Below are 575,128 nucleotides of genomic sequence, written 5' to 3'. Positions count from 1 at the left end.
TTTTGTCATTTGATGTAGTCCAGGCTGGCCTGGGATTTGGGGTCACCCTGTCTCACGGATCCCTAGGTGGGGAAGCAGAAGGGGCATAATTATAGGCATGCACTATTGCAGTAGGCTTGTCATTAAATGAATAGTCTACAAGCTGATTTCCACATCCCTGGTACCACTCCACTTCCAACAGCCATTGTCTCTGTTCATTCTAACTTAGCAGGAAAACTCCATCCATTCTCCATCATCCTAACTTGGCAGGAAAACTGCATCCAGTCTCAATCCATGGGCAGCCAGCAGTTACATGGCTCAGCAAAACAAGGTCAGACTTCACTGTCCAGAGCCCTTCGAAGTTCAGTGTTCTTGGAAAAGTTCTCTTTTTTCTCCTTGTTGAATCGAATTCAGTCTCCTCTCTGTTGACTCATACCTGATGCTTTCCTTTCACAGGGATATTTTCCCACCTCTCAAGGCTTCTGAATCTGACTCAGACTTACAGCATCTCCACGATGATTGTCCCTTTTCTCAATTTCCACTGCTCTCAAAGTATTCTGTATGTTGATAGTTGATTTTATGATCACATTCAGTTTGTTTATTACTACATGCTGCTCTCTTGCTTTTTGTGTCTTGTTACTCCAACAATAAACACAAGACTCATTCTCCCTTTCATAGTGCTAAGCACTTTGAACGCAGCAATTATCCAAACTTTCTAGGAGGACAAGATGCAGAGGTAATTGCTATAATGTTTTGTATTTCTTACAAGTTTAGATTTACACCTTGGCCCATCAGACTTGGGAGTTAAGGCTTACACCTCCTCAATAATAAAGTTGGAAGTCATTCCTGTGGATGTATCACTTCAGAAAACAGGAGTGGTCTTTGTGCAGGGCATATGTCACTAGAGAGGAAATGGAGACAGGAAAAGGAGCAAAGGGTTGAGCTCATGAATGAAGGACAGTGGGACTATAGCAGTGGCCAGCCAGACCAGAAAGGACAAGAGGGTCCATGGAGGGAGGATGTGATCCCTGACCCTGCGCTGAAAGGGCCTAGGTCCAACGCTGTGCTGCTCTTCTTCCAGTCCCCCCCTATTTTTGGTCCTGTACCTGAGGATCTCCCTTTGAAATAAATCTATCCTCACCACTACTAATTTGAAAAAAAATGATGTGTCTTAGGCACTTGAATTAAAGTGAGCCATTGACATGTTTCATGGCCTTCACTTCAGGATATGGTTTTGAGATCTGAGTGAATGAAAGCTGCTCTGTGCAAGTATCAAATCTACCACCCAATCCAAAATGGACGGGGCTGGCTGCTAGGGGTGGGGCAGGCCAGGGAAAAGTCCTCAAAAACACAGGCAGGCAGGGTTAGGGCTGACCACTGTGTCCCCCCAGTGCACATGCGGAAGCCTTGACCTCCGAGAAGATGGCATAAAAAGATAAGCCCGTCATTAGGACAGAGGCGCCAGGATTAGCCTGTTGAGTAAGGATGCAGACTAAAGACAGCTTTCTGCAAACCGGAAAGAGGCCCTCACCTGATGTGCCAGCAACTTATTCTTAGATGTCCAGTCCCCACAACTTCAGGGATGACACTGCTGTGGTTCATCACGTCTATAGAAATGCGTGGTTACCTCCCAAATCAGACTCTGGATTGCTCACTGAAGACACCTGATTTCCCACCAAAGTCCCCATTCTTCTCAGGCTTTGTATCTCTGCCATTATTTACCTAGCTGTTAGTATCTTGTGTTACAGAGGCACAGCCACCACTATGGTCACCCCCCTGGAAATTGTAAGAATGTGGACTGTTTATCTGTCCTCAATGGAGAGACCAATATCTTGAAACTAACCTTTAGGAGTCAATAAGCATGACTGTAAAGTCCCTGACAGTGAAGTGCTCCACTACATGATGAAGATGATTCTCCAGAAAGCTGATGAAAGCCCCATCACTTGTAAAGGCTGCAGGAAGCAGGCCATAGTTCATGTAGATATTAAAATTTACATGCTCATAAAGGACATAGCCCAGTATAAATGATAATTATACTTCCTGAAACAATCATATAATTAGAGCAAGCATTTTTATAACGATAGCAGCCATCAAAGCTCAGTTGACCTGACATAGTTTGCTGCCTACAATATAAGATAAGGTAGGTGGCTCATAAGGTGTAATTTTCTATTTTAAAAAGTATTGTTTGTAGGAGACTTTTAGGCATTTCTTAAGCAAAGTTACCTCCTATGTAGTACATATATGGTATCTTTGTGGGTGTCTCTTTGTGTATGTGTCATTTGTGTTATTTCTGATTTTTATGTGTGTGCTTATTGTGTTGTGATTTTTCCCTCAGGGTGGGCTTATTAATGTGTATTTGTGTTATATTATTTTTTCTAAGGGTGTGCATATATGTGTATGTGTATTTGTGTGAACATTGTGTTCTAATAGTATAATTGAGAATAATTATTGTTACTCAGAGCCTTAAATCCACAAAAAGATGCATTCTTGGGTTATACATATATGAATATGGCTGGAAGAAGAGAGAGCCTGAAAACTACTCTCCCTGATTATTTGTTCCTGAGAAGGTAATGTCACCAATGTGTGCTCTTATCTCCTAACAAGAAATGGATAAAGAAATACCAGGAAGGATGTACACTGGTACGTGGGAAAAGCCACATCCGATTACTGTGTGGCTCATAAAAGCATCTGCCTTTTGATCTCCATGGGATCTGCACACCCATATATCCTATGAAATCACCTTCCTGCTTGGAACCCTGGCTTCCACCTCTCTGCCTCCCAGGGGTCATTTGCGTCTCTTCCTCTCCTCAGTTCCTCGTTCTCCTCGCTATCTTTTCTTTTTTAAATCACGACTTTAGATGAGAATTTGACATACAGTATGTTAGTCAGCTTGCCATTGCTATGACAATGCACCCCAAAAGAGACTGATTCAAAAGGAGAGTTAATCTGGGATTCAGTGGTTTCACTTCACAGCAGCTCCATTGCTTTGGGGCTGAGGCAGAGTAGCGTGTCATGGCAGAGAGGGGGACCTGGCACACAGCCGCCCACTTCAGGGTGTGTGGGGAGCAGAGGGAGAGCAAGAAGGGTCTGGGGGACACAGCATCCCCTTCAAATGCATTCCAACCTTGACCTTCCTCCTCCTATCTGCTAAACAGCGCCACCAGCTGGGGACGATACCTTGAAAACCTCTCAGGGCCACACTTCCTATCCCAGCCATTACTACATAGCAAAAAGAAGTTTTTCAGAATCCTTTTGCAAATAAGTTCCCAGAGGAATCCACCATTACCTCTGAGTTTTTCGGCATATATTTACTAAAAGCCCACAATGCAGCATTAAAATGCAGACATGAATAGAGCATGATTAACACCGAGTTCTCAGATCACTTTCAGATCTAGCCTTCTATCCCAATCATGTCTTTTACAGCCAAAGGAAATGGATTCAAACCATATGATGCATTTAGTTTCCAGATGAACCATCGGTCTGAAGACAGGCTCCTGTCCTTGGCAGCTGCATGCGAGCCTTCGGGAAAGAGGATCCTTGCAGACAGGACTACATGGAGGATCTTGGCATACGCAGATTACCCGGGGCTCACTGGCTGTAATCTAATCTAAGTGTTCCAAGACAGGCAGTGGGAGATTTGAAATACACAAGCAATACACACACATGCATATGTGATTCTTGTGACAATACAGTTCTGTGAAGGCAGGAATTCATTCTCATCATTAAGGTAATAGTTCTAATTTGGGGAGGGGAAGGGAAATTAACAAAATGCTGAAACAAGGATACTGGTTTACCTATTGTAACAATGAGATGTACACGACACTATGTTGAAAATGAACTTTACAACCTGGGGGGGGGTGAAGAGGGGGGAACATGAGGAGGTGGGGAGGAGAGGGATAATAGGGGGAAAACAAAGGAGGTGTAACCGCTCAATAGGAAATGTACTCATTACCGTACTCATGTAACTGTAACCCCTCTGTACAATATCTTTACAAAAAAATATAGTAGTTCCTCTTTCCATAGCACCCCTCAAAAAGACTCCACCCTTTTCACTACCAATCCATTAGAGATCCAGCCATAAGGTGAGTTTTGGTGGGAATAAAACCTGTTAACACTCTCTGGTGTATGACTGTCTCCTGTGAGCAGCTTGAGCTCACCCAGGGGGGTCCAAAAATGAAACAGGCTCTATTGTCAGAGGTGGGGAGAGGCTTACAAACTCACCAGTCAGTGATACTAAAGAAAAAGTGGAGAGTAGCATCAAAAGGTGATTAATTTGGAAAATTTCATGTTCATTTTTCCACAACTTTTATAAAAATAAAAAATGTCTATGATACAAGATTTAAGATTAGTATTTGACTACTTGAAGGATTTTAGCAAATCTAAGATACAAGAAATTCTTGGTTTCTTTGACATCTTATCCTTGGCTAATTATTGCTAGTACTGGTGAATGTTACCCAAGAGTGAGAATTTCATGAGTTTTGCACTGCATCCAAAATGCTCTGTTCTTGGTTTTTATTTGAGAGTTGATAGGTTTAAAAAACTATATATGAGATACAATTAAATTTCACTGAGCAGTGTTCATGGGAAATTCAACATACTGCAGATTCATGTCAACAAACCAGAAAGGAAAACCAATAATTCCATGATCAACTAAAGAAATCACAATACCACAGAAACAAACATCAGAAGCTCAGAGTTAAATAATTAATATTTGTAAAAAACCATTTGCTGATTTTTAATAGAGTAATAACAAAACATATTTGAGCACTTTTGAAAAATAGACGTCATACCTAGATTTTTAATACCATTAATCACAGACAAAGGAAATAAAAAGGGATGAAATTGGGGCTGGGAAGGTGGCTTGGTGGTATTGTTTGTCTTGCATGCATGAGGCCCTGGGTTCTATTTCTCAGCACCACACAAGCAGAAAAAGCCGGATGTGGTGCTGTGGCTTAAGTGGTAGAGTGCTAGCCTTGAGTTGAAGAGCTGAGGGACAGCACGTAGGCCCAGAGTTCAGGCTCAACTACCAACCAAAAAATAAAAAGGGATGAAATTTTTGCATAGATCAAATAAAATTTTAAAATACTTAAAATACCTTTACAAAGTAGCATTTAAGCTCCCTGAGACAGATTACAAATTTTCCTTTCACTATCTTTTTTATTAACTTCCTTTTTCCTTTTTACACCCTAGTCTTCACTCCATTTCTGGAGTGAATGCTCAAATGTCTTGCTTCTGGAAATTTCTTCCCTTGCTTATTAGATTTGAGATAAAAATGTTTACCAATATAGTGCCTTTTCTTTTTATTGATAAATTTGTTTCTAAATCCTTCACATTATCTTTTTAGTATCTGTAATTGATGCAACAACCAATTACTTTTATTTGCTATTGAAAACTTTTATTCTTTTTATCTTCCTATAAAGGATCAACTCTGTGTCTTTTAAAAATTATATTCTATCATGTATTGTATCATTGCTATCTCTTGTTTTAATTACTTTCTTCTATTCGACTCTTGAGCATATATCTAAAACAATGTAAGTCTGGATACATTAGAAGAACTTGCATATCCATGTTTATTATATCTATTCACAGCAGCCAAGATGTAGAATTAGCTAATGTCTTATAACTGACGAAAGGATCAAGAACATGTGAAATTAACAGGGAGCACATGCCTTTAATCCTAGCTATTTAGGAGACTGAGTAATCTCAATGTAATCTGAAGGATTACACTTCAAGGTCAATGCAGGTAATTAAATTTGCTAGACTCCATTTCTAACCAGAAAACAACTAAAGCTGGTGGCATGGCTCCAATGATAGAGTACCAGCCTAGCCAGCAAAAGGACTTGAATTCAAAACCCAGTACCTTCAGGAGAAGGAGAGAGAGAGGAAGAGAGAAAGGACCAAAATACAAAAAAAAAAAATGCAGGAAGAAAGAAAATATAGTATTCCATTTGCAGGAAAATAGATGGGTCTGGAGATAATTATGTTCAGTAAATCAGTCAGATTTAGAAAGACAAAAGTCATGTTTTCTCTCAAATGTGGATACTAGACTTAAAAGAATAACACAAGCAAGATAATACATAGGATCACACACATAGGCTAGACACATCTATAAGCATAGTTATAGGACACTCTGAGGGAACAATACTAAATACCAAAATAGATTATATCTGTAAATAAAATTAACCAAACAAAACTCAATAAAAGTTCTTGCATAATAGAGATAGTAAAGAATGAGGAAGTGAGATTGCTCTCACAAGTAAGGGGCTCAATGAATTTAAACACTGTCTATTGATTTGTGAGATATCACCATGCAACCCCTTGGGACAGTTAGCACACACTAGAAAATAAATAGCTAGGATACAAGACAGGTCCTATCGGGCTGGGTGAACAGTGAGAGGGAGCTCAGGATGGGTGAAGGAGAGTGCACATGGTCAAAATGCTTTATGTGTTTGAAAAGCAGGGAACTTTGTGCAGATTGGCTTGGGAACGAGAACACGGGGAACAAGGGAGGGGGATTTGAGGAGTTTGATCAAGGTACATTGCACATACATGAACATGCCAAAATGAAACCCCTTGTACAGATAATTGGTGCTAATACAAGGTTAAACAAAATAGGAAACACACACTTGTGCCATAAACTTCACCAGCATTACCTCTAGAAGCAGTTAGATGTTCCATGAATATGTTAGAAAAGGTTCACTTATTTGACCACCACTGACTAAAAGGTAGAACGAATAAGTGCAGGCACATTCCTTCTTTTTACTTTATTATTTTTTTTTGTGGTAGTGGGGCCTGAACTCTGGGCCTGGGCGCTGTCCCTCAGCTCTTCAGCTCAAGGCTAGCGCTCTACCACTTGAGCCACAGCGCCACTTCCAGCTTTTTTCTTTTTGCTTATGTGGTGCTGAGGAATCGAACCCAGGGCCTCAGGCATGCAAGGCAAGCGCTCTACCACTGAGCCACCTTCCCAGCCCCATTCCTTCTTTTTATAACTCCATCCACCTGCACGATCCTTTCGTACACAAGACATCACAGCAGTCCATCTCGTCATTACTTTGTGGTTAAACTAACTGAGAGAATAACATTTGACCTTCTAAATAATATTCACATATCAAACATACATCATATGCATCTATATAAATATATATTTACTAGAAAGATGATACAAGTTTTTGTTCTGAATTAGAGCACTCATTTGTATCAACTCATTTTCTCTGTCTAGAGTCCTGCAGGCTGCTACCTCTACTGAGTTTTATAATTTAGGCACTGTTTCATATGCAGAAGTGCTGTTGTTCTTGTGTTAACCTGGCCCAAACTCTCAGACAAGACACCTCTTTCCTCAGTACAAAAGGGCTACAGGACAGAGCCCGGAGCCTGCTAATGCTCCCTAGTTTAATGAAGTGGGCTGTGTGTGTGAATGTTTTTGGAGTTGTCATTGTGAGAAGCAAGTAGTCAAAACCTGTCTTGTCCTGTCTCGTGCTGTGCCTTGGATAAGCTCATTTCCCATATTGTGTACAATCCTCTCTGCACAGGTCCCATCTCAATTTGATTATTGCATATGAAGCATTACCTACATTAGAGAAGAAAAAAACACAGATGTGTAAACCAATGCCAAATACTGATGGTGGGCGCTGGGGTACATCTGCAGTTTAGATATGCAGCCCCGCTGCTATCCACCTCACATGGTTTGTTAGTCAATGAATAGAAATGAGTTCTTAATAGAATTCCAGTTAGACAGTCAAGACATTTCCTCCAAAGAAAGCAGATACTTCATTTATGTTGTCATCATTTCTTTTGTCATCTAATAACAAAGTCAAGAGCTAAGAACACCACTAAGATAGCTACCTGTCTTTACAGACAAGGTTAAATTATGTGATTTCTGGGGGACACAGTCAGACACTGGTGCTGGTTCATTCCTCCTCTGACTGGAGGGAAGTTGCCAGCCCCCTTTCCCGAAGCAGTACCCCCCCTGCAGTATGTGGTCTTAGAGCAGTTAGCCATGATGTCCTCCATCCAGGAGAGCAAGGAAATGAAGGCGTTCTCTAAAGCCGCAAGGTCAACTCCCTGAGCAGCTTTCACCAGGGCATGTGGAGACAGTTGCCAGGCAGAAGACCAGAGTGTTGGCTCTTGGCACTTTGTTGGCACTGTGTCTAAGAGTCCCAAATGGAAGAATCTGGTTATTGCAAAGCCTCAGCTCCTTGAATGACATAATTACAATACTTTAATGCACAATTGTATTATTTAAGCCACTGGTTTAAGTAGTATTAGTGCACAAACATGTACAATATTTTTTGGCAGTACTGCAGTTTGACCTTAGAATCTCATACTGGGTTAGGCAGACCCTCTACAACTTGAGCCTTTGTTTCTACTCCTTGAATTTCTTCTCCTTCTCTTTCTTCTTCTTTGAGACAGCGTCTCTGGATGTATCCCAGACTGGTCTCAAATATCTGATCTTCTTAGCTCAGCCTCCACAGTGTTGGGATTATAGGCATGCACCCCATGCCTGGCTCCCAAGTGTATCTCAATTGCTGCTGGCATCGAGGAATCAATTCTATTCCCAAAGAATTGGATTTGCCATTGCAAAGTTATCTAGGCCGCCTCACCCTGAGCGGTGGACACCAGAACAGAATTTAGTGGTGTCTCGTTCAAATGAGCTCACATCTGTACTTGTGAGAGCAGATTTCCCTGAAAGGCTGAGGAGCAGTTTGGGTTTAGTGAGGATGTTAATTACATCTCTTTTAAAGGTCTTGAAAACCTGCAGAAGTGAAGGGAAAATACACAATCCCAGTGGATGAAAGTGACTAAATCTGATGCCATTACTTGTAGATGAGGAAGGCGATGACTCGTGGTGACATCTAGGGAAAGTGCTTACTTTGAGAGTGTTTGTTGCAAAGCCTGCAGGTGTGACCGCACCTGTGCCAGTGTCCCTGCAGTCCTGTCTGTAAGTTGACACTCTTTCACTTGTCCCTCATTCACGTGCAGTGGATGACAGAAAATGACAGGGTGGATGTGTTCTAAGGCGTGTTCTACCTTCCCATACGCTATTACCGCGCCACTTACAGAGGAGACCACGTCACCAAGGTCCCAAGGTGCCGCCGTCCCCTGAAGGGGAAGGAGTGGAAGGATTCCCCCTGCAGAAGCCTGAGTCTGCGTGGAATGATGTAGCCGTCTGTGCATCAGGGGCACAGTGTCCACTCAAGGGCGGATGCCCACTCAGGGTTGGATGTCCACTCAGGGCAGAGTGTCCACTCAGGGGCGGATGTCCACTCAGGGGCGAAGTGTCCATTCAGGAGCATGTGCCTGCTCAGGGGCGGGTGCCCACTCAGGGGTGGATGCCCACTCGGGGGCCGGCGTCCACTCAGGGGAGCACCCTGTAACCTCCGTTGGAGATGTAGGTGCCGGTCAGGGAGCCAGCCCTCCAGACCAGACGTGACTGGCTGCAGTGAGCGACGGGCTCTGTCCCTCACCACGTCCATCCTCTGGTGACAGGGGGAGTCTCCCTGGGTGGACCCTGGAGGCTCTGTGTGGTGGACCCTACGGGACAGGGATCCTGGGGTGTCGTGACGGCGCAGGGGCGGCCGGGATAGGCTGGACTCGGGACCGGGACCCCCAGGGGGCGTGGGATTCTCCTCCGTGCTCCCAGCAACTGCTGGACGCCCGAGCGGATGCCCATGCGCCTTCGGCTCCAGCGTGGCGAGCACAGCGCGGGTGCCCACCCGCGCTTCCCTTCCTGGTCCCAGCCCGCGGGGAAATCGATGGACCGCTAGGTGTGATTCCACGCCGAGGCTCGAGGCTCATGGCCTCTCTGCCCTTCGCGGCGGAGACCGGCTCTCCCCGCCCCCCTCCCCCGCTCGCCCCCTCTCGCCCTCCTCGACATCCCCATCCCAGCGGTCCTCCCTGGCCCGACGCGCGGCGTGGACGTCTGGCACGCCGTGGAAAAGCCTTCCCAAAAACTGAAAGTGAAATGAGGAAGGCGGATTGAGCAATCCGCGGATGGCGAACGCCCCGAACCCCCTGCGCCCCGCGAGCGCGCGCGCGGCCATGCCCCGGGGCAGCGAGACCACAATCCGGGGAGCGCTCGTGCGCAGGGGACCTGCACGGCCACCGAGGAAATGACCTGACCCCCGGGCTCCCCGCTCCTCCGAGCGCAGGCCGGCCTCGGGGCAGCGGCCACGCCTTTCCTGCGGCCCTGAGAAGGCGGGAGCCATGAGCGCGCCGCGGGCCCGCAGCCTCCCGCCGCCGCCGCCGCCGCCACCACGCGCCGCGCGGCTCTCCCGCGACCAGAAGCTGCTGGCGGCAGCGGCGCTGCTGGCGCTGCTGGCGGGCGCGCTGGCGCTGCTGGCGGTGCACCGCGTGGCCGCCCTGCACGGGGAGCTGCGTCGCCTCCGCGCGGACCTGCGGCGCGCGGCCGCCGCCGCCCGGCCTGTCGCGGCGCCTCCCCGACTCCAGGTGAGCGGGGCGCGTGGGCTCGGGGCGCAGCCTCGGGTCCCCCACCTCCCCCCCCGCCCCGCCCCGCCCCGCCCCGGGCCAACGCCGACGCCGGTCCGTCACCCCGGGCTCTCTCTGTTCCAGGCGATCGTGCCCCTGGCGGCAGCGGGACAGAGCAATGCCAGCCGGAGCGCCCGGCACAAGCGCGCCCTGGAGGGGGCGGAGGAGACCGGTGAGCCCAGGGTGAAGGGGTCCTGCTCAGAGCTCAGACTGGCGGGTGGGCGGGCGGGGGTGGCCCCGGGGACCCAAGCCACAGGTGGCTTCGCAGCCCTGAGAGGCTGCGCGAAGGGAGAGATCCTAGCGGGAAAGGGGCCCGGCGAGGAGGGGAGGCGGGAAACAGCCACGGACAGGAGTGAGTGTGCCAACCGACACGGGCAAGTGTGCCCAAGACACCGCTGAGCGTGCCCACCGACGCTGCTGAGCGTGCCCACTGACCCCGGTGAGCGTGCCCACGGACACGGGTGAGCGTGGCCACCAACACCGGTGAGCGTGCCCACGGCGCGGGGCGCATGTTCACAGGATGGCATTGCGTGAGACCGGGGGAAGACCCCGCTGAGCAGCGCGCGCGCGCCCATGCTCTCTCACACACACGCTTCCCCCCTCTCCCCCCCCCCCCGTGCACACGCACCCATAGCAAGTCCCTCCCCACCTGCACACCACCCCTCATCCTTCCTGGGCCCCTGGCCCTGCGGGGTAGCGTTCCCTCTCCAGAGGGCTCCACGGTTGGGAACTCCTCCCCACCGGATCCCTTCCCACGAGGGGATGTGTGTGTGCTGTGCCTTCACCATGGGTCAGGCATGTGCCACCGCGCCTGTTCCACGCAGAGGTGGTTTTCCTGGGCATCTAGAAAGCGCCAGGGTGTGTGTGGGGGGGGGTGCTCACCCCTGCGGTGCGCCCATCTCTACCAGGGAACGGGGATCCCAGGGCGCGGACTCACTTCACTGGGATTTTCGAAGGGGAGGGCAAAGCTCTCTCTCCCTCACCACAGGCCCGCTGGCCCCAGCTCCCCTTCCCACGCGTGCCTCACTGATCTTGGCATCGATGACCAAACCTGTGCGCGCCTCTGGCTACAGGAAATTGGCTCTGTGCATTTAAAACCGGAAACCAACCGCACTTAAAAATCACTTCCACGCACGAATTGTTTTTTGTATGTTTTATTTCACCTTTCCGTCAAGAGCACAGGCGGTTTGCTGTGTGTGGGTTTTTTTGTTTCTGTCTCATAGTCTGTAGTCCACTGACTTGTAATTCTCATTTGTATTTATGAAATCATTTTTGACATGACGATTTTCATTTCTTCTGTGCTATTTAGAACATACACGTGTGTGTGTGTGTATCTTTAGTTTCTGGAGAATTTACATTTGGTATGATTTATAATTTCTATATTGTGAATTATGAGGTAAAGAGAATGACTGGGCTAATTATTGCTATGCTTTTCGAGTGTTATCAGTGTAATTCACAATACAAAATTTAGTGAACCTTTTTGTCTACATTCTTGCTGCAGTAATTCTTTCTTTAAGTTTTGATTCTGACCAGTTTTCCAGTTACAAAAAAGTATCTCAACTTTATTTTACTGTCTTGCCTGTTGTACTGAACATGCAGTGAACACCTTTTTCTCTGTGCGCACATGTGTGTGTACATGTGTGCCAGCGCTGGGAATTGAATTCTGGGCCCTGGCACTGTCCCTCTGCTCAAGGTTAGTGCTATACTACTGGAGCCACAGCTCTACTTTGCACTTTTCACCCCTTTTCTTTCCTTTTCTCTCTTCTCTCTTTCTTTCTCCCTTTCTCCCTTCCTCCCTCCCTTCCTTCCTTTCTTTATCTTTCTTTCTTTCTTTCTTTCTTTCTCTCCCTTTCTTTCTCTCTTTCTCCCTCTCTTTCTTTCTCTTTCTTTCTTTCTTTCTTTCTTTCTTTCTTTCTTTCTTTCTTTCTTTCTTTCTTTCTTTCTTTCTTTCTTTCTCTTTTCTTTCCCTTTCTTCCTTCTTTCTTTTCCCTCCCTCCCTCCCTTCCTTTCCTCCTTCCTTCCTTCGTCTTTCTTTCTTTCTTTCTCTCCCTTTCTCTCTTTCTTTCTCTCTCTCCTTCTCTCTCTTTCTTTCTTTCTCTTTCTTTCTTTCTTTCTTTCTTTCTTTCTTTCTTTCTTTCTTTCTTTCTTTCTTTCTTTCTTTCTTTCTTTCTCTTTTCCCTTTCTTCCTTCTTTCTTTTCCCTCCCTTCCCTCCCTTTCCTCCTTCCTTCCTTCCTTCCTTCCTCAAAATAATTCATTGGTAACCCAAATCTCAGATTTATGCCTAGTCTGACCTCAAACCAGAATCCTCAGATCTCAGACTCCTGAATAGCTAGGATTACAGGTGTGAGCCACCAAAGTCCAACATTTCCTGCATATTTTAATTACTTCTAGTTTTGGCCGTGCTGATTTTTATGTTTAACTTTTCATTGTCTTCTTTTTCACATTTTTAATAACTTCCTAATTAGTCATGTTTATAATTTTTTTGCAGAATTTTGTTCTTTTATCTAAGAAAATCCCTGTGATGGATTTTTTCCATGCTTTTCTTTTGACTTTCTCTAATACAGCCCAGTTAAAAATATTTGTGCTCATGATCTTTTAGTTTGCTCTATTTCCGGCTACTTTGACTGTTTTATGACTGTTTTGTTTGATTTTTATCAGGAATCTTTCTGGTGTTTGTGTGAGTCATTTTATACTGGTATTAACTTCCTCTTTTTTTCTTTCCTTTTTTTTCCCTTCCAGATTGCTACCTAAAGCAAATTGTATCAAATGATTCTTATTAACTTCTTCATTTGGAAAAATGAAGTTTTTCATATGTAATTTGAGTCTGTTTGAGACTATTTTAGCATTGATTTATTGTTTTATTTATCAACTTTAAATAAACAACATTCAGTAAATTTTTCTTATAAAGGACTTCAATATCTAGTATGGTATGGATTCCTCAAGTACCTTTAATTTTCTAGGGTATTATTACCTTCCTTCTAGATAGTGATTTAAATTAACCTTAATTTTACCATTTGAATGAGTATATTTCAGCAGATATTAAAGAAAAATAAAAATAGAGTTAAAAAATGAATATTTTCCTAGGTCACAATTTGCCAAAATACTCCATACTGATACTTTGAAATTTTCCTCCTGTTTGTCTATGTTATATTCAAGTGTTGTTACAGCATGCAAAAATTATAGAGTAATGAAAATTTCCTTACAATATTAATTTGTAATTTGTAGACAGTTTGGTAACAGAATCCTCACAGAGCAAACAAAAATTACTCAGATTCTACAGCTGATTTGTAATCACCATCAGAAGTAGAGTTTTTTAACCAACTTTTAATATAAAAATAATGACTATATAGCACACATTATATATGTGTATTACTACATGAATATATCTGTTATGTATATGTGCATATATTACATTTATAACATTACACATATAATATGTGTATATATGCAAGACACATAGTATATGTATATTCATGCATAATACTTAGTAAATATCATAACATCCACAGATCCAAGATGGATGCTTGAAGATAAGAATTTCAGGGACAGGTAGGTTTACCATGCCTTGACATTGAACTTGACATTGAACTATTATCCTTTCATTGAGGGGAATTTTTTAAATCTAGCTATTCTACAATGAATATCTATGAACCCAAGAAAGCTGTGTGAGATGTAAAAGTCTTTCCCTTTTTCTGGTCAGTGCATTCTATCTTTGGAATTGGGAAAAGTCTACCCAGCTCATCTAGGCAGAGTTTTAATTTTCTTTCCATTCTTGTTGTTCTGATTTAATGGAAGACCCAGGAGCCTTAGCTTGCTCTTTTCCTTTAAAAGTGTCTACTTACACCCTTATTCATTAGCTGACTATATCCATTTCAGAGACATTAGTGTTTAATTGGAATAAGTACTTTTTTTTGGCAATAGTGAGCAAAGAGATGGACCTGGCTATCTTTCAATCTTTCCAAAAGCAAACTCTGCTTTTATTTAATTGTAAAAGTTAGTAATTTGGCTCTACTTTGTTTTTTCTTAATTTATTTTCTGTCTCAAATTAAAATTTTATAAACCTTAATGTATTTCAGAAGGTCAGGTTTGATTACAGTGTAATAAACAGAAATGTGGGGAAATCCATGATTTAGAAAATTGCCAAATAGCTCATCATGGCCAAAAATTCCTTTTGAAGTCCAACAGTAAGTTAATTTGGAGATATTCTCAACTGAAAAAAATAACAAGTCATGTTTCTTTGAAAATATTACATAATACCATTTATTTCCAAATGAATCATGATGACCTTGATTTGAACGTTCACCTAAGTATCATTTTATTCATTTCCTTTTTTTGCTGGTTGTGGAGATTGAACTCTGGGCCTGGGCACTGTTCTGAGCTCTTCAGCTCAAGGCTAGCACTCTACCACTTGAGCCATAGCACCCACTTCCAGCTTTTTCTGTGTATGTGGTTCTGAGGAATCGAACCCAGGGCCCCATGCATGCAAGGCAAGCACTCTACCACTGAACCACCTTCCCAACCCCCATTTTATTCATTTCTGTGAATTTAACTATAAGCATCTTCAGAACCTCTCTGATAAGTGAATTATTTCAGAATGTTTGCTACCAGACTTAATCAGCTTATTGATAAAATCAGGGAACCTTTCCATTTTTTCCTTTGTTAGTCAATTGGAATTTAAAAGCCATTAAGAAATACAGTTGTTTTAGATTACAGAAAGGTAAAATTACTTATAATTTCATTGATTATTTTTACTAATAATGCTTATTGTACTTGTCTCAGTCATTAATAGTTTTGCTTTTGGTTTGTTTTGTGCCCATCCTGGGGTTATAACTCAGATCCTCTTCATGTCACTTGACTTTTGCCCAAGACTGGTGCTCTACCAGTTGAGCCATACCTCCAGTTCCATCTTTTTGCTGGTTAATTGGAGATAAGAGTCTCAAGTATTTGTCTGCCCAGGCTGGCTTCAAACCCAGATCCTTAGGTCTCAGCTTCTTGAGTCAGTAGAATGTCAGGTGTGAACAACCAGCCCCCAGCTCCCTCTCTCAATTGTAACAGGAAAACACTGCTGAACTGATCAATCCTATTTTTATCTGTGGCTCAGGTGTGATATTTGTTTCACATTAAAAGGAAGAGGACCCACAGGGTAAAACAAAACGTGTTGCAGGAAAAAAAAGTGTCCTTTATGTTCTTATTTGTTAACTACCTACTCAAGTTTCATTGGTATTTCTGTTGCAATTGAAAGGATCAAATTAGCAATTTATAAAGAAAGTTTTTTTTCTTATTTTCAGCATTGTATTTCTAACTTAAAATTCCAGGGGAAATTTCTCAGCAGACTTTCTTATGCCATTGTCTCTCACAGGTTTAGAACTGTAAATATTACTCCGTAATTCCGGACTGCACATTTTAGAAATTTTCAATTAAACACTGAGTTGTGAATCATCCCATCATCCTTTTAAAAACACATTGAGAAGTGGGTCTATAAAGCGCTCTTTCAACTCTAAATAAAATGCTTGTTGGACACTACGAAAACCTATATTTGCACATCAGTTAAAATAAGCAAGCTAGATTTAGGCTGTGCAAACAAAGTGTTTTGTTTTATTTTTCCCTCCCTGCATATACAATAGAAAATGTACTTAGTTGGCTCTAGGGAATTTTCTTTAATTCTGTCTTTCCTTTCTCCCTTGGGCATCTTCTGAAGTCCTCTACCTGTGGCATATGTTATGAATTGATGTTTCCAGGAAGTTTTAGCAACTGCAGCCTGACAGAAAGCTCATGTTTCATTTTTAGTAAGATCTCACTCGCATTCAGATATCTTGCCAAAAAGCTTCTTGTCTCTGGCTTTCAATGAAACGGATGAGATTTAAATTCTGGTTCACTCTCAACTCCTGAGTGTTTGTACTTCCTATGCTTTATGCTGCTTGAAAGGTAAAGGCAGATAGACAATGGATACTTAAGTGTTAAGTTGCTTACAGTTTACATATTTAATAAGTGCTAAACATTGTTTATGTTTTAAGTGGTTGCAGAAGTTGTATATTCAATACCATTAATTCAGGAGTACTACTGATGTATTCAGTCATTATTTAATATTAGATTTTAACAAAATAGCCACAATACCGTTTGGAGTGATCGGATAAGGTTTATCATGTATTTGGTAGACTTGAAAAACAAAATGACTAACCCTGCTTTCTACAGAGCCATAGCAGACAATGTGAATTTGATTCAGTTGTGCTGATGGTGTTTTGCACAACTCAGTGGCAGATAAAACTTTTCTAATTTGTACTGGGTTTCAAATGTATATATTAAATAGGCCCATTTCATAACTCAAATAATAGCATGAAAGCAAGGTAAAAAGTATGCTTGTTTGAGCATTTGTGAGAAAATGAGTCACACACTCCCTTGTGTCTTATCACTTAGTTCCCACAGCTGCTGTTCAAGTAACGAAATTGTGTGTTTTGCTTTTCAGTCTCTCAAGATTGCCTGCAGCTGATCGCAGACAGTGACATGCCAACTATCCGCAAAGGTAATGAACGGCCACACTCTCCTTCCCCAGGACCTCTGTCCCCCAGCACCCTCTGTCCCCCAGGATTCTGTCCAGTACCACTTGCTCTCATGTCAAGTCTAACATTACAACTATATCTTAGCATTCTGCCTCAAAACTTCTCGCAGTCACATGTCACACAGCAACATTTAAGTGACTCAAAATGACTGGGGAATAAGTATTTCCACTCCTGATAATCTGATAAACAGAATTAGCAGAAAGATACTAGATTTAGAAATTTTAAATAATTATATTCAAAACAAGTTTTTTTATAACTTCTTTTTGTTGTTGTTGTTGTTGGTCATGGGGCTTGAACTCTGGACCTGGGCACTGTCCCTCAGCTCTTCAGCTCAAGGCTAGTGCTCTACTACTTGATCCACAATGCCACTTCCCATTTTCAGGTGGTTAATTGGAGATAAAAGTCTCATGGACTTTCCTGCTTGGGCTGGCTTTGAACCTCAATCCTCAGATCTTAGCCTCCTGAGTAGCTAGGATTACAGGTGTGAGCCACCCATCCCCAGCCTATAACTTCTATTAAAAGTAATTTTGGCTTCTATGGGGATACAGTAGGACCTGTGTAAGCATTACTACTATTGATTTGGTTATAAAAACTTTAATATGGTTAGAGCAAGACGGAACAAACAATATTATTTTCTTTTTCATGTTTTAAAAAATTATTTTATAAAGGTGATGTACAGAAGGGTCACAGTTACATAAGTCAGGTAATGAGTGCATTTCTTTTTGGACAATGTCACTCCTTCCCTAGCTTTCTCCCAGTATTTCCTTCCTGTTCCCACCCACAAGTTGTATAGTTCATTTTCAACATAGTGTCTAATGAGTACCACTGCTGCATTTGTTCACCCTTGGTCCCTCCATTTCTGTGCCTCTCTCTTATACTCCCAAAGATAGATAAACAAATAAATAGGACAAAAAAGAAAACAAAAACAGCAGCAACAAAAACTATTGTTTCCATTTGCTGGTGTTCATTTGGATAAATACTATTTTATATGATTACATGCCCATAGGTCGTGCACTTTTGTGTTTCTCTCCTAAGAATATCCTCATTTGGTTTCATTGTGTGTGAATGTCTAGAGACCTGTATAATTCCTCATGTCCCAGTGTATTTTTTAAACTATCCAGTATGTTTATTTGTGGATTTATAGGTACATTCTAGCTACTACAAGTGAGTGAAACCATGCAACCTATGTTTCTTGGGGTTACTTCACTTAATATGATTTTTCCAACGTCTTTCCATTTCTTTATGAATGGTACAATATCATTCTTTCTGATGGATGAGTAGAATTCCTTTTGTCCACTGCGAGGCATCTGGGCTGATTCTATATCTTGCTATGGTAAATGCTGCAATGAACATGGCTGTGCTGGTAGCTTTAGTATGGACTTGTTTTTGTTCTGTTGGATAAAAGGCCAGGAGTGGAATTTCTGGGGTTTTTGAGGAAGCTTGAGACTGTATACCAGCATCTGGTATTGCCAGTGTTCTTGATATTAGCCATTCTAACTGGGGTGAAGTAGAATCTCAGTTGTTTTGATTTGCATTTCCTTTGTGACCAGAGATGTTGAGCATTTCTTCATGTGTCTATTGGCCATTCTTACTTCATCTTCTGAGAAGTCTTTCTTTAAGTATTAGCCCATTTATTAATTGAGTTGTTTCTTTGAGGGTTTATTGGGGGGGGTAATTTTTTGAATGCTAAGTACATTTCAGATATTAAGCCCTTGTTTGATGTATGGGTAGTAAAAAAATCTTTGTTCTGTGGGCTTTCTATTTGGTTTATCAGCTATGTCCTTTGCCATTTAGAAACCTTTAAGTTTGATGCAATCCCATTTGACAAGGGATCCAAAACACAGGTTGGAAGAAAGACAGCCTCTTTAACAAGTGGTGGTGGTAAAACTGGCTCATCCATATGCAGAAAACTGAAGCTAGATCCTATGTATCACCTGTACCAGAATAAATTCAAAATAGATCAAAGACCTCAGTGTAAGGCCAGAAACCATAAAACTGTTATAGGAAGGGCTCCTAGTGTTCCTGGGCACAGAATGGAGCTTCCTAAATAAAGATCTATCCAATCAAAGAAAAATTGGATAAATGGGATTGCAGCAATTTTATTTATTTTTTAGTTTTGGTCGTTTGTGGGGCTTGAACTTTGGGCCTGGGCATTGACCCTCGGCTCTTCAGCTCAAGGCCAACACTCTATTTGAGCCACAGCACCACTTCTGGTTTCCTGGTGGTTTTATTGCGATAAGAGTCTCACAGACTTCCCTGCCCAGGCTGGCTTTGAACTACAATCCTCAGATCTCAGCCTCTTGAGTAGCTAGGATTCCAGGCGTGAGCCACCAGCACCTGGCATAAACAATATTTTTTATAATTCTCTAACATCAAATTGTTACTTGATAATTGATTATTTTCTCAGAGGATTAGAATATTCCTAAGTTAATTTTCAGTTTCTTGAAGCTTTCTGTAGCATTAATTCTAGACCACTAAATATTTTCCAGAGCAAGGTTTTGTGGAGAATACATTTTCAAATAAAATTTCAAAACTATTTTCCAAACAAAGCACCACCTCTAAAATTAATCCAAAGAAATGACTCTAGAAATAAGAAGTTTTGAGTCAAATAAGTTTGTGAAAGTCCAAGTTGGGAATTGACGATATTCAACAGCTTCAGACAATACAAAGTAATTAATAAGAGTGTACTGGAGAGTAATATGGGATGTTTTGTGCGTTTTACGTGTTTTGCGAGACAACACATGATGGTTCCATGTCTATGGAGTACCAATGGGTATATGGAATGACATATGTTTAATTTTTATATTGCTGGAGTTCACTCTCAGATTGGAGTAAACAGATAAAGAAAAGAGGCCACACACAAGTGAAATGTAGAGCATAAAGTAAAATGGCCCGTGGTAACTTTATCATGGAAGGAGCAGGGAATGTCTGAGCTGTGACTCCCGGAGTGGGAGTCTGAGATTACCGGCAGATGAAAGCAGGGCCAGAGGAACGAGGCAAAGCATCCAGTGCAGATAAGGATTGTGGGTTGGCCTCCTAACAGTTCCTTGGAACACTACTTGGCATCTGTGATTTCCTATGTAACTTTAATTATCATAAATGTCAAACAAGTACTCAAGCAAACCATTAGAAAAATCTGTGATTGTTTATGCTCTTCTTTCTCCTAAATCATGCTCGCAACTTTTAAAAGGAAGCAAACTATTTCCTAGGAATGAAAGCAAAGCCAGAAGAATGCCATAAGGACCAAATCTGAACTTAAAATAGTAATGGGAAAAGATTTTACACATCTAGATATAGGAAAAAAAATAGTCGGAATGCTTCAGTGGTAGAAAATGATATGTCCAGTACACCCCAGTGTGCATGCAATGTACAGTGTGTGGAGTGCAGCCTGCATCTGCCCCGTAGCTCCAGGGGTGTGACCTGGACTGTGGGGGCCCCAGTTCCTGGACCTTTCAGAGACACAGGTTAGTTTATGAACCTTTGGATCATATTTACCTGTTACCATGCAAGGGCATTTTACCAGTAAGACAGGTAGATCTCGGTGAAGAGAGGTTGTACTCATTGAAATAGTGTCTCTTGCCAGTCATTCCCATAATTTTCCTGTTTATTCATCTGCCTTACTGTCTTCTGTGAAAAATCAGATAGTTTGGAATCACAATGTGGTAATTCTGGCAGCCATTCTCTCTGTCTCTGTCCCTGTCTCTGTCTCTGTCTCTGTCTCTCTCTCTCTCTCTTTCTCTCTCTCTCCTCTTCTGCATACTCTTGTTGCTTATTGTTGTAGGCTGTGGCTGATCATTTGTTCAGTGACATTTCCAAAGACAGCATTTTGTGAAGTCTCTACTATCCCATGTGGCCATCAAAGACTTTGGTCTACTATTCTGCAGATGGGTGGATAGGACACTCCTCTTTACTCTGAATTTTGATGAAGATTTTCTTCACGCCAAAAAGAATACAGAATGCAGAATACAGACTGGCTCCATGCTGTGGCATTCCTTCAAAGCTAGCCAGGTCGCCTACAGTTCTGCCTAAGTCCTCACCTCCTCCGTGAACAAAGCCCATCACAAAGCCAGAGCCCTAAGGCTCTTCACTGAGCATGTCCCAGGATCTGGGCCTGCTCATTGCAATCAGATGCTCCCAGTATTTGGTGCCCTTTCAGAGCCTGTGTTTCCCCAATGCTTCCCCACTGTGCCTTCTCTTCGCTGTTTTTCTTTGCGGGGGGGGGGGGGGGGAAAGGGGGCAGGAAATACTGGGCTTGCCCATCCTGGAGGTCACCACCCAGAACTCAGGTGGCATCTCCATCACTGCCACCAATTTGGAGAATTCCTCACTGAACTTTTGCTGCTGTCCTCTCTGCGTTAAGCATTCTCTTGGTTACTCTAAATTTTAATTAACTTGCACACATTAAATAAGTTGATTTTATGTGGTTTTACCAGCTTGTTTGATTTAGTGAAGGAACAGAGCCTTTGAGTTTTCTACCTTGTATTTTTCCCAGTATTTTCATACTGGCATCTAGAAATCTTCAGACAATATCAATTGATTCTTTCTCTAATCTAATAGAATATTAACATTCTTTTAAACATTTTTGTTTTCTGTCTCTTGACAACAGTATGGCATTTCTATTTATGTATACACAATCAAATATTTCTATTATGTGTTTTATCAACTCATGCTACAAATGACATAAATGATGAATTATCAACATATCTTCCCTTTCCCAATATTTGCTAGTTGTATAAATCCCACATTATACTGGCATGTGTTTTGGTGGTACTTTTATAGATGGATGTATTTGATAATCATGACAAGTCCTGTGGCTCTGATTACCTTCTTCATATGTTTCTTTTAAAAACAATTTTTTTATTGTAAAAATACTGTACAGAAGGGTTACAATTACATGAGCAAGATAATGAGTACATTTCTTTCTTTTTTGGGAGGTGGGGTCCAGTCGTGGGGCCTGAACTCTGGGCCTGGGTGCTGTCCCTCAGCTCTTCAGCTCAAGGCTAGTGCTCTACCACTTGAGCCACAGCGCCACTTCCGGCTTTTTTCTTTTTGCTTATGTGGTGCTGAGGAATCAAACCCAGGGCCTCAAGTCATGCAAGGCACGCTCTCTACCGCTGAGCCACCTTCCCAGCCCCAATGAGTACATTTCTTATCAAGCATTGTAGCCTCCTCCTTTGTTTCCCCTTCCCATCCCATCCTCCCCTCACCACCCCCCCACCCAACCCCTTCATATGTTTCTTGTCTGAATCATTTTATGTTGCTTTCTTCAAAATGAATTAATGAGAACAATGTTCATTACGTGCTCAAATATAAAATTTGTTTACTTGAATATTTTATAGGAAAACTGAGACAAGAACAAACTTTCTTCCCAGAATGGCTTGGCTCTCTGGCCTGACATAAAAGGATTCTTTCCTTTCTGTTACTGTTTTTTGTTTCATGTTGGTAATGAGGTTTGAACTCATTTCGTGTTGGTTAATGAGGTTTGAACTCAGGGCTCTACACTTTTGCTTGGCTTTTTCTGCTCAGGACTAGTGCTCAACCATCTTCATCACACTAATACTTCTGTATTGTGTGCTAATTAATTACAGACAGGAGTTTCTTGGGATTTGTCTACCTGGGCTAGAATTGTGAGGCTCAGATCTCAGCCTCTTAGTAAACTGATTTTCTGTACTTTTGTGGGAGGTCCTGATTTCAGTTCAGCACACACACACACACACACACACACACACACACACACACACACACACATTTTGCTGCACATCCCCTGTGAGTGAGTCATCTCTTTAAATCCCAGGGAAATTGCAGTGAACCCAAAGTAGATAATCCTTGATCTCCAAGAAGTGAAGAGTGTGAGTTACATGTTGTTTTGAGGGACAAAAGGTTGGAGCACAAAAATCAGGGTTCTCTTTTCCCCACTTTTTTTTTTATTAGCATCGATTTGTTGTGCATTTTGTCATGTTCGGAGGCACACACAATAACCTTGATCATACTCTTCATCACTCCCACTCAGCCCCTCCTCCCCTTCCCAACCAGTCTGAACCAGCTTCAGTGTTCCAACTGTCGTGCATATACATCGTATATCTTTTGTGTGCACATGTGGGATTGGGGCTTGAACCCAGGGACTCATTCTCATTAGGCATCTTCACTTATGGTGGGTGCTTTGTCATTGAGCCACACCTCCAGTTCCAGCTTTCTGCTGGTTAACCGGAGATGTGAATCTCTTGGGTTTGTCAGCCTAGACTGGCTCAGAATGAGGCTTAGGAATCCAGGTGTGAGCTACCAGTGCCCTACTCTGTAATGTAGTTTGATTATATTCATCCTCCTTTACCTTCTCTGTCTCTTCCCTACCTACTAGAGCCTAGCCTTCAAACGGGACCTGTTTTCCATTCCTATCATTCACTTTTAAAGTGGGTGGTAATTGTTCAGAGGGGTTTCATATTGGTATTTCCCACATGCATATGCAGTATATTAATCAGTTAAGTCCCTAATACACTCTCACATTTTCATCTCCATACCTCTTATTATTCAATAGCTTCCAGTTTTGCTAACTGCATTCATAGCAGCAACGGATTTTGGTACATTCATGCCAATATCCCAAGCTTATATTTACAACAATCCCCATTACAATAATTCTTCTTCACTGGTTTTAGCAGTCAGTATTTAAAAGTGCCTTGGGCATTTAATATCATTTAAAGCAAATTAAATGCTATGTTTTACCATTATTGGGATTACATTGTATGCAAACAGGTAGACATGTTCTTGGATTTCCTATTTGTAATAGTGATGATTTCTGGTGTGTTGATGATTTTATCTAGTAACACCCTGGGAGAATTTCACTTTGGGGACAATTTTTCCTAGGGAAAACCTTCCTGGAGCCCTTCTTTGAGAAAAGAACATGAGGAAAATCCCCACCTAAGGGATGCACCAATCATTTTTTGTTGCTGGTGGTCGTGGGGCTTGAACTCTGGGCCTGGGTGCTATCCCTCAGCTCTTGAGCTCAAGGCCAGCACTCTACCACGCGAGCCACAGCACCACTTCCTGTTTTCTGGTGGTTTACAGAGATAAGAGTTTCACGGACTTCCCTACCCAGACTTGCTTTGAACTGCAATCCTCAGATCTCAGCCTCCTGACTAGCTATTACACCAGCACCCGACTGGGATGCACCATTCTTGGGGAGATAAGATGAGTGGCTCTTGGAGTGCAGACAAGAGCATTTGCTAGGAAGACCAGGCCTGTCTCTATGCTCTTTCACCCTCCTGCAACCCCATCTCCCTGCCTCCTGCTCCTTCCCATTTTCTAAGGAACTGTGACTTGGAAGTCCTCTTAATCAATTTGTCCATTGTAGCTTGAACTTACAGTGCAGTGTGCTTTGTTACCACCTACCATTCTTTAACACTTTAGAAACTTCAAGAAAGTGCATGGCTCTTATTTTGTATTACTATTACAAAGCTCATATTTGTAATGGGTACAGGCATTACAGAAAACAGTATGAAAGTCCTTCAAGAAATTAAAACTAGAACTACCTATAATTCAGCAATTCACCTTCGGGGTATATAGACAGAAAGGAGAAGCAAACAAAAGAGTCATTGCCACATATGTGCTAATCCAACCTCTGGTCACAATAGCCAAGTAAAATAGCCAAGTAAATCGGCAAAGTAAAATTTCAAGACACATATGGGTAATAGCCATTCATTAACTGGGAACATTGTACGCAATTATTTAGACAGTGAAAATTTTGCTATTTGATTCCACTCTTCCATTTCCACATCTCTAAATTTCTATTTATGTATTTACACCATTTTTAATATCTCCCCATCTCTCAGTCTTTAGCTTGAGCGTCATCATCACACCATTAGTTATATAATATAACCATGGGAAAGCCAGTTTATAAAAGGAATGTTTACATTGTCTTAGCAGGGTTTATGTCGAAGAATACTCAGACTTGATTCTGGCTCCGTGATTTTATTCTCCTGCTCACCCTGCGTGATTTTGGCCTGTGATGGTGCACCCCTTGTCTTTTTACTCTGTGGCTGTTTTCTAACTATACCTTCATCCAATACTGAGCAAGCTCTGAGAATTTGTATAATGAATAGAGTACACTTGAACTTGAACATGATTGATTATTGTTGACAAGTTCTCAGTGGGTTTCCCTGAGACAAAATTTATGTCTCAGTGACTTTCCTGGTGAGTTTCGTTCTGTTGCAAGATTTAAGGGGAGGTTTTGTTTTTTTTTTAAAATTCTCTTGATGTTTTTCTCTAAGCTTCACACAATCACCCCTTCTCAAGTAACCAGAGAAAATTCTCTTCTCATGTGTTAGAGAACTTTTGTCCATTCTTTACTTGAAGTTCTCCCACAGCGACCAGTCTTTTTCATAAAATAGCTGATGTACCGGACCATAAAACAAACTGTATATATTCACCCAGAATCCTGCACCTGCCCAGGAGAATAACAAGCAATGGAAGAGAACAGAAGACTGTAATTTGTTTGATTTTCCCCCCTTTTCTGATATGATTCTCTTCCAAGTTTCTAATTTCATTTAGCAATTAAGTAGAGGTGGAAATTACTTTTCTCAGTTTGTTTTCTCATGAATAATTCTCTTCGTTTGTAGGCTCTTACACATTCGTTCCGTGGCTGCTTAGCTTTAAAAGAGGCAGAGCCCTAGAAGAAAAGGAGAATAAAATAGTAGTGAAGGAAACCGGTTACTTCTTTATTTATGGTCAGGTAAGTCTGCTCCTGAGTTCTACCTCCACATTCCAGCACCTTCCATTCTGGGCCCACTCCTGACAATGTTCCTTGGTTTGTTCCTCAGGTTTTGTACACTGATAACACTTTTGCCATGGGACACCTAATACAGAGGAAAAAAGTCCATGTGTTTGGGGATGAGTTGAGCCTGGTGACTTTGTTTCGCTGTATTCAGAACATGCCGGAAACACTACCCAATAATTCCTGTTATTCAGCTGGTAAATAGGAGTTCTTTCATCTGCTTTGGGGAATGAAGATGGAGATTATGGAAGTATCTGGGCTGAACAATGCAGACAAGGGGCCTTCAAATATAAATAGGCGAAACATTGTTCCTCCCTACCTGGTGTACTTTTTACTCACAATCAGTGAGCAAACCTGTTTCAACTGCAAGAATTTGAAAGATTACTAATAGGTATACCTTTTTATGTAAATTAGGAAAGGTAGTAAGTTTTAGACAATTTTACCTTGGCAGTAATTTGAGAATGTATTTTCTTCCATTATTTATAACAACAGTTAGAGAGTACTCACTCAGCACATACCCTTGCCCTGAATTCAATATCTGACACTGTAGAATAAAACAAATAAAGAAACAAACAAAAAATATCAGCCAGTTGACAAAGTAATAGCTTAGAACTGGAAGCATGGTTCAAGGGGTAGTGGGCCAAGCTAGCCAGCACCAAGTCCTGGTTTCAAACCCCATTAGTTCAAAAAAAAATTATGGAAGTATCTATAACAAAAGAAGAAACAAGGACTGGGAAGGTGGCTCAAAGGTAGAGTGTTTGCCTTGCATGCATGAGGCCCTGAGTTTGATTTCTCAGCATCACAAAAGCAGAAAAAGCAGAAATGGTATTGTGGCTCAAGTGGAGAGCGTTAGCCTTGAGCTGAAGAACTGAGGGACAGCGCCCAGGCCCAGAGTTCAGGCCCCATGACCCACAAACCAAAAACAACAAAAAAGCAACTAAAAGAAGAAGTAATAATCTCTAACAATCACAGATAATCACCATCTGCTAGGCTCCCTTCCTGTGACTCATTTAATCTGCTATGTCAGGGAGAATCTGAGACAGAAGGAGATTACCTAACTTCTAGATTGCCCGGCTACAGTGTATCCTAGTAACTGGGTACCAGGGTTTGGTTTATGGTTTGATTTATGCTGGTCAACTCTACATGTAGTGGAAGAAGGGACCTCACTGGGGCGCAGGGTCAAGGATCCGGAAACTTTGCAGTGGCTTCCTCTCACATTCAGACAGGTGACATCCAGTGGACAAGGGCACTTTACAAATGACACTGGAACCCACAAGTCAAGGGAAAACCCTGACTTTAAGCTCAGGGGCAAAGAGGCTCCAGAGAAGGGCAGACTGTATTAATTCCAGAACCATTAGGGCTCCAATCACTAATGTTTTGCTCATTTTATTTCACAGGATAGCTTCAGATTAACCAGGGATAGTTTTTCAAAATCGCATTCACATTGAGTGTGTTTATTTCTCTCTAGAGGTCTTGTCAAATCCATCTGAACCTGGAGGAAAGAGTTCAGTGGAAGACGGTTACACAACAGATGCAGTGTGGAGCCAGTATTAGGAAGTCCTTCTCAAGTATTTCAAAGAAGTTCCCAAACAGGCGTCTCTCCCCCTACCCACCAAATCAGTTAGAAACAAAGGGAAATAGTTCACAATAACTCAGTTGACATCTTCACAGACCTGCAGCTCCAGACGGCTCTAGTGACTTGGGGACAGGAGGAGTCAAATCAGAAGTCCCTAATTTCCTTAAGAGACCTTCTCTGTGTCCAGCACAGATCATAATTTATATTGCAAACTAGTTATAAACAGTAAGGATGCTCCAGATCCTTATGGATTCTCATTGGTCAGTACTTAGTGTTTCACAACTAACCCTTAAAAACTCTTCTGCCCCCTGCTTACCTTGACATCCTGTAGGCATGCTCTGACTAGTTTTCTGGGTACCTTCATTATTTAAGAAATTACCTCAGTTTCTTTTCTTTTTTTTTTGTTTTGTTTTGTTTTGTCGATCGTGGATCCTGAACTCTGGGTCTCGACGCTGTCCCTCAGCTCTTCAGCTCAAGGCTATCGCTCTACTACTTGAACCACAGCGCCATTTTCAGCTTTTTCTGCTTATGTGATACTGAGGAATCGAACCCACAGCCTCATGCATGCAAGGCACTTCCCAGCCTGTTACCCTAGTTTTAAAGATATTTCTCAATATGAATACCTCAGTGTAGATAGATGACAAGAGTCATTCTCTTGGAAATCTGTGTGAAGAAAAAATTGTTTAAAAATCAATAAAACCTACCTGGTTGTCCACAAGTAGATCAAATGAACTAAAAAAAAATCAAAAACAAGTATATATGACTAAGGAAACACTGTACACCAAAAAGTGAATTTTACTTATTATTTTAATAAAAATTAAATGTGCTTATTGTAGGGAAAGTTTCAATTGACTATGATACTTTGGAAGAATTGAAATGACCGGTAACTTAATACTGGAATTTAAAATAAAACATGCACACTAACTTACTTTTTTCTTATTTTTATGTCTGTTGGCATTGGGGTTGAACTCAAGGCATCATGTTCACTTGTTTGACTGGTGCTCTGCCACTTGAGCCATACCTCCAGTCCAGCTTTGGAGATAATTTCTCATAGACTTTTCCTCCTGAGCTTCCTTTGAGCCCTAATTTTCTGTAGTTCAGTATTTGACTAATAAGATTTCAGGTGTGAGATACTGGCACTTGGCCACACATACTTACAGAAGTTAATATTGCTTAATAGTCTGTGATCCATAGTTGGTAATTTCAAATTGGTATGGTAAAGACAAATCAATAAGTAAATCCTAATTAAGAGATCTTTATTGATACCTAAGCTGCCAATACTGAAATGCTTTGCTGATTTCAGAAAGCATAACATATTGAACAATACCTAAAAACAAATAGTTTGTTGTCCACTTAGCACAGTCTAATACCAAAAACACTATCATCCTAGCTCCCTGTTCTCTGCCTGCCCCAAAGGGTGACTGATACCTGTGGAGTGTTCTGTCAATCAGTACTGTGATGTTGAAGTTAGCCTAAGTGTGCCCAGCTTAGAATAGGTCAGGCACTAACATCACTGTGTTCATGAACATAAATTGATACTGACTCTTAATAGGACAGTACTACACCCTTCTAAATTGTTAGTTGTAAGTCCTGGTCAGTCAAATACTAATTATTTTGTTTCTTCATTTCTTTATTCCTTCTCTTTCCTTTTCTCCCTCCCCCCCTTTTTTTAAAGTGTGGCCACTGATTACCTAATTCACCAAATATAGTTTCTGAACTGTATTTTGTACTCCTCATTCACAGAATATTTCACTGTCAGTGAGGTACCCACAGATAAAGACTTTTTTTTAAGGAGCTTGTTTTTGTGGTACTTTAGACAATAAAAACAAACATGGCAATATAAGGAAGCCTAAATTATCAAAGCCTCTACAAGGAAGCCCAAATGATAGCTAAGCAGGTGATCTGGACACCACAGAAAAGCTATGGTAATACATAATTTGATATTTTTAATATTTATAACAAATTCATTGTAAAGTATACCTAGGAATATCCAGTGAGACTGTATGTGCATTTACAATTGTCAGTATTGTTGTTTGTTCGATAAAATTAAACAAAACTCACCTCCAATTATATAAGAATCTCTTAAGAAGCAGAGCATGATATACTTAGTTAACTTTGCTATTTGAATCCTTTTGAGTCTTTTTATAAGCAGAAGATGGTAAATCTATTTTATCTGTTCCATCTTCTCCTGCTATTTACTTTCTTTTTCAGAATGCTAACTAGGTTAGACATCGTCTCTTTATCCTTTTCAGCTGCCTTGTGAATCCCTCTTTTCCAGGCATCGCAAAGCTGGAAGAGGGAGATGAACTTCAACTTGCAATACCCCGAGAAAATGCACAAATATCACTGGATGGGGATGGAACCTTCTTTGGAGCTCTGAAACTGATATGATCTGTTCGCTCTGTGTCTGTGGCTCCTTCCGCACTCTCTGTACCTCTGAGGGAAATCGTTTGAATGGCAATACCAAAAGGGGAAAAATGTAGTTACCATGGCCTTCTCTGAGTTCTGTTTGTTTTGGTTTGCTAAAACTGAGCCAAAACAGGAAATTTAACAGACAAACTCAGCCAAAGAGTGTCATGTGAATTACAAGAAACACTGCTCCTATTCCGCAAGACAGAATTAAGTTGACACTTCTCTGTGAATCTGTGCATAGTGCTGCAATGCTAGCTGATTTTTTTTTTTGGAAGAAGAAAACAGTTCAAAGAACAATCAGAATGTCTTCAAAAGTAGAGATCAAAATGTGGAAACTTGCACTATATGAGTGCGATTATCACTACTTTTCAATGAGAACTTCATGAACAGAAATTGTAACAATCCTACATTAAGAGGTTCTGAACACATACCCAAATAGATGTAACATTAGGATTCATCTTCTCATTTCATGATAGATAATCTCCCTCCTTTTCACTTAATAGTATGGGAAGATATCAAAATTTTGCATCAGGTACATAAAAATAATTAAAAGTTTGTTTTGATGTACTGTCTAAGTTTATTCTAAACATGTTAAAACTTCAATATTAAATAAGCAAATTGAAAATAAGATCCATGTAATATTTAATTTTAATCTCTAAATCTATCTGTTATCCAGGCATCTTTTATGGGATGAAAGAATTTCTTAAGCTGTATACACAGATATGTATTTTTACAGTTAATTTCAGTTACTGCAGAAACTTCCAGTGAAGGACACATCTCATTTATGTATATAAAAGCATAATTGAAAAGTGGCTATAATGGCACTTAGAAATTAAACTGTCTAGAAGTTAGTGAGTACATTTAGGATACAATAATATAATTTTCCTTTATTTCTAGTTCCTCTGTTTCAAGTTACTGCCAGCTTTTAAAAGACTTTCACATAATTTGCTTAACAAATTTGAGTGTTAACCAAACTTCTCAGAATCCTGCAGTAAGAAAAAGGCTCTTGTAGTGATGTCTCAGAGGAACTTACCATCTTCATTTTATAAAGACTTGTACTTCGGAAGGCTCTGACATGAATCAGTCTTCACATGTTTCTGTTTTCTTTTTTTTTTAATTTTATTTTACTGTAAAAATGCTGTCTAGAGGATTTACAGTTACATGAATAAGGTAATGAGTACATTTCTTGTCGAATATTGTTACCCCCTCCACTGCTCTATTTCTACTATCCCTTCCCTCCCCTGCGTACTCTGTCTTCTCATGTCATGACCTCACAGCTGTTTCCAATAGGCAGCTTACTTCATTAGTTTAGACAGTAGATGGAAGGAGACATCCAGTTGGCCTTTATTTTCTCATCTGCACTAAAATATTTTACAAGGCACTTGTCAAAACAAAATAATTTAAATTTTGTTTGTAAAACTAAATTGTTTAAATCCCTAGGTTCAGTAGTTTTTGATTTTTGGTGCAATAAAACAGATGAGAAATTTACTTTTTTTTTTTTTTTTTTAAACAGCATCCTAGTTAAAAAAGAGGAAGCAATAGGTAGGGAGGAGTTTTGACTTTGGAGGAGTGGTTGGTAATTTTCCTAGTGTTGCTGCTAACTTAGATTGCCAAATAAAAACATGTTCTGCCTCATTGTCTGACTGAGTTTGTCAATTCCCATCTTTTGACTTGTCTTATATAATTTTAAAAATCACATGAGAAACATCATGAAACATTATAAAGTAATACGTTAATATATTACAATAAAGTATTGGAATTGGAATTGGAATATTGGAATTGGAATTGGAATATTTCCCATATCTGCAAAAAGATCTGTTCCTATACTACATTACAGTTGTTATTTCTTTTTTTTTTCCTCTTTTTTTGGGGGGGGAGGGGCCTGGACGCTGTCCCTCAGCTCTTCACCTGAGGACAAGTGTTCTACCACTTACGCCATAGTGTCACTTCTGGTTTTCTGGTGGTTTATTGGAGATAGTCTCACAGACTTTCCTGCCCGGGCTGGCTTTGAATTGTGATCCTCAGAACTCAGCCTCCTGAGTAGCTAGGATTACAGGCGTGAGCCTCCAGCACCTGGCTGTTGCTATTTCTTAGAGCATAAAATTTAACATGAATTGTAACAGGCTCACATGATCTTCATTGTAAACTATAGTTTGTAGCCATATTCTTTGCAAAGAACTATTTTAATTTTTAATTTTAATTTTTAATTAGCACACATTAATAGCCTGAAGGGGGTTTCACTGTGATAACCCCATAGACTTTGGACAAATTCACTCCCCAGTGCAATCCCATCCCCCACTCTCCCATCAGTGTTGGGTAATTTTCATTATGTTCTCTCTGCCCATAGTATATATACATACGCATGCATGCATGCATACATACATACACACATATTCTTTTCTTTCCTCTCCTTTACATTCCCCAGGTCCACACCACAATGGACCCTTTTTACACTGATGCTCCATTATCACCATTGCCGTCATCATCATTTTGGGATCTAGATTTTCAAATGCATCCAAACATCTTTAGTTCCACTTGAGAGTTTCGATAATAATAAGCATTGGCAGTCATGCAAGCGGTCATGGACACATGGGGTGTCCAAGGTTACCTAAAGTAAAATAATTAGAAGCTGAGCAACAACACAGCAAGTAGTCTTTGGAGAGAAGGGTCTTTGGGTCATTGTGCAAGATGGAAGTCTCAGCATGAGGCGTTATTGATGTACTGATGGTTGCTTGAAGTAAGCATCCTTCTGCAGGCTCAGTTAAATCAAGTGTGTGAGGGTGCAAAGTAGATGCCTGTAACCAGTTTGCAGATGCGACTGACCACCCAGGCCTCTCAAAGTCTGCACCTCCCTCCACCACGTCATCTGTCTCTCTCTCCATCACCCGTCTTCCACCACCTGTGACCTCCCCCATCCTCTGTCCTCGCCCATCATCTGTCCTTCCCCATCATCCGTCCTCCCCCATCATCTGTCCTCCCACCTCTGCCCCCTCCCCATTTGTCCTCCCCCTGTCTTCCCCTAGCTGTCCTCCCCCATCTGTCCCCTCCCATCTTCCCTTCCCATCTGTCCTCCCCCACCTGTTCCCTCCCATCTGTCCGCCTGATCTGTCCTCCCCCTCTGTCCTCCCCCAGCTGTCCCCTCCCATCTTCCCTTCCCATCTGTCCCCTCCCATCTGTCTTCCCCCTCTGTCCTCCCCTAGCTGTCCTCCCCCATCTGTCCCCTCCCATCTTCCCTTCCCATCTGTCCTCCCCCACCTGTTCCCTCCCATCTGTCCCCTCCCACCTGTCCTCCTCCATCTGTCCCCATCTGTCCCCTCCCATCTGTCCTCTTCCATCTGTCCCCCATCTGTCCCTCCCATCTGTGCTCCCCCATCTGTCCTCCCCATCTGTCCTCCCATCTGTCCCCTCCCATCTGTCCCCTCCCATCTGTCCTCCCCCTCTGTTCTCCCCATCTGTCCCCTCCCATCTGTCCTCCTCCATCTGTCCTCCCATCTGTCCTCTCCCTCTGTTCTCCCCATCTGTCCCCTCCCATCTGTCCTCCTCCATCTGTCCTCCCATCTGTCCCCTCCCATCTGTCCCCTCCCATCTGTCCTCCCCGTCTGTTCTCCCCATCTGTCCCCTCCCATCTGTCCCCTCCCATCTGTCCTCCTCCATCTGTCCCCCATCTATCCCTCCCATCTGTCCTCCCCATCTGTCCTCCCATCTGTCCCCTCCCATCTGTCCCCTCCCATCTGTCCTCCTCCATCTGTCCCCATCTATCCCTCCCATCTGTCCTCCCCATCTGTCCTCCCATCTGTCCTCCTCCATCTGTCCCCCATCTGTCCCTCCCATCTGTCCTCCCCCATCTGTCCTCCCCATCTGTCCTCCCATCTGTCCCCTCCCATCTGTCCCCTCCCATCTGTCCTCCCCCTCTGTTCTCCCCATCTGTCCCCTCCCATCTGTCCCCTCCCATCTGTCCTCCCCCTCTGTTCTCCCCATCGTCCCCTCCCCTCTGTCCCCTCCCATCTGTCCTCCTCCATCTGTCCCTCCCATCTGTCCTCCCATCTGTCCCCTCCCATCTGTCCTCCTCCATCTGTCCCCCATCTGTCCCTCCCATTTGTCCTCCCCATCTGTCCTCCCATCTGTCCCCTCCCATCTGTCCCCTCCCATCTGTCCTCCCCCCTGTTCTCCCCCAGCTGTTCCCTCCCTTCTGTCCTCCCCCTCCTGGCCCCCTCACCTAGCCCCAATTCCATCATCAGCCTCCTACCATCCCTCACCTCGCACCACGTGTCATCTCCCATCATCTATGGTTCCCTCCGTCCGTCCGTCTGTCCGCTCGCTGTCTGTAACCTCCACCTCCCGCACCTTCTCCAGCTCAAAGTAACCCCAGCCCGACCTTGCGTGGCAAGTGTGTCCATGCGCACTCACTACCTGCAAGAAAACGCCCAGGACGACTGGCTTGGTGAGGAGATACTGACAGCCACTTCTGAGGGCCTGGGGTGGGCAGGACGCCACGGAGGGAGCGTAGAGCACTTGGGGGAGAAGTCGCTCGGCTCAGGTATCAAGAGGAAGAAGGAGGAGAAGGGGAGAAAGAGAGACGGAAAGGGGGTGCTGATACCCGCTTTCTCCAATGACCTATCTTTGTACCACGAGGCTCCACCTCCTGCCACGAGGCCCCGCCCCTTACCACGCGGCTCTGCCTCCTACAGGCTCCACCTCCTACAGGCTATACCCCCTGCCATGAGGCTCCACCCCCTGCCACAAGGCTCCACCTCCTACCACAAGGCTCCACCCCTCAGGTTGCTGACCCAGCCTCAACGCGCTTTGCGGGGTCCGCCTCCCTGCACTGTCTGCCTTTGCTCACTCACCCTCTCTGCAGCCTCTGCCTTGAACTCGTTGACAATATTGAAGAGAGGGCGCCGCCCCCCACTTTGTGGGTGAGAGTGCAGATACTGGAGCAGAATAAGGTTGGGTTCATGGATGTTTGTCTGGAATAAGGTTGGGGTTCGTGGATGTTTGTCTGGAATAAGGTTGGGGTTCGTGGGTGTTAGGAACAAGGCTGGGGTTCATGAGATGTGTGTCTGGAATAAAGTTGGGTTTCATGGGTGTTTTTCTGGGGCCAGCATGTTCCTACTCAAATCCTAGGTGCCCTTAATTAGTTTTATATTTATAAATAAAGAGGTGGCAGGCCGGAGGGAAGGAAGGAAGGGATGGAGGGAGGGAGGGAGGGAGAAATGGAGGGAAGGGAAGGGAGGGAGGGAGAGAGGGAAGGAGGGAGGGAGGGAAGGAAGAGAAGGAAGGGAGGGCGGGAGGGAAGGGAAAGGAAGGAGGGAGGGAGGGAAGAAGGGAGGAAGGGTGAGAGTGAAAAGGGAGAGAAGAGAAGGATGAAGATAAAATGGAGGTGTGGAGGAAAGCTATTCTCTGGAATTCAGAAACTATGCTTTAGGCTCCTCCATCCATCTAGGGAAGATACCTTCTTTTACCCAGCAGTGCAAATACCAAAGAGGGAACATGTAAGCTTGGATGACTTAGCCAGGAGCAGGGCGTTCAGTGGGGGAACAAAAGTTGGCATGCCTTTGCCTCTGGCAGCAGAGAAAGGAAACCAGGACAGAAACACCAGGTAAAATGACAAGGACCGAGAAAGGGGAGTTGGGTGAGGAAGGATTTGTCCTGAGCCAGTCCACAAGGGACTGACCACCTGCTGGTTGTGGGTCAGAGACAAGCAAGATGGACAGGGACATTCTCCTGAACACTTGATGCTCTTCCCAAAGCTCCCAGGGAGGGAATGTCTGATGCCCAGGGGGAGCCAGGATCAGGACATGTGAACAGCAGGGCAGGGCAGGAAGGTTTAGGGGTTTGGATGGGAATGTAATTTGATTAGTCAAATTTAATTTGCATTTCTGATAAGATTATTGCATAATCTATGCAATTTGGCTCTGGGATATTAAGACAAAGAATATTTTCCAAGTGTAAGCACCAGAACTAAAATGCCTTCCAGATCAAGGGCAAATGTTACAGGAAAAAATGAACCCAGCATGTCTAAACATCCTAGCAAGCAATGGATCCCCTGGGCCGTTGGGGGGGGGGGCTCAGCTCTCCGTTTCAGAGTGGAGGCCGGGCAGGCCTCCACCTGGTCTTTGAAATCCATGGGATGTGGATCACCACCAGAGCCCCATCACAGTGCGTGTAGCTGTCTGTGAGCACTCCTCCTTGGTTGAGTAGTGTGTGTGTTGTGTGTACGCATCTACAGTAGGTGGCAGATGTATGATGGGATGAGTTTCATGAAGAAGGTTAAAATTGAGCAATTTACTTCATATATCTGGCCCCTGCTAGAGAAGGGGGAGATTCTAGTCCCACAATACAATTCCCAAGATGACAGAAGCCAATGCTGGGGCAAAACAGGAGAAACAAGACAGAAAGAGGTGTGGCATCAAACCCAGGGCCTCCCACCTACGAATAGCATAGCCTTTACCACTGAGCTAGCCCAGCCCAAGATGAAAGATATTTTGAATGTAAATTTGATTCAGATGCTTTATGTTTGCAAATCATATAGCGAGTGCAAGTTGTGATATCAATTCCAAAGGTCAGAGCAACCTTCTCTTATCTTTCTCCTCCAATTCCCCCCATTGTGTTGTCAACAGTTGACAACTGTTTTCTCTCATATTACTAATTGTTCTGAGAATGGAAGACAAGACTTTGGCTTTAGAAATGACTGAATAATCCACAGAGGGTTTCATGCTTATGCATCTCCAGACTTTGGGACATGACTAGGGAACAACAACCAGATAGTGAAACTGTTGAATAATGGTTGAAAAGGATCTAGAAATTTCTATACAGAGAGATACTTTCCCATAAATAAAGATGTCAGAAATAGAGGAAGAGAAGAAAGAAGGAAGAATAGAAGAAAAGGAGGGAGGAGGGAAGGAAAGAAGGAAGGAAGGAAGGAAGGAAGGAAGGAAGGAAGGAAGGAAGGAAGAAGGCAGGAAAAGATGGGGAATAAGCAAGGGAGGGAAGAAAGGAGAAAAGGACAAAAGAAGTAAGGGAGCATTTTCAGTGTTTAAGAGTTAAACTTGATTAAAAGCAAAATTACAATCCGTGTACAGAAGATACAGGTTATCTATTACAATTTTTCTTGAGTTATAATCTATAAAATTTATCTATTTTATGTGTAAAATCCAAACTTTTAACATGTTGCTAGTGTTCTGAAGGAAGCCTCATGATTTAGAGGGTAAAATCTTAAGAACTTAGGAGAGAGCAGAGGAAGAGACTTCAAAGAATTCATAAAAAGAAGGAAAACAATTTTTTTTTTTGGATCCGGTTGTGGGACCTGAACTCTGGGCTTGGGCGCTGTCCCTCAGCTCTTCAGCTCAAGGCTAGCACTTAAGCCACAGTGCCACTTCCGGCTTTTTTCATTTTGCTTATGTGATGCTGAGGAATCGAACCCAGGGCCTCAGGCATGCAAGGCAAGCGCTCTACCACTGAGCCATCTTCCCAGCCCAGGAAAACAATTTTAGAGAAAAATTCTGAAGCTTGTCCAGAGAAAATATTTTTATTTTCCTTTTTGCCTTTGGACAGAGTTAGATTTGACAGACAGAACCATTTGCTCTACATCTGTCACTGCCGAAATCCAGTTTGGCGGCTTTGCTGTTAGGTGCACTTCAGCTGGGTTTTACCAGTTTGTTGTTGTTTGTTCTACCTCTGAAGATTTGTGTTTCCAAATCCACTCCTTCATACTCAGTCCCTGCCTTTCAACAGGGTCTCTCGGAGTCCTCTGCTAGGGCACTTCCTGTCTCTCCTGTTTCACCAGCTTGGTAGTCACCTTGGGGAAGACGGCTTGGGTTATCGTGTGTCCTTCAGCTGGGTTTGTGAGATACTTTTCTCATGGTGATGATAGCGCTCTGCCATTTGGCTGCGTTATTTACCAAATACAGTCAGAGACACAATCACCTGGCCAGGTAGAGTTTGCCATATCCCCCAAAGATGACCTTGATAAAGAAGCTTATACTTTATTCCCCTTAAGTCATGAAATAATTGTACATGCTACATTCAGTGGAGACCAGCCTGCCAAGTTAGCAATGTAGCATGTCCTGTTATAGACTTTTATCCCCTCCAGAGGGAGACACTTGAACAACAAAAGGCGGCCATATACTTTATAATTAATTGAAAAAATAGAGAAAGAGTAAAAGGATAAAAATTTAATCAGGAATCCGAAGAACAGTTAAAGACCAAGAAGTCTTAGTATTTTTTTAAAAAAATCTATGTTCCATACCTAATGAAAGTTTGAGATACTATCCTGATTTTTCCTTTTTTTCTTATTTTCTGGAAATTTTGGTCCCAATTCATATGTTTCAAGCCAGTTATATAAACAGTCCATAAGCCATAGAGCAAAGGGCAGGGAAGATGCTTGTCATGTGGGTGGGAAGGGAGAAGGGGAGGATAAAGTCTGGAATCACAGGAATCTCATCTTATCTCTGACTTTATAAGCAGCTCCTCAACAATCCTAGATCTACCTAAGAATTTTTCATAGGATTTTCCCCTATTTTGTAGTTATTCAATATCTTGTCTTCCTTCTACTTTTCTAGATTCCTAATCCTTTCTTATCTTCAGTTCAAAACATGAAATCCTTGATCAATCTCAATTGAAATAGATACTGTAGTAGATGTAGTATATATAGATTATATATCTTAAGAATGCATTCTGACCTCTAGGTAGTGTATATTTGCTTAGTTTTAATATCTAAAGTACATATACATCAGTAACTATGCCACACCAGTTTCATCTTATCTAATATTGTATACTTGGCAGGTTATTTTTAAGAGCTTGTTTGGAGGTACAGGAAATTGAACAGAAAGCATCAAGATCTATGTACCCCCTCCTTTCCATTCCACCATCTTGCACTAATGTGCATCCAATGCAATTACAGACCACGTGTGTATACATGAAGATTTATACATTTTTCTTAAGATGGGTGTTTATTCCATGTCACATAGTTCTATGGATTTGTGGAAGAAAAAGCAGTTTCATGCATTCATGATTCCAGGATGATTATAACATTTTCACTGCTCTAAATATGCCCTGAATTTCATCAATTCACGTAGCCCACAGCAAGCGTGGAAACCTCTCCTGACACTGCAACTTTGCCTTTCTCAGGGTGCCGGTAGTTGCAGTCATATGGTGTGGTGCACTTAGCATCGAATCTTCCCCTACTTCTCCTTCTTGTTTAACATCTCATTTCTTTTATTGCAGGCAAACAGTCCAGTGTAAAAATGGCTAACAGTTTGCTCATCAGTTCACCTACCAAACGACATCTAGGTTGCATCTGATTTTAAGCAATTATGAAGAAGGCTGCTGTAGGCCTTCATGAGTAGCTTTTTGTGTGACTCAGATTTTCAACTCACTTGGATAAACACTTCCTCCATGATACTGGATCATATTGTTCTATACACCTAGTAGAAACGAGGCATCTTTGTAAGCAACTGCATAGCTGTCTTCCAAAACTCTTCGCATCCCCTGCCCGCTCTGCCCCTCTCCCACCCCAGTGAGAACTCGAAGCCCTCCATATTCTCAGGGGATGCTTTCTTCAGGGACCACACAGAAATATTCTGCAACTTTCAATACTAGGGATTTTAGCCTTTCCTTTCTGTGGGATGAGAATGAGTCTTCAGCAATAAAATCAGAGGATGAACTAGCCTTGTTTTTAGTCAGAATTGCCTGGGCATGTTCCAAGGAGAGCCACTTGTTTCCTCAGTCTCCAGAGGAAAAGATGGTGGAGTAGTGTTGTGAGTTCAATGTCAATGGATTCCTGATCTTACCTACATCTTGTAACTAGCAAACCCAGTGACTTCTTTCGGATCTTCTCTAGTATTGTAACAGCTAACATCTTATTACTATTTTTTAGGATGCATTAATTTTTCTTATACCTGGGTCTAACACATTGATGACCTGTATGTTTTTATCTGTTTGCTTATCATCATCTTCCTTTCAAATCATATCTTTCTTCCTGTCCATCAGACTCTCCAAGGGTGGGCCACTAGGAGCCTCTCTGACTTTTGTCAATAGTCTAGTTTTTTCTCACCTTCCTTCCTATTGGCTGAAATAGGCCATCATGTTCTGACATTGCCCGCCCTCCTCGCTTCCCCATATCTCTCCATCATGACACTCTGTGTCCCCCAGGACGCAGGGATTCATCCTTTTGGCTAGAATCTGGTTCAAACCCACTCCTATTAAGCATTTTGTTTATGCAGAGGATTTGGAAGTTCACAGGATTTTTGATGTGGCTGATTGATGGGAATCTGCATCATTCTTATAACTCATGGTTTCCTCATGACCCATGACCCCCAGCCCCCTGGGGCCAGAACCTGGAGGAAATTTCCCTCACTCCTTTCTAAAAACACACATTGCTCTGGTGAGACTGTCTATGGTAGCTGCCGCCTGATTTTTATCACTAATAGCTTCCCTTTTACTACACTTAGACACTTAGACCCAACCCCTCCCTCGGGACTCCCTGCATCTCTGACTCTGCCCGATGTTATTGGTGACCTTCGGCGGCAATGATGGAAGTCTGTCTGATCTGCACTGCGGCAGGCTCTGTGTCCTTCTCTCCTTTCATCCCCCTGATGTTTCCTAATGCTGATGACAGTCAGATCTACGGAGATGTGAACATTTGGAGGGCTGCCTTTGTGAAATAACTTTAATTTTGTGTGTGTGAAACAAAAGAACAATTCCAATTTTTCCCCCAGATCATCATTACTGGATTACAAGACCACATAAGGACATAACAATAAAAGGAAAAGAAAACTGTAGACCCACATGGCTAATGAAAATAGATCCAAAAATTCTTAAAATAGAAGCAAGCCAAAACCAGTCAATAAAGAATACGATACTCCATAGGTAAGCAGATTCCAACCCAGGGAGGAAAGGGTGTTATAACATATGTGAATCAATAAATTTAATATGCCTCATGAATAGAGCGAATGACAAAAATACAATTTTCTCAATACATGAGAAAATCATTCAGTAAGTTTGAATCTCTCTTTGGGATACAAACTCTTGACAAATGAGGCATACAAGTGATCTATCTAACACAGTAAGGGCTATGGCTATATGTCTCTGGCCGACATCACATGGAAGGTGATTTCCTGAAGGGTACTATGTGCATGAACGCAAACACCAGAATGAACTGTCTTCATATTACAGGTGTGTGTCGATTTAAAAATGAAAGAGTAATCAAACTATACTGAGTGGAGAAAGGCTAAGTTATCCCTTATAAGACCCAGAAAGAGACGAACATGTCCACCCATACCCCTTTCACTCCTGAGCTCACGTGGCCACCTTGCTCTCCAGAGCATGTTCACATGTGTGCTCTGGGACTCTGTCCCTGGCAGTGAATCCCTGTTCTCCTACTCTCCCTACTTCCTCTCCGGCAGTGTCTGGCAGCCATCTGCCCTGACCCGACTGTCATCCTTCCTCAACCTCCTCCAGCACCAGGGTGCATCTCAAGAACTCTGGGCCAACCAGTCAGTCTGCTATTAGACCAGCTCTCGGCGGCTCAGTGGAGTCTAGCTCACTCTCCTATCGCTGGGGTCTGCTATGTACCAGGCTCTCGTCTGCCTACCAGATTCGACTGTGAAGAAAATGCAGCGACTCTTCCTTTTCTTCCTCACAATAGGAGGACTTTGGGTAAAGTAGTATTTGCTGGTTGAGGGCAGGATCCGTGTTCTTTTACTCTGTGAATCCTCTTCTCTCATGAAATCAGTCTGCGCCTTTAAAGTCTCAGTATCTTCTATGGTTGAAACCACTGTGCTTCTCATTTGCAGGCAACACAATAAAAGCCCTAAAAGAAAAAGAACACTTTTAGTGAATGATTTGTATAAGTCAGTTTGGATCCTACAACCGTGAGCTGTGGTGAGGAGGGAGGAGTCTGATCACAAAAGGTGATCAGCTGTGGATGTTAGAAATGTTCTTTCCAAGGGTATAATCAACACACACAGCATACGTGTAGCACAGACCAGGTATGATCCTTGCATGTTAATGTAAAAATTAAGGGGAGTTCTATAATGGAACAATGGCAGGTTGGCTCTCCCCCTACCACCTCCAGCCCTACCACCCTCATTCTGCCCTGGAGATGTGGTTCTGTGTGGAGGCCATGGTCTCACATTGTTATCCTCGAAATGGTGGCATTCCATCACACTGACTGAGTGTTCAGCCAGTCTCGTGGAAGTTCTTGGGTAGGAAATGCCATTCAAGCTTAAATGATCACAACCTTTACCTTACTCCTCAATCACATTACTTTCATTCACGCTGCACGCTGCACCATGTCTCGTTCCTTTCACTTCTAATTAGCCTTTCAGTTTAATAATGAATTGAGTTTAATAAGTCTGAGCCCTAGAGCAACCTCATTGAATTTTCATTTGTGTGTGTTAGAGCTGGGCTAGTCAAATCTTACTTGGAGTCAAAGGATTCACCTGCCTTGTGACTTGTATCCAGAAGATAGTAGCAAAGCCATGATTTAGTTGCTAATGGCTAGAAATATTATAACCTCTAATTAACCTTTAGCCTGGAATTCCAAATCAATAATTTTCTTTGGAACTAATGCTCCAGACCAAAACAACATGATCATCCAGGATGCGTTCATTATTTAGAGGTGCCTACACAGTTCAGGTGTTAGCTAGAGAGATCGCCTGTGCATTTCCACTCACACACCACGCTTTCCAAGGTGTATAAAAACCTCTTGGCAGGAGGAGGTGTGAGGGATCATTTCTGTTTTGTTTGGGTAGATCACAAATGGACACTACTATTGCTGCTTGTACAGGAATTTGTTTTCTTTACCAGGGAGGTCCGTAGTTCTCCCATTTTGGAGCCTCTTTAAGCCATGTTCTGAAGCAGCACTTAACAAGTAGACTGTGTCTTATTACATAATGTCTTCAAGAAAGTGCCCAGTGCCATGACACAAGCCTGGGACCTGGAATCCCAGGAAACTGGTTTGAATTCCAGCTGCTTATTTCAGATATGCATCTTAAGCAAGAACTTAATTCCCCATAGTCTCCGTTTCCCTGAAGTGTGATGCAAGGATATTAACCTGTGACAGGTTGATGTGAGAAGCAGTGATAAGTTTGGGTGATAGAGATTAGCTCGTGCCCAGGGCTGTGTGGCCATTATCTGCATCACTGCTCCTATTCCCACCGAGCCACTGAGCTCCGTAGGTCTTGTTGCCAGCACCGGGACTCACTTTAGCAAAGTTGTAATTTAGATCACCAAGATGAGCCGCCAAGATGATTGTCCCCCATAGGTAAACAGTCTTAGTGAGAGATTACGATTGCTATTTTGAAATATCATACTTATTTTGTACTATGATACCAGCATAAATTTCACAGCAATTTCCCCACGCTTGCTCTTGGATTCAGTCTCAGCACAAGGCTGTGTGGTGAAATGAAATGGCGGACTCCTGTCTAACAGGAAGCGGGACAGGGGTGTGTGCACCTGCCTTCCTACTATCTGATGTGCATGTCTGCCCCAGAAATGCACAATCAGGATGGGAATGGCATGTTGGGACACAGAGTGAACTTGTGCTTCCAGAAGTGTCTACTGCAATGTGTGTTCAAATCTCCATCTGATAGTCCTCCAGGAGAAAACATTTATAAAACCTGGGCAGGCAGAAAGGAATCACAAGAAGCCTGTGAGGGAGAGGAGATGCAAACAAATCCCTGGTGGAAAGGGAGATAGAAACTCTATATGAGCACTTCTATTTGGGGATAGCCACAACAGAAAAGTCTAGTTTTCCTGCTCTAGAAAACTGGAAAGGAGCTGGTAAGGGAGACGAGCAGGAAATCCTAAAAAGATAAAAACAAAACAAAATGACCCAACCAGATCTACTCTGCTGAGGCAGGCAGATCTCCAGCTGAGCTCTGAGATCAACTGCAAAGAGCAACCTCAAAGCAGAGACAAGTAACTGAGTGAGATCGGAGCTGCTACCCCAGAAACCGAGTTTACTGTCCACACCCAGCAAACCCAAGTTCATATAATTACAGAGTCTGCCAATCTCTCTGTACTCAAAATTGTACATGCCATTACCCGAATAAGAAGAATCAATAGGTGTAAGGGTCAGACAAAACTTATTGTAAGTATAATTGATCATTCTGTCTGTTTTGTAGATTCACCTGTTTTCAACTAATTTTTCTTTTTAAAACAAGCAGCTTCTTTTTCTGCTTTAGATTTTCATTTTTTTAGATTTCATGTTCATTTTGTAATTATGAAACTGTAATATTCCTCTATTTAAAATTTTTTTGTTGGCACTGCGGTGTGAAGTCCGGCCCTCACACCTGCTAGGAAGCCACTTCACAACTTGCCTGTCCTCCCAGCCCTTTTTTTGTTGTTGTTCTACATACTTATGAGAAATGCTCTCACTTTGTGCCCTGATTGACTTGGACTGTGGTCCTCCTATTTGTACTTCCTGCGTAGGTGGGATGAGAGATGTGCACCAACTTTTTATTGTTTGAAGATGTAGTCTCTTGAACTTTTGACCAGAGCTGACTTTGAACTTTGATCCTCCCAGTCTCAGCCTCTCCAGTAGCTAGTAGTGCAACCATGAGCCATGGGCTCTGACTTACATATCCATTTTCTATCTATATATGATTAACCCAGTCTCCTGGAAGACATTTACACTTTGCTCCTTATCTTACACTTTGGTTCTGTTACTTTCATTATCTTCATTGTTTCATGGACTAGGTTCCTCCTGAGAAAGACACACACCTATTGGAAACTACTAGAAATCATTTTGGAGATGGGCGATGCCACATTCTTAGTGGGGCACAGCAGTGGCTCCTAGACATTAGAAGTAAGTTCTGTCCCTGCCCCAGCATCTGCAACCCAAAGGTGTGCTCCATGGCATTCAGGCACCACATTCTCCATCCTTCCACATGCTGGGCAGGCAGTTTGCACAGAGGGTTTGGCGGTGGAGATGCAGACAGTGAAAGCAGATCAGCTGCCGGATCAGCAAGAGACCTGGAACTCCGCATTTCCTCAACTTGCCAGGCATCTATCTTTGCTATGCAAGAGTCGAGATGCACAACACGTTTGTCAGCCATATGTCTTACGTCTCATTCATTTCTCCAGTGACAGTCTTCCAATGTAGACTTGGGAGCAAGCTATTCAGTTTGCTATAGCCCTCTGAGGTATGGAACCCAGTCTGGGTCTTCCAACAGTTTACCCAGGATGGCGTTCACAGCCCAGTTGCCCTCCATTGTCATGAACTCAAGGTTAATTGCATATGCATGGGTATTACTCATCAACACTGTGATACACAAAGGAAATTGTAGATACATTACAACAGTCCTACCAACTGAAATGATTTGAGGATTACAGTCTGGAAACATTTCTTACTGTGTGGAGGGCTGACTGGCAGCAGTTATAGAGCAGAGGAAAGGGGGAGGGGGAGGGATGGAGGGTATCTAATGGAATCCAAGGAGGAAGCAGTGGTCCTGCCCTGGAGAGAGCAAACTCCAAGTGTGAGAGTAAAAGCTAAATGGAGAAGGCTTTGTTCTCTCTGCTAAAAGTAAGAAGAGACAGCACTGGCACAGGTGTTTTCTTAAAGAATTTTACCCACAAATCTTGTGAGTCACTTCTCCATCTCACTGAAATGTACACAGGTATTTTCAAAGCCACACTTGCTAGCATGACATCCCAGGGATGGCTTTCAGGATCTTCAAAGTCATCGCTTTGAATCATAATAATCACAGAAATTAGAGATCCCATTGCTCAGAAACTGTGGGCTGAAAGGAGCCCAGCGGAGGCAGGTGTCTTGCTCCAAGCATCTGAACTGCTTCCTGTCATAAAGATATGCGATGTTTGCTTTCATAGAAAGACAAGTAACTCACAGTGTGGTTAGCCAAGTCTCCAAATGGATTCAGTGTGAATTATGGGTAATAAATGCCACCCTCATGTCAGAGCACTTGAGGACCGGTTATCACAATCCCGAGAACATCTACATATTAGTCTGTATTCCCTTGGGTGTTTGAAAGGGGAGGTCTCATCTTATTTTATGGTCTTTTAGTAAATTACTGCTTACGAACATCAAATTCTTAGTTATTCAGTAATAAAACACAATAATTTCTGGGACAGATAAAAATTATGCTTAATTTCTAATTCCACAGCAAAATCTAACACTGGTCAAGGGATGTTCTTTATAATTTCTTCTTTTTTTAACCATAGAATGACTATGAGAAGATTCACTGTTAAAGTGTTTTCTGTCTATTTAGGAACACTGTTTTCTAATGGGTGAGCCAATTAACCCTGTCATCACCAAAGGAACATTGTATTGACATTGCCTCTTCGGGCAAATGCTGGATGGGATCCATCTCATTCATTGTTCTCTCCACTCCTCCCCTTGTGCTGCACTTCATTGGATCAATATTGCTTAGCCAATTGCACACAGGGTTCAGGACAACTTAGTCTAAACAATAGCATGTATTCTCTGAATAGTGATTATTTTGGTAGCTCACCGGAGTTTGTAATTCTTCCTGTCTTTGAATATTTTCCTCTCAACCTCACATCTTCATCAATATCTTCAATTGTTTTTTTTAATTGTTTTTGTCATTGACTCATCTCTATTTTTATTAGACTGAAGTAAAAAACTGAAAGTCATCTCTCTCAAAAGAATTACCCACAAAGCTACCAAACCTTCACATTTACCAGTGTTTGGGCATATGAGTTTGTCCATATGTTTGATATTAAGAAAAAAGAACGGAGTAGTAATGAATGAATGAATATAAAAATTTTAAAAGAAACTAAGAAGAAATGAGGTAGAAATTTCTGCCCCAAATTTTTAATAACGCCTAGATATTCTGGAAATTAACTTTAAGAAGTAATGTGTTATAAAAAATCATTTGAAGGATATTCATTTTTAATTAGGCTTTTATGTTGAACATCTTACTTTCAATTGTAGTAATCCAAATTACTTTGAATCAATTGCTTTCAGCCTCCTTATACGCTCTTTGGTAACACAGCGCCTGGTGCCTGTACTACCAATTAATTGAAGCAATCTTAAAGTGTTCTTTTTCATCAGAGAGATTGTCTTAAAGGATCAATCAATCATATTCTTGCAGTTTGAAAGGTGAATGGAAAGCCAGGGCTAGAAAATCTTTTCAACTAGCAGGACATCCTCCACAGCCTGCCTGCCGCTTGTTTAAAGAATTGCTAAGCCATTATTGGCACCTAAGTCCACTATATGCCAGTGAATACAAATAGTAATGATAAGAAGTGACTAGACAGCAAGAAATCTAACTTCCAGCACTGAGAAATTATATCAGAGACATGCTTCTCTGAGAAGAGGAAAGAGGGGAACATGTAATCATAAGGAAGTCATTATTTATTTAACGTAATTGTGAGCTCTAATGACCTTCGAAATTGATTGTTCATCTAATCTTAACATTAGAAGAAATGTTCTTCTTTATTAGTCATGAGTTTAAAATTTCACGGATCATGTTATCATTCCCTTAAAAAAAATTAGTGTTATTTTCCAGGTGGCTTAATTTATAACAGGGAACTGTTGAAGGCCCCGAGAGGAATTGACTTTCATCTTGTCATGAGTCTAGTTCTGAGCACAAACGTTGCTCTCCTTCCTCACAGTGGTTGCCACTAGATGGGTAGCAATGTCCTCCCCTGCCTCTGCCCTCAGTGGCTACTTATCCAAAGCTATTCTCCTCCAGAACAGCAAACACTGTAGTCTCAGACACTCATAGAATTGTAAACTGTCTCCTTAGAATGAGAATTGATCCTGCAATGCTCTTGCTTGCTCAGTGTGTTTGTATAGCCGTGGCCTGGTCTTCGGTCCTTCCTTCCTCAGCAGCACTCATCTCTCGTAAGGGAGAGGGAGGACAAGTGCAGTCCTGCAGTGGTAAAGGATGGTGATGGGAAACAGGATGCAAGGACTTAGCGAGCTTGCTGGCAGTCTTGGAAACCAAGAAGAAGAAGGACAGTGTGCTAATATTATAATGTATTATGTTAAAGACCCAAAGAAGGGAGAACTAAAGCAGTGACTAGTCTAGATACCTTGTTCGTGATGCCAAAGACAGAAAATTTAAAGTGGAAGCCTGTAAGAAGAAACTCATGTTTTTGGTCGACACAGTGAAAGCACCAACTGCTGCCTCACATTGGACAAGATGCAGGACCCCAAGAGCCATGACAGTCAGAAAGAAAAATGCTGGGTAGCTTGAGATAAGCCAGAAAGAACCTGTCACCTTTACCAGTTCTGGTGTTCAGAATACTACAATCCTGACTACATTTCAAAAACATGGAATTCTAAACAACGTGTTAATTCTCTACCTTTTCTTATGAACACCATAACTGAGAATTTTTTTCACCAACATTAGATCAGACAACAATAAAGTTAGTAGGCTTGATCATGGTCAAAAATATTGACGTGTTTGGGGTTTGGTACGTAGTCATTCTGAAGTCTGACTCTCCAAGAATCCCTTGTGTGTCAGCCTTCCTTCATGCTTTCTGTCTGATGCTGGCTCTGAAGATTCCCTTCACAGCATTATCAGAGCATATCCTACATGCATATATGTTGGATAGTGATAAATCTCACATTCAAACATTTTGTGTGATCCACAAGCAGGGTGTTTTTGCACACTGTCCTGCTTAGGTCTGAGAGTTTTCATAATTACTTCCAATCAGCAGGTAGGAACCAAGAGTTCCAGGGCAAAAGGGAAGACTGCATGTTTCTTCTGGGTATTTACAAGTGAGAAGAGTGGGGTTGTAAAAGAGAAAGTGTATTTCAATGAGGGCCAGGGATAAAGAGCATGGAGAGTCAGAAATGAGATGATGGGACAGCTGAAGAGCAATGCAGCAATAGGAAAGAAGAAAATGGTCTGAAATTTGACTTGGATGGTAGAGGGGAAAGAGGAAGAGCAAAGCCAAGCAAACCAGGTAGAATGGGTGACCCTACCGATGGCAGACTGGCAACCCTGGGCACAGATAAACCAAAAGTGTTCAAAATCCTCAGATCCAGTGGCTGCAGGAGGAGCTCTCCTGGCTTGGCAGGTGAGTTCGGGGGAGGGGGAGGCGGGGGGATGGGGGAGAAATGCATCGCCTTTCTCCCTGCATCTGAATGCATTAGCCAGGTGCTGTCTATGGCTCCCCATACCTCCCAGTGCTTTACTCGGGTGCCATCTTTAAATGAAGTCTGTTGTTGAAAGTAAGCTTCCCTGGGGGACCCAAACACAAGGAACAATCACAATGAGGGAGGCCCCAGTGTCTGCATGGGAGGTGGCCACAGAGGCAGCCAAGGAGGATGGGAGCTGCTCCTGGGTGAGCCAGTGGGGAGCTCAGCTGTGGAAGTCCACCAACTGCTGCGAGAGGGGTGACCCCATCTGCCACCTGTAGATTGCTGCGGAGACTGGGAGTCCTGAGACAAGCCCTGGGGAACTGAAGCCCTTTCCCTCCCATGGGAGGCATAATGACCTGGAGATCTGACAAAGCCCAGCCAGTAGGCCAAGTGCCCTGCTCCCTCTCATCTCCCTTGTGGTGCTATCACCGATCTCCTCCTCTAAACTGGCATGCCAACTTGCAACTCATTTGCACAACTATGGAAAGATAATAAAAAAATGTAATTAAAAATAAATCGGGAATGTTTCCCTGTTACTGACTACATAGCTTTGACCGGGGCATGGCTAAGCGTCCAGGAACAACCATCTGCAATGACAGACAACAAAGAGGAACTGCAACAGGTCCTGGAGTGACCCGCAGCACCACCCAGAAAGGCAGACGCCAATAGGAGAGGAACTAGAGAAAAGCTTCTGCACAGACTTGTCTTGTAAATTATATTCTCTGTTATGATTTTTAGTACGTTTGCCTTGTTGACCTTGTTTTTATATTTTGAGGGATAAGCTGCTAAGAAAAGGCTACTGCATCCCAGCAGACATACCACAAAATAAAGGTGTAAGAAATATCAGAAAGATTGCACTATGACTCCTCCCGAAGCTGATAGCTTTTCAGTAGGGGAGTTAAAAGATACCAAGGTGGTTGAAATGCCAGGCCAAGAATTCAAAAGTCTTAAAAGAATCAGTCACATCAAAGAGGGTTCCAAGAAGCAGATGAATAAAATGAAGAAACAAATCCAGTTCTTGGACAAGAAATTCAACAATGTGCAGCAACGCATAACTATCAAGTCCACTTCAGAAGTTTGATGCAGGGCCTTCTGCTCAAATCGCAGGCTTTGTAATCCTCCCAATTTAAAATATGTCCTCCATATTCTACCAGAATATGACACCATATGTGTATGACTTGGGGAATTGGCTCAGGCACTATAAATTGGCTAATCACATCAATGAAATGAGTGATAACAATACATACCCTTCATGTTAGTAAGAATTAACTGAAATGGAGTATCTAAAATGACTTTCAGCTTTGTCCCTCTTCACTGCTCAGTAACTATCTGGTATTTGCATTATTGCTGATACTTTACCACTTTGATATAACATTATTTACCTCTCTCTCTAGTGAGAGAGAGCTCTTAAGGTCAGGAATTCTAATGATTTGTTTTTATCTTGGCCCAGTAAACATCACAAAGCACAGAACACATAGTTGGAACTTGGGAAATATTGCTGAATTTGTTCTTATCAAGTAGCTTCTGCAGTTCTAAAGGTTTCTAGGAGGTCTTGACTTAATTCAAGGGCAGTCATTCTTTCCATAATTTCGAGGTTAAAACTGCTATCATCTACTTGAAACCCTAAATTGTGGTATTTGTATATTCTTGTGTATAAAGAGATTCACAGTACAATGTGGTAAGAATGGATTAAGGGTTGTGATGGGAGGAGGGAAGTTTCTAGTGAAAGAAGGGTTTAACTCTGCCAGGAAGAGATAAGAACACAGTACCTCTCGTCGTTCTAGGACTCATTGCGCTTAAAATTTATCTTGGAGCAATCAGAATTAAATGAGTGATTTATTTTGAAGAAGAGCGTGATGCTATTAGTTTGGCTTGTAGGATTACATTGGCATGGCTGCACTGGTGGTTTGTCAAGGTAAGAAAGGAAATAGGAAATGTAGTGAAGAGCCTGAACTGGAGCAGGTATGGGGAAAAGGCGGAATCCACCATGGAAGAGGCACAGTGGGCTCAGAAGCAGCCAAGGGAGGCATATGAGTCTCAGAGGGACAAATCTGTGCTTCAGGACCTAGACAGAAAACAAGACGGGCTTAGAAAGGTATGGCTGGTGCCTCCGGCCCTGACACCGTGCCTGGGCCCTGCACTGTGAGGACCTGCAGACCCAGGGCCTGGGACACCTGACACTTCGTCTCCCAAACCCTTCTTTACTAGTTCCACAACAAGGGGAAGTGGAAGTAACCTTAACACACACTGTGGTCGCCACTGCTTCCTGTGGGATCCTGGAGAGGTGAACTGGTCGGATGACAAGTGCCAGCTAGCTATCATGTGGCCTAAAGACTAGCAAATAAGAAGCAGTATTTCCCAACCAGCCACCAGATGTCACAGTGCTTTGATGATACACTTTGGTCCTTCAGGAGGCTGAGGCTGAGTGCATCAGCTAAGTACTGTATAAGGAAGTAAGGTAGGAAGTGAGCTAAGGACAGAAGGCACGAAAGTGACCTGGGGAAGCAATTTCCCTTCATTCAGTGAGTCTGTCTATCTATCTGTCTATCCATCCATCTGTCAGTCTATATATCATCTATCTCTCTACCATCTCCCTATCATCTCTATCTATCTATCCATCTCTCTCTCTCTCCCTCTCTCTCTCTCTCTCCCTCTCTCTCTCTCTCTCTCTCTCTCTCTCTCTCTCTCTCTCTCTCTCTCTCTCTCTCTCTCTCTCCCCCCCCCTTTTCTCTTGTGTGAGTCATCTATGAAAGTGTCAGGCAAAGAGGAATCTGTCTATAATTACACTTGAAGTCATTAATAGCCTTACTTGTCTTTTGTGTGTTAGATCATCCCTGATTGAGAAGCATTGCTGTTTGTCTTGTATCTCCCACAATTCCTGCCTGATGTTTTACATGGTGCATAAGTATTCACACTTCCTGCACCACAATATGCAATACTTTAAGGGATTAAACGATGCCAAATCCATCTCATGTCATGTATGAGACTCAAATTCTATTTTGTCAGCTCAACATTTGCATTGTTTCTACTTTCCCTGTGTATTTTGTAGGCCTTTTAGCTTTGTGGAATTTCTGGACATGCCTCTTGTGTGCAATATGTGCTGGATTTGACTTATACAGTGAGTCTCAGCTCCACCATGTTACTTTTGTTCAATTTGTTGTGTTTTCTGTTATGCGGCTTTGTCAAAGGCATAATGTGTGTTGTTTAATTTGCTTGGGCTGTGGTCCACAGCATTTTAGAGATGTGTAAGTGATTTAGACATGAGTGATATGCACCTCCTGACCTGCTTCACCACTGCTTCGGTGTAACACTTACTTTTCTTTCCTTGCTCTCAAAAATGCTAAAATAGCTGTGCTATGTCCCAAATTGCTGCTATGATTTATTATACCTTTATTGGAAAATAATCAATAAGCCACTAATAAGAAAATTCAAACGCATCTGGCATTTCAAAAAGCCAATCGCAATGAAAATCACTATATGGAGATATAACAGTTGACTCCATAGATATTAACATGTAAATTGAGTGAATACAATTTAAAGTCCAGCACAATTTTTCCACTTTGGGATTGGACAAAGTAAGTTTAACCTTCAGGTGAAATATAAGCCTTTGGAATTAGCCAAGCAAACTGCTTTAATCCCTAGCTAGCCAAAGAGAGAAAAACACACAAAAGCAAACACGGTAAACCCACTACAGTCAACTCAATATGATACTGGCACAAAGATATGGATTATTGTAGCCAAATAGTAAGCGAAGTGGAATCCAGATACAGAATTTTGTTCCCAGGAAATGAAATATTAAACAAAACACTATTTATTTGGGTGGGAAGGAATCAGCTCATTTACCTAGTGCTGCTAGTCAGTCCCATTTCCCTGAGACATCTCCCTGGGGTCTCAGCAGGAGCCACGCCCATCTCTGACCCCAGGCAGAGGCGGGAGAGCAGAATGGCTTTAGACTCTGTAAGTCACGGGTGTATCATCTCAACCCGGGAAGACAAATGGGAATAATTTGTTTCTTATTCAGTAAACAAAAAAGTAATTATGTTTTAAGAAAAAAGCTTATGACAAATCCGTTGGTGAGGAGAAAGCTAAAAGAGTTGAGGACAGGTTGGGAAGATGTCTGTAGGTTATATTGTAAAGCAAGCTTTTGGAGGAGAGTGGTTGTTAATGTAAGGGGCATGCAAGGGAAAACAAAGGCAAGTGATGGCTGGGTTGTTAATTCCAGGTGAACTCGCACAGCTCAGGATATCGGTATTTGCCTTAACAGAATGTGGAGGTATCCAAGCTTTGGCTGGTCTTCACAGATCAAATTAGAAGCTAAAGAAGAAAGAGGTCCTTGCAAGGGGAGGAATAAGCCATGAGCAGGAAGGTCAAAGTGATTCAGATTTTAGAATAAATCTATGCCAAAAGAGAATTGAACCCAGAGGTAAACCATGCCAACAGAGTTTGTTCAGGGTACATTGTATGCATGGATGAAACCCCCTAGTATAACTATCATATGTTAATGGAAATGAGTAAGCTATAAAAAAGGAGAACTTCCAAGACTTGTTAAGATTGCGATGCTGTTCTCATAGTGCTGGTTAACCCCTGAGGATCCATCTCAACACAGCACTCACAATGGGACCAGTGGGGCTGGAGAAGGAGGGCTGCCTGGAGACAAAGCCCCACCTCCCAGAAGCATCACAGAAGCTCCTCGCTCAGACCTCTCCCTGAGAATGACAGGTGGGTTGCGCGCTGGCGATTGGACTGATTGGGAATGGTTGCTAAGGGACACATAGATTTGGGTAGATCTCAGCCAGAAAGTACTGTATTTCCCACTGCCTTTCTCCTGCTGTTTGGGACAGAATTCTCTCAAGATACCAAGTTAAATCTCAGAGGACTCAGGAATTCTATGACTACCACGAAAACAGAATTGTCATTGTGCTTCTGGAATTGACTTGGTTGAAAATACAACTCAAGTCTTTGTCAGCAGCATCTCTTTCTTAAACAATCTTCTGAGAGCTATTTCATGTTAAAGTCAAAATAGAGTCCAGGAAATGTTTAACCGCTCTCTGGTGACTGAAAGGTCTCTCGGTTGAGCAAAATGCTTTTATCCAAAGTGATTCACAAATGGTCTAACACTACATCGTGTCAAACAAGACACGCTGTGGGAGGTAGCTGTTCTATTCTGGCACTCAATGTATGGGAACTCGGTAGTGAAAATGCTCTGTCATTTGACAAGGTAATTGAAGAATTGCCCAGTGGATGCCTGTGTGGAAACAGAGATGGGAAGATAAATTTTGTGTCTGCTTCATCAGTATGATATGGCAGGGCAGCTCACCATAGACCACTTGGATGGAAAATTGTAAGCCAGGCCAGCACTTCTACTGGTTGAAGTCCCCTGCTAGTTTTCTTTCAGAAGATTTATTCCGATTACATGTCAGCTCTTATTTAAAGCATTGCATAGAAAATCAAGGTGCAGCTTTTCATTTTAAATTAAAAGCACTTGCCGGCCCAGTACACTCATGATCATCTTTGAGTGTCTGTGCAATGGGTGGAAGGGGACCTCCTTCTATGAGGGAAAAGACCCAGCCCTGGGGAACTTGTCCCAGAGGCTGCTGGATTCCTCTCCATTGTGGGCTTTTTGAGGCTTCATTGGACGTTAGTGGAGCTGTTGATTGTGAGCAATCAGAGACTAGGGAACGCTTCCCACAGGACTATTGCATTTGGTGTGTTTACATTGTGTTCTTCTGACTCAGATACGCTTCAGAGTTAGATAAGAGACTCCTCATCCAAGAAGATGAGATGCCCCATCTCCCTGCCATAGCTCCTTGGTGACAAATGGTGAGATACATACAGGGAGGTCTTCACCTGCTACCCTCAGCCATTGTGAGTGGGCATAGCTCAGCCCTCCTAGACATGAGGTCTGCTGTGCTTTTATGTTTTAATAGGATGCCGTGTCTGTTATCAGAGCTGTCTTATGTCCAGTCTCCATGTGGTAGAAAGAAGGGTTTTTGCTTCTCAGACCAACACACAATATCTAAAGGGATTCTTCTAGGAAGATGCTTCTACATGTACACAAGACAAAGACAAATGAATTTTGGTCCAGATGATTTGACCCATGAACAGACCCTGATTCTGGTGGGAGGAGGGTCTGTGTCAGACTTCACTTGATGAACAAATCCTCGGTGTCGATTGGGCATAGGGTCTGTTTTGCTCTTGTCTTCATTCATTTAGCTGAGTTTGCCTCCTTGACTTACTGGGTAGGGCTGCTCATGCAGCACTGCAAATCTGTCCCTTGCTGTCTGGAGCACGAATCTACACGTGTGTGGTTTTACTTCTAACTCCTGTTTTTCTTATTTGCTCAGAATTGAACAATTTTGCTTTGTTGCGAATTGCTTTATTTGTATAGCTTAGATTACCAGCTAGAGGGCAGAGTTACTTTTTTTTTTATCAGAAGGAAATGACCTCTTTCTTACAGACTTGCTCAATGTAAAAGAATGATTGACACTTGACAAGCACTTAATATGAATTTTCTTGTTTTACAACAGTCATTTTATAATCCTACTTTCTTCTCTTTCCAGTCCTAGGTCTAATTCCAGGCTGCTATTCAATTTGAGGTGAGATGAGACCATAGAAGTTACTGTCATGAGTTTAATTTTCCAACATTTATATTTTAACTATACTCCAATGATTGCCTCCTGTGTTTAGAGTCTGTGCTGTTAAAAATAGTGCCTGGGACAGCTGGCCACAGCTGTTCTGGGATGAAGTTTTGATCAGTGTCATCTGTGTGACAGTTGTTGATTATTACCACAGCAAAAGGCTTATTAAAAATTCAGAACTAAATCCATGCCAATAACCCCTTTGGGTAGCATAGGGCACCTTTAAAAGTTCCCCTGGTTTAATAACAGCATTTTGTCAATGATGCATGGACCAGCTCTGACAGGGGGAAGCCGAGTGCTCTTAGGCTAACTGCAAATGCTGGCCGAAGCAGACACAACAATCAGTAAAACAGCACAAAATCCGAAGAGATTTAAAGTTTTTTTTTGTGTGTGTTACCTAAATTGTAAAACTCACATGGACACAAGTGCTACCCTTCTTCTCAGCCGCCCGGTACCAATCTGGGTTCAAGTCCAGGTGCTGTGTTGTTGACTCCATAGTCACCATTTCATCCAAATCTGTGCCACCCAGAGTCTTTGGGGTATATAAATTTCCAACATTTCATAGGCGTGTGGACTGATGCTCACTCAGGAAAGCGGTCTTGCTCCAAATTTCCCATCAGTTCTAGCTCCCCCACAATGCAAAAGTTACAGTTGCACTTAAAAATTAAATGACACAGAGGGAAAACTAACAAAAGAGAAGTGAAGGGCATTTCCATGTCGTGGTCTCAAGTCCATTTGCAGACAAAGAAAATGCCCAGGCCCAAACCTTTCCAATGGAGAGCAGAAAATGACCTTCCCTCCCAAAAGACAGCCCATGCACATGGATTTTTGAACCACCATGGACTGTAATTATGAGTTTCAATCTCTAAATGGAAGTGACAATGACATCTAGTATTGCATATTTTCAGATAGCAGTTATTATGCCTTTAGAATTGTACACTAAGAGAGCATGTATACAAAAGCAAAATATAATTTGGGCAGTAACCCTTTTGTGGATTGTCTGTATTTTTTTTTCTGGTAATGCTGCTTTTCTGAATCCCTTGTATATGCTTTCAGCCAAGGTGGAAGTGTGATGTCAAAAAGTATGGCGACAAGGACTTCAGGAGAGCTCTCTCTTTCTCTGGCATTGTCCTCCACTTCAGAGACTTCACGTTCATGACGAAAAATATAATAATAATAATAATAAATATAAAAATGAGGTATGGGTGAGAATGTTGAAAGGGTGGCATTGAGGATGAAGACTCATTGTACTCATAAACTGCTTTGCTGAATGGCAGCCCCTTTGTACAACTCCTTGAAGATCATTTTTAAGAATGAAAGAATAAGTCTCCTAGGGAAGAGCAAAGCTACTCCTCCGTGGTAGAGCTGACTCCCTTCCTATCAACACCTCCACACAAGCACAAGGCACCACCCTTGAATTCCAAGACCCATCCCCAGCCCTGAGTATGTAAGCTGGAGTTTCCCACTTGTTAAAAAGGGGATAATCTTGCTCGTTCTGACTCTTCTCAAGGACACTGTGAAAATCAAAGGCTCAAACGGGGAAGGGAGGGGCGGCCTGTGAGGACTGTGTGGACCAGGTGCTGCTCAGAGTTCTCCACACAGCTGTGAATACCCTGGGAGACTGTACTCCACCCCACCCAGGTATGTGTGAGCAAGCGTGTGTGTGTGTGTGTGGGGGTAAATCCCTGGGGGGACTATACTACACCTAGCTGGGCACAGGAATACCCTGGAGGATTATATTCCACACAGCGATGCGAGGAATACCTTGGGGAACTGTACAATTCCTGAGGCTTAGACCACCATCTGAAGAACAATTTGATCAGACACCTTGAACTGCAGGGCTTAGGCCTTCATGCATGGATACTGTAACTAGCAGCCTAGGGGATTCTACGGGGAAACTGTGGTCCACATCAAGGCCAGCAAGGTGATAGGGACACTCTACTTGTGCCATCACACATGTAAGATGCTGCCTACCATAGCTTGAAGTGCCCACTGCTGCTGCTGCTGGATGGGCAGGAGAGACCTGTCCCCACAGCCCCACCAACATCATACATCTCTGTCCAAAACTATAGCACCACAGGTCAGGTCAGAACATACTACAGACTGACAAACAGATTGAGACTGAAGGCAAGGGAGATATGGAGCTTACACCATGATGCCTAGAACAAGAACCCATACATGACATATATTTTCCCCAAGACTCAGTTCAAAATACAAATTATTTAAATAATGAAATGCCAAGTCCCTCAGTGGAAACACACACACACACACACACACACACACACACACACACACACACACACACACACATGACATAGAGCACACATATGTATGTATGCACATCTCGGATTTCTTTTTATTATGTATTATTTATTTATGTTGTTCAGTAGTTGTACAAAGTCTGTGGGGTTGTGCTCTCAGACAAGTCTGTTTATCGTGACCAATGTCATCTCTACCATCTTTCTACCTCGTCTCTCCCAACTCTACAAGTTGTCTGGTTCCATTTTCACATATGTACATGACACCCATTTCTTTTCATACAGAAAGGATTTGTAAGCACTATTCCCAAGTGTAGAGAGGAGGTAGTTACCAAAAATTGAAATGCACAATTTAGAATCAGCTGTGAGCTCACTTATTCTAGCTGCTCTCACTCACAGGCCCATCCTCATAATCCACGAACTGCTTTCAAGCGAGTGTGAATGAGGCCATTTTCCATTTGTGGAGTCCACTCCCGGCTGTTTACCAGTAGAATGATGAAGAGATGGAGCCCCAGCTCTGGTCACTGACTTCACGGTGCTGGTCTCTATGGCTCAGGACTTTCAGGAGCAGAGCTTCCCTGTGAACTGCCCTTTGCTCTGCCAGGCTTCTTCCATTTCCTTACCGTGCTCATGGAAGGTAAAATGCAGAGTAAACGGGTCCATGGTAGGTTGTTGATGTTAGAATACAAACCAGGCAAATTGATCATTAATCTCTGAGTTTATTTTTTTAAAAAGCAAAACACAACATAATTATACTTGTAAAGATTGTGAGCCAGAGACTTCTTGGATCACCCATATTCTATAAAGAAGCTTATGTGTGACATGAGCTCTGCTAGGCCCATTGTAACTTGTACATAGCACTCTGCCACACATCCTGGAAATGCTCCTTCACTCTGGAATAACCAGATGAAAACATATTTCAATATGGTTTAGCAAATCTGAAACTGAACACAGTACACTCACGTCTTGGTAAGGAAGCATTACACAGCCAGGCAATGTAACAATTGGGAAAGATTAATTACCTGCAGCAGATAGAAAGAACATGGAGTTAGTTTCCAAAGCAAAGCCCTCTCTGGACAAAGAAAGCAGGAGGGGATTTTAATTAGGGAACATATATTCATAGAAGCGCTCTAGGGGCCTGCACATTTGTGAGCATAGACAGCTAAGAAGTACATTTCTGAGTATGCTCAGCTGAAGGTCAAAGTTCAAGAAGGACAGAGGGTGGACACACTTTGGGGGGTGCTTAGATTAAGGTCATGGAACACAGGTTTGAGAGGTTAGAACAGTGGACAAGAGCACTTTGGGGCATGTTCAGTTTGCATCACAAAGATGGGTAACAAGGGTGCCACTGGACATGTTACATTTTCTCCAAAAAGTTTTAGATGAAAGAAAGGGAAAGACTGTTTTGAAAGTGTGCTGGTATCAGTTTCTCCCTGAAGGTGGCTGCCTTGCATAGCGGCTAACAAATCCAGATTCCAGGGCTGGTAGTAGGCTTTGTTTCCAAGTCCTGAGTTTTTGTTATAATTGAGATAGATTTCATTCACATACTCCTCCTTCTGCCTCCTAAGTACTTGGGATACAGGAGAACACCACCATGATGACTCTCAATTATTTTTTCTGTGTGTATGTGTGTGTGTATGTGTGTGTGTGTGAGAGAGAGAGAGAGAGAGAGAGAGAGAGAGAGACAGACAGACAGACAGACAGAGACAGAGAGGAATAGAAAGAAACAGAGAAAGAGACAGAGGGATAGAGGGACAAAGAGAGTGAGTATATGTCTTAACTTATCATTATACTTGGCTGAGTTGCTCCTGTCTTCCTCAGGACTAATTTAATAACTCTTGGAGAAGCAGAAAATCACCAGAAAGTGAATACGTTGGAACTCTTCACCTTTCTATATCTTTGTTCTATTCTAGAGAGAAAAGGACACTACTGAGATCTTCTCTACAGGTGAGTTTGTACATAGAAGCAGGTAATAGAATTTTGTCCAATAACAAAATCATGAGCCATCTTCTTGGGCAGAGAAAAAGTCCCCGGAAATCTGAAATAGAGTGGCACAGGTTTCAATCCTGTCAAAGCCAGAGGCCAGGTGGAGAAGTGGACAGATGAGATGTCTCCTGAGAGCACTATTCAGCCTCCAGATGTGTGAGAGTGACCAGGGAAGGCTCCCAGCAGAGTGGCCCTTCTATCTACCTTGTGTGGAAAAGAGCCTGCTGAAGAGAGGAGCCAGGGACAGTGTGGCTCAGGAGGAGGCCTTGGCAAGCATGCTCTTGTTTGAATTGCCAGGAGTCTTCTTAGGTATTGCTTCCAGAGTAAAATGCAGAGCACAGCAAGACAGCAGAATTGTTTTTATTCTATTGGCATTACTCCTGTGTCCTTCATGCTGACATGTTTACAGAGAATGGGTAAGATGTTTATGTGCCAGTGAATATGCTCAGCTTTGTGTAAATACAGTATTATCATGCCATGGAAAGATTCAGCAAGTGTTTAACTACAGTCTCCTCACTGTGACTTGCAGGTCTGAGTTCAAACCCTGAAAGTCACCTTTCAGACATTTGACGATGCCTGTTCTTTTCATGAGTTAATTGTGCTGTCCACATCATTGCTGCATGCGGCTGTTGCAAGGATTCAAGGTAGTCATTCTGCCAGCACAACCCAAAAACACAAAACCAGAGCATCTGTTTTGTTCTCAAAAGCCTGACCAACAAAAAACTTTTAATACTCCACCTCAACAGAAAAGGCTGCACATAGTGGTACGCACCTGCCATCCCTGCTGCTGTGGAAAGCATAAGTAGGAGGATCACAGTGTAACCTGGCCTGAGGAGTTTTTTGAGAGTTCCTCTCAAAAAATAACCACAACAAAAATGGCTAGAGGCCTTGCTAGTGCAGGTGAGCACCAGCTTAGCAAGCCTGAACCTCTTAGTTCAAACCCAAGTAGTGCCACAATAAATAAATAAATCTAAGTACAGGTCAAGGCATTGCATTAAAAAATTGGGTCTGAATTGAGACGATATGTATGTGCAAAATATAAAACTATATATATATATATGTAACTATAAAACTATATATATATATATAACTATACAAACAAGTAAAAGATACATGAGGTATCAAAATGCACTTTATATTGATTTCAGACTGGGTTTAAAATGTATGAGAATAATTTTTCTGCTTTTCTTTATCTTTTCAAACGTGGCTACTAACATTTTTTAAAATTTTATTGCCAAGGTGATGTACAGAGGGGTTACAGTTACATAAGTAAGGTAGTGAGTACCATTCTTATCCAACTTGTTACCCCTTCCCTCATTTTTCTCCCTCTTTCCCTTCTCCCATCCCCCCACAAGTTGTAAAGATCATTTCCAACACAGTGTCTTGTGAATATCTATGTTTCCCCTTTGTCCTTTGTCTCACCATTTTTTGTTCCCCTTCTCTTCCCTAATTCAGATAAACGTATATACAATACCAGGGTACCAAAACCAAATACAATGACAACAGGGGATTAAACCATAGGAGGAAAAAACACAAAAGAAAAAAGAAATCACATTGAGTACATTAAAAACAACAACAGAGGAAAACTTCTTGTGTCCATGTCTTGGAGTTCATTTCGCTTAGCATCGTCTCATATGGTCATATGTATATAGCTATTGTATGCTGCTCACCTGCTAAGATGATATACTAATTGTTGCAAATAAGGGAAACCATGGGACCTATGTTTCTTTGAGTCTGGCTTACTTCACTTAATATAATTTTTTTCCAAGTCCTTTCAGTTCTTCACGGATGGGGCAGCATCATTCTTAACTCACATAGAGTTCACATCCCATCATTTTGGGGGAGAACACTGTCAGTACCCCTGGGGCCTCTCACGTTCGCACCAGGCCGAGGCAGTAACAGCCCTCCGCCCCTCTCAACTCCCCACAGTGTGAGAACATCCCCTCAGCCTACTGTGAGTGGACCTTTGGCTGTTTCCTCATTGCCTTTCTTCCTTCATCTTCTCCCTTTTTGTTTTGAGACACTAATCTCTAAGCTTTGAAATCCATAATTTTCTGGCATTTATTTCTCCAGTGTTAGTGTATTCCTTCTTCCCTTCCTTCCTTCCTTTTCTTTTCTTCTCTTCTTTCCTTCCTTCCTTTTCTTTTCTTCTCTTCTTTCCTTCCTTCTCTTTTCTTCTCTTCTTTCCTTTCTTCCTTCCTATCTTCTTTCCTTCTTCTTTTCCTTCCTTCTTTCCTTTTCTTCTCCTTCTTCCTTCTTTCCTTTTTCTCTTCCTTCGTTCCTTCCTTCTTCCCTTCCTTCCTTCCTTCCTTCCTTCCTTCCTTCTTTCCTTCCTTCCTTCCTTCACTTTTCCCTTCTTCTCTTCCTTCCTTTCTTTCTTCCTCCTTTCCCTTTCACTCTCCCTTCCTTTCCTTTTTCATTTCATTTGAGTATTAGAGAAACATGCTTTTATGATTAATTTAAAAATGAATCCAATGTACAAAAACCATACATATGTATGGGATGTACAGCCTGAGATATTTCAGTCCACATATACAATGTGTGGATCACATCAGGGTAAGTAGCATTTCTCATAACCTTCAGATGTATCATTAATTTATGTTGAGCACATTCCAAGTTCTTCTAGCTAATTACTAACCATCATCACCCTATGTGATAGAGAATTCTGAAGCTTAATTCTTTTGTCCATGATGTTTTTACCCATTCTATCCCAGTCTCCTCTCCCAACCTTTCCCAGCCTCTGCTAACCACAATTTTTCTCTCGATTTCTATGAGAACAACTCAGTTTTATCCCACATAGAAATGAAAACATATGTATTGAGAGAGAGAGAGAGAGAGAGAGAGAGAGAGAGAGAGAGAGAGAGAGAGAGAGAGAGATTTGTGCCTAGCTTCGTTCACTTAACACATATATGTCCTCCAGACTTGTTCATGTTGCCTCCCATTCCTGTAATGCATGGGTAAATGCAGTGTATACTGCACCATCCACTTTCCTACCATTATCCAACCTTTTATGGTGTCCATACTATACCATCCACAAAAATCCATTTGAACTGTCCATTTGTTCCAGCCCAGATGCCTAGTTTGCTGGATACCATGTTTGCCCGTGAAGAGAAAAGCCAGTGTGGGCTTCACCTACCTCTTGATTCCCTCTGAAGCTGAGCTCACTGGGGCTCGAGGACACAGCACCTGGGCCGGGTTGCTAACGCTGTGAACAGAAGTGTCCTTTTATTCTGCTCAGTTGAATTGCTTCCACAGCAATTATTTTAATGGGAGGACAAATTCCCTTCCTGTGAACTATAGTGCTTAGCAGTATGAGTCAGAAAATTGGATGCAGAATGTGTGCAATTTTAAATCCCCAACGACCACATTCTCCTCTAAAATGTTCTCACGTGAATCCTCGAGCATCTAATTTGCTAAGTGTATTAGTAGCATCTGTGAAGATGTCACAGCCTCTTAACCAACTAGAAAAATAGTAGAATTCAGATTTGTAGTTCAATTAGATTAGGTTTTGTTGGCCATGGCACGGATGACAGCTTGAACTGGATAATTCTCTATTGTGATCTGTGCTGTGACTGGTAAGGTATTAAACAATGTTCCAGACAGATGTCACTGTCCTTCACCATACTCCCAGGCCTGAGCATTGAAGATGTCTGCAGGCATTTCTAGCTGACCTTGGGGTTTGATCATTGAAGGTGTGTGCAGGGATTACTAGTTGACCTTGGGGTTTGAGCATCGAAGATGTCCACAGGCATTACTAGCTGACCTTAGGACCTACATTGCTAAGTAGAATCTCTGTTGAGAACCTCTGGGTTAGAAAGCTGTAGCAGTAAGTGGTAACTTATGTTGATGAAGGATCTGTGCTTTCAGTTTAGAAATAGTATTCATTGAACAGTTCAAAAAGTTGTATGTACTAGAGTTAGTATAACACAGGTGGACCTTGAATTGCACTGATATTAAACAATGTATTGAGATATCATAATACTGTTGAATTTCCCAAATTTCCACAACCACTTGCAAACATGGATTATTTTAAAATATTGTATTGCTCAGGTATATAAAAATTTATTTATTTCTGTGATTTATTTTTTGCTATGACATATTTACTTGTTTCTTCCTAAGAAAGTTTACTTCTTTGGCTGTTGATATTTCTGTTTCATGCTGACATCAATGGACTGTTCTAGAGCTCCTATTTGTGAAGTGGTAAAAGTACTCAAGTCATTCATCACACTTTTCCTATTGAGCAATACACTTTCATATAATTCACTTGTGAAACAAATCCACTCTCCATATTTTTAGAAACTTGATTACCTTCCTCCTACTTTCCTCAGCAGGAGTCTTTAGATACCATGTATGTTGTTTTTCTGCTCTACCCTTTTTGTTTTCTTAGAGAAAACTAGTGGCTTATAATCTACTCCAATTCCTCTCCTCTGTCATGCAGTACTTGAAGTTCCACCGAGTTTCGCTACATTTTAAATAGAGGATAGAATTATTCAATTAGGAGAGTGTAGCTCATAAAATCTTTCATGTATGTTAAGAGATTTGTTTGAACATTATTTTTAATATGGAAGCAAAATGTTCAAAACAACGTCATTTATGTCATATATTTTAATATTTCCATTCTGACATAAGCCTCAGATAAGTCACTAGTAATAATAAAATATGTTTTCATAATTTCAAAAAGAATTTGGCATTGCAGTGAAATACAATTATATTAAAAATAGAAAATATTGTTAGGGTTTTTAAAATCACTTATTAAAATGCCATGGAAGATCTGGCAGTAAAACTTTATGAAAACCCAGCTGAGATAATGGCCACTTCTTCCTTTTAAAAATCATTGCTAATGCAATTGTGAACGGTATGTTGACTATCTAAAGCAGTGGCTGCTATCTATGCCAGTGGCCTCTTGCTCCATCCTTCCCCACTTCTTTGTAAAGGTGGTTCTGGCCAACATTTAAACTCACTGACTTTTCCATTCATTGAAAATGATTGCACCTAAGAGCCCCAGATTTTGTGCCCCAGTGAAAACAAAGTCAAATCTATACCTTGTGAATTTAAGACAGTAGCACCTATGTCATGCTTCCTTTAAGCCTACAAAGCTCAGCAGCCACATCTATGTGAGTTCAGAGGAGGGGGAGTCCCAAGGTGAGGGGCTGTGGGGCGGGCCCCCTTACCACACAGGCCTCAGGAAGATGGCTCAGGGATACGTAGTGTACCAGGAGGACGTCCACACACCTGTGCAAGTACGAGGGACCAGACCAGCGCATCCAAGGTTTTCTATGATTTGCTGTTGGTGGTGTCAAGTCAGTGGGGGCTGTTTTTTGAGAGAAAGTTCTTACTATGTAGCCTAGTTTGGATTCTGATTTGCAGTCTTCCTTTCTCCACTTCCCCAGGGCTGGGGTTATGGGCAAGTGCATTTCTTTCTTTCTTTCTTTCTTTCTTTCTTTCTTTCTTTCTTTCTTTCTTTCTTTCTTTCTTTCTTTCTTTCTTTTTCTTTCTTTCTTTTCCTTCCTTCCTTCCTTTCTTTTTTCTTTCTTTTCTTCCTTTCTTTCTTTCTCTTTCGGTCTTTCTTTCTTTTCTTCCCTCCCTCCTTCCTTCCTTCCTTCCTTCCTACCTTCCTTCCTTCCTCCCTCCCTCCCTCCCTCCTTCCTTTCTTTGTTTTGTTTTTGCCTTTAGTCACAATTTTTGATGAAATATCAAAGGAATTAACAGATTAAAAAATAGCTAACCCTAGGTAAGACAAGGTCCTATGGGAGGCATCACAAAGAGACGGTTTTCTTATCTGCCTTTTTGCCTCGTTGGCAGGGATGGTAGAGCTGTTGCTCTACACCACATTCTGTCATGTAAGCTCACGACATAATTGATACATGTTTCCAATACTGTCAGCCTTGCCCCTTTCGTGGCATTTCCTGATTCTTTCCATCTCCTGAGCTCAGAGTCTACTGTATCTGCTCCCCCTGTGTCTCCCGCTTTACTGCTGAACTGTTCCGGCTGTTCTGTTATCAGCAAAAAGAAGAACAAAATTTAGATCTCAACTTGATTGAGCAGCAGACTGACATCCAGGAAATGAAATTCTTTGAAGCTAAAGCCAGTGGGTTACCAGCCCTTTATCTCTCAGTGAGCATGGCTGGTGTGTGGGTCTACCTTCTCTCCGGTGCATGGAGACACTGCCAGTCCATCACTGTAGCGGGTCAAGAAAGAACTGGGACTAGGGACTCTTACTAGGCAGTCTCTGGTAGCCATTGCTTATTTGTTGAGACCAGAGTTGACACTTCACTATATTCTCAGTCTCTCTCTCCTACTGGAATGTGGTGGGGCTTTCATTCAATTGGTTGGATTATTGGTCTTCACTTTGTTGTCTGTGGAAAAAACAGGGGCTTCCATTTTCATGTCTACTCTCATTAGTCTGGCTGGCAAATTATATAAAATATGATATTTGTTCTGATTCCTAATTCTTCCATAAGATGTGTGCTATTAGCTTGCTAGGAGAAGGATTTATTTGTGAACAGACTACATGAATACAGACCAGTTTAACTTCTGAGCTTCCTTTATTGTAATCCTACTAATAAAGCAAATCCACATTCTTACCCAGAAGCCAAGTCAAAGGTCTTTGAAAAAGAGAGAACACATTTTGTTTTAGCATTTGTTTCTAAAATTTTTCAAGTCTTAGTAATTAACTGTAGCTTCCAGTTACACTGTGTTTAGCTCTCAATGTTCACCTGAGAACAATACACCCTGAATTCACTGAACATATTGACCTAAAGCTGTTCCAGGAAACTGAGCCCAAGAAAGAGCTACTGTCCTTCGACAGCCCAGGTATAGTGATGGAACCACCAAGGTAGAGATTGCAGTCAGCTTCCACTTACGTCATACTTCATCTTCAGCAACATATCTACTGCTTCACAGGAAACCAGTCCGCTGTGAGTCTCGAGAGTGTCCAGGGTGAGCACAGCATCATCTGGGGCACTGGTTCTCAGCCATGCGCTTTAGCCAACGACATCTGTGATTGCTTGCTATGCTTCATTCACCCTATCCGTCTTCATGCTTCATTTCCTCTTGAACAGCGTGAGTCCCCCTTTTCTCATGTGGAGAATCACATCTTTAAAGATATCAAACTAGAAGTCTCTTTTCATTCTGTAATCCTAACATCCAGTCGATCGCCCAACTCTGGAGGCTTTTTATTAGAATTGTTTCTTGAACACCCTCTCCACCTACAGCAACACCAGCTCTGAAATATCCTCTCTGCTTGCCTCGCAACACAGATCAGCCTCCCCAGAGGCCTCAGGGTGCATCATGCCTCTCACCAATCCATCTCTACACGGTCGCTGCTGGAGCTTCCTAAGGTGAAAACTGCCACACTGTCACCGTGGGGAAACCTGGAGCAGAGCACGCAAGGCTTCCTCAGATAACGTCTTACCACGGGATCTGAGTATGAAATTGGAGTTTTAGGCCCCAGACTCAAACTCACCCCTCTCACCCCAACATGCTAGAGGGAGGGAGAGAGAGTGAGAGAGAATGTAATGTGAAAGGCAGAGTAAGATTTATTACATGGCATGGGCAGCTACGGGAAGAGGCAGAGTAAGCCTGTCAGCCTGTCTTCATCCATCTTTAGAGTTGAAGATTAGATTCAAGATGTATGCATTGCTGTTTCTAAATGAGATTGAAATATTTATGATATTTCTTAGGCTCCTTGTCCATTCTGAAAAATAAATACAAGTCTGTGGAAAATAAACAATATTGTGCACTTAAAGAATTATTGAAGATAAAAAGGTTGAACAAAATACTATTGTATTCTGCTCCATGCTGTATTCTAAACACTTGAGCCAACTAACTCTAAAAGCATCTAATCAAACCACTTTGAATGAGTATTTTGTTGGAGAAAAGGAAAACCATGGTCTTCCTCAGAGTTTCCATAGAACAACGCTGTATCATCGGACACATTTGCGTAAAAGTCAATGATAAGGGTATTGTGAATTATATACAAAGATAAACAATACTTTAACAGTAGCTGAGAAAGTATCACATTGCTCATTTTTAAGGTGACTAATTTCATCACGGTGTTTAACTATTTAAAATTTCTCGTTAGGAAAGCCTGTTGAGATGGAAGTCTTGTTTTCCATTTACCCGGTAAGAATATTTTTATATACATTTGAATTCCAGCACTGTCTCCCCACTGTAAGATGGTGGCCTCTGAGGACATACTGATCTATTTTCAGAGCCTATGCAAATGACCACTGGAGCTAACAATAGGTGCGCACTCCAAATACCACCACCCTACGGGTTCTTCCCTTCTAGGTGATCAACCAGCCTGGACTTCTTCCCAGGAAACCTTTAAAAACAAAACCAACAGCTGATAAGAAGAAAACTACTGCGAACTTTCATTGGAAGTGAAATTGCACAACGTAAATTAGACCAGAATTTGCACAGCACCGTGGCACATTAGCATATTGTCCCCATCTTAGTCTAGTTTTAGATCACCATTGATTTCTTCTTCTGTCTTAAGTATTTAGTGCGAATTATATCAGGCAGTAAAGAAGAATTTTACAAAGGAGAAACTTTAGGCTTTCATGAATAAAATTTAGTTCAAAGTAGTTAGATAATGACTTTATCTTAGTACAAAAAATCCTTAGCTATGTTCTAATCTAATTTATGACAAGCCAAATGTGCTAAGCTACTATCATCAGCGATTTAAAATGAACTCAAATTTAACATTTACTTTATGTATTGTTAGCCCAGGTTTATATATTCAAGTAGGTCAAGACAGGGAGGAAAAGAAAGAAGAGATGAACAACCCCAAATATGTGGGGCTTGGAAGGGTTAAAATGGCAGAGATACAGTGGTCATAGACTCAGTATGATGGACACACAGAAGTTCAGAGGTATAAAATGGGGTCCTCTCCAGATATATTTCTGTCTTCTGAAATGATTAACTCCATCTTAAACCCATACATAGGCAAATGATCATATCACCTAGAAAATAACAATCACTTTGCTAAGTTTCCAAGAACAGAAATTGGACATAGTTGCGGGATTTAGGGTATGCCTATTCTTACTCAAAAGCACAGAGACCGAAGGCCTCTGGTGAGCTTGTTATTACTCAAGCCAGGGAGGGAACAGTTGCAACATTTTGGGCATTCTGCTGTGGGGAATCTTCACTACTCAAGTTCTTATTCTTTATAGTCCTGTCTACCTACCAATTCAAGAACTTGGAAAGTTATTTAACATCTAACAAAAGATATAGAGAAGAAATGCTTACTCTTCATAATTTTTCAACTTCATTGTAACAGGTACACTTAAGAAGTCATTATAACTAATTTATGATATGAATTATCTGAATAAAAATGACTACATTTTCTTATTTATTTGCAAATAATTTCATATACATTAATAAAATTGTTGTTGAAATTTGTTTACAAAAATAAACTTCTCTTAAACAACAATGACATAGCTTTCTTTAACAAAGCTCTGTGAAATTCAGCATAGAGAAGTAATAATTAAGTGCAATATTGTATGCATGACACATATACTCTCACACAAACACACAAACATCCCTTTTTTATTACACCCAATGAAGGATGGAGAGTGGATGTTGCTTAGTTTGTAATAATTAGAATAGCTGGTGATCTGAGAAATTAGAATAAGATGCTGGTGGAAAAGAAAACTAGCCAAATTGTTCTAATAGGAAGGATTTGTGTTTGATCGTGGCATTCTAAAATAGATTAAGGGCTTATTAAGATTTTGAAGAGTTAAAATCACAATCCAAAATAGCAAAAATGTTAAAATGTGACTCTTGGATAATTGTAGAATGGGCGTAAGTCTTGTTGTCTCAGATCTGCGGATCTTACTAAGCTCTTCAATGCCCCTGAGCTTTAAAATAGGGTAACTGAACTCTAACACGTCACATAGACATTGCATGGACAGAAAAAACCCCATCCTAGGTTCTTTATCTTTCAGATTTCAATTACTGCACTTAATAACAACATACAAAAGGATATTACCTGGTCTTCATACCCATATGAAAGAGGTAGAGAGAGAATTAGAGAGGAAAGAATAAAAGAATGAAAGACAGAGATGTTGAGAGAGGAGAGAATAGAGAGAATGAGAGACAGATTTCCAAGAAAAGGCAGTGCCCTGTTCTATTTCCTACATTAAATAAGGGAATTTGGTGTGCCCTTTGTATTATTTGGACCACATGGAAAATGGTTTCCTCAGAGAAGTTATCTTGAGAAATGAAGGCTTTCCCTGTGTTCCTTCAATAACGGGGCACAATTCAGTGCTTTATAAGATTTAGTGTTTCTGCGTTAGTGTGCAAATGACTCAAAGTAACCAGATTCTATCTCCTCCATATTTCAGTCCATACAAATTCCTCCGCATCAGGCTAGGATAGAGCTGTCGCAGGAGGGAAAGGCGTGGCACTGTGTGGACACACAGAGGCTGCTCCTCCTCCCAAGAAGGATCCTGGGTCAGGGCGAGCGTGCTGTGGCCCTAAGGTCACTGCCTTCGTGGTGGTTGCTCTGTGGCCCCCAGCGACTCCTCAGTGGACATCTACAGAAGATGTGGGGGACAGAGGGTGTGCACAATCACAAGTGCAGAGTTGCAAGCTCAGGGCACGATCTGGGAAGAGTTTGTGGTTCTTACCATATGTCAAGACAGACCTACTCCTCTTAGAGAGGTTTTCTTCAGGAGACCAGACAATATCTGAAGAAAGCAGGAAGACATTTTCTATAATTTGCTACATATTAGGTATGATTCCGAGACCCAACAAGTCAGTTATCGAGAATCAAATTCTCCTCTCCTCCTGGGACAGAGAGAGAGGAAGAGAGACAGAGAGAGACAGAGGCAGAGACAGAGAGAGACAGACAGAAAGACAGAGAGACAGAAAGAGACAGAGACAGAGACACAGAGAGGGAGAGAAAGAGTCAGACAGGGACAGACAGAGACAGACAGAGACAGAGGGATAGAGGACCAGAGTCAGAGACAGAGAGAGGGAGAAAGGGAGAAAGAGACACAAACAGAGAGAGACAGATGAGAGACAGAAACACACAGAGAGAGGGGGAGAAAGGGAGAGAGAGACAGAGACAGAGAGAGACAGAGGGAGAGAGAAACAGACAGAGAGAGAGAGAGAGAAAGGGAGAAAGGGAGAGACAGACACAGAGAGGGACAGAGAGAGAGGACTACAACATGCCTTAGAACATTAAGTTTGCTGTGGGGCAGTAACATACAAAGGAACAAAAAAAAATCACATAGTACATTATAAATACGTTAGAAACAATAGCAAGAAAGAAAAATAATTTGTGTCCCTATCTTGGGGTTCATTTTGCTTAACATCATCTTATCTGGCCATATGTACGTAGCTTTTGACATTTTCTGCATGTCCTAGACATGTACTAATTATTGCAAATAAGGGAAACCATGGGACCTATGTTTCTTTGGGCCTGGCTTACTTCACTTAATATAATTTTTTCCAAGTCTTTCCATTTCCTAACAAATGTGGCGATGCCATTCTTTCTGATGGAAGCATAGAATTCCATTGTGTATATATACCACATTTTCTTGGTCCATTCATCTACTGAGGGGCATCTGGGTTGGTTCCATATCTTGGCTATGGTAAATAATGCTGTGACAAACATAGTTGTGCTGGTAGCCTTAGTAGGGCCTTGTTTGTGATCATTTGGGTAAATGCCCAAAAGTGGGATTACTGGGTCATAGGGGAGCTCTATGTGGAGTTTTTTGAGGAACCTCCATACTGCTCTAACTGTATTTGATTCCGGTGCCCTGCATCTTATATATATACTTCTGATGGGTAAAAGCAAAATGCTTACATAGGAATACAGGTTGACCCATTGTAACAATGAGATGTACAAGACACTGTGTGGAAAATGAACTTTACAACTTGTGGGAGGGAAGGAGGAGCTGGGGAAGTGGAGAGGGAAGGGATGGTAGGGGAAAAAACAAAGGAGGAGGCAACAATGCTCGATAGGAAATGTACTCATTTCCTTACTCATGTAACTGTACTCCCTCTGTACAGCATTTTTACAATAAAAAACGTACAAAGAAAAAGAACAATAAGTTTGCAGTGGGGATCTATCCAGGCACAGGAAGGCCACACAGGTGTCCATGGCAGCCATGTTCTGGAGTCCAAGCCCTTACTGTGAGGGCCTCACTCCCATCAGGTCTTCAAACATAGCTGACACCAGGGGGACTTCCAGGTGTTTTACAAACAGTGCTCGCTTCCAGTGCAGAGGGAAGTGGGAGCTGTTGGCCCAGGAAGCTTTCCCAGGGACGCTGCACCTGTGCCCACCTGCTTCACTCTGCTGGCTGTGACCCTAGCTAGAGCCCACCTCTCCACTAGGTCTCCTTTCCTGACCTTGCCAGCAGCGCCTCTCCTCTTTTTGCTTGAGTAGTTTTCCTCTTTTATAATCCATGCCATTACTGGAAAAGTGCTCTCTGTTCTCCTAATCTGGACAATAACTACTACTACTACTACTACTACTACTACTACTACTACTACTATAATAGTAATATAATGATTCTCATTTGCTTTTTCCCCAATTCCAGCTATAGCCCCAGTTTTCTGTTGTTCCTCAAAGCAAAACTCCCGGAGACAGTTCTGCTCCTTATCTCAAAAGAAAAACAAAAACAAAAAAATTGCAGTTATGAGTTCTGTTTGTGTACTTGGGCTTTGCAATCAGATTGGTGAAATGTCAGAGAGTCATCTGACATATTCCAGTTGACATTTCCTAATGTGGGGGAAATACATGAATAAACATGATCACTCTTGTTGAAAATTAATTTGACTTTGCGGAAGATGACGGCACCCACCTGCTCTCTGCACCCGGAAGTCTGAAGGGAGCCAGGCCTTTGGACAAATGAGCTCAGAGTCAGCTGCACAATGAGATCTGGGGGGTGGTAACACCCAGGCAAAAAGATCTTAAACTTGATGCATCTCTGACATATCTTTACTTTTACCATTTTTCACCTCAGTTTAAACTTGGGGAGCATAAATCCTTCTTTACGTAGCCAAGATACATTACTGGCACAGTGCATTGTTTCTTTTCCTTCTCATTCCCAGAAAGTAACTGCAAGGTGAACATCTTCCATGAATTCTTGCCCTTTTCCCCGGAGAATTGGCTCCTCACCCTTGCATTTAAGAAATTTTGGAAATACTAGCTAGTATTGTTTAGCTTTTCTGACTGGCTATGTTCTGGATAAGGAAATCTAACTTCTCGTGTGTGTGTGTGTGTGTGTGTGTGTGTGTGTGTGTGTGTGTGTGTGTGTGTGTGTGTGTGTGTGTGTGTGTGTGTGTGTGTGTTACTGGTGTTTGAACTCAGGCTTTTGTGATCTAACCTTTTTTGCTCACAGCTGGCATTCTATTACTTGAGCCCTACCTCTAGTTCTGGCTTTTGGCAGGTTCATTGGAGATAAAAGCTTCCTAGAGCTGCCTGTCCTGATCCTTGGATCTCAGCCTCCTCCTGATAGCTAGGATTACAGGTGTGAGGCACTGGTGCTCAGCAAGTTTAAGTTTTTAATGCAATCACATTCTCAATGTTTCACATTTTAATTTTTAAAAGTTTCATTGTTAAGAAGTTGTATGAAGCGGTTATAATTTCATGTTCCAGCTTATGAACACAATGCATCTTGATCAATGATAACCCTTCCACCGTTTTCCGCATTACTCCTCTTTCTATCCCTACCCGTAAGTCAGGTAGTTTAAGTTTTATACACTGTAACATTGAATATAGTGACTGCATTTTTTCCTCCTTCAGTTGCAAACTTGCACCCAGGGCTTGAGGAAGATAGTTGTGTATTATCATTCCCCTCAGTGGCCAAAAGGACTTTTTCAAGGTTGATTCGGATCACGATGCCTTCCTTTATCAATTATTCCTGATGTATGCGTTCACTTTGTAAATAAGCTACCACCCTTTTATTAGCATGGAACAACACTTTAATGAACTACACCTGGCCTACCCAGACAGCAAGCTACTACTGTATCTCTGCCTTTGACATCTTCTGTCGGTGACCATGAAAGTCACTCATTCCTGCCATAGAAGATGCCCTGGCTTTCTTATCTCCTGGCAAAATGTTAACTGACTCTTGAAGAAATAGCCCTGGATCCAATATTCTTATGGATTAAATTTCCCTCATAATATTTTGAAAAAAATCTGCTTTAGATTTTAAACTGTCTGAGGAAAAGTCTTGCCACTCCTGCTATCGTTTCTTTAAAGTCAATGAGTTTGTCTTAATCATCCGTGAATTCCTAGAGCAAAATATTTCTGGAGCTTGGAATAATAAATAATAAATAATGAATCGTCTTCATCTCCATACCACTATTCTTGGAGGTACTTTTTTCACTAACCCTCCAGGATGGCCCACTGACACTAAGCAAAATCTCTTTTGGGAGGCTCATTTGTCGCTTACAGATTCTGTACTAATGTAATAGTCATAATGATAATGTAACGATTAAAAGTTGGTGCTTGATGGAATTTGACTTCAACCAACCAGGCCCAACTTGGCTTGGGTGATGGAAGACGGGGGGGGGGGGGGGGGGAGGGAGGATTTGAAGCAATGGTGATGATGCAATGTTTCTCTCATTCATGTGCTTATTCTTATTTTTTTAAGTTTTCTCTAGAGACAAAGCTTCTCATTTTTCTCTGCTCCTATAAGTAGGCTCTTGGTTGAAGAGCTGGAACTTTCTCTGAGGGGATGAGCAGCCTTGCCTATTGTTTTCCTTGGAATCAGTGGAGTAAATCTCCCATGTGCCCTGGATAGTTGGACCACATCATGTCCTCTCCTTGCTCCAGGAGTTTCATGGCCATCAGCATAACTTATACATGGTTAGCACATATCAACACAACAGGTAGGAGAATTTGAATTCTTCTAATCATCTAAAGATATGCTTTAAATAGAATATATTGTGACCTGACATTTGTTAGAAATTTGTTTTGACTTATTTTGATTACCTAGGCATACTCTAAAGAAGTTGGATAACTGAATGAATTGGATTTGTAAAATGAATTAGCCAGGTGCTGGGAAGTTGTTTTAGGGGTAGAGTGCTTGCCTTGCATGCATGAGGCCCTGGATTTGATTCCTCAATACCACATACACAGAAAAAGAAAAAAGCCGGAAGTGGCACTGTGGCTCAAGTAATAGAGTGCTAGCCTTGAGCTGAAGAGCTGAGGGACAGTGCCCAGGCCCAGAGTTCAGGCCCCACAACCGGACCCCCCCCCCAAAAAAAAAAGAATTAGCCTAAATTCTCGCTTTTAGTGCACTAACATCAGAACTGAGTGCTTTAGGACTCTTGGTTTTAAAATAAAGGAATGTGATAGTAAGATTAAACACCAACCAAATACCTTTTATCCTCATGGGAAATTCAAATGATAGCACTTTCAGAAAGTTTGTTGAGTGGAAGGACATACAAATCTCTCATGAATTCATGAACTAACTTATCATACAACTTAAAAAATAGGAAAGGAGAATATGAATTTAATATGAGTTTGCTAGCATTTGTGTGGATCAACAATCAGTAGTGGCTGTTAGTGGGTAGGGTGTTTATTCTGGTTAAGGAGAATGCCCTTGGATTAGACTCCAAGAATGAGTTCATGAATGTACTGAGACCACTGAGTCTTGCACTTTAAGGGGGTGAACTCTATGGCAAGTGAATTATATATCCCTAAAAATTAGATGTCTGCAGTGTACTTCAACATGCCTCTGTGCTGCTAATGACACTATTTTCTGATGCTTCCCATTGTTTGTATATTTTTAATTGGCATGACATTGTGTATTTATCATGTAAGACATGATGGTTTGCAGTATGGATACAGGTAGATGCCTAACGCTAGTTTGTTAGTTTGTGACATAATGACACTGTTATTTTCTAATAAAACAGTCAATATCCATGCTTGCTAATGAATATAGTAATATTTCATTTTCTATAGTGACCATGTGTGCAATAGACCTTTGCAGCTCCTTCTTTTTTTGTCTAACTAGAAAAGAGACAGAAATCTTGATATTTGGGACCATATGGGTGTGTGAGAGGACATTGTGCTAAGGGAGATATGTTGCAATAGAAAAACAAATGCTACATGATCTCACTCATGTGGAATCTAAAAGTGGCCTGACCTTGTGCACCTAGCAACTGGTGTGGAGTGGTGATCATCAGAGACAGGGCAGCTGAGGGTTTGTGGGCTGGAGAGAAACTAATACACACACACATACACACACACACACACACACACACAATCTTAAATTCATGGAATACCAGCTATAACAGTTTTTTAAAATATTTTATTGAAAAGGTGATGAGCAGGGGTGTTACAGTTATATACGTATAGTAATGAATATATTTGTTTTTAATCATCCCTCATTATTTCCCACTTACTCCCTTCTCTTTCCTCCTCCCCCCACAAGTTGTAATGTTCATATCCAACATCGAGTCAAGTGCATATCAATGTTGCTTTGGTTCATTCATTGTCCTGCTGTTTCTGTGGTTCCCTTTCCTTTCCACATATTACATAATCTTATATGCAAAACATGAGATACAAAAAAGTAAAAGAAATGAAGAAAAATAAAACAATAGATAAAAAGAACAAACTACATATGGGGCCTAATAAGAACCTCTTGTTTCCATATATTGGAGTTCATGTTGATACGCTTAATATATAAGATCCTATGCACTAAGCAATTGTGCTATTGTGATCTCCTGTTAAGAATATCATAACCATATTCTAGTTCTTACAAATGAGGGAGATCATGCATCCTACCTTTGGGTCTGGCTTACTTCACTTAATATAATTCTTTCCAAGTCTTTCTATTTCCTTACAAATGGAATGATGTCATTCTTTCTGATGGAGGCATAGAATTCCATTGTGTATATGTACCACATCTTCTTGATCCATTCATCTACTGAAGGGCATCTGGGCTGGTTCCATAGCTTAGCTATGCTAAATAATGCTGCAATAAACATGGCTGTGCTGCTAGCTTTAGTGTGCCCTTGTTTGTGGTCATTTGGGTAAACTCCCAAAAGTGGGATTGTAGGATCAAAAAGGAAAGCTACTACACTGTTGGTGGGAGTGCAAACCTGTTCAACCACTCTGGAAAGCAGTGTGGAGGTTTCTCAGAAGATTAAACATAGAGCTCCCCTGTAACAGTTCTTTATATTAAAGCTTTGGGAGTTTTAGGATTTAGATTCCATAAAAACATTTGTCTTGGAATAAATTTATTAAGCTATTAACAACTAATTTTCTGTCCTCCCTCAGCTTCCTGTGTCCTTTCCCTCACCACCCCAGTTCAATTCAGAGCCGGTCTCTGAATCTGTTCCACACCTGGGGGGCCTGTGGGAGGTAGGACCATGGCTCTGGTGGCCCATACTTTGCTAGCACTGTCGTTCTGAGGATTAAATAAGTATATATCATTGCTTTATGGAGAAGATTGATTCATCGTCAGCCTTAATACGTAGTTAAGAAACAAGGAAATGATGGCGGTGTCTCAATAAAATATAGCTGGTACATTTAACTCAGAGACTATCAAACAGATTGAAAATGTAAAACCACATAAAACAGAAGAGAATTCACTTGCTATGAGCCTCACTTGAAATTAACTCTGGAAAAGTCTTAACCAATTATTTATTAAAGAAATAAGTTGTGTTTTTTATTTTTATTAATTAAAAAGATTTTGCCAGTGACTTTTCTTTCTTGAAAATTTAGCTAAAATTAGCTTCCTTTTTCTCCGGTACTTGAATACCTTATAAAAATAAATTAATACTTGTCTTTCATACAATAAGTCACATTTATACTTCTTTTGAGTTTTCTTCTTTTTGAAAATTTTTATCAGACAATGAAATATAAGTTTTGTACGTAGGGTTGCAAAAGTGAATTACTATAGGCACTATAGATTATGATTTTTAAAAAAGAGAACCCATTTTTCCAAAATTTTCTAAAGAGTGCTGAACTGAAATTCAATTCACACAGGGCAGCAGATGCAGCTGATACACACACAAAAACCCCCACCGTTTACATATAAAAATGTGCCGTTTTATTTCAGTAGCTAGCTCTTGACATGGGAATGTTTATATATAATTTAGAATCTTGATTTAAACATAAGTGCTCAGGAACATAGGAATATTTTAGGTAGTAGTTAGGAACACAGTAATATTTAACCTGACTTTTTAAAACTGAAAATATTTTGGGACTAATATTTCAAATGCCTAATGGGTTACAGTTGCTTAATATAGGAAGCGTATAATTTTGGCACAAAGCACTCTAAAGAATTCACAATTCACACATATTTGTATGAACTATAGTCAAAACAAACTCATTAAATCTTTTATGTTTTCATCTCGATCCTTGAGGACGTCAAGGTGCAGGAGCATGAGCTATTCTTGGATTGCTTACTTCCATCCACCAACACCAGCCTGCAGTTAACCAGCTGCTACCTGACTGCTCTCCACACCTTCTAATAAACTAGCTCCAAAAATATGCTACAATTACACATAATTACACATGATTCTTTTTAACGAATTCCTCAAGGAATGTGCCCACATGACATTTCAGTCAAAGCTTGTGGATCTGAGCAATGCTAAAAATGATTGAGTTGTGTAATTTAGGTTTAAAAGTCTCTTCAGTGTATAAAAATAATCCTTGTTAGGAGCGTACAAGCATTTTAAGAAGGCTTCATTTGGACTAGAATTATCTACACTCGTTTTGTAAGTAGGATATGGTGCACAGATAGCATGCTAACGCATATTCAAGGGATATTTGTTGGTTTATAAGTCGGTCTGTGTAAGACTGGGGAAAGTCACTGAATGACTGAGGTGGAGGCCGAAGTTCCTCCTCTGGTAGCCAGCTCTGCAGCAGCAGTGGGCGACACAACAGGGCACATGCCACTTGGAGAAAGCACAGGCAATGGACAGATCATAGGTTCAGAATCCCTGGGAAGGCATGGTAAGAGTTGAGAGGTTTCATGCCACTCTGGAAAGCAGTATGGAGGTTTCTCAAAACAAAACAAAACATAAAACTACATGGTGACCCAGCAAATTCACTCCTGGGCATTTATCTAACAGAGCACAAAGAAAGTTATAGTAAAGCCACCAGTACAACCATGTTCACCACAGCATTACTTACCATAGTCAAGACAGGGAATCAGCCCAGTGGAAGAATGGACCAAGAAAATAGAATTGTGCTCATCATCAGAAAGAATGATATCGTACCATCCATAAGGAAATGGAAAGACTTGAAAAAATTATTTTAAGTAAAGTGAGTGAGACCCAGAGAGAAACACAAATAGTATAATTTGTGAGGCCAAGGGGAGAGGAGGAGAAGAGGGAAAGGGAGAAGAGGGCCAAATCTAGGCAAGAATGAATGGAAGATATCACAGAGTTGAGAAATATAAGGGAAGGGGTGGGTTGAAGGGGGGTGAAAATGTTCCAGGGGTGTCAGATCAAGATGTGTTGCATACATAAACTGCTTTGTTAAGTGGCAAAAAACAATCCATACGGATATGAAAAATTAAGAAAAATGTGGGAAGGGGTGGGAAGGGAAGGGTGGGTGGGAATGTTGAAAGGGATGACATTGATTAGGATGCACTATATTGGTACACTGCCTCAGTGAGTGGCATCTCCCTTGTACACCTACTTAAAGATAATAAAAATATTTTTAAAACTTCTACTAATAAAAAAGAGCTGAGAGGAATCGATGTGCAATCTCATTCATCACTGTATTCTCCATGCCTTGGCAGGTGTTTAGGGAATGTTAGATGCTAAATATTTGCGGAATTCATAACATTTGTTTGGGATAAGTTTGTATTATCTTTAAGTCATTATACAAAAGGTTTCAATTCAGCATATCAGTTTATGAATACAATGCATCTTGATGAATGTCTCTCCCTCCATCTTGCTCCCTCTTTCCCAATCCCCTCATCCCAAGGTGACTGGCTTTAATTTTCAAATATCCACATTGAGTATTATGACTCACAGCCATTCTTCTATTTGTCTCCCTCCTCTTAAGCCTCACCACTCTTAGACAAAATATGTGTCAGCTTTCTGATATTGACTTGCCTAAACTTTCAGTTAATTGTTCAAAGGTTAGGCAGGTTGCTCACTACCAACTTTTCCTAGTGTAAACACTGCAGTGAGGAACATAATTACATGTGTTGTTTCTAATTGTGATTATGTTTGAAGATAAATTACTGCATGTTGGATGGAAATGTGTATTTTAATTTTTTAAATGATTGCTTGTTCCTCTTAAATAATTTGCAAAAATTTTTTTTACTCTCACAACTGGCACCAAAGTGTTTCTCTCACCCAAATTTGTTCTTGCCATGATCAAACTGTATTTTATAGGTGAAGACTATTATAACACTAGTTTTAATTTGCACTCAATTATTTCTAAAAGTTGTTGTGAATATTTGCAAATATTTTAAGCCTTCAGATTCGGAACTATGTATTTTCTTGCCCTATAAAAGGTGTTTCTTTTTTCTTCTTTTTTTCATGTACTATGCCAGTTTATAATGGCTTGTTAGTCCTTTGCTATCTAAGACAGCAAAGGTAGCTAGTAAATCAAATCAATCCTTGGTACAAGGTTGCAGATGTTTTTGGAAGCTAAGCTATGTTGTTTGACTTCAATCTTTGCTTGTACTATTGAGATGTTTATAGTTCCTTTTCATTTGCGGCATACATTTAGAATACAATGCTCTCTTGATCCCGTAGCATACACTCCACATGGCTATAATTTATTATTTGTTCAAATGCATAGCCTTGTGTAGTTTTCTGCCTGGAATGATGATCCTTCCAGCTCAGCCTTCACAAAGCCTCGCACAAGTTTGTGGCACTATGCTCTGCTTGTAAAGAATGTTTCAAATGTATTACAAATCTTCAAGTATTTTCTGACTTGCTTTAATAATTCATTCTATGAAGATCTGCTCCTTGACTGAGTGTGTCAAATTTAAAATCAGTGTGTACAAATTGTTTCTATTTACTGGTCTTCTCAAGAGAAAGGTTTGTGTTTTCATAGTCAAATTTATTATAAGTGTACTTTGTTTTGCTTTTGCCATCACTTGAATATTTCTTTGTAGGTTTATGTTTCATCTTTTGCTTGCTTCTGAATTCAGCATTAGCTCCTTTTTCAAAAAGCTCTTCATCTCCTGAGTGAACTTCCTTTTGTGTGTTTCCCTCCTGTAGATTTCCCTGAGTCTGTCTCTGCCTCACAGGTGTGGACACTTGTCACTTATAGTTGATTCTTGATTGCTGTGTCCCCTGGCTGTCACTCCAGAAGCTTGAAGCCCCAACTCTCTGCCATTTCCTCAGGTTTCCTCTTTGGAGTGTCACATGCCACTGTGTGCCAGTGTCAAGTTCTCTACCTGGTAAGGGAACAGAGGCAAACAGTGAAATAATGAGCTAAAGCCAACAGAAAACATCAAAGAAGTCAAATTTCCAGAGACATCGCTAAACAGAGCCTTTTCATTGTGTGCTACACAGGGACCAGGAGCAGCTGGCTCTCTGGTCCTTGTGTCATTGCTGCCCTCTCTCTTTTTGATTTGGATATCAATGTCAAACTCAGAGAGTTTCTCCCAAAGGCCCACCTCCTAGTGCTATCACCTTGGGGATGAAGGGTTCAGAGTATGCATAGGGGTGCACAGATGTTTAGAGTTATGTATAGGGCACACAAATGTTTAGAGTCTTAACTGGACCACAGCACATTTCCAACTTCCAAGGCCTGATGTTGTAAGAAGCTTGTTCATTCTTCATTTATGGAATGAACGGCCATCAGGTACAAATTTAATGGCAATAAATGTCAGTAGTCACAGTAGTCACAGTGAGGTAGGCAGTGCTATTTCTAATGCAAATTCTGCCATGTCGTGTCCATACTAGGGTTCACCTTCAGTCAAAAGTGGAGCAGCCACGTGCAGCCAGGTGATTCCCAGGTGCATTAGCATTTCCATCGCCAGGGTTGAAACCAGGACTTACCTCCCACATCATGACAAGACTATAGTTCTCGTAAAATCACTCAGCTTTTTTAGCTTAGAATATTGGACCCACTGAGCAATGTTCAACAAGAAATGTGCTCATTACCTTACTCCTGTAACTGTATGTGACTGTAACCCCTCTGTGTAGCATCTTTACAATAAAATTAAATTAAAAAATAAATACATCTCAGCAATACACTCTTATGTGGAAGCAATTACATTTTGTTTATCTTATGTAACATTCTGTAAATTTATATAAGTAATTGTCAAAATGCCCATGTAGTCATATATGAAAGCCATCTTTTATTAGAGGAAGAAAAAATAACAATAATTTGGGAGGTTTTAGCTTAAAAAAAAAAGAAGAATAAAAACAAAAGAATATTGTACCCTCTGAACCAAGTTCCCTAGCAACATCTTTCTTTCTTTCTTTCTTTCTTTCTTTCTTTCTTTCTTTCTTTCTTTCTTTCTTTCTTTCTTTCTTTCTTTCTTTTTCTTTCTTTCTTTCTTTCTCTCTTTCTTTCTTTCTTTCTTTCTTTCTTTCTTTCTTTCTTTCTTTCTTTCTTTCTTTCTTTCTTTCTTTCTTTCTTTCTTTTTTTTTTGGGGGTCCGGTCGTGGGGCCTGAACTCTGGGCCTGGGCGCTGTCCCTCAGCTCTTCAGCTCAAGGCTAGCGCCCTACCACTTGAGTAACAGCACCACTTCCAACTTTTTTCTTTTTGCTTATATGGTTGAGGAATCAAACCCATGCATGCAAGGCAAGCGCTCTACCACTGAGCCACCTTCCCAGCCCAGCAACTTGTTTCTTGTCAACTCTCCTCTTCCTCCCAGAGACACCATGACTCTCATCTGAACTATATGGTCTCCACAAAATATATTTTGTCCCATGATGCTGAAGCATAATGCATTCTACTGACTGTATGCAAATGAACTCACTTCCTCAAACTGCACCTTATCTCAGAGAATTCAGTGTAAGCAACATAAAACCTTTCGTGGTACTACATACTGATTTGTGTCATTTGACCCAGTCCTCTGATCACAACTTGCAGCTTTCTGTGTGATACCTCTCCTCAGACTCTGCCAGGAGAAACAACTGACTTATGCCCTCTCCTTCCCTACATTTACTATTTGTGCTGGAATGTGAAAGGCTGAAATCCAGCATGATGCCTGACATGAATTATGCATGTGAATTTTCTTTTGAGTGAAGGAAATAATGGATTTATGGACTAACAATGGATTAACATGATATGTTGTTATCATTATTTATAGCAACATGTTCAATAATGCTGTATTAGCTTGACAATTGCTCACATGGACTCTTATTTTACTCTCTTCAATTTGCATCTTTATAACTATCACAATTTTACGAAAACAGTTGGACTTACAGTTGAAAGTTTTTCTTATTCTAAAATTGCTTGAGAATCTGGCCAACTCACTACCTCATTAACTCTGAATACTTTAGTTTCTAACAAAAGCTCAGCCATCAAAGTCAATAGCAAATACTGACATGTTCCTGTCCAATATTCATCTTCCCATACAAATCAAAAGATCAGAGGCAAACATTACAATCAGTTGTCCTGTCTTTTCAGCTTGGAAGCCATCCCAGTCACCAGAGATATCAAGACCTTCATGTCTTTATATCAAAAGAATGGTTCGGTAGGATGTTTTTCCATTTGGTTTGAGTAACAGACATGATTTGTTTTCATGTTCTAGGTCTTTGTCAGGAGTACCATGCTGAAGTACACACTACTGAAGTGGCAGACATTGTTACAATGTCCCTTCTGAAGAGGTTCATTTTATTAACTTATATTTTTCTTATCTTTAAGTAGTACAACTCAGTTACCATTCAATATGTTAGGTTATAAATGACCATGCATTTTGATCACTTACCTTTCTCATCATTCTCCCCCATCCCTCCTAACACTACCTCTCCCTTCAATTTTCCTAATTTTGTAGGATATGAATTGAATTTTATGACTGAATTGATCCCCAGCTTCCTCTCTTCCTCCCCTTGATCCCAACCCTTACCTTCCTGGTATGTGTTTTGTTGGATAGTGAGATGGCCTTTCTAAGGAATTACACCATTTGAATACTCCCCAATACCATATTTTTTGTGCATACTTGCATACAACTCCCAAGTATTTATTGATACATTTGTCAGTTAGTTCTAGTTTTCACATGAGAGAAAACAGACATCAAAGAACCTGGGTTAATATATTGCATTTAGATATTTTCCTCTGCTAATCTAGTATTTTTTTCTCTCCTGTGTAACTAATACTATTTTGTGGAGCTGAACCTTGAAAATATGAATAAACCATGTATCCTCATGATTCATCTGAATGCAAGGCTTTTTCTATTCCATGGGTCCTAATCTGCTACTCATGTTATTGACTTTGGGACTTAGTTGTCCACAGATTGGCTGTGGAATCCCCTTCAAATTGGCTTCTGAGTCTTTTCAACATGTTTGTTGTTCTTGTTTGTCTTCTGTTAAACAGAATTCTCCAAGTTCATCTTGTAAAATAGTTGTAGCCCTAAAGCTTCCTCTTTATAGAGCTCATTTTTGCATAGGAGAAAATGGATGTTGTGTCTGTTCATTCCCACTGGGGTGGGGTACTCGGCCTCTCTCATCAGACAGGGCAAGAGAAGCACACATTTGCACTAGTACTGATTTATTTCTATCTACTATTTCTACCTCTACTTGACATATTTTTCAAACTTGGCTAATACCAAGGTATCCAACTTCAAACCAGCATGCCAGGCAAATTCTTCTAGTCTTCTCCTTTTCTATTTTCATAACTCCATTCTCTGGCAAACACCCCCAGTTTGAATCAATCTTAAGTTATTTACTTTTCTGATCACTCCCCTGGATAGGACCAACTTCCTGTCTCTACAGCCACCAACTTCCTGTCTCTACAGCCACCAACTTCCTATCTCTACAGCCACAAACTTCCTGTCTCTACAGTCACCAAGTTATCCAGGAATGACCTCCTCAACATGCTGAGACATCATCCCCTGGCCATCAACCCTGGGGTGGGGAAGGCAGGACACCCTGAGGTGGAGATGATTTTTCCCACTGCTGGGACTCTGATAACCCTACGGTGGACAGCAGCCTCCCACCAGGCTCCACCCCACCTTCAGCTCTGCTTCCCTCTTGGATACCAGGACTGCTTGTTCTCTACCACAGGGATGGAGCTCTGACTCTAGCCATATTAAGCTGTATTTTTCCAGTATGTTAAGGAAGAGGGGGCAGAGAAAGAAACTACCTTTAAGAAGTTGTGAGTAGAATAACAATTAAGAGACAAGACTAGTTATTCTTCAGACAATGTCTTGTGTTTTTAGAATTGTAGATCTCGAGGGTCTCAGTTGACTTAACGTGGTGAAGCATGAAATAGCCCTTCTCGTTAATGGGCATACGAGTGAATCCCATGAGCAACAAAATACTACTCAAGGTTTTTTTAAAGGAGCAGTCAGACTGAAAAGCTCAAAGCATTAGTTATTTCCAATTACTTATTCATAGGTATTATATTGCTTTTTTATTTATTATTTTAACTTTAATTTGTTTCTCCTTCAATTTTTCCTTGATGAACATTCTTGTAAGAAAATTAATAATAATTTTTCCAGGCTAGGTTGCTAAAATCAAGGTAAGTTCATAATCCAAAGAGTAAATATTTTTAAAGGTTGATGTGTTGGTTAATACTGAAACTTTCCCACTCTCTGTTCTTAAACCCCATACTTCTTGCTGTTCAAAGTGAATCATGTAAAATGTCTGTGAGTGGACTATGCTGAGGTTTTGGGCCATCTTCAAACTCAATACTGGATGTGGTCAAAAGAGTTTGATTTGCAAAAACAAAAAGGAGAGCATGTGATTGAAATCTCGAATACTCCAGGCTTCTCCATCAGCATCTCTCAGGATCTCTCCTTGGAAGGAAGACAGCCTGCTGCTACCAGCATCCCATTTACCTTCGGGTCGATGCAACTACCCTAATTGCTGCATTGTGTAGATTCTCTAAACAGAGAATAGCCATGTTTGCCTTATTCATAAAACTCATGCATTCCAATTACTTCAATTGAAAGTAGGACAAATACATAATAAAAAGCATATAATAGGAAGTCGGCTAACAGATAACAGCACCAACAGATACTGGGAAGAACATAGAAAAGTTAAGACTGAAGGCATCCTGGAACAAAAGTAATAAGAATCTAGTTGGAGCAGGCTGCTTTGTGAATGGAATGGATATTGAGCTCAACTTGAACTCCTGCCGCTGAGAGAGAAGACTGGAATAGTATGAGACAGAGTTACCTTGGTTGAGCTCTAAATGCGCAGTGAATAAATTGCCTGTGAATAGATTTGGTTCCCTCTTCTTGCTGGGCTTGTGATGGATGACATGATTTATCAGCCTAAGAGTGACTTGTTCAACATGACTCCAAGAGCCTTGTGCTTTTCCATGTGACTCCCTGCTGTCTAATTTTTGCCAAGGTTCCACATTTTTAAAACCAACATGTATTATTTTTAAAGCATAAACAATGTATTATCTTAGATGTAGTTATTCATTCTGTATGTGACATTTGAATCATGGATGGCAGAAGAAGCCACTGCTCCAAGCAAAGATACCTTTCAGCGGGCACCAGGTCCTGAAATTTCTATTAAAATGGAATGAGATTAAGCCTGCATTGAATTTGTGCTTAGATAACCTTGTCGGTTTTCATTACCTACTTCTAAACAGTTATGAATAAGCGAAAGCCCCAATTGTCCGGCTGCAGCTATTGCCAACGTGTGGGAAATAAACACAATGTTGGCACAGAATTGTCTCATTGTCTTGTTGCTTTCAGCAGTTCAGGCTCTATTTACACAAGATTGATAAGTTATTTCTCAGATTTTCTGCGGGATCAAAATCTAAATGTTACTACTGAGAATTCTTTGTTATTGGGTAGGTTGGAGTCATTCTTTATAATTCATCTGAACCTCACGAAATTGGAAATTTCTATCCTTCCAAATGAAACATTATGTTGCTTGACATAACAACTAAATAATAGAAATGTTGGTTGGAAATGAAGGATCATAGTTTATTGCCATAGCTCTAACCAGTGAACAAAAATTACAAGGACTTATAATCATCTTCAACAACTTCAATACATGCTCTGGAAAAAGAGTCCCCTTCCTTAAAAACAAAGACTTGAATGGGGATGGTGAGATCAAGGTGAAGTGGATAGATGAATAAATAGCAAAAATGAGAGAGAATGCAGTCATACAATCTAGTATATATCCACCTATGAAATCAAGAAAATTAGGGGCTGGGTTGAATTGAGAGGAATGGGGGAGAATGAAGAAAGGGGTGACATCAGTCCAGATTCATTTCATTCAAAAACTGCTTTGTTGAATGGTAACTCCTTTGTACAACGATGTAACGATAGTAAACAAGTATCACCTTCCCACGTATCTACAAGTATTTACTAGCTCTCAAGACTGAAAATGGCCATATCACATACAAATCTATTTTTAAGTAGAGGACTAATTTCTGAACATGTAAGATCAGGGTGGAGCCAACTCCAGCCCACAAACCTAGTCCTAATGCCTGTTTTGTGTAGCTAACAATGAACTTTCCATATTAAGCACTTTTTAATAGTTAGAATAAAATGAAAAGATGGTATGTCACTCGAATCTTAGTATGTAATGAATACTTTATTAGCATGCCCATGAACAGTATGCATGTTCTCCGTGACTTTCACACCACAGAGGCAGAGAGTTCCTAGCAGGTGACACAGAAGGTGGGAATCTTGCACTGCTCTGAGCTTGTCTCTGTCCAACTTTCCTGAAAAGCAGGCCAGATACTGCTCCTGCATGGAACAGCACAGACCTGCCCCCCCCACGCCCATTCTAGCTGAGTGCCAGTTAACTCGAGGCCTCTGAAACTCAGAAAACATGACTGGGTGAGTCACCCTGGCTGTCTACGTTTGCTTAGACTGGGTGAATAATACTCCAGTTCAAGCGAGTCTTCCCATGTTTGTTGTCAAAGTGTTTGCGTGTGATTCAGGACTCTGCCCTGGGACTTGCAGTGTGCTCTTGGTGAGCACGCACCTGCATGGTGGTTTGTGGGCCTCACTCATCCCGACCCAGCGGTCATCCAATGATGCATTGGGCAGCTCTTCCCAGCCCCTTCTCCTCAGGCCAGCTTTAGGGAAGACACTGAGCTGCATGAAGCACAGACCCAGGGTCTCAGCACACTAGATGGAAGCTGCATTTGCGGCCTCTAAGTTTAAAGTATGGAGTCCTGAGCACACAGCACAGCATATCATGAACAAGCTACTAACTCCATTCCCTCTGCTGTTCTCTGTCTTCTAAACTCGAAATCTGAGACAAAGCACAGGGAGCCACCCGGACGATAACAAGACTCCTGTGTCTCATGGGGCCAGTGCATAGAAGACCGAAGTAGCACCCAGGTGGCCCTCCTTGACCACTGGTGGTCTGTAGATAGGGGTCTGATGTGGAAGTCCATCTAGTTGTGTGTTGTTGTTGTTTTTGCCAGTTGTGGGGGCTTGAACTCTGGGCCTGCGCACTGTCCCTGAGCTTCTTTTTGCTCAAGGCTAGCACTCGAGCAACAGCGCCATTTCCAGCCTTTTTCTCTGTATGTGGTACTGAGGAATTGAACCCAGGGCTTCATGCATGGTAGGCAAGCACTCTACCACAAAGCCACAATCCCAGCCCTAGTTAGGTTATTGTAAATTGTCAGTTGCTTCTTGTATTGTTCTGTGATGTGACCTGAAAAGTTTCCTCTTCCAATTGAGAGCCAGTCCTGTCTCACAAAGGCATGGAAAGCTGTTGTTGAGGTATGTCCTACAGTTCCATTGCCCAACCCCATGTTCTAGCACTCCAGCTCTTCATGAGCAACCTTCATTAGCCACCTGCAGCCTGTCGATGCAGCATGGCTCCCTCAGATCACAAGCCCTGGGACCAGGATTGTGTGAACAAGTGCCATAGAGTATTTGCTTCCAAAATTTTCCTTCATATTTTTGTAGCACCTGTTTTCTTGGAAGAACACTGAAAATGAGCACAAAGATCAAGAAAGCTACTGTTTTTTTTTTTAAGAAAAGGGTTTCTTGCAGAATCCCTTTCTTAATTGACCCAGGAATCTATAAAGACTTTGAATGCATTCTTTGATGGTTTCACAAAAACACAGTGTAAAGTACCATTCAAGGTAAAAATAGAATTCTTTTCAAAACACCTCATCAACATGTGGCCCACTTTATATAGGAAGAGAGATTTCAAAAACTGAAATAGTTCACCATTACTTAGCACTGAAGGGACAAAGTATCAAATTTAGCAGAACTGTGATGTGCTGCTTCAGAATAACTTACCCTCAAAGGCCCACCAGAATTACACTAAGGCTGAATTTCCTTTGCATTTTTATTTTGGGCTTGGAAAATGAGAACACAGCAATTCCTCTTGTTATTTCTGAACAGATCTCAATTTGGGAAATGTAATCACACCAAAGGAAAAAAATCTAATATTTAAAACAGAACAATAGGAATTTAAAATACACTTGGGAAATAACAGGATAATGTTTAGCCTGGGTGATTAGAGTTAATAGATCTAGACAATCAATCCCATTCAGAGCCACTCAGTGGGAAAACTACTACAAAGCAGAGGCAGTTTGCAATCAGAAGTAAGTAAATCCAGAGTGACTTCAGCAATAAGTAAGGAAGCATCATACCCTGAGGTGTAATCCTTCTGTCATGCCAATGAAGCTGGAGAACGCAAAGCAGGTAGATCAAGGCTCAGAGATACCCAGTGCACCTGGGTGACATAAATGGTGGTTCAATGAGGTGTATAGCAGAGAAAGAAATAACTTAGTGAGAAGTCTGCAAAAATATCCTAACCTCATGCTTTACATGTGAGGGGGAAAATAAAGACATATTTTAGGGGATGTATTTCCAAGAGCATAATATTACATGAATCATTTAATTGCACGCAAATGTTGCAGACATGAGAGCATAAGTGATTTTAATTTCTCTCTGGATGTGAGACTTCCACTTGGAAAATACTGGAAAGATGCAAAGGGAAACAGGAAAAGGAGTTCATTCAAAATGTATGGCAGAGTCAAAGTCAGAAACTCAGAAATGGCAACATATTTCGAATGTATGCTTCAATACCAATGTTGTAAGCATTCTGCCTTATTTCAAATGCTTATCTGTGTGTTTCTGTTCCTTTTAATATCAATAGAGGCATAATGTGAGACAGATGGCATTAATGGCCCTCAATACCAATATTGGAAATTCCCTGTCCTGCTGTAACAATGGTGTTCTTTCAAATTTTAATAACACCTGTTCCCCAGGGGACTCATGACCCTCCCTGAATTTCATCATGGGCAACATTTCCTTTAGGTTGGTTGTCTGTTTTGTTACGTTCTGCCAGTGAAGAACTGTATTAGGGGAGGGTAAATGGCTAGTATGATGATCTCATTGGCTAATGTATTTTAGGAGAGTCTGGCATAATAGTGGGACTCACAATTCCCTATACATTGGCTTATAGACTATGTAATTAGTGTATTAATTTTTACTCGTCTGCACCTTGACAACGAATGTGTTAACAGGAGGTGATTTCAAATGTTCTTTGTCCTTGAGATAGACAAAAAAACCTGGAGTCTCCTGAGGAGCTTTTCCGCCTGGCAAGAGAGAGAGCCAGAGGAGATGGGGCTGGCCAGCTGACTGGATGGGGGTTGGGGAAAGGGAAGAATTGATGGGTAGTGTTCCATGAATTCATAATTCATCACACAAAAACCTCATTGAAAGAAGCAATGCAGACATATCTATCTATCTATCTATCTATCTATCTATCTATCTATCTATCTATCTATCTATCTATCTATCTATCTATCTATCTACCTATCTATCTATCTATCATCTATCTAATCTATCTATCTATCTATCTATCTATCTACCTATCTATCTATCTATCATCTATCTAATCTATCTATCTATCTATCTATCTATCTATCTATCTATCTATCTATCTATCTATCTATCTATCTACCTATCTATCTATCTATCATCTATCTAATCTATCTATCTATCTATCTATCTATCTATCTATCTACCTATCTATCTATCTATCATCTATCTAATCTATCTATCAGTCTGTCTGTCTACCTATCTACCTATTTATCTATTGATCTCTATCTTTCTTCCACTGATAAACACAAATTTTAAATTCTCGATGCCTTAAATACTAATGGGATGTCTCCAATTTATCCAGGAGGTATTTTGCCAGCAGAACCAATCCGTCACCACAAAGTGACTTCTGACTGATTTTTGTCTCTTTCCATATTCAGCGTGGAGAGTTGGACATATTGGTGACGGTTGCCGTCAGCCTGACCGGCTCTGCTTCCCTAACAATTCAACAGAGGCATCAGCATCCACGATGGTCACAACAGCAAATGTGGACACGGTGTTGACCAGTGTGGCCTGTGCCACAGATGCTCTTCATGCCCAAGGGAGTCCCCATTGTAGAGGCGAATAGACAGAGCTGCAGAACCTTCCTCAAGGTCTTGGAGCTCCAATGCCAGGCAACTGGGAGAAGAACAGTAACCCAGAATGGCCTTTATTTGTCACTGTGTGGTTTGGAACCCTATATAGAGAATTCACTGCATAATGAGCCAGGCCAATTATGAAATGAAATGAGGGGCCCTTATTCGAATCCTTGAAAGAATTTCCCAACAGTTATAGTAGGGCATTGAACTAGGCACAGAATCTTCCTAAAGGCCCACCCTGTGCATCTGCATCTACCTCCCACCCATAATATAAGCTTCCATTTCCACAGCTGGAAGCTGAAAAGTACTGAGCTCCAATCAGGAATCCTCACCTTCAGTGGTCTGTGAGGGCAAACATGTCCTCACTGGCCTATGTCTGTCATGAACCAAGGAAAAAGTAGTATTTGTGTTTCCCAAATCACAATACACTTGACTGCTTTTATTCATTGGACATTATTTAGCTTCGTTGGTATATTATATCCCATCCCCTCCTGGAACCCCAAATGGGGTATTTGTCACTTGTTTGCTCTATGTGTGTCACTATTATCTGAACGACTGGGATGCCTCTTTCCTAAGGTATGAAGATTTGCACCATTTAAAGAAGGACGATATTAGCAAAGTTATTGATAGATCACAATACCATTCATTTCACAAATATTTATACCCAAAATTTCCACCAGTCCATCTTTTCCAGGAAGGCTAGTGAGTGTAAATCTAGAAACTGCAGATGTATTCTGTCCTTATTTGCTATATTTGGAGAAATGCACTTTCTAATTTTTCTGGTGGGAAATGTTCAGTTTATTTATACTGTACAGAAGTGTTTGTGCCTAGTGTGTCCCATTTGGACCTCATGCATAAGATGTTAAAAGTGAGACTTGTCCCAGATTTTTCCACTTCCCTTGTTGTTTCACAGAATCTCTATTCTCCCATCTGTCTCCTTCCTGAGCTGTGGCAAAACACCTCCCACCAGTTTATCAGCAAACCCTGTCATCCCGTTTACTGCCCCCACACTAAAAATAGTAAACGTCACCTGCATCACAGTGTTCTTTTATGTGTAGAGTTTCTTGACATCTTAATTAATACACTGACTGTCCTTTAAACAACGTTTTATTCTGTTAAAGAAACAGCTGGGATTTTACAGATCTTTGGGTGCCTTGCTATACCACCCCAGAATGCTAGAACACAATCCTTTCCATGAGCACCTTGTATCTTCACACTTACAGGGACCTGCTCTTAATTTTCATGGTCAATACAGACGTGCTTATCGAATTGATAAGAGCAGCAAATACTGGTCGATGAGCTTTTAGGTGGTTCAAACGTTCAACTAAAAAGTAACTCCACAAAAGAAGACATCTCAACATAAGGAGGCTGAGCTTCTGGGGAAATTTGTTATACCGCAATATGGAATTAATATACTGTCCTAATAGGATTATAAAAAGAAATTAGAGAGAATACGATCATATCCAGATAGTAAGCCAATTTCTTTCATGGTTGTTAGGACAGCCTTTTTATTTTAGGAAATAAAGAATGAACAAATGAATACAGAAATAATATTTACAGATATAAATAATTTCTTTTGTTGCATAAAAATTCATCTGTCAAGTGGTTACTGTCTTTTTTAATCTGTCATACTATCATATTTTAGCAGGAGGTAGGGACTACCTGAACTTCACCCTACATCAGGACAACAATATGTGCCTCACAGTGTCACTTTGTCATTCCAACAATAAAAATCCTGATCTCCTTCAAGGCAGTACTCCCAGGCCTCCCGAAAGGCATTTGTGAGGATGATTTGTTAAGACCCAATCACTAAATTCTTCCACATTGCTAATTTGGCCATTATATATATATATATATATATATATATATATATATATATATATATATCACTTACTTAATAAGTATGAATTTTGTTTTCTTCTAAAGGTGATGAACTCTTAAACTACAAGCATTCAGTGCTAACTCGGAAGTGAATCCATTTGAATCACAGAATTCAATCCTAGTGCCTTGGAGATGCATTGTGACCACATGACAGGTGAGAATGGTCGATGGCGCTGTAGTTTACCAACAACTCATGCCATAATTATTCAACTTTTCAAAATCCACCAGTGTTTGGGTGCAGGCTCTTTGAAGAGGCAGTGAAGGTAAAATGAGGTTATAGGACTGGACCTCAGTCCAACAAGACCTAACCTTGTATGGGGAGATCCGGACCCAGACATACTTGGAGGAAAGTCTGTGTACAGCATGGCAGGAAGGTGGTCATGTGGCAATAAGAAAGGGTCCCATGGGGGCAAAGCCTTGGTCCCCAGTATTGTGAAGAAAAACAGTTGTGGTTGTTCAAGCCACTGAAGCTGAACTTTTTTTGCCATAGTAAAAAGGAAGGAGAGTGGGTAGCTTATTGAGGCTAAAAATAGGAGCAGCACTGAATTGTGGACTCTTGCTCTACACACAGCCTCGGGTGAATTCAGCACTTCCTTCCCATGGAAGATGATTGGGTCTAAGTTCCTTCAGTTGATGGTCTTGATTTTATGTTAAATAGCTTCATCTTAGAAATCTTTAAAATAAATAATGCTCATCTGGTCAGTTAGGGCCAAACACCAAACCTTATGAACTTCTCTGTCCATAATGAAATGAGCAGGACTGAAAATGATTCAGTTATCTTTCAGGACAGTAGGGTGAAAACATCTTCTGTCCTTTAGTATGGAGAGAAAATGTATGCGACATTATTGACCTCATCTCTGCCACGTAATGGTATTTGTGACTCTTGTACATATTAACAGAGGTTTCATTTGGAACATTAAAAATATGGAATGGTTACCAGAGATTATATTATATGACACCTGACATTTGCTTTCAGAATAAGGAAGTAGATAAGAGAAAATTCTAAGAATGTTGTATGTGATTGTTTTTTTGGTTTTTTTTTTTTTTTTTTGGTAATGAAAAACCCCAACAAGTGATCTGGAAGTTGTTGTCTTTAATGCTTTGTGAGCCTGGTTAAAAACTTCCAGTTGAACACAGTAGAGAGGAATGGAATCGTCCCGCTGTATTTCTGGCACAAGAGAGGAAACAGAGCCATTGTCTGTGGCCAGATTAGGGTTTGTCTACTAGTTTCCCGTCTCACAAGTTTTCTTTTCAACAACTGAGCAATTTTATTAGAAGGACCGTTTCAGAGAACTAAGCTTTTAATGACAACTTTGCTTCTAACCATGAAATAGAATGAATTGAGTAGGAATGAGATAAGGCCTACAAGAAAATAACCGCATGGCAAAGCCATGAAGACCAGTGCCCTGGAGATGACAAAGAATCTGGCCCCAGGAGAAGGGTGCTGCAGCGCCTAGCTGCAGGACCTGGGCAAGGACAGTGACCTCTGAGTCGTCCTGTGAAGTCTTCCCTGAAGGCAGATGCCCAGAGGAAACCCATTCTGCAGTGGCTGCATGGCCATACAGAGCAGAGGGTGGATAGGAAGAAAGAAGCCCAGATGGCAGATGGCAAAAGGAAGTGTCCAGCTTCACTAAGCAAAGTGGACCGGAGGCAGAGGATGGAGAAGCCCCAGGGAATCATGGACAGAGCTCCTTGAGGACACTGCGGGAGATTCTGGGAAGGGAGTCAAACCCTTTAGAACTAAAGATGGAGTGAGACTGGCAAGTGCTCACCCAGCTCCGACAGCTCTGACGAAGGTAAGCAGAGCTCACAGCCAGGCTCAGCCCCAGGACCCACAGGTTGGATCAGAGATGCTCTAGCACATGATCCCTGTGGATGGATAGTTTTGTGGAGTGATTTTTCAATCGTTGATATGATGTTGCTTCCAAGTGGAGCAATGCCCTGATGGCAGGTGCAGGTGTGTGACCCTCAGATCTCAGCCAAGCTAGGATTATAGGTGTGAGCCACCGGTGCCTGGCATCTTTTATATTTTTGTCCCCAAGACATAGACATAAAAACACAACAGCGTTTGCTTTGATTTTTCAATGCACAGATTGCTTCACAGTTTCTGGTTGGTTTCACAACACCCATTTCTGTAGGTAATATGAAGAAATTTAGTATGGACCACACAAATTTGCTTTTCAGTATTATTGAAAACAAATAGCTTTGACTCTAAATATGGTGTGTTTTTTGTTTTTTGTTTTGCTTCCTATGTCATTCACCACTATGAATCTGAGTCTCACCACTGCTCATTCTGCAAGCAGCTGCCACTGGTTAAACTGTATTCTCCACAAGGATATTTTGAAGTCTTAGCCAACAGTACTTACCAATATGACTTTATTTGACACAAAAGATGTTCAAGGCTACAAATGAGTTGGGACACAAGGATACACAAGGATTCCTTGTCACTGAAGTAATGACAAGGAATTCGTTTACAGAACGCAAAGCCAAGCTGGACACTACCGAGGGGGCTCATTGACTGCAAGCCGGCAACAGCAGCTGATTATTGGATCTGAGCCCCTCCTGACTTCCTGTCTAATCTGAGATTCCTGCTTCGCACCAGAAACACCAAGAATGCAAGCACATGCAGGCCTCCATTGGCCTATCTGTGAAAGGTGAAAGATAATCCACTGTCCATTCTACAGGGTAGAATGGGAGGCATAGAATAACCCCTGGGATACGCCCAGTCACTGCTGTTCTGTTTGGCCAGGTATAAAGGCTTCTCAGTCTGCAGGTGACCAGCTTTGTGATGGCCTCTTCCATTGGGCTCTCCAAAGAGTTAAACATGCCATTATCCCAAGGCGAATCCATGACTTATTTACAGAACACTCCTTTTAAAGTTCCCTACCAACTGGGGAATAACATCGGAGCTGAAGAGTTGAGCCACCTTAGTCCAAAGCCAGGTCACTGCTCCCTTGCCCAAGGCAGATCCATACATTATAGGTAAGTCACTGCACAGTCTCTGCCTTCTATTCAACCTCAGGTAATTTATCAAAGCTGCCAGCCCCACTCCTACTCCTCTCACTTCTCTCCAGCATTACCTGACAAATATACTCCTATACCCTTCCTCCCCTTCCTTCCTTCCTTCCTTTCTTCCTGCCTGCCTTCCTGCCTGCCTGCCTGCCTTCCACCTTCTTTCCTTTCTCTGTTCATTCTTTCTTTCTTTCCTTCTTCCTTGCCTTCCTCTATTGCTCTGTCTCTATCTCTGTCTGTGTCTGTCTCTCTGTGTCTATTCCTTTCCTACACTAAGGATGGCATTACATAAAAGCAAGTTCTCTAGTCCATAGGACTTCATTAATTGTTCATTCTGTGAACAATTTCATGAAAGAATAATATATAGTCAGGGATATTCAAATATGCTCAGATAATTCTATGTATAACTGGATTATTTTATTATATTCAAAAGGCAATACTTTCCAAAAGGAAAGGAAAACCAGTTACAATTACATGGCTTGAATAGCATCAACTTTACTCTATTTTGTTCCTGCAAAATATCAAGCACTCTGAGGCAAAAGAACATTTCTCTGGTAAGTGGAATTTTACTTGAGGTATTAGAGGCATCTTTGTGTTCTAAAAATGATTGGCTTTTCTTATACTGCTGAGGGCAGGGACTGTTTTTATACATTTTAAGGGTGTTTGATGAAGAATGCAGAAACATGAAGTTATGGGGTCTAGTGCTACCTTGTTTAATCTCCCAAAGGAAGTTGGGATAATATCAATAGCCAAGTTTGATTATGGATTCTCTCCGTTCCCCAAACTGACCCCAGATTATGTTTGGATTTTGCTTAGGCTCCAAGGACTGATTACCACAATTAGTTAAGTAGAGAAGTGTTCGGAGTTAAAAAAAAAAATAAATTGAACCTGTAACACAGATTACCAATAATCTCTTTAGAATGCTCATCTTTGTTTTCTTTGTCTAGTAAAAAATGAACAGTCCTCAAGTCAGACTCACATAAAAATGCAAAAGTCCGGAGGACCATTATTACGAAACTACTATCACAGCACCTCCGATCACCACAGAGCTTTATCATTGTTTCACACTGAAAATTCCAGGCATTGTGGCCAGGGAAATAAAGGGACTTTGTAAATTAACTTGAGAAGTCACATTTTAACATAAAAAGAATGGGTAGGCCCAAATACTTAAGTGTGTTAGGTCTTGTACTAGATATGCTTTTGTGACGAAAGTCAAAATTAAAAGTGACCTTTCCATACCAAGTCAAAAATGTTTGAATTGGTGGATTGAACACTAAATCCAATTTCAGGGCAGTTTACCCAGCAATATCCATACCAGTGGGGGTACATTGAAACACCGTTCTTTTCAATACCTGTTTCCTTCTTCGTGTCATTGGCCTGAGTTTAGTGAGGAAGTAGAAGTCTCTACGTCCCCTAATTTTTGAAAAATCCCAAGTGCTCCCAGTGATACAGAGCAGGGATGGAGTGGCAAGGGCAAGAACATCCACCTTGCCCAGCTCCACCCCTGCAGCCTGCTTGCTGAGGTGCCTCTCAGGTATTCTCAGCTATTACTGACAGTACTGTTGACATTGTTGAATGTTCTGGTCCTTTCACCTTAGCTCCATTGCGTGTCCTGGGCCTAGCAAGGTTTGTTATCAGCCTGTTGCAAACACAAAGAGCCAGAGATTTCTACCAAGTGAGGATCTGATAATTTTATCTATAGAGAAAAAAGTCGGAGGAGACACTGTTAAACACCCTATAGAACCAATGCTTTGCTAAAACGAGGATGGGTTTGTCTTGCCCTATAAACTGATGTTGACAGAGACAGGGGTGGATGATCACAAGGGCACACTGGCTTCAGGCAATATGCTCCTGTTCCGCCCCCCTCTCAAGGCATCTCCTCCTGCAGCACAAGCGGTTTCTCATCCACACACCGAAATAGATTCAACTTCTCACCATAGGTATCCAGGCCTTCTGCATTTGTGCTAGTCTTTTCTTCTTCTCTTGTATTTATAGTCCTTGATGGGGGGGGAGAGAGTAATTAATAATAGCTAATGTACACAGTTTTATGAAAATCTCAAGGGAGTATTTAGAGGGCCCTGGGGAATGTCATATAATAACTAAACCTCAACAGAGCAGTTTTTGGATGACTGGGGTGGGGAAGAAGTCTGCTGAGGCCATGGTGCCCTGTGGGTAAAAAGCTGCTGGAGAGCGTTCCCGTTGGCGTTGGAGCTGGAAACCCTGGGATTCTGTTGGAAATATTAGCTCCAAGGAATAGAGAATGCAACACAAAACAAAAAGCTAAGCTCTGAAAATGAGTATTAAACACTTTTGTAGATCTGCCAAGATTCTCCATACCACTGCCAAAGTTCTGATATTCAGAGGAGCCCAGCGGAATTGCTAAGCGCACACGCCGTGTGAGTGACTATTCACTGAATGAATGCGGCAGCGTACATGTGACTGCTTCCCCGGGCTGGCTAATATATCAAGCACGGTACTTGTTTTGTACTCTGAAAAAAACTTGCTCCGTTACCATAGTAACGTCTCGCATGTTGGCGGAAGCTGATGTCATTGGAGATATTATTCATTCTTAGTGAATTGATACTCAGAGTGCTAATAAGTCTCAAGGAGACAAAAGGAACTAAGTATAGCCACTGGTTAAACACGGCTTAACCCTCTCAGGGTCCACCGAGTGCCTTCCCGAGGACTGCTTCAATGCCATCTGCATCAGGAAGACCACACAACACGGAGGGAGCGCGGCTAAATTATGGCTTTGCTCAGTCAACAACACAGATTGTGCAACTTAAACAACCAAAGGTTATTTTGTTACAATTATGGCAGCTGGGAGCCCATGATCAACTACGTAGAATATTTGGTTCTTAATGAGCCTTTGCTTCTTGCTTGAAAACATTCACCTGTTCACCGTCTTTAAATCAAAGTTTAGAAAGAGGTTGGTTACCAAGCAAGAGTGGAGGGAGAGGGAGGGGGAGGGAGAGAGGTGCGGAGGGAGGGAAGGCAGGAAGGAGGGAGGGAGGAAATAAAGGCAGGAGGGAGGGAGAGAGATTTCAAAGAGGAAGAGTGTAGACTGGTCTGGGGCAAAGGAAACAGAGGATCAGAAAAGTTACAAAGCATTTTGGGGAGTTTGGAAACAGGGAACTTATTGCTGATTTTTGAAAGTGGTTTTGACAAAGTAGCGGAGATGAAAAGCACACCTAATGGCTTGATGAATGGCCAGGAAACAAAGCAGGAGATGTTGGTAACTCAGGGGAGATGGCCTCAATTCAAAGACAACTCCAGGGGACATGACAGCGGGGAGCAGAGACAAAGAGGTAGGAGACAGAAGAGACAGGCAAATGAGTAATTAGGTCCTAATTTTCAGAGAGTTCATTTTATGATAGAGCAGTGAACGGGAGGGAAAGGCCACGTGGCATCGCCCCATCAATCAAAAGATACTATGCTAGACGCAAGAACATGAAGATGAACACATTCCTCCTTCCATACAGCAGTATTAGGAAGTGTGTATTTGTATTTGAGGTGACAGAAATGCACCAAGTTTTCATACAGCAAGCAAAATAAGACTGTTTACCTTGAGCAACTCAAGGAGGGAAGAGGGTATGGTCTGTTATGTTAATAGGCCAGGTAGGAAAGTAGCCTGGTATAGGGATATTTAGAAGGAACCCAATGAAACAAGATAAACCTTCTGCAGAAGGCGTGGGGCACAGAGTGCCCGAAGAGAAACAGCAGGAAGCATGAAGGACATCTGGGGCGTGGGAAAGGAGGTGCACCAATGCCCTTCATTTGTTAAAGACTCTGAAGTAGTTACTTCCATCGCCATAAGATTGACAGTATCGTAGATGCCACTGTCCTGTTTATTACAATAAGGAACACATGAAGGCAGACTGGCTTGGTGACTTTTCCAGCTGTGTATCCAAGACAGCTTGTATACTTAGGTAACAGAGATATTAGTTAACCATAGCATGTGAGTTTTACTTGACTAGTTAAAAGGGGACCATCTGAAGAACCTTGACACACAAGACCCTTCGATGAACTTTCCATTTGTTACTACTTATTTTACACCTGTGTATTAATTTCAACCTTAGGAGAAAACTCTCAGATTGGTTTAGATAGATTGCCAATTTTACTATTTTATAAGCTCTTCCTCTTAAGACTCAAGACATACTCACACCAGCTGCTACTCATTCACACCAGCTGCTCCTCACTTGAATATTCTGTGGTTTGTCTTAATTAATAAACATGTGAGATAATTCTTGATTCTTAAATCCTCTCTTATCCAAAGGAAACAATTTTTCTGTTTTATCAGTTCCCTTTCCAAAGCCTTTATTTATACAAGTTTATAAGCTCTACCTTTTAAAACTCAAAACACACTCACACCAGCTGCTACTTGCTCACATCATCTGCTACTCACTTGAGCATTCTGTGGTTTGCCTTAATTTCTCCCTTTTTCCATTTTGGAACAAACATTTAAGACAATTCTTCCCCAATCCTCTCTTATCCAAAGGAAACCACTGTTCCTGGCCAAGGACTTTCTTTATAAACTTTCCCTTTCCTTTAAATTTCCTTAATCTCCTTATTGACTTTTCCCTTAATTTGTACGTTGAAATAACTCACAGAGAACCTTTGAACCTGAGTAACATGGTTTTGAAACATGCTCTATAACACCTTAGACACATTTGCTAACCCCCAAATCTGAAGACCTCCTTTGTGATGGGACTTTAAAACTCCCTTCTCCTCCCTTTATTTTTTAATCTGCTGAGCCAGCTTACACGTGATTACAACGACAATGCTTTTTATATGGAATTTTACTGGCAAATGATGTATTTTTGCCCAATGTCCTCAGACGCACTGTGAAGAAGCACAAAAGAACCCAGGCCTCCTCATTCTGGTAGTTGAGGGAGGAGAAACTCCAGGTCTGGCTATAGCGGAGGGCCAGGTCTTCCCTTGTGGGAGCAGTCCATTTTCCAGTGTCCCTATGCCCCACAAAGTGAACCAGGCATGGAGAGAGGCCAGCTCTTGCCAGTGTCTATCTTCACCACACAGAAGCAGGCACCTGCAGGATCACATGGCCCGAGGTCCGTGTTGGGGTTGGTTCCCCCCAACAGCCATATTTAAGACCTGTCCTTGCTGCCACCCTGCTGAATCTTCTCCATTCCCCTTGCCCTAAACAAAGACACCCCATGGTCTTGGAAGGGATCTTGAGACCATGGCCATGTCTGGTGGACACAGATGCTGTTGAAACCTCAGAACCTTCTTCTGGAGGTAAGACTGAGCTGGAGGCTCACCCCTTCCTCCATCTTCCCTGTCTGATCTCACACTTTCCACCTGTTAAAAGGAGACCCAGTTGTAAAGAAGCGGCACCGTTTCCTCTTGAGCCAGGCTGAAGGAGACTTGGTTGCCCTTCCCAGGTGGTATTACTGAATAAAACCTGTTGGACGGTTGAGTTTGCCTTTCTGCTCTTTTTCTTTTCTTACAGTGGGTGCCTTGGAGGGATCTAGTGGGGGAGAAACAAGACCTAACTCAGATTTTCAAAGGATCCTTTGAGCTCCCTCCCATGTAAGAAAGCACCATCAAGAAGGAGAAAGTTCTTGGCTAATCCCACAACCGTGTCATGGTGCCGATGGCTGGAGCTGGGAAGAAAGGGAAGAGCCGACTGGAATCAGTCTGTAATTTGAAGTCATTTCCGACAGAATTTCTCATGGAGTATTACTTGGGCAAAACAGAGAAGGCTCACAGTTGAGTGTGACCAAGCAGGTGAGAAGACTGAGTTGCCTTACACTTTGGTGGGTAAAGACTAAAAGACAGTGGGACATTGCTTGGACAAATGGGGTACTAAGAAGCAGTTCGCAATCTGTTTCACTGGAGTCTGCCTGAAGATACATAAATACATGCACAACCTTACTAAGAGTTGTGTGTCATATGGCTTCAGAAAAAACAACAGCAGAGATGAACAAAGAAAGTAAAAAAACCACTATTCGTCCTACCAAAATATAATTAGCCTACTGCAGCAAGCCTATGTCTCCACAGTATTCAAATACCACAAGGACAGATGTAAGCTCCTTGATTAAACATGTGTCAGAGCAGACAGGAGGCTGCTTCCAGTGTGGGACAGAGGCATGGTACAACCTCACTTAGTCTTTTTGTTTTTGTTGGTCATGGGGCCTGAACTCTGGGCCTGGGCACTGTCCCTCAGCTCTTCAGCTCAAGGCCAGCACTCTACCATTTGAGCCACAGTGCCACTTCTGGTTTTTCTGCTTATGTGGTGCTGAGGAATCGAACCCAGGGCCTCATGCATGCAAGGCAAGCGCTCTACCACTGAGCCACCTTCCCAGCGCCCCCTCACTTAGTCTTGAAGAGCACCTAACAAGTAAACTGATGTTTGGGTCTGAGGCTTTACATTACTATTGACACCAAGTATGAGTGTACTTAATCTATACAACAAATCTCCAATTCTGGATGGTAGCAATGACTTTTCCCCTCAACAATTCTCATTTCTAAAATTATTATATCATTTTTATATTTATTACTATTTTTCAATAGTGGTACAAAAGGGTTATAATTTTCCATGACCACCAACGTGTATAATGCATGCCCATAATGTGTATGATTTATGTGTACAATGTGTAGAGTCTTTTTATGTTTTTGTTTTGGTCAGTCTTGGGCCTTGAACTCTGGACTTGGGTACTGTCCCTCAGATCTTCAGCTCAAGGCGAGCGCTCTACTGCTTGAGCCACAGCGCCACTTCCGGTTTTCTAGTGGTTTATTGGAGATAAGAGTCTCACGGACTTTCCTGCCTGGGCTGGCTTTGAACTGTGATCCTCAGATCTCAGCCTCCTAAATAGCTAGAATTACAGGCATGAGCCACCGGTGCCCGGTGGTGTGTTCAGTCTTGATCAGAGTCAGCATCCTTCTGCCCTTCCCTCCCCCAATCCATCCCTTCCCCTTCTCCCTTCCCCTTCCTGCTTCAGCAAGTTTCCTAGTTCCATTTTCATGGATCCACATGGAGGCTTAGGGCTGATCATCCACCTATCCTCATTCCATAGATCTATTCTCCTCCCATCAGCCTCCATGCCTTAAGTCAAGGCATGTTTCAGCTTGCTGACATTCTTTCTGTGAATTTGTCTTCAAATTGTTCAATGGGATCATGCCAGAGAATCTTAATCCTGAGCATACAATATTTTAGTCATGTTGATTATTTAAGAATTAGTTTTAAAGGACACATGAATACTGCCACATGCCTGTGGTACCTGAACCTTTGGGCTGAGATTTTCCTGCCTGATCTTTCTCCTCCTCTTTCTCTTCCTCTTCTCCTCCTCTTTCTCTTCCTCTTCTCCTCCTCCTCCTCTTCCTCTTCCTCCTCCTCTTCCTCCTCCTCCTCCTCCCCTTCCTCTTCCTTCACCTCTCTTCTTCCTCCTTCCCTCCTCTTCTCCTCTTCCTCCTCCTTCAACAGGATCCCTAGCTCACATTCTGTTTCATTGGGGTGTGCCTTAAGATACATAAACACTCTCACAGACAACCTTACCAATAGTTATATGTAATACGGCTTCAGAAAAAACCCACTGCTTCTTATTTCATCAAAGAGAGATGAACAAAGAAAGTAAAAACCACTATTAATTTTGCCTCCCACATGGAGCCACTATTAGCAGTTTTTATGTTCGTAAGTCTTCTTGCCTCAGTCTAAAAACACCAAGATGATAAAATTACAATACTAGCTATACAACTGCACACTTGCTTATTCACTAAATAATATAAACGTGGACAATCTTATCTGCCATTACGTGTTCCTCTGAAACTTATTTGTAAGGGTGAATAGAATTGAATCGTATGATTTGGACAATTGCAATAGTAATTGGGGTCACCGTATTTCCTAAGCTGTAGGTAAGACTGGCTCAAAATCCACCTATAATGGATTGTAGAAAGTTCAGTGTCCTCGACAGGATTTCTGTGAATTACCAGCAGTCTTATTTCCTCTCCATCAATCCCAAATCTGTGTTCGAGCTCCCACTGAAATTAGTTCTCTTAGACTCTCCTGAGATTATGTCACGCATAAAATTTCCTTGTCTGTGCCACACTGACCCAGATGTGAATTTCAGTCATTTTCCTCAATAAGAAAAATATCATTGGAGACGTTCGCTTGTGTGGCTGGATGAAGGCGTGCAGAAGTTGATGGGTTTAGTGGCTGTGATGGAACTACTTAGCCACTGGCATGAGACCTCTCGACCCCTTTTAGAATGAAGGACTTTAAAAGGTGTGAGATTAGTGTTGTGTTTCTCAGCATTGATTTCCCTCCTCCCTTTCTTCTTGCTGTTATCTGTCCCTTTTCTCTCCAGAGCAAAATCAAATTCTCTCCTTTCAGGTTTGAGAAGGAGTCCACCGTTCAACAAAGTCTATCCTGGATCTGAGCCTGGTCTCTTGGATGGTACTACTTAAAGATTTTCTAAAAAGGAATGATAAAATAAATATGTGACCGTTTTCTAGCAGCACAGGGATAATGTGAAGCACACGAACACAGAATGGAGAAAACATACCACTTTGCCCTCTGTAGGTTTATCTGAAACGAGGACTCATTTTTTCTCTAGCAAATGTATTTGGGTACCCAGAAGTTTCTAATATGCCCAGAGGTGATAGTGTTTAGGGAAGAACTTACTTGAAATAAAGCAAGGAGATTGATGAGTGATATCACAACATTCAAACAAACAGGATCATGCACAGAGCGGCATTTTAATGTCAGGTTTTAGCACAGAGGGAGGCCTGGCCCTGGCTGAGAAGCCAGCTGACCTAAGGCACCATGCTCCTCAGCCAGGAGGACAGTCTCTTCTCCAGGACACATGGGGAGTGGACCATGCTCCCCAGGACCATCTATCTGTCAGCCCCGATACCCTATAGCTCTTCACTGAGTGGGAACAAGGAAATGCAGCATCCGAGTAACTTTGCTCAGCACCTTCTGTCCTTTTGTCCTCTCTCTCCTTCGTTTGTCCTTTAAGCATATCTCATGGGTTCCTGGTAGTAAAGACACTCCTTCATCATTTGTTCCAGTTAGGGAAGTTTTCCCATCACACATGCCTTAAATCTCCAACATTTTTCTTTCTTCCTTTTAAATTCATAATAAATATATGAATGAATAAATAATTTTTGTGGTGCTAGAGATGCAGCTAGGCAATTGCTCTACCATTTGATCTACCTCCCCCCTCCCCCCATTTGTATTTTGGGTTTTTGCTGACTCCACAAGAGTTAGGCTGGAACTTGAGATAATCTACCTGCCTGTCTCACAAAGACCTGGGATTATATCTTAGCTTTATTCTTTTTCTATATTTTTGCTTCAGTAAGGAAAAAGGAATTGTTAAGATATTTTTGCCCAGTGGCTTACTCAATGTTAAAATAAGGCTGTTTGCAGAGTTAAAGGATGCCACTCTTTTTGTTGTTGTTGTTGTTGGTCATGGGGCTTGAACTCTGGGCCTGAGCACTGTTCCTTAGTTCTTCAGCTCAAGGCTAACACTCTATCACTTGAGCCACAGTGCCACTTCTGGTTTTCTGGTGGTTTATTGGAGATTCTAAGAGTTTCATGTCTTTTCCTGCCCAGGCTGGCTTGGAACCATGATCCTCAGATCTCCGCCTCCTGAGTAGCTAGGATTACAGGCGTGAGGCACTGGTGCCCGGCAGGATGCCACTCAATATGGAACTACACTTCAGCCCAGGACCAATGCTGAACCAGCTTCTTTATTTTCCTGGCTTTAGCAGAAGTGGCGCCGCAGAACTTTAATGTGGAGTGAATGGCAGGGATGGGCCCAGGGCTTTTCCTTACCTTTGCTGCTCCTTCAGCATTGAAAACTCCCCAGCAGCCTGGTCCTTTAAGCCTGGGTCCTTGGCCTCAAGGGACTTCTCTGTACCTGGAGTTTTTCTGCCCGTGATGCTTGGGAAGATGTGCTGCCCTTCCTGTGCTCTCTCCTCTGCTTCACCTCCAGTGGTCTGGACAACTCACCTCATGGCATGCACAGACAGCAGGCCTGGGACCTGGCACCAAACAAGACTGGCTGGATTCTGACACACAAGGCTCCAAAATTACAGTAGACAGGATGGGCCAAGCTATTGAAGAGTAAGTATCAAAGTCTTTTGTCTTTTACCATCTAGAAGGCATTACTGTAAACATGAAATGGCACCTATCATCAGCCATGTGTCCCCTGAGCCCGTTTGGTAGTGCTGATGTTTAAACAGTGCAAGAGCAAAACTGAAAACTTTCTGTTCTTGGAAAAGAAGGTTAGCTGTAAGAGTCTGAAAGAAATGCTTAGCTTCCTTGTCTAATAGTAATTAGGTAAAATAGCCAAATATATGACATTCTGGTATTGAGTATATCACAGTAATAAAGTTGACAAGCCTATGCCAATCTCTCCGGGGTGATAGCAATCATAACAGAGTTGTAGATTAACACCAATAAAAAAATGGGACAGTCGTACTTCCTTGTCTAGCCTGACCACGTAATGAGTCAAGGGTGAGAGTAAGACTACATGCAAGTTCCAGAGATCTTAAGCCACGTGAATCCAGTCCACCAGAAACCAGTCCACATGAAGCCTGGCTTACCTCTGACAAGGGAATATTACTACACATGAAGACAGCTAGAGACCTAGGTTTGGGAAACTATCTCACAGTGTTATGTCACAGTGTTAAGAAGTCTACTTATGTGAAAAGATGGAGGTAATTGAGGACGTAATTAAACTGGAATTAGCCATGTAGCCACAAAGCCCAGACAGACAGAATCTAAGATAATTAGAGCCTGGAGATCAGAGTACTGGGCGAAGCGGATCTCATAGGAGAAAATGAGCCAGAGCTGGGTGTGAGGCCATATTCTGTCCGAGTGGCAAAGTAAACACACCACTGCAGCAACTTGACATTTGTTTAATGAAGTGAGAATTACTTGGTCTTAGACCCTTTGGGGCAGTTTCGTGTGAATCTATATCATATTTTAAAGCACTGTTAAAGTTCATTTTTCTGATAAAACACATTCAGCAAGCAATACATTGATTGTCATTTTCTTGCATTTATAAAGTTGTTTACATGAACAACTCATATTTACCAATGTCTTTCATGCTGAGCACGAGATGCTCAATAATCTCCACACTCTTTTTCCTAAGCCATATCTTAACTGTCAATAAATTTGTCACAGGCAAGTGACATTAATGTATCCATGGCAACAAATGCACACTGATAGGTAAAATAAAGAATCAAATAGCTTCAAATCAAAATGAAATTGCAGAAATAAAAGTGTGTGACAGGTTATAAAGCCTGTACAGTAGACCCCAGTATTTTATTGGAGACACTAAAGAAAATGCTTATAAAAATTTAGAGGAAAATGAAAAGTTTATAAATCAAACAAATATAGCTGGCCTAGTAACCAGAGAAATGAGGAGTCTATACATCTTATTAATTTGTTAGTCTCATCATTGAAATGACTCATCAAAAACTTCAAATTGTGTAAACCTTTGGAGGTATGTGATACTAAGCCAAAAATGTCACAAGCCAACATCCAGAATGCCTTTCTTGGGTGTATTTCCAAGATAATTTCTGTAAATTTTACAAGTACTATTTATGAGGGACACTTCAAGTGATTTATTTTTAAACTGACTCACTTGTAAAATTCCATATTTGAATCAATTTCCCTTACTTCCCTAAATATAATATTTTTTCAAGAAATTTCTTAGCCAGGTGCCAATGGCTCACTCCTGTTTTTCTAGCTACTCAGGAGGCTGATGCCTGGAGGATCAGAGTTTGAAGTCAGTTCAAGAAGAAAAGTCTGCAGGATTCCTTCTTTAATTGATCAGTAAAATGCAGGTGTGGAGGTATGGCTCAAGTGGTAGAGCATTAGCCATGAGCAAGAAAGCTGAACAAATTCAAAAAGCTCTAAATTCAAGCCCTGGTACCCCCCCCCTCTCTCACACACACACACACACACGCATACACACACACATGCATACACACACACACACATACACATAACCTTTAATCTACAGTAGCATTTAAAAAAACACATAAGCATATAGTTTCCCATCTGGCCCCATTGTTATCATAGGAAAATGTGTCTGCTTTGGGGGGAAAGGTTTTGCAGTTGATCCTGGACATGGTTACTAAGTCAAATCATTACATTCTCAGGAGCCCCAGATATGAACGATTTCTGAAGGATCAGTTGGGAGAAGACCATGGTAGCACCATTCCCAACAGTATGTACAATTCTCTGTCCATATGGCTTAAAATTCTTCAGCATAGTGAACAGAGAAACACTGCACTTGTGGCTGTGACAAGATTTTTCACAGTGACGCACAGAGTCTCAATCACAGGAGAATGCTAGTGTGAAGGAATGCTTCTAGTCACCGCAGTAATGCCCTGGGTAGGTGGAGGAAAAGTGCAAGTCCTCGCATTTTACCAAATGTGGATGAGCTGAAAGGGTCTCAGTGGATTGAGGGGTGCCTGCCTCAGGACTGTAACCCCAGGAAGTGGTTGTTGAGTGCCGTTCTCCCCCACGGGGCAAGGGCTTGCAATGTCCTGTGTTCCTCTGGCATTATTGCATGGGCACGTTGGACTCTGACAACTGTCGGTTATTGGTTAATACTTGTTCTTCTAATTTAATTGGTCACTTAAATTTGCTCTAGTCCCTTCTAAAATTGTATTTACTACAGAGCTTAAGAAAATTTGTAGAAGAAATAATGTGAGAAAACTTTGTGGTTTTATGATTTTCCAAGTATTCTAGTCAGATACAAAATGAGGAACACCTACTATTCCTCTAAAGGAGCATGTTCTCGGGAATCGAGTCACTGAACTTAGGTACTCTTGATTTCTTCATTAATGAAATAGTTCCTGTAATCCTTTTCAGAGCTAGAATTCTGCTTTTGAGCAAGATGAAAGTTGATGTGAGATAGGAGTTTGAAATTCTCCCGATTTACAATTAAAATATGTATCTTCCCATTGCAGATAAATAACCACAAGTTTTGAAATAGTAGCCTCAATACTTGTAAGACTTTTGCAAATGATCTAAAGGTTTAATTTTCACAAACTGGCATGAAGCGTTCTACTCCTGAAACCTAAAGATGGCAGCCGGGAAAAATGCGAAAATACATCAGAAGCCTTGTGCTGTGGGTCTGGGCCTGTGGCTTCTTCAGATCTCTGCTGCATATGTGGAGCTGTGGTAACAGGGAAGACAACAAACATGTCCATCCCTGGGCCTTGAGGACCCCTGGAGCACACAGCCCCGTGGGTTTTTATCACATGTATATTTTGCCATTTGAGTTTGACCAAAATCATGTTACCACACATCACTTACAAAAGCCAAACAAAGGAAGATTTGTTCATCCAGGATTGAAATACATAGGTGCTCTAGTTGCTCATTTAGAGTTCTTTACAGTTTGTAAAGAAAGAATTCCTCCTACATTATTTGTAACTCGTGCCACGTTGTTTCTTCTAGGTAAAACACTCAAACTATTAGGCGTGTGACCAAGGCTTTCTGAACTCAACACTTAAAGTAATTGCTTCTGAAGATTGGATCGAATGCTTTTTCATCGCTGCCGAGATGGTTGAGCGTTGGACAGGAGCTTTACAAATGATGAAAAGCAGAAGCGGGCCTGAGCTCTTTTTCACCATGTCCCTTGCTTTTCTCACTACTTAAAATTTAATATACCTCGGGATTATGCTGTAAACAATCATTTAAGCACATTAACTTTTATGTATCTGAGATACATCAAGCAAGTATTTAACCAGAGTTCAAGATAAAATAAATGGCAGTCAGTTTTGACCATATTAAGTTCCAGTACGTGTCAAGTGCATGTGAGTGTGATTTCAAATATGAAGGAAAATATATAGTAAACGTGTATTAAGAGCAATTTTTAATGAGCCATTTTCTGTATGAGAGAAAGACCAAATATGTTAATGTCTTATTTTCAATAGTCATTAGCAATTTGTTTCTGGAAACAGTTCCTTTAACAAGGCATTATCTGATTTTTTTTGTACTTTTTTTTATTGTAAGAGTACTGTACATGGAGGGGATGTGGACAGAAAGGAACCTTACTTCATTGTTGGTGGGAATGTAAACTTGTTCAACCACTTTGGAAAGCAGTATGGAGGTTCCTCAAAAGACTTCACATAGAACTCCCCTATGACCCAGCAATCCCACTTTTGGTCATTTACCCAAATGTTTACAAACAAGACCACGCTAAAGCTACCAGCACAACAATGTTTATTGCAGCATTATTTACCATAGCTAAGATATGGAACCAACCCGATGCCCCTCAGTAGATGAATGGATCAAGAAAATGTGGTATATATACACAATGGAATTCTATGCCTCCATCAGAAAGAATGACATTGCCCCATTTGTTAGGAAATGGAAAAACTTGGAAAAAATTATATTAAGTGAAGTAAGCCAGGCCCAAAGAAACATAGGTCCTTATTTGCAATATCTAGTATATGCATGAGTCAAGAGGAAAAGGTCAGATAATGTGATGTCAGGAAAATGAACCCTTAGATATGAATTTTAATGTTTTTTTTTCTTTCATGCATGTGTTTCTAACGCATTTATAAGATTATCTCTTTGTTGCTTTGTAAAAAAAATAATAATCTTTTTCCTTTCAAAAAAAAAAAGAGTACTGTACAGAGGGGTTACAGTTACATGAGTAAGGTAATGAGCACATTGCTATCAAGCATTGTTGCCTCCTCCTTTGTTTTTCCCCTACCATCCCTTCCTTCCCAACTCCACAAATTACCACCTGCCCCCCGAGGTTGTAAAGTTCGTTTTCAACATAGTGTTTTGTGCTTATTTAAGCATTTTGTTTTTTGCATTATTTTATTTTTAAGCCAAGCAGAGAATATTTGCTTGAAGCTCAGATCTATACCCATTTGATAGTTTAAGTGTAGTTGTAATAGCTGTTCTGCAGCTGCTGAGCAGTCCAGAAACATGAAATTGTGGTTCTATAAGTGTCCCAACTTTCCAGAGGGGGTGGCATTTCAATGTTAAGGGACTTGCTAAACTAAATAAACATAAGCCTTCACTTTTGAAATTAGCCAGCTCCTGCTATTATTTTCTGGCCTTTACTCACCGATCCCCATTTACCCTTATCTCTTCGTGTAAGGTCAGTGATTTAAAGAGATTGTCAAGACACTGCTGTAGCCTTGACATTGTTAGACAGATGTTCTGGGACAAGTAAATGGAGAAGACCAACTCACCTCTTACAGTTAAAGATACTTTTGTGTACCAGTGGGGTATATTATACAGATAGAATCTTCCATAGGAGGGTTTAAAGTGAGTTATATTACTTTGTTATAATCTTCATTGGATGAGCAAACCCAATGTGGAAAGACTTTATTTCATAACCTTCGTCTTGGACCTTGTGCCTTTGTTCCCATGTAGAATATATGAAAGTATTCTGCTTCTATACTCTTAAAATTAGGTGTCTGCAAAATTATTGTAAATGCTCAAAACTCAGTGATTAAAAGGAATGAATCCCATGAATGGGTAAAAATGCAAGACCTACTATATATGTCTGGGACAAGTAGAAAAGGTCAAAAGCTATCTACATATGACCAGATAAGATGAAGTTAAGCGAAATGAACCCCAAGATAGGGACACAAGTGGTTTTTTTTTTTCTTTCTTGCCATTGTTTCTAATATATTTATAATGTACCATGTGATTTTTTTTGTTGCTTTGTATGTCCCTCCCCCACAGTATAACCCCTGTTTTCATTGTATTTGATGTCTGTATAATTTGGGGAGGGGAAGGGAAAACACAAAATGTTTAAATAGGGATACAGGACCCATTGTAACAATGAGATGTACAAGACACTGTTGAACAACGAATTTTACAATTTAGGTGGGGGGGGGCGGGAGGGGGGAAGTGTAGTTGTGGAACGGGGAGAGATGGGATGGTAGGGGATAAACAAAAAAGGAGGCAACAATGCTTAATAAGAAATGTACTCATTACCTTGCTCATGTAACTGTAACTCCTCTGTACAGTATTTTCACAATGAAAATCTTATTACAAATGCAAAACTACTAGTTCGCTTTCTATAAGAAGTAAATGCAAAATACAGAGACCCACATCATTTATGTCCTGTTATATCCTGAAAATAATGCTTCCCCTTGCCCAAAATCATATACTAAACTATTCATCAATAGATGGTATCTAGGGATGGGTCCTTTGCCCTTGAACAGGAGAGATTATGATGGGGAGATTATGATGGAAGGTGCAGGAAGCTGAGCAGTTGAGCTGTCTTCAGGAAGGAACCAGTCAGAGAACTACCCAGGTCATGACTTTGGATTTCTTAGCACTCCTGTCTTGGGAAATACATGTTCACTATTAATGCCACAAAGTCTACTTGTCCTGTCACAGCAGCTAGAACTAAGACTCATGTCAACACTACTTAAAAGGAAGCTGAGCAGCTATACAAGTATGGAGAAAGAGTAGACTCCATGTCAAGACATACACTTGCAAATAAAGAGGATCATTTCATAATGCTAAAGGAACAATTTTCATCAGGAGTATATAAGAATTATTAACATTTGTGTCTTAAAAATAGAAGTTCTAAAAAAAGTTATACCTGGTAGTCATGGAAAGTAAAATGTAAAAATTCATTATTATAGTTGCATTATTATAGAATAGGTAGACAATAATGTTAACAAAGGACCCTCAGAACTCTCAACTATCTTGATCTAATATTTTTTTAATTGTTTATTTTTGGGTCCGGTCATGCCTGAACTCTGGGCCTGGGCACTGTCCCTCAGCTCTTCAGCTCAAGGCTAGCGCTCTACCACTTGAGCCACAGCGCCACTTCCGGTTTTTTTTCTTTTTGCTTATGTGGTGCTAGGGAATCGAACCCAGGGCCTCATACATGCAAGGCAAGCGCTCTACCACTGAGCCACCTTCCCAGCCCCTATCTTGATCTAATATTGTTAGAAACTGTTCCTAAAAGAATGTGTAATTATTTCATAGAAATTGTAAGTATCTATCATAATAGACTTTCTTCTGAATCATAAAATAATACTTGGTTAATATAAAATTAGTGCAAGTATACAAAGTAAGTTTTCTGAAGTAAATTAAATGCCAACAACATAATAACATCTCTATGTGTAGGACATCTTTAAGAATCTTTTGGAGGGCTGGTTTGGTGGAGATATATTGTTTCAATTTTTCTTTGCCATGGAAGGTTTTTATTTGACCTTTGGTTATGAAGGAGAGTTTAGCTGGGTACAGTATTCTTGGTTGATAGTTGTTTATCTTTAGGGCACAGCATACATCATTCCAGGCTCTTCTTGCTTTGTCTCTGCTGAGAAATCTGAGGTGATCCTAGTTGGTTTCCCTTTATAGGTGATTGATATTTTCTCCTTGACAGCTTTTAGAATCTTTTCGTTGGTCTGTATTGATCCTGGGCGGATTATAATGTGATGGTGGGATGTCCTGTTCTGGTCTGGTCTATTTGGAGTTCTAAAAGCTTCTTGTATCTGAATAGGCCTATCTTTTTGCATGTTTGGGAAGTTCTCTGCTAAGATCCTGTTGAACAATTTCCTAGACCATTAACTTCTGTCTCTGGTGCTCCTCTACAGCCATTATCTTCAGATTAGGCCTTCTGATGGTGTTTTCCAAGTGTTGAATAGATCTATCATATTTCTTGGATTTGTCTTGGATGGTTGTATGTTCTTTCTCTATAATATCTAGACTGTCTTCGATCCCCGAGATTCGATCTTCTGCATGGTCTAACCTACTATCAAGACTTTCTACTTTGTTTTTTATTTCTTTTCCTTCTAGTTGGTCAGCTTTGATGGCTTCAAATTCTTTGTTGGAGCTTTGTTTTAGATCTTGTATGAGCTTCTTTACTTCCTTAATTTAGTGTTCAGTGTTAATTCTCAAATCACTTAGTTGATTGGTTATGGTTTCCTTGGACTCCCATTCCTTCTGTTGGGTTCCATTCAGCATTCCCTTTGTGGACTCCCTGAGTTCTTTCAGCTTCTGTTTATGGATTCCATGAATGCCTTTAGTGATCTTTGTGTATTCTCATCCTGCTCTCTCAATTCCTGTATTACTCTTTGATTAGCTTCCTCATGTTCACGCGATTCTTGTAGCTCTCTTTGAGTGTTTTCAGCCTGCTCACACCATTCCTGACTTTCTCTTTGTCTGTTAATATCTCATAAATCTCTAGACATTTGGGAATAAAATAATGACCTGAATAATCCAAATATCAAGAAGACAAAAGAAAAATTATAAAGTATGTTGAACTTCATGAAATGTAAAAACATTTCTGAGATGTATCTAAAGCAATACTCATTGTTTATGTTTATATATATGTACAGAGTGACACACACACATACATAGAGAATTTTCATGTTAGTTCTCTTAGGTTTACTGAAGGACATTGGAGAAAAAAAAACAAAGGACTAAATCCAAACAAAATTAAAGAAATTTAAAAAATCTCCAGTATACAACTAAAAAATATAGAAAGAAGAAAACAAAGTAGAAAAGCAATGGGGCCACAAGAAGAAATGTGTTTTTGAATACATCAATAGAACTAGTAACTATTACAGGAAGGAGTAGGGAATGCTAGAGCTCCTGGGTACAGATTGAAATTTTGCAAGTAAAGATCTAGAAGCACAGCAAATGAAAGACACACTTAATAAATGGGCTCACATCAAACAGAAAAGTTCCTGCATGGCAAAGGACATAGCTAACAAGTTACGAAGAAAGCCTACAGAATGGGAGAAGAGGGTTTACCAGCTATACATATATCAAACAAAGGCCTAATATCCAGAATATTCTTAGAGCTCAAAAAATTAAACCATCAATGCAACAACAACTCAATTAATAAGTGAACTAATGACTTAAAGAGAGACTTCTCAGAAGAAGAAGTAAGAAGACCAATAGGCACATGAAGAAATGTTCAGCATCTTTGGTTGTAAAGAAAAGGTAAATGAAAACCACAACTTATCACACAAAGATGCCATAGTAAAAGAAAATGAACAGAATTTAATATATTCATATGATGTATTATGAACAATTATGTAACTCCCAAGCAAAATGGACAATCTCCAACTACAGGATATGCACAGGAAATAGGAAAAGATCAGTGGACCTATGGATTAAACAGAAATTTCTGAAATATAAAACAAAGTCATAAGGCATAATTGACAATTTGATAATAGATAATTTGATAATGGACAACCTGATAAATTGAATTTCATCAATATTTAGTGCCCCACAGTTTGAAGTCCATTGTTAAAGAATGAAGTGGTAAGCCACAGTGGGGAAAAATATTTGCAATGTGTTTTTTCTGGTAAATGCTCTTAACTAAAAGATTTTTAAGGGACATTGCCCAGGCCCAGAGTTTGAGCCCCACAACTGAACAACAACAAAAAAAAAGATTCTAGAAATTCAACAATAAGAAATCAGACTACCAAAGGCAAGGGCTAAAGACCTAAAAAGACTCTTCCTAGAGGATGATAATTAGGCATATAAAATGTGGCCAACATCATTAACCATGAATGAAACGAAGTCAAAACTACAGTGTGTAGTTGTTAGAATGTGTGTCACACTTTTAGAATGCCTAATTTTTTTTTTTAACTAATAAGTGGCTGGGTGCTGGTGGCTCATACCTGCAATCCTAGCTATTCAGGAGACTGAGATCTGAGGATCACAGTTCAAAGCCAGCCCAGCAGGAAAGTCCATGAGACTCTTTTCTCCAATTAACTACCAAAAAACTGGAAGTGGCGGTGTGGCTCAAGTGGTAGAGCACTTGCCTTGAGTTAAAGAGCTGAGGGACAGCGCCTAAGCCCAAAGTTCAAGCCCCATGACTGACCACCCCCGCCCCCTCACCAAAAAAAAGTAAAAAGTGGCATAGAGGCCAACCAGAATTCTCGTACATTGCTGGTAGGGGTGGTTAATGGTAGAGTTAGTTACTCTGGAAAACTGCTAGCTAATGACAGAATCTATCAAGTCTGCTCCTGTTACCTGATCTCTTCATGCAACTGCTAGGAATTTACCACAATGTTATGAAGTCTATGTCCAAACAAAAATGTGGCATGAACCTCTCTCTATAGTAGAACCTTTTATTTGCATATTGTAGCCTTCAAAATAAACAACCGGGATGTCAGTCAACAAGTGGACAAATAAACATACTTCAAACTATAGCACAAGGTCCCATGGTTGCCAACCTAGACCACTTGCTCGTATGTCTAATTACTTGAATATGATACAAATATTAACAATGAAAAGCCCATAGACAGTTGATAGAAAATACGCTCTGAAAATGTGCACAGTGAAGGCAAAATGGGAAATTATTTATTTGTTCACCAAGCCAACCATCAGTATCTCCATAACAGGAAAGAGCTAATAAAAGTAGGTGAAATTCTTGAAATCAAGTTATAGACAATTGCATCTTAAACATGGGGTACCTTAATATCTTACAATTTACCACAATTTTCTAGAAATAGTCCTTTGAATATGCACTCTGGCATCCTATTTTTTTTAAATCCAACTTTCATGCATGGTTTCAGCAGAGCTGTGACAACGTGTTATTTAAAACAAACCATGTCTTAATTGCTCTGAAAGTATTAGCTTTAGATCATTACTAAAGAGGGCATTATCAAGCCCATACTCTCTTCAGAGAACTTAAAATGGACTTGAAGAAGTTTGATGAGTAAATTGAGAAGCTGGAGTTTTCACTATGCACGGATCAAAAATGACGTTGACCTGGGTGAAATTCTCCATTTCCTATACTCTGTCGTTGCTCTTTGATGTACACGTGCTGTTTCATGGGAATGAATGTCTGTATTTTTCAAACTGTTTAGAGCTAGTACATTGTTTCCATGTTCCAATGTCCAGTGCACTGAAGGAAGGGATGTAGTGAGTCAGACTAGATTGCATGTGTGATAAAACACATGTGTGTCCAATGCACAAAGCTAGTAATTTCTGTTCTGAAAAACAATCAAAACAATAGTAGTCATGTTCTTTGGGGTTTCTATTTAAAGTAACCGTCTTTTACAATCGTGTATCTCATAGGCTTTCAAAGCTGGATAGTACATGCTTCTATGCTTGCTAAATAATTGCTAGTTTGGAATGCAACATCTTCATGTAAATGTGGAGATCAACGGCAAACCAGCACTTATATCCCACTTTGGAGAGAAAAATCACCTTTGGGAACTGAATCAGTATTGACATTCTTAATAATACATTGCTCATATGCTTAGATAGCACAGTTGGTGTTTTGTTGTTTTTTTTTTTAAAGCCTGATCAGAATCAGTTGTGTTTCCAAGCCAGTGTAGTTACATACAATGCAGAAGACTGGGATAGCTGGTTTGTGGATGTGCATTTGTGCTTTGTGTTCTTTTTCTCTTAGCTTTGCTTACAACTGCAAGCTTCTAGTTCAGAAAAATCTGATAAATGATAAATATACTATATATAAATATAATCCATATCTTAAAGAGAGAGGACAACATAATACAATTAACATAGAAATGGCGAGTATTCCTGATTTCTGCTTCTCTGGAACAAACATATCAAATGCCAGAAACACAAACATGCTGACATGTTTATGTTACTTCTGACACACCATCATGCTTGATCCTATTGTGGAATTATTTTTTTAATCACTCCAAGATTCTGCACACTATTTAGAACAGAATTGATGGTAGACCTGAGACTCCTGGCTTGGGCATGTCCTCTGTGGAAAACATCTCTGTATGGTCTCTTGGACATTCTGAAGGTAAATCAATTCGCTTCGCTGACCATGTCTTAAAATTCGCAGAGTCGATTTCAAATCACTTAGGGTCGTGAAGCGTAAAGGACAGTTTGTAGCTAACCCACTTCTCAGAATTCAGTCGAACATCACCACGCCGACGTCTGGAGATTCCTTTCAGTGGAGCGGCTGTGGATTCCTCGCATTTCACGCAATCACTGCAGCCTCTGATTACCCAGATGGTGCAGGGATGTAAGCTCATCTGAACGCAGAAATGGAGCGGGGAGGGGATCCCTCCCCGCCTCTACACGCAGATAGAATATAGACTGTGTAGAGTAATATATAGAAATATATATAGAATATGTATATAGAGAACATATATAGAGAACATATATAGAATATGTATAGAGGACATAGCTATATAGAATAATATAGAGAACATATCTATATAAAATAATATATAGAGAACATATAGAAAGAACATACATATATAGTATATATAGAATATGTATATAGAGAACATATAGAGAACACACATATATAGAATATATATAGAATATGTCTAGAGAACATATATATAGAATATATAGAGAATATGTGTAGAGACCATTTATATGTAGAATATATAGAGAACATATAGAGAGAACATAATATATAGATAGAATATGTATAGAGACCACCATTTATGTGTAGAATATAGAGACAGAACACACGGACTAACACACGCGTCGCTCCGCACACGCACCACACGCGCAGGGCCTGCGGAGGGCTAGGCCAGGCCCTCTTTGGAAGCGGGTTTCCCGGGGAGAGCCATGCTCCTGCCTCTGTGGCTCTAAGGGGCCCGGTCTCCGTCCCAGCCAGGTCCCTGTCCCTGCCTGGTCTCCAGCTCTGGCTGCTCCCGCACATCCCAGCCCGGTGACAGCCCCCCTCCCCGCCCCTCCGGTTAGGGCTCAGGCAGAAGGCGGGCAGGGAAAGTCTGGAGAGGAAATCCATTCTTCCACTCGTTCTTCCACGTGGTTGCTGGAGCCAGACCCACGAAGGCGCGGCCTGGGGGGGGGGGGAGCGTGAGAAGGAGGGGCGGGGAGGCTGGGACAGGAGGTTGGGCAGGAGAGGCTGGGGAGGGGAGGCTGGGGAAGGTTGGGGAGGTGAGGCTGGGGGAGGCTGGACAGGAGGCTGGGGGGGGGGAGAGGCTGGGACAGGAGGCTGAGGCTGAAGACCCCGCCGCCACCATCCCAGACTAAAGGCGTGAAGAGGGGGACAGGGCACTCTGGGTGGGGCCGTGGGCGTGGTTATGGGCGTATCAGTGGGCGGGGCGCAGGGCGTGACTGGGCTGTGGGCGTGACTGTGGGTGGGGCCGTGTCGGGCTGGGTTTGTGGTCGCCGCGTCGCCGCGCTCCGGGTCCGCAGCGGCGGCAGCAGCGAGCTGCGACAGGCGGCACGGAGGTGCCCAGGTCCGTGACCCAGTTGGCCGGCCCGGGGCGCGTGGTGCCCGGGGCGCGGGACGGCCCGCACCGTCCCCGCCGCCGCTGCCAACGGCTCCTCTTCTCTCTGTGCCGCCGGGCGGCGATCCTGCGGACCGTGCGGAGCAGGTAGGCGGGGCAGACGGCGGGGCGGACGGCGGGGAACTCGGGCGGGCGCTGGCTGCTGCCCCGCGTCTCGGAGCCGTGCGGGGCGCGGCGGGGGCGGCCCGTCCCGCCCGGGGATGCGCGCTCCGGGGCTCAAAGCGCGGAGCCCCGCGCGGTGCCGGGGCGGCGGAGGCCAGGTTGCCACGGGAGACGCGGCCGCCGCCCCGGGCCGCGCGCGCTCGCCTCCCTGGCTGTGAGTGGAACGGAGCGCGGCTCGCGGAACAAAGATGCAGGCGAAGCGGCCCGGCTGCCGCCCAGCTCCGGCCCCCGGCCCCGGCCCCGGCCCGGCCATGCCGCCCCATTGTCTCCTGGGAAGCCGGTGCCGGCCGGGGCGCCGTGCTGGCTCTGGCGGTTACTCCCCCGTGGCTGGGTGAACGGAGGGGCGGGGGTCGGGCAGGGAAGGGATACCCCGGGTGCCCGGAACGCCCGTGGATGGAAACGGAGAATTTGGTGCTGGTGCTGCTGGTGCTCTCTGTGGGCAAGTGCTCGTACTTTGTCACTTTGAGCGAAGCAGATGCGCGCGTGGCTCTGTGCGCCCCGGCGGGAGTGAGGGGAGCGGCTGACTCCCGGTGCCAGCCCCTGGTCCCGGTGCTAGCGGGGAAGCCACTGCAGGACGGGGCGGGGCGGGGCCGGGGGGCGGGGCCGCTCCGAGCCAGCCAGGGCGCGAAGTGCTCCTCAACTTGGGAGTCCGCCCCTATTTGGGGCCGGGGCCACCGCGTCCTCGCGCGCGCGCGAGGGAGGAGCGCGCGCACGGTCGCGGGGCTGTGAGCGGCTCGCCCGGGCGTCCCCGCGGCTGTCCGATTCGAACCCGGTCGGGACTGGAACACCCAGGTCACCCCAGTGACCCGAGGACGGGAGTCGCCGGCCGGGCCCTGGTACTGCCCACCCAGCGCAGCCCATGCGCTCTCCCGGAGCTTCGGAGCGTGCTGGGCTCGCCACCGGGCGGACGCTGGTCTGGTCAGCGACCGTTTCTGTGCGAGCCCGGGCCCGAGAGGCGTGGATACCCGCGTGGGCAGCGGCCGACCCCCTCGCGCGTGCGTCCGACCGCCGCGAGCTGCGGGGTTCGCTGGTGTTTGGGGTGGGCGGGTTTTGGAGCCGGGGTTCGAGATCGGCACGAACGGGTCCCTGGGAATATTACACACGCCACAAAAGTGATCGGAGGGTGACGCGCACTCTCCTGCGCGAGAGACGCCATTCTGGGGACGCGCGGCGCTGGGCGGGCTCGCCGCGCCCCGGACGGTGCGGGCCGGGCTCGAACCCCGCGAACCCGCGAAGAGTAGACCCGCGGAGAGCGGACGGAGCCTCCGCGGGCCGTTATCATTCCACAGGCCTCCCCCCCGCCACCCGAGAGAGATGTTCAGGGACACAGGGCCGGGGGCACGGGCGTGACGTGCGGGCGGGCAGGGCAGGCTGCCCGGGTCCGTGGACAGTGTCTACAGGACACACACCCGCCCGCGGCAGGGTGCGCGTGCGCCCCGCGGAGACTGCAGGGGAGCGGAGCCTTGTCCTCCCCAGAAGCTGGAGAACCAAACCTGTTGGGTAAAACGTGTGATGCAAAGGGGATCCAAGTATAGGTGAGGTGTGCCCGCGGGGTTGCACGGAGTGGAGCACGCACGTGTTAAGACGCTGTGTGTGAGTGTGAATGTAAGTGTGTTTGAATATTTGTGAGTGTGTGTGAATATGAGTGTGTGTGTGCGCGCGCTGGAATGGCCCTGTCTGAGAACGCCGCCCCTTTCAAGTGGAGCCTGGCCTCCCCTGAACCCCTTGGCAATGCGTCCGCCCTTTCCCGGGGTCAGAATGGGGGTGCATCGGAACCCCACACCACTCTTGTCCACAGAGAAGAAAATGTCCCCTTAGAAAGGAACTTGGAAAGCCAGTGCTTCCAGTAACAAGGGAGGACAAAGGCCCGTGTGTGTGTGTGTGTGTGTGTGTGTGTGTGTGTGTATGTGTGTGTGTGTGTGTGTGTGTGTGTGTGTGTGTGTGTGTGAGAGAGAGAGAGAGAGAGAGAGAGAGAGAGAGAGAGAGAGAGAGAGAGAGAGAGAGAGAGAGAGAGAGAGACTGTTTTTTTTTTCTTTCCAATCATCACCTAGCCTGGCTCAGTGTCCCCTCAGAGGAGGGCAGGTGCCATCTCTCCCTTCTTCCTCAGCCCTTCTTCTGGCCCCTCCCCGTGTCTGGATTCTGCTGGGTGCTGTCATTGCTTAAGAGTCCCCTGCGGCTAGGGGTGTGTCACGAGCCCGAGAAAACCTGGGTGAAGACAAGCGGGTGTGTGTGTCTACACCACCGGAAAGCGGGCCAAAAGAGCAGGTGCTTGTCACCAGAAGGGAGGAGACAGACACATGGGCGGAGGTGCGCACCCTGGGAGCGAGGGAGAGCTTGGGACACCCGCGCATCACCCTGCCCTGGCTTGCTTTCCCGTCTAGGATCTCCTCTGGTGTGCACCCCTGCCCTGCGGGGCATTCAGCCAAGCTGCGGGCATCCCCTTCTGGAGCCCCCTTTCCAGCCTGTGCATACAGGTCCGGGCCCCACCCTCTCAGCGAAGCCCACTGGAGCGGTGCCCTGTTAGGTGCTCTCTCACCTGGGAATTAGGAGCTGCTTCTCCTTGCAGACCACGCTGCCTCCCCGCACAGGCTTTCAGACCTGGAGAACTCACCAGCCAAAGAGAGTCAAGGATTTCTACTCACCTTTTTTCTCTCAGGCCAAACAAGGATGGTTAGACAGATGAAAGCAATTGACAATATTAACAGTTCTATTCTAGTGTCTCATAGCTTGGTTTTGAGAAAGATATCGTGAACCTTTCAGAACTAAAGGAGGGATCCTCATTCTGCCAGCTTTGGCTTCCTTGGTAGTGCCTAGACAGGTTTTTCCCTATATCATCCTAGAATTAGAATCTGGTGCTTGGGTACAATGTGCTACAGGTGATCTTCATGAACTCTTCCGTTGACAACCACAGGCTCTGATCCTTTAAGCTCTCTCTCTCTCTCTCTCTGTCTCTCTCTCTGTCTCTCTGTCTCTCTCTCTCTCTCTCTCTCTCTCTCTCTCTCTCTCTCATATGCATATAGAAATCTTCAGTGACTACTTGAATTTTCTTCTTGTTACATTAACCAAGAAGACATCATGCTATTCATTTTAAGAAGTTTCTGTTCAACTGAATGAATGTATATAGAGACAAAATTCGGATATATATTCCAATAGTTTGTAGGCTTTCAGTGGCAGGATTATGTCTACTGATTCCTTTGTGTTTCTTTGCATGGGTAACTTTTGGAGCCAGTGACTTGTTAGGTAGTTAGGTTATGGATTTATAATAGGTCAGACACAACCATGTTTTAAAATATCTCTATTAAGATGGTCTCCCACCTCATTCAAGTGCATATCTCTGTCTTTCCAGCATGGCTTCTCCTTCCTCTTCTGCTCTGCATTCTCTTCTGTATTCTCAGGGTGGCCTTGCATGCTCTCTGTTCAGCTCTTTCTATGTTTTTTTTTTTTTTTTTAGGCCATGCTAGGGTTTAAACTCGGGGCCTTGCAGTTGCTAGACAGGCATGCTACCACCGAGCCATACATCCAGCCTCACTTTATTTTTAGATATGTTTGATTAACACAAGGAGGGCATTCACATCATGACCTGTCCATACATGCCTGCCATTTACCCCAATCAGATTCATCCCTTCAATGAACACTTTTTTCAACTGGCTATTTCTTAAACAGGGCCTTACTTCTGCCCGGGTGTCTTGAGTGACCACACTTAGGATGATAGACATGGACCGCCACACTTAGTTTCTTCTATTGAAATGGAGGCTGGATGACTTCTCCGCTTAGGCTTGGTTAGAACTGTGATCTTCCTGATTGCAGCCTGCTAAGTAGCTGTACCCAGCTATTTGCTGAAAAGTTGTTGCATGTGTATACCTGGCCTGGCCTTGAACTTTGATCCTCCTAATCTGAGCCTCCTAAATAGGATGATAGCATGCATTGCTGGTGCACTGGTGTCTGACTGCCTCTCCCACTTATTGCTACAGACTTTCCCGCTTCTCTACACCTAGCTAGCTGGCTGGCTTCTGCCTCCTCATCTCTAGACTATACCCACTTCTGAGCCCTGAGCCCTGTGGCTTTGCCTCTGGCTCTTCTGAACAGCACATGATTTCTGGTCTGGATTCTGATGCCCAGCACCCCATAAGCCTGTCCCTTTGTGCTTGTTTCTTGCCCACATGTCCCTTGTTCATCCATGCTCCCCTTTCCATCCCCTACTTAAAATTCCCATCACTCAGCAAGTCTTCACATTTATCTCATGAACATTGCTTGGATTAGTTTTCCCAGTTGTGAATTTCTATGGCTGCCCTCAACCCAAGTTCCATCAGCCTCTCGTCGAGGACAGGACCCCAATCCATCTTCCTGCCTTCGCCTGCCCCTGTGAATCCGGCAGGGTGATTTATCTTAGATGCAAATTTGGACAGGAGCCCACTTGCTGAATGAGCTTAAACGATGTGCCGTTGCCCACAGGGGGCCGTGCTGCTACTCTGCAGCAGGATGTCAAGTTCTTCAACCCCTGCTTTCTGTCCTCCCACCTTCCCTCTCCCCCATCCCATTGCTACCTCTGACAAGGAATTGTCTGGAGCCTTCCACGTAGAACTTGTCATCCCAGAGTAGATTGGCTTTGTCTGCACAGGAGTTTCTTCTGACTTCCTTCAGGTGGACTCAAACCTCGACCAATCACAGGGCTCCATAAACATTCCTCTTCTGACCTCTCTTGGCTGGGTGCATGACTGCCTGGAGGCCCCACAAGGCTCTGTTTAAATGCCCCCCACCGTTCTGCTCCGCTCTCACTCCTTTCTCATTCCTCTCTGGGAAAATGCTGACGATTGCCAGGGGTGCTTTTATTCATGACCTTTGACAGAGGGACCATTCTCTGCCTCCAGGTCTCCTGCATGCCCTATGTAGATTCCAGTTCTGTAGCTCCCCAAACACCTCTCTGTGGTGCTCCTCTCTCACTTCTGTTGGATCTCTCCCTCCTCACCACCTCACATCCTGCACGGCCTTCCTTCTCCCTGCCACAGACATCACCTGCTCATTTCACAGGAAGGGAAAAGAAAGCACAGGGAGTCTGCAAGATCTATCCAATTATGCTGCTATTCTTCAGGGTGGGCCAGATCTGCAGGAAGGTCTGATGGTTTGCTCCACAACTCCTTATGAAAAAGGAATTTTAAACCATGTAGTGGGAGCCATACATGAAACAGCAGGCCATACCCAGCCTGTCTCCCAATGGGAAGAAGCTCAGCCCATTGCTTACATATAAAAAATGATAGTTAGAAAAAAGGCCTCCAAACAAAGACTGTGTGAGCAAGTAAGTGTCATAGCACTTAAAGCAGTTGCTCTCTGGCCTTTGTAGAAAGTATTGACTAAGCCTCAATCCACATCAACAGTAGGAAAGTACTGTACATTTCGTATAATTTGTGTGTCCTGTGGTAATAATTGTACTACAAGAAATGAAAACGTGAACAAATAAAAACAAATATTTATTTAAAGAAATTTTAGAATAAAAGGCATTATAACTTATAAGGCGTTCCTGTAATTGATGTCATGTCTGTTTATTGAGTTTTGGACCTTATCATTATCCACAAATAGCTATTATAATAGGCACAATAACTTTTAGATTATGTACAATAAGTCTGTTAAATATAAATATAAATAAAATACAATATAATATGAATATTAAGTATAAATAAATACCTTATAAATAACTGTAGTAGGCACTTTGGCTAATATGTTTGCTGGAAGGTGTGGATGAGGGTGAACTTGATGTTCAACCTCTAATAAGAGAAATTGAATTACGCATAAGAACCAGCCTTTAAATTCTTTATTTTCTGTAACTCAAATGTAAAAAGCATTTTAATTTAATTTTTTTATTCCTGGAATTAGTGTTTTAAAATTAAGTCTGGGAGGTTAAAATCTCAAGAATGTGGCACTGCATGCCTTTAATGAGCATATTTGAAATATTAAATAATTCTTTTAAGAATGATAAATGTTACTCGGCCTACTCATTTTCTTTCTAATTTAGATTCTTGGCTATAAGCAGTTTAGTAATAGGTGTCTGGGAATTCCTGGGTAGAAAAGATTCCATGAGCTCCCAAATCTTCTTTAAAAGTCTATTAACATGTCTTTTATCTTTATTATTTGGAATAGAGAGCCATTAACTTCTACATTTATTTCAGTGATTTAAAACCAAAGGCAAGAGCAAGACAAAAGGAAAATAATCTGAGAAATGAAGACACTTAGAATGACTGCAGAGAAGATAATTTTATATTGCATAGGCTTGCTATTTTTATTTTACATTATGCAGAAACAAATGAATGCTTTTGGACTAAACTTAAGACTGGCTCCTTCTCAGGAAGGGTGTCTCCTGCAGGGAGAGCTATAGATGCTGAGCCAAAGATGCTCAAGGGTTTTGTCCCCTGCTAAACATTGAAACTGATACGGGGACAGCACATTGCAGTCTACTATCAGGTAGACAGTAAGGAGACCCACTTAAGGTGCTCAGTCACTGATCAGAATTCCCACTTCTCTAAGACAAGGAACTCCTGGGGGAATACCTTTCTAGGCCATGCCTGTGTGGTGTGGTGAGAAATGAAGGATGAAATGAGATAAGCATCTCAGGGCTGATCCTAAAAAGGCGCTCCATAGCATTTGCGTGGAAAACATTTTGGTGTAATTAAGACAGTTACTGAAGCTTAAAAAACCTTGAATCTCTTTCTAACCAGATGATCATTTTGAAGTCAAAACAAAGACAGGAAGTGTTCTTGATTCTAATTAGTAAATAATAACTTGTTGGTGACAGGTGACAGATGTCAGAAACTGATGATTCCACGTCTTTGTTTGAATTATGGGAAGACTGCTGCACAGCATAACACAGAAGACTGGGTTTTGAAAGATGAGGAGGTCAGATATTTAGAGCTCGGTGGACAGAAATTGTGAAATCTGACATGACACAGTGGAATGTGAGGCTTGATAAACCAACAGCCTCATGGTGACCCAGTCTTGTCTTGAAGAAGCAAAGGAAGTCCCGCAGAAATGCCATCGAACTTTCCAGGGCTCTCTTGTGAGGGGACATTCAGCAGGGACACAAGTAGAAGGAGCCCAGGCAAAGTGAAAAACAGGGTGAACAGGTCCGAGGGTGGGCACGTTTTATCACCAGTGGAGGCCTCAACTTGCTTAGGAAAATGCTGTGTCTCACACCCACGTGAGAAGAGCAAGCAGAAGCTAACCTCCGCCTCGCCCGATGACATAAAACATAGAAATGTTTTGAAAGCGATTTGACAATTATGTGATTTCAAAATGATTCACTGTCATGTCGGTCCTATTCTTCATCAAGACAGAACTCAAAAAAGTGAACAAGGAAAGGAATGAGAACTTTGACTTAAAGCCAAAGGCAGACTTGCAAACAAAAGTTCATCTCAAGTCTATCCCCAGAGCAGGATTCGAAAGAACTGCCAATGTCACTTTTCAAGTTCTATTGTTAATCTTTAGGACCTGAGGAAGAGTTATAGAAGTACCTAGAATTGCATAAAGAAGCATCCGAAGCTATCAATTAATGTTTATTTCTGTCAAGAAATAAATTTTGCATATTATGATCACCTAACAGGATTTCTAAGCCTTTACAACGTAAGGAATGGGGCTGGGAAGGTGGCTCAGTGGTAGAGTGCTTGCCTTGCATGTATGAGGCCCTGGGTTCTATTCTTCAGCACCACATAAGCAGAAAAAGCTGGAAGTGGTACTGTGGCTCAAGCGGTAGAGCGCTTCCCTTAAGCTGAAGAACTGAGGGTCAGCACCCATGCCCAGAGTTCAGGCCCCACTACCAACAAAATAAAAACCCAGAAAAACCCCAAACAAACAAACAAACAAAAATAAGGAACAAGAGTACTCCCCAAAGTAGTGTTTGGCAATGAAATAACTCAGTCTGAGGGGGACAAAGCCAGATAAAATTATTGCTACCATTTGCTCCTCTATGAGGCTGTGGTTTTTAATTAATACATTTCTAATGTTCTTAGATTCCAAGAATTTTTTCAAAAGTGTAAGTGTGGTTTGGGGTTTAGGGTTTTAATTGGTGTTTTATTTTCCTTTGTGTTGTTTTTAATGTGGAAAGGAACCAAAGCATAAAAATTTCCTTACAACAGTTTTTATTTAGTTAGTTTGTTCGTTTGTCAGTTGTGGAGCTGGAACTCAGGGCCTAGTGCTGTTGCTGAGCTCTTTTGCTCAAAGCTAAAGCTCTACCACTTTGTGCCACAGGGCCACATCTAGTTAGAGATAAGAGTCTCACAGACTTTCCTGCCTGGACTGGCTTAGAACCACGGTCCTCAGATCTCAGCCTCCTGAGTAGCTAGGATATAGGCGTGAGCCACCAGCACCAGGCCAACAGTTTTTACTTGGACAGAAATTATGTTAACTGCAGACACTGTTGTATGACAGAATTCCTCCTGCAAATTCAGTAAATGACCCAGCTTAACCACATTCTAATTTCTGTTTTCTGTGATTTGTCCACCGAAGGTCATGCTCATTCAGGACTTGTGGCTAGTGCAGGCTTATCTGACTATAACGTCCCCAGGGTCCATCTCCGAAGCATCTTGGAATACAAGATGTATCAGTTTTAAATCACTCCAGCATTTTAAAATAGTGAATGATACTCAACTGTGCACTTACCTACAGGTGTGCATACTCTATCTGTCTCTCTTATGCGCGCGCGTGCACACACACACACACACACACACACACACACACACTCATTCTCTCTGTCTCCGTCTCTTTCTCTCTCATATACACATCATCACATTTTCTTTATCCATTCACCCATTGATGGAAATTCAAGTTCTGTAAATGTTCTCCTTGATTATTGTAAATCATGCTGGAATAAACTGCAAATGTGTGTGACTAACCCTCTCATACTTGGCTCTTTTGGATCTACACCCAGGAATGGACCTACAGGGTGACATGCTGCTTTCACTCTTACAATGTCTGGGAGCCTCCATCCTGTCCCCACAGGGGCCTGCTGTGTCACGGTCCCCCCATTTCTACCTTCTCAATCATGCTTGATCAGTTTGGGGGTTTGAAAGGAGCTATCCTAACAGAGGTGCGTACCTTTGCTGCTGTTGCTCCCACGTTCTGTGCTGTAGGTCTGGGTCTTGCTGATTTTCCCATATGTTTCCTGCTAGTGATTTTATATAGTTTGAAGTCCTAAGGTTATATTCTTCTCCTCTTGAATTCTTTTTGTGTATGCAATAAGGTAAGGAAGAATCCAAGTCCATTCTTTTGCATGTAGATATCCAGCCTCACACCATTTGTGAGGAGACTGCCCTTCTCTGGGATGGAGACTTGGGCCCTCGTTGAGGAGTATTTGCATAAGTGCACAGAGGTAGTTATCTTCTGGGTTGTCATTTGTGTTAACTTGGCCTGCAAGACTGTGCTTATACCACTGCCCCCCGTGCAGATGAGTGTAGCTTGTATCATGTTACTGTCATAAAGTTTCAGGATTCAACACTGGTTCATTTTTCTTTGGCGCCATTTTGCATATTTTGGGTACTTTGAGATTTCAGAAGAATTTTAGAATTGTTTTCCATTTGTTCTTTTGGTTCTTTGTGGGCTTTTTTTTTTTTTTGTCAGTTGTGGAGCTTGAACTGGGCCTGGGCGCTGTCTCAGATCTTCAACTCAAGGCCAGTGCTCTACCACTTGAGTCATAACACCATTTTTGGTTTTCTGGTGGTTAGTTGGAGATAAGAGTTTCATGGCTTTTTCTGCCCAGGCTGGCTTTGAACCGTGATCCTCAGATCTCAGCCTCCTGAGTAGCTAGGATTATAGGTGTGAGCCACTGGTGCTCTGCTTTTTTCTTTTATTTACTTTTTTATTTATATGTTTATTTCTTTTGGCTTTTGAGATAAGATCTCACTCTATAGCCCAGAATGGCCTTGAACTTGTAGTCCTCTGTCTCTGTTTTCCAAGTGTTGAGATTATAGGCCTATACCAACGCTGGGTTGGATTTTTACATATGGAATCGTATTCTTCAACTTCAGAATTTAGATTTGGCTCTTTCTTTAAAGTTTTTAGAATTAGTTTCTGGAGATTAGTTATGTTGTTTTCTTTGAGCCACATCTCTGTTTCTTTGCATACATTATAGTTTCCTTCCTTCCCATCCTCCTTTGTTCCCTCTCTCCTTCCTTCTTCTCTTCCTCTCTTCTTTCCTCTCTCTCTCTCCTTCCTTCCTTCCCTCTCATCCTTCCCTCTCATCTTCCCTTCTTGCTCCCTCTTCTCTTCCCTCCCTCCCTTCTTTTTCTCCCTCCCTCCCTTCCTTTCTTTCTTCCTTTCTTCCTTCCTTCCTTCCTTCCTACCTACCTTTCTTCCTCCCTCCCTTTCTCCCTCCCTCCCTCCCTCCCTCCCTTCCTTCCTTCCTTCCTTCCTTCCTTCCTTCCTTCCTTCCTTCCTTCCTTCCTTCCTTCCTTCCTTTCTCCCTTCTCCCTTCCTCCTTTCTTTCCATTTCTCGATCTCTTCTTCCCTCCCTCCTTCCCTCTCTCCATTCTATGATTTTCAGTTTTTACCAGTTGATTTCCTGCAGAGGAAGACCTTCACTCAAAATTCTTGGAGCCTGTCCAACTCTTTTTAAAAATGATACATTCCTCCACGCGTGTCATTCCCCATCAAAAATGTTTGAGTATTTCTTTTTCTGGAGAATGTAATCTTTCCCTGTGGTGATTATCTATTGTACTTCAGGTTTTCTTCTGGTGCTACAATAAAAATCAAGCCAGCTGTTTTAGTCTTAGTAGCCCTCAGAGATCCAGAGCAATCTAGTTTTGTTAGGCTTCAAGTTAGAAGAGAGAGAGGGGGGAGAGAGAGAGAGAGGGAGGGAGGGAGGAAGGGAGGGTGGGAGAGAGAGAGAGAGAGAGAGAGAGAGAGAGAGAGAGAGAGAGAACACACTGTCTCAGTTATCCTCTGATTCATGGGTGGATTCAGAGTACTCTCTTCTCTTCCCTTCTTGGAGGAGAAGCTGAGCCATACCATTCAGTGCTGAGCTAGACCAGTTTGAGAGGGGTGACATAAGCAGAATGTTAGGTTTTCCGTACCCATTGCTAAACACTTGTTTTGGCTTGTATTCACCTGCTATTCTGAAGTGTCATAACAAGTTCCCAGAGTCTTCATGAAGGCATACACAGAGAAATCTTGGTACTCTTTAAAATACGCTATTCATTCTGATGGAGGCATAGAATTCCATTGTGTATATATACCACATTTTCTTGATCCATTCATCTACTGAGGGGCATCTGGGTTGGTTCCTTTCCCCATTTGTTAGGAAATGGAAAGGTTTGGAAAAAATTATATTAAGTGAAGTAAGCCAGGCCCAAAGAAGCATAGGTCCCATGGTTTCCCTTATTTGCAATATCTAGTATAGGTATGAGTCAAGCAGAAAAGGTCAGATAATGTGATGTTAGGAAAATGAACCCTTAAATATGTATTTTAATATTTTCGTTTCTTTCATGCATGTGTTTCTAACGCATTTATAAGATGATTTCTTTGTTGCTTTGTATGTCCCTCCCCCACAGTGTAACCCCCGCTTTCACTATATTTGATGTCAGTATAACATGTGGAGGAGATGGGGACAAACAAGTCGTTTAAGGATTCAGGTGGACCTGTTGCAACAATGAGAAGTACAAAATGTCATGTCAAAACCAGCTTTACAATGTCGATGTGGGGGGGGGGGAGGGGGGTACAATTGGGTGGGGGGAGGGGGGTAAAATTGGGTGGGGGGAGGGGGGAGGCGGGGAAGGGAAGTGAAGGGTAAACAAAGGAGGAGGCTGCAATGCTTGGTAAGAAATGTATGCATTATCCTGCCCATGTAATTGTAGCCCCCCTGTACAGTATGTTCTCAAATAAAATAAAATACAATTAAAAAATAAATAAATAAAATACGCTATTCAAAGCAATTTCTTTTCGAAGAATTTAGTCTTAAATCATAGCTTCCATTTACAACGTGGGACGTGACATAGACTCCAGTTTTCCACACAAATAATTTCTGTTTGTAAAAAGGATAAAGTTGCACAAAGAAAAAAGTGATTCATAAGGACAGTTGGTCCTGATCGCATGCCGTAGGGAGCAAGTGCTAATGCTGGCCCTCTGTAACAGTACAGAAGACTGCATTCCAAACAACTGACTGGTAGAAGAATGCAATGAAGCCTGCTGGGAGGGGGGGTTATTTAAGAAAACAAGAATAACTGAACTCAAGGTTCTTTATAAATTCAATGTTCACTTTAAATTTCTAAGATTTAAATTTACATAATATCTATTATATAAATTAAAAATACCTCTTGGGCCTGAAAATGTATAGACACTTGGTGACAGGTTTTTCAAACCAGAGAATGAGAGAGGGGAGGAGAGAGAGAGAAAGAGAAAGAGAGAGAGAGAGAGAGAGAGAGAGAGAGAGAGAGAGAGAGGTTAATCTGAAGCTCCTTGGAATACATGCTGTTTGTAACATTGTTGAAGAAAATAGCAAAAGGCCAGTATGTTGATATTTTAACATGTTTCAGGTGAGCAATAGTAAAATCATCATCTGAAAAATTTCATTTCAACTCTTGATTATCTCCCTGGAGGCTGGAAGTCCAGATTCCACACAGGTGAGCGCGGGAGAGATTAATCTTGCAGAGCAGATGGCTGTAGGTCCATCGCCAATAGCAATTTGTAATACACCAATGGGAGGGTAGTGAAGCCAGCTCTCTGTGGAGTGCAGCCTGCTTCATGAGACAACAGGCTGGTGACTTTCTCGACAGGGGAGAAAAGCGACCAGGCTGAAGGGTAGTTTCTCTTTCCTGCTAGTATTTCAGGAACTTACTTCATTTGTTCTCTTCCTTGTGAAGGAACTGTATACATAAGTAAATTGTGACTTAAGTGAACATCACCCGTAAGCAGTAGGAGGATGGTGTGATGGAGAAAAATGGAAAAAAAATTGTACTTAGCTAAATATAAGCAAAATGCAACACACACACACATGTGCGCACACACCTTGCAGGAAAAAAATCAGACTTAAACCCAAAGGCCAAATGTTTCCTTAAGAGCTTACAAAAGCGATCTCAGGATCAGGAATAGACACAGTGTGAAGCTAACAATGGAGAGCCAGATTGTCAATATCCTGAGGAATGTGCTTCTGGCTCCCATTCACCGTAAAAGATAATGAAATCCACTAAATGTGTTTGCAAAGGTAGAGGAGGAGGACTGGGAAGAGTGGAGGGGTGAATTCACCCAGGGTTCACTGTGGACAGAGACAGAAATCTCACAGTGAAGCTCCTCATATTAAAAGCATATGTTAGTTAATTCACAAGAAAACTTGAAAAAGAAAAAGCAAAAAAGAAAAAGAAAATTGGAACTGTGAATACTGATGATATATATATATATATATATATTAGATAGTAGTCAGTGTCTCCACTGTACATATGAATTTATTATAATTTTAACACCTTGCTAGTAAACTTCTCATTTGGAGCTATAAGTAATCTTAAATTCTGAATTAGAACAATCTAATATAATTGGTATTTGTCAGTGATAAAATTGTATAGAAATAAAATCTGACAATCTGTTGGGAGTTGGTGGCTCACGCCTGTAATCTAGCTACTCAGGAGGCTGAGAGCTGAGGATCATGGTTCAAAGCTAGCCTGGGCAAGAAAAGTCTGTGAGATCTTATCTCCAGTGAACCACCAGAAAACCAGGAGTGGTGCTGTGGCTCAAGTGGCAGAGCGCTTGCCTTGAGCTGAAGAGCTGAGGGACAGCACCCAGACCAGAATTCCAGCCCCATGACCAACCAAAACAAAACAAAACAAAAAAAAACCTGACAATCCAAACCATTTTTTAAAAATTCATTAAATTATAATACATATGTAAATTCTCTTTAGTCTTAGATACATTTATGTCGATAAACATTCAACTTTCTCTAGTGTGGTTAATGACAATTTGAAGGTGGGTAATGGCATTTCAGTAGAATCATTTCAATAACATCAAAGTGTGAATTATGAGACAAGAAGCCATTACAGTGATAAGGCTGCTCCTCCTGTGTGAGGGCGGTTGGCTACATCGGGCAGTGAGGTCGAGTTCCAGAGTGCCAGGGTAATTCCTAGCTTTGATATGTGCGTTTCTTCCCCATTCTCCATCGCTGTTGGTGCCTTCATTTTTTCCCTTCTTTTCTCTCTCCATTTTCACCTTCCTTTCTTTCCCTCCTTGGCTTCTTACATTTTGTTTCTTGCCTTCTTTCTTTGATCCAAATCTCATAGAGAGCTGTGGAGCTAGCTAGGAGGAAGAAGCAGGGCCAGGCATGTTCTCTGACCTTCTGGAATACAGTTGAGCTAGAGAAAGGGGAACGTAGTGTGTCAAACAGGAGAGACAGGTGGTGTGCCACTGGTGTCTGACCACCTGTCCTCTGAAGTATAGCCCACTGGATGTCCAGAAGCCAGGAACAGACAGACAGACAGACAGACAGACAGACCAATGAGATGTCTGGAAGCCAGGAAGAGACAGACAGGCAGAAAGACCAGTGCTAGAAGGGCAGAGGTGGGACTTCAGGGGTGTGCTGGCTCACGGGAATAACTAACAGCTGATACAGCTCAGTTGTGTATAAGACTACATAGAAGACTGCAATTTATTAAGCTGTGTGTGTGTGTGTGTGTGTGTGTGTGTGTGTGTGTGTGATCTGAGGGTTTGAACTCAGGCCTGGACGCTGTCCCTGAGCTCTTTTGGCTCAAGGCTAGCACTCTACCTCTTTGAGCCACAGCTCAAAGTTTTCTGGTGGTTAATTAGGGAGAAGAATCTCATGGACTTTCCTGCCCAGGCTGCTTCAAACTGTGATCCTCAGATCTCAGCCTCCTGAATAGCTAGGATTCCAGGTGTGAGCCACTGATGCCTGCTTATTTTTAAACATTTTTAATATTTGTGTCGAGTAAAAACACAAACATAAAAATAATAAATGATTGCAGCTTTTAAAATGGATTCCGGCTTATTCTAATTACCTGCGAAGTCTATTTGCAGCCTAGTTATCTGCTAGAGAAGAGCTTTCTTTTTCTTTTTAAATTCCTTCATTGCAAACTTAATTGGCTGTAATATAAATGCATTAAATGTCTGCTTGCTACTTTTTCTCATCACCTTTTGGGCAGCTTCTTGGTAAACAGCGCTATTCACATGAAAACTGCCCTCTTTGTCTTTGATAATCTTCCTTTGAACCTGACACTTGGGACCTGATGCTATTTCACTTATAAATGTAATTATAGTTAATGGTCTGTTTTGTAAATACGATGGTTTTTCCTTTCTGTGAGGTTAGTCAACTGAGTCTGAATGTAGGAAACATAAAATAAATGTCAGCATTAGATAGGTCAGACATGTTTCTTTTATTGTATACATCTTATAATTAATTTTAACTTTAATAAGGTTTAAGCATTATCAATTTCAAGCCATTCACATGTAATTTACTTTATGTAAACACTCATGAATCTTTTTTTTTCTATAATTTTTCCCAATCTTTCTTGCTAATAGATGGTTTCTGGTGCTGTGTACAAATACTGTTTAATGGACAGTTATTATTTTCAAAGCATAAAATCAAAGTCAAAGTCATGAAGAAAGCTTGAAAAATAAAATCTACTACAAAGACTATTTAAACAACAACCTATGGACTGCTGGAAAACACGTTTTCAGCATAGTCAGACACAACAGAACTGGTAAACTCTTGTAGACTTACAAATCATGAAGAGAGGACTCCTGTGAATTGTCTGATTCAAATCACATTCAGCAAAGCAAACCTCTGGCAAGTCTATTTCTATTTGTTTACTGAATGAATGAATGAATGAACACACATGGCTATCTAAATAAATTTCATTTAACATCTGCCACTTTTGTTCGCATTTACATTTTAAGTTATAACCCACAACAGAATCCAGATCTGATATCCTTAAACTTCTAAGAAATTTCCAAAAATCTAATTGTTCATGGGTATATGAACTTTCTAAGGCTGCTGTAACAACTTACCACAAACCAAGTGAGTGGCTTCAGAAACACAAATTTATTGTTTCACAGTTGTGGAAGTTAGATAGAGGTCCAAGAAGAAGCAGAGACAGTTTCTCCTGACAAAATAAAGGAGAGTCTGCTACTCATGGTTAGCTGGAAACTTGGGTGTTTCTTGGCCTGTAGAACCCTGTAGAACTTCTTGTGTGGCGTTTCTGTACCCACATTTCCCTTCCAGTAAGGACACAGTCATGTTTAACTAGAACCCAGATCAGTAAGCTTGTCTTAACTACTTCAACAATCCTGTGTCCTTGTACGTTCAAACCATGGGGTACTGGAAGTGGAATCTTCCACATAAAAAGTAGGGACAAGGGAAAACAATTCAACTCCTGATGGTGAGTCTCAAACTAAGATCCCCAAACATAGGAGACAAAGACAGGATTAGATCAAATATGGGACATGAGGCATATTCTGACTTAGTTAAATGGATGCAAGGATGGAGGTGATTTAGGTGCAGTGGTGGTCATGATGAAAATGTGAGCATGTTGGGCTGCGGAAAGCCAAGGGTAGTTCAAGGAGATAGGCTTTGAGAGCCCAGGAGAGTGAGGAGACGATCCAGTAAAGGACAATCTCAAGTCAGCCTCTCTACAAAGAAATGACCATCAGCATAGTCTAGAGAGAAGCCATTCATGGGGCCAGTGGGTCTAATGTTTCCTGCCTTCTTCAGCCAGGGCTCATTCTTACTTCATGACCTGTGGAACATTCCCAGAGGGGTCTGAACTTACCTTCCTGCCTTTGTCATGGCTAATGAGCCATCCTCACATCACTCCCTAATTCACTTCTGTAGTCACAGCTTGGCTGTTGTTCCTCAGATCTGAAACTTTCCATGCCTTCCCCTTACCTATCTGTTTCTTCAACTTCACACTGCAGTGCAGTATTTTCCTAACCCACCCTCCATCTTTGTTTCTCATGTGGACGTAGAGTAGGGTTCAAGAAATTCCAAGTCTGTGGCCGACTTTAGAGTTCCTGTGGTCCAAGCCTTTACTCATGTGTGTGTGTGTATGAACGAGTATAGGTCCCAGAGCAGAGTTTCTCATAGGGAGTGAGCCATTCAGAGGTCTTGGCATCCTGTGAATGAGGGCTGGGAGGGCTCGGTGTCCACAAATTTGCTTATCTCAACGCATTTTTGCTTCAAAAATAACATTACTTCCTCTGTGCACAGGAAGCAGCAAGGGTGGTAGTAATTGCTTTCATCTGCCAATTTTGGAATGTTCCAGAAAAATGCAGAGTGGGGCCCCGATTAGCATCCAGACATCCGAGCCAGGATCTTCTCACCTCATCACTGCTGACGTTCTGAGCCAGATAACACTCACTGCGGATGCTGTTCCATGCTTCCGGCCACGGCACGAGGTTCTACAAATTGCAACCTCCCTCTCCCCCTCCAAGTTTGACAGCTTCAGCTGACTTTGGGCATTGCCAGAATGTTTAGGTAGCAAAACTGCCTAAAGCTGAAAAACATGGATGTGGACATTACCACCAACTCTGAAATCTTATTTTCTACCCCGAGTGACCACATGATTTGTGTGTCACTGTGTGATTGTCTCATGTGCCTGGTCAGCTTATTAACTTCCCAAGGCTGCTTTCATGAGCCCCCTGAAAATGAAAGCCGTGCATTTAGGGGATCTTGAATGATTCACTTAGCTTGTCCAGAAAGTTTTCATTACGCCTGCTCCTGGTACACACATTTTCTGAAGGTCTTGCTTGAGCAAACAGTAACAGCAGACGGGGCTGCTCAGTGCTGCTGGTTTGGATTTTTTAAGGCGGGGCTTGGGGAAGAAACAGCAGCCACCAGCTGGCAAGTGCAGAATTCATCACAGATTGCTTCCCTCAAAGCCACACACATGGACCACCACTGCCCCTGACCAGAGCAGCTGCTCTGTTCCCACAGCACCCTATGCGACTGGACACATACTTTATTCTTTCCCCTCCCCCCCAAAGCATATGGTGCAGTTTGGGGAGGTTTAGAAACTAGAAGCTTTGTTACAGATGCCACGTTTGAGGTCAGCTCTATATGTGTTGTGCTCTTAGGTAACGAGACTTGAATTTATTAATTTGTTAACATTTTACTCATACTTGAATTTTTGCTATATAAAAAAATAGATAAACCTGCTTCAAAATGTGCCAGCTTCAAATCACAAACAGTACTTGTGACTTAAAAGTCGGAAGCCTGTAGAGGAGTAAGGAATGGTTTTTATCACGGACTTGCAAAACAACGACCCTGATAATATTTAAATGGAAAAAAAAATAACCATGTTGCATTCATCACAACAATTTTGTGAGGAGCCTTTCCCCTTCAAATTTACCAGTTTTTTTCAAATTTTATGGAAATAAAGCTTTTTGTTTAAAAAAAATGCTATGTCGAAGACCAAACTTTACAACTTTGTATGTGTGGGGCGGTAGTCGTAGAGATAGGAGGGCGGGATGGTAAGGGAAAAACAAAGGAGAAAGCAACAATGCTTGATAAGAAATGTACTCATTACCTTGCTCATGTAATTGTAACCCCTCTGTACCATATTTTCACAATAAAAAAACTTATTAATAAAAAACATGCAGATGGGTAAGACACTTTGGATCGTTACTGAACTTATATTGCTATGGTTATAGCCTTTATACTGGAGATAGTTTTAGATAATAAAGTTGATTGCTTAAGAATTACGTTTACAAGTTAGTTTTAACTCTTCCTTACTTCTCAACCTAAATTTGAACTTGGGTCAGAATATGTAGGTGATGAATGTACTGACTCTCCTGTGAATAGTCTATATCCACCCGCATTGCTGGTTCTACTATGCATTGCACATTTTTAGAAGATCTTCCTCTTTTTTTTTTTCCCAGAAGAAGCAGAGTGGTGTCCCAGTTACAAGTGCAGACCTGTAGACAAATGACTGGGTTTGGATCTGAGCCGAACAATGGATTCATCTTGGAAAAGCTTTTCTTATTCTCTTACTCACACACAAGGTCAGGTCATTAAATTTGGATGGTGTTACAAAACTCTGTGAAATCACAGATGGAGAGATAATTACCAGGAGGTTGGTGCATAAAATCCACCTTTGATGACAAGATGGCTCATAACTCTGTGTAAATAAGCCCAGATTTCCACGGCACATTTCTGGTAAATGTAGATTTTAACAGGAAGCAGTGACAAACACAGTATGCAGCACTTTAATACCACAGTGGTTATAGAAAAGCATAAGGGTTTGTTGTGGTGGTGGTTGTTTGTTGTGCTGAGCAAACAAGAAAAAAAGTTTTTCTAGAAACTCAGGTTTCTAATGAAAAGATGCCGATTAAGTATAGAGACCGAGTAAGTTTGGTGATTGTGACTAAGCTCACTTCACAAAACCGGTCCCCATGTTTAAGAGGATGTGCTATGTGAGCCTGAGTCCCTGCTTTAGCAGCTCCCTGCTCTTTGCAGGTTTTCTTGTTGAACTGTGGATTAAGGCTTGACAGCCGAGGGCTTCAGTTTAGTTTTCAGAAAAGGGTGCATCAAAGAACAGGAGCAGGGTGGGGGGAAGGAGGCCTTACAATTTTCTACTTCAAGAGACTCTCCTTAAACAAATCATTTCACACAGATTCCCGCTGTGCCCTAAATTCGGTGGCCTGCGAGCTGTATTGTAGGTAGGTGACAATAGGGTGTAGCACAATGGTGTGTGACACCTCTGTGGCCGTAGAGTGTACCAAGAGAGGTGTCTCTGAAAGGGCTGCTTTTGTAACTTCCTCATTTCATTTGTGAGGATTATTAGAATAGGAAACTGGAGCTCAGCAGTAACCCGGCTTGGCTGACTGACCTTGGTTTAGAAATGCTCTTTTACCGTTCAGCTTTCCATCACCTCCGAGTTGGTGCCAAGGAAAGGGCTCTCAGGAAATAAGGGTGTTTTTTTCCCTATTCAGTCAGACTTATAAAACTAGCCCTTGGCACCCATGAGCCACCTGCCCACAGCGACGGTTCTTCTCAGCTCTCCCAGTGACCCCAGTCCATCACGTCTGACGCCTGAAAAATTGGTAGACTCACCCATAGCCATGCATTCATTGAAACTCCAGGGTGGGGGATGGGGTGAACAAGACAAGAATCCACTGGGAAAGCTTGCTCATGGGCGATCTTCTTAGCAATTCAGTGGAACAGGCGTCTAATGGAACGAGCCAGCACTCATCTTGACTGGCTGGACAGCATTCGGTGTTTGGGACAGGGAGAGTGTTGTGGTTAAGATGAGAATGAGGATCCCAGACTTCACAGGTGACCAGATGGCACACCTTCAGGGGGTGCATCGGGATCTGAGGGCATCATTTGGAACAACAAACCTGAGGTTCTATGCCAAGAATAGGATAAGACAACATCACAGCGAGGAGACATGGAGCTATTTGGCCTGAATAAATACAGCAGGACTTCCCGTGCTTGCTCTTGTGTTAGCTAGAGAACGCTGGATTCCCCGGATGAGATGCCAATGTGTATGTAGGTGGGGGGGTCTTTCCTTTTTTTTTTGTTTCATTTTATTTGATTATTTCATTTCTTCTTTTTTCCATCTTGTTTCTTTTCTTTTCTCTTCTTTTATTCTTTACCTCTTCTCTCCCTCTTGGTTTCTTTCTAAGAAAGAGAAATTGTGAACTTGAAAGGAAGGCAAAGTCAAAGTTCAGACAAATAAAACACCAGGAGGTGGGTACTTGAAAGGGGTTGGGTGGGGTCAAAGGGAAAGAGGTAGAGGAAGGAGTGGAGAAGAGGCTGAGAATGCAGTCAAGAATTCAATGTATAGCCTGCAAAATGGAGAATATTGAAAGGGGTGACATTGATCAAGATACATTGTGTTCATAAACTGCTTTGTACAACTACATAAAGATAAGAATATATATGTGTATATATACATATATATACATACATACATACATACATGCATACATTCATGCATACAAAAAGGAAAATAAGGCAAAAGAAGGTGGAGAGAGGACAGTAAGCCAGTGAATGGTTTAATCCAGTCTCATGTTTGGAGTCCCAGTTTCAGAAAACATTTCTTTTTTATTTCCCCTTGCATGTCTCTCTTTGTTACCAAATCTCTCAATACCATTTTCTCTAGAAAGTCTTTTTTTCTAACTTGCCCCAGCTCAGAATAATTTTGTCACTTTCAAATCCCAGTGCTGTCCGTCATTTTTCCTTTCCCTTTGTTATTGTTATCATAAACATTTCCTCACCTGCTTTGCTCTGGCCTGTGTCTCCTCTCTCTCGTTAATCACTAGAGTAATAGGGAATTCAGGACAGGAGAGTTTTATAATCTCTTTTGTGTTTCAGCCCTAACATCACCTTTAACTTGAAAGTCAAAGAACTGAGAAGATAGATCACCAGGAGGGGAGAGCACTAAGGGAAGAAGAACAGGAATTGCCATTGGCCAGCATCCTTCATGAGAACCCGGCAGGGCCAGAAACACTGAGCACAGCTCTTCCTTTGGGCAGGAACATGTGATTTCTTGTTCCCTAGCATTCAACCTGTAGTTATAGCACACAAGTTTATGTATAGATTGGATGAAAAACATCTCTCAGCACTCTGTTACAACCTTGGCGTTTGCCCAGGCCAGACACCAGTTCTAAGCTTGGACCTGAACTTGGTATCTGTGAGTGTTTGACTTAGATTTGAGAAAGGGTACTTGCATCTTTTTTTTAAAAGTTCTCTCAAGTCACTAATGTGTGCAGTGAAGACATTGGTCTTGCAGTAGAAGGTATAAGGGCACAGGAAATGGTGAAGTTCAGGACGAGGATGAGGAGCAGCACAGATTAGAGGGTGATGGTTGAGAAGGTGCAGCGGTGGTGGTGGGCAGTGAAGGAAGAGACGGTGGTGGAGATGGAGATGATGATGGTGGACAGGATGGTGCAGGAAATAGTGAAGATCGTGAGAAACATGAGGTATAAAATGGTGGCTCATGCCTGTAATCCCAGCTACTCAGGAGGCTGAGATCTGAGGCCTGAGCCTAGGCAGGCAAGTCCATGAGACTCTTAATTCCAATAAACTACTCAGGAAAAAGCTGGAAGTGGTGCTGTGGTTTAAATGGCAGAACACTTGCCTTGAGCAAAAAAATAGTTCTGGGCCAGTGTTGAAGCCTGAATTCAAGTCCCAGAACTGGCAAAAAAAAAAAAAAAACACCACCATATGGTGCTGATAATTAGTGGTTGAAGATGATTGTAAAGGTGATGATGATGGAGGTTCTGAGAAGGGTAATGTGGAAGATGGTATTAGAGATGGCGTTGATTACCATGGACAGGCTATATGGAAGACAATGGTGAGATGGTCGTAGTAGTGACTGTAGTGAACAGAATGAATGTAGAAGGTGGTTGTAGAGACAGTGAGGATGGTGTGGTCAGGATGGTGAAGGTGAAATGATGATGGTGATAGTAATGAGATGGTGATGATGGTGGTGGGCAGGATGGTGAAGGTGGTGGTGGTGATGATGATGATAATGGTGATGGTAGGCAGGATAGTGTAGAAGCCGGCGATAATTGTGATGATGGTGATGGTGATGATGGCCAGAGGGATGATGGTGGTGGTGGGCAGGATATTGTAGAAACAACTGTGAAGGTGGTGATGGTGGTGGTAGTGATGGTGGTAGTGGTGATGATGAAGATGATGGTAAACCCAATAAATGCCTCAGCTGCCCACTTCAGTCTCCAGGGCTCCAGATGAGTAGTGAGATTTCCTCAGCACTCACCAATTGTACTTTCATGTGGGTAGGAATTAGTCAAATCGGATGTGCCCCGATTTGTGCTCTCAGTGTGTGTGTGGGGGGCGGGGGTGGTCAGATCCTCCCCTGGGGTAAGGCGTGGTGCCAGGGAACAGCAGCTGAAAGATTCAGTGACACGCTGCACTTCTTTCATAGATGTCCTTGTCTCTTGGTGGGTTGCAATGCTTTTATAAGGCCGGGACAAAACAGAAGCAAGTGGTTTGCAAGGAGGTGCCATCTTACCTCGAAAAATGTACAAATGCCAAAATAAAAAGTTGAAATTTAATAATCACATCTATAGCCTTTGCCAGTTCCTAAACGTGGTTGTTTGCCTGGCATGAGAAGTATCAAGTAAGCAGAACACAAGAGAGAGGTACAGAACAGGAAAGAAAAAATGCACCATGGGCAGTCGGGGTTTTGTTTAGAGATCTACCTGTCTTCCCTACCAAATAGCATGGTTTGTATGCATTTGCTGTAACTCTGCTTCATCGTCATTCTCTGTTGCCATCCTATTTGAATATGTAAATAATCACGCTTTTAAAGATATCTCCTCTGTTTCAAGAGGACTTTTAAAAGGGCTAAATGATCTCTTATCTCCTCGAGTGCCCTTGGAGATATGTGTGAGTGTGTGTGCGCATGTGTATGTGCCCGTCTTAACATCCACACACTTCATCAGCAGTGTTGCACAGGACAAATTGTTCGAGAAGGTAATGCATCAGAATACCTCCCACATGACAGAGCTCCTCTCGGTCACACGCCTCCTAACACAGGAACCGGTGTAGAAAAGGATTGTTTCCGCTGGCTGGGAATAGCCTTGGATATCTGTCTTTCCCTTTGCAAAGATTAAATGATAAAATGTGACGATTACTTATTGGTTCCAATTTATTTACTGTCAGCTGGCTTTGTTTGGTCAGACTTTACATTCTCCCCACATAGCTACCTAGCCACGCTGGTACATTCAAAGGACAAACATTTCCAGACCTGTGTAGTTGTACATTTGGATACATGTATGTTGTAAATTCAAAGTTACATGCCAATCTAGAATTCTACAGCTATGCACAGGAAAATCAACACAGCACACTGTATGTAGCTAGGAACGTTTGTTTACCTGTGTGTCTTGAAAACATTGAACAAACAAGGAAACTTTCCTTGTGACCTCAGCTTGAAAGTTCTCTGTATGTGGAAGCATAAGATAATGCCCCAAAATTTGTATTTCATGGAATGTGACTTTAATCTAATAGTATTTTCTTTTATCATATCGTGTTATTGATACACATAAGTAAGTCTGTAATGTTAGAGTTCTAACATGTGCTGACATGGATTTGCAGCCCTAAAACCCCACAACAAGACTGCTTTTCCCTTTATTCCAGAGGTCTTCTGGACTCTAGGAATGAGCCACAATTGAGATAAGTTTGCACATATAGCTGTTGAACATATGGGCATCTATTTCTAATATTCTCAGGAATACACACACACACACACACACACACACACACACACACACACACACACACACACACACACAAATCCACCTCTCTATGAAATCCTCTTTCTTCTGAGGCACTGATGGACAGTATGCTTTTCTGTCATGTGTGTGCTTTCACTAAAAGTTATATGCTGAAGACAGAATTTGCTTGTCTCATTTAGAGTGAGATCCATGTGCTGTGACTGACAGTGGCATTTATGTCACACTTGGTCATCAAAGATACGCAGATAAAAGCCAGACTCTCCTCCCTCCCACTGCCCTCTCTAAAGCCCATCCCGACTTTCAAGACACAGTCTTCTTTCTTTCTTTTATTTTTTTTTGTGCCAGTCCTGCAGCTTGAACTCAGTGCCTGGGCACTGTCCCTGCGCTTCTTTTGCTCAAGGCTAGCACTTTTACCGCTTGAGCCACAGCACCACGTCTGGCTTTTTCTGTGTATGTGGTACTGAGGAATCAAACTCAGGGCTTCATGCATGCGAGGCAAACACTCTACCACTAAGCCACCTTCCCAGCCCTTAAGACACGTTCTTAATTATGCTCAAAGCCAACTTGCTCTGCATTAGTAGATATTAAAAAAGTGCTTTAAAGTGAAAAGTCCCAGTCAGTGTGACTTTACACAGAAGCAGATGTGAGTGTAATTCATAGGAGAGGAATCACCGAATCCAAACTTGCTGAACTGTACTTTAGTGCAGACCTCTGGCCCTAATGTATGTGAGTGTGTGTGTGTGTGGGGTGGTTGTTCCGTGGGGCTGAACTGACCAGCTGACCCCCTTCTCTCTATGCGGTGGACGCATGACCCATCAGGATGGCCTCTCTCTGGTCTGGTCCACTTTCTTCTCGCCCAGTCCTAGTGGCTCCACCGGCTGTCTGTTGAATCTCTTGGGTGATGTGCTACACACTGTGACATGCAGTTGAACAGAGTCCCGCTCTGATTTTTCTTCACCACATGAATGGCGTGCCAGCTGGCCGCTGATCTGCCTCACTGCCTTTGTGCCCAGGGTCTGGGTGTTAGACAGACAGGAGATATGGGGCCCTGGAGGAGACAGCAGGCCTTGGAGACAGTTCATCCACTGGCACCAGAGCCTTCTCCCATCTGTTGCTTGACTGGTTGTGGCGTCCTTCCTGTGCTGCCAGCCATTTGGCAGTTGTACACGGTTTGGGAAGGTCAGGACTGGGCTGGTGTCTGGTGGTCAGTCCTGGCCCATGCTGTAGCTCTAAGCTTTTCATCTGGAAGTCACTTGCAGCTGAAAGATAAAGCCTGCCTACAAAAGGAGTAGCATCAGATTATCCCCAAGTCATGTGGACTTTATGTAGAATTGACATCTTGGACCCGAACCTGAAGTCTTTCTGTTCTATTGAGAATGTATAACAATAGTTTCTCTCTCACCTGCTGGATTACAAACAAAATTAAAAATAGAGAGGCAAGCTGGCGGTGTCAGACCTGCTATTTGTATTCTGTCGTGATTTTTAACTAAGGCAAATACTTGTGAAACATTTATAGCACTTGGAGATTTATTCAAGTGATAATGTCTGTGGATCTGTAATAAACATAAATTGAGTTGAGAGAGCAAAGTAACAATCACCATTTGTCTTTATTTTATTGTACTTACCACAGTTAGCCTTCCCTTCTGAATTTGCCTTTTAAATTAAAACACAATTATTGAATTGCTGCTAATGCTTCGAAAAATGAATTATTTGAGAGAAAAGCTTCACATGACAAGTGGGTAGAACTTGTACCCCGGGCCTCTACCTTCCTTTATTCCTCAACAGAACCCTCAGCAGAAGCCACAGAATGAGCAACACAGCGGCAGGAGGGACCGCGCTTGATTGTGCCCTGCATCTCTGGGTGTTATCAGTCCTCACAGAGGGGGGAAGTGGGGAAAGGCAGGGACTTCTTTCTATCTTCTTCTCTGCTAGTACTTTTAACTTGTTCTCTGTGAGTGCATCCTAATAATAAACAATTGTGCATTATCTATGGGCAAAACACAGGATTACAAAATGTACCTCATACTTTGTTTTTGATAAATGTCAATATCAGGAAGTGTAGACATCGCTGCCTATGGTGTTCTGCCCCATGAGTATTATAGAAGCATCTCCTTCGGTATGGGGAATGTCAGAATGGCACTATGACCTTGACGTACCACTTGCTTCTTGTTTTGCTTTGGGCCCTCATTTTAAACCATACTTTCTTAGGTATTGGAGTTCTCAGGAACCCCACATGAGGGCCATTCCCACTGTACTTTTGCTTTTAGTTTTCCAGATGAGGGGTCTCCTGTTTTTGCCTGGGTAGCCTTCAACTTGAATCTTGTGCATAACTGAGATTACAGCCATTCATCACATGCCTGGCTTCTTTTCAAGGTGGAGTCTCACTACTGTCTGTGCCCGAGCAGGCCTCAAGCCACAATACTCCTACTGCCCCTTCATATTTGCTTCTTACGATACAAATCTCCATGAGAAATGACATTCATCCCCTTGCTTTTATCCTGCAACCATACCTCCCCAGTGTTTTCCCTCAGTCTCAAAGTCAACCACCACAGCCTTTGTGTTCAGTCCCATAGCTTACTCCGTGGGGCTGAACTACCCTACTGACCCCTGCTCTCTATGTGTGGATGCATGACCCATCAGGATGGTCTCTTTCTGGCCCGGACCATTTTCTTCTCCTCCAGTCCTTGTGGCTCCGCTTGCTGTCTGTTGAATCTATTTTTTCTTCTCAACACTGGGAAGAGACACCTGACAGAAATCAATTTCAAAAGGGGAAGGGTTTATTCTGGCTGCTGTTTCAGTTTTCCCATCCAGGTCTGGCTGGTACCGTTGCTTGTCAGCCTGCGGTGGACAGGGCCTCCTGGTGAGGAGTGTGAGGTTGAGGGGAATACTCAGCTCACGGTGTCAAGACAGCAAAGGAGTACCTGTGCAGGGAGACATTCAAGGACATTCTGTCCCAGTGAATCCTTTCTGCCTTATCACTGCCCCTCCTCAAGCTTCCCGATTCTCCCAGTAGCTTCATGACACATCTACCCAAGGGCCAACCCAATGGTGAAGACGCCTCCAAAGAGCCCACTTGTGAACACTGCCACCTTGGACTTCACTCCTCCACACGCGACCCCAGTGAGACGTTCCGGGTCCACATCAGAACACCAACTCTATTATGGTTTAATTGAAATCGTACAGGAAGTACTAGTTAACTCTCTCATCTAAATACCGTCATGTTGGTTTTGCTTTTTCCATTTCACTCAATCTCTCAAGCATTCTGCATCGCCCAGAAGATCAGTTTTTTTTTTTACCCTGAAGTTTTGTGGGAAACCCGATTTGATCTATGTTTGTCTGTATCAAGTTGCTTCTTCTTATTGCTTACCTAAAGGCCAATATTCCAAGCACATTTCTATGATTTTCTCATGGTCACTAACTACTGTCTGTAACATAATCCTGCTGTAACAGTAGTTCCCAAATACTTTAGTAACCTGGCTCTTCTGGAGCTCTCAAAACAGAAAAGTTCACACACCAATTCAGATTCTTGCATTATTCTGTTTACTAACAGTGAAATACACATTGAGAGAGGGGACATGGCTAAGTCAACCTTCACAGGACCAGCTGCAAACAGGCGGAAGAGCCACACCTCCCTCAGTCCTGGGAGACTGATGGCAGTGTGTGGATGGGTGGGTGAGGGGTCTGTGAATGGAAGAGGCCATGGGAGAAGAACACATCTGCTGTAGAACAGGTTCTGCCGCTGCAGAACCCTATGAGTCCCATCATCAATTCTTGCATTTCTGGAAAACTTCTTGGCCCAAACATTTGGGATCAGAACCAGGGAGAGAATGTGTCCTTGGTCTACACTGCCATTGTACAGACTTCTCTGTAACTTTGAGCCCACTCTACTCTCATTCTCACATTGTACAGGGCAGAACTTCGGATAGAAATTTTGGCGGGATCCTCTATCTGTTGGTGTTCTGAGTTCCCTCTGACTGAATTGTTCTTGTGGCTGGAAACTGAGATTAAAATGTTGGTGACAAATGATGCTTCTCAAGTTTTATTTCCACTCCTAGTTTGCACGTTTTCTGATTCTACTTGAAGAATATGCCTTCCTCTAAAGCTTTAAGAGGTCCCTGAGGAGTGCTCAAATGTGTTCACAGGAGTACTTTTGTTAGCTTCCACATGGACTGGCCACTCCATCCTCACCCTCCCAACCCAGAATGATATGCTGAATGAAGACTTAACAGAGAGAGAGGATGGGAGGGGAGTGTTCAGCAGCATTGATCCAGGGCTGCAGCCACCTCCCTGCTCTGGGTCTGAAGTCATGTAGCTCCGTTGCTGACACACTCCAAGCTTCCAAGTCTGCCTGCCCTCCTAAGCACTGCAGCTTAGGTCTTCCTCACTGTGCTAACTGAAGCAGTTTGGATTCTCCTGCTCTGTGGAACAGAGTCTCTGTCTCTATTCAGTGCTGTGTTTTGTGGGTGAGAGTCAGTGGTGCTTCTTGTGGGAGGCCCCGCAGAGCTGTGTGGACAGCAGCTCCAGGGTCCAGCATGGGTGGGAACTGACCGTCACACATCGCTCTATCTAGATTCTACACATCTCTAAATATTATTCTGCTTTCTTTCCCAGGTCTTTCCTTGTGATTTAATTCTTTGAATGGAAGACATTTGAGTCAGCATTGGTCTTTCGTGCTTTGTAAAAATTCTCCCAAGTGCTCATTCATCCTTTTGCCTTGATGGTGTTAGCTCCAAGTTACAAACCCACAATTTTGTCTTTTCACCCCAATAGTAGCCATGTCCTTGTTAGGAACTAGGTTTTGCAACATTCACAACCCTAGTTTCTCTATTTATTCAATTTCATTGGCTAGCATTGCACAGCTAGCAAGTCTGTAATTAGTAGTTATTTATTGATTATTTGGGGTTTGGGTATCATTGAAAAGCAATATTTCTTTACTTCATCCAGAAAGCCACATCATTCATGGCTAGAGAAATGAGAGGCAACTCCATGCGAAATGGACTAGTGCCCATACACACAGGAGCAAGCTGACCACAGCGGGTTGGGCCAAGGAATAGCAGAATTCTGAGGTCCATGAAAGGAAGTGGCTTATAGATTTTTTAAAAATATGATGTACATGAATATTTAACACTGCATCAACAATATTTGCCATTTCTTACAATGAAAATAAAAGTTTTAGAAGTAAGATTTATCTCCCTCTGTGAGACAGATCTTGATATTTTCATCTGGAAAGATTGCTAGCTGCTACCCATAAGCTGGATACTTGAACTACAGCTCAATAAGCTCTTCTGTGCTTCACTTCAGATTGAGGAAAATTGCCATTGATTTCTATCCTCAAGGTAAGAAAAAGTATATTTATTAGAAAACCTAAGGAAAGAAGAAAAAGTAATAGAAAATGACTACAGATAAATATTTAATACAAACAGAAAAGAAATGCTCACTCATTCAACACTAGCTCTTGGAAAGGCAGAGAGGTTGTGCGGAAAAAGGCTCAAGTGTGCAGGGCAATTCCTTTCTAATTGACTGAATTACCGTACAGTGAATAAGCATTTATAATTAATTAAAGATAGCTAGATATACATTATTACAGATAGATATACACACACCTTATTACATAGGAATGACACCTGGTAACGGGAATTTTTCATGCAACCAACATCAAACATTTGCTGAGAATCATCAGAGGAATCATTGCCTGAAATTTCACTTTCAGTTCTCTTTACAGAGAGGTTCTAAAATTAGGAGTCCTGCAGCAACGTGGAAAAAAAATAGGTTTTCCCCAAGTCTTTTCTTGGTGTGTAGACAGCAGCATGGGTGTTCACAGGCGTACGGGAGTCTCCTGACTGGCACAGCCTGCTCACACTGAAGTCACCGTGTCTCTGGGATCCCACCGAATCCTGCATAAGGAAAGCCCCTGGTCCTGTTGTCTCAAAGGTGGGGAGGCTGCACACACTTGGGGAAACCCTAATCTGTGCTCCTGGTGCTCCTGGATGCCCTGGGGATGGACAGCAGAACCTGCGGCGGGGCCTCCTGAGAGATGGAAACCTGGCCAGGCTCCACCCCACCCGTCCCGGAAGCCCTGCACCTCAGGAGAAATGAACACAGCCCTGGGACCTCTAATGAGTTCAAAGATGGATGCCGTGGCAGGGTGTTGGTTGAGTGGTGTGGGTCGAAAGGGGACTTCTGCCTGCTGGCATGGTTGTCTGCAGCCTCCTGCACCTGCTGCCCAGCCTCTCAGGTGAGGGCCTGTCAGATAAAGCCCAAGAGAGCGGCCTTTAGTGCAGGGGGCTGTGAGGACATGTTTGAACTCCAGAACACAGTCGAACGTCTGATGTCAAGTATTCTTGAGAGGACAGCAGTTAGAAATCCACCTTCGCAGATATAACCCAATTAAGGTGAAATGGTAAAGATGGGCCAAGTCCCGAATGGCTGGTCACCTGACAAGAAGAGACAGAGATAGAGGAGGAAGATGAGAAATTCACAGGGAGGGAGGCTGATGTGATAATGGCACCTTCAAGCTAAGGGAGCCAGGGATCTGCCACCACCACAATCAAGATATTGGATGAGCTTCCCTGTGGTCTACTGAGAGAGGATGGTCCAGCCATCCTTTGGTCTTAGGGTATCTTAAATTGAAAAAATAAATTGAGATTCTGCAGTAAGCCATTTAGTTTTTGATACTTGTTATTCCAATTGGAAAATGAATCCTAGTTCATAATCCTCTTAACAAGAGGATTCTAGAAGAGAAAAGAGTCAGTGCAGTGGCTCCTGTCTGTCATCCTAGACACTTGAGAGGCAGAGATGGCAGGATTGTTGTCCGAGGCCAGCATGGGGAAAAGTAGGCAAGACTGCATTTTGACAAACAAGCCAGGCACGGTAGTTCATGCCTAAGAAGGCAGATTGTGGTGTAAGTCTAACCCTAGGCAAAATCTCAAAATCCTAGCTAAAAAAATGACTAACATAATAGGGCCAAAGGGCATGGCATAAATAGGAGAGAACCCACCTAGCAAGGTCCAGAGTTCAAATACTAGTGTCTCAGAAGGAAAAAAGGAAGGAAGAAAGGAAGGGAGGGAGGAAGGAAGGAAGGAAGGGAAGAAGGAAGGAAAGAAGGAAGGAAGGAAAGAAGGAAGGAAAGAAGGAAGGAAAGAAGGAAGGAAGGAGGGAAGGAGGAAATACCAAGAGCAGTGCTGCTCAATATATCTGTAATTAGATTTCAAAGCTCAACATTGTGACCAGTCCTTCCACCTGGGAATACTGATGCAGTGAACTAAGGGTTGTTCATCACCCTGCCCAGTGGTCATTCAACAGAATTCATATTCTTCACTTTAGGGCTCTCGGGACACTGTCTCTGACATCCAGAATTGACCTTCAGTTGGTTTTTCTCATGTCCTGTCATCATTATTTGGATAAGAGTGAGCATCAATGGTCCCATGTCTGTGATGAAGGCGTAGCTTGGTCTGGTCTGTTCATGCAACCTGGCGCCCTGTAGACTGAGACTCCTATAGCGGAGCTTAGCTGGAAGGTTACCGTGATGCAGAGTTGCTATGGCAACATCAAACCAATGAATGGACCGCCTCCCACAGACAGGACTGGAAGTGTGAAATTGATTCAGTTGTACACAGGAACATATTCAAGCCAATTTTTTTCTGGTACAAAACTGTATATTTAATTACTTTGCCTTTATGAATCCAATATTGAATGTTTGCTTTGGATATTCCAGTGAGATTCTGTTTGAAAAGTAAGTGCATCACGTGAGTTTTATGCTTTATTATGTGATATTCATTTCATGCTAATTTCAGGTAACAACTCATTTTGTTTCTGTGTGTTTGAATTTGGATAGCTAATGTGGAATTTTTCACTGGAGATTAATATTTTAACTTGTGTGTACTTAAGTTATTAACTGCTTTATTTGGGTCTGTAGGATTAATATGCCTAGAGAAATGACTTTCTAGGTCATATAAATGGAAGTTGCTAGGTATAGACATTTATTTTTAGTTAACATTTGTCAATTGCATTTTTCATTGAGTAGCATTTAGTATGGTGATAGTTCACATCAGAAAAGAGTAAATCTTTCAACATTTTGAAATTTAAGGAGTCTATGGATAGCTCTTATAAAATATAAAGCTTTTCATAAAAATACATGTTGTATCTTATTTTATTGTTTAGCACTCATATTTTGCATCCAGTTATTATGAACTCTCTCTTTAAGTACAAAGTATGTGTTAAATTTACTTGATGTAATCCTTTATGATAAATTGTTTATTTGGGGTAAGATGATAAAAATAATATAATTTGCTTTCTTTCTTTTCTTATTTGTAAGATGTATGTAAGGCTTTTTCCACCATGTAGCTTGTTGAAAAACGATGAAGAAAAGGGAAGACTCTATCTTGCAATGTGTTAATTGCTGAAATCTCTCTCTCCCTTCTTCCTTCCCTCCCTCCCTCCCCCCTCTCTTTGTGCCTGTGAACAAAAATACCCATACCAGGAATAACCAGTTTTAATTTAGAAAATGTCTAATCAAAATCTAAGGGCTGTCTACTTTCCCATTAGTTCAACTTGTAGAACAGAAGAGCATGACTTGTTTACATAACAGAAACCAATATTTGCTCTCTTTTATTCTCTTGGCATAGCCTTCCAAGGGCAGCGTTTGCCAGACAGTGATTGGATGGAACCCTGGGAACTGAAGCAATGCTGCCTGGTCGTGCTTGACTTTTCATAGTTACATGTGAAGCCCTTCATGATTCTAATGAAAGTATATCAGTTTTCAAAAATAAAACAGGTTCTATTTAACATGTCCCCTTTTGTTTGATGTTCCCAAAGCATTCTATGCTGATTTGAAGACATCAGCATATTAAAATGCTATGGATCAAATCTGACTTCATAAGTATGATGTATTTCTTATTTGCAAAACTCTTTGGACCCTTAAACATTCAGGGAGAAAAATGCATCTAAGATGAGCCACTCAGTCATGTGAGCCAGATGAATCCTGCCCACCCCACTTTCAGAATGATGATATGGCTATTATCTAGTACAAACATACCAAGCTTATTCAAAGTGGAATCTCAGGAGACAAGAAATGTATTTCTAAGTACAATGCCATTCCAACTATGCTTAATGTTTTTCTGAGTCTAGACTATAACTAGCTATTTGGGAAAGTTTGCTTTCCCAAACAAACCTTCCCACAGAAAGTACCTGTCTTGGTTAGTTTAGGCTGTAGAACAAAGTACAGTTGACTGTGTGGTTTACGAAGTGCAAGAATTTATCTGTCATTGCTCTGGAGGTTGAGAGACTGAGATCAGTGTTGTGAGGTGTAATTTGGTGGAAGGGAAGGAAAAGAGCTCCCCGAGGTGTCTTCCTTAAAGGCATCGATCCTATCCTCAGCCTCCGTCTTTGTCACCTAACCATATCTCAAAGGCTCTACCTCCAATATCATCACACCCAGGAGAAATTCAGCCCATTGCGACATTCAAACTGTCAGAGAGCATGTCAGACACGCTAGGAAGGAATGGTTTATTTTAAGGTCTTCATCCCATATACTGTACAGCACCACTGCCTACTTGTGGAGCTATCTGTATTCACTGGCCGGCACCAGACAGGGTATGGTTCAACCTGTGTGATGAGCTGAAAGAGATGTGAACAGCGTTCCTGTCATGTGCAGTTTAGTCACATGCTTATCTGTATTTGAAAAATACACTCATTTTCACAGAAATCTTAGAAAGCATTGGATGTGGTCCAGGGATTCATTTTTATGCAAAAATCAAGTACTATGATATATGTGTTAATATATATTTATATATCTATAACTATATGTATAATTATAACTATATAGTTATAGATGTACATTTTATGTAGTTATATATGTATAGTATATAAAAGTGTATGTATGTATGTACATATACAATTACATGTCTATATAAATATATATATATGTATGTGTATATGACTTTATAAAATAATACTGGTGTTAAAACTCAGTGTCTCACACTTGCTGACAAGTGCTCTAGTGCTGAGCCATGCTTCTGTTTGCGGTGGTTATTTTTGCGATAGAGTCTTACTTCTTATTCAGCCCTGCCTGCATGGTAATCGGTCTGTTTGTAGCCTCCTCATGTAACTGGGGTGATAGGTGTGTACCACCATGCCCAGAATTATTCCATTGAAATGGCGTCTTGAAATTTTTCTACTTGGACTGGCTTAGACACACAATCCTATCAATCTCAGCCTCTCAAGTATTTCAGTAACAGGCAAGAAGAGCCACTGGTACACCACAAATGTTACCTATTTAATCAGGATCATTTCTTGTGGTAAGATGAGAAGATAATTCTTCTGATAAGGATAATAACAATAACAGCATTCTCCATCTTTCAGAGCACTAGGTACATTTTGGGTGCCAGGCAGGTTCTTGTCCCCCCCCCCCGTTACTTTCCCCATTCTGGAGACTGAAGAAATGTAATGGAGAGGTGTCACAGCTTGCCCGACTCTAGAACCAGAAGTGCAGAGCTGAGATCCAGTTTCCTCAAAGAGAGTCAAAGACTCTCCTTAGTTTTCAGATGAGAGAAGTATTTAATTTATGAATCACAGTTTATCACAGATATGCATGAATCAGATAAATTATTTAGGATTTAAACACCTCAGTGCCTACAGGCACTTATGCAAATTAGGCCTTAAGAATGGAGTATTTATTCAAGTATTTATCAAACCTGTGTCAGCTAGGGAGGGCTAAGGACTGGCTCACTGGTTAAGGATAAGAGGAAAACCAGGGATGAGAGCCTGGCTAGGCTTTGAAGATCACCCTCAGGCCCAAGAAAAGACAAAACTGTCAAATACTAGCCAGTGCCAGTGGCTCACACCAGTAATCCTAGCTACTCAGGAGGCTGAGATCTGAGGATCATGGTTCAAAGCCAGCCCAGAAAGGAAAGTCCGTGAGACTCCTATCTCCAATTAACTACCAGAAAACCGGAAGTGGCGCTGTGGCTCAAGTGGAGCTCTCACCATGAGCTGAAGAGCTCAGGGACAGAATCCAGGCACAGAGTTCAAGTCCCATGACCACCACCACCACCAACAACAACAACCAAAAAACCCTGTCAAATGCTGAGAATAAAACAAACACACAAAAATGACAAAGTAAGTTCCAAAGTTTTGAAGGACTGTCCATGCTAACATAATAAAGATGCTGCTCTTAGGACTACATCCAATAATAACAAGCTGGATGTGCTTTTTCAAATTTCAGGCTTTCCTTAGCTTAGAATAAAACATTAAAATATTTCATACGTACAGAATGGGGAAGGTTAGGGTGCACTATTGTTGGTAGGAAGCTTCATATTTGTGGTAAAATGCACATGTGTGTGTGTGCGTGCATGCATGCACGCGTGTGCATGTGTGTGCTGATAGTTCAAAGCAAAGCCAGGTAACGAATCCTGGAGTTTTCTGTGCTTTCGAATGAAGATGACTGGTGTGATGTGGTCTGCAAGCAGATCTTCAGAGCATGAGGTGACTGAAAGTGAAGCTTGGGCAGCCATTCATAGGCATGGTCCCACCCCCTCTGCTGTAACCCCCCTCCCCATGCTGGTCTGGAGGCCACCCTCTAGAGTGATGGGTTTTGGTGGCCTGTGAAGTCTGCGGTCACTAGATGTTGGGTCTAATCGCTAACTTTAAACAGAAGCAACACTTGTATTTGGAACAGAAACAAGATTTCGGGCCTCTGAGTGATTGTAAGAGAGCTAGACTGGAAGCAAGTATGGCAGTACCTAGGCCACTAACTCTCAGCTTGTCATTCAAGAATGAACGGGAATGACATTCTTGAAGAGTGATTATAGAGTGCTTCTCTGTTCCAGTAGACTGCTGTCTTATGAGTGAATTTAAATCGCTTTCCTGCTTCACCCTTCAACCTCATTGATCATCTTAAGCCCCAAAGAAATGCTATGTCAAATGTAATTCAGAGTTGTCCTGTCAAGAGATATGTCTCTTCAGTTGTGCTAGGAAGTGCACTGACTCCAGCCTGGTTTTCAGCCCTGTGGTGTCTGAAGTTCTTCCAATGCGCTCAGTACAATTCAGTCATGTGGTTGGCTCTTCCTACAAGAAGCGTCTGATCACCACATCTACCCTGTGCTTTTCTCTCCATTGTCATCTTGGTAGCAGAGAGGAGTAACAGGGGAGAACACCCTGGAGTCTTTCATCAGGCAAACAAAGGGTCAACAGTAGAAAAAGCCTATTGGACAAAGAGAATTTTGCCCAAGAATGGCATCACAGGCAAGGCCTGGAGTCAAGTATTGTTGATGGGTGAAGAGGCCTCTAAGCCTGAGCGGCTGTGTCTCAAGCCACAGTAACTTGGAAATGAGGAACTGATTTTCTCAACTACTAGGAAATACTCTGAAAGGTGGTGGGACTCTGCCTAGTGGCTAGCACTGGCAGAGCAAGGGCTAAGACCAAGGGAGTTGGAAACATTAGAAGGTGGTATGGGGCCTAGAAGAGAGCCAGGGGAAGGGGTAGCTTCTCCCATGAGAGCTGTCAGAGAAGACAGACACAGGGATCCTCAAAGGCTGCCAGGCTTCTCTGGGGGCCTGTACTGAGCACACTTACTCCTTCACAGTTTGCTTGTATGTCCTCATTGGTGTGGAAGTCATGCACTTTTATGCTGGGTCTCTTAGAATATTTCTACCAATCAACATGACCTTTGAGACAATGTCAATAAATGCGATTAGCAGCCATCAGACATTTTGTATAGTCCTTCCTTCACATCTGCAGACTCAACCAACCACAGATGAGCGATATTTGAAAACAGTGTGCATCTGAACTGAATATACACATACTCTCTTCCTGATATTTCCTAGGCAGCATATAAGTTCTAATGATATAGAATTCACAGTTCGTCATCCATTCTAAGTAATCTAGAACGATTTAAAGCATGGGAAGGAAGTGTGTACACATGATACAAATGCTGTGAATTTTAGAGAAGGGATTTTTAGCTTCTGAAGACTTGAGTTATCTCAAGGGATCTCAGGACCAATCCCTGGAAGATACAAGAGGACAATCGTATCAAAGAAGATTATTGGAAAGAGCAGTGAATTGAGGCTTGAAGAGAAGTCGGTCAGAATGCAGTTTGTTCTGTATAATTAATGCTGTAGTTGAATTCCTATGAATGTTAAAGGCAAGTTTCCCAGTGTGTCCAGAAGTGCATGCTGTGAAGGAGTAAGAATCATACCTTCTCTTACGACATTATAGATGGCCAGTTCCTTACAGATAATTTAAACCCGTATTTATATTGACTATAACCCATAACTCAGAACGCATTTGGAGATACATGGCTTGTTGTTTGGGATTCATAATAACTTATAGATCCAAGGATCTATGTGACATTGACTAATTGACTCCATTTCTCTGAGTGGAAAATCAAATCACTGTAATCCATAATAAGTCGGTGTTGATTGCTGAAAACAGAGGATACAAAACAGTGTATTGGGTTGTCTATGCAGATAAACATCTACCAACGAATTGAGTTTTAATTCAGTTCCTTGAAATTTCTTATCACTCAATTTATGCTCTCTTTTACCAGACTGTAGTGTCTCATGGGGCAAGGTGATTAACCGCTGTCTTCCTCCTAGCATCCTAGCACAGCTCCTTGTTAGTAATGTTTGGGGTTGGAGAAGGAAATTTGGGAGTATATTGCCCTAGAATATTGCTTAGATTTATTTAAACCAGTTCATAGACACATATGAACACATGGGGTTACTGAGTTATAGTAATAGTAGTGTTATGGCTGCAATGGTAATAAGAAAAGGTGGTGGGTTTTAGACGTTGTATTCACATAACACTGCTTGCCCTTACCTGGTGATGGGGCCGAGGGCCTGTCTGCTACATGAAATTCTTCAGATTCTGGTTCCATGTACAGGTTTGACTGTCCCACAGGACTTTTGTAGACTAGGCAAGGTTGTATAAATAAAGTCCTACCTAGAACAATTTGAAATGAACACAGATTACTTCAGATATGCATTTTCAAATATGGTTAAGAGCTGGTTAAGAGCCCTTTCCTACCCTAAATTCTGTTATCTAAATATGCTTGCATAAAATTTCAAGACCAGGCTTTGGAAGAAATTATCCTTCTATACTATCAAAATAATTTATAAGATTTTTTTCAAAACTTATCAATTCAGGAAATAATCCACATTTAACATTTAGACTATATGGACGGTCTAAGAATATTGAGGAAATTTGAGTATATGATGTTTCTTTCTAAAATAAAATGTAACCTTTGTGGGTGGCAGAGGATGTGAACAGTTTTATTTCAGATAACTTCAAATTCTTCAGGTGAAAACATGATGCTCTACAGCTTCTCCTGGGTAATAGAGTAAATGTAATGGCTTTAAGGCACATTTTTGAAAATCTATGTTAGAAAATGTAAGCAAGTATTTAAAAACTTTAAGGTTATCTATGAATTACACAAACAATGTAGCAGATCGGATGAGGTCTGTTGCTGAGTGTGGAATTTCTAAATCTGAAGCCTCGCTGGAGGAATCAGGTCAGCATGAGAGATTCTAGCTGACATTCTTTGGAGCCTTCAGAATCTGAAATCGTATGCTGCAGCCGTGTGAATGCCAACTGGACATCAGATTTGAACTAATCCTTTTATTTTTTCTTTGATCAGTTGTGGGACTTGAACTTAGAGCCTGGGTGCTGTCCTTGAGCAATTTTGCTCAAGGCTAGCACTCTACCACTTTGAGCCATAGCTCCACTTCTGAACTAATCCTTATCTAAGGTTTTTCTCTAGTAATTGCTGTGTCCTTTTCCTGCTTGTGAGTGGCACGTTTGCCTGTGTTTGGACATATGCCTTGTGTTCTTTTCCACCAAGATCCCTTCAGAATTCACCCCCTGCCCACTCTTTCTCAGTTGCGCCCTTGGCAGTGTTAAGAACTCTTCACAATTATGGGCACCGTTATGTGCCACAGGCACATGATACCTCCACCAGCACTCACAGTGAGTGTATTCAACGAATGGGTGTTCCACATCTCCATTCAAGGCACTGCTGGGGTTTCTTATTGTTGTGTTATGTCTTAGCTGTATACTATGGATCAAACTTGAGCTTGCTGGACAAGTCCTCTCTCACTTGGAGCATACATCTCATCTTCCAGCTTTTGCTTTGCCTCTCATAGAGATTCTTGTGCTTTTTCCCAGGCTGTTGCTGGACAGCTGCCTTTCTATCTCTGCCTTCCTCATAGCTGGGATTATAGGAATGTGCCCCCATACCCAGCCCAAGAGACCAATGCCTTTATAGACACATTCTGTAATGTCATTTCTGTTTAACATTATATCTTTTTTTTTTGAGGTTATATGAGAAGCCTAAATACTTTCCTGCTCTAAAAAGTCTTTCAGTAATTAGCTCATTTTCTCCTCTACTTTTCACCATAATTATTTTAGTTTTGGATGTCTTGATTGTGACTATTTGACACTGATCGAGATAAGAGAATATGATTGGAATATATTGAACTCAGTGGCCAACCCTTTTGTTTTTCATTTGACCTCTCATTGAGGTCTGGATTGCTTCTGTCCAGTTCCACATGCATGTACTGTTAGATACCTCATATCACATGAGTTAAAGTAGGCAGATGTCCTGACTGGAAAGCATTTAAGGGAAGGGCTATGCTTACAGAGATGGCAGGCACCATGTCCCAGGTCAACACCAGCATGCTCAAAGCTGGAGGAGGAGCATGGAGGATGGGTAAGAACTACAAGTTCAATCTCCTCATAGTGGACACACTAGGAACATGCACGTGGTATCAGAGAGCAGAGACAGGTTCTGGAACTCTGGAATTCTCTTGGGGATACTGTCTAGGCTTTGGGGAAGATGAAGCTGAATCTTGAAGGCCAGATGAATAGGGACTGAACACCAGCAGTTGTGTATTGCAATGGGCTGGGTGGAAGATGAAGATTTTTTTCCCTTTCCCTACAAAAAAGATAAAGGTTGTGCAGTTAGGCAATTTTATGTGCATAGAATTTTTGGCTAGAAGTTTGTGAATTGATGTGGAAGGAGGACAAGGATGGAATTTATTCTTTCTTTGCCAAGGTCATATGAGGGAAAGCAATTGAAAAACACCCGATTGCAATACCATTGTACTATTCAGCTTTAACAATGGTATTTAGATTCATAAACTATCATAGCTCAAAATTACCAGTAAAGATTAGAATATTAAAGAATGCATCTTGTCAAAGATAAGAATAATATTTGGAGGTTTATAAGGGAATAGTAAGAATGTTTTGGTTGTTCAATTTTATGTAAAATGGCAGAAGGAACAGTGATTGTTTATTTTTGATTTCTGCTTTTAATTTCATACATACATATAATGTACACCTTTATTTTCTTCACATATTCTTTTTTTCAAATAAGTTACTCATGATATACTATGAAATTTCCCTTTTGGAACATACCCGTTAATCATTCTGGTTGGGAAGAAAAGGTCTCATGCATCAAGCTGACAGGATTGATGGTCTCTATGCATTGAATTCCTCCCATACTCACAGGCAGAGGGCTGGAGAAGACAGTGTATGCAGACAGAAAAACTCCTCTAATACTTGATTGTAATATTCTTTTATACTGCTAAAATAGAGAACTACAGCACAGTGCAGCTGTAAACCTTACCTTTCCAAATGAGGAACCCCAAAGTTTACACAGTGGAGTTAAATGTTATCATCCAGTGACATACTGGTTGTTTTAAGTAGTTAGGAAAGTGGTATAATTTCTGGGAGGAAGTTTAGAATCATGTAAAATAAAATAGTAGATTAAAATCTTACCTCTTTCTGTGTAAATATGGAGGGATTTAACGAAATGAAAATGAATCCCTTGATACATAGGTATGATCATGTGTAGTAATAAATTCTTACTCAAAGTGGATTTTATAATCCTCTCTACTAAATTATAAAGGTGATTGTGATATAATGTAGAAAATTTGGGGAGAAAAAGGATAAGAAAAGCAAAGGAATGTAAAACAATACCACCAGTCAGAAAACAAATGCTACTAACCTTTTGGTGTTTATCCACCTACTCTTTTAAAAATTATAAACAATATATACATGTTTTAGTTTTTTATATTAAAAAAATCATACTATTTGTTAAAGCAAGGGAACATGTTTTGCATGACAACATGTTTTATATCTGCAGACTGCTGGACAGTCTTTAGACATTTATCAAAACAAGACAAAGCAAGACAGAAATTGAAGAGAAGAATCATAGTGAAGGACAGAAAGAGACTTCTCAGAGGAGGAAAGATAAAGAAGAGAAAATAAAACTAAGGCACAAAAAAGAAAGAAACAGGAAAAGAAGGAAGAAAAGGAAGATAACAGTGGTCAAGAAAATAACATAAGGTTGAGGTTCACAAAGCTGCTGTGTTAGATGCGACTTCTGTGTTAGTCATTCCTGTTCCCTTCCTGTATTCCAGCCTGTCCCCTTGACACATGAGCTAGAGCTGCATTTTCAGTCTTCTGTAGTTGGGAAGTTGCAGAGGAGAGGAAGTGTTGTGTCTCAAGCCTATGGTGTGACCCCTCTTGATGGAATGACTTACTTTACTTCTGGTGCCTTGACTACCAACGTCAAAGCCTTAGCTGAGCAGAGATGCCACCCCCGCTTTTGGTGGAGAGATAACTAGGAAAACAATGGCACATCACTTCTTACAGTCCCAAGGATTGGGGTTGATTTTTACCACCCTGTAATTTGTGCCTCTGAGAATGGGCAAGTAGTTGTGGGTTTCCTGCGCGAAGCCTTGGCATGATCAGTGGGTCTTGGGAAAGAACTAGGTGTTCCAAAAGCTGGAGCAGAGGTGGTGGTGAAAATCCACAGGAGCCACTCGGGATGTGGAGCTCTACTCTCCTTGGAGCTAGGGTTACATGTAAAGTCTCCATAGCAAGTTCTTTCCCGGGGATCTGGTTTGAATGATTGCTATTTCCTATCTCTGCTAAAACACACATGGATCAATTTGTTCTGACCTCTTCCTGCTGAATTGGTTTTGTGGCTTGTTTATTGTTAAAATGATTAATAAGTTGGGGTGGAATTTCATGTCCATGCTTTGCTTCTGACGTTTTATTGTGCTATAGTTCTGGGTTTGCCAGCCCTGGTGTTTGCACTCGTGCTCTGCTTATTCTTTTTTGCGTTGCACTGTAGCCCTGTTTCTTTAGTTTCATACTCCCTATCATATTGTAATAAACTGAAATGTAATATTTCATGAAATCCTTACTGGTTAGCTAGCAATTACTAGAGCATACAAGCCAATACCAATACTGAATTGTCTTCATTCAAAAGAAGAAAATGAATGCAATTTTACCTATCTATTCTTTTTAAAAGAATTTTTCTAAGGCTCCAACTGCAACTGCATACATTGGACACCTTGCTTCTTGTCTATCTATGAGTCTGTATATTTCAGTCTGTGTCTGTCTCTCTGTCTTTTGTGTCTCTGCAAAAGATATGTCTGTCGGTCTCTCTCTCAACCAAATAATTACATTTTTTTTTCTATTTAGAAAATCTAGAAACTATTACCAAAAATTTTCTGGAATCATGACTCTGGAAAATTAGGGTTAATCTGGAAAGAATAGTTCAAAGACAGTTTAATATGCTAGCTATTTTGAAACAAAATTGGAAATATATCACTGTGCAGAAGCCTTGAAAAGGTGTTTAGGATAACATAAATTTATTCAGATTAACTACCCAAGCTCCAGTTTCTTCCACTTCTTCCTTGTCCCTCTAAATAGATAGTTACTATAAATAGAGCTAAATGTTTCATAGTCTATATTTTTCCATTAAAAATAATCAGATATTTACAATCAGATCAATATTTCAGCATAGTTTAAATACCAGGGTGTTTCCCAGCATACACTAAGAAAGCAATCATTTCATTCAAATAGATATTCAAATATAAATTGACCTGGTCAATTTGTGTCTTACACAGAGGTCCTTGAATGTGGTTATAAACCAGACTAACTTAATGAGTCTTGAAGAATAGCAGGTCTGGATTGACTCCTGCAGGCAGATGAAACTGGGATTTAGCCTTCTAGTGATAGAATATTCCACATTCCCTTGGTGAACCTGCCAGGCAGTAATGCTTCTGTGGACCCCAAACTTCGGTGTGCACATTTTGGATTGAGCTGTGTCACCATAAGAGATCTGTTGAATCCCTAGTCTCTGGTACCTGTGCATGTAGCCATCTTTGGCGATAGTCTTTGCAGATGACTCTGAGTTAGAGAAAGGTCACCCTGGAGTAGGAGGGGCACAGTGACTGGTGTCAACAAGAAGGAAATTCAGGCACAGAGAGAGATGCAGGGAAAGAATGAAGAATGCAAAGAGATTAAATAAAGGGAACAGAGCATGTGCAGATGGAGGAGGATAAAGAGAAATGTGGTCCTCCCCTGGAGAGGAGGAGGAGGAGGCTATTCACAAGCGTCTAACCCAGGTCCTGGCTTTCAGAGGTAGCAGCTCCAGCACAGTGTGAGAGTAGAGTTCTGTTGTGAGCTACACACTTCGTGGTTCCTCATTGTGGCAGTCCTGGGTAACTAGGGCAGTGCCTTTGGACCATGTACAGAATTTAAAGATAAGACAGCTCTGTATGTGTTACATAGGTACTTCTCTGGGGCTCTGGACATGGGCCAGGAGGTACTGAGTGCCGTGTGGATTAGGCCATGTGAGTCCCTGGACCAGGGTGCTGGTGTCACTGTGGTGTGGAGTCTCCAGTCATCCCCTCGATCTCCTGATCTCTTGCCGTGTGTGTGTGTGTGTGTGTGTGTGTGTGTGTGTGTGTGTGTGTGTGTGTGTGTGTGTGTGTGTGTGTGTGTGTGTGTGTGTGTGTGTGTGTGTGTGTGTACCCTGAATCTAAATCCGAGAAAATAATTTTCAGATGAACAAGAGCGCCAGTCTTCCAGATAACAGAGCTCATTGTTAAAAGTGTGAGTTTAGCTAAACTCAAAAGGAACATCTAACACGACTTTGGAGACACAGTCGAGAATTGAATTCAACAGAAAGTATTGATTCACGAGCTTTGGGGGGGGGAGTCACGTCTAGTTTTTAGGCTCATAAATAGTTAATGTCCCCATCCTCTCATTTTGAATGCAAGGCTGGCTAGTTTCTCTGTCGTTGATGTTTTTAGTTTACAGGCTTTCGATGACTGAAAGGAAACCTAACAACAGGAAGCAATTCCCCAGTGTGTGTGTGTGTGTGTGTGTGTGTGTGTGTGTGTGTGTGTGTGTGTGTGTGTGTGTGTGTGTGTGTGTTTTGATGTCAATGCTGGACAATATTCTTCAGAGGGAAAGTGTTTGGATTTAGTCTTTACTGTTGCCGAGCCCCAGTTTTTATGTTAACTGTTTTCTCTTTCTGTTCCTCCTTGTCCTTTTCCCTGTGTAAATGACCTACTTTGAAGTTTCAAATAAAGAGAAGTTAAAAAGGCTTTTCTTTGGCTCTTGATTCTGTCTTTTTCTAGCAAATTTGGAAAAGGTCCTGGCTTTGAGTATAACATGGCTGAGAGAAGGGAAGAAAAGAGAGCGCTTATCCTGGCATGCCTGTTGGTTCTGGTACACAGGGAGTTTTCTAGCCTGAAGGAAGTCGGGGCTAACTGACCAAGAGCTGCACTCTGTGAATAAAAGAGTGGATGATCACATGAGAAGTAAAGGGCGATTATCTGCGTTATAAAGAGTGTCTCGTGTGCAGATGCGTGCATGCGCATATATGTGTGGGCAACTTGTGCGTGTGTGAAGTTGTGCGTGGGTGTAAGTAGTTATCCATGAGGGGCCTTGGATGATTTGATGTGGCCCCACAGCGCTGACTGGAGAAAGCAGAGTTGGAGGAGGATCACTCTGCAGTTGTTTCTTAGACAGTCTCAGATATTGCACCGTTTTCCAGGGAAAGTTGTCATGAGACTTCTTTGAAAATATGCCACGTGTAGTCAGCGAGCACATGCCTGTAGTTCTAACTGCACATACAGGAGCAATGCTTCCTTTCTTGACATTTACATGTAACTGAAGGTGAACGGTGAACACTTAATAAATGGCTAGGTGATTCTCATGGTGAAGGAAAACCAGGTAGCGGTAGTTAGTGTGAACATAACACAGGTGGATTATAAGCAACTAAAAAGACCAAGGTGGTAGATATAGAGGAATTGCAGATCTGAACATGTGTTTCTCTTTGGTGTCACTTCAACTATGAAACTGCAGAAGTGACCCACGCTGGGCTTGTGAGAACTGAGAGGCACGGGCACTGGGCCCTGGGTGTCTCTCGGGTGGGACCTGGAGGCCGGACTGGAGAGGCTTCTCTACTGTGGCCGTCTCCTCCAAGCCTGGACATCTATATGATGACACCAGAATCTCTTGGTGGATTGGCTCTCGTTTACCTACCCTGAACTCCTGCCGATAAGACAGTTGGCTGTGGCTTTCACACACCCTTTAAACTCTATGCATCAGCACTTTTGGGGGGGTTATTCTATTTGCAGTCCACGGAGTTGGATCAATTCAGCCCCCCTCAGGCCATGCAGAGGACAGTTGTGAATGATCTAGAAACACTCAGGCTCACTCTGAGAAGGCACCTGTGCTAAAGAGGAGGTTGAAGCTGTAGTTACTGAGTACTCTTCCTGAGAGGAATGTCTTAGTGTTGTGGTTGGCAACGCGGAGGGAGATGGGTGTGTGCTTGCTGCTTTGTGATAAATTATGAATGGCCTCTATGGAAAGGTAGGTCACAGTGAATTCTGGATCAAATATCTCTATCAAAAATTTAATGTATTTCTCTCCTGCCTTTGAACTCCCTTAAATATATTTCATCTGTATATTTCATGGTAAGGATTATTCTGAAACAGACTTGTTAAAGTTCTGACTTCTGCAGTGAATTAATTCTTCCTGATTCTCTTCTATTAAGTTAGTGTCCATGGGTTCACTCATAGATCTTTATTTGTTCCATTAACAATTACCAAGCCTGGGAATTCCAGACTGGAAATCATTTACTATATTGGCTTTATTAGTTTTCTCTGAGTTTTTGTATGGGTACTAGGCTTATTTAACCCATTTAAATGTTTGAACTGATTAATGTCAGTTAAAGTCTTCCCAATCCCACATGGCTAGAAAGACATAACACTGTTACACTTTATGAGAAACCTTACTCAGAGCTCAAATCAAATAGATTCTTGAAAAAAAAATAGTGTTTTGATTTTGTTTTTTGTTTTTTTGCCAGTCCTGGGGCTTGAACTCAGGGTGTGGGCATTGTCCCTGAGCTTATTTTGCTCAAGGCTAGCGCTCTACCACTTGAGTCACAGCGCCATTTCTGGCTTTTTCTGTTTATGTGGTACTGAGGAATCGAACGCAGGGCTTCAATGCAGGCTAGGCAAGCACTCGATCACTAAGCCACCTTTCCCAGCCCTGAAAAAAAAAAAGTTTTGAATATTATATAAGATTGCCTTCCACAGTGATAAAGACAGCTTCTAGCGGGGAGGGAGGCGTCCTCATCCTGGAAGACTAATACCTACTTTGGAATAAGCCGGAGGCACAGCTCTGTTCACCCTGCTCCTTCCCTGAGGCCCCTTCCACCTGTGGGAAACGGCTTTGACACAAAGCGGTCAGCCCCTCCTCCTACCCCTCTGCGGTTCATTCCCTGCCATCTTCTTTGAGGCCATGTTAGTAACTGGTTGATTCTGGTGTTCCTCAGGCTGCTTGGCCTGTCTCTAGATACAAAGAATAAATCCTAAGTGGGAGCTCGTTAAGGATGCAAGCCTTTTCTTCCCCCGTTGTGTGGGATGAGGTCCCTTTATGTTAATTAAGTTGCTGCAGGAAGTCACAAAGGAGCAGTGGCCAACCACGGTAAAGCTGCCTTGAAGTCCTCCTGAGTGGCCTTGTTTGTTGTGGTGACTTTCTGTAGAGAAGCTGCACTTGGGCTGGGAGAACAGCTGTGTGGGGACTGTGCTGCAGAGGGAGGAGGCCCACTGAATGAAGACAGAACAGCAGAGCAAGGCCCAAGTGGCCATCTCTGCTCCGGGCCTCCGTTCACATTGTGCTAAGTGGGTCACAACTTGCTCCTGCTTCCTTCCACCACAGCTGGGAAGCAACACAGAATGCACTCCGCATTTTCCACAAGTGAGTTTTTCAGCGCCTGAGTTTGACTTCAGAACGGGGTGCATGGAAGTGTCAAATGTTCTTTGCTTTGTTTTTGTTTGTTTGCTTCAGTTTCTGATAGGCTCAGCTCAGTCTAGTGCAGTCATTCTCTTTAAGAATCTTAGCCATAATGAGAACAAAAAGATGAAAACAAACAACAAACAACAAAAGTGAATTCCAAATTCTTAAAATCTCCCTTGTAAAGAGGGAATACTGGCAAAACTTTGAAAGATAAAGAAGGTAATTTCTTCATTATAAGTGCTTTAATGATTTCCTTCCACATCCTTTTGTTAGCATAGATTATCTGCCTAAGGGCATTTCATTATGTCCATCTATCAAGATATATTAAATATCCCTTGATCAAACCCAGCCCAGTTATCATCTCCCCCGCCTTCCCCCTTCTCAATCAATCTCAACAAGACTCACACTTCCATTTCACACATGTACATAAATAGTTGGACCCTAATAAATTATTGTACATAATCTATCAACTTATTGTTGCCCATAAGAAAAAAACAGTAATTTTTAAAGTAATAAAAAACACAAAGCCCTATATATGTATAATTGTATATGCATAGTGCATACATATAAATAATTTATATAGTTATATAATTATATAATATAAAATTATATAATTTTATATAATGCTTATGAATGAATGTGTAATACATATACACGTGTATATTATAAATATATATATATATCTGAACTGGGCTTGAACTTCAAGCCCCATAGCTTGCTAAATCGCATAAGTTGTTTTGCCCAGGCTGGACTTGGCAGCAGCCCTCCAACTTTAGTTTCCCATGAGCAGGGCCATAGTTGAGAGCCACCACATCATATCAGGGCTTTTCTTGGGTGGGATCTCACTGCTTTTCTCCCTCGTCGTTTGGCTTACACGGGTGAGCCACCATGCCTGACCCCCAAGCATGCATTTTAAATACTTGTGTCATATGTAGAGTAGAAATTCAAGCTACAGACCTTTCTTGCAAGGTGTCCTGAATTCATAGGCCAAGGTTTTACAAAACATGACATCCTTGAAGTATGCCTGGAGTGTCTGCATTTGTCATACTTGACAGTGACATTTTGGGCATCCTTCCGTTGTGTGAATGCTTCTGTTTTCAGATTCAGTTATTTCTGTGTTACATACTTAGGAGTAGTTCATAAGTTAAGCCTTTTGTTGCCCCCTTAAAAATGTATTCTTACCAAAGTGCTGCATGCATGTGGTTAAAGTTAGCCAAATGCCACGGAAAGATTATGATGGAAACCTGCAGTCTTTTTCCCCAGGGCCATCCTTGCCTTTTTTCATACCCAAGAAAAGGTATTTATGCATTTCTGGTCTTCCCTAACCCTTAGCTATACCCAGAACTGCAACAACTTTCTCTAGACTTTGTCTATGTCCTATTATGGGTAAGAACATCATTCATTCTCCACCTCTGCCTCTTCTTCAGTTGAATGTATGCATGATTTTTTATTGAAGCTTGAAGAAAAGAAACTTGGACCTGGATTTAATGTCTAGTGCCCCATAGACAGCTTTTCTGATGGGCCTGTGGTATACCGGGCAGTGGCTATCTCTCCCAGGCTTTCTTGCTCAGTCTCCTCCATCCCCTCATTTCCAGCCTCCATCCGCCATGTCTTCCTTGGAGCACATGGAGCTCTGACAAGGGATGCTTTGGAAAACGAAGCTTTGTGCGGTTTGAACGTCACATTAACATCCATAACATTATGAAAAGTCTTCCACAACGATGGCCAGGCCATCTCTATCGGTAAGATAGATTCAAACTTGAAAACTGATTCCTATTATTTATACTCATAATAGTTGTAGGAATGTACTGAGACTCAGCAATGAACAGTGGAAGACAATACTATTCCTCATCAGACATAGCAGAGATTCTCCATGGAGCAGTTTGAACTTCCTAATCCGGGAACAGCCACCCTACCTCAAAAATGCCATAGTTTACTGGAGGGTACTGTCAGTCCTAGAAAGTCCATTGTTAGAACCTGAGGGGCTGCTTTGGTGAGATGTATTTGAGAGACAGATAGTGGCTAAGGCTTCAGTTACTTTCATGGTTGCAAATTCTGCAGGTATCTTGCTATGAGACAGATGTCATGGACAGATCACAGAATCAATGCCCAGAGACCCTGGACTCTTCAAGGGCTAATGCACCAGAGGCAGTATTTGTTGTGATTTGGATTGGTTGTGTGTGTGTGTGTGTGTGTGTGTGTGTGTGTGTGTGTGTGTGTGTGTGAGGGGGGGAGAGTTCATCTTGGGTACGGGTCCTGCCTATGTTCACCAACTTTTAGAACATGCTCAGATTCTTCTCAATTAGAATTTGTTGCTGTCAACTTACTGAATGCTAATAAAGGAATGCATTTGCTTTACTTTGGTAGTAGTTTTATAATCTAGAATCCAGGATTGGTAAAGTTTTCACTTGTGATAATTGGTCTGGAATGGTTTCATATTCCCATGAGTTTTTAAAATTAAATTTTAGGACGTGGAGCTGTGGCTCAAGGTGGTAGAGCACTAGCCTTGAGAAAGAAAGTTCAGGGACATGACCACCACCAACAACACACAAATCATCAGACAAATGCATAATTAAATTCAAATTTTATGTTACAAAAGTGAGTTTTTCCCATGGTAGAAAAATCGTTTTAAGCTATCATTCAAGTGATAGCATGAGACTTTGATTTTTCTTTTTTTTTTGATTTGGTTTTTGAATTATTGAGACAAGGTTTTCATTAAGTAGCCAAGGCTAAGTATTGAATTAGTGATTTCTTCGGTCTCTGTTTCCCCAGAGCCTATAGGCTACCATGAGCAGTTTTCTGTGATTGCTTTAATCTGCTGTTGTTGATGAGTTGAAAGTGTTGTTAAACTTCATATTTTATAGAAAAGAAACTGACTTTACTGATGAACTCCACAAGGAGGGACAGGTATGTGGTGGTTTCTCACATGTCTTGAAGATGTGTATGGTCCACTCTCACAGTTTCAGTCACAAGAACACAAGCCACAGAGCCAGCACTACTTTGAAATCAAGAGCACAAGCCAGTGGTATGAACAGCTGGAGTTTGAACAACATCTGTGGTTCATTTGTTTCTACTGCAGGTCTTTTCCTTTTTAAATGTCTTGGGAAGACAATCTATAATCCAAATATGCATCACAGGCCACAGGCTACTTTTTTTTTTCAAAGATGAATCCAGGCTATAAGAGAAAGCACCAGGCACACAGGTGTTTAAGACATACGTCTGGAAATGGAAAGACCTGAAAAAAGATTATGCTAAGTGAAGAAATTCAGACCCGAAGACAAAGGATGTATGTTTTCCCTTTTATGCAGAAACTAGATTAACTTATAAACTTCTAAGTAAACATGTTGGGTGGTATGCAAGTGTGTACAAATGTATTAACTGAAATACAGTAGATTGAAGGGAGATCTCAAATAGTATAATTCCTTAGAAGGCAAAAATCAAAGTTCAGCAAAAATAAAACACCTGGAAGCGAGTACTCCAAAGAGGTGGGGTGAGGTCAAGGGGAGAGGGGTAGAAAAATCAAGAGAAGAGAAGAAGAATGCAATCAGTGTATTATCTCCAAAATTAAGAAGAGTGAGGGGAAGGGCTGGGAAGGGGAGGGATGGGGGAGAACACTGAAAGGGTGACACTGATTAAGATGTATCATATTTATAAATGGCTTTTGTTAATGGAAACCCCTTTGTACAAATACTTAAAGATAATTAAAAAAATACCTTCACCAGAGAAGAAATAAAATGAATTCAAATCCCACTCAATGTGATACCAAGTCCAATGCCTTTCTGGAAGTTTCTCTATGTTGCCTGGACTTCAAAATAGTTTTTATTCCTTCTGCCTTAACTCTGCTCCTTCTAGCAATTAGTAAAGTTTTCAGATTTTCTTACCAACTCGTGCTGTCTCAGATGTTGGTTTTGGAATGAAACGAGGTCCTTTCTTTCTTTGCTCACAGCCTTGTACATGCAAGAAAGAAAAGGGAGCAACAGGAAATTCGTTCACCAAGGGTCTGTGAGCAGTGTAGACATTAGTCAAAGCTTGGGGAATTTTTCCTCCATTTTTCTGTGAGGCGTGTTGGCCACCCATTGTAGTCTCCTCTATTTAGAATACTCCCTGGACTTATTTATACCAATAAAATTATTCTATTCAACTAAGTCAGTGTCTTTAATGGTCCCGAATTCTTAATTTTCTTGATGACATGTTCTTCTACTCCGATTCTGATGTAAAGGGATTGGCCATACTTCCCCAGGAGAGCATGAGATACAAAGAATTGAACACAAGTATAACCAGGAGTTTGCAGGGTAGATAGACCTGCATTTGTCTCTGACATTGCTTCACTTGCTGATCGTCTGTACGCTGCACCCTCTAAGTAGGGTGTGCGGATGATAGTAATGTTTTGCTTGCTGCCTAGGCTTTGGCACCAGTTATGGAAGGTAGCCCAGGGGCTTAGGCCCCTGCCCCTTAGCCACGGGATATTCTTTTTCTCTTAATACTGCATCATTAGTAACACAATGATTGATTTCTCTGCATTCAGAATCTCGTGCTATTGTTTAATTCCCACTGATAATCTGAGAAACATTTGCTACTACGAAGTTTACAAGGTTTGAAAATAGGTCTTGAGGGAAGCAGAAGCACAAAATCTGGCTGTGAGTGGTGGGGAATGGCGGCACCGTGATTCTCACACCCTGAAGGCATTGTTTGGCTTTTGTTAGAAATTCCAGCACTTTGAAGTGAAAATACATACTTTGAACCATAAGTAAGCAACCGCTGTGTCAAGGGCTGCCCCATTTTTGTCTCGATTCACCGTTGGTTTGGGGAAGTTCAGCCAGTGTATCCAGGGACAGATCCCTTATACTGGAATCTGCCTTTTTTAAAGGTATCCAGCTTGCTTTACAGCTGATTGATAAGGATCTCCCCTCAGTTCTCATCAAATGATATTTTATTCTTACTGCATTTTCACTGTGAGGATATCTCCCCCCTACATGCATTATGGAAAAGGATGTAAAGAGGGAAAAGATTAAATAATGGCTCCTTTTCACGTGAGGGGTGATGGGTTGTTGGACAACTTTGCGCTCAGCATGTAGTGGTTTGACCCATGTACTGGCCTTACTGTGGAGGCCCCGCTTCTCGAGAGGCAGGAAAGAGGTCATTGTGTGTGCATTTCCATCCAATATGCTTTTTCTTTGGAGATAGGTTTCCATGGAACACTGCAACTGAATATTTTTTCTTTTTCTTTCTTTCTTTTTGTTGTTGTTGGTTGTGGGGCTTGAACTGTGGGCCTGGGCGCTGTCCCTGAGCTCTTCAGCTCAAGGCAAGCACTCTACCACTTGAGCCACAGCACCACTTCCAGTTTTCTGGTGGTTTATTGGAGATAAAAGTTTCAGGGCTTTTCTTGCCCGGGCTGGCTTTGAACCTCAATCCTCAGATCTCAGCCTCCTGAGTAGCTAGGATTACAGGTGTGAGCCACTGGTGGCTGGCTGCAACTGAATTTTAAGGTTGTAAAACTCTGGGAAGGTGGCTCAGTGGTAGAGTGCTTGTTTTGCATGCATGAGGCCCTGGGTTCGATTCCTCAGCACCACATAAGTAGACAAAGCTGGAAGTGGCACTGTGGCTCAAGTGGTAGAGTGCTAGCCTTGAGCTGAAGAGCTGAGGGACAGTGCCCAGGCCCAGAGTTCAGGCTCCACGACTGGCAAAAAAAAAAAAAAAAAAGAAAAAAAGAAACATAAAAACTAGCATTTGAAGGGGTTTTACAGTGCAGAGTGTGTTGTAAGAAAGAGGAAAAATAGCCTTTTAAACTACAAGCTAGAAATGTTCCTATTATTTTTCATGTGTATGTATCATCATCAGAGAAAATGATTTGAATACATATATTCCAGCCCAGAGATTATTTTTTTTCTTAGATGAGTTGAAGCAAACACTTTGGTCACACGTAGAAAAGTTATTCCCTCTTTAGGGAACTATACATCATAAGGACACCTACAGTTCCATTAGGAATTAGCTATTTTTATTGCTGATATGGAAACGTTGTCATCTTTTCTAGTTTCTAGATGATTCTGAGCTCTTTGGTATAGTATATTGAAGAGGCAGGTTTTGCTCAGAGAAACTCTGGAACAATCAAAAGGTCCCCACAGAGCTGAATGTTTCTATTCCCAGACTGTGGCCCTCAGGAGTGCCCTGCTCCTGCCTGATCCTTCACCTTCACCCCTTCACCTTCTGTGTCTCCACCAGACCAATGACTGAAGCAGCTCTAGGTTGGCATTGTTGGGTTTTGGTTCCATGGTCACAAGGGCATTTCCAGAATTTTACCAAGAGTTTACCAAGAGCTTCCTGTCCTTAGGACTCTCGTTTAGAAAAATGCAGCCTTTCAATGCCTTGCTCTTGATCCTTCCAACCTGTTAGGAGCTGAATAATGCTTGTCCTCTGAATCCATGCCCGACACAGAAGCCCCTGAAGAGAGGGTGTAGGGATGGGGGCCTTTGAACAGAGCGAAGCCATCAGGAAGGTTTCCATGACAGCGCCCATGAGCAAATAGTTTACTAGTGTCTTCCAGATACATATACTTCTCTTGCCACTTTGGGTTCTTTGGAGTTTATTTTTTAATCATTTTATTAACTCTCATTTTTCTGATGTACATTTGGCTATCAACTGTGTATGTGTTTAGATTTTAAGATACTGCTCTGAGTTCTAGACAATTTTTCAAAAATTAAGATAGTTATTAAATATGTCATGACTAAGAGCATTACAATGTGGGGGGCATACTTGTTATGGGGTAGTGAAGTCCAGAGTCACGTTATTGAGGAGTCAGTCTGTCTGGCTTTGTAACACTAGACAAAGGTGACATTGTTTATGGATGCTCTCACATCCTAATATCCTAGAGAATACTGTAGAATGTTTTTGTTCACAATTTGCTATTTTTAGAAATTTCATTTTTCACCATTTTCATCTTTTCTTCTGTACCCACCTCTCATTATTGGCTAAAATGCTTCTACAAATCTAGAGGTAAAACTAGAGAGAATGTAAAACTTTGTGCTGAAGAAAGAACATGGAAGGCAGGATCTCTGGTTTATTTTCTTCTTTATATACCCAGAAAGCATAACCCTGGATGACCAGAGTTTGGTGGAAAATGGGGGGCGGGAACCTTATCAGAAAGCAATAAATATGAAAATTTGGGTCTCTGTTGTAAAATAACTTACAAAGGATTTGTTCTGTGTGTGTGTGTGTGTGTGTGTGTTTGTGTGTGTGTGCGTGCGTGCCCATGTGTGCCCTTGCATGTGCACACGTGTGTGTGTGTTGTCACTCATTTATTTAATTATAGTTTTGTTATTTTAAGTAACTGGGATTTGCTTTTTTTCAATAAAATATAGATTCTAGAAGGCTATTGAGAAATCTAGTGAAACCTTTGTCTTTCCTAAAACAAGTTGAGTGTTAGATTGTGTATCTTCACGATGCTGGAAATGAAGGGGTAGAAGAATGGCCAGATTGCTAATTAAGAAAATCCTGGACATATTTATGCCATCCTAAATGTTATAATCAATCTGTGAAGCATTAAATTGACTGCTTTTTCTAACATGGATAGTGCATGTAGCCTGAATGTCTAATTGGCCCTGAGATTAATTGTATTTCATTTCTAAATTGAAGCAGTGTTGCCAAACATTCATGGCTTTATCAGTAATGTGTGACTCACCTATTGCATACACAGTTTTGTAGATGTTTCGCCTTTTTATACAAAATATTCAAATTGTCTGATAGTAATGGTTCATGTTTGCATTGGCATTAACTTTAAATCAAAGGCTGCTAAGTCATGTGACTAACTTTCTTTGGACAACGTTGTTGCTTTTCTCTCCCTGTGAGTTCATTTGCTTAGCTCATTTCTCACAGCACTGGGAACACTTAGCATTCATGAGTGTGATCAGGCCACATGATATAGACAAAAGCTAATCATGAATCTCACTACTTTTAATATATGTGCATATCACATTCCTGCCTTGAGTCACCGTATGATGGGCCCTTTCAAATTCTTGTTTTTCTTAAACTATAGTGACCTTTACTTAATGGATACAACACAAACTAGATTTATGTCCTATATGTAACCATAGAATGGCCACAAGGCTAATTTGGTAGAAACACAATCCCCTCCATGGAGCTGGCTTTGAGACTCCCTTTGGGGGAGGCTAGGGAAGGCTCACAGCACTGACTGGTAAAGTGGCTGATGGAGCATTTAGAGAAGGCCGAGAGACCAGGGACAGTGGACTGCAACGATGTGGCACCCAACCAAAGCTGACAAAAGCTGGAAGGGATCCCTGGCATCAGCACCAACTTAGAAACAAGCGAAGCACTGAAGTCAGCTTGCAGCACTACATTCAGCTCCGGGACTTCACAGTTGACTCTGGGAAATTCTATTCATGTGACTTGGATTTTACTGACATTGGATGGGTCCTTTGTTTACTGACTCTTCTTTTCTGGAGGGATTTCTAAGTCAGCACTTAGGGTATAACTGTGTGTCTTCTTCCCTGTACTGTACCCCAAGGGTAGGTGTGATCTGTTTTCTCCCTGCTCACCTGGGTGGGAGCTGTGCCACTGAATGAATGGACAGATGCATGGATGGGGGTTGGACTGATGGAACTCCAGCCCGACCTCCAGATGGATTTCTTTCCCATGTCTTCACAGAATAAGGCAACCCTTCCTGCCAACATTTGCACTGTGCCAGGAGTGACCAGTGGACATTGCGGGGTCTGGTAGTTGGAACAAATGCTGTATAACCTTTATCCTGTCCCGTGTCACAGTTCTGTTTGTTTGATTATTAAATCACTGACTCGGAGACATAATGTGTAGTCAGTAAAAGGATTTTACCTGGTGGCAAACGTGTGGTCACCCCATCTACAAAGAGATGCTCTTTGTACTTTATCTTTGTTTCTTTGTACTTTATCTCTGTTTCCCTAACAGAACTCCTCCTTACCTACCTTTCCCCAAGTTAAAAGTTGTGTCTTCAATGTTCAAAATCTCTACAAAACTATCATTACTCCAAGACAGAGGGCTTGGTCCCAGACTCCTAGAGGTGTGTGGTGTTTGGAAAGAACAGGGTTCACATAGATCCACTGTGCCCTGTAAAGCCTATTGGGACTGAATTCAGCATGCTCACATAACCATTAGTATACAGGCAATGGATACCTGGTCTCACCTCCCATCCTTCACAGACGGGTATGCCTACAAGTTGAACTGCTGGCAGTCTGTGGATTGTGTCCTGTCTTTCTCTCTGCCTCTCCTCAGGGCTGGTTCTCTGATCACAAAAAAATGCCCTGTTAAGGAATCTCAGGTCTGAGAGCTGCCCTGTTTTGCCCGTGGACCTCACTGGCTTCCCTTGATTTTCTCAGCATGTCAGGCTCTCTTTCCCATGGCCCCTTGGTAATTGTAATGATCAATAATTATCGCTCTCGGGTTTGCAGATTTGTGGGAACTCTGATTTCAGTGTCTGTGTTGAAGGTTCACATGAACACTTTATTCATGCAGAGTACCCTGGAGTCAAAGTAACCCTGCATTTACTGAAATACACACAGTGGTACTGGCAGTGCTTGCATGTGGCTCCTTCCTTGTCCTCTGTATGCTCACTGCTCTAGAGGTGTTGTGTTGTTGAGGCTCATCGGCTCATGAGATGTCTGTCTCTTCCCAACACCCACCTATCCATCATACATACCTCATCTGAAGCCAGGTTCCCATTCAAAACAGGCCCAAGATCTCACTTCACATCAAAATTAATACATCTTTCCTCCTTCTCTTTCCCATTGCCTTACTCCTGATCTGTGAGGGTTTTTGTTGTTGTTGCTTTCTGGTTTCTGTTTTGTCGGTTATGGAGCTTGAATTCAGGGCCTGGACACTGTCTCTGAGCTCTTCAGCTCAAGGTGAGCACTCTACCACTTGAGCCCCAGTGCCACTTCTGGTTTGCTGGTGGTTCACTGGAGATGAGAGTCTCATGGACTTTCCTGCCTGGGCTAGTTTTGAACTGTGATCCTCAGATCTCAGCCTCCTGAGTAGCTAGGGTTATAGGTGTGATCCACCAGTGCCTGGCTCTGTGAGGTATTTTTAGAGCCCTCTCGGCAAGCATCTAGATCTTCATGTCACCTCAATAAGTTCCTGAGCCCACTGGCCTGCCCTCTGAAGGGAAGAACATTGCCCGGGGGCCCTGGCAGGTGGTCACTCATTGTTTCTGTTTTCATGCATATCACAGCCACTTGAGTGAAAGCTGTTTGAGAAGTCTCACCACACAGATTCCCACAGGTGAGAATTTTAGCAAGGATTCATTTTAATAAGACAAGATAAAGTACAGGTGTAGAGCAGCTGACTAGTGCTCAGAAGATGGGAGGTAGAATCACAGGGTGGCCTTCAAACCCAGGGTTATTTAGGCTCCCTAAGTGGACTGAGGGTTCCAGTTCAGAACCAACCCGTACCTGGATGTATTGGGATTGTCCATGGACAGATTGACCAGAAAACCAGGCACTTCTACTCTCTGAGACAGGGAATCCTATTTAACGTCTAAGCAGGAAGGGAGGTTGATCGTAAGGATGCGGGTCTGTACATTCTTGAAGAATGGATTCAATTTCTTGCTATGCTAGAGATGTTTTGTTTTGATTTCCTGCTTCTGTCTCAGCTCCTGAATCCATGTTAATTTAGGGGGCATTCTCAAATTTCCCTGCCATCTTACCATCACTATCCTGCCTCAAGAATAAACCATTTGTAACAATGGTTCATTATGTTCACCATGGAAAGAACAATACCTGAGGTTCACAGTTGAAGCCCAGAGGTGATGCCCAGGTACTAAGTCTCCTGACTGTGTGTAGGAAGCCGGAGTCACATCTCTGTGGATGGGCAGCCCAGGAGCCACGTCTTCGTGGACAGGTAGCACAGCCCCCCACACCCAGCATGTGCAGATGCTCCCTTTTGTCCCCTTCCTCTCTTCTCTTCTCTTCCCTGTGCTTTGCTCCTGCCTTGCCTAGTGTTTTATTGGATTCTGCAACGAAACCAGCTGGTGGCAAGCTCGGCTCCAGAAAGCAAGCTCTGGAGAGAGAGCACTTCAGAGAAAGGGAAGAGCTGGGAGTGTCTGGAGCCAGCATAGATGCGTCTCTGAGTGCTCAGCACCAGGGGCAGGAGCAGGGTGTCTCTGCTTATTTACAGTCACTAGCTCTAGCTAAGACCTCTGGGAGTCCAGTGTTACCAGTCCAGGAATGATAGAGGGTGCCCTGGCTGGTGAGGAAGTGCAGTACTGCATGGAGACACTAGAGGGAGATCAGAGAAGGACTTCAGTGCGGAAGTGTAGTACTGCATGGAGACACTAGAGGGAGATCAGAGAAGGACTTCAGTGAGGAAGTGTAGTACTGCATGGAGACACTAGAGGGAGATCAGAGAAGGACTTCAGTGCAACCAACAAGCGAGAGCCAACATTTAGCTATGCATGCTAGACTGGAATTTTCTGATCTTAAATCTAGAGACATTTCTGCTACTCCTCTCCTCCAGCCACCCCCCCCCACACACACACACTTCATGACACATTTCACGACTGAACTGAACCTTCCACAAATCCTTCTTCTTATTTAAATACTGGTCACGATGACCCATACCCATCTGTGGCATCGATAGGCATGTGGTAGGATTCTAAAAAGAGAAATCAGAAGTCAGATGAGATGGCCTTCCATCAGTAAGTACACACCAGCTAGATTTAACCCTGCCATTCAGACCGATGTGTATATTCAATGAATAGACCCAGACTCTGTTACTGTTGTGACTCTAGAGTAGATTCTAGGGCATGAATAAAGTAATTGGCGTTCTGAGTTAGGCCAACAGGCTTCCATTCTCTTTCCTCCAGATCAACAGCCTTTCTGGGCATTGACCTTTATCTGTTAAATGCAGATAATGCTGGTTGTGAATCTTTCAGAAGGCTTTGGGGGAGGATTGAAGGAGAGAATGACCACAAAGCATTTAGCAAACAGTGTGGCCCCTGCGTGGAAAGAATCTCACGCACTGCGGTCGAGGTGATGTGTAGGTTCTCCTGCCCAGGTAATGTCAACACCATTGGTCCTGTTCATGTGAGATCATCTTGTTTACATGCCAAGTTCATTAGTCTGCCTGCTTCATTCTTCTTGTCTAGAGCTTTGTGCTGTGCTGGAACTTTTATCTTGGACTTTATCCCAAGAGGTTTAAGGCTTGAGTGTTTTGTGGGGAAGAGAGCTTTCTTGCTACTTTTTGAACACCCTCAGCTCTTCTGTGAAGCAGAGGCTGGGGGCAGAGTAGAGACCTCAGCCCCAAGTGTGCTCACTCAGCACACTAAGAGGAGGCCAAGGCTGCTGGGCCTGGCCTCTGTGGGAACTGAGAAACATGAGTTTGGGCGACATCATACTGTACTTCATGCCAAAGATCCTTTGGCATTTGCTTTGTACTTGGTGTCCGTGCTGTTGGACCTGGCAGAGGCTTGATAAGCCAAAGGCCCCAAGAGCTATTGTGAGAAGAAAAGAAACGATTGTGAGACCAGAGGGAGGGCACTGCATGGATGGGATTGGAGGATGTCCTCAACATAACAAAAAAAGTGTCTTAGCTTCATTTTCACTATGTATTAAAGAGTTTTTTTCTCCTCCAGATAAATAGAAGCTGCTAGAAGTTCATTTTTATATGCTTCAATACAAAATTAGGTTGACGCATTTTAATGAAAGAGATGAAATGAAAGGCCTCAGTGGTCAAAAAAGCCACAGTGTTTTCAGTCATGAATTCTTACATGAACTTTAAAAATTAAAGGTACTCATTAGATAGTGTATTTATCATTTGGAATAGAGTGTCATATCTTTTGTCTGAATGTGGAAGAATATGCCTTCAAAGACTGAGCTGTCCACAAGTAAGAACAAGAGACTAATACAGAATGAACATCTCTATCTCAGCAGCACATTCTCGGTCTTCTTGCTCTTTCTTGCATTTTGCTTTGTTTTGTTTTTGGTAGTGTGGGATTTGAACTCAGGTTCTTGTGCTTGCTAGGCCAGTACTGTATGACTTGAGCCACACTCCCAGTTCTTTTTCCTTTAGCTACATTCAAGATAGGGTCAGCCACAGACCACTAGTTTCCTATGTATCCTCCTGTATGGCAGGAATTTACAGCAGTACACCACCGTGCCTGGCTTGTTTGTTAAGATGAGGTCTCACTGACTTTTAGCTGTGGCTGGATTTGAACTGCAATCCTCTGGGGCTTCACCTCCTGAGAATCTGGCTTATATGTAGAAACCACTGTGCCCAGAGCCTTCTCAGTTTTAAAGACCCGGGCATGGTGCTGGGTCTATTGTTTCCTTTGCAAAAACCTCCCAAATGCACCCCTTCAGTGAATCAAATCAGTCATTTTGACAGTTCTTCATGTAGTTACAGTGAAAGAAACGAGAAAGGAATTAATTTGGAACTACTTGAGAAATGACATGGAGCCAGTACTGGATTGGGTTCAAGTTAAAAGCAGATCAACTTTTACGTTTTGCCATCTGCCTCGCCAAAAGCCTTGTAAAACTTGAATACTATCATCTGTAGAAATTCCCTGGGGAGGCAAGCTTTTTAAAAGACCATTTAAAGAACAGAAAACCAGAATAAATAACGTGCTTGTCCATGACAACAGCTAGTGATGAGTGACTGCTGAGCTGAGCTGCCTGTCATCTGACAGGCTGAGCATCTCCTCAGAGCCCAGTTCAGATGAGCACACTGACTGAGGTCTGGGAGGAAACACAAAGGGGACGTTGCTATCAACTATCATTTACTTATTTATTTATTTTGTTGGTCATGGGGCTTGAACTTTGGGCCTGGGCGCTGTCCCTCAGCTCTTCAGCTCAAGGTGAGCGCTCTACCACATGAACCACAGCACCACTTCCAGTTTTCTGGTGGTTCATTGGGGAGAAGACTCTCACAAAGTTTCCTGCCTGGGCTGGCTTTGAACCATGAAGCTCAGATGTCAGCCTCCTGAGTACCTAGGATTATAGGCATAAGCAACTATTGTTTTTGTCACAACATTTATTTTAAAGAAGCCCAGTTCATAAAAAAGACCTCCCCGCCCAGGGGCGTGTGTGTGCACACCCACACCCACACCCACATACACACACACATACACACACATTTTTGGGCTAGGTTTTCATGTTCTAGTATTAAGTCCAGGTGAGTTACATAGAGAGAGATAATATGCTCATCAATCAGAACTTTTACTTGACGCACATCCACGTATAAACACCCACAGGCTCACACAGTCTTTCAGCTGCTCCAAGTTTGATGCACTGTGACCAGGATGATGACCTGGGGTGGTAATAGCCTAGTCGCATGTCAGTGCCCCAGTGCCCATTCAGTTCACTCTGCTGGGGCTCTTCCGGACAGGAGCCAGAGATTTTTTTCCTTTCCAAGTCCTTTGACTTGTACGTTTCATGCAAGTAAATGAAGAAATGTTCAAGATAGAAGGTGTGCTCCAGGAACACATGTGCTGATACCAGAAAAGAAGAAGGGATGTGCTTGAGCCCTGCCCTGTAGGAGCTGCCCATCAGTAAGATGGACAGTTCTGCAGGGATGGCCTAAACAGGCCAGTCCAACTCACCTGCCCACCATCAGCAGAAATATCTGCCCTCCCCAAATAGGGACTCCCAATCTCTTTACTGAGTTAACATTGAATCTGTGCCAAAGATCCTACTGGTGTCTAGTAAGACATCGATTTTGCTGGGCATTCACTAGAGCAACTCTATGGATGTAGAACAGTATTGAATGCTTGGACAGTCCTGGTAGGTAATCTGGGGAGCATAGAGGAAGGACTTTTAAGGACTTTCAAGCCAGTCCCTGGCAGCCTCTGCTCTATATACATTCTCAGCCCTCTCTCGCTTTTCACACTGGGAGAAAGCTAACACAGATTAGGAGTTATACCATTTTATAGCACCTACTACTTGACTAGAAGATTTGCCTCCCCTTCCCCCTAAGCAGGGAAAAAGAATCTCAAACCTAGTTCTTACCAGAACTAGGGCCTTAAAAATACATACATTATATATATATATATGTATATATATATATATATACACATATATATGTATATATATATAAATTTTTTATCTTTGAGTAGTTATACAAAGGAGTTACCATGCAACCAAGCAGTTTATGAATACAATACATTCAATGTCACCCTTTTCAACATTCTCACCCATCCCTCACAATCCCATCCCTTACCACAATTTTCTTAATTGTGTAGAATATGTATTGAAATTTTAATTGCATTTTCCTCCCTTTCTTCATTCATCTACACCCCTCCCCTTGACCCCACATTAGCACTTTCAATACTCATTTCCTAGTGTTTATTTCACTGAACTTTGATTGGGCCTTTCTAGTCCAGAGTGAGGTTTTAAAGTTAAGCCTGAATGCAGCTTGCAGGGAATCAGCCAAAGTGAGGGTGAGGGGCTTATTCCAACACAATGTCGCTAGCAAGAAATAGAGAAATAACACGTTGCATTTGAAGGTGACACAGCATTTCAGCAGAGGAGCTAAGACACACGTAAAGCTCACTGGGCTTGTAAAAGCATGTTTATATCTTGGACAGGAGGGATTGACTGGGAACACACAAATGTAAAAATGTAAGTCGGACCCCTTGACATACGGTAGCTAAAGTTCAATTAAATTTGATGGAGAAAATAGTCTTCAGCAATTTCTGAATATAGTAGGGCACATTTGTATGTCTCGGAAAATCTACATAATCTTTCTGGATGTGACATTCTGCCTGTAAAAACATTGGAGATATGCAAATCAGACATTGCATCTCAATGTGTCCTCGTTTCTGGTCCTGCCCAAGACATTCTAGGATTCATCGCTCCTTTTCTCTTCTCGTCCATTCTTGACAACCCCCTAGTTCATGTGCCCTACTGGTTGTGCTGAAGAATGTTAGCTGTTGTGCTGCAAACTACCTTCAAACTTGGCATTGCAGTAGACTGTTTCACATGTCCTCCTGTACTCCAGAAAATGAGACACAAGAGTCTCTTGTGAATGTAAAAAGAAAAAATATTAAAGAGAAGAATAGCAAATCAAACCCTGAAACATTCAGAAAGGTTTATTTCCCACCCCTAGGTTTGATTTACCTAGGAATACAAGGTTGGTTCAACCCATGAAAATCAATGAATGGACTCACCACACCAATAGAATAAAGTATAGGGATCTAGAGAAAGCATTGGACAAAATCAGCCCCATTCCACAATTTAAAAATATTCAGTAACCTAAGAATAGAAAGATATTGAATGAATCTGATGTCTTCATCTCTAAGGTCAAACTTTTATCCATGACCAAACAATGGAAAGAAAATAGTATTTTCAAACAGTTGTTCTAAAAAACAGCATGCCCCCACACAAAAAGATAGAATGAACTTCATCCCATTTCTCATTATATGCAAAAATTAACTGAAATGGGTTATGAAATTAAATAGTAGTGTTAAAATTATAAAAATTCTTAGAGAAAAGAAAAAAGTAAATCTTTTTGATATTGAACCTGACCTTGGATGTCACCAGATCTGATGTGTGGATCCCGGTGACAAAAGTGATCAATATATTAAAAATATATAAAAATAAATAACTGTAGTGTTTCATATGACACCATCTTAACAGTGAAGAGGAATCTTGATGCATCTGGACATACCTCTCAGTTGTGCATATGTACACAGAGAACATTAGAGCACAGGAGTTGGGATGAATGAAAGACAAGAATGTCTTTGAAGGAGCTCCTGATCACGATGTATTGTACTCATGAATTGACATCTGGAACTGAAACTGCTTTTACAACTAAAGATCATAAAAATTTAGGAAGATAAAGCACAGAACAAGAAATAAGCCCTTTCTGGTTGTGCATCTGATAGACCTTTTTCTAGAATGTTTACAGTACTCCTGTTCATCAACAATAAACTGGACTCAACCCAAGGACCAAAGTCTAATGGTATTCTAGGAATGTACAGACATTGAATAGAAATGTGTCCCAAAATGATGAAAACATAAAAAGATGCCCAATGTCATGGATAATCAAGAGAATGCAAAGAAAAAATACTGTAACAGACATTCAACATCCAGTAGGGTACCTAACAATCAGAAAGTAACATGAATTCATGGGGTTATGACAAAGTTGAAATCTAAATACATTGGTAGAAGAATTAAATGGCTAATCTACATTAAATGGTTAACCTCCTTTGTCAGCTCTGAAAAATATTAAATATAGAGTTATTATGTGACCCTTAAAATAACACTCCTAAGTACATAGCCAACAAAATTGAATCCATATCCAACTAGAAAGGTTTTTTTTTCCATTCTGTGCTTTCTTTTTAATTTTTTATTGTCCCAGTTGTGCAAAATTGGTTCAATTCAAGATGTCAATTTACAAGTGCAATACATCTTGATCAGTGGCCACTCTAATCCCAGGATTGTCCCTCATTCAAAATATAACAAAAGCTGTAAATAAATTATATATATCAAAACTATTATTCCTAATAATAATTATGAATAAGAAAATAAACCCCTCTACCTGGGAAATAACCCCAATACTTATCAACTGAGAGCAATAAGCACATATGGTATATCCATATGATTCATTTAATGTAAAATATAATATTTAACATAAAAAGGAGTGACATATTGATCCTTATGAAATGGATGAACCATGAAAAAATTTTGTTCTGTGAAAAAGTCAGGCACAGGAGGCCATGTATGGCATGGATCCCTTTTCACAGCATGTCCAGAATTAGTAATTCCAAAAATATAGACTGCAGATTAACACTGCCAGAGGCCCTGGGATTCATGTTTCCAATGCCGTGTCTGCAACTCTCCACCTCTCACACTGGATAATCTGTGGTTGTAAAATGCCCTTGTGTTCTTCTTATGTCCTTCATACAGATCTTCATTCAATCATTTATTAATTTACTCATTCAAACTCAAGGCCTCCTGCGTGCCACTGAGATGCTCTACCACCTGACTCACACCTCCAACCCTTTGTGGTTTTAGTAGGATATTGTTTACTTGTTCAATTTTCATTCTTCTCCAGACTGGCCTCCCACAGAGATCCTGCTGTACATGCCTGGGTTATGTAGTCAGGATTACAGGTATGCACTACCCAACATTCTGCAATCTTTTGGCCTGAGGTATCCTCAAACCACAATCCTTCCAATCTCTCCTTCCTGAGGACCTGGGATTAGAGCAATGCACCACCATATCTAGAAGCTATTTTGTTATCAAAGAGTTGATCAACTGTGTCCAAGATGGTGAAAAATCAAGATGAAATGTGGCCATTTGTGTCACCAGCTTCATGGAGGAGAAATTCAGAAGCTAATCTGTGTAACGTGAGGCAGGGTTATGTGTGAGCTCATGTGAGTAGACCAAGGTTGGAGAAGGGGGCAGCGTCTCCTCCTGTCTCCCCCCTCCCCCCCGCCCGTGCTGTCTTCCTGTGGCTGTGTATGCTCTATCTCCATCTGATTGACCAGGCTCTTTCTTTTTGTCTTGACTCTGAGCTTTACTATCCACATCTCTCCCCATCCATAGCTCTGCTCCCAGGATCTGTGGACCTTTGGCTCTAGTGCAGAATCGGGAGTTGATGTTATTTATTCTGATCTTCCCCTCACTTCCTAGTTTGGGATCTCACGGTCTCTCTAGGTCCTGCCAGTCTCTTTCTATGAGGCCTTCGCCTCCAACATGTCCCAAGGCCTGCTGACTCTGGTGTAATTTCTACACTAGAGAGGAGGTGGTCCTCCTAAAGCTCCTTCTAATTACATGCTAGTGCTTGAAACCCACGCATGGCTTCCCCGTTTCCAGCCCCAAACCCAAGGCAGTACAAATGACCCAGCATTCCCCAGGACTGGACATTCCTCCCTCCTCACCCATTCTCTCCTTCCTAACATCTGCCCTTTTGGTTTTAGATAAGATAAGGATGCCTGTGAGGTCTTCTCTGACTCCAGGTCAGACCTGTGAACCAGTAAACGCAGCGGCCCCTTCCCACCTGAGTTCTTGTGAATCTATTGTTGGAAGGGCTTGATGTCTTGCTTTGTGCCAGGGTTGTAACTCAGGGCCTTGTATTTTACCTCACAGTACATACTCCACCAAAACTGCTCTGAAGAAAAAGAATTTGAGACCACCATCCATGCCCACTCCTTCCAAGTTCACTTTAATACTGCAGAAACTGGCGTGGGAAAAAAAGCACGAGACACATTTGTGAAGCCCACTTTTCTCTTCACTTCTACCATCCTAAATCACTTGTCCTCATTCCTGAATGTCCTGTAAATGAACCAAGTCATAAATTCCACACTCTTTAAATATTCCCCATCAGGTTCATGTGAGATTTTTATTTTGGTGATATTTATTCACACTGTATCCTTCTTTGAATAACTTAATTAACACCTGTTTATTAGGATGTAGAGATGTAATGTCAGTTTGCCCTAGGTGGTCTGGGAATAATTCCTATAAAATTAGCAGCTTAATGAATGGTCTTAGTTAGTTACCATGCATGCAAAATGTCAATAAAATTGCTGTTTAGATACTTTGTAAGAATTGAAATTCCATTTCTCTCTGCACCTTTTAATTAAATTATAAAAATGTTTATCCTTTCTTGTATGAAGACTTAGTTCCTATCTGAAAATCTTTACTAAAACACCCTTTCTCTTTACGTTGATTATAGACTGGCCTTCTGTGGTATAGCATCTGTCTTGATGGTCATTGAAGGGTGCAAAAGGCCACAGCATGGTGGAACACCACATTAGCATTTTAAGAGAAGCCCCAGGTAGGACATGAATAAACATGGCAGGTGCAAAAGCAGGACCTGTATGCTTATGTACTGTTAGGACAGCCAGTCCAATCAGAGATGAAAGCGTTGAAAGGTGAGGCACTCACTCTTGACTTTTGGCCACAGATTTCTTTCCTACTTCATCCTCCCAGCTCTTCTTCCTCTTCATAGTTCTTTCCTTTCAATATACACCCTCCTCTTCTCTTAGACACGCCTAGCAGGAAGGGGTGATGTGCAGGCCTCGAAAGAACTGAAAAACAATTACATATGTATAACAATGAATAGAATATACAAATATAAAATGAAAAAATATAGATAGATATATATAGAGAGAGAGCAAGAGAGAGGATTACAAGGCGGAACAAGAAGAGGAGGAGGAAAGAAGGACAAAGAGGAATGAAACAGAACAAGATCCTATGTTTCTGTGAGAAAAGATGAGGGCCAGGGCCATGAGTCAGAGAAAAGACTGCATTATACTGCACCCTAATAGCCCTGATTCCTGTGCTGCACTCCCTTCAGAGCAAGGTAGGAGAAGGGGGAATCATCCTGCTTGCATAGAAGCAGCCCAGGAGAGCCAGGAGACCAAGCAATGGCAGTCCAAGGGCGCATCTGCTGTGAGCCACTGAGAGATAAAGAGCATCAGAGAGGGGAAAGGCAGCAGGACAGCAGAATAACTCTCAGCTGCCTCAGCTTGATGTAGGAGCACAGTCGTGGGAGACCCACTCCCCGTCTCCTCCGAGCGGAACAGTCCCTCTATTTTCTAAGAATTTTACTCTAGGCAACCAAGACAGGTTTTGGGTGCCCTAAAATGTGTGGAGGACTAAGTTTCCCATGTGGGTACTGTTGCCACCGAGAGAATTAAAAACCCCTGAAAATTGTGCGTTGTGACTTCGTTCTCACAAGAAAACAGGAGACAGAGCGGTCTTCCACCACCTCCCTTTCCTCCACTCTTTCTCTCAGGTTTGTAAATTGAGTTTGCCCTGTATCCTATAATCCTGCCTCTAATCCAGTCCTCCTCCATGCATGATATGTGTTTCTCTGGGAAATGCTTTAGAGCAATTCCACTTTCTGACTCCTTCCATGCTCACTGATGTTTTGGACTCCGGTAGGAAATGAGGCCAAGGTGAGATCTAAGTCTGAAGTGATTCATTCCCTACCTAAAGAGATTCTATATGATATAATTAACGAAAAGACAGAACATTGCATTAGAGATGTTGTTATTGACAGGTACATGGACAAATAAATATACACATGGTTTACAGAAGGCTGAGACAAATAGAGAAGAGTTTTTGCAAGCCAAGTAGAGAAGGGTTGCTTGGTTAAATGGGCTTGAAGTGAATTTGCAGACAGTGTAGAATGTATTCACATCATATTTTTGTAGGGAAATTCATCAATGCTGAAGTTATTGAAAGAGGGTCGTGGCCTATAATCCCAGCAATCAGGAAACCAAGACAAGTATATTGCAAGTTTCAGATCAGCCTGGACTAGATAGCCAAGATCCTCGTGTGAATGTTTGGAAATGTCAGTGTATACCCCTCATATTACAAATGTACAATGATGCAAAAATTTCATAAGAGCATCAAAAAATCAAATCAAAACAAGCAACCCCCACAATCCAACTAAAGAGCCTGGTGTTCTATAGATAAATGTCCATCAGCTGGGGAGGTATGGGGAAGGGATAGCCACAAAAAATCACCGTCAGTTTTCTCTCATTCTTTCCAGAAATGCTGAGATTCTTGTCAGTAAACAAAAAGCTATTTCCTTTCTCAAAATGACTGATGAATGAGACAGATAGTTCTCAGCTATCCACAGGTTTACGTGCACACGTCTCACACGCACTCAGACCCAGGCACAGCATCAGCTGACACTCTCCAATGCTTAAGCACAGTGGTGGAAAGCAAGTGCACATTCAAGGTCATGCTGTAGTAAGGCGGAATGACCTTGGAAACTGTGAAATCATCCTACATATGCTGGGGACGTTCCCAAGGGGTGTTGGCATTCAAGTGAAAAACTTTTTACAAAGGCTCTTTTTGAGATCCTCAATTTAATTGGTATGCCACAGAATTCAAAACGTTTCATCTTTGAGGAAAGGAAATCACAGGAATGTGGGCCGCCAGATGCCCGTGAGGAGCAATCAGAATTCCCAGGGCAACCTGCACCTGCGTCTCTGTCTGCATGTGTCCTCAGTATGCACGGAAGGTGCTGTATCCTAGTGCACCATTCCTTCTGCAGTATGTCGCCTAAAGAGCAGTTTTCAGTCTGTGGTGGCATCATCTTAAAGTTCCTCTTTCTCTATATTGGTATTCTTTCAAAATATGAGAGTAAATGTTGGTAAGTGTTTTCTGGCTTCAATGTAACATAACACATTGAGGTACATTCATCAATAGGTTAACACTGACCCAACCCAGACAGCAGGAAGTCACTCCTGCCCTGTTTCCAAGCCAAGCAAGTCAGTATTGTGAGTCCCCTCCCCTTGGGCTCATGATTACCATATGTAATTTACATGACCCTTTGTGATAGCAGGAGAAGCTTGAGCTTCTTGTGAGGCTGAGTTAAACACCCAGTCCTATGGAGCCCAGCATCTGAGAGTCAGTGTCTTAATATGCTGACCAGACTCAAGGTCAGTCCTGGGGACAGCAACCTGATCTGAGAAGCAGGGACCTGTCAGAAGTTGGAGGCAGATCCTGGTCTGAAAGCACACAGGGAAAACCAGTAGAACTGCCTTGATCATAAATGTAGACTTGATTTATACTGTTTTCTTCCTGACAACGCAGATCTTACCTTCTCACTTCCTTCAGTAAAGGACTTTGTAGGCCTGAGGGGCCCTGAAGGTCAGACCGGAGTCCTCCCATCAGGGAGCTCTTGATCTGTTCATCAGGAAGCAGCCACTGCTTGCTCAAGAGGGTACCACACATCTCAAGGCCTCCAAACTTGTGTCTGACTTCCTTCATTAATGAGTGTGTTACACGCACATCTGTTCCCAGGACTGAGCAAAGAGGCTCCTGGTACGATGACAGGTTTTCCTACAGAAAACACACCTGCTGTAATTGATATTCTCATTTGGAACTTTATCCTCCTGTGTATGAGTGCCCTACCATTGGTGATGTTTGCGAACAAGTGTTTTAATGCTCTCTTTTAATAAGGTATGAAACTGCAGGAATTGTTAGATTTAGGGATTATACTGAATCATGGGTTGTGCAGCTTTCAATTGTTTTTTTTTAACATGAAAAATCTTTTTTCTAAAGTTTATTGTAAAGGTGATGAACAGAGGGGGTTACAGTTACATAAGTAAGGTAATGAGTACATTTCTTTTCAAACAGTGTTACTCCTTCCCTCAATTAGGGTTTTAAATGTAATTGAAATAGTATCGCTTACTCCTGGATCACTTTGAACTATACTTCCTAAAGAACTGTATTTTTTTAATGCTATTTCTGGGGCATGGGTACTACCCTGAGATATTTTTTGCTCAGGACTAGCTCTCTACCACTTGAGCCACAGATCCACTTCTGGCTTTTGGTTAATTGGAAATAAGAGTCTTATGGACTTTTCTGCTTTGAACTATCATCTTCAGATCTCACCCTCCTGCGTAGCATGTGCCCCTGGTGCCTGTCTTGCAATTGTAACACTCTTTCTTTTTTTTTATTGTGAGAATACCGTACAGAGGGGTTACAATTACATGGGCAAGATAACGAGTACATTTCTTATCAAGCATTGTTGCCTCCTCCTTTGTTTCCCCTTTCCATCCCTTCCCATACTCCTCCCACCTCCCCCCACTCAATCGTCCCCACACCACCAAAGTTATAAAGTTCATTTTTCAACATAACGACTTGTACATCTTATTGTTGCAATGGGTCCACCTGTATCCCTAGTTAAACGATTTGTTTTTGCCCTTCCACAAATTATTCCAACATTAAATACAGTGAAAGCAGGGGTTATACCGTAGGGGAGGGACATACAAAGCAACATAGAAATCATCTTATAAATATGTTAGAAACAATTGCATGAAAGAAAAAAAACATTTGAATACTTATCTTGGGGTTCATTCCCCTAACATCAACTTAGCTGATCTTTCCTGCTTGACTCAGACATATAATAGTTACTGCAAATAAGGGAAACCATGGGACCTATGTTTCTTTGGGCTTGGCTTACTTCACTTAATATAATTTTTCCAAGTCTTTCCATCTCCTAACAAATGGGGCAATGTCATTCTTTCTGATGGAGGCATAGAATTCTATTGTGTATATATACCACATTTTCTCGATCCATTCATCTACTGAGGGGCATCTGGGTTGGTTCCATATCTTAGCTATGGTAAATAATGCTGCAATAAACATAGTTGTGCTGGTAGCTTTAGTATGGTCTTGTTTGTGATCATTTGGGTAAATGCCCAAAAATGGGATTGCTGGGTCATTGGGGAGCTCTATATGGAGTCTTTTGAGGAACCTCCATACTGCTTTCCAAAGTGGTTGAACAAGTTTACACTCCCACCAACAATGTAGTAAGGTTCCCTTCTGTCCACATCCCCTCCAGCATCTGTTGTTATTAGAGTTCTTGATTATAGCCATTCTAACTGGGGTGAGGTGGTATCTCAATGTTGTTTTGATTTGCATTTCTTTTATGGCTAGAGAGATTGAGCATTTCTTCATGTGTCTATTGGCCATCCTTCTTTCCTCTTCAGAGAAGTTTCTCTTTAAGTCTGTAGCCCACTAATTGATTGGGCAGTTGTTTCTTTGAAGATTTGTTGTTGGGGGATTTAATTTTTTGAGTTCCAAGTATATTTTAGATATGAGACCCTTGTCTGTTGTATGGCTAGTGAAGATCTTCTCCCAATCCATGGGCTTTCTATTGATCTTGCTAGCTATGTCCTTTGCCATGCAGAAGCTCTGCAATTTCATGCAATCCCATTTGTCCAACCTTTCTTTGGTTTGTTGTGTTTCTGGGTCTCTATTAAGAAAATTTTGGCCTGTGCCAAGGAGACCTAGGGTTTCTCCTATTCCATCCTGTAATGTTTTCAGTGTCTGCTTTGACTCCAAGGTCTTTGATCCATTTGATCCATTTGGTGCAGGGTGATATATAAGGATCTAGCTTTAGTTTTCTACAAGTAGTTAACCAATTTTGCCAGTACCATTTACTGAAGAAGCTGTCTTTCTTCCATTCTATTTTTTAGCTCCCTTATCGAAGATTAGATGGCTATAGGTCTGTAGGTTCATTTCTGGGTTTTCAATTCTATTCCATTGGTCCTGCGGTCTGTTCTTGTGCCAGTACCAAGCTGTTTTGATTACTATGGCTTTATAGTAGAGTTTGAAATTTGGCATTGATATTCCTCCAGCCCTGTTCTTTCTGTTAAGGATCATTTTTGCTATTCGGGATCTTTTATTGTTCCATATGTATTTTTGGATTGCCTCTTCTATTTCCTTGAAGAATGAGGTTGGAATATTGATAGGTATCGCATTGAATTTGTAGATAGCCTTGGGAAGTATTGCCATTTTCACGATGTTGATCCTTTCAATCCAGGAGCATGGGAGTTTTTTCCACTTTCTAAGATCTGTTTTGATTTCCTTTTTCAGGTTTCTAAAGTTTTCATCATAGAGGTCCTTCACTTCTTTGGTTAAGTTAATTCCTAGGTATTTTATTTTTTGTGGGGCTATTACGAATGGAGTTGCTTTCCTAATTTCAGCCACACTTTTCTCATTGTTGGCATACAGAAAAGCCATTGAGTTTTGAGGGTTAATTTTATACCCTGCTACTTTGCCAAAGTTTTGAATCACCATGAGTAATTTGGGAGCAGAGTCCATGGGATTCTTTAAATACAAAATCATGTCATCTGCAAAGAGGGAGAGTTTTACTTCTTTCCCTATTTGGATCCCCTTTATGTTTGCATCTTGTCTTATTGCTGTAGCTAGGCATTCTAATACTAGATTGAAGAGCAGTGGAGAGAGTGGAAATCCTTGTCTCATTCCTGAGTTTAGAGGAAATGGCTTTAGTTTTCACCATTGAGTATAATGCTGGCTGTAGGTTTGTCATATACAGCCTTTATTGTATTGAGGAATGTTCCATGGATTCCTAATTTTTCCAGAACCTTCATCATAAAGGAGTGCTTTTTCTGCATCTATTGAGATAACCATGTGGTTCTTATCCTTGCTCTTGTTGATGTGATGAATTATGTTAATTGATTTGCGTATATTGAACCGGCTTTACATCCCTGAAATGAATCCTGTTTGATCATGGTGTATGATTTTTTGGATGAATTGTTGTAGTCGATTGGCCAAATTTTTGTTGAGAAGTTTTGTATCAATGTTCATCAAAGAAATGGGTCTGTAGTTCTCTTCCTTTGATGAGTCCCTGCCTGGTTTTGGGATGAGGGTTATTATGGCTTCATAGAATAAGTTTGGTAGTGAACTTTCTCTTTCAATTTCATTGAAGAGTTGGAGGAGTATTGGTGTGAGCTCTGCTTTGAAGGCCTTGTAGAATTCTGCTGAAAAACCATCTGGTCCTGGGCTTTTCTTAGATGGGAGGTCTCTTATTGCTGTTTCTATTTCAGTGCTTGATATGGGCCTGTTAAGATGGTTTAACTCATCTTGGTTTAGTTTCAGCATGTCCATATTTGCTAGGAAAAGGTCCATTTCTGCAAGTTGTCAAACTTATTAGCATAAAGGTTTGAGAAGTAGTCCCTTATAATGTTCTGAATCTTGGTTGTTTCTGTGGTGATGTTTCCATTCTCATATCTGAGTTATTTATTTGGGTGTGTTCTCTTCTTTTTCTGATAAGATTTGCTAAGGGTCTGTCTATTTTGTTAATTTTTTCAAAGAACTAACTCTTTGTTTTGTTGATTCTATTTTTTTGTTTGGATTCTAATTCATTTAATTCTGATTTAATTTTTTTGTTTTGGTCCAGTTGTGGGGTCTGAACTCTGGGCCTGGGCACTGTCCCTCAGCTCTTCAGCTCAAGGCTAACGCTCTACCACTTGAGCCACAGTGCCACTTCCGGCTTTTTTCTTTTTGCTTATGTGGTGCTGAGGAATCGAACCCAGGGCTTCAGGCATGCAAGGCAAGCGCTCTACCACTGAGCCACCTTCCCAGCCCCTCTGATTTAATTTGTATTATTTCTTTCCATCTACTGGATTGGGGTTTATCTTTCTGCTCTTTTTCAAGGAGGCTCAGATGTCTCATTAAATTGTTGGTTTCAGATCTCTCCAATTTGTGGATGTAGGAACTCAGAGCTATCAACTTGCCTCTGAGTGCTGCCTTTGCTGTGTCCCAGAGGAGCTGGTAGTTTGTGTGTTCATTTTTGTTGAATATCATGAACGCTTGAATTTTGTTTCTAAGCTCTTCCATGACCCACTGGTGGTTCAACAGTGTGTTGTTCAGCCTCTATGTGTTACAGAACTTTCTTTGGTGGCTTTTGGTGTTGAGTTCTAATTTTATTCCCTTGTGGTCTGAGAGAATGCAAGGTATAACTTCAATGTTTCTGAATTTGGACAAGTTTGCTTTGTGATCTAAAATGTGGTCTATTTTGGAAAATGTTCCTTGTGCTACTGAGAAGAAGGTGTATTCTGATGCTGTTGGATGAAATATTCGGTAGATGTCTGTTAAATCTAGTTGATCTATGTGGTTGTTAAGGTCTGTGGTTTCTCTGTTGAGTTTTTGCCGAGTTGATCTATCTAGTGGGGATAGTAGTGTGTTAAAGTCCCCAACAATTAATGTCTTTGGATCTAATATGAGATTTGAGAGAGAGTAATGTGTCTTGGATAAATTTGGGTGCTCTGTTGTTTGGCAAATAGAGATTTAGAATTGTAACATCCTCCTGAAGGAGAGATCCCTTAATTAGTATGTAGCGACCTTCTTTATCTCTTCCCACTAATTTTAATTTGAAGTCTATTTTATCTGATATTAGGACTGTAACTCCCGCCTGTTTATGGGGGCTGTTTGCTTGGTAGATTTTGTTCCAGCCTTTCACATTCAAAATGTGTTTGTTTTTATGGGCAAGGTTTGACTTCTGAAGGCAGCAGATAGAAGGATCTTGCTTTTTAATCCAACTGGACAGTCTATGTTGCTTAATTGGAGAGTTAAGCCCCTTAATGTTAAGAGATAGGACTGAGAGGTATTTGGGAGTTCCTGCCATTTTATCCATCTTCTTGGGGGCTGCGGCAACTGGGTTCTTCCTGTGGTTCTTGGATTCTCAGTTTGGGTGTGGTTTCTTGGCCTTTATTTTGGTCTTGTTGGTTTTCTATGTGTAGGACATATTTAATTATCTTTTGTAGGGCTGGTTTGGTGGAGATATATTGTTTTAATTTTTCTTTGCTATGGAAGGTTTTTATTTGACCTTTGGTTATGAAGGAGAGTTTAGCTGGGTACAGTATTCTTGGTTGATAGTTGTTTGTCTTTAGGACATGGCATACATCATTCCAGGCTCTTCTTGCTTTAATTGTCTCTGCTGAGAAATCTGAGGTGATTCTAATTGGTTTCCCTTTATAGGTGATTGATCTTTTCTCCTTGACAGCTTTAAGGATCTTTTCCTTGGTCTGAATTGATCCTGTGTGGATTATAATGTGACAGTGGGATGTCCTGTTCTGGTCTGGTCAATTGTAACATTTTTAAATTCTTGCCTTGAACTGGAATAATTCTACTCTTATTTATTTATTTGGTTTGGAAAAAAATTGAAAAACCATGAGATAAAATAATGCTAAGATTAATCTGAAATGGTATGAATAGTGAGCAAATGTTTGGCATATAAAAGAGAAAAAGAAGTTTCTTGGCTGTTCAGACTGGCCTTTGAAATACATGGGACACTGTCAATGAGAACAATAGTGCATTCAACAATCCTGAAGAAAAATAATAAAGTACTTGTGCTTCTTGACTTGGTATAGTTTCTAGCAATGGAAAACAATGCCTTCTTTCAAGTACATGGGCATAATTTTTGTACTTAATGACCTGTCTGCAGGATAGATAAGTTGCTAGTAATCTGTCAGCTTTTCAATGCTCTGATAATCAATTCTGCTACTACAGTTAAGATATAGGATTCAGACACCTACAGAATGATCTATGTGATGAGCTAACACAGAATTGAGTTTTCTAGGCATGGGCACAGATCAAGAAATTTTCATAAATTTTAAATTACTATTTTTTCCCCAGTGTTTGAAGGAAGTGGTTAATGGAGACAAATCTCTAGCAGTATCAATGCCTACATTAGGAATCATTTTTTGTTGGATAATGATGAGACATGTAAAGATGTACTTCCATGTAACTAAACGTAATTCTACCATGGTTTAGAAAATGGGTGTGTAGTTCTGAAGATTAGAGAGAAATAAGAAGACCTCAATGTAGAGAAATCACATGTGCTCATAAACTTGTGCCTGTGAAGCAGATTCTAAGCATTCATACCAATCTGAGTGTGTGCCTTGACCTGATCTTCTTTGAATCTCTTGGTGTATGTGGGGTGTTCCTCTGTGCAGTTTGGAGGCCTACATTTCCAGTCTGGTAATTTCTCATGTACTCTGCCATGCTGGCTTGAGTGGAACATCTCTGTTTCACCAAATTCTCCACATGCTGAAAGCAGGGAGGTTTGTTCTGTATAGTACTTTGGTAAGAGTTCTTTCACCAATGATAGGTTTAACCTATTACCAACAGATGTTGAGGGACACTGATCTATCAGATTTCCAACAATGCTTTCTTTGCTTACCATGCTTCCCAGATACCTGCCAGGTGATTGCTTCAATACTCACTAGCTTTTGTGCTCAGGGTTGGTGCTCTACCTCTTGAGCCACATTTCCAGTCAGACATTTTGCTGGTCAATGGGACATAGTCTTGTGGACTTTCCTGACTAGGCTGGCTTCAAACCGTGATCCTTGGATTGCAACCTCCTGAGTATTACTGAGTGAGTACGTGATGCACAGAGCTCCATGAAGCCTACCTCTCCTACCATCCGTGTCTCCTCTGCCGCTGTTGGGGTGGAGGCTGCTGGCCCTTCTGCTGCTTCTGTCTTCACTACTGCCACCTGGGCAGGCAGCTGGCCCAATCTTTTTTGTGCCACCATGCCCATTTCCTTCCTTCATATCACCAGCCCATCCCACTCTACTAATGACTGTGATCTAGCCTGGGCAAGGCATCATTTGGGAAAAGGCTTTCTGGGCTTAGCACCAGTGTGTCTCCCAGCTGTCTCTCAAGGTGAGTGGGTCAACCTACTTAGCTGGCAGGGGTGACCACCACACCCCCTTTCCCAGCAGTCCCTCCTGCACAATCCCCTGTATCACCAGTCCTGGCGCTCCCTCAAACAGATGAGGCACTGTTTGCACCCCTCACAGGCTTTCTGCTGGGCCTCCAGGGATGGTACTCCCCTCTAACCTGGGTGGAAATGACTTCCAAGGGCATCTAGAGGTCACACAGACTGTGATGGCAAACAGTCCCATGTAAGTTGTTGGCCGGGATATGCGTATGCGTGCTTGGGACAATGCCTTTGGGAGCTGGGGTTGTGCCAGAGCAGCAATCAACTGGTGAAAGTTACTGTGCTCAAGGTATCTGCAGAGAGCTCAAACACAGATTGGCATTGGTAGTTGATTTAAATATGCCTTTCTTTTTCATTAACATGGATGGCTATTAAAATATGCACAAGGATGGGTTTTTTTTTTGTGATTCCAATGCAGGCTTCTTTGTGGGTTAGGCTGTCTAGTTCATTCATTGCAGTCTGCAGAGGTAACAAAATTTCAAATTTTAAAGCTATGCGAACCCAAAGCATGTTGCGGATAATTTAAGTTTTGCACTCTGCATAGATAACCACTGAGATGGGTTGTGAAATGCGATTCGTTGTCTCCCTTACTCCAGGCAGATCAAAAGCTCTCTGATTTGGAAGAAAGGGCTATTTTGAGCTCCTGCTGTCAATTTCCAATTCATACACACACATACACACACACACACACACACACACACACACACACACACACGCAGAGCAACTGGTGGCAACTAAGAGTAATGAGCTTCACCAGCAGCGAAGGATCTGCTGGTGTCTGGCCGATGGTGAAGGAGCTCAGATTAGATCAGGGATCCCTTGTTCCGTTACTCCTCTCCTGCTTTCTCATCAGCTGAGTTGCTGCCACGGGAAAGCTATTGAAAAGCCATTAACAGGCAGTCCCAGTGCCGGCACGCCGCACTGCAGCAGCGCACCTGCCTGTGTGCATGTGGCACACTGCCCGCCTGAGCGCCAATTAGAGAGACTCTTACCCCGGCTTGTGGCATGGGAGACCTGTCAATCAAGGGCACTACAATAGCACGTGCAGCCACAGGAGCTCAAAACCCACCCAAACTGGCTTCTCCCAGAACTCCAGCTGCCGAATGACAATGAGTCGAACGCTTTTTGCGCGGTCATGGCACGGAGCCTCTGTTCAGTAATGCATCCTGAGGTGAAACTGTTACCTGAGTCAGGACTCTAAATAATGCATTTCCTGGGAACTACCGTGGTGGCAGAAGGGAACGCCGGATCCCGCAGTCAGATCACTGCCTGAGATGGAAAGATGTCTCACTATCATTTTATCAAGTGCTGTAAGTAAGCTCGATGTGGCTCCTGTGGCTGCATTTTCTTGGAGTATATTATTTGAGGTGGATGTCAGAATTAAGGCAGGTCTTAATTCCGGTACATCCTATTAGATGAATGGCACAGGCTGGTGACTCTGAAGGGTTTTTTTTAAATGCAGTCTGAATATATTTTTTTAATTTCAGATTCGTCAAGGACTCTATTTGCATCCAAATGTTGCTGTAGAACAGTAATCCTTGAAACTTTAGCTTTTAAAATAAGATGCAGAGAATAAAACAGCAACTCATAGAAAAGAAGCTATATAGAAAGGAAGGAGATTCAGGGGGAATGCCAGAGATGAGGTGAATCTGATCAAAGCACATTGTATGCATGCTTTAGAAAGTGCAGTAAAACCTCTTGTGTACCATACTTTATGCTAATGATTTTTTAAAATCCAAGACGAGATGTCGCAGGATATTTCTGAATATTAGCACTCATTAGTTACATGCATAAAAGCTTAACTAGCTAATAGATGGCTGTGTAGAGGCCAAGTCACTTAGTCATTGGTGCTACCTGAGTTTTATTGCTGACACCTGCATCCGAAGCTCACCGTAGTCTCCAGGCTTACCCTTGATGGTAAACTGTCCTTGTGCCCTTCACCTGGCAATGATTCCCCGCCCAGTGATCCTCACTGATGCTCAGAGGCTGAAAGGGAGTTTGTCGCCAGCCTTTTCTGATTCGGTCCCCCAGGCATTTCTATTTCCCCACTCTGGAATGTTAGCAGGCTGGGCTGAGCTAGATAAATACCGCACCGAAGCCTTCTCTGGAGAGCAGTCATGAGGAGGAAGACCTATCGAGAGCAAAAATGGCTTGCTTGCTAGACAGACTGCTTCTCCTCCTTCAGCACTTCTGAAAAGTTGTATGCATTTGTATTATGAGCTTAAAGTGATGTGACATTTTGAGGAAAAGGTTTCCTGTTCAGATTAGGGGGTGTGCTGACCAAGGACATCACAATGGTAATTAAGTAGCGTGATGAGGGAACGCATGTGTCGAATGGCTCTTGAGTTTGGTCCTAAAGGAGGCTGAAAAATGATGCTGTTTGAGGAGAAAGGATTTGCTTTCTCTTGGTGTGTGGGTGAAGAATATTTGCAGACATTAAAATTCTAATTATTGAAAGTAGAATTGCCTAAATCATAAGCATTTCCAACACAGGCATGCCTTCAGCCTGAAGAGCCATTTTAGCTCCAAACAACATATGAGTCAGCTGGTAAGTTTGTAGAATGGCTCTCTGACTGAGGACAATTGGGGCATGCAGTGTATTGAAGACCTGTGTACTAGTCTTCCATCTCAAGGTGACTGTCTTGGTGAAATACACCCAGGGTGGTGCTCTCAGCTCTTTTCTGTGTTGCTTCTCAGGTTTTACTGTACCAGCAGAATGCCATCATTTTCCTGTCTGTGCCTCTGCAGACAAAAACTCCTGAGAGCTTTTGCGTCAATTCCTGAAGGAACCTAGAGCTCAGATGGAGAATGAACACAATGATAGATGGTGGCGTGGGACATGAGCAAAGGCTCAGAGGGACAGAGGAACAAGGACATAGGGATTCGAGGCACAGCATGAGGCTGCCTTTACCTGCCCCTTTCTGCCGTTGGTTTAATTGAATTACTTGAATGTGGAATTTCAGAGCATTTGAAGAAATGAGAGAGTTTGAGATTATTCTTAAAACCCAACAGTGTAAAAGATGAAATCTGAAGTGAATGAATTTAATGAATGAATCATTTTTATTAAGGAAAATGTTCTCAGCACCTCTATAAAAGTATTTCCCATGGACTTATCAAGGAAATTAGAAACTTCTTACTAAAATGTGTCAATGTTCTGGGTTCTAAGTATAGTCAAATATATGTATCCATACAGCAGCACACACACAGTCAAGTATGTATAAAAGGGACCGACTGTAGGAATACCACCCATGTGCCGAAGGAGTTCAGAATTGGATTTCATTGTGGAAATAACCAAAAGGCATTTTCTTTCCTTTCAGCCCATTGAAGGACTGTCTTTAGATGGAACTTGAAGGGTGGCCGGGATAACAAAGAGAAGTGAAGTTTGGTGGGCTTTATTGATTCTGGTCATGGTTTGTAGGGTGGGAGCTGCTCTCGATGAATACAGCTTCACTGTATTGTGTTAGCTTGTTTTTACACTGGGATGGCTCACAGGCAGTTTACTGGTCTCCCTTCTTCACACCCAGTGACCATCTTTGGCACACTGGTGGTGATTTATCACATGCTGTGTCCCCCTTTAAGCCAGGTCCCAAAACCAGAAGTGACAGAGTTGCAGAGAAGGAGGAAGAGCTTCTGCAGAGTGAAGTCATAACACCTCATGCGGGCCCCATGAGGCCGGGGCATCCATTGGATGAGCAACAAGACTCTGTGTGTGTGTGTGTGTGTGTGTGTGTGTGTGTGTGTGTGTGTGTGTGTGTGTGTGTACTGGGCCTGGAGCGCAGACCTTTGTGCTATTGCTTAGCTTTGTTGGTCAAAGCTGGAGCTCTTGCACTTGTGCCACACCACTTCCATGTGTGACTCTGGGAGGTCTCATCAGGACCTATCAGTAGTTCCCACTGGCTTATGCTAGTATGGTGTTTTCAGTTACTACGGTATGTCTTCAAATGTACCCACAATGTAGATGTTTTGCATTTATAAGCAGAAAGATATCTTTAAGGCAGCATAATAGCATATTCAGAAAAATAGTGTAAATACGTGTTACCGTGTCCCTTTCTGGTGGGAGGGAGAGGGATACAATTCTATCTACTTTGATCTATCATAGAAGTAGAGTACAGAACTTATGGAAAAGATGACTCACGCCTGTAATCCCAGCATGCGGGAGGCTCAGGCAGGAGAATTGGGAATGTGAAGCCTTGGTTGGGCTGCATAGCAAGTTCCAGGCTAGATATGACATTGTCTCCCAAATGTGTGTGTGCTTATGTACATGCACACATGTGAGTGTGTGTGTGTGTGGGGGTGTTAAACAGGAAGTGTTAAGAGTGCTGCTACAAGAAATGCTGCTGTTTTGTGTGCCCTCTGGGTGAGCAGGGTCTTTCAGAGTCCTGTGCCTGCTGAGAGGTAACATGCCTTTGGCCACATGGCTGGGCTGAGGCGCAAGCAAGCAGGAGGCATGCATTCAGGGAACAATGAGCTCCCAGCTTTCTGCTGCATGAGACATTGGAGTTGTACTTCTGCTCCACACTGAACAAACTGGAGCAGAGCCTGACATCCAGCTGGTCCTTTCCGGCGGCATCTTCGGGGGAAGAGCAGAGCAGAGTGGAGTAGAGCAGAGCAGAGCAGGTCCTTCCATCCTGGCTCAGCCTTTCTCTCAGCACACAGCTTGGGGCCACACCACTTACAGCAGGATGAAGGATAAAGTTGTTTCCAATGAAGAGATGAGTTATCACAGAAAACATGCTGCTTGTCACGGGAGACAAGGTCACCTTCCTTCCACACAGCCCCTCATTCTCAGCAGTGCTCTGTCCCCTACCCTGGCTCTTGCAGTTCTTCTATGTCCTGCATTAAAAACATCTCAAGCCAATAAATATAATACAGTTAGAAGAAATTAGAAACTATTAAGTGTGCTGCTAGTGGGAAATATTTAACTCTAAGAAGTCCATCTTAGGTCTATATTGAAATCAATACATCTGTCCCTTTCACACATGCCTCCTCCCCCACCATGGGCTCAGAGGTCAGGAGCTGCACTGCAGACATGCACATGGTTGTAATGGCAACATCGCTGTTGGGCCTTCACACATTTCCCTTTCTGTGGTCCTTCAGGAATGCTGTGTGCTGCTTGTGGCCATAGAGCTGGCAGGGTTGACAGGTGTGATTAAAGGCTGTCCCTCTGTCTGGAGGGACCTGCATCCTCGCTTGACACCTGTCCCTGTAATTTGGTAGTCTCTCTTCAGGTTGTTCTGTGGATGAAAGATGACACTTTATGCTTCTGATGGTTGGTGGTACTTGAGAGATCTCCCAATCTCTCTGGATGGTTTCCAGAACCATATGCAAGGCTGAGCTGCTCAGGGGCCTCTCAGGGTATGCACTAGTGAGACACACAGAGTTCTTCCCACCAGACAGGCCCAGCCTGGACTTGAGTTCGTCCTTCCACCTGGATAGTCACTCAGAAAGGGACAAGGAAATCAGCAACTGAGTGTAGACCCTTCTTGTAGCAAGCAGCACCTACTGAGACACTGTAACTGCAGTACTGGAGAGAAAAGTCTGTGTTGGTCAGGTGAAGTGTGGAGAACAATGGTCAGACAGCAGCAAGGAGACTGGGAAGATAATTCTGTGGATCCTTGGAGAATGCAGCTCCCGGGGACTCCAGCTGAGGACCAGGAATCTGTGATCCTTTAGTTATTATAGGAGATGAGAGAAAAGCAGAGTCAGGGATTTTCTTGGAAAACCCTGTGTATGGTGTGACATGTTATCTTCAGGTAGAAGCCTGGGAAGAAGGACAGGCATGGGACACTAAATTCCAAGACATCCAAGGATGGAGTTAGCACACAATTCTGAAGCTCACATGAGCAAGATCTGCGTGAAGTAGACATGGAGTTGCTAGTGCATGGTAATCACTGTAGACGTAGCAAGAGACACAATAGCCAGGGAGACCTGAGATGGCTCAGTGAAGAGTTTCAGGAAGGCAGACCGAGGAAGATGCACCTGTAAGCGAGTTGAAAGTCTTAATGAAGAAGAGGACTGGAGTGGACAGGCAAACATTGTGGAGGGAAAGTGACGGGATGGTGAAGTCTACTTGGGGATCATCTGACGTAATCCATTAGGAAGCCATCAGGGACTGCAGCTGCTGTCAGCTGAGACCAGGGGAGGGACATTCATGGATCAAAAGCTCAGATGGTTTTAACTGGGATCGTTTTGTGTTTTGATTTTTTTTTCATGCTAGGGATTGAACCCATACCCTTGCGTTTGTCAGGAAGTATTTTACCACTTGAACCAAACCACTAGCCCTTTTGGTTTTTTGAAGTTCTCCCTGATACCTTGACCTGAGCTAGGCTCACAGTTGCAATCATCCTGCCTCTGCCTTCTGCGTAGCTGGGGTTACAAATTTGTGCCACCACACCTAGCTCCTGGGCAGTCTGTAAATGGACATCTCACAGGTGTCTCACAGGTATGACATATGCATCTGTATCACCTCTGAAAATTCAAACCCATCTGTCTGTTCCCCAGAGTTTGCCCAGTCCCCACAGTGGGTGGAGAGAAGCTAGTGGAATGCTGCCTGTTGGGACTCGGCTGCTCTATTCCTTGTCATCCTCCCATCATCCTGTGAAGTTGAACTAATGACGATAACCTTCACATCAAGAATGCACATTCTGATGAGGTTTACATGAAGGGAATTTGTTTTCCACTAATTGTCATAAGTGGATTCTGCGATAGGGTCACGATCACCTGTTTCGGGAACAATCGCTATGTGATGTTGCCTCACGTGTTTATGTAATACGTTTGGTTCCAACTTCAGATTAATCACATTTACTTCCTTTTTTTAATCAGTAGATCCTCTATCGCTTGAACCACTGACCCAACCTTTATCCATTTCAGTTAATTTGGAAGTTAATGGTTTTGCATTTTCCCCCCTCTGGCTGGCCTCAAATGGCCTCCAACCTATATCTTCCTAGGTAGATGGCATTCCCAATGTGGGCTACCACATTCCACTTAGTATTGAAATGGGCTGTTGTTAACTTTTAGACTTTGATTCACCTTCTTGCGACTCTGAACTACCTGGGATGACAGATATGTGCTACTTTGCTTAGGGTTCTGCTGACTTTTTGCCCAGGCTGGCCTCAACACAGAATCCTACTAATCTCTGCTTTCCAAATAGCAAGGATTACAAGTAGGAGCTATGGTGCCCAGCCCTGTATTTTGCTTTCTGAGAGAAGGTGTTCTGCAACAGTGGAGAACATTTGAATGGTTTTCAAGCTGTGGAGTTTCAAACTGACTTAAGTATCTAGGACCCTACTTAAGGATCGCTATGGAAAGGTCAAGTACTTTATTCTCTCCACAGATGGCTGCAGTTAAAAAAAAAAACAGCTAATAAGCTTCCTTCTGCTTTAAAACAAGACAATAAAGTCCAAATAGGGACTAATGATAACCTTGCATGAATCAGTGATGTGCATTAGCTCAAGTCCTCAGTTTGGTGTTTTGAAGGTCTTTTACTTCGCGTAAGGGAGGGACTGAGGGAAGATCATGAAAGGCGAAGAGCTTAAGAGTCTTGAGAATAAGAGAAGATGGAGAGGCTTGAGTTATTTATCATCCTGAAATGCGCAATGACAAGGAGAAACAAATATAAATTGGTGACTTGCATTCTGAGATCAATTGACCGTTCTTCTCAGACCCTGGGCTGCAGAACGGGGAGACAGACTTGGAAATGACCTGAGGAACAACAGGAATTCATGCCAGATAGTCCTCACGGTGCCTCCTATTTTGAGGGTGTCAAAGTCACAGCAATGGAGCGCTATTGAGAGAAGAACAGTCAACAGAGAAATCGTCTCTAGCTCACTATTGTTTTCCCTGTACAGTGTCACCGAGAGGTTCCGCTTTGGCTGGATGAGCTGAAGCCAGGCCCACAGGGCCCTCAGGAACTGATCAGGGCAGCTCAGAGGCTGATCCACCTTTTCTGTTCTTCAGGGATTATGCCTGGGTTTTTTACTTCATCCTGTTCGCCTCCCCAGGGAGCCATGAAGGGTCTCTCCTGCAATGTACCCCTACAATGACTCAAGGAGTCTGGGCTGTTCCCTATGGGGCACTGGGGAGAACCCCAGGGGGGCTCAGCCATGTTCAGGTGCTGTTCCTTCCTGGCAAATGATGAAACTCCCTCCGTGCTTGGTACTTGACCCCCTTCTTTGAAATAATGGGGTTATACTAATGCCATGGACATCCACATCATGGCGCCCAGGAAGTTGGTGGCTCTGACCTCTCTGCCCACTGCACTCTCGTGGTCTATGCGGTGAACCTCACTGAGCAGTCTCAGTTCTTTCTGCAGAAAGGACAGAATTCCTGTGCAGGATTCCTAGAGCCCAGGGCTCGGCAGTGCTGACACAGCACGGTCCTCGGTTACACTGGCCTCCTCCAGCTTCTGATGCCCAAGTTTCTGTGTTTCATCCTCTCCCAGATCTATCCAAGTATGGGGCCTTACATGCTTCCAGCATATATCAGTTTATTTAACCACCCGTCAGTCTATTCATTTACTCATCCATCTACCTATCCATGCATCCATCTATCTCTATCTATCTCTGGCTTCTATCTATCTATCATCTATTCATTCATCTACACATCCCACCCATACATTTGTGTCTCGTGTAACTATGCACTGAAATGTTAACTTAGTATTAACACAGTTGGAAAGCATTTTCCTCTTTAAATAATTAGTTAATATGATGCTTTTTAATGGAAGGCTCATTGTCTATTTTATTTTGAACTGTTTTATAAAAAAAAGGATTTCTTAATGAAGTCAGTGAATAAAATTCCTCTTTGTAGGCAACAGTCTCTAAAATTTAACACATCCTTCCCCTTTTTATTGCCTTGTTTTAATTCTGTCTTTATCTATAGATTAGAGTATAAATGACAATGGGTAGTGTATTTTAATGATTGGGCTTCAGTAGTGTCTATTGTTGTCATGGAGACAGAAATCTGTGTTCAATATACACAGATGAACTTGCCAGAACACCTGAATTTAAAACTGGAATTGATGGTCAGATAAGTTGATGTTAGGCGAAATGAACCCTAAGATAAGGACTCAAATGTTTTTTTTTTTCTTGCTGTTGTTTCTAACATATTTATAAGATGATTTCTTTGTTGCTTTGTATGTCCCTCTCCCATAGTATAACTTCTGTTTTCACTGTATTTGATGTTGGTATAATTTGTGGAGGGGAAGGGAAGAAACAAATTGTTTAAATAGGGATACAGGTGGACCCATTGCAATAATGAGATGTACAAGGTGTTATGTCGAAAAAGGACCTTTACAACGTTGACTGGGGGAGGGGAGTATGCGGGGGAGGGGGAGGCGTAGAAGAAGGCAGGGATGGTAAGGGGAAACAAAGGAGGAGGCAACAATGCTTGATAAGAAATGTACTCGTTAGCTTGCTCATGTAATTGTGACCCCTCTGTACAATATTTTCACAATAAAAAACATAAAAAAATAAAAAATAAATTGGAATTGAGAATTTGCAAGACTACTGTTAGAATTCTCAGTTCATAATTGGATTTGGGGGAAATAGTGAGGCTTGCACTCAGGTCTCCTGGCTTTGGAGGTTGGTGTGATTCTGCTGAACCACACCTCCAGCCTTCCTTAAGTTTTGAGGGAGTGGATACACTACCAATGCAGTAATGCTATTGACAAGTTTTTACTACTAGTTTTCTGCTAACTCAGAAGTTCCTAAGTGATGTTTGAGCCCTACCCTTGCATCCCCAGAAGCGAGTGGCAGAAGTATTGCATTCTCAGACAGTAAGACTGGGGCCATGAAGGGGGACTCTTCATTCATTCTTGATTAAAATGAAGGAATCAAAGGAGGAATGAGTCATGAACAGTGCGTGTCAACTGGTATTTGAAAGACACCTTGTACATCTGAAAAGCTTCAGCCTCTGGAAGAACAAGGCAAGTTGATGCTCAGGGCAGACCACTCCTGGAGAGACTGGAGAGCTATGTGTCTGTCTGTTAAATACCCTCTCTGGCAGATTTAGTGAGCTGAATTTCCTCTCGACTATTCCAACCAGAGGTGAACACTGGGGAAGGATTTAGTATGGAGCTGTGTGCTCAGAGCTGTGTGACTTATTGATGAGGAATGGAACGTGGTCACTTGAAGGAGAAGACCCAAATGTCTTCTGTTGAGTATGAACCCAAGGAAAACACCCTGAGCTACAGCCTGGAGGGATCATGGCCATAAACTTGTCATAACCCTCATTTGTGGATATCTGATCAGAGAGACCTTCTGCTGACATTTCGCCTCTATTTTGTCATTAGATCCTCCCTGTGAGGTTCACATAAGACCCAGAGGAGGAAGGAAATCCCTTTGGGTAAAGTCACACAACCAGTAAGAAGCTGGTCGGAAGCTACGTGGCTGAGGCCTGGAGATAGGGCTGCAGATACCAGGCTGGCATGGAGCTGGGCTGACTGGGTGCTCTGTGGGTCAGGCAGATGACTAGACACCCTGGACCCCAAGGCACAGAATGCGGAGTTTATACACGATGCTTTCAGGTAAACCAAGGGGCAAATTCACAGCACATCCACTTGGGAAGATATACTGGAAAGCCCAATAGTGTGACAAGCTTCAGTTTTCTCACTACCTGAAAACAAATCCTAAAGCGAATAAGAGTTGTATCCACTGAAAAGCTATATGTCATAACCCCCAAAAACATTAGTAAATTATCTATTAAGAGAAGTGTTAAGTGTGGGAAAGCACAACAGTACAGGAAATGCAGTATTTTAAGTCATACATCATGTGGAAATAGCATTTATTTTAAAGAGAAAACATCTGTCTGGTGCTAGTGGCTCACACTCATAATCCTAACTATCAGGAGGCTGAAATCTGAGAATCACAGTTTAAAGCCAGCTGGGGCAGAAAAGTCCTTGAGACTCTTACCTCCAATTAACCACCAGAAAACCACAGTGGTAGATCACTAGCCTTGAGTGACAAAACTCATAGATGGCACCCATACCTGAGTGTAAGCCTCAGGAACTATGCAAAATAAAAGAGGAAGCATCGGCCATAGCCATTAAAACAAGTTCAGGTAATAGATGAAAACCCACAGAGCCTGGGCATACACAAACTTAAAAGCTGAAAGATGGCTGCACATTAGTGAAGTGAAAATGTGGTTGCTTTCCTTGACTAGAATGTAGGTTCTTTACCTTAATTTAAGTAGTTTATTTCCTTTACCTTTCAGAGAAATGTGTCAACGACAGCTTGTTACAGGGATCAGAGACCAAAATCCTCAAATATTCTAGTTCATAACATTTCTATCTTGCCCAAATGAAGCTTCCTTCCACTGTTTCGTTTTTGTTCTGTAAAGGCGTATGGCATACTGCATCCTGATTTCAAGCCTGTTAAAACCCAGTGTTTTCTAAAGACTTGCGGAAAGTGCTTGAGGAAAGTGTTTTAAAGGCTCTGGGGAAGTATGCGGAAACTGATTATACTCTTGCTTTAAAAACCCAAATTGAGCCTTTGTTTCACTGCCATTGTAATCTGCAGTTAAAAAATCCCTTTGGAATCTTTTTATAACAACGGATTCCAAGAATAAAGTTCCTGCTTGAGGAGCTATTAGTGAGCAGCTGTTTTGTGTGTGTGTGTGTGTGTGTGTGTGTGTGTGTGTGTGTGTGTGTGTGTGTGTGTGTGTGTTTGCGTGCGCATGTGCAACACAGGTGTGCATACCTCATACCTGCTGGTTTTCAATTGAGAAACTAGCTTTCAAGCTTGCAGAATTTCAAGCAAACATCTGAGAAGAGAGGAGTGGGTAATAGGTCTGCTACAGTATTTTTCGTGAGTTTTGTAAGCTATATGTATAGTTTAAGCCCCTATGATGCAGGCACTGATTATTTGATCTGTCTTTGGGAGGGTAAGGGGAGGCACAGAAATTGAGGGACAAAGGGTGAACAAATGCAGCAGTGGTACTTACTAGGCACTATGTTGAAAATGAATTTTACAACTTGTGGGTGGGGATGGGAGGGAAAAACTGGGAGAGAGCTAGGGAAGGAAGGGGTAACATTGTCCAGAAAGAAAGGTATTTTTACCTGGCTTATGTAGCTGTAGCCTCTCTGTACATCACCTTGGTAGTATATGGGATGCAGGGAAATGGATGGATCTAGAAGAAATCATGTTGAGCAAGTTAAGCCAAGAGTAAAGAGACAAACAGCACATGGTCTCCCTGATAAGTGGATGTTAAATCCGAAACATAAGTGATAGGACAAAATTAACAAGGCTTAAGAAACAAAGGACCTCCACTCATCTGGTCCAATCACTACTAAATAACCTCATGCTGCTGATCACATATATGGTGTATATGTGCACACCGGAGGGAAAGCAGGAGGAGGACACAGAACTAGAGGGAATCAGGGAAAAACATAAAACAATGGGACCCATCAGCTGCACTGAACATTGATCAAAATGAACTAAGCAACACAATGGCAGCGATGGGAGGGAGGGAACGAGTGGGAAAGAGGGAACAGCTGATGCTATGCAAAACAAAAGAAATGTACATATCACCCAATGTGGAAGAAATAACTGTATTGTCAAAGCTCATAGAACTCATGTTATAGACCATGATAGGCAATTTGCCCCATGAAAGTTAGAATGTGTATGTGACTTTAACTAAGCATCACTATCCCACAATACTATGAAATTTGGGAAATTATGTAATCACTTAATCACAATAAAGAATTTGAAAAAAATAATAAAAAATAAAAATATGGCATGCAGTCTACCACATTCTGGTATGAGGTTCATGAATGGTCAGCTTAAGCACTATTCTGCGGCACATCCAGAACATTCTCACCTTGCCAATCTGAAACTCTGTTGAACACAGCCTCCTATTCCCCTCCTTCCTGGCCAACCACAATTCTACTGTCTAAGTGTTGGGTCAATTCACTAATTATAAGTTAATTGTTATTACATTTAATTTTTACTGACAGGTTCTTTGTTGGTGTTGTTATTGGTTATGAGGCTTGAACTCAGGGCCTGAGTACTCTCTCTGAGCTTTTTCACTCAAGGCTAGCTACAGCTCCACATCCAGTTTTCTGGCGGTTAATTGGAGATAATGGTCTCACAGACTTTCCTGCCAGGGCTGGCTTTGAATTATGATGCTCATATCTCAGCCTCTTGAGTAACTAGGATTACAGCAGGCACCTGGCTTCTGACAGGTTTATTTTGACTAACATAATATCTTTCAGGTTAATTCCTTTCTTTTTATAGCTAAGTAATATTCCATTGTATAATACCTTATTTTGTTCATCTATATTATCTGTGGTCATAGTGTTACTCCCAGCCTGGGTGCACTAATATTTCTTTGAAACTTCAATTATTTTTTAGTGTTTTAGTGGAATTCTAAGGTAGTAAAACTGCTCTATTTTTAATTTTTTGAGGACCCCTATAATGTTTTGTGTGGTGATTGTGCCAATTTTTCCAATTCTACCAACAGTGAAAGAGGTTTTCAACTTCTCTACCTTGTCACCAGCATTTTGTATTTTAGTTTCTTGGGTATTAACCATCTTAATGCTTCCAGATTCTGTCTCCTGGTGGTTTTGTTCTGCATGTGTTTTGTGAGTAATATCGAATATCCTGACTGTTTGCATTTCATCTTTAGGGACACATCTATCTGATTTCTTGCCCAGTTTTTCATCAGGTTATTTCATTTACATTGTTGAGTAGTAAGGGACCTTTTCATACTCAGGATATCAGCATCCTATCAGATAATATGCAAATGCTCTCTGCACTCTGTGGTGCGTTTTCACTTCACTAATGGTGACACACAGAATCTGTGTAAAAATTCTCAGTATGAAGTGTTCAGTGGCCCTGTGAAGGTTCTCATCTGGGATGAAGGGATTTCTCATATTTGTGCAGCAGAACAATTCCAGAAGTCAATTTTCATAGCTCTTTTCCTTCTACTGTATTCTTTCTGTTGCTGACTTTCTCTCATGTAATATTCTGAAGTCCTGACACCACACATGCAACTCTCCAAAGCAAGGTGTGGAACAACTGTTTTCCTCAACAGATGTGCATATTTATTTCTGAATACACACTTCTTTTTCCTCTCTGTATTTTCATTCAGGCTCTCGGTGTGGCTCACATGGAAATGTATCCTCACTGAGCCATGTCTTCTGGTTATAATTTTTTACTTCTGAAGCAGTGCATAATGGTTTCTTCTGTTGGAAATGTTTCTCAAATGTCCAGGCCTGAGAATCTGTTGTTTGTGATGCATCCAAACAAAAACTCTCCCAGCTGGGCGGAGGAGGCTGGGTGGAGGCAGGCAGCCATGTCTGAAGCTGCCCACTGATGCCCAGGAATGGATCAAGGGCATGTCTTCCCATCTTCTCTTTAGTGAGGTCACTCTTATAGAATGAGATTTCATTTCTATACCTACCAGAATTGTTTGCTAAAAATATAGGGAGGACTGTCCTTCAAAAAGTTTACTATCTATACTGATCTCCATTTAAAAAATAACCCTCTCAACAAGTACACCAAGAACAGCGTTGTGTTCTTTTTTGAATTATATTTATTTTTATTGTCTTTAAATACATATACAGAGGAGTTTCAACATGTCCTTTTCTGAGGACAGTGTGTCCTGATCAGGGTCACCTCTTCCATTTTTCTCCTCATCTCTCCCAACCTCACCCTTCCCTCAAGGTCCAGAATCTTCTCATATGTGCATTGAGAATAATGTGCCTACCTTTTCTCCCCCAAACTGTTCATTGTTATAATAGAACCTCAAAACTTTCAGGGGCTTTTGACAGTGGAAATTATATTCTCAGATCAATTTAAGGCAAGGGCTGATGGGTGGCAGGGACTCTTCAAGGCAGGAAGGAAGAGGCCAGGGGTCCAGCCATGTGGCTATGCCATGTGGCACCATGCTGAAAGGCACGGAACTGGAGGAAGATGAGAGAACATGGCAGAAGATGTGTGAGTTATAAACCAGGTCCAGAACTCTGAAAAGCAGCATTTATAAATGTGTTTAGGGAGAGGAAAATCTGGTTTTGTAAGAGCATGTCACTCTCTGCCACAACCAACACAAGCTCCATCTTGCTGTGTGAGTTTGTATGACTCCCTTGCCTGTGTGCTGGGGTGAGGATCTGCTCTCATACGAAGGAGTTGCTAGCTCACGTGTGGTTTGGTTCAGGGCAGAGTTGGCAAAGTGGAGACTCCAGCTTTGTAAGGAAAAGGAAGGGCCTTCTCCCAACTCTTAGCAAGGAGCCATGCATACAGAGCATAGACTGTACCAAGTTCATGGACCCAGTGGGGTAAAGCTGAGGCGCACAGTGTAGGCGCCGCGTGTCACAGTCCACCTGCTCCGTAGCATGAACACAGGTGTGAGTTACGCTCATTCGCACTGCCCCGCTTTAGCAGTTCCTCAGGCTTTAAGTAAGCTGGGTCACATTTCTGTTTCCCATGGTGTATTGCTTTCAGGTTAGCACACACACACACACACACACACACACGGCACTGTTTACCTATGTAATTACATAAAACAATGTTCCACCATGTTAGATATATATTTTTTTACTAAAAAAGAAACCTTATTCCAAGGTGATGTAATATTATTTAATAATGGAATGCACTAAAAAATAATGTCTTATACAAATATGAATTTCAAGCTGAACAACCGTGGCTTTTGGTTCTCCCAAATCGTAAGAGTAAATAAGGAATTGAAGAATAAGCTTTGGTGTTCTGTTCTGACAGACTGAGGGATTGTTCCATGGATCCTGGCTTGTCATCATAGAGTCCTGAGCACTGAATGGACAGTGTTTCCAGGAGACTCTTCCTAGGCTCTGAGATCTGGAGGAGCCCGGAATTTATTAGCTTATCTTCTGCTGCCATTGGCAGCGACTGGCACTCTGACACGGCTTTACCTCTTCCTGGTTTTGCAGTGGCCCTAGACACTGGCCTTGGGCACTGCATGACAAGTCAGGACAGTCACACAAGCTGAGGCTTTGAGACTGTTAAAGTCAAGAAGTCAGACGTGAGGCAGTTTCCTAAGCAGGCCTGCGAGTAGAAGACATTCTCTGCAGAGGGCTACCGAGCACTCTCAGACAACCCTTCCCCTCCCATCCTGATCAACATGCTTATCACAGCAGTGCACCTGTAAGTCGTTTGTCAGGATTTCAGAGCCACCACCATCTACCATGTTGAGGTCTCTGGAAAGAGGAGATCCTATATATGAATAGTTGATACTCCCAGCATCGCTGTTATGAATGCTCCTAAGTGCAAATAAGCAATGAAAATACAAGCCCAACATTGCTCATTCTCTCTCTAATTATCTATTGCATAAATCAATGGCATTTTGAGTGCCATATGATTTGGGTGCTTTGGGAATCGCTGTGTCTTGTCCTTTTTATTCTTGAGTTTGTACAGAGCATTTTTTACTTTGACATGCAGATGTCCCTTCAGTCTTGGACAAGATGTAGCTTCTCTCAAGGAAGTTTTCTTCATGTGCAAACCAGAGATCATCATGCAGCTGGTGTTTGTGGTTAACCAAATATTTGCAAAGTGGAAAGAGAGACTTGTTCTATGAGAAATTACGGAGCTGAACCTAGGATGGAATGTTGTCAGGTTTGGCATAGAATACATCACAATTTGAACATGTACAGTTACGTGAACTTGTTGGGGCTTACCTCATAAGTACTTTTAAAAAGTATATATTGCTGATTGTGATGGCACATACTTGTAATTCCAGCAATTGAGATGCTGAGAAAAGAGAATTATATATTTGAAGCCAGACTGAGCAACATAGTGAGATCCAGGACAGTTTGGGTAAGAGGAAGAAACCCTGTCTAAAAAATAAAGTGAGTGGAGGAGGCTCACAGAAAGCCCATGGACTGGTAGAAGATCTTCACTAGCCATACAATGGACAAGGGTCTCATATCTAAAATACACTTAGAACTCAAAAAACTAAATCCCCCAACAACAAATCCTCAAAGAAACAACTGCCTGATTAACAAATGGGCTAAAGACTTAAAGAGAGACTTCTCTGAAGAGGAAATAAGAATGGCCAATAGACACACAAAGAAATGCTCAACCTCTCTAGCCATAAAAGAAATGCAAATCAAGACAACATTGAGATCCCACCTCATCCCTGCTAGAATGGCTATAATCAAGAAATCTAATAACAACAGATGATGGAGGGGATGTGGCCAAAAAGGAACCTACTGCATTGTTGGTGGGGGTGTAAACTTGTTCAACCACTTTGGAAAACAGTATGGAGGCTCCTCAAAAGACTCCACATAGAGTTCCCCTATGACCCAGCAATCCCACTTTTGAGCATTTACCGAAAGGATCACAAACAAGGTCATATCAAAGCTATCAGCACAACCATGTTTATCGCAGCATTATTTACCATAGCTAAGATATGCCCCTCACTAGATGAATGGATCAAGAAAATTATATATATACATATATATGTATATATATATATATATATATATATATATATATATATATAAATGGAATTCTATACCTCTGTCAGAAAAAATGACATTGCCTCTTTGGTTAGGAAATGGAAAGACTTGGAAAAAATCATATTAAGTGAAGTAAGCCAGACCCAAAGAAACATAGGTCCCATGGTTTACCTTGTTTGCAGTGACTAGTACATGTCTAGAACAAGCAGAGTAGGTCAAAGGCTATGTACATACAACCATATGAGGTAATGTTAAGCAAAATGTACCCCAAGACAGGGACACAAGAGGTTTTTTTTTCTCTTTCTTGCTAGTGTTTTTAATGTACTTACAATACACCATGTGATTGTTTTGTTTCTCTTGTATGTTCTTCCCTCATGGTATAACCCCTGTTTTCACTGGATTTGATGCTGGTGCCCTGCACCTTGTATATACATTTTTGTAATTTGGAGAGAGGAAGGGATATTGCAGAAATGAGGATGCAGGCTGACCCATTGTGACGACAAGATGTACAGGATACTATATTGAAAACAAACTTTACAATGTGGGGGGGGGCAGGAGGAGTTGAGGAGGTGGGGAGGGAAGTGATGATAGGGAGAAAATAAAGGAGGAGGTAACAATGCTTGCTATGAAGTGTACTCATTACCCTATTCATGTAACTAACCCCTCTGTACAACATTTTTACAGTAAAAAATTAATAATAAATTTTAAAAAATCACAAAAAATAAAGTGAATTTCCCTTAGTTAGAAAGGATGTGTGAACCTGTATTTCTGAACCAGATTCTAGACCTTCCATTTCTTTACATTAATTTTCTGCCTGTAGTAACATTTCAGTGTTACTATGCAAGTAACTTGCAAGTTCAATGCAAGTGTTTATAAACATCTTATGGATATTTTGGGTACTATTATGGAAAATACTATCTTGAAAGTTAGTGGAAAACTCACATTTAGAATGGATCGTTCAGCTAGTTAATTGCTATGTTAACATAACACACTATATTAAACAACAGCCACAATTATATCATTAAGTTTGAAAGACCTAAAGAAAAATCTGTGTCATGTCCAACTTTATATGTAACCTCCATAGTTACTTCATGAGAAATAAATGTCTTGCAACCACAAGGAAAAGGGTTGGGCAATGAGTTGGTAAATGGCTACCAGGTGGTAAGAATAATTGATAGTATGTGTACGATTCCTTCCAGAACCCTCCGCTGTACCAGAACAATTTGTGTTCTGAAAGACCTGGAATGACTTTCTGCCCAAATTTAACCTGCAAAATTTACTTCTCTTAGTTCTGTTGCATGGGGGGCTAAGTAGGGTGGTTAGACATTTGGGCCTTTGGTGTAGAACTAGGAAAAGGATCAACTAGTGTTGGTGGTGGTGTGCACACCTGTCTGTGTCTAATTCTACCCTCTGTGTTGTTGCTGTGACATCTCAAGCAGCAAGTGGCCTCTGTGTGTGCACACACTGTGCACAAGAGACTCTGTCCTTGTATATGGAGCACAGAGCATGGGCTGGGTGGGCTGCAGCTCATGCAGTGGGCTGTGGGCTGGCTGGTGACAATGCCGGTCTAGTGATGTTCCCGTGTCCCCTTGTCAGGTTGCTTCCAGCTATGTAACGTTTTCCGGTCCCATGACATGGAAATTGACCAGTGTTTGCTGGAGTCCTTGCCCCTGGGCCAGCGGCAGCGTCTGGTGAAGCGCATGCGCGGCGAGCAAATCAAGGCCTACTATGAGCGCGAGAAGGCCTTGCAGAAGCAGGAAGGACTGCTGAGGAGACCGAGGCACGGGCGGACCCAGAAAGTCCACTTTGGCCTGGCCGATGTGATTCAGGATGCCATCATCCACCACAACGACAAGGAAGGTATGGACGCCTTCTCACGGCCGATTTTTAGTTGCTCTTTTTATTTGGGGGTGGGAGTAAGTGGGAGGTGAAAAATTCCTTTTTAAATATTGAAAACTGCTGGCTTTGAGCTCTCAGAAATGTTCCCGGGGTGGGGGGGGGTAATATGTAAAGTCCAATGGTTAAATGTCCCAAGAATCCTGGTAAAGATGAAAGAATGTCAAATGTTAGCTAAATGGTTATGTTTTGCTTTTTAAGAATCACCTATCTGGACATGGTAGCTATAATCCCAGCTAATTCCAAACCCAGGCACAAAGGTAGCAAAAGTCCATCTGAACTGATAAGCTGAGCACGGCAGTGCTTGACTGTCATCCAAGCTAGGTAACAGGTTAAAGTGGGCTGGTCATGGTGCAGACTGGCCTAGGGCAAAAACTCAAGACTGTCTCAGCACAGCAGTGTAGGACAAGGGTCATGGCTCGTGTGGGAGAGCACATGCCTGGTCTGAGTTCAAACCCCAGTGCCACCAGGCAACCTATGCAGAAGAAAGAAATTTCCTTTCAAATTATTAATTCAGATTGATCATGAATTTTTTTGGTCGGTTGTAGGGCTTGAACTCTGGGCCTGGGCGCTGTCGCTCAGCTCTTCAGCTCAAGGCTAGTGCTCTACCACTTGGGCCACAGCACCACTTCCAGTTTTCTGGTGGTTTATTGGAGATAAGCAACTGAGGAACTTTCCTGTGTAGGCTGGATTTGAACCACGATCCTCAGATCTCAGCTTCCTGAGTAGCTAGGATTACAGGCATGAGCCATTGGCACCCAGCTGTTCATGAAAATTTTTAATCAATGAAGTTTTTTTCCTGTGACAATGATATTGGCTGCAACGTTCATTAGTTTTTGTTTCACACATGGATACAATTGGTAGTGGTCTCAGAATTCTCAGGAAATAAAAGTCGATTTATGCAAAAAAAAAACAACAAAAAACCATTGATTCTTCTGTGCTCAGGTCATGTTTGTCCTCTGTTTATTTCTAGTAGTTTAATGGTTTCAGGTATTGTATTTCAGTCTTTGGTCAGTTTTGAGCTGGTTTTTCTCACAACATAGGGAGAAAAAAATGGGATATGTTTCTTTATTCGCTATGAATAGTCAGCATCTTGGTATCATGAATTGAACACTCCGTTCTTTCTGTCATGTGAGGTTATAAAGTTGTTGCTGAAAATCATTTGGAGAGAGATGCATGATCTTTGTTCTTTTCTGGAGTTCCTGTCTGCCTAGTTTTACGCCAACAAATGTGGTTTTAGTGACTGCACTTTGGTAGTGTGCCTTGAAATCAGGTATGGCGATGTCTCCTATTTTGTTCATTTTGATCAAGACTGTGCTGGTTTTGCTTCTCTGTGAAATCTGACTGGATTACTGTATCATGCTTTTCTAAGCAACCCGACCCACACCTCCCTGGCCTAGGAAAGACTCAGATCCTTAAGACAGCTGCAGAGGAAAGAGAAGCTGAGAGAGTTTCCAGTGTGTGTGGTGAAAAATCCTGGCTTGCTGAAAGGAAAAACTATGATGACACTGGAGTCAGAGGACAGCAGAGGGAGCAGGGCCTTGTGCCTACACAGCACAGGAGATCCAGTGCCCGTGTAGAGGGCTGAGCATTGCTGGAATGATCTGTACTGGAGGTCCTCCATCCTGGGCAATCAGGAAGAGTCTGTTTTTAATTCCAATTTCTGGACTTACTTAAAGAGATGCTAAGCTGAAGTTGAGACAGGCAGTTTTTGGAGATGTCTGTATGCAGTGGTGTGTACATAGGACTGTACATGCATGTGAGAGATAGAAGCCTGTGCTAATGATTACTACAGCTCTCACCTGCCGGGAATCACAGCTGTCAGCCAAGAGTGAATGTGGAGAGGAGAAGCAGCAGGTGGGGAGAGAGAAGAGCACATAGGAATGCATGAATAGGGCAGAGGCTAGTATAGCCTTAAAGAACTTGTCTAGCCCATGAAAGGCCATGAAGTTGAAAATGAACTATTAAGCAAAATAAAATTTATAAAAAAAGCCTAGATGCACAATGTGAAAACAAATCAGAAGGATCAGATATGACTCAAAAGTTTCTGAAATGGTTTGGCATGGCTTTTCTGCTCTTTTTGCTTATTCTTAACTCTTTGATTTTCTAACCTAAGTCTTACATGTTTTAGAATCTAAGTTTATGGTAAATTTCCTCTCAAAGAAATTATTCCACATGTACATTTGAGTACAAATTTGGTAAAATGAAATACAAACTTCTCAATAGGCAGTCAGTATTTCTTGCCTAATTGCAATCCTTTGGTAACCACGCACACCTGGTGAAGAACTTAGGAATGCACATTTTAAGTGTAATAAATGAAAGAGCACATTATCTATAACAGATTGTTTATATGTGGGTGTTGATATAAGGGTACGAGGTTTAAAACAAACAATTGGATATGACTTTCAATCTGAAAGAAGCAAATAATAATTTTGATTCCAACAATCTCTGACTAGCTATAGACTAGGTATCTTTGAAGAAGCCTAGTTTTGCCTTTTGTGGGTTTTGTCCCTTGCATTATATACAGTAGACAGAGTGTACCCGGGAAAAAATTTCATTTAATCATGGCAGTGATATTTTTGTTTATCATTGAGCTACCAAAGCAGTCAAACGACCTGTTTATGCACTTGAGAAAATAAATAGCACTGCCAGGAAAAAAATCCTTTCTTTTTGTTGTTTCAACATTGAACATTATGATTTGCATGAATAATTTTCCTTTATGGTTTAGTTCCTAGCACTTTTTATGTTGCCTGACTATGAATACAGAATCAAATGTACTTTTCATGTCTGTGATGGTATTTATGCTAACATTTATAATACATCATTTAAAGGTAATTCAGATTGTCGTGTGTTTTGTTTTTTAACTTTAAAAGTACTGCACTTGTTTAAGTGTGAATTTAATGTCTTTGGTGCTTTATTATTGTCTTCCGAGAGTTGATAATATTTTCACCTCAGTTTGTCATTTTAATATATGATACCACTCTAGAATGTGTTCAGTAACTCTTTTCTCTCTAAAAGGAAAATCAGTTATCAATTTTAGAGTTGTTAGTTCAAGTCCCAGTTGTTTCAAGAGACAGAGATAGGGGAACAGGGTGAGGAGACAGATAAAGAGACAAAGAAGAAGCATGTAGAGAAAATTCACATGGGAAGATAAATTCCTTACTAGAGCATCTATTCTCTCATACTCAACAGATTTTAGTGGTGGGCCCACCAACGACGACGTGTTTTTGCAGAAAGTAATTGCTGGTGTTTTCCTCGGACATTGTGGCTATCTTCAGTGTATGCTCTGCCCATGTGACTTTAGTTACTGTTTCTAAAAGCCACACGTGGGTGGACAGAGGAATTGAATCTAAGAAGGAATTGCTGCCCCAGGGCGATTGGATTGAGTCAGTGTTTGTACTCAGATGACTGTCTGTCAAGCTGATCTGCAGAACCATCAGCAAAGCATTATACTTCACAGCTGAAATACCTCCTTGAGCACCTGGCCAAAGCCTCCTTCCTGTCCTGTTACCTTTCCCCTTCTAACCTGTCAGGTTCAACGATGACCATCTTTCTTCATCTTCTCACCATACCCTCATTTTCTCCTTGGTGTTCAGTTAGTTAATATCACTTCTGGTCAACTTAGACTAGAAATACTGAAGTCATTTTGTGTTAACCAGGTATTAATCTGAAAGGGTTTGAAGGCTCTGACCTTCTTTGAACATTTTGCAGGAACTAGCAACTGTTTGTAGATCCTCTATTATCTTCCAAAAACTACCCAGGATATGTAGCCATTCACAATATATTGGATGAACTAATTATTCATAAGCCTGTTGCTAAGCTTCCTTATTGAGAAGCTTAAATGTAAATCTTCACGGCTTACCATTTGGTTACTACATGACTTTGGTTTCTGGTAGTGGAGCAGCATGTGTGGAGTCAGAGGCAGCATGGTGATGGAGTAGGGCCGGGTGGAGATGGCAGACATGAGGAGATCTCTGACATGTATTACGAGAAGCAGCTCTCTACGGCCATCTCTAGGAAGATGGGCTGCTGGGCTGGTGCTGTTTGCATAGCGTGGTGATGGTTCAAGCTAAATGAAGCTTCTTCCTCTCTCCTCGACCTTCCTGTAAATGATGTACCAGTTGTCAGTTGAAGGATGACGTGGGTAAGTGGATTGAAGCAGGTCCTGACAGAAATTGACAGCTGGGCAGTGCTACCTCCTCCGGTCCACTGAGAAGGTCGCCATTTGGAGGGACCTGTGAGTGTCTAGGAGAGCAATTGTGATGTATGCAAAGTGTGCTGCAAGAATAAGTAGTTCTAATGCTCAGAAATAAGAGTGTGTGTCTGACCTGGAATAAATATAGACTTTTCCCAAAGAGTTGGACTTAATAAGAGCATCTCCTACATTAGATACTTTGAGTTTTGAAGCAAGTGTAAAGCACCAGTCTTTCTTTGAGGAGGAGGCAAAGGGAAAGAACAACTCCCAGTCAAAAGAAATCTCCATAGCTGCTGTCTAGGGAAAGCAGCCCACTCAGGCACAGCTTGGGGGGAGGGGGCATTTGCCCCAACACCACTCCATCTTGCTAACTGACTAGGTATTCACCTCAGGGAACACAGCAACACCTGTGTGCCCAGGCTTTCCTCTAACGTGGCGCAGGAAGAGGGAGCTGGGGAAGAGATCTGCCAAGACCACTACAAAGAAGGCAAAGAATGACTTCCAAATGGTAGAGGCCCTGGAGAACTTTCATTTTGTAAAATTCAGAGCTGAATATCCAAATATGAACACTCACGGCTGTGCTGAATGCAGGCATTCTGGGAGGGATCTCATAGACTGTCCATTGGACGATGATGCTCCCATGAATAGGCAGCAGCTGCTGCATAATTGAAGCGACCTAACCATACAATGCAAAAATCATGAAACGTTTGGAAATTAAGTCCATTTAAATTTGGAACAAATCTAGGCGAAGTCAATGCATGGATTAATATTTCACCACCGCCATGTTCACATTCCTGAGAAATACTTATCATTTCAATGGTCCTGTGAGGATGATTGAAAGAAATGTGTTTTATCAGCATTTATAACTTAAATGGAAAGATACTCTGCCCATGGAAAAAAAAAGTTCCATGTGGGTAGATTCACTGTGGTGAGGCAACAATGAGAGGAATCTCCAAGTCTGCTGTCTTGGAACTGGCTAGTTTGGTGGAAGGAAACAGCAACCAAGCAGGAGTAGGACAGCTTCACGTCGGAGAGCATTGGTGACTGCCATTCGAGGGTTGTCATTGGGGTGCTGAGTTTGTGGAGGGGTTGACTCCCATTTTCTAGAGCTTAGGAACTGTGTTTTATTGTCCCAGAACAGTAGTCTGTGTTTTCTCTTCCTTCCTGCAGATAGCACACACAGCTGTACCTGTTCCTAAGAAGCTCCGGGGATTAGGTAGATGCTACCTGCAAAGACTTTGCCAGGAATCACTGCCTCATAAGTGGTAGCTGCCATTACATGTTGGCTGTGACTTGGATAGGAATTTAGGGATACAACTGGAGCCATCAAGAGAGGCTAAGCACCTTGGCTGCTATCTGATTTCACCTGACTGACTGAAGATCTAAATATGTAGGAATAAAGAATAGCCCAAGGAATGATGCAGCCATTCGTGTTGTAAATTATTATAAATTTATGTTATAAATTTATAATTAAGAAGAATTAATGTAACTCCCCAAGGTAATGAGAAGCAAGAATTGGGTGGTACCTTGGGAAATGGATTAAAGGGAGAAAATTTGAATTACTAAGTAATGCTGACCCATTTGCGTTGTTGATTCCTTTCTGTTCTGACACAGTGACCATAATCCACTTAGACTCTGTGTGTGTGTGTGTGTGTGTGTGTGTGTGTGTGTGTGTGTGTGTGTGTGTGTGGCTTCATTTAATCCTATTAATCACCCTACCATGCAGAGTAGTGGGCTAAAAGGTCCCTCAAAAGTTCATGACCACCTAGCAACAAGTAAACATGAGCCTAGAAAACTAGAAACTAGAGTACATGCAGGATAATGGGCTCAGAAGCAGGGTCTTGGGCTGGGTCCTCAGATTCCTCAGAGGAGGCAGGGAGCTTGAGACACAGAGACACACAGAGGAAAGGTGGCATGTGCAGTGGAGGCAGACATGAAGAGATACGGCCCACTGTGAGAGACACCAAGTCCTTCCTGTAGCCCAGGAGCTGGGGAAGAACGGGGTGGGGGGGTGGGGTGGGGAAGGGTGCTTGGGGTGTGTTTAGTCATAGGGAAGCTCTGGGACAAAGTGCACAGACCAGGGACTGGTGAGAACAGTACAAAGGAAGGGAGAAGATGCCAGCAGAGACCCACAAGCTGAGTGGCTGCAGCCTTTGCCCTGAAGGACATCATCTTGCCGTTTGTTCTTGGCCTGCTGATTCATGTCTGCTCAGAGTGGGCTCTGCTGTGTAAGGAAAGACCAGGAAATTACAGAGGGGGAGAACTCAGCAATCTCACACATGCTGGGGAGGCGGTGAGTACGCAGAGAATATTAACTAAGCTCGCAGCCCCGTCACAACCATCCCCCGCATCTCAGATAATATGAATGTGAAATCGGCGCTCCCCAGGTACCACATGCAAATCCCATGCCAATCGTTTTATGATTGCACGCGCGGTGCCATTCCCTGATCTTTCACAATTCTCCAGATGTTTATCCTGATATTATTTATACAGAGAAGATGACACGTCTGAGCCTGGAAGGGGGCTGAAATGGTGCTTCTCCGCAGTTCCTGGGGACTGCAGGTTCAAGTCTCCTGTGGGCTTTAACAGGTAGAAAGTCATTGTCAGTGTGCAGCCAGGATTGAGTAAGCAGGCCACAGATTCCTACGGAGGCCCAGTGCCTTTCTCCTCAAATGCATGCAGGGAAGCACTGCATGGGAGCAGAGAACAACAGAATAATGTTATTAAAGAGCTTCAGGAAAGTATCCTCTTGCAGAGATCATACATCACAGACTCATCAGTGCTTGAATGATAATCTTGCACTGGGCGTTAAGGTAACTTACTTTCATCGTCAGACTCAACTTAGCATGCTGAGCTTTGAAGTTAAATGGAAATAGTAGTTGCTTATAACCTTGTCAAGATTTGAAATCAGATAAATACTAATAGTACTTTTCTTATTAATAAACTATAGAAGGATCACGTAGGCATATCTTACCTTTTGACTTATTAGCTCATAAATATTAAAAGAAAGACATGGAACTAGAACAAATCATGTTGACAGAAACAAGCCAAGTACAGAGAGACAAACGGCACATGGTCTCCCTGATCTGCGAACGTTAAATTCAAAATGCAAAGACATATGACAAAATAAACAGGACTCAAGAAACAAAGGACCTCTTCTTAATTTGTCGCATCGTTTTTAGATGGTTCCATGTTCTTGATCTCACATATGGTACATAGGTGTGCAAGTCTGAGGGAAGCTAGGAAGAAGGCACAGAATCAGAGGAAACTGGTGAAAAAAATACAGCACAAGGGCCCATCAGCTGCACTGGACATTGATGAAAGTGTACGAAGCAACTCAAGGGCAGCGATGGGAGGGAGAAGGAAAGGGGGAACAGCTGACACTAAGCAAAAGGAAAGAAGTGTACATATCACCCAATGTGGAAAAAATATCTGAGTGTCAAAGTCTGTAGCATTCATAAGCTTTATAGACCATGATAATGGCAAAGCACCTCGTGAGGGTTAAGATGTGTTTGTGACTTTAGCTAGATATCACTAGCCCACCATACTGTGAAATCTGTGAAATTTATGTAATCACTTAATCTCAATAAAGAAAAAAGTATAATAAAGACAAAAGACACGATGAAACATTATCTCAAAATACTGTGATTATCATAGAACTTGAGGATTATACTTTGTTGTTGTTTTGTTTTGTTTTATGCCAGTCTTCGGGCTTGAACTCAGGGCTTGAGCGCTGTTTCTGAGCTTTTGTGCTCAAGTCTCGCACTCTATCACTTTGAGCCACAGCTCTATTCTGGCTCTTCGATAAGAGCTTCATAGACCTCTTTACCCAGGCTGACTTTGAACCATGATCTCCAGATTTCAGCCTCCCGGGTAACTAGAATGAAAGGCTTGAGCCACTGGTGCTAGGGGGTTATAAGTTTTAAGAGCATGTATTATTGATGCGACAATTGGAGTTACATTGGAATTTTTTTTTTTACTGCATAGTGATTTTAAGCCTACAAACCAGTAAAAAATGGTGCTTTGAGTTAAAATATTTTTTTTTGTCAGTACCATGGCTTGTACTCAGGGTTTGGTACTTGCTAGACTCCATTCCTTATAGCTCGAGGCATACCTATTCCCTGGCTTTTTGTTGGTTAGCTGCAGATAGAGTCTTTGTGGACTTTTCTGTTTAAGCCATGATTCTCAAGAGGCTGAGACCCCTGAGTAACTAGGGGTGATCCACAGGTGCCTGGCTATACCAGTACCTTTAACACTTAAAAAAAAACCTTCAAAAATAATTTAAATAATTATTTAAATAAAATTTTAAATAATGTAATGATGCTAAATGATTATAAATTTAGTCATGCTAGTACATTCATATTAAAATTATGCCCATTTATGAAATTAATAATTTTTAAAGAAGTCAAACATTTATCACAATACTCTATTATTGTATTGTAGCTAAACTGAATCTTTTATTTTAAAAACCAATAAAATTTCTAAGTGAATCATAGACATTATCTTTCCAATGATCATTTCTGGTAAGAATTCAATTAACTTTCATCATCAGAACTTACCTGTACTGCTGTACTGAACTCAGACAAATCATCTATCTTCTAGCCTTTTAATTAAGTGCCATTTCTTATCACTGAGTGAATTCACATAGACAGAGTTTATGAAATGTGAATGATGCAGTCACAATAGGAGCGAAGAAATTAAAGCCAGAAAGCTCACACAATACCTACTTGGATTACAAAAATATCACCACAACCAGCGATTTCAGTTGCTTCATTTGCTGGGAACCTAGTGGGATATAGAGACAGGGAGACTTCAGTGAGAACTGACACTTCAACCACTTAATGTGATGCACTTTGTGTGTACCCAAGTATTTACATCAACTATTTGTGAGGTCTAGCTCTGTCATGTTTCAGAAAAACTTAGATTTGGAATTTTTTTCTAATACTGCTTAAAACTCTCATTGCTCATCTTAGAAAGTCCAGGGCTTGCCACCAGATCTTCTCAAACACTTCCAATGAAGGTCAGCCTCAATGACAGACAGAGGGGCTGTTCAACTAGATGCACTTGTACCAACGCTGGTAGATATAGAAGCAGTATTGATTAGTTATTCTGTAATCTAACTTTATTTTTGGTTTTCTGTTCTTTTGCATAAAGGCTATGATAAATGAATTCCTGTGAATTCCTTTTTTCCATATATTTTTATTATCTTTAAGTAATGTGCAGTGATGTTTCTATTCAACCTGAGTGCATTTATGACCAGGGAGCATTTCCAGACTGATCTGTGCAGAGCAGCTGTGATTGCACTTGAGTGCCGAGATTCTCTTGTACCTGGCACTCTGCTGTGATGTCCCTTCTATCCACAAAGCATGTACACACGTTTCTTCTTAGCCCACCATTCTCATTGTCGGAAAACTGTCTTTTACAAACAGGACAGAGATTCTGGTCACAGTCTCTCAGTTCCAAGACGTCTACAGATTAATCTCATTCCATTTTTCCTGATCTCTAAGTTCACTTTGACACAGGCTTTCTGCTCTGGTTTCTCCTGTTTCTCTTTAAATACATCTGTTATTGTCTCCACAGCTTTCAGCATCAAACGGGCTCCACTCCAAATGCTTTCTCCTACTCCTTCACCTTTGTTGCGTCCCTCTCACAAATAAAGCTTCTGGAACCAAGAATCTCTTCTCGATCCTTCTTCTTATTTTCCTGTTGGTAGTCGATAAAAGTGCCCCGGAGCGATTCGACATTGCCATGTTTTCCTTGATTCATGTGCTTGTTCTCAGGAATTGCGTTGACAGTTTTATTAGGCCTCTGATGCGCTATGGCAAATACTTTTATAGTTCGTGTGCATAGCATGTGCTTGTCACACTCCAGTGACAGTGAGTGGGAGCCCGGCCAGGCATGGCCAGCCCTCTCTCTGCTGGGGAGGCCGAGAAGAGGTTGCAGCCCCTGCTGGTACTGTGTTCTCACACTCCGGGAGCAGCTCAGCAGAAATGGAGATTAAACTTTCTTCCTTAGGATTGAAAAAGAGAATTTTAAACTGTTCTAAAATATTAAAAAAGTTTTGAAGATATGAGGCAATTAGTGAAGACAAAAATATTAAACATGTATGCTAAGGATCTCCTTACTCTCTAAAATGTATAGAACCAGTTGGTAAATCCTTATCAACAAATATTATGTTCTCTTTTCTACATGAGTCTTTGTTCATATATTCTCTAATGTTTATTCTGTACAATCACACTAATTTTCTAATTAAACTGCTTGAGTGGATTGTTCCAATCATCAAGATTACTGATTGTAATCAGTAAAATGGAGAAGCTCATATCATCACAAGTGCTAGATGCCTGTCTGTCTGTCTGTCTGTCTCTCTAACACACACACACACACACACACACACACACACACACACACACACACACACATACACACACTTCTCTGGCTGGACCTGTGGGTACAGCATCATTTCCTTCCTCCCTCCCTGCTCCCCTGTGTTTCTATCTGATGTTCAATCACTTGGCTAACCTGTCTTGCATTCCTCTGTCCCTTTATCTCTTTGCTTCTCTGGTGTATCTGTCCCTTAATGCTGTAATTCTGTAGGGAGGCTGTTTTCTTTCAACACACTGTTTAATCCCTTAATCTCTTGGCCAGCTGCCTATCTTAACAGTCAGCTGTAGTCTACACCATAGCTACCAATGTATTGAGCTTCAAATTTGGTAAGTCTTTTTGAGCTAATAAAAATAACATCCTTTATCTTTCTTAGTTTAGGGCTTACCCACATTTTATCACCTGGACAGAAACCCTGGATACATTTTTAATATAAATACATTTTCCATAAGCCTGGTTAAGTGATTATAATCTAGGGCTATTTTTGATGACTTGACAATATAAGATTCTAGTCTAGAAAAATGTGAAACTTCTCAAAAGCTCAGGATCCAAAAGCTACAAACATTTGAAGCAATGATGTAATGGAAGTGGAGACATTTTTAAAATTTCAAGTAATCATTATGATATTTTGACTGTTGGGGTGACAAAGAATTTATAATCTAAGAACATGACTCCATATTTAACAAGGGATAGCATCAGATTGGATAAGGGTTTTCTGGGGGAAATCAGTTTGTAGCAACATCTGCTGGTTTGATATTAGGGAGAGGGAGAATGATTCTGTCAGATTTTCTTACTGATCTTTCCCAAATGCTCTTTTCTTCACTGAGGACTTCGGTGAATCTCCCTGGGTGATGTGTCCAGTGGTCACTGAATGACCACCAAATCGATGGCACCAAGGCCTTAAATTAGATCAATCTGCTTTAAAAGATAATTAAAACCAATATTTAACTGGTTCCAGAAGCAAAAGTATTTCCAGATAAAATGGGACAAGTTGCCAGTCGCTGGTGGCTCACACCTGTAATCCTAGCTACTCAGGAGGCTGAGATCTGAGGATCACAGTTCAAAGCAATCCTGGGCATGAAAGTCCATGAGACTCTTCTCTCCAATTAACCACCAGAAAACCAGAAGTGGTGCTGTGGCTCAAGCGATAGAGTGCTAGCCTTGAGCTAAAGTGTGCAGGGACTGCACCCAAGCCCAGAGTTCAAGCCCCACAACTGACAAACAAAAACAGGACAAGCTCTATCTTTTAATTTATTTTCTTGTGCATTTAATTACTTGACAATTTTACCTCTGTTAGTTTATGGGTTGCAGAAGATGTCACACTGTGTTCAAATAGCAATGCATTGGATTTTTCTATACATCACAAGTAATAACTTGACAAAGTCAGAGCCAACCTTTAATATTTATGGACAAGACCCTGGCAGTGGTCTTTCATGTAACTTGAATAGGATAGATGCTTATGTAACTAAAGTAAGCAAGCAGGTTCTTCAGTTCTACTTTGATCATTCCTCAGAGCAAGGATCATTGCATTATTGATCTGCTGGCGTTGTGCCTACTGTATTTAAATAATGGGAGGAAGCATTGAAAACTACTGTAATCTGAGTTGTGCAGAAAAGGTCAGTGTATATGTGTATTTAAATGTGAGGGGAATGAAGGGGAGACAAAGGTTCATACTGGAAATAATTTTCCTGACCATAAAAACAATTGGAGACTTCAATTTTTGTCTCCGGTTTATTTTTAAATTAAGGTTTGCTTTTACTTCAGTCCTACAGTATGCAGAAGATAGTTATCCAGTCCTTTCTGTGACTTTCAAAGTCTCTGTCATTTCCAGCCAAATCTTTTTGAGTGTGAAGCAAGGTGACATTCTCCATCCTCTCAAATTGTTAGTGACATCTTTGATGACCAGAAATGGCCTAGAGAGCGAGCTGATCCATTAAGACTGTCACAGGTCTGAACTTTGAGGAGATGGCGTTGAACAGAGCACAGGGAGCCAGTAAGGCCTCAGACAGGACGCTGCCCCTTTCATGTTGATTTCCAGGGTCTCCAGGTTGAGCAAAAGACATCGCTTTCATTTCATCCCAAGCTCGGCACATTGAACCCTTGCCTCTGACTCTTTCAGCCTTCGCTTGACATTTAATACTGAATATTTTTTATTAGTCTTAATTTTTTGAAGGTAAACAGGGTACATGTATTTGAAGGTAAAAGGAAAGCTATGAAAGAAAGTAGGAAACATGAGCAGACTCCCCGAGTGGAGTGGGGATCTCCTTGTCACCCCAGGAGACAAGTCCCACTCTTAAAACTTTATTAGCACAAGTTAATTGTGGAAAGCATGGATTACATTCAGATGTTATCGCGTGTACACATAATGTGCTTTGATCCTATTCACATGCTTCATTAGTCTTTCTTGACCTCCCTTCTCCTCTTTCTAAACTGTCTTATAGATTTTCCAAGTGGGTTTTATATGGTCTTTTCAAATTGCATACAATGTGAGTGGATCTATTCTCCCCAACTGCTCTTCTTGTCCTCCCGCATGAATTATTTTTTTTTGTCAGTTGTAGGGGTGAGTCTTGAACTCAGGGCCTGAGCACTGTCCCTGAGCTCTTTTGCTCAAGGCTTGTGTTCTACCACTTTGAGCCCACACCAGCATTTCTGGGTTTTGAGTGGTTAATTGGAGATAAGAGTCTCACAGGAACATTTTTCAAAATAAGATCCTCAGATCTCAGCCTCCTGAGTAGCTAGGATTATAGGCATGAGCCTGGAATCTGGCCCACCTGAATTTTTAAACTAAGAATGTCATGATGCAAAAATAAATGAACAATGTACTGACACTAATTCAGACTTCTCAGATTTCTCTTTAGTACCTGTACTTGAGAGAATGTTATTCTTCATTGTATGCCTTATATTTCCTTGATTTTTTTTCATGAAATGAAAGTACCCTCAGCACCTCTGAGAGTGAATGAGGTATTTGGTATTCATCCACAGAAACTGGTTTGTTCAGATGGTATTGGGGTTTTTTTTGGGGGGGGGGAGGGTCCGGTCGTGGGGCTTGAACTCTGGGCCTGGGTGCTGTCCCTCAGCTCTTCAGCTCAAGGCTAGTGCTCTACCACTTGCGCCACAGTGCCACTCCCAGCTTTTTTTCTTTTTGCTTATGTGGTGCTGAGGAATCGAACCCAGGGCCTCATGCATGCAAGGCAAACGCTCTACCACTGAGCCACCTTCCCAGCCCAGTATTGGATTTTAAAAAGTGATGATGTACAAACTGAGAAGGAGGCCACACATTCAGCACACAATTCAGCATTTATAAGTACTGGTGACTCTGCCTCTGTTGGGTAGCTTTACTGTGCTAAGACCAGACAGTGCTCACCGGTGCATAGCTTTTGCTGTACCTCCTTTGGCCATGAGAATCCTGTGTAGAATGGGGAGATCTTTGTTTTGGTTGGGTGTTGAGGCCTCTGGTGCATGTTGACATTGGAGGTGACAGTTTCCTAAGAGCATTCTCCTTGCTTTCATATCACATGGTCCATGTCTCTCTACATGAATGTTTCTGGGAGCAACAGTTAGAAATGTGTAATGGAACATGCATATGAGGATAAGAAGAAAACTGTTCATATAATAAGATGCGAACAGACAAGCAGTGATTGAAAGAGGAACATAGGAAATAACAAGTTTCAATGGAAATAACTAGTTTCAATGCAATAGCCCATGGCTTGCTTGACTCTCAGTTGAAGCCTGTAGGAGTCCATATCCACTGTACTAGTTATTTATTTAACAACGTTACCTGGTGAAGTTTGCTCAATAAAATTACCCTCTTATAAAGGGCAATTTTTTAGACTTTACTGTGGATTTTTAAAGAATATACAATAAGGGAGAAAAACAAGGGAGGAAGTAACAATGTTTGACAAGAAATGTATCACTACCTTACGTATGTAACTGTAACCCCTCTGTACATCACACACCTTGTGTGTGTGAGAGAGATAGAGAGACAGAGAGAGAAGAGAGAGAGAGAGAGAGAGAGAGAGAGAGAGAGAGAGAGAGAGAGAGAGAGAGAGAGAGAGAGAAGAAGAAGAAGAAGAAGAAGAAGAAGAAGAAGAAGAAGAAGAAGAAGAAGAAGAAGAAGAAGAAGAAGAAAGAGAAGAGGAGCTACATTCACTTTCTTTTATTATCATTTTTTTTGTCAGTCATGGGGCTTGAACTCTGGGCCTGGGTGCTGTCCCTGAGCTCTTCAGTGCCACTTCCAGTTTTCTGAGTGGTTTATTGGAGATAAGAGTCTCACGGACTTTCCTGCCTGGGCTGGCTTTGAACTGTGATCCTCAGATCTCAGCCTCCTGAGTAGCTAGGATTACAGGTGTGAGCCACTGGCACCCAGCTTTTATTCATTTTTATCATTTGCTTTCTTATCCTGGGCACTTCCCAGGTACCAGGAAGCCCCTCTTGCTCACGAAGCCCTGTACCATGTAAGCAGGACAAGAACAATCTGTGTGGCTCTCTGACTGTAGCAATCAAAGACAACGACCTTTCAAAGGCCAACACCTCTAAGGGAGTTGGAGCTAAGCCAAGTCTTGGTTACCTCTTCCATTCAGGCTTTACAACTCTCCCAGTGAACATAGATGAGCAATTGTGGTGTTCTTCTAAAATGCAATGCAGCCAGTAGATGCCATCTTCGTTTGAGACTTGATTAGAAATGGGGACATTTTCTCTCTCTAAGCTCTGAGTGACTAGAGAAGACCATAGCTTAGGCATTAAGGAAGTTCTCGGGGCCCCAGCTTTTCCAGCTCCTGAGCCTTCTCAGCCCAGGTGCCTACCTGGGACTGAAAGCATTCAGAGTGACTACTCCGTCCATTATCTGATGGTATTCCTCAGGAAACCTCCGTGGGGACTGTTTAAAGGAGCTCTTGTCAAGCCACAGACCAGTGAGCAAAGTCAAGGTCTTGGTTAGCCAAGCTCTGAGGATCACTATTCAAGAGCAACAGACACAGGGCTGACACCATCCAGACCCACAGCTCCCTGCTCCTTCATACCTTCCGTACCATGTAGGAGCAGTACCAGGCACTTTGGGCGTTACTGGCCCGCACCTGTTTCTCAGCTGTATTCATGATGTCTTCTTTAACCACCACACTCTTCTGGGTGTGTGGGGATTATTCCGAAACTCCAGCTGAACTGCCAGAGCCAAGAGGTTTTTGTTACAGATTCATAAACCAACTCAGGCTTCAGAAAGGACATACAATTTAAAATGGAATCCCGCAGAATCAAGGTGAAAAAAATCACAGTGTGGCTGGATATAAAGTATAGGAACAAGGGAGCATGTGGGAAATCTGCTACTTGATAGGCCCTGTACCCTCGAGTGAGCATTCTAACTCTATTCTCTCTTTACCTGCTTTCTACCTCTGTAGAGTGATCTCTCGCAGGTATCTTTGTGTCAGTGAGTGTTCAGAGAGTAATAACAGGAGCTATGCAGGGGGGGTCTTCACTGAACAGGTGAGCGTTGATGTCTACTGTAGTTATTACAGAAAGTGATAGGTGAAAATCGACACTGGAGTTCTGTCTCCAGAAATGTTGCCCCAAGTATTCATTTTGTGATTGAATCTTATTCCTGAGGGCTGACAAAATTTGCAATTGTGTGGATCTTTCCCAAACCCTACAAAACACAGGATAAGTAAACACCTGCTCTGATTAATTAAAACCTGACCAAGTAAACACATCACAGAACCAACTGAGATAAAAGGTAAAACATGATAAAACTGGAGGGTGAATTAGAATCTATAAAGGCACTCTTCAGATAAAGTCTGAAAGCCACATTTCAAAGGCACAAAGGAATCAGAGACTAGTGTAACCAAAGCTTCTTTCTAAAGCTGCTTCATCACTGGCTCTCACCTTTGTAAGATACTTTCTTCCTCATCTAACGCCTCCATGACCCCTAATATAACTAAGTGGTAATTACTCAGAGCCCATATATAGTTCTTTATCTTTGTCTATACTGCTGCAGCATTGCCACAGTTTCACAAATGAGGGGTAGAGAGTCAGAGAATACAATAACGGCCTCTGTCATTATTGAAATGTATTCTTTTCTTTCTCCAGTGAATTGCTAGCAGACATACTCTCCTCTGCCTTTCATTTAAAACATTGTATATGGGAGAGACTATATAGAGACTATATACCATAAAGTAAATGTCCAAGGTAATATGTGTGCGTGTCTATGTGTAGATTCATAATTCAAGTAGAACTCAGTTGTTTTCACAAATATGTATGTGATTGTTGCCCATTTTTGTATTTACTAACAAAATATGTAAATAGAATACAGTCTGATCCCTTCTATATGTCATGTAGTTTATTTGTAAATTCTTTTGAATCTCAGGCACTTTCTACCACTTGGCCACAGAGCATTTTTAATATATGGAATAGCATTTGGCAGTGGATCATATGTACAAAAAAGAAAGACTAAAACATGTGTTTAGATTGCACATATCCCAGCTTTACTATTCCCACAGCAAGCACTGAAGATGCAGGGGGTTAAATATATGCCATTATAAAGCTGTCACTTTGAGTCTGTTCTGGAATATCTAAGGAGTTGTTGGAGAAGGACTTGTTTTAGTAAGCAGGCCATTCCCAATTCCCACGAAATTCTCTGAGAGAGAGAGAGAGAGAGAGAGAGAGAGAGAGAGAGAGAGAGAGAGAGAGAGAGAGAGAGAGAGAGAGAGAGAGAGAGAATACACTAGAGATTCTATAGCATGGGTTAGTATGACATTAGACTTTAAAGTGATCTTTTTATCTAATAAAACTTTGGCATTTTAAGATTTAGCAAAAAGCAGTCATCATTATCATTATTCAAACTAATGTGAAGTGATTCATTTCTATTCTCCAAGGGTAGTAAATATTCTTTGGAACTTTTCTGTCATCTTTAAAATGTGTGAGAGATACCACCATTGAGACTGCAAAGAAAGGACACAGGAAGTATCCTGAACACCGGCGGTGTGAAATGTGGAATCAGCTGGACTGTTTTTAGGAATTCTGGGGATTTAAAAGCAAGGTTGGCAGTGATCTGAGGAGCACTGAGCCATCAGAGAGGGTCAAATCCCAGCAATAGAATTGAGCTTCCTGGTCACACCTCTCCTCATGCGTCTCCCCCTTCACAGCCCAGAGAATCAGCAGCCATGCAAACATGGCAGTCCTGATAGCATCAGCAATCCCAGAGGCATGGTGGGAGAGAGCAGCTGTGGAGCTGCTCCCAGGGAATTGCCATGTTTTATCTGTCTGGAAGTTCCCTGGAAACTCCTTACCCATACACCTTGGATTTGTTTGACCTGATTTAGAATAAGTTCACTGCAAATGTTTTCTCTGGGGGCATTTACAAAAAGAAACAAGGGTCCAGAAGTGCATGTTCAGCATTGCATCTGCCTCAAGCTGTGATCCTGGCTGTGATCCACAAGATGCGGCCGAGTCACATCACAGATAAGAAGATGGTAGACAGGAGTCCCATGAGCCCTACGTGAAGGGCTGAGGAGCCCTTGAAGTACAGAAGGCTGGGTGTGTGTGTGCGTGCTCATAAAAGCACTCTGAAAACTCTGACCTCTTGCCTGGGTCTAACCTGTATTTGTATAATCAGAATGAATGTATTCACAGTGAGGAAATATGAACCACAAACTAACTACCACTGCACTAAAGGACTACCCAGAGCTAACATAGAAATAACTTGGGGAGAAACAGTTCTCATTTGAGAAAATAAGTTCAGTCATAAGCAGACCACTATGACAACTGACTGAGCAGAGATTTCAATGGGCCATGCATTCTAAAAAATGCAGATCTTCAAGTTTCAGTGCAAGAAAATAATGACACAAACAAATGTAATTACAAGCAGTATAAAACAAGGTCTTGGAGGGGCACTGAATCTGATCTCTGAGTTTTCCTGCTGTCAAAATTCTCTACTGGAATGGTCATCTTTTACAATGGATAGAAATTGGGCACTTGCACTACGTATATATATATATATATATATATAGAGAGAGAGAGAGAGAGAGAGAGAGAGAGAGATCTATATCCCAAATCCTTTTATAAACACCTATCTTAAAAGAATCTGTAATGAAAAACCTATCCACTCATTTGAAAGAGAGAAAAAATGAGTAAACAAAAGTGAGTGAAAATAAGAGGAATATAGAGGAAAGCAAGACCAAAATGAATGAAATCAAAAGGTGGCTCTCAAAATAATTAACATTAATGTTGTTTCTAAAAATAATAAACAAAACTAGTACAACTTCAATTACCAAAATGAGGAATGAAGGATGACACAAGCAAATTAACAGAAGAAAAGTAAATGAAAACATGGTATTCAAAGTAGATAATCACATGGAAAACATGTATTTCTTGGACCTAAAAACTGGAACACAATTTAGAACTTTTGATTTTCTTTGTTTCACTTTAACTTTTTCTTCATTGTTAAATGGAATATCTGTGAACATAAGAGCCAGCGTTGTCATGAAACTATGACTATTACGTGTCTTGATAAGTTCACTTTTAACATTCAAACCTAGGTCTTCTGTCAGCTCTGAGCATATTCTGGTCATTGGTATGTATTCTCATCAAGGTGATATATATAGCTTTGTACAGAAATTCCTTGTATGCTAAGAGCTAGTAGCTCACACCTAGATCCTAGCTGCTCAGGAGGTTGAGTTCTGAGACTTGTGGTGCAAAACCAGCCCAACACAAAAGTACTCCAGACTCTTGTCTCTAATTTACCAGCAAAAAGCTGGAAGTGGAGGTGTGTCTTAATTGGTACAGGTGCTAGCTTGAGCAAGAAAACCTCAGGGACCCTGAGTTCATGTTCCACTATTGGTGCACACGTGCAAACACACACACACACACACACTTTCTGAGGATGATAGAAAAATTGTCAAGAACCTAAGGCTCCAGGGGAAAAACAGATTGCGAAATGTAATTTTTTTTTGTTTCTACACCAGTAGTTACTAACGAGTTGAAAGGCAAAAATTCAATGACCATTTAATGATGTTCATTTTCTTTTTTCTGTGTGTGTGTGTGTGTGTGTGTGTGTCTGTGTGCGTGTGTGTGTGTGTGTGTGTGTGTGTGTATGTATGTATGAATGTGTGTTCTAAAGAGGACACATTGAACCAGTGTCCCTTACAAGGTAAGAAACAGATGGAACATGAAAACACTGCTCTGTTAAGACATGAGGAAGATCGGATGGCAGCTCCCACCCCTTTCCTGTGTATGTGTTAGGGGTTAATGAAAAGCTGTCACTTGGGGGTCAGGACATGGAAGAGTCTGGCCTCAACCCCATGTTCTCTCTTGTTTTGCAGTGCTCCGGCTGCTGAAGGAAGGTGCGGATCCACACGCTGTGGGCTTCTCAGGAGGGTCCCTCCTCCACCTGGTAAGAACCCTGACCAGGGCACCACCATTACCAGTGGGCAGGACACCCACCAGACAGAGAGCCCGCTAAGGCTCCATGCCCACTTGCAGCATTTGATCTGACAGATGAGGATCAGAAGCATTACTTGTTTCTAATTAGCAGGCTTAGAGCATGAACTGCAATGATTAATTCTGCACTGAAGTTTGTAAATAACCTTCAAGAATTATAATTAGCATATCTGCCCTAAAGAAAATGCTTTTACAGTTAAAGAGTTTTAGAGACACAGGTAGAATATTATTGTGTCAATCGCCCCAAGGCAAACAGTCACCCTTTCTTTGACTTGTCCAAGTTGTCCTTCTTTCTTGAATAAAACTTTACTTTGCTATGGGTCTGGCTTATGTAAATGTGAATTAAGTGAAGAAATCATTAAGTAAACAAATAAATGAGAGCATAGATAAATATAATACATTAGGTTATGGGAATATTTTTGGTTGAAAAATGAAGGAAAAGGGTATTTCCAGGAAAGTATTATTCTGTGTATAGTGTGTTTGTGTATGTATAGTGTGTGTGTGTGTAAGAGAGAAACAGAGACAGAGAGAGATACTGAAAAAGAGAGATGGAGAGTGAAGGAGGAGAGATAAGGAGAGATAGGCAGGAGGGGCAAAAGGAGGTGTTCTGTCACATACAGAATGCATCTGACTTTTAAGAACCATTTACATCTCTGCCTTGTGAATCAGAAAATTATCAGCTGCTTTTTTTCCTCTTTGGAATAAAGTCAAGAGCCATTAGTTGCCGTACAGTGGTTTCTCACGGTCCCTTTCCTGGACACCCATCATCCACTTGGCCTTCCTGGTCTCAGTACCTATTGCACAATGCTCAGGAACTTCCTTTGTCCCTGCTCAAAGTCTTCCTCCTCTCCATCTTGCCTGTGACTACGTGGAAAGCACCACTGCCTCCCGCTCTGCCCACTCCAGCCACTTCACTCTTCCTGAAGGCTTTGGCCTAGGGTCCTGCTCCATGTCTTTTGCTGTTTGCTCCATGTAAAACTTATTCTTCTGGATATTTCCCTGGTCCAGGCAACCCCTCGCTGCAGATCTGCTCCAATATTACCCCCCAGCAGCCCTCCGGCTTGCCCCAGCACAGAGCCCTCAAGGCCAGGCCACGTGTGTCTGCTCGCAAGCATGTCATTTCCCCTCCTTTATCGTAGATGTGGGTACATGCCAGGCCTGTCATCTCCTAACTTCTGTGTCTGCAGCACCCAGGAGAGGGCCTGGTGTGGACGCAAAGCACGGAAAAACACGGGAGAGATCATTCATTGATGAGTGTTACCATTAATTGATGAATGTGACCGTTTCACCTATGGGCATCTAACACCATAGTAAAAATTAGGCCTAAAGCAGGCATGAGCACGCATTCCAAGCTCCTGCTGAGTGCAGTGCTCGGAGGGGCAGAAGCTCCCAGTGGTCAGATTGGAGAGGGTATGCAGGTGTTGGGGAGCCGGAGAGCCCAGGGGACACTCGGGGTGGGTGGAGAATGCACATTATTACCCTTTGTATCTAGGTAGGAGAAGACAGGCTCCTCACCTCTCCTGCTCCTGTCACCGTGGCTTATGGCTAATGGTTATCTGCCTCTGAACCGCTGCCAGCCTGACTGCCTCACACACTTTCATATTCTCAGTAGCTGCTGCATACTAAACAGTCCTCATCAAGGGAGGAACAGGTGCTGGCTGGGAGACCCCTCAGGGCACGGGATCTGTGGTTAGTGAGCAGGGAGCTGGTTGAGACCCAGCTGATGGAGGTTAAAGACTCTAGAAGGGGTAGAGTCAGAGGAAAGCAGCTGGAAAGGACCGCAGGGATGGGCGGCCAGGCATGACTGTATTTCCTCCGGATCCGAGGTGGGTGTGTGGTGTTTTCACACTGTTCTGCTACTGGGGGCAGAGGTTTGACGCTAAGGCAGGAGCCTGGCCAGGAGGAGGAGAAGGTGGCAGCTGAGGATGCGCTGGAGCTCCACCCCCTTTTGCCAGAATTACTCAGTAAATACAAACAAACGAAAAATTGCAGGTTTCCAGAGAGGCAAAATTGCAGGGTTTCAGAACGCCTGGGGTGTGAAAAAGGCCATTTAGCCATCGACACTGTCAAGTGGGAGAAGCTTTGTGGGGCACCCTACCTTGAGGGCCCCCCACATGGTAGAGCCTGGTGCTCCTCATACTGAAGCTCTAATTACACCGTCTTTCTAAGGCTGTCTGTGGGAGGCAGTGTGCGTGGAGGCCGGGAGCACAGTTATACAGTTGTGTTTAACTCTGTGCATATTCATCGAGCATCATATTTGAAGTGCAGATTTCTGTGAGATATTTCTCTTATAAGTGCGGGGGAGGAGGGGAGAGGGAACCTTCTATGTGGGGAATTAAAGTTTCCACAAGCCTTAAGGTTGGTTGTCTTGTCTGCTTTTTAACATGTATATCTTTTTGTTTTTGTGTTTTGGTCAGTTGCAGGGCTTGAACTCAGGGCCTCAGTACTGTTCCCGAGCCTTTTCACTCAAGGCTAGTGCTCTACCACTTTGAGTCATAGCGCCACTTCCACTGGGGATAAGAATTTCTTGGAGGGCTGGGAAGGTGGCTCAGTGGTAGGCCTTGTATGCCTGAGGCCCTGGGTTCAATTCCTCAGCACCACATAAGCAGAAAGAAAAAAGCCAGAAGTGGTGCTGTGGCTCAAGTGGTAGAGCGCTAGCCTTGAGCTGAAGAGCTGAGGGACAGCACCCAGGCCCAGAGTTCAGGCCCCACGACCAGACCCCCCCCCCCAAAATAAAAAGAATCTCTTGGACTTTCCTGCCCAGGCTGGCTTTGAACACCAATACTCAGCCTTCTGAGTAGCTAGTATTACAACTACAGGCACCTGGAAAGATTTTATTTTTTATTTATTCAGACTGAGAAAGACCAATGGACTTTTAATTTCTACTGCTTCCTTGTACATATTGCTGGAGTATTGTAAATAATATGTGTATGTTATATTCAATAGAAAAGGAGATTGCTTTTATCCGCAATTAACATTTTGAGAGCTGTAGTAACAGTTCTCACAAAAACTGGTGTTTCTGTGAGGGATGCTCCTTGGACTAACCTGAAACTGTCTGTGAGGTCCAGGCACCACAGGAGGCTGATTAAGCAGAGGTGGTTCCATGACTTAGTATCACCACAACTACATTGTTTTCTTTTGTTGTTTTTGCTTTGTTTTGTTTTTAATATATTTTTATTATAGTGGTAATAGTTACATCAGTAAGGTACTGAGTACATTTCCTATCGAGCATTGTTACCCCCTCCTTTATTTTTCCCCTACCATCCCTTCCCTTCCCACCACCCCAACTCCACCACCTCCTCACAAACTTGAAAAGTTTGTTTTCAACATAGTATCTTGTACATCTCATTGTTACAATCGGTCAACCTATATCCTTATTTCAGCAATTTGTTGTTTCCCTTCCCCTCCCCAAATTAGAAAAATGTATATGCAAGATGCAGGGCACTGGAATCAAATACAATGAAGACAGGGATCATACCATGGGGGAAGAACATACAAAAGAAACAAAAAATAACATAGTACATTATAAGTACATTAAAACAACAGCAGCAAAGATAAAATCTCTTGTGTCCCTATCTTGGGGTTCATTTCGCTTACCATCATCTTAGATGGTCATATGTACTTAGCTTTTGATCTTTTTTTCCGTTCTTTTTTTTCCCCATTTTTTTTTATTGTGAAAATACCATACTCTTCTTTGCTTCTCTCAGGAAAAGGAAAAATCAACAAGGGTAAATTCTTGGAAGGAACTGAAACTGATACATACATGCCACAAAGTCCTGATTCCAAAACATAGTACCCTGAACAAATAAGAACTAAGCAAATAATGATGAAAAGAAACGACTTATAATTCCATGTGCCTCACTCCTGCTCCTCAGCCCCTTCACCGTGTCTGTCCTTTGGGTGTCTTGCTGGCACATGCAGTGGTTCCTGGAGCTGCTCAGCTCTGTGACTTGCCTTCCACCGGGCATGAAAGCTCCGGACTGGGCAGTGACTCCTGCTTCATGACACGGGGCCCTAGCTTTGCGCAGCCCTGGGCATGTGGTAGATCCTCTGTGGGAATGGAAATGTGCTTAATGCTGGTCCTGTCCAACCATTGTATGAATGCTTCCTGATTCCTTAAGACTAGCTACTGAGTTCCATATTTTTTGGTAGATCTATATCCATGTAAATTATTCTTCAGCGAAGTTGTTTTTTGTCAGTTAAATTAAACTTACTTTTTAAAAATTGATACATGAGAATATATAACTCATACATATTAATGGGGGGATCACATGGTGGTACAGTATACAGTATGGATAGTTTAAATGAGTGTAAACACACCTGTCTTCTACAACAGTCATCATTTTTAACGTGTGTCAGTTGTACAAAGGGTTTTTGCTCTGATTTCCTATCTATACGTATCACATGTGCTTTGCCTAATTGCACTTGTTTCTATTATTCTTTCTGTCATTTCTTAATGGTGAAAGCCTTCAGAATCCTTTCTTCTAGTATTTTTGGTTTCCATAGTTGGTTTTCAAATTCCTAACTATAGATACCCTCCACCCTGAGCTTTAAAATGCTATTTTGTCAGTTGCTCCTCAGATGCTATCACAAAGTGCTGGAGGCTAGATTTGTACAAACCTTGCAGTTTGGGAAGTTGGAAGTCCAAAAATGCTTCCCCACATCCCTCATCCAGCTAACCTCTGCTGATGTCCTGGCAGTATTCGACAGAGGAGAGATCACACCACCAATCAGGACTGGAAGCCAGAGAGGAGAAAGGACTGACTCCTCTGTAACAGTTCACTCTTGCAGGAGCTAGCTGGGGTCCTACACACTACCTGAATCTCCTTGAGATCATGCTGCCACTTGTCAGACCACCTCCCTCTAAAGGTTCTCCGGCATCAACACCCGTGGCAGGAATGGGCTCTTCATCCCACGTTGTCTGTATCTGCACAATGGGATACTCTAGTCATAGAGCAACAGGGGTGAAATAACACAGAATAGAGCCAGCCTCGCCTGTGGTGAGCAGAGGGGCGGATGAGCAGAGGGCCCAGGTTTTGAGGCTCTCTTGGAGGGTACGTTTGCCCTGTGTTGCTGGCTCTCCTGATGGATGGAGCTCAGATTGGAGGGAAGGCTGTCTCTGGGGTCCCCAAGTCTTCTGTAATGCAGAAGGAGAGCCTGGGCTAGAGCAGAGGGGTACAGAACAACAGGGGAACCTTAGAAACAAAACCAGGAAGATGAAAGACCTCTCAGTGATTCTAGAAGACTCCACACATCCAGAGACATTCAGGCATTTCCAGGAGACACGGTGTTCCCCAGGATTATTAGCCTCTCTGGACATTTCCAGATGAGCAGAGTTTATTCTGTGTTCCAGGGGTTCAGAGGAGGAAAAGAGCAAACCGAGCATCTGAGGTAAACTGGGCAGCAAGAGGATTGAAGAGCTTGGAGCTGAGGACCAGCTCCTGGGGAAACAGCCCTGCACGGTGCTGGGGTAAGAGGCATTCCAGGCTGGGTTCTTGGGTGTGTGTGTGGCTCAGTCACACAGCTTGTGCTAGCAGGGTATGCAGTTGGTTTATCGTTCTGTTGTCACTGCCTTGAAGTCCTTACTCAGTCTGGGGGAAGAGGCACTCTGCTTCCCACTGTGTTCTGAGGATTGTGAGGTAGAGCATGCTCGGCATGTGGAGAGGTCAAGGATGAGATGGAGCTGTGGCCACCACTCCTGCTGCAGACAGAGATGCCTGGTGTGTCCTTAAGCGCGTGGGCTCATCCTCCCCCTGCTGTCATAAAACAGAACTAGAAATTGGCGAAAGCGTGAAAATCAGCCTGGATTAGGAGGGAGATTTGGTGTATCAAAGAAACCGCTTCTCAGCGAGCATTAGCGTTCCTATTATAACAATACCATTGTAAGATGATCATCACTGGGATGTTCACCCATCCTAATCTTTTCAGACAAGTGTGATTAGAAGGTATTTATCACTGTCAAATTATTATTCATGATCCTCTTCAAGGTGAATTTCCGAGTTACCTCACTGGCAAAGGGCTGATCTCAGAATGCTTTGTTGGTGACAGACACTGTACCTGCACCTGAGGTGTCTGGGTTGTAGATGTGGAATAGTGGGGTGCAGGTTGGGGATGCCTTGACAGACACTGAGCAGGGAGGTTGCATTGCTACTGAGTGTGCAGTGAGAGATATCCAAGAGATGAAGAGAGTGGGAAAGGAATTGCATGTGTATAAACCTCAGAAAGTCAGCTGGATCCAGGTAGCACAGTGTACACACAATTTGCTGAAACTTCATCATTTGGTCCTTACCTTCTTTCCCATAGTTTGCTAAACAAACTCCTTTCTGCACTGAATTGTTTCACATCATTTTCCAAAGTTGTCCATCGACATGGTTCCATTCCATCCTCAACTAAGTTTTCTTGGTTCGTTTGACTTCATATCAAGAACACATTATATTGATACTATTACTTGATAGTCTAGAATCTAGGCAACTTTATTCTAACAACTTTACTTTTCATGAAAACATTTTTTCGGGCTATCCTATGCATTTGCTTATGAATTTTAGATTCAACTTTTCAATTTCTGCAGAAACACCTGAGACAACTTTTGTTGCATTTGCCTTGCAGATTATCTTGGAATGATTTGGTGACAATATTTTGTCTCTTTCTGGAGAATGCAATCTATGTTATCATTTTTAATTTAAAAATTATCACACTTATTTTTTCTATTATTACTGTTCAGGCTTTAGGTATTCTTCTCAGATTTATCCCCAGATATTTAAAAAATTAGATGCTACTCCATATTTAAAAATATTTTCCAAACATTTGCCAGTAGGGTGTAGAACACCTTTGATTTTGGCCCATTGGCTCTATTTTTAAAACTTTGCTCTATTTCATGGTTAGTTTCAATCACTTTTTATATATTTTATTGCATTTTCTGTGTAGATGATTGTGTTGTAGACAAATGAGGCAGTTTTAGTTCTTTCTTCTCAAAGTAGATAACTTCTATGTTTGTTTCATTCATTATTGCATTGGTTAGGATGTCCAACAAAATTATAAAGAGCAGTTACACAAATGAGCATTTCACATGCCTGCCTCCTCCTTAACTTCAGGGCCAAGCATACAGAATTTCATGAGGAAAATTCTTAGGTTTTATTTCCTTATCCAATCTAGCAATCCTTTTTATAAAAATTGTGTCATTTAGAATGTTGACATTTGTTTTCATAATTATTTGTGTGCTTGGGTTGAAATCTAATTGGTCTGATTAGTAAATGGGAATCAGAGAACATTTAACAAAACCAAGAATCCTTTGAAGGATACAGGAGACAGTAAACCCAGGTAGTTAGCCCAAATTTAGACAGGAAATATTTATCTGGGGGTTGGAATGTGGCTTAATGGTAGAGTGCTTGCCTACCATGCCTGAAGCCCTGGGTTTGATTCCTCGGTACCACATAAACAGAAAGAGTTGGAAGTGGCTCTGTGGCTCTTGAGCCCAAGAAGCTTAGGGACAGTGCCCGGGCCCTGAGTTCAAGCCCCAGGACTGGCAAAAAAAAATTTATTTTAGTTTGGGAATAATAAGTTCCAGGATAATTTGTCTTAGCAGGTTATAGAGTATCCATAAAATGTGAAATCATGAGCACATTAGAGACATTTTAGTTTCATCAGTTAACTTGCAACATCATAATGGGCTTCAGGATGACTAGACCATCATACACAACACATGTAAGATTACATGTATGAAAGCTACTGTAAGAATGGTTAAAAGACAAAGTTAAAAATATTTGCAGGTCTTGTCCATCTTGGATACAATAAAATTCTAAAACTCTTGTGTTTTTTCCACTAACTGTCAACACAAACTAGAAAAATAAATCGCAGTTCCAAAATCTGCATTTCAGAAAAATAGTTATTACAAGGCAGGCACTGGTGACTCAGACCTGTAATCCTAGCTACTCAGGAGTCTGAGAGCTGAGGATCGCGATTGGGAGCCAACTCAGGCAGGAACGTCCTTGATACTCTTATCTCTAATTAACTACCAAGAAAAAGAAAATTGGGAAGTGGAGTTGTGATCAAGTGGTAGAGCACTAGCTAGCCTTGAAAAAAAAAAACAAACAAACACAAAAACTTAAGAGACAGCACCCCGGCCCTGAGTTTAAGCCCAGAACTAGAGCAATTTAAAAAAATTATTATGTTTCTAGTTTTTCTAATGCTTCAATATTTTTTCTAATAATCTTAGCTTTAATTGGAAAGAACTTGGTCAGTGACATGATAACTTTAAATTTCTTCCTTCCTATTGTTTTTCTTATTACTGTTCATTGTCCAAACTTCTCCAGTCAGAATAACCTCAGCTCCATTTCTTTAGCTTGGCTGAGGAGTGAGTAAGTTCTTTCCCAGTTTGGCTTCGCCTCTTTTCTTCTACAGCTGAGCACTGGAGTTTCTGTCTATGAAAACCGGGGATAGATCACATCACAGACAGTTACATTACATTTCATGTTTCTTCTCCCTTCTTTCAGTGTGCTCGTTATGACAATGCCTTCATCGCAGAGATCCTGATTGAGAAGGGGGTCGATGTCAACCATCAGGATGAAGACTTTTGGACACCAATGCACATTGCCTGTGCATGTGATAACCCAGACATTGTGCTGCTGCTTCTTTTGGTGAGTAAATCCAGGCAGTTTATCTACCATTTGATGACTTGATCATACTATAAGAGGCAGTGTATCTAACTCATAAAATTCCACAGTATATAATGCTGCATTTGAGGAAAACATATGTCTAGGTCATCATTTATATACTTAGAACACCACGCCATTACTAAAGTTTTAGGTCTCAAAAATTCTGAAATAAATGGAATGGATGCTGTCTCAAGCTTTATTCTTTTTTGCCTTTTCTTGGGAATTATATCTTGAGATAAGTCAGTATTAAATGAAATAGCTGGATAATTTTATTGTTTACTCCACTGCCTCAAATTTTGCTTAATTGGTGTGCGAATGTCAGAAGATGTGGCTTTCATTGAATCTTATTTCCTTAGTTATATCTTGTAAAGAAGAATAAATGATATTTGTTCATTTGAAAATGAAAAGCTCAAAAATATCACTGAAATTTGTTGTTGTTTTCGGTTAGACCATGGCCCCGAGGCTTTAAACACTTAGTGTTGGAATTGAGACAGTACTTTTTCTAAATATAATTTAAGAAATCATAAAGGAGGTCTTGCAAATGCTCAAGAATATAAGAACAAGAATTATTTTGTCTTTTCTCTTTATTAATGTTATTAACGATTTCCTGATTTTTCATATACATTGATTATATAAGCTCTCAACATCTTACATACAGGGAAATGGATGTTTATGTATATTAAGTACCTCACCCTTAAATAGCAAGCCCTTGATCCGAACTAACGTTTCCTGTCTCCTTCTACTCAGCCACATGATGTGTGTCCAGTGCCAGTGCTTGCATACAACCCACGTCCTGTCTTGAGGCTGAACAGCAAAAAATGTATTTTCTCCCAGTCCTGCAGAATGATACATGAAATCAGAGTGGTATCATGGCCTTCAGGCTCCATGAGAAAATTCTGCCTTCCTTGGCTGTGCCTCGTGTCCTGGCTTACAGATGCACCCCTCTATTTCTACCTCTGTTACCATGTTGCCTTCTTGCACGTCTCCATGTCCAAGCTCCTGTTTTTCTTTTTGTTAGGGTGATGTCATACATTGCACGTAGGGTCCATTCCAGGCAGTGTGTATGACCTCATATTTGATTATGCCTGCCAGGACCTAAATTCTACACAAGGCCATATTCATTAATATTGGCTTTTAATACATGGAACATACTTTGTAAGAGAAGCAATTAAATGTACTATATTACTCCTTCTGTCTTCACTTTAAAAGTTATGAGTGAAAATATTTTGGGGATTGAGATTTCTTTAATCTTGTAAGAGGTTTAAGTTTTTTTCTATTTTTCTCTAAATTGTCCCTCATGAATATGTATTCTTTGTAAAAGTAGGGATAAATGTCACTGGAAACATTTTTCTTTCAAGTTTAGAATATGGAGGCTCTATTAAATTAATAATACATGAAAAAAGAAAGGATTATGTTTTTAAATTAGAAACTGTTGGAAGACTAGTATTTTACGTGAGAAAACGTGAGAAGCTACTTGTCTCATTTATAAGAACAAAAGCTATTTGTTAAAATAGAACCTAAGAAGAGCCAAATTGCCAGCACAAAGGCTATGGATTAGCTTGGCACAAAGTATAATTGAAAATGCATCCCAGAATATGCTGGGTCACCTGGAAGTAATGCTGGACAGGGGTTGACCTAGAAGTCTCTGGAAAGCTGGGACCTCAAAGAGCACCAGGCCGCACTATGTCTGCAGTGAATTCCACACATTTTCTTGGGTAGTTCAATCACGAGATACCCAAGGTGAAATAATTGCTTCAGTGATAAGATGCTCCGATGAAAACTTCAGTTTGTGACTTTGTAGTTTTCCTATGTTCTTGTTATTTTTTTCTAAATATTGGTTGGAAATTGAAAGTTTTTCAAAGCCTATTTTGAATGTTTTCCCTATTGAACTGTTGTTAATCACATTACTCCTTTTGCCAAGAGTCTCTTCATTTATTTCTGCCTGAAGAGTGGCCAGGTCTGGTTTGAAGAGCCCTTACACATGCAGCTGGGCTTGAACGTTTTTAATAGTCCTTTCCCTTCCTCGATGCTCTTTAGCAGCCAAAACCTCACCTGGCTGAATTCACACATCTTTCTCCATCCTTAGTTCTACTTATAGCCAAGAACCCCTTCCTTATTCTAGAATGTCTTAGTTTGTTTATCATTAGTAAATGCTAACTGTACTCAGGCATTTAATTATGGCAGTCCCATTCATGCATGTAACATATGATTTATGATAGAACCAGGAAAAATATCTTCTTTACATGGTTTTCACTGGATTCAGTCCAGGATCCTCATTTCATGTATTGTACAATTTTTCACCTATTCAGCCTATTTGTTTACAAATACTCCTTTCAGCACAAAAAATTGTCCCATGGTCTCTTACTGGTTTTTGTTAAGAGAAAAAGCTGAGAGATAGAAATGGTATTTCCTGTGTGGTCATAGAGTTAAATCTATACTTTTCAACGTATTGAAACCATTTTCATGGAAAGTCATGAAAATGCTCTGTTTCTTACACTGTAGAATAATTCAACCTAATGCACCATATCATCTATCCACCAGTCACTTTTACTCTATAATTTATTTACCAGATGACAAGAATTCACAATTCATTCATTTCTTTCATGCAGTACATATTTATTAAATGATTACAGTGTTCTAGATACTACACAGCAAGTAGGAAGACATCTATTCTAGAGTACTAGCATAAATCAGTCATGCAAGTAGTAAACTTGCTGCCTGGTGGAATTTGCTAATTGGACTGAGCTGGTCTGGGTAGCTTTATTCACAAAACTCTACAAGAAGCCAGAATATGTATCACAGAAACAACTGACTTTCAAATAACTGTTGATGAGGTAGGTTATCATAAAACCTCAAGTTGCTACAAAAATATCTCCCTGCCAGCAACCACAAAAGAGAGTTCATTTTATTTACAGAATTAAATGCCATATCTAGGATTCTTGTTCCCAAATCCTGTTGGTGGGTTAGAGAGAACCCAGTAGACATGTGATTTCCTTCTGTCCTTACTGAATGGAGTCAGCAATGCACAGAGGAAGCAAGTGTCTTGGGTTTGGGGGACTTCGATTCTCCTGGTCAGACACAGGGAACAACTAATAAATTAGGCTTGGTATTGGATTTAAGGATGAGAGAAAGAGAAAGACACAGGTGAATTTCTTTTCCTTTTTAAAAAATGGAAATGTGGGCTGGGAAGGTGGCTCAGTGGTAGAGCGCTTGCCTTGCATGCATGAGTCCCTGGGTTCGATTCCTCAGCACCACATAAGCAGAAAAAGCCGGAAGTGGTGCGGTAGCTCAAGTGGTAGAGTGCTAGCCTTGAACTGAAGAGCTGAGGGACAGCGCCCAGGCCCAGAGTTCAGGTCCCACAACTGGCAAAAAAAAAAGAGTAAATGTTCTTGTGAAGGTGATGTACAGAGGGGTTACAGTTACATAAGTCAGGTAAGGAATACATTTCCTTTTGAATAGTGTCACCCCTCCCGCATTCTCTCACAGTGTTTCCCCTCCTTACTTCCCTCCCAACTTTCCAACACAGTGTCTAGTGTGTGTGTCACTTGTGAATTGGTTTACCCTTTGTCTCGCTGTTTCTGCACAGATGAATGTCTTACCTTTGGTCTGAATATCTAGAAGTCCAGTTTGTAACTTTTGTTTGCCTTTGGAGACAAAGGAGAGGGTATAAGGGGTCTGAGTTAAAAACATTTACTTTAAAGGAAAAATTTAAATTACGCAGATCATCTACATTGATTCTTGTTTGGGGGCAGATGATACTTGTGTTAGTGATTATCTTCTTAAACATTTTCTAATGGAAATCTTTTGGGAGGAAGTGGCTGGTATCTGTTATATCCTGGAATCATTTAACAAATTATACTGTGAAAGGTGGCTACTCTACATCATTTAAGGAAATTGACACATTGGCATTTTTGTACAAAGCCAAGTATCCTCTATCCAAGTGAACCAGCAATCAGAATTCAATCAGCAATTTACTCAAAGGAATTGAAACCAACATACGCACTGGGTTCAATTCACAGCTCTACAATGGAAACCAAACTCACTCAAATATATTTATACAGTTGTTTTCATGATTGTCAAACATTAGAAGCAAGAAAGGTATTCTCCGTAAGCAAGTAGACACAGACATTATTAGTCATACACATAATGGGTAAGATAGACTAGTAAACAAAAGAGGGAGCTAACAAACCATGAGAAGACCTGGTTGAGTCTTAAGTGCACATTGCTAGCCAAGAGGAGGAATTCAGATTGAAATGGCTTCCATAAGAGAAGTTATCCATACAGTAAAAACAATACAAAGCAAAAACCAATGTTAGCAGGGTTTTGGTGACGGAGCAGAGGATGAGCAGGTTGAATGGTGGCGAGGGTCTAAAAGAAGGGGGAGATTGAGAGATGGGTGGCTCACGCCTACAATAGCTACTTAGGAGGGAGACTGAGATTGGGAGATCACATTTTGAGCTTGCCCTGAGAAGAAATGTTCATGAGATCTACTTATCGGCCTGTAACACAGTGTTGAACACTCTTCCAGGCTAGGCAGGAGTTTGAGATTGTGAGGAATGTGGTTCTAGGCTAGACTGGCAGAACACAATTCACTCCACAGAGGACAACAGAGCTCAAGAGGTTTGAACCTCATCCCAAGAATGATGGTAGACCTAAAATAGGCAGATCACAGTCCAAGCAAGGATTATCCTAACAACAGCCCGTAGAAACCCCTGTACCAGTGTGAGAGAAAAAGAGAGTGAGAGGCAGAGAGAAAGAGAGAGTTTGTCAACAGGTACAAAGTCAACCACACTGCTCCCTCCTGATGGCCCAAGCTGGAGCGATGTGAGAAGCAGTAGAGTGCTGGATTACTTTCAAGATACAGACGACATGTCTATAATCTCACATTTACACCAACAAATGGGTAAGAACACATGACTGATCCTGCAGAAGAACCCCACACCCCACATCATTGCTGTTGCTGCTCTTCCTCTCAAAGAACAGGAGGATATCTCTTTACTGATAATTTTGCATCATGCTCACAATGAAATTAGATGTTGGACACTTCGTGAGGGAAGGAAAAAGGCACGGGGTGTCTCAGCTGAGAGATCTGATCCACAACACCACAGACAGGAGGTCCAAGTAGATGGCACCAGTCATCGGTCATGATGACCTTGGTTGTCCTGGCACGATGTCCCGAGAATGCTCTTGTGTCAAGTGCAGGAGCCCAGTAACCATGAGAACAAACATGAACATATCACCTATGCACCTCAAAATGTCTGCGGTTGGGGCTGAGACCCGGTGAGCATCGACAGCAGTCACTAGTGGTTCTGGATGCATGCCTCTGCTGTCGGGGAGAGGGTCTTCATGTGCCACACATGAAGACACCTTCAGAGACACCGGAAACTAGCCTCAGTTTGAAAGCTGGTTTAAAGTCTAAGATACTAAAACACACATCAGGATTTGCCCACAGATACTTAAAGATGTTTTTGTGCTTCAGGAGAGCCAAAATGAATTTCTCATTATGACTGGAGAGGATGCGATTCTGTTATTCCTCTATCACATTCCACTACATTTCCCTGTACCAAGATTTCCCATATGGAAGGCCTCACACATACCTGTGCCTCACAGATAACTCAAGCTATTGGTCAGTGGACATAGGTTAAGAAGACTGTGCTATGTTTCATCAAGTCTTTGTGGTTTTTTTGTTTTTAGGATAGGGTTATTAAGATCCCTATGGCCAATGTTATAGATAACAAGCAGAAATACTGAGATATTTCATCCACCTGCTACTCATGGCCTCAAAAGAGTTTATTCTATTAATGCTTGTTTGAGATTGATACTTCATTTACATTCTGAAAGAACAGATGGCCTTGTGGAGGAAAGTGGGGTCAGTACTACTTTTCATTTAAATCAGAAACATGAAGTGTCTCATGGAAGGTTGGGCAAGAGTCCTGATAGATGGATGGCAGATCAGTACTGATAAAGGGGACAGATAGCCTCAATTCTCACCTTATTTCCTGGGAAGACTATGCCTCCGTATTCATGGCAGGACATGCACTCCTGCCACCGGTACCTGGCTGGCAGAGACCGGGAGAGCAGCCAAGGAGGAGCTCAAGGCTGGCTTGTGCTACATGGGGAGAGCCTGGCTTTAGAAAATTAGAAAAATGGGGGAAAAAGAGAACACAGGAAGAAAAGCAGTCTCCGTCTTTGGGAGCTGCTTCTTTACAGGAATATCTTTCATGATTCACTTCCTAAACTTAAATATTATCATACAGCGTGTTTAAGAGTACACAGTTTTAATGACAATAAATATGGAGCAAGACCTGGGAGACTGGGGGTTCATCCACATGAATGACACAGAGTAAACAGGGATTGTAACTCTGCCAAACATATAACCCAAGGTGCCTGGTTAACCACACTGTAACATCAAGGAAAAGGCCAGATACTTGTGACCCACACCTGTAATCCTGCATATTTGATAGGTAGAAATCATAGGATTGTGGTTTGAGGCCAGCACAAACAGTATTTGTCTAGACCCTATCTCAAAATTCAATTCAGGAATTGTGGCATATGCTTGTCTGTAATCCCAGCTACATAGGAGGAAGGAGAAAGATCAAGATCCAAAGCTACCTCTATCAAAATTAGTGTAGATGCTATCTGAAAATCAAAACTAAAAGGACCAAGAATATGGCTCAAGTGGTAGAGTGCTTGCCCAGCATGCTCAAGGCACTGAGTTTCATTCCCAGTACTACAGAGGGGGAGGGAGGGAGGGAGGAGAGGAAAGAGGGAAAGGGAGAGGGAAAGAGGGAAGGAAGGAAGGAAGGAAGGAAGGAAGGAAGGAAGGAAGGAAGGAAGGAAGGAAAGATGGAAGGAAGGAAGGAAGGAAATGAAAGAAAGGAGAAAGAAAGAGAAGAAAAAGAAAGAAAATAAAAAGAAGGGAAGGAAGGAGGGAGGTTTGCAAAATCAAATCCTGAAACATTATTTCCAACACTTAAAAAAAGCTCACAGTTAGTTTATGTTGCTCATTAATTTAGGATCCAAACTTTGTAAATTGTATTCTTTATTCTGTATTTGTATTTGTATTTTTGTGACAATTGTGGTTTATCTATGCCTTTTAAAAAATAACTTTTTAAATTTATATCATTGACTATACCATATATATTTAATTTCTGAAAATCCTTTTGTAATGTGCTTTCTTTTTCTCATTCAGAAGATATTTGTACTAGTTTTGAAAGCATTGGGAAATACATCTTAGGAAAAACATCATATCTAATCCCATTAATCAGACAAGAATCAATGTTAGTGTTTTAATATGTTCCCTCAGAGTTCACTTTTTCTGTGATTGTGTAAATAAAGCTCCTACCTACATCTTAGATTCACAGTACACACACACACACACACACACACACACACACACACACACACACACACACACACACACGTGATTTTAAAAATAACTTCACATAAATTTGTGAATATTTTTCCATGTTTTACAATGTTTTATCCAAACATGAATTGAATGGCTGCATGACATTCCATATTTAGAATCTGTAATACTTCAAGTAATCTTTTGGGCATCTTAAGCTATTTCCAGTTTTTTACACTTACCCATAACAAATACTGCATAATTTAAGAGATTGTGTTTCCAATCGAATTTAATGACCAGCTTTCTTTCCCCATGAGTTATATAGAATAAATTGAAATGAATAAAAGAAGTTCTCTCTGTGTTTTATGGCTCCACAGCCATAAACCACAAACCTGGCTTTGTCTACAATAAAGGCACTCAACTAAGACTCCTCCAGTTTTTGGTGACTGATTCATAAAAGCCTTAGCCATTAACCGTACTCTGAAACACCAGTGCATGAGATGACTGCCCCGGCCTCTAAGTGATCCTCGAAATGTTCTCCCTGCAAGCAGAGAAGAAGTAGTCAGGTCCAGAGCTGTAGCTGGGTACAGTTGGGTACTGTTTCCTGCAGTATCAGTGTGCCAAGTCAGCTGACACTACAATCTAATCCACCTAGAGAAGTTTTTTATGGTGTCCTCATGATGGTGGTCTCAAAGTTTGAATTGTGTTCATGGAAATCCCACCCCAAGGTGACATGGGGAGAGGAAGAGGAGGGCCTTGTCCTTAGAGAGAGACAACACGAAGCTAGCTGTCCTCTTTCCCAGGACACAGCAAGAAGGCACCAGGGCTGAGCCGTGGAGCTTGGCCACACACCACAGCTGCCTTGCCTTGATCTTAACTTGCAGCCTCCAGATGGGAGGAAACACTTTCTGTTGTTTTGAAGCCTCCAAGTCTAAGTATCGGTCCATCCTCTTGTCCCTCCTCCCTGCAAGCCCTCCCTCAGAGGCCCCTCTTACTCAGCTCTGCCACATAGGGCTGTTATGGCTGTCCTCATATTACATCTGAAGACCTCCCAGAGATAAATAGCATCTCCAGACCATTAGGAGAGACATTAAGGGACAGAAAATACCAACTGCCCACATGTTCAGCTTGCTGATAAGCAAGCCTGGAAAAAAAAAACTGTATTTTCTCAGAACAAATATGAAATCTTTATAGTAACAAAACATGCTTTTTCACCAGCAGAGCAAATAAGCTGCTTTGGGAGAATAATTAAATGAATGATTAATGTGGTGGAGGGCAGAGGCTGGTTTTGCGCGAGGCTTTAGTCGATAAATATTTACCAACTACTTACGTGTGGCGCACACAGAGCGGCTGTGCAGAGAAAACCACTGGCTCATTAGGAAATGCGACGTGAGGGACAAGAAATCCTGGTCCACTAACCCTGACCATATGGCTCCTTATTCTTCCCAAACCCAGGATCTCTTCACTTCGCTTTGTCTCAGAAACACTCACTCCATAGGCATCTTTGTGAAATTGTATCTTTTAATTGGATGGTTGACCTTTAATTATATTATGGCCATTAATCGATTCAAATGACATTCTAGCTAGCTCCCCGGAGAATGGTTCATTCATCTAAAGGTTTCCTGCTCATCACTGTATTTCATAGATGTGAAATGAGAGTGGAGCAATCCAGAATACTGTGTGTTGTCACAACCATACTTTTATTTGTTCTTTATTTCTTGAAAAAAAATAATTCCTATGAGAAGGTAACATTTCCATGATAAAATTTTTTGGGGAAGATTCCTAACAAATACAAGAGTGACAGTACACAAGGCAAGTGGCATGGTCACATGGAGACAATTCTGGGACATCATTGGATGTGTTCTGACTCTTCCCATTCTGTCCCCTTCCTCCTTTGCACATGAAGAGAAATGTGGAAACCAACAAAATGACTGCTGACAGCTTGGAAGCTGGACTTTTTATACATGCTTGGACTCCTATGTGTCTCCAGGCCTTAAAATAGTTCTTCAATGTGATTCTCACTGATAGGCCATTTTATCATATGGAGGTTATTAATGAACTGTTCGACTTGATTGTATTGGCAAATGTTCATTACTTTTGACCCAGTTTTACTGTCCTATGACACTGCTTCCTACTGCTAACAGTAAGTAGCTTTGTACCTGCCATTGTTTCTTTTCATGTTAGCTTTCCCTTGGAAAAGCTAGATTGCTTTTCAGGGGTTGTTCAAAACACGTCAGTGCCACCCTTCTGATTTTCATCTGAGATACGGTGATTTCCGGTTCTTTCAGATGGTCCTTCCGGGCTTGGCATCCACCTCTTCCTTTTAGCCTTTCCTCCTCAGTGTGGGAGGTGGGACTCATACTCAGTTCTCACTGCTATTGGGCCATTCTCCCTCATCACCCCACTGGGCACATGGATTTCTGCCTAGCATGACCATTAAAGTGCCTCACGCCCATCACTTAGAGCTAATCTAGGGTTAGCTTTGCTTTCTCCTATAATGGTTGTATGATTTAGCACAACAGCAGTGGAACACACACATGCTTCTGTTCTCCCCGTGTAGGAAATCATTGAACTCGGGTACTTTAGAGAGAGGCACACGAATGCTCTCAAATATTACTTAACTGTTATAAAATTTTCATGGTTGTAATAAAGCTTTTAAATTTTACTACCATGAAGATCTGTGGTTATTAAAAGCTCACGGTACATTTTAATGATAATAAGAGCTTAGTTCCTCAATAAGCAGACTTCCCAAGTGTGTGTATTACCCCTTATATCATCTGCCAAAGGAAAAATATGTGCTTCTTAGTTTCTTTCTTCTCACAAACAACGAGACTTTGTGGAAAGTCTATTCCAGACTAAAATCACTAGAAGATACGACATCTCCGGGCCAGAATGGAGATGGCTTGAAGCCCCCTCTGGTAGGAGACTCAAATTGTGGCCAATCCTGAAAGAGTCCTCTCCCAGGTCCATCCTTCATGCACATCAGATGTCACTCTTCCGGCGTCTGCCTGCTCCTACTTTCCCCTGACTGCTCAGCGCTTTCTGTGGGCACGTCGTGGCTTGGCCTCGGATAAGACATCACACACAATTCAAAGGCTTCATCTGGGGAGGGGTAAGGTGGGATAAGGTCTCTGTCAGGCACACTGTGTTGCACTAGGTTCAAGGTCAGCACATGTCCATACAATTCTTCTTCCATGGGAATGACTGTCGGGGAGGACTGAGTGAGTCTGCAAATGTATTCACAGATCCAGACATTGAAAAATGGTATCAGTTCTTTGGGGGAACAAGCATAGAACACAGTGGCTGCAATGTGCTGAAGTGAGAGGGAGAGCACTTAGAGGTATGAATTCTAGTCACTGCAAAGTGTACGGGCAGAGCAGGAGGTGCAGGGCAAGGGGAGCTGAGCACTATGAAGGACAGTGAACTGCCCAGGTGAGATATTCCTGGGCTACTCATGAATCAGCAGACTACAGAACTAAGGCCAGATCTTGTAAGCACCTCGACCGTGTTACGGTTAATTGTGGGTGTTAATTGGTGTTAATTGTGGGAGGTTCTTATCTAAGGTATCTGTTTTCCTCTTTAAATGATTTATAAAATTCACCCTTGAATCTATCTGAGCCTAAAACTTTGGAGGGATTCTAGTTATGAATTCAATCCATTGAAAAGATACAGGCATTTCAGATGGTCTGCCTCTTGAGATAATTGTCCAGTTTCATCGAGGGTGTAAACTGTGTAAGTAGAGAATTGTTCACAGCGATCCTTTACCATCCTTTAGCAGTGCCTTGGCTTCCCCTTCTGATGACCATCTATTGTTCTTTTTATTTTTAAACATGGCTGGAGGCCGATCCGTCTTAACTAGCTTGCGGTTCTTGTATAAAGGCACTGACCTGATCATTAAAGCTCCATCTCCATCAACTCAGCAGTGTCAGTACCAGTGGTGTCTCAATGCACAAACTTGAGAGGAGATCAAAGCACTCAGTCCACACGGTGCAGTATGAGTACTATGTTTATGACCCAAGATTTCCATGATAAAGTACATAAATGGAGGCTTAAGACACCAAACACCTAATTTTCTCCCAGTTCTAGATTCGAGAAGCCCTCTACTGGGATGTCAGCATGTTCACAAGCTCTTCCTGCTCAGGAGGGAATGTTCTCAAGCCTTCTACAATGCCTGGTAACCCCAGGCGTGTCTTGTCTTATGACAGTATCACCCCAATCTTTCTTTCTGTCATCACGTGTCTGTCTCACCTATATTGCTTTGCTTCTCTTCTTACAAGTACATCAGCCAAACCAAATTCAACCTGGGCCTCTGCAGTGACCCTATTTCCAAATAAAGCCACAGTCACAGGCACCAGGCTTGGGGGTTCTGTCTAACATCTGCAGTGGAAGCAATCTGGCTCACAGTGGCCATGAGGAAGCACTCTGTACCACTCGTTCCACTTGCAGTAGGGAAAAAAGCCACCAGAAAGACTCATCATATAAGAGTGGTGTCCCTTGGTTGATGTTCCATCCACTCATTTCATTAGCATGGCAGCATGACTTACAGGATTGTTAACAAAGGAAACCATTAACAGCTGTAGTCATGGGGATTAAATTTTGACAAAAGCCAGAAAAAGTATATATTGGTACAAATACCATCTGACATGCAGGAAATATCATTCACAGCTCTGTGTGTGTGTGTATGTGTGTGTGTGTGTGTGTGTGTGTGAAAGAGAGAGAGAGAGAGAGAGAGAGAGCGAGAGAGAGAGAGAGAGAGAGAGAGAGAAAGAGAGAGAGAGAGAGAGAGAGAGAAAGAGAGAGAGAGAGAGAGAGAGAGAGAGAGAGAGAGAGAGAGAGAGAGAGAGAGAGAGAGAGAGAGAGAGAGAGAGAGATAGTTAAGTTCTAGCTCCAGGACTTAAGAAATATAGATTAGGACAAATTGGAAGTGGAGTGGCCTTGCAGTTTCTACAATTAAAGATGAAATGTGCTCAGGGGCTCCTGTAGAAACGATCAAGTCCTCAACTGCAGCTCCCAGGAAGGGCTTGGTGTCAATTTTTCATGTGTAACGTTTAGTACTCTCATTCCCCTGATGCGAACCAATCTTGCTATGATTGATTTATTTTCCAGGAGCAAATTAAAAGATTTCCCTCATCTATATTGCACAGATAAAATGCTTTTTGCTAGTCTGTAGTTGTAGGTCCACAGTAGAGTACTGCCTAGCAATTTCAAAGCTTGGCTTCAGTATGAAGCACCTCGAAACCGGGTGTCAGTTTGAACTGTGAAGTTGTTCTTCATTTAAAACTTATTCTGGAAGAGAGAAATGGGCTAGTAATGACAGCCAGCACATAAAACTTGGAGTCAAAAATGGTGTTACATGCCTGTAAAACCAGTACCTTGGAGGCTGAGCAGGAAGATTGTGGGTTTTAAGCCTGACTGGACTATATACCAGACCTTGTTTAAGGAAAGAAAAGCAAAAAAGAATATTAAAAAGGGCTGTTCATTCCTATTTTTATAAGTATTGCATTCATTTATTTAAAAATAGTATTTAAGATTTGTGAGATGTAATTCCTGAACCTATTATTCTTCTTTCATGAACGTTTAGGCTTGTTTTATACTTGAAAGGCTTAGTCTGAAGTATTAACCCTCGTGCATCTCATCTACAATAATGTAAGCAGACATCCCATCAAATGCACATAGCAACACAGGAGGGAATTAATGTGAATGCTCAGAAAGGGTCAAGCCAACATGCAAGGAGACAGCATCATTAATCTGTGCACCAGTTCAGGAGAGTTTTATATTTACAGCTGAAGATGTACATATGGGACTCCTACCAGGAGAATTAGATTTGAAATGTAATATGAACATCTCAAATGATTATCAAGTACATATCTTAGATGAGCAAGTAGCACATGCATGTAATTAATCATAGACAGGAAATATTACAAGTGACACATTTGGTTGTTTTGTGCTTTATAATCATCTTATATTAATTGTAAGAAGTAAGGAGTATTTCCATGATGCATATAATATATTGAATCATATTTACCCATTTTTATTGAATTGACCTACTAATTTGCTTTCACTTTGCAAAACGGAGTTGATTTGCTATACCTAGGGGGTTCTAATTATTTTTAAAATAAAAACTAGCAGAAGCTAAGTGCCAGAAACTCATGTCTGTATGTTAGATTCTCAAGAAGCTGACTAAAGATTGCAGCTTAAAGTCAATTTGGGCATAAAGGTCCACTAGACTCCAAAATAACCAAAAAGAAAGCAGGACTTAGAGGTGTAGTTCAAGTGGTAAAATACTAATAGAGCAAGAAAACTGTGAGTGTGAATTTAAACCCTAGCAAGATGAACAATCATTCAACATAAATAATAAGATCAAGTAGAGTATCTTAGTGCTAACTCTCTGGTCCATGATTTAGTGTCCATTTGATAACTCTCTGGTCCATGGTTTAGTGTCCATTTGATATGCTACAAATTAGGACCCCATGAAGCTACTAAGAGAAATGATCTTGATAGATGTCCATGGCTAATACTTCTAATCCTAGCTACTGAGGAGGCTGAGATGCAGAGGATCATGCTTCAAAGCCAGTTTGGGACATTCTATTTCTATAGTCTGGAAATAGTCTAGGACACTCTTATCTCTAGCTAACCAACAAAGTGATAGACTAAAAGTGTGGCCCAAGAGAGAGAAAACCAACGGTGTGCTAGAGTACAAGGTCCTGAGTTCCATCTGGAGTACCAGTAAACACATACACAGAGAGAGAGAGAGAGGAGGGGGGGGAGAAAGAGACAGAGACAGAGAGAGAGAGACAGAGACAGAGACAGAGACAGAGAGACAGAGAGAGGGAAGAGAGAGAGAGAAAGGTTTTGACATTTTGAGAAAACTTTTGTATTGCAACAATCAAATTGTTTTAATGGGATCCATTATTCATTTAAAACGTACATCATCAGGACAAAATAAATAAATAAGATGTAATTCTTGAAGGTGCTGTACTTTTTTGGTAATGACATATGTACAACATAACAGAAATATTTATTCACAGTGATTAAAGAAGTCTCCTATGTAAAGAATAAATCATTCCTTGATATTAGGTGTTAATCCCATTGTAGTGATTACCTAAAGCCTAATTGCTTAGCAAAATTATGCAAATTTCTGTTTATTGTGAGATATAAACACACGATTTTATTATATATTTGGTATGTATAAATTAGTTATTTTATAGCACAGATGTGTACATTATTACATTACTTTAATAAAAAAAAAATAAAAATAAAACGTACATTTAATTTTGACCTGTATGGTCAAATAATAAAAAAAAATATCTCAGGTATGAATCCCATCAATGGCATTCTTGGTGATCTTAAAGTGGAGTAACAAATACATGCTGCAGTAACGTGAACTCATGCAGAGGGGAGAATGTGGCATGTGTGTACGTGTGAGATGTCAGCAAGCTTCTGGGCCATTTTCAGGCACTCAGTGTAGACCAGCTCTCCTACTTTATTCCATATGCGGATTCTTTTGTGTTTCTGCCATAAAACACTTACCTGCTGTTCCCTGCTGAGAAGGAGACCCTTGCTTTCCTCTCCAGGTCTGCTTGTGTCAGTGCAGAAATGAGTTTTGGGATCCCTGCATCCCAAAGGGGCAGGTTTTGCCTTTAGAAATTGTCTGGATTCCTATAAATAACTTCAAAATTGCTAAAGCTGCACATGCCAAAATCATTTATTGCAGCCTGCCAAGGAGTCTCCATTCTTAGCTTTACGCCAGCCCTTTTTTGTCAAGGCATTATCTCCAAGTATAAGTTCTGTAGGCGATGGCATAAAATAATCCCTGCTGTATTCCTGCGGGAGCTCTGAACTCCCTCACAGTAGGACACAGGAAGACTAAGGTTTTGGGGAAAGCACAGAAAGAACTAGAAGCCACAGGCAGAAAGTGCGAGGAAGGACCTGAGGAATCGACTCTGTGGCAGAGTGGGGGTGCATAGAACTCACAGGTGTGCTCTAACATTTTCCGAAGACCAGTGGTTAGAACTTGGCTACTAGTTCTGTCCTGCCCTCCCCTCCGCTCTTCTCTCCTTCCCTCCTCTTCACCTCAGCATTCCCTTCCCTTCCTTTTCCTTCTCTTCCTCTTTCGTTCCCTTCTTTCTTCTTCCCTTCTCTTTCTAACACTTTCCTTCCCAGTCCTTCCTTCCCTCCCTCCTTTTCTTTCCTTCCTCCCTTCTTCCCTTTCTCCTCCCTCCCTTCCTTCCTTCTTTCCTTCACTCCTTCCTTTTTTCCCTCCTTCCTCCCTCCCTCTTTTTCCTCCCTCCCTCCTTCCTTTCTTCCTTTTCATTTATATTCAATGTGACACCACTATCCTTGTAGTTATTATTTCTGTAGAATTTACACAGAGATAGATAGCCAAGCCTAGTGAGAGCCTGGTAAAGTTAACTCCACTATGTGCTGCATCAATCACGCCGCACTCACCACCAGCCTGAATCTCACAAGACTACTCGTGTTCACGAATGCGCCAAGCCCCAGACTCTATTTGGGAGCTGGGGTCCATGAGCCTCTCTACTCCTGAAAATGCTCTGTTAGACTCTAACCAAAAGGATCTCTGCCAGTTATTTTAACAAAATAGGCTGAAGATAAATAATTATTCATTATTAAAAAGGAATTGACTACTTCTGTGAGCAAGAGAATTGTGAAGAATACAGGAAAAGCACATGTCAGAAGCAGATACTCCTGCTGGGGCTAAGGAGTGTGTGTTCATCCCCTACCCTTAGAGATGGGCTCATAGCCATGTGTAAGTTGAACGGGGAACTCCATAAACAATAATGAGCAGTGGAGATGCTTCCTATGACCAATGCCTAAGAGTTAGTGCAAAACTTCCCTTGCCTCTAAGCTGGATGTACAGAGAGGTTAGAAGCACAGCAGTTCCCAGGAGTGCCACCAAAAAATGTCACTCTGAGGGGCTGGGAAGGTGGCTCAGTGGTAGAGCGCTTGCCTTGCATGTATGAGGCCCTGGGTTCGATTCCTCAGCACCACATAAGCAGGAAAAAAAAGCCAGAAGTGGCACTGTGGCTCAAGTGGTAGAGCACTAGCCTTGAGCTGAAGAGCTGAAGGACAGTGCCCAGGCCCAGAGTTCAGGCCCACAACTGTATCCCCCCCCAAAAAAAAAATGTCACTCTGGGTTTAAAAGATGTGGGTGGTATAACCAACCTAATTCATCTCATCAGGCCCTTAGTGGCCACGGGTTTCGCTTTTCAGTAGAGAATAGTTTGGGAGGAGAGAAAAACCCACTGGGAACTGTTAGCATAAACCCTAAGTCACTGTGGCACAAGAACAGTTCCACGAAGTTTCTCTGAAGTAAGGAACTATTTCCAGTTGGTCATGAGGAGTTCACAGCTCCGATGTTCTGAAGATTGCATAAGCCAAGGGCACCAAGCAGCAGCCGACAGTACGGGGCTCACCTCCGCTTGGAGCCATTGCTCTACCTGCCTAGCAATGGGATGGAGATGCAGCCGGGCCATGACGTCCTGTGTTTGCTGGAATGCTTTATGAGCCTAAGTGTCACCACACAGTTTAATATAGTTCCCTGCAAAACGATTCTGACTTCCTCTATGATTCTTCAGGGTTTTATCGAACACAAACTATATCTGGCCACTGATTGCCGATCAGGGCTGAATGAAGCTTGGCGTCTGCTTTTTGCCTGCGTGATATGTATAATGTCATTGTTTTTCCTTCTTTTTCCTACAGTCCGGGGCCGATGTTCTTCTCCAGGACGTCAACGGAAACATCCCCCTAGATTACGCTCTCGAAGGGACAGAATCCAGCTCTATCCTGTTGACCTATCTGGATGAAAATGGTAGGCTAGAACTTTTTTGAGGGGAAAAATAAATAAAAACCTAGAAATAAATACATTGTGGAATTATACATACCTGTTCATCTTCATAAGTATGCTGCTGTGCATTCACCCTGACATTTCCTCCGCGAGTCAGTGAATACAGCCCTTCCTTCCTCCCTTCCCACTGTTTGCATTGAATTGTGCAGTCCTTGAGGTTGCTTTCCACAAGCCAGTAGAAACCTAGAAGGCAGTGGTGGAGGGAAGCTGAGCAGCATGTGAGGTGTGTAATGAGCAGGACAGTGTTTGTAATTATGAACTATTCAGGAAGAGCAGTGAGCCAACACACAGTGGAATTTCCAGATCATGGGAGCCAGGTCATCTCAAGTGTTTTCTCCCCAAAGTGTGGGGTCCCAGTCAAATGGGAAGCCATTGACATCACAAGCGGAGCCGTGTGTGCGGCCTGCCTTCATCCGCTCGGTGATGCTGAGCAATGGGAGCATCTGCAGAAGAGAGCCCCCAGCTGTTACAATGTGAGCCAGAAAGACATGGGGCTGAGCTCCGACAGGTGGCTGACAGGGACAGGGGAGTTAATTACACGGAGCCAGCATGTAATTCATGACTCAGCCCTGTTGGGGGTGGGAGAGTAGGAGGCCCTGGAATCCCGGGGCGTGGCATGGTGAGAAAGTGGAGAGCCACACACGCCCTCCTTTGCCCTGCTGGTGAGGTACAGATGACAGCGAGGAGGGGACAGTGCTTTACAAAGATGACCCTGCTCAGAGGAAGGTTCCACTTGGAAGAGGCCCTGGCCCAGTGAAGCTCCCCTTCCCACCACTGAGGGAAGTGGTCCCATCATCCTCCCTGTGCTCCGCCTGCTTAATCTCCTGCACTTGCTTGTCTTACAAGATTTATTCTTAGGAGAGCTTAAAATAATAATTAGTACTTGGCAGTCACGAATTCATAAGCACAAGGTCTCATTGGTTCACAAAAGCAGGGGAGGAAAGGTTTGCCTTGACGCATATGAGGCTGTCTAAGCTGAAGGTCACCCAGGCAAGGTCAAAGCAGTATACAGGGAAGGATGCTTGAAGCCAGGATTTCCTGGCTGAAGGTTAATGCCCACGTCCCCTGAACAACTTGCGAGGAAGGTCACAGTTCTAGATTTTCAGGAAAAACTTAGTGCACAGTGCTGACCACCGTGAGGTAGGCTGAAAAACTAGTCAAGAGAGTTAAGAACCAATGACGATTGCTTATTACACAAACACCCATGTAATCATCATCATAATCAAGAGAGAAAAAAGAGAGATTGTGCTGTTGGGAATGGACTTGGCTCCAAATCCATGAAGCTGGCACATTAACTCTGTGCACTTCTTGTCTGTATATAAATAAAATAGATTTCCAGCTGCCACATCAGAAATAATGTGGCTGTGCTTCCTTGGCGAGCTAGTTTTATGCCTGTTTTCTGCTTTTCATATTGGTCTGAATTTCTGAAAGCCACAGTCCTAAATGTTTCCTTTTAGAAAAGAAAATTGAATAGCTGCTAGCAAATACATCAACATCCTTCTACATCTTTCCAACTCAGTAGAAGGTTTTGTTTGGTAGGAAATATTGGTATGTGCACAGCTGATATGATCTAGCCAAGGGAAAGCCCCCAAATGGGTGTATTACTGTGGAAGGTTGATTTAAAAAAAAAAAAAAAAAGGAACAAAAATAGGACGGTCCCAACTCTGATCGACCAGGAGAAAATCTGTCATGAATGTGGCTGCCATAATCAGTTTGTAAGAAACACATTTTCTGGAACAAACTCAATTTGATATCTCTACAGTTTTTAATTCCATTTTCCTTTTGTCAGTACTGCTGTCCTGGCTGGGCCTTTTCTTCCATCTGCCCTCCCCTTCCTTCCCTTCCCCCGCTGCTTGGGCTTTTTCTGCATCTGTCAGTCTCTGTCCTGCAACTGCACAGTTCCATGTAAACACCGTCCACCTCCATTTATTCCCTGGCCCTCTCCGTGGAGCACATGTGGAATTATCTGTGGCAGCAGCCTAGGCTGATGTCCTCACAAATCTCTCACTTTGCACACTGAGGAGATTGCTGTTCTTGGGCCATTGGTATTTCAACCCTGGGTGGCCATCACCGGGCAGCGGCCGAGCCTGCATCCTTCCCATGGTGCCTCTTGCTGCTGCAAATTGGTAGATGCCATGCTGTCTGCTGCCACGGTGGCAGGGGGAGCAGGCGAGGTCCCCAGCGAGCTGATTAACATGGAAGATCCCTCGTCACCAGCCGTAATTGTACTGTCACTCCAGCTTACGCCGTGAACCTGGGCCCGAGCAGTTAACCTCAGCTCCCCACCTAGGTTTCTGAGATGTAAAATGGGCCAGTCAGAAGGGCTGATTGAGCCTTTGACGGATGCCATATCTCCCGCACAAGGCAAACCAGCCGGAGCACAGCAAAAGCAATCAATTCTGAAATGAAGTGCATAGGGACAAAAGCAGTGAGGGCAGAGATCAAGGTGATGTGGGAAGAGTATCAGCATGTATGTGTGTGTGTGTTTGCGTGTGTGTATGCATACATATGAACATATTTACATGTACATGTATACACGCATACTGATGTATATATTCACATATGCACACGTATATAATACAGAGCCCCCATCAAAGCTGATACTTCACTGACTGGGCAGACATCACACCCCGGCTCTGAGGCCCTAGGGGGAAAGCTCGGCCTGCCTGCCTCGTGACTCTGTTGCTGGCATTCAGCTTCCTATTCTGCCAGCCACTTGGAATGCCCCAGCAACTTCTGCCAGAGAGCTTTCTACCCACAGCCCACCTTTCTTAGCCTTCCAGAACTTTCTATACCAGGGCCATTTCTTTCTTCTCCTTATAACCTTATGTCTCTTCGGCGGTCGTCAGCCCCAGCCATCCAGCCAGAAAACTCTCTGGTGGTTTTTCTGCGGTTTTCCATCCCTCTCTGTGAGCCTCTTTCCATGCTGCCTTTTATGCCCCGATTCCATTTGGGTCCCTCAGTGTCAGCCTTCCTGGAGACCCTCCCTTTTCCTCTGATGTCTGAGTAACCCCACACTTTCGCTCATGTTGTTACCACTGTCTAGTTCCCAGGATTATTGCTCAGGCTTTATTATTGTGAAGACCTTTAGCCTCTATGGGAAATTTGTTTTTATTGTGCATCTTGACTTGGAGGTCAGATGATTTGAAATAGCATGTCCAGCATGAAAGCTGTTACTGTCCTTTCACATTCTGTATTCACTCCTTTTCCATAAAAGCATGGAAGGCTACTCTCAGAACATGTGCTTTCTCTCATGCATCATGTATAATTGCCACCAAGCTCCAGAGTGTCCTTCTTTGATACCTCTCCACTGTGATCCCTTCCTTTACCAATCATGCTGTTGCTAAGGTAAAGCTGCGGCCTTTCTAATTTGGGTAAGTGCATCATGTCCAAAGCTTGTCACTGTACCTTAATCATTACAATTCATTGTCTGTCTTTCAGAGGACTCCTGATTAATTTGGTTAGGATAATCCCACGTATTTCTTTTGTTTAATGGAATTTATTCACAATGCATTCCTACACTGTGCTTTTCAGCTTCACACAAAGTTGGGTTTGATCCTGCCAAATTGTTGAGGACAGTCCCCAGGGATGCCCGCTGTCCAGGTTCAGGGGCAGGGCTAGGTTAAGGATCTAAGGCCAGGATGTGTTGTTTCCCATTGTCTGCCTAACTCTGCACAAGTCTGCCTGAGTCTGGGGCTTATTATGCCCATGAAGCCTAATTCTCTGAGATAAAGAAATGCATATTACAGTCCCAACATGTGTCGTATCACAACGAATGACAGAGGGCTCTTTGGAGGTATTTCACTTGTACCCAAATGATGATTCAGAAACAAAATGATGAAAAAAATTGAGACAGGCATATCTGATACTCTAAAGAAGGAGGGGACAATCTGCTGTATGGTCACTTCAGAAAGATCTCACAGTGGTATGACAGTACCACTAACCCAAGTAGGGCTGGGAAACCTGGAGGGAGGGGGGTTGGTTTTCAGAATCCTGTGATGTCTAGATAGCTGGCCCAGAGCAGGTATGAAGGAACTATGGAGAAAGGACTGTGGTCCCCTGGGGAGCATTTACCTCAGTACATTACAGCACAACCGTACAGCCACAGTATAGCCATGTTACAGCCATGGTACAGCCAGTGCAGAGAACCACACACAAAGAAAGAGTTTTCCTTCTGAGGAGAGTTAAAGAAAGTTGACAGGTTCAGATTGACGTGAGCCATTAACAGAATGTCGGTTTCTATTAAGTATTATCAAGTGCAATAAAGCAGTATGGGCCACCGCATCACATTTAAGAACTTAGGAATTCCAGGAGAATGGCTTTATTTCTTCTATTTTCTTATAAGAATAAATCTAAGCAGGCCTGGAGTTAATTTCTTTTTCCAAAATGAGTATAAAAATGACAATATATTAGGAAAAAATTACCCCTTATCCATTACCCATTATCAAATAGATGTCCTGTGGCCTAAAGTCCTATTGCTTGACTTTCTTCAAGTGTAATGAACAACTAATTTAGTCATTTACATACTACTGTCAAAAAGATTTTTGGACATAAAACAAAAATCTAAACGTACATCTTAATTGATATCATATTTGATTCAGTTTTTAGCCCTTAATTAAAAGAGTAATGTGTCATAGCAACACTTGTGATATCTTCACTGCAGAGGCCACAGGTTGAGTCCTGATGAGCAGTGTCTCAGTCCTCTGTTTCACTGCATGTCCTTCATCTTTGGGCTGCTCTGTCATTTAATTTTAATTATGTGATTAAATCATTTCCCAAAAGGACCCATTCAGTTTGCAACAAACACTGCGATATTATGACATTTAACAAAATAAGGTGATATAAATGGCTTCTTATACTTCTGATGTAAAAGGGATTGCTGATGTCCAAGAAATAATACTTTGAAAATTAAAGCCAGGAGCTGGTGGCTTACACCTAGAATCTTAGCTACTCAGGAGGCTGAGATCTGAAGATTATTTTTTGAAGCCAGCACAGGAAGAAAAGTCTGTGAGAATCTTTAATGAAACACCCAAAAAAGCTGGAAGTGGAGTTGTGGCCCAAATGGTAGCTTTGAGCACACACACAAAAAAAATCAGGGATGGCACCGAAGGCCTGAGCTCAAACCCCTGGACTGGAACACACACACACACACACACACACACACACACACACACACACACACACACACACACACACACACACACACACACTAAATTGCATGTCAAACACCTCAAAAAAGGGGGAATGTAGTGATAGTTTTAATTGGTTAGTAGCAGACCTCTAATTCCTTTAGTAGGAGAATCTGCTAGTTCTTCTGATACAGCATATGATGCTCAAGAGCTGAGGAAGATGGTAAGTGGGCTTCTGTTTCACCAATTGGCCTTGAAAAGATGGTTTGCAACAAGTTGCATGATCCAAATCTTTCATCTGGCTTCACATTGATACTATGTGGTTCTTATCGCACAGAAAGACTCACCTGAATGAAAGGCACCAGCTCTGTTTTCATCTGCGGTAGATAACCACAGCTTATGTTTACCAAGTGCTTACCATGGTTTTAGCTCTTTCCACACATCCTCCTAACAGCTCCTGAGGTCGTCCACCCATTCTGTGAACCGACACACAGGAGGACTGGCCTGCCCACAGTGAAACCAACAGTCACCAAATGCATGTGGCACTAAAGAAAAATGCTAGCCCATTGTCTCCTCTATTCTTTGTCCCCCCCCACCGCCCCACCCCATGCTCAAACGTAAAACATAGACTACACAGGGATGAAGAGCTCTACAGGGAAAGTAATAGCACCTGCTCCTGGTGACCTCCACCCAGGGCAGAGTGTTGAATGTGTTCATATTTGACTCATTGACTAATAATCCTAAAACCCAGATAGGTAAGGTGACTTCCCAGAAGCTGGCTTGCGGCTGCAGACCTCCGAGCAGCACCTGAGGAGTGTGGAGCCAGCACCGTGCTTGCATGTGCGGTGTCAGGGAACCATGATCCCTTCCTGTACGAGATGGGAAGTGCTGAGAAGAGAGGGTTGTTCACACAGAACACCTTGAGAGGGAAATGCTACCGCTGCCATTATCAGCACAGCCTCATCACCCACATCAGCATCCTCACTGTCAAAGGCATCATGATACCCACCACGAACAACACCGTCATCAGCACCTTAACTGTCATGATCACCACCATGGTCATCGCCATTCTCACCATCACCTGATAATTGTCATCACCACAATCGCAGCCATCACATCCAACCATCACCATTACTGTCGTTACCCTCCATCTCCGCTTTCATGCCCATCATCATCATTTCCATCATCTTCATCACCATCACCATTATCCTTTCACTCAACACCATCATCATTTGTAATCCTCCTTCTTCACCTTCACTTGGAAACAGAATGCTTCCTCTCTGTAAAACCCAGCTTTGTCCACGAGGCAGGCCAGGGACAGGAAGATAGATGATGAATGAAGAGATACAAGGTACCCCTGAGGTGAAGCTGTCATCGCAGTTCAGGTTAAAAATAAATGCTATGAGAGTAAGACGTTAGCACACATGAGCCTTTAAAAAAAAATTGTCTGTTGTGGGGCTTGAATCTGGGCTTGGGTGCTGTCACTCAGCTGTTCAGTTCAAGGCTAGCGCTCTAACGCTTGAGCCACAGCACCACTTCCAGTTTTCTGGTGGTTTATTGGAGATAGGAGTCTCATGGTCTTTCCTGCCTGTGCTGGCTTTGAACCTTGATCCTCAGATCTCAGCTTCCTGAATAGCTAGGATGACAGGTGTGAGTCACCCGAGCCCAGGACATGAACCTTCTATGTATAAATCACTCACCTCACTGAAGAATGACTAAGTACTTCACTCAATGCAAGTTACCTTTCTTAATGTGAATAATCATGCAATATTCAAAGGCAACATCCTTTAGACATTTTTTTGAAGTAGTTTCAGTCAGGAATATCTCAAAGGTAGCACAGAGAATCCTCCAACAGGGTCCTCAGAGCAACTCTAATTCCAACACTTCTATAGCCATGGTTTATTTACCAACTAAGCAATTAATGTTGGCCCAGTATAGCTGTTAACTACTGGGGATATTCAGTATTCTCTTCTTTTTAAACTGAAGTGCATTTTTTACTACAGTACATGATATTTCTTTTAGGATTGAAAATTTTGGCCAGAAAAAAAAATGAGTGAGCAAAAGTTACGTCCAAAAATTTCTTTCTATTTAATTTAAGTAGTTTGAACTATTTTGATGAGTGTATAGTGGTCTTTCATATCAGAACAGATATTCCCACAAAACCTCCAAATTTGACAACAGCCTGGTAACAGCTTTAGAACAACACTAGATTTTTCCCCTAAAGACTATAATCTAGTTAGACATAGAAACTGGCTGTAAGAATGAGAGCTCATAGGGGAAGAAGGGCTTCTTGAAAGAGTTTGTTGAAAGAACATGGGATCAACTGACCCTGATCCTTGGTGCTCAGCAGTAGCTCTTTGTGTGGACTGAACACAGTATTCTTTCTCCCCCAGGAGTAGATCTGACTTCACTGCGCCAGATGAAGCTTCAGAGACCACTGAATATGTTAACAGATGTCAAACACTTCCTGTCATCAGGAGGGAATGTTAACGAGAAAAATGATGAGGGAGTGACACTGGTAAGTGGTACATTTTACCCAGACATGGTTTAAATTGATAAAGCAAGTTGATTCTAAAAATACAAGTGGACACAATTACCCATTTAGTAATATGCATTTCTGATCATAAAAGTACTACATACCCATCCTGGAAAACTTGAAAGTCACAGCAACATGTAAAAAATAAAATATAAAACACTTAGGATATCGCCTCTTTGGCTGAAGTCAAGCCAGCACAGAGAGGGTCTAGACCACACAGCATTTTGTTGTCCTTTGAGGACTCTGGCTCTTGTTCTGAGGGAGGTGAAGAGATACTAGAGAGTTCTCTAAGAGACACTTCCGATTTCAAAAGATTGCTGTCTGTGTTGTTTGTGTTGAGGATAGCACCAGGGTGCAGCTCAGAGCTCAGTTTGGTGGCTTTTCCAGTGAGGTCAGTGGCTTTGCTTAGGGTCAGGTGATAGTGGAAGGAACTCAAGGTGTTTCAAGTTAGAAGCCCCACCCCCACCCCCGGTGGTATCAGCAGGAGACCCTGTGGGCCGCAGTGGAGCTCCCGATGGGTGTGACACGGGACCTGGAGAAGACTTCAGAATGTTAAAGTTGACATCAAACAATACAGAGAAGACTGGCAACAGACCATCTTTGGAGAAAGAAATACAGACCTGTATTTGCCATATTGTCTGAGGGTCTCTTAGCTACCCAGTGGAGGGGCTGAGTTTGTGTTGGGACATTGAAATCTGGAAATCGGGAAAGATTTCCCAATGGATGAAAGAATTTGTAGAGCATTAGTATAACATAGTATTATAGCCTTACTAGTGGAGGCAGAAGGAGGAAGCAGGATTTAAGACTGAGATGAGGGAAGAAGAAGGGAATCCAAGAAGTGAAATCAGAAGAATAAACATGGAGGTAGGAGGAAAGCCAAGAGAATGAGAGGTTCTGAGAGTCAAGAAGGAGGAATGGTAGATTCCAAACACTGCTGAGCACGCCCACAAAGGAGGTGGTGGTGAGTTCTTCATTATACTCAGAATCTGGGAGCTGGCTGATGTACCCCAGAAGGGATGGCCTGGGAAGAATGGAGTGGCTATTTAAATGATTCACTTATTGCAAGTCCTAAAAGAATGCCTGCCATGAGCGAAGCAGAATAGAGCCCCCTCAGCTGTGTACTGGAAAATACTTCAGCTTTATGATTTTTTAAATAAGTCATTGCTATGTGGAAAGTAATATTTATGTTTTAATCTCAGCCAGTTCTTCAGTAGAAAAGCAGTAGAAAGGAATCCACATAGGCCAAGAGGTTGCTATCTTTTGTACCTCCTTCAATGGTGATGTACCTCGTGACTTTGCTCTGATTCAACAGAGAAAATTGCCAGTGATTGTTCTGTCAGGACTAAATCCCATGATGACTGTCTCTGAGCCACTAAACAGAATGTGACAGTACAAACTAGACAAGGAAGTTGCCGTGGCCCCACAGCTCCGTCCTCCATTCCCAGCATCCATGAAGGGCCCACCTATTTGTGCGAATAACTCACTGCTGGAGTTCCTTTTCTGAAGGGTGTGCTGTGCCTTTCTGTCTATTTTTGGAGACAGGATAACAAAACACTTTTGTTCACAGACTGATTTCTATATCTTGAGTTGGCAGGTCAATTGTGGTTCAAAATGAGGCATAATTTTTCACACTGCTATACTGTTACGTGAAAGACAGGCTACCCAATGAAAGGCTCTGTGATTCTGTACTTCTAGGAAAGGGGTGTCATGTTGATTCTGTCATATTTATTTGAAGAAGCCACAGAAAAACGAAATGGAGAGTAAGGGTTTTGTAAAAATGTCTTAGAGATAAACACAAGTTTCGGCAAATATGGGGTTTGTTTTTACAAATACCATCTTCCAAAGCATCTAAAAATAAATTCCTGAGTTTGAGTGTATAAATTCTCTATGGAAATATCCCTTCAATAGCTAGTGTATGTATTACTGAGACACTGGTACTCAACTATTTTACCACAGAATTGGGTGTGTCAGAGCTCAAATTAAAGATTACAATGTCAGCCCCCTCCCCATAAGCCAGGAGTTATTATTTTATTCCATACTTTCCTTGGCTATCTGGAGTTGACCATAGGTCTCTAGTTACAACAGTATTTAAAACATAATAGAAATATTGCAGAGAATTACAAGGAAAACCAGCTATTAGGAAAGATAGTAGTAGTAAAAGATTCAACTTGTAGGAGTCTAAATTCCATTTCAGACACCAAAACATTTGTCCTTTTTAATGTGGAAACTTTATATCTTGAGTGGCTTAGCTATTTGTAATTCATATGGTGACTGTCAACTGAAATCAAGATAAAGACTAACTACTGAGGTTTTACAATGATGACCTTTCATAAACATTGTTTTCTCTCTTGTAACAGAGAGAATACATGATTTGGGTTTCGTTTCTTGCTGTTCCCGATTTAGCCTTCACTGGACATGAATTTTTCAGCCTCTGTTGGTGTTGCTTGCAGCCAGTGGTCTGGGCAGCCTTTCTAGCAAGATGCTGGGGTTGGTTTGTGTCTCTGCACACAAACAGGGTACAATTTTCTCTGTTGGATCAGAACAAAGTCATGAGATATATCACCATTGAAGAAGGTACAAAAGATAGGAACCTCTTGGCCTCTGTGGATTCCTTTCTACTGCTTCTCTACTGAAGAACTGGCCGAGATTGAAACATAAATACTACTTTCCACATAGCAATGACTTATTTAAAAATCATAAAGCAGACAGGGTACATCAGGAGGCTGCAGCTGGTGGGGCATAAGTTTTCCCTGTGAGAAGTGCCTCCTCTCCACAGGGTTGGCCTGTGGCCTTGGGTGTCATTAGTGCCCGTGGCTCACCCACTGATAGGCCCACTCTTGACTCAGTCATATAGATTCACTTTCATACTAACACAAAAGACCTCCTGAAACCCGTTTGGAGGCTACTGCTTTCAGAGGAAGCTACCCATCATGTATTGATTATTTGAATCATGAAGAATAAATTAGAAATGGGTGAAACTTTCTAGAGTATCTTTCATACTCTAGAAGAACAAGTATAATAAAAATATGTTTCTAAAAGCCATGTGGACCACTGGATGGAATGCTGTAGATGATTTTGTAGACAGAAATCGATGGGCAGATAGATGGGAAACTTGGCCTCTTAGGATAGAAGCTTTCAGTAGACAAATCATTTCTCATCCAACCAATTGAAAGTATAAGAAATATAGTACTATACACTGCAGATTGAAAAGTGTAAGTATAAAGGTACAAAAACAAATGTTTCCATGAATTCCACAAATAAGCATATTTAATGAGCTTTTGTTTTAATTTTATTGAACTTTGGTCTTTGTACAGAAGAAAGTGCTATGGATTCATTGCTACCAGTCCTAGAAGGTGGTATACATGTCACTAAATTTAACTTATTATTTTTTCCTAACTTCATAGTTTCTTTTATATTATGTTTGTGGAGTAAAATCAGAGGATTGCTTAGGAACCTTATTTCAGTCAAATATAATTATAGTTTGCTGAGAAAGGCTGATGCCTTCAAAATGAAATTTACCCATCTGAAAATGTTAAAAATTCTCCAAATCCCAATCTCATTATAGATCCCGAGGCTTCATTTCTAAACTTCAAATTCCATTAAGAACCTAAACTGAGAGAAGGTTGAAATAGCAGTTACAGAACTGTTATAAAGCCTGCCAAGATTCACTGACCCCTTCCAGAGCCTTTCTCAGGTTCCCGTCTGATTCTGAACCCTGCTCCTGTACTCAAGGCAGTACTGTTATACCAGAGCCAGAACACAGCCTTCCCCCTGTGAGTAAGAAGCAGGGAGCTATGGAATTAGTGCATTCTTCATGTTCAGATCCTCAGATCACAGCCAAAAGGAGCTCTGGGAGGGATACATTGGATACATGCCTACTGCAAAGAAGGAAAATAATAATAAATAATTTACATTGATCAACAATTGAGAGTATGACTTTCAAAGAATGTGATGACACCTACAGAGAACAAATAATAAGTGTGTGTTCTTTGTCTAGCTCTCCGAACCACAGATCCAATATTTTATTAAAGCACTTCCTTTAAATGGTGGATTACACTGTTACTACCCTAGTGTTTTATGTTGGGTAACAAAACGTCTTCTCATCGCAGCTCCACATGGCATGTACAAGCGGCTACCAGGACGTGGTGTCCCTTATTCTGGAACATGGAGGTGACCTCAACACAGCAGACAATCAGTACTGGACCCCTTTGCACTTGGCAGCCAAGTACGGCCAGGTAAAGTAAAGCTGGCCATGCAGCAGCCTGGGAGGCAGCGCTGGGAGCAGCCCAGGCCATGCCGGCTCTGGCTGCATGAGTACAATAATGCTGCTCTCAGGAGGGCTTTCTAGAATGCCTGATCCTCAGCCACTTTCCTGCCCTATGAAGACACGGGTCTCCTCCCCTCAGAGTACACAGGGGTGACAGTCATGGTTCCTAGTGTTTGTACCAGGCCAGGACATCATCTGAAGCAGAGACTGTAAGCTCCAACCCACTGTACAACCCCCAGAATACATCCTGGCTAATGAGAAGCTGCTCACGTGTGGGTATGCCATCATTGCCCAATATAGAAGCAGTACGAGGAAGAACGAAATGTTTTCTTAGGGAAATCCGAAGAGGAGTGGAGGGGAGCAAGAAGAACAGGGTGGCTGCAAGAGATAACAGAGGAAGAAATGCAAAGAGTTCTGTGAAATACTGGGGAAGAAGGAAGCATTCTTTCTATAAGATTCAGGTAGAAACAGTCCATAGTAGACTCATGCATAAACAGTAATAATTTATTAGACAGCTTTATGCCTTGGGTGGGAAATGCAACCCATGGTTCTCGGGCTTGGGACATTTACTGTTACAGTGTAGAGTGTGTACCAGTGAGCAAGGAGGTACAAATTATGAGCACCTGAGGGCTTTACACATTGTAATGTCCTTTTAATAATAAATCTACCAGTCAAGGTATTGATTAAATGACTTTCAAAAATAACTAGAGCCTGTAGTATAAAATTAAAGTTCAGCAATTCACTGTTTCCTTTTCTATATCCTGGGTGCATATCTGAGCTTGCAGACACATGGACGCACACAGGCACATGTGCACACACACACACACACACACACACACACACACACACACACACACACACTCACATTCACAGGGCGCTACACTCTTTGGGAGCTGGCAGCTAGCTTCCCTTGCAAGTTCCCTCAGGAGAGATGAGTCTCTGGGCTGAGTCGCTGGGCGGCCCGATCTGAGGCGATTTCCCTATGGGTCTTGGGTGCGAGTACAGGGGGAGTTCCAGAGTAGACCTCAGCGCATGGGAAATGGCCTCTGTGTGGTCAGAAAGGAATTCCCCCGTCGGAAGACGCTTCCTTGTTTTACTCATAAGTGTTCACTTTCCTGAGCATGAGATTACTTTCATTGCTGGAGGTTTTTGTGTAGAAAACAGTTTGCTTTTATCACCTAAAGACTGCTGCGCTAGAGATTAAATCTAAACATGAACTTTGGAGGGGACGTGAGCATTCAGACCACAGTCACGACGCATAGGGCGGTATCAAAAATAAGAAAACCTTAACAGAATAGCAGAACGCTCTGGACAATCATAATTTAAGAAACTGACTAAAGACCATAAAGAAAGCTAGACAAGCCTTCTATAACCCAAGCCCCTTTGTGTGATTGGCACTGATCACTTTGGTGACAACTCCACCTTTAACCCTACACACTCAGTCCCAAGTACGTGCGTCCTCTGTGACCACCAGGGGGCAGAAGCAAGAAAATCCATTCTGTGAGAACAGTGCCGAGATAAATACTCCAAGCCACTTCCAGATCCACTGCTAGAAAGGTATACAGAGATGTACTTGTACAGTGCAGTTTTATGTAGCCAAAAAACCAAAGTGTCAATTGAGATAAACACAACATCTCAGATAATTCTCAAAAATGCCCTGGGGAAACAAGAGAACAAGACATGGAAAAATATGTACATCAGGACTTCATTTCCATAACGTCATGAATAGGCTAAGCAGCATGGTGCTTAGAGATGCTTTGTACGTATTTTCTAACATATCAATACTGAATCCAAATTCCATGATAGTGCTCACCTCTTGAAGAAAAAATGCACAAAGATACTATTAATGACATATTTTTAAATGTGAGAGCACTGACATTTAATTACTACTTTCCTCTGTTATGTTTTAATTTTTGCTCTGTGATTGTTTTATTTTATGTATACATTTTGCATGTATACAAATGATGTATGTATAGATTTTACATGCATACAAATGATGTATGTATGCATTCAGTAAGTAACCATGTAAAACACAATCATTACTCTGTAATGTTTCCATTACAGATATTTCACATGAATGATGTGCTTAATTCCCATCAGTTCTTCGCAGTCAGGACATGAGAGTGTGCTCTCCTAGTCATGCAGTGTGATCTTAGGTTTATAATAGTATCTTCAGGGTCATCATGGATGGATGGATGATAGCAACAGCTAGACTTTGCTCATGCAAGATAATTGCTGAAGTAACACAAAAACAAAACATGGTGTGACATATAATTATATAAAGTGGCCTAAAAGAAAAGGGAATATAAAGTATCTTCTTCATGTCCTCAGCCCTCCGGCCCTCGTGGAGAACTGGATTTTGTTCTGATGTATGGGTCGCAGATGTGGTCTGAATACTGATGTGCTCTGAGGAGCAACTCTGATTATCCTTTTTTTTTTTTATTGTGAAAATACTGTACAGAGGGGTTACAATTACATGGGCAAAATAATGAGTACATTTCTTATCAAGCATTGTAGCCTCCTCCTTTGTTTCCCCTTCCCATCCCTTCCCATCCTCCCCTTGCCTCCCACCCAATCCTCCTTCCCCCACCAAAGTTGCAAAGTTTGTTTTTCCACATGACTAACTTTGATTATCTTTATGTTGCAGACGCACCTAGTGAAACTGCTCCTGCTGCACCACGCCAACCCCTGCCTCGTGAACTGTAATGAGGAGAAGCCTTCAGGTAGGTGGTGGTGCGCTGAGAGTTCCGGAAAGTCCCATCTTCTTCCTTCCCTTGAACAGGTTCCTCTGTCATTAGCACAGCTAGGAAATGTGAGCTTGACTCTCCTGGGCAGATGTGAAAATGGATGCCATTCCAGCATGACCTATAATCTCCCCAGTGTGCCCGTAGGAGGCCAGGGCACAGGGGACTTCCTTGTATTTTGTTTTTCTGAGTTGATCTTCCAGAGTAATTGACTCATTCAACACCACTCACTTCACAGTGTGTTTTGATTGTTATTTGGCTGGGTTAGGGTATTCACATATACATTAGGATATTTAAAAGAAATACAATAGTTTCTGCACAGGAATTTAGACTGAAGAAATTAGAACGATCAGTGTCATGCTAATTTTAGATTGAATTCTTAATTTAATGTCACTAATTTCTGGTAATAATCTTTTAAAGACTTCTATCATTCTTTTTATCATCATGCTTTTCTATTTTCTCATAAGGAATACATAACATGTTCATTTGTAGCTTTCAAAATGAGTTACTATTCGTAGCTAATTCCATGATATTTAAAGTGGAAGAATTCTAAATAACAGAAAAAAAGTCTAGTCTACATAATATAATTTTCACAGTAGCAACTGATCTTAACAATGAAACAAATCTATTTCTTTTTCTGCTTGTGAAAGCCCTTCATACCTTGCACTTACTTGATTATTTCTAGGGATAGATTATCTGACAAACTTCCAACGTAAGCCATAAGAAAGTTTGCTAAGAATGAAATGACAATTGTTTTTCAAGTTCAGCTTCAATATGAAGATTCACCTTGAATCTTCATTTTATACATTATCATCCAGTAAAAATTGTCTTCATGTATTTTTATTTGTAATTAAATAGGCATGATAGCGTTCATGCATGTATGTATGCACTAAGGGGCTTGAATTCAGGGCCTGGGAGCTGTCCCTGAGCTTTTTTGCTCAAGGTAAGTACTCTGCCACTTGAACCACAACTCTACTTCCAGCTTTTTGATGGTTAATTGGAGGTAAGAGTTCTGGCCAGGCTGGCTTTGAACTATTATTCTCAGATCTCAGCCTCCTATATAGCTAGAATCACAGAAGTGAGCCACTGGTGTCCTGGGACAATAGTCTTCAAACACTAGTGCTGTAGTCTTATCCCTCCCTTGATGGTGTTTTCTTGGCTTGTGTTTTTTAACTGCTGAAAAATTTATAGCGTTTAATCATATCTGAATTATTGAGAGTAATAGAGTGCGACTATCATCGCAGATTTTGTCTGACTGTCTTATTGTTTCCTGTAGACATTGCGGCCTCTGCGTTTATTGAGAAGATGCTTCTGAAAGCTGAAATGGCCTGGGAGGGAAAAATGCAAGAACCACTCCCTCAGGGATCTCTGCCTGGCCCGAGCTTCACAGAAGAGGAGGCCTTCGAGGAGGAGGGACAGGAGCTTTCAGCCCTCTCTAGTAAGCTGTAAGTGTCTTCATCCAGCAGGGCATAGCGGTGTAGATGATGAGCATATATGTACTCATGAGTATGAATGATGACTGTATATATCCATATATCATAATATATGGTGAGTGTATAAACATGTGTGTGTATATATATCATGTTTATATATATCATAATATAGGATGAGTGTGTATATACATATCAGTATATATGACCTCTCCATGAACAGGTATAGGTCACTGCTCAGGGAGCGGTCAGTTACTTTTATCCCCACCTGTCCTGGTTACTAGACATTGCATCATCCATAATGAAGCCATCTCTCAACTAGAAACTGTTATAAACATTGAAATTGTTGATCAACACACTTACACATGCAGTCCTTGACAATGAGCTTGGCACAGCTGGTGAAATCTTCTGGCATGTTAAAACACCACTACACGAGTACCATGAGACTAAAGGTCCGATTTTACACACTCCCCTGGAGTTCAGCTAATCTAATGATGCGGGGTCTGAGCACTGTTCTACTGGCAGGCTGTGCTAAAGTAGGAAGTGCACAGAATACACTCATGAAAGTAACGATTTGTTGATTTTGAAATGCCTCCTAAAAGGGGGACTTCCTGTTGTTAAAAGCATGAGATGAAAATTGCCTCCCTATTCCAAGTCTGAAAAAAGTGCAGATGTGGTAAGAATGACTGTGATAATTTACCATCCAATCCATGTCCATTGGACCCATGAAGCAAGGATGGATTCTCCCTTCTTCATCAGAATAGACTACGTGTATACAATGTGGATATGTACACACACGCAGAACACACGTACTTTACATATCATATGAACAGAAAGAATGTCTGTGACAGTTAAATCCCAAGGGAAAGAAAGTTGGTTCACAGTTGGCAGGACAGGAGAGCGGGGCTATTTTGAGGACAATGTAAATGTTCGGAATGAGATAGTTGTGATAGGTAAAGAAATATTAAAATGGAAACAAAATTAAAGTTTGGGTTCAAACCAAATTACTTTACAATAAGTTATGTCAGATAAGTATGTATCTCCGTGGGTGTTTGTAGTTTTGTGTTGGGTTTCTACTATGTGTGGAAGATCAAATAAACCCAAACAACCAACCTTCCCAGCCCTATTGACTTTTTTATTATTGGCTGAAAACAAATTAATCCTGTTATAAAAGAACTGATCGATGATGTATCTGTTCTACACAATTAAGTACAGGTTTAAATACATTTTCTTCCTGTTGCCTTCACTCTGAGAAAAGGGCAAGTAGATCTGACTGGTTTAAGCACTCTTAAATTTTTCTTTCATAACTCTTAGCTTTGGTGTATTTTATCCCAGCTATTTCCATTGTCATTAGAATATTATAAGTAAACAAAACTAGGAGCATACATGCAATGTGAACAAACAAATAGAATAGTTGATGTTTTCATGTAGAGAAGTTGAATTTCTGTATGTTCCTCCTGACTTTATTCTGTAGGAGAAGGAGAAATATAAAAGCTCAGAGATTTCACTATAAGCAGCACAAGTGTTTTTAAGAAACAAAGAAAATGGCACTTGTTGATTCCATAGGACTATGTGTATTTAATAGGACAATGGTGGTTGATTTGGACAAATTTCAGAAACTTGAGAACTTTTCTTTATGAAACAAACCAGCGAATTCACATAATTACAGGAAATACATCTGTATCTGCTGTGGCTCAGCCTGCATTAGGGAAGGGTGCAGTATGGGGCTTCTTCCTTTAGCATTGCATTGGAAACTTCTGGAAATTTCCATTGTACCTGCTCCCTGAGTTAAGGTGAACAGAGGCTGTGGCGATCCAGGTCTCACTGGCTGAAAGCAAGTGCTTTTTGAATGCTTTGATCACCAGCATTTAAAATATGCAGCCTGGCCTTCTGCTGTGCACAGAAATCCTTCTGCTTTACGCAGGTGTCCAAGAAAGGAAATGGAAGGAGAAGAAGCAGAGACTGCAAATTAGAGTCGTTCTGCAATAGCTCGGCGTTCCTTCAGGTCTCATTTTTGCCCAGTAAAGAATAGTGCGTATTTATTGATAAGGAATGCATACAGTTAGAAAAAAATAGTACTTGAAAACCAACCTGTGTGGCCTTTTCTACAGAAAGAGTTTGTGTGACTTTTATTTCCTGGGTTTTTAGAAACAGCATGTATAGGCACTTTAAAGGGTCTGTGCATTTTGGAGAAAGTTCAGATTCTTGCTCTTCAATGTGCAGCCTGGGTTTCAGCATCATTTTTTCACTGGGGAGTTTGAGAGGCCTGCAGGACCTCTAACCCCACCAGGCCTGGGCCAGAGAGCGTATTTCCACCCAGTTGCTTGGGGAGGTGAAGTTACCATTGTAAGTGAAGAAGGCATCATGTCTCTATGTTAACTGCAGTATGCTCTTTATCTCCAGCCCTCACCCCAGTTCCACATGAGTGAGCATCGCCTGCCTGCTTCCATTAACAGAAGCCCCACCTGCCCATTTTTCTGACTTACAAACTTGCTGTGCTTCTTTTTCAATGTCTCAAAGTGTATTTGGCTAAAAACATCAAGAAATAGGAGTTAACTCAGTACACAAGTTGGATTTCCTTCCTGTTGTAACTCTTCTCATTATTAATTACAATTTTATTATCCTTAAGTCGTTGTACAAAGGGGTTTCCATTCACCATGGGGTTTTGGTTCCCTTTGTGGGGTGGTGACAGTGTCTGACTATATAGCCCAGGCTGGTATCAAACTGTTAATCTCCCCGCCACAACCTCACAAGGGCTGGGATTTCAGGCATGAACTACTGTAACTCTTATTCATTGTCATGTAACGTGCACTAAATCATGATTTAGTATTGATAAAAATTATTACTTTTACAGTTCACTTTCAGAAGCAATTGCCTGTCTTTAAATGTCTGAGTGGGAAACTCCTGTTATTAGGAGAGCCCAGATAGCAAATTCTCACTGATCTCTTTGAACCGGTTGCCACTCTGAAGGTCTCTGTGCATTGCCTGACTTTTGAGCTCATGGCTAAACATGTGCAGGTTGGTTTTAAGGTCCTATTCTGCCTTTATAAAACACAGCGATCCCCTTGCTTGCTGGTGCTTTCCCGCCTCCTCCTTCCCTCCCTCCCTTCTGAGGCTCCTCCCTTATGTTGCTGGTGCATCCTCCAGTGCCCAATCCCGGATTGCTTGCCCAGGGATTTTCACCACTGAGAGCGCTAATTTGTGTCACATCTTCCATTTTCAGGGTCCTAGGGATAGAACCCACACAAATTCTGTGTCACACCTTAGCTGGAAGGTGCAAACAATATCGTGGTCATTTATTTAATGACAGTAACAGTGTTCCCAGCTATGGTTTATTTTGAAAGTTACATTATTTTTTAACATGGGCCACATGCTTTATGTGGATAATTTAAAATTCAAAAATACCATATTTTTTTTTGTCAGTCATGGAACCTGAACTCTGGGACTGGGAGCTGTCCCTCAGCTCTTCAGCACAAGGCTAGTGCTCTACCACTTGAGCCACAGCACCACTTCTGGCTTTTTCTGCTTATGTGGAACTGAGGAATTGAACCCAGGGCCTCATGCATGTGAGGCAAGCACTCTACCACTAAGCCACCTTCCCAGCCCCCCCAAAATACCATTTAAAATTATGTTATATACTGTGCTGGTTTTTCAGATACCTACCGGGCTTGGGGGCATCAGCAAATTGATTCACGCCATGCACTTCTTCAGCCTGACACCGCGTAGTGGGAAGGTCATTGGTGTTTGCAGTTCTAAGAAGAAAATGACCTGAGTTCACTGCTTGGTCAATTTTCAGTGTGACTTTGTCATCTGAATGGCCTGTTTGGGTTCAGCTACTTGACAATAAGTAGTTAGTAGGATAAGTTGAGAAGATAATAATGTAGAAGTTTCCCTGTGACAGAAATCCCAAGGCAGTTAACATAGTGCTGCAAAGCTGCTTATGAGCTACCGCTGTAACTGTAAGTGGAACCACAGGGGGCAGTGGGTTTCTGTCTCCCAAGCACCTCCTGGTCAAGTGATCTGTGAGTGGGAGTCACGTGCCACTGTGACTGTGGACAGACTTCAGATCCACCAGATACCGGCTCACAGCCTGGGTCTGACACTTCCAACCTTGTGAACAACTTAGTTGACTTAATTGTGACATTGTCACTCACATGAACAGTCTAAGTGTTGTATTATAAACAATGGAGCTGGCTTTTGAACCTGATTCCTGGGACTGTCTTGGGTTTAGATTCTTAGCATTCAAGCCAGGTACTCATGGCTCACATCTCTAATCCTAGCTACAGAGGAGACTGAAATTTAGAGACTCAAGGCTCGAAGCTAGCCCAGGCAGGAAAGTCCTTGAGAGTCTATATTTAGAACAGATGGAAAAAATATCAGGCTGGAGGAATGGCTCAAATGGTAGAGAGCTCTGCTACCAAATAAACAAATCCCTAGAATTCCTGCTGTGATCAGAGGGTATTTGTCACTACTGAGCTCTCTGATCACACCTGTTGTGTGTTAAGGAGATGAGACGATTATGTTCGGGGTGATGAAAGTGTGAGGCCTTCAGGCTGATCCAACCTCCAGGAGGGAGAGGAGGCTAGATGTTGAGTTGGAACACAAGGCCCGTGATGGAATCACTCCCACCTCTGCTATGAAATCCCAATTAAACAAAAATAAACTATGACACAGAGCTAACTGGGCTCTTGTGGCTGGTGAGTATAACATGCCTACAGTGTGATATGTGTCAATTCTACAGGGAGAAGGTATAGAACTCTGCCATGGGGACCATCGGCCTTTCCCTGTGTGTGTGTGTGTGTGTGTGTGTGTGTGTGTGTGTGTGTGTGTGTGTGTGTGTGTGTGTGTGTGTTTGGTTGTACTGGATTGTAGAGAATAAAGTTGTGAGGGTAAGCCTGTACCTAGTGAGTCTTATAGGATAAGTATAGTAAATTATCAAAACTGTCAGGAATTGAAAAATCCTTGTTGATCAGAAGTATAGGTGCCTGGAGACCCTCAAAATGTAGCTGGAGTCTGAAGTAGAGATAGGCCTGTTCAGAACTTGGTCCATATCTCCTGGGATTTATGCAATGCTGAGTGATCAGCTCTGGACTTGTGTGCAGTTCAGCAGTGAGTGTTCATCATCATCATCTTCTTCATCATCTTAACCATCATTACCATCATCATCATCATCATTTTCATCTTCATTATCATCTTTACCATGACAAGAGTGTTCCCGTGTTGTATTGATGAGTAGCTAAAAATTATTTATGATATATTTACTATCTGCCTCATTCTCAGGTCTGCATAAGCAGCACTGAGGAATGATTGGGAAACAAATTCCTTCATCTATGTATTATGACTAGGTCTGAATCAAAAGCCAGACACAGAATTAAGCCTTTTCCTTAAGCCCCTGAGAAGGAATGCCGGCCTCTGTGAAGGGAGGCCACGTGGGCTGTGTGGCTCCTGGAGTCAGGCTGGGCAGCTCACCCACACTCCTGAGTCCCCGGTGGTGCATGGCTAGAGTGGAGACTACCCTGCAGGGAGTGGGCAGGTGGGGAGGGGCAGAGCTCCGCAGGACTGAGGGCTTCAGGGGAGGCCAGGCGGGCTGGCCTGGATCCCAGGGTGAGAAGAAACAGCAGTGGGGATTGTGGGGATGGGGGCAGACTGAGTCCTGCAGTGAGTTCTTCCTGACCTCCGTCAGAGCTCAGAGCACCCAGCTGACTGACACTGCATTTGTGCACGCTCTCCAAGCACTCTGCTTCCTGAGGCCGCTCACCTGGGATCTGTTCACCCAGCTGGGGCTCTGCCAGGGTCTATTCTGAAGACTGCTGCTCATCTGAAGATAAGGAATTTGCACGTTCAAAAGAACTAACATTCGTCTGATTGAACTTCAGTCAGATGCCCCCGACACAATTCTTCACGTGTGGTGTGTGGAGACTCGGTAGGACCTCGAGACTCCACTGCACTCATTCTCTGCTCAGAAAGGGCCCCAGGCATCACTCCTGGCTCACAGTGTGCAGTGCTGCTGGGGACAGTCTTCTCCATTGCCAGGCAATGGAGAGAGGCTTGAGAGGCCTGGACTCCACACCTGAGGGCCAGGACACTGCCTCTGTCATTCGGGCAGTGACAAGACATCAGCAGAACTGAAAAGTGTCTTTGCCCTCTGACCCCATGTTCATGGTGGCAGCCACCCAGGCCATTGCACCTGCTGGAACAACTTGTTCTTTACGTGCACTGAGAACCTTCAGAGCCAGCTCAGCCATAGTCAACCTTCTAGAGCAGGAGGGCACTTTGGATAAGCCCGAGGACGTGCACAGCCCTGATTAGAGGGCAACACTAAGCCCTGTGTTTGCTAGGCAGGTCCTCCACCACTTGAGTCAAGCCTCTAGCTCTAAACCAGCCAATTGTAGAGGTGTGAGAAGCATCTGTTCAGGGCATCCCAATGAGCATCTGAATGACTGAGCAGAGATACTGCACCTTCCCCTGCCTATTAATGTTACTCTTGACAAATGCACCTCAATGTAGTTAATTTTCCATCATCTCTACAGTGCTCTGAAATGGCTTCAGTTATAATGGGTGGTAACTGCTGCTTTCATGATGCCTGTTGCCATTCTCAGAAATAAACTACTTCTTCCTACAGGCATACTTGCTCTGCATGAAATGCCCTTTATGTTTATTGAAATTAGGAGATCTTGACTGAATCCAGAAGAGTTTATAAACGGATTATCCACTGGTTTATTCCCATCTGAATTTTCTTCCACAGTGAGAGTTAAAGCTCTCCACTGTGCCAACCGGAGCTACGTTTTACAACATAGAATGATTTCAGTTTCCTGTTTGTGGAGCGTACCTCTGGAAAGCTTCTCTTAGAAAATATACTGTTCTAATCCTGTAGTTGGCTCTTTCTCATTCATCAGTCTGTGTCTAAGAAGTTATTTTGTATGATCAAAGTAAGACTTGGTTGTTAAAGATAATTCAGATAATTGAAAGTATATAGAGGTGTGAAACAAAATCACTGTAGACTCGAAGTCCAACTGCATGTGGGAAGTTCCTCAGGCTGGCAGGCCCCATGAGGATTGCTGCCGTGAAGGATGGGTTGGGTTCAATCTGCCAAGGCTGGGGTGGGGTTATGGAGGGCGGGTGGAGGGTGGTGGAGACCTGTGGGACCCAGGGAGGAGGAGACTGCTCCACAATTTGGCCACGTGTGTTTGCTTTTGCTTCTTTCCTGTACTGAACACCATGGCGGCCTGCAGGGGAAGGGAAAGAAACTGGATGATATGGAAGTCACTGGTATGAGAGACACATCTACAAAAGGTCAACTTTTCTGTATGGTAATTAGACTGCCATGAACTTGAAATTGAAAAGAGGCCAGCAACTGCACTCTGAATTCTAGGTAGAGTCATAATTGAGTATATGAAGCAATTATATATTTGAAATAATGTATAAATAGTAATGTTTATAAATTCAATAAATACAATATAAATGAATACTATAGTTGTTATACATATAAAATATTTATATCTTATATATTACATATTTATAAATAATATCTTTGAAATAACTATATATGAAATAACTACATATAAAAGTACTATTTAAGAAGATGTATTTTGAAATCTTACAGTAAAATGTTACAATACAAATTTATAATGCATTTGGTTTTTTTGAACATTACAAAAAAAAGGACTTTTTGACAGTGACATTGATATAAAAACAAGTGATAGAGTAGCTTTTATGTAGTTATTTTGGCTCTGTTTGAATTCCCTTATTAATATTTGATACAGCCACAAAACATTGCCCATGATTTTATATGCCTAAGTCAATTATATTTTAATTGATTTCTTGATTGCTCTTTTCTTCATTTGTTTGAGATCCGCTTTCATATCTAACTATCTTGCTTAGTTCAGTCAGGAATTTCAGACTTAGCTTTTAAATTGCTTAGTGATTTGCATATTACAGTTAAATGTGCCTCCATAAGCATTTTCTCTGGGAGTTGCCTTTATAATTTTTTTCTTAGATGTGAAAGTAATGGACAGTTTTTAGACTTCCCGTTGATTTCCCCGCAACTCACAAACACTGCTTCCTCTCAGGCTGAAGCACTTTCTCAAGTCCAGCTCTCCTGTGGCTTTTGATTGACAGGGCCAGGGCAGAAGAAAACTAATTACAGTATTCATTGTTTCCTGTAGCAATCCCCTGGTGCTACCAATCGCCAAGCAAGACAGCTTGTTGGAAAAAGACACGATGTTCAAAGACACCGCCAAAGGTGCGTGCAAGCAGCAGACAGAGGACAGCAGCCCCGAGCACTCCTGCTTGAACAGTTCCAACAGACCTGAGCAGGTGTGTATCACTGGCAGCAATGCACTGGTGTGCATCCCCACAAGCCACTTTGTATAACCAAGTGTGGGTCACAAGAAAGCATCCTCAAGAAAGCCTCATCAACACGGAAGCTCCTATTTCATTAGCACTTTGTGCTCATTGTCAGCAAACATCAGTGCTATTTTGTTTGATAACCATGTGAATTTTATAGTCTTGTCCCCTTTATCAGGTAAGCTCAGCCACTGTCCTACTTCTTGCATATTTCTAGCTTTTGATTACTTTGTGGTTTCCTGCCCCAACACTTCACATATATGTAAGGAGGATGCAGCCTTCAAGTGAGCTATCACCAGGAGGGTTTGTGCCCCACGGTGCTCCCTCACCAATCCCAGCACCCAACTGATGAAGGTCCCTTTGGAACTGAGACAATAATGTGCTTGGGATTTCACAAATTAACTGATTCTTTGCATTACCATAGAAATAAGTCACTTGGTGTCTTAAGTAAACAAAGCTAAGTACCCTCATTACACCTCACCCGTTCACCCTGCAGTCAGGGAAGTGTGTGGAGGGTTGGCGATTGGCACCAGGACCCTGGCTGGCTTCCACTCACCATACTCAGAGCCTGCACCCTATAATCCTCATGCCCAGTCTCACATGGATTTAATTCTGACAGCCACTGACAGATACTCACCACTGTTCATCACAATTCCATACAGAAAGGAAAGTGGCTTCGTTCTATAAGGTAGAAGAACATCCAGAACCTCACAGATGGGGGATGCACACATAGGACTGCACTGCTGCTCAAATTTGTTTCTTCAAGTGGAGAGGAGTAAGCCAGTATGGGGGATGTTCGCGGCATCAGCAGATTCCTTGGTGGAGGAAGCTGCAGGTATTTTGCAGAGGGCTGGCGCAAAACGCCCATCACACTGCCCCTTTTCCCCTCCCTGAGATCTGATCCCCCGCTGGCTCTCCTACCAGTCCCACAACAGCACTAAACACTCACATTAAGAAGCTAATTCCATAGCTGGGCACCAGTGGCTCATGCCCGTCATCCTAGCTACTGAGGAGGCTGAGATCTGAGGATAGCAGTTCAAAGCCAGACCAGGCTGTGAGACTCTTATCTCCAATTAACCACCAGAAAACCCAGCAATGACGCTGTGGCTCAAGTGGTAGGGCACTTGCTGTGAGCTGAGGAACTGAGGGACAGCACCCAGGCCCAGAGTTCAAGCCCCACAACCAAGCTAATTTCGTGTAACTCCAAAATTAACTATTTATTTTGTTTTGGTTAACATTTACTCAAAAAGTACTAGGAAAGCTGGGTCATACTCCTGTTTTTTTTTAGTCTTTAAAATACCAGGAGAGGGGTATGGCTCTTGACTATTCAAGTAGTTATTTCTGACAGAGCCTTAAAAGTATGTGTCTAGCTCAAGGTCAAATTATGACCGTTTAGTAACTTTGTGGGGATTATGTGAAAGGCAACTTGAGAATTTTTTTCTCTTAAATGCTGTGAAAGTCTAGAAAAATAATCAGTGCTTGGAGTGGAGCTCACTGTGGATGTTGTGAGGTCGATTTTACAAAATCATTTTCTAAATACATGAGTTACTATTAGAATATGGTACTTCCATTTTGGAAATGGCATTTCTACAGTTTCTAGGAACCTGTGAAGCTATTTCTAAATAGAACAGAAAAAACGCCCTTCTGAGCCTTGGAGATGCTGGGATGGAACTATGTTTCTATCATTCATGCATCGGGGTCAGTCAGAGCCTGCAAGCACTGTGGACAGACTCTGTGAAGGCATTGGGAAGATTGCATGTGTGCATGTGTGCAATATTCACAATCCTAAATTTAAAATTTTCAATATTTTTTACCCTCCAAACATTTAACAGAACTATAAGTAAATATAAAAATATAAAATAAAAATATAAGTAAAATATATAGTATAAATAAAAAATATAAATATACTTAGCTATTATACATGTATGTAATACATATTACATATAATACAAATACAGTATAAGATGCAAAAGCAAGAATAAAGTACAAGTATAAGCATGGACAGCACACATAAACACAAATTATACAGACAAATCAGTTGTTTTTAATCTTTTGCTATGGATATCCATGAACTCATGCACATTCATAAGGCTTGAAATTTGTTCTGTTTCTGCATTATATGTTTTTTAAAAAGAAGAGGAAAAACATGGGCGCCATAGTCTATCTAATCTCTGCTTCTCAGAACATGTATTAAGCCCATAAAATTAAGGCATTGTTCATTTCCAATTTAGAAATGATAGATTTCTCTCTAATTAAAAGACCTAAATTTATCTGTCTTTCTTTCCTCGGAACATTGCTCAGTTTTTAAAACCCTGTCATGCTGTGTTAAATGGAAAAAGAATGCATTTTCTCTTTGTGGCAGAATCTCACAGCTGCCTTAGTCTGAAGAGAAATACAGAACATAATGGAAATCACAAGCCAGAAGTCAGAGCCATCCTCATCTCTCAGGACTGTGCAAACCATTGCTTTTATATAACACCTGCGGTAGGAACGGACCTTAGGTTTGGGAACATACCTTATAATCAAGTTTGTCAGCTCTCTCTCTATACATTACAGGTGGGGAAAAGGGAGAGTCAATGTGTTCAAATGACCTTCCATGCACAAGGTATTGTGCAAGGGGCGTGCATTTGCACACTTGTGAGTATAAAACACAGATCTTATCTGCACCCATTTTTCCTATGGCTTTGAATACATATTTTTCCTTTTCATTGAACCACATCTTTTTAAATAACAGTTTCAAATGCATGTGGTCTTCACACATTTGACAGGTCATTGAAATGGAGCAGTCAGCTGTGGAGGCTGATTGGAAGGCCATTAGAATTGATCAGACTTATCCTCTGCCCTGTCAGGTGCAGCTCATGTCTCCCGCTCCAAACGATGACCTAGCCACGCTGAGCCAGCTCACCGACAGCAGCTTGCTCTACGAGATCCAGAAGCGCTTTGCAAACAATCAGGTCTATGTGAGTGCTCTGCCTAACCCGCCTCCCGCGTGGCCCAGTCTTGCTAGTAGTGTTGCCTCCCTCCCGTGTGGCAAATAGTGCAAGTGGTATGTGCACAGGGCCATCTGGCTGTGTGGATGGCTGAGCTTGAATGTCTCGGAGTTCAGGTTCAGTCAAAGGCAGTTCAACAGAATCCTACCTTTTATAGCTAAGTATTAAACCAATACTACACATGTGGACACAGGTACTCAGGGCAGTTAGGTTTTCCCATGATTGCCATTTCCACTGGCTGCCATTGCTAGAACAGGCAGGGTCTGCACATCAACAATGGAATGGCTCATATATCAGCCACTTAGCCTGCAGATCTGCAGACCACTGTCCATGCACAAGGGCCGTCTTACTACCCTCACAGAAAGCAACTCCGTTGTTGCTCTGAATAGTCAGCAATCATCACTATGCATAAAACATCAGAAATATATGCACAGACTTCTGATGGTAGGAGTTGTATAAATGACGTACAGTGGTTCTATCATGTTCGGTGTGTTATTTCTTTCAATACTGATAACAGTGTAGACAATCTATAATTTCACAATATCTCTACTCTCTCCCTTCCTTTCTTTTTCCTCTCTTTCTCTCTTTCTCTCCTCTGTGATTTTGTTATACTCATTACAGAACACAGGGCAATTCAATCAGGAGGTCTGCAGAGAATTGCGATTAGGCACATACCTGTTATTCTTTCCTGATAACACTCATTTTTCCTAATCTACTGAGAAATTGATTAAGTAATTTTCATGTAAATGTGAAGTCTGAGATTTCCCTCCAAGTAATAACTTGTCAGATACTGATTTGTCTATGAAAATGCAATACAACATCTTAATGCTTGGATAAATTGCCTGTCACAGTAAATATACTCAAAATTAAATACTTGTATCAAAATTAATGGAATTCAATCATTGGCATAAAGTAGGGAAACTTGATTACTTTGATCTTTGTCACCACTCTGTTTTTATTTTGTTATGTGGGTTTATTTTAATTCCATGTTCAATACATTTTCCCCAGCATGATGCTTATGTACTATATAACTCTGCATTATAGAAAAGAGCATACTAGAAGACTGAATTGTTTTGTATTCTTTCATCTTCTTTGTGCTTCCTCTGTAGTCTTGTCTCTGAACTATCTATGTAGGCTGACTTCTCTACTGCTCATGGCCTCCCCAGCCCTTTCTCTAGAAGACCCAGGCTTTGTAGACTCAGGCTTTCTCACTCTGACTCACAGTGAACTAGAATCCTCTCTGTGAATCACAAGGGCAATCTCAAAGCTCCCAAAGCCCCCATCTTCAACTCTTCTAGATGTGTTCTTATGGGAAGCCAACTGTGACTCATTCCTGAAGCCAAATCTCAGCCAGCAGCTGAGAAACCTCTTGATCTCGAACTTCCTGAGCACAGACCCTGAGGACCAGGACCTCAAGCCTCTGAGCACTACTCTCCTTCCTGTGAATGGAACTATCCTGAGTCTCTTTGCTCTGTCCAAAGTTCTCTTCCTCCCCTGTGAAGCCCAGAACTGTGTGAACTCCCCTGAGCTTCTGGGTAGATGATGGTGCGCTCCCTTGTTGCTGTGCCCATCACGGTCCATGACTACTCCTCGTGGTGATGTACATCTCATCTGAGTCCCGCTCAGGCTTGAATTTGCTGAGCCCAGGAGGCTGGTTGTACTGCCATGAGGCCAGCCAGCACGCCCCATGGTGCACAGCCAGTCCTTCCTTCCTTCCTTCCTTCCTTCCTCCTTCCTTCCTTCCTTCCTTCATTCCTTCCTTCCTTTCTTCCTTCCTTCCTTCCTTCCTTCCTTCCTTCCTTCCTTCTTCCTTCCTTCCTTTCTCACTGTCTGTGATAACCTTTGCTCTTTTCAGCTCTCTTTAGCTAGATAACCAGAACTAAACGTTCCTGCTTTACTAAAGGTCATGAAGAATAGAGACTGGCCACTGAGTGTTCCCATACTTAAGTCATCTGAGGTTCGTTTTATTCAGGGAGTGCTGTATGTCTGGGCGAATTCACACCCAGAGGCAGACACACAATGCTGAATGCTCCTCAGACTGCACACTGAGTGCTCCTCAGACTGTATGCTGAGTGCTCCTCAGACTGCATGCTGAGTGTTCCTCAGACCACATGCTGAGTGCTCCTCAGACTGCACGGAGTGCTCCTTAGGCCACACACTAAGTGCTACTCAGACAGCATTCTGAGTGTTCCTCAGACAGCACACTAAGTGCTCCTCAGACTACATGCTGAGTGCTCCTCAGACCACATGCTGAGTGCTCCTCCTAATTTATTCTTATACTCTTCAATGTAGCCATTCCACTCTTTGGCTATTAGGAGTAATATATCATATGGAATTTTATTTTGTCTTAGGGGGTTACATAGGTAAACGTGGTGGGAGGAACATGTAGAAGAGTTACCACACATTGGAATGCCCACACCACAAGATAATGACAGTAGATGCAGGGTGAGGGCTTCAGGATCACCAGGATAATTTATTTTACTAATATCTTTATTCTGATCCAAGCCAACCTAACAGTAATGAAGTGATATCTCCTTGTGGTTTGAATTTATGTATCTCTGGCAACTAGTGAGGATACCAGCAGGTTCTCATGGCTCATTTGATTTTCTGTCTTCTCCTTCTTGATGATGAGAGCAATTAGAACTCAGTCTCTTACTTGTTTCTTCCAGTGTATTTGTCACGTGTTATTCTACAGATCCATTCAGACTCATTCACAAAATCCCTTCTTACAACCTAGACATTCTCCCTGTTACATGATTAATGGGACAAAAATGATTGGATTTGTTTATTTGAGTTTACAAATAGTTCACCTTGTATGATTTCTGTTCCTTCTTCACTGTATTCTCCATCCGGATGCCTAAGTTTTATACTTTGCTATTTTAAAGATAATGTATACATAGATGACACATGGATTTTTCACATTTCTTTTACAGACTTTCGTTGGGGATGTCCTCTTGCTTGTGAACCCATTCAAGGAACTCCCGATTTATTCTACCATGGTGAGTATGGACTGTACTATGTGTTCATGTATTTCTGACAAGCAAGAGCCTTCTCCATCCTGTTGTGAACAGGCCCTTACTCCTTATTCCTGACACATGGCTGTTGTGCGAGAGCTGGCTCAGACATCCATTGCCCTAGCGTGTTCAGATGGCAGAGTCCAGTCACCTCACTGGCTTCCTGGGACACGGCAGCTCTGTTATCTCTGGTGGTCAGAGTCATTCTGTCATCTTCGCTTGACTCCTTTTACCCTGGTGTTTCTGAAGAGTCAGAATAGGACTAGTCCATTTGTAAAATAAAAGCTAAGTTTGTCATTTCTTCATGACTCAGGAATCTTTTTATACATTTGATTTAAGTCTAGTTTAACCAAATTGGCTAGAAACTCAAGAGGACCGGAAATATTACCCATTCCATGGAGGACAGACAGAAATTAGCGTTTTAGTGAAATTAATTAAAGTTTTGTTTGGGGGTAAATATGGAAATGCATATGACATTAAGCTACAATACTTTCTTGTAAGCAGGTTTCGAATCCTTGCAGTCTTAGGCTGTTAATGCTGAGGATCAAGGAGAGAAATTGTATTTGATGTGAATTCCCAGCTTCAGATTCCTCCACGAATATCCATTACACTGGATTTTGATGAGCTGATCTTCCGAAAGACAGCAGAATAACTTAAAGTCTGTGGACCAAGAAACAAGGGATTTCATGAGCCCCCACTTGAACGTTATGCCAGTTGCCAATGTGCTGAGAAGGGGGTGCAATGGTACCTAATTTTCCAAGTGTTTTGTAGAATCAGCTGAGACTTAGCAGTAGGATTTCCTTTACCTTGGTAGGACAGGAAACTCGGGTCCGTCCCGTGGTGGGAAAAAGGCCTTTTCACAGCCATGCCGTTTTCTGGTCCTCTGCCCCCAGGTCTCGCAGCTGTACCTGAGCCGCTCAGGGACACGGAGCCCCTCCCTACCCCCCCACCTCTTCTCGTGCGCAGAGCGGGCCTTCCATCACCTGTTCGAGGAGCAGCGGCCCCAGTGCTTCATCCTCAGGTGAGCCAATCCCCTCCAACCCACACACCACAGCAAGCTGTGCTCTTCTCCCACCGCCCCCTCCCATCCATCCATCTCCTCCTCTGAAGCTGGTCCCCTGCGTCTCCACAGTACATATACTTCCCTGGTTACAGAGGAAGGGGATCCATCCTTCTTCTACTACAAGGAACCCCAGGTATGGCAGTATCAGTGCCTGAAAGTCATCTCATTTTGAAGAACTAACACCTAGAACCACAGAGCTTCTGTGTCAGAAACGAGCACAGAGAAAGAAAAGATCTAAACGTGAGCCCACAGCCTGGTGCCAGCCCAGATACAGCTTTGCTCCTTGCTAGAGGATGCTTCCGTGTCCCCTCAAGGGCATTCACCACTCATCATGCCTTACCCTGGAAAGGAGGTTTAGCTCCCGAGTACCCAAGTACTCAGGAAGATAGTTTACAATGAAGGGGAAAAAAAGGAGATACCGCAACCAATAGGGGCAAAATGCGATTATCTACTTACAGAGGACCCAGAAATACTGAAGTATCCAAAGGAGTTCCTCCTCCAAGAATTTTAGTTTACCTCAGGCCATATGCCTGCCAGCACTTGTAAGTTCTCGTGGCTTTATCTGGCTAATTGTGAGTGGTATGTGTTGGAAATTGAACATGAAAATATCATACCTCATAACTAATTCAAGTGAGAAGAAAAGACAATTGTGTAAAAATGGAAGCCGAATGAGTCTCAAAAACACACTTGGACTTTTTTTTTTTTGAGTCCGGTCATGGGGCCTGAACTCTGGGCCTGGGCTCTGTCTCTCAGCTCTTCAGCTCAAGGCTAGTGCTCTACCACTTGAGCCACAGCGCCACTTCTGACTTTTTTCTTTTTGCTTATGTGGTGCTGAGGAATCGAACCCAGGAATCGAACCCAGGGCCTCATGTATGCAAGGCAAGCGCTCTACCACTGAGCCACCTTCCCAGCCCACACTTGGACTTTTAACTGAGCATTTTTTTTATCAGTTCCATTTATAGTCTTTTTTGTTGTTGTTGTTGTTGTCATTTTCACTAGCCTGGGGCTTAAACTCAGGGCCTGGGCGCTGTTCCTGAGCTCTTTTGCTCAAGAGTAGTGCTCTACTACTTTGAGCCACAGTACCACTTTTAGTTTTCTGGTGGTCAATTGGAAATAAGAATCTCATGGAATTTCTTGGGCAGACTGGCTTTGAACTGTGGTTCTCAGATCTCAGCCTTCTGAGTAGCTAGGATTACAGCCATGAGCCATGAGTGCCTGGCTATGAGTTGTGTTCTGTGCTCTTCCTGACTCCTCAGTTCTAAAGCAGACCTGCCCAATGATGGTTTGTTGTCAGAGCCACTGGGCACCAGTAGTCATGGCTACAATCCTAACTACTCAGGAGGTTGATCACGGTTCAAAGTCAAGCCAGGAAAAGAAGTTTGCGAGACTCCAGCTCAATTATCTAGCAGAATGCTGGACTGATAATAATGTGACTCAATTAGTAGTGCACCATCCATGAGTAAGAATGCCCAGAGAGAGCAGAAAAAGGTCCTGAGTTCAAGCCCCAGTACTAGTGTGTACATGCGTGCACATGCACAGACATGAGCATGCACACACACAGGCATGCACTCAGCATTAGTCCCTATAGATTCTCAGAGGAGACACAGGAGGAGTTGGTGTGTCACTTTCCTCTAGGAATCTGCCCAAGACAGAGCCGATTGTTTTACCCGATTGCTACATATTTTTGCTTGTGGAATATTTTCCCCAGAACTTTCTAATATTCTCCAGCACCAGAGGTCTTTAGGGACGTAGGTAGGGCAGGCAACACCACGTATCAAAACCCTTACTTTGAACAAAGCCACATTTCTTCATCCATTCACGTTCCAAAGAAGCCACCAAGAACTCAACGCGCGGAACCGAAGAGCAAGTCTCACCCCGTGGGACGTGTGGCGTCAGCCTCTGCTTCCTCAGCTCTTGTCTGTGTGGCTTTCTTGGTTTCCCCTAGCTTGGACCACAGTGAAGCCTCCCTCCACTGCTGCCAGTACATTGAGCCTGGTCCCCTGGGGCCCAGCTGAGGGGCTAGGTCCTTGCTGCCCCAGGAGCAGCTACTTTCAGTCTATTCCAAGTGCATTCTTCCCCAGTGAACACTTCCCCCCCATCCGTTTCCACAAATGAGGAAGGCCATTCCCACACCATCCCTGGGCTGCCCCGGTGTGCCGGGTGAGATGCTGACAGAGGGAAGTTTGGGATTTGGTCCTCAAAACTAGAACTTTTGGAAATGGATTCCCCAGACCTTTTCACGTGACCAGAATCAAACTTCATTCTCTTTTCAAACTTCACACGGACATCACATATATAGTCGGAAGGCTTAAGATCAGCCTAGAGGAGGAGGCTAGAAGCCTCATTCGCTGACAACATGAGATTTAACTCATCAAATCTTACCTCCTCTTCTGGCAATGTGCTCTTTAATTAGTTTCATTCAAATAAATGTCCGAAGAAAGGGTCAAAACATGTTGAACATGACAGCCAAATACAGGCTTCTTCTTAAGAGTTTTTCCTCAGGCTTCATAAATAACTTTATTAGATACTAGACTGCATTTGTACTTTTATACACTGGCCTGGGATCGTCTGCTGTCAAGGGCTATCACGTCATTTGTTTGTAGAAAACATACCATCGATGCAGTCACCAACAAGTATGGTCTTCTGTAAATACAAGGTTTGTGGGTGATTGTGAGCTGAGCGTAGATTAAAGAAGAGTGCAAAGTCTGCAACCTCAGGCCTCCAAGGTACCTGGAAAGATTCGTGTGAGAGCCTGCAGCGCCAGGCATGTTGCTCTGGTCGCAAGACCTCCCTGTGCTAGCCGCTGCATGTATCTTGAGCTCCAGTAGCCTTGTTTTCTAGAGAAGAACACTGGGAAAAGTGAGGGCTTTTCTTAGGAAGGGTTTGTGGCTTCCCAGGCCAGTGTCCCATCTGGTCTGCACTCATCAGCATCCTGGAGAACAAGACCACTAAGTCTCTCTGGTCAGTCTGAGGCCTTTCTGCCGTTGTGCTGGCAGTGGGGGCCCTGGACTTCCAGACCTTCCATAACCAAAGTTCTGCCTTCCTGGAGCACGTGACATAGGATGTGCTTCCTGGATGATGGGTTTCATGACTGAAACAGAAGAATGACTCCTTATCATAAAGTCATCAGAGGGTCACGCCCTTCCCTCACCATCTTTGAGTCTGGGTTTGATCCCTGGGTATTTAATATTTCTCTTACCTTGTCCAAGCCAGTGAGTATGTGGTCTCCCTGTTTGCTCTTAGTGGTGAGCGGGGGTCTGGGAAGTCTGAAGCCAGCAAGCAGATCCTGAAGCATCTGACCTGCAGGACTGGCAACAGCAGGGCGATGTTCCACTCCAGGTTTAAACATGTAAGTTGCTGTTGTCTGGGCAGGGGTGTGAACAAGTGCAGTGTGCCAAGAAAAATGTCACTTACAAAGAAAGGGGACTGTCCCAATGGGCAAACACCAGTCAACATGTGTAGGAAAAGAGTCACAGATGCAAGTATTTAAAGTAGGTGGCTCTGTGTTCAGCTAGACTGTGAAGTGGAAGAAGAAAAGATTTGCTTGCGATGAAGTGCTTGTAGCCTGTACCAACTTCTCCCCAAACTGCTGAATGGTTCTGTATTTCATGTCCCACAAACCAGCGTGGCCCAGCCCTGTTCCAGGCAGTGTCTTATTCCTCTTGAGCCTTACACCATCATGTCTTACCTGGCCAAAGCCACCTGTAGATGCAGTCCACACTCTCTTCCTACTGCTTCCTACAAGTCCCCCCGCGTGCCTGTTCCTGGAGAGATTCAGGCAGGGCCCATACAGAGGCTCTTCATGTCTGTGTGGCATGCGTGAATATGAGTTGCCATATTTTAAAGAACCGGGGAACAAACAATGGTGGCAACTTTTCTACATTCACCTACTGTACTATGACCAGAGGTGCTTAACAGGGCTAAACCATCTCCAGGCAATCAGGACCCTGAATAATTCTGATGATTTTGTTGTGTTTACATGAGATTTACCAAACCTTTGTTTAGCTAGCATTCCTTACATCAGTCTCATAATTCCTTCCAAAGCTATTTATACCTTTGAGTCAAAATTATAGACTCAATGTAACTTCTCATGGAAACATCTTCTCATCCCTTTGCAACATAAAAAAAATAGATCACATAACTAATGCATTTCTAGTCTCAAACCTGTCCAGGTTTCAGCACAAAAGCCACAAAACTATTACATAAAACTCATACGGTGTTCATTTTCCTTTAGCATATAACCTACAGCACTATAGTAGCAAGTGACTCATGTAAATTGCTCAGCCAGCTTGTGCAAAGCATCCGGATATTATACAGAGTCAAATCCACATTGGATATTTCTCATGAAGTGACTGTTGGTAAAACTATGCATCTTTATGAAGGCAGCCCCAGGCTTCTACTTGGAGAAAAAAGCAATAGATAGCTGTCCTAATAGCACACAGCTATCCTGATTATAATCTTAATAGCATAAAGCTATTCTCATGATTGAAATTTATACTGTGCAATATAAATGGGAATGATTATGCCAATAAAATGTGAATCGGTAAATATTGAGGATTCATGACTTACTGTCCTTTAGTTATATTTTTATTTATACATTTAGGGCTTTTTCAACTCCTCACATTATTTTGTTTGAAAGTAAAGGGTTCCATGGGGTAATGCTGGGTTCTGTTTCTCGGGGTTCCCTAACACATCTGTGTACTGCCACCTGCTGGCCTGCTAATGAAAGATGAGAACCACATGGTTATTGTAGTTTTGCCTGGGGCATCTTGAATTTCAGGGCATGTGCAAGGAAAGTTCCCATGTTGGGTGGGATGCCTTCCTTGTATATGTTGTTATCATTATTCCAGAAGTCCCAGCTGTGATGTTCTGGTCAGGTGTTTAATTCTACAGTCATAACCCATGGGTTCGAACCCCACCTCCATTGAGAAAATTATTTATCTATTTTGTGTGTGAGAATGAAATAGAAGCAGTGGTTATGAGGGCTAAAAGAACACAGACACACAGACACACAGACACACACACACACACACACACACACACACACTTCAGTGTATAATGTTGTCATGCATACAGTAAACACAACCGAAGTACTGTCTGTAGCTGTTAAGAACAAAGGTTAATCAGTGTTAACTGATGATTGTCTAATGCTCTGACAGACACAAAGTAACCAAGTGTCTTGCACACATGACACGAAGCAACATAGAAGAAGTAATTCCTGAGTGAAGGAAAATGAAGCTGGGGGACTTAAAGAACATGTTCAGTGCCTAAAATGTGTCACACACTAGCCTAAGATGGGATACCATCACTTCCACTCCAAAGCTTATGTAGCTACTGTGACAGGACACTTCCTGTTGGGAGAGATTCCATCACCATTTGAATGTGGGATACTTCCTGTCTGGGGAGATTCCATTACTGTTTGAGTGTGCTTTCTTATACAGTCATTATTGCATCATCCACAGCATCATTTGATTACTGGGCACTACATGAAAATAACTTGAAACCAAAATAGGTTTTAAAAATCTATCCTAGGAAGTGGCGCTGTAGCTCAAGTGGTAGAGCTGAAGAGCTGAGGGACAGAGCTCAGGCCCAGAGTTCAAGCCCCACGACCAACAAAAAAAATCTATCCTGTAGTTTTAGCTTTTGAAACAACTTTTACAGTATACACTATTAAAATGTGATGTAGTTGTAATATTTATTTCACTATTTCATATTAGATTGCATATTTTTTCAGAAAATGTTTTTGTCATCACTGCCATCAATTCATTTTTCAATCATCTTATAATTAGGTAAATCATTTGAGCCTAAACCATGAAGTTTTGTGAAGACTTAATATATGTTTGTCTCTAAAAAGTGGAAAAAATGGTATAACTTACTATTCCAGCTTCTAGCATTTTCAGTTTTTTATTAGAATCAAAGAGTTGTTTGATATTCATTCTTGATACAAAATGCTTCTGAAAGTCTTAGTATGTCAAATGACAAAACTGAAAAGTATTCCCCAGAAAATTTTAAATGTATAATAAAGTTCACAACGTAACATAACAAGAAATGACCAGAACTGGAGGAGACTGGGTATCCACTGGGGGGCGACTGTGCTCTCTCTTGTGGCTCACTAGGAAACTGCATCTGACACATTGGAATCATGCAAGAGAAAGATGTTTAAGTCTTCGAGATTTTAATATCTGGGGGAAAATCCCTTGGTCACAGGTGCAGTCAACAAATGGAGGAGAGATGCTTTGTATCTTGAGGACATTATTTAAAGAAACTTTCCCGAAATCATTTTTTTTTTTTGAGTCCAGTAGTGGGGCCTGAACTCTGGGCCTGGGCGCTGTCCCTCAGTTCTTCAGCTCAAGGCCAGCACTCTACCACTTGAGCCACAGCGCCACTTCCAGCTTTCGAACCCAGGGCCTCGTGCATGCAAGGCAAGAACTATACCACTGAGCCACCTTCCCAGCCCTCCCAAAATCATTTTAGATCTCAAGACTGATCTGAAACTTGTCATCCCTGAAATAGCATAGGATGGGTAGGAATGTGAAGAAAGCCCCACAAGAGTCTCTGTCCTGCTTCTGAGGGAAGGCTCATTGGGATGAGGCAGAGGAGCAGGAGAGGGAGAGTTATTAGGGCCTCAGACTGAAAAGAGTCAGTGTCAACAAAGTGGTCCCAGGAATACAAGTGTGTACCAGTATTTTCAAGAATTCATGTTTTTAAAGCAAATTCTGACTAATACTTAAGTCAATTCTGAGTGCGTTTTGTGTGTGTATTTGTGTGTGCATGTGTGTATGTGTATGTGTGTATATGAGAGAGAGAGAGAGAGAGAGAGAGAGAGAGAGAGAGAGAGAGAGAGAGAATGTCATGCATGCTAGTCCTAGGGGTTAAACTCAGGGCCTTGATGTTGTCCTTGAGCTTTTTTTCTCTACCCACTTCTGACTTTTTTGTGGTCAGTTGGAAATACTAGTCATCTCATAGACTTTATGCTCTGGCTGCCTTTGAACCGTGAAACTCAAATCTCAGTCTCCTGAACAGTATTACACACTTGACCCACCAATGCCTGGCTTAGTCCTTATTTTTTTCCTTCCAAAGTATCTCTCCTACTGTTCTATTTGTGTTTAAAATTTCAAATAACATTTGCTAAGCGTGTATGTGTGTGTGTGTGTGTGTGTGTGTGTGTCTATGTGTGTGTGTGTAAGAGATGATTTTCCTCTGTTTCTACACAGGGAGAATGTGAGGTAATCTATGCATCATTTTATCAGCAGTGGCTACAATTTAAGACATTATGTACTAATAGTTTGCATTTGATGAAAGACTACTTTACAATTCAGTATGAAGCTGGGCAATAGTAGCTCAGGCCTATAATCATATCATAGCTACTTAGGAAGCTGAGATTGGGAGAATTATGGTTCAAAGCTAGTCTCCCTCTCCAAAATAACTAGCACAAAACTGGGCTAGAGGTGTGGTTCAAGTGTTAGGGTAGAAGCCAAGCAAGTAAAGTTGAGTGAGTGTGTGGCCCTGAGTTCCAACTCCTAGTATAGGTACATACATATATGCATACACACACACACACACACACACACACACAATCAATCAATATGAAAAATATGGTAAGTATAGAACCTTCTAGACAATGGAATATGTCCTATTTGTTTTCTGACTGATTTCATTTTTCTAATGTGTAGCTGCATCAATTTTATTTTTTTAGTGAGTAGATACACCGATTCTTCTCTCTGCCACAGGCCATGTGCATCTTGGAAGCCTTTGGACATGCCAAGACGCCCCTTAATGATCTGTCCAGCTGCTTTGTAAAGTACTGGGAAGTGCAGTTCTGTGAGCGGAACCGGCACGTGACTGGAGGTAAGTGTGCAGACAGTGAGGGAAGATTCCCTGTGCAGGGCCCTGGGCCATGTGAGTCCTGTCCTATCTTTCCAGAACATTCTAAGTGGCACCCAGTGCAGACATGCCAACTTTAACCCATCAGTGATCCGTGATAAGGAGGAGAAAGCCCAGCCACTACCTTGGATGCATTGATAAACTCCTCGTAGTGTTCTGGGAAGTTCCTAATTCTATTAGAACAAGAACCCAGGTGGAGGGGGCTGCAAATGAGTCCACCAAAGTTATTGTGAATGGAAAAGAAATTGCAAGGTGCATCTTTCCAAGGTAATTTCTGTAGAGAGTATAATACTGTGGAGCAAACAAAGCCAAGGTAGTTGAAATGAACCATAGTTACTAAACACAAAGGAATTCAAATACCCAAATCAATCAGCCTTCTACAGATCTACAACAAATACAGCTGTAGTGAAACAACTCCTATGCTGAAGGGAACTATGCTGAAGAACTTTTGTAAGAAGCATCAGTGCATGGACATTTGTTAATCATCAATGATTTTTTTTGAGAGCCTGGTTTTATCTGGTCCTGGTTTGGGCTACCATCTCAAAATAAAAATATCTCTGCTCCCCAGCAAGTGTCCATAACACCAAATCACCACTACATAAATTTAGATACACGATACATATGCCAGGAACAAGAAAAGATCATGACGCTTGAAGTCTGAGGGTTAGATTCTGCCATGGTAAAGTTATGATCCTTTTAGATCTGAGGGGGGGCGGTTCCTCAAGGCTGCTTTCTTCGGCATCCAGCCGGGGATCCGCATCTTGGTTTTCAGGAGCCTGCTCCTGCGTGCAGTTACCAGCACGGTTTTGCTCTGAGCTCTAACTGACCAGCAGGTCACTGCTGCAGTAGCTAAGTTTGCAGATGCTTTCCCCCGGGGTCACAGTGGCTAGGAGGGCTGCTGGTTCCTCAGTGAGAGGAGGACAGATCTCAAAGGCTGCATTTGCAGCCCTCAGCCCCTCTGGTAGTAGTCCCCCGGGATGTCTTTTACTTCAGGAAGTTTCATTCACAAAGTCCATACTAGAAGAGCTGCACCTGATAGGCAGTTCCCAAGCCATGTGCCAATCACAGTTTCCATCGCAGGCAGGCAGGGAGGAGCGTGCATGTGCCCAGTGATGAACCTGCAGCTGTCGGGACCCATGTGGCCTCTGGGTCACCTAGGAGCACAAATAACAGTTCAGTATCATGTCCACATTGTCCTGTGGGACTTACGAATCTTCTCCCAAGGAAGTAGGCAGGCAGCGATCTCTGAAAGCCTCTCCACATTGCTGCCCCTCATGCCCTGCTTCCTCCCGCTCTGTTCTCCACGACACCCTGCATACAGCATACAGCAACAGCCTCTACCTCCGGAGGCTTTGTAGCTTCTTCCTAGGTTCTATTAAAATGTGCCCAAGTTCTCTGGTGGATTATTTTTTTAACTGACCTTTTCAAGTGAAGAGTACCACCTCGGGACACCTACCAGAGCTGTTTGAGAACGCACAGAGTTAACCTCAGAGCTCCGACCTCTGCCTCCTGTGCTTCAGTGGGGAAAAAAATGTCAATGATGTGTTTAGAGGATGTGTCCCAGAGAGCAGAGCTTGAAGGGTCACAGTTTCGCAGAGGGCTGGCAAAACTGAAAACAGCCACACTGAAGAGAACGCCTTCAAGTGAATTCTGACCCGTTTCCCTGCCCAGAACATGGAGGTGTGTTGTCAAGCGTATGAAATGCTGGACAAGGTCACAACGGGAACATAGAGGTTGTGTGCTTCCTCGTCTGGACCTTGGGTGTCCCGTGAGGGAAGGCAGGTAGCAGAGTGCAGAGCACTAAAACCAGTCCAACGGCTCCATCCACGGAGTGATTCTTCTCTTACTCAATGGATGCTAAGTGCAGCAATGACATCTTCTTCTCACAGTTGGTCTGGAGATGAGGTGTCCAGTTGTGGGGTTTGGAGGTTTACTGGTCTCCTGGTACCTGCTGGCATGGAGCTAATGAAGCAGGGAGTGTGCTGGACTTTGTTAAGCTCCTGAGCTGTTGTCACAAAATGGACACACGCTGAAAACCACCGGCTGGACTTTCTGGTCATCCTGGAGGCTGGGAGTGTGGATTCCGGTGTGTGGAGCTCTGTGCTGGGGATGTCTGCAGCAGGGGTTCATCCAGGTTCCTGAGCTGATTGCCCCTTCTTTGTCTTTGGGCTGTACACCCCCACCTGTCTCCGTTGAGACATGGCCTTAGCCCTGCGCCTCTTCTCTTCTTAGAAGGATATCAGTCAGTTTGTTTTGGGGACCACCGACCTCCCAGTGGACTCCTTCGTAAGTTGCATGCCTCCGTGGTTTGTCTGGTTCCCCACACGAGGGCCTCGTGTAACGGGGCTGGAGTCCGCTGTCTTCTTTTCTGGCACACAATCCAGCCAGTGATGGAGATGAAGGCCAGGCTCCCTCTCCTAACGTAATTCCAGGATGAACACCGGCACCACCGAGAAAAATATGCTATGATGACTTTAAGAAGCTATACGTACAGAGGGTATCGGTGAGAGATCTTTACCAAGATGTCTTGTAAAAACTGAAAGCTGCATTAATTTAAATTATTTTGCACCGTCTTCTAGGAGAGATGAATTGTAAATGTCACTAAAATAGTTCATCAACGTGCAGCCTGGCTGTTAGAGTAAACCCACTTCAAATAAATGCAGATTAGAGCCTGATTTTATACTACATGACAGACGGCACTGCCTCAAATTATCAATATATATATATACCATTTTATTGGACAGGGAGTATCATCAGACTGATTTTAAGTTTAATATGTGCAATGCTTCCTTTATTGTCACCATTAGGGTGACAGTGCTTTTATACTTTTATGCCAATATGTCCCCGGGGTTCTAACCACAAATCACAACATAGGAAATATCAGGTTCAGTTTTATGAAGCATCATCTATGGAAAAGTAAAGATGGTTAACATTTTTGGGAGAAAATCTAATTAATAAATAACATTCTAGTCTGGCTCTAGGCCCAGAGTTTCTCCCCATCTGATTATGTTAGCAGCTCTGAGTGAATAAGAGGAGACATCTTTCAGGGTGGAGTGACTTACAAAGCAGCTTATTCTCATCACAAAAGGGAGTTTGTAGGAGATCACTGGATAAAAAGGACATGTTTGCCAAAAGAGGTTTTTCGGTTTAGGGAAAGTTTGCCAGGAGAGGGTTGATTTAGCCCTAGCGTGCCTTTCTTGTGAACCTTGAGGAAAGTTGTCAGAACCACTGCCATTCTCTCCACTATCCACATCTTATAGGTCAGATGTGGCGCTTCCATGAAGGTGTGTAGGGAAATTCACAGGGAATCAGTAACAGACACGTGTTCCCAGTCCTTTCTGTCTCCACCACGGCCTCACCTGTCCTCCTACAGGAGCACAAGGAGGATGTCGGCATTCGCTTTAGAGTCTGCTCCCATTTTTAAAGATACACACACGAGGGGAAAGTCATCCGACAGAGGAAGCCAAGTGCTCTGTTGCTTTGTCCTTACCTCAATGTACCTGGTCACTGCTTACACTCCTCCAGACTAAGAGGCCACATTCCCACTGCCTGACTTGCTTGCTTGTCTCTATTGGGTCTCAAGCCACCAAATTCGTGGGAAGCCAAGATTCGGTTGAAGCAATCTTCCTGCTTTTCCCCATGATACAGAGGAAAAAGAGCTCATGGTGCAGCTCCAGCGTGGCCATTGGGGTGTGGAGCCCCTCACACTCTCGTCTCCGCTGGAGGAGAAAGCCAGCTCCGTGCATGCCTCCTTCTTTCAATCGTGTTTCATCTGGTTGGAGATACACTACTTTTGACGTTGGATGCTTCTGGATCTCGTAACAGGCAGTGTGGCCGTGTCACATAGCTGCCTTTGAAAGAGAAAAGACCACGTTGAGAGCGTGAACCATGAAAATCGTGGCCATGAGCATGAAGAGCGAAATGACCATGGCCAACCTCTCGTTAGATGAAGGGGACCGACGGGAGCTGCTGATTCTTCCTGTGCCTCCCAGACACATCTTAGTCACGGGCCAGATGATTTTTCACAGAGTGAGGCTATGCAGTCTTCTGGAGTGTTTACTATTGAAGAAAAACATTGTTCACCAGAATATGGCTGGAAGAGCTGTTCAAAGCTCACCACTTCCCAGAAAACACAGCTTTCGTGTAACGTCGACAGCAAGGAAAAACTGGTAGACTCCAAGGCTGCCAGTGCTTCCGCCAGATCCTGCCTGCGGGTGGCGCCCACTGCCCTGGGTCAGCACTGACTACAGTGAGGCTGGAGCCCCAGGAGTGAAGAACATGATCATCACAGCCACTGTCTTGCCCTGGCCTGGCCCCCCGGCTCTCCTTCCCTGATCTCTCCTTCCCTGGCTTTCCATGCCTCCTTCTTTCCTCTGTACAGCCCTGATCATCACCCTGAACTCTTAAAGGCCCCCAGGAGTATACAATGTGTGAACATGGCTCTTTAAATTACTCCCCTTTTTGCTCTTCTTCCACACTCATGTCAAATCTAATATTCTGCTATGCTCAGAAATACGCTGGAGTTACAGCAGAGAGAAAGAACACATATCTGACGGAAGATCTTAGAAAACAAACAAGTCTTGAACTGTTATTGCATCGGTTCATGGACCGTTGTTCTCTGCTCTGGACACTTGCAATCACGAGGCCCCCAAGACTCCCAACTCAGAAGCTCATCTTCCTGCCTTGCTGCCATTTCATTTCAGACAGGGGAGTTCTCTCTGCTGAGATGACTGGTAGACACTGGCGACAGTGATTCATGAATGTCTTGCTGGCTTGAGTTTGCTTCCAGCTAAAGGACCCACCAAGACTCTTTTTTGTTTGTTTAAATCACACTGATCAGAATCCCACTAATCCACAGCAATTTCCTTCACTGCTGGAGCTGAGCTAACGAACATGATTAATAATTGTGCTGGTGTTGAATTTAGATCACAGTCACTCAGTGACCTGGAGCTTGATTAGTTATGAGTATAGCCATAGGCAATGCCGGTGGGTTTGTGGAGATGAATGTAAGTTCTTCAGCCTTCTCTCCAGGACCAGAAGCACCAGAGTGGCCCAGCTACGAGACACTTCTAACTAGAAAGGAGGCAACAAAGGAGACAGAGCTCCATAGCTTGTTCAGATCTGTGTAGATTTTATTAATAAAAAAATACTCACTTGAGCACCCAATTATGGTGGCATTAATATTATTAACTTTAAACTTCAAGTCTTCCAGGCAGAATGTGTTGAAGAGGCAAAAAAAAAAAAAACAGGAAAAGAATGAAAATTTTCAAATGAAAGCTTCAGCTTGAACTCATCACTTGACTGAATGGTTGTGGAGATGAGTGAACACACACACACACACACACACACACACACACACACACACACACACACACACACACACACACACACACACACACACACACACACACACACACACACACACACACACACACACACACACACACACCTTCTCCCACTCCCGGGCCGGGGCTGGAACATAGATCTACAACTGGGAACAACCAGCTGAACCCACAAAACTGTGGGACCTAACCAACTCTCAGGCATTCTATGGCCCTCAGTTGCTGAGAATGTCACCTCGCTTAGTGGCCATACTGGTACCTCAGTTTTAACCCAGTACCATTCAAGTAATAGAGTAAATAGTTGCTGGGGAAGGAGAGGAGAGTCAGTGGGGTTTTCAGTATTTCTACCTCATATTCCTGGAAATGTAAAATCAGCCTTAGAAGATAAATTCTGTTCATTTCTTCTTGTTATTGTTGACATACAAAACATTAGAGAAAACCATGTGCGTTGTTATCTCTCATAATTAATTAATCTGTATGTATCATCAGAGTGAGCTAAAATGTCATCTAATGGAATGACTTCTCTTTTCTTAACCAGCCAGAATTTATACCTATATGCTAGAGAAGTCCAGGCTTGTGTCTCAGCCAGTTGGCCAGAGCAATTTCCTGATTTTCTACTTGTTGATGGATGGGTTATCTGCTGAAGAAAAATACAGACTTCACCTTAATAAACTGTCTGCCCATCGGTGAGTGATGAGCCTTTTCTGTCCAATAGTACTGCCTTCAAATGGGGATTGCATGTTACAAGTTCTAAGCTGTGCCATTACAGTTTAGAGAAGACATGCTGGCTAGTAGTATGATGTCCTACTATGTAGTACTATGAGGTTGGAGCCATTTGTTAAGCAGAGTTCTAACTGCATATTGAATGTTAGGGTGAAGTTTTATTTATGTGTATGAATTTATATTTCTATTGTAATGGTTTTTAGATCAGAGTGCAAAAATACTTGTATATCGATATGCATATTGTGCATATATTTCTATTCCTTTTGGTATTCAGGATATCACATTAGTTCCGCACTCCTCATCTTGGTCTTCTTTGAGACAATGGTAACTGTTATATAATGGCGTGTTATTCATTAGTAATAGATGATGACATCATAAACTAAGGAGCCGACTTTTCTCACCAGAGGCAAAAAAAAAACATTGTGTTAAAGTTGGGAGGAATTGGTCACACTGAGATTGCGAGCTGAGACATGTTCACCCCTCTGCCCTCTGCCCGTGTGAAGCCACTGGCTTTGGGCCAGGGTTGGAGGAGGGAATTAGAACTGAGAAGAGGAGTAAAGCTCACAGGGGAGGCCAGCAGAGCAGGGAAGGGCAGCATGTGCAGACTTTCTGTTCTAGTCCAGGCAGAACAGCTTGTGTTCCCAGGCACTGCAAACTGTTTGCCCACTCAGGGGGCAAGAAATCACCTACAGGTATTATTTCATTTCATAATTTTTGTTAAGATAGTGAAATAACCAGCCGGGAGCCGGCGGCTCACACTTGCAATCCTAGCTGTTCAGGAGGCTGAGATCCGAGGATCATGGTTCAAAGTCAGCCTAGGTAGGAAAGTCCATGAGACTCTTATCTCCAATTAACCAGCAAAAGGCCAAAAGTGGACCTGTGTCCCCGCCCCCAAAAAGACACAGAGGCAGGCTAACTTCATGAAGAAAAGAGACAGACGAGCTTACCGTTTGGAGCCTGAGAGGCATCAGAGCCTCATGCGGGTAGGTACCTGGACTCACATGGCAGAGGGGCGGGCAAGGGCGGATTAGGAAGGGGGAGCCCTGGAACTAGGGGACTTCTTTGTCACTGTCCTCTGGGAGAACCGACCCGGAAGCAAAGGAGAATTCCTTCCCCTGCCCTTTCCCTCCCCCACCCCCCCTCCAAGAGCAGCCCTCAGGGAAATGCAGAGCTCAGTCTCCAGAGCTCAGAGCTCAGTCTCCTTCTGCCTCTCTGACATGGCTGCACTGAGGGCCCTGCTTCAGCAGCCCCTGGACGGGAAATGCAAACCATTGTCCACCCATGGACAACACGGAGACAATCCATTGGAGGGGGAGGAGGGAGAAGTAGGGGAGGGAAGGGCTGCATGCCATGCTGATCTGGGTGGCCGCAGGTGGAAAAGCTGTCAGGCCAGCAAGTCCAGGAGGTACTGGGACTAGGTAGGAGCTGGAAGGATTTTCTGGGGAGAAGGAGCCAAACTGAGGTTGGACTTAGAGAACTGGTTGAAGCCTCAGGGTGCTATCAGTCCCCCATGACCGTGAGTGGTCAGAGAACAAACCAGCCATAGAGATGATCTATTCTGTTACCAATGGCTACCATTAAGCTTCCATGAAAAGAAAAATAATGATTCCCAGTTTCTCCTGTGGTAGAAGAAAAGTTGTCAAACGTAAAAGCCCTTGTGTTTTATTTAAAGCTGAAGACTATTTGGAGTCCCTAAATGACAATGGAAACTTAGAAGGGAAAATCATACTCCAAGGGGTGGCAGGCCTGGCAGACAAGTTAGGAGCCGATAAGACCCTGGGCATGTTGTTTATGGCAACTCATTTTACAAGAAAGTCTGCGTCGGAGAGCCCTGTGGATGCTTGCCCTGATGTGAGCAAACCACACTGAGGTAGGACCAGCAAAACAACACTGCAGCAGTGCTGGTCAAACCGCCACTACTGCCACTCATGCTCTGTGTTCCCTCCTCCGCCATTTCTAACTGAACAGGTCAGCAGAAGGAATAACCATTGTGTTATCCACAATGTGTTATCCACAGTCTAGCCGAGAGGCATCTCTAGGGAAGAGAAGTAACTTACATTACTCTACCTCAGTCTTTCCTACGAGAAAAGCTCAAAGCCCACAGCAGAGGGCTGGACCCAAGGGTATATCTGTGTCCATGAGTCCCATGTGCGTGCAGGTATGTGTGTGCATGCATTCAGGTATGCACATGTGTGTGCAGGCATGCACGTATGTGTACTATGCATGTGCATGGCAAACTTGGTAGACACGAGCCCTGAGCAATCCCAGGCAGTTACTTAAAGACACTGTGACAACTTCAGCTTCATCTTTGTGTGGACGAGTCTTCAGAAGATGGGGGGGGGGTCACTGTTCGTTCCTCGGCCTTCGTTCACGTATTTCCTGCCTTCCTCCAAGCATCTGGAGTGGCTTTGGCTGTTATGGAAGCCCAGCCAGGGGTGCCTTTGGGAGGGGATCTTGGAGAGCAATGAGCAGTGAGCAATCATGAATAATTCAGTGTGGTGAACAAAGCAAGCGTTTTATTAGGCTGTACTGTGAATACCTAATTCCACCAAAAATACACACTACTGCCCCACATTCCCAAGGATAGTGGTTGACATGCTTATACAATGGTCATTCATTCCACAAAGCAGCTATTCCATTTAACAATAAAGCAAACCATCTTAACCATCATAAAATCTTACATATTACAGCGTCTGTGTAACTCATATAATCGTCGTGTCTTTTTTGTAATATTGGTGGAGCTTTTCACTTTCATGACTTTGGTGAGGAGTTTTTCATTGCTTGGATGTTTGAATCCACATTGAGATCCAATCCTTGCTGTGCAATTATGCATGCTAAGTTGGAAATTCTTTGATTTGTTTCCAATCAGAAATACAAACCTGAGGGGCTGGGAAGGTGGCTCAGTGGTAGAGCGCTTCCCTTGCATGCCTGAGGCCCTGGGTTCGATTCCCCAGCACCACATAAGCAAAAAGAAAAAAGCCGGAAGTGGCGCTATGGCTCAAGTGGTAGAGCACTAGCCTTGAGCTGAAGAGCTGAGGGACAGCGCCCAGGCCCAGAGTACAGGCCCCACGACCGGACCCCCCCAAAAAAGAAATACAAACCTGAATTTGCTAGCTTTCTAAACTTTCCCAGGCCTTCTGCCTTGTTCGCTTTATCTTCTAGTCTGTTCCTTAACACTGGTGCTTGTGAATAAAGGACAGCCCTCAGGGCCCAGAACTCAGGACTGGGCTGTTGGAATGGGCGTGCCTCTGTGTATGCAGTAGGTGTGTGTACTTGCTGCATCATACATCTGTTAGCCTGATTTCTTTACAAGAGCTTCTGATCTTCTGTATTAGATAGAACACACCAGACTCTTCACAGTCATCCAAATGCCACTTTCTCCCCCACCCCATGGTACAATGGGGGATGAAATGGGAGTGATGTGTGTGTGTAGCTTAAAGGAAATGCCACAAAACATTCCAACGTGTCTTGTTTCTTCTTACACCAACTCATTACCTAGAAAAGAAAAGATAACGTGCACTTGCAACCATAACTCAGCTGGAAGACAGTCCAAATTTATACGGTGGCCTTCTGTGACTGTAACACAGAGAGAGACAGAGCTGTGGCTCACGCCTTTATACCCAGCACCACGCATCCACTTGACAGCACTGGGTCTGTATTTAGATCTCAGTTTTCAAAGTTCCCCATAAGGATACATGGAGGCTTAAGCATTAAACCTCCATTTTAAGGACCTACAGCTCTTTCTTGTTTGTGACATGCCAGCTATCTCTAGAACAGCACCGTCACCAGCCTGCAGCCTGATGCCTGCTCACGTCTCTACCCCTGTGTGCCTAGAAACTATACTCGTGACACGGGCACAAGTGGTCCTCCACAGATTGCCAATAACTGGAAGGAGGCCTCCTGTTCTGTGCCATATTGAGCTGGGAAATAAGACTTCATGTATCTAGAATTCCCACAAGATGGTAAGCTTCACACAAAGTCAGCAAAACAGATCAGATCAACCACACAGCAAATGGAGAAAGAAAGGAACCCCACCAAAGTGACATACTCACCAGTGAAAGCTTTTTGAGTTATTGTAGTCATTTGTGGTGATTTTCTTTCCCTATGCTTTACTTCTTTATTTTTCAGATTAGGTTTCTGCTTGTAGAGCTTATTAACAAAAAAAACTTCCCTAAAAGGTTCCTCAGTCCTTCCACTAATTCCCTAGTCCAAAATTTCACTATGAAATTCTTCACCATCTGAACCCTGACCCACGCACACTCATTTTGCTCCAAATTCTTCTCTCTTCACTAATCAGCACTTACGTCCAGTAGGCCTCCAGCCTGCAGAGCCTTCTGTGTCCACTCCTACTTCACTTTTGAATCATATGCACACACAAACACACATGCAAATGTGCACACACATACATACACACAAATATCTGTGCACCCCCCACATGCACACTGAGAGAGGAAGGAAAAATATTCTGAGAATAAAACCCCAAAGGAAAAATATTCTGAGAATAAAACCCCACTAAATGCATGGAGCTCCATATACTTTAATGACTGATCCTTTAGCTAATATGGATCACACAAACGAAACAAAAAATATTGAAATTTAAATTTACCAGTTGCATCAATTAAGTTTTTTATGTCAGGAATCAAGTATTCTTTCCCTAATCTCTTGTTTCAGGTTAAGAGACAGGCAGGAATTTTATTTATCCTCTGTGGAATCAGGTTTCTTTGTAATTTAGAGAGGAAGATGGTATGTAACACGTGTGGCTAGAAAGAAATTGAGCTCAATCTTCAATCCTGCTGGTAAACTCGGTTTTGGGTTTTTTTTTTCCTTTTCACTTTTTATATTAAGTGAATAAGCCAGACCCAAAGAAAAGTAGGATGCATTGTTTCCCTCATTTTTAAGAACTAGAATATATCTGTGATGTTCTTAACAGGGGATTGTAATAACACAACTGCTTAGTGCATAGGACCATATATAATGAAGCATATCAACATGAACTCCAATGTATGGAAACAAGAGGTTCTTATTAGGCCACACATGTACTTTATTCTTTTTTTTTTTACTTTTCATTGCTCTTAGTTTTCTGTGTACTTTGTGTTTTGCATATAAGATTATTCAATATGTGGAAGGGAAAGGGAACCACAGAAACAGCAGGACAAAGGATGAACCAAAGCAACATTGATTCTCCTTTGGTTCTATGTTGGATATGAGCCTTACAACTTGGTGGGGAGGGGAGTAAGGAGGGGTAAGTGGGAGATAATGAGAGATGGTGTAACAATGATTAAAAATAAATGTACTCATTACCTTATTTATGTAAATGTAACCCTCCTGCTCATCACTTTTTCATTAAGAATAAAACATAAAAATAAAAGTGTTAGGTTTTTAAAAAGAGGTAGCCAAGTAAGAACAGCACCACGTATGTGGTATTCAAGTAAGGGGTAGGTTTATTCAGTAGACCTGCTGGGACCAGGCCAGGTTGGCACTCCATGCGGCTGGCAAAGAGGCTGGCAAAAAGAGAGTGTCTGGCTCTGGGTTAGGCCTTATATAGGGTAGGGGCGGGGAAAGGTGTGTCCAGGTAAAGGGAAGTGGGACCAGGTAAGAGGAGGTGGGACCAGGTGGGAGAAAGGTGTGGCCACATCAGATTCAGATGTGACCTCAGCGGATGCAGATGTGACCTCTTCCAGGTGTCCCAGTTGCCAGGTAACAAGGTACTGGGCGGGGTCTGCTCACCATCCAGGAATGGACCTTACAAAATGTATCTTAAGTAGTTGCACAAAGGAGTTGCCAGCAGCTTGCAAATAAATACGGTGCATCTGGATAAGTGTCATCATTCTCTCCCATCCCTCCCCTCTCCATCCCTCCCTTCAACTTCCTTAATTTTATGTGATATGCATTGCAATTTATGACTGCATTCCCCCTTCTTCTTGTCATTGTTTACCCCTCTCCCCTTGACCCCATCCCCCTTTACAGTACCTGTGTCCTGGTGGTTTTGTTTGTTAGACTGTGAATTATACTCTTCCAAAGAATTACATCTTTTGTGTTCTCCCCTGAATCTGTCATATTTCAGTTAATACATTTATGTATGCTTGGATACCACCCTGATATGTTCACTTATATATTTGTAAATTAATTCTAGGTGCCACATATGAGAAAAAAAACACGCATCCTCTGTCTCCTTGGGCCTTATTGCACTTCACGTGATTTTTTTCCAGGTCCTTCTATTTCTTTGCAAATGACATGATATCAATCTTTCTAATGCATTAGTAAAATTCTGGTGTTTTTTTGTTTCTGTGTGTGTGTGTGTGAGTGTATCACATTTTCTTGATCCATTCCTCCATTGAGGAGCATCTGGGTTGATTTCATATTTGGGCTATGTTGAATGGTGCTGCAGTGAACATGGTTGTGCTGATGGCTTTCTGATATTCTGGTTTATAATCTTTTGAGGAAATGCCCAAGAGTGGAATTGCTGGGTCATAAGTAGTTTGATGTTTTGATTTTTTAGGAACCTACATACTGCTTTCCAGAGTGGTTAAACAACCTTACAGTGTACTTGGGTTTCCACCAACAGTGTACTTGGTTTCCTTTTGCCCACATCCACCTTAGCATCTGCTATTGTTTGCGTTCTTGGTAATGACCATTCTAACTCGGGTGAGGTGGAATCTCAGTGTTGTTTTGATTTGGAATTCCTTTATGACTAGAGAAGTTAAGTATTTCTTCCTTCATATGTCTGGTGACCATCTTTACTACTTCTGAAAAATCTCTATTTAGCTTGTTTGCCCATTTATTAATTGAGTTGTTAACTCTTTGAGGATTTAATTTCTTAAGCTCTCTACATTTTCCATATTTAGGCCTTTGTCTGATGTATAGCTGGCAAAATTCTTCTCCCATTCTGTAAGCTGTCCTTTTAGCTTATAAACTGTGTCCCTTGCTATAAAGAAACTTTTTGGTTTGATCATGTCTTTCTTTGATTTGTGGTGCTTCTGGATCTTGACTCAGAAAGTTCTTACCTGTGCCAAGGAATCCTCCAATTCTCCATTCCTTCCGGTGATAATTTCATGGGTTCAGGCTTTACATTGAGGTCTTTAATCTATTTGAGTTGGTGCTGGCATGGTGAGAGATAGAGATCTGGTTAGCTCTCTACATATGGAGATCCAGTTTCCCCAGCACCATTTATTGAAGAGTCTATCCTTCTTCCAGTCCATGTTCTAGGCTCCCTAATCAAATATGCTTTACTTCTTTTAACTGTTTTTCATGTGTTTTATTTTTTTCCTTTTGTACATAAAGCTTTACCTCTGGAAAAACAACTTGTTTTGTATCCTGGGAATTAAGTGAAAACTAGAAGCAGTCATTTATGGTTTATCCCACAGCTCCTGTGGGTTTAGTCCCAGAAATGCTGGGCTCCTAAATCTAAATGCAACCCAGCACCTCTTAATCTTCCTCCCCCTTGATTAATGACAGGAAGGATTGGGGCGCTGCATGATAACATTCTGTCCTAAAGGTCAGGTGCTGAATTCTGCATGGAAAGCAGGCAATTGTTTGACTCAGAGCATGTGACCCGGTCCCGACCTCGGAGTGAGAGAAAGGACACGCTGACTCATGAGAGCCTGAACTTGGGAGTGCTGAGAACACCTGTCACAGGAGCAGCAATTAACTCACAGAAAAGTGTGTGTGTGTGTGTGTGTGTGTGTGTGTGTGTGTGTGTGTGTGTGTGTTTGCTAAGGGATGATTGTGAACACTGAACTTACCCTGAAGAAGGTTAAAAAGAAGGCAAAGGAAAACTTAAATGCTAATGAAAGAAGGGATGACATTGTTCAAAAACATGTACTCATTGCCTGGCTTATGTAACTGTAACCCCTCTGTACATCACCTTTACATATGTGTGTGTGTGTGTGTGAGAGAGAGTGTGTGTGTGTATTAAAATTTAAAAAATCTTAACTCTTTCACACATTTAAAGAAGCAAAGCCTGAAGGTTTTCCCATGACAGAAGTCCACTTTGCGTGGGACCTTGAACTCTTTCTATTGGGCTTCTTACTACTCACCCAGGGACAATCATAACGGGTATAGTTGATGGGGGGGCAGTATTTGTGCCCATTGATTAGGGGACCCGAGTCCTGGCCTTGTCACGCAGCAGTTACGTGTCATTGTCTTTGATGTGACCCTGGCATTTCCCTTGTTGTTGAGCTTTCTGGCTGGCAGAGCCTTCCTCGTAGACTCCAAAAGATGCCAGAGCATTTCTGCAGTCTCCTCACGTCTGTTTAGGGCCACAGCCTCATAGGAGATGTTAACATGTGCCCAGCACTGTCAACATTTACATAATGAAGAGATTCGCTTGGCTGCCATACTGGCTCATATCCACCTGCTCAGCAGGACAGGACACACAGGAGGGGCGGAAAGGATGGGTTCATGCTATGAAACCCCACTAAGAGAAGGTAGGCTGTTGGGGAGGGCTCTCCACACCACTCCAGTCTGTACTGGGCTCCCAAAGCATGTCAGAGAGGAGCTACTTCCTTCCTGATTCGGGAGGAGGTCAGCCACAGTGCTGTTCTCCTCCTCCATTTTCCCCAAATTGCAACACCAGCTATGGAGTAGCCATCCTGGTAGATGGCTTCAGAGTCACATTCTCCTCCCCTGGTCTGCATGGCCAGTGGTGCTTGAACTCCAGTAGGAGAAATTCCTATAACTTGGCCAGCCGCGTCCCCCGGGGATCTTGCAGACTCTGATTGAACAGGGTGATCTTCCTAAACTCACTTCCCTTATCAGCTTACAAGTGCTGGGTTTTTCCATTGCTTACTCTCAGTCCTCCTGTGACCTGGAAGGAAGGCGGTGGGGTTGCAGAGGGGTGTGTGCTCTCTCTCTCTCTCTCTCTCTCTCTCTCTCTCTCTCTCTCTCTCTCTCTCTCTCTCTCTCTCTCTCTCTCTCTGACACACACACACACACACACACACATACACACACACACACACACACACACACACACACACACACGGTTTGTGCAGCACCACAGCAAGGCTTGCACAGCCGACCTCCGTCCTTACACTCCTGCTGCAGAACAAGGCTGTAGAGCTGATACATGCGACCCACTCTGAGGTGACCGGTTTAATTTGTCATAATAACTCACATCTGCCAACCAAGAGTTCCTGACCTGTGCTGCTCTCAGCGGAACTCATCTCCTGGACTGCTTATTTGGGGATCTAAAGCTGACTGGCTTCAGGATAGGAGACTGCGTGTCTCCCTGGGAGCAGGGCTCGTGGGTTAGTGGTTGGTGTGGGTTCCTGCCATTTCATTGCTTGGCATCAAGAGTCAGCATCCTTTGGGAGATGCATTCTCACTGGCCAGGGCCGGTCCAGAGACTGGGGTACCACTTAGAAAAGTGGAAAGTAGCACCCCTGGATGCAGGGAGAGATGGGGTAGGGCCTTGAATTAGTATTGGCCGGACGAGACACAGAATGGGAGACAATAAGCAAATAGGAGTAAGGAAAGTCTTGGTGGGGTTTGATAGCTTTTTGTTGCTTGCTTTGATTTTCAGCCCAATAAATCCACTCCCTACAAGCCATCCACGTCTTAGAACAGCCAGCCTGTCTGCTCATGCCAAAGTCAGAAATGTTATTCTCACATCTCGGCCTTGGCTTTGCTTACGTGTTGGGTTTATCATCTTCTTTGGGGACTCCTGTCAGAGGATGGCCATTTTTGCCATTTTATCTCTTCTCTGCCCTCATATTTTCTGTTTTCTCCTCTGGAGCAGCCTGAGCTTCCTTCTGGGAAGTTTCTGCAGCAATTCCTTCCATTGTGCTCGCCGCTTTTAGAGCTGTGACTCATGTGATGCTTAACTCCTGCACTGAATTTTAACTTCAGTGACTTTTGCTTCACTTCTTAGAGTCCTACCTTGTTCTTTTTAAGATCTGTTATTCCCCCTGAAGTATTGTTTCTTGTACTTTTCTTGCATTATATTTCTAGTTATTTTCACATCCCTACCTCTATTAAGCACACTCAGTATTTAGTCAGCAGCTCCTAGTCTTGAGGGGTGAAGGTCCTGTGTGGCTTATGCTGTTGATAATGACACCTGCTGATGGATGGTGAGGTGCAGGGCCGGGGGAGACTTCCTGAGCTCTGACTTGATGTTCCCAGAAGCTTGGCTGAGGAAATCCTTTGTGGCTCAGTCAGTGATTAGTTCTGGGACACCCTTCCCATCTTGTCAGTCCTTCCTCCACAAGGGTTACCCATGCAGTGCCCTTTTTACATTGATTGCTTAGTTTAAAATCCCTTGTGACTTGTGTAGCTTAAGTTTAAATCTCCAAAAACCAAGAGCAGGCTGGCCACGATTGTGGTTTTTGGTTGACTTATCCAGCCAGCATCTATCCCAGGCAGATTTCCTTACTGTTTGACTGGGTCTCCATCTGCAGACAGGTGTTTTATGAACAGTCTCCCACTGAGTACAGCCCCAGGCTGTCCAGGTCTCTGTGCCTGGTAGGGCTACCAGTGTGCTCTCTTTCCTCCCAGAGCCTTTGACAAACAGCCTCTTACCAAAGAGAATAATCTGGAGCTCTCAGGAGCCCCAGAGGCCCTCTGGATGGAGCTTCTATAGACACCAGCTTTCCTTTGAAATGAACAATTTTCCTTCCTCTGCCCATAGTCACAGATGCAGACTAAACAAGAGCTCTTCCCTAATGTGTATTTCCTACTGGAAGAAAAGAAGAGATTTTTCGCTTTGCTCCATTTTTATAAATCCAGACCTAACCATGATCCTAAGGTATATGCAGATGTTTGAACTATCTATACATGCAGGGTATGTCAGTTAGCAATCCCTGTGTTGTATGTGACATTATGGGTTAACCAAAAGATAAAACCAAGACAGATGTATATCCTTGTCCTCTGCCCAGGAAATGTCACTTCATTCCATTACTGCTATCCATTTTGACAAATTCTAAACCCATCGCTACCTTCTGGGGTAACACTGCTAGAAAATGTTCCTCCAGAGCTTTTGTGGTTCGCTGTCTCCTCCAGAGTGGGGGACCCACAGTGCCGGTGCACACAGAAGACACTAGGTGGCGCTGCCCAGTCTCGTCTGCCTGCCAGCCGCCCACCCGCCCTGAGATTTGGCGCAACTGTGTGAGGCATCCCAGCCTAGAACGCTTTGTCCTGGGCATGTGGTGAAGCCTCACCTGTTTAAATATTTCATAGTAAACAGAACATCACGCCACAGTGATTGGCCATTTTTCCAAGCTGTGTCTTCCATCAGATGCATCAGATTGATAGAATAAGGCACCTGTTGTACCTATAAACCCTCACCGTGAAATGACTACTTGTTGATCATTTTGAAAAGTAAATTAAAAACAAAGGCACACCAGGCCATGAGAAGGGCAGGGGAGGACTTCAGGTGACCAGACTCCAGACATAGTGACATGTGCAGGGTGGCTGCACAATTACGATGGGCTCTTGACCAAGTGAGGGCATTAAGTAGGATGTGATTCCAGCACCTCAGCTCACGTGTTATAACACCCCACTTCTCCTTATTCTTCACAAGGAAGGTCATGTGTGGCATGCTCTACTCAACTTGGGCCACACACACACATACACACACACACATACACCACCGCCATGTTGGAGGCTCGAGGCTCAGCCTCCATACCTCCCAGGGAGAAGAATTCTGGGCAAGATGTCCCAACCTGGCTGTCTGGATGGAGTCAGATGAGTCCACACTGAGTCAAAAGAAGCCAGAGCAGAAAGGTTAATGGTCAATGATAGAAAGCAAAGCCCAGGGACCGGCGAATGTGACCGTCACCTCCTAGCTGAGATCTCTCTGTGGAAGACACTTTCCAGGGAAGAAGATTCCCTTCCACAGGGTCAGACACTATGAAAACAAGGAGCTTTGACCATGAAGGCTGGAAAAGGAACAGGCCCGCCCACTTGCTCTTTTCTTTCTTACATAGTTTGCTTTCTGGATTGGTGTAGAGAGCTCACTGCAGCAAGGAGAGTTCAAAAGTTAACCCATCCTATTGTACTGCTTTTCCAGGAAACACATTATCCTCCTTAACTCAGTGTAAACGAATTTGATTTGGTTTTATTAACTGAATTTTGTTAACGACCCCAAGTCAATCTTGCCTAGTTGCAGTAAGCTGTTTTGGGCACGAATGCACCATGTGTTGAGTCTATAGGTTGCATACTTCTGCGCAGACTGGCTGCCTCCTCTTCCTCTCCCTTTTTGCCCCTAGCACCCCATTTGGCTCTCCTGCGATTAGGGGTTTGGTGTATAGTTCTTCATTGTTTCAAGTCATTAATTGTGTTGTTTGGCTACTTTCTTCTCTGTGTCTGCCTAATATAATTATTATTACAAGTATACTTTCTCTAAACATTTTTATTTCTTCTAAGCTCCCCCCCACCCTTAAACAAGGGATTTTTTGCCTTTGTTAATATTTTATTAGTATATATTAATTTTACAGAGTAAGGGGTTTCCTTGTACTATATCCATTCATATATGCTATATATAGCATATATATGCACTGTATCCATTCGTATATGTTATACATAATATATATTCTTCGATAGTATTGTTCTTTATACTTTATTACTTTTTGTGCCCTACCCCAGTTCTCCTCCTTCCCTAAAAATTCCCATTCACCTTCGTGTTCTTTTGTTTCTCTTTAGATTGAACATATGTGAGGAATCATGTGATCAGATAAGGAGATTGTTTTAAACATCTGTAAACTCCCAGATTACACAGCCCCTTCACAAATGTGCTGTGGACATGAAGTGTATTTCCAGAACTGCTATTAAGAGGTGAATAAAAATTATAGGGAAATATTTATTAAACAGGTCTACCCTCAACATCAGATGTATTGCCAGTTTTCAAATTTGCAAGATGATATTTATTTCCTTAGAAATAGATTTAAGTGGATTCATGATGTAATGAAGGCCAGGCCTTGCATTAATTGTCCTGATAGCATCTTTCAGTTGAATCTGTTGCTTCTTACAACTTCCGCCTTGCTTGTTGATGTGTCTGATTTCACTGGACAAACAGCATGCCTGGTCTGTCTTTGAATTCTGAGCAATCGTAGTCCTTGAGATTCATAAAATCAGTATTTTTGTTGTCTTGGCAAAGGTTTACTGTTTAAAATGAGTATTGCCACGCATCGACGGCTGAGCATGGAGTCTTTCCTAAGCTTGTCTTTTCTAGCTTGTCTCTACAAACCTTTGATTCTTCCAAGCAATGTCTATTGTTTACATTTTTTGCAATTGTCTGATTAGCAACTGAACAAGAAAAGAGGAACCCTGCTTTTTTGACCCCTTTTGCCCCGGTAGAGAGGCTTGATTGACATTGAACATTCGTAGGTACAGCAAATGAACCGATGGCCAAACACAACCTGACGTACTCAGACCCAAAAGACAAGAGGAATGAATGACTGTTCGCATGAGTCTGCATGGTTCACATATAAGCACTGATTTTTAAGAGGAAGCAAGCTGATGGATAAGGACACGGTGGCTAGTTTGGGAAGACTACTTTCACTCCCAAAGCCCTGTTTGCCGGAGCGTATCACTCAGCGCAGCTGCTGTGAAGAGCGAAGCACAGGCGTTCACTGCACCCTTGCGCCCTGTGTGGCCAGCATCACTGCGTCCATCAAGCAGAGCTGGACAAGGGTTGCAGCACCCATGTGTGACATGATCTGTGTTTTTCACGGGTGTCAAAAGTGGATCTTGCTTTTTCTCCTTGGCTGGAGTGAGTGAAGGGTGTCCCTGAGTGGTGGACTCACCTCTCACAGAAGGAGATGTCCCATCTGAAGTGTGACTCACAGGGAGGGAAGAGCCATGAGGAGAGCTGGCAGCAGCGGGTCAGCTGATGGAGGTTCTGAGTGGTATGTGCAGAGCAGGACAGAGGCTCTGTCCACCGCACTGCATCTCCCCTGCATTTCCCCTTCCTTGTCACTTGGTACTTTCAATGGGGACCAGTTGGGGTATTCATCCCCCAGATCATCAATCCAGCTCCCTGAGAGCTGTGTCTGCCAGTATCTAGAAGAAGGGGGTCGGGGAGAGGCATTGGGGGAAGGGGAGGGGTACCCCATCTACTGGATTTGAGGAGACCCACTGTGGCTCCCAACTTTTTTTTATAAGTATCTCCTGATTAAAACCCTGCCAGTTTTAGAAAAATTGATGTTTTCGATTAAAGTTACATTTCATTGCTCAACTCTCTGAAGGGAGAGATGCTTTGAAGATAAATGTTTAGGTTATCAGAAGCAAGAGATTAGACTGCAAGACATGATCAGGGCAATTACTGGTGGGGCTGGAGTCCATTGCATCATGAATCAATCTATTTCTAAGGAAATAAATATCATCTTGCAAAGTTGAAAATTGGCAGTAAATTTGATGTTGAGGGTAGATCTGTTCAATTAATATTTCCTTATAATTTTTATTCATCTTTTCAATAGCTGAATTTAGGAAGAAACACTTTCTAAATAAGAACAATATTTCATTGAGAGTGGTGTTAAGAGTAAACGATGATCTGAGTACTAGTGGCTCACACCTGAAACCCTAGCTACTCAGGAGTCTGAGATCTGAGGATCCTGGTTTGAAACCAGCTCCAACAGGAATGTCCCTGAGACTCTTATCTTCAGTTAACCACCAAAAAGCGGGAAGTAGAGCTGTGTGACTGATTCAGAGCTAGTTACCTTATCCCTTCTTGCATGACATTCAGAGCTTTCATGTTGACACCTCAAAATGAGAAAAATCTCGGGTGGATCCAAGGCCCAACACGCTGGTGTTCTACCAGCAGGAGGGGGCAGTTAGGGTTGTGCTGTCAGGACCAGAGCTGGAGGGTTTGCACGGCCAGGGACTGAGTACTGGGGAGCCCGTTTTAAGAAAAACGAGAACCCCAGATGTAAAGGTCTGGTTTGGGGGGCTGGGAAGGTGGCTCAGTGGTAGAGCACTTGCCTTGCATGCATGAGGCCCTGGGTTCGATTCCTCAGCACCACAAAAGAAAAAAAAGCTGGAAGTGGCACTGTGGCTCAAGTGGTAGAGCGCTAACCTTGAGCTGAAGAGCTGAGGGACAGCGCCCAGGCCCAGAGTTCAGGCCCCACGACCGGACCAAAAAAAAAAAAGGTCTGGTTTGGGAATTGACTTCTCTGAAGCATGTTGCTTTTTTTTTTTTTTTTTTTTTGTTGGTCATGGGGCTTGAACTCTGGGCCTGGGTGCTGTCCCTTGGCTCTTCAGCTCAAGGCTAGCACTCTGCCGCTTGAGCTAAAGCACCACTTACATGTTACATTCTTGAAAGATCACCTTGACTAAAATATGGAAATTACCAGGAGAGCAAGATGGAGGCAGAAGATGGGGCTGTAGAGTGTCTGGCTGACTTTGAGTGGGTGGAGGACACCTTAGTGTACTGAAGTGTGTGGCCAGGACAGCCAGGCCCCACGTGCAGGGAGATGTGAAGGGACAGTCAAGATCTTAGGTCACTGAGAATGAAGAAGCTGCCCACGCGGACGAATTTCCACAAAGTACAGGAAAAAGAACCTTGAACATTGGTTGTGAATATGCTAATTCATGAAGTTCAGAGACAAGAGAAAGATATCATGTAGAAAAGAGAAAGAAATCATGTAGAAAATGGAACATATTTGCCAGAAGCTTTAGGCTCTTCGAAACATTTCAAGTTGGAAGAGGTTGCTTGGTGCATTATTTGCAGGTTGCTTGATACATTATTTGTGGGTTTGCTTGGTGCATTATTCGTGGGTTGCTTGGTGCATTATTTGTGGGTTGCTTGGTGCATTATTTGCAGGTTGCTTAGTGCATTAATTGGCATGGACCTCTTCATACAGTGCATTCCCCACACTTGTTTGAGGCAGACTTCCTGGTAGCTTCCAGGTGAGACTGTGGAGTAGGACATCAGTCATCTGACTCTCAGTCCCCACGTGGTCCGAGCCAAGCATCCTGGGATATTTACATTCGGCAGAACTTTGGTTTCTGAATGTGGTGGGAATGAGCATGCGCTGTCTCCCCTTCTACCTCCACAGAGCCCTCACGCAGTGCCCCTGGCGTGATCTCCCCCAGAGGACATCAGCACTGTACCTCCCTGGCCACAGCCTGCCTGACCACAGGGACAGCAGCCTCTTGTCACACACAGAGCCTCCTGCTGGCCTGGGCTGACATGACTTGATGTGGAGAATTTCCACTGTTCCCTTCCAGGCTCTGACCTGCCACGCCGAGCCCTCTGTCATCGTGAACAGACAGGTCCACACATTTCTGAGCAACTGCATGGTTCACTGATTTACTCACTCCTCTGTTTTGCTGATCTACTTATGTAACTGAAGTCCTTCTTGTGGCAGAGAGGTCCAGAGATAAAGCTCAGCCTAGCCCAAACTCAGGTTGTGTGGGGCAGGACAAGGCCTTTGTGCTGAGCGTCCCCTCCCAACCCTGTCCACTGAGCAATTTCAAGAAACACACAACTGGCCACACAAACACCATTTGCAAGACAGGGAGAGTGCAGAGCTTGTTTCTCCAGATGTTTTGAGGAAATCTTGTGACTGATTATAAAAGCATGGATAAACTATTCTGGGCATGTCCCTTGATACAAAGTCTGAATGTGGATTTATTTGGTGAATTCAGTGTTCTCCTGAGGAGCACTGACAAGGAAACAAAACTGTGCGTGGCTCATGTATTAATATTTTCATTGGAGGAGATTTATGTATCTAAATCTGTGGTTAATAAAAAGTTGCATCCATATTCCTCTGGGAGGGGTTTAACATGGTTTAATATGTTCCAGATAGTTTGGAAAGAATAAAGAAAAGAATTTCCTCTCTCAGTCCCAGAGCAGGTAGAGAGAGGTAGTGCTTTGCCTCGTCCTTGGAAACTTCCACTCTCTAAACTTGCCTTGGCTAGGTTGGTTGATGGTTCAAGTATAAGTAAGCGAGGCATAGCTCCGAGTGGATAAGGAAGACTTGGTTCTGTTGTATTCACAGCAGGTTGAAAGCAGAGCAAAACAGAGTGGTGTTCGTCTGTGAGCTCCAACTTTGTGGATAGGCTGGGCAAATATGACTTTAAGTTTTAAGATCTGGTAGGTATGTTTGAATTCCAGTCCCCATGATCCCCGAGTACACATGCAGGCACCCGAGTCATTTCACGCAGGGTGAGTTGCAGTGTCCGCTGGGCAGGCACAGGGGACAGTAGGGGTAGACACAGGAAATGGACGGGCTATGGAAATTTGGTGGCAGTGTGGGCTTGTCTGAAAAGTATGGTCCTTTGTACTTGATTTTCAAATCATATAGCTGCTACCCTGAATTTTCCATCCTCAGAGTGATGCCTGGTGCTGTAGCATTTGAAATGTGCCCTTCTCCACCCGTACCTCCAAGCAGTACGGAAGCTCAAAGGGGACACTTGTGCGGGTCACTGTACAAATGACCGTATGTTAACTATTTCCTCACATGGTACAAGGAACTTGTCCCAGGGCCCATTGTATTTTGGCACAAGTAGAAAGTGTACATGCATGTACATGTATGTGCATGCATAAATGCGCATATGCATGCAAATTATGTTGTCTAGATAATTGACCTATTTAGGAAGATCAATCATCTGCAGTATGTAATTTGCTGTTGGAGCAGTAAATAACTGGGCCAGTGAAATAGTTTATCATAAACAGCCTGTAGTCAACAGCGTAGCAACTGAATTCTTTTAAATAAGTTTAAATTGTGATGGAAACTATTCCTGTCTGCAGAGTTAAGAGTTTTTCACACTGGAAGCATATTCATTGTTCTTGCCCCCTAAGGAATCCCAGGAAGTGGACTTGGTGGGTTTTCTCCATGTTAATCTTTAAAGCCAATACATGAATTTAGCTAAATGCAAAAGCTACAAATATTAAATTCTTTGTATTAAGCTGGGTACTGGTGGCTCACACCTGTAATTTTAACTACTCAAGAGGCTGACATCTGAGGATCATAGTTCAAAGCCAGCCCAGGCAAGAAAGTCCACAAGACTCTTTTCTCCATTTAACCACCAGAAAACTGGAAGTGGTGATGTGGTTCAAGTGGTAGAGTGCTAGTCGTGAGCAAAAGAAGTTCAAGGATAGTGTTCAGGTCTAGAGTTCAAGCCCTAGGACTGGCAAAAAAACCAATAGAGTGATACATAGATATAGATAGATAGATAGATGCATACATACATGCATGCATGCATGCATGCATGCATACATGCATGTATGCATGCATACTTATACACAGGGTTTGTATGCTGAAAATTATGAAGTACAGATGAGTAAAAGTAGCGAAGACAAACCAGGTTCACAGCCTCCTCCGGCTATAGCAACAATGTCAGTCATCTCCAAGATGCGGTTCTAGGGCCAGTGTCATTCCTGTTGAAGTCTTAACAATGTTGAGACACATAAGCAGGCTTTTAATGAAAGTCATAGGCAAGAACACAGGATCTGAAATGGCTTAGCAAAGGAGAATGAAATCAGAAGAATCAAGCTGCATTAAGACACAGTCAGACAGACAAATGATAAAAGTAACAGGATCGAGACCACAGAAAGAGACTCACACAAGTACACCCAACTGATCTTTGATAAAGTTGAATGCACTAGGGAAACTTTGCCTTTCAACAAAAGCGACTGGGGCACCTGGACATCCGCAGGTCGAATGTGCAGAGGGCTACAGCAAGGGCTGCTTCTCGGAGCACTGTGCTTTTCTAGTACATGCCCGGCTGGGTTCCAGCCTCCATGTTAGGAAAAACAAACAAACAAACAACAACAACAACAAAAAACCAACTTCACACCTTACGAAAGGAAATTCAAAATAGATCACAGACTTAAAGCATGAAGCTATGAAATTTCAGGAAGAAAAAACCCAAAAAACAAAAGAAGGCAGTTTTAGAATCTGGGATAAGGCCAAGAAATTCTTCCCCTAAGTCCAACCATGGCCTCAGGCATGTGCGGGAAAATAAATACGGTCTGTCACGTCATGGCATTAAGCTCTTCTTTTTCTCAGAAGATCTCATTCAAAGAATTATAAGACCAGCTATGAACTGGAGGAAAAAATTTTCTAACCAACATAGCCAACACTGCAGTTTGGTATATAGAAAGAAACCTTGCCAGGTGCAGTGGCTTGTACCTGAGTCAAATATATCCCCCAGCAGCAGACCACAGCAGCGGGACCTTCTGTTGTGATGTGGTATGAGGCGGTCCAGAGTAGCCCTTGAGACGCCATGGGAAAGCTTGCTCACTCACTCTTTCTTAAGAATATTTTTTGGGAAAAAATAGGGCCATTTGAATAATTGACTATAATTCATGAGGTAACCCATCCCAAAGGGATTCCCACTGAGTCCATCAAGAAGAGGTGTGGGAAGACATCTCTTTCAAGAATATTCTATGTGAGAGAATGAATCGTGTATATAGTCTTTGAGATAGTATGAAAGAGATAAATTTGTGTTTAGACCAGAACCTGTCAGATATGGCTAGAAATAAACAGCTGCAAGGAGCGTGTGTGTGTGTGTGTGTGTGTGTGTGTGTGTGTGTGTGTGTGTGTGTGTGTGTGTGTGTGTGTGTGTATTATAGATTTGCGTGTGCGTGTAGATAGTATATAGGCATTCATGGTGAGTGTGCGTTGGGTGTGATTATGGTGAGCGAGCACGGGCATTGTGTGTGGGTACATCACACATGTATGTGTGTTGTGAGTGTGCACCTGGGTGTCTGGATGTGTGGATGTGCATTCTGAGGCATGTGTGCGTTGTGGGGAGTGTATACTTTCAATTGGTATGTGTAGCGTGTGTGTGTAGTTGCTGCAGAAGGATCTGGAGCATTGGTGATTTCTTTTCATTCTGACTTTTTAGTCACCAGAATGGGTAGATTGTGGGCAAAGGACTCTCTTTGATTGGTGTCTTTCATTGGTGTCATTAGCTTGAACTTTTGCTGGATCCACAGTTTGCCCTCCTATGTCCCCCATGGGAAGAGCCCCGGACATCGTGACACCACTTTGTGAGCAGGGCCAGCGCAGCCTCTGCTGACCCTGCCACCCCCACCCTAGCTGGCTGGACTCCCTTTCCCTGAAGCACACACGGTGCTTACCTCTGCTGTCCTGGAGAAAGCCACACTGCACAGCTGCACTCAACCTCCGACCCTCCTAGGAAAACCGAAGCCTCAGCCCAGCGAGCCACCGCTGGTGGGCAGGTAGTGTCCAGCCCCTTTCCTGGAAGGTCTGGGAAATGGCATCCTCCGCGCCTTGCAGACACACCACCTGTGCTCAGGACCCGGCCCTGCCCTCCCAAGGCACCGCAGGGTGTGGTGTCAGGTTTGGTGTCCTTCCATCACTGCAGGTCCACAGCCTGCCACCCCAACCAGTTTTCTCTGTTCTCCCAGCCAAGACTGAGGCTGCTGGTGCTCAGAGTCCACCTCACCCACCCCTGCTGCCTGCTCGCCCCAAGGCCCTGCTGACCTGTGCTGGCAGGATGACCTTTCCTTGCTCCCTGTCCCCAACCTTAACTATCCTTCAGTCTTAAGATGCCTTGATGCCTTCTTCTGCTAATTCTGATCTGGTTTCTTTTGCTTTTCCCACTCCCATCCTGAACAGGACAGAATTCACTCTTCAGAATTAGTTCAGTCTGTTTTGATCAGGTGTTATCTCGTATGAATGTATATGGGTTATCCAAAATAATTGGTTTAAGTCTAACATTTTATCTGTGCAGATAATGTACCCCTTCACCCTTTCTTCCTCCCTGCCATCTTCTTTCTACTTTTAATGGCTAAATGGTCTCTCTCAGGAGTGAAATCTAAAAATATGTTTGTTTGGGGGGCAATTCATACTTAGTAAGGAGACTCAATCAATCAGTGAGTCATAATTAAAAGATACCGATGAAGGTATCTAATTTATAAATTAGTATAAATTAAGCATCTTTGGGGATTAAACCCAGGGCCTCCTATATCCTAAACAAATGTTCTGAGCTACATTCTCAGCCCCAAATTAACTATCTTTAATGCAAATATTAATTACAATGCATATGACAGTGCCTGCTGACTTTCTACATAGGAAAATATAGAATGCTCTGAACTTACGCATTTCACAGGGAAGGGTGAAGCTGAGGTAAAAGCCATGTTGAAGAGTATGATTATGTTCTAGATCAACAAGTCCTCTTATTTTTCCCTTTCCTGAAACGTCATGTGCTATTTGTGTCCCTAAAGCTCTGTAAGCAGACAAGTACACAATGTCCAGGTGATTTCAATTATGGCAGAGACCAAAAACAGATAAAGTGCCTTTTAACCATGTGAGTTTGACTCTCAGCCAAGCTGTAATGCTGAGTGTTTGTCTTAACAGGTATCTGCGCCAAACCACAGGGGAAGAGGTGTCCACCCCAGAGCATTCCATGAACAGGGAGAAACTCACGCTTTTGAAACAAGCTCTGAATGTGATCGGCTTCAGCAGCTTGGTGAGTGCTGTCATCAGTGTTTCCCAGAGAAAGCCAGCTTTCCATCAGAGTACAACAGCCATGCCCCAGAAGCATCTTCCAGACCCAACTCTATTTCTGGTGTCCCAAGTATCATTGGGGCCCTGCTGGTGACCCAACAGAGGAACAGTGCCGGCCCAGCCTCCCTCCCTGAGCCTCCATCCCTGCGGGGACACAGGCCAAACAGGCCATGGAGGAAGACCCGGGCTGCCAGAATGGAATCATGCCATTTCCAACATGGCGGCCCAGGAGCCTTTCTCTGGAGGAAGTGTGCAGACCAGTAACAGGATGGGCCAACACACAAGGGGGCTGCTTGCCATCAGGGATCATCCTGACAATGAGCGTGCTCACTGGCACTCTTCTGAAATGATGGATCGCAGGAAACTGCCACAGAAACATTTTAGACTGCCGACATGCAGGAGAAACTTTGGTGCAGGTGGTGAGAATACTGTCTTTTGCCGTATAGATAGGCAATGTCCACTTCTGTGTGGCATTGGGTGCTCGGCCAATGACTTTTTAATACTTCTTTCATTAATTTAAATGTAAATATTCATGTGTGGTAGCAGTTGCTGAACTGAGCAGCACAGCGCTGGTCTCCTTGACTTAGACATGAGTTAGGCCTCGGGAGAGCTGGCGGAATCCCGTGTGTGCTGCTTGCCCTGCCGTGTAGTCTTGGTTCCCCTTCCAATGGTGGCATTTTAGATTATGGCCAAGTCCACAGAAACAGTTAACTCAGGGTCGCAGAGTTGACTTCTGCATGCCACCAGTTCAGAAACCAGATGTAGTTATGGTTGTAGATAACATATATAGATAGTCTGAAGACAATAAGTGGATCTGGTCCTTTGTGTTTTGCCCCACCCCCACCCCTGCCCTTTCCCACAGTTATAGCTAAGAAGGCAGTGAGTGGATGAAAAGTGCTCACAGGGTCGGGTCTGGAAGCAGACTCCCCCTAAATTAATTCTCTAGAGCACCTTCTGTGGTCCACCCTCAATGGTTAAGAGACTGGGATTCTAAAACAAGTGTGACATCAGATGGTGTCTGGTCCCTTTGGCTCTCACATTTGGACTCTGTGTTTCCCTGACTGGGTTGGTCCCATCTCTGCTGTGTGTCTTTGTACCCGCTGTTGTTGGGTTTTTTTTTTTCTCTTCTTATTTTCCCCATGCCTCCACACCTGACATCTCGGTCTTCCTTAGAGGAAATGGGGGCGCAGATAGGGGCAGAGAACCATTCTACCAAAATACCAGTTGCTTGGAAACAGGGCTTTGAAAATCCATGATTGATCCTCAAAAGCAGAACCAGCAGAATCTACCTGCTGCGGAAGGGGAAGGCGGCTGGTGGAGAACGAAGTAACCTTTTTTTTTTTTTTTTTGTCTAAAAGACATATGTCCATTTAATAAAAGACATGAGATCCATGCCATCATCTCAGTCCTTTGAAGTGAGTTGAAAGGTGCAAATTATTCCACTTGGAAAAGAGAGGTTATGTCCATTTGGGTTGAAAGGAAGGCGTTTCTGGGCTGCTGAGGCCCTCAGATCAAACCACGTGAGTGGATGTGGTGTAGGGGAGGTTGTTCCCAGGGATGCATTCCCTCTGCCTTCCATGTCTAACACCGTAGCCCGGCCAGCAGGGCACCCAGATGGTCATACAACTCTGGTAAGGACAGAATGACAGTCTTCCAGAGGACTTGATGTTTTTCTTGGTCGGAAGTCACTGCATTGTAATGTATGCTATGTGTGCCCATTTGCACGGCTCTGTTTTCATCACTAAATTTTGTGAACCAAGAGGCGGCTGTTAAACAGCTGCCAGAACATATTTAAAAAATTATGAGACTTATGAGAAAGGTAATTAAAAAAAAAAAAGCAAGTAGCTTAGGAGGCGAGGAAAATGCTGTCCTGTAAGGCAAGAATGGATTTGACGCAAGACACTGATGGCTGGTTTGGACCTGACAGGCACGTGAGAAGGCGGCAGAGCTAGCGCCCTGGCTTTAGCAGTGGCAGACTCAGAACTTGTGGTGAAAATGGGCTGATCTGGAGGAAGTCCGAGGCTCTGACTGTGTATACATAAAGCAGAGGAGCAGGCCCTGGGAATGCCTTCCACGGACGTGTGGCAGGGGCTTTCACACCCAAATTACAGATTGGGGAACTGAGAAATTAGAAGTTCAACCACACCCGCTGTGGACTCGACCTGTTTTACCCCCTGACAACCATGCGCTAAGTGTTTGATAGGATAGAGAATCCTTCTCCTTTATTCTTCTTAATTCTCACTGCAAAACAACTGTCCAAAATGAAACCTCAAGCCCCTACTTCTCACTGTAGGATTCCAGGTTCTCAGACCAGCTCCTTGGCAAACACTCTTTCCATCTGCTCACAGAGAGTTCTCTTCAACATGCCTTTGTTCCCACGAGTTTTCCTTCAAGTGCATTAAAAATAATCAGCACATTGTCTTACCGGGTGTAGGTGTTTGCATTCTTCCCAAGGTGAACAAGTCTGTAGTCTCACATCAGATGTGAGGCACGGGGCAGCTAAGTCAGTAAGCCACAAGCCCGGGTCACAGATGAAATGACCCCAGTGCTGTTTTTATTACCATAATTATCTATAAACCATTCAGTCACATCGGAATAGATACTTAGGCTCTTCTGTTGGAGAAAGGCAAACACTAATTTGGAGGAAATACGCACTGAGCTATGAGACTTAGATTCTTACATTTGAGAAAGAGAAACACTGATTTAGAAGAGAAACATGCCTTGGATTCTGCGGTAGATATTGGTCATTTTGGTTTTTGTAATCAACTTTGCAGGTAGGTCAGAAAAATCAGAGTTCCAATAAAAGGACTGCATCGTGGTAGCATACTTGAGGGGATAAAGGGTGTGTCTTCCATCTTCTAAGCCATCTCACTCACTCACGTTCTTCTTCTTCAACTCACAGGAGGTGGAGAACCTGTTCATGATTCTTGCCGCAGTCTTGCACCTTGGAGACATCCAGTTCACGACTCTGACCAACACCGATGCTGCCTTTGTCTCTGACCTCCAGCTTCTGGAGCAAGGTCAGCGCTACCACCTTCTCATGAACTTCAGCTGCATGCAGCGGCGTGAGCCTGCCAGTAGATGGAGACACAGCACAGAAAGCCAGTTGGAAAATCAGCTTCTCCAGGAGCAGAATTCGGTGTGGGTGGGGGTGGGGGAGATGTGCTATTCACTTTGTTCTTTCTTCTCAAAGGCCGAGGGTGTGATTAACAAGATGTGCTCTTTCTGTTCTCATTCACGCGCTGTGCGAGCGGTTCTGGGGTACAGACTGGAGTGGATTTGTCATTGTTCTGGATGAGCTGTCTCCCCTCCCCCACCCCATTCCACCTGGGGTGGAATGCTGGGCCTGGCTGCTCTCAGAAATGTTAAGCAGATAATAATTACTTCCTTTCCACGACCGAGCCAACAATCTCTCTCTTCTCTGAAACTGCACTGCTAGTCACACCCAACTTTTTTTTTTTTCAAATTACCTTTAAACCACAGATTGTCCCCAACAGCCTGTCTTCACCTGTAACAAAGTGAATTAATAAGGAATTTGGAGGAAAAAATAATAACCTCACTGTCGTCTGCAAAGGCAATGAGGTTTTCGAAAAGAAACATGCCATGATTTAGTGTACAGAGCTACAAGAACTTATTAATAATGTGTTGATGACTCTAAGATGTTTCTCAACTTCAGTTTAACAAACACTGCAGCGATTACTTTTCTGTAATGCACACATGTTCTAATGTGTGCATGTCATACTTGGGCACTGTAATATATATGTGTGTGTATATATAAACCACAATGTTCTTAGTATCAAGAATGCTTCCTAACTTCACATTCATGACGCTGCTTTAATTTCAGTGGCTGGAATGCTGCAAGTATCAACGGATGACCTGGCATCCGCCCTGACAACCGATGTCCAGCATTTGAAAGGTACGCCATTTCACATTCTCACTTGGATCTTTGTATAAGTTGTGGGCCATTTTTCAAAGGTAGAAACCAAACACAACTTTCTCCATGCTTAAAGAGGCCGTTTCTATGAAGTGATCCCCCAAAACAGGATTAGCCATGTTGTCATGACGGCGCTGTGTCGCAAACTCTCCTGGGGCTGAACACCACCTTCATTAATGGGGCACCTTTCTAGCCAGCGTACCACTTGATCTGACACCAGCCATCTGTCTGCGATGAGTTATCTCCGTCAAGTGAGGCCCCCAGACCAAGTGAAGACCTTTGCCCCTCAGACTCCAGCTTAGAACCATGGCGGCCATCTATTGGGCATCAAGAATGGATGGGCAGGCATTAAGCTGCAGCCTCTAAATGTTATACTTTTATTTCATCTTGCAGCAGTAGACATGGGGTGGACATAATAGATGCAAGAGGCTGAGTCGTTGCATGTCAAATCACTCCCAGGCGATGTCTGCAACCCATATTGTTTGGCCGATGCTGGGGTTTCCATGTGCCCTTCAGTTACTCACCTGTGTCCTTCCGTTACCCACTGCAGACGGGTCTTGACTCCCTCCCCCGACTCTACCCATGAGGACTTGACCCTGCCTGGCTTTTGCTCTGTAAGCCACACTGCTGTACTTAATACCCCTTTGGGACAGACTTGCAGGTGTTTTTGCTGTGTGGCTTATGATTTCTGCCTCATCTCTACTCTCTGAGTTCTCCCCGCCCCCATGTCCTTGATCCTAATGAATTTCCCCAGTATCCACTCACCCGTGCTCCCCCCTCCCCCCCCCCGCCCCACACCAACTGTTTCCCCTTCCCTCTCCTCCATGAAGTGGGTCAGAGGCACACGCGGTGCCACCGTGACCTGGAAGTAGCTCTCGTTCTTCGAGCTCCTCTTCATTTCCTCTGCTGTGGCACTGCTGGCAAGGTGGCTGGGAGCTGTTACCAAGCTTGGTGCCATCGCGTCCTCCTTCCACGCAGCCTTGGACATCCTCTTTATGAGATGCCAGTGTGCTTTTCATCTGTGGGTCCCAGCCTCTCAGAAGCACCCCAGCACTTAAGGATGCCAGCCCCTTTCTTACTTCACTTCACTTCTAAGTTCATCCTAGCCACATCTATACCACATAGCTACCTCCAACCATATCGTTCTCCATCATTCACACATCGTTCTCCAGATACATTCCTCTTTGTCTTGGCTTTTTGGAGAACAATTAAACCCATCCTTACTGCTGATCAGTAACCGGCACAGTCCCTCTGTTTGCACAGCCCTTTCCTGCTCGAGCTCAGGCCGTGTGGCAACTCCTAAGACCTCCTTAGCTTGTTGGATGCCGGTGGCTCACGCCTGGAATCTGAGCAACTCAGGAGGCTGAGATCCAAGGATTGCAGTTCAAAGCCAGCCTGGGTAGGAAAGTCCATGAGATTCTGGTGTCAGTCAACACAGAAGTGGAGCTGTGCTCAAGTGCTAGAGCACTAGCAAAACTAGAACAAAACAACTCAGGAACAGCGCCCAAATTCAAACTGAGTTCACATTCCAGGACCCTCATCAAAACAAAACTAAACAAACAGAAATAACCCCAAAGAGCTCAGCCACACTGACCAACGGACCTGAAGTTCATTGTGTGCTCGGTGGCCTTCTCCATGCGTGGGCCCCTGAAGCTCTCTGACATCATCCCCAATAGTAGTGTCTGGTTTTATCTGTCAGCCTCAGAAGCATTGCCCTTCCTTACCAGTCCCCCAGCTGACCAGCCAGGCCAGCAGGCCGCCTGCTCCTTGCTCGCTCACAAGCACCATGGGCCACCATCTTGGCCGAGTCCAGAGAGCATAGTTTCTGGACTGTCGCTACCGCCTCGGCCGGTAATGACGATGCGACACCGGACTCTTCTCTCCGCAGTTTATTCAGGACCTTTTAGTAATCTTCTGACCCCAACCCCGGGGAGAATTCCCCACAGCCTTAAATACCCGCTGGGTAGCCAACCCTGATACGCCACGTGGGAACCGCCAATAGGTTCAGGTGCACAGAAGCAAGCCAGATTCTTCGCCTTAGCCATATCAGGAGTTGTTTACCATGAGAGCACTCGCCATCGGGAAGGCGGAGGGCGGAAGCCGGCGCCATCTTCCAGGTGCGGCCTCTCGCAGCTCTCTACAGTTCCCCCTTTTTTGTTTAAAGAACACAGATGAGAACAGAGGTCTGATCCCTGTTGTGCAATTGCAAGGACTGCATACAAGCCTTCTCCCAGAGGGTACCTTCTCTAGGGATGACTCAGCCTGTCCATTGATTCGTTTTTCACAAGGACGGGAAAAGGCGAATCGAACCCGTGTGCAATCAAACATGCTCTCCTCGAGGGCAAAACTCATGCCTCTCGACTGCAGTACTTTGGCTTTGCAATCTGTGCTCATTGTTTTAGAGTGGCAAGCCACGCTTAGGGGGACTGACCTGCTCCAATGACTGTAAAGGCTTGGATAACCATGGCTGCACTGCGACGCTGAGAACCTCTAATTTGGCAAATGCACCACAGACATACCAAGGAGGCTAACACCAGGAGGCCTGTCAGGGCTCCCAAACCCGCCCCCTCCTTGAGATGATTCATAGCAGCGGAGATCCATGAAGATAACCCCTCCGCCAATCCGGCATCCACTCGGGTCGAGTTCACCACGACGATGGCAACCCTGAGCTGTTCCATCAGGCTGTCGAACTCCCCAGTTCAATTACCTAAAAGATAACTAAACAACTGTTTAGACAAATTTGCAGCGTTTTTTAAATAGGTTTTTTCCTGGGCCTGAACTCTGGGCCTGGGCGCTGTCCCTCAGCTCTTCAGCTCAAGGCCAGCGCTCTACCACTTGAGTCACAGCGTCACTTCCGGCTTTTTTCATTTCTTTTTGCTTATGTGGTGCTGAGGAATCGAACTCAGGGCCTCAGGCATGCAAGGCAAGCGCTCTACCACTGAGCCAACTTCCCAGCCCCTCTCCTTAAGATGATTAGGTCAATAGCATTAGGAGCATCCTCAGGCACAGACACCCAACGAGGCATTCGGGTAACTAAAGCATATTTAAACTTTGAGGCATTCCAGCATTGGGTTAATGCACAAGGTAAGTTCTTCCATACTCACAATGAACAAAAATGGGGGATACACGCACAGAGGTAGGCCTGTGAGCAATAGAAGATTTAGGTTTAACACTTTGGCCGCCGCAACCCGTAGCAGTTGCCACAACACCAGTCACGGCACCAGAACCCGAAGAGGCTGTAATCAAGGAAACAGTTATGCATCATGTCATACGGGCATCGGTCTCGGGAACACAGACAGGGTTCCCCATCTCGGTACTGGTCTTCCCAGTTGCACCATCGCAAGGATGAGCAGGAGGACCATCACCCCCCGCATCTCGTGCCTCTTCACACATCATGTCCTGTGATGCAGGGGAATAGTCATTACTTAATTTAAATCCCATTTCTTTCATAAGGTCTCTGCCCCATAAGGAAACCGGGAGCTCTAACACATAAGGCTGTATTATACCAGAATGTCCTTCTTCATCACTCCAGTGCAGCTGTCTCGCACTCATATCAGGGGCCTTAGCATATCCCAGACCTTGTAAGGTTTGGGAGGACGCTTGTACAGGCCATCCTGATGGCCAATCTTTTCTGGCAATAATGCTCCTGTCTGCCCCAGTATCCAAAAGGCCCAAAATTTTCTTATTATCAACATTGAGTTCTAGAACTGGTCTTTGGTCCAAATCAAGAGACAGGAATGTTAAGTCTGTTCCCGTGGATCCGAAACCCCCTTTTCCTCTTAGCTTGGGCTGAGCCGCAAAATGGTCATGTAAACTGGGTAAAATCAAAAGCTGAGCAATTCTGTCTCCTGGGGAGATGGCTAAAATTCCTTTAGGAGATTCAACCATAATCTTTACAATTCCAGTATAGTCTGGGTCAATCACACCAGGATGCACCTTAAGGCCCCGCAGAATTGTGGATGACCTCCCTATCAACAATCCCACCGTGCCAGGCTCAAGGGGTCCTTGGAAGTCTGTGTCAACTAACTGGACCCCCATTCGGGGAGTTAATACGAGTCTGGTGGTGGCACGGAGGTCCAGTCCTGCTGAGCCCGCAGTGGCTCTCCGTGGTCCTTGGGGTGCCGGAGGGTCGGCCACTGTTCTGGGTTCCTGTCCTGGTTCTCGACTGCCCCATATATTTGCGGGCCCTGAGGGCGGGGGCCCTGCTGCCCGTTTTTTGAATGGGCCTGCGTTAAGGTTCGACCGTTGATGTCTTTCATAGATCGGCATTCAACTGCCCAGTGCTTCCCCCTTTTACATCTAGGGCACAGCCCAAGCCGCTTAGGCTGTTGTCCCTTTCCTGTTTCTATCACACTTCCTCTTTCAGGGCAATTACGCTTTATGTGTCCCATCTTGCTGCATCTAAAGCATGCACCTGAGCCTCCTCCTTTCTTCTGGGTTAATTGCACCACAGCAGCAGCTAATCCAGCATTAGTTAGTGGTCCGCCCAGCTCTCTGCATACTTTCATCCATGCTTCTAGTCCCCTATTCTTATATGGGGTTATGGCGGCTCTGCATTCCTTAGTGCACTGCTCGTAAACAAGCTGTTTAATTAATGGCATGGCTGCGTCTGGGTCACCAAAAATTCTGCCAGCGGCCTCAACCATACGAGCAACAAAGTCCGAAAATGGCTCCATAGAGCCCTGCAGGATTTTGGTGAGATTGCCACTCACCTCGCCTTTATTTGGTAAGGCCTTCCATGCCTTTATGCCAATTTTATTGATTTGTTCATAAACTTGAACCGGGTAGCCTATCTGCTGATTGGCGAATCTCCCCTGTCCAAGCAGCATATCTCTGTCCCAAGCTGGGTTTCCCCCAGCCTGATTGGCCGCAGCCTCTTCACTAGCAAATTCAATCAAAAAGGCCTTCCAATCTAAATACTGACCTGGGCTCAAACAAGCTCGTGCGAGCCCACTCCAATCACCGGGTGTCATGCAGTGTCTGTTTAGGGCCTCCACCTGGGCTACAGTAAAGGAGGCCGTGATTCCGTATGTCCGCACAGACTCAGCTAAAGATTTTATCACCTTAAAATCTAAGGGTTCATGATACCGCTGTCCCTGTGGATCCTGAAATATTGGACAGGCTAGATGTAACTCGGTTCTGACCGCTTTCCACACTCCTGGGCTGAAAGAACAGCCGGGGCTGCCACTTCCAGGGTCCTCCGCATAGAGCGGAGGGGCCGAAGGTGTGGGGCGGGGCATGGAGGGCGTGCATTCGTCTTTATCTGGGTCCTCTCTCTCCTTCCCTTTCCTCCTCTTTCTTATCTTTGTTTTTTCTATTTGTTCTATGAGTGATTGTAGTTCCTCTGAGTCTGTAGACTCAGAGGTCTCTAGTTCGGCAAAATCAGGGTATGACCCCCCCCTGCTCTCCTCCTTTTCGCTGTCTGCCCTTTCCGATCTTTCTTCCTGCAGCATTTCTAAGGCGGCCTGACCATTCTCTACCGCCTCACTGCAACGCTGGTCCTCGAGACAGCCACTTATCAGTTTCCATATTGGTCTCACTCCGCTCTTAAGCGTTCCTTGTTCAGAGGCAAAATCTAGGTCCCTCCCTAGTTTCTCCCAAGAGGCCACCATGAGGCTTCCGGAGACAGCGAACCACGGGGCAACGATGTCACATTCATTCAAAAATCTCTCTAAAGTACTCTTTTTTATTTTTAACTTTTTTGAGTGCAGTAGCTCATTGAGAGCCAAAAAAATTGGGTGCGAAAAAGAAGCGCCCATGTTTCAAACATTTAAAGCTGGTAAACAAGCTTTTACTTTCACTTTTGGCTACTCTACTGACTAGCCCCGGGTTCTCACTCTCTCTTTATCTACCGAGAAGAGCAAAAATCCCCCCGCTCTTGTGGCGGATTCCCCTTTTACTTGGGAACTTACTCCCCGCTCTTGTGGCGGATTCCCCTTTTACCTGGGGACTTATCCCCACTCTTGTGGCGGATTCCCCTTTTACCTGGGAACTTACCGGTGCACCACCCTGACCACAGAGAGTTCTGAGTCCTCGTTGGGGTTGTGGCTGAGTCCCCGTACGGGCCACCACGTGTCGCTACCGCCTCGGCCGGTAATGACGACGCGACACCGGACTCTTCTCTCCGCAGTTTATTCAGGACCTTTTAGTAATCTTCTGACCCCAACCCCGGGGAGAATTCCCCACAGCCTTAAATACCCGCTGGGTAGCCAACCCTGATACGCCACGTGGGAACCGCCAATAGGTTCAGGTGCACAGAAGCAAGCCAGATTCTTCGCCTTAGCCATATCAGGAGTTGTTTACCACGAGAGCACTCGCCATCGGGAAGGCGGAGGGCGGAAGCCGGCGCCATCTTCCAGGTGCGGCCTCTCGCAGCTCTCTACACTGGACATGTTTGCTCTCAGTTCCCGGGGGAGGGCCTGGATGGGCTCGACTCCGCAGCTCACTCCTGCGCCTTTCCTCGGCCCCTTCTCTGGTCTTTTCCCTTGTAGAAAATCTTCTCGCTCTAGATTCTTATCACCATCTTTCAAAAAATAAAATTATACAGAAATTCCTATCTGAAGACTTGATCTTGTCCCCAAAATTCAGGAGTCCCTTTTGGTTGCTTAGAACCTTTCTTTGAACGTATTTTAACAAACCCTATTTCTTTCCCACATGGACTGGCTTCCAAAAGCCCTTCAAGCATGGTGGCTAGAAAAGTTGCTCTTGGGAAGGGTGGCAGACCTCACAGAGAAGCCATACCAGCTGCCCCAGGCCCCAAGCTGCTGTCAGCACCCAGGGCAGGGAGGGTGGGTGTACAGAGTAACTGGCAGACACCTCCTCCTTGGTTAGAGCAAGGTTCTGACGACCTCTCGAGTGTGGGATGGAACGTAGGACGTGCAGGGTTTGGGGGGGCACCACATGAAGGAACCCCTGGTGCCCATGTGTCTTCTTTTCTACTGTTTCAGGAGACTTGATTATGCGGCGACACTCCACAGCGATGGCTGAGTTCTACCGAGATCTCCTGGCCCAGTCCCTGTACAGCCGTCTGTTCGGCTTTCTCGTAAACAGCATAAACGGCTGTCTCCAGAGTCCAGACAATCATACAAGGTAGGTATCAAGGACGCTGGTCCACCATGTCCTGTGCTGGGAAAGGCTTGCATTCCAGAAGGGTCTGACCCTAAGCTGCTTTCAAGCATTCCTTCAGAGCAAGGCCATTTGACTTACTCCAAAGTGTAGTGAGGGTTCCTTAGAGATGAAAGCTGACACTGGCCTCTCTACCCACATGGATGTGTGGATGAAGCCTCTTCTCAAGAGCACAGAAGCAAATCCGCTCTCGCTGGAATGAAGGCACATGGTCTTTGCGCAGCATGAGGTAGAAAGATGAGATAAACCTTTGCAGACGGTCTACAGCCCTGGAGTTTGCTGAGTTTCCCACGGATGTCTTTCTCAGAGCCAATTTGATGATGTGTGTAATTCTTCCCCCTTGCTTCTCTATTTATTTCATGGATTACTTGATGAAGGGTCTCTGTGGTGATCATTTGGGCTCCTTCTCTTAATCATCCTTAAGCAGCAGCTTTTTCAGGGCTATTTGATCATTTGGAAATTACAGAATTCCATGGCATCTTGTCAATGGAAAACTTTATTATTCTTGTCAGTCCTAATGACCTTGAGCAGACAATTGAGAGCAAAATTGTCTCCAGAAGGCTTCTCATATCCGCGTGTCTTTGAATGAAACCTGCTGAGAGTTCCTTTGTTGTCTGCAGAGAGATTCTTTATTGAATTCCTGAAAATTGTTACCTTCAGAGGTTTCTTAGAAAACATTAAAATCAACATACATTAATAGGAAAGTTCTTATGTAGACATAGACCTCTCAGAAGACTTTTAAATACAAGAGGATATTAAAATTCTTCTTAAATGCTCACATATAAAATCCCAGTGCAGATTCATTAGCATAATCAGTATGGTCTATGATTTGCAGATAGTTGTACAATCTGTATTCTACAGAAATCACTTAGTATTTGTGATGATGAAGCCTCTGCACTTTGCAATAGCAAAATACAAATTTCTTATTATCAATTAAGTTTTGATTTTTCCCCTAATTATGATGGATGCTCATTACTAGTGCTAAGTGTATCAAATTAACCTTGTTTAATATGTAAAATTAATATATAAACCCAACTGCACATCAAAATTTTTAGGAAGTTTCTACTTGTCAAGTTGCCACTTAAATCTTCTGAAATCTGGATTGGAAATCTTTATATATGGTCATGATTTTTGGCTGTGCACATACAGAGAGAAAGAGAGAATAACAAACAGAAACAGAAGAAACACACTTTTGGCTTCAGTGAGTGTATTTCCACAGGGTTAGAATGTAAATGTATGATGGGGTCTTTTCCTTTCATTTCTTAATGTATGATTCCATTTAAAGAAGAAACAGAAATATATAGAAATACCATGTGATTGGTGGTTTCCTGGGGCTTGGGGAAGGAGATAGTAGGGAGGGATTGGTGAGTGCTACAAATAGCCCTTTCAGAGTAGAACTTAATGTCACTCTGAAATGTTCTTTGTTTCTTTTTTCTTTCCTCCCTCCCTCTTCTTCTTTCCTATCTCCTCCTCTCTGACCTCCCTCCTTTTTCATACAATTCTTTACTAAGCAAATGAAGAAAGAGAAGGATTAGTTGGGGATCAGAAGTAAATTGGGTTACTCAAAGCTCAACTTCTAAGAGACAGCACTTCACTTGACTTTTAACTCCCATTTCCCTCCTGTTCTTTCCAGGCTTCACCCAAACTTGAATTTAAATCCTCTGCAAAGGGGAAGAATGGTTATGTTTACTGAACTTCTCACTTACTGAAGTTCAAGGAAAGCTTAAGGTTTTACAGCGTCTCACAGACCTACTCCCTAATTCAAAGACATGTCTCAAAATCTTGTTTCCCAGTGCCTTTCTCCCACTAGTTTTTTTTTCTTGTTTTTGTTGTTGTTGTTGTGGGGCTTGAACTCTGGGCCGGGGCACTGTCCCTCAGCTCTTCAGCTCAAGACGAGCACTCCACCACTTAAACTACAACTTCACTTCCGTTTTTTTTTTGTTTTTTTTTTTTGCTAATGTGGTGCTGAGGAATCAAGCACTCTACCACTGAGCCACCTTCCCAGCCCCTCTCCCACTTTTTAATATTTCAGAATCCTGTGAGAAAAGATGATGATTTAAAAATGATCTTCCTCGCCATGGTTAAAGTTGTTGATCACATTGAAATCAGTGATAGAAGTATTTTCTATACTATATTTTTCTTGGTGACTTTCTCTCTCCTCATGTAAATTAAGATATACTCTAGCAAGTTATGAAGTAAAAGCAGTGAAACAGAAGCAGGCAGATTGTGTGCTCTTAGTGTTCTCCTCCTGGCTTATCGCAAAAGAGTTCCAGTATTGCTAATGCGATGCATTTAAAACCGTTTCACTGCCTGCTTTCCTGTCATCTCACATTGGTGAGGTGTTACTGTGTAAATATTTTCTCCGTGTTGGCCTGGCCTGCTGTCATGTGTGGGCATCTTCGGGGTGACTGTCTGTTGTGGCCTGGATGTCCATGTGGCTCTGTGTCCTGGATATTCCAGCGTGGGGTCAAAGTGGGGTCAAGGCCAGCAGCTTCCCTCCGAGGGTCTCTCCTAGTGGTCGGGCTGCGTCAAAACTCCAGACATGCCTGAAACTTCATTGTCAGGCATAGTTCAAAATGATGTGGTCCAAACAGGTAAAACAAGACAGAATAACTGTAGCAAGAAGAGCACCAAAACACCAACATGCCTTTCATTCATTTACAAGTTTGCTGTTCTCCAAGTGTAGTGCATATAAAGTACTATAGTAGACACACTGTGAAATCTCCCCCAATGACCACGGTCACTGTTCAAGCGCGGATGACTAGGAGGTGGCGAAGCTGTGACCTGGCTGCTCCGGCAGCTCTCTCCTCCAGCGCTCTCCCTGAGCAAAGTCGCATGGGGAAGCAGACTCCCCATGACTCCCCAGCTGTTAACTCTTGGTGGAGACCTAGCTTCCCCTAAAGTATAACTGTCTCTCTCTGAAAGGGTGCCATGTGTCCCTTAGCTCTGTATAGAGCTCACTCTTTTAACCTTCAGCAACACAAGCATGGCTCCCATGCTCCTCACCTCCTCCCCACCCAGGAAAAAGGCTACGTGAGTCGACAGACATCCTTGGGTCCTGGAAGATTTCCCCTGCCATTTTTACCCAATGGCCCAGGTGTTCTCTAATGCTCTGACTGAGGTACATGGTGCATGCCCACCATGTTTTCAGTGGACATAGCTTCCCACAACAAGTAGTGAAGTGGGAGCGGAGAACACGTCTCCAGCGCGTCAGCTGCAGGTCCTGTGAGGACATGAGGGAAGTATATTTGGCCACAGCATCTGACGGCCCTGGAGGCAATGCTAGAATACAAATAAAGGCCGGCAATCCGCACTAATAAGAATGCGCTGAGCAATTTAATAATTCTGCAGGAAAAAAATTGCTCTTCTTCAGTAATTGAGGCTGGCTAGACTTCTCAAATTAGATGAACATATTTCTTGCCATGCAAAAGAAAAATAATTATAGCCTTAAAGAATTCTGCAGGCTAATATAAAACAGTAACCCCATCCACAGATTTAAGGCTGGCGTTCTGCGCGAAGGCTGACTTTCTCTCTATGACTCTCTGGAAGGAAAGTGAATGATCAAGAGGACTGAGTCACATTGGTTTAAGTTCTCCTTTCCTGATACTCTGGCTTGATCTCATTCTACTATAGACTAGCTCATTTAGCAATAGTGTGGAAATTTTAAATAAAATAGTTTGGCTGTTTGCGTCAAATAACAGTCAGTTTTCTCTGATGTCCACTTGTCTTGGATTGATGCAGTCATTAGTAGCATGTATTTATAGTGTTGCTTTATGTCAAGGGACCAAATAGGTATTTCAACAAAAGGCTTGCACACATACACACACACACACACACACACACACACATTCACACAAACACACACACAGTTTCCTTATGAATCTGGTGTCTTAGTCTCCTCATCCTATTGAAAATCCCCATAGCTAGGTTGTAATCACTTCTTAAGTTAACAATTATAGAAATTCATAAACTCTGAGTTAATGTCTCGGGTATTGTTGATAGTCTCCTTGCTGTTCCTGAGGCTTTTAGAGCAAACTGCTTTAGGAATAATTTTGAGTCTGACTTTTTTCACTGAGGAATTCTCTTTATTTTTTAATTTGAGCTAAAACTGTAGTGATTTCGAGGACATGCAGTGAAGCACTAACACACAAGTGTAGTAAGTGTGTTAGTTCACTTTTGGTAGATTCCTCTCCTGGTGAATCGGTATTTGGGAAGCAGACAGTGGAGGTGTGGTGCAGCGTGTGTGTGCGTGCATGCGTGTGTGTGTGTGTGTGTGTGTGTGTGTGTGTGTGTGTGTGTGTATGTGTGTGTAGGTGACCCATGGAAACTCCTGCAGGAGAGCTGAGTCTTGTAGTGTGTGTGTGTGCAGAGTGACAGCTTTCAGGTCTCTTCAAGGATCCTTTGTACTTCTAGTGATTTGTCTTAGCTCTCTGCTTGGGCACCTACCTTTACTGTTGCCCCCACCATCTCCCACCCCCTCTGTGAAGGCTTGGTACACTTACTGTGTACCAGATCCAAGGGGAACGAATGCCAGCCAGCACTCCAGGTTTCAGGATTGTGTGGGTTTCTAATCAATGTGTAATCAATAGTCAGCAGTGTACTCTTTGACTGTTACTTGATGCGAACAGCAAAACTATTTTATTTATTAATAAATGAGCTAGTCTGTAGTAGAATGAGATCAAGCCAGAATATCAGGAAAGGAGAACTTAAACCAATGTAACTCAGTCCTCCTGTGTGCATGTGTGTGTGTGTGTGTGTGTGTGTGTGTGTGTGTGTGTGTGCATGTGCACATGCATAATTACTTACCTTCAAGTGATTTCACCAAGTGGTTTTCTCTCCTTCTGCATGGTTGTTTCAAAGGCTAGAATCTAACCATCCACTTAGTAAATTATTCTTACAAAAGTAGACTGGCCTAAAAGGTGCATGAAACCAAGTTAACCTGGGCAGGTTAGCTCAGTCAAAACTTTCAAGACTGGAAAATACTTGATGTGCAGGTCTGAAAATAGAATAATGAAACTCATGAAAAATTGATGCGATTGGGGGGGGGTGAGAAAGAGCCACAGGAAGGGCAGATGAGAGCAAAGCAAATAATATGCGTGCAGAAAGATATCCCTGCACAACTCTTTAACCAACTGCTGTGTGCTTCGGGATCCATTTAAAGACTGAATCAGGAATATGACTCCATGGTGGAGCATGCAGGAAGCCCTGTGGGATTTGGGTTCTTTTCACCACCAATAAGTAGCAAATTAATTTGTGGGAGGAGAAAGGAGAGGAGGAGAGAGCAGGGAAAGGAGGGGAGGGAAGAGGAAGTTCACAGACTAACCTTGCCTAAGGGTAAGGGCCACCACAGCATCTCAGGTCATGAGAACATCCACCTTTGGGTGCTGGGCTTCGTAGCTTCCTAAGCTTCCCTTAGGTAGGGGCTCATCATCACATCATCTCTCCAATGATAAAGATCACAGGGTTTGCACATCAAATGAGAAATGCTTGGAGAACAGTTGCCACCACATGTTTTCTCAGAATGTGTGTGACACAGCCTTGCATACCCGATACACACCACCTAACTGTTCCTGGCCTGGAGCATTTTGTATCCATGGAGTCATGCTGCATGCCTGTGTTGTCCTGTACTGACTCCACATGAGACTAGGTGGGGGTGTGTGTGGAGTGTATTGGTCTCAATGCTGTGGAATAGAGGCCCAGAAGCATGGCCCTTCAACTGGCATGTTTTTGCCATCTCCACAGTAACACTCCAGGAACCTCAGGGAAGAATTTGTAATATCCCTCGGAGTTCTCTGAGCCTGAAATAAGTCAAGAAATTTAACCCAAATGGTAGATGAGCAGACAGAAAAGCAAAGGAAAAAGAAAACTCCCAGAAATTGCATAGCTTTTGCCTACTATTGTGATCTCAAATTTGGAGGCTAATCTCCCTGACAAACATTTGAGCATGTGATGTGTTTAGCATCACTTGAAAGTTCTAGGTGAAATCTCACTCTTTCTTTTCCTCCATTGGTCAATAATTTGATAAATGCCTACAACAAATTCACTAAAGATCAAGGTGTATCAACCATTTAAAACACAAATCTGGAAATAAAGAAAGTATTAGGAATCCAGTGTGTATAAATGATTCTAATTAAAACCAAGCATTTTACTTTATGTTATTACATCCACATTTCTCCCTTACAACACTATATTGAAATGAGTAAGAAGATTTAAGCTCGCTAGCGAGAATTACAAAACAAAAAGATATATTTGTAGGAATGACAAGGATCTAAAACTCTAAAAATACTCTCTTAAGTAATTGTTTCTTTTAAAAGACAATTTGTGCATTACCTTATTAATGATAACAAAAGCATTCAATCCTTAATAAGTTTATTTACGTTATTAGTTTCCAGATTCCTCATAAAAATAATAAAAATACCTGCTATATATTTAAGAGAAAATGACTTTTTTAATTTTAGGATTTTTCATTTGTCATTACATAGTTACAGAAATATCTTTTCCTAAGTGCCTATTAAATTTTATCTAGTTCTATCTTTTAATCTATTAAGATAATCATCACACTCTCCTGTTCTTTCCTCACTATTGCACTGATTTATATTTTTAATGTTATATTTTGTTTATAGTATAAACTCTGGTCATGATACACTAGACTTTACTTTGCATTGTTTTAATTAGTAAGATGATATTCTAATTGTTTTCTTTGGATATGATGCTTTGCCCTCAAATTTCTATTAAGGAGCATATGGAATAGCATATATTTTGGTTGTTTTCCTTCTCCTTAAACATTTTTTACTTAAGTATAAACATTCCTTTAGTGTCTGGTGAAATCTCCAGCACAGAAGATCACAAAGCCAGGGTCCTTTCTTAGTTATCATTATATCTTGGGTGACATTTCTTTCTGAGACAAGGGTTAAATTTTACTACTAATGTGAGAGAATCCAAAAATTTTCAATTGAAGTAAATAAGACTGTAACTCAAAACTTAAACAATTATCTGGGGGTCTATGGCTCAAGAGGTAACATTAAAGTTTGACTCAGGGTTTAATCCTTAGTATCATAAAGAAAATATTTTCAAAACGCAATTCTTTTTGTTTTGCCTTTTCTCATTTTTATGTCATTTTTTCTAATTTCTTCAATTTTCTTGTATCCTTATTTATGCTTTCTTTGAACATTGCTTTCCTGTGATCTGAATTCTAGACTTGAATGTCCTAGTCTCCATAGGTTTCCTTGCCCTGATCCACGCAGTACTCTCTCATTACCTCTAGACTCATCCAGAATTCTCAGATGTAGTGCTTCTTTTGTTGTTTAATTCTAAATATTTGTCTTCCTGTTGTTTCAGAGATAAAAAGGAACAGCAGTTTCTAAAATAAAAGCAAATCAGATATACTATGGTTTCCCCTCCTTTATCCAAACTAAGGAATATTTTTCCATTAAATAATGAGGTTTGTTTGATTCTTCACAATATAGTATGAGTGACTTCTATTTCTGTGTACATTTATTTAAATCATGCTGCTTATTTCCATGACAACCAAAACTATGCCACTTAGCAAATATCTGAGACAAAACCTGCTTTCTAAATAATTTTCCTTCTGTTCCATTTCCTTACCAAAGTACTTGTATGTGTTATAATGATTTCCTAAAGAGCTAAAACCCTTTTCTCTGTAATTGCCCATTTGTTTTTCATTATTTTGCATGATCCAATTTTATTTTCAAATAGAAGAATCCAGAGAAGTTAAAAAAATAAAAGGATTTGCCAAACCATCATGGACATTATAACACACACACACACACACACACACACACACACACACACACACACACACAAATTAAAATTACCAGATAATCAACACAAAATCATGGTTAAAATGTGGCAATATCATTGTGAAAATTTCCAGCCACTGTGGACAAAACAGTGGTTAAACTTAAACATTAATCATAACATTTGTGAAAAAATATTTCAGAAATGGTGTGACTTCTTAACTAGGAAAGGATGTTATACTTTTGCCATAATTACTGCTTTTGAGAGAGAGAGAGAGAGAGAGAGAGAGAGAGAGAGAGAGAGAGAGAGAGAGAGAGAGAGAGAGAGAGAGAAAACAGATTTATCAACTCTATGTGACTATGGTATTTTAGTATTTTTTTTTCTGTTTTGAGATATAAGTGATGGAAGCCAGGCAGGCCTTCACTATGCCATGTGAGCATAGGGCTACACTGTGCCCTAACCATGTCCCTGCAGACCTCCCCTATGCCCTAACCACGCCCGCTCTCCGGAGCCTTCCCTTGCTCTAACCACGCCCCCTTCAGGGCCTCCCCTGTGCCACACCAGCTACACCCCCATTCCTTTTGCCTTTAGCTTCTTGTTCAGAGATATTCTCACTAGAACAATAATCTTCCTGTCCCAGCCTCTCTAATAACTAGGATTATAGGAACATGCCACTATACTTGTTGTATCTCCCTCTCTGTCTCTCTGTCTCTCTGTCTCTCTGTGTCTCTCTCTGTCTCTCTGTCTCTCTATCTCTCTCTTTTTAAGGATGATCAAAGAGCCTCAGCAAAATGCCCAAGTTAGGTAGTGATTTAGAAGGCTGGCCTCCTTTTAGGACCTGGATTCTCTGGCCCTTTCTTGAGCCTGCTGGGGAGGGGGTAACACTTGGGTCCCTCAGCTGGGTACCTGGTTCCTACATGGTATGGGGAACATCGGGCCTCAGCCTGGTGCCTTCTGACCTTGTGTCTCCCTGAAGAAGCCCAAGAAGTCCCTGCCTGTGTCACGGACGTGTTCAGTGGGCATTCTGGCTGAGGATGACACATTGTGCCACTGCCTTCAGCTTTGATCTCACCACACGCTGTCACTAGAAGTACGTCCTCTAGACCTGGTGTTTCACATGCAGGTAGGAAAACTGGTGAAGGCCCCACTACAGTGGTCATTCACCCTGGGTGTGGCTCACACTGAGCTGCCTGTATGGACACAGACTTGTGATCTCAGGCTGTTGGGTGTACTGGCCTCTGTGGGCCACGGGTCACTGATTTTCACAACTGCCCCGTGGAGTGGTTACACTTACATGGGAAGAAAATGGGTAAGCAGCACTTGGTTTCACAAGTGAGGGGGGAAATTTTGAGATGTCTCACTGCCCCTAGCTCACCATGGGCCATCAGAACCTCAGACCCTAGGATAAAGAGGACCTTCGTGTTCCCATAGTTACGTTAAATCACAAGGGTATTCAGAAGTGCTCCTGGAAAACACTCAGTAAGCACCATTTGGTGGGGGAAGAGAAACGGAGCTGCTGGCCAAAGGGCAGTGAATATGTGTGTGAAGAAGTGGAAGGAGACATTGTCCAGTGAATATCACAGAGAATATCAAGACCCAACGCATAAGGGTAGTGGCTCTCCGCGCAGTTGGGAGGAAAGAGGAAAAGGAATCTACATGACAGGAGGGGTAGGTTGATTAATGTATCTATAGAATCGTATTGCCTACATGAAATACTGTAAAATTTACCTTTGAACTCAGTGTAACACAGAGAAGGAAGGTTTCAATTGGAAGAGGATTGCCACCAAGGAGAAAGGACTGTGCAAAGAGAACATAAGTAAAAAGCTGTGCAGCTGCCTTACCGCAGCCCACATCGAGTGTAGACACCGTGTAGATGTCGCATTCCGTGCTACGGTGCACGTGTGGAGGGCGGGATCCTTCCTTTCTGGGTGCGGTGGCTCAGCCGGGGTCTGTGTTAATGAAGTCATTAGCAAGCACGAGACCTGGATCCCTATTCTGAGCTGATCAGTTAACATTAATGAAATCTTAAGGAAAACATTTCTATCTTGTGAATCTTAATTTTCTCCACTCCTAAAACTGTGCTCCTCTCAGCCCATCTGTGTGCATATAGAGGCTCAGCCAACGCGTCTCTCCGGCTTGTTTATTTCAAGACCTGTGAGTCCAGGATTGTGAGTCAGGGTGATTTTGGAAATGCATCTCAGGTCGTCAGACCATCTGTGCATCAAGCACCCAGGGTGCAGGTGATTTCCTGATCAGAGCAGCTGAATTGGAACCAATTCCGTATATACTTTTCCAACTGAAAGGGGAAAAAAAATTCAACCTTTTTCAGTGATATTGTCTACCAAATTGCCAGGAATTGGTGATGTTTCTGTTGAAAATGTTCAAAGTGTTCAAGGCCTGAAACGAAATCTAAACCCTAAAGGTAGATTGTCATTATCTAGTGGGTTTGAACATGGAATAAATCCTGCACACAGCATAATATTGAGATCATTGACCATATTGATAATGTTGATATCTAGACACCGAGCAACTGTCACAGATTGGCTCTCATCCTTTGCTACATCTCGTTCAGCCTTCCTTCCTCATTTTTTTTCTTGCCATGCCTCTCTCCATCTGAGGTACACATCAGAGCCAGGGTCACCTGAGTGGAGTGGAGCTAGCTCAGTGTTTCTGAGTGCCATGCTCATGCCATGACGTTAGCGTGGTCAGTGTGCCTGGAGAGGCTCCCTGGCACAGGTGGGAAGCAGTCTCTGTGCAGGCAGGGGCCAGACTCTGTGCGGGGTGCTCTGCAGCCACACCTAACACAGCAGGGGGCTCCTGGAGTTAGTAGCCCAGAATTCTGGGGGACACTTAAGATTCTCAACTCACTCAGGGACACCGGGACTCTGGGCCCTCCATGTCCCCGTAGGGTGACAAGTACTGCACTTGGAAACCTGCATAACACTCACACTTCCAAACTGCGAATGATGCTTCTAGGATCATTGCTCCCTGACTCGTGTGAGAGGTAGCAGGGGCCAGGGATACATGCCCCCCGCTCCTGTGGTGAGTCTCCTGGGTGTGTGGCCACAGCTGTCATGCTCCTAGAAGAAAACAGTCCCTGCCACTGCCTGCATGATGTCCCTCTGTCTCCCAGAAGCCCGGGCCCCAAACCAGATGTACATACTTGGGTTCTGTGCCCTTTGATTTTTTTTTTCCTGTTTGGTGCAGAGAATTTCCTGATTGACCCCAGTTCATGAGCAGCAGGATTTCTGAAAGCCAAGTAGAAAATGAAATGCAGAGCAACCTCTGAGCTCAATCTCCTTCCCACCCTATCCCATGTTCTCGCAGGGCATGCATCCTTCTCTGGTATGGAATCTGCCAGACTGCCGTGTGCCAGAGCGACCTCACTCAAAGCCCTAAGTCCCCATGCTGCATCCTGTAAGACAGCCACGTACAGGCAGATACAGAGTGTGCAACAGAGAAGGCATCCGCTTGATAGAAGACTTGTATCAGTATTTTCTCAGATGCACAAATGAGGAACATAACTAAACACATCTCAGCACAGCTCACGGGGAGGTGGAGGTAGGAGGACCGTGATCTAAGGCTAGCTGTGGCAAAAGCAAGGCCTATTTTAAGGAAAAAACACTGTACCTGAAAAACAAACTAAAAACCATAAAGGACCGGGGTGTGGTTCAGGTCGCAGAAGTGCTTGTCTAGCGAAAATCAGGTCCTGCGTTCACCCTACCTTGAGTTGCTTCCCCTTAAATAAGCCACAGAAGTCCTGCATCTTCACGCCAGCCTTAATGTCCCTCCTGTGAAGGCCACCTGGGTCAGCACGATGCAGGGCAAAGCTGCTACGAGGCCCACAGACCCCTGGGTGACACCAGCTCAGAGAAGGCGTGGAGAAAACACAGCTCATTTTCAACTGCCTGGGTTTGGTTTGGTTTTGTTTTGTTTTCTACTGCTGTGTGTGTCCTAAGACATGGGTGCTCCCAGGGGGTGCTGCAGGCTTTTGAAAACCCACCACTGCCTCTTCCAGGGCTGGCCTTTCCAGTTGTAAGTCGGCCTGTCGTCTGGGCCTCTCCCCTAGCCAGTCAGACACCTGCAGGGCCAGGGTGTGGGAGCCACTTCCTGGTCGCTCTGCTGGAAGGAGGAAGCCATTGCTCTGATGGCTTCCCCAAGAGACACGAGTCCGCTTTCAAAGTGTGCGCAGATACAGGACAGGCGCAGATCAGCATTGTCTGTGAAAAGAGCAACAGGAGAGATGACGGGGTAATTGTGCAGAACATCTTGTTTGTAATTTCCTTCCTTCCAGCTGATATCTCTCTGTTCACACAGGCTGCTGGAGTTGCTGGGGGCAAGGGGGGGAGTAGGGGAGGCAGGGGGCATCTCTGAAGGTCCCCTATCCACATAGCATGCTTGACTCCGTGCTGGAAAATCAAAGACAAGGTTGTAAACGTATTAGAAGTAAATAATCCAGCAGAACCAGAATCCATGGTGTCTCCCTGGGACCCTCTTACCATTATCCCTCTGTGAGTCCAGTTCCCAAAGGGAAGAAGTAAGGAGTGCAAGGATGCTCAGGTCTGGAATGCATTGATAAAACTTCTTATCCAGCCTGGGTTCATTCATACTGCATTGTGTGCAGCCAGAGAGCTGGGTCCCATAATGCAGCCAAACAGGTTTTAGGCCACGTGGGATCCTAGTGTTTCCTAAGCCAGCTAAACCTTCAGAGAGGCTCCGAGGACATGCCATTTCCTGGGGTGATGGGAGACAGTGCTGGCCTCTCCCTGCTACTGAAGCCTCAACGCAGTAGAGTATGTCCAGGCCGTGGGCAGGTCATCCCCTCCCGAGCCGCCTAGACCTACGCACGTGGTCAAAGCAGACCCAGGACTTGCTGGTCCACGTTTTGTCTGATCTAAGAAGTGTTTGATTTTACCAATAAGCTAGGGAAAACCTGGCAGTTTTGTTTTTGTTTTGTTTCACTTGAACCAGCAAAGCTCTCAGGATTAGAGGCTAAGGCAGAAACTTGGAGTACGATGGACCGACCCATCAAGGTGCTAATTTTGCCAGAAGGATGGATTTCTCATGGTCATAGGACCTTGGCATTCCTCCCTGAGAAACTGTCAGCACCGAGTGTATTGGGAGTCAAGCTACCAGGAAAGGATGCCCACAGTGCTGGCTCATGGGCAGCTCAGTCCTCCTTTGGGCTGTTGGTCCCAATCACCGTCTTGCCCCAGGGGTTGGGTCCACAGATACCAGCTTCACTCAGTGGCAAGTGATGGGAACAGAACTCACAATTTAATACATTCCCCCTACAGCAATTGCCAAAGTCCAATGCTTTAAACTAGTGTTGAATTTTCTACCTGACAGTGGCTTTTTCGTTCTCACCTGCTTTTGTAAAAAACATTTCTTCTGTAACTAAATATTTTTTGTAATTGAATGAAATAGGAGAGTGAAATAGGAGAGAAACAGTCTCACAGGAGGAGAGCCTTTTCAACCCAATGCATGCTGTTCCAAATGACTGGGTCAGATTCTTAGCATGCGTCCACCCACTGCTCCCTGGACCTGGACATCTCTACGTCAGTGCTACACTGCTGTCCTAGAGAAGGGAGAGGTGCAGGAAGGGACTCGGTATCACTGCTCTTGATTACCTTTTCTTTAAAGTCAATCAAAGCATGTTTCTCCATGATGCCCAGGTCGGGTGGGGACTGAGAAGAGATTCAGATAGGAGCGCCCATGGACCACTCCCAACTCCACAGCCTTTCACTGTTAAATGCAGAGTTTAAAGCTAGGTTTAGAGAAAGAAGAGATAAGATGATTCTAGTAATCCTCAAACAATGAATTACCTTGCAAGCTCATTGTTCTGTGACTATCCCTTAGCATGGGTTTCATTTCTCTTGGGCTATAGAGTTATTTTAATATGGTAGAAATCACACAGTGATTCTAATGGTAGAGATTTGTTCTGGGATTTTGTGTTTTAGCTGTGAACATTTGATCATAAACATTTCTTGTGTTTTCATCTTGTCTTCACGGACATCAATGGAATATTTGTTGTTTATAAAAACGTGTCTAAATGGAAACCTTAGAAGACAGGGAAGAGTAAAACAATGAGTAAATAAAAACTAAAGAAAGTAAATACATAGTAAAGTAAGTATAAAGTAAAAATAAAGAGTAAATTAAATGTTTATGTTTTCTTTTCTTGGGCCTGCTCTGTTTCTTTCCAGGTCTTCTGTGGTTGGGGTGTATAACCCTAGCTTTGTAATTGGGTTATTCTTCAGACAGAATTTATATGTTGTTCTCTGCTAACTTGACAGTTTCATTAAATTAATCCATCATGTGATGCATGCTGCTTAATTAATTGTCTCTAATGTAGCATATTTGTCATCCTTCTTTGTTGTTGTTACTGTAATGAAGATCACAGTGAGCATGGGTGTTTGTAACTTCTTAACAGTGTTGGGATTACACAGTTTTCTTAGAAGATTCCTGTATGCAGAAATACTGGTCCCAGGGCAGGAATACTACAAATTGTTATCACATACAAACAAACTGTTTTTGAGGAAGACTGAATTACCAAAGTACATAGAGGAAAGGGAAAGTGTCTTTCTCATCCTAATTATATCTCTTGGCAACTTTAATGTTTTTGACATTTTTAATAGGCCTCAACCATTTACCACTTGTGTGCACGTACACGTGTGTGTGTGTGTGTGTGTGTGTGTGTGTGTGTGTGTGTGTGTGTGTGTGTGTGTGTGTGTGTGCAGGTCCTGGGGCCTGAACTTAGGACCTGGGCACTATCTCCAATGCTTTTGCCCAGGGCTAGGATTCTTCTGCTTGAACTATACCTCCACTTGCAGTGAATTGCTGGTGAATTGGGATAAGAGTCTCACAGACTTGCCTGCCTTGGCTGTGTAGACCCTCAGCATCTTGAATCAGCTAGAATTGTAGACATAGGTCACCAGGCAACCAGCTGAGCCATTCTTGTTACATAGAGAATTTGTGGACCAACCATTTTTATTTTTCAAGACCATTTCTGCCTTGTCTAGGGGTTTCATTTGTATTACTTCTACTTCTAACCACGGCAAAGCAGACAAATTTTACTTTATTTTTTATGTGTAATGAAACTATAGCTTAGAAAAGTCAAGTAACTTTCCCAAAGTTATCCAAAAATGTTTGAACCAGGATTTCAACCCAAGACCGAATAACACAACAGCTGAGATGCTTCATCCCCTAGCTCCAGGAAGGGGCATGAGGCAAATCATGGAAGGAAAAAGCACATGCACACATGTGTGTACACACAGTCACATATGTGTGCACACACAATTCACTCTCATACACGAGCACATCACACTCACACTCCTGAACAAACATTCTCTTCCACACATGCATCCACACACTTACACAAACTCAACCCCCCCCACACACAAAAAATACACTTTTTTACATATGTGCATGCCCAAGCAGAAGAAATAGACAAAAATCACCTTGCAGCCCAGCACCTTGCTGGACATATTTCTTGGTGCATGCTATTGATATGACAGGACAGAGGATATAGTTGATAGTTGCAGAAGCGTGGAGGACTATAGCAGTCGGTTATTATAAAGAACCTGTCAAAATAAGTGAGAGTACATTATCAAACCATGCCTACTTCTAACTACGCTTGCTTTTATTCATTCTGCAAGAGCAGTATGGTTCCTAACATGTTTCAAAATCGCATTTGAAGCCTTGTTTTCCTCATAGTCTTTATTCTAACTTTGAACTCTCAAAGTTATGTCAAGTTTATCGGACAGACAAGTGACACAAAGCCACCTTTGTTTTCTTCTTCCAAAAAGGAAGTGACACACATGGAATGATTGATTCAGGGCTTCGTGTACCTTGATGTGTGAAGTTAAGAGCAAGGGCTTTTAGAGCTGCCCTTCCTCATTATGAAGTCATACATGGACAGGGAGTCTAGCCGAATCTCACAGGATTAGCACTGTGTTCTACAGGTAGCACCTACCCTGGGAATGGATGTAGAATAGACCCTACGCCATTACGAATCTGTACTGTTTACGAGGAACAAAATACAGATAGAGCAGAAGAGCTGCTGCAATTTGGTTCCGTGGTTTAGACAAAACAAGTCAGGAGGAAATAACAGAAATCCAGCTGCCAACACAAAAATGGGTATTGACCCTCAAGAGCCATCACAACCGCCACACAGTCTATCTGTGGCCCAGAGCCAGGTGCAGAATCCCGGACATTCCCAGTCAGTGCCTAGGAGAGACGGTGTTTGCTCTGGGTGCCAGAAGTCCGGGCTGGCTGAGTGTTCTCTGCAAAAAACAGCACACACCCTGTGCCAGCCCCTGGCCCGTGTCTGCTGGTGGGCAATCCTAATCACACCTCTGTCGAGATCTTTCTCCTCTCCTCTTCTCTGGTACACTGTGCTCTCAGACTAGACCTGATCCTGCAGCAAATTCCAAGAGTATAGTTCTCAGCGAATAGCTGGGTCCCCTTCCCTTCTCCTTCTGTCTCTTTCTTCTTCTTCCATACACATCCCATTCTGGAGATGACAGCAGAGTGTTTGAGCTGGCAGTGTGTGACCCGGGAAGGAGCATGCTGGGGCTATGTGGTGCTCTGCCTCACCTTGGCTTGGCCATGTACTTCTTCATCGCTCTGTCAGGGCACCAGCAGTGGCCGGGGAGAGGGAACCGCTGGATGTGCAGAGCCTCATGCCCTGGGGACAGCCAGTAGAGATGGGGACAGGCATAGGGACACCTTCAGAGGAATGCGTCTTAAACCATCACATGCGGTTACATTTTTAAATCAGAAAAGCATCCTGTTTGTATTCAAGCAAATGTGAGTGTGTCAATACCGTAAACCCTGTATGTGCTAACTCTTGGGGATCTCCACCAGGCTTCAAGGCATTTTTAGTGAAAACTTGGCAGCCACACGGTATGTTCTTGGATCGTCTGAGCAGAATGGCAATGCGGAGGGCTTACGCGTGCTCACAAACCCACTCTGTTGTTTTCCTCTAGCACACACACCTTGGATATCGGAATACTGGATATCTTTGGTTTTGAAGAATTCCAAAAGAATGAATTTGAACAAGTAAGTAGACTTTTGTTTGACACCTTGTGAATTTGAATTGCCTTTTTCAACTTACTTCTTTCTTAATTCTATCACTGTCCTTACCTTCAATGCATACATTTGTGTTGTAAAAGTAATATACCTGGTTTGTTGACAGCGCCTTTTTCCATGCTTGGATGTTCAGAGACACTGGTTTTAAACAACAGTGTAAGAGGAAGGTATGCATTCTGCTTCAGGAAAGGTAGCTTCAGTTAGGTCAGGAAGACGGAGGGCATACGCACTGATACAGGACAGAGGCATCTGGAAAACCTAGACCAAGTATCAGAATAGAAATACTCTATGATGTGAGTGCCATCATTTGTAGATTCTTCTCCATGGGGCATTCACACATTGGACTATTAGGCACTCATAAAAATAAATTAGAGGAACATTGTTTCTTAATTCAGCCACAGTTGAGGGCCTTTTTAAAGTACTGATTGTTGGTGCATCTTAACAGTCCAGCATGAATAGTTCCATCTAATTAAGTATAGTTAAAATTAAATATTAAAGAAGAAAGAAATGCAATTTGCCTCAGTAAGTGGAGAAGGAAAATAACCTGTCAAAAGGTACAGGTGGAGAGACAGAAATCCAAGCTGCTATTTATTACCTGTCCCCCCTCCCCCCCACACACAAATTAAACTACATAGCATTTGGTGAGAATTTTTAATTTGTTGTTGCTTTATTGTTAGGATCAAAGAATTTTATCTTTTTAAAGAGCAGACTGTGACAGTTAGTGATCCTAGACAAGGTTTTAAATAGATGGCCTTTAGAACCCAGTACTGTGACTTTAATTAGAGTAGAGATGTCTTGGCCCAGAAGAAGACTCTCCAGTGGTCCTCTGTTTCCTTCTTTACAGTCAGGATGATTGATAGACTTACAGAGATACTGTTCCACACAACTGCAGGTCAGGGACCATTGCCGTATGCTTACATCATAAAGGAATTTGTGGGTAGTAGCTACCATGGCAGCTGTTACAGAGAAACAACTAAAACCCATTTACAAGTCACCAGTTTTATTTCTAGAACAGCACTGCCTTGTCTTGTTTACCACTGCTCCAGAATTCTGTCTCCTCCCATCCAGGGTGGGTCAAGCATGAAGTAGTTTCTGTACGAAACTTTGCAGTCTCATTTGAAGTAAGAGCAAGAAGACAGGAGGTCATTTCTCCTTTCGTGTGTCTTCATGCCTGAGTAAGAAGGGGAAGACTCGGTGTTTTATTTACTTATCAGGAACCAGGAGAAAATTAGTGCTGAGGGTGTGACAGGGAACAGAGCATGGTGACCAGGGGAGTGTGCTGGCCATCGGCAGTCAGCCCATCACCAACTGACTCTCTGCTCAAACCTTTCAGCAGTGTCCTGCATCCATGCAGAGTTCTTACACTTTCACCTTAGAAAACGTGCACGAGTTCACGTCTGTCATGAGAATCCCTCATTTCCCTGTGACTCACCCGATGGGATGACGTTGTATGAAGACCTGTATGGGGGCTTGCCTCTAAGGCTGCTCCTCCACATTTTGGCTCAATTATCCATCAGGTTTGTGTTGACTATCAGCATTTTCCTATTAAAGAATACTTATTCTGTCACAAATCCATTCTTCTTTTTTTAATATATATATATTTTATTGTAAAGATACTACCCAGAGGGCTTGCAGTTACATGAGTAAGGTAAGGGTACATTTCCTATCAAGCATTGTTCAGTCCTCCTTTGTTTTTCCCTTACCACAAATCCATTCTTCTTTCTGCTAAATATTTTAATGATGTATTTCAGAATATATTGACAGCTGGAGACCTCTGTGTATAAACAAATGCCTTTTTTTTTTTCAAATCTAACAAATGAGTTGCTAGTTCTAGACATTTATAGATAAAACATGCCCAGACTGATTTTTGGTTTTGGATTATAAAAAGATAAATGATTTTAAATGTCATCTCCTTAGCAGGTTTTTCCCTGCCCCTGTTTTTCATGATAGCAAAAAGGAGTCTTTTACAAAGATAAAATTATTTTCTACACGATGAATGCTATTCTTACCTTAAATTCTAAAATTTGAATGTGAACTTTAAAAAAATCCATTGACTTAAACAATGCATTCTGTTATATTGATAACTCCATTTCATACTTTTAATAAAATGTTTAATGCCTCATCCTAGAACTCAGAATCAAACCTAGAAATATATAAGCACTTTTATAAGTACCCATTTTATTCTGCTCTGAGCCTATTGACTAATCTATAAACTGCCAGCTTTTGTGAGGTTATTTTGGTCTGGAATTATATTTGGGATATAACTAAAGTTTAATAGATATGTTTTCAACTGAAATTTAAAGAATAACCCTTTAAGGAAAAAAATATCATGGTGGATTTTCTGGTGGCTCTGCTTATATATTCTTCCAAATATATTTGAGAAATTACTAGTATCAGAAATAAAATCTCTCCTACTCTCTTTCACACACACACAAGACATTAATATATGGCATGTTTTGTACATATATCTAGATTAACTGACGAGCAAATTGGCTAATGGATTGTGTATTCTCTGTTCCTTTCTGTAGCTCAGTGTGTTCAATCATGTCTACATATCAGAACCACCTGAAAAGCTTTTAAAATCTATCAGTGCCCGGGCTGCACTCCAGTTTAATGGGTTTGGGGTCAGACCAGACATGAGCCTTTTGAAAAAGCTCCCTAGTTAATTTCAGTGTGCACATAGGATTGAGAATCTCTGTCTAACGCCTAGGGCTTTGCCTCAAACCAGAGTCAGTTTTAATTAATCTTCTACTTTAATTCTGTGATGTGTATGTCATGCTCTATTATATTTTTGCTTGAGATATATTTCAGTGAGTAATAAAAATAAAAGGAGAACAGTTGGTGAAAATTTACTCAAGAAATTAAGTTTGTCATTAATATAAATGATGGGCCATCTGGATACGCAATGGAGTTCTGGTACTAAAGAGCCTTTTCAAAGAGCGCATAGTGTTGATTATTAAACCTGTTAGCAATAGCATTTAATATACAAAGCATGTATTTTAATTAGAAAAGGATGCATACTAATTAAGCAGCTACTTAATAATTATTATCACTTCCAAATGCCTTTCACTCACATTCAAGTCTACTCCGAGGAATAGCTGGAGAGGTAAGGAAGCCGTAATATGATTCTGATAGAGTTGGAAAGCAAAACTAATGATAGTTTCATATGGAAGTTGATTATCTCAATGGGTGATGTAGATTTAGGCTTCTAGATATGTAAACCAAGGTGTTTAACAAGTCCTTCTTGACTGGGTTACGCACATAGCCAACTATGCCTTCCACACTGTGAGAATGAGTTAAGGCAAAAACACTTATTGGCCACCTTTTAGTGGCCATGTGTTTTGATCCTCAAGAGACACCAGGCATGGGGTGACTGGTCTGTGCATGAAACTTAGTGACCTGTAGTGGCATTCAAGAATCCCAGAAGTTCCAAAGGAAAGCTGTGCATTTTAGGAATCATTTTAACAGAGAAAATAAAGGTGGAAATGTCAAAAGGGTGACATTGATGAAGGTCTACTGTGTTCATGCTACTGGTGAATGGCAACTCCTTTATGCAACTACTTAAATAATGGAAAATAAAACTGAAACTCATATATTCCAACCAAATGAACAAAACTCCTTTTCTGTTGACTAGTTTGTCAGATTGCTTTAACTTTGGGGCAAGATACAGGAAATAGAGATACAGGAAATGGAGAAGCAGATACATGAAATGGAGAAGTGGCCCCTTTCCGATCTGTTCCTTTGCCATGACTCATTCTGCGTATACAATCAGCTTCACCTTTCTGATTAGACCACTGGATAAGTTCGGTGAAAGCGATGTTCAGCTCAACAAAATGTTAGTGGAAGTATCTATTTTCTGTTATGGAAAGGTCGGGTCATGGCAGACGCTGGACAGCAGACAGCAGAGGCTGAGGATTATTTTGAGTGTCATCCCAGGTCCTTTCTGGACATGCCGACCTACTTTACTATGGGATGCGAAGACAGCTGTGTCTATCTCAGTGTTTTCAATTAGAGAACCTCGAAGTGGAGAAAGAGCTACCATCCAATGCAGCTACCCCTCCTTCAGCAGAGTAACAGAATTGATAGTGGTTTTGTTGAGAATTTCCTTGATCAGATTTTTTTTTGCTTAGTACACTTGTCATGGCTTCAGGAAAGCCAAGCAGAAGATTTCCTAAGATAGATTGCACTTATTAACACACTGTCCGTAGGCACTGTTAAACCTTACTGCTAAGGTGTAAGGTATTTCTGTTTTATTAAGTGCCTCAATACAGTTTTTAATATCAGGGAATTTGCTATGTTCCAATTGTGTGTATCATTTGATTTGAAAAAAAAAAGAATTTCCAACATTTGTAGTTCACAGGAGTTCTTTGTTTTCTATTTGACCCTCAAATTGTATTAACCTTAACACTTTTTTTATTCTTCAAGTTCAAATTTACCTGAGTACTGAAAGTATTCAAAATTTTATTCTCTAATAATTTTCATAATTCTCTGCTTTTCACTTAAAATGAAAGTGACAAGTGAACATGTTATTTTAACCATTGGTATATGACTGTGTAAAGATGCTACACAGTTTGACAAAATACGTTTTATCTTTCCAAGTCACCACTAGAGATCTATACACCATAAGATAAACATGGAAATTAGCCAAGAAGATCTCTATCTGATAGCACTTAGTTTGATTAATATCAGAGAATGAATTTGCTAGACTGCATTAGTGACAAAGAAAGGAATATTTTCTTTACAATATTTCACACTGAGTGCCATCTTTTCCTGCTCCCATTACAATGTGCAATGTTTCGGTCTCCATCCATATTCAGGTTGTGCATGGCTAACAAGTAACCATACAGACAGAGCTGGGTTTCCTGTTGCCCCCACCAACCTGTGTTTCAATGTTATCTGAACAGAACATTGACTCTATTTTTACTGAAGAAAATGGGTCAGCCAAAGTATGTGCTGATTTCAGAAACAATTGGTTTTAAATATGAATAACTCTCAGTTAGGCATGAATACCATGGAACCTAGTTATCCAAGAGGAGGAGAAGAAAAGTTCTAGTCAATTTTAGACAAATACGACAGAGGGGAAAAAGTCCTACAAACCAGAGTGTTCATGGATGGAGATATGGGGAGAAAAGATGCTACAACGCAGGCTTCCAAGTGTAACAAGTTCTCTCTCAAGTCTTCATGTTTCATGAAGGCAGCAACCGTGTGGCGTGGTTCTTAACTTGCGTTATCTTAGGTCTTATTTTGTAATAGAATGCATATTCAGTCAACAGTCAGGCCAAAGTACAGAGTCCTGGGAAGCATCAGTGGGAGGAGATGATGTGGAAGGGGAGCTGGGAAGAAGACAGAGGAAAAGCTAACAAGTAAGGAGGCCGAGAGCAATGCAGGCTGGGAAGACTAGCTAGGAAGTATTTTAAGACAATAGATGATCCAATTCTGTCAAGTATTACTGAGAGGTCAAGAAAAATGGAAACTGAAACATTAACCCTGAATTTAGAAGAGCTCATAACAACTGGTGAAAGTGAGAAATTTTGGTAGAGTTGCCAGGACTAAAAAATTGGAGTAGTGCCACAAGCAGATAGGAGAAGAATCTGAGCTGTAGAGACAAGAAAGTAGGGAGAGACAAGTTTTTCTTGAGTTATATACATTAATATATATTAGAGAAAGCAGGCAACCAGGAAAGGAAAAGAAGCCTGGAAGAAAAGCCTAGAAGAAAAAATATTTCTTTCGGGCTAAAATTGATTATTTTTTTAATCTTTAAAAAATGTTTTAAGAAAAAAAATAATGTCACTCTCAAAAGTAAGATGAACACTTGCTTCCTGGTGAGAATGTGTTGCGGAAAGAAGACAAACAGACAGCTGGAGAAATATATTCTGACAAGAACGCGGCTTCTGTGACAGGGTTCTTAGAGTGTCTGGCGCAAACCCATGTCCAGCCCTGCCTTCTGATTCACACCACACACACGGTGTAGGAGAAAGCCTTCTTGTTTCCTCTGGCATGCTGCTGCATACCTGACTTTGGTCTTCGCTTGTTGACAAATGCTCAAATACACCTTGCTTTAGGAAGTTGTTTTTACGTGTTCCTGGCTGTTTGGAAGTCAGCATTTGGAAGTCCATGCTCTGAGTGTGCTTTCTGACTTTTGTCACTGACTGGTTTTGCATCGCAGAGTCAGCCAACAGGAAGTGCAGCAGATGCAGGTGAAGCGGTGCTGCAGCGGCTCTGTGCTTTGTCCTCCTGGACTAATTGCTCTGCGCCTCCCTGGTCCATATTTCACCAGTGTGAAGCTGTGTCATTGAACAAGAGAGTCTGCACTGCTCTCTCATGCTGTGTTTTGTGTTTTCCTTTCCCCACAATAGCTTTGTGTCAACATGACCAACGAGAAGATGCACCATTATATCAATGAAGTGCTTTTCCTACAAGAGCAAACAGAGTGTGTACAAGAGGGGGTTACCATGGAAACGGCATATTCTCCTGGTAACCAGACTGCAGTTCTGGATTTCTTTTTCCAGGTATTCACACAATATAATTAGATCTTAACAGGGTACAAGCTTTTCAATGTACTGGACACATCTTTTTGGAAAGATTTTGTCTTAGGGCTATCCTGATATATGAGCATTTGTATTGCTCCAAAATTTATTGAGGAAGACAAGTTCTTTCCTCTCAAAGGAACACTCAACATATCACCAACTCATGGAAAGGACGAGCAATATTACCACAATTTTGAGATTGAAAACTTAACATTCTTATTACCATTACCAAGACTAGAATTTCCCATTGCCAGTTACAAGTGCCTAGTGTATAAAATTGTTTTTTATATGTATGTAAGACTAATAATGTCATACAAAAAAGCCATTTATCACATAAAATCCATTTTATCTTCTAAGTTTTTGAAGCTTAAATTTCAAGACTTTGTCAAGAAAAATAAGTTTAGTTAAAATTAAATTAATTAAAATAAATTTAGTTAAAATTAAAGGTATTGATAAATTCTTTCTTGTTTCTGGTTACTTTAAAAGCTTGACTCAATATCTACATTGTATAAATTTTAAAAGCTGTTATATAAATAACATAACCTAGAAACATAAACTAACCTAGAAACATACTAGATGTATTTATTCACAGTATCTCTAAACCACTTGAGCATAGCTTCCTCAGGTACCATCTAGCTTTTCAGCTATCACAGTATCTCATGTTGTACCTTGTCACCAGTTCTCAATTACTTTATTTTATGTATCTTCCTCATTCTGTAACACACTCTTATTTCTCCTACAAACTGTCAAGATGTATTCAGTGTCAGAGCTTTGCTAGGTGGTGTGGATATAGCCCTGGGAAGAAATAGCAGGGTATTAAAAGGGGATATGGAAAAATAAAGTGAGCATGTGTGGATGACAACAACGAAATCAACAACATGAATACTAGTAGAATCTTCCTAACTTTCAGAAGCCATCTGGATTCCTCGCTGTATTGGATGAAGAAAGTCAAATGATTGGGTCAGGGGAACCTAACCTTCCAAAGAAGCTGCAGAGTCTCCTGGAGTCATCGAACACGAATGCAGTCTACTCCCCTGTGAAGGACGGCAATGGGAACGTGGCCCTACGAGGTCCAGGCACAGCCTTCACAGTCATGCACTATGCGGGTCGGGTAAGTTGGAGGAACTGGGTGGCTTATGATTTGCAGTGAGGGGCCAGGGCACCAGGAACGAGCTGTGGAGAATTCAGGGTCTGGATGTATTCATTTGAAAATTGAAAGCTGGATAAACAGCTTGAAAATTGTAGTTCTGTTTCCTGTTTGCTTTTAGTCTGATGAGGAATTAACATCTTTGGAATGCAGGTAGCATGATCATCTCATGCTATGTGTAGAGAGAGCTGTGTGAAAGAGCTCTAGACAATACAAGGCGCTCTGTTCTAAACAATGGTGCAGTTTCTATAATGCAGGCTTTGACATCTAAGTTATGTTTGTCCTGAATATAGTCTTTAGGATTGTAGTATTTTTCTTAAAGCTTGTCTGCCGAAGAAAACAATCTATTCTCAGTTCTCTTGGCTCTCTACTAGGGTTTGTGAAGCTTCAAATCCTTCTAGGACTTTCTCTTATCTGAATAACCATTCTTATACTTTTCTATGTAGCCTCATGTCAGAATGTTCCACACTAAAGCACCATTTCTCCTGTAACTTACCTAGCATATCTTCCTTGTGTAAGCATTCTGTTCTGGTTATTTATTTTAATCCACTCATAGTTTGTTTGCATCCCTTACTTTCCCTTAAACTCTTTCCAACTCAAACTTGAGATAGACACAAATCTCACCCATCCTTTAATATTAAATGTATTATTTACTTTCTTCCATCTGTGCTTTCTGAGCCAGAGTGATAGTGCTGGATGGGTGGTAATTAGAGAACAGGCAGGGTATAACTACAAGGGAGTCTGACAAAGAAATCTTGTCCTGCATGTGTTGTTTTTTTTTATTATCCACCCAGTTCCTGTCTCTAACATCTTTCACTTTGGGATCTTTAATTCTCTGCCTGTACTCCAACTATGGCACCCACTATATAGTACAAGGTATATTAAAGGTAATACTATAAACATAATAATTCTAAAAAAAATTCACATTCACAGAGAAGGAATCAATTAGTTGGCTCAAAAATGGTGCAGAAGTGTTTTCCAGAGGAGGTATCATGGGGCCTAAGTTAGAGTTCACTAACTGTGTGAGAGAGGGACATTCTGGTAAAGATGTAGCATCCTGGTAGGCATGTTGTATGTATTGCTCGGGATGCAGTGGTACAGGAGAGAAGCCATTCGATATACTTAAGAAGAAAATTATTCAGTACAGCAAAATCATTGGGAAATGAAGCTGAAATTCCTTGAGGGCTCTTAAAACCATGGCATAGAACCAAACCTAGCATGGTCTCATCTGTGAGGCTCCAGCCACATTCAAGTTTGGCTGCAGGTTCTGATTCTGTTACAGCTGTCAAGTGAGATATTTACACTCTGGACTCAACATGAAAGAAGTGACTACACTTCGAATTCAGCACTGCCAGAGGCAAAGATGATCACCTTCAGGCAGAGTTGCTTAGTCAATGGCAGCTGTGTGACACCTACCATTTTTGCCTCCTATAACCAGGACCATGGCGCTTGGTGGGTAGAAGCTAAGAAACAATCAGATTGCAAAAGAGCCGATAAGAGCACTTCCTTATCCTCTACCCTCTGTGTCACAGGAAAGCAATCTAGGGGCACAGTGGTACTACACCACTGTGTCCACCCATGTCATATTGGAAAAGGGTACAAGTTCCGTTGAGAGAATGATGAAAGAGGTGACATTCACAGAGATGAATTTTACTTACAAACTGACATGCTGAATTAAAATCCCTTTATACACCTACTTACATGTAATAAAAATAAGTGAATAAAAGGAGTTGAAATAAGTGTTTTTTTTTTCAAAAAAAAGATAGGATAGTGGGTGAAATATCTAAAATGATTATTTGGGACCAAATCCCTCTAGTGTACATACTACTGAGAATTCAGTCCTCTTGATTGTCAGCTTGTGATATTTTAGGAAAACCTAAGGATGGGTTACAGGATTGGGAAAAGACAAAGTGGGCTTTAGAAATGCTAATCAGCATCTGAATTTAAGCAATGGCAGTGGGCACAGAGGTGGCATTCGCAGGAAAGAGGGACAGTGACAGGGAAGTGACACATGCTGATGCAGGCAGAGCCAAGGAGACAGAGCTATTGGGCATGGGCCTCCCAAGGCTCAATGATTAAGATGGCATTGTACCAGCCCAGGGAGGAATATGAGAGAACAGAGAAGTATGGAAGGGGAATGTGGGTCTTTATGACAATTGATGTGATCCTGGAAATACTTGCTACTGGGGCACAAAGTGTTTAGTTGTTTTCAAAACATGCCTATGTGCTTGGATATGTATACCTTGGTGATTTTTACCAGGGAAGAACAAGGAGTAGGGGAATAAAAACAATTATCAAAAGGAAAGCAATACAGGAACCAGAGAAAAGTACAAGAAGGCCCCCAGGATGTGTGGCACACAGGCAAGGATTCCCTCTGTGAGAAGGGACATTGAATGTGGGGACATTGATGTGATTGGAAGATGGACAGGATGCAGAGAGGAAAAAACAAGGCAGGTTTTGATGCCTGTGTCCCCGGAGGGTTATTAGCTTTCCCTTTCATTTCAGAGATTTAGTCTCTAAAAATTCTTTACAAAGATCTTTTAGTCTTGTGTTCAGATTTTTAAATCTATGTCTTCTTAAGCTTAAACATCAAATTTATAGAAATTATGTAAAATTTCACAATAAGGTATGGATTGGGGAAATGACTTTCCTAAAAGTTTTGAGACTTGGTGAGTATGCTTATCTTTGACCTGCCATTTAAGACTGTTTGGATTGTATGTGGGAGATTCATTAGAGCTGTTCATCAGAGGCTAACTGCATTAAAATGTATGGAAATACAGTTCCATATTTTGACTATTTTATGCTCAGGTTTAAAAATATTTTTTTCCTGGGCACCTACTAATACTTTAATGGAAGTTGGTTTTAGAAAAATTCGAGAGAACCACTAATTGAAACTAATAGAATTCTTTCATAGAATTTGTATAAACGTTAAAAAACAGGACTAGCCTGATTGGTTGACACGGAGCCAAAACCCCAACAGAATTATGTATTTGCCTCCAAAAGACTTCTATTTTGTTAACTAATATAGGTACTTTTGTGGTTTTTATAAAAAAAATTCGCTTCAGTGAGATGCAGTAATGAGTCTTAGCCAGAGGTCTCCCCGAGGCCTCATTCACATGTTGTACTGTAGATTATAGGTAATTTGTGGCAATATGCCAAGCAATATGCCATGTGAATCATTAGATGTTGCTCGATACACATACATTTTGAGCTATTGCATTAAGTAACCAAACAGCAACATACACTTTTTTTTTTAGATCAAGGGATGTAGTCCCAGTGAATCTACTTAAAAGTTGGCCTGTGTTGTCCAGTTTAGACAGCAGAAATAGCACTCCTGAATAATTTTTGGTGGTTGACCTCCACCCCCCTCCCCGAGCTGTGTGCAGTGTCTTTGTGTGCTCTTTGGCTGGGTGGATGGGTTAGTGTATACCTGTTGACATCACATGCCGCTGCCTTGTCTGCCTATTAACTGGTCTTTTCAGTACATCTGATGGGGAGGAGAGCCATTCCTGCTGGTGACATTAACCTCTGGCCCCACCTGGGCAGCCTGACTTGGCCCAAGAGCTCAAACTACAATATCCTGTGATGCTTCTAAAGCTCACTTGAAACATTACAGACTCGAAGGTCCTTTTAGAAATGTTTAAGCAACATTATTTGAATTATAGCAGAAGATATTTTCTAAACACATTTGAATTTTTTATTACTCATAGGAGCATAGTGTATGTTCAAATCACCATTACAGAAATACTTTGAAGCAAATGGGAAGAGGCTGTGCATAAAATATTAACCAAGTCTCATTAATGAGCCTGGATTTGGACTGAAGAGGGCTGGGGGAGCTGCTAAGGAATTGTTTATTATTTGGGTAATTATTTGCTTTAGAAAATTTTAAATCCTATATGGGATTACGTGTTTTAAGATTTGGTCTTAAACTGCTGATTTAAATGTCAGGTAAGCAGTAAATCCACAGAGTGTCTAATTTTCTTGGCTATTAAAATTAAGAGTCATGAGAAGAAGAAGAGTTATAGCTTGACAAAAAGATATTGGCTCTTGGGAGAGTTGCATTTCCATTAAGGTGATTCTAAACTGACTCTGATAGAAAATACCATTTTAAGCTTCCTAAATTTTGGTGTGATAAAAGTGAATGGGTAAGATGATAGTAATGTGATCTGAAGCAATAAAGGCTGAGTCAGATCTCTCTCCCCACGTACACAAGTATGATAAAAGGTGAATGTTGACTCCCAAAGTTGTGTCCAATTCTTCATCTAACCATAGAAGCGATGAAGATAACCTTATTTGGAATAGGGGTCATAATTAAGTGTTTTAAAATTTGGTCTTAAACTTCAGCTGATTTAAATGTCAGGTAAGCAGGAAATCAGGTTTCAGACCTACCAGCCTCCAGAGTCTCTGGTGTAAGCCAAGTTTCCCATAGGATACACAGGAAACTAAGAAAACACTCACCGGTTCCTTTGTCTTTGTATTTGATGAGAGAAGTGAGCCACCAGTAACTTTGTCGAATTTCTTTACATTTGATTCATTTTTAGGTGGTGCCTAGATTCCCTCATATCACTTATTCCTATGATTTTCTCTACCTGGAAAGTCCCATTTCCCTTATCCTTCCAACTCTCCTCCATCTTCCCAACATCAAGTTCTTAATTACTTCAGTCTCATCCCATCTCTCCCTGCCCTCATCTATAAAGATGCCCAGTGCTTGATTACAAGTTCATGGTTTAAAAGAGACTTGGGAGGTGTTTTCACTATGTTCTTGTTCCTCACTATTGAGGCTTGAGGAGGACTTGTAGAGTCACTGAAGATCATACAGCTACATCTTTGTTCCCAGGGCTGCCAATAGCAAAGAACCACAGATAGAGTGGCTTCAAACAGTGGCATTAGTTTGTCCATAGTGCTGGTGAATGGACATTCAAACTGCTTCTCTAGGTTCCTTAGGAGGTGCTGTTCCCAGCATCTCTCTTTTAGTTTCTGGGGGTGGCCGACAATTGGCATTCAAGGCTTAAAGACACATCTCTCTGAGCACCACTCTTGTGTGGGTGTCTGTGGGTCCTCATGAATTTTTACATTAAGATAGGACACATTTCAATCCAGTAGGGATCCCTGTCTAATTACATCTGCAAATCCCTTTGATATTCTATGGTTCTGTGGAGACACAAATTTGCAGGATGCTCTTCAGCTGCTAGTAGATGGATGTAGCCAGCCTCATTTCACAAGTCCCCTTGTGGTTTTCTCTCCATAGTCAGTCCTTATATGTACAATGACATGTATGGAGAGAGAAGGGGCTGTGACTCACCTGGGCTCCATTTCTATGTGACTTTGTGACAAAACCCTCAGTTTTTAAGCCTAGGAAACTTCTGATTCAATAAAATATAATTACGTACCTCACAAACTTATTTTGAAAATAATGTGTTCATCTAGCAACAGATAGCCCAAACCTCCCATGAGCCTGGATTGAAAGAACTAACATTGTGAAAATGGAAATATTGCCTACAACAATCTACAAATTCAATGGAATACCCATCAGAATCCCAACCACAACCTTCAATGAAGTAGAGAAAGCAATCCAAAAATTCATATGGAATAATAAGAGATCCGAAGTAGCAAAAGCAATCCTTACTAGGAAGAACAGAGTTGGAGGAGTATCAATACCAAAGTTCAAACTCTATTACAAAGCCATCATAATAAAAACCATTTGGTACTGGCATAAGAATAGGCCTGAGGACCAATGGAACAGAAGACCCAGAAATGAACCCACAGACCTGTAGCCATCTAATATTTGATAAGGGATCCAAAACACAGTTTGGAAGAAAGACAGCCTCTTCAACAAATGGTGCTGTCAGAAGTGGCTATCCACATGCAGAAAACTGAAGCTAGATCCTTATGTATCACCTTGTGCCAGAGTAAATTCCAAATGGATTAGAGACCTCAGTGTAAGGCTAGATGCCGTGATAACATTACAAGAAGGGGTAGGGAAAACACTAGGGCTCCTGGACATAGGTTGAAACTTCCTAAAGATCCAGAATTACAACGAATCAAAGAAAGACTGGATAAATGGGCTTGCATCAAGCTTAAAAGATTCTTCGTGGCAAAGGACATAGCTAACAAGATAAACAGGAAGCCCACAGAATGGGAGATTTTACCAGTGATTATTTTTTCAATGTTGTTTCATATCTGCCAAATACTCGTCTCTAGCAATAGCTGACGATCTACAGTAGAAAAAAGTCGTGATGGGGAGGAGTGCGGGGGGAGGAGTGTGGAAACGAGAGAGGGGATGACTGTTTGAAAAGAAACAGACTCATTACCTTACTCATGTAACTGTAACCCCTCGGTATATCACCTTTACAGTAATTTTTCTTTTTCAAAAAGGAAAGCCATGGCTTTAATGAGCAGAGTTTTAGTGCATCAATTGGGGATCTTAAAGACCAGAAAACATTTTGGGAACCATCTTATCATTTTGCAGATTTTCAACTGAGAATATTGGTGAGCCAATTGACTTTTTCAAATTACATGGCAAAATATCTTTGATTTGTTTAACAAAAACATCGATTTTAAATCTTAAAAATGTGTTTTTATGTATTGTAAATGTTTATGTTACATAAAATATTCTATATGAGTCATGTTAGAGTGTTTATTTTTCTATATCATGATGTTACTTCCCTCACTTCCTGGGGCTGCTGGAGTATGGACTCTATCTGCTTTTCCCACCCTACCTGAAAGACTTCTGTGAAAAGAAGTATGGAAAGTTTGATATTTCTCCATCCAGGGAAACTATATATATATATATATATATATATATATATATATATATATATATATATATATATATATAAAAAGAGCAAGCATGTAGATGACTATCTTCATTATGCTAATGTGACATTCCATTTCTCATTGACTATACAGGCTGTTTTGGCTGAGTAAGCTGAGTAGCTCTACCTTGATTAAAAATAATTTGGCAAACAATTATATTCTTCATCCCTTAGTGTTATGATTAATATTCCAACTGAGCATACAGGTGTGCGAAATTTTAGGGCACTTGAAAAAAAGATCCTTTCAATATCATTTTCCTTTTACAAAATTAAGGCCTCTGCCACATATTTATATCTCAAGCTGCATGTTCTGTGCTTTAATCTTATGAAGGAATAGGGCACAGGAGCTTTCTGTGGGTGGGCTGCTCTGTGGTCATTACGATTTCCCTCCCCAATCCCCGTCATCACTTCACCTCACCCTGAGCCTTCCAAGGGAGCCATATTCCCCACTGGTAGCAGCTGGAGGCCGCAGTGCTGTTCTGTGATCTCTGCAGCCTTTGTGGGAGGGGCCATGTAGGACAGCAAGGCCATTACTGCTTTGAGGACTGTCTATTAAACACCTGGATTTTTTTTACTCCTCCTTGCAATGTCAACACCACATCTTTGACCACTCCAAGTTTGAAGAATCATCCGTTGTTTCGATTTCTGACCTTCCTGGATCTCTGGGAAGGGAAATCTCTGTCCCCTTGGTGCTGTGGTAGGATCTGGGTGATGCATACTGGAGGCCTACCTCCTTCCCCTTCACACCTTAACAAGGCCCTGGTGAAGGAGCTCATTACCCTGGTGACTTCCCAGTTCCATCGCTGTCAGAAACACTATTTACAACGTGTCCTCCAGCCTTCATCCAGGGAGGTGTGTGGGAGACCAGCGCCCCCAGGAGGACCGTGGAAGTGAAGCTTTGAGTCAAGAGAGAGCAGGCCGACTCAGTGGGGCAGCTTCCACTTACTCCTTCCTTCCTGAATTCTCCAGCAGAATCCACAGACACAACTAGCAGATCTGCCGGGTCTAAGCGGAACGGATACCCTTCAAGGCTCTTCCACAAAGATGTGACCCAGGCAGAAAGGGCTTAACGAACACTCATATTTGTTTGCCTCTTTCGTAGACATTAGGGAAAATAAAAACTAGCTCCACCACGTGTCCGGGCTCTGTTTGGCACCTCAGTGCATCTGTTCCAGTTTTGACAGGTTGTCTTCCTCTCTGAGGCTTTGCTGGGAAGAGGAAGGAGGCGCCAGCCCCAGCCTCTGGTAGATTCCTCGTCGATTTAGCACATGGGCTGGCACCACGTTATCAATATGATTAGAAGTTATAAATAACCTTTGGTATTTATTGTTGTTTTCTCATGATAGTGACATGTTAGTTGGTTGGCATTTTCCCTATAAAGCATTGAAAGAGGCATATTCATAATTTTCTGTGGTGTCAAAGTGAAGGTATTAGCCATAAGGACTTAGGACTGCTTCTGTGTGTTCTCAACACCTTCTTTATTAACCAGACTAGATCAACTCTTGGTGAATAGAAGGAAATATACAAACCCACCGGAGAAAGAAGAGCACTACCACACAGAGAATGAAGGCTTTGCCTGCAGACCAGGGTATATTTCCACTTGCTGAAAATGGTCACTTATTTATTCTGGTGATGCTAATCTTCACCTAGAGTCTCATGCGATACATGGAGTTCACAAGTATATCTCAAAACCTGGCCTTATCATCTGTGAATCCTCAAAACTTGTTTGCAAAGCATTGTTTTGCATATGTGAGTAACAGGATGCAGTAAAGATCTGCAGGGGCAATGGCTGTTGTTGCCCAGGATGCCCAGATGAATTTTTGTTCTCAGCAACAGTGAACAATGCTTCCTCATTTTCAGCATCCTCAGCATTGTTCATATTCTGTCTTTGTTGGCAACAGCCATTCTAACTAGAGTAGGATTTCATTGTTCACTTCTTTAAAGATTTGTGAGATTGGACTTTATCATAAAGAGAATAAGGAGTTGTTTAGGATATATTATTGGATTCCTATACCCAAGAAATTAATTTCATCTTCCTGTTAGTATCCCCAACCTAAAACTTAAACCTAAAGGATTGATCTGTCTGCACCCATTCGATCTGAGGGTTCCAGAGTTGAGATGAAGATGTTTCTGCCTGTAGTCTGTTTCTTGTCTTTCTCTCAGCTATGAATGAGCAAGCCTTTCCAAGGAGGCTGGGATCTACCCTTCTCTGTCCACAGGATTGATTTAGGGTGTGTGGATGAGATCTCTTTGCACTCAGGGTTTTCTGCAATGAATCACTCTTATCGATTCATTCTATCCATCAGCCCTCCCAGCCCTCATCATTCTCTAGGCTTTCACTTGCACCGACAAGTGCTCCATTATCTCTCTTCCAGCATATAGACAGTGCTGACCACAGTATCTGCTCTGTCCTCCTTTGAGCAACAGAGCAGGTAAAAACATGTAAGCTGTTGACACCAAGACATGAGACAGAGGAAGACATGGGGGAAGGTAGATCTCAGGCACCATCCCGCCTGAGAAAGAAAGGGAACTAAATTTTCAAGGAGAAGCAAGAGTACAGGTAACAGGTTGAAGAGCAGAAGCTGAGAAAGCAGCCAGAGGAAGGTGAGGTAGTCCCGAGTCCAAAGGAGAGACCAGCTTCCCTGAGGCTAGACAACAGAAGAAGCGGAAGGGGACGGTGAGGCCTGGACTGAGAGATAAACACAGAGGTAAGCAGGAGTGTGCACCTCCCTCCCCCTCCACCCTCTGCTCCTTCCTGGCCTCTATCAAAGCCTCCTGCGTACTGACTCCTATGGAAGGCTCATTTCTTAGAGGGCAGCTTACAGCAGGCAGGACTGAATAACCAGGCATCTGAGAAAGGATGGCTCCAAAGCACAGTGCTTGGCAGGGTCCCAAGCTCTTGAAAGCACAGCAGAGGCAAAATTAGATTTCTTAGACAGATAGATACCCAGATTGATCATTGGCTATTAGTAATGTTTAATTTTATTCCTTTAATATTTTCCAATTTTTATACATATACATGTATTATAAGATTAGTCCCAACTGTTCTCCTTAATTTATTCCAGACTTTGATGTGAGCCTTCCTAATCTCCTAATCTGATCATGGTTTTGTTTTAATAACTTTTGGTATTAGCCACACTAAAGGCAATTTAGAAATCCGAATAGATGGCATTCACTGGTGATTGTTTTTGTATTCCTATCCTTAAGCCAATGTTTTGCTTTTGTTTTTGTTTTCTACTGTGCTTATCAAATTGCTTTGAGGGGCCATAGATCAAAGTTCACCCAGAAATTGAATAGAGAAATTATGGGACTGGGGAGGCTGGCTGCATACACTTCTGACTCAAAGACCCCAATTCAGCTCACCAGCAAGTTGTAGTTGACAGGCAATACTGAAAAAAGAACCACCTCTTCCCATAATCCATTGCTCCTTCTAGCTCCCGATCATTTCACTTTAACTTCCAGGTACAATGGGGATTCGATGGGGGAAAGTATGAAGTTCCCGTTACTGGGACTTCCTGTAGGAATGCTGAAGTGTACTGACCTGGATAGACACAAGTGAGGATGTTACCCTACAGGAAATCTTGAGCCACCATTTCAAGCTGCTGAACATACAATAGGGACTTAAGCTAGTGTTTCCTGGCCCCTACTGAGCACAGGTACCCCCACAGACAAAGGTTGCAGACCCAGGAGCTCACAGCTCACCCTGCCTGCTGAACCCCGCCTCCCGCACAGAGTCTTCGGAAATTCTGGGAATCCACACATGGTTAGTGGATAGAGTTCTTTTTGCTTGGCTGTTGCTTTTGGATCCTGGTTTCCTTGGTGATGAACCAAGCCAGAGCATGAAGGCCTTCAGTGCTCAGGCTTCACGTTTTGCAACTTCTGTTTTCTTTATGGAGCTAGGGAACTGGTGTCTTGATGATCTGTGATTCGAAGCCTCCCTGTTTTAATGTATCTTTTGATTGCATTTATTGCCACTCGAGTGTTACAGCAAGTACATCCAAAAGCGCAGCCGGCTGTCACTTCTGTCTGGTTCATGCTGCATCTCCACGTGGCATCCAGGTGGAAGGGCTTCAGTGAGTATCGCTCGCTCCTGAGGCAGAAGCACACAGGCTCAGTTTCCCTTAGAGTCATTTTATTGAACAGAATCATTCCGAAGGAAATTCTTAAAAACACAACAGTGAACTTAAAAGACCAGGGTGCACGTAGGTCCATTTCTCTATTACCTGCATGAGGAATGCTGTCACATTTAGCCTGAGGCTTATATCCCCATTCAAAAGAGAGACACATTTCACCCAGAGGACTAGGGACCTGTTTCATAATGACAGAGGGGGTGAGCTTCCACCAGTTACTGCTTTTACGTCGTTGTTTTCATCAAATAAGAAGCCAGTGAGTATGAAAGAATGGAGGAGCAAGGCACTGAGCCGAGCAGCTGAGTGAGTGCCCAAGCAGGATCTGCTAGCTAAAATCTGCTACTATTCCTTCATTCTGGGTGGTGCTACTGCTAGAGGACAGGCATTTCTCCATTCTCCTAACACCAGACTAGCCAAGCCGCCGCAGGGACTCAAGGACAGATTGCATTTTCCGTGCATTGAAATCTTCTATGTATTTTACCTACTTGGCTCTGCACCTTCCCCTCTGTGGATTTCCCAGGGATCTAGCGCCTGCTCCTCTCTGCCCCTGTGTCTCTTCCTTGCACACTTGCTGCCTCTGGATTGACTGCCATTTCCAAAGACAGATGAATGGATGAGGATTTTACATGTTTCCCCTCCAAAGAAAACACCTGGTATCTTGAAGCAACCCTTCTACAGAGTAGCAAGCAAGTGTCAGCTGATTAAAAATGGCAGGATGGAATGATCTTTTTGTTGAGCAAGCATCCTGTGGAACAGCCTCAAAGGGATGACACAGATCACTCTAGGATTCAAGTCAGGGATGTCAACGAAGCTGGAAGAGGGATGGGAGAGGGGAGCTCCAAAAGCAGGGATGGAACACATTCACTAGGAAAGTACAGGTGCGGTGCTTTTGGTGTATATGAACAGCTCTTTTCATTCATCTTTGAAAAGAGATGGGGGGAAGGAAGGAAGGAAGGAAGGAAGGAAGGAAGGAAGGAAGGAAGGAAGGAAGGAAGGAAAGAAGGGAAAGAGAACATACATTCCACCAATGCCTTTAGATGAAAAATCATTGAGACTCAGTCTCCTGCCCAGGCCTCCTCAGTCACTAGGAGCCCTTGGGACTGGAGCCAGGATCTGGGCCTCTGTGAGGCTCCTGCCCTTCCTCCACAGCTAGATGCTTGAGTGCTAGGCCACAAAGCAACTATGGCCTTGTGGAAAATCAGGGAAGGAGTAACTAGAAGACAGGTAAGAGGGTGGGGGTGGGTGACAGATGTGAGGAGACAAGCACAGTAGGGAACAGAGATAGATTGTCATACCTGCCAAAGAATCATCCTAAGTCTCCTAAAGGGTTCTATTAGAAATGGACATTCTTCCATCGATGGAGGGGATGCATTCGGCATTTGATACCAACAGTTATTAAGCTGGATTTGGATGTGGGAGCTTTTGGTTCCATCTTCTAATTAGCTGCGTGGTTACAGCATGGGGGGGGGGGTGTATGTCTGTGTATGTGTGTATGTGAATTTGACCAGACCATGAGCGGATCAAAAGCTAATTAATCAACCTGACTGTTTCTTTCTATAGTGTATACATAGGACAAAATAACATATCATCTCCCATAATAATACACAACTATCACTTGTCAATTAAGTTAGTGTTTCAAGAGCAGGCCAAGTTTGAATGTCCCTGGAAGAGAAGAAGGCTTGAGCTGATAGGGGGGGTGGGGTCAGGTGGGCCTTGCCCTCCCAGAGGGGTGTCATGCTAAGGCTCAGGGCCTGAACAGCCCAGTGAAGGAAAGAGCAATTGAATTCACTCCCCACACTTGTGACCTGGAGTTGGACATAGATCTTCTCCTGTCCCCAAAGCTCTTGGTTCTCAGGCCTTCTGACACAAACTGGAATCCACACCAGCCGCTTTCCCACTCCAAGGACTCGAAACTGGCAGTTCCGGGACTCCAGTTTGCCAATGGCAGATCTCAGCCTCTGTAACAGTTCTGGGTCAATTCCTCATAATCCACACATCAATAAACAACGTTAGACTGCTTCTTTGGACAGCCTTGATGTGTACAAAGGTCTTAGCACCTAGATTATAATTGCTTTTTTAAACTGTGGCCATATCATTTATTACATGTTTTACAAAGCAAACGAGCCTTTTTAGTTACACTCATGAAAATTGCATTTCTGTGTGTGTGTGTGTGTGTGTGTGTGCGCACGCACATGTGTGCAATTTTCAAATGGATGGGTTTCTTTGGGATTTCAGCATGGGGCTGAGCATGTGAATTTGTGCTGTATACCTGTGCTCCTGGCACTAGGTCCTATCCATGGGCCTGGGAGTGGGGGAGGGATAACGCAGGGCACACATAGAAAGTTGTGTCTGCACTTACTGCTCTCCCTCCCACCCCCAGCAAAGTCTGTTCTGAGAGTCTAGAGGAGGAGGGCCACCCACTAACACAGTTATGAGAACTCACTCTTCCTGCCTGTCCTACCCCAGCTGCCTGTGGGGATGACAGTTTGAGGCTGCACCTGTCCCCCCTTACTAGGTGGCAGCAGAGGAAGGCTATAGACACAGAAGAAACTGGACATGTCAGCCACACCTCTTAACGACTGTGAGAGTAACTGAATACAAATGAACAAGGATACTGAGCACCAGGAGCCATCAGGACCAATTCAGTATTCACAGGTGATTTAAGCCACCAGAAACAGAATTCACAGTTTTAAAGTAGTCTTGGAACATGTGTCAAGTTAGACCATACGCTGGACCACAAATCAAAACTAAACAAATTCAAAGGAATTGAGATGATTCTGAGCAAGTTTGCCAGACCTCAACAGGAGAAGCGGAAAAAATCTCTAAATGCCTGGAAAACAAACAGTGGCCTTCTAAATAATCCATGAGAAGAGGAAAGAGGAAAGTCTTCAAAAGAATGTCAAAATAAATACAGAAAATTGAATGAGAATGAAAATTTTATATCAAATTTGAGAGTCACAGTTAAAACAGTACTCAAAGGAAAATTGACAGCACTGAGTGCATATATTAGAGAATAGTGAAATTCTGAAATCAGTCATGTAAGTTTCTACCTTAAAAATTAAGGAGCAAAATCAACCCAGATGAAGTAATTGGAAAACAATGACAAAGAATGAACCAATCAAGTTGACAAATGTCAGTAGATAAATCAATGAAAGACAGGGCATTCCTTTGAAAGCATCAATAAGAAAAATGAATCTTTAGTCAGTTTGACACAGAAAAAAAAAAAGAGAAAAGAAACAAATAACAAATATCAGGAATTATCTCTATGGACCCTACAATAAAAAAATCAAAAGGGAAAATCAGAAGACATTTGATAATTTAGGTGAAAAGGACCAGTTCCTCAAAAACCTAAACTAAACAACAACACAATGCTACCTCAACTCACCCGATATAAAATCCATCATTTGAATAAGCCTATCAAGGAAATGAATTTGTCATTTGAAATCTCCCCCGAAAAAGAAAGCTGTGTGTGCCAGATGGTTCCACTAGAGAGCTCTACCAGATGTTTAAAGGGAAATCGACACCAACTTTACACAAGCCTCTCAGAGAATAGGATACAGAACTCTTCCCAATTGGTTTTATAAAGCAAATGTTACCCTGGTATCTAAACCAGACATCCATAACACACACCTGTGTATATGTACCTATGCTCAGGACACTACAGAGAAATATCTTTAATGAATGTAGATTTAAAACTGCTTTCAAATGTTACCAAGTAGAATTCAGTAATGTGTAAAAGAATTATTGCCATTGCCAACTGGGGATTTGTTTCTAGGAGTGCAAAACTAATTCAATACTTCAAAATTAATTAAGGTAATCCAATATATTAATACTCAAGAAGAAAAATTATTTCACTGTACCAATGAATACAGAAAAAAGCATTTGGTAAAATTCAGCAACCATCCATTAAAAAAAAGTCTTTTAGAAAAATAAAAATGGAAGCTACAACCTCAACTTGGTCAAAGTACCCACAATAGTCTTACTGATAATGCATTTAAAGGTGAAAACTGAGTATTTTACTCCCAAGATTGGGAATGAGGCACAAATACCCACTCTCTCCATTATGATCTGCTCAGGGCTAGGCTTTCTAGCAAGTATAATGAGGCAAGAAAAGAAATAAAAGGCAGACAGATTGGAAAGGAAGAAATAAACCTATGCCTGTTTATACAAGTCATAAATGGCAATGTGAAAATCCCAAGGAATCTACCAAAAAGAAAGAAACTCAGAAGTAATGTGTGTTCAGCAGTCACAACATCTGACATGATCATTTTAAAAACTCCATCATGTTTCTATCTGTCAGTATAGGCACTCAATAACACATCTAATATTTAAAAGCACAATAACAGTTATAATCATAAACAATATACCACTTAGGTTTACATGTAAGGAAACATGAAGATAATTGAATGATTAAAAACCACAGAAGAGTGATGAAAGAAATCCTGGGTTGAAATGGAAAGACAAGCTTGTTTGTGGATCAGAACACAGAAATAGTAAATCATCAATTTAGTAATAATTGACACAGAAATACTTCTTCCCCAATTGGCATACAGGTTTAACACTCAGCAAGATTTTTGTAAATAGAGGGCTATAGACAATATTATTCTAAAACTTCTGTGGAAAGATGAAGAGACTGAGATAGCTCTGTGATCATCTAAAGAACGGGGTGGGAGAAATCTAAAGAATGGTGGGGCTCCTGGAATTCACCTAGCATGATGAAGCATTGGCCATCGCAAGAGGTACACACATAGACCAATAGAGAAGGGTCAAGACGCCAGAAATAGAGCCACACAAATAGACTCAAACAATATTGACCAGTGAATATGTCCAAAAATGTGCTGAGGTAAGTGTTCAGTAGTTTCACTGTACTAATCATAGCAACGTTCAATATGTAGTTATTACCACTCAATGAGCCTATTAAGGTTAAACAGAATCTGTCTACCTCATTTCCTGTGAGTCTACAGGAGTCTAATAGTATCTCTGAATGAAAGGTTTAATTTAAAATTTAAAAGTGATTTGAACATGCACAGAAGTTATCGTGAATAGATGTCATTCATTTTAGATTTTTAAATTGCCTTTGACAAAGCCAATACCAAATTTTATTAGATCAAAGACATTATCTGACTAAAAGATCAGATTTCAAATCTGGTTAGATATTTCCCTTAAATCTTTTTTTTTAATATTTATTATCATTATTATTATTATTATTAAGTTTTTTTATTTTGAAAATACCATACAGAGGGGTTACAATTACATGAGCAAGGTAATGAGTACATTTCTTATCAAGCATTGTTGCCTCCTCCTTTGTTGCCCCTTCCCATCCCTTCCCATCTCCCCAACCCCCCTCCAGCCAAAGTTGTAAAGTTCGTTATTCAACATAATGTCTTGTACATCTCATTGTTGCAATGGGTCCACCTGTATCCCTATTTAAACAATTTGTTTTTACAACCCCTTTTTTCACTTTATTTGATGTTGGTATAATTTGGGGAGTGGAAGGGGGAAAATTGTTTAAATCAACTTTTTTAAAAAACTGCGTGTATGTATAGGCATGCTTGGACGAGTATGCATATGTGTGTACAATAGGAGTGTGTGTATATGTGTGTATATCCATGCTCAAATGTACATTTTATGTCTGTGTCGTGTGTATATGTTTGTATTTCTCAACTCTGTCCTCTAGGAAATCCCTGTCCTGATTCCCACACTAATGAACTTACATAGCTTTGGTATGGCCTGGTTTGTGGTTATTTGGGTAAATGCCCAGAAGTGGGATTGTTAGGTCATAGGGGAGCTCTATGTTTAGGCTTTTGAGGAACCTCCATACTGCTTTCCAGAGTGGTTGAACAAGTTTACACTCCCAACAACAATGCAGTAGTACCTTTTGGCTACTTCCCCATCCAGCATCTGTTGTTATTAGATTTCTTGATAATGGCCATTCTAACTGGGATGAGGTGGAATCTCAATGTAGTTTTGATTTGCATTTTTTTTATGGCCAGAGAAGTTGAGCATTTCTTCATGTGTCATTTTGGCCATTCTTATTTCCTCTTCAGAGACATCTCTCCTTAAGTCTTTAGTCCCCTTGTGAATGGGGTGCTTGTTTCTTGGAGGATTTGTTTTTTGGGGTTTCATTTTTTGAACTCTAAGTGTATTTTAGACATGAGGCCCCTGTGTGATGTATGGCTACTGAAGATCTTCTCCCAATCCGTGGGCTTTCTATTGATTTTGCTAGCTATGTCCTTTATCATGCAGAAGCTCTGCAGTTTCATGTAATCCCATTGCCCAACCTTTCTTTGATTTGTTGTTTTTCTGCATCTTTATTAAGAAAGTTTTGACCTGTGCCAAGGAGCCCTAGTGTTTCTCCTATTCCTTCCTGTAATGTTTTCAGGGTGTCTGCTTTGACTTCGAGGCAGTATTGCCATTTTCACAATATCAATTCTCCTATTCCAGGAGCATGGGTAGCTTTTTCCACTTCCTAAGATCTGATCAAGGATTTTCATGTCAGTTCTGTGGCTGTTTAGACAGAAGAATTCTTCCCTGTGGCAGGGACCCTGCTCACCAGGCATGTTTAACTGTGTCTCTATCTGTTCGGTCTACAGTGGTGACCATAAGTGTCCAGCCGGGCCAGGCCTCTCTGGGGTCATGGAGGCCTTATTGAGAACTGCTGCTCTACATTTCACAAAACTGTTCGCATGCCACAAAGCATACACAGTCGATGCCTGGTGACCCTGCATCTCTGGTTTCAGAGAAAAAAGCCTCATCTGCTCTGGATGTAGGAGTTCAGGTCTATACTGTGGATGTTTGTTTCAGTTTTCTCCTAACACCATTCAACTTCTACTAAAGATACTACCTTTAAACAAATCTCCAGTTTTCAGTTTAGAATTTAATTCATTATTACCTTGGTTATTGCCTGGCTTTTTGATACCAGTGCTTTGGGGGAGTCAGGTTTTTATAAAACAAAGGCAGGGAGGCCTTCAGCAGAGCACACAACGATATGAACACAGCCAAAGGCAGTTGTCTAAAGGATTGTCTGTGTTAACTAAGCTAGGCAATGAGCAGAAGGCAATGAAAAATACTTGTTTTGACTTGTTTAAAATTTACTATTATTTCCTGATTCTACTTGATCAAAGCTGAGAGCAATAAATTCACATGTATCTAAATGCACACATGTGTAACATAAGACAGCTCACAGTGGAGGCCAGCTGTGCCGCATTCTCACTCAAGCACAACTATGTAGCCATGGAACTCATTCTACCTGAAAACGTTTAGTTCCTATACCGTCTGTCAGCACAACTAGTATTTGCTTTTGAGTTCATAGGGCAACTTGGAATCTCTAGCATGGGTGGAAATTTCTGTGCTGTACAGTCTCCAATGGCAGCCAGGAAGAAATGTTCACCAAAGGTTGCAAGGAGGACACTGAGAATTAAAAGCCACCCTAAGAGGCATGCCTCTTTGCTATCCAGCCTCTGGTCTTTCTATGGCTTTCTCCTCCAGGCCTCACAGAATCTTCTTCACTGCTTCCTTCTCTGTGTCTCCTCCCTTCCTTCTGCCTTGGACCTAGGTCTCTGGACATCACCAGAGAAGTAGATGTAAATGCTCCTGCTGTTTTCTTTGATTGCCAACCAGGAAAGAGAGACAGGTGAGGTGTCATTGTTCAGCGGCCTCCCTGGTTCTATCCTGCTCTGCTCAGGACCAAGGAGACCTTTTGTGTACAGAGCTATGCTCCAAGACCTTTCTGCAAGCAGCACGTGTTGAAATTCATCAGCCTTCTGACCATCAGCCTGCTGTGGCTGCTCTGGCTTCGTAGGACATTAAGCATTTGTGCTTGGGTTAGACAGCCACACCACTACCGTTTCCCAGAGACACCCTATCCCAGCCAAGGCTGGAGTCCAGTAAAATCTAACAATACACTCACTCAGGTTGATTCACAAGTAAACTATGGTGGAGAAAATTATCCTCAGGGTAATCCATAATTCATTGGTTTTCATGTTTACTTCATTTGAAAGACTGCAGAGTAGCTGATTAGACCACTGAGTGTTTCTGGATTGAAATCGCATTTCATGCCCAAGGTTTCAATACTCCTACTTGGCATAGAGGTGTTTTCTGAGTGAGTTCCAGCTCTTCAGAATAAACTGACTGTTTGGATGTGGTCAGCTTATAAAAGGGACTGTGGGCTCTGTTTGCTCTTAAACTGGAAAATGAAAGAAAGCCTTGCAAAATGGAAGAAGAGAAATGTCTTGTGTTTAACATATAAAGCAAGAACACACGGATGATGGCTTTTGAGTTACATGTTACCTGAATTCTAGGCTTGAAGATGCTTCTTCCAAGAATAATTTAAAATGTCAGCTGAGTCAAGTTATTCTTTAAAGGAATTTCCTTTCATGGTCATGAGCAATCAATAGTAATTATGTCATTTTATTTTTTTTATAGGTAATGTATGATGTTGTTGGAGCAATTGAGAAAAATAAAGATTCCCTTTCACAGAATCTTCTATTTGTAATGAAAAGTAAGTTAAGTTTTCCTCCTGCACTTGTTAGCATTCCATACATTCCTAACTGCTCTGTCTCTGAATGTTTTCCATAAAATATGCCTCCACCTAAGGGATAATTGAGATAGCTTTGCATTCTAATGCCCAGGATAATAAGAAACAGCCTTGCCACCATCTACATTGCTAACAATTTAATTTAGAATCCAGAAGAAACCATAATTTAACTAAGCTTTTAGCAGAGAGGAATGTAAAACACCTTTACATATTTTAGGGGTATTAATATAAAGAAAAATTCTTCTGTGTAGACTAATGAAGATGAATACTATTTCCAAAGATTTTTAGGCCACAGAGGGGGTGAATTTCATTACTTAAATGACTCTAGAGGCAAGAGGTAGTATTTTATTCTTATGCATTTTCAGTTATAAAGGAGTAATGCCCACTACATAGAAGGATCTGATACCTTCATATGTGTGTCTCTCTCTCTATATATGTGTCATATATGTATTCATGTACCTGTATACATTTATGTAACTATATATGTGCATTCTTGTACATGGATAAATTATTTACCAGGTCCTTCTTCTAGGGGCATTGCTCATTTATATGTATAAATAAACTAGAATTCTACAGCATATGTAAGACCATACTTTAAATATTCACACACCAGCACACACATACACACAGAATGCAAGACATGAATATATGTATATGAATAGATACAATTTCTGTCTCTTCTAGTAATTATTTTCTTAGTAGTTGTGCAGTGATTCATATTTTAAGAACTATTTGAATTAAAACATTTCTTCTTTTGTGCTTTAAGTTACTTCATGAGCTAAAGCCATTTATCTTTGCTGAGCTAAGGAGCTTAGAACAGTTGCCTTTCAGGAACTAGTGAGATGCCTTTGAGTTGGAGCCAGGTGTATGTGTCACTTCTGAGTGAAGAACATCTGCCACACATCACAGCTGCACAGCTGTGCACTTAGTCACAGGTGTTTGTGCGCTTGGCTCTTATACTTGTGGGCATTATGAGTTCTCTTGGCTGAGTCTTTGCATTATGAGTTTTCTTGACTGAGTCTATGACTAGTCTATGACAGATTAATATCACCAAGAAAGAAAATCTAAATAACTGTTTCTATTCATTATCTTTAGAAATACCTTCCTTCCATTTATCAGTCATTTCAACTTTCACTCTTAATAGCTTTCTCTTTTGGCCTTACCTTGTACGAAGATCTAACAGAGAGCATGATTTAGAAATTGGCACCATGCCTTTTTCTTTATTTTTGTCTTTCCCGGTGATAGAATATGTTGATGCATTTAGAATTAGAATACAGTGACTGATGCTATAATAGTTTTGCTGCTCTTATTAGAGTGCCTATCTCTTCAAGTCACTCTTTTGTGTCCACTTGCCGACCAGTGCTAGAAGAGCACAAAATATTGTTTTATTCTAAATAAGAGAAGAGCATTCACAGCACGCCCTTCTCTGGCTGTTCAGGGGTGGTGAATGGAGAGTGAATGTCTTCACTCACTGCTGCTGTATGGAGGGGGACAGCTGTAACTATGCCATGGACATGTATTTACAAACACACACTATAGGCTGTATGTAGCCTGGACTGGTCATATTGCTCACCTGTTCTGTCATAGACACAACAGTGCATAGTCATGATCATGCTTTATGAATCTGCAGAATATTTTGATGACACAGAAAGGATAACTTCAAGCACATTTGAGGGACAAATAATAGCATCCAAGTCCATCTTCATATCGTCAGAAAGCCCTCAGCTGAGAAAGATAGAGGAAATGGTTGTAGATTCCCTACAAACAGGGCTGTGTCTCTGAGATATCTAATCAAGTGAAGGCTTACTAACTGGAGACACAGCCCATGAAAGAACATAGCAAATCCTACATTTGTGCCTGAGATTGGAAATTAGAGCTGCGGAGTTGGAAAGAAGGAAGGAAGGAGAGTCAAAATTTAGGCTTCCTACTTAGTCAGCACAATGAGAGTATTTGGTATTTACTGTCATGAATATTAACAATTGTTGAGTCTTTTACCATTTTTATTTTGCATAGCTGGTTCTATGTTGAAACACCTGAGATTATTGAGCCATAAGGCAGAAAGATGCCAGGCCCATGACTATGGGTTTCAGTAAGGGATGCTTTCCTTATCAAGGTGTCGATCATGCCATGAGGAAGGATCTGTGGTAAACAAAGCATAAAACTGTTCTTCACCAGGAATTCCTTTACTAAGTTAGAAGGGATAAGAAGATGGCCAAATTTGTCCTTTTATGTGTGAGGGAATCTGTTCTCTATGCCATTTCTTCACCTGTGGTAAGGATCTGGTGATGGCTCCTTCCTGTCAGGAGTTCTTAGTCCTGCTCCATCTTTGTAATCTTACTATAAAGAAACTGAGGCTCAGCACTATGTCTGCACAGATTTGAGCAGTGCATAACTGTTCCGTCCACTCTTCTATGCATTGCTTTCCCCATACTAGTCAAATGTCTACTCTAAAACCCACTCAGTCATCTAAGCTGTAGTTTCTCCCTGACAGGAAATGCAAGAAATCAGAATCCTGAGCTATAAGATGTATCTAACTTAACATCTCAAATCTATCAGCTTGCTCTTCCTTTTGCAGCTTAACTGAGTCAGAAGAAAGGGATCTTTCCTCACCCTCTGTTCCCTAATAACAGGTGAAATCAAGTGAGGCAGTCTTCTTTGCGTATTTAAATAACAGAGTAGAGCCTAGATAGTCCTTGTGCTGGGATGGGAAGATGCTGACAAAACCATAAGCCTGGAAAACTCAGTCAAGAGCATGAAAGCCCCTTGGGTTGGAGCAGGTAAGACTGAGGATTTTTTTTTCAGTTTTTTTTTTTTCAGTTAGAAAGCAAAGGGCTGATAATTTGGATAGAGATAGTAGGTCAGGACTCCTGACCCAGGACAAGTTAGGACACAGCAACTGGAGGAAAAAGGAAAGGGAGGTCCTCAGTCTGCTGTACCAGTTAGACCTTCGGGACAGAATGTTTCAGTGGTTAAAGCACTTCCATGAGGATTAAGCTTGATATTCCATTAACAACTTGAACCTCACTTATCGTATTTATTTATTTATTTCCTAGCTAGTGAAAATGTCACGATCAATCATTTGTTCCAGTCAAAACTGTCACACACAGGAGCCCTCATACCTTCCTACCCTTCCTTTAAATTCCGAGGACATAAATCCACCCTGCTCAGTAGGAAAATCACAACTGCTTCAATTATTGGAGAAAACAGGAACTATCTAGAACTTAGTAAGGTAGGAGTTTTTGTGATTCTTACTTTGCTGTTTGTTTACTGTATTTTCTTTTTTAAAAAAATGGGTCATAATTTTGAATACCTGTGGAAATAAATTGATATTGTAGTAGAAATAATTAAAGGAAAAATACCCATCTTAGATATAACATCCAAAAGAAAGAACAAGATAGAAAAAATTCAGAAGATTAATCCAATAGCAAGAAAAGTAGTGATTTCATTAATTGTCTGTGTGACCCCTAATTGTTTTATCTCTGCCACTGTCATTGTGCAGAATGGAAAGTAATGCTGGGGCAATGGCGTCATGTGACAGAAACTTAATGTGGCTACTTCTTGCTATTCCATTAATCACTTCAGACGATTTGCATATCCAAGCAATAAACTGTCATTTCCCATCCAGACTGTTCTACAGGTGTAGCATGTTTGTGCTGCATATGTGTAGACTTTCAACTTTCTCTTCATCAGGATGCTAATTTGTAAGTGCTTTAGTTCTATGTCAATGTGGCTGTATACACAGCTTAAAGGTTCTTTGTCTAAAAACTCCATAAGAGTTACTGTGGATTAATGAGAACATATGCATGCAGAGTTACAGGTTTCTTAAGAATATAAACAATGGGATATACCCCATTGTTTCAACCTGTGTCTACAAAGGTACAGAAAAGAAGACTAAGGGGAAAGGTGTTTAGGACAATCCTCATTAGACATGCAGTTGTTGGCTGGCTCAAGGATATCTTAGCTTCCTAATAAAAATAAAAGCATAGTGAAGATGAATGTTGTTTTAGAAGGGTGTGTGTGTGTGTGGTGTGTGTGTGTACACACGCGTGCGTGACTTTAGACAGCAGGTCATAAACCAGGGATCCTTCGATGCACTTGTTCTAAAATGGGGTGTGATCACAGGAATTCAATCTCATTGCATAGAAATGACATATTTTACATTAAAAATAGGAGCAGTTGTCCTGTATGAGAAAGAGCTATAGTCCTTGGGGGTTTATGCAACTGATGGCCGTTCCTTCCTCAACCGTCCTGCCAATAAGAACAAGGAATCACCACACGCATCTAAACTGTGATTTTTAACCTCAATTATTAAACATTATGAGCCTGGCTGCCATTAGGCTTTTCCCCAAAGGATTGCAAAAGGGAGATAACTCACAGCAGTGCCTCCACCCAGGAAAGGAAATGGAGTGCTCCATTTCAGTGGATGAAGATTTATTTATTATGACTTCCCTAAGTGTTCCATTTCTCATTGCCCTCATTTCTTCCAGCTCCCCTCACTCCTACACACCCAGCCCTGGGCCAGGAAGATAGAATTTTGCTCATCTTTTTGGCATTCCATTTATAGAAAACAGGTTGATCTTGGGCAAGTTGCTTCATTTTACATAAACTGTCAGCCCTGTTATCCACTGCACCTGTGTGGAGGGGCATGAGCCATTGGCATTACCATAACACCCAAAGCAATTGTGATGTTTCCTTCATTCTTCTTACATCACTTTGTGTTAAGAGAAATGATTTTCAATCCATGGGTTTGTTGGTCTTCATCTACATGCTACTGTGAAATACAACAAATCATTGTGGCTAAGGTTTCTTTTAACCCCTGGAGGGATTTAATTAATTACCTTCTAGCCTCCATTTCTTTCCCCAGTGGCCTCATTTCCACTGATTTTTAAAAATCTCCACTATCACATTGCTACATAGGATTTTTTAAGAGTTGTGTATAATTATTTATGAAGATAACCATCTATTGTCATTTTTCACAGATATGTACTGTAGTCACTGGCCCATTTTAATAGTTAATCAAAAGAAGAAACAAAAGTAGGGAAAAATATGGATAAGAAAGTGTCCAGCCATACATTCATGCTACTGCTGCATGTAAGGAACAAATTACCAATTGTTAGGATATCATCTCTATAACATAAAATCATCCCCTTTTCCTCTAGGGGAAGCTGCACTTTGAGATAAATACTAACAGTTTATTAACAGTTGATCATAAAGCTAGGCTCCCACAGAGAGTTTTGTGGAACAGTCAAATCAGGATCTATGTTTATTCTCAAATAAGAATGCACATAGAATTGTAGATTTGCTGTAGGTTCTCCTTTGCCCTTGAAGGTCAGCAGGAAGGTCATTGCTTTCCCTGCAGTAGCCTGACTCCTCCACTTACAGTAGCATTGCAGAAAGCATCATTTGGTGCTGGTTTTTAGTCTATGTGTTATACATTAGCCTGTAAATAGAATTAAATGAATATGAAGCTTCATTCCTATTTACTCCCTCAAACTTGAATTGTGCAAAATAAATCTCTCTCTCTCTCTCTCTCTCTCTCTCTCTCTCTCTCTCTCTCTCTCTCTCTCTCTCTCTCTCTCTCTCTCTTTCTCTCTCTCTCCAGTTATTAAAAAAGAAAGGAACTTCTACATTCCTCCAAAGACTAGAACGAAGAGACCCAGTCACCAGAGCATCACAACTCAGGGTTAGTGATGTCCTTCTTTCAGATTCAGAGACTCAATGTGTTTATATAAACAGTAGAAGGTGTGCACAGACTTTTTCTGGTTTTTGACAATTTAAGTAGTCTCAGAGAAAGCAAGCACATGTGTACTCTGTGTGATTAAATAAGTCACACAGCAGAGCCTTGCACGGAAGGCAGAGGTCTGTGCTGTAGCTGCTCTCTGTCCCCTGTGCTCTGCTCTGTCCCCTGTGATCTCTCGCTATCCCCCGTGCTCTCTCTCTGTCCCCCAGGCTCTGCCTTCTGTCCATGTCTCCTGCAGAGCATCAGCTGCCTTTCCTTCCTCACAGAAGTCGCTGGCTGAGATCACGGGGAAGCTGCAGCAGGGCGGTCTGCACTTTGTCCACTGCATCAAGCCCAACAGCTCCCAGCTTCCAGACACCTTTGACCCCTTCTACGTCTCTGCCCAATTGCAGTACATCGGGGTTTTGGAAGTGGTAAAGGTCTTCCGCCATGGGTTCCCTGCCCGCCTGTCTTTCTCCAACTTCCTGGCAAGGTAAGCCACCACAGTCAGTCGGTGTCCTGGTTGAGCAATCTGTGGATGCAGTGCCCACACCATGGCAGCAGGAGCTTTGGTAGTAATGAAGTTTGAACTCAGCACTGCGTGTTTGCTAGAGCAAAGACTCACACCTCCACTTCTTATGCCCTATTATTGATTTGAGGTAGAGTCTCTTTTTTTTTTTTTTTTTTTTTTTTTGAGGTCTGGCAGACCTGAACTGCAGTCCTCCTCTTCCGACTTCCTGTCATGGCCAGGATCACGGGCATGTGCCACCATTGCAAAATGTGTTCATATTCCCTTAAATGTGTGGCTATGTTTGGACTTAAAAGTTCATAAAAATGACAGAATTGAACCCCTTTGTACAACACCTTAAAAATACAATAAGAAAATTACAAGACATAGTGTTTATGAGATATCTGTTACTTAAAAGAAAAAAAAAAGCATCTGTGTGGTTATTTCCTTCTTATATCTATGAAGAAAACACAGTTTAGGTCACAGATTCACGTTTGATCTGTAGCTACCATTTTGTTGTGACATAACAGCGAGTATTGTTTGTGTACCATTCATGGCCACCTCTTCCCCACAATGGTGTCCGGGTATAGAGTGTGAACATATTTGCGCCGTATATGTTATCTTGCCCATGGAGAAGAAGTTTGTCATCTACTCTTAGGTTAAACTCAGCTCAGAAGGACTCTGGGGCCGGGGTGGGGGCGGGGGGAAGGGGTGGACGGGCAGGGGAGCTGGTTACCGAGAGGCTCTAATGTGGTGTGGGTGGGTCCCTGGCCAGCAGATCTACTCAAGGCCTGCCCACCACCTCCCACCATGCAGAATCTGCCTATCAGTCTGTGTCTTTGTTTGTATGTTTTTTTTTCCATAAGAACCCTTAGTCTGACTTTAAATCAATATCAATGAACCCATTTTAAAGAATGAATCCAGGAATATTAACTAAGTTTGAAAATATGTGCTCACAAACACTACTCAAGGCTTCTGTGGAATTCTTTGCTATGGCTGTTCACTCCTTGTAGACAGATAAATGGAACAGAGGCAAAGAAAGGCCTCTCTCACCATTGGTGGTTCAGTGAGCAGAGTGACAGACACAGGAGATGCACACTGGAGTCAGAGAAGCTAGTGAAGCTAGTGTTAATCTTGGAGAAAATAATAATAATGATTAATAATAACAACAACAATAATAATATCTATTTTAGGCATTTCATAAATAAAAAAGGATGGGCAAAAAGAAAGCCAGAATAGACTTAATAAACCTATGAAAAAATGAGATTTAAAAGCAACAATGATGTAAAGCGAGATCAGGGTTGTGACTGGGAAATCTAGCACCTGTGGTTAAACCATGGACCTAAGGAAGATTTAAACATTTTTGTGGATACCTTGAAGAAGCTACCGAAGAAAACCAAACTCAACAAAAGAGGAAATGTGTTACTACTTAGTGAAAACTTGTAGTCAGAGCAAATTCTATAACATTTCAACTCTTGACTAAAATTCTTTGTTCAATTTTTATCATTTTTTTCTGGAAAAAATAGTAACATTTGTTTATTGTTCATCTCAGTAAACATCACAAAGAAAGAACAAACATCCTATGAGTTCTGCTAGAGCCACTCATTTTAAAGAAATGATAAGAGTATCTTTAAAGGTAGAAGATAAACTTAACCTCCTGGAGAATGAATGTGTTTAATCTACAGAATATATATTGATATTTCTGTTTAAACCTTAAATGATACTTACAAATGAGAACAATTTCCAGGAAATAACTGTAAAGTCAATGTATCTATAAAGAAACTAATTTTAAGTCTGAGTGTAATGATGACTGCTGTGGGCATTTTGGATAGGAACAGTGCAGCACACCATTGATTATTGTACCCTGAGTAGCCTTTGGTTAGCACTGCTTCTCTTCTGATCTGCCTCTTTCTGTTTCCTGGATAGAAATCCAGGAGTGTCTGGCTCACTAATGAACACAGATTTCTTATGCATGACGGTTTGCCCATCAGGAGACAGTATTCCCACCATATAAGGTACAAGGTATCTTGGGTGAATGAGTTCCCATCAGAACCTCAACCAGGTGTGAAGTTGGTGGGTGTACTGGCTTGCATCTCCATCTACCAGTCAGTGAAGAACAGTGAGGACAAGTTCCTTGGGCTCAGGGTGGTGATAGCTCTCTGCCAGCAGCATGTGCTCTGAGTGGGGAGCAGTCACAGGCCTTGGTGAATTACGGTGTGGGACAGACAACCTTTCCAAGACTAGCAGTCTCGAACACCATTCTCACACAGGAATCCTGTTTACACATTCTATCAGATTCAGTAGCTCTGAGGAAGGCCTATGTTATCATTAGCATTTCTAACAAGCTTCCAGGGATTGATTATATGGGCATATGGCAAACACTTGGCCAACTCCATATTGACATTTGGGGACTATGGTTTTGTTTAGTATCTTCTTGCCAAGAGTTGAGAATGTTCCAGTGCCTCTGTGTTCTAAAAGTGCTTTTGTGGTAATGCAAGATGCCCTAGGTCACCCCAGATTTACTGAATTCAAGTAAGGCTAACTTGTTAAGATTCCAAAGTGAGCTTTCATGGAAGTTTGAGAGGAACTGTATGTGGATTTCTATGAAATAGGATTCATCTCAATCAATATTTTAGTGGGGGTTTTTTGGTAAAGTTTTTAGTGCTCTTTAGTCATCTTTTGTTGCTTTTATGAGAGCATCTTGGGATCTTGTCATCAGAGAGACTCCACACTAAAGGCTCCCAGGTGTTTACCAGTGAAAACAACATCATTGAATGATTCAGAGGTGGTTTGGTAACTGCATAGCTTTTCCTAACTGCTATTTCAACAGGCAATAATCTGAACTGCTCATCTCCAAAATAGTGTAGGGATCATAACTTGTGCATGTGTGATATTTTATAATTTTATCTTTACCTTTTATCCTGTGTATGTTTAATGCCATAAGGGCCAACCTCAACTAGAATTTTATATATATATGTATGTATATATATAATTATTTTCTTTTGCAACTAAGTACAATTCTTTCTATCTATGCTTTTTTTTAAATAGGGGTGACAATGTCTTAGTCCCTAAGATCTGTGCATCATACACTCTAAATAATTGACTTCAGAAGGAATTAGCTGCTGAAGATTAATGGCTGTTCAACTTAAATATTTCCACATGACAGGAAACACAGACATACATGCCAATGGACATTGGGTTAAAGAGAATGAGGAGCTGAGGTGGGAAATGGTACTGTTAAGTACATCCTTGCATTGCTTTCTTTCTTTAAAAGGAGATGTGATTTCTTTCTATCTTTGTTTCAAATGGCAATCAGCTTATCAATTTATTTTCATTGGAAATTTGTCACTGTGAGAAACATTATGATGGTAACATAATTCCAGTCTGGAATAATATTGCAGAAACATTAATCCATACAGATTGTCAGTTTCTATAGTACCTGAATAAAATACAAACTATCCCTGCATCAACAAATGACCTAATTTAATACTTGACTTTATATTCAGAAGCTTATTTGTACTTTGAAACACCTCCAGACCGGGAGGCATCTTGATAAAAACAAAGCTTAGAGGTCAGATTTAATAGAAAAATTTGGCTGCCCAAATTTCATTCTGATGCAATGTGAAACTCTTCATATCCCTCTGGTTAAAGTCGGAGGCAAAATATTTCTATTTTAATCCTATCACCTTGTCTTAACGGCTAAAGAATAAAACCCAGGAGAAATAAATGTCTGTAAGTATGCAGAAAGGAATGTGGTTACCATGAGAAAAGAGAAAGGAGTGTGGTGACTGGTTTTGTGGTTTGGAATCGGGCAGCTGCTCATTGGAGCATCCTTTGTTATTGTGGAAATCAGCATGTGGACACACTGATGAATGGGGAAATAACCTTTCCTGGGAGTGTTGAGGGCGCTGCTAGGCTCTGAACCTGTGCCTGGGTGTCCTGCCCTTCTGATGGCCCCATCCCTCTCGGCCATTACCCAAGCCAGGATAAGCGCAGTTCCCCAGAGGCTCCAGCTCTAACGAGCTTGTACAAGACATTAGGATGGCTGTGGCTGGGGTCTCCAGGAAAACTGCAGCTTAGAACAAGGTGGGAAAGATCATGGACCTGTCTCCCAGGACAAGCACCAGCTTGGACACTGTTCACCAGGTGGAAGAGCGAAAGAATCAGTGGGACCAAATTACACTGTGTGAACTGTGGTGCGTGGTTGGAATCAGTGACCATGGGGGAACCCTGTCCCCCGGTTCATGTTGAAGCCTCACTTCTAGGTAACTGCACTGGAGATTGAGGCCACTGTCCTCCTCACCGCCCCCCCTGCCCCCTCAGGTCTGTCTCTGCCTCCCCTGATCCCACCCCTTTTTTCCAGGAAGGGGAAACAGGAATGCCATTGTCAGCACTCTGCTCTTGGCCTTTCCAACCTCCAGAAGTGAGGGAAACAAATTCTGTAGTTTAAGTTGCTCAGTCCATGGTATTTTTGTCACAATCACCAAAGACAACTAGAACAGCCCTTTGTGTCCATGTATGTAGATGTCACTCAGTACCAAAGCTGGACAAGTTATGTTTGGGCAGCTTTGGAACTGCTTTCATGGTATTTTGCTGCTCATGGAAGGAAATATGGCTCATCTGCCCGTACGCTGTAGTTTCAGAAACCTTGAGGCTTTGTCCGGGTAGTGTTATCATGTCTTCTGTCTTGCTTGTGATGTCATATCTTTTGAGATTCACCCAGGTGTCTTCTCCTTTAGAAAACCCTTGGTAACATTCCCAGTCACCTCGTGTGTCTTCTCCAAGTTCCTAAGCATCTTGGGTTGTACTTCTCACATACTTAATCACATCATACTTCAGGGGGCTGTCATTGCAGCCACTGGATAGATGGACATCTACCCTGAGGGGGGGGCACCCGGGCCACCCCCAGGCAAACCTGCTTCCTGTTTTCTTATGTGCAAGCAAGAAGAAGGTTTTGCAAGTACCCATATAAAATGCCCAGTGTTGCCTTTCAGCATGTGAAGTCTTTAGTCCTTGACCCATTACAGAAATAGGTGGCTCGTCTCTGCCCAAGGGGACCAGAGTCCATGCCTCATGTCCAGCAGAGGCTGCTGCCCTTGTGTCTCTGGATCCAGCCCTGGGGGTCTGCATGGCAGAGTCCAGTGTGCACCTATGGCAGAGGTGTTCCCCATGCCCCGGTCGGATTCCTCAGCTCCTGGGGTCCTCTGAGGAGGCCAGGCTACAAGCCAGCTCTCTCAAATATACCCTGTAGAACAAAAGTCCCTGGTGCATAGCTCAAGAGAGTCAAGTCTTGTTCCTCTCCCTATTGCGCTTTTCTGAGGTTCAGAAGTCGCACCCCTAAACTGAAATCAGCTGGAATCTCAGTCTTGATTTCATGATGACATCCAGGTATAAGGACCAGCCTGGATCTATGAAGTATCGTTGCTGAGACAGAGAGAATAAAGAAATGACAGAATGTGTGTAAGCTGGGGGGAGGGGCGGGCTGTGGCTCCCTCAGGTTCCACAGCAGCCACTTTACCGTGATCAACGCAGGCAGGGCTGGGTGGTGGCTCTCCAAGTACCCCAGAAAGGGAAATGAATACACTCTGGGCCCAATTATCTGTGACTGTCAGAATGTCCTTAAACCTAGAGGCATGAGGTATTATTTATATGTTATATATGATTTTAGAAGTTTATTATTCCTCCGTTCTGGGGTTTCACTGGGATACATGGGGCTGTTCTTACCTGAGGACCTCTCTTACAGTCATGGTTGGTATGGGCTAAAGTCTGCCTGGCCAGAATGTATAGCTTCTTTTACCCACCCAGCAGCCCATGTGACCCCTTTCCAGCAGAGGGAGACTTCTGGCCCTGGTTCAGGGTCCCAAGGCAGGAGAAGGGACATTAGAACAGAAGTGGCCCAGCAGGTTCTCCTTGCATTCTGCTGGTCCTAGCCAAGGTCTATGGAGTAGGAAGAAAGTAAATGACCGTGCAGCTTTGTAACAAGCTACTGTGTCTTCTTAAGGGAAGGCTGTGGAGCAATTAGGAGCCATACAGCGCTTACACATCCAGGCTTGGACAGACAGCTCGATTCTGTTACATCTCTCCAGGAAGTGTAGTTAAGACCAATACTGCCATGATGTTTTTTGTAGAATCAAAGGAATGAATCGTATGAGATCATACCACAGAAATGGCTTCAAGAGTGTTTTCTGGACCCAGCCATGTTCCCATTGATCTCTTTAATTTTTATCATGAAGATGGCATTATTCTCTATACTTTCTGTCAGTGGACTAGTCCAGAAGGTGCCAGCTTTTATCTATATGTATCAACCCTCTTCTCCCCTCCCCTCTCCTCTCCTCCCCTCCCTCCCCTTCCCTTCCACCCCATTCCCTTCCTTTTTCTTTTTCCTCTTCCCTTCTCCTTTACCTTCCTTCTCTTCCCTTTCTTTCTCTCCTTTTCTTTTATTTTCCCATTGCCTTTGTATCATTCCTATTCTCCTTTCTTCTCTTCTTCCTATTCCTTCTCTCCTCCTTTCTTCTTTGCGTATCTCCAGGATCAGAAGGAAACTATTTAAGTCTTCCACAAAACCATGGTGGCCCTCCCTGCAGAACACAGTCACAGTTCACCTAAGGCCCTGGTCACAGTGGCTGGGAGACCAGGATGGTATTGCTGACAGAGTTCACTATTTAATAAGGTGAATGCGTCTGGAAAAGGCAGAAGAACTTCTCCAGGAAATGCACTGAGGTGTTTGATGTTAAGCTTGGTCTGGGTGGGATCCAAGTGTGGTTTGAGATTGATGCTGGATGGAATCCCACTCAGAAACAGTCTGAATCTGTTTGCTTGTTTGATTGACACATCACGTGCTGGAAGGTCATACAGTGAGAGAGCATAGGTGTGGGACAGGGGGTGGGGCGTGGGGGTGGGGTGAAAGAAGATGTGCTTGACTGGACTGAATTAAACTCACAGGCAACAAATGCCCAACAAGGCAGGCACCCACCAAAGGCAGAGCTTGTGCTGCAATGTTCTGGAAGTTTCCCTGGTCCAGACGGGAAATGCCAGCATCCTTAAAAGAAATGGGAGGGGCTGGGAAGGTGGCTCAGTGGTAGAGTATTTGCCTTGCATGCATGAGGTCCTGGGTTCGATTCCTCAGCACCACATAAGCAAAAAGAAAAAAGCCAGAAGTGGCGCTGTGCCTCAGGTGGTAGAGTGCTAGCCTTGAGCTGAAGAGCTGAGAGACAGCACCCAGGCCCAGAGTTCAGGCCCCACGACTGGACCCCCCCCCAAAAAAAAAAAGAAATGGTAATTTATAAGGTCAGGAGATAATAAATCTGAAAGCTTTACTGGCAAACAAATTTTTTTCAAAGCAGTTTTGCCAAGTCTAACCATATCCACTCTGTGAAGCGTTTCTGCAGAGTTGGGTTGTTTGGAAATAGTTTCATGAAGTTTCGGAAGAAAAAATCCATGAACACCAGTCCTGTAGTTTTTCAATGAAATAAATATGAGAGAAGCTTACAAGATAGAGTCTAAATGTCATTTCAACTTTAACATAATTAAATCTCTATTTGTAATTTGTTATACAACTTAGTGGATTTTAGATCAATTCCCCCCATAATCCACTTCAAGAAACTGCAACATTTGTCTATAAAGGAGGAAGTAGTAATGATGGTGGAGCTACCTGCACACCAGTGATCTCTGACAGCTGTTCAACTTGGTCCTTACATAGTGGGCAGTGCAGGCAGCTGCAGATGCTCTAGCATTCACTTAACACTTCAGCCATTTCCTCAGCCCTTTCTGTTTTAGTTATTTTGCAAGTAGGATCTTACGTTTTTGCCCAAGCCAACCCAGACCATGATCTTCCTCCTACCTATGCCTTCTGAATGGCTAGGATTACGGGCATCAGCCACCATACCTAGCTTCATTACTTCTTGGTACAGTTCTGTTTTCCTCCTTGGGGAGATCTGGGGAGTGGGGACCAATAATGGTAGATGACTTAGATGCTTGCTTTTATAATCTGGCTAAGTTCCTAATTTCTTCTTTCAGGTTTTAGGATCCCCAATGACAGCACTCATTCGTCTATCACTCATTTCTTCATTACTTATTCATTCATGCTGATTTTGAACAAGCATTTTTCTGAGTCGAAAAGCCAGTATGACTTAGGAACCACGATTGGCTCATGGCCACCATCATGGGTATAATCATGTTTCCTTGGTGGAAGAGCTCTGAATTTCACCATCATTATTCTGTTCCTCACAGGAACTCTTCAAGGTCTTGTCTGTCCTCATAAACAGTGGTTATTACATTATTAAGAATGTCTTTGATTGACTTCGCCCTTAAGTCACATTCCTCAGTTTTCACGAGGCACTGGGCACTGTGCTCAGTTTTTCACAAGTGTGTTACCTGAACACACCCATGGATCTGTCCATCCCTGTGTTCCTGGTTTACAGTTCAGAAAACTGTGACTCGGTGGTGTTGAGTCCTGGCTCAGCGTTTCACCTGGCATCCCTCAAGGCATTCCTAGTTACTATGGGGCAAAAGCCTGGTCCCTGCCTAAAGTAGTTGCTGTCTCCAGCTTCTCTCTGTGCTGTTCCTTGTGCCAGCGTGTCATTAGCGTTCACAGGCAGTTGCCCAGTTATGAGCACGGGGGCACTGAGACACCAGAGAGGAGAAGAACTCTGCGGGGAGTTCTAACATTCAACAGCACTCTTTATCCAGAGTGTCTTTGCTAGGATGCTTGCAGGAAGGGCAGGCAGTCCCCAGCTCCCCGCCCAACAGGGTACAACCTCACCCCGGCGGCAGAAGCACATTTACAAATGGAGAACTGCACCTTTTCATTTAAAGTCTGTGCAGAATAAAAACTCACACCTCAAATGATCTTGTAACAAACACGGAAAACAAGTACCCCCCCCCCCAGCAAACTGACAAATCCACATGATTTAAAGTGAGTGTATAATCCCCTGAACAGTCACGGGATGTAGAGGAAAGCAGAGAGAGTGTTCCTATTCTGGGAAAACGGTACCCTAGTGTGTGCTACCTGAATTTAACATCTTGATGGTTGCATTATATTTTGATACAACGGTAAGGAGCCATAAAAGAGTTTAATCCCAGAATTCTGAATTTTGAATTTGGAGAAATAGAAGAAACCAGCCATTTGTTTACAAGGAGTATGTTCATAAGAAGTTAGGTAAATTGTGAGTATCTTCTCCTCCCCAAATCAGTTATTGAATTGGGCCATCCTGTTACTTTCCCTTGGCAAATGGGAAGGACAGGGGGGCAGCTTAATAGATTGTTCTGTAAGGAAATACAGGCGCGAGAGAAGGCTTCTGTTTCCATCCTCCACAGCGCTTCCTTTTCCAGGATCACAAGGCTCATCCAGGGAGCCCATAAAGAACTGGGGTGTGCCTGTACACTAGGCAGTATTCTCAGCCTTCCAGAACATTCCATCTTCCACCCTCAGGCTGTTCCAACTGCTGTATCCTCAGTCTTCCAGAACATTTCATCCTCCATCTCAGGCTGTTCCAACGGCTTCACTTGGAGTCCTCCTGGAAACTAAGAGAAGCCATACTGATTTTATACCCTCATTCCTGAAATGCTCAACAATCCCTTCCTGTATCTATCTCAACTCCAGTCTGTGTTCAGGATGTAAATGCATTCTGCTTCCACCTGATACATTCTGCTTGCCCTGATACATGGTCCAAAATAGTTCCTCAGGGCTTCTCCAACCAGAAAAAGAAAGAAAATGTTCAGATGAAAAAAAGAGCAATTCTAAGAATAAAATCTGGTAGTGCCAATGTGCCTATAAATCTTCTCTGATTTTTACTTTACCACTGAGAAATCAAAGTTCAAAGATTAATATGCCTTATAAATTAAAATCCAGAGATATTTAACTCCAAGGGATCTAAAATCCCTGATCTGATTATTTTGTCCCTCTGAGTTGAAAGTCCAAAATTGTATATGCACAAGTTACATTCTTGTCTCCACATCAACCTTTCCATGTTTGTGTTTTTCTTAGTCTCAGCTGACTAAATTGCAGCCTGAACAGTGAGTGGTTCCTACCAGTGGATTAAAGCAGAATTTGCTCCCTTCTTGTGCTTGAAAGGATACAGGCAAGCAGTTTAGAGAATAACATATAGAGGAGGAACATTAACAAGACAGATGGAGAAAGGGCAGGACTCCATGCCAGTCCCTTAAATTCCATGATCCGAGTTAATGCAATAATGATAAGTTAAAAACAGTAATGCAAAATGAAAATTATGCCTACACATTTTTTCCTTAATGATGACTTACATTTCATTTCAAGATTGACTTTATGCCGTTACCAGAGACATTTAAAATGCAGTCATTATATAGGTAATTCAAAAACCTACTGGACCTATATTTGGAGGAAGTATGCATACAAAGTAATCCATTTTTTGCCTCTAATATACTTCATTTTTCAGAACCAAAATTCAGTACCATAATTACCTTCCTACACTTGAATAGTTCAGAACTAAGTTACATACTTTTACATGTTGACTCTTCATCTTTGATCATGCTTTGATCAGTGCTCCCAATAAACCACTTATTACACTCTGGTAAGAGGAAATCTCCTTCTTTTCAACATCCCGCACCAGAAACTTTTGTGTTTCGGGTCATGAGTTCATCAGCATCACCACACAGATGACCCCTCCCCCAGCACTTCCTGTGTGTGCTGACCCAGAAACCTTAACTTGCCCAGCCTTCATTCTCCGTCAGCTTGTTCATACCACATTTATCTTCTCTGTGAACCTTTTGTCTCAATACCTTTCCAATATTATATGGAGTTGATTTTTTTAGGTTTTGATATATTCTGAAAACACACAGACACTAGTTATTTCTTTATCTATTTGTGAGTTTCAAGGAGCTGGTCTACTCTATCTGAAGTATGTTGACTTTATTGGAGCTATCCAAAGGATTCCTTTATAGTGTGCCACCTGTACAGTGGCATTCTGTCTTCTGATCCTGATATTGATACTTATGTGTTTTCTTTGCCAGTCTTACTACAATTGTATTGATATATTTATTTCTAGAAACGGTGTTTATGTTATGATCTCTATTGTCTTTTTCCTCAAATGAATATTTAAAGTTAGATCACTGGTGTCAGCTCTTTAGCCTCACTCAGTTCAGCCTTCCCTAGTCAGTAGGTAGACATTGGATTTGCAATGTAAAATCTTCTATGCCCACCTAAGTACTTGGTGAGACTTTCTGACATTTCATTAGATAATGAGGAGCTGATGAGTTCACCAATTACCACCCCCTTAACCCACCCAACCCACTTCCCGCCCCTGACCTGGGGCCCAGACAGTGGGAAATCTGGAAGCATGTCTGTATTCAACCAGGAAAAGCTCCCTGGGAAAACTTAGCTTCTGGCTCAAGGGGCAGAATGTGTGGGAACATGGCGTTCATAATTTCCTTGCCTCTCTCTGGAGCCTCATCTCAGGCAGTCTGCTGCAGAAAGCCCAAGACTTCCTTCCCCTGAGAGCAACATGGCCCAGATGTAGCCAGAGTGAGTGCCCAGAGGTAGAGTGGGGTAGTGAGCCTCAGTTTATCAGACTGGAGGACAGGAAGGAGAGCCTGGGGTCAGGAAACCCATGGTAGGACCAGGAGGAAGGAGGGCTTCTGGGAAGAACCCAGATAGTTTTCTTTTATTATGAGTTTGTGGGCACACATTGATTCTCTGATGTGTGGATCTCATATTATTTCACTTACATTTTATAACTTAGCTTTACTTATTTTTGTAGATGAGTTGTTAGATTTGTTGGAGACTCAGCAAAATCGAGCTGAAGGACTAGTCACAATAATCAAGTTATGGAATTGACCTAGTTGTCACCAAAAGATGAATGGATAAAGAAAATGTGATGCATATATATATATGAATAATACATATGGTATAATATGTAGGTGGATAATATTCTGTTTATTGAGCCACAAGGAGGATGAAGTTGTCATTTGCAAAGAAATGGATGGAACGAAGCGACACCATGCTAAGCCAAATAAGCCAGACGTGAAAGACACAGACAGAGACTTCCCACCGACTCTTTGCATGTTCCATACATAGCCAGTGCCCCTACTTCCTCTCCCAGGGTCCATAGTCTGTGTCAGAGTCAGAAGTTTGACAGATAGTTTCACGAAATGCTGGTAAGGCATTTAAGGTTGACAGATTTTTTTCTTCCAGTATTTTTAAGGTGCGACGTCTCTGACTTGCACTTTTTCCAAGTAGAAGTTGGCTGTCACTCTTTTGTTCCTCTGTACATGATGTGCCATTTGTTTCTGTGTGCTTTTAATATTTTCTGTTTCTTACTATTTTTGAGTGATTTGGATGTGGTACAGTTTGGTAAAGTTCCCTTCATGTTTCTTACGCTTGGCTTCTGCAAACTTCTTGGAGTTTATGGGTTTTTGTCAAATTTGGAACATTCTTATACATATTTTTATCAAACAGTTTTTCTTTCTCCTTATCTTCTCTCCCTCAGTATTTACTATTTCACGTTCACCAGGCATTGAATTGTGGCGCCAATGCCCAGTTAATTGTTTCTGGTCTTTCTCTTTTTCTAGTCTCTGTTGCTGTCTTTAGTGCTATTAACTGTTACTTCTTTACAGTCAAGATAATTTATTACCTTACTCATGTAGCTATAACCCCTTGTACATCACCTTTACAATAAAATTAAAAAATAGTGATAACTGTGCTATTTTGAGTTTTTATAGCTTTCATTTCTGCAAGTTCTAATGGGGGCTTGTGAATGTTTCCTCCCATCTTTAACACAGTTTCTCCTTCTTGACTAGTATATATCAGTCAGCTGATTCCATTACTTGGTTCATTTCCAGGTTGCGTTAATTAATTTTTCTTGGTAGGTGGTATATTTTTGTTTCTTCACTAGCATATTCATTTCTGATTGGCTGTCAGACATCATGAATTTTGTTTCCTCGGACGGTACATGCTCGGTTTCCACAGATATTCTAGGCTTCGGTTGGGACTCAAGCAGGTTGTTATTCGGGGTTTTCTTTTCAGCTGTGTCTGGTGGAACCAGCCAGGTTTCCATGGGGGGTTTCAGTATTTTGTTCTTTTAGGGGAGAAAATTGCATTCCAGAGTTTTATACTGGAGCTGGTGGGAGCAGCAGCCCTCCTGCCCTGAGGCTGGTGCCTTGAATCCATTTGGATGAGTCTTTTCTGGAACTTATGTGGTTCATTCACTTGCATGACAATCAGTATTCTGCTTGGGCATGAGGTGTGAGCTCTACTCTGCTGGTTCCTGCCCAGGAAAATCCCTTGTCTCCTGCTTCAGTGTCTTATGCTAAGGCCAAAACACTGTCCCGGGAAAGTATCTGGGGCCACCTGAGGACTTGACTCAATTACTCTTGCCCATCTAGAGCCACGGATGTGCACTGTCCTAAGACCCACAGCTTCATACGTGCCAGTTCACATAGAGCTGTGAAGCCAGCCACCTTTGATCCCTTTGGGTGACATTTGTTTCCCACTAGAAGGAACTTGTTCCTGTGAGCTCTTAGAATCTGTTCTCATAATAGTAAACTTCCTACAGTGAAGGTATTTTTTGCATATTTTCATTTTAAGGTATTTTTTTTTTTTGCTAATGGAGATAAGGGAGCACTTCTCTGCTTTGATTATTCAGATTATGTATACCAACTTTTCCTAAACAGATTTATATCTTGGTATAAAAATTAACATAGAGCAGCTGGTATTTTATAAAATGATGATGCTAGACATGAATTTTGGATAGGAAGTGGAGGCGAGTACTATATTTGTTTGAATGTGCATGGATTTTAATTAAGTTAAAATTAAGCATACTAGAAATCATCCAGGAAGCTGGTGACTTTTAGTTTATTCATGGGGAAATCTGGGTTGGGGAATTCTATTACCAAATGATCAAAGCGCATCTTTAAATGCAGGGCTCTGAACAGAATTCTGAACATTCTGCCACCCATTTTCCTCCTCTAAATGAGTGTCTTGGCTCAAGATAAGTTGCCACCTGTTTTGCCCATGATAGAACTTACAAGTTAGCAGAAAATGTCCATTCTCTTATTGATGATCCTATAGAGACTCTGTTAGTATTCAAAAAATAATTTTAAATATATTTCAGAATAAGTAATTTGAATAATAGGGTATGACTTCTCATCAGTACCTGTCAGTTACATTTCTCAGACATTCTCTCAGAAATCTTCTCAGCAAACATTACTACAACTCTTGTCAGGTCAAACAAACTCAAATAAATGCTCCTGACCTTTTAATCCACTATTGACATTCAACTGCAGTAATCAGGGAAATTACATAAAATATCACTCTAGCAATATTGGATCACTTCAAACAAACAAACAGAGAACATTAAGACAGGCCTTGAAGAATGGAATGCAAACCATTGTGAAATTCTAGCCTGTGTCTTTTGCTAGTTTAATAATATGAGGGTTATGGTCATTTACGGTGTATCTGTGTTAGAACACAGTTACCCTTCGTTACATGTGAAGGTATATTTAAAGTTGGTCTGTTTATGTATTTATTTTTATTTATTTATTTATTTTTGCTGGTCCTGGGGTTTGAACTCAGGGCCTAGCCTCTGTCCCTGAGCCTCTCTGTGCTCACGGCTAGCACTCTACTTCTTAAGCCACAGTGCCACTTTTGGCTTTTCCTGAGGCATTTATTGGAGATAAGAGTCTCATGGACTTTCCTGCCTGGGCTGGCTTTGAACTGTGACCCTCAGATCTCAGCCTCCTAAGTAGCTAGGATTACAGGCATGAGCCACTGGAATCTGACTTGCTTTCTCATTTTTTCGCTGGCTCTTGATCCACACAGCAGTTCTATTTATAGATGGCTGAAGGATAACTTAAGTTATGGACACAAGCTCCTCTTACATCATCTGAAGCTGCAGAATACTCAACTGAATAAAATGAGTTAACCAGTGTTTAAATAGTTCAGATGAACAAGAGGAAGAAAGCAGAAGTAGGCCTCATCTGTGCCAGGAGCAGCAGCTGCTGGAAAGGTGGAGTTAACCATTGAACCAAGGGCCGCACTCTACTTCTTGGGCATCAGGCTTGTGCCAACTGTAACCACAGCCCCTCCATGGTGGCAAAGTTGGCATGAGAAATGTTGCTGATTTCTACCTCAGAGATGACGGCCAGGAGCCAGTTAGAGGAAAATTTCTAACACCCCAGGTTTAAATTAGAAATAATAAAAAACAACTAAGAAACAGGTGTCTATAAGGTTGCTGTGCTTTTATACTGATGGTTAACACAATGCAATATGGTTTGGTTCAACCATTAGATTTAATTCTTTTGCTTAAAGGACAGTCGCCAGCAAGACAACAGCCCTAATTTTTATTAAAATCGTCTTAAATATTAAAGATGATAGGAATATGCATCATGTTACTTATATTAATATATAAAATGATATTTAAATAATTAAATTTTTTAGTACGCAGTGCTGCTCTGACAAACACATACATTACAGAATAACTAAACTGGGCTTTTCTCTTTTTTTTGTTTTTTATTTTTTGTTTTTTTGTTTTGTTTTGTTTTGTCGGTCGTGGGACCTGAACTCTGGGCTTGGGCACTGTCCCTCAGCTCTTCAGCTCAAGGCTAGCGCTCTACCACTTGAGCCACAGCACCACTTCCGGCTTTTTTCTTTTTTCTTATGTGGTGCTGAGAAATCGAACCCAGAGCCTCATGCATGCAAGGCAAGCACTCTACCGCCGAGCCAACTTCCCAGCCCCTAAACTGGGTTTTTCTATATATGCATTATTCTAACACTATTAGCAATTTTCAATCATGCAACATATTACTTACTGTATTCACATATAGCAAATGACATATAATAAATCTGTTACTTTTATTCCTAATAGGTGAAAGTTCCTATTCTTTGACCATTTTGACTCCTGCACTACACCCGTGGTACCCAGCTTTCTCCTCTCTATTGCTAGGCATTTGGCTCTTTTTAAAGTCTCGCCTATAAATGAGATGAGACCAAATTTGTCTTTTGGTGCCTGGTTTATCTTTTTTAATATGGTGTCTTCCAGACGTACTTAGCTTCAATCTATATCTTGTCTATTGTGAATAGTACTGTAATAAACATGGCACTGTAGATGTCTCTTGAGCACGCTGATTTCATTTCCTTTGCATATATGTTCAGTTTTGAGCATCGAAGAGGTCTAGTTCACTTCCTTCTTTCCTTCTTTCCTTCCTTCCTTCTTTCCTTCCTCATTAAGTCAGTACTTAAAAGTGAATATGCTTAATATTCTAGATGCTATGAGACCCTTTCGGAAGAAAAGTACAGAACTAATAAAATCACCCCTCTCTCCAAAACCAGGAAAAATAAACAGTGATGATGGGGATGCGCTGAGGAACGCAATGGGGTCAGGAAAAGGTTGTTCGTACCAGGCCATGTTGATTTCCAGCACCAGGGTGGCATTGAGTTGAGTCTTGAAAACTACTTGGAGTCACACAGATCCAGGAAGGGTCTGTGAGAGCACATTTGCAGAAGCAGGGCAAGGAGCGGGAAGGTGGAGTCTAGTGATGTGTGAAAACGATAAGCAGTTTCTCAGGAGGTACCGTCACAAAGCGAACGACAGGCAAGGGCTGCTCTAGGAAGGGCTTCTAGGCTGGGTTCTGTGGGGCAAGTCCCTAAGGGGGAGTTACCCCAAACAGTGTGAAGAGTTCACTAGATGTCCGAAGCAGATGTTTCAGGTAGGCTCTTCCCTACAATAATCCCTGTTCAAGGAAGACTACGGTTTAGTGGAACACACATAATTGAGGTGAAGAAAAGCATTTAGGGGTATAAGTAATTGAGACATGTTGAGCCAGTCTGAACAGCCCGCCATGTTTCCCCCTGGGGAGTTGGGTGCAAGGCAGTTGCTTGGAGTGGGTCCAATCTTGGGTATGTGGGAAGGCAGGGCCACAGAACTTGCTGCTCTTGAGGTGTTCTTGGGAGATCCAGCCTGCTCAGTCTGGTGGTCAGTTCAGCCTCTCCATGGGAAGTTCCGGGAGTGGCCATGTGTGCTTTCCAGGCGAGACACTAAGTCATGAGTTTATACATGGCAACTTTAACTTTGGATGCGTTTGACATTGCTGAGGGGAACTGTCTCAGGACAGCCTGGAAACAAAGGTTGGAGAACACATACCGTTCATAAAGGGATGAGGAAGGCACATCCATTAGAGACAGAACGTGTGAGGTGGAAAGAAGGAATAACTGGGGTGGGTGGTCCCAGGAGAGAAGTCAGGGGTCTTCTTGACTACAGAAGCATCATGGCACGGGAAGCAGAGCAGTGTGATGGGAAACCAAAGCTGGAGTTACTACGTCTAAGTTATAAAAGGTTGTCAGCAGCCTTGACCTGGGATAAAGTCATGCGCACAAAGCGGGAAAGGCTCCGCAGTGTGGGAGAGTGTTTGGGAGAAAAGTGGCTGTAGGAAACAGCTACTCCTCTGGGCTGGGTTTTCAGTACTGCAGCATGCTGTACCCATGTCTGATTTTCAGCACCTGAGAACCATCACTGGCCTAGAAACAGAATGAGAATACAAACTAGAGGCTTTATTTAGCCCTCTGGATAAGAAGGACACTAATACTATGTTTAAGTCAGTTCATATGAACTTTTGATTTTAAAGATTTTTATTTTCTGATGATAAAATGTGTTTGTACTGTCCAGGTCAGACCCGATTAGCGTTGTTTTGGACATGGCTTTGTGTATATTGCTATCAGTCTGCTACAGCTTAAGTCTTGCACAAAAGAGTTAAAAAAAAAAAGCTTACTCAGAATCAATCACCAATCAAGCCTCCATAGAATTAGTGAACTTTCAGAGGGCTTCCTAGACTTAGGAGTCCGTCATTGGGTTGAGAGGACACCTAGATGCAAGGATCTCTGGATCATCACTGTGTCTAGCACACAGTCTAACAGGACTGTGTATATGCTAATCTTAATTGATAATTTTTAAAAGTAGTAATATAGCAAGACAGGGAACCCAGGCCATCAGGAAAGCACCACAGCAAAGACATATGTTATGCTAATAAACATTCAAAGACAACATTTCACATATTAATTTCTTTAAGTTACTAGCCAATGCTAGTTTTAACCAGGCTTTTTAGGAATCAAGTATTTCTTTGCAGCATTAAGTAATGCTTATCAGCAAATAATGACATAGTTAAATTTCTAAGATACCACAAACACCATAGATCTTTTTTATCATTTGAACCTATGTACTCAGTATTTACAAAAAGTGAAAGTAAGTAACCTAGGTTTATTCTGATAGAGGTGCAACTTATTTTCCCTGAGCACTGGATTCTAATTTCCAATGTGATTAAATGTCTCCCACTTTTTCTCAAATATCTTTGTCACATTGGTCCAATGTATCATATGCATATGCAAAGGACCTCATGGAAGAAGAATAGAAATTCTATTCTTTATATTAAATAAATTATTGCAATTCTATGGTCTCAAGATATGCAAATATATTGCATTTCTTTTCCTTCCTTCCTTCCTTCCTTCCTTCCTTCCTTCCTTCCTTCCTTCCTTCCTTTCTTTCTTTCTTTCTTTCTTTCTTTCTTTCTTTCTTTCTTTCTTTCCTTCCTTCTTTCTTTCCTTCCTTCTTTCTTTGCTGGTTGCGGGGCCTAAACTCTCTGGGCCTGGGTGCTGTCCCTCAGCTCTTCAGCTCAAAGCTAGTGCTCTACCACTTGAGCCACAGCACCACTTCTGCCTATGTGGTGCTGAGGAATCGAACCTAGGGCCTCATGCATACTAGGCAAGCACTCTACCACTGAGCCAACTTCCCAGCTCCAGTATACTGCATTTCTTGAACAATGTGACATGTCAGTCAACTGACACTAAAATTCACTGCCATTAACATCTAATAGCTTAGTATTAGTATTTTGTCCTTATAAGAATTTTTTACACACCCATTAAAATTAGCATTGCCCCAAATTAACACACACAGTTATATTTAGATGCTAAGCCCTATATCTTGAACAAACCTCTGTCATCCATCTTTAACTCTCATTCTTCCTGAAAGGTGGTTTCCCCCAGCTAGACTCTCCATTCCTGACTCCTTCATAATGTGCTAACTAGTTGTAACAATGGTGAAATTGGGAACAAGAGCTTCTTGTGGCGATAAATACTTCTGTTTAATATGTGAAGTAAGTAAGCCATATCCTTATTGCAATAGCCACCAATCTCCACAAATTTTTGTTTGGGTTTTTTTTTTCTTGTTGGTTGTAGGGCTTGAACTCTGGGCCTGGGTGCTGTCCCTCAGCTCTTCAGCTCAAGGTGAGCGCTCTACCACTTGAGCCACAGCACTGCTTCTGGTTTTCTGGTGGTTTATTGGAGTTAAGTCTCAAGGACTTTCCTGCCTGGGCTGGCTTTGAACTGCGATTCCCGGATCTCAACCTCCCAAGTAGCTAGGATTACAGCATGAGCCACCGGCACCCAGCTAGTAGTTATTTTTTCTAAGAGCAGCCTTTTCTCTTTAGTGGAAGAGAAAACACCACTATAACAAATATCTCTAACAAGCAAATGTACTGCTTTAACTTTCGGTTCCTGCATGGAAACAGGAGGTCAGCATGGCCCTGGTGAATATTTGATTAAGGAGCAAAATTGCTTTAGAGATGGGATAATTTTATCTCAACTACATAGCTTCAAGAGGTCTCTTATTTAGCCTTAAACAACAAATGAACATCTGTTCTTTTCAGTTTAACCAAACAGGCTGTTCTTGTACCTGATCAATGCAAGCTATGGCTCAGCCAGTGAATTATGAAATGCATGGAGGATGAAGGAATACAGCCCATCCATTTGAATGCTGGGAACTGGATGTGCTCAGTCAGTGTCCTCTCGAGAACAGAGGCTGGCTGAGAACACAGCCGCATCAGCCACTTCACACGGACTGTTATTCTAGAAATGTTGCAGGTGGTGGAGGGCCTGGAGTCCTGTGTGTGCTGGGTGGGTGTGCACGGATGGTGGAAAAATACCCCAGGGCTGTGTCAGAAACAACAAAACCTGGCTCGAACGGACTGTGCCAGGGGGGTGGCTTTGGAATCGGAACGGAGTGGATATCTCCTGCTGAGACAACTCAAATCTAGTTTCCCTTTTCCCCCTTTTATTGAATAAATAGAATGTTCTGGTCAGGCACGGTGGGGATGAAATGGAGAGGACTGGTTTTGAGCGAGAGCATTTGAGAGCACTGTCATGTAGATACTCAGGCAGGCTGTGGATTCCTGTATTGTCTGGGCACCGCTTTGGCGGGATCCTGGCGGCTGAGGTATCATTGCTCCTTCTGTGTTATGATCCAGCTCCGTGTTTGGAGGGCTGAGGGCCCCCGGCTTAGTGACTGGAGGTACCTGCACACACGCCGTGGGTGAAGGCGGTAGCTCCAGCGGTTTGCGGGAGCCAGGCCTGCGGTGCGGAGTGAGCTGTCTGGAGGAGGTGGCTGGGGAGGGCGTGGGTGTGAGCAGACTCCAGCTGGTTCTGCCACTCTGGTCACCTTCCCTGCACCTTTACCGCAGCAGTCATACATCAGCATGGACAGGGTAGAGGAGACGACAGCAGCCGCAGAAGGAGGGCGCTGCGTCGCGTGGGTGGCTTTCACGTGGCATTACAGACTCTGTTGTGTCCCGTGGACTGGTCGGGCCAGGACTTGGAGACTCAGTGGTTCCCCGTTCTCTCCCTGGGTGTGATGTAGTCAGCTGTGTGGCACAGATCAGGCTGAGGCACACGTCAGATGCTGTGTCTTAGAGTCAGGATGGACAAGTGGCTAACAAAGGTGGCCAGGATGGCATTTAAGGGTTAGTAACTGGCCCCAGCCGCTCAGAGGAGGAGAGGGTGAACAGGCCACGAACACATGAGTTAGAAGACTCTGACTCTGAAGGAAGAGCAATGGTGGAATTCTAGGGCCTGGTGTGAGACAGACTCCTTCTCTCTGTGTCTTATTAGTCCTCAGATATGGTTTCTGGTTTCTTCTCCCTGCCAGTCACCTTGACCCTTTCTAGTACAGAGGTGTGGGGGGTGGAAAGTTCTGCTGGAAGCCACACCCTCATGCTGACTCAGCAGGGGCGATGCTGGCCCCGCCCTGGCTGGCCTGGCTGTCTCCGGTCGCCTTTCTGAATGTCACTTTCTCAGGCCATGAGCCTCTGCAGGGTGATGATGCAGAATACCTATCTTCATGCCTGGGGTGAGGAACCACTTCCTGTTTGCCTCTTCCCCTTTCCTCCTCTCCCTTCCTCCTTTCTGTGTCTTTCGGCTCCCAGGAATCCTGTGTGGAGCCTCATAGCACAGGCTGTGAGCACAAGTGCTCACACTGTCCCTCACTGCCCCCCTCCTCCACAGCTACCTCCTCTGCAGCATCTTTGCCCAAACCAAGTAACCCCGAGGAAACACCTCCCTAACCCCAGTCCATTTGCACATGCACATCATGTAGATTTAACTAGCACTCCCCTCCTTGGGGCTCTTCAGCCTGAAGGGACATGGCAAGGACATTCTCAACAGGGCCAATGGCCTCCTCCATGCCACTGTAGGGGGACACGGCCTGTTCCTCTGGTGTGGAAAGAGGAGGGAAGTGGTTCTTAGCCTGTAGCCTCTGTGGGGGGCCGGGGGTTTTCAGCGTGGCAGGATGAAGACTCGTCCCCTGGACAGAGCCCTCCGCCAACCGCAGAGGTGAGGACGGTCGGTCTCACGTGGCTCCTGCATCATATGAAACTAAAGGCAAGGCTGGCTTCTGGACCCACACACCCCGGGAAGCTGGGCCCGCGCTGAGGCGGCTCCTGGGGCCAGCCACAAAGGTCCCGTCGATCTCTTGAGCTTGAGAGGGGCCTCCTGTGGACAGACCCTGGTGGCAGACAGCCGGGCTGCAAAGCCATCACGACATCATGAGATGTCGTCACCACAGGTTCCAGAAATAAGAGGCCGAGGGCCTAGGATGAAATACTCAGACTTGTGAGAGCAAGAACGTGTTTGGAAACGTCTCCTTCTCTTTTACGTCCTTAAAGAAGAAAAATGTTATGCAGATCCTCCGTCTTCTCTGTCTCATACCACCTTCTGCTGCGATCCCCATTCTCCCAGTGGAGAGAGCTTTCCTCTCTCTCCCAAGCCCACTTCATTCTCATGGTTGTCATGGCGTTCGGCATCCCGTTGCTAGGCAGCCACACTCAGCCCTCTGGATGCTGGAAACCAGCTAGAAAATCACCCTTCCGCTCCCATGGTGTGCACTGTGAGAACAGACATGCACCCAAGCAGCAACACTAACAGACTACGTAAGTCCACCAATTGAGCAAGACAGGACACCCCCTGCTCACCATGGCCAGACGACGCACGGATGCGTCCATGGTTGGTATAGACACCACAGCATGCCCCTTCATACCTCTCCCTAGGAAATACTAAAGGAACCATTCTAGGAAAAAGTGTCTCCTAAGTGGAAATAGCAAAACAGCAAGCATTGGTAGAAGGTAAACTTTTAAGACTTTCCTTTTAGAAGAGTAAAGATTTTCCTTGTCTTTCTACCCTCAAGAAATGTCTTTCACCAATTCATTCTCTTTCCCTCCTTCCCCTAGCCATCGTCTCTCTCTGCCATTTGTTCAACAGGCAATTCCTGGCACCATGTCCACTGATTCCCTCACCCAGGGAGAAGGGAATTTGTATTCTCTAAACATGATGCCATCGTTTACAATGAAGCAGTTACAAAATGACCAGAATAAGGGACGTTCTCTATGGTCCTGCAGTAAGAAAATCCACACTTTTTCTGAGACGTAATTTTGGTCCAAGCTGTGTTTTGAATTTGGGTAGAGGCACAGTCACTACAACCTCACCTCGCACGCCTTGCACGTTTCTGTGGCAGAACATCTTGCTCATTACAGATGTTCACTAATTACTTCTTGAGAGAATTCCATTTTTAAGAGGTTTCAAGATTGAGAAAGCACCACTTTCCCGGGATTCTCTATGAGAGTAGACATGAACTCAATATTCTGCAAACAGAAATACATTTTGGGGAACCGTCTGGGTTAAAAAAAATTTGGTTTACATGGCTTGTATTCCCCTCCCCCCCCCCAGGAAAATGTTTTTTTATTACTTCCTGGTTTGAAGTTGTCAAGTGACAGTGATCGTGTTACCTTGAACTTGAGGGTCGCCATGAAACCTTGTTTATAATCTGTGGGCCATGAAATGGATGTCCAGTACTTCCTTAAATGAGAAGAAGGAACACTGAATTCTGAAGACAGACCACTCTCAATTATTGGTTGGTTTCATCCTTTCGTGTGTGGTGGCCGGTGGGGGGCGGGGGAAGGGTGCATACTAGGGCTTGAACTCAGGGCCTGGACACTGTCCCTGAGCTTTTTTTTTTGCTCAAGACTAGTGCTCTACCGATTGAGCCACAACTCCGCTTCCAGCTTTCTGGTGGTCAGGTGGAGATAAGACTCCCCTGGGTATTCCTTCCTGGACTGGCTTCAAACCACAATCCTCAGGTCTTAGTCTCCTGGGCAGCTGGGATTACAGGTGTGAGCTACCAATGCCTACCTGCTTCATTTTTCTTGAAGCACAGACTCAAAACAAACACAGTCTGTGATGTGGTCACCACAGCCCCTGTGTTGAGTTTCCTGAGGGGAGTTTCACACACGAGTCTTCCACACGCACAAAGCCCGCCCTGCACATCACCAGTGTTCCAGATGTTTCCAGGAACGTCAGGGAGGCCCACACTTTCATGTCAACACTTCAGGGTGTGGAGTGAGGGGAGGAAAGAAATCAAGGGTGGGCTGAAGCAGCAGTGCCACCTGAAAGCCCTCTATGTGTCTCCAAGTTTGAACCCTTGGAGCACTGCACCTGAACAGAATAGATTCACTTTGCCAAATGGCCAGGAGTGCCCCGTTGGTGCTCCGTGGAGGGCGCAGAAATCATGTCAGGGCAGAAACCAGAAACAGCTTGGGAGCAGGCAACCTGGGAGAAGAGGGATCTGGTGTGGTCCTCCCGGACCCCAGCTGGATGCTCCTTTTGGTTCTCAGTTGCATTATTTCCCTTCAGCGTCAAGGTGGAAATACCAGGCCTTCCTGTGTGCTCATACCAGGAAGCAAAGCCACATGGCAGTCTCTTGACCTTCCCCTCTTCCTTCATGAAGCCCCAATCTATGGGTGAAGACTGACATAGGGGTGGAGTCCCGCTGATTCTCACCCTGTCTGGCTGCCATCTCAACTACCTGTCCCTCTGGCTGGCATCCTGGCTCTGCCACACACTGGGCCAGCCCACACTCACCTCCCCTAGCTCAGGGATGCTTTAAAGCCAGGCAACACGGCCACTCTGCTCACACCTGGTCCAAGGATTCAGCAGTCAGGGCCCATCACCCCAGTGATCCGCAGCTTCCTCCCCCGCCTCATGTTACTCCTTGTACCTTCCTTTCTGAACTGGTCTACTGTACCTTGCTTCTCACTTCCATTTCTGAAGTCACAAGCAGCTCAGGACTGTTGGGCCTGCAGCTCCCAGAGCCTGGCCTGTTCCCCCAAAAAGCCATGGCTTCCTTCCCCACATCACGGAGCTACTCACAGTAAATGCTCCCTTCCTTATTCTTTCTCTGCACTGTGGGGTGTGTGTGTGTGTGTGTGTGTGTGTGTGTGCGTTTGTGTGTGTGCGCACGCGCACGCACACACGCGCGTCAATCCTGGAATTTGAATTCAGGGCCTGGGCACTGTTCCTGAGCACTTTTGCTCGAAGCTGCAGCTCTACCATGAGCCACAGCTCCACTTCTGCACAGCTCCCCTTCTGGCCCTCTGGTGACTAATTGCAGATAAAAGTATCACAGACTTTCCTTCCCAGGCTGACTTCAAACGATATCCCTCAGATTTCAGCCTCCTGAGTAGCTGGGATTACAGGCATGAGCAACTACCACCCAGCTTTCTCTGTATCTTTTATCATCACCATATCTGATTCCTTCTTCCTTCCTCCCTTCTTTCTGAGTCTCTTCACAGAAGAATGCGAGGCCTTTGCTTGCCTTCCAGGCATATTCTCTTCTCTTCCAAGGGTCCCTCGCATCTACGTGAGCTCAGTCTGTAAGGGTGAGTTGACTGATTGAGCCTGAACAAAGGTGCTACCATTTGGGACCCCATTCTAGACCCAGAATGAGGTCTCAGTTGCTCCTCATCCCCAGCATGGTGAAAGGAGAGGAGCAGACAGGTGGAGAAGCAGCTGTGCTGTGCTTTGAGGCCAGCTGGTCCATCCCAGGTAGGTGAGTGAAGTCTGTGTAGAGGAGTATGTGGAGGTGACTTGGCCTAGGACGGCTGGGGGGGGGGAGATGAGAGCCCAGGCCCGTCTTTCTCAACCTTGGCTCAGGTGTGGGTAGCACTCACAAGGCCCTGGAAGGGAGGCAGGTCTTAGCACCCCGGGATGGGACATGGCTGTGTCCTGCCATTCCAGATGACCTTCGCATTCCAAAAGACACCGCGTTTTAAATCACAGCAGAACAGTATGCTGTGTTTCTCTTTTCAGTTGAAATGTCAGCATGATACCATTTCAGCCTTAAAAGAACAATACAAAATGGGAGAAAAGCTCCAAGCACGAGATGGTTTTTCTTTTCTTTTTTTTTTTTCATTCTGACTTGCTAATACTATCTTCAGATACTTGAATGATATCAATTAAATTCTTGGTTATAATGAACAAAGTTCCCACATGAGACAATTATCACGGAGAATAAAAAGATAATTGCAGTGATTTCATTTCATTGTGTAACTCTGGTTAAGTGGCAGAGCGCCCTGATTCTCCCGAGGGCATGAATGAGGGTATATTTCATGATGGGGGTGGAGGAGAAAGCAAGTCACCTAAAGGTCAGTAAATCAAGGATGCTTACCCGTCCACAGTGGCCAGGGTGATGACAGTCTCAAAGCTATAGATGCTAACTTCAGTTTCTGGTATATCAGACATCCCCTTCCTGTACCTATCGAAGCCAAAAATTACTAGGCAGCCCAGTCATCTTCAAAGTCATGGAAGCGAATTCGGTGTGTTACTGCTCAGCCTCAGTCCTTCCTAGGTTGTCTGCCTTGAGATCCCTCCCAAACCTCAGGTTTGCTACGCCAGCCAAAACACAAACTTGAGAAGCAAGAGTTGTCACCCATGCGACGGATTCAATTTGGCCGGTTCATGGCTAGAAATGTTAAAGAGATTCTTAATCTAGCAAGTTCACGTCCTCCGTTTTCAATGGCAATACTTGGGATAAGATGGAAAGAGGAAATGTCTTCCACTTGAAAGTTCTGAATCATCTCAAACCGCCGTGACACATGATCTGAGATGTGTTTCTTACAGTGCTGGAGGCTGCAAGTCTTTCAGATAGAGGCACCAGTGGATTTGGCATCCTTTGTTAGCCTGGATTTGGGGTTGTAGAGTCTTCAGCTATGCCCACACGTGGGAGGGGAGAACTCTGATGGCTACCACTCCTTCCAAGGCCTCGACACTCGTGATGAAACAACTCCCCAAAGGACTCCCTTTCTGATGTCGCACGGGAACCTCGAAACTTTTTAGTATAACTTTCCTGTTTTTATAAGGTGTTGTAAATTTTAGAAAAACAAAAGCATCCAGTCCAGACCAGGAATATACCAGACAACTGGTTACTGCCGCCCGAGGCCACAGGCTGGCCTGTCCATCGCAGAGCCCATACAAGTAAAAGGGAATGATGAGCCTGGCATAGCTGTCCAGGACTTTCATTGAGCACTGACATGAGAAGTTTTCTCCCACTGACTTTAGGTGAAGCAATGAACACACTGAGTAAACCCTAATGGAAAGCATGTCCAATAAGTTTGAGCATCGGGGTTTCTATGAGCTCATAGAGCCCCCAACACAAGAATCATAAACACACAGGATACAGTAAGATTCGGCTGCCTAGGCTTTGCTGGTTTCTTCTGTCTTCCTCCTCCTTCTCTCCTTTTTCTGTTCCTCCTCCTCTTCTTCCCTCCCCCTCCTCTTCCTCTCCTCCTCCTGTTTCTCTCCTCCAGTACAATCTTGGGTGTATGTCAGGTGAAATGCTGTGAATACAAAGGGAATTTTACAAAAGGTTTTAAATGAGTGATGTAATCTTGAAAGCCACGTTTAAAATAGCTATAAGGATCTAATATACTGATGTGAATTTCAGTTAGGGAGTGGGAATCAGGTACTCAGAGATTCTTTCTAGAGTAAAAATGCCCTCAGATAACCCTTGAAATGCTGTATATTTAATGTATGGGGAAGAAACTATTGTTCTTCTCATTTAGATAAGACTTGTGGGTGTTTTCATGTTCTTTTTATAGTGGACCCTCACTGCTAACTTTGAATGTCTTCAAAGTCATATTTTAAAAGAGCAAATCAGATGTTTCAATGACAATGAATAGATGTTTATTCTCTTGAAAATTTAAAAAATGATTATGCCACTCCATGACTGTGTTACATATATATAAGTTGAAAGGTATAACGGAGCCCCTGAAAAAATAATGTCCTGAAAAGATTAGGGCCGTTTGTCATCAGGCTGGTAAGGGTACCATCAATGGTGACTCCTGGGAAACAAGTAGGAGAATTTTGAGAAATGATGTGACCGAGACAGTCCCATGGACCATAATCACCGGCTTGGCAAGTGCATTCATTTTCCCTTGTTCCTGATGCTTTTGACAGATTCGAGCCACTGGCTGCTGTGATCCTGGGCGAGAAGAAGGATCTGTGCACTGAGGAGAGATGTCGGCTCGTTCTCCATCACTGTAAATTACAAGGCTGGCAGGTTGGTGACGTGCACGCTGGGACATGCCAGCTTAGGGTTTCGAAAGCATGAGCTGAGTCAGGTGGAACAAGCGCCATCTTCCTGACAAAAACAAAGTTCTTTGGTATTTTTGGCCAAGTGCTCCCAGAAGACACGGCAGTCAGGCTTTCTGATCCATGGGGTTTACTATCAGGCAGCTAGAATTTGAGGTAATCCAGTAGATTCTTTGTTTCAAGGCCATTGGTAGCTGAGGCTCAGGTCAGTTTGCCTGGGTCTCCAAGCTCATTCCTGGTCACTAAAACTTTTGAAAGTGATCGAACCTGGCTCTGTGAGTCAGCTTTCCATCACTGTGGCCAAACAACTGAGATAAACACCGCACAGGAAGGGGAAAAAATCTGTTGGTATACAGCTGCAATTCACAGAATGTTGGTGCCATGATTCTGGACCTAGACTAGTCAGAGTGTCACACCAAGGGGGTGTGGTTCAGAGAACAGAGAGAGAAAGGGACTCTGTGGCCCAGGTATCTCTTTCAGGGACATGTTCCCACTGGATTAACTTCCTCCCCCAAGGCTTCATCTTTTAAAGATTCCACTCCCACCCAATAGTGCCACAGGTCAGGGACCAAAACCTTCAACACATGAGCCTTCATGGAGCCCTTCAGATGCAGCTGTAATGATAGCAGAAGACAGAGTGGTCAGAGAGTGAGGGACCATAGCTGGGTGTCCTCACTCAAAGCTGGTCTAATAAGTGCCCCTAGAAATGCACTTGTTGGGCTCATCTGAGTCCTGTGGAAACCCTTTCCTCCTGCTTCTCTTTGTCCTGCACCCCAATTGCCACATGTGCTACTGTCACTATCTTTGGGGACCATTTGGTGCTGGAAAGCTTCAAGCTTGGAAACCCTTTCCTCCTGCTTCTCTTTGTCCTGCACCCCAATTGCCACATGTGCTACTGTCACTATCTTTGGGGACCATTTGGTGCTGGAAAGCTTCAAGCTTGGGAGCATTTCCTTATGGCCAGTTCTGCATGAAACAGAGCCCAGGAACACAGACCAGGAAATAAAAAGCATAGAACACAACCGTGAGAGACAGAAGAAGAGGGTTCTGGATTTTGTTAAATACCTTTCAACAGTACCAGATTAGAGAATCCTTGACTTCTTTGAGGGAGAAGAGATCTGGGAGGGGAAGGGATATTCGGTGAACACATTATGACCTCTGTGACATCGGTGCTAGTTGGAAGTTTTGAGACAGGAGAACCCCAAGACCCCTGGGTAACAGAGAACGCAGTAACTAAGATCTTAAGTGAAATATCACCAGATACTGGAAAGCAGCTATGAATCCCTTTTCAAACGATGAGTAGGACATCCACCAGTAAAAATGAATGATAATTAATGAGACTGAAAATGAGGGCTTTGCTTCAGAAATGGTGTGAGCAGATGGTTCAGAGTTGCAGACTGTGTCTGGAAGTGGCGCAGCCTGTGTGCGATGGGCAGAGCACACCGGGTTGTCACACCTAACTCCTCAGTCGATGACAAAGAGCCTGGGAGGTTGGCACGGATGAGTCATCCAGTAATGGTCTGTGCCACCCAGTGGATTTCTTTGTTCTCTTCCCCCCCCCCATTCCTTTCATCTTTAAACTAATAATGGCAGCTGAACTTTAAATCACACCCTGAAGGAGGAAGCTTACTCACTCTAGTTGTCATGGCTGCCATGAGATGGGATAAAAAAGGAAGGAGGAAGGAGGAATTACTAACGGCGAGTGATGTCAGCTCACCACGCTGGAACCCGTAATACAGACGTGGGATTCGCAGAGAGCATGATTTGTCAGGCTTGTAGGTAACTGGAGTCGTTTCAACTGAATCATGGCTGGAATTTTAAAATAATTGTAGAGTAGTGGTTCATAAATAACATAATGTCAAGACTTTCAGGTTGCCTATTTTTCCTTTGAAAAACCTTCACAAATAAAAACATACATATATCTATGGATGAATGTAGATAGATAGATTCATATATATCCAGATCCTATCTACACACACACACACACACACACACACACACACACACACACACACACACATATTGAGAAGGCAAGAGAATAGTATTTCTTCCACTAAGAAATGACTGGCAGGGAGAACAATGCAATCAGGAGACACCCAACACTCTGTACCAGATGCTGTTTAAAGTTGGTGAGGACTGGGGGCAAATTAGTACCCACCAGCAGCCAGTACTCCATCTAGATCTGTGTCTGAGCTGGTATTCCCAAAGCAGCAACTCTTACATCAAAACATATCCTGGGACTTTGCAAAGGAACATTAGAAAAAATTAATGGACAAACCCATTTCTCCTCACTTTTTTAAACTCATCACAAGGAAATTGAAATTACCAGATGAGAAAGTCAGACAGAGCCCACAATAGAGGAAAAGGCTGAAAGTAGAAGAGAAAGAGGATAGATAAATAGATTGATTAATAGATAGATTCACTTGCTGAGCACTGCATTATCTACCTGCTGATTAAGAAAGACTGCTTCTCTTAAGCTCCTTCATATACTTCATGCAAAGGACAAACAATTGACTACAGAGATAAAGCTTATTCATAGTGCACTTGTATATTGGACAGCAAAATCATTTTTGTTAGAAATCACATTTTCCCAACTTCAGAAGTCAGAGTCCTCTATTTCCAAAGCAAAGCTGTCATTTGCAACATGCTGATCATTTCAAAAAGGGCTGCTGTTAACTCTTTTCCAGGATATGAATCTGTTCAGACATTTAAATATGGAGAGCTGTTTGACTGGAGTCAAGGCAGGTGATAGCGAAGGTCTTGGGTCCTGTGGCATTCTTGTCACATTGCCCATGCATTACTGTTTGTCACTTTATTAAACCATCAGTGCCTATCTTTTGGTACCAAATGAGTATAAAATTAGTGGTTATTCCTTCCCATATTTTTCAGAAGCGAAGCTACAAGACAGGAAGGGCTGGAGTCGTTCCTCACTGAATGTATAACCCTGTGTACGATGTTAGGTGGAAATTCAATTCTCCTAGCTGAAAATGGGACACTTCCCTTATCCTTTGAATGGGACTTGGAGGCTCTGTGAAAACTTCATGTTGCTCAGAGCCAGTGAAAGGACAGGCTTAAATGATCAGACTGCAGCTCCCAGTCTCCAGTCCTTACTTCACACATCGTAGCTCACAAACGTCTGTGTTTCCTTCTGTGTCAGACGAGTGTAAGACTTTCTCTGCCCAGTGCTAGTGTGTTTGCCTATGACTTGACCTTTTATACAGTCATGAGTGTGAAGGCAGTGCAGGAGGAATTTTCCATAGTTGATAAGTAATAATCATTCTTGTTGTACAAATATTACAACTCCTTGGGGTGTTTGCTTGCTGTGTTTGGCATGAGCCTTTCTGTGTGTCACCTGCAGATGAAGGAAAGTAGCTGGGGTGAAATCAAGGCTGCCATTTTGAGTGAGAGGAAATGGAATCTCTGAGGGACCTGGCCTCTGGGCCCACGGTTCTGATGAAGCCAGTTGATAGGGTGGTTATGGTGGGAAGGCCGCTGTGCTAAGCTGGCGTGTGACCCCTCTGTGTTCTCTTGGTTACGCTTACCTTACTGTATCTGCTCCATCAGCGGTCTGCAGCCATTTTGTCCGGACGAAAGGGGTGATGTGGTGTCGTGGCGTGGCTTTGATCAGAGATGTTGATGTATTCTCTTAGTGTTCTCAATACCCTGTTCCTGTATTCAATGGGCTTTGGGGGTTGGTTTGTTTTATTTGATGCTGAGACACTCGGTAGATGAAGGGGTAGATGAAGGACTTCAAGTGATGGCATCTGATTGTGGGTTGATTCAGTTCAGGATCCTTGGCACCCCAACTCAGCCCTGCCCTGAAGTAGCAGAGCACATTTATACACCAGCTGCCACTGCATCCAGAAGGAAGAGGAGAGGAGGTGAGGGAGAGGGAGCCGAGGAGGAAATGGTGAAGGAGAAGGACCACCATCCCCTTGGGTTTGAGGCCAGCTGAAAGCAAGGGCGGGGTGTGGAGAGCACACAGGAGTGGAGACCATTCCCCCGGGAGACTCAGGTCATGGTGACGCCCAGCAGAGGCAGTCAGAAGCCATTCCATTCCACTATTGACAGACCAGCTCCATCTTCAAGGTGTCTTGACTTCACACACAGTGCCAACCAACACCAACTTCTACTGCCCCTCGCCCTCATTCTTGCTGGCTCTCCAACCTGTCCCCGCGGATACCCCCTCTCCCTTCACACAGCAGCACAACCAGATGGCGTCTAGCCCGTCCTCTTTCCTGTCGACACACTAGACCAAAGAGTGGCTCAAAAACAGGAGACCTCCAACCCTGTGAAACATTGCATGGGAGGTAATTCACAACACAAACCTCGCTGGCAATGTCTCGAGCAGGGCTTTGTAAAGTTTCCCTCTACTTAGGCCTCTTTATTTAGTGTCATGGACTTTGATTGCAGAGTAAGAATGTCTGCACAAGCCATAATGGTAAGAAAACTTGGCAGAACCTTATTCAGTAAGCAAGCAGGCAAGCACAAAGGCAGAGAGGCACACCAACAGATGGAGGGCCGGCGCTCACAAAGGGAGAGACACTGAACTCTTTGACATCAGGCCTATCTATAGGATAGAAGAGGTTCAGACTTAAAGCTGTTCTAAGATAAGTGCTTATCTTTGCTCTTAAATTACTCTTGGCATTACCTTTTCCTTACTTGGGTTTTGGGTCTCTAAGACTGACCTGCTCTTTAAACTTTTATTTTTTATTTTTTTTAATTGTAAAAATAGTGTTGACCATTACGTTTGGGCATTCCTGCCACCAAACAGATGTTTATCCTTGAAAGAAGGACTTTGTGTAGGGGCGGGGAGGCGGGGGGAGTCATTTTCCTGCGTGTTTGCTTTTCTGGGATACACACCGTTTTTTATTATGCCCTCTCTGGGTTTTTAGAGTGCATTAATCACTTTGGACCAGCGGGTATAGTCAGATGAAGCTGTTCTTGTTCTTTTTTCCCCTTCTACTAATACTGCAGCTGATGAAGGAATGTGAGGGTTAAAGCAGATCGTGCCTCTGTGTTTCTAAACGCAGTATTTCTGAATTCCTGGCTGCTTCTCACCACTCCTTATTTCCCCTGATTGATCCTGTCTTGGTCATTTCAAAGGAATGGTCCTGAAGTAAGTTATATACAGTGATAGCTCAGGTCTATGTTTATAAAATGCATTATTTCTGAGATGAAAAATGATTTTGAGATTTGTAAATGAAAGAAGAATATGCTTTCAGTCTGGATTTGCCCAGCGTACATTGAAGGCATTCGTGGATAAAGTATAGTCCACAGTTTTGTCACAAAGCATTCCTGCTGCCCAATACATAGTTTCCAGAGTGACTGCAACGCCACTAGCACTGGCTTTGCTGGAGGGTCCCAGCACTCTCCGGGATTCCATGAGTCTTGGTAATCTCAAGTGTGTTTTTTCCCATATGTTAACATTATTGCATGCACACAAGGTAGTTTTATTTTAGAGAAAAGAGGAGCAAACGGGACATGGTGTCCTCCTTGTTGGTCATTTCTTTCTTCACGTTTATGATGGGTTGTCATGTTTTAACCAGAGCTACATTCTTATTTGAAAGGCAGACTTTAAATTCTCAGCTAAGGAGAATAGAAGTCCCTGGGAACAATCTGAATAGAAGCCAGCCCCTGGTGGCTCATGCCTGTAATCCTAGCCACTGAGATCTGAAGATCATGGTTCAAAACCCGTCTCTGAGACTCTCATCTCCAGTTAACCATTTAGCTACCAGTAAACCGAAAGTGGAACTGTAGAGCTCTAGCTAGCCCTACGCAAAAAGAGCTTAGGGACAGTGCCCTGAGTTCAAGTCCCACAACCGCCAAAAAGCCAAAACTCAAAACAGAACATATGCATCTAACTTCTAGTGTTATCTGTCTCACCACACACAGTTGTGTTTATGAAGCAAAGAATTTGTGATTGCTCCATTAGTAGAGGAAAAAATATCCTCATAGGTGACATGAAGTCATAGTCTGAAAATGAGTGACACCCAGAGCCCTTAAGCCTTCAGCTCTTTGTACCAGCATCACGATTATTCAGGTATTTATTTAAATGCGCGCATTATCTTTCAATTCAGTGCTGTTTTAGGAGCTTGGTGCCTTTGCTCAGATGCTTTCCTCCAAGACTCTCCTCAGCCCGCGAGAAGGGCAGGGCAGACAGCGAGCCCTCCGAGCCAGCTTGTTTTACATGCCATATCATTTATGTCAAATGAAAACCTCTGAAACTAATTCTAAGTAGGAAAATAATCTAATTTTCACACATTTCATATGCATCAACTGCTTATAGAGTGATGTCTTCTGTGTGGTTATTTGAATGCTATATTCACTTTCCAGCCATCTGGAGAGATGACGGATGGAGAAACAAGTGTGTGGGGGTGGGTGCGGGCTCCGCCGTGCCAGGCGTACCACGCAGCAGGCACCTGAGAGCGGGAGTGGGGGCCTGTGCCCCACTGGGAAGTCCAGAGCACTTTCAGAGCAGCACTGAGAAGCGGTGCTTCAAGCAGGTCTCTCTCTGCTCTTCGAGGTGAAGGAGCTATGGTGGGCAAAGGGGTGTCCTGTGCTGTCCTTGGTGGCAGGCAGCCGGGGCATCTCTTGGAAGTGGTCAGGTAGCTGTTTAGTATTACAGATCCAAAGTATCGGATGGATCGTCTTTGGGGACTTACTGGATATCATCCAGACAAGAAGGAAGAAAGGAAATAAACTTCAGTTATAGTGTATATGTCTGTCTGTCTGTGGGTGAGAGAGAAGGAGAGAAGTAGAGAGAAAGAGACAGAAAGAGAAAGTAGGTAGAAAGAGAGAAAAGGAAAGAGGGAAAGACAGAGGGATGGAGGAAGAGGAAGGAAAGATGCCCGACTCAAAGGAAGAACAAAAGGCATTCAGAAAAGACTGACCTCAAACTTTAGTAAGGAGGATTCTCCCTCCACCTTAGGGTTTATCCACAGGTATAAGTTAGTTTTATTTTAGAGAAAAGAGGAGAAAATAGGGCATAGTTAGGACGTTAGGAAGCTTAGGAAGTTGTTTTCCTTATTGCTGTCTTCTAACTATCACTGTTCTAGAAGGGCCCAGGTCTTTCATTTTGTGTCTCTATGAAATATATGATCTCCGAAGGACTCGCTCTCCCACTGCTAAGAACTGCGAGATTAACATTGTACCATAACATTAAATAAAATCAGTTAGATGAAAGATTTATGATTTCATTAATCTAAAGTGGTACAGTGGAGAAAAGATAATAAAAGTTAAAGCAAAAAACTGATCAAGTTTTAACCACCCCCTTACTTTTCATGAGAGACAATTGTATTAGGGCCCTTGGCTCTATTAGTACAATAAATTAATGGTTTATAACCTTTATTCTACTCTCTGGGAGCACTTCATAAATCAATTGTAACTACACGTGAGAAAATAGCCTATAAAGTGAGTCTTTCTCATGAGGGCTCCTTTCTTTGGAATGGTCAATGTTGATAAAAAAATAATAAGAATAAACTTTAAGTATTTAAGAGTATCTTTTTAAATGATATCATTTCTAACTGGAATGAGTATGCATACTTATATTTCTTCTTCCTTCTTTCCCTTACAGTGACTGTTTACACACATGCACACATACCATACACATATGTATCAACATATTTTTGTTAAAAATAGTATGTATTCTTGACAAGAAATTTGAAAAAAAATGCAAACTACCCAGAGCTACATTACCAAATGCCAAACGTTTGGTGTCTATCCATTCTGTTTATCAAAAACAATAGTACACATCTTAAATGCTTACATTGTCTCTCTCTTTTCACTTTGAATTTCCTGAAGACAGAGAGAGTGCTTGTGTGTTATCCATTTCCATGTGTGTGTGAGTGTGTGAATTTAGATGTGTGCATGTGTGTACATATACAGAGGTTTCTATGTGTTCACACACATGGCACATGTATCTCTATGTGTGACCTGTGTGCATGTGTGGGTTTCAGAGTCACAGTCTCTGCAGGATTTGGCATACAATAGACACTCGAGCAGGATTTGTTGATTGCGTGTTGGAAATGAAACTAGCCACAATTGAGGTTTTTGTGGCAACTGAAATATTTTTTCCATTAAAAGTATATTTTTCATCTCATTAGGTAAAATTTCATTTTCTTTAGGTAAATTACTGGCTCAAAATAATAAAAGACACTCAATAAGTGCTAAATAAAAAATGGACAATGCCTGTTCCTAATTCAACCTTACTGTCTCAGAAATCAATCCAGACTCCCCTCCTTCAGGCTGGTGGGTGGATTCTGTATGCTTCTTAGGCTGCTTCCTGTTCTTAAAGGGATCTGTAGCAAGTGTAGTAGCTTACAATTGGGGGAGGGGTGGAGGAACCAATTATAAACTAGTCAATAGGTGTAGATCAGGACCTCAGCTTGAAGGGAAGCTATGGGACCTTGATTAGATAGGCTTTGGCTGGAGAAAGGGCACCATGCAGAGATCTAGAGGTGACAGGAGCTGGCGGTGTTTTGAGACAGAGGCAGGACACCTAGAATCAGGGTGTTCACACAGTACTGTTGGTCCAGAAGGACAGCTGAGGCAAATAGCACTTCTGAGAAGTTCCTTTCATATGAATTCCCATACACAGGAGAAAAATCAAGGAGATGATTTTAAAGAATATAGCTCTGGGTGGCAAAATACCTTTGTTGTTGCAATGGTTTATGATCTTTCAACCAGGCAAATGTGTCTTGTAACAACTCCTCAAAACAGTGTTCAGCTGGGTGCCAGTGGCTCACACCTGTAATCCTAGCTACTCAGGAGGCTGAGATCTGAGGATAGTAGTTCAAAGCCAGCCCCAGCAGAAAAGTCCATGAGACTCTTATCTCCAATGAACCACCAAAACCGGAAGTGATGCTGTGGTTTAAGTGGTAGAGTGCTAGCCTTGAGCTGAAGAGCTGAGGGACAGCGCCCAGGCCCAGAGTTCAAGCCCCACAACTGACAAATAAATAAATAGATAGATAGATAGATAGATAGATAGATAGATAGATAGATAGATAGATAGATAGATAGACAGATAGATAGATAGATAGATAGATAGACAAAAAACCCACAGTGTTCATGCTAATGCCTACTTCTGATTTGCTGCCAATCTGCTTCCCAGCCCCAAGTTCACTGAGTCATTTCAGAGGCATATTTGAACACATGTTTTATACCAAGAGTCTTTTAATAAGATGCTCAGGGGAGGTTTGCCCATGAAGAACTAGTCTTGTACATTGGAGGCTGAGTTTCCATGTCAAGCCTTGTGTATAAGGGGGACTGTGTGTAAATCCCAGTACAGCATCCTCTTCTAAGTTTCATCCAAGCTGCTGAGTTTTCATGAAGGGAACAGTGTGGTCTCATCTGTGCTTTAAATGTGCTTCTATCTAAATGAGACATGAGTCCACAAACCGATGTCTGTAGTGACCCAGAAAGAGAGTGATGAAGGACAGGACAGAGGAGTCAGGGAGGAAGTACTCTGTGTCCTCCGAAATGTGTGCTCATGAAACTTCATAGACTTGAAGACCAGAGCCTCTGGTAAAACCAGAACATTCATGAATGTCAGGAACCTTAGGCTCAAGCTCTTCTTAACAAGTGTGAATTGGCTGCAGAAATCATGTGTGGTGCTTTACGAGGTAGAAAGCCTTGGTCTTGAGGAGCTGAACGCAGAAGATGGCTCTAAACCGTCAACGTGACTCACCACACACACATGAGCTTACCTTAGCATGGGGACCGGGAAAATCAGAGAGCAATGTGAGACCTGAAAGTCTTAAGGATGAAAAATTTAGGATCAGACTCTCAGGATGAGGTGTTACAGGGATCATATTTTTAAAAAATAAGGCAAACGTCCAAACACAAGCAGGTGAACCAGAAAGACAGCAGGAGTTTTCAAAGCATTCACAACTGCATTGATATGATTTCCATAATGAAATAATATATAGGATCACATAGTGATTAATTCACAGTGAACTCAAAATAGTAGTTTTGATTCATCACTACCTGCTGTGCGGACCATTCTGTTCTAGGTGAGAATAATTAATTTTTCCTAACCTATAATTATATGTAATTCAACCAAACCACCTTCTTCCAATACCACAAGATACAGTGCATCTATTAGATATGTGTGGCTATAATTATCTTCTCCATGTTGAAGTTAAACTTCAAGAATAGTCTATTTATAACATAGAGAACTTGCATTTTAGTATAAATGTATCCTTCGAGGATGTTTAAGTGTACATTCAGACATTCAGAACCAGGCTACATAGGAAAATATTTCCATTTAGTAGAACTATAAAAATGTTATGTTCTGTGATATTAGTGGTTAAAGGTACACATACATCCTAGTCCATGGTCATCCCTAGAAACTTAATTGATTAAAGCAGAGAGTGGGAACCCAACATGAATTCAGCCTGGAATGAAGGAATAGAGATGAATGGCTGCTTGATTAAGCTGAAACTATATAGTACATTCTGCTTGCTCTGTGGTAACTGTGACTAGTGAGGTGCTGGCCTGGGCAGGCCCTGGCAAATGCTTGATTTATGAACAAATAAGTGAAGGCATGAATAGATGAATGTATGAGTGGATAGGTAAATATATGTACAGGACAGACAGATGGAAAGTTGGTAGATGAGGAAACTCAGGAGAATTGTACAGTGCCCCAGCATACTACAGAGGAAAGAGCCAGGAATGGCTAATCGATTGCTGTTCTTAGTACATTAGAACATATTGAGTTATAGTAATGTGCTTCTCTCAGGATAAGATAACCTAGGAGGCACAGAAACTGTTTTTTTCCATGATAAAAATAGAAGGAACAGCAGTTTAAAGGAGCACAGTGACATTCTTGGATCAGCAGGAAGAAAACAAGTCTGAGGAGATAGCACTGCAGACAGCAGAACACACAGGAGAAAGATGGAATTGTTTGTTTCTCAAGGACAGCACTCTGGCACACTTGCTGGGAGCAGGTTTACATGGGGGAAGATACTCACAGGACACCAGGACACTTACCACATAGCAGGACACTTCGCTGGAAAGTGAATACACCAAAAAGAGACAGCCACTACCAACCCAATGAGATCATGCATGTTATCATTAAGCTAAAAGTGTAGTGTTAAGGTGTTTAGAATCAGGGGGATTAATTCTGATCAATGATAATTAAATGAGCTATTCATTAGCATCAGAGTCACTGGCATTCACAGCAGAACTTATGCAGAAAAACATCCAATACAACATTAACACCAATACTATTATAACTGATTAAGATTATCTACATAGGTGTTTCGTAGACCTCTGTAGATACATAAAGATTATTTCAGGCTGGGTATAATGGCATACATCTGTAATCTCTGTATTTAAGAAGGTAGAGAGCAGGAAGATCTCAGTTAGAGGCCAGGATGGGTAAAAATCTGAGAGTGACCCCATGTCAACAAGTAAGGAGGCACAGTACTGTGCACTTGTCATCCCAGCAAGAGGGAAACAAGGGAGGCTGAGATCTGGAAGATGGGGGCTCCAGGCGGGTAGGATAGTAAGATCCAAGAGACTCCATCGGAATGGAAGGAATTGGGCAGTGTGCTGTGTGGCTGGTATGCCAGATACAGCGGGAATTGTAAAATAAGAATGGCTCAGTCCAAGCTGGGCCTCGCATAAAGCAAGACCCTGTCTTGAAAACAGCTGACTCATGGGCTGGACTCATGGCTCAGAGGAAAAGCACCTGACTGGCAAGTACAAGACCCTAAGCTCAAGCCCCAGTTTGCCATCAACATCACTAGAGAATGAGTTAGATGGAAGGTGTAATCTACAATAATTCCATACAGGAGGCTGGCCTTAGAACTATGAAAAATTAACACTTCTATTTATTGAGTCCAATTGGATGTATTTTTTATAGTCTGGATTAATCAAATAGTTAAGCAGATTGAAGGTGTCTAAGACTTATGTCTGATCAATGTTGCGTCTTAAAGATCTAGGTTCGGGTTATAAACAGGGGCCATTAAATGTGGCCCAGATGAGAGGAGGTGAAGATGTGGCTGTGTTTCGTAAGGTCCCCCGCTCGTGCAGAAAGAAAACAGCATTCGTGACAGGTGGAGTGTTTGTAGGGGCAACTGTGTTTGAATTAATCTGCAGGAAGATCTGGGAGACGGGTGCTTAGCAAACCTGGAGTCAGGGCGTGGGCTAGGCGAGGAGGCATGAGGTCTGCCTGTGCATCAGTGAGCGTTGCGTGGGGGAAGTTTCCATCACAGTTTGTCCAGAGTAGAGTAGGTGTGAGAGGCCCATTATGTTGGGGATTCTGAGGCGGCTCTTGGTCAGCCAGGGCATCGGTGCACAGCAAGCCCCAGACAGACGAAGCCTGAGGAGAAGGCATGCCCAGGACAGCCTTGTAACCCTGTCTGTGTGACATGGGACTGGGAGCAGCCTCGTGGCACCTCCGGCTTGGACAACACCAAGTGACAAGTCCCCACCCTGCCTAAGGCACCCGCGCTCTTGCTGGAACATTTAACAAGATCCCAGGATGAACATGCGGCCTACAATTCGAGAACGCTTATCTCCCAAAGGATGGAGCTTGACTGCATGTTTTCGTGAAGATCTCAGAGGTCCCGGACTAATGGTCTCCCCTGCACTACTGGTGGGTGACCGTAAAGATGCCATAAACTCTAAAACTCATAATCCTCTCTTCCTCTTTCACCAAAATGCACCAGCTGAGCTAGGTAATGTCAGAGGCCTGGAACCACTTGAGGCTGTGGTCAGTCTGTCCCTGGGGTCCACTCTGGGGACTGTGAGTTGACTCAGTCCCCTCCAAAGGTACATGTCCTTGGGGGAATTGTACAGCCATTGAAACAATTTAAATCACTTTGTGGGATCACCAGAATCACCAGATCCTTTCTTTGGGTCATTTAAATTGACTATTCTTTTTGACCAAAGCAAAACCACACAGCAGAAGCTTCCTTCCCTAACTTATCCACTAGATAAACCAAGGCTGATTTTATTATTCAGTCGCAGTAAAAGAGTGGAGACCAAATTAATTCACACGTAGGACTCTGGTAAAAGCCGAGTCTTCTTCAGATTCCTGGCTTCAATTGAGAGGAGAGGATTCTTCCTTTATCCTGCCCTTGTGGAACATTGTTTCCACCTCCGTCATTTTTGCTCTCCTGGACTTCATTAAGACAGGGAAGCTGGGCGCTGGTGGCTCACGCCTGTAATCCTAGCTACTCAGGAGGCTGAGATCTGAGGATCGCGGTTCAAAGCCAGCCCGGGCAGGAGAGACCGTGTGAGACTCCTATCTCCAATAAACCACCAGAAAACCGGAAGTGGTGCTGTGGCTCAAGTGGTAGAGCGCTCGCCTTTAGCTGAAGAGCTGAGGGACAGCGCCCAGGGCCAGAGTTCAAGCCCCACGACCGACAAAAAAAAAAAAAAGACAGGGAAACCTGTGCATTTCAAGAACTAGCACAGGACACCGGCCGTGCTGTTTCTGTCGTGAGTGCTGTTTCAAAGGTGCTGCCAGGACTCAAAGAAGACAAATCATTCACAGAATCCCCCTGCTAGTTCCCTTCTGGCACAACCCACATGCCACCTGCACCCCTCCATTGCTGTCCCAGAGCCCCAGCATTTGTATTTGTCTGCTGCCACAGCCTGTGCCTCCCTAAAAAAAAAATCCCTGAAAATCAGAGCAGAGCTTGGAGCTTTAAAAGTCATCCCTGCCCATTGTGTTAAATCCTCTAAAACCTGTCACTTGAAAAGAATAAATCCATGTCTAATGATTCCCTAATGAAGAGAGGGATGCCTGTGACTCAGAGACAATTTGCTTCTCGGGGGTCAGCGTGACATGAGAGCTTTCGTCTTGGACACGGTCACACTGTCTCTCCACAGCCATGGGAAGAGGCCCCCAGGGAGCCCCTCAGCCTCTCCTTGCTTCTGGTTGGTGAGAAACAGCCTTTCAGGAGAGAAAGTTACAAAACCCAAACTTCCAGGTGATCTGAGATGGTCTCTTAGGCTGATTCAGTGAGTCTTTAACTTATAACACCAAACGTAACCCAGCATTGCTGATTCCCCTTGACCTTCCACAGGACAGATGTCACAATGTCACTGTCTCCCCATCAGTCATCACAGACAGTGTAGATCTCCAGCCTTCAAAAGCCATAAGATTGTATTTTGTCTCATTTGGTCTCTGCTTGTGTCTCTTCTCCTCTCCTCTCTTCTTTTCTCTCCTCCCTTCCCTACCCTTATCTTCCTTCGCTTCTGTTCTTTTCCCTTTCCTTCTCCTTTCTTTTCCTGTCTTCTTCTTTTCTTCTCTTTTGTTCCTTCTAATCTGAATCTACTCTCTCCACATCCATACTACCCATGCATTTCCAGAGTACCAGTCCCTATTCCTCAGGAGGTATAAATGTATCTCATGTCAAACACAGAATGCCCTGTAGCGAGAGAACTAATGATGTATCGGTAGGGTTTTTGAGATACACATGGAAGGATCGAAGCCTCCCTGGGAGTAGAGAAGCCAGTGCGGGAACGTTGTGATTCCATTCACTGCACTCCATCCCCTGCAAACCCTGCTACCCCCAAAACCCAGCTTAGCCACCCATCATCCAAACAGAACGTGATAAAATTCAGGGAAAAAAATGTTAAATTATGATAGCTCTGGTACTAGATCTCTTTTAATCTCTAGCATAACCTAGCTATTACAAGGAAATGTCCAGTCTTTCCAGAATACCTGTAGTAGTGGTGCCACACTTCCTCCCCAGCTGCCGACTCCATCTCTGCAGACATGGCCAGGCCCCAAGGAGTGGCATGTTCTGGGTCTGGCCTTTTCTGTCTCACATTCATCTCCTAGCCTTCCCAGAAGCCCTGCACAGTCCCTCTCCATCCGTCCAAGCCCCGAGGCTTGCAGGACATGATCCTCAGGAGGCCTGTCTAACTGCTTGTTGGTGACTCCTTCCTCTCAAACACTGCGCTCCTAGTACACTGAGCATGGATTTTTGCAGGGACTTTCGCGCCGTTACCCTTTCCCAGTGAACCGTGCTCGCCATGAGGACCAATATCTCCAGAGCACAGCACCCTGTTCAGAGGTGATCTACTTTTGAGTGTTGAATGGACCCGAAGAATGGCTGTGATCATCTCAGCCAACCCCTTCTTTCCTGGCATCTCCAGGTAGCTCCAGGACGGAGCTCCGCGCCCTTGCTCCCATCCCTCGGGTCTTCCTCCATTTATTAGGCCATTGTGTTGACCATCATTCTCTCACAGTGCCATGATGGAACTCAGGTTTCTCTGAATGTTGCCGGAGGATTGGTTTTCCCGTCATAATTAACATCCCACAATCAGCAAGGAGCAGAGCCGCAGTTTCGCTCTTCCCCACACCCTCCCTAACGGGACCAACTATTCTTCCCACCAATGCCACAGCACATCAGCAGTGGAGAAGGAAAGTAGGAGACCTTGAATTATGGAATATAGCTAGAGAGAAAGCAGATAAAGGTTAGAACACGCAGGAGCCCCCTACATGCACCTGTGTGACTGTCCTGACTTTCACCCAGCTCAGAGAAAATGAAATGAAGGTGATGTCTAGTCTGCCAGAGGTCTTTGAGTTAAGCCAGGCATTGAGGAGATCTCCCCAGGGGTGGGACACCATCAGTCTGACTGTAATCCTGTGAACTTTTAGGTCAAGTCTGCAGAAAAACAGTTGCATTCAGGAAGGAGTTCCAGGGAAGGTGGCACTGACACTGTACATCTGGATTAAACTCCATTTCCATGTGAAGAGGTCCATGAAATGTCTCAAGCTAAGCACCCTGGAGACAACTGTGACCTATAAACACTAACGGTGCCTAATGGCATGTGCATGTGCACCAGCCCTGCGTGCCACTGTGATGGGAAGCTGGCACAGTGATATCCCCGTTTATGCTTGTGGCACATGTGTTGGTCTCCTGCCTGTGTTACTGGTGTTTGTCTCAAGTGCCAAGAATACAATCGTGAACATGTGGCAGGCAGAGTTTTCCTGTTTTCTCTCCCTAATGGAGCAGCGCCATTGGGTTTCTTGACTCTTCCCCTTGGTCTACAGTGGGCTGTTCTGCAGTAATTCAGATCTGCTTCCCCACAAGCCTGTGAGCTCTTGACATGCCTGTGAGGATGTGCGTTCCCACACACACCCCACTCTCTGAACTCTTAAAAATAAGTACAACGCATGGTAAAATTGCTTGAAGGTTGCCAGGATGTAGTGTATCATTCTGCTGCTCAGGGATTTCTGTCAGTAGCTATCTTCCTTCATAGAAACATGTCTCGAAAGTCTCCGATGTTTGACATGGAAACTCATTCGACTCCATGCTGCAACTTCTTCATTAAAATTCCAGGGAGTGATGCACCTGGTATTAAGTACTGGGGCACATAGCCCTTGACTTGTACTCAGAGATGGACATTTGTACTCAGCGATGACTTTCTTGAGACTTTTGAAGTCCGATAACCATACTGGCTTTCCATCTAATATTGCACACTGCCATGGGGAAACACTGAGTAAAACCATTTCTGGTATCAGGTTTATGCTCGATTTTGATCTCTGTGTGTTCAATTTCCCTGTTGGGAGTGGGCAGAAGAAAGAGACCACACCAGTCATGGGCTGGTTTGGCTCTGGATGGAAGGGCTTATTCCCCACACCATGGTATCTTCAGGCAGAGAGCGCAGAACAATGCTGTGGTGTCACCGCTGGGGTGCATTGTCGGCATAGACATCAGAACAAAGCCTTTAGCGATTTGAACAGATAGGATGGTGTTTAAAAACTCATAGGGATACATAATTAATTTTCCTCTACTGGGAAAATCACCTATGTGACCGTTTTCCCATCGCCATGGTAGCATCTCCAACCAGTGAAATGTATCCCTAACGTGTGTGTGTGTGTGTGTGTGTGTGTGTGTGTGTGTGTGTGTGTGTTTTAGATGGGCATTCACAAAGTGTTCCTGAAGTACTGGCACATGGACCAGCTCAGTGACCTGTGTCTCCAGCTACAGCAAAGAATCATAACCTGCCAGAAAGGTAAGCGCCACCCGTCAGCATGCCACAGCCCCTTTGAGCTGTTAGGTTCTAGATCATTAAATGAACCCTGAGTCTAAGTGCTTGTGAGACCAGCATTGTCATACCTCCTCATCAGCCCCCCACCCCACCCCGAGCCTCCTCAAGGCAGAGTACTGAGCTATAAAAAGCCTTGTGCCTTGACATGTTGTATGTATGTGTTTACAGACCCGCTCGCTTATGCCTGTGTGGGTAGATTCCCCATCACATTTTAGATGAAGTTCTTATGGAGTATCCAGGCTTAGCACTCTCTGTCACCAGCACAGATGATAAGGTTGTGCCTTAGACTGGGTGTAGGGAACATTGCCCAGCTGCTAGTGTCTGGACAGCACTTACACTCTGCCGAGGTCTGGGAAGTGATCACCAGCCAACAAGTTTTCTGTAAGGCCACACCAGCCCGAGAAAATTCCTTGATTGATTTTCCCTCCATCAAGTGAAGATACTATCCAGGGTGATTTCTTTGCTGGCAGATAGCATCTGTGTATCCAGCAAAGAAGATGTTCCATTTTGAATCTGTGTCCTGTTGGAATCCAGGAGATTGTTAAGGAGGGGGCCTGTTTTCCAGGAGGGAAACCGACCTGTCTTCAGTGTGTATTCAATGTCCCACAGCAAGGGGTCCCTTGTGACCTTTCTGCATGTGCTTAGGATGTATTCCAATGATACCTTGTCCATGAGGATTTTGTTTTTGTTTTTTTTTTAAAGTTATGCCTCTTGTAAAATGGCTATGCATTTGACACTCTTTAGTGGGCTTCATTGTTTAATTTTTAAAGAAAGATAACAGAGGAAGGAATTTTACCAGATGCCAGTGGTTGGTATAACATGCTGAGCTTGGTGTTCTAATGTGGTTGAAAGTGTTACTCTAGCCACGGAGTAAGTGCCTGCCTGCTCTGGAGCTTCGTGGCAAATCCTCCTGTGGTCCCTTGGAGCCATTTCTCTCCCGTGGGGCCTGGGAGAGCCTTGAGAAAGGGAGGGAACAGCCTTCACCCTCTTAGTTCAGAACCTTCCCTATCCTCTCCTCCTCTTCTTCCTCTTCCTCTTCCTCTTCTTTGAGATGGGAGTTCACAAACTAGACTCTGTTCTATCTCTCTCTGTGTCTGTGAATGTGTGTGTGTCACTCTCTCTGGCTTATTATAAGCCGATCCCTGTGACTTCATTCTTCATTAGTACAAGGGAGAGGCTGAGCCCCAGAACTATGTTGAACACCCCTCTCTTACAGACGTCATGGGTGTGGGCCGTCCTGCACCTGCTCAGAAGGCGTCTGACGCCCCTGTCCCTCTGTCCCACCTGAGGACAAGGAGGACAGCACTGAATTCCACCCCAGAGATGGGGACAGGATGAGCACTGTCGCTGTAACATGGCGTGCAGCTGGAGAACAGCACTGGCATTCTACTGGGCAGTGTCCTGACAGATCACCGGGGAAGTGTACCCTCTCCTACCACAAACACAACTAGAAAATTCTATTCTGTTTTGCTCCAAAGACAAAGTTGTCATACACAGCCAACTCAGAGCAGAGGGTGTGAACAGAACCCTGATTCTGGTCACCATTTGATAGAAAGATTAAAAAAAAAGCACACGGAATAGCAAGCAAGGTACCAGTGGCTCATGCCTGTAATCCGAGGAGCTATGGAAGATCTGAGGGTTGTAGTTTGAAGCCAGCCTAGTCAGGAAAGTCCATGAGTCTCTTTTCTTCAATTAATCACCAGAAAACTGGAAGTGGCGCTGTGGCTCAAAGTAGAATGCTTGCCTTGAATAAAAAAAGCTCAGGGACAGCACCCAGTCCCCAAGTTCAAGCCCCACATCCAACAGGGAAAAAAAACTGAATGGCCTTTAAAATGGCATCTGGACAAAAGCCATAATTTCATTTCCCCTAAATAAAATAATGGCCATAAAAGCATTTTAAACGACAGATGCTTCAATGTACAGCAGTAATTATTGATTTTTATTTTTATATGTCTCAGAATAGTTCCCTCAATATTATTTGCCAATATTAAATTCACTCAAAAAACATATATAATTCAAAGCCATTTCTATTTTATAGAAAGTTATCATTTTTTCTTGGTAAATATTCAAGGAAGAGAGATGTAACTTGTAGTTTGATATTCAAACATTGCCATTTCAAACTATTCCTTCTAGAAGTTTCTATCTGACCCCAATGGACCAGAAATTGTAGGTCTTTTTGCACCCACAATTCCTCCTAATCTCAGAACTTAGAAGTTAGAGGGCTGGCATCACAGAGGTTGACGGGCTCATGTCAGGCGTGGACAGACAGACAGACCCCAGGACAGCAGGTTGGGCCCAGGCTCAAGCAGCCAGGCCAGTACCCTTTTCAAGATGGCAGCTGCGGCGTTACACCCTGTGGTCATTGTCGGCCAGTTCTTCCTATGGATTGCAAATACGCTTCTTTGTGGCGTGCTGATCTGTCTCCATAGTGAGTCACAGGTCATGTCCGGCCGCACTGCAGGCCACACGCAGGGAGGGAGTTTGGCTTCCTTGACCCTGCCCTGGCTTTGCCTTCATTACTCTGTTTATTGAAATTATTGAAACTATTGAAACCAAGATAATTCCACTATAATTGTGGCCTACACAGAGATATTCATCATAGATGTGTTCAATTTGACCCAACCTTAAATAGTGTAAGTCAGGTGCTATTAAGTGTTGGTCTTTGATTTTTATTTTTTATTCTTACAAGTGGTGCTGGACAACTGAAGCATATTCACATCCTTGTTCCCAATATTTACACACATTTCTAAACCTCCTTTCCCAGGTAACAGAGAGGATACATTTCCTATTATTTCTACACAATCTGTCTAGTCTTCGATGCAGTGCTAATGTCTTTAGGAATTAAATCAAATCCTAGAAGGACAGTACACAGGGTATTTCAGGGACTAACTTCAGGAATCTTCAAGAAAATATCAGGAAAAATGATCACCGTAGCCCCAAAGTGAGGTCTGCACCCCCAATTCTCTAGACTTTGCTGCTCCTTGGCTCACCCATTTAATGCTAAGCTATCAATGTCTACTTTACATTACCATAATGTGTAGGGAACCGTGCTATGTCTAGGCAACCTCAGCACCATCACTACTGAACTTAAGTATCCTCTTCAATACAATTAGAATATTCTAGCAAATTCTAATTATGGATTAAACAGTGTCTTCTTTTATAAATTATTTTTATTTGTGCATCTCTGTGATTTGGGGTTTTTTTGTTTTGTTTTCCTTTTGGGTCCACTCACTAACCCTGGGTTATGTTTTGGGGGAAAGTCATAAGAGGTTTTCTAGCACGCCAGCATGTGCTTCAGAAAATGAGCGCTAAGCGGCACGAGATCACGTCCATCAAGAACTTCCTGGAGGACACGGAGGACATGGCGCTGAGAACCTACGACGCCCTGGTCATTCAGAACGCTTCGGACATCGCCCGGGAAAATGACCGGCTCAGGAAGGAAATGCATGCCCCTTACCACAGAGAGAAGGAAGAGGCCAGGAGCAAGCAAGAAGAGGGCGTGAAAAGGTAAAGACTGTTTGCAAAGTTACTTCCCTTTGTGAGCAACCAGAAGGAGTTGTGAGGACTCTCCAGGGTCTTTGTATAAAGTTCAATCCTAGGACCCCCGTCTCAGAAAGAAGCTTGTGTGCTGTGCTCTTTGAACCCCAGCATCTAAGAGATGCTTTCCTTTCATGAATTTGATGCCATGTGTGTTAATTCGGTCATAGGAAGAAGTACTCGTGGCAAGAGCTACCACACTTGGGTCACATCAGCTCAAGACGTAAAGCATGGCTATATTTCTGTAGTAGCAAAAACATACCACTGGACTTTTGTGGGTTCTATGCAAGTGGGATATATATATATATATATATATATATATGTAGATACATATATATGTATCTATATATATATCTAGATATATGTATACACACACATATAGTGGCTGGCTTATAGTAACTTCTGAAGGGAAGTGAGGAAGGGAGAAGAGAAACACTGTCATAATATTGAATGCATATCCTATGCAAGTGGGAAAATTGAAAGAAGAGTTTGTGTTGAAAGGGATGGGGGAAAACATTGATCAAGATGCCCTGTACTTTTAAACTGGCACCAGGAATGGTAACTCCTTTGTAAAACCACTTAAAGAGAATAAAAAATGTATTTTTTTAAAAAAATTCTGGAAGTCTGACCAGAGGAGACCCCTGAGTAGTTGGCATCATCCCACACGGAGCGGATGCAGACAGACACAGGCTCAGAGGACTCAGTTCACACAGAAAGATGTTTATTTTTCCACAGGAACTTGCTTAATATTGTGTTTCTCCCGGAAAATGGCTGTCCTTGCCATTGCTGCCTATGTCAAATGATTTCTTTTTCCTGAAAGTGGAAATGGCAATGTGTCTCTTGCTAATTAGCTCCCAGTCTCTTAGTGATTAAACACGGGGAAAAAAATTCCCTTTGTACAGAAAGCTGTAATTAAACATTATAGGGAAAACAAATTATCCACTGAGTGTCACACTCCCATCCTTGGTGACTTTATTTTCTACATGGGAGTCTGGCTCTGGCTGGGGATGGGCCTAGGCCCTGTTGGTGTCTGCCACAGAGAGATAATTATAAACAAACGCTCAGAACTTCCTTGTAAAATGGATGCATCTTGCTAGCGCATGATTATGTTGACGTGTGAATCCAGAAGGAAGTTTTAACTATTAATTTCCAATGGCTTCCAGAATAAAATTGATTATTTTCTCTGCTGGAACTAAGCAGTCACCCCAATTTCTCCATTTGATCATGTATTTATTTGCCTGATAGAAAATTAAGTGGAGAGACATTCCTCTATTTGGTGAGTTCTAGCAGTTGACTCCTCAACATAGGAAGACACAGGGGAAAAAAAATAACAGTTCTGCACATTAACTCACCCATTATTGGTGAAATGTCAATATATAGAGAGAAATAGAGATGTGGAGAGAGAGATGCTAAATTGTAAATGCTCAGTAGCTCTGCACGGGAAGGGAAACTGTGGTGAACTTAAGCACGGACGATGTGTCACTAACTGTTTATTGAAATGGATTTCTTAAGATTATCATTCAGAGGGAAATGCTGGGTTTGGGGATGTGCCTAAGAATCGGAGTGTGAAGAACTCATTCTGTGAATGTGTGATAGCAAACGTGGTTCCTTTTTCAGTCATGCTACGTTTGTGAGAGGATTTTTAAAGGCTGTCGGGTGAGGGTGAATAGCTGCCGCCCCCTCCCCTCCACACTTCCTCCTGGACAGGGCTGCGCCGGGCAGGGCTGTGGGGGGGTACTGTCCAGCCACTCTCCTCAGAGAGACAGCCCCCCTCAGCAAAAGTGGATTTATAGCTGTGGCCTCCGTGATGCATCCAGGCCTCTGCAGCCTGTCCCTGTTGTTTTCTGTCCCTAGAAGAGCTGAAGACCAGAGTGGCTGCCGATACTTCCAGTCCGGCTCCATCCCCGTGCCTGTGGAGGGCCTGGCCCAGGCCCTGGCTGCTGCTCCGTCCATCCGCTCTCCATCCCTGCACTCAGCGTTCAGCCTGGAGGAGGGCAGCGGCCTCCCATCGCCTCGGAAACAGCCCCCACCCAAGCCAAAGAGAGACCCCAACACCCGGCTGAGCGCCTCCTATGAGGCAGTGAGCGCCTGCCTCTTCACCAGCAGCGAAGGTTAGCCAAAGGGGGGCTGAGGAAACTCACACTCAAGCTCATGCACGCTCTGACTGCCGGTCTGTCAGTACCCCCCTCCCCCCCACCGTGCCCCCCAGACTAGGAGGACGGCCTTAATATATTTCTAATAGAAGTAAATCCAATTGTTGGCTTGCTGGTGGCTGTTTAATCATTCAAGGTACAAAATATTTATTCAAATCTCTAAGCCTCTTAAGGAAAAGCTCCTTACATAGCATTTCCTTCACTCCAGGCTGAACCTCGGCCTGGACTAAGCAGCCTCCCCGGAGAACCAACTCCTGAAGTTGGTCTCCAGTCCATGAACCGAAAGCCTAAAAAGTCAGGCTTTCCTGCCATCACAATCAACTTACTAGCCAGATGCTGGGGGAAAACCATCCACACAGAAGAGAATTAATGGCCACAGAGCTCAGCAAGCGACAGACACTGCAGACTAGCTCAGAAAGGGCTCGGCGGGGCACATGGCACATTCGCCATCAGTCCTGGAACCACCTCTCGCGAGAACGTGAGAGGCCGGGATGGTTTGTCGCCCCTGCTGTGTGCCAGGCCCCATTCCACACCACTTTGGCTCAGTGGCCATGTTCCTCCCAGGTAGATCTGATTCCATGACTTCATGCTTCTACCTGAGGCTTTGTTCATTTATTCATCTCGCCTCTGCATGTCATAGCGTTATCTTTATTTCTATCAAAAGGTTAGAAGAAGATCTGGAGTCTCTCTCAAAGTGATTTGTGAGCCTGGGTCTCCCAAGAGAAGGAATACAGGGAGGTTGATTTGCTATCAGAGCCATTCACGTGTCATCTTAAAAAGTGAAGTTCCAGTCATGTGCCAGTGCTCACACCTGTCATCCTAGCTGCTTGGGAGGCTGAGATCTGAGGACTGTGGTTCAAAGCCAGCCTTGATAGGAATGCCTGTGAGACATATCTGTGACTCTTATCTCTAATTACCTACTAAAAAAAAAAAAAGAAGAAAAGAAAAAAATCCAGGAGCAGGGTTTAAGAAATAGAGTACTAGCCTTGAGCTTAAAAGTTCAGTAGCCAGGCCCTGAGTTCAAGCTCCAGGACACACACACACACACACACACACACACACACACACACACACACACACACACACACACACACACACACACACACACACACACACACACACACAGCCAAGTTCCAAAAGACAAGTTCCGAAGACAATTAGGGGGCTAGAGGTACTTACTAAAAAAGGCAATATGAACAGGTATTTTGTACCTCAAAACATAAAACCATTTATACAAATATTAATACATTATATATTTATATAAATATATAATATGTAATATGTAAATGTTTATATTTATATAAATAATTGATGATATTTATATAGTCACCCTTTTTTGCAAACTCTTAACAAGTTAGGGCCAGCTGTTTGAAACAAAGTTCTCTCCAAGTCTGGGTGGCTGTCAGCACATAGAGGTTGGGAAAGGAAGACCAAGCCCCAGCCTCCACATCCTCATGTGGGGATCTGCAGGCCCGTGTGCCCTGCCTGGTGCGCAGACATTCTCTGTCCTGTTGGGAAGTGCAGCCATCCTGGGGGCTAGCTGTGACAGGCTGGCAGATGTCACTGCTTAGGAGGTGGCCACATTCTGAGGGTCACAGGTGGTCTCGGGCACTGCTGCCTGCACCTGAAAAGGTCCGAAGGTCTGCCTTCTCTGGGACAAGGGTGCAAAGTCCTCCACGGGATGTGGATGGACGTGGAGTGGGGAGGAGGAGCAGCGTCTGCTCAGCACTGCTGGAGTCTCAGGGACACGTGCCTCCGCTGGCCCACCCCTGGCCCACTCATGGCTCTGGCCCAGCCACGGACCCCCAAGCTATTGAAAGCGTGTCCTGTCCCTTCTCCACAGAACCCTGGCTATGCATGGAGTTGGAATCATGGATCCACTTCGTGGTTTCATTTGCCAAGGCACTGTTTTTTTTCTTTCTTTCTTTCTTTTTTCACCAGTCCTGGAGCTTGAACTCTGGGCCTGGGCGCTGTCCCTGAGCTGCCTTTGCTCAAGGCTAGTGTTCTACCACTTAAGCCACAGTGCCACTTCTGGCTTTTTCTGTGCATGTGGTGCTGGGGAATCAAACCCAGGGCTTCACGCATGCTAGGCAAGCACTCTACCACTAGGCCACTTCCCAGCCCATGGTTTTCTTTTAAAATGAGTGTAATTGTGAGTTTCTTGTAGAGTAGTCCCTTGCACCCACCCCACCCCCAAGTGCTGTGAATGTCTCCTGAGCAGGCACACGCCCATTAAAGAGACAGATTTAACGCCTGGTGAGGGTCCGCGTGGACCTTTCTTTGCATCCTTCCCACACAACTTCCCTTGCTGAGAAACATTATTTTCTATTGCCTGAATTTCTGGCAGTGAAGTCTTCACAGCACACTCTTCTGACACCAGTGGGTGGGCGGAGGTGATACTGGACTAGGACCTCCGTGCCCTAACTCGGCAGCATCCCCTGCCCCGCCCCTGCCTGAGGACGCCCAGAGCAGTAGGAGAGAGTTTACCTGACAGAGCATCATCAGGTAAACTGAGGCAGATGGGGAGTGAGACCAGGATGCTCTTCCCATAAGGCCCAGGCTGGCCGGCCTCGGTGGAACGGCGTAACACAGAAGTGTCCTGGCGGGGCAGGCCGCTGGGGACAGAGTCTGAGGGCCAGAAAGAGGGGATTGGGGCTGTGTCTGTCATGGAAACAGCTAAAACACTTTGAAACTCACATCAGGTCCATCTGTCCATCCTGGCCACACCCATGTCCCTGCGATGGACGGGCAGCTGGCTGAGTAGTCAGCACGCCAGCACCAGGTGCCGCAGGGTAGCTGCTGGCTTGGGGGCTCGGGGCAATATCCCCCTCACCCCCCCTACCCCCTCAGACTGAGGAGAGGCGAGAGGAGAGAACAGGGAACGGGACTTGTTGGCCGGTGTTGGATGGGGACTAAAATGCCACCCATATGCCCTAATGAGAAATCCCAAAGGGAAGCATTTTGTGGGAGAAAACATGTGTGTCCTGCCAGGGTGTGATCACATTCCACGCAGACCCAAGTCCGGATCTGTAATGGGTTCTCTGCGCTCCTCTGCGCTCCAGGTCCCTCCACAGGCCCAGAGCTTGGAACTCCCACGCCACGTGGCCCAGCAACGTGGGAACTAGGCCAGACTGCCTCTGTGTGAGGGGGTGGGTGGGGGGAGAGGTCTCTACAGAAGTCAGGGACTGTCCCAAGTTCAGGCTCAAGAAGAGCATGCCCTGTGGAAAGGCAAAGCCCGTGAATTGAATTGATCAGGTGTTCAGAGTAAGCCTGGCCTGTGGCTGGCTGTGGGCAGCAGAGGGGAGGCCTCGCGCACTGCGAGGTGCTGGGGTGAGGCAGGCCAGGCCGAGCACCCTGCACTGCAGGCCTCTGCTCTTCCCAAAGTAATGCAGGACTTCGCATTACTCTAGCTAACAAAGCTAATCGTGAAAGTACAGAGGAGCTCTTCACACCATCCTCATCCTGCCTTGTTCTGTGACAGTCTCTCACCTTGGAACCCAGGCTGGCCTTGAACCTCCCAGCCTTCTGCCTCTAATTCCAGAGTGCTATGGCATGACAGGTGTCCACCACCACAGCTGGGCTCCGGCTCTATGGGGTTGACACCTGTGTGTGTGTGGGGGGGGTGATGTGTGTGTTGTGTGGAGACACTGAGAACCAAGCCAAGCCCTTGTCTGTCTGTCTGTCTGTCTGTCTGTCTGTCTGTCTGTCTGTCTGTCTGTCTGTCTGTCTGTCTGTCTGTCTGTCTGTGTGTCTGCCGGTGTGTCTGCCGGTGTTGATCTTCAGATCAACCTGTGGCCCGGCCTTCTTTCCAAACCCCTCCCTGTGACGAGGCGCCCGGCTGCAAGCTCTGCACATCATCCGGGCGGGAGCGAGGGTACAGGAGGGACAGGGGACAGACAGGGGGACAGGGACAGGGGATGGGATCAGGGGATGGACCGGGGACAGGGGACAGGGGACAGGGGATGGGATCAGGGGACGGACTGGGGACAGGATCAGGGGACGGGGGTCAGGGGACAGACGGGACGGGCAGGGGATGGGGTCAGGGGACAGGGGCAGGGGACAGGCAGGGGATGGGCAGGGGACAGGGATAGGGGACGGGATCAGGGGACGGACCCGGAGACAGGGTTAGGGGACGGGGACAGGGGTCAGGGGATGGGCAGGGGCTGGGGTCGGGGGACGGGGACAGAGGTCAGGGGACGGGCAGGGGATGGGGTCAGGGGACAGGGACAAGGGACAGGGGACAGGGGATGGGCGGGGGACGACAGGGGATGGGCAGGAGACGGGCAGGGGACGGACAAGGCCACCGGCTTCCCGCGTCGGGTGACGCCCTCCTCCTTGGTTTCCCCTCCAGCTCTGACGCGCCGCCGCCCCCACAGCGACGATTACAGCGCGGTGAAGAAGATCCCCCCTCGGAAGCCCAAGAGGAGCCCCAACACCAAGCTCAGCGGCTCCCACGAGGAGATCTGGGGCCCGCGGCCCTTGGGCGCGGCCGGCGCGGGCGTGGTGCGCCCGGGGCCTTCGTGCGCCCTGCCGCTGCCACTGCGCCCGCCGCTGCCGCTGCGTCCTGGCGAGCGCGACGGCGAGGACGAGGATGAGGACGCGGAGCCCGTGTACATCGAGATGGTGGGGAACGCGGGCGGCGCGGGCGCGGCGGGCAGCCCCGAGCACGAGGCGGTGTACGAGGAGATGAAGTTCTTCCCGCCCGAGGAGGCGGGCGGCCCGGGCCTCGGCTCCGGCCCCGCGACGCCCCGGGACCCGGGCGACATCCCCGCCCCGTTCCCCAACCTGCTGCCCCACCGGCCGCCGCCGCTGGTCTTCCCGCCCGCCCCAGCCGGCGGCTCCCCGGCCTCCGACGAGTCCCCGCTCACGCCGCTGGAGGTGAAGCGCTTGCCGGTGCTGGACACCAACCTCAAGTACCCGGTCCCGCCCGACGGCGCGGGCCCGGGCTCCCCGCCGGCCGACGGCCAGGGGCCCGCGCCGCCGCCCGCTGCGCCGCCGCCGCCCGCCGCGCCGCCGCCGCCGCCCGCCGCGCCGCCCCGGGCGCCCCCCAGGCCCGGCCCGGCTCCGCCGCCGCCGCCCGGCCCGCGCTCGCCCGCCCGGGCCCGCGCCGCCTCGCCGCCCGCGCCCCACCGCGCCCGCCGAGAGCTGGCCGGCCTCCTCCTCGCGGGCCGCGGCGCGCTGCGCAGGTCGGCGGCGGGGCGCCGGATCCGGGAGCCCGAAGGTGAGCGGGGCCCGGGCCGGGGTGGGGGTGGGGGGCCGGCGTCCGAGGGGGCCCTGGGCAGGGGGCGGCGGCATCCATGGGGTCCCTGTTACCCCAGGACCCCGGCATCCGTGAGGGCCTGTTACCCCTGGGAGATCCCCAGCACTGGAGGTATCTGTAAGGTCCCCGGTATTCTCGGGGTCCCCGGTATGGGGCTCCCGAGGGTCCAGAGGGCAGAGGTGCGCGCCCTGCCTGGGCCTGAGTGGTGTCCGCGATGGATGTCGCGCGCCTCGGCCGAGCAGAGACCAGGGGAACGCGCCGGAGGCCGGGGTCGACCGGGGCCTGTCCACCGCCCGAGGTGGCCATGGCCGGGTTAGGACCTGACCTGTCCACCGCCCGAGGTGGCCATGGACACGGTAGGACCTGACCTGTCCACCGCCCGAGGTGGCCATGGCCGGGTTAGGACCTGACCTGTCTACCACCCGAGGCGGCCATCGCCGGGGCAGGACCTGACCTGTCCACCGCAAGAGGTGGCCATGGCCACGGTAGGACCTGACCTGTCCACCGCCAGAGGTGGCCATGGCCGGGGCAGGACCTAACCTGTCCACCGCCCAAGGCGGCCATGGTAGGACCTGGCCTGTCCACCACCCGAGGTGGCCATGGCCACGGTAGGACCTGGCCTGTCCTCCGTGCCTGGCCGCAGTCTCGGGATGGGGAGGGCGCGGACCTGTCCACCCCGGAGCTGGAAAGCCCGCCCAGGCTGACCTGCCGGGCTGTTCTTCCCCAGAGCACCCGGCCTTTGTTCCAGGGAGAGCCCTGGTGCCCAAAACGCGCTGCCTTTGTAGATGCTCCCCAACATCACAAGTAGAAATGACAGATATTTTAAATTTTTTCTTATGTGGTATATATTGTGTATTTATTATATAATATTTTATGTATCCAGTATCCATTACATATAATATTATATAGTTTGTATATTTATTTTTACATAGATGGGTGAAAATAAATATACAAAGTCAAATATATCCTATGTGTTCTGTATTTGGGGGAAGAAAAATGCAGGATATAAAATAGAACCAGAATAGAAATAACATAGACTATTTCCTCATTAAGCAGAAACATCACAGCCAGGATGCCGTGATGTGGCTATTATATATTTGTAATATAATGCTTGTGTGCATTAGCCTATACCAAACATTGTTAAGCTGGGTGCCAGTAGTTCACACCAGTAATCCTAGCTACTCAAGAGTCTGAGATCTGAGGGTTGAAGTTCAAAGCCAGACTAGGCAGGAAAGTCTTATTTCCAATTAACCAGAAAAGGGCAAAAATTGAGCTGTGGCTCAAGTGCTAGAGCACTAACCCTGAGCCAAAATGCTCAGAGACAGCACCCAGGCCCAGAGTTCAAGTCTCAGGACCAGCACACAAAATAAAGAAAACTAAAAATTCATGTGAACAAGGTCAAAGTCGATCCATCTAACACCCGTGGTAAATAGCTGAATAATCTACTCACTGTCGATTCCTCAAGGATGCTAATTGTCTGTTTAGCTAACAATCTCTCCTTAATTATAGACTATTAATAAATAAAATGGTACTTGTCAGGAGCAACAGAATGTCTGAATTTCACAAGTCATGTTTCAGTCCCGTGATAAAAACGGTCTCTAAAAGAAAAATCATTAAATGAACAAATTGATACTTGCTTTTAGAAGTAAAGCTTTATTAAAACCTCGCAAACCCCATTTTACTGTAGATAGGAATGAGGTAAATGCGCCATGACTTTATTTTGTTCAGAGTATTAAAGTTAATGAGCTTCTAGACAGACCCCTTTCTTAGCACATCTCAGGTCGGAGAATGTAAAGGCTCCTAGACTCAGATTTGCTAACTACATTTCCCATGGCAGCCTGAGCCAATATTTGGAGAATCCTAAGTATGGCGTTACCATTTCAAAGGAAATATCATAAGACATCTATTTTCCTAATGTGTGCTTTTATAGAATATGTTTTTGTTCTTAAATGTATCCTTGGGTTTGAACTCAGATCCTCCAGTTTGGCTTGTGCTTTTACCACTTGAACCATGCCTCAAGCCTGGCTTTTGGCTAGAAACTTTGGAGATGGATTCTTGTGGACTTTGATGCTTTGTCTGGCTTCTAGCCATGATCCTCTGGATCTTGGTCTTCTGAGTAGCTAGGAGTACATGCATGAGCCACTGTTCCCTAGCTCGGGGTACTATTCCACTTGGAAAGGTTGGTCGGAACCATTGGTGAGTTAGATTGTAATCGCAGAAAACTTAGCCATGTGGAGTCCAGGAGAACTGTGTGAGGACACCCACTGCAGAGCTGTGCCATTCTTCATACCCTGCGGTGGGGATGGGTTTTCCGGCTTGCGTGAGCAGATCTAGCAGGTTAGACTTTGAGAACCAGAAAAGCATTTGTTAAAGCCAAGATGGAGCAGCTCATACGATGATGAAGTTTGATCCCAAGGTGGATAATTCATTTTCTTCTGAATGAACTGGATGCCTGTTATTCATGGTTTTTGGTGGTTTACTAGAGCCTTGGGATTTCTTTCTGAGTGAGTTTTACATCTTCTCCTTTGTCCTCTTGGTATTTAAAGTCAGTTTTCTTTCCACTTGAAATAGCTCCCTTATCAGATCACCTAGCATATGACTAATTCACCCTGAAGACCCCTAAATCAATTGTGGCTCCGTTCGCACTCCATGATGGGAGGAAAGATCGTTCACCAAGTTTTACGGATGGGTTCAAAGTGTTTCTCTTACTTCTTGAAACAAGGGAAGATGAAAACACCCATAATTCCATTGGGGTGTGGGCAGCCTGGTTTTTGTGGATCCTCTCCACTGCTGGTCCAGACAGCGACATGGAGGGCTTAACACACCCGTGCTCCCTGGCACTGGCCGCTGGCTGGGCCACTTGAGGCACAGTGACACACACACTCAAAGGAGGCAGCACAGTAACCAGTGTGACTGCAGCACAAAACCTGTGGTGTGTCCCCTCGACACTGCCTGCGTAGCCTGTGGTGTCCACACAACAATGCCCGTTTTACAGGAGGGACCCTGATGTGCTCCAAGTCGTTCCAGAACCCAAGAGCTTTGTCCCTTGGGGCTCTTCCTTACCTCCACCCCCAGGACCCCACAGCCTCAGACCACAGAGGACAAAGCAGGCAAACGCCTTTGGGTGCTCATTTGCTCACTGAGGTACATAAGAAAGACACGTAGGGTTTGGGTAGTGAAAAACCACCCCAGAGACTCTATAAAGTGGCAGGTTGTAGGCATTTTACAGATTGCAGATATGGATATATTTCTGGAATCCAGCAAAAGGCTTTCTTGATATAGAAGATTGCACTAATGGACAGTTTTTGTATTGAACCTCATCTCATGAGTGATACTGTTGTAGGAGTCATGTCTGATTGCCCAGTGTAAAAACACACAAAGCCTAATTCAAATGGAAAATTCAAATGGAGACAGAGGAGAGCGTGTGGCAGACCAGGCCACCAGGGAGCCCCACTGCCCAGCTCATCCCTGGGCTGAGGCTTCCTGAAGGATGAGAGATCCCAAGCCAGCCCTTCTCCACCCACTGATGGGCTGGGAGAGTCCAGCAGTAAAAGGAAGAAAACCAGCACGAAGGAAGAGGTCGAATCCCAGGACACTGAGAAAAGAATTCAGTTTCATTACTTTCTGAGACAAAGCATCCCAAACCTATAAGATAGAAATGGGTCGTTTATAACAATACCAGCAACATTTAAATTATAGCTAATATATGGTAGCAATTATCTAAGCTACCATATTTCTTTTCCATATTGTAAGTAAATTAAATAGTTGATTAGTGGGGGGAAAAGACTAAAAAAGTCCAACTGATGTCCAAACATATTTAAATCCAAGAGACTTTCATCTCCAGTTAACCACCAAAATGCAGGAAGTGGAGAGTTGTGGCTCTAGCTGTAGAGTGAGAATAGCCAAGGGATAGAACCCAGACCCTAAGTTCAAGTCCCAGTACCAGCACACGCGCACACACACACACACACACACACACACACACACACACACACACACACACACACACACACACACACACGCGCCCTCCTAAGCTAAATAGAAAAATCTTCAAATGTCAGTGATTCAATTCAATTTGATTACCCATCATTCCCAAGACAAAGCTTTTCCATTGGGAAGTCAGCATGCTATATAAATGAATTTTTAGGATGTGGAATTTTGATTTTAGAAGGATCCTTTTTAGAGTTTACCTTAGGGAATCTTTGGAGGACACTGAGAGGAGGCTAATGAATTCTCCGAGGCCAGGCCTGCACGGTCTCTCCTCCCACCCACTTCTCAAGAATTGGGCAGGGGAAGTGCTAGCCACTCTCAAAACTTTTATTAATAGCTAGCACTGATGTCTTACTATAAATGTTCTTTAGGGGAGAGAAGATACGTTCTACACTGCATTAACTAGAAGAGAGAAGACAGTGCATTTCCCGGCTATCCTGGATCCCAGCAACTAAATTATGAATTTTATTATTATAAACAAAATGGTTCTCAAGGATGGAAGACCTTCAACATGGCTTCAGTCAGTCCCAGGCATAGACATCTGATAGATGTGACCACTCCGCAATGGAAAAGAAATACAGATTTCTAAGCCTGGCATGGTGGTACACACCTGTAATCCCAGCGCTTGGGAGAGTGAGGCAGGAGGCTCACACAATTGAAGCTACCTGGTCTACATAGCATGTTCTAGGCAAGCGTGTGCTATCAATTTGGACCTTGTCTCAAAAACAATGATTGATTTCTAAATATGAATCCAAATGGATACAGACGTCGAAGGTCAAAGTTCAAAAGGAATGGTCCCATCTGAAATTCAGAAAGCAATACAGAGGCGTCGAGGTCACTAATTTATGACCTACGTGCTCTTCTGCCACCTTGAGTGCACTTAACCTGCACATCGTTTAATAACCAGAAGACCTATGCTTCCGCTCCACGGAGACTCTACTCCATTCCGGGCAGAAATCCATGCCTCACTCAAGCATGGATTTCAAATGTCCGTGCTCTGCTCTCCACACAATCATCGGTTAACCTCTGAGCCATTCGAGTGAAATTGCAGCCTTCGAAGTCGGTCTGACGTACTCAGACCGCAGGTGCAGAGGCAAGGTGGTGAATCTGTTCAGCTTCTTGCCCAAGGGCTCAGATCTTACCGTATTTCTCCTGTGCCAAAGATTTCATGCCTCTCACCCCACCCTGTCGATGAGCTGCCTCTGTGGTGTGTGTGTGTGTGTGTGTGTGTGTGTGTGTGTGTGTGTGTGTGTGTGTGTGTGTGTGTGTGTGTGTGTGTGTGTATCCCAAAAGCTCAGGAAAATTTAGAAGGGTATGGACAGAAAAACACAGCGTTTACTGCTGCGAGCGTTTACTGCTGCGTGCTCCTCCTGGACCTGCGCATGTGAAAGCATGCCTTTGCATTCTAGAGACATGTCAGAACCACACTAAATTCTCCTTGGTTTCTGAGGGAGGAAGTCTGTTGGGGAGGTAGATTAGCATCCTTGGGGAAGGATGTCCAGCACTCCCCACGGAGCAGACACTGAGCCCACCCCCATCCCAGAGGGGGACAAAAGGGGAGGGGCTTTTACCTCTGAACCCCTCCCCACAAGAAACAAGGAGATTTCCTCTCTTTTTTTCACCCCTCTGCAGCAAGCAGAGTGTCTGGGCTTGGGAACTGGAGCTATACGTTGGTTTCACAGTTTCTAATTCTCCAATGCCTACTAAAAATAACACTTGGCTGATAATTTGCACTTCCTCGATGAGCTTTGAATTTCTATACACTTAACCAGCAGCCAGTCTTACCAATGTTAAGAGTTTAGAACTCCTAATGTCTATATTCTTTTACGAAGATTTCTGTGAGTCCTCAGTATTTGCTGATACTTGTCTCACAGTTTACTACGCTTTTTTTCTTTTTTTCTTTTTTTTTTTGTTGGTTGTGGGGCTTGAACTCTGGGCCTGAGCGCCGTCCCACAAGTCTTCAGCTCAAGGCTAGCACTCTAACACTTGAGCTACAGCGCCACTTCCAGTTTCCTGGTGGTTTGTTGGAGATAAGAGTTTCACGGACTTTCCTTTCCTCTGAACCGCAATCCTCAGATCTCAGCCTCCTGAGTAGCTAGGATTACACGCGTGAGCCATCAGCACCAGGCTTTACTACACTTTCTGTCTGTAAATTCCCAAGAATTCATAGAAGGAAGTTGTGCCATCAGACTTGCAAGGACTGGCAGTCCTCTGGTGAGCATTTGCTTAGTATAATTCCCAGGGCTGCTCCTGAAATCTAAAACAACAGGGAGACAGCGGCCCCTGTTACATCCCTAGCAATAAAGGTCTGAAGTGACACTTGATGGGGGAAAATGACTTCTCCCATAATCACAAAAACTCACCTGCCCCAGAGTCAGGAGTCAAACATACATCTCTTTTTTCCCCAACTCCAAATTCTTTTTATGTCTCTTTCTAAGTCTCCGAAAACAATTAAAATAATGGTACAAGGACGATCCCCAAGTCAAACACAAGATTCATGATGAGGACAGAGTTGGAAAGGGTCAGCAGAGAAAACCTTTCCCTCCCTCTGTCAGTGCTTGTGCAAGCCATCTGCGGGCATAGTTTCAGCTGTGAGAATGTCCTGAGGGACCACTGTCTGCTCCTCTCATTCTTCCCGCATCCATCCTTTCTGTGTACCAGTGCCAGATGTGTCCCTGGTCCCCCCAGGGACCTGTGAGACACAAGGGTGCAGCAGGACCATCCTCCACACTTCATGCCGGCCTGCCCCCAACCTCTGTGTCCTTCCACCTCACCAAAGACCTGACCGGGCACTGAGAGGCCACCATTTGCAAAAGGCTCACCTAGCATCCTACATGTGTTTGAGTCCTGCTTCAATGAGACCCCATCTCATGAATGGGGTGTCAGAGATGAAGCAAGCATTGACTGAGCCCCAGTCTGTGCCAGGACCCCCACCCAGGACGGAAGAGTGACCAGCATTGACCTTCAGCAGCCACATGGGGGAAGGTGGAAGTCACTGGTCTCTTCCTGGGGTCACAGCACTGTGGGATTCCACCCAGCCCAGGAACAAAACCAAATGGGAGGGTCCAACGACCACATGTTTAGATCGATCAATCTGATCAAAAAGTTGCCCTCAGCCTGGTGTGAAGTATCCTGGAAAATTGCCTTAACATATTGTCTACAGGTCTGCAGCTGTTAGCATAGAAACCAGACCCACGCTAAGCATCCAGCCTAAGTAGTTCATCATTTCAGATGAGCCAAATGCAGCAGCAGAGACACTGTGACAGTAGTGTCCTGAGATGCACTGTCAGCCAGAGAGCCCCTGTACCTGAAGTTCCAAAAAGAACATGGAAAGGCAGGCTGTTCCGAAGCACACGCCCTGTCCTAAGCAGGAGATGCTGCTTGTGCTGTCCTCCATTAAACCAGCAACTGTTGTGTATTGTGTGTCGGCACACTGGCTTGTAAATTAAACTCACACTGCATACTGAAGAGAAAAGGTGCTGGGTCCTCCTAGTCTCTCCTAGCCATTCTTACAGGCAAATAAAGACCTGGCTGAGAGTCTACATCTCCTTATTTCCTGTGGTAGTCTTCTTTTTTTCCTGGGGTAGTCTTACTTTTGTCTTGGAGTTTCTTCCTTTTGTAAAGAAATACTCAGATCCATGGCTTGAGGGGCTTTTTCCTCCAGAGGGTCTGGGTACTCTCTCCCTCTCCACTTTCTTCCTTCCTTTCCTCCCTCCCCCTCTCTCTCCACTTCTCCTGAAGAAAAATTGGAAGACAAAAACAGATTTCTCAATTGCCAATTGGCATTTGGATTCCATAGGGCTGGTTTGAATCACTTATATGATGACTACTTCCTAGGTAACCCAGAAAGCTGCACAGCCTCTGAGAGCGGCTGTATTCAATATCACTTCACCCCACGCCTTCTTGCATGAGTCAGCAGCCACTGCCTCCCTCTGCGGGTGGCGTGCAAGGTGTCCTGAGAGCCAGCTGCTTGGCCTCAGTTTCTCCTTGAAATGGGCAGTCCTCTTACCAGTGCCCCAGCACAGGCCATGTGCAGCTAAACACATGTGTTGATGGCAGGATGATAAACAAGGCCCTGCTTCATTTCTTTCCTGCACAGTCGGTAGGTTCTAAACTATGCACAGTCGCTGCCCGGAGCACGAGCTGCATGGGCTGATGGGCCCTGGGCCCCCAGGACCACGGTACCGGAGAATGTATGCTTCACTCCAAGTCCCTACACTCTCCCAAATGATCTTCTTATCTCAAACCCTGGCTCATGACCCAACACAATACTCCCAAAGATGTTTCTATTTGAAAGGACGAAAGGATTTTCACTTGTACAACTGGTGCAAGAAAGAACGTGTGTGTGTGTGTGTGTGTGTGTGTGTGTGTGTGTGTGTGTGTTTGCAGTATTGATTTCATCCAGAGAAGCAACCAAAGCCCCATCAATGAACTATTTGTCCTTTGGTAGAACTGCTCTTCCTTCTCTGGAATTCTCAGGTTAGACCACCTGCCCGTGGCTGGGTTTTACAGCAGGACAGAGAAGACACAGACAAGATGAACAACCGATTTAAAGCAGCATGCCCCGTGATCGATCCCTGCAAACACTTCACAGTGATCTTCAAAAGTAAATAACCAGTGCCCGACAGCAGATTCTACAGAGGAAAATCCAGTCTTCTAAAAATGTTTGAGCATTGTATTGACTTGTCCCTTAGTATTCAATTACCTCTCTCTATTGCTAGTAATACAGTCCTCTGAGATCTTCAATAGATGGATTGTCTTCAGTCCTTATGAAAAATGGAACCCACTGTGGCTAACTCTCCAGCTCTTTGCTTGTTCCCAGTTACTACCAGAGTGTTCACGTACCTCCTCCCCTTCCCACTAGAGTTTAGTCTGCATCACAGGAGTGTGTGACACCCCAGCCAGAGGGCTGCATTGCTAAACATGATTTTATACATGCAGTTGTGGTTCAGTGAGAAGCAGAGATCTCTGCTATTCCTTCAACCGAGGCTTAAAAACCATCTCTGACTTAGGAGGAAAGTGCCTCCCTCATCTACAGATGGTAATGTAAGACCTTGAAATGTCTTTTTAATCTGATGATTATTAGAAAACCTGGTGAGTTGGCCCAGCGATGAATCAACATATTTCCCTGTTCTGGGGACTGAAATATATCTTGAGAAACCTCAGTCATGATTTTAGAAAATACATTTTGTTCCTGAGATAATCACATTATCCTAGGACATCATCTCAAGATCTGCAGCTGTTTCCAGGACTTAATTTATCAGAGGTTAACACCGGGCAAAGCAATACAACTAGCATAGTAGTTGATATTACTGTTTATCATTTATCCCCAAGTTGTGAAAGGAGCTTAGAAAGACCAGCAATGAAGAGGGTGAGTTTCCTTCATTTGTGGAAGGTGTGAGCTGAGGACAGTTTTCATTCATACCTTTATGAAGACCTGCGTGTGGATGTCTTCGGGGTAGGCGAACCAGGCTCGGCTGGAAGGGTTTTCAAGGTGGAATGTGGACTTCCTTCAGAAACAGCCTGACCCGGGGAAATGAGCAACCCTGAATCTCAGGAGGCAGAGTCAAGTCTGATGTGCACCAGGGCACGGGGTTTATAGACCCCAGCCCCAAAGTCCAGAAGTCCCATGTTAGGTCCAGCGGCTGGCCCCCAGATGTCAAATAAAGAGACATGGTGAAGGAGAGAGAGGAGCTCACTGCCACCCACAGGAAGACAGCACTTGGGTCATCTTTCAGGGTACAGGCATTGACCTCAGGTTTCAATGACAAGCCCTGTCATCCCCAGACACCGTACTCCCAGCAAAAAGTTGGGGTTCCCAAACGGGGAGGGGAGGAGAGCCAGCTACCTAAACTCCTGACAGCAGCCACGTGCGGTGTTCCATGTATTATCTTGAAGCCCCAGGTTTACACCCTTCCTGCCATGGGGGGAGTGTGCACAGGACAGCCGGGCAATGACCACGCAGCCTGCCTCCCCTCCCTCTGGCCCCCCCAGGCCCATGCACCAGGCTGGCTGGCTTAGAGGCAGGGTGGGCAATTGGTTACACAAAAGAGGGCAGCCCAAGTACCAGGCAAGGAAAGGAATTCAGGTTGGCCTGTCAGGGACAGAATAAAATGGGTAAGAAAGGACCCCGTGAGTTCAAGTGACAGGTGCATGGGCACCACTACATCTGCTGTGTGTTTTTTGAGGGAGTAGTATAGACCTTATTTACACAGGCAGCCCTGTCCTAGCTTTGTCATCCACAGCCTCTCCTTGTTCCGTATATCCATTGTTGAGGTGGCTTCGTATGTTGCAGTTGCTTCCATGGGTGATTCCCAGCATAATCTCTCTCCCTCCACTTGGGGTGGAGACAGCAGACATCCCCACCGTGTCCCACACCCCAGCCTGGGAGGACGGAGCATGAGACAAATGGGATGTGTTGGGTGTTTAGTGTGGGATCCCGAAGCCCTTGTGCCTGCTCAGCTCCCATCCTTTCCAGTGATGGCAGGGGGACAGGCGGCCAACCCCTGGCTCACAGCTGTGTCTCAGGAGGACGTCATTGTCATACATCCTTCATCATACCCACCCACTGATCATTGCTGGATAACTATTCTGCAGCTGCTAGTAGAGAGCTAAGACTTGGGCCACACGGTTTAGAGTCCAAAATGTACCCGTGTCCAGTGTGCAGCCTTTCAGAGCCTATGGGCTGTCCCACTAGAGCCAAATCCCCTCACCTCTGCCTTTCTGCACACAAGGAGAGAGCTCCGTGTGCAGCTCACATGGCCCCTGTGATTGTGGAATTCTTGCAAGTGACTTTCTTGGAGGCAAGAAGCCAAATGCTTGAGCTACGATGTCAAAGATGGGGCCCTGTTGGTTCCTGTCCGGGAAGTCTCCACAGCAGGGCGCGGAGGCCTGGAAGTACTTCTGGGCTCTTCTCTGTGATCTTCTGCATGGCACTAATAGAAGATTTTAGCTAAACCAGAGATCTGGAAACTAGACTTGGTTTAATATAAACTTGAGGCTGATTTCAGATCCAAGTGGGCCTATGGATGCCTCATTACATACGGTCAATATGTAGCCTGAGCCCTGAGGGACTATGATTTCTAGAGGCTGAAAATGAGCCCTGGTGAGCTTCAGAACTGTGCCAGGATTGTGCTTTTCCTGAAGGCCATAAAGGAGAAAGCAGGCTCAGCTCCTGGTGGCAGTTCCCTTTCTGAAAAGGACTTTTCCTGTAAAGCTATAACCAGAATAAGGAATGAAGTTCAAGCGAAGCTTCCCATTTGTTCTGCCCCGTGTAGCACTCTTGGTATTGAGTCACCAGGCTTGTCTAGGTCATTTTTCTCCTAGGTTACAGAAACCTGGGACCTTGTCTCATAGTTATGGTAGCCAGCAGAGATGCTACATGGTCAAGCATTCCTCTTAAACTCCCTGTGTTCAGTTTGCTCCTTTGCTTCTCTCTGCTCTCTTCGACAGTTCGGGGATGTTTGACAAGTGGACTTCCAGGCCTGCTCTGCTGTCCCCTTGGCCAGCATGGGTCCTGTCAGGTCCTGTCCAGCCTTTCAGTCCACTCACTTAGGTTTTGGCTTCTGCCTCCTGGCTAGATGTCAGGAGCAGTCATTTCGAGGAGAGAGATTTACTGAGGGGTTCACATGCCTCTCCTACACATTTTCTTTGCAGTCCCAATGATGTGCCCAAGGTTAATTCTCGCGTGTGCACTGTCTCTTCAAAGTCACCGTGAGCTACTCGAGGCTCCTTCTGGTCTTCTGGCCCTGGCTTCCTCCCCAAGGCTGTCCCCAGACTCCGTGCCCAGTACAAAGCCCAGCCGCCCCTTCTCCCCAGCCCTCACCCTGGGCCTCAGCTGCCGTCTAAACCCCTAGGCCTTTCTTTTTATAGCCATACCTTGAAGCTCATATACTTCTTTTTTTAGTGGGTGAATATTTTTAAAACCTCTTTCTTCTTATGTTCACACCCTGGCTCAGCACCCTTGCTGGAAGCCAGGTTTGGGAGACAGCTGATACTGCATGTGGAAAATGGCGCGCTATGACCTGTATTCTCCCACAGGGGGTCCCTCCGCAAACACCGCTGGGGCTCTGGGCCCAGTGAACAGTGGTGGGTGGTCGTCCTGTGTACTATAGGGATATTTTCCTGCACCCTGGCCCCTATACATGATGTGGCCGTCGAAACCCTAGCCATGGCCTTGAAGGCTATGTCTGTCCCCTGCTGCATGGGGTGGGGGGGAGGTTGACCAAGGAAAGAGGAGTACACTTCATATAGAGAACCACAGTTATAAAAGGATGGCACCCCTGCCCCGAGTGATAGGTCAGCTGTGTAAAAATGAGCACTGGACTGCGGCAGGGTTTTTTTTTTTTTGTGGATGTTAGCATTTCGGGCTTTGTTAGAACTCCCTCACTAGACTGAAATCCAATTAAATTGTGTCTACGGTGCACCCTTGTATTTAATAATCATATCCTAAGGAAAAGGCCAAGGCTTCCCCTCGGAGTCTCGTCCCTATGTAAGTTCTTTCTCCAGAGCATATACAAACAGCAGCAGGCTGAGGGCGAAGAGAAATCCTGTTTGTGGATTCAGGCACATTCAGACTAACTGGTGTTACTGGTGTCCAAACAGAAAATGGAGTGACATCCACATCCACTCATTTCTCATGGGGCAGAGACCTTTATCTCTTAAGCACTGCTTTCCTAAAGGTTTTGTGTGGGGGTTGGCTTATTTACTTGTTCTGGTGGTACTAGGGCTGTGTAGTCCAGGTCTCATGCTTGCCAGTCAGGTACTCAACCATTAGGATCACACCTTCAGTCCATTTTGATTTAGTTATGTTTCAGACTGGAACTTTCATTTTGTGCCTGAACTAACCTTGGAAAGCAATCTCCCAACCTTTGTGTACTATGTAAATGAAATGACAGAGTTCACCACCATGCCTACCTTGTTGACTGAGAAAAGGTCTCACTAACATTTTCCCTCTGATTGTTCACAGTTCTTCCTATCATTACCCCCCCAACCCCTCCCATGTAGCTGAGATTACAACTATGTGCTGGTATGAATTTTCTTTTCTTTCACCTTCAACACATTGGTGACTGTGGCTTAGAGGCATGAATAGACATAGTGAATCTGTTTGCTCTGAATTATTCCTGAAATTCTCCATGACACATGCATCTCATCTATGCAAAAGGACAAAGCATGGTTCTTGACTTTTTATGCCTAACTCATTTCATGGGATGATCTCCCTTTCTACTAATATTGTCACAGGTGACAGCATTCGATCATGTGTGAGAGGGAAGAGAATTTTGCTGTGTGGGCAACATGTGTCATTCAGGCATTTCTCAGATGGTAGACACATGGATACTGTTCTGATCATCTTAGAGTGAACATCATAGTGCAGATGCCTCCTTCTCACACATGTACTGATTTCATGGCCTCTGATGTACATCCGAGGTGGGATTGCTGTCCTTGGTAGATCTGTCTTTAGGTTTTTGAGGGACCGCCATACTGCTTCCCATAATGGCTGTACACATCCTGCCAGCCCCTGTTATCTTCGCACTTTCTTTTGCTAGTAGTCATTTTAATTGGAGTGAGGCTACATCATAGTGTTTATATTTCCCCAGGGGTTAAAAATGTTGACCATATTTTCACGTACATTTTGTTCATATTCATGCTTTCCTTTGGAAAATGTCTGTTTAGGTCTATCGATTTTCATTGGATTATTAATTTTGCTTGAGTTTGTTGAGTTTCTTGTAAATTCTGGGCATTACTCTTTGTTAAATATGTAGTTTACAGGTTTTTCCCCCCATTTTGTAGGTTGTCTTTTCACTCTGTTGATTACTTCCTCTGCTGTGTACTAGCATTATAGTTTGAGATGACACTAATTTGGCTTTTGTTTCTTATGCTTTTCCTCTTGCCCCTCAAAAATCCCTGCTACTCTCTATATCCCTTGTGTTTTCCTCTAGTAGTCCCGTAGTGTCAGGTCTCACATTTAAGTCTTCAATTAAATTTGAAGAGTTTTTAGATTTTATGTTGGGGGTTGAACTCATAGCTTTGAATTTTATAGGCTCTATCACTTGAATCACACCTGCAGTCTAAAATTTTCTAATGTAGACAATCATACATCAAGATTCAAGCTTGTCCTTGAACTATGACCTTGCTCATCTGAATCACCTGGATAGCTAGGACTCCAGCCTTAAACCCTTGCTATCTGGCTGAAGTGGTCCGTTTAACTGTTAAGACAAGGGTATCCTTTTATCCTTCAGCATGAGGTCATCCAATTTTGCCAGCACCATCTACTGAAAGGACTGTTCTTTCTTCAGTGCATATTCTTTGCCCTGTCCTGGAAACTCAGCTGCAGACATGTGAATTTATTCTAGACTCTGCTCCTTGTCTGGTGCCTGTTTTGATGCCGGTAGTATACTCTTTGGATTACTCTTGCTTTGTTCTTTTTATCCGAGATTACTTTGTATATTTAGGGTGTATGTAAAGAGACTTAGGATCATCCTACCCACCCAGTATTTTCGACCTCTAAGCCTTTGTGCACATCCTCTTGGCAGAGCAGTGTGTGCTCTGTGAATGTAAGTCAGGCGACTGAGTGAGGCCCTGATCGGCGAAGGAGAAGACGCGGTGGCTGAGTGAAGAGCACACCACGGGCAGCAGAGGGAATGCACTTCTCGTGGCCTTGGGACCTGTCAGTGTGGAGCTTCATGGGCAAGCTCCATTGCTTGTAGTATCACTGCAGTGTGGAACCCAGGGAGCCAGGGGAGATGCTGAAGAGAGGTCAGGAAAAGCCAAGACCAGCTTGCGAGACCAGATCTGCAGGGCTGGGACTTCCGCTTTCCTTCGTTTCCTCCCTCCTTCCCTCCTTGCCTTGCTCTCCCTTCTTTAAATGAAAAGGACGAAGTATTTTTGAGGGCTAATGACTTATAGACCGCCTGAGGACTTCAGGAACCCTGTATAGAAGTCAGCCTCCGAAGTCTAAGTAGTTGTTACATTTTACTTTACCAATACTGTGTAGTTTTCTAAATGCCTTTATTTGGTCCTTAGCTGAATTTGGAGGAGGTTTCTGTGCTCATACATCTCAGGATGTACATAGGATATGTAATTCATTACTCTGGTAAACAGAAAACATCTTAAAGTATTTGAATTTTAATTTTCCAAGATGGATAAGGAAAACATTCAAATTACATTGAAATTATATTGGTTTTTTTCAAAGCTGTAAGGTTGCTTTATTGTGTTTACATTTAGTAGCTCAGAAAACACTGACACTTGGATGAATTGATTGCCCTCCCACAATGAGCAGTCCTTTATATTTAACCTATCTAAAAAATTCTCTATGAATATATTTTTAAATGACAAGGCCTACAGTTGATTTTTAGCACATAACAGCAATGTTGTGACAAAAATCTGGTGACTATGATATAATTTAATTAAGGATAATTGTGAATTTATTTGGGATGTAACTAATACGCAATTTGATCAGTGTTATTTCTTCCAGTGTTTTACTCAGGTTTTCAGACCTTTTTATCAAAGTAGAATAATTATTTCTAAAATTCACTTTAGGTTTTGAAACTAACATGAACCTAACTAGCCGGGATGATCCTTCAACATTAGAGATTGCTTCAGAGACTCAAGACAGAAACGCAAATACCAGTGGAATTCAGTTATCTAATTCCCTCTCGAGTGCTGTGACTGCTGAGAATGGGAATCCTGTCTCTAACGGTAAGCTCTTTCAAACCCAGAAATGAACGGATGAAACTTGTAACCAGGGAGAATGGATTTTAAATACAAAACTGCAGTAGGCTTACCAACTGGAAAAAATAGGATAGAAACTGTGAAATTCTGGAAACTGCAGGAATTACTGTGGGCCTCTCGTTGCTTAGACTGCGGAAGAAAAGCTGCAGCCACTTGGCTGCCATTTCAGGTTCTGCAGTGCTGGTCTGTAAGAACCAGTATAAAATTAATCTGACCTACAGGAAATGGATGCTCTTCACTGCTTTGCGTTAAAACAAAGCATTCTTACAACTAAGCACGGGAAGGAGGAGGCTATGGAAGGAACACAAATCCTAAGCCGTGACTAGGTGCTTTAAGGACTTGAGTGAGTGAGTACATGACGTAGAAATTAATTTGATCATTGCTATTCGAAGTTATATCAACAAATATTTCCTCTCACTCATAAAAGAAGCCTAAGTCTTCTCATAATGGCTGATGATGAAACCCAAACCATTTTTCCTTGAGAACACACAGAGAACTGGACAGAGAGTTTCTGCTCTGCCTGATGAAAGGTGTTGGAGAACTGTCACAGGTTCTGCAATAAGGGATTAGGGGGCAATGTCAGCCTGGGCCTTGTTCCCCCATTCCAGTCTCTTCTCTCAGGAACATTGGCGCTGTTTCTCAGTGTAGAGCAGGCAGCAAGAAGCCCACTTTTGCTTCTGTCAACTGCTATTCCAGGGACAGAGCCTAAGCTGAGCTTCACCCATGGCTAGGCGTGGGGTTTTGCAGAATGCCACCCTAACTTGGTTTACCAGGACCACCAATTAGATGGGACTCTGACCTCCAAAGTTGGAGCATTGTACTCCCAGGACACAGCAGTGATTATCCTCAAAAACAACAATCATCTTCAAAGTATTCTTTAAAACTATTATTACTTTTTCCAAATATGAAGTCCAACACAATCAAAAAGAACTGAATGCATAGCATACAAGATAAGAAGGAAAGTCATAAATTACTACCAAAAAAAAGTCAGTTGTAGTTTATCCACAGGGACTAAAATGTTTGAAGTTCAAAGACATACTCCTTAAAGAAAGTGTGGCTATGTGGCGGCCCTGCTCAGATAGATTTTTTTTTATTAAATGTGAAAATTCATCAGAAATGAGAAATCAAACAAAACAGTGAGATAGATATACTGAAATTGATAGAATACAGGAATCAAATGAAGTATACCAGAGGATGAAATTAAATTTAATTAGACCCAGTTGTTGAAAACTATACAAAAATAACAGGGAAGGAGAGTGAGGTCATCTCTAAAAGGAGCCACGCAGAAGCAAAGGAAAGGAATGGGAGTTGTCTTAGAGACATGATGAGAAGGTCGTTGGATCCTAGGGGTTGGAAATGTTCTGGTGAGGAATGTGAGCGATGTTCCAGGCTCTGGTGAGTGCGTGGAGAAGCCAAGCCCCGGTGGCTGTGTCCTGCCAGGAAGTGTGGAGACCCACGGTGGTAGTGTGTACTGAAGTGTGTGGCTCCGTGTGACTCAGGGGTGCTGCTTCACGCTCTCTGCTGGGAAAAGAACACAAGCCCAACCTCCTCAATCGGTCAGGATAGCAGTTATCCTCCAGTGTGTGACACGCATCCCTGCACCTGTGGACCGAGTAAGCCAGGGAGTGGCTCTGAGCTGTTGTTCTCTGGGTGTCAGCAAGTGGTGTGGCTTAGCTTTACGAGTTATCTGGCTCATCCTGAGCCAGAACAATGGTCATCTTCACACAGGACAAAGGGATAGTGTTTTTACACCTTGGTGGTTAGTGGCAGGTGACAGAGAGATGCCAGCCTTACCCACTTGCATAGGCCTCTCCGCATAGCACTGTCCCCAAGGGAAAGCTGCCTTCCCCAGACAAGAAGTCCAAGAGTGCTCCTATGAGCTGTGGTTTCTCTGTGGTTTGGCCATGGAATGCAGCACTGCTGTGTTCTATATGTCAGAAGCATGTCCTCAAATCCAGTCCCCGTAGTCTGGGAGAACATTCTGAGCTGGAGGGCCTGAGCAGAGTAGCTAGCACATGGATGAGCTCTACCATCTTCAAGATGGCCCACCCCACACCCTCTACCCTGCCCCCCACCATTGCACAAAGGCCTAACACTGGGCACAGAGGCCTTGCACTGAACCAGTCTGGCCCCAATCACCCTGTAAGTACGATTCTGCATCTCCAACCTGGAGAGACAGAACTCAAGGGACAGGAAGCAGGTGACTGGGTGCAGTGCTGGGCAGTGACAGGAGATAAATAGAGGGTGGGGGTGTGTGCTAAAGACCAGCTGCCCACTTGTTCACATCCGCAAAGGTCAAACCCCATGTCTGAGCATCCATCCCAAATCTATCCAACCTCAGTGAGACATATAAATCCCCACATTTCTGCAAAGCTTGAATTGAAAAGTAGAAAAGAGACCACTTGTCAGTCTACCATTAGGAGATGCTTATAAATTAAAGACCAAGCATGAATCTTTAAAGCAGCCAGATGTTCAAAAATGATCAGTTGTAACAAAAGAGCACAATAGAGATCCCAGGAAAAGTGTAATGACATTTTTAACATGCTCAGTTAGAATAACTGTCAACATAGATATTTTACTAATCATAGAAACTTTCCTGTAAAGATCAAAAGGGAAGTAAGGATATTTTTAGAAAATAACAGGAAGAATTACACATTGGTATGCTCCTAATGCTCAGCAATACTAGAAAGATTTTTAATTTTAAAATAAGGGAAGTCAGGAAGGAGGGAAACTACTGTTTAATATCAAACCCCGATAAATCTAATTTGTCAACTACGCCCCTTGAGGAAAGCCCCGAGAGAATGCAAATAGGGTGCACAGTTTCCAAACTAATCAGAAACATAAAATATAATAATGGAGTCTGCGTATGATGATGTGTACCTGGATACTCAGAAAGCAGAGTTCTCAAACAACAGAACCAGCCCAAATATAGAAATAGCTAAATAATAGCGTAAGTAAACATTAAACAAACTGAGCATCTGTCTACAAGGTACACTCTCAGAACTTCTTGTGCAAATTCTCCCAACATTATAAAAGTTAAATAATTCCAGTGATGCATTAACTTTTCTAGATCATGTGATTAAAGAAGCTGAAGGAGAAAAACAAGAAAAGGCCCCAGCTGGCATAAATAAGCACTTTTCCTCTGTGGGCACTAAAGGCAGAATAACCGACTGTCACTCAGCCAGAGAAAGATGACTTGTGACTGGAACGCCACCACTCACAGCAGACATCAGTCTAAATGTTAAATAATAAAACGTATACAAGAAAATATAGGAGAGCATCTTATTTATAACTCCTCCCTTCCCTCACTTTTCTTAATTTTAGAGGATAGGCATTGAGAATTATTTTTTTATTAAAGAGAAAAGGAATATAAAAATAAAGACTGGATGCTGGTAGCTTATGCCTGTAATCTTAACTACTCAGAAGGCTGAGATCTGAGGATCACAGTTCAAAGCCAGCTCAGGCAGCAAAGTCTAGACTCTTATCTCCAATAAACTACCCAGAAAAAGCTGGAAGTGGTGCTGTAGCTCAGGTGGTAGAGTGCTAGCCTTAAGCACAAGGAAGCTTAGGGATATTGCCCAGGCCCTGAGTTCAAGCCCTAGGACTGGCAGAAAGAAAGAGAGAGAGAGAGAGAGAGAGAGAGAGAGAGAGAGAGAGAGAGAGAGAGAGAGAGAGAGAGAGAGAGAGAGAGAGAGAGAGAGAGAGAGAGAGAGAGAGAGAGAGGGAGGGAGGGAGGGAGGAAGAGAAAGAAAGAAAGGCAGGAAGGCAGGAAGGACTTTAAACAAGATGGAAAGGAAGGAGCCATTTACAAAATAGAGAGGGAAAGAGGGTGGGAAGGAGAAAGGGATCGTCCTTCTACCCATATATTTAATCATTCTGACCATAGCTATAGCTTGGGAAAGGGTCTTAATACAAATAGCTGTGAGTTTACCCCAAAATTTAAAACCAAAAGCTAACTGAAGAAGCAACATTCTCTAGACAACACTAGAAGCATTCATGAAATATTTTCTTAGAAAATAATATCATAAAATTAATTCTTTAGTAAAGGTTTTACACTACAATTTGTGAATTATATGCCTAATCGTTTCTAAGTCCATGATATGTAATAAACAAATGACAGATGTGCAGAAAAAAACTACAATGTGTATAACAAATAGATTGTGTTCAAATCCTGACACAGATTGTATAAATCCCTTAAATGAAGGAAAACGAAAAAAATCAGCAGGCTCTCAGTTACTTGAACATCCGAGAGTAATGATGCACACAGAAGCAATGTTATTTCAGTTAAGGATTCAGTCTCTGGAGGCAGGTTGGCATGCCACTGCTGTGCTCTTTTGGTAGATCCCTGGAAGTCCTGGGTTGCGATGTTTCCCAATAGTTACTGAAAACTTAGCACCTTACTAAAGGCCATGACCCAAGCCTTGATTCTGGATACTTGGGAGGCAGAGATCTCAAGGTCTAAGTTAAAGGCCAGCCTGGGCCAAAAGACTGAGCCTGGTGGTACAAGTTGTGGGCAGGGTGGCACTTGCCTGTCATCCTCAGAGACAGTGGGCGGATCACAGCCCAGACCACCGGAGCACAAAGCAAGACCCTCCTTCGGAAACAACCAATTGAGAAAGCAGCTTGAGGCATGGCTGAAGGGGTAGAGTGCCTGCCCAGTGAGCAAGAGGCCTTGACTTCAGTCCCAACACCACCAAAAAAGCAAAGAAAACAGATAAACAAACACATGCTGCTTTCACCTGTTTAGATGGCAATCCTCAGTGTACACTGGCTAATTGAGTTTAGTATGAATTTTGCAAATGAGCTAATGAGTGCTAGGGGAAAAAAAAAAACCTTGCCCTACTCAGTACTGTCCAAACTGAACACATTTCTACATGGATAGGATTGCGATAACTCCAAAGGCAATGATGAACATTGATGCCTAATGTGCATAGTATCATCAATGATCTTTCTAACTAAAAGCATGCGATTAAAGTAAATGTTTAAAATAAAGTTCTACATGAATGAGATCATTTCTAGGAAATGATCTCTCCTTGGGATTCCAGGGTCTGTATGCTACCTCTGCCTCCCAGAAATAATTATCTGTTTGTTCATTTGATGAAATATAGTTATGTGTGGGTAATTATAGCTATCACTTACTTTAATTGCCATCCTTTTGCTGATGTTAACAGAGACTTAGATCTCTTTTTGTATACTTAATTATTCCCTGGACTTGTGGTTATTTATCATTAGATTAGAAAGCAGTTCGTAGTGTTAGAATATGTTAGCTCTAGCGAACAAAATATTGTTTATATAAAGATGCTTATTTAGTGGAGAAACGGAGATCTAAAGAAAAATTCCAACTAGGGCACTTTATGATCAGTATGATTTTCTTTCTGGCTGTTCAATAAATACACATTTTATTGCTGAGCATCAGGGAAAAAATAGCAATTAAAGAAGGCAGTTGCTCCATTTGGGCCTGTATTTATCTGTCTCCGGGAGGAGAAGGTCTTGTTTTTCTGTGCACTGCACTCAGCCTCTGCACAGCCTGGTTATCTGTGCTGGTCCAGGCTGGCTGAGCAGAAGCCCTGCTGAGCCTACGCACAGAGCCCAGTTCTTGGTGTGCCCTGAATTAATTCCTACACTGTATCGAGTCTGGCCGGGTCAGAACCAAACCCTGGTGAGCTGGGAACCTGCCTCATGGCTTCCATCTGCCACAGCTCAGATAGATGCAACCCGCCATCCAGAGAGCCCTGGTGGGAGTATACGTGCGTGAACGCACACCGTCGGACATCATCTTGTTTGTGGTAACTGTGCGGATTCAGCTCCCTTCGCCCTTCCACACTCTAAGAATCCTGGGTCAGCAGCAAGACTGCAAGGAAGCTTCCTGAAATCCTTTCATCCAAATGACCTCTGCTACCCCGAGGTTTTGTCCACCCCCCCCCCCAGTGTTTCCTCAACCACCCTCTCATGGTGTCAAATATCATTGCACCAAATGCTAAGCTTCTTGAGGGCCTGGAAAGGCATTGCTTGGTTCTTGGTTCTTTCCTTGCCTGTTTAGCACCAATTTAATCGAACTAACCTATGTGATATGCATGATACGATTTCTTTGGTTCTGGGTCTGTGCCTTAGAATCAAAACTGAGCTTTGGTTTCAGTTCTAAAAGCAACCTTCTAAGTCATTGCTGAGTTTCGAAAACTAGTTAACAATTTTCTTCTGCCTCAGATCTCCTGGCTCGGTAAGAGACCAGTGATCTAGAGATGCATGCTGCTGTGTCACCCCTCCTTCTCTACCTAGACCTCCCCCCTGCCCCCACCGCCCCATCCCATAAATACCTCAACACGTGAGTGAGTCTTAGATGTGGCTCTTAGGCCTGTTTTGTTTCTTTTTGCCAACTCCCTGCCTAGTTGCCTGGAATTGTAAACAGTACCCCATCTTCACTTCCTCAGAATTCCTAAAATTCTGGATTACTTCAACATGAACTCCATGGCTGGAGCCTTACTTGCTGCTACTGCCTCCAGAGTCCCCATGAACCCTCTCCTGATCTCTAGGACATTGCTATGGTTTCTGTTTGAGGACATTCCCTCTCACCAGACCCCATCTGACCTTGTGTCAGGGCCCAGCTGCTAGCCTTTCTCCTGACAGTGAACCCCCTTTTCCTGGGCATATTTGTCCATTTAACCAGAAGATTGACTGGCAGGACCTCCCCGAAGAGCACATGCTCTGCTGTAATTGGAAAAATGCACAGTGATTTTCTAATGATTTTTAATTTAGGAATCATGTATATGTTTAATCAATTAAACTGTGCTCATTAATTATGCTTTCCAAGGAGAAGAGTAATTGCTTCAGTGTTTAAAGTTCTCTAGGTCCAGTCCACTCCGTGGGGCGGTTACTTATCTGTTCATGTTTATGAATCAGGTCTCTCGTGGAGATGCGTGCGTGATACCACCCTCCTAACAGTTGTAACATGACCAATTTGTCCCTGGGCACCTCTAGCTGTGTTTAGAACACCGTGTCATGAGACAGGGTGCCTCTAGGATCTAGTGCTGGGAGCCCAAGGAGACAAAGCCTACATAGTAGCCCGGGGTGCCCCAGAACAAAGAACTGCATGCACCCCTGCTAGAGTGGAGATGCCGGGCTTCTGTCTTGGATGGTAATCCACGAACCTCACTGTTTCTCCTAAGTACGGCTGCATCGTTTGGGGAGGGATGGGTGAGTTTCTGGGAGCTCACGGTCACCCCTGTAAAATTGGTTATGATTGGTGCATGGCGGAAGCATGTGCTCTCCTTCCTCCGTGGGGCCTCCCTGCTCAGCACAGTAGAACCCCCTGCCAAACACCCTCCCCTACGCCTTACCTTCCTTTCACCTGTGCTGTGCCTCCCTCATCCCTGCGAATGAGGGCCCCCTGCTTCCCGTGGCTCCCAACCTCTAGGAAAGCTCCTCCTCTGCCTTCTTTATGCTACCACCGTGTCTTTCTTCTTATCATTCTGTCTGTTACCATATTCACAGCTTATATATGATGTAGTATAACGTATATCTGTCAGCAGAAATGCTTTGTAAGTCCCATGTTCTGTTATTAAGTTTAATAGTCAACTACTGTTTGCTCATGTTTCTGCCCATGAAAATATTAGACGTGTGTGTGTGTGTGTGTGTGTGTGTGTGTGTGTGTGTGTGTGTGTGTGTGTGTGTGTGTGTTTAAGAAGTACAAAACTGACTACATTTGGGGTCAGAGACACAACTTAACCGCTGGCTACTGTTGGCCCACAGGTCAGCCTGATGATGACAGCTTCCCCCAGCTGTGTGAGAGCCGCCCCACGCCCCCGCCCTTCCAAAGGCACCGGGAGAGTCACACCACACAGGTACGCATTCATTGGTGCGGAGCAGGTCAAGTGAGTGCCACAGAAAGCTGCTAAGTGCTAGCTGACACTCTTTTATCCTGGGCTGGGTAGCTCTGCCTACGCTTCTTCAACTTCACATTTTTCTCTTTCCTCTATCTCAGCTGACTCCAATTTTTGGTTTATTTACAATATATATGTGTATGTACATCTATATCTGTATATATAATATACATCTATAGATGTGTACATCCATATGTGTGTACACCTATATACATATGTGTGTACATCTGTATATGTATATATATGAGTGCATATATGTACATATATGTGTGTATACACACACACATAAAGAAGAGAAAATAATGTCCAAAATAAAATGAATGCTTGTTGTAATGGAAGATTCTAGACACAACTTATATGATGGTATTCAAAGTCATATCCGGTGCTAGTGGCATAAAGCCTTCTGAAAAATCTTGATATGTTTTGTGCATGTGGCCTGAGCTAAAAAAGGAGATTATAGATGACCAGAGAAGGGAAGTAAAACCCTGCAGCATCTGCAGTCTCACGGTGTGTCATCAGATCTCGGCATCTCGTGTTCTGTGGCGTCAGCTTCATTTGAGCTACAGCAGCTCTCACTTCAGTGAGGTCCCGCTGAGGACATCAGCCCCAGCCCTTGCTCACGCCACGCATTTCCTGTCAGTGCTCACAGAGTTTGGCTCAGAGAGGTCACCATGATAAAGACCGTTCAAGAGCAAATAAAAATACTAGAGAGAGGATCTACGTGATAAAATTAGTGTTGTTTCCATGCCATTGTATTTTCAAATATTGCTTTTAACAATTATCTTTATAAAAATATACAGTTGAACTCCATAATACGTACTTGACTACCAATACTTTAAATACTTCTACATAAGCCATAGCATTCTTGCATGAAGCTATAGCATCAGTTTGTTTTGTCGATTGTCTACATAAAAAAAAATCTTAACAAACTGGGCCGACTCTACATATTCCGTGAAATCAACTGACCAACAAACGATCACTTTCACTGGAATATTTGGATTGTATAGGCACAGCCACATTATAGGTGCCAAGTTGTTGGGGTTTTTTTTTTTTTTGAAATAACAATTATGAGAGAGTGACGAAGATCAATAATTTTAATCTTAAAAATAAATCCTATAGTCTGCTGACATCACTCACTGACCTATTGGCTCTGGCGATTGCTGGTGATAACAGATTTCCCTAATCTCCCTCCCTGCCTTAGAGATGCTTCCCAGTACATTGTAAGCGTGTGGAGGCCTGGTCTCTGGGAGCTCCTGGGAGAGCTTGCTTTCTGTAGTGAACACTGCTTTGATTTTTGTTACTCCTCTGTGTTAGAGCAGGATCCAGGCCATCCACGCCCTCCTTAGGCCTCTGCTACAATGTGGGCCATAGAGAAAAGCAGTAATTTTTTTTTAGGTTTTATTTTTTTTATTTTTTATTTTATTTTATTTGTGAACATACTGTACAGAGGGGTTACAATTATATGGGCAGGATAATGCATACATTTCTTACCAAGCATTGCAGCCTCCTCCTTTGTTTACCCTTCACCTCCCTTCCCAGCCTCCCCCCTCCCCCCCACCCAATCCTTCCCCCCCCCACCAACATTGTAAAGCTCGTTTTTGACATGACAATTTGTACTTCTCATTGTTGCAACAGGTCCACCTGAATCCTTTAATGACTTGTTTTTCCCCTTCTCCTCCACAAGTTATACTGACATCAAATATAGTGAAAGTGGGGGTTATACTGTGGGGGAGGGACATACAAAGCAACAAAGAAATAATCTTATAAATGCGTTAGAAACACATGCATGAAAGAAAAAAAATTAAAATACATATCTAAGGGTTCATTTTCCCAACATCACATTATCTGACCTTTTCCGCTTGACTAAGAAAATGTGGTATATATACACAATGGAATTCTATGCCTCCATCAGAAAGAATGACATTGCCCCATTTGTTAGGAAGCAGTGATTTTTTTGAGGGAAGTGGTTCCCCAGTCTTCCCTGGTTTTGTGTTTGTGTAAGAAGCAGAGAGACGGGGAAAGGCAGGCAGGAATCAATTCCCATCCCCAGTTCTCACAGGAACTTGTTTTCAAAGGCTCTGGTCCCCTCCCAAGGAAACGGCCAGTCAGGCTTGTTTTCTTCCTTTCATGGGGTCAAGGAGCTGTGAGTTATGTGACACTGGGGTTTAATGGCCACACGTCGTCCAGAATTTATCCCTTGCTTGACATTTATAGAGGAAGCATGGATACACGGAGGCGTGCTGCATTTGAGATTTTCCGTGAGTAGGAATCAACAAGAATGCCATAAAACCAGACAGGGCACCGCGGTGGGATTAGACCTGCAACAGTGAAGCAAAATGTGAACCAAATACACCATCTCTCTTCAAGGATGTCCATGTTACTTCGCATCCTCGGGGACTTACGACATCCTCTAAATGAAGATTAACATGTGTGGATGTTGTCACAGATTAAAAAAAAAACAAAACTGATGAGCGATCTTCTGGACACTTCACTAGTTCCATAATGGGAGTAGATGTTAGCACCAGGAATTCTGCTTGTGGAAATAAGCCAGGCATAAACAACAGGAGTGAATGGAGGGTCATTCCGTGTTTTCAGAAATTGGAAGACGTTTTGGAAATGGCACTGTGGCTCAAGCGGTAGAGTGCTCGCCTTGAGCTGAAGAGCTCAGGGACAGCGCCCAGGCCCAGAGTTCAAACCTCACAACCGACCAGAAATTGGAAGATGTTTTGGTTCAGAATAAAAGCCTAGGTGACCAACAGCAGACACTGGGCGTGGTGGCGACTTCTGTTTGGGTTGGTCTTTTGGCCGCTGGTCTGTTTCACATCCCATGAAACCACAGTTGACAGACATTGGGAGAGACCCCTCCCCTCTTCTATTTGACAGCCACACAGATCTGGGTCCAGTCCATCTATCTACCATTCACAGAGAGAGAGACATGTAAAACACAGAAATGAAGGAATGCATGTGGCACCTTAGGATGCGAACACAGCAGAGGAGCACCAGCCTACGCAGGTCTAGGACCACTTAGCCCAACGGCCTGGCCTTTCCAGCTAACTTTTTGTCCTCCTAATAAGGGCCTGGCCCTGCTGAATATACCTGTGATTTCTTTTGTTTCCTTTCCTTTTTTTTAAAATTATCTTTAAGTAGTTGTACAAAAGAGTTGCCATTTAACAAGGCAATATATGAATACAATGCATCTTCATCAGTGTCACCCCTTTTCAGTGTTCTCCCCCATCCCTCCCCTCCTCCACCCTGCCCTCATTCTTCTTAATTTTGCAGGGTATACATTGAATCCTTAGCTACATTCTCCTTTTTCTCCGCCCCTTAACCCCCTTTCAAGTACCTCACCCGTTTCAATTACCATCTTCTTGGTGTTTTATTTTTCTGGACTTTGACTTTGCCATTTGATGGAATTACACTATTTGGGTTCTCCCTTGGAACTACCATATTTCATTCATATATTTGTATGTACTTGCATACCACCCAACATATTTGCTTATAAGCGAAATCTAGCTTCCACATATAAGAGAAAGCATGCATCCTTTGTCTCTCTTGGCCTGGCTTACTTCACTTGAACATAATTTTTTTCCTGATATTTTCATTTCTTTACAAATAGTACAATGTCATTCTTTCTAATATTTTTTTGTATGTTAGAGATCAAACCAGGGTAGTACATGGAAGCACACATTCTACCACTGAGCTACACTCCCAACCCTCCTTACTGTTAATGTAGACATGAAACACTATCTGATAGGGGAAAGTCTCACATACAAAAATGTAGGAAACACACTGTATATTATATTCCACCATAACTTTTTATGCATTTGTGGGCTCTGATGGCTTTAGGAAAGGAGTACAAGCCACTTAAGATTCTTGGAAATAACGAAAGCTAGAGCATTAGCCTTGTGATGTAGAAGGCTCCGTATGTCCATGCTGTGAACCATGGTAAAATATTTATGACCTTCTGTAGCACTCAGCAGGAATAAAAGCAGCAGTGGACATGTGGCATCATGGAATCCCACCTGCTGGCCCTCGAGGGCAGCTTTGTGGGCCTAAAGCTGGAATTCTGTAGCTTAGCAAAGCATTGCAAATTGCTTGTGGAATTAGACAGCATTTACAATATGACAGTTCTGTATGTAATGGTCTGTGAGATTTGAGTCATATTTTTTTAAGTGTGTGCTATTTGGCATGTTCAAATCCTTTAGAGTGTGCAAGGAAGGAAAAAAGATGTCTTACATTCTACTGGGATTGTATCTCTCTGTAACTCAGAGGGTCCCATGGCCTGAGGCAGAAAGCCCATGATTGTATGGACATATGGCAAACTCTCGAGCTTGAGGGACAGTGGCCATGGGACTGAGGGAGGGGCTAACCTGAATGAGATTCCTACCCCTCCCCTCCGTGCGCATCTCTGAGAAGTGCACATGTGACATTGGAAACTGCAGTGTTTTCTTTTCTGATGCTGTTTTTTTGAGAGTGGCTTGTTTATGTTTATATTACCACTTCACTTTACCCGCTTTGCCTTCTACTCTTCTGTTCCTCTCCTCTGCTTGTTCTCCGAGCCCTGGTGTGTTGCACACTTCATCATCAGAGCCCTGTTGTATTGCATGCCTCATCATCTTTGATGTTTATTATGGGCATTTCTCTCCTGACAAACTTGAAAGAATGTTTCTTTTGCTTTTAAGAAAAAGAACATGAAAGGTTGTTTTGGACAATAGACATATCCAGATATTCATCATACAAAGTCATTGATGGTCTTTAATAAAATAGTGGCAATCTAGTACTCAAGACCTTAATAAATATCTAGCCCACTCTCTACTCAACTGCCATAATACAATCAATATAAAATTGATCCACATCAAGAAACAAATTGTTATGTGGTTTGTTTTACTGCACCATCAAAGAAACCTTTTTGCAATATCATATATCAGCAAAATTGAGAGTTACTGGGCACTAAGTAAATCCAATACCCTCTTTCTAAATTCATTTTATGTTTGTTTTGTGGACTGCTTAAAATATACTATAGCACGGTACCAAAACATTGTGTGTTAAATGAACTAATGAAATATAGTCACATTTAATTCTTCCATTACATGATGAGTCTAAAGCCCATGTCAAAGAATAGAAATCAGATAATCCTTTCAAAATTATCTATCACTGGTCTAGCCTCTAGCATCTATCATTCTTCTGTCCATCCATCATTCTTCTATTTAGCCATCAATCTATCAGTTTATATGCTTCTTTCTAGCCATTCATCTATCATCCATCTATCTATCTGTCTGTCTGTCTTCTATCAAATAGAAGAACACCTGGCACAGACGATGCTTTTAGAACTTACAGTTTCAGGGAATCAGTTCTCACCTTGTAGCAAATTTGTTATAATCAAGTAATGAAGCAGTGAATTAATTGGTAATCTCTGAATTAGCAGTAATTCTATCTATATAGATAAATAGACCATTTTTAAATCCTATATTTTATATTTTTCATCATAAATTGGTACTGTATGTATATCCCAGACAGCCTATATTTCTAAATGCAATGTTTTTGTACTTAAGACCTTGACGATTTTTGTCAATGAGGAGAATCCATTTGTGCGAAATATTAAATGGAAAGGAAATCAGAGTGGTGCCAGTTTTTAAACAGGAAAGCAATTGATGCACACTCAAAATCCTGATGGAAAATTTACAACTAGCCATCGTATCATATAAAGAATAGCAGAGCAACTGAGAAAACATGTTTACACAGAAATTCTAGCTATGTTTATTTCAATATTGGTTAAGTAACTTAGATAAATCATTTAAAGAGGAAATATTTTATTGATTGTTGATTTTTTTGACAGAAGAAAGGAAGGAAGGGAGAGAGGAGGGAAAAAGGAAGGAGGGAGGGAGAGTGGGAGAGAGGTAAGGAGAACTGTGTTTACATGGGTATATAAAAAATTGATTTTTCTTTCAGGTCATTTAAGAAAAATATATGTGGTATGCCTAACATGCTGCCTGGAATATTGTAAGGACTTAAAAATACTTATTCATATTATTATATTATTATAATACTCCTCTTTTTCATTGTCAGTATTCTGAGTACCACTTCTAACTTTAACGTACTAGATGAGATCTAACACATGGAGGAGTTTTAACTGGATCAACAAATTGTAACACCTATCTAAAATTTGATCAGATATGTCATGTATGTAATTTTTAAAAATATTTTTAGTATAGCATAAACACATTTTTAGAAATATATTTCAATATATTTAATATAGTTAACATATTTAGAAAACAAAGGACTATAAAACACCCAACTTCAATAAAGCTTAAGCTTTTGTCATATTAGCTTTAGAAAACTGCATTTTTATAGAAACTAAGAGCTGAGTTTTGATCCCATCCCTGGCAAATCTGAAGGGAATCACTGTGTGGAAGTGAGCACGCTGCACGTGGCCGTGGAGTGCCATGCCTCCACAGATCACACTGCCCCGTGCCAAAAGCAAATAACAGTGTGGCTCTGTTATTTTGCAAATGGGTTTTTGACGTTTATTCTGCAATTTGGTATGTTGTTGAGATGGAATTTTTTTTCCTGTTTCCATCACATTGTTCTCTTCCAGTATCTTATTGTGAGCGTCACTTCCGGGCGAAATGTAAAGCCTTGGGCTTATGCCACCATCATGAGTCGGCCTTCATCGGACATGCATGCCCCGCTTAGCTCAGCCTTGCGAGTGTCTTCCCCCACGAGCTTGTCATTCGGGGTACCTATGAACATGGAGCCAAGTAACTCGAGGGGAAGGGTGGGCTTGGGAGAGGTGGGAGAGAATGCTGGTAAGGGTGGCACAGAGCAAGGTCCGTTGTACTCATGGACTGCCCCGTTGAGCTGGAACCTCTTTATATACCTAAAGATAATTTTTAATAAAACAAAATACATGCTCAGCAGGGAACAAGTTAGTGGAGACAGGACGGGTGCTAGGCACACAGTCCTGCTCTCCGAAGGGCTTCTTCTTCCTCTGCCTGACCATCTCAGGCCCCAGAGTACAGCCCAGCCACATCTGCTCCCCTCCCCTGCCCCGCCCCCACACCCATCAGCACAGGCAGCGGTATTGTCTGGTGCTGTGTGTATCTGGGCTTCATGAAAGGTGCAGGAGATGGTGATGTTCAGGGCCGTACATCACACTTTGTACAAGCGAGCACACCTGCCACCAGGAAACTATTCTCAGAGACACTGTTACATAGCTACAGCCATAGATTCCTCCAGAACAGTGTGTCTGCAGTCTGACAGTGGATGGTGAGCTGCAGGCTTCCCAGGTGTGCCTGTTGTACGGGACGACCAATACCACCGCAGATGCCACTCACATCATCAAAGCCCTGGGAAGGCTGGCGTGGGCACTTCTCAGGGTGGTTCTTGTGCCAGTTCAACTACCTAAGATGGTCCAATCAATTTATAAACCTCAAGAGGAACACAAGCTCTCCCATGTCTCCTGCTAACCACTGGGTTCAATGATTTATTTTCTTTCTGTCAGACTGCAGCTATGACTCACTCCTAATACACTTGTAAATGTAGGGCCAGAAGTCAACGGCTTTCTGTTATTTTTCCATGACCTTCACATTCTGCTTCAAGGTCACTCTCCTCACCAGGGTTTCCCTGGGCTCCTCCTGTGTCCCCTTTTTCTTTTTCTTTTTTTTTTTTTGCCTTAGGCAGCCTGGTATCATAATCATTTTTCTAGATCTTTCTTGGTCTCTTCTGTAACTAGGCTGAAAGGCTCTCACCACCATATTATGCTCTTTGGTTGAGGTGGAGTCTTGGGGTCTTCATAGCTTTATGCCCAGTCTGGCCTTGAACTTTGATCCCCCTGATTGATACCTGCCTCCTGAACACCTTGGATTGCAAATTTGAACCACTGCACCCAGCATGTGTATCTTATTTTCTAGAATTGTGGTTTTGCATGCATGTGTGCGTATGCGTGTGGAGCCTAATGCATTTTTGAGCTTATGCAGAATAGGTACCGAGTTCAGCTTAATCTCTTTTATGTTACAAACACAAAGTGCTCCATAAATTACTGGCTCAATTTAATTACCATCTAGTAGTAGCCCCAGAAGAATTAAGAGAATCAAACTGCTAAAACATTCCTTAGGTTTATTAAATATTTTTTATTGGAACCTATGCAACAAAAGAAAATACCCCCAATAAATTTGGTAGACACTGCCTCTGGCAGGCTGGCTGGGGCTAGTGGAGTCAGGTTTTCTGTGCTGCTTGGAAGTTTTATAAAGTGAGGTCACATGGGATGGGAAAAGCTCTGGAAGGTTTGTTGACTCCAGAGAACAACGTACATGGTTTTACTTTGTGTAACTCTGTAATTATATGTGTATATTTGTGCATAGTATATGGAATAAAGGTAAGGCATATACGTTTAATTTTCAGAGATTCAGTCATTGCTCACTGGTTCATTCATCAACACATATTTGAGACCTCTCTATTGCTGGACACAAGCCTTGTTAATTGGGATACTCTCATCTACAAAAACAAACCCCTATGCCCTATCACTAGTTAAATTCTAGCATGAGGAAGCAAACTGTAAATACTGCCTAGGGGAAGTGTGTAATCTACAAGGAAACTGGGACAAAGAAAAAGTGAGACAGGGTGCATGGGTGCTAGAGAGAGCTGAGGGCCTCTCCAGTGTAGAGTCTAGAAAAAGGGAAAGTTTTACATTATAAACCAAAGCTGGAGGCAGAATGAAGCATGCCAGTGTGTGAGCATATTTTTTTCTGACTTTTCAAATCCGTCTCACTAGCAGTAGGAACTGATCTGCTCAGAGTGTACATGAAGGGAAAATGTTTGCCTTTTCTGTAAGTGGGAGAGCCTTTATCACTGTTCGGCATATCCAAGCATGCTAAGTGGGGCTTCAGAAAGCCAGGTTCCATGTAATCTGACAAAGACAAGCCAATGACAGTCTTAGGCCGAAACAACAGAAAAGACTCCCTCCATGCAGAATTGAAGGAAGACTTGTTCTTCTGATTTCTGTGATCACATTATTATTTGCAACTGTCACGTTGCATTTCTGACTGCGTCAGGAATAGGTTCTAAAACAGATGAACTATAATATTGGAAAATGTCATCCAGTCAGTGATATAAAAAGCCCAGCGTTTGATCCCAAAGTGGATTTAAATTAATTTTATACACTTGCAGGTGACTTTTATTATCTATTTTTGGGAAGAAAACTCGATTTTAACCATTCACTATTATATTTAGGCTACTCTGGCAAAACCTTGTTCCTTTTCCTTCCTAACCCCTCTTGACGTTTGTTTCCTCGGCATCCTTGTCTTGAAGGCACCGACCCTGTCTTGAAAGCACTGCAATGGGCCTAGCAACCCAAAGGCTGGCGGTCCTTCTCTTCACCCAGCAAGGCCACGTGCTACAGTTGCTCTGTGGTTGGGAGCGATCATGCGACAGAGTGGCCAAGGGAATGGAGCTACAGCAATGGCACCATTTCTAACCTCCGCCCACCCAACCCCCTTACATGACCTTCTGCAGCCTTTTCTATCCTAAAGCTGAACACCGGAACTTCCCTGCTCCAAAAAGAGACCAGGGAGCATCGGGAGCCATCTGCGGGGCCACTCACTCAGGAGAGGCTGGCCCGGCCATTCTGTGAGGGAGAAACGTGCTTCTAGTAGCACACGCTGCCCTTCTTGGCTTATGCATGATTGCATGGCCAGGGGCCACTTTGTTCCTAGTTGTCGTGTGTTTGACTTACCATTTAACAAGTGTTACTGTTTGCTGTCCTTAATTAACTAAATATAGACTCCGATATTTAACTGTCTTTACTCATTCATAGCAAAGGACTTACCTGGTCCACATCTTCCAATGATAAACGTTTTGAGATGTTATTTATAAGAAATGTTAACGCTCAATAATCAATGGTGTTCCTGTCATACCATCTTTCACACACATACACATTCTCACATTCACACACACACACACACAAACACACACATACATATTCTAGGTGTACTGTCAGCCTCATTCATGAGCTTTGACCGAATTGGTCAAAACTAATAGACTAAAAATATATGAAAGATAAATTACAAAACGAAACCATTGAAGTTCCCACCTGCACATCCCACATTTCCGCGGGTGCAGTGAAGGTCTCAGGCAGGCCCAACTTGTCATCAATTGTGTTTAAGTCATTGTCTTCTGCTGTTTCCCTGCCCTTAATTTTGTGGCCATATGTCTTCTAAAAAGCAAGCAGTGCTCAAATAGCAAGGTAATTGTGAATGTGCTTAATTTAAATGACAAAGTGAAAATGAGATTTGTTGAAAGGCAGAGCCCGTCTTTAGCAGATGTTGGGTGGCATTGTAGGGAAAACAAATCAAACAAGTGCAGTAGTTGAGATCAAGAGCATGAAATAATATCTGATCTTTGGAAATCATATCCACAGGGGAACTTCTGTGACAGTACTGTAGCCTGCAAGGTGTAATTTCAAGTTCCGGACGCCCAGACTACTATGAATATAGTTGAATGGTTTTCTTGCTCAACCATGGTGTCCTGGGAGACATGTGCCCTCAGACACCACGGGGGTAAAAAGATTACAACTCACATCCCCTAAATGTCACAAATATATTGCATGGTATGATTTTCAGTACCACTGTATGCTTTATATCTCAGTTCATATGATAAAGCACATCACTTACATCCTTTCACCAGAATCCATTTTTACTTATAACTGTGTCTCGAGAGGTTAAAATCAACTTCAGAAGTCCAAATAAATGTCTATTGAAATTAGATGAAATATTTTCCAAGGTAACTTTATTTATTATAAAAAGATAGTCCTTGACTTTTTATGGTAAGAAATTAAAATTCCTCTCATCCACCAAATTCCAAATATAGCTACTTTTATTTTTAGTAACTCACCATGCCTTTTAAGAGATATTTTTTCCTTTTATCTAAACTTTAGACTACAAAGGAAACATAATCCCCAGCGGGAACTTAATTGAATCGGTACATGAATGATTTCTTCTGTATTAAGAAGAACCAACTTTTTTTTTTCAGGCAAAAACCACAAATGCTAGTTCCACTTTCAGATGATTTTGATGCTTTTTAGGAGAGTAGACATCACAAACCTTTTAATCAGGACTTGAAGTAGCAGCTTGTTCTAAGCCCAGTCTTTTAGATACATTTAGGTTTTCTTTAGTTTTAAAGTCCTGTCTTTCCAATTTTATTTTTTCATATTCTTTTCCACCAACTTCTTATTAGCAATGAATAAAAATCATGTTTCCATTTGAAACACTACCATTCACTAGTTAGCCACCCAGGGCACTTCCTCCTTTTAATTTCCATAAATGTCAGTACATACCCCCCTTCACCTCTGGGTGAATAGTCAATAGAAAAATCAATTCTGTGACAAATGGACGGCGAGCTGATTTTACATCTGAATTATTTAACAAAGTCATTTCCATCATGGAAGGGAAAGACTTAAGGTAAAAGTTCAGCAACAAGTTGCTAATTTAGAATAACTAGTTTTGTCCACAGGAATGTCTATCCACGGGAAGGCAAGGAAATTCATCTCACATTACTTACTTCATCTCATAAATTTTGTAAATAGATACCTGAGCAATAAGCCTCAGTACCCTTAAGATCCGGTTGTATGTCCCTCTAGATTGTAAGCTATTCTGTGTAACCCTTGAAAGTCAGTGATTAGAAATATCTTACTTTAGAGAAAGACTTTATATGAACTCCATCTTTCTCTCACCTTATCAAACTGTCTTCCTTTGTAACTGATATTTTCTAGTTCTTGGGAGACACGAGATGGTTGACAGTAGGATGTATCTAGTGGACAGTAGATTAATGTCCTGAATGTTTGAACATGAGATCAACCAGATGTTCTTCATGACAGAAGGAAGCCATTACTTTTACCTTATTCTGAGCCATCATGGTGGTTTTCTGTGTTTCCATAAAGAATCTTCCTCTTGCAAATCTAGTAGAAGGAAAGGGTTTTCTTTGAGCATTCCCTAGCCCCCTGGGAGATTAATTCACTTTGTGATTTATATGTGTCCTTGCACATGCTGTGAGCTTGAGATGTGGCTGTGGTGCTCAGAGGGTTACAGAATTAATAAGTGCGAGAGTCAGCTGTAGTCCTTCCTGAAGAGGAAGGGAGAAGACATGTTTCTGCTGTAAGTACAGACCAGGCCACAGTGCCCCTAGGAATCCTGGGTAGTTGGTCATAGATGAACAAGGTTGCCTGTCATCTTTAGAGCAGTCCGGTTGGGCAGCTTTTGTAAAACTGCCTCCATCTCTGAAGTCTGTCACCTGGGTGCATTTGTCACCTACGATCTTCCCCATAAACTTTGACTTTCCGCTTTCTCACTACTAAATTGCAAAGGGAGATGACTATCAGAGGTAGTGATGCTGGGAGCACACAAGTGTTGGAAAGCCATGAAAATAAGACTTAGGTTAAAGGATGCTGATGTGATGCCCTTTATCATGCAAACGAAGCAGGATAACCTTTGGCCAGAGAAAAATCAGCAGACACTGAGCTTGGCATCCCTCATAGGCAGTCATTCTTGAAACAGTAAAACTCTTCCGAAAACAGTATCAAGATAAAACTTTCCCTTACAAAGTCACTATGGCCCTTTTAAAGATAATATTTAACTTACTGTGAAATATCAAATAATAGTAAATGCAGAGATACACACTTTAGTTGTTACCCAGAGGGCATTAGGTGGGTATAAAGGATGGGTTAATGCTGATTTGGACATTTTTTACGGCATGGGATAATATTTTACATGCTTTTTATTGCTTCCATATTACTGGACCACCATTGAAATAGCGCTCATAATTGCATTTGTGTCCTATTCTAAAGTATCAGTGTTCTTTCACTGCTTGTGATAAATACAATACTTGAGCTTCACAGACTAATAAATGTAATAAATCTAAGTGGAGCAGATTAAATATCATTTGTTAGGTGATACTGCTATTCTCTTTGGAGCCTCTTCAAATTGCAGTTTTAAAGTACTGTCTATCACACCTTCTTACACAGAATTTTTTAGCCTTCTTTTAAGACATTCTTTGTGAATTTTTTTTAAATAAAGAGCAAAATGTTAATATTTTAGTATGGCATCTATGTGGTCTGGCACCTCTGGTACATTCTTGGTAGAATTCCCTCAGTATGAATTCATCTCCATAACAGAAAACAAGGCACATTCCACTGGGCTCCTGTGGTAACAGGGATTGTTCTGGATGAAAGTTCATTGTTGTCATGTTTTTACTCAGTCAAGAACAAGCTCTTGCTTGTTGATTGAAGAATAGCATTCTGTACTTCCCACATTTTTTAACCATCCGTAGCCTCATTAAGGATATTGGTTCTAATCATTTGTGTATATTATTAGTTTAACCTTTTTAATATACTTCAAAATTCAAGTATTTTTAGAAAAGACTAAGAAGCTTTCAAATGGAAGAGATCTATTTTTTTCCCCTTCCAAACCCAGAAACAATGACTCAGATGACTAGGGATATTTTCTGTCACAATCTCTCCCAACAAGCCTCATTATGCCGGCTACACCCGAGAGTCACCAGGCCAAAGGGCTCTGCGTCCTGGCTTTGACTGAGCCATGTGGTCTTTGTTGTTCTTCCTGCCGGGAACTTCGGGACAGGCTCACGCTTCGTCTATCTTTAGACATTATGAACACACTGAAAAGAGTTTAGACTTCAGAAGAAATACAGCTGGGAGCATTTTCTGCCTACTGTGAGGACAGAGTTGTGCCATTTACCAACCACCCCCCTTCCCACCCAAGCCATCAGGATGAGACAGGCACACGTCCTCAAATACCAGGCAAAGAAGAAGGGTACCAGGCACTGGAGAAGATGTGCATTCCATTTGCCCACTTTTTATACTTGATTCTTTTACTAGGAATTCGTCTCCACATTTAATCCTTTCTTTTACCTTTTTTGGTTTCTCTTAGATGAACTGGATGTTTATTTTTTTTCAGTCTCTTTTGTTGTAATTGTAGAGTTGATAAACAGAAGGGTTCCAGTTACATGAATCAGGTAAAGAGAAATGAGTACAATTTTTTTTTTGGTCAGTTGTAGGAACTGAACTCTGGGCCTGGGCGCTGTCCCTCAGCTCCTCAGCTCAAGGCTAGTACTCTTCCACTTGAGCCAAGTACCACTTCCAGCTTTTCTGCTTATGTGGTGCTGAGGAATCGAACCCAGGGCCTCATGCATGCAAGGCAAGCATTGAGCTACCTTCCCAGCCCTGAGTACAATTCTTTTTGAATCATGTCCCCCCTTCCATTGTTCTTTCCTAGTTTTTCCCTCCCAACGCTACTCATAAAATAGCCAGTTCATTTTCCACCTAATGTCTAGTGAGTACTACTATTGTATTTGCTTACCCTTATTCTACCTTTTCCATGCCCTCTCTTAGCCTCCCAAATACAAATAAACAAACAAGACAAAAGGAAAAGAAAACAAAAATAACAATAATGATAACTGAAAAATGTCTCTTGTTTCCCTTTCTTGGAATTCATTTCATAGAATATTATTTTATATGATCATATGCACATAGCTATTGAACTTTTGTCAACCATTTCTTTGTATAGCTTCCTTTAACCTCACATATGAAAGTCTATAGTCCTATATAATTTATCATGTCCCAGTGTGTGTGCATGTATAATTTATTTATTTTAATCGTTCATTGTATTTACTTGTAGGTTTGTACACATATTCTAATTACACAAATGAAGGAAACCATGCAGCCTATGTTTCTTTGGCTCTGGCTTACTTCACTTAATATAATTTTTTTCCAATTCTCCATTTCCTTATGATTTGATGCAATATTTTTCTTTCTAATGGATAAGTAGAATTCCATTGTATATGTATAGCACATTTTCTTGATCCATTTGTCCACTGAGGGACATCTGTGTTGATTTCCATATATTGGCTATGGTAAACAATGCTGCAATGAACATGGTTGTGCTGATAGCTTTAGTGTGGCCTGGTTTGTGGTCCATTGGATAAATGCTCAGAAGTGGGATTGCTGGGTCATAGGGAAGCTATATATTTAGTCTTTTTTTAAAAAAAAATTTATTGTGAAAATACCATACAGAGGGGTTACAATTACATGGGCAAGGTAATGAGTACATTTCTTTTTTTGCAGGGGGCAGGGTCCGGTCGTGGGCCTGAACTCTGGGCTTGGGCACTGTCCCTCAGCTCTTCAGCTCAAGGCTAGTGCTCTACCACTTGAGCCATAGCACCACTTCCGGCTTTTTTCTTTTTGCTTATGTGGTGCTGAGGAATCGAACCCAGGGCCTCATGCATGCAAGGCAAGCACTGAGCCACCTTCCCAGCCCCCGCGGGGGCTAAAACATACATACCTAATAAAGGTTTTATCCCATTGTGTGGGCTGTCTATTTATCTTTGTAGTTATGTCCTTTGCCCCACAGAAGCTCTTCAGTTGGATACAATCCCATTTATCCAGTCTTTCTTTCCCCTGTTGTGATTTTGAATCTTGTAAGTTTTTATTTAAAGATTGTCTCATTTTTCCAGTTGTTTTACCACAGGATGAAATGTTCATACATGGCTTAGGGCATTCCAACGTATTTTATTATTTTTCTACTTGTATTGCTCTAATACTGCTTTAACTTCAAGACCTAATTCTATACTTTGTGTTCCCTCCTGGATTGTGTGATTACTGATGGCATACTTTGTGCTGCTTATATGATTTTCACTCTACAAAGCATTTCAGCCATGTAATTTATATTGACCCTTGAGTTTACTAATGCCCATGTAAATGCCAATTTTTCCATTGATAATCATTTTCTTTTACCCTCATAATAAAATAAACCCTTCCTTTTGTCTTTCTATTAATGCAAGATTTCAGATAGCAAATTTCTTTTTTTTTTTTTTCTTTTCTTCAGGCCCAGACTTGAACTCTGGGCCTGAGCACTGCCCCTCAGCTCTTCAGCTCAAGGTGAGTGCCCTACCACTTGAGCCACAGTGCCACTTCCGGTTTTCTGGTGGTTTATTGGAGATAAAGAGTTTCACGGACTTTCCTGCCCAGGCTGGCTTTGAACCACGATCCTCAGATCTCAGCCTCCTGAGTAGCTAGGATTACAGGCGTGAACCACCGGTGCCTGGCCAGCAAATTTCTTTATTTTTTGTTTTCATATCTTTACTTGCCTTTCATTTTTAGGAACATTTTTATTGGGCTGACACCATGAGATTGGCTTGTTTGCTTTCATCTACAAATCCATGTTTTCAGATTCCCCGTGTCCCTGTGAAGAAGCCAGCTTCTAGTCTCCTTGTGGTTCTGGCTGTCGCCTGTGTCTAGCTTGTGGGATTTAAAGCTTTGCCTCTTTTTTGGTTTTCAGCACTTGCAAGTTGACCTACCTGGTACCTGGGTAGAATGTATGTTTATCTCTAATGTGATTTGTTGAGCTTCTTGTACTGTATGTATTAATGCACAAGCCAGTTTCAGACCTCCGGATTTTGCATCTTTTTATATTCTCTGCTTCCCATGCTCCTTTGACATGTGTATCTGTTTCACATTTCTTTTACCCATCCATTTTTCTTTTCTTCTCTTCACTGTTTAATCATAGACATTTAAAAGCCTTCAACCACAAAGCCCAGTATTGGAACCCCATTTGATTCTACTTTCTAGAGATGTTAGCATCTGTAAAGCTTCGCTGTAATGGGTACTGACTGCTAGCAGGAAATAGGTGCCCAGAGTCTCAAAAGCTACTCGCCCTTTATGCCCATTCAGGAGTGGAGGATGTTCTGTTCCCAAGCATCCTGGTGAACTGTGGTAGGAGCCAATCACATTTCATGTTTTCACAGATGCCAGAGGCCATTCCACCTTTGAGGGCTGGGGTTTGATGGAGGACATGGTAATAGTTGGACACACTCTTTGACTCTGTCCCCACCTAGAGCGTGCACTTTGAAACTGGAGCCAGGCTTCAGGCATCCTTGGGCACCATGAGCCACCTCGCACAGAGCCAGTTTACCACTTTAGTAGCAATCTCTTGCAACAACTGCCCAGAACAACAATCTCTTAGTGGGTCTGTCCTCTAAGACACCAGCCAGGAGCAAGCTTTGTGAGAAGGGGGGTCTATCCTTGGCTTATCATAGTTGGGGAGGGGGTTTGTTTGGTTTTTGCCAGTCCTGGGGCTTGAACTCAGGGCCTGGGTGCTGTCCCTGAGCAGCTTTTGCTCAAGGCTAGCGCTCTACCACTTGAGCCACAGCACCCCTTCCAGCTTTTTCTGTGTATGTGATGCTAAGGAATCGAACCCAGGGCCTCATGCATGCAAGACAAGCACTCCACCATCGAGCCACCTTTCCAGCCCCTGGTGGTGGGTTTTAACCATGTGAATAGAAGGGAGTGAAGCTTGGGAAATCTCTGTTTCTGAGACAGCATCCATTGCTGTCCGAAGTCAAGTGAAAATGAAATGCATGATGTCAACAGGCGTGTTGGTAATCACAGAGGAGTCTGGGTTCTTCCCCAGTCATCCACAGACATGCCATGTGCTGACCCATCTGCCCGCCTCCTAAATGCCTGGTTCCAGTCCTTATGCAGATTCAGTCATTCAAAGCCATCTGCGGCTGCTGCTGTCTCCTGGGCCTTGGGGCTTGAGGTTGGGGAGAACGTGGTCTCCTTCCATCCTGCCTGGCCTCCTGCAGACTTCATGGCTGCTGTCACCTCCCCTGTTCACCTGCTGACACCCTGGTTCTCCTCTCTGTCCCCCAGGTCATCCACCACCTGAGGCTCTCAGAGAATGAAAGTGTAGCCCTGCGGGAGCTCCTGGACTGGAGACGGAAGCTCTGCGAGGAACAGGAAGACTGGCAGCACGTCCTGCAGCATGCAGAGCCCCGCACACCCCCGCCACCTCCCTGCAGGAAGCCCACGCTTCTCAAGAAGCCTGAGACTGCTTCCTGCAGCAGGCTGCCCTCCGAGCTCTGGGACAGTACCATCTGACATGGTTTGGAGGCGCCCACACAGCAAAACTGCCTGGCGGCGAGGGCTGCATTAATCTCTCCATGCATTTACACTAAAGCACAGGACCCTGACTCCGAGATCTCATTGTGTGTGTGTGTGTGTGTGTGTGTGTGTGTGTGTACACGCTCATGCACATGTGCGTGAATGCGTGTATGTATCTATGTTGCAGCGCCACTCTGGTTGTCGGGCTGCACATCTGCCCCGCAATAAGGAGAGTGGCTGGAGCGGTGCTGGAAAGGAGAGCAGGTGCAGCTCTGGGGGCTTCGCACAGCCAGCCAGTCGGGCCTTTGTCTAGCTGATGGCTGAATTATGACTCGGTGCACAGGACATGGATTTTGTAGGTGTTTGTGTGTCATGGGGTTATAAACCTGTCGGTTATTTTACACATTTATTACTGTGTTTTATAACTTCATGCAATCCGTGGTGCTCCCTTCCTTTAAAATATAGATTTTAAAAAGACATTTCTAGGATTCTTTTCCTCCACCTACTCTTTTTTTTTTTTAAATCTGAAGTACCCAAAGGCCTGGAGACTGTGTTGTTGCTTAGCTTGGCACCCACCCACGGCAGGTCCCCGGCAGGTCCCCAGGTTAGACCTTGCCATCTGTTAGAATGCAGCTCTGCCCATGGCTTTTTTTCCTGCTTAGAATCTTCGTCCTCTTGGCTTGGGCAGAGGTTACAGGATATTTGCCTACTTGCAGTGCTCAGTGAAACGGATGACTTCAGCTTCACAGCTAGAAGCCCAATCTAAGGCCTCAACAGTCCAGAGACATACATAGGCCGAATCTCCCTGGCCTGAGCAGCACTGCATCAAGAGACACTGTGCACCCCCGGCCTGCTGCATGAGCCCAAGCTGTGCTCCCTTCCCTTCTCTCGCCCGCCTTGCTGTCTCACCCATGTGCTTCTGCTGGCTGTCCGCAAGTTCTGAGCCCTGGCTCTAGTCTGCCCTGTCTTGCTACTTTGAACTTTTGATTCATACCAGCCTTTGGAAAGTTTCTGTGCCAATAAAAGGGTACAATGATGTCCTTCTGTCATTTTATTTTCTTCGTGGTGGTGGATGTGTCTTCCAGGAATACTTGTATTAGCTGTTTTAAAATATTAGTACCAGGATTAGTTATCAGTGCCAAGATAAGAAGATGACTGCCTCCAAAAGAGAGTTTACTGTGATCAAAATTCCCAAGACAAGTGGACAGGCCGTCCGGTGGTTGGCCACATTTGTGCCAGGGTTGCTGGAGAGCTGGGAACCAGTGAGCTGAGCCTTTCCTGCAGCGTGTCCAGAGTGTAGGTGAGGCAGGGTGTCCAGGCCCAGAGCCAGCTCTTAGGAGCAAAGTTGGGATCCATGGTCCGGGGGTGACCTGGGCAGGTGGGCAGTGGTCTGGAATGTAATGTGAGCTGAAGAAGGAAGAGGATGTGGATTCTAGATCAGCAGCTTTGCATCCTCACCTCCTGTGGCTAAGAGTCAACTGACCCTTGACACATTAGGGCCTTCAGGTGAAGGCCTTGAAACACACAGAATAAAAGGTCACTGCTGACACAGGTCACTGCTGCCCTCCAGCAGTCACAAGGAGGTCCCCAGCCTGGTCCCAGCCATCCCTCAGCCAGCCACGCTCCGGCCTGTTCCTCTGTCATCTCCAGAACCCAGCCCAGAAGCAACGGGAAAGACTCCACTTTTCATCCACACAAGGCTTCCGGAAGGCCATGCCCTAGAAGTTGTAGGCAGTTAATAATCTCCATAGAATTGGGTGTTTGCATAACCCCCCTCATGGTGAACTTATTTAGCCCAGAGTGGAACTTGATTGAGCAACTAAGACATTAATGTTGCATGCACTTGCTTTGGCAGTGTGAAGCATATGGGATCTAGTCTTCCTAACACTGTCTAGTTCAAGCTGTAGCAAATTGGTTTTGGTTGGTGGTTCTAGTTTTATGTATTGATTGTAAAGATGATGAATGGGGGGGTGCAGTTATATAAGTAAGGTAATGAGTACATTTCTTTTTAAACACTGTTACTCCCTCCCTCATTTTTTCCCAATCACTCCTCCTCACTCCCCTTCACCCCCAAGTTGTATAGTTCATTTCCAACATAGTGTCTAGTGAATATCATTGTTGCATTAGTTCATCCTTTGTCCTGCTGTTTCTGTGGTTCCTTTTCCCTTCCATGGATCAGAAAAACGTATAAGTAGCAAATTGTTTTCAGCAACATCTATCCTCAGAACTCTGGTCCTGGCTAGGGAGGCCAAGATCACAACTCCCCATGATCCAGTGATCTGCTTCCTAGTCTACAGATAGCCATGTTCTAAATGTGCTCACAAGGCAGAGAGGAGGAAGAACAGAAGCAAACTTCTGAGAGCTCTTTTCTAAAGTCACCAATCCCATATTGAGGTTCTAATTTAAGACCTAGTCACTTCCCCAAAACCCCATCTCCTAGCACTCCGCCACTGGGGATGAGGTTACCACAATGTAATTCAGGGAGCATGCAAGCAACCAGTTCGTGACACTAGTGTGTACACACAAGGCAATTACTGTCTTTGTATTAATACTAAGACCAACGTTGTCCATCAGAAGATAAACCCTGATCCATACGATGCCATGTACCATTTTAGCTTGATTTTCAGAAATGCCAACTTCTTCTCTTTAAAGATAGTTTAAAAGCACTACAAATCAGGTCATCTTTTCTGGAACCTCAGTGGCGTGAAACTTATTATTATGAGACTATGTATGAGCCAGGGGCTGGTGGCTCACACCTGTAATCCTAGCTGCTCAGGAGGGAGAGATCTAATGATCACCGTTAGAAGCCAGCTTGGGCAGAAAAGTCCCCATGAGACTCTTAGGACCAATTAACCACTCAAAAATGAAGTGGTGCTATGGCTCAAATGGTAGAGCACTAGCCTTGAGCACAAAGAGGCTCAGGGTCAGTGCCTAGGCCCTGAGTTCAAGCTCCACAATCAACAACAACAACAAAGGTCTATTGTATGAAGACTTTATATGAGGAAGTGTCCCTCGTCCATACTGGGTACCACTTTAAGGTCTGTTAAGTCCCTGAGGGGGGACTTTCACCCAATAAGATACCATGATCATCAACAACATTAACTACCCTCTTGAGAGGACTTTCACTGACCATCAGAGGCTGGAAGGCAAGCCCTTGTTGACCTCTTAAACATGGTTTCTTGGGTCAGTGTTAAGGCCTTCTTCCCCCATGGAGAGAGATGAGGTGAGCTCACCACTGCATAGCACCATCTGGATGTACCTATGCTGCTTACATAACAGGAAGACCAACAGAGACTCCACAGTGATTACCCACGGTAATAGGAGGGCACTAATAGTCACAGGCATCAGCGGGGTATTTGTGGGCATTAAAGGTCACTCTGAATGACTCGCTAATGAGTGTATTCTTGTAGGAAGTAGACAGAGGTGCATTCTGGGTAATAAAGCACCAACTATTTTCCCACATAAGCAAGATTCCAACAATTATGTATGTTTGCAAAAAGTAATGATATTTTAATTGCCATTAGACCATAAGGTATGAATTATGATGTATTATTAGACCTGCAATTCTATGTTCAGCAATATAATTGGTATGAATTATTACCCTGTGTTCAAACAGTGCCCCCTTCTATTGCTTTCCTAAAAAAATTATTTATGGAAGCATTCTAAAATCTACTACCAAAATGTTTATAGTGGGTTAAAATTACTTAAAATGTATTTTCCAGGTTGGAAAAATATACATCATTACTATTTTTAAATTGTGGTATCTAATTTAGCAGAATTATGATTATATAAATCTACTCTATATAAATGTAACAACCAATTAAAATCTGACATTTGTGAATAGACTTTACATATAAACATTACATGGGTTGGACAAATAAATACATTATGAATTCCATAGCCCAGAAAGATGAACAACCTCCTCTTAACGTGCTATTGCTGTCAGTTTCCAGCCAAACACTAGCCCAAGTCTCACCAGAAGACATGAGGTTATTAAATAGCAGCAGGTGACACATTTCGCTCCTGATTGTCACTCCTGCTAATAATCCCCCCATCCCCAACTTTTAGCTATTTTTTGAGAAGGTAATTGATTTCAATGTTAATTCTCATCAGGCAGCTTTCAATTAAAAAGCATTCTGAAATTAATTGTGTACCAAGTAATTTTTCGCATAAAGTCAGCACATTTTTCAAATTGTTTTTAGTCGCTCACAAATACAAACATCCGTACAATCAAGATAAAAGCAATTACATTTCCATTTACTGTAATGTGGCAAGTTTGCTGCTTTCACAAACCTAAAACATTTCCCCACCATCATTATTCTTACCCCTACATCTTATTCATAAGCAATGACTCTATAAAAATAAATTTTTCTATGAACAATGCTCTGCCCTGCAAGGTTTCTGTGTGTGTTACAAAGACCCCATTCGACGGCCCAGCCCTGTTGTGTGCTGAACTTCAGACTGGAAAATTTTGCCTTTGTAGATTTTCAGTTACCCAAGTTCCTCAGACCCCTGGGATGCTCCATTATTGTGGCTTCCATAAGTTTCTTTAAAATCTAGTATGCTTTGTAAACTATAAAGATGACGTTTTTTCAAAGGGTAAGTTTTATTAGGCGCCTGTAATACATGTCTGTTATGTTCTAATTCCTCAGATCACTTTGCAAGTTTTGAAATGTATTTATACTTGAAATATCCTTTCTGTATGCCTCAACAGAAGGTCGGTGTCATCTGGATCCTCACAATGGCATGAAGAAATTTTGATGTCTCCTCAGGAGGAAATAATTCAAGGTGGGCAAATGTATGCATTTCATAGAAATGTACAGGGGGAAACAATGGTTCGTCTCCTGCAGAGCTTTATTTCTGTCCCTAATGAGGGTGAAGATGAACCATCAGAAGATCACAATCAATGTGACACATGTTCCAGCCTCCCTGTGTTTATTTATTCTACTTAATTGAATGTTAGTTGTATTTAAATGCAACGTGCAATTTTCTGTTTCCCTTTTACTAAATGGACACTGATGGAAAAGTGCAGTTGAAGCCCATTAATGACATTCAGGTCATAGATAGGCCAGCAGCAAGTTGAAAGTAGGATGTATAGACTCATGTGTTACAGAGAGCAGAACGATACCCTCCCCCAAAGCACAAATCCACACAGACGCATGGCTTCTCTAGGCCAGGACAACAGCTAATCGAGCCAAAGGTTTACACTCTCCTCCCTCTTGTGCTGAAATAAAATCAACCAAGATGAGGTCCAGCCAGGGGACCTCCAAGACAAAAATGTTTCCCGAAGACAAAGGACCACTTCTACTCAATTGCTACTGCTACTGCTGGTGGTGTCTCCACTTGCAAGAAGGAATGACACAGGGGGGAGGGAAAGTGGGAGAAAAATGAGAGAGGGGTAACAATGTCCAACAAGAACTGTACTCATTACCTTTTGTATGTAACTGTAACCCGTCTGTACATCACCTTGACAATAAAATTAAATTTACAAAAGAAAAGAATGACAGATGAAAGTCACAGCCAGGACTCACGTACCAGGATTTTGCACAGTGGCACATGTGTATATATGGCCTATCTTTGACTCTTTTAGTCCCAGAGCTAATGTACAAATTGTGTTTTATTACTGTTAGCAAGGAAATGGAGTGTAATCTCCTCTGGAGACAGGCTTGCCTGAGGGACTTGCTAATTACACAGATGCAAGAAAGGTGCTCTCAACTTCAGAGATTTGGTCATAAAACAAACAGCTTCCATCTGGCTCTCTTGAGATCTGTGGTTTGGGGACGCTGGCCCTATGGGTAGAAGAGCCTCTGGCTGTGTGAAGATGCTATGTAGATATGTTTCTGCCAAGAAATCACTGACGTCCCAAGCAACATTCCAGACTGCAAATCAAGCGCATGAAGAAGGTGGGCTGGAACCTCAGGACTAGTGACCTGGTGCTTGGGACTGCTTTGCAGATCAATGGTGAGACAAATGACCTGGGATCCGTTACCACAGAGATGAAGCCAATAAATGACCACAACTTTATACCACTCTATTAATCAGGGCTCTGGATCCAAGACAGGGATACGGTCAATTTAATTCTTGGTCGGTGTCATGCAAGTACAGCCTGGATTTGGCACTGGGGGAGGGTGTGGCAGGTGGTCACCCTGACGAAGTCAGCCTGATGAGTCCTCTGTCAGAGGAACATGAGAAGCTCTGAAGGGTATCATGGGAGGTGGACATTTCAGACCCTCCAACTGCAGGCTGCAAGTCACTCATTCACAGGCTAGATCCAGACACAGCTATGAGAAGCAAGAAGGGATACCAAGAAACCCAGTCAACATGCAAGCCTAGATAAGGGACAGTGATCTGGTTACAGAGGGCTTTCATAAGAACAGGAGAAAGAATGGTTGTACCACCGGGAAGGGTTGAGTAAGAAGAGAGAATGTGACAGTTTTGCTTTGGGCGGATGTTTCCGTACATGTATTTGGTGGGATTCTTGTTAGAGTGGTTTTGCTGTGTTTTCCTGACAGTCTACTGGAAAAATAGATTCGAAGTAGAATAAGAATAGTGACTGTCAAATGGTATCATTTCCAGTTGCCCTGTTCTTGCATTTCCACTCTATAATTTTGAAGGTTTGTGACACTCATAGGTTAAAATGTTCTCAGATACAACTTATTTGTTGTTAGGTTTTGGTTTTCAGTAAAAAATTCAACATTTAGGCAAAAGTTACACACCAGTCTCAAGTCATAATGAGATTTTCAGTTACAATTGTTTCTTGTTTAAAATGTCTATCTCTCTACAAGTTATGTGCAGGCTTTTGTTATGCCTCTTACTGAATCGAATGTCCATTCTCTCAGTCAATAGTAAGCCCTTCCTTGGCTCATGTCTAGTCACCAATAGCAGGTGAAATGAAGGAAAACTGAATTCATGCTTAGTGAATTCAGTCTGTGCTTTTGGTACAATCTCTAAATTAGAAAGCACAATGGAGTGTTTTACCCTGAAAAGAACAACACTGGAAAATAGTTCAGTATGACAAATATTCCAGAATTTCATGCTCCCCTTCCAACTATTGCACCAATGTTTACTTCTCAAACACTTTCTTATTGCCTATGCCTTGCTGTTGTTTTTTTATTGTCAGTTTCTATTTCTATCATTTTATGTCCTCTCACCTTTACCGCTATGACTAAAGTACTGTTCAGGTGCCCAAAATTGTTTGCTTAATCAAAACTGTTGACTAGCTAATATGACAAGAGGCTCTGACACATCATATATGGTGATGTGTAGGTGGAGTTATAGATAGGAGAGATGCCCCTACACCTGCCCACACCCTGTTCGGGCTTGCTGGAAGCCATAGAAATTGACCAGGACTGAGACTGCTAGCTCCACTGCTCAGTCACCTGCAGAGGGCAGAGAGCAGAGGGCAGAGGGCAGCAGGAATGAAGCAGGCTTGTCTTCTCACCCCATGTCAGCTATGAGTCTGAGATCGAGGCACAGCTTCTAAGCTCACTTTACTTGCACTTTTCAACTGAGAAATACAGCTTCTATTCTGGCACTAAAGTCACAGAGAAGCCAAGTAGAATTTTCTCTGAGGACAGATTTCTTATTCTCTGTGTGGAAGTTCATCTCTTTGGATCTCAATGTGTCTTTTTGGCTCTCCTGGCATCTGAAGTGTCTGTGCAAGATCTCCTTACGCAGAAGTTGTTTCCTCTCCTAGAGAAAGAGGTTGTAATAGGGAATATTAGATGTTCATAAAGGAATTCCACCTGCTAAGGAACCTTGCTAAGTACTAGGAAAGTGAAATACAGAGTATTATAAAAATCAAAAGGTAAATCTGATCTTCAAGGACTCAGAGTATTCTTTAAAAATTCTATCTATACTAAGACAGAAGAGCCATAAAAATGTGCAGTGAGAAATGAGACAAGATTTACCTCAGTTATTATGTCAAATGTGGAATGTTCTAGAATGAGAAAACCTTCCCTTCTCTGTCCTCAAAGCTATTTTGCCTGTGTCTTCCCTGGTGCTGGTATCACATTTCTGTCATCCTCATGAAATGAGGCCTTTGAGATGTTGTAGTCCTTAGCTCCTTGGACACACAAGAACAAGAGAAGGATGTTTTCAGAGCAGCTAGCTGCTGCATTACAGTATCCTTTATCTCCATCTTAAATCTCTGAAGCTAATGTGACAGATGGTCAGGTAACAGAGATGTAAATGTACACAGCACTCCATGAGGCCCAATGGCTCTGGGACCTCCTGGAGATGCTCCCCTGGGCCATTTCAGCAGAGGAAACCTGGTGCACACCCCCAGACATCTCCCTTTTCCCATCACTGGTGGAGTAGAACAACTGGCATCGGTGCTCCCCTGGGGAGGAAGAGAACACGTGTTGCTATGGTCTGAATGTTGGAGTCCTTACCGCTATGTGCTGAAACCTATGCTGTATCAAGAGGTGAATTTAGGAGAGATGATCAGGCTATGAAGGCCCCATGCTCATGTGTGGGAGCAAGGAAGACCCCTGGCCCATTCATCATGTCTAGTTACAAGGCCAGAGGTAGAAACAAAGAGCCGTGGCTAGACTTCAGATCCGATGGTGTCTTAAATTCTCAGAATTGTGAGCAATCACTTCCTTTTGTGCATGGTGTTTTGCTAGAGCAGTTCGAGCAGACTTGGATAGTTGGCACCTGGGCCCTTTCAGCCCACCCCCATCTTCCAATGAGGACGATGTCCCATGTTAACCACATATGCCCGTCCCACCCATAAGGAGATAACACAGGCAAATTCAGCAGGGCACAGATCTACCTCAGGACCAACGTGCAAAGCACAATCACAGGCCCCCATGTTCTGGGGAAATGAATAACAATCACTTTCACAAAAGAAAGAAATCACCCCGGAAGAAGTGCACTGTTCAGATGGCATGTAGTAGATGTTTTGATGACAGCTTCCAGCCTGACAGACCACAGGATGCCGGAGGACTTTCCCTCCACCATTTATTATCCTGTGAACTTTCTGGAGAGATACACTGGCCAGAGCCGGCTGTTTTCTTCCCATGAACTCATTTCCATCAATAATTGGTAGCAGAGGCAACTGCGCACAGCCAGCTCTGGGAACTGGGGATGGGGAGGCCTACCATCTGACCTAGCCACTGAGATCAGAACACAGCAGCAGCAGTTCCCATTGGTCACTGAGACCATGGGATGCCAGAGGTCACAGAATCCGAGGTGTGAGGGGGTACTTACATTACTCCCCAAGGCTGTGAGAAACCAAGTACCCACTGAGGAAAGGCTTGGTGGAGTCACTCGGCTGGCTCCCGGGCAAGTGTGGCTACATGGGGTGCTAAGTGGCTGTGGGGACGCTCAGTAGTTTCCAGCCATGCCAGCCGTCTTGAAGGAGTTTAGGGCTTTTTGCTCTCAGCTTACGACATGGCCAGGAGACCAGAAAACAGCTATGACTTTTTGTTTTGGCAGTCGTGGGTCATTGGCAGTCTCTGGGCCTGGGTGCTGTCCCTCAGCTCTTCAGCTCAAGGAGAGCGCTCTACCACTTGAGCCTAGCACCACTTCTGGCTTTTTCTGCTTGTGTGGTGCTAAGGAATCAAACCCAGGGCCTCAGGCATATAAGGCAACACTCTACCACTGAGCCACCTTCCCAGTCCCAACATCTATGACTTTTAACAGTATCTTATTTCTTATAGCTGTGAGATAGATGTGTTTAATATATATATATATATATATATATATATGTGTGTGTGTGTGTATATGTGTACACATATACATATGTATATATGTACACATATATACATATATATATATATGCATATATAATCTGAACCTAAGTCTGGAAGTTCCAGACTCATAGAGCTCTAAGATTCCACCACTGTCAGCAAATAAAGGTGGGGTCCAAGATTTTGGATAGAGGTGGAGGAAATATTAATTACTCAGAGGACTCAAAACATCCAGCCTCACCGTCCCGCCCCCCGCCACACACACACACAGCCTCCCCTGCCATTGGCTGGTTTTCTTTCTCATGAGACCATTCCAGCCTTACCTGAAGACCAGAGAACAGATTCCCCAGCGTGAGACATGCTACACAAACAGCAGCTCGGTGGCTGCACACCTTCCTCCAAGGACTCTGAGGCTTTGTGATACTGATAGAGGTTAAGTATGAGCTTTTCACGTGCGCAGTCCCCACTTAGGTCAGTAGATGTGGCATCTGCCAGAAGATGAGACAGCACTGAGCACGCATCAGGACCGTGTCACCAACAGCATCAGCCGATGACCTGGGTGTAGCAGGTTGCTGACCATGAATCTGGTCCACCACAGAAGACGTTTCTACCTCATCTCCATTGGCCCTGAATTTGCCATCCCAGCAATACCATCTATCACACTACAAGAATGCTTTGTAACTATCAAACTTCTGACTGGAGTTCCATTCTACAAATTAGTATGGCGCCGGGGACATGTCGGTGGGACTTGCTGCCTTTGCCATCCAGAGGCTCCTTGGCCTTGAAGAATGGTGAGGAGGTCTATTGAAGACCTGAGCTTGGTACCTGGTGGGATTTTGTTCTGGTGGAGTGGGAATGCTGTCCAATGAGAAGGCAGGCTATTTCCTGAGATGGAGTGAATATGTTGACCTGCATCGCCCACGGTCAGAACACATCAGTAAGGAGTCCAAGGCGGGGAGAACAGCTACCACAACTGACTCGTACATGTAACAACAAACTGGCAGCATTGTTGGGGGTTCAGCACTGGGTACCATTTATATAATGGCTATAAATCCAAGGAAAAGGGTATTCTGTTGCCTCATACTCCGTGTGGCCATGGTGGCTTCTTCATCATGCTAGCCAGGTTGGAGTCTGTGTAAGGACCACCATCTGTCCTTACCATCCATGGGAAACACAATGGGTCCTAAATAAGGATGGTATGACTGTGTCCTGCACATTTAGAGGCTCAGAGCCCTCCCTTTACTAGGTAAGTCTCCTCTTTCTTGGCTGAGGGCAACGGAACTCAGAGGAGGTAATGGAAAAAGCACGTTATAAATACCAGTTCAGAAATACCACATTAGTTGAGAACAAGGACTGCATTTGTTTTCCATATATCTTGCTTGCTTTACTATAAAAAGTAAACCCTAAAATTAAATACAAACAGATACAAATGAATCAAGTTACAGAGCAGACTCCTGACCACATCACATGCAATAAAGGAACTAATTGAATGCAACTCTCCAACATGTATTCTAACTCTATGTCTTCATTAGCCGAGAGTTGGGAGAAACTTGGGGCTTAGTAATTCTTCTGATTAGCATGGTATTAAAATAATTCTGAAACACTTTTGTGGGTGTTCTAGCATTGACTAAATGAGTGCACATGTTGGTGCTGCTGAGACCCTGGGTCCTTGCCAAAAGAGGGAAATACAAGGTGAAGAAGGTCATGAGAGAATGCTGTGACCTTGCATTGCCCCCAGCAAGGCTTCGCAGAGGAATAATCCACCTGTGGGACAAGTGAGTAAGATGATATAAGCTCCTAATTGTAGCCTTAACATGTTGTTGTTGTTATTATTATTATTATTGAAACCACTGGATAATCAACTCTTTGGACAAAATGCGGTAGAACAGACAAAAAGTTGGTTAGGTTCCAACCAAAATGTCTGAAAGTGACCATAACTTCTTAAGATGTGGGGGAGTTGTCTAATCAGGCAAGATGGAAACTCATCAAAAGGAACATGGTATGTTTTAAGAATATAGACATTTGTTTCTAAAACAAACACAAAAGTGACCCTAAGAGTCAGCTGACAACCCCAACCAGCTGTTTGTTTTTGAATGATGAACATAAAATAAATTATCTGAAATTAGAAATCTACAGTAGGAATTGGTACTGTGGCTCAAGTGGTAATGCTAGACTTGAGTACAGAGAGGCTCAGGGACAATGCCCATGCCCTGAGTTCAAACCCTACAACCAACCAAAAAGAAAAGAAATCCACAGTACTGTGATCTACAACCTTCTTTTCTTGAACCCAAGGAAGAGAGCGAAGAGGTACAAAGAATTCAGAGCACCAGAGTTCATCCAAGTCAAAACAGCACCTTTCTAAAATGTAGGGACATGAAAGCATCTGCCTAGCTTTCCCAAGGGACTGAGTTCCAGCACCAGCACCACCAAAAATAAAGAAAGTTAGTTTAAAGGCAACCAAGAATAAAGAACATCAGCCTGGAAGCTCAGTTGGATGGAAAGGGACTTTGATGCTCCTTTTCTCCAGGATTGAAATTGTCCAGAAATTATAGAGTAGAAATTCAATTCAATTAATATCAAAGTCTTCCTAAATCTATGAGAATCGTGACATCAAAGCTACTAGGATGACTTATATTGATGTCCCATCATAGTTTAAATATAGAGATTACCATTAAAACCCAAATTGGGCAACACAGAAAAGACACCTTTCCTCAAGTTACCATGTATTCATTTTATCCTTAATAACCTTACCCTGTGATCCTCCTGAGAATGGAAAACCTGCCAAAACGAATAAGTTTCTGGTGATAATCCCCGAAGGGCTAGCTGTACATCTGAATGCCCTTAGTCCTACCTACAACATGGGATGATAGAATCCAGGAACCCAGGTCTCCAGGCATGACAACAGGGTCACCCCCCTTCTCTCCCCCCGGGGTAAAGAACAGCAGTGACAGTGCTCCGAGCACTAGGCCTACCCACCATGAGAGCAAGCATCATGGAGATGCGACACACAACTTTGTCAGCGGCAGGCAGGTGGGGGCTCCCGGGCTACAGATGCTGCTGAGGTCTCAGAAATTTTAGAGAAAGGATTGGTGAAGGGGGAGGGGACCTTGTAAGGATCCCTGTAAGACAGATGCAAAGAGCACTGTAACACATCTCCAAGGCTGACTTTTCATGCAGATGGGAAAGAATATGCAGTCAAACATACAGAAGTCACTCATCCTGTCTCATTCAGTATCAGGTCTATGGAAGGTGACTTTGTCCCTGGTGACGGGTTCTGTACAGGTGCTTGTCTGAGTCCGACCATGCAGATGCATGAACCCTTTCTGAGTTCAGGTTAAACTTCAGGTGCTCTCTTCTGGACCAGGGAGATGTCTCAAGTTAGACACGTCACATAGGCCCTCCAACCCAACAATTCCAGGTAGAAAAGTAAGATTTATTCTTTCCAATAGACACAGCCAACACTGGAGGCACAATCAAAATGCATGCACCTTGCTTTAGTCAGCTGAGGGTCACCAGACTGTTTCCATGAGGTCATTGGAGGTTCATCATCCTGGAGATGTTTGCTTACAGGCTGTGGTTAAAAAGCACAACAGACAGAAAGCCTTGAAAAGGAGAAAGTAAAGGCCAGCAGTGCCAGCTCACATACTTTCCATGTCACAGTCCCCTCCGCCTCACATTCCGTTCTGTCGAGGAGGAAATAATATAATGTACAGTGCTGTCACCATGGCTATTAATAACTTGGGTGGCGTCCAGGATCACGTGGGTGTGAGGTATGAGTCTGTCCCAGGCACTCACATCTATGTTGGAATGTTTCCTGGGTGAGGCTGTGCTGCTGTTACGTCTCTTTCTTGCCACTTGTAAAAGTTCTAGTTTTCCAACTCCACATCTACTCTGATTCATGGTGATAAGGCAGTAAGTAGGACTTTTTTTTTTTTGAGACTTAGAAAACCACAAAGAACTCTGAGTTCCAAAACACCCTATTAGCACTTTCCAGTCCTATTTTGGAAAAGCAGTGGGGGGAAAAACGTAAGATAGAGTGGGTTGGGAAATTTTTGTCATCAAAGTACAGTTGTAATTTTAAGTAGGAGTCATGTATTTAAACCCCCTAATGGCAAGTATAATTAAGAGGATCTTGCCTTCAGTGTTTATAGCAAACCTTGATTAAATCTAAACAAGTGAATGAAACAAAGACAGAGGAAGAACGGGAAAAAAAATGAAAAGAAATAAAAACCCTCTATAGAGTGTCCTTAGGTCCTTAGGCTAAAAGAAAGAAACTTAGAGGGGGAAAAGAGTCTGGGGTAGACCATCTGTTCTTATTTTATGCTTTTTTTTGTCCATTTGTATGATTTGCCCACTCTTGCCTGCCTTTTGAATTTCGGCTTTGCAAAGATCAGATGCTGCAACAGCTCATTTTATTTTCTGCATCTATCACTGGGGTTTTATTAAGTGCTAAGGAATAATAAGGCCTATTATTGCATTGTGACTCCCTGGGATTTTCTCTTTTTTTTTAGTACAGCCCAGTGTCATGTGTCTGCATTTCCCCTGAGCCCTAGATGCCTGGAGACCAGGCATGAAAGGGGCAGGCAGCATGGAGGGGGTGAGGGTTGGGTCACCAGGCACTGTGGGGCTCTTCCTCCACTCCCTCCTGCTCCTGCTTCTACAAAAGGACTAAGCACACAACCATCATAGGATCCAACATTAGAAATACAAAAAGCAAGCAGGATCCTTGCTTCCTGCATGGGGTTGGAGTCCGCTCACAGGAATTCTGCAAAGCAGTTTGGAAGCAGAGCATATTGGGGGAATAGCTAAGCTTTATCTACAGCAGGTAATCCTCACAGCTCAGCAATTGCCAATTGTGTTTTGGGGATAAGGCGGCTGAAGACAAGTCAGGCTAAGGAAACCTAGTTTCCTGTCCTCTCACAACTTGGAGAAAATTCTGTGGAAATGATAGAAATGAGGCAGACATTAGTCTATCTGAATTACACTGTAGTTACCACCTCTCCTTCCTCCTCCTTCTCCTATGTCTCCTTTACTTCTCTCTCTTCTTCTGCCTACTGACACAAACAGGGCTCCAATGCCCATCTTCTCTTACCCACCACTGAATAACACAACTCTCTTAACTTCAGAAATAGACAAGGTAATCTTGAGCAAACATAATATTCATCTTGCTTTACCTGACAATGGTATCTGATGAACATGGTGCTTTATCTTCTGAAGTCCTTCTTTCTTCTTTTTGTTTAAATAGACCATGTTTCCCTCTTAGGAAATCACTTTTGCCGAGTGGTATGGGGTTCTCCCCTCTCCCATGTACCACCTGGCCTCTCTCCCACTCTCCTCACACGTTTCCTTGAATCTACTGTTTAGAAGCCATTTGTGGTCACTTTCTCCAGGAAGTTGTCTGGCACATGCCCTTCCACCCCCTTCCAGAGGGTGTGAGGTGCCCTTGCTGGTGCTTCCAAATAGTGTTGATTATTATTCCACAGGTCACTCCCTCTCTTCTCTGCCCCTGTCTCTCTGTGTCTCTGTCTATCTTTCTGTGGAGGGGTGTGAGTGGGTATATATTTTAGAGTGACTTGTGAAACTGGTTTACAGGGAATTTTTTTAATGACTAGCAGCCAGACGACAGGAGTGGTCCAGAGACTGAAGTTAGCTGACGGCAGGAGTGGTCCAGCAGCCAAGGGCCAGGATAGGTCCAGTGGTGGGAGCAGCTGAGAGGTCGAATGGCAGGCTGAGCCAGCAGCAGGAATAGTCTGGTGGCAGGAGTGGCCTAGAAGCTGGGCTTCAGGAAAGGCCCAGTGCACATCCATCTTGGAGACTAGGATCTAAACTTCCCTTTCCCTGCTGCAGACCTGACCCAGCTCCCTCCAACTAGCTCGGGGGGTGAGCACTTGTACAGGGGTTTGCTGGCCTAGGAGCTAGTGTGGGCTAGTCTAACCTGTGTGAACTAATCCAAACCTAGCAAGGGCTGCCACTTGGCAGGCACAAACAGGCCAAGCTGGGGCCACAGCCTTGACAATCTCTGAACCCAAATGCCTGACTCACAACGAAAGATTACAAGATTCATGAGCAATCAAGGCAACAAACTAAATTCAATAGTAAAGAACAATCCAGGGAAAGACTCCAGTGAGAATGAAGAAAAGATGGAAGACAAAAGAAGCATTAAAGAAATGGTGACAGAATAAAAGGGAAGACACAAAAACAACTTCAAGAGCACAAAGAAGAAATGACAAAGAAAATCCAAGACTCCTAGAAAGATAGGGAGAGAAAAATACATACCATACACTGCATTAAAAGATGAAATGGACACTATAAGAACTGATCTCCAAAGCATGAAAGGTTCACTTTCCACAATACAAACCACAGTAGAATCCATAGGTAAGAGAATAAGTGAGATGGAAAATAGAACTTCAGAAGTTAAAGATAAAATAAAACTAGAAGAAAAAGTCAAATGTATGGCACAAAAGAGAAAAGAACTGAGAATGTACCAAAGAGAAATCCAGAAATTGGCAGACAGAGCTAAGAAATCAAATCTATGCATAACTGGGATCAATGAGGGGGAATAATTCAATAGTAAAGGCACCAAAAATCTATTCAGTAAAAGAATAGCTGAGAACTTCCTGACTCTTCAGAGAGAAAATCTCACCTGCTTCACAGAAGCATATAGAACCCCCCAGTAGACTGGATCCAAGAAGAAACACTTCCAGACACATCATAGTAAAAACATTAAGTCTAAATAGGAAGGACCTGCTTTAAAATGCTGCAACATTAAAAAAAAAAAGGAGCTATATTACAATGGAAAGAAAATCAGAATCACTGCAGACCTCTCCATACAAACCCTCAACCCAATAAAATCCTGAAATTGTATAATCCAAGCAATGAAGATGAACAACTTCCAACCCAAACTGATCTACCCAGCAAAATTATCATTTACATTAGATGATGAAACCAAAACCTTCCATGTTACACAAAAAGTAGAGGACTCCATGATCACTGAACCAGCATTACAAAGAATTCTAAAGGGTCACAATCTGAAGAAAACAACCAAAATGAAAGAAATACATCCTACAAAAATCACTGGAAGATCAATATAGTAAACAAAGGAAACATTTTTAAAAATATAAAAAAATCAAGAAAATGGCAAGAAATATGACATATATCTCTCTCTCTAATAACCCTAAACATTAATGGACTCACTCGCCAATCAAAAGAAAAAGAACAGTAGATTGGGTCAAAAAACAAGATCCATCCAGTGTTTTCATTCTGTTTTGGGTTATTTTGGAATTGGTCAACACTTTCACTGATTTTGATATATGTCTTTTGATATATTACCTGTATGTCACATTTATTGAGTAAATAAAGACGACTGTACAAAATAATATACCCAAATATAAAGAACCATCAAGAACATCAAAAAGGCTATCAAACTAATTTATGATAGAAAACAGCCCTATTGCAAGAGGAAGAGGAAGAGGAAGAGGAAGAGGAAGAGGAAGAAGAAGAAGAAGAAGAAGAAGAAGAAGAAGAAGAAGAAGAAGAAGAAGAAGAAGAAGAAGAAGACGAAGACGAAGAAGAAGCAGCAGCAACACAGTCCCAAGCTTAAGATCTTTCCTCCACCACTCTACAATAAATAAATAAATAAACAAACAAACCAGAATGACATGCATGGCATGTTTTGTAGGATGGAATAAAGATGCCTAGACTCAAAGATTAGCAATAAAATCCAAGGACAAAGGGCTAATGAAAGGACAAGACCTTTTTTTTCTTTTCTTTTTTTTGCCTCCTTTCTTTCCCTCTCTCTGTCTTGCTCTGTTATAAAAAGAAATAAAAGAGAAAGAGAGAGAAAGGAAAAAGAAAGAAACAAACAAACAAACAAAGAACGAAAGAAAGGGAAGGAAGAAAGGGAAGGAAGAAAGGGAAGGGAAGAAAGAAAGAAAGAAAGAAAGAAAGAAAGAAAGAAAGAAAGAAAGAAAGAAAGAAAGGAAGGAAGGAAGGAAGGAAGGAAGGAAGGAAGGAAGGAAGGAAGGAAGGAAGGAAGGAAGGAAGGAAGAAAGAAAGAAAGAAAGAAAGAAAGAAAATTGTTAATACAAAATTTTATCCATGACGGATCTCTGCTTCTGCTCAATATTAGTGATAAGGCCTCAGTCTGCCCTCTTACCTGCACAAAAAAATGAACAAAAATCTATGAGATGTTCAATCTCAAGACACAAAGCACAAGGTAGTGTAAAGCAGACATCCTTGAGATGGACACATGAAATAAGCTCTAAAGACTGGCAGCTCAATGCACTGAGGAGTATCCCAAGTCCCCAGTTGGGGTAAAGGGGGATAAGGATGAAGGTGGGGTCTGGGTAGGGAATGGGTGAAGGCTAGGGTGGGGATTGAGATGGGGAATGGAGTGGAGAATGGGGTAGGGGCTGCAGTGCATACTGATGGCTACCAATGGGAAGGAGTGGGAGGTGGGACTCCTCAGGTGGGAAGACAGAGCTCAGGAGGGAACTGCTGAGACAGAAGTGGAAACTACACAGGACCCTCAGCTTCAGCTGACTGATGACAGAAGCCAGCCCACCAAGGTCAGGAAAGATTTTCTCCAAAGGATCAACAGCCAGGCAGTTCCACTGACAGAGCTTCACGAGAACTGTGAGAGTTGAGTGGTGAGTCCAGTTGACCTTCTGATTCCTGCCGAGCTGAAGGCTGAGCATACCAGAGGGTCGTGCCTGAGAGGGATAATGAACCTGAAGGACATCTGCTCCTTACCAACAAATCTGAAAAGAGAGTCAAGCTTTCCTAGATCATCAAACTGCATCAGAACAAAAATGAGGAATAATAATATGAATGCACATATTTATGATGCCCAACATGATACCATCAGAATTGTGCAGCAGTCAATCAAAAAATGGCCCACCAGGAAAATAGAATCTCTGGAGAGGTTAAAAATGCCATCGGACGTGATCTAGAAATGTCACAGACATAAGCATTGTCAGACAAGAACGTGAATATAACGTTCGCAGTATTGTGTGCATTATAAAGATTCTAAAGGTAATTGTATGGAGTGAAAAACACAATGGATGAAATGGAAGCCAGGTATTGAAAAGACCATTAGAGAGCTTTATGTCCAAAGACTATAAAACAACCAATATAAGACACAGAAAAAAAGAATGTTAGATATATGCATATAACTAGTTCTGGAAAGACAGAAGACAGAAACTGAGACAGAATCAGACAGAAGAGAGAGAGGAGAGAGAAAATCCATAAGTTTCAAGACAATGTGGAGCAATTTGAAACACGTGTAACTGGACTCCTTAGGTTGGGAGGATGCTGAAAATTCTCCAACTTGGATGAAAATCAAAATCCCCAAAGCAGAAGAAACATGGTATTGGGAAGTGTACAATGCACATCACAGTCAAGTTGCCCAAAACAATGATAAAGAAAAACATAATGAGTAACAACCAGGGAGGAAAAAATACAGAGAAAGAGCTACAGACAAAAATGATAGCTGGTTTCTCCTAAGAAACAATGCAACTGACAAAATACCCAGACAACATCTGTAAAGTCCTGGGGGAAACCTGTCAATCTGGAAATACCTTTCAGAAGTGAAACTGAAATGAGGATTCTTTCTGAAATACCAAAGCCAAAAAAATATGTCACTAGCAGAATGTGCATGAAGTCACAGAAGAGGGAAATGATATAAGATTGCTATATGGAGCTCCCACCAAAATGAAGGCCACTAGCAACAGTAACTACCTAGATAAATATAGAAGATATTTTTATTACTTTTAAAATTGTTTTAAAAGAAAATTAAATATTTAAATAAAAATATTAAGGTATATCATGGTGTTTAAATATGTATATAAATATCACATTTGACACTGACAGCACAAAGAGTAAAAAAGATGTACTTATAAAAGAAATATACAAAGGTATGCTTTTGTGAGACAGTTTGGTACATTTAAAGTAGGATAGTACCATGGATGTTTGATAACAAGATAAATGAATACCATATGCTCGATGAAATTACTAAATAAAAATACTCCATTTATGTAACATTATATATACTATCTTATAGCCTATATATAGCACATTATTATATTTATGGAATATAAAAGAAAAACGGACTTTAAAAATACAGAAAGAACAGTAAAGCATGAGAAAGGAAAATCAGATAAAAAACAAAAGACAATTGTAAGCAGGTCATAACATAGCCTATTAACAATGTTTATTATATACTTAATGTAAATACTGTAATATTAATATTAAATATTAAATATTTAAAATCAATACCCTCAATTAAGAAATAGATATTATCAAATTAGACCCCCAAAAAAGAGACCAACTCCATCCTGTCTGGAAACAAAGACACTTTAAACTTAGAAGTTAAAAAGTAAGCCACACACAGTAGACCACGCCAGTCAGAGATTGGAAATATGGAGGATTGTAGTTTGAGACCAGGCTAGGCAAAAAGTTCAAGAGATCCCTTCTCAACAAATAAGTGGGCCACATGTGGCTTTCACCTGTCATTCCAGTTACAGTGGAATAATAAACCGGAGGACTGGATCAAAGTTTAGACCATCCATAGCAAAAATTCAAGATCCTATTTTAAAAAATTACTAAAACAAAAAGTGCTGCTGGAATGGATTGAGAGGTGGTGGAGTACCTGCCTAGCAAGAATAAGGCCCTGAATTACAGTCCCAGTAGAGTACCACAAACTTAAACTATAGAAATGCATTCTAAAGAGAAACAAAATAAAATGAGGATTAGTATCCAATAAAGTAGGCACCAGCACAAGTTCCAAGGTAATGAACGTTATTTCATTAAAAGCTCAGCTCCATAAGGCTATGTAAGAATCAATGAAGTTTATGTACATTACAACAGAGGTTTTAAACACGTGAAAATAAAAATTCATAAGGAACTCTCAAAGTCAGTAATTAAAAACAGCAACAACAGCAACAAAACCCACAAGCTAGTCACCAGCAGTTCCTACTTGTAATTCTAGCTACTCAGGAAGCTGAGATCTGGAGGACTGAGGTTGGAAATTAACCAAGGCAGAAAATTTTGCTAGACTTCATCTCCAACTAACCAGTGAAAAGCCAATCTGGAGGTGTGGCTCAAGTGGCTAGAGTGGCAGCCCTAATTAGTGTGAGGTCCTAATTTCAAGTCCTAGAAACATACTTACAAAGAGAATTAAAGAATTTTATTAAGACTTGAAAAGACATCTGAATGGGAAATGGGGTCACAGAAAGATGCTCAACATCATAAGACACCAGAGAAAGAGAAGTTCCTGTACAACTGTTTCAATGGGAAAAATGACAGAGATTGATGATCACCACTGCTAGTGGGAATGTGGTGGAATTTGAACTTTCACTGACTTCTTTTGGAGATACCAAGTGGTAAAACCACTTTGGAAAATATCTTGAAAGTTTTTGAAAATGTGAGCATGTAATATGGTATGATTCAATCACTCTACTCTTCCATGGTTGACCAAGAGAAAGGAAATGTCTAAAGACTTACGCATGAATAGTTATAGTGGTGTTATTTGTAATGGTTCCAAAGTCCTACCTCATAACAACCATTTTGTGGGCAGGAAAGGCTGAGTATGGAGGATAGATTCCATTCATACCCATCTTAGAAAATGAAAACTAACCCACACTTACAGGAGGTAGACCAGCTGCCTGAGGATAGACAAAGGGCAAATAATAGCCCTTGAGGTATGAACTGCTGCTTTTGGAGGCTGACACCAGTGCTTGTTATTTGATTGCTTTGGTGGTTTCTCAGGTCAATGTGTCAAATTGACCAAATTAGACACTTTATATCTGTAATCTGTTGCTTATCAATTTTCCATGAGTAAAGGTATTGAAAACAGAAGGAGAAATATTAACCCCAAGAGTTTAGGAGAGACTGTCACAGGTGAAGAGAGTTAAAGTTTAGGCTTTGAAGTCTTGGAGCAAATGGTCCTCTGTACACCTCTGTCAGTCTCCCCAGAGTTTCTGCAAGATTCAGTTTTCTCCTGTGTCCACAGAGTGACTGTCATATGATAATTGCTCACCTAATTCTTATGCCAGATTGATTGGCTCTAAAAACTATTGCCTAATCTCTGTACAGAGTCCAAGGTCAGGAGACAAGGCCAAGCAAAAAAAGTGAATGAAAGATTTTAAAAGAAAGCCAGAGACTAAGACACTCAGAGTTTAGTAAAAATGAAACAATACAAAAACCCCACCCACTGGGATATAATAAGCACTGTTATATGAGAAGGGACTCTTCCATGGATTTGACTTTAGGCAACTTGGAGAGCTATCTCCATCACTAGGGAAAGCCTTTCTCTCAGTGCATGGGGCAGACAGTTAGGAAATGGAATCAGGTGGAGGGGAGCAGAGGCCAACAGGAAACTGCTAAGTGAGGGAGGAAGGAATTTCACTCTCCCTGCCTCCCATCCTCAGCCCTTCAGGACTGGAGGTCTCAGGACAGAGACTTGGTCATGAACTAAAAATGGTGATGACAGCCCAGTGCTGGTGGCTCATGCCTATAATCCCAACTACTCAGGAGGCTGAGATCTGAGGGTCCTGGTTTGAAGCCAGCCTGGATAGGGAAGTCTGTAAGACTATTATCTCCAATTAAGCATCATAAACAGGAGGAAGGAAGGAAGGAAGGAAGGAAGGAAGGAAGGAAGGAAGGAAGGAAGCAAGGAAGCAAGGAAGCAAGGAAGCAAGGAAGCAAGGAAGGAAGCAAGCAAGGAAGGAAGGAAGGAAGGAAGCAAGGAAGCAAGGAAGGAAGCAAGGAAGCAAGGAAGGAAGGAAGGGGAAGGAAGGGGAAGGAAGGAAGGAAGAGAGGGAGGGAGGGAGGGAGGGAGGGAAGGAGGGAAGGGAGGGTTGGAGGGAGGGAGGGAGGGAGGGAGGAGAAGAGGAGGAAGAAGCAGCAGCAAAAGGTAGAAGCGGAGCTGTTGTTCAAATGGTAGAACATTAGCCTTGAAAAAATGTACAGGGACAGCACCCACACCAAGAGTTCAAGCCCCAAGACCGGCACAAAAAGACAAAAAAAAAAAAAGGTGATGAAATGTCATCCTCATATGTTTTCTAGGATCCATCACAATTTTTGGAAATTCTCCTACCTGGCCCATGCAAGTCATTCCCTCAAATGTCCAGCTCTTCCAAGTTTAACACTCCCTTGGCAAGCTGTGTAGTAAAGCTTGCAGTTCTGCAAGACCAGACCCTGGCCTTCGCTTGAAGGACTGGCTTAGAAAATGAATGCCCCATAACACACTGACTGATCGGCTGAAAGCCCTGGGAGGTCTCCTGGGTTACTGAGCAGCCTCATTTCCCATGGCTGTTTGACTAGCTGCCAGTTGTGGTTTGAGCCCCGCTCCGTGGAGCCTCTGGGATCCAGTTGGGGTAAACCTGGGAGTTTCCCAGACCAATGTCACTAAGCATTCTTTAGGGAGAATCACAGGAATGCCACCTGCAGATTGGCATCGTTGATATGAAGGATGTGAACTGTTTTTCACAAGCTCCTTGAATTAATACTGGCATTATTTCCCCCCTAAACCTCTAATCGTAACAGTCCACAAGGGCATCTTACAATACAAGGCATAGGTATGATACATTGAAGGTATTTCAATAGGGGAGGGATGGAAGGAGAGAAGCCTGGGAAGTCAGAGTTGCTGCATCACAGAGGATTTACCTCTCTACAACAATTCTGGGCTTAAAAAAGAAATATTAAACATAGAACGGGGAAACCAAGTGGAAAGGATTACACAATATTAAAAAGACATTTTCCTTCACTGTTCTGTCTCTAAAATAGCTCTCCTCATATTACATGTTCAATTTATGTTTCAATCAAAGGACCCAAAAGATATTATTGAGCCTTGGTTATAGCATGGTGCCTGTGAGCAGATACTGGCTGTGAACATGGGCAAGAGCCATGTTTCCCCATTATGATTACAAGAGTAGGATCCTGGGTCCCTAGCACACACTTAGAAGATAGGACAGCTGCCTGTCCCATGTCAGACTGGGCCAAGCATGAGACACAACTCGGTGTTACAAAATCCGAAAACTGTCAGCTTGCTAACACAACGTTATGAGCAGCATCTCCCTCTGTCACATACGATAATTTTTGGACTGCAACATCACTGCGTTGTTCACTGCCTCATTGAGAGTTTTACAGATCGCCTACTTGAAGGCCTGCCACTTCTGTTTGAGTCAAATGAACAAAACAGATATTGAAATTAAATCTTACATACATACTAATATAGGGTCTTATTTTAGAAAAATAGCAAAGTATTTAGCTACCTCCCCTGACACTGTTTAGAATCTCCATGTTTCTTTGACACCAACACTTTGAAAGAGATTAAAATGAGGAAATATATTATCTTCTTCTCTTTCAGAATGATATCATGTCAGCATAAAAGAAAATGTTAGCTGCACATTTGATTTGAGTAGACATTTCGGCATCAAGGAAGAATTTTCAACCAAACAACCTATCACTTTCAAGCAGGCAGCAATCTGTAACAAAATAGCTAAGATAATTAACCTGAGAGAAAAGAGGCTGTGACTTAAGAGGTAAAGAACTTTCTAACACGTGTGAGGGCCTGGAATCCATCTCTAAGGCCAAAGAGTGAAAAGGCTCACAGTGATAGAGATTCCAGCCCAAGACCAGGCCAATGCAGTGATGTAGGCCTCTGCCTACATCAGGAAGGTGGGTGACAAAGGTAGGGAGCAAATGGTGGAGCAAACTGCTTACCTCTTCACCAACAAGATAAGAGAAAGCAGAAGAGCCGGGCGCTGGTGGCTCACGACTGTAATCCTAGCTACTCAGGAGGCTGAGATCTGAGGATCGCAGTTCAAAGCCAGCCCGGGCAGGAGAGACCGTGAGACTCCTATCTCCAATAAACCACCAGAAAACCGGAAGTGGCGCTGTAGCTCAAGTGGTAGAGCGCTCACCTTGAGCTGAAGAGCTGAGGGACAGCGCTCAGGCCCAGAGTTCAAGCCCCACGACCGACAAAAAAAAAAAAAAAAGAGAAAGCAGAAGAATCCAGCCTAAAGGCATATTCCTAGTGACATGGTTAGACCCCACTAAGCATGCCTTGTGAAATTCTGATAGCACCCACCTGTGAACCAAGCTTTCAGCATACACATATTGGGGGACTGTCAGTATCCAAACTATACCAATGTGCAGTACAAGATTTCTTCCAAAAATCACAAAGAAGACAAAGTGTAAGGATAGAAACCCAGACCCACAGGCCAGTCCCAGGCCCATTCCATTCTTTATGCATTGGACAAACCAAAGACCCGGAGAGAGAATGTGTATTTATTCAAACCATACAATAAAGAACCACAGAAACTTGAAGTTATGTGAATTCACTCATCAGATAGATGAAGTCCTGCCACAGAAGACCCAGAGGCTCACACAGATCAGTCCCCAAGGACACAGGCCTGCCCCCCTCGCCTGACTCCAGTTCTGAGCCCTTTCCTCCTCCCTTTGGAAGGAATATCCTTTCAATGCCACCTGAACATGCTCAGCCAACTGACTTATCAGAAAACATCTTTTAAAACTCCATAGGACCTAAACCCTGTTCCCACAGTAAACAAGAGCAACCATCACTTTAAGAAAGGACAGTGGCCTCAAGAGATGGCTCTGAAGGGTTAGTCTGAGTTGCTACCCCTTTCTGCCCGCCCTATCCTTGTGTAACTTGTAATCTTGTGTAACTTGTATAACCTTGGGTAACCTTGTGTAATTTGGAACAACAATTTTTTTCCCAGTTGCAGAAAGGAAATGACAACAATCCCTTCAATAGTCCCTCCGTAAGTGTCACCGGGAAGCTATCAGTCTGGGCTGGAACTCAGCACTCTCAGACAGGAAAGTGCATGTGACAGAATGAAAAGGATTAGATCACATGGCAGAATGGAAGGGCTTAGGCCATGTGGCACAATGAAAAAGTTTCTGTGTAATCTTGGTGCCAAAGACCTTGGAGAACCCCAACTTCAGATTTGGGGACACATTAGCACTAAGCTAATCAATCACCCATCTCAACCCAAGACGGTGAAATCCCAGCAAACCAACCCACCATAACCTACTTATTAAATCACCGACCAAGACTTACTGAAACCAATGTTGCATATTTTTAAGAAACAGAAACCAACAAAATCCGGTCTTGTTTTCATGCCAACTGAATTGTCACAACCAGCTCTAAGACTATTGAATCCAAATTATTTTAAGGCAGCAAGAAACATATAGATAGGATTTTACTTGTTTAGGCTGTTTGCAAAAGGAAACAGCCTGTTGCTAGCATATGCTGCTTAGGTGGGGCATTATGGAAGAGAGAAAAACAGACACATTCAAGATTGTAGAGAGCTGAGCACCAGCACAGTAGTCTTCCCAGGGCTGAGACAGTGTGACACAGGACACAAAAACTAGTAGAAACCAACAGTTCCCTGGCAGGAAGGCATGTGCTACAGGCATACGGCAAGAGGGATTAGAAATATCATTTAAACCAATTAAATTATATAAAATTAAAATTAGTTGTATTCATAACCAAAGATTAAAAACTCTTAAGGCTAAAAAAGTAAAAAGAAGAAGAAAGAAGTTCACTGGGAACTTCCTGTTCTCACATTCTTACTCAACCTTATCGCTACTTTCAACGCGTGCATGCTCATACGCACATATATATCTATATGTTTACATAGAAAATTACAAAGTTGTAAATACTTTTTAATCCTCACTAAAGTATTCCATGCCAAAGGGTAAAAATACACAAATCTTATACCATTTTTAAATGTTCACAAATATGAAACTGGTTTCTCTTTTGAAAGAGATACAAGTTGAGTGGAATTTAGGCAAGCCACCGTGTGAGCTAATCATAAGAGGAAAAAAGGTGTGTCCAGCATTTGCAGAGGCTGCAATTTTAAATACTGCTATTAAATTTCTTTAAAATAAATGTTTTCTCCTGATAAGTTAGGAATGAAAAAAAAAACAGATATGTAGGGAAAAAAAAGAACTTGCTTAGTTTCAGTTTCTCAGGATGTTTTCATTGGTTCCTTCCTGGGTTCCTTTGTCTGGGTTTCATTGCTGACCCCTGTGTTTGGTTACTGGCAGGCAGGAAGAGGTGACACTCTTTTCCTGAGCACCACTGACTTTGACCCCTAGTTGACTGTGCTAAGACAAATTGAGAAAGGTCAAAGATATGTCTACCCAGTTGGCTTTTCAGATCAGAAACCAAACAAAAACTATGGGATTACATCAAAGAACATATTAGAGATTCCTGGATTAGAGGAAGAATGTGTGCAGCATTCCACACCAGAGGGCTGGGTCAGGAAGTATAGAAAGAAAGCTGTCATCACCATTGCAAATGCTTGTTATGTAAAGCAATGCATTCCCTATAAATAAAGTGAATGCCAAGGCATTAGAAATGTAAGCAACCCAAGGCCTCCCACTGGGCACTGGAACTGCCCTGGCCTAGTCTGCCAGTTTCCAGCCAGACAGGAATCCCAGCCTATCATGAGACTGAACGCCCACGTTGGCACATAACTCCATGATGGAACATGTGAGCACAAATAGTTGGAATTGCTCAGAGGGAGAAAGTCAAAAGCACATTGTGCAACCTGACCCTTTGGAATGTCAATGTGATGCATGAATCACCTGACAGGCTTTGCCTCCATCCATTTAAAGACAAGACTCAAAGAAACTCTGTCTACACATCAATGCCCAAAAAGGAGAGGTTTTCCTCCATCAAAATTAAATGAAATCCTCAGTCATCGTCCTATGGACTCACATCAGGACTATGGAGTATGTGGCAAACTGCGGTGAGCATGGCGCTATAGGTTATGAAGGGTACACTGCAGGAAGTGCAGACTTGGTATGAGCACAGTACTCAGGCAGAAGCGCTGGACTCTGAACCATGCCAAGACAGGTGACCCACACAGCTACCATTATCTTGGCCAAACTTGCTTGTTTTACCTTGTTAAAAATAGTAGTAACATTTACTGAATTTTCCATTACATTATATATATATATATATTATAAATGAATATATCTATACACATACTTATATGTGTAAAACAATGGTTTTTAAAGGTCTGATGCATATAGACATTATTTAATAATTGTATTAACAATACATTTGGGGAAATGACATAATTATTAAGAACCATAACAATTATTATAGGCTTAGAAGTTTCTGGGGGAAAAAATTAAAGCAAGAAGAAGAAGGTCCTGAGAGCTTGTAGTGTAAATCAGGAAGAGTGAAGGAGAAAAAAACCTCTGCCTCTCTTGACATCACCCTCTGTTACCTCATTTCTGTGGCCTTTAAGCTCTACTCTGGCTGCCTGCCCTGGACCAAGTCCTTAAAGAATCCTCAGGCAGGGGCTGGGAAGGTGGCTCAGTGGTAGAGCACTTGCCTTGCATGCATGAGGCCCTGGGTTCGATTCCTCAGCACCACAGAAGCAGGAAAAAAAATCCGGAAGTGGCACTGTGGTTCAAGTGGTAGAGTGCTAGCCTTGAGCTGAAGAGCTGAGGGACAGCGCCCAGGCCCAGAGTTGAGGCCCACAACTGGACCCAAAAAAATAAAAAATAAAAATAAAGAATCCTCAATCAGGCAGAACGCAGGCATCGACTAGTTAGTCACCCCCTTGTAAGTCTCCACCAAAGATCTTCTTCTCTTGTCATTTTCCTGATATCTTAGAGTAGGTTTTCCAGTCTTTCTGACCTATTATGGCAGGACAAGTCTAGCGTCAGTACTTTGGCTTATATAATGCTTAGAAATGCTCTGAAGAGTGTTAGGCTCCAGAAACTGCTGCCCATGCAGGCTTGTTCAATAAATACTGAACACAAAAATAATACTGAGAGTACTACGAGATTTAAGAAGCCCAGCCTTACTTACAGATATCATAAAATGATGGTGTATTTTTTTCTTTATTGACTCTCTGCCCATGCGGACCCTGAAGTTTACACTCTGGGCTCTACATCCACTCGATCACTTGACAATCTCCTTGAATGGTCACAATATCTGTAACATAATAGGGCTTCCTTAATATTGCTGAATAAAGACAGTGGAACGAGTCAATGAGTGAATGGAGAGCTTCCACTTTCCATATCCCTAAGACCTGTTGTAGAATATGACGAGAACACCAGAATGTCACAGGATGTGGGAGCTGTCCATACTGCTCTCCAGGGGGATAAGCCCTGCCTGGCTGCCATGTGATTCTCTTGGGAACCCACTTGCCATTTTCGTTCACTTTGAGGAATGTGAACAGGAAGGAACAGCTTGTCTCATGAGAAATTTGAGTAGTGCCTGTTTGACAACAGCTCTACGTCAGAAAGAAACTAACAGTCTCACCTGGCCAAATATAACCTGAGCCTTTCCAGGCATTTCCACAGCACCCATGTGGTAAAGGGAACACTCTCCTGCCTGAAGAGACTGCCAGTGAAGGTAGTGGTCCCCACTTCACTGCTTGGTCCCAGTAACCAGTCACAGATGAGCGGTGTCTCCTTCTCATGGAGTCTTTGCCACAATGACAATTTTTCTTCCCACCTTGCATTTTGTGAAACTCATTCTACTTTCACAAAAAAAGAAAAGAAAAAAAAATGTCTGTGAAAATGCAAAACCACATACCTGGATGGAAATGTTATGGGGAAAAGAGTCCACCACTCAGAGACAGCCTCATGTAAAAAGATGACTTTATTGGGGAAGTGGATAGCTGACTGGCCAGGGACGCAGGACAGACTTGGGAGCTGAAACTGTGACCCCAAATGGCCCACAAGCTAGGGTTTTTAAAGGCAAAATCCACATGGTCAAGCCTGGTTACACACAAGTGACCAATGGGTTCGCAGCACACACAAAGGATTGCATAGTCGTTTTAGGCCACATGCAGGTGGCCAATGATACAGTCTGTCTTATAGTAGTTGTTTAAACTATCCTATCATTTTGGTTTGAATTGGCCCAAGAATCTGGTGGGCAAAAGGTGGGGTTTGCAGTAAACGGGTGGTATTGCCAATTGAGCAAGATTACAACCTATCTGCTTTCTTGGTCAGTCTTTAACTGAACAATCAATGGTGGGTTAAGTTGTTAAGGGGAGGGGACCAGATGCATTTTTTTCATTCCGGGAACTAGGCTCATCCGAGCCAACATGTGGCCCTGAGATTAAAGTTGTTTTTCTAGTTTGAACATTGTTTAAAAGTTTTTAGTCACTACCCTTCAAAAATGGAGTCTAAAATCCCTAAAACAAAGGCAAAGCTCAAAATGGAATCAGACCAGCTTGGGCCCCATTGCAGGGTCCACTTCAAAAACATGTCCTTATGTTATTATCTCAAGAAGAGGGCATTAGGAGATAGAAACACCATGAGCTGTTACATGTATCCGTAAATGAAGAAACTCATTGAGAGGAATTGCTCCTAAAGCCATGACAGAAAACAAGATGAGAAATCGATGCGTGCAAGCCTGTTCTGTGGAGGGTGGTGACAGATGAGGAAGTAAGGTAAGAACACAGAGTTCTTCAGTACAGTCCTCACTGTGGGGCAGCCTATGGCCACCTCTTATTTTTTTTTTTTAGGACTTCAAAGTGAAGGAAAGATCTGGAGCAGAAGGTTATCTGGGCAGTAATGAGCTGGAATCCAAGCTGAGGCTCTTGGACCTTACCCCCAACACCAGCAAGTCTATCTGCACAGACAAGTGGCCAACTGCAATTGTTGTACAGGGATCCAGCCATGAGAAACAGAAGCCACATTTTGAGAGGTCAAATCAGGAGTCTTTATTGGAAGGCCGATGACTGAAGGTAGATTCCTGTCACAAAGACCTACAGCTCTCTCAAATACACTGAGCACAGTTAGAAAATTGAGCCATGACCACAGTAAAGCAAAGGAAGAGCTGAGAAATAATATCAACAAACCAAACCAACTCCAATGGAAGCAGATGTGGGACGCCGTGTTGACCGGAAGAGAGCCATGAGCCATGAGACACAGGCATGGCATCATAGTGCCTGAACTGGTCAGGGCCTAAATAGGACCCAGGGCAGGGGGGCAGGGTCACAGGAAACTTGAGAGTGTCGCAAGTTCAAAGCACAGGACTGACAGGTCCAGTAACTTAGTGTCTAAGACCCAGCCCCTGTCTCTAGGAATTCAGGCATGCCCATTACCTGGAGGTGAAACCTCCCTGCCTCTACCATGAAGACAGATGGTGCCAGTTCAGCCCAATACGTTGGCCAAGATGGCACTGGTTAGATCCAGTATCCTTATTTCATGATCCCCTCTGGGCTCTGATTTCCTCAGACCTAATGTGAGCAGGAAAAACTTCAGTTCTGCTGTTTTTGTTATATGTCAGTAAAGCAGCCTGCATCACATTTAAACCTTTGAGTTTATTCTCAAGTTCAACCTACTAAGTAAGCTAAAGAACTATTCTCTGTAGTAGGAAGACCCCTACTCAGGCAGGCAAGCCCACCTAATCATCCACCGCAACAAAGTTGTTAACAAAAGAAACTTTATTGAGAAGGTTCCTACACTGACTGGTCAGGGCCGCAGCACAGGCTCCGGAGCTGAGACTGTGACCTTGAGCAGCCCCCATTCTTTGTTTTTTAAAGGCAAAATCCATGAGGTGGAGCCTGGTCACACACAGGTGACCAATGGAATCGTAACACACACAAAGGATTGTACAGTCATACCAGACCACACATAGGTGGCCAATAGGCGGAGTTTACAGTAAGCATGAGCAAAAAGCAGGGTTTACCGTAAGCACGGGATGTCACCAATTGGAGCCAGATTCCAACCTATCTGTTTTATGGGTCAGTCTTTAACTCAACAATCAAGGGTAGGTTAGATTGTTAAGGGGAGGAGGACCAGATGCATTTTTTTCATTCCGGGAACTAGGCCCACCAAGTCTAAAATCCCTAAAACAAAGGCAAAGCTCAAAATGGAATCATACCAGCTGGGGCCCCATCTCAGGGTCCACTTCTTTCTCAACTAATTAATCAGCTTGCTCTTCAGTTCTCATGGAAATGCACACGGGTTTGTTGAGGAGAAAGTCTCCTGATGGTGTCTTTCTTATAGGTCAGGCACTTGTGATGAAGCGAATCACTGAAGAAAGCCTGTTTGTTTCTTGCATAAACACAAGCTTGGAGATGACACACAAGCTGTCTTACGCACGTCTCCCCAGCACAGTCCTGTGGGTGTGACAAGCCACCATCATTCACATTAATGCTTACTTGTGCAACTGCATTGTTTGAAATAATCAACCCATTCATCCTCAGAGACAGCAGCATTGCAAGGTTGCTATCTCAGTGCTAATGAAAGAGATGACATTTCTGTTTCCATTTGTCATCTTTAAATATTCAGTATGTGTGTACAATGCTTTCCAAACGTTGACACGTGACTCACTTGTAAGGATATACGATGTAAAGGATTTATATGATTTATGATGTACAAAAAAGTGTCCTTGCCAGAGCGCTCATTTTGACAGTCTTCAGAGCCATTCCTTGTGTCTCAAAAGTTAAGTGCATGATCAATGCACTGCTTCTCCTTGGTTGTAAATTTCTAAACATAAAGAATGCTTACTGCTTGGATAAAACACTATATTGATAATAACTGGAGGATTTTCAGATTGCTAATAAGTCTGAACATCAAGAATTATCTGATCTCTATTTGAAAATTATTTTCATTCCCCAAACAGACACAGCAGAGACCAGAAATACGACAGCATCTTCACCTACCCTGCTTGGACGCAGCAGGGTCACACGTGCCTGCCTTGGTCAGCTTCCCTTCCCAGAGCGACCTGTACCCAGCCACCAGACTGGGCTCTGGAATCCAGAGAATGTGTCTGCATTTTCCCAAAGTCTGCTTTATGGAAGGTTTCAGCCAGGGATTCCATCCTCCCCCCCCCAACCCGCCCCCATGTCACAAACACATTTAATTACTCTTCAGTCTGCTCTCAAAGGCTGCCTTTCAATCTTGTTTACTCACTAACAGAAAGAATGGGGACTCTAGTTTTCAGAAGTCTGCATCAACTGGGGTTAGAAAATAAGAAAGCAGCGTTTGAAGGAACCAGTGAATCAGGAAGTCATCCTTTTCCTAATGATGTTCCAAATAAGCAGACAGGAAAGGTCACTTGAACCCTAAATGTTACTCTAGGGAATTTACCTGAGGCTGATTCCACTCACAGCCGCAGCCACCGGCTGGACAACCAGGTGTTCAAGAGCTGCTCCGTGAGCCAAAGCAATACCGTGCACATGAACAGCTCCTTTCCAAGGGGGAGCCAGGCCAGGACTCCATCCACAGTGCTCCTGTGTGACCGTTCTCACTTCCGGAGGAAAAGAGACATCTTGCGATGACATAACCACTACCCACACCAAGGAAAAGGCTGAACTCACACAGAGAAAGCTCACCAGGCTAGCTGCGGGAACCTCACATACAACCTTCCCAGCACAAGTGAGTTCCAAACCTTTCACCTACACTTGACAGTGGAAAGACACTTGCCCTCAAGTGTCTCTTGACCCTGGCCAGGAGTTCCTGAGCCACTGATATGTGTGGATTGTGACATTTCTTTTACGGATGCAGATTTGTGCATGGGGTGGAAGGGCACACCCCTTTAAGATGGAATCCATGTTAATTCCTTTCCAAACAGAGTGCTTCAGAAAGAGTAGCAAAACCTCCAGGACCTGTGTACCAAACAGGAGTTAGTTCACAGCCACACAGTACAGTCCTACGCTCCCACGGATTTTACAGCAGGAGGATGAAAAGAGGCCGTCCATCCAGGGGAAAGAGACAAGAGGCACGGTGTTTAAGAACTCAGGCTCTCAGATGCTAATTATCCTGTGACCCCAGCCAAGTCCTGTGCATAGTTACTATCTGCGCAGTAAAGATAAGGACCAGCCCTTCCATCCCACAGGGTAGCAGTGGAGATTAATTAGGCAGCTCATTTGAGATTCAAAGTGCGGTGAGCCACTAGGGAAGTGTGGAGGGGAACCAAGGAGGGGCTGCCCTCCCTCTGGGCACCCTGGGACCACACCAAAGACACTCCTAGGAATTCATTTGGTGGCACAACAGTGTTTGTTAATTAACTCCTATTAGGAGGTCATTGTGGTTACCAAGGGTTAATGGAAAGAGGGAACTTGCTAGAATGGACCTACAGAGGTGTAAATGGAGGGCACCTTTGTCAGGAGGGAGCTGCTCTTAGTCTCAGTGTGTCTTAGTCTCAGTAAATATCTAAGCCTTAGCAGGTTTACAAAACCTCACCAAGAAGGTAGTGTGGAGCTCAGAAGCTTTTTCTTTCCATTAAAAAAAATGCAATGCAATCATCTATTTTATTATGTCTCAAGTACAATTTATTTTTAAAAGTAGAGGGAGAGGACAAGATCATTAAGATCCCTTCCTCTAGGAACCCCTTCCCAGAAGAGTTCTATCCCATGTGGGCCCATGGGTGAGTGCGTGGATGTGCACACAGTTACACACAGAGCCAACCAAGGCGTTCAGCAGGAAAGGGGCTCCAGGGCCCTCCAGCATCCTGAAGCAGGGCTGGTGAGACCTGCAGGGGGAGGGAGGAGTATTGATAAAGACCCTAAGGAGCTCCAGCATCCTGAAGCAGGGCTGGTGAGACCTGCAGGGGGAGAGAGGAGTATTGATAAAGACCTTAAGGAGCATTTTCCCTGGGCTGTCTGACAGCCCCCTCCATTGGTAGAGTCCTGATCAGCGGTTTAGCAGGTGCACCAGAATCCAGATGTTTCTTCTCAGTCCTCCATTCACCCTGCAGAGATGCAAAAGTATTTCCTCTACCCTACCATCCAACTCTTTTCCATCCCAAAGAAAGACAACTGTGGAGACCTGTGGAAGGGACTGGAGAGAAGGGGAGAAAGAGGGAAGAAAGAGGAGCCACAAAGGGAAGGGAATTGTCTTCCAGTGGTTAAGATGCAACCAACTTTCTGTGTTAATGATTTGAATCCGAATTGTTTAGATCTGTTACCATGGTTACATGTGAACTTCACGTTGGAGCATGCTATGAAAACACTGAGCTGGGCGCTGGTGGCTCTCGCCTGTAATCCTAGCTACTCAGGAGGCTGAGATCTGAGGATCTCGGTTCAAAGTCAGCCCGGGCAGGAGAGACCGTGAGACTACGATCTCCAATAAACCACCAGAAAACCGGAAGTGGCGCTGTAGCTCAAGTGGTAGAGCGCTCGCCTTGAGCTGAAGAGCTGAGGGACAGCGCCCAGGCCCAAAGTTCAAGCCCCATGACCGACCAAAAGAAAACACTGAAAGGCATTCGGCCGTTGATGAGTGCCAGAGACTGTTGCTTCCCCTGTACGATTAGAGATAGATTGCTTCCATGGAGTTAGACATGGGCCGCCAGTTTAATAAGGAAGAATGTGTGTGTGCTCAACTCTTTCTTGCTTAAGTGCAAAGGAACTGTTGGCTTCTGCCAGACCCCTGGTCTGAAAACACTGTTCTGCATTGATTTCTGTATGGGAGAGAAAAAAACCCTCTAAATATAAAAGGCCTGTAGGTGTGTTTAGGCTGCTGAAAACATTATATTGAAAGTCCACATTGCACCCTGTTAAAATACACACTTTTAATGTTTTCCTGCATTGGTTAAATTAGGTTCAAATTGAAAATAAAAAGAGACAAGTCTTGTAGAATCTAGGTGCAGCACTTTCTCTGACTCTGTCTGCTTCTGCCTCATACTCCTCCTGAACCACTGTGACTCCCCGAAGGCCAGTGTGTTCAAGAGAAAAACCTTGACAGCTAGGAGAGGTGCCCCTGCTGGCCCCTCCCAGTGTGTGTTAAAGACAATTCCATCCCGAAAAGAGAGCTACTCCTAGTAGCTGGTACCTCAAGCCATTTCCAACCGCACCTCTCCTACACATTTTGCCTATGTACTTTTGTTAGAAAGACCAACTTTACTCTCTGCCAGGGAAATCTCTAATATCCTGCCGCCAACAGCTAAATGGAATAGAATGCTTTGGAAGGTCAAAGGAAAATAAATAAATAAGACAACTTCCCTCTGAAAAGAGTGAGAAAGACAGTGGTGTTTCTGTTTGAAGCCATAGAATCTCAGAGAAAGCGCCAGCTACACCCTATCAATAAGCCATTGTGTGGCTTCGAGTCTGAGCAGAAGAAGAGGTCTGAGGCTGTCTGTCAATGGGAAGACAGGCTGTGTGAGGCCATGCCCACTCCTCCCTCCCCGTGCCCGTCATTCATCAGGATTCAACATTTCCCATGTGCAATAACAACAACAATAATAATAAAGAACAGAACTTTCAAATGGTTTACCTACTGATCATTTCTTCCATATGAATGTAAAGTACAGAACAAAAAGCATGCCTAATATATTCAACAATACATGCTCAGTGATGGCTGCATAGCAAATAGTAAACACAATGTAGGAGGAGGGAGGGTGAGAGGTGAGGAAGGAAGGAGAAAGGGAAGGAGGGAAGGAAAAAGGGAAGAAAGGAGGAAAGGAGGAAGGGAGAAGAAAGCAAGGAATTCGTGACTCTATCTGATTGTATTTTGCCAGCACTTCCACTGAAGAGTTACTTGTGTAGTACCCTGGCCTTCTCCACATGTAGCTGAGTTCCTGCAGACAGTAGAACCACCACCGTCCACAGATTCATTGGTCATTGGGTTAGCAATAGACTAAAACTGATATTAGAATGAAAAAAATTATAGAGCACACAGGCTCATGAGTAAGCACTTTAAAGGAATCGATTTATAAAAAGGAAGTTTTCGAATCTGTTTTGAGGGAAATGATTTCGTGTAGATTCCAGGGCTGAAGCTAGGGCAGGGAACACACAGGGACTGGAAGTCTCAGTGCTATGTGCAGGAGGCCTTGCTCTGCAGCTGGCCCCACTGCAGGCAAAGCAATTATGGGGGTGGTTAGAGAACCAGGTCCTGTGACCCTGGAAGATGCTGCTGCTGCTCAGCCGATTGGACACTTTTATATTGTGGGGCTGTCCGAGGTGGGAGGACCTGTTCCCAGAGGACTCAGGCACGAAGGACCATGTCTTAGACGAGAGCAGAAAAGCAACATTAGATTTGCTTTTCCTTCTGTGCTGACATGAGCTGCTCAGTGTTATCTCCCAGACACAATATGGATGGATGGAAACGATGTGTCTGCATCTCAGGTTCACCTAAGTAATTTGCTCAATCCGCTGGTTCTTTCTTGATTTTCCAATCTGTCACATGGGAATGAATAACTCCTTGAAAACCATCTTTGCAATATTTTACTTAAAAAGTGTTAGTGCCATGTTGCGTATCTCATTGCAATTGCTTTGCAGGTATCACCCGATGCCACTTTGAGGATTTCGCTAATTACTTTGCATGTCTCTGTGGAGAGGCACTTAAGCTCAAGGCTTCCTTAGGAAGACAGGAGAGTCACAGCAGTGACTTTCGCAGGTGGAGTGTGACATGATTGCACTGTGAGAGAATGGACAACTGTTATGCACTAATAATGTGGTGACTGGGTCCAAGGGCTTGAAATAGGAAGAATTATTCAGGAATATCTAGGAGAAATAAAAAAAGAAGCCTGGCATCTGATGCTGGCAGCTATGGGAACTTTAAACTATCCAAACCTGAAGATGTTAAGACAAACTATATTTGGACCTCCCTGGTACTTCTTCTTTGGACTCAATAGGTCCACTTCTGAGGACAGCGAAATCTGAGGACTGGCTTTCCTCCTCTCTGTATACAGTTTTGCTGTTAGAATCTCTCAACCTGCTCTTAATCAATAAAGTATTTGTGATAATGGCTTTGTGACATTTCCCCTGGATTCTTTTCTCAGTGATTAAGAGAAGAACCATCAAAGAGCCAAAGCCAGATTTCACAAGCATGGGTAGTGGGCCAGTCTCAGCCTGGATTCTTTTCTCAGTGATTAAGAGAAGAACCATCAAAGAGCCAAAGCCAGATTTCACAAGCATGGGTAGTGGGCCAGTCTCAGCCGCCATGTGTGTGTGAGGTCCTGGCCTTTCTGTAGTGAGGGGAGCAAGGAACAGCTCCAGAGAGCTACACACTGAGAGTTTTTACAGCAACACTGAGCTGAGCACCAGAAGCTAGAAAGAGCCGAGTTCCACCAGGCTCTGGACAGTGATTCTTACCACACACTACAGAATGGTTGCTGCTATCTTTAAGTCATGTCCATCAAAGGCCAGGTTGCTTTTCTTGCAGAGTTTGGCTGACAGGCACACCTGAAGGCTTCCATCAGGAAGAGTTTGGTCCAGAGTAACAAGAGTAGACCCTCAGCTCTGCTGCTGGTCCTTCCTGTGGGAAGACTGGTCTCTCCTATAGACAAAGTCTGTAAAAATGTATGGTCAGTGTCAGTTCTTAGAGGTATGGGCTGGCCTCAGGAAGGTCCTTCAAGCCGAAGCAATAGCTTAGATCTGAATAGCTCAAGGTCACCTTCAAGAAAATGAATAACAGAAATTTTGTTTTGTAGAAATAACTAAGTGCACTGACAAATTGTAAGTTCTCACTGATTGAATCTCAATATTGAATCATACAGAGAATCAGGAGCCCTTGGGTATTCAGTGTGAACTTCTGGTTTTTATCCATTTTCTGATTAACATTAAAAGCATCCCTGCATTTTATTTTCAAAGCCTAGCTACCTCTTACTTCTGTCCCTGGGGGGAAAAATCACATCCTAATTATTGAGCATATGACTCTGAGATCGCAAGTAAGCAGAAATTTCACTTATGTGTTTGTGTCCAGGACACGAATGAACTCACTTTAGACATGATGGTCAAATCAGTGGCTGTGACTTTTTGGCCTAGTCTCTGGGGTGTGCCTCAAAGACAGGACTCCAAGCACCTGCACTGAGGAATAAAAGATGCTATCTGAATGGCCTACCTCAAGAAGAAATCATATAGAATATTGACATTTTATTGTAAAAAGGAAAGGAACATTATGGTGAATTTGCTGTGCAAGTGTGCTGGATGTGTATTTTCTAAGTAGATAACAAGTTGATGTCAAACCAACAGCATATTATTATTTTAATAACTCAATAAGTATGAATTATCTTACTCATAATAGGAGCATAGAAAGATAATAGTTTGAATTTGAAGTCCTCCACAGACTTATGTGTTGGTTCCTAGTGGGTGGTGCTGTCTGGGGAGGTGGTGAAAACTTAAGAAGATGAGGCCTAGTTAAAGGAAGGGGGCCCCTTTGAAGGCCTTACTGGTCCCAGATGACTCTCTGCTTCCTGTCTACCATGAGGGAAGAAGCTCCTCTTCCCTAGACTCCATCACCAGAACATTCTACACAAGTCCCTGGGGACAAGCAACCGTGTCTTGAACTCACTCAATCATGAGTCAAAACAGATCAATTCTCCATTAACTTCTTCTCTCAGATATTTTGGTCATGGACACAAAAAAGTAACTAATACAAGATTATTTTATTATTTTAGGGCCAACTCATCAACCAAATAATTTAATATGTGCTCAAGCCAACATGACTGCCCAGATGAAATTCGGGAAGTGAAGAGAGTGAGGCAAAGATATGCAAAGCTGAGGAGGTTGAGGGGCCCCAGGGGAGGTTCTAGGACTAATAGGAGGGTCTGATGTTGGTCAGACCCATGCTTTAGAAAGACAGTTACAGCATAAATTCAGATGACATGTTGGACAGGTAAGAAGGATGTCCTTCTGTCTCCAAGAGTAGAAAAAAATCCCCTTTCTGAGACCTTGTCCGCCAATCCTGATCCCTGGTCCTTCAGTTATGCACAGCACCTGTTGTCATGTGCTAGAGGTACCTTTATAAGAAGGAAATCCTGGGAGGGAGGGAGGGAGAGAGGGAGGAATAAAGGGAGGGAGGGAGGGAGGGGAAAGGTACTTTCCACAACACAGTGAGCTCTCGGAAACTCCCAACTTTTCAGGTGAGCTAATATTGATCAAATGGATTATTTAGTCTGCATACCACAAAACTTGTACATTGAGTGCTCTCCACTCTTGTTTTATAATGAAGTCTGGCAAGGTCTCAAATAGATGATCTTTCCTTCTCATGAAAAGTATATTTGAAGGCCTGTTTGCATTCTTGAAATGAACAATTCAAAATTTTGTTTTGGAATATAAAATGTCCCTCTGTTGGAATGATTATCTCTTGGCAGAGTGGTCCAGATGGCCAAAGGGTGATTCACTGGTCTCTTTCCTATCCCCAACTCCCTTGATTTCTGGAATCAGGGAGGGCAGTCTGGTTTTTCTGTATGGCTTTTCTTCCAGTAGACCACTCTAACTTGCGGGAGCCATTTGAGTAACGGGACTTCCTGCGTGAGCACCAGTCATCTCAGAAGGCCAGTGAGAACACCCATGTGGCATGCGGGAAAGTCATTTGCAAATGATCCCGGAGTGAGCGAATGTGTGGTGAGAGTTGAGAGTCATGGTTGAACTCCAACTTGTTCTCAAAGCTGTGACTTTCTGGCCTCTGCTCAGGAGAGAACAATTCATCTTACTGAGGTTATTGGCCCCTTTCTTCTCCGGCTTGAAGGAGCTGTAGAGAGTTGGTGTGGACATTCTGCAAACAGGCCCCAGGAGTAGAGGGCACCTCCACTCAACAAATGTCACAGTTGGGCCTTACTTCTAAGGAGAGACCTCTCCGGAGAACCCATATTTGGGGATGGGGCATTGCCTTAATAATGACATGTGGGTGAATCCAGGCCGAAAGAGATCCCAGAATCCGCCATGGACATGGGGCAGGCTGGGAATCAGGCCTTGGCTTCCAACAGCAGCTGGGTCTGAGGACTGCAGACTCCCTGGGGCAGCTGCTGTCCTAAGAGGGATGTTCTGCCTCCCTGAGGAAGGCTCTCAGCATCTGCTCAGACTGAGCCTGGGGATGCAGCTTGTGATCAGAGCCTCCTATCAGGAGATGACAATACCCACAGTGCTGGAGACGGAAGTAAACATATGCACCACCATCTTGCAACCATCTGCAGAGGGTTCTGACCAGACTGGAGATCCAGACTTCCAGCCAGCCATTCCATTTTGACCAGAGAAGCAGATGGGGCTTTCTTCCAACCTGCAGAATACCTGCCACCGTTTGACTCACAGGAGGCTACTTTGAACTTGGAGGTAAGTCCTTCAGGTCTCTGGGTCTCGGTAAGAAATCTACAGCAAACTGACTATCCTAGGAAAACTGATACTCCTGAGCCCTAGAGGCACAGGGTTATTTCCTGCCCTCATTGTTTCTGCTTGGATCTGGGAACAGCACAGATTGGACTTTTGCCCTAAAGGCACAAGATGAGTTTGGGAAGACATTGATGGAAGAGAAATGCCCCCCTCACAGTACTCTATTCTGTATGGTAAGCACTGTGTTTGTAAACATGATGTGCAGGCAGTATGTTATTGTTTTATGGATCACCACGTTGGTCTAACAATTGTGCAGAAATATGCACTGGCTTTTCTGCTGGCCATCATCCCAACTGCCTCTTTCTTTCCTCCCGGTCTTTCCAAAACTGTCCACATATCCACAATAAATACTTTGGTTACTTTGTTGTAGGCCATCAAAGCTTTAGGATGCATAGACTTGCCATTGAGTTGTAAAAATGTATTTGCATATTTTCAGCTAAGATAAAAGCAATGCCTGATGACAAATATTTGTATATTGTGAATGTTTTATAATAAAGCTTTGAGACTATCTTGATTATATATCTTTTTCCATTTCCTTTTGGAATAATTTGGTGGGAAAAATTACTGTCCTTAGCATTTTAATTAAAATAATGTTATACTGTTAGCAAAACAAACAAAAATCATTTGACATATTTATGTAGTAATTACATTAAAAAAGATTACTTCTCGTCAGTCTTCCTGATTGTACTAGGCCATCTGTGCTTGTAAAAATAATAATAAACAAAGAATATCATATGCCATATGTACTTCTTGCTTAATAGCAATTAAGCAATAATCCTGAACAATCACTTTTAACTATATAATTGTTTAAAGGTAATTATTTCACAACAAATGATAATCAATTATTTACAATAGTAGCCATAGTTTTTTTTTAATTTCTTAATAGTTTTCTTAATTTTTTAGCCTTTGTAAAAAAATTTTTTTGAAAATTTATGGTGGAATCAGCTACTTTATCGGTAGTTATTTGAAAATGATTAATCTCATTGCATTAGTGGCAAAGTTTCCACAAGTCAATATTCCAGTTATTATGGTCTAGTAGGTTTTTAATAGGTGCTTATGGTATTTTCAAAGATTTGACTGTAGTAGCTATCTATACTAATTTAAAATGTATGGCTTTGATGAATCTAGAAGAACGTGATGTGCAGAGAGATGGATATTACCAAGCGCAGCAAAAATGTGAACATAGCAGAGCATTGTGGGCTATGGAAGAATGTGTTAATAGAATGCGACTGATTGCTGGGCAGGGTAAAATCATCCTTGTAAACATGCTTCTGCTCTCAGCTCTAGACAGCGAGCCATCCCAAGCCACCATGCATAACATGGAAGTATGATGTTTCTTGTAATAGGTGATTAACTACTTCCTAGATATTCAAGCAATGACACAATTTGGAAAAGGGACAACTTATACCCAACATCTCATCTTACTTTTGAAAAGAAAGCAATGACCTAAAATGAATCTTTTTGATTTCCACTCAAGCAACAACGCATATGGTGAATTCACCTCTCTCCTGCGAGTTCAGATCATGACAAGGAAGCACTTCCTAGAATAGGTCCTACGGTCCCTAGTGTAATGCCTACCACCTCTCAAGTGTATCTGCAGGTCATCAGGCTTGTCTGGAGATGCTCACAGATGTCCCCAGAGCGGAGAGCTCTCCTGGCATGTAGGAGGGGAATGGGCTATGCATGTGCAGTACCTAGCCATGCACAGGACCCATGCAAAGCATCTCCCGACCCAAGATGGCAACAGAACTGAGAGTGCAAAGTGAGCTAGCCTGGCCTGTGGACATCCTTTGCAGTTAATTTCTGGAGGGACTAAAACATCTCAGTGTTGACTGTCTCGATGCAGAATTAACCTGACTATTGGGAGCCTCGCTTCCCTCCCTTTTCCATCGGGGGAAACAGAAAAACAAGAACACTTCTTCCTCTATGACATGGCACAAAGCTACAAAACCCCCAAACTTCTCTGGCTGTTTTATGCAAAAATCAAATCAGTTTAATGAAAAAAAGTAGATTAAAAAAAATCCCACCCTGAGAAGTGATCAGCTGCCAGCCCCGTCCTACATGGCAGAAGAGGCAAAACACCGGTCTGTAACCACTGCCCCCAGTCCACAGCACCCAGGGCACAGAGAGGTCAAGCTTCCCCAAAGCATGTCCCTCCAATCAGACGGTGCTGCTCGAGGGAGAGCGGCGGCCACAGGACATTGTGATCATAGGGACCTTCAAACCACAGGGACTGAGCCAAGAAGAGAAGTGTTATTTACTTTTGGAAATCGTGGGGCTAGAACGATTGAATCCTAATAAGTAATATTTGCAGTACATTTCAGGCATTTTTAAACTCTGATTTTGCTTTCCCTCTTCTGCTTATTCCTCCTTCCATGTTCAGCAATGTCTCTTATTTTCTTTCCTCTCTCCCTTTCTTCTTCCTCTTTCTCTTCTCCCTCCCTCTTTCTCCCTTCTTTCCTTCCTTCTTCTCCTCATTCTTCCTCCTTTTCTTCCCTCTTCCCTTTTTTCTCCTCCCTCCCTCTTTCCTTCTTCCTTCCCTTACTCTAGCCTCTCCCTCTGTCTACTTACCTCCCTCCCTTTCTTCCTTCCTTCTTTCCACAAATACCTTCTGAATTCTTACTTGGTACAGGGTTCTATTCTGAAGAATAGTGTAGTATGTAAAAGAGGTAAAAATTCATGCTTGTATTTTTCAGACTTGAGGAAAGAAATGAACAAAACAAACATAGAAACTACATGAGAGTCACTCTCTATACAGACTCAAGAGTTGAACATAAACAGGTAAATCTTGGGATAGTTCTCGTTAGCCAGATTCTTGTTATATTCTATCTGGAAATCAGGCACCAAATAAACTCAGAGAATGCATTATCTTTTGCCACTTGAATTCAACATCTCAGTCCAGGAATCAAAGATGGAGTAGAGGAGAAAGGATATTGGAACTTACCAGATAGTGACATATTTCAGGGAGGAAATCAAATGGAGGACAGGGTGGTTGTGCTGGGAAGAAGTGCATCGTTAAGTTTTTAGTGTGCAACATCTCCCTGCAAAGATGGCATTTGGGGAAAGTTCCAAGCAGAGAAAAGCAGGTGTGCAGGGCAGATGGAGGGAGGGAGACTCCTACTGGGCTTGAAGAGCTGCAAAGCAGCTTCCCAGGCTCAGAGGGACACTCATAGTCAGAGAAATAACAGAGCCAGACAGAGCCACAGACCATTGAGGGGCTCCAGAGAGAGACATCAGCTCAGCAAAGGAGTTTGAGCACAGGAAGAAGGAAATCAAGCCGCCATCCAGTTGGGAGGGCTTTGGAAGGTCAACCTGTGTAAAATTCAGAAGTGAAGAGAGACGCTCAGAAGCAGAGCACAGCTTATGCTTATCTAAGCCAGCAGAGTGTGCATACGACTCTCAGCCAGGGGTCCTAAAACACATATTCCAGACCCCACCCTAAAACTGCCATTTGATTATTTCAGATGTTGGTAGTTTTTAAACTCCTCAGTGGTGTGTGGATGGTCAATGTGAATTTCATCGTAATGGGATATTGGAGCAACATAGTTCTGGGAAAATTAATGTAGGTTAGTTTATTAAAGAACGTGTGTGTGTGTGTGTGTGTGTGTGTGTGTGTGTGTGTGTGTGTGTGTGTGTGTGTGTGTGTGTCCCTAATAAAGTACTTTACATGGACATGTTTTATATGTTATAATGTACAGAATTTCATGCTTAAATAATTGTTGACAAAGCTACATACACATGTAGAATAAAAGTACTTCAAAATGCAATTCAATTTCTACCTCCTCTTACTGGGACAATTCTCTTAGCCAACACTCTTTAAACCCCTCTTCTCATAAATCTGTCATATTTACAGTTGGTTAAGTGTTTTAGTCCCTGCTACATTGTATTACTCTGATCACTTCTTGACCATAAATCTTCTCACTTCCGTGTGGCATGATGCTCTTGTTTTCACCATAGCCTGGCCCTCCCTGTAGAGGAGGCCCTCCTAATTCTGGGGACAATGAGGAGGCTGCAGAAGACCAGAGTCACCATGAGAACCTGCAGCTCCTCCTATTCTATCCAAATGCAGGCACTCCACATTCTAGAACAGGAAGATAATTTGTAGATTGGCCTGTTGCATTCCAAAAAAAAAAGGGGAAAGGGTGAGGTTGAGGTCTCCCCTGATTCCATGTTCCAGGTTTAAAGTCCCTGCTCTAGGGAAAGGAGTGGCCAGTTCCCATCTCTACACACTGCGTCTATTTGGCAGTGAATGCTCCTTCTGATCTGCTTGACTCTGTGTCACAGGCCCGGGTTTATACTCCATTGTTAAGCACAGTTCGGGAAATAGTTGGATGATAAAATCAATAAAAAACAATCAATTCAGCCACCTTTTGGTAACCTTCAGAAAGTAGTGACAACATGACCATGTTTCCTGGCATGATGTGGCATAAGCCTTTATGGTTTCCGCCAGCAATGTTTACAATGTGGCCAGTCACACCCACAACCAGAATCTCAGTGAGACCGTGGTGTGGCACACATCTGGCCATCGCCTGGTACCTCTGGCTGCCACCACATCCTGCTAGGGTAGTACTCCCTTAAAGAGCTCACAATTGTCTCCACCGTGTTGAGTTGGGCTGGGCAGGAGGTCTCAATGAAGGAAGAGGCAGACAGTACCATCCCTGCAAGGTAAATATTGTGTTAAATAAATGCCAACGCTGGAATGAACCCCACTGCCAGACATGTTTCATTACCCAAAATCGCACACACCTCTCTGATGACTCAGCCCTTTCCTCTCGGCACCACCTGCCGAGAACTAAACAAACAGAAATGAGACCCAGTGCTGTATTATGGGAAAGCAGAAGCCTGGGAAGTGATTTTACCCCAGTACCAAAGACATTTGTTATGTATAGAGAACGTGACAGTTTGTTATAACTGCAGCTAGTGGTTGAGGTCTTAGGATCCACCAAGCTTTTATTTCACAAAGGACCTTGATTTTATCTACACTGCACAAGGACACCCAGAGACTTGAAGCACAAGGTAGATGCTGCCTCCTCCAAGAAGACCCTGGCTGGAATGATTACTCCTCCTGGACTTCCTGTGACTTTGGTCACCCACCTAGTGCCCTGAGCACATCTGTCACTATGTACAGCCTGCACCAATACATGTCCTCTAGCAGGAAAGTGACACTCCAGGAGGCTGGTAGCCACGTCTTTGCAGGGACTAGAGATGAATTCATGTGTCTGACAGACACCCAGAGAAACTGGAGACCACCGTGACCAACAGGACTGGGGCACCATCACCCATTTACAGAAATGCCATCCTCTGGTTTAGGGGTTCAATAGTCGAACTTGACTGTCTTAGGAAGTGACCACACCCAAAACACGTTTTTACTAAATTGTAAAGCTGGCGTATGCTACACATTCTTAGAGATGTCTACATACTAGTATCTAGAGATGGGGTCTCTGTCTGGGCCCTCAACAACAAGCACCAGCAAAGCCTAGGAACTGTGAGACTCACAGACTTCCAAGACCACTGAGTCAAAGGTAGAGGGAGCCCGGGATGGGACCTGAGATGCTCAGTCTGGTTAGAAAACCCTGAGAACACAGTGTTCCAGGATTAACAGATTACCAGGGGAGGTTGTCTGGAGCAGTGCAATTGAAAATATCTAGAACACACATTGAAAAATACAGATATGCTCATCTCACTCCAGAGAGGCAAATCCTGCTCACCTGGAGTGAGAGCCCAGCCTCAGGTTTTGAAAATGTTTTCCAGGAGAGTCTGAAGCACCCTGAGCAAGAAGCCGCTGATGCCAAACCCATCATCTTCTGGATGCATCCAGAGGCCCCACAGCCCACAGCAGGCTAGCTCATCCCTCCCACAGACACCTCCTGCCCGGCCCCACAGGACACCATGTGCCCAGCTATCATATGAAATCAAATAATCAATGCATAGTTTCAAGGTTCCTAATCTGTTTTGACCTGGATGAGTCACAAGCAGGCTTGTTATTGCTTCAGCTCTGAATTAACAAGCTCTGTGCTCTCACCTCCATCCGGGATATGTTGTCATGTACACAAAACTGTTCATCGGGGAGATGAGACACTTTTGATGTCATACTGACGTGACAGACAGACAGGTCATCGCTTTCATATTAACTCTTATCAGAGTCCTTTCCTGTTTGCATCCTACAAATCAATAGCCATCGTATAAAGATTACATTTCAAGTAAAGAACATAAATGGCCTGTTCAAATAAAAGAATAGTGCTATTTCTGAACCGGATGGTCCAACCACAAGAGTCATGTTCTTAAGTTTTCTGCGTCAATTTGATTTTCAAAGGACTACTTAAATTACTATTTTTTTTTCTGAGCCATGTGTCAGTGGTGAAATAAAATACCAGGTGGAGACCATTATCATAGCAGACCTTTCACTCTTCCTGCCCCTCCCCCCAGGTCCAAGCTGCTGGATCAGCCCCGGGTGGGGTCTGGCTGTGTGCTGAGGAGTGATATGAAAAGACCCAGGTGGAACATGCAAGCAGGGCTTTCCAAAACCAAGCCTATTCAGAGACAGGCTATGTGTACACGAAAATTGCTTCACACCCTGTACCCTGCCTTTGAAACATCGACTGTGCAGGATAATCGCTGGGAAGAACACGGGATGGATTCCGCCCCTGGGGATGACAAAGGCAGAGTCCGAGCACAGTTGTTTGCGATCAATATTTGCACCCGGCCTCATCTGTGATGTGCCGGTGCTCCCCCCCCCCGTCCTCCCCCCACCTTCCGGGGGCGGAAGCCACTCTCTGCTGGGAAGTCGGGTGTTCATCTTCTGTAACCTGATATTTTTCCATTGTCTTGTGCTCAGTAATCATGGGCACATCGTAAAACAGGCTGGAGGTTACTATAGCAACAGCAACCAAAGCCAGGTGGCCACAGAGGCTTGTGGACTGGGGAAACGTCATTTGAAGTCCCCAACTGACTTTCAAGGTTGGAAACATGACTTTAACCCAACTGTCAGGCCTTGAACTTCTTAGAGAGACATGAAGGTTTTAGGTACTAACATCGGCACAGAAGTTGTTCCATAGTGGTTATCATTCAGTAAGGGAGGGTCTACCCCCTGAATTACAATCCTCAGAAAAATCCCAGAGGGACCAACAGGCAGGGAGGTTGGGAACCAGACAGCCAAGCCTGGGTAGAGCAGCCCCATGCTTACGCCACTTTCCGGAGGCTGGATGCTAGCTCAGTCTGATTCCTTCTAGGTGGGGGTTAGGGAGCTAAATGCCGAGAGGCTACCACTTCTCCAAACTTCCTTTACCACCGCCCCCCCAACACCTGCCCTAACTCCCCAGGGTGTCTTTCCCCTTGACAATGTCCCCAGAAGTACCTGTCAGCTGTGGCTTGGGTGCCTCCATCTTTGGTTCATCTGAATGGGGCTCTCCCTTGCTGGGCATGGCAGGGAGTTTCCAGAAAGCAGTAGATCACTTCCATGAGTGTTACTGTGCTGCTGGTGGGCTGCGTGCACGGAGCCGTGCACTGTACTCTAAGATCTTTCATTTGTGCTTGGAACACAACCCACCGCGCAGGAGTGTAAGGGTGCAATGAGACCGTGAGTGTGGGTGGAATGGGTGGCTGTCCAGTGCTGAATACAGGCTGGAACTGTTCTCCTGAGAGCCATGTTCAGGGAGCTGTCGCCCCTCAGAGTCAGAGTCCTCTGTGGACAGGGTCCCTGTGCACCTGCCTCTGTGGAGGGGAAAGAGCCCTAGCCAGCCCCAGGGACAGGGCCCCCCCCCCAGAGCGCCTGCAACCTTCTTGTCTCTGTGCATAGACACAGGGCTCCAAAAATGCTGAGGAACAACGATATCCAGGAAGAGATTCTAAGACCTCGGGTAGCCGCAGAGCGGAAGTTCGGGAGAAGCCTACTTGCACATCAAGGCCAAGTTAGGGAGAATAGGCCATGGGCCGGGCAGAGTCGCCAAGCACCTCTGGGATCTAGCTCAGTGCTCTGAAGGAGCTGAGGACTCCAGACCCCAGTGCCTGGTGTGTGCACCACAGCAGGCAGGCAGAGTGGCCCTTATTCAACTGTCATCAGCCTACTGGGGGCTTGGGGATGCTTAGACGGGTGGTAGGAAGTCCTTGTCTGCAGCACAGAGGTGGCCTGGTGATGTCTGTTGCTGGGACCCGTGAAATGTGTGCCCAGAGAAACACCAGGAGATGCTTCTAAGCAGCCAGCTCCTTCCTTGGTTTATCCTCACCCTGATTCCAAAGACTGTCTAGTCTTCAAACAGAGAATGTTCAAATGCATGTACGATGCCCATGATTATAAGAAAGCTCAAGAAGACAAAAGAGCAAGTGAAAAGTGCTAGAACGTGTCTGGTAAAAGCTCATTCAAGCATCCCTCTTCCCTTCCTCGTAGCTGGTTAGCTAGCATTTGTCATCCCACAGAAAAGATGTCGGTCATACTGTGCGAGTTGCTGGGTCTAACACCAAGAATGGAAAGGTGGTCTAGTTTGCAGGCGTGGCAGTAAAAAATTCAATTTATTTTAGGATGCATTTTGAATTGCTTTCCTGCTCTGACCTTAGGCTGCCGGCCTGCAATGTGGATTTGCTCCAGAATGGATGAATTAAGTTGCACCAGGAACAACTTTCACAGCCAGGAAGAGCCACAAAATGCCTTGGTGGCTCTATGACCATCAGGTCTGTGAGCTGTGAGGACCAGCGTGGTCTCTTGGCTCCTGTCTCCATCTTGCCTGGGGCAGTAAGCAGCCTCCATCTTGAGGGTGGTTTCAGAAGCACATCTGAATGTGCTCACATTGCTAATAGAGGCTGGGCAGAGAGGGGAGAAGAGGAGGGCTTCTACTTTTGCCCTTCTGAGGCTTTGGTGACAGTCCCTCTCCACCTCCATCTCCGCACAGGGCCTGTGAGGTGGCCTGACTGGAAGAGTCACCAACAGAGCCAGGCTTTGGTGTGACATGAGAGCCATAGTAGTACCCTCCTGGGAAGACAGGAGGGATGAGGGGGCTCACCCCACCCCCTCCCCCCACCCCTGTCTGGAGAGTGTGCACGTCACACAACATTTTGACGGGCCTAGCTGAAACCACACCTGTCTGCTCAGGTTGTCACACAGTTCTGGTTGTGGGACCTCTTAGAGAGGCACAGAATGTTCTGGGAACAGGACCTGCCCTGCTGCAGTGTCCCTTCTCTTGGTGACTGAAAGTAGTCATTTGTTTTCATTGTAAGCATGCTGGGATTCAAGGAACAGGATGAGAAAACAGATGCTGTGTTATCTGTGTGGCACCATATGGAAGTACCATCTACAACTTCCGGGTTGTTGTCACGACCCAGGAAGCAGATGGTGGGTCAGAAGGCGTGGCCTCACTGAGAAGCATCTCCTCCTACGGGGAGGCTCAAGCCGTTACATCTGTGACTCTGACGGCCCCAGGACCCCAGGACCCCCATCACAGCTGCAGGGGGATGGGTGTTAGTGAGGGAATGGGACCAACAGAATGCATGGCCCACCTCCTACGTGAAGAAGCACCTGTCCAGCTGTCCATGATACCTGGGAACTAAATGCAGGTGTTGTTCAACATGTCCTTGCTTGATTTCTCTTTTATTTTTCCACAGTTATTTTAATTTTTTTTCTGCTTGTGGATGTTTTTAGCTGTTTTCCCTTTTATCTTTCAAAACACTATATTTATTCAATTATAAATAGTCTTTGTTAAATTATCTTTGAGTTGTACAAGGACTTGCTGTGATTTTTTAACAAAGCAGTTTATGAATACAATGCATCTTGATTAATGTCCCCCCTCAACTTTCTCACTATCCCTCCCCTCCCTCCTGTTAATTTTGTAGGATCTAAACTGACTTCTTGACTGCATTTTCCCCGTTTCTCCTTCTTTATTCACCCACCCCTCTTCCCTTGGCCCCACCCCTGTCAACTTTGATTTTGCTCCTAACCACCAACCTCTCAGTTAACAGCCGAACGCACTAACTGATTGTGCCACAGAGACCCAGCTGACTTTGCTCCTCTTGAATTGACCGTATCTTTTTAAAAGTATGTCTAAATTAGTAAAATATCCTGCACAAGTAGAGCCCAAAGGGTCTGCGTTTCTTAAGTCAGTATGTCCTCATAGTTCAACCCTATTATCACTAATGGAATGTAAATATGAGGTCTTTCTGCCTCACTTCTGACAGCCCTGGGGGACCTGAGTCCCGCTCTCTGAGATCTCTATCCCCGGAGGAAGCATGCTCTGTTAGTGTGCTGCTCCTGGAGCTGAGCCCCACTGCAGCCCCTTCCCAGCCTTGTTGCTGGGCCACCAACGAATTGACAGCTGGCCGGGCAGCCTCACTCACCTGCTGAGACCAGCAGGTCAGCTGCCCAGGTACGCAGTTCCTACATCCTCTACTTGCGGAAATGATGTGGATAATGTGCTTCTGTGCCCTGTGGAGGGGCTGCGCCCCACACATTTCCCCATGCTTGGGGATGAGCCGGATCTTATGTTTCCCCAGCTGCAGCAGCATTTTTCAAATGCATGTTTTCTTTGGGAAATTCTCTACAGTTTCTCCCTGCTTGGACCAGAGTCAAATTGCTGTGCGTTCGGGGGGATCTGACGTCCTTCCCGTGTTTGAATAAGCAGCTCGATGTGGAGGTTTACCCAAGGATGTGACAGGGTGTGTCAGGACAGCAGCGTGACCAGCACAGCACGAGACCGTGGTGGTGCCAAGGCCTTTCCTGTCTCCTTCTTCCCAGCCAAGATGATCAGTGCCATGCTGTGGTTCCCAAGTGCTTCCCCTGTCTTCCCCTCTGCTGCCCGAGGTCACTGCATGTCTGTGAGGCTCCACTCGGCTGCGGCTCCTCCACTTTCCCTCAGAGGAACAGTCATTCCAGGAACACTTGCAGGACTGCACGGAGAATCTCATTCCCACCATGTAAGCCCCAGGTGAGACTGGTCCCATCACTGCAGTTCACTCAGAAGGGAACTGTGTTGTCCTTTCCTATGGCCTAAGACCCTAGGCCCCCACCCCCCGACCCCAGACCTCCCCTCATACCCCAGACCTCTCCTCAAACCCCAGGACTCCCCTCTGACCCCAGGCCTCCCCTTTCACCCCAGGACTCCCCTCTAATCCCAGGCCTCCCCTCTGACCCCAGACCTCAACATCCCAGGGACCCACACTGACTGTGGTGTTTCCTGAGAGACATTTCTCCTGTTTCCTAATTTCTTTCTTACCCCCTCCCTTTTTTGTTTTGTTGTTGTTTGTTTCAGCAAGAGTGAGGTTCACTTGTTTAGGTTCTTTCTCACTTTAGAGTTGCTTCTTGAGGAGACAATGGAAAGCCAATTTCAAGTCAACAAACCAAATTCAAACACAGAACTCTTCGCCCATTCAAGGTTGAGGGCCTGGACTTACTGCAAGGAATGTCAAGGAAGATGTTTCTGATGTTCTCTTTGTAGCTTCCTACCGCCATACCTGGTGTGTCTGGATCCTGATAGTCATTTTCTGGGGCAGAAGTTTCCTGTCTTGCTACATCACTCCCTAATTTGGGAAGCGTGTTTTCTCTGCCTTCATATAAGTGCTCCGTAAAAGCATTTGATTGCACATAATCACATCACAACCTTTCGTCTTGCTGCTAATAACTTCCTTTTGGGTTCATATCAGTCCATTAATCACCACTTCTTACAAACAATACTCACTCACTGCTTCACGTTTCATCTGGTTTACCCTCAGTCAGCCATTGCCAGTTTGATGAGTTATAGGAGCAGGGAGGAGGTGACATGCGGGGTGGAGCCAGGGTGTGCACTGTGCAGATGCAGACCATCCTCCCAGCGAGGAGTCTGAAAGTGGATGTGGGATGGTGGCCATGACAGCCAGGCGGAGTACGGGAGACACCACTTCTTTGCGCCAGGGCACACAAATCCTTCCTCTGAACAGTGTGTGTCAAGGGTATCAGCAACCTCACTCAGCCTGCTAGGAAGGGCCACCAAACGCATGTCTGAGGGTTCTGGTACCCATAGCTTTGACCGTTTGTGCTCCTCTCGATTCTTCCCATCCTTGGGCTCTGCACCTTTGGGATGGAACTCATCCAGAGACAGAGACTGGATTCCGTGTCATGGACTGCCTCCCGGTGCTGGCCACCTCTTCCCCACACACATTTGCTCTTTCGCAGTAAAGACTGATCGTGTGCCCTGTGGGGTGGCGTATCTGTGTAATGCCAGCACTTGGGAGGTGGAGGCTGCAGGATCACAAGTTTGACACCAGTTGGGGTTACAGCATGATGTCTTTTCTCAAAACAGCAGCAATTAGAAGAAGGAGAAGGAGAAGAAAGGGAGGAAAAGGAAGAGGAGGGGAAGGAAGGAAGGAAGGAAGGAAGGAAGGAAGGAAGGAAGGAAGGAAGGAAGGAAAGAAGGAAGGAAGGAAGGAAGGAAGGAAGGAAAGAAGGAAGGAAGGAAATCTGATTGTAATGGAGAAAGGGCTGAGTGGGAGCAGGGGCAGGGAGGAGAGGAAGTGGAGGAGAAGCGAGGCAAGCAGGCAGGAAGGCAGGAAAGCAGGCAGGCAGTCTGCCATCAGCACACACAGACTAAACATTAGCTTGTGGGCATGCCTACCTCCACGGGTGACTAGCAACTGTACAGGGGTGTTTGGGTAGCCTAGCCTTGCTGTCCTCCTACCAGCGAGAATTGCCTTGCCTTTCTAAGACATCCTTTATGATGTGGCCCCCTTCCTTCTCACATGTACCCCTGCACTTGCTGGAGAAGCCCCTTTAGATCTGATGCTGTTATCTATTAGCCTCCTCAGTTTTCCTTCACACCAGCTTCACCCATGATATAGTAGTTTGAGTTTGCCCCCCTTTGAAAGTCCTATCTCTCACTACTGATTACGTGCATTTTTCCAGTTTCTTCTTCCATTTCTTCTGGCCTTTCCCAACCCTGTCCTTCCCCAGACTACAATACAGAAAAATATGGGGCAGAAGCAACCAACCCTTCCCATATTTCTCTTTGCTTTCCCATCCTTACAGGCTGCAACAGATCGCTTACTTCAGTCAGGGACCAAAGCTGATGGTTTAAAACATCACCTGAAGCTTGTGAGCCCATGTAAGGTAATTACAAAAGTACAGTTCACATAAACAGGCCAACAGGGGAACTGAGGGAAAGGGAAGTTGGGTGGAAAAATGTCTCCTGGGCTGGGTTTTGTTCTCATACTGCCCTGATACTTTGGTACAATCATACTAAAGTTGATCATTTTCACACTCTCTGTAGGACAAAGTTTCTCTACAGAAACAAAAAAATAATTGCAACTTTTGAAAAATGGCCAGAATGCTAAACATAAGGATATTTTTTTCTCAGAAGGCTTTTGTAAGCAAAATTAGTCACACAGATATTAGCTCTGCCAATGGTGAGCTTGTGTTTAATATTACAATCACAGGATGGTTAAAGGTTGACAAGGGAATAGTAATAACAAACGTTAAAAGTATATTATACAAATGAAAGTCAGTATTTTTGGTTCAATCATACTAACTGATAGAAAACACCAGAAAACAAGGTCAAGTAAAATTCTTGACTGAGCCAGGATCCCTGGAATCAACTCCTAGTTGACCAACTCCCAGAATCAACCACCCATGCCAACTTTATAGCTGTACATCGAGGATGAGGGGTAAATGTTCTCATTTTCCAGATACAGCCAGAAACCCTGGACCATGTCAGTCATACACAAAATATTCCAGGAAACCCTTGCTTTCCCAAGTATCTCCTAAAGAAAGCATGTAAGAGCCAACATGAGGTAATTTAATACAGTTCTAAGGATTACTTGGACTGAAGAATAGAGAAAAGAGAAAAAAACACTAAGAAAGAACAGAGCAGACTCTGCTTTAAAGCTCATAGACAAGTGTAGACATGTACTCAAGGACACTGAACCTTCAAACCTAATCAGACTGAGCTGTGTGTGAGTCTTCAGGGAGTGGCAAATGAAAACAGATGCATAATCTAACTCTCAAACTTTACTTTTTAACCTTTAAGTTAGTTTTTTTCCACTCATGTTCTTATGGATTGACCAACTCAACTCAACACTTAAGAATCGATACACTCAAGGTCTGTTGGTGTTTAACTCTGACAGTATGGGTCAGCTTCTTCAAAGTTAATTCTGCTCTTGAAGAGCTCTTGCACAACTACTTAAAGATACCATAGCAAATTAAAACAATTCAACAGCAGTGATACTCACTAGACACTATGTTGAAAATGAACCATGCAGCTTGTGGGAGAGGGAGCCTGGAAGGGAAAAATACTAGGAGAAAATAAGGGAAGAGAGGACACTGTTAAAAAATAAATGTTCTCATTACCTGACATGTAACTGCAACCCCTCTGAACATCACCTAACGATAAAGATGAAAATTAAATATAAGAAAGGAGTCCCAGGGTTGTACCTTCCCATGTTAATCTGCCATGCTTTAGAGGCAAATACCCAGCATGAATTAAAGGACATTGATGCTCTTGACCTTCAACTACACCCTGAGGTAAAGAAAAAGAAACCTTCCACCTCCATTCGCCTTCCTGTGAACCATTTCTCATCATGCATATCTCCAGTCTAGCGCACTCTACCAAAGGAAGCATGTTCAATCCATGAAAGATTTTTGGCTGCCTTGTACATGTTGGGTGCTGTTCCAACTCCGGTGGGGTTGGTAAGAATGAGTTGTTCATAAAAAAGGATGAGATGGTCAGCCTGGGGTCTGAGGTCTACTGGAAGATCTTATGATCAGACCTGGGGGGGATTCCTGGAGGGGCACAGGCAAGGTCATTGAAAGAAAAGACTTTGTGGAGGAATTATGACTGAATTAGGAGGCAGATTTGGAAACTTTGGGAGAAAAAGAGAGTTCTGTTTTTTTTAATTGTGAAAATACTGTACAGAGAGGTTACAATTACATGGGCAAAGAGAAAAAGAGAGTTCTGAGAAAGGAACCACTGAGTGATACAGATAGAAAGTCAGAGTGAGCTAAGATAGTCATCTTAATATTTCAATCACCAAGAGTGTCTGTGCGAGAAACTTTCACATGGAGTTGGGCTAAGTTCAGAGATTCTTTCCCACATTCTGAAGATGCACAGTATTATATTATATATGCACACAAATATACTGCACATATTAAGTATCATGTGGATCCTAGTGCCTATGACTTATACCTATAATCCTAGCTACTCAGAAAGCTCCAAGCCAGCTTGGTCAGGAAAGTCTATGAGATTCTTATCTCCAATTTTCCTTTTAAGAAAAGCCAGAAGTGGAGCTGTGGCTCAAGTGGTAGAACACCAACCTTGAACACAAAAGCTCAGGAACAGCACCTAAGCTCTGAGTTCAAGATCTAGGACCAACACACACACACACACACACACACACACACACACACACACACACACACACACACCATGTACAGATACGATATATCAGGTAGAGATAAATGTATATATAATCTTATATATTATATATGATATATAATCCTTATAATTGTATAATGATATAACTAGTTCTTATGATTACATATATAGTATTATGTTATATTTACTCTGTAAGTAGAAGAAACCAGTTTCTACAGAATCCATGTTGATGTGCAAAATAAATAAGTAAATAGACATTTATGTCAGTTAATTTTTTTACAAAAACCTACATCACTACATTCTTTCTCTATTTGTTTCAAAAAAATTAAAGATGAAACATATACATATTTAAAAAAGCAATGATGATGTTGTAGATAAAAATGTTCCCGGAGGATTAAAGAATATTTCTTTTGAGCTTCTAGAGTTCACAGATGAATTTTAGTAAAATACACTTATTTAAAGAAACAGCACCAAGAAAGAGATTTTCCATTTTCATAGCTCTTTCCTTCACCCTGTACCTCTGATTATCCTTTGGATGTGGGTTATCATGGCAGAGACATCTTGCTGTAACTTGGACCAGTCTTACTACCAACTTATGTGAAAATAGTTGTAGAAAGACATGGGAAAACATGGAAATTTTCCATGAGCTTGTGTCTTAATAATCTCACTACTGTTTTGCTTATTTGTTGAGATATTAAGATGACTATCTTAGCTCACTCTGATTTTCCATCTGTATCACTCAGTGATTCCTTTCTCAGAACCCTCTTTTTCTCCCAAAGTTGTCAAATCTGCCTCCTAATTCAGTCATAATTCCTCCACAAAGTCTTTTCTTTCAATGACCTTGCCTGTGCCTCCCCAGGAATTCCCCCAGGTCTGATCATAAGATCTCCCAGTAGACCTCAGACCCTAGGCTGAGCATCTCATCCTTCTTTATGAACAATTCATTCTTACCAACCCTACCCGAGTTGGAACAGCGCCCAGCATGTATAAGGTAGCCAAAAATTTTGCATAGATCGAACATGCTTTGGTATTATCAATGGTGGTCAGTCACAAATAGCAACTGGACAATGAAATGACCAGATAAGTCAGAGAAGAATCGTTCTCCCCGTCTGCCCCAAGAACGCTGAAATGCGACATTGTGTCGGAAGCACGGATTTGTTTGGAATGTGGGTAGAGAAGTGGTCTTGGCATCAGACACTGAAAGACAATGGTGAGATAGGTCGCTAATGATATTCATGGTGATTATATGCTGGCATAATAATATTTGAATATATTGGCTTAAATAAAGCATATTACCAGAATTAATTTCACGCATTTTTTTGTACTTCTTAAAGACGTGAACTTGTCGAAGATTTGTTGTCACGAGTTGCTGCTTAAGGCAGAAACTTCCAGAAAGGTTATTCAGCCTCCAACAAAGTATGGAGATTAAGGTGCTGGCCAGAAAACAGTCTTTTTTCTTGAAATGTACTAGCCTAAGATCACCTGTTAGCTAATAACAAGGAAAAACAAGAATAATTTCTATTAGTCCAAACCAGGGAGAGAGGGCAGAGAAGGGACACAGGAAGAAGCAGAACAAAGAAATTAGGTTTGATTGCTACACATTAATTTTAATATATGATTATTAAAACACACCACACAAACACCCCAGCCTTGAGCTTCAGGTGGAAAAAGTGATAGTGAAAAGATCAATCCTTTGATCAGCAACATGACCAGCACAGTCACCCACAGATTAACCACATCAGCTAATAAGCATGCAGCCCCATGGCTGCTCAGGAGCAGATGTTTTCTTCTGTGCCATGTTGATAGAAAAATAGACAAGGGACATTTAAAATTCATTGCTGGAAGACTATATTATAATGAATCTCATTAATAGTAATTAGGATTTTTTTTTCTCCCAAGCTCCGGAGGTGGTTGTACTCTCCCTTTTATAGGCCAAAAGACCTTAAATACTCAGCAGCCCGCAGCAACTGACAATATCACTTTATTTCTTAAGGATATGTCACATGATTTAGGCAATCTCTGAGCAGAAACGTTTAGTATCTTCTTGCTTGAATGTCTCAATGGGTTTGACACCACCATTGTGCAGAGTTGAGGGTTTTTTTTGTTTTTTGTTTTTAATGATGACTGGAAATCGAGATGTCTAAGTATCTCAAATTTATTGGTGACTTTTCATCACAAGTAAGAGATAGCCTGAGAGGTCAAAGCAACTGCTTTTTCTGTTTAAAAAAAAAAAGTGTCTTCTGGAATTCATGTTGGAAAATAGCGGCCTGTGCTCAACAGACAATGTTTGGTCAAAGACTGGGATGTTTATTAATGGAAATGGACAAGATGGACCATTTGCTTGCCCCCTGCTCATCCTGGAAGTCTGTGATCTAATTAGCCTTCCCTTTCATTTCCATATGCAGACTATGTTACTGACTGGCTCTGGGAAGCCATGTCTTTGGGCAGGACCTGTGCAGTGTGTATCTTCAGGTACCTTAGCTGCGGGAGGGCCAGGGGGCAAGCCTGTGGCCACCGTCACCGGGCAGGGAGGGCACACTATTAGAGCCGGGTTTCTGCTCCGTCACCCCAGCAGCCTGCCCTTCCCCAGGACCCCAGCCTTTGTGACACCCCAGAATCACACAGCTCTTTATGCTAATGCCAGCCTAATTATATATTTTGGCTTCCGTTTTGGCAATAGGCTGTACTTAGGCAAAATTTAGTAGTGTCTTATGTGTTCCTACAGCTGGATAATTACAAAGCATTTCAGTTTTCAGGGCAGGAAATTAATGACAGGAACACCAGCAGCTATTTAAAGATGGTTATTCTCTGCTCTTAGGCCACCCCTGATGAAGCCTGTACACTCGGGGCAGAACAGAGCCTGAGGGTGCAGGCAGGCAGGTGCAGTTTGATTCAGCTTTGTAAAAAAAAATTAAGCTTTAGTTCAACGTCTAAGCTAGTGTCTACAAAACACCTTTTTCCTGTAATGCTTCCATCTAAATCCCTCTGAATAAACTAAGAAATAAATTTGTTTGTTTTTTGTTTTTTTGTTTTTTGCCAGCCCTGGGGCTTGAACTCAGGGCCTGAGCACTGTTCCTGAGCTTCTTTTGCTCAAGGCGATCGCTCTACCACTTGAGCCACAGCGCCACTTCCAGCTTTTTCTATGTATGTGGTATTGAGGAATCAAACCCAGGGTTTCATGCATGCTAGGCAAATACTCTATCACTGAGCTCCATTCCCAGCCCATAAATTGAATTTTTAGGTGTGTGGAGTAGAGGGAAGTGTGCTAGCTGGAGATGAGTTTGGCAATGCCTAAAACAATCAAGAAAATGTAACCCCTGGGCCTTCCAAATCCCCCACCAGGGAAACAGGTTTGAAAACATAAAGGAGTAGAAGAAATCAACAAGGCTAAGGGTTATAGAAATATTATTTCTGACAGCAAACGCAGCCAGATAGAGGCAGTACACACTGCCGATGGGAGAAGGAAGCAAGGGCTGCCCCAGCTTGCTTGGCACTGCCTAGCCTGGTGGTGTGAAGGTCTCAGCATTAGCACACACAGTTAGCTCTTTGCACAGGAGGGAAACTTCCATTGCTCATTACGTGCACCTGCAACGTGTTTGTTGAGCCCTGCCCACGAATGTCTATTGAGAAACAAGCCAACAAAAGAGATGCTTTGATTCACGCCTAGTGCCCTGCCTGCCTGCAAACTCCACCTCAGGTCAACAAAAGAAACAGTCTGTTATGCCTTGATGACAGATCTTTCAAAAATGACACCCGTTTGTATTGAAAATGCATTTGTTTTCACACACTGCAGCTGAGATGATGAAATATTCCACATGGTCACACGTGAAAATATTCTGGAAAAAACTTGCATTAAGAAAAAAAAGCCAGCAGAAGGGAAAAAACAAATTGTTTAAACAGGGATACAGGTGGACCCATTGCAACAATGAGCTGTACAAGACGCTATGTCAAAAAACGAACTTTACAATTTAGGTGGCCGGGAGGCAAGGAAATGTAGTTGTGGAGTTGGGAGGGAAAGGATGGTAGGGGAAAAACAAAAGAGGAGGCAACAATGCTTGATAAGAATGTACTCATTATCTTGCTCATGTGAATGTAACCCTTCTGTGAAGTATTTTCACAAAAAAACATTAAAAAAACAAAAAGCTATGTGCTGGTGGCTCACACCTGTAATGTAATCCAAGCTACTCAGGAGACTGAGATCTGAGGATCATGGTTCAAAGCCAGCCCAGGCAGGAAAGTCCGTGAGACTCTTATCTCCAATAAACCACCAAAAACTGGAAGTGGTGCTGTGGATTGTGCAGTTAGCACTTGCCTTGAGCTGAAGAGCTGAGGGACAGTGCCCAGGTCCAGAGTTTAAGACCCACAACCAACAAAAAAAAGGAAAAGAAAAAAAATAAAAACTGACTTTGCACCAATGATTTACACACTTATAATTCTAGCTACTCAGGACTCTGAGGTATGAGGATTGTGATTCAAGACCAGGCCAGGTAGCCAAGTCCACACCAAAAGCCAGAAATGAAGCTCTGGCTCAAGTGGTAGCATGCTAGCCTTGAACACAAAAGCTCAAGGACAGTTCTGAATTCAAGCCCAGGACTGGCACCACAAAAGAGGAAGGAAAGAAGGAAGGAGGGAAGGAAGGAAGGAAGGAAGGAAGGAAGGAAGGAAGGAAGGAAGGAAGGAAGGAAGGAAAGAAGGAAGGAAGGGGGGAGGGAGGGAGGGAGGGAGAGAGGGAGAGAGAAGGAGAGTGGGAGAAAGAAAAGCCCACTACCTGAGCCTTCAGCCCCCAAAGGCATACATATTCATGGACATAGACTTTATATCTATCTATCTATCTATCTATCTATCTATCTATCTATCTATCTATCTATCTATCTATCTATCTATCTATCTATCTATCCATCTATCTATAACCTGCTTCTAACTATGAAATTTCATAGGAGGATGAAGGGGAGGGAAGAGGAGAGAGAAAGATGGGGTGAATGGTTTAGAAACACACTACAGCTATGTTTGATGATGGTATAAAGAATCTTGCTGAACATGTTGGTCGGTACGAGGCTGGGGGAACAGGAAAATTGAAAGAAATTAAGAGAGGGCTACTCTGAGCAAAACATAATATATGCACAACTACTGTGATGAAACCCTTTAGGACAATTAATTCACACTGAAAACTACAAATAAAAAAGAATGACAGGAAAGTAAAAGAGATTCTGCTGAGGGGTTGGGCTCCAACAGGAGAGGGGAGGGCTGATGAACAGGATGAGCAAAGATGAATATGGTTGACATCATGTATTTTGCCTGTATGAAAATGGAACAATGAAACATGTTCAAATCATTTCACAATGGGGAGGGGGGAAGAGGGGGAAGATGCCGAGTTCAGTCCAGGTGCATTGTGGGTATGGAAATGTCACAATGATACGCCTCTATGTAGGTAATAGAGGCTTATAAAAATTAGAAAGTCCATATTTTAATCAATGTAGATCTTAAAGGGAGAAAGCAAGGTAAACACATGATAGTAAATGAACTTATTCATGATTCTTCCTGGATGAGTTAGCTACTTAGCCTTTGTCACTTAGCATTTGCCCTTGACATATACAAAAATAGAAACAGCAGTGATCTCTATGAATTCTTCAGCAACACTGTGGGAACAGCAGGGCCCCTGAGAAACAGAACGAGGTGGAGAGGTTCTGCTAGCCCCTCACCAGTCCTTCCTAAGCAACTCCAGGTGTTTCTTTACAGTGTTACCCCATGGGAGCGTGTGTGTGTGTGTGTGTGTGTGTGTGTGTGTGTGTGTGTGTGTGTGCGCGTGTGCGTGTGCGTGTGCGCGCACTCCTTCAAGGGCATACCTGTGGATGAGTGTGTGTGTGTGGAGTTGTATGTGCGTTTCTGGGTAAGCATGTGGCTTTATGTGTGTGTTTTTATGTGAACGTGTGGTGTGTGCCTGTGTGTCGTGCCATTTTGTGTGATATTGTGTGTGATGGTTGTGTATGTGAGTGTATGGCTGCATGTATAATTGTGTTTGTGTCTTTATGTGTGTGGTTGTACATTTATGTATCTGTGAATGTGTGGCTGTGTGTGTGGTTGTCTGTGAACACAAGTGTGTGTGTGTGTGTGTGTGTGATGTGTGTGTATGGTTGTATATGTGCAGGTTGCCAAGCATTGCTGCTGTGAGCCAGGACATTTGATCTCAATCCCTGTCTGCCCTGCCTCCCAGGTCCCCCTTCCTTGTGGAAATGTGAAGCTGGACTCAGACTCACTTCTATATATTGCTTTTAAAAACAATTGAGAAAGGCATTGCTTTATTTTAGAAGCGATACTTATAATAAAAATGTGTCTCTATTTTGCATGATACTATGCTTAGCATTTTCTAGTCAGCTAGCTAAAGAAGTAGAGAAAGCAAAATTACCGACAAGTTTTTTTTCTTTATCTGCCATGTGGTAAAAAAAATTTTTTTTCTTGTTTAAGGTTAAGATTTCCCATCAAGGGAGCCTAAGTTCTGTTGAATATTTCAATGGTATTGATTTAAGTCCAGTGTTAGTACTGGTCTTTTCTTGTGCACAAAAAAACAACAATATTTCAAAATAATGGCCTCATGGGTATGAAATATTGTAGCCCTTGATTAAATTTTGTAACCTCTGATTACATTAGAGCTATGAGATATGAGTTGTGCCCTTGCTGGCAGTGGACAGGTGCTTAATATATCCACAGACACTCTGTTTAGGTGCATTCGAATCGCTCTGTCTACTCAGAGGGAGATAAATGAGGAAGGCTGCAATGACCATATAACACAGAGGTGTCAAGAAAACTAAAACGGAGAAATTCAATTACTTCCATGATGTTTCTTACATTTCTATTCTACATAATTCATCATTATCATCAGAGACCACTGTTCTTTAACTCACTTTTCATTATCACCTGTGTTGATAGTGTTTGCTCATAATACTGCAGCTAACCTACTTATCGGGTCACAGAGTTCCAACACATCGTATAGAGCTTTAGATGCTGCATGTTTTGTACTTGAAATGATGCAAGCCCCCTGGAATTGTTCCTTTCTTTGTGGAAAGAACTCTAGCCACACCAGCCCTCATACTACATAATATTCACAACCCCTATCCCAGGAACCTGACATGCCCAGTTGAAATGAGCTCGCTAAATGTCATAGGAAAAGTAAACAAAGCAATTAATTCACCTGTTCCCAACCTCCAAAGGACATACACACATCCTCACAGAGAAATAACAATTATGATTCTGGGTGACAAATGAAAGTGCAGTTCAGCCTTGTGGTAAACATCCCTGCACTGTCAGATAGTTACTTAGTCTATTCTCTTATGGCCTCGGCCCTGATCTCTGCCTCAATTTTGTGCTTATCTGCCTATCCTTGGACTTTCGTTTCCACCCAGACCCATTAGGTTAATATTTCACCCAAAGTGGTAAGGATGTAGCTCATGCTTGGGCTCCCTGGCTCCTGCATTTATCCTAAGTGAGGACACAGATTAATACTGCTCCCAGCCCAAGATGGGAAAATATGTCCAGTCCCTTCCATGGGGAGGAAGGGAACAATTTATTCAGGACTATCCATGACGATTTTACTTTACATGGGTGGGGTTGGGAGAGATTGGGGAGGATGGTGGAAGGGTGACATTGTACTCATACACAGACATGTTGAATTGAAACTCCTTTGCATCACTACTTAAAGATAATTTTTTTAAGAGTTACTTTGGGGGACGTTGGAGAGGAGTGTGAAATGGGACACACCAGAGACTTTCCAGCAGGAAGGTAGACATTGTGTCTTTTTGCCTGTCTTATTCCAATTGCTGCCCCAGTGACTGGAGTGAACTTACAGCAAACAGGGTGAGGGCAAAGGAAAGAGAGAGCAACCGAACCTGACATCATTCTACTTCCATTCAAGGGGAGAAATGAGCCCACCAACCACACTGTCACTGAAAAAGTCATCCCCCCTTTGTCCCCCAAGTTCTTAATGTATCCCTCTTTCCCCACAACAGGCAAGGGCTCTGCTTTTCAGGGTCTTCCTTAATCCAAAAGCTTATGAGATGCTTCCAGAATTCTTACTGATGAAAAAATTGGTTCTTGAGGTGCTGGTTTCCTTGTGGGGCTCCCCCCTAGAGGGAAGGAATGGCTGGCATCCAAGAGGCCTCTGCTCTTTCTTGCCGCACACCATTCCCAACCTTGACCTTTGGGTTACCCCAACTCTCAGGAGCATGTGTGGTATTGTGCTGTAAGAAGAGTCCTTAGAAAAGCCAGAAGTATCCATCTGCAGGTAGCTGATGATGGAGAGTAGACATGGCGGTGGCAAGGCCTCAGAGCCAACCCATCTACATCCTGAGTGAGCAGATGGGCAAGGTCAGTGGCTTCCTGTAGACCGCTTCAAAAATCCAGACTAAATTTGACATACTCTCAGTGGGTCAGTGGCATTACCAATCTCCCCATCAAAGAGGTACTTACTTAAAATGAAAGTGGTTTGTAAGCTATAAAATAAGTGCCTTACCAGTTGATCAACTAATGGATCAATTTATTTAGTCTGATGTTCATTTAGTCTAACATTTACATAGTGAAACTTTGCAGACTTAGGAGGAGGCATAATTGGTAAGACAGATCAACTAGATGAACACGTGAAATACTAATTGACCATCAATGAGAACTTGACCTTGAAAGAACTGGCAGGAGGAGGAACACAAAGGCCATGGCCTGACCCTTTCTGCCAGCCCTCCTGTCTTGCTTTATAGCACTGCTCAGGAATAGACTCACTCACAGACAGCACAGGCCATCTGCACGCCCAAGGACCGAACTGATTTGTGACTTGCAGACAATCATTCAGACACAACAGTGCCAGGAGACCAGAAAAACAGAGACCCACACCCCACCCATCCATTACCCTGTGAGTCCCAGTGGGTTAGTACAAGATTCACAGTTTGTATTAGACCGTGATCAGTGTGCCGCTACCAGACATCAAGAGGAAAACAAAAGAACAAAATTGATGAAATAAATAAACAAAATTACCCAAGTCACACGGTATTAGGAAGCTATGTCTTCATACACGAGTCACAAAAATTTATTCTCCATTCAGCACGCGGTACTCACACAACCATATATTACCAGGTGCTTGCTGTCAGGGCTGTGTGGTGCCATCCTACTTAACATGCATAAAACTTGCATCCCTGTTTGGAAGGGAGCTGCCTCAAATCCAGGCTAGAAATTGAAGGGCAATAAATCAAAAATTAAATGCAATGTTCAAGAGCCACTGCCATTTTATGTGGGTAAAGGAAGGTAAGCCAGTCCGTGGTTGTCAGGAAGGTGAGCATTCCAGGTAGAGCAAGTGAGGAAACTGAAACAAGACCAACTAATTGCTGTCAAACCAGGCAAAGCTCCTTGGTGTGCAAGAGGGACCAGGACAATGTGGACAGTCACTCACTCCTGTCGTCTCCTCTGCTGTGTGTCATGCAGGGGGCCAGGGGAGTCAGTTGCAGATCCCTTCTCTTATGGCCGTGACACTAGGAGGAAGCATAGGGAGGTATCTCTTTGCTGTTTGGAAACATGTCTGAATAGCCTGCTTGGATTGCCAGAAGAGATGCTTATCACAGCACAGTTCTTCATGCAAATGAAGGACCTTGTATCTACTAATCACAGGTCTGCTGGAATGCCAGAGGAAGTGGCCCTTTCCCTTTGCCTGGGTGAAAATGGCTGGTGCTGATGATGGCAAAATGTGGGGTGCAAAGTGTTTCAAACCATCACGGCCGGAGTGGTGCCGTCAGGAGCCAGAGTTGTGTTGCAGCAGCAATCCACTGTGGTTGCAGGCTAGCTTCAACGAGGTTTCTGTGGAGTGGCCAAAGCAGTCAGGCCGCCATGAGGATGGTCTGCTGGCTGTGTGGCTGATGGCCCTTTACTTGTTGCAGTCAGGGAAAGGTACAACAACTGCCAATTAGGGTATCAGGTCATCCTGCCTACCCCCACCCCCCGCCAGATCTTATTAACAGGAATAACAAACATCATTAGTGCTTTAAGACTGTTTAAACTTAGCAACTCCTATTAGTCTCCTCGTGCTCCCTCCACAAAATGCTGAGCACTGGGGGACATTCCAACAGTCACTTAATTTCTCATAGTTTGTGAAGGAGAAGTCCTAGATCGAGGTGTTAGCAAGCTTGGATTCTCCTAAAGTCTGTCTCCCTAGCATATAGCTGACTGCCTTCTCTGTGCCTTCAGATGTCTGCCTATATCCAAAGCTCTTCCTCTAAGGATGCCAGTTAGGGGTTTTTAGGACCTATGGGTTAGGACCACACCAATGTCATCATTCAGTCTGAATTGCACCCTTAAAGATCTGCTGTCCAAAAGGCACCCATGTTGGGGTTAGAGCTCCAACACAGGAATTTGAGAAACATAGTTCAGTCCACGAAACATCTTCCCAATGGTTTTAATCTAGGCTTTTATGAGTTAGGAATTGGGCATGTGTCTCACAGGCTTGCCATGAAAGTGTGTTCTGGGGCTGTGTTCTGGTGAAGGCTACACTGGGCAGGATCACTTCTGAGCTTGCTCACGCGGCTGCTTGTAGAATTCGCTTCCTCTTGGGTGTTAGACTGAAGGCCTTGGTTATTCACTGGTTATTGACTATGAGATGCCATCTGTCCTTTGTCATGTGAACTTTCTACCTTGCATCATTAGAGGAGGCAGAAATGAAAAAGGGGGGAGGGAGAGAAGGAGAGAAAGTGAGAGCTACAACCCATACCCTTTGACTAATGCTATGCATGGTTTGAGTGTGGTTTGTCCCTTGAACATTTCTTTGCGAAGGCCTGGAGCTTGGTGCAGTGTCATTGAGGTTGTGGGATGTTTGCGAGGTAGATCCTAGTGGGAGGTTGAGTAATTACCACTGTGAATGGATTGTGCTGTCTCATGGAATGAGTTGGGTCTTTCTGAAAGAGAGATCCAGATTGTTAACACACACACACACACACACACACACACACACACACACACACACACACACACACACACACACACACACACACATTTTAAAGAGCAAGGCTGGCTCCCTTGCTCTCTTACCTCTTCCCCTGAGTTTACTCTTCCTACATATGGCCAGTTCTGCCTCTCTGCTGATGCAGATACTGCCAAACAGCAGCATCATGCTGGATCGACTTCTAGATGGGCACCAGAATCATCAGCTAAATCGATCTCTTCATTATGCCCAGTATTAGGCATTCTAAGATAGCACCAGCAAATGGGCTAAGACCTCAGACATACTCAGAAGCAAATCACTCCCTCCATGTACCCTCCAAGGAAGCAGACTGCATGAGACCAGGCATCCAGGGAACATGACTGGTACCTGTGTGGCCTGGGGATGAGATCACACCTGCATCCAAGAAGGTACACATTCTGGAACTGGAAGAAGTGATGATGATAATGGTGATGGTGATGGTGATGATGATGATGATGATGATGAAGATGGTGATGGTAGTATAATAGTTCCAATTCTATAGCAGGTTAAAAACACAAGTACTGTCTTGATGTCAAGAATGAGCCCTGTGTGGGACTAAAAGCCAGAAAGTTTGCATGAGCAGCATTGCTACCTGCATCTGGTGGGAGCTGCAGTAATGTCCTTCCTCCTCTGATTTCCACATGACCTGAGTAGCAAGCATGCTGACAGAGAAGAAATGGGAGGGTTGGGGAGGGGTGAGGCTTTGGCATGATAGGACATCCCTGAAGACAGACCACAAAGAGCCAGAGGTCTGCTTACTTCGGGTGAGGTAAAGCAACAGACAGGTGTGTGTGTGTGTGTGTGTGTGTGTGTGTTTTCATTAATTGTGTAGGACATTGTCATTCTCTGAGTCTAAGCTGTAGATTCTAGGGTAAGTGTAATAGGTAGTTCTTTTCAGTTATTAAATATTCATTATTAAATATTTAATATTTGCCACATTTTTTTCATACAAACTAATTATGTGTAGACCTTTTATTGCCAAGAACTAAATGCTGGTTAAAAAAACTAATTAGCATCAGAAAAGCTGCCCCTTGTGTAAGTAGGGCCAGGAAAGATCAGAATAAATATTTAATTTTAATGTGGTTTGTCAGCTCTCTCCAATTATACGGTGAACTCAGCCCAGTGGTCTCAGGAGCTCCTCCCAGAAAGCAGGGACACAGACCCTCTCCAGAGCTAGCGTGCAAAGGCCGGCTGGGCAGGGCTGTCCCTGCTTCCTGCTAGGAAGTCAGCTTCATTTCCCTGAGCCTAAAGTCTCACACTGGGCTCCAGGTCTCCAAACTGGAGCCTCCTTGCCTTTCACCAGTCATCATGTTAAGATAAGGCCATCATGTGAGTCTAACCCAATGTATGGGGTGCCCTCCCCAGAAGCATTAGGACACAGGCCCCCTTGTAAGGAAGAGTCCAGTGAAGAGGAAGGTAGACTTCAAGTTAGTGTTTCTAGGAGCCTGGAGCTCCAAAGATCATTAGCAAAACTTGCTGAGGGAGGAGTAGGGACAGATGGTTCCCAAAGCGCTCAGAAGGAACCAGTCCTCGGGAGGTCTGACTCCAGGCTTCTGGCCACCAGAACTCAGACACAATAGCTCTTGTTGCTCTCGCCCTCGTATTGGGTTCTTTGTTACAGTGTTCACCGTCAAGACTCTAGAATTGAGGCCCAACCATATTTGGGGGATAATCTATCCAGCCCATTAGCTCCTCACACTTCCTTGTTCAACGCCTCGCAGGCCACCGGTGTAATCCTGGTGTGCTTTTTCTTCTCATGGTGCTGCTTTCTTTCCAGAATCATGGAGAATAAACTTTATCATAGCACACAGTCTCCAAAGGGGCTGTGTGGGTATGACCTTCTACTAGGACAATGTGACCTTTGTCTGGGACCCCTTAAGTAACATCTACACTTAGTGTTAGGAGAGTCCTAGAAGAGAAGATGGACCACCATTTTGTCTTTCTGAACATTTCCTAAGAGAAATGAAGGTGAGGGGGATAAAAGAAACCCTAGGTAAATGTTAGCATCTAAATCACAGCAGATAGAAACAGGACAAGAAAGAGGAAGGAAAGAAGGAAAGAAGGGAAGGAAGGAAAGAAGGGAAGGAAGGAAGGAAGAGAGGGAGGGAGGAAGGGAGGGAGGGAGGGAGGGAGGATGGAAGGAAGGAAGAGAGGGAGGGAGGGAGATAGAATGCATTTATTTATCAACTCATTTGATGAACATATATTAGCACATATTTTAAGCCAGATACATACTAGGTATTATGGGTAGAGAAAAAAATGTCAAATTCTAAGTTACATTCTTCTGATTTTTTTTCATCTCCTTGATCTTTAAATTCTCAATGGCTCTGGTCCACAACAATTCCCTGAGATACCAAATTGATGCCAGGGTCCTTCTTCCTAGGCTTTTGAGCTCCCTAAACCTGGGAGGTGACAGGGTCAGAGAAGGAAACACTGATACAATGTTCAGGAGTATTCTCAACAAAACAAAACAAAAACCCCACAGGTTCCTGTTCCCGCGAAGAAGAAGTCGCTCAGTTCCTCTTGCTTCCTCTCCGACCACTTTCCCTTGGTCCACGCTCTCCCTCTAAGCTTCACTGTGAAGAATTGCTATTGAACATTAACCTTCCTCCTCCAGCCAGCTTCATAGCAAATTAAAAGTTACTGCCAAATAAACAACATCTAATAACAAGCCATTGTCATCTTAAAAACTGCAGACACTTAAAAAGCCATCTCAAAACCAAAAAAAAATCCCACACACATACACACAAAAGTATGTGAGGTAAAAATAAGAGATTAATGAGCTCGATCTGGCCACTGAACAATGTGTACATATTTCAAAGAGGCATGTTTTACGCCAACTATGTACCGTTTGGTCAATTATAATGAATAAGCAATGAACAATACCTCCGTGTGTGTGTGTGTGTGTGTATGTGTGTGTGTGTGTGTGTGTGTGTGTGTGTGTGTGTGTGTCTATCCTCACAGATTTCACCTCTGCAGGAAGAAGGCAAGATTCTGGAAGATTCCTGCAACTGCCCAAGAGCCTCCAAAATGCTGACTGCCAGTAATCAAGCACCACCGGTGGCCTGGCAGACAGATGGCACCGGCCAGCAGAGACCACGCCCTAGGCCCCAGGTTCCTGTTGGCTTTGCTCCTGAGTCTCTGGTGGCCTGATTTGTAGCCGCCTTGTCCTTGCGTCTGATGTGTTCATCTCCACCCAGGCTGCAAGGGAGGCAAAATGAGGAGAAGATGCCAGAATGTGTTGGCGGCAGCAGAGGCAGTGGTAAAAAATAGAAAAAAAAATCCATTCAAAGCATGTGGGTCACCCGTCTCAGGCTTCCCGAAGTAGAGCAGGCCGGAAGGGAGGCGGCAGACAAAGCCTGGGGTGGGGAGGGGGTGGGGCGCCTTGGGGCGGGAGGCTGAACACCTGGTTCCCCTCCTGCCCAGGCCAGGCATCGCTGGAAGGCCCTGGAAGGCCCTGTTCATTCTGTGGCAGGCCGTTTATGCAGCAGGCTCTGGGGGCCAGCCCTGTTATCAGTCATAGGACACCTATCTCCCTCCCCCAGGCACCCAAACCTGGAGGAAGAAGAACTAGCCACACACAGCGCCAGCCAGGCACAGAGCTTGGGACTGCACCTCCCTTCTGATCCCTGGTCTCTCTGTCTCCAGCTTGATGTGGGGAGCAGAGTCCTCCCCACCCACCCCCCCATCTGCCTCTTGCTGCATGGATGCTTGCACCAGCGGCCTGGGTGGCTGGCTCAGAACTCTCCTTTGCATCTCATTAAAGAGAAACCTCTTTGTGTAATTACAGAGAAGCAGCCGCAAATGTGCTGCAGACACAAACCAATGCAGGGTGCCAGGGAGAGCCATTCATGTGCAAATAAAAACTAGAGGAGAATGGAAGAGAGACCCAGAAGCAAGAGCAGACTCCCCTCTGGACGCAACGCCCAGATTCTCCTGACTCTGAAGCTTCTTATTTCTGGGCATGCTCGGGTCACTAAGATGTTATCCCTTTTCTTCCTTTTCTTCCTTTCCCTTTCCTTCTTGCCTCCCTCCCTCCTTCTCCTTCCCTTCTTTCCTTCCTTTTTTGCCATCTTGTTCCTTCCATCCTTCCTTCTTTTTCTTCTGTCATTCCCTCCCTCTTCTTCCTTCTTTCTTTCATTCCTTCCATTTCTTATCTCCTTCCTTTCTTCCTTCCATTCATTCTTTATTAGCACTTATTAATTGTGCAAAGGTTTCACGGCAATAGTTCCACACACCACCATATGATGTACTTTGATCATCTTACCCCTCTTTGACTCTTCTTTTCCTCTCTGTTACAAAATATACCTTGTAGGATTGGGGAGGGGGGTGGACAAAAGGTAAGAATGGCGTTTCCTCCTGCAGCAGCCCCTCTGTAGCTCACTCTGTGTCCCCAGTCCCTGTCCCTCGCCCAGGGAGTGGAGTGTCTTGCACCCCACGGGGCTCTGGGCACCCATCCCACATGTGATTTCCTGGTCTTCCCAGGATGTGCAGAGATGGATGCTCTGCTGCTTGGTCAGGATTGCAGCTCACCAAGGCAGCTCCAGGGTACTGAGTTCGAGCCCAGCTTCACAATTCTTTACTCAGGCCTGTCAGCAGGTGCCCACAGACAGGGCCAGAGAGGCAGGGCTTCCCTGGAGGATTTGGAGGACCCCAGGGAGTATCTGGCAGGGAAGAAGAGGTGCTATGTCATTAGGTGCTATGACATTGTCAAGTGTCCTTACACAGAAGTCAAGCAAGCTATGGGGGGAGGCCTCCTGCCGGAGGGAAGGGCTTGCCTATCTGAGACACCCCCCCCAAGGAGTCACTGGTTTGTGTATGGAAGCCTTCTCTAAAACAAACAAACTCAGCTGGTCCACTGACAAGTACAGCCCACTCCAAACCCTGTGGGTTCAGCTATACCCATTTGCCCTTGGGACAAAATCTCTCTCTCTCTCTCTCTCTCTCTCTCTCTCTCTCTCTCTCTCTCCCTCTCTCTCTCTCTCTCTCTCTCTCTCTCACACACACACACACACACACACACCACACACACACACACACACACAGAGGCAGGAGGAAACTGTGGCCCTGGTATATGTGTGGTGTTTGAACAGGCTACGCACACAAATATCATGTAAATGACATATATACTCTTCTAGTAAGAACAATATTTCAGAAATGACATTTTATTGGGTCACTTGCATTTCACAACAAAATTAAACATAAAATTCAGATGCCATATAGTTATACATGGATACAGCCTAATGAACCCGCCAAACACTCTTTGGAAAAAGGAGAGAAAAGGAGCATGGGAATAGAACTGAGGGGGGAAATTTGTTCCAAGTGTGGAATTATCACAATGAAACTGCCTCATAATGCAGGGTAAGACAACATGAAGTGAAATAAAGAAACCTCCAAATGGTTCCAACACTCTAGCATGACAGAAATGGTGTGACTGTAAGATCACCAGTTAAGGTGTCTTTAACTCATACTCTTAATCCAAGCTATTGGATAGTGTATTTAAAGCATTTGGCCAATTCGTTCACTCACTGTTATCCTGCAACCACAATTTCCATATTATTACAAAATTTCCATGATCTTCCCACAGACAGAACAGCACTCTGCTGTAGATACTCGGAAATAGTTGTAGACGCCTGCTCCGGTTTTTCTCCCCATCTTGTAAACAATTCCAGTAAACATGTCTCTTCATTAAGCTTTTCTCTTCCTCCCTAGATGCGTTCCCAGAAAAGCCATTATTGGATCAAAAGATAGATTCACTCAACGGCCACCTAAAAGAGGCTCCCAGTCCACACTCCCTGTGTGTGTGAGAAGCTGGTTTGGTAGAACTCTCATCTGTATTAAGGATGATTATTTTAAACACGTCGGTATTTGAAGAGTGAACGAAAGAATCCGTCTTTGTTTGTTTCCTATTGATCCCACCCTTGAATATGCGCTCCCTAGTGTGCTTCTCCAGAGTCCGGTGTTCTCACACTGAAGACCCGTGCTTCCCAGGCTGCCGTGAGCTCTGCACGAACCCTGTACTGCCCTACCCCAGACTCCACCAGGCCTCCACGCCTCCGCTCTGTGGGCAAATACCACCCTTGGGCCTTTGCAGCTACTTAGGAAGCCTGGTTACCTCCTGGGGTGGGGAGATGGCTCCTCCTGCTACCTAGGCCTGAAGAGTTACAGGGGGTGGGGCTGAAAGCCACTGCTGACAAAGGTATGGGACCCCAGGGATGCACAATGGTGACAGTCAACTGTTCACTTTGGATGCAGCTTCACCTGCCATCTCCGTGGTCCCGCCCTGAGCCTCCATCACAGTTCTAGCCCTACCTCCCTTTGCAGACACTACTGCACCCTGGGGTGTGTGTGGGGGGGGGCCTGGTCCCCGCTTGGAGGAGAAGCAGAGGGGCTGAGGCTGGAAATGGACCTGCTGTAAGGTCTTCAAGCAGGGAGCGTGAGTCTTTGAGAGAGACACAGCCACTTCCGTGGTCTCCATGTGGAGAGAGGGGCTAGGAGAACTGCAGATGTTCAAGCTCATTGATGCAGATGTCCATACCCCAATGTTCAAGTCCTCACTGCCTTGTAGTCAGGGCCTTGAGTGTGGCTGAAGAGGTCTGTTGGGGCTGAGACTGGGTCACCTCTGAGCACTGCTGCCCCGACAGTGCAGCCTGTGGGTCCCAGCTCCTTCCTTCTGCCCGCTGGAGTGCGGGGCCATGGCCTCGCCAGTCAGTGGTCAGCTCCAGCTGCTCCAGCTGCTGCCAGGAGCTTCAGTAGCCAGGCTGGCTTCCTCTGACAGCTTTCTCTGTCAGGAATCTGGAAGTCCAAGACCAAGACCCAGGGACTGGCTTCCGGTCAGGGCTTTCCTGCTGTCCAGCAGCCCACAGCCTCTGCTCTCCATCTTCACAGAGTGGAAGGAAGGGCTCTGGGGTCTCCCCCTCTCCTTATGAAGGATCTCATCCTCTTGGGAAGCTCCCCCTGGTGACCACGTGCACACCCCATAACTTCCCAAAGGAAGTCCCAAGCCACATGTTGGAACTTCTACCTGGGAACTTGGGAGTACATGCAGAGTCCTCTGCTGCTCAGGATGCACCGTATCCCCCCCCCTCTTTCTCTCTCTCTTTCCTCTTCTCTCAACTCTCTCCCCCTCTCCCCATTTCCCCCTCCCCCTCCCTCTCACCCCTCTCTGTGGACATCTGGGCGGTGTCATGCTGAGGAGGCTGGGCCAGTGTACCGCAGGGTATCTAGCAACCCGCTTTGCCTCCACTCCCTCGCGACCAGAGGCCACACCCCCCCCTCAGTTGTCAAAACCCAAACATCTCCAGACCTTGCCAAGCATCCCCTGGGGAGCAAAGTACATCTTTGATGAGAACCATGGCTTTAACACATCAACAGCTCCAGCAGGCAGCAGCCCAAGCGAGGGAGCAAGCAATCAGGGAGGCCTGGGCCTCACAGCTGAATTCTCACAGCCTCTGGATGGATCCACTCATCCAGCCAGGAGGCTGCAGCCCAGGCAGGACTGGGAGTTGGGGCTGTGCCACAGTCCACCAGAAGATCTCTAGGTGGCATGGACCATGGTTCCCAGGACTGCAGGACCGGCTGCTCCTGCTGACTACCTTGGTGGGGGGCAACTCCACAGGGCCCCTCCCCGAGAGGCAGACTTCCAGGTGCACATCTGCAACTGAAAGATCTCTGGGGAGCCAGGCCAGGCCAGAGGGGCCAGGGGTCCAGGCAGAAGCTGAAGCAGGCTGTCTTAGGGGACCATGGAGCTGGGAAAGTTCCTGATAAGGGTCTGAATTAGGGGGAGGGGGAGGAGCTGCGTTCCTGTGGAGGAGGAGGAGGCCGTGGAGCCCAGCTCTCACTGTGACTACCCTGACCCTGGGCTGTCCCCCAGCCTGGGACCATGGAGGCTGGGAGTGCAGGCTGAGGACAGACGGGACTGCTGCAGGAAGTCCTGCCACCTGATGCTGGTCATAGAGAATGAGCCAGCCATGCACCTTTGTAGCCAGGACTCCACGGAGATGCAACCTGGTCTTGAGAACAGAGCAGGGACTGCACCCCAGAGCCCCACCCCTATGTATCCAGTGGTCTAAGACACATTTTCATGAAGCCCCATACTCTTTGTTGCTCCCTTGCGGTCTCATTCATGCAACTCTGGGCCCGGATGGCAGAGCCAGGCCTCCCTCAGCTCAGGTCCCAACTCCAGGCCAAACCCTCTACCCCTAGCCAGCACGGCTTAGGTTTGTTTCATGAATAGGTGAATAGACCAATTACCAGCGTGTTTTCTAAAGCACAATGCCAGCACTCCTCACCTACTTACCAAGGCCAGTGGCAAAAGAGGAAAACCTGTTCTCTGCCTCTGCGATGCCCTGCTTCAGTGCAGAGCCACCCGGGTGCTTGGAATGTGTGTGTGTGTGTGTGTGTGTGTGTGTGTGTGTGTGTGCACACATGCATGTGTGTGCATGCATGCAAATGCATGTGAATGTGTATGTGTGTGCATGTGGGTACTGAGTGCAGTTGTATGTACGTGTGGGCATGTGTGTGCATTTGAATATGTGCGTGTGTGTGTGTGCCTCTGTTCCTTTGCTGGAGGAGAGGAGGCATCTCCACACTGCTCCCTGTATTCATGTGCTCAGCGGTGTCTTGGGAGAGATTCCTTTAGTGCCATATGCCGGATCCAATTGTGAATTGGACCTGAAGGTGCCGCGTGGACATTATCCAATTAATTAGCATTTAGAGGCTCTCTAAAGAAGGAACCATGGGGCAGACAATGCAGTACCAGAATACATAACAGATTAAGCTCCAGGTTTGAGGCATTTAAGACATTTTAACAGGCACCCACGTGAATGCTGGGAGCTTCGGGTTTGGGGGCCCCCCAGTTAGCAGGACCTGGATGAAAGCCCATTTCCCCAGCCATGCTGGAAGCCTTGACCTGACCCATGCAAGTGCTGAAGAACGTATTTTTATTGCTTGTTAAATAACTTTGTTGGCCATGTTATTTTACCAAAAATTCTTCTTGTGAGGAAATGTACTGTAGTTGCAAAGAGAGGTCTGGGGTCCCCTGAGGAGACCAAAAGCAGGGCATCAAAGCCGGGATCACAGCACACAGCATGTGTCCTCCACACTTCTGCCCCTCTGAGCCTGACCCCCACCTAAACAAGCCGCCGCGCAAGTAGACAAGAGGGCACGGAGGAACAGACTGTGAGGGGTTCAGAAGTGCCCACTCCCCTAAACAAGGACGTGCGGTTCTACTTAAGGTACAGCCACTTCCGCCGCCACTGAGCCCCCTCTGAACTGACTGAGATACCGGGACAATGTTCTGGCCCCCCCCCGGGAGGAAAGGACGGTAGAACAACTCAAGATGTGGGCCACTTCCCACCTCCCACTGGACGGCCTCGGGGTCTCAACCAAGGCCCCTCAGCAAGCTCTGGGTGTCCTTTTGGCTGTGCCAACTGTGGTGGGTGGCTGGCCAGTGGAGAGCTGCGGGGCTGCTCCTGTCCATGGCGAGAGGGTGTGAGTTCCCCCGCAGCACGAAGTAGGGACTGGGACGGGTGTCCTCTCACCACGGAAGCTTGGACCCTGCGTCTCTGGACGGACAGGGAGACTCTGGAGGGAGAGAGCTCTCTCCCTCCCCCTCCCCCTGGAGAAGCAGCTCAGGAGCCTTTCTAACAACCAGGCAGGAAGCGAAGCACTTCCTGTCCTTTAGAGGCAGGGGTCACAGGGCCCTGTCACCACTCATGTGTCCCCAGCTGTGTCACTGCACCAAAATAGCCATCTTGTCTCTTAGCCAAAGTTACTTTCTAAGCATAAGAATCCCAGTCACTTGGGGAGACTTTTGCACACCCTCCCGTGACCAGGTAAGCAGGAAGATCTGGAGAAAGGGAAAGGCCCTGGAGTCTCCTCAGAGGGATGAGGACAGAGGGGCAGTTGTTCCCTGTGTAAAGACATGGCCGAGATAGATAATACCACTCTTGATGCCAGACAGCAATGGAGTAGACCCGAGACACCTGTGTCTCTCTGCAGCTAGAAGCAGCACCTTGCAGACTGGCTTTTTGTCGCTTAAACTCACAGGCTTCTGGCTCAGGGCCCTGAGTGCAGCTCTGTTACTATAGCAACTGGAGCCAGGCCTCTCCTCGCCTGGCCCTAGACAGGTCTAGGCCTGCTGCACCGGCTGTAAACAACCTGTTTACCATCTTTGAGGGGCGATGTGCTTTCATTTCTACTGGCTGCTGTCGCATAAGCAGAACGATTTTTTTTTAATCATACAAAATAAACAACCAGAAAGAACACACTCTCCTCACCCAACCCAGCCCCCTCCCTCCGCCATGAAGAGCAGTCTGAAAAATGTTTCTCTGCAGGGTAAACTATAGTTTTTACACTTCTCATTTCTAACCCCAGTCAATACTACTTTAGCTGTGCATAATATAGTCAAACTTAGAAAAGTTTTAGAAAAGTAAAATAGTATGGGCTCCATTAAAACCCATCTACTGGCAGAAAACACAAAAGAACTTGCAAATATGCCTGAGTTCCCTGATAGAAAATTATCAGGTGACTATTTTCATGGTTCCTAAAAAAAACAAATCCTCTTCAGTAGCATACTTGTCCTGGAGGAAATTCATGCCATTGGTAATGGTTACTTTCACATAGTGATTTAACAATATTTTATAAATGTTAAATGAGCATCTAAAACTGGAATGGAAAGCTAAATACTTAAAAGTTGAAAGTGTCATTATTCCAACAGATGTGAATCTGATATACGCTTTCTTTTTCTCAGTGTTTGAATAGGCAGTGGCAGGTGCTGACAAATGATCATTTGTCAGCAAATGACAAAGGGAAGGACAAGGGCATCTCTGGGTTCAAATTGCAGAACAGCAGAGCTCAAAGGGCCTAGAGACCCCCAATCAGTATTTTTTAGACAAGAAAGGCCAAGCATCTCCAGAATGACATATTCAAGTCCTAACACCCTGTGTGCGGGACCTTATTTGGCTTAGCCTTGCAGATGTATTCCAGCGAAGAGTAACAGACTCCAACGGCTGGGGTCCTTACAGAAGAAGGAGGTAGAAACACCCACAGAAACACAGCCACACCAAGAGAACACATGTAACAAATGACAAGAGGCTGAGAAACATTCACCAACCAAGGGGGCTTGCTGTCAACCCAGGAGTCCAAGACGATCCCCCAGAGCAGAATGTCTCTTAGAGTGTTCCACAGAATGAGGGCTCTGCGATGGCCAGACTGTAGATTCTGACAGCCAGAACTGTGAAGGGAGATTGTGTTATTTTAAGTGACCCAGTTTCGGCAATTGGTTATAATGGCCGTGGACACTAACCTGACACCGAGGAATTAGGCTGAGATACACTGGAGCCAGGGGCAGGTCTCTAATGGACACAACTCCTCTTTTATAGTCAGTAACTGGAATGGGCTCCTAACTCCTGCATGGAAGGGTTGGCTCCAGCTGGTGGCGCTACTGGAAGGTGGCAGAAACTTAAGAAGGTGAAGCCTTGCTGGAGGAAGTGTGCCCTAATGTGCTCCCTCCCTCCCTCCCCCTTTCCCTCTCTCTCCCTCTCCCTGTCCCCCGTCCCCCTCCCTCCTATCGCATGCTCCAAGCCATGATATACCAATGCTGCTGCAGGCTCAAGAGCTATGGAGCCAGCCAACCATGAACTGGAATCAATAAAACCATGGTATAAAGAAAACAACACCCTTTCCTCATTTTAAGCTATCATAGCAATGCAAAGCTGACTGACACATCTCAGTCTTAGAAGATGCTTTCAAATGTCTACGCTGATAGCTCAGACAACTGTGGAAGTGCAAGGTGTTGCAGAGGTGTGGGTGCCTATCTGAGAAGGTGTGCGAGGGAGCTGAACCTGATCCCTTCAGCTGAAGACAGTGGGGTTTTGAGACAGGAAGGCAGGTCAGTCAACAGGGGGCGTCATGAGCAGGTGTGCACTCTGGACCACAGAACATGGTCTTGCTGAGACAGACACTGTCTCTAGTTGCCAGGTAAGAAGTTTCCTGGAGATGCTAAGTTTGCTCGCCACACCTAGCATATTCCTTTGGAAGAAAGTGTCTGCAGATGGAAAACCAAGAAGGCTTCCAGGATGCCTGGAGGAAGCCGCAGCTTCTGCTACAGATTCTTTCCCTTTCGTTAACCAGCATTTAACAGCCACCAAAAATTCAGGGCTTTGTGAACTAGAGGTGTGAAGGGTAGCATCTAAGGGACATTTCTTAAGTTGTAGAGGTCTTTCCTAAGAAAAGAAAAGCAAATTGGGAAAAGGCTGAGAATATTTACAGGTGACAGTATTAATGTGGGCCAAAGAACATTTCAATACAGATGGAAAGACCGTCATCCCGCAGGAGCACAGACGCCCACCAGGCTTCATAAATTTCACATCTGAAGGTCAGCCCACTCATTCGAATCTACATGCGATCCCTAAACCAATACCCAGGGTCCTTTGAGATCCCAGAGAGACCCACACCATGCAGCTCGAGCCTGCATTAGAGCTTCAGTTTGAATGAGAGGACACCCGTGTTTTGTTTCAGCTGCGCAAATCTGCTTTCTCGCTGCATCCCTCACACTTTGGTGTACCTTGATACCCTTGCTGTGTACAAAGTGGCCGCTCCCCACAGTGCTGCCTGGCATTTCCAAGGACAGCAAGACTGAGGTATGCCAGGTAGGAACTATGTGCATGCCACCTGGCTTTGACCAGGCATGGGCCTTCACCCTGCTCTTGTCTGTGGGTCAAAGTGAGTAAATCGGCAGCATAATCAACAGAAACACATACAAGCACATCTACATATTGATTCATTGTAAGACATCTTGTAGGCAGGGATTGAGGAAACCTAGCTGGCCTCCTCCTAAGAACGGTGGTTCCAAATGGGCTAATATTGTCTTCATGATCTTAAGAAATAACTGTTACCAACAACATGAATCAACACTACCATGAAACTTTTTAGCACAATATTTTGGTTGCACAAATTGTTTATCCTTAAGTCATTGTACAAAGAAGTTGCCACTTAACAAAGTAATTTATGAATACAATGTACCTTGATCAATTTCACTAATTCCACCACTCACCCATACCTCCCCTACCCACCCCTTCCCTCAGTCTTAATTGTGTAGGACATACATTGGATCCTTGTCTGCATTTCCCCCCTCTTCTCCTCTTCAAGAATAACATTTTAATTAAACTTCCTTACCTAAAACATAATTACAACTAGCTTTTCAATAAAGACAACGTTCTCAGATGTTCAATTCTTCATTTTTATTTTTGTTGAATCCTTGGCTTTAGATACAGGAGTGGGTGAGAATAATCTTTTTCCACTTTGTTTAACCTCTTTAGGACTGGAAATAAATATGTGCACATAAAATAAATGAATAACAAATAATAAATAAGTGCGCATAAAAATAAATTCATGTGTCATTCATAGATCATGCATAAATACCATTATTCAATCTTGCTTTAGAGCACAGGGTGATACAGGTTAAAGTTGTATGTTCACTTATCCCCATTAAAATCTCTGGAAAGGGCTGGGAAGGTGGCTCAGTGGTAGAGCTCTTGCCTTGTATGCCTGAGGCCCTGGATTCGATTCTTCAGCACACATAAGCAAAAAGAAAAAAGCTGGAAGTAGCGTGTGGCTCAAGTGGTAGAGCACTAGCCTTGAGCTGAAGAGCTGAGGGACAGTGCCCAGGCCCAGAGTTCAGGCCCCACGACAGGACCCCCCCCAAAAAAAAACTCTGGAAAAAATACATCAATGAAAAGAAATTGCCCCCCCCCCAAAAAGTGATAGAAGTGATTTGTGTAAGAAAACCTTAATGAGTAAATAAAGGCAAGGCAGCTCATAGCAAAGTGCCTGCAGAAAGTCAAGGATAAAGGAAAAAGTCACAAAATCAATGACTCCAAAGACCAGGGCTAACTGAGGCCAAGGCTGCACCGAACAGGTGCCGCAGCACCTCAGTATTTCAGCTGGTGCCCCAAGCGAAGGCCTGATGCTCACAGTTAGAAGGGCCGTTTGGACCCAGTCTTCCAGGAACAAAGGGAAGTGTGTGTGAACACCAACTATGTCCCAACACATGCCCCACGGTCTTGTGTCGCCACACACACTCCCTAGATTTGATCCAACTGGAGAAATTCCGACCAGAGACTTCCCATCATTTTCTCTCCCCAACTTGAGAAAGGCCAAGCACAACTGTTGAAAAGAAAGCTTTCTGGTTGACTGGCGAGAGGGAATGCTGGCATTGAAATGAGGCCTCTCAATGCCCAAGAATCCAGAGACCTGGGAGATTCTGTCTCTGGCCTGTCCATTCTTCCTGTTTTCATTGTTGTTGACAACTCTTAACTGTTTGTCAAAACTCCTGTCCAGCCCAGAAAGCATGTTTGTGTGGGATCGCCTGGCTGCGCTAAGAAATGAATGTGGCCGCCGTTAAGGTACACAAATCCTCAAGAATATGACCTTTGTTAATGGTTTCCTCTGTGTACAGAAGCGCAGGCCCTGCCCAGTGGAAGGGAGCTGTGGAGAGCTAAGAGATGCTGCTTCTCCCAGGCAGCATGCTGGGTGCCTGCCTCCACTCCCGCGGTCTGTCCAGGAAGCTCCTCGACACAGTCTGTCCCAGGACGGAGGCAAGCTGATGTGATCCCAGTCCAGTCTGCTGCTAGAAAGGGTTGGTGACAGCAGTCTACAAAGTAGGGGTGGAGATCATGTCTCTGTAAACAGAGAGCCAGGAGAAGAGATGGGGGGCCACAGAGCAGCCAAGAGCCTCTCATCTCTACTGGGCAGCCCAGCTTTAGCTAAGATCCTGATGCCCAGCCCCACAGCCACCAGGTCACCCACTAACCAATTCGTTTCAGTAGATAGTGAAGTGTGAGGTCGTAGTTATAAGTAGATTTACCTCATGAATGATAAACTCATAATATAAACTCATCATTAATTGAACATATCACACGTTGAAAATGCACTGAGTACGCCTAATCTGCTTGTGCTAAAGGCCTGTTGTCTCTGTGGCAGAATGAACTTAAAGAAGGAAAGAATTATTCTGACTCACAAATTCTGTGGTTTCAGGGCCATTGCACATGGCCTGTGGCAAGGCAGTACCTACAACGAAGAACAGGAGGCTGCTCACCTCAAGGCAACTAGAAGAAGAGAAGGATGGGGAGAAGCAGGGAGACGAGAAGGGGGGAAGGAGAGGTACATGGAGAAGAAGAGAGGAAAGGAAGGGAAAGGAAAAGGCGAGGAGGAGGAGAGGAGGAGAGGAGGGAGCAGAGGGGAACGAGTACAGTACATGCCCTGGAAGGCCACATCTTTTTGCTTTTGTTCTACTCAGGCCTCCGACTTTTTGCACAACGTGACCCACATTCAAAATTCAGGGAAGGCCTTCCCTCTTCTGTTTCTGCCTACGTGCCAAGTGTCTCTGGAAGTTCCTGGACACATTCAAACGTTTGCTTTGCAATCCATTAGGCATCTCTCAGTCTAATTAAGTTTACCATCGAGATTAGCCACCACAAAACTGTCTCTCTGAGCCTAGCCTAACCTACCTGTAATCTGTTTAGGAATCATACATTAACTGACAGGCAAAAGTCATATGATACTGATCTATTTTATAATAAAAAATGCTATCTTGTATAATTTACTGAAAGAAAGAAAAAAACAGGGTGGTAGTTCTGTCTTAGTAGCACAGAAAAAAAACTCAAAATGCAAAATGGAAAAGAGGATTTCAACTGCATGCATGATGTGAAGCATATCAAACCCAGAATTGCTGAAGCAATACCCTCTTCCTTCTCCCTTCACATTCACGGCCATCATTATCACCATCACCACCATCATCATCACCACCATTTTAGGTCTGGATTCCATGTAGGAAGAAAATCATGTATTTTGAGATTGTCCTATTTTATCCAACATAAGAATACTAGGGAGTGAGGAATGTTGATGTTGTAACACACACACATATGGAGCTAGCATAGACCGTGTGTGTGTGCATGCACACGCAATAAGATAATAAAGTCCCTTAGACGCTGTGTGAAAAGCAAGGAGGCTGGCAGAGAGTTAAAGCAATATTATAGAGAAGGTGAACTTGTTCAAAGTCCATGGAGAACACCTACAGAATTACCAAACTAAAACCCCTTTGCATGACCGGCACAGGCTAGTAAAAACAGAGTGAAGCCTGTTGCTAACAGAACTATCATACTGGAGAAGAATTGGGGTTGCTTGGAGGGATGGGAACGTATGTGGAGAGTGGGCAGGATATTCACCCACTTCTCACTGAGGTGGAAATATAGCCTGGGCTTTGGAGGCGCTGTGTCCACACCTGCCCCATTTCCCACTGCCGGTCTTCTTCAGTGAGGCCGAGAGCTTCCCTCTCTTCAGTGTCTTTGGTTTACATGCACCATGCACATCCTCAAAGCAGAAGGCCAAATTGTCTTCTATCCTTCTTGTCCTAAAGTAAATTTCTGACAAGTTTTGCCTCAGCCACCTGAAGATCGTCTACATCACTAGCATGGTTTTCTGCCCCTGAGAGCATTTCACCACATCCTGCAGAAGGGCTGGATTAACTGACAGCCCAGGCCCCATGGAGCACTGGGTGGAGGCCTCTGGGTTCCTATTTGGGCTGTCATAGCAATAAGTCAACAAGTTCTTATGAGACCAGTGTGTGACAGAGACAGAGGGTGACACCCACTGCTGGACATTCAAACACACAGCTTCACCTACCTCTACTCTGAAGACCGGAGCCCTCCAACACTGCCTCCCAGTGTACTTTAATCCCTGCTAATCCTTTCTCCCAGTCCCCTTGGCTATGTATGGCCAGCATTTTGTCTTCCTCACAAGGCCTTTCCCCTGACCAGCTCATCTCCTGTGTGCCCGATCCTCAACTGCTTCTTTGATTTCACTTAGAGACAGGCATTGGGTCAAGGAAGTTTTCATAAAATTTTATCCATGCATCCTTTTATTCTCAAGCTCTAAGTGTTTCTGCAGAATGCAGTTTCTTGGGTATTTATCAGACATTTGTCAGTGATGCCCAAAAATGCATTGTGTTAACACTGAATGAAGTACGTAGCAGTTTGGAGAAGAATCAGGTCATAGACAGGCAGGCCTTCGCAGCCACATTTTGTGGCCATACCATTTTCTAGCCTGAATATTCTTCGGTGTTTGAAGTTCTGTGTGTAGTTTCCCCAAGTGCTGTGAGGCACCACCCACACTGTGCTGCCTGCCTCCCTCGCCCAGCAGAACAGAAGAGAATTCCTCTCCACATCCCCAGGTTCACTCTGCACATCTGGGGAAGTGATGCCGTTCCAAGTCCAGTAGCTAAAAATGCTTGTGTTTCTGTCTTTCCAACAGCATTCCAGCTTTAAGAGCAAGGAGCATCGTGAACAGCATTCTTTTAACTAATAAGAAACAAACTCATCTACTTGGTAAAAGAGGAGAAATAAAACATGAACCGTATCTTTTTCCCTGACAAAGCATCAATAACGATGAATTTAAGAGCCATAACATCTGTCCAAACATTAGATATATGCAAGGAAATGCCGCTCAGCAATAAAAGAGGATTTACTATTGTTTTCTGCTAAAATATGAATGAATCTTAAAATAAATATGTAGAGTGCAAGGAGACAGACAAAAGACCGAACACATTGTATCCGTCCACTTCTGTACAATTCTAGAACACGGCAATATAGTCAATAATTGCAAAACGCTGATCAGCAGTTACCTGGGCAGAGGTTGGAAAGGGAAGCATAAGAAAAGGATGTGGACATTGAGTGAGATGCACTGTAGTCTTAAACTGACATATTAACTAATAACCCTGTTGTACAGCTACTCATAAATGTAATTATAAAAAGGTGATATTGTGGGAGGGTCCAGAATCAGGCATTGCCTTAAGACTGCTGGGAATATCCTGGGGTGGACAGACACTAAATTTTATCGTAATAACCCTGAAACCTGCACCATATTTAACATGTTAATTGTGCCTCAGTTAAGCTGTTACAAATAAAATCGATGTGTTAGAAACAATCGCATGAAAGAAAAAAACGTTTGAATACATATCTTAGGGTTCATTTCCCTAACATCAACTTAACTGACCTTTTCTGCTTGACTCAGACATTTACTAGTTATTGCAAATAAGGGAAACCATGGGATTGTTTCTAACACATTTATAAGATTATTTCTTTGTTGCTTTGTATGTCCCTCCCCCACAGTATAACCCCTGCTTTCACTGTATTTGATGTTGTTATAATTTGTGGAGGGGAAGGGAAAAAACAAATCATTTAAATAGGGATACAGGTGGACCCATTGCAACAATGAGACGTACAAGTCGTTATGTTGAAAACGAACTTTACAACTTTGGTGGGAGAGGAGGAGGGTTGAGTAGGGGAGGTGGGGGGAAGATGGGAAGGGATGCGAAGGGGAAACAAAGGAAACAATGCTTGATAAGAAATGTACTCATTATCTTGCCCAAGTAATTGTAACCCCTCTGTACAGTATTTTCACAATAAAAATAAAATAAAATCGATGTGAATTTCCCCAAATATTCAAAACATCTTACTGAATTGGCTTAATGGCTGATTCCTGATCTTCAGCCTCACTGAGCTGTAGACATTAAACATGCCCAGACTTTCACATGCCCACCCTACCTCAACAGCGTACAACCAAGTAAACTTTACAAAGCTCTCCATCTTGACAAGATTCCATGCTCAGCCTCCTTCTCAGAACACAATATATTTCCCAGGATTTGTCTTCAAGTCAGATCGGGCTTTATGACTCATTTAATCATTTTTGAAATTTTCATTATTACATATGCATCATTCAAGATTCACCGATAGATTCTCATTTTATTCAGTGTTAGATGCTTTTTTTTTTGTAAACCCAAAGTGAGGTAAAGTGATTGATTAGTTAGGTTTCTTGTGAAACCCAACTAATTTCCTTTTTTGTTTCCTCGATGGCACCTCTGTACAGAAAGCACATTAAAACTACACTCTCCCTGTATTAAATGGTATAGCCCTACCTTCTAGGAATGGAGACCAAGGAGGAGTCGAGGTCATGTGCTGATCAGAAGCTTCGACATGTGGTCTGCTTGGAGTCAGAGGGGGCTCAGAGACTGACCTGAAGCCGCTGGCGTAGCTCTGCACCAAGGGACCAAACTTGGAAGCACTGTGCCCTGGATGGGAAGGCAGGGCATCACTGGGCGGGAGGCGGCCCAGCCTTGGCCTCCTAGCCTGGAGCTCAGGTCCTCTCAGCAGCCCCTTCCTCCCTCCAGGGTCTCCTGGGGACTTTGCCCCACCCACACTGCCCAGTCCTGGGCCTGGTCCGCACGTCCCACTCAGGGTGACGAGTGATCCAGCCGCATCTGCTGGGACACGAAGAAGGTTCAGATGGCAAATGCTGCTGCTGGTCTTGCTCTCTTTGAACAGAGAACAAATGCAGAGAGAACAGCACTGGGGGCAGCGCTGGCTTGACTAAGCACTAATCACTCAGCCTGTCTGCTCTGGGACGTGTCAGAATAATTAGCTGCTATCTAGATCTTAACCTGTATTTTAACAGGCAAATTATCACAGTAAAAAATACCTGTCACTATGAAAATTCCCTTTCTACAAGTATTACCTGTATAAAGTATCCCAACCCTGCTGCCTAGCCTTTCGCTTCTGGCAATTTTAATTACCTAATCAGGAAAATACACAAAGGTTTATACAAAATAGGTGCTTATTAATACTTGCATTACCGTAGACTATTCGTAACACCATTACACTAAAGGAATGTATTTGTATAGCTTGCATCAATGAAAACTCTGGCAAATCCAATTAGTATAAATTCTTTTATACCTGGAATGCAACCTTTACACTAACATTAGAAGTAGTGCAAGCTAAGAAACTTTGGTAATCCCACAGAAGATATTCAGTCACATATCAAGGTGCATAATGTCTAAGGATTAAGCAGACAGGGCAGATGCAGGCACCAGTGCCCGACATAGGGTCGGGGGTCTGGATGTAAAAAGCCAGAGATGGAGCACAGCCTTCGAAGCCAGATGCCAGGACACATCACCTGTGCAGAGCCTGTGTACTTCTATACAGCATGGATAAAGCATCCTGAGCTCCAAGGATCTGCCCAAACAATGGAAGTTCTCACTGGCCCAGTCAAGTTCTTTCAAAACTCAGAGACTTAATTCTCTCATTAACCGTATCTGATGAGAAAGTAAGATAACCAGGCAAGGGTGAGGCCGGGGACAAACAAAATATAGTGCCACGTGGACCGGTTTCTTTTTCAGCAGGGCTTGTTTACTAATGTTATTGGGTAGTGGCTATTCCAATAAGCATCATCATATTTAAATTTGACTTTAACTGCATAGGCCTTTATAATGAGAGAGCGTTGGCTTGCAAATGTATATTGGGAATGGATGCACTATTTTCATCTGTGCACTATTTTCAAACTCATATTTTAGCATCCTCTAGGAAGTTGTTGACATAAATTGCCAACAGTTTTGGTCAAGCGACAAAGAACCCCAGCTTAGATCAGGGCCTGTGTGTCTTGGATCTATCTGGGAGTGTGACTCGAGAGCTCAGAGTGGTCCAGCTTGCCTGCGTAATCCCTGCTAGAGACGGTGGGTCTTCAGCTGGCTCTCAGTCCTTCGGGATTTTGTCCCTGAGAACATCACCATTTCAAAGTGCTCAATAAACTTTTGGAATTAGGAATCCTTCCTGAATTCTCTCAGGGACGCAGCTCTCAGGAGCCACGGAGCCCGAAGGAGCCCTGGCTGCACCTGCTTCAGTGGACTTGCTCACACCTGTACCCTTCGCACC

General features: G+C 43.2%; 2 protein-coding genes across 2 annotated transcripts; both read left to right on the top strand.

Annotated features, from left to right (window-relative positions):
• Positions 1-10,182: 10,182 nt before the first annotated feature.
• Positions 10,183-31,409, top strand: Tnfsf13b (TNF superfamily member 13b). Its single transcript, XM_070003306.1, has 6 exons — positions 10,183-10,425; positions 10,549-10,636; positions 16,929-16,985; positions 25,632-25,744; positions 25,833-25,983; positions 29,641-31,409. Exons 1-6 carry the CDS (start codon positions 10,183-10,185, stop codon positions 29,751-29,753), a joined length of 765 nt encoding a protein of 254 aa, XP_069859407.1. The 3' UTR covers positions 29,754-31,409.
• Positions 31,410-119,326: 87,917 nt separating this feature from the next.
• Positions 119,327-488,315, top strand: Myo16 (myosin XVI). The gene is made up of 35 exons (XM_070003305.1): positions 119,327-119,378; positions 215,743-216,006; positions 235,924-235,994; positions 244,531-244,674; positions 261,761-261,869; positions 269,428-269,552; positions 273,680-273,805; positions 276,485-276,560; positions 277,858-278,026; positions 286,177-286,327; positions 289,207-289,317; positions 292,281-292,346; positions 293,255-293,382; positions 296,668-296,773; positions 301,155-301,272; positions 307,189-307,336; positions 328,643-328,754; positions 331,695-331,812; positions 332,637-332,708; positions 339,674-339,815; positions 356,597-356,669; positions 363,056-363,208; positions 364,137-364,337; positions 383,743-383,818; positions 386,908-387,083; positions 389,457-389,537; positions 389,861-390,066; positions 417,656-417,758; positions 434,680-434,776; positions 438,073-438,319; positions 440,207-440,460; positions 444,854-445,723; positions 461,291-461,449; positions 469,229-469,320; positions 487,073-488,315. Exons 2-35 carry the CDS (start codon positions 215,781-215,783, stop codon positions 487,298-487,300), a joined length of 5,334 nt encoding a protein of 1,777 aa, XP_069859406.1. The 5' UTR covers positions 119,327-119,378; positions 215,743-215,780; the 3' UTR covers positions 487,301-488,315.
• The last annotated feature ends 86,813 nt before the right edge of the window (positions 488,316-575,128 follow it).

The sequence above is a fragment of the Dipodomys merriami genome, unplaced genomic scaffold, assembly GCF_024711535.1.
Source record: "Dipodomys merriami isolate MVZ:Mamm:240054 unplaced genomic scaffold, mDipMer1.0.p SCAF_6, whole genome shotgun sequence".
NCBI classification, from domain to species: Eukaryota; Metazoa; Chordata; class Mammalia; order Rodentia; family Heteromyidae; genus Dipodomys; species Dipodomys merriami.
Note: the sequence above shows the minus strand (reverse complement) of the source record. Positions and strands in the feature narration are given on the sequence as shown.

Excerpts from the sequence above, each read along its gene's own strand:
- Tnfsf13b (XM_070003306.1), top strand. The coding sequence starts at position 10,183 with ATGAGCGCGCCGCGGGCCCGCAGCCTCCCGCCGCCGCCGCCGCCGCCA. Across the intron at positions 25,745-25,832 it reads ACTTCTTTATTTATGGTCAG|GTTTTGTACACTGATAACAC; the intron begins GTAAGTCTGCTC and ends TTTGTTCCTCAG. Across the intron at positions 25,984-29,640 it reads TAATTCCTGTTATTCAGCTG|GCATCGCAAAGCTGGAAGAG; the intron begins GTAAATAGGAGT and ends CCTCTTTTCCAG.
- Myo16 (XM_070003305.1), top strand. The coding sequence starts at position 215,781 with ATGGAAATTGACCAGTGTTTGCTGGAGTCCTTGCCCCTGGGCCAGCGG. Across the intron at positions 293,383-296,667 it reads CCCCAGTGCTTCATCCTCAG|TGGTGAGCGGGGGTCTGGGA; the intron begins GTGAGCCAATCC and ends GTTTGCTCTTAG. Across the intron at positions 469,321-487,072 it reads GGGAGAGTCACACCACACAG|GTCATCCACCACCTGAGGCT; the intron begins GTACGCATTCAT and ends TCTGTCCCCCAG.